The following is a 532,352-nucleotide window of genomic DNA, read 5'->3' as shown; positions in this document are numbered from 1 at the left end:
ATATATATATATATATATATAACACACAAACTTAGATATATGTATTTTAATATAAACAATATTTGTTAGTCATATTTCTTAATTTTTGGTGGTGGCATTTAACAATAAAATATTTTATTAGTTGTTTTATTTTTTGTGATGAAATCTTTGTCTGTGTTATTCGTTTTTATTAAACTATATTTAAGCTAAGCGGTAGGTACTAGCCACTATGTAGCCCTTGTTTATTGTAGTGTTGAATTAAATTTTATTTTTTATATTGTATCAAGATTTAAAATTAAATTGTGAAAATATATAATACAGGTAAGGTTTATTGAGGAAAATGATTGAACCAAATCCATTCAATAATAAAAATTGGCAAGGGAAAAATCAGTGTAATATGCAGCATTGCTTCTTTTGTTTTTCAAATTTGCAAGTTTCCATGGTTAGTAAAATCCTGAAGCATAATGGCAACCATTTTTTTGAAATGAAAATATTAATTATTGAAAATTCCATAAATTTGGAGAGGAGAAAAAATAATTAATTAATTTAAAGGACACTAGGTGATTTTTTTTTACAATTTTTAATTTTGAAATTTTGATTTTAAACCACATAAAATTAGTCATCCACCAATCAAAAATTAGAAATTAAAATTTTAAAAATTCAAAAAATAATTTTCAATTTCTGAATGAAAAATAATAATAATAATATATATATAATATATATATAGATATCCAAGAAAAAAATATTATAAAAGTAAAATACAATATAGCAAAAAAAACAAGAATTTAAAAAAAACAAAAACAAAAACAAACAAACAAATATTCACTTGAATAAATAAAAAATTAGCAAAATTTAAAATGTTAAAAAATATTAATAGCTTAATCTTAAAACAACATTAAAAAATAAAATTAAAAAAATAAAGAATAAAAATTAAAGACTAAATAATAAAAAATAAAAATAAAACAAGTAGAAAAAATATTAAAATTAAATAAATAAATTGTAACAAATTTAAAAAACAAAATACAAAAAATATTGTTGATGTATGGAGGGTCGATGCCCCACATTGACCCTCTATCGCGTCGGGCACCAAAGGGCTGCTAAAAAAGCCAATGTAGTTGGTGTTTGTTGCACTGGTTGTGCTAACGGGCCTTTGGCTCTCGGTGTAATGGAGGGTCAATGTCAAAGATCGACCCTCGGCACAAATTGATCGTGTCGATGATCTTTTGGCACTCGACACTCCAGAGGGTCAATGTTGATCCTCGAACCCTTTTTTGAAAAAAATAAGTTTTAATATTTTTTATTTATATTTTTAGAAATTTTTAGTTTTTTTTTTTTATTTCTTTATTTTAATTTTTTTTTTGCGGGGGGGGGTATTTTAAAATTATTTTCGTTATTTAATTTTTGGAATATTTTTTTAATTTTGTTTTTATAATTTTTTTACATTTTAAATTTAGTTTTGATTTCTTTGAATTTTTTTTTTTTAAAATTAAAAAATTAAAAATAATAATAACCATATATATATATATATATATATGCCTTTTTTTTTAATTTTCATTAGTAGTTTAAAGGTTTTTTCAAAAGTATATCATTTTTGTAGAGTTGAGGTTTCTGTGATCCATATCAAGTTTACAAAAGATTTTTCGGCGAAAATCACATGAAATATCATTTGCCGACGCGTTTCGAACCAACCAGTGTGGTTCATCGTCAGGACAAGTTGAAGAAACAGATCCAGCTTAGCATGTTAAATAGACCGACCAACCGCTAATATTGACTAATGGACCGAGATCAAAACATTTTTAATAATAAAAAGGAGATAAGTTATATAGGAGACCAATAAATAATTTAAATTAGTGATAATAGTTTATTAATAAATAGTTAAAAATTATAGGTTAATTATTATTTAAAAGGAAATTAGTTGCAAAGGACCACTTCTATGAATAAAATAAATGTGAATACGAGTTAAAAGTGAATAAAAATAACTAAATAATAAAAAATAAAAAAAATAATAATAAATAAATAAATAAATAATAAATAAATAAATAAATAAAAATAATAATAAAATAAATAACAATGAATAAATAAAATAAATAAAAATACAAATAAAAATATAAAATAAAAATAATAAAAATAAAAATAAAAATAGTAATAAAAAAAATAATAAAAAAAATAAAAATAAAAATAAAAATAAAAATAAATAAATAAATAAAAATAAAATGAAAATAATAATAAAAATAATAAATAATAAATAAATAAATAACAATAAATAAATAAACAAAAATAAATAAAAATAAAGTAATAAAAATAAAAATAATAATAATAATAATAATAACAATAAATAACAATAAAAATAAAAATAAATAAATAAATAAAAATAAAAATAAAAAAAATAAAAATAATAATAATAATAATAAATAAATAAATAAAATAATAAAATAAGAATAAAATAAATAAATAAAACACAAATACAAATAAAAATAAAAATAATACTAATAATAATAAATAAAATAAAATAGATAGCAATAAAAATAAATAATAAATAAATAAATGAAAAAAAAAGGATGAAGAAGGCAGAAAAATGACTAAGAAAGGAGTGTCGGGACCCAACACCTACTGATTTTCCAGCCATCTTCTCCATTGAGATTGTTAGGCCTCTTTTCAATCTCAAGCGCTTCCCTAAATTTTCGATGATGGAAGTGCGAAACCTTAGCAATAACACTAGCCTCCTCAATACAGACATGATGATTGGTTTTCTCAGCATGCTCAGCTAAAGCGGAAGACTTAGTTCGCCTATGTTTAAGGTCCACTGAATGCTCACTAATACTTTGATTAATGGAGCGACCAGTCTCCCCAATATAGGGGGTCCCACAGGAACAAGGGATCAAATACACACCTTTCATATCTTTAGGGTCGATAGGATCCTTCACTGATCTAAGGGAAGCACGAATGGTGTTCAAGGGCCTAAAGGTCACAGGGTCATTATGCCTCCTGAGAATCCTTCCAATCTTATCAGTAGTCCCCTGAACATACGGCATATGGACACCTGGAACCCGCTCCTTTGGTTCCCTTTTAGATAGAGAATTCTTGGAAGCTTTAAGGAAAGCCTTCAGACCCATGTATCTACTATAACCATTCTTGACAAAGACATCAAGGAGATGGGATTTCTCCTTCTCAAAGCTCTTCTTATCTGAGATTCTTAGGGCTCTAGTAGCAAGGGTATTGAGAACACCCATCGTTTGAGCCGGGAAATGGTGGGAACTGCCATGAAGATACTGCTCAGTATGGGTTTTCTTCAGAAAAACTTGGTGGGTGAGGGAACCATCACTATTCTTAGAAATAAGAATATCGAGGAATGGAAGGCAACCATCAACTTCCTACTCTTTAGTGAACTTAATGGCAGAAGATTGATTATTGAGATGATCGAAGAAGAGATCTAATTCTTCTTGGCCGTGTGACCAGATAACATTGGTATCATCCACAAATATTTTCCAAATCTTAGGCAAGAGTCGGGAAGAGTTTAGAGCCTTGGACTCAAAATCTTCCATAAAAAGATTAGCAACAACCGGGGAAAGGGGTGAGCCCATGGCAACCCCGCAGGTTTGCTCGTAGAACTCTCCCTCAAAACAGAAAAAGGTGGAAGTGAGACAGATCTCAACTAACTTAGCAGTGTCAGGATCAGTTAGATGGTTGATCACATCCATGGCCTCATTAATAGGGATGCAAGTGAACAGGGAAACAACATCAAAACTAACAAGAATGTCCCCAGGGTCAAGCTTGATGTCCTTGAGCTCCTCAATAAATGAAGCCGAGTCTTTTACAAAGGACTCCGTACGACCAACCAAGGGCTTAAGCTTTAACGCAAGGAACTTAGCAAGAAGGTAGGTCGGACCTCCAATGACCTTTTATTGAACCAATGACCTTTTAGCATGGAGTGTTTTAAAAAACACTCATTCAACGTCAATCCAAAATCCCATGACCTAGAAGTATAAAAAATAATTACAAAAAAATGAATTTAACAAAAATAAAATTGCTTTTCCATTTCAAAGTCTTAAACGTGTGGTTTTTTTTTTCTCATAAAAACCCTACAAATATGGGTTTTTGTTCATCCTTTTTCCCCCCAAAAAAAACTTATATATATAGGTTTTTCCCATAAAATGTCATACATTAAGAAAAAAATCCTTTAAAAAAAAGGACGAAAATACATTGAAACAACATATTTTACCCAAATTCCTTTTTAAATAGTAAATATAGAAAGAAAACTAACCTTTTAAATATGAAAGTGTCTCATTGAATGTCTTCTCGATGACTCTAAGGCTCCTCAGTAAATTGCTCCAAACCTTTTAACAAATTCTCTGCAAGATTTGATGTGATGTGAGAAATAGAAGTGATGAAAGCTAATATATAACAAAGATTGTGAGACTAATTTAAGTTTTGATGAATGTGAGATTAAAACTAAAATTTAAGGAAAACTAATATTTAGCTAAGATTATGGGTTTAGATTAAGTTTGGTTAAATGTGGAATAAAAATATATATAAATTGTAAAAATTAACTTAATTACCTAGTTAATATTAAATAATTAAAATGAAAGTTTTCTTTCATTTTTGAAGGAAATTATTAAGTAAAAATGTGAATAGAAAGTAGGGTTGAAATTTTTAGTAGAATGTTTTGGAATAAATTTTGGAGGGAAATTTTTTAGACGAAAAATTTGGAGAAAAAATTTTGAGCAAAATTTTTGCAAGGAAACTTTAGAGGGAATTTTTTCAGACGAAATTTTGGGGGGGGGGGGGGGTCACTTTGGACAGAAAATTTCATTCTCTAAGTTATAAATTGTCATTGGAGAGAGAGCATTTGTATCATTCGGTATCTTTTGTAAAAAGGTCATGGATTCATGTGATAGTGAAGTTTCTATTTTTGTAATATCAACATCTTGTTCACACAACAACTCTCTTTGTATTGAATGAATATAACAAGACTGTTCTTACTATGAATTGAGAGTCAATTTTTTCACTTAGCGAGGAGTTTGATGAAAGTACAAGTAATGATATTGAGCAAATTAATCAAGAAAGTCCTAATCCTAAGGATTATGAAGGCATCACTGGTGAATGGGAGGATGAGGAATTGCCTCCAAATGAGAATTTTAGAGACACATAAGAGAATAATTTTTTTTCTCTTAATCAAGATTTCAAAGGAGCTCATGATGATGATCAAACTCCTTCGAGCAAGGATTTCAAAAGCCTAGATGATGATGATGAAAAATGTCCTTCGAGTAAGTATTTCAAAAGCATAGACGATGATGATGGATTTCCTCTAAGTGAGGATTTCAAAGGAATAGATAAAGCTGGTGAAGGATTTCTTTCAAGTCATGATTTCAATGGAACAGATAAGGATGGTGAAGGATTTCCTCTGAGTGAGGATTTCAAAATCATTGATGACGATGATGGATTTCCTTCGAGCAAGGATTTCAAAATCACTAATGACAATGATTAATCTCCTCTAAGTGAGGATTTCAAAAGCGTCGATGACGATGATGCGTTCCTCCCAGTGAGAATTTCAAAATCACCAATGATGATGATGGATTCTCTCTGAGGGAGCATTTCAATAGCACAAATGATAATAATGGATTTCCTCCAAGCAAGGATTTTAAAAGCACATATGATGATGATGGATTTCCCCCAAGCGAGTATTTCAAAATCACATATAATGATGGTGAAGGATTTCCTTCGAGTGATGATTTCAATGGAACATATGAGGATGGTGAAGGATTTCCTCTGAGTGAGGATTTCAAAAGCACTGATGATGATGGATTTCCTATGAGTGAGGATTTCAAAAGTACCAATGGCAATGATGGATTTCCTGAGTGAGGATTTCAAAAGCATAGACAATGATCATCAATTTCCTCTGAGTCTGAATTTCAAAGAAATAGATGAGGATGGTGAAGGATTTCCTCCAAGGATTTCAAAGGCACCAATGAGGATGATGGATTTCCTCTGAGCGAGGATTTCGAAGGCATATATGATGATGATGATGATGATGATGATTACAATATATTTCCTCCAAGCGAGGATTTCAAAGGAATAGATGATGATAGTGAAGAGTTTCCTCCAAGCAAGGATGGTAAAGAATATTCTCCAGTGGTGATGAATTTCCTGACCATGTTCATAATTATCATAGTGAGGATAGTATTCCTCCTAATGATGATGAAAATTCTTTGTAAAGAGCATAATAAAATGATGGATACATTGCAATCAAATGATTGTATCTAGGAGTAGAACTAGACCTTTTTATATCAATCCAAGATATTACAGTTATACAAGGTTTAGGAAAGAATATCTCACAAAAATAAGTTTTATCATTGATATGATTCCAAGCGAATGTTATCAAAAGGATTGCTTGAAACATATAGAATTCAAGTATGCATTGGAGAAAAGGAAGACATATTTTTTGATGAATAAAATCATGCGAGATTCATATTTAGTGGGGTGCATGTAATCTACATTGATATGATATGATTATTATATTGGGAATTTATTGTTATGTATAAAGGCTTCCAAAAAGTTGCATTCAATTGGTAATTTTCGTTTATCAAGAATCTAAACAAGATTGGAGAAAGGTCCCACATTTTATTCAAAAGTACATCATAGACAAGAGATTGGGCCATTAGCAAATATTAAAATGTCATGGAGGCAAGATTTATTTTCAAAACATGGTGAGTATACGCCAAATAGAGGCACAATACATACTCTAGATAATTTCTCGAGATGAGAAATCTACAACTTATACAAAGAATATGAAAAAGGTGTTGAAGGAGATGGTAATTTTGTTACATATCCATTTTTTACAAGGATATGTGTTGAGATTGCAACAAGATGATGGAGCTTAGTGTGTTAGAGCCTAGATTTGTCTCAGGTTGAAAAGACAAGGTTCTAGGTCCACATCAAACCATGTTCATCCTCGTAGCTAACCCTACGAGGACAGGAGAGGGCTCTCTCTGGGTCAATCTCGGCAAAAGGTAATCGATGAGGCTTGAGATGACTAAATTGGCAATTGATCTTAGGCTAGGTATGAAGTACAAGGAGTTTGAGGTTGATTTTTGAGGTTTTTGTTGAATCAAAGCGAAAGGCAATTTTGGGTGCGGGGATGAGACACATTTTTTGAGAGGTCTATTTGGGGCAAGGTAGGTGATCGTCTTGATGCTTTTAAAGAGAATGAATAGCTAGATCTGACTGGTGAGAAGCTAAGGAGAGCAAGAAGCTTTCAATGATTCTCCTTAAACAGATGAAAACATGGAAAATCAAACAAATTCAAAGGCAAAGCATAACAATCTATGGATTCTACATTAACACTTCATTTGTTCAATTGCAGAAGATGAGAGAAGGAAAATGATACACATAACAACTTACAAATACTGAAAGAAGCACACCATCAACACATAAAGCCACATGGATCCCAAACAGTGCTGCAAAACCCTGGTCTTTCCTTTGCCAAAAATGTAGAAGTGAATGTACAATAGAGTGTCAAGCTTTTCCCAAGAGTCCAACCCTTGCTACTGACTGAAAATCTACATAATATAGACCATTCCAACCCATCTCCTAGCCTCTAGGGGTCGAGCTCCTCCTTTTAGGAGCAATTTGAACTAATTCCAAACATGGAGCTGAAAACTAGGCATCCCAACAACCTGCCTCTAAAAGAAGGGAAACTGATTCATTTCATTAAATTTTTGCTATTTTGTGAATGAATCATCTAGAATAGGTAAATAAGTGCCAAAGTTACATCATATACATCAAATTACATCAAGATAAGTCAAATATTACATCAGAAGGTGAAACTAGTGAAAACTGGCCGAATTTCTGAGCTGGAAGATGAAAATTTGACCAAAAATCTCTATGCGTCGCGTGCCTAAGCTCTATGCGTCGCACACCTTTCAGCCTGCTTTTGGGGCACTTCCTGACATCAAAATCAAGCTCATGTTAGCTTGTTGGAAAGCCCTGGATGTCTGCTATCCAGCCCAAGTGGAATTTCCCAATTTGGAGCTCATTTTCCCCTTCAAAATTTCATTCTCCCACAAGTACTTCCTGCTGGTGCAAAAGGTGGCAGAAAGGTGATTTTCATGGTGTTTTTGACCCTTTTGATCATCCAGAACTTGATGAAATGCCTTGGCCATACTAGAGCATGCATAACTTACCATGACAAATCCAAAATTATAAAGTTTTCCTCCAGAAAGTGTCCCAATCATAAGCGCGCGCGTCGACGCGCTACGCGTTGGGCTGAAAAATCTGTTTTGCAAGCCAATAATTTCCAAAATGACAAAAATTTCTCCGAATTTGCTCAAATTCGGAGTGAAGACCCTCCATCATGTATCATGCCCAGCCACCGAAGCCTCAGCCAAAATCCGAAGTGGATTAGGCCTCTTTCACCGTTTTAATGCTCTGCTCAACCTCCTCTTCAAAATCTTTATTTTTTCTTTACCGACGTGCATGCGAGCCCAATAGTGATGTTTCATATGACGGAGCATGTCTTTGTCTCTATTGGCCTTCGCCAACAACTCCTCCAGATGTCGATTGATTTTCTCAAGCCAAAATTGCCGCTCAAAAGGTGTCAAATCGCCATGTCTTTTCCGGGCCAACTCTCCATGAAAAAACAGTCACTGCTTTGATTATGAGGGGATTTGACAAGTGAGTAGAAAAGAGAGTAATGCGGGGGAAATAACTATTAGGAACAAAAGTGACAATAGCCCTGGCAGTGTTTGACAAATGTCAATGGAGGATGTGGACAAGTGAAAATGGGACTATGTCATAACATGAATGATAAACAGTGTGAAAATGACAATGGCCATAACAATGACAGCAGTGATGTAATGGCAAAGAAAGAGCGTGAGGCTAAGGTTAATAATGAGCAGGGACACCACTGAAAATAGATGACACAGGCATATATCAATAGCACAAGTTTGAAAAACCCCCACACAGTCCCTAATATTTGTTTCAAACCCTAAGAAGTGAATTTGGCAATAAACATAGGGTTTACATTTCTTTACCTTAAACACTTGTTTCTCCACATTCAAAACACCATAATCATGTCCAAAATTCACTGAGCAAATGTAAAGAACCTACTTGCAAGTAGTTGGAGGCAATTTGGCATGAATCTGGACGAAGAAGCGAAAATTTTTGGCTCTGAGATTATATGCGTCGCGCGCTTACCCAGTGCGTAGTGCGCAGTATGTGCATAGCGCGCATGTAAATTTTCACAGGCCGGTGAAACCCAGTGCGTCGCACGCTTCTTGTGCATAGCGCGCCTGCTCTGTGCATAGCACGCATGCTCTGTGTGTATCACCTTTTTGTAGGAGACTTTTTGAAGCCTTCTCAGTGTTTAAATTGGGCGTAGGATAGCTCGTTGGAAAGGTATTTGAGTCTACTTTCCAAACCAATTGGAATTTTTCAATTTGGAGTTCATTTTCCCTGTAAAAAATAAAATCTCCCAATACTGGTCAAAATGTGCCAAATGAGGCTGCCCAAAGGCAGAGTGCTATTACAGTCAACTTTTGAATGCCTTTCTCAACTTCAAATTGAGCTCATGATAGCTCATTGGAAAGATATTTGTGTCTAGTTATCATTTGACTCATCAAGAAAGTCATTTGGCCAACCAAGCTAGGAGAAAACTTGATTTTCCCACGGTCACTTCAGAGGTGCATTCAATTCTCCTAAGGCAATAGTATTTCTGCCATTTCTCTAAAACCATGACACCTGTGTAAAAAGTGAAGGAGTTGTTTCTTCCTTGACCTGTTTTGGACAAAGACCTCTCTCAGTTTTCCCAAATTCATCTTTTATTGCTTAGAAACATCATTTGAGTAAAACCTACCCCGATGTGCGGAACAAGAGATTTGTCGAAATGAAGCGAAATGAAGGGGATAGGGAACTTCTAAATTCTTGAGGAAATTTTTGGAAGTAGGGAGGGATGTTAGGAAGTAGGGAAAAGTGGAATCTCAAAAATTGAGCGAGGGGAAGGGGTCCAAAAGGGAAAAACACAGACCCAACCTAGAAAATTGCCAGGTTGTAGCAAGAAGCTAGGGTTTGTGCGAAAATGAGTAATTTGGGGGATCTCAATGATGGGAAGTGTTTAATAAGGTACATGAAGGATAGGGGAAAGTGTATGAACATCTGGATACAAGTTTTGCTAATGATTTGACCATTCAAGAGAAATTGCCTTCAAAACCCTAGGAAAGGGAAATGAACCTTGCCTAGGCGCAACTGAAGCATGAACAAGGTGTAAAATGACCCAATGGAACCTGACATGATGATAACAACCCTCTGAATGATGATAGACTCAGCTGAATAGTGACATAGACTGAAATTTGGGCGACTTTGAAAGGAGTGAAAGCAAACCCTAGACCTAATGCCTAGTGACCAAATTTTGCTTGAAGACTCACTGAAATGACAAAATTTGACTTTGACACCTTAAAATAATTTTGTAAGAGCATGTTTGATCACTGGAGGAAGGCTACAAAGACTGACACTAACATTGGCTCCAATGGGGATGGTAGCTCCTTGGAGGTGCCAAGAACGGCAGATCTTTTGGAGAGAAGACAGTGCCTTCATCCATTGGGCAATGGAATCAAAAACTTAAGCTAAAATGCATGACTGAAAACCGACACAAACTAACTTAACAACAAGACTGAAAACTGACTCACAAATGACGCATGACTCAACTAAAAACTGACGCGATACTTAAACACAACCGAAAAATTGAAAATGATGCTCAAAGTGGAGCTTATTCATCACAAGCTACTCTAACAGTTTCATTCATCACCTGATCAAGTGAAATGAAACAACCAATGCAACCAAGTAAGTATCCCATCTGCTGTTTGAATTCTCTGCAAGTGCTCGCTTATGAACAACAAGAGAGAACTACTGAAAGGCAACTCCCATGACAACTTGGAAACAGATCCGTTGAATGATATGGATCCTCTATCTGCCTCCAAAAACACTCCATAAGGATCTTGAAATTCAAGCACACTGGAACTTAGCTCATCCAATGGATTACTTCTCTTTTCCTCATACCATGAATGAAAAATTTGATATGAGCCTTGTGACGAGACCTCTGCTGAAAATGACAAAGAAACCGGCTGCCAGATCAAGTTTATATCAGTACACGTTTCAGGCTCACATGTAGTCAATGGAGAAGGACTTTGACTGCAAACCTCATCCAAAACATCAGCTATTGGATCATGAAAAACTTGAAAAGATTGCTGCAACCCATTTTCTATTGGTTCCAATGTGATTACATGATTGCCTACATGCTGCTCATTCTTTACTGAAGATTTACTTTGCAATTTTCCCTTCCAATGCTGAGATGATTCAAAACAAAATGGTAAGAAATCTTCTCGTATCATTTGATCACATGTGCCAGCTTCCATGTTTTCATCTGCAACTTGACAAGCAATGGCTTTCGAGGACTGCAAAGCTGAATATGAGAAGTCTAGAACAAAGTGTTCATCGCCCTCAAGAGGGTCCAAATCAAGACTTGTTGACAGCTGACTTCTGATTGCATGGAGGTTGTCTCTGATGAACTGACATGAATCAAAACAAAAAGGCAAAGATCCTTCACTTACTTCAAAATTTGCTGCACTTTCCTCGTCATTGTCATAGCTGATATGCATCGGTTGATCACTGTATTCGAGTTGTTGTAAGTGAACTACTTCCACCCACAAACGAGCTGCTGATTTTTCTGCAAGATTAGCTTCTGTTTGGAGAACATAATCATCATATTGATCAAACTGAGGCAAATCATCAGTATAAAATACATCATCAAGCATACATGTCATATCAACAGATCTCTCTTCTCCAAGATGATTAATAAGACAATCATCATCAGATCTATAACAATTGGGATAAGAAATAAGATGTTTTGGATCAGCAGCTTGTTCTTCTTCAATCAGTGAGCCATGGGCGTGAACACTATTCTCATTCCTTGCGTTGATCTTGTCCATCATCTTTTCCACTGCACTTACCAAAATGTCAAGCTTCACCTCTAGAGATGTTGATTCCTCCGGATCTATGTTTTTCATCTCTTCTTCCTTCAACCTTGCCCTTCGGATCAGCAAGTGAGCCTCTACATTTACTGCACTGTTCTGCATCGCTTCAAGTGTTGCAAGGTTCCTTTCTCTTAGCTGAAACTCCATCTCCGGATCAAAGGCACCCGGATAGTGCAAGAGAGTAGATCTAGGAGTAGGCCTTATCTCAACTGGCATTGAATAATAAACTTGATTAAATCTGGATGAAAATTGTTGTACTGTCTCCCCTGGCAATCTTTTCAGCTGGTTATACTCTTCTATAATCAAGAAAAGGTTCTATCCGATCATCCACCTGTCGAGAAAAACTTTGACGAACTGCCAAAAATCTGAGATGCTCGCATCAGGCAGGGTTTTGAACCAACTCTTGACTTTGCCTTGCAAAGAAAGAGAAAAAATCCTTATACTAACATCCTCTTCATCAACTTCAAAAAGGTCAAGAAAGGACTCAAAATTCTGCACATGTTGCTTAGCGTTGACATTCTTACATTCACCGTCAAACCTCGGCAAGTATAGATCATAGTTTTTGGGGAAAGCATGAAGAAAAGAAGGTAAAACAAGAGGTTTATACCGATCTGGAATTTTACAAGGTATAGGGGTATGTACAGAAGGTATAGAATCAGTCTTGGTCTCTTGGGGCTGATCAATTTGAAGATGTTCATCACAAAATTCGGAAAAAGGATCCTGATCAAGCTCAAAGGAATGCAAATCTTTGGTATTCACAATCTTCAAAGGGAAAGAATCAACTGCGGGCCGAGGATCTCATCTCAAATACAATATACTTTGCAAAGCCTTCTTGACATTCTTCGGAAAAGAGAAGAAATAATTTATGACAAAGAACAAAATGTCTTGGATGAAATTCCAACTTGAATACCTGATCTGTCCATGTTTTCCTTTCATGTTTTTGCTGGTCGAGATCATCCTCCAGTGGAGTCTTTGGATCTGATCTCAAAAATGATTTAGAGTCGCCAGGTGAATGATTTCAGCCTTGCCAGTGTCTGATCGTTGTCCACCATCAACAATCAGAACTGAACTTGATACATGTACTGGGGCAATTAACAAGTTAGATGTCACGATTACAAGCTAGACCGGAGATTGACTGAAGCAGTGTTTATCTACTTCCGCTAATGCAAAGCAAAAGCGTTTTGAAGGCTACCTGGAATAACTTCAGGCTCCGTCTGTAGCTTATAAAACAAATGACATCAACAAGCAAACCATGTTCTCCCTAGTATGGTCGCCACTATGTTAGAGCCTAGATTTGTCTCAGGCTAAAAAGACAAGGTTCTAGGTCCACATCAAACCATGCTCATCCTCGTAGCTAGACCTACGAGGATAGGAGAGGGCTCTCTCCGGGTCAATCTCGGCAAAAGGTAATCGATGAGGCTCGAGATGACTAAATTGGCAATTGATCTTAGGCTAGGTATGAAGTACAAGGAGTTTGAGGTTGATTTTTGAGGTTTTTGTTGAATCAAAGGGAAAGGCAATTTTGGGTGCGGGGATGAGACACAGTTTTTGTAGAGGTCTATTTGGGGCAAGGTAGGCGATCATCTTGATGCTTTTAAAGAGAATGAATAGCTAGATCTGACTGGTGAGAATCTAAGGATAGAAAGAAGCTTTCAATGATTCTCCTTAAACAGATGAAAACATGGAAAATCAAACAAATTCAAAGGCAGAGCATAACAATCTATGGATTCTACCTTAACACTTCATTTGTTCAATTGCAAAGATGAGAGAAGGAAAATTATACACATAATAACTTAAAAATACTGAAAGAAGCACACCATCAACACATAAAGCCACATGGATCCCAAACAGTGTTGCAAAACCCTGGTCTTTCCTTTGCCAAAAATGCAGAAGTGAATGTACAATAGAGTGTCAAGCTTTTCCCAAGAGTCCAACCCTTGCTACTGACTGAAAATCTACATAATATAGACCATTCCAACCCATCTCCTAGCCTCTAGGGGTCGAGCTCCTCCTTTTAGGAGCAATTTGAACTAATTCCAAACATGGAGCTGAAAACTAGGCATCCCAACAACCTGCCTCTAAAAGAAGGGAAACTGATTCATTTCATTAAATTTTTGCTATTTTGTGAATGAATCATCTAGAATAGGTAAATAAGTGCCAAAGTTACATCATATACATCAAATTACATCAAGATAAGTCAAATATTACATCAGAAGGTGAAACTAGTGAAAACTGGCCAAATTTCTGAGCTGGAAGATGAAAATTTGACCAAAAATCTTTATGCGTCGCGTGCCTAAGCTCTATGCGTCGTACGCCTTTCAGCCTGCTTTTGGGGCACTTCCTGACATCAAAATCAAGCTCATGTTAGCTTGTTGGAAAGCCCTGGATGTCTGCTATCCAGCCCAAGTGGAATTTCCCAATTTGGAGCTCATTTTCCCCTTCAAAATTTCATTCTCCCACAAGTACTTCCTGCTGGTGCAAAAGGTGGCAGAAAGGTGATTTTCATGGTGTTTTTGACCCTTTTGATCATCCAGAACTTGATGAAATGCCTTGGCCATACTAGAGCATGCATAACTTACCATGAAAAATCCAAAATTATAAAGTTTTCCTCCAGAAAGTGTCCCAATCATAAGCGCGCGCGTCGACGCGCTACGCGTTGGGCTGAAAAATCTGTTTTGCAAGCCAATAATTTCCAAAATGACAAAAATTTCTCCGAATTTGCTCAAATTCGGAGCAAAGACCCTCCATCATGTATCATGCCCAGCCACCGAAGCCTCAGCCAAAATTCGAAGTGGATTAGGCCTCTTTCGCCGTTTTAATGCTCTGCTCAACCTCCTCTTCAAAATCTTTATTTTTGCTTTACCGACATGCATGCGAACCCAATAGTGATGTTTCATATGACAGAGCATGTCTTTGTCTCTATTTTCCTTCGCCAACAACTCCTCCAGATGTCGATTTATTTTCTCAAGCCAAAATTTCCGCTCAAAAGGTGTCAAATCGCCATGTCTTTTCCAGGCCAACTCTCCATGAAAAAACAGTCACTGCTTTGATTATGAGGGGATTTGACAAGTGAGTAGAAAAGAGAGTAATGCGGGGGAAATAACTATTAGGAACAAAAGTGAAAATAGCCCTGCCAGTGCGTAGTGTGCATTATGTGCGTAGCGCGCATGCAAATTTGCACAGGCCGGTGAATCCCAGTGCGTCGCGCGCTTCTTGTGCGTAACGCGCCTGCTCTGTGCGTAGCGCGCCTGCTCTGTGCATAGCACCTTTTTGTAGGAGAATTTTGGAAGCCTTCCCGATGTCGAAACTAGGCACAACATAGCTCGTTGGAAATGTATTTGAGTCTACTTTCCAAACCAATTGGAATTTTTCAATTTGGAGTTCATTTGCCCTGTCAAAAGTCAAATCTCCCAAGACTAGTCAAAATGTGCCAAATGAGGCTGCCCAAAGGCAGAGTGCTGTTACAGTCAACTTTGGAATGCCTTTCTCAACTTCAAATTGAGCTCATGATAGCTCATTGGAAATATCCTTGTGTCTAGTTATCGTTTGACTCATCAAGCAAGTCATTTGGCCAACCAAGCTAGGAGAAAACTTGATTTTCCGAAGGTCACTTCAGAGGTGCATTCAATTCTCCTAAGGCAACGGTATTTTTGACATTTCTCTAAAACCATGACACCTGTGTAAAACGTGAAGGGGGTTTTTCTTCCTTGACCTGTTTTGGACAAAAACCACTCTCAGTTTTCCCAAATTCATCTTTGATTGCTTAGAAACATCATTTGAGTAAAACCTACCCCGCTGTGCGGAACAAGAGATTTGTCGAAATGAAGCGAAATGAAGGGGATAGGGAACTTCTAAATTCTTGAGGAAATTTTGGAAGTAGGGAGGGATGTTATGAAGTAGGGGAAAGTGGAATCTTAGAAATTGAGTGAGGGGAAGGTGTCCAAAAGGGAAAAACACAGCCCCAACCTAGAAAATTGCCAGGTTGTAGCAAGAAGCTAGGGTTTGTGCGAAAATGAGGAATTTGGGGGATCTCAATGATGGGAAGTGTTTAATAAGGTACATGAAGGATAGGGGAAAGTGTATGAACATCTGGATACAAGTTTTGCTAATGATTTGACCATTTAAGAGAAATTGCCTTCAAAACCCTAGGAGAGGGAAATGAACCTTGCCTAGGCGCAACTGAAGCATGAACAAGGTGTAAAATGACCCAATGGAACCTGACATGATGATAACAACCCTCTGAATGATGATAGACTCAGCTGAATAATGACATAGACTGAAATTTGGGCAACTTTGAAAGGAGTGAAAGCAAACCCTAGACCTAATGCCTAGTGACCAAATTTTGCTTGAAGACTCACTGAAATGACAAAATTTGACTTTGACACCTTAAAATCATTTTGTAAGAGCATGTTTGATCACTGGAGGAAGGCTGCAAAGACTGACACTAACATAGTGAAAAGAGTCGCCTTAACTAAGTGGGCCCGCAGGCAAATTATGGCGCAAGTTCTATTTTTGGATCCCAGCAGGGATGATCACAGCAGGAGTGACCACAGCAGGGATGATCACAGCAGGAGTGATCACAGCAGGAGTGATCAAAGTCTATTTTTGGACTGGCTGTCCAAAATAGAAAAGTCAAATATTATTGTCTCATAATAATATTTGGACTATAAACTTGATCTTATTCTCTTGGAGCACTTCAATTTGAGCTACAGATGTGGCCCATGCAACTGTTAGAAGGATGTACGCTTTTCTTATGAGTCAGTTGAGTTGTTGCATGCATGACTTCAGTTAGAACTCAATCAGTTGAGTTTGGTGGAGTTGATTGTGGAGTTGATGGAGTTATGTTCAGTTTGACTTGGTTAAACTAGTTGTAGTTAGTCTAACTGCAAATAGACTAATGATGAGTTGTTAAACTAATTATTAACTCATAATACAACTATAGAATACATCATTTAACTCAGTTGCATGTCAGTGCATGTTCAGTTCAATAGGGACAGGTGTTAGAGAATCAGATTGTTATCAGTTGTGACTATAGTTGTGCATGAGGATTTGCACAATCAAGGGATTGAGTATGCCAATGCGTTTGCTCATGTATTTGCCCAGTATTATAGCCTCTGCTCACGTCTAACACAGTGTGACTGATTCTTTGGAGGTGAAATATGAGTTTGGTAAACCATTCTCATTCAATTCTTGAGCAGGTATTGAGCAGTGGAGGCAGGCAAGCAGTGGAATAGATTTGGAGATCAGATCTTAGCTGTATTGTGTGTAACAGGTGGAACTGGTACTGGATTGCTTGTGATAAGCATTGTACTTTGTAATGTTACATGGTCTCAATCATTAATATACAGATAGTTGGGGTTTTTAGCGAGATGCTTTCCCCGGGTTACATACTGTGTTAATGTGTGAATGCTCTTGATGCTTTATTGTTATTGATGCTGCTATATTGATGATCAACATAGAGGAGCTTATGTATTGTGTATGTATTCCGCAATAGTACATGATCAGGATAATCTCTGTTGAATATGTGTTAAGTTATTCAAAATTTCTACATGGTATCAGAGCTGTTGATCATCAGATCTACTATTCAGGAAGTGTTTACATTCTATTTCTTCAGGCAGAGTCTGTAATCGGGCCAGGTAGCCTCTGGATTCATCCTTCCTTTGGAAGGTGAGATATCTGGTGAATGCCCATACAGTCAATCTCTGTACGAGAAATATTGTGTTCTCACGAATCTTAGATCCGAGGCGGTTGAGTTGGTTGCTGGTGGAATTCGAATTTGCAGCAGTGTTTTCTTGGTGGCAACGCAGCAATGTCTTTCAACGAATTGCGATTGGAGTATGCTCTTGAGGGCAGCTCAAACTATATTGCATGGAAGGACAGGATGGAGGCAGTATTGGATGATAACAGGCTGATGGAGTTCATAGATATGGATGTCCCAAAGCCTATTGATGCTTGGCAAAAGAAGACCGCAAAATGTCGAAGGATTCTGTTGGAGGGCGTGAAGGATCACATTGTGTCCAGCCTCCATGGAAAAGCTACTCCATATTTGATGTGGAAATCATTAACGGAATTATTCCAAAGCAAGAGCGATCAGAGGAAGCTGGCGCTCAAAGATAAACTCAGAAACATCAAATGCGAGAAGGGTGACAGTATGCCCAAGTATCTCACGAAGTTCACTCAGTGTCGAGATGAGCTGGGAAGTGTGGGGGTTACTTTCGATGATGAGGACTTGGTGAGCTTGGCTCTCCTTGGTCTTCCGAAGAGTTTTCATTCCTATCAGGACTCTTTCAATGGTCGGGAGAAATTGCCAGGATGGGAAAGACTATGGTCAAATCTTGTGCAGGAGGAGATCGGGCGGAGTACCAGGGACGGATCTTCGTCAAAGGGAGCTGATGAAGAGAATTGTGCTTTGGCTGCCAAAGCAAAGAAAGGGTAGAGCAAAAAAGCTTCTCAATCTAGTGCGAAAGGCAAGAAGCAGGATATGTCCAAGGTGAAGTGTTTTCACTGTCACCAGCATGGACACTATGCCACTAATTGTCCGCAGAAGAAGAAGAACAAGCAGGCTGCTGGATCTTCAGCAGGAGAGGCTCTAGCCTCACAGTTTGAGCTTGATTTTTCATTGATTGCATGCTTGGTTTCAAGTGTGATGGGATCGGTGTGGTTCTTGGACAGTGGTGCGTCTTTTCACATGACGGGAGATAGAGATTTGTTCTCTGATCTGGAGGACAAAGATCTTGGAGTGCACATCGAGATGGGCGATGATGGTAGATACAGTGCGACCGGTATCGGTACCATTTCCTTTGAGAGGGAGTCTCGTAAACCCTTCGTATTGAAGGAAGTCATGCATGTTCCAGGATTGAAGAAGAATCTTATCTCAGTGGCGATGTTCGAAGACAAGGGGTATGATGGTGTTTTCAGCGAGGGAAAGGCCTTCCTGCGCAGCAAGACAACTGGTGAGACCTGGAAGATAGGGGTTCGAGTGAGGAACCTTTATCAATTGCATGTAGATGGATGCGCAGCAATAGCAGGCAAGGCAGAAGGACTGGTGAGCCGGGATGATGGCGAGTTGTCGCACAGGATATTGGGTCACCTTCACCATGGAGCCTTGAAGATACTGCAGCAGATCACTACAGGGCTTCCTAAAGGCACACTTGCGCAGTCAGATCAATGCAAGGGGTGTACTTTGGGGAAGTTTGTGAAAGCCACCTTTCACGAGAAGGATAGTCACGCCACGACGATCCTTGAAAGAATTCACACAGACATGTGTGGACCTTTCTTAGTTGCTTCGACAGCAAGACACAGGTATTATGTGATTTTTGTTGATGATTTCTCTCGTAAGTGCTGGATCTTCTTCATGCAGAAGAAGAGCGAGACATATTCAAAGTTCTGTGAATTCAAAGCACTGGTCGAGAAGGAGTCGGGGAAGAAGGTGAAGGCTCTTAGGAGCGATAATGGTGGTGAATACATCTCGGACGAGTTCAAGGATTTCTGCAAGGTAGAAGGGATTCGTAGAGAGCTCATAGCTCCCCATAACCCATAGCAGAACGGGGTAGCTGAGCGGAAGAACAGAACGATTGTGGGTGCTGCACGGGCAATGTTGCATGATCAGGGCCTACCCCTTCACTTGTGGGCGGAAGCATGCAATACAGCAGTTTATGTGCAGAACCGTTGTCCTCATAGGATACTTGGCATGAATACACCCGAGGAGGCTTATTCTGGTAAGAAGCCTGATCTTTCTCATTTGAGGATTTTTGGTGCTAACGTTTACATGCATGTGACGAAGGATGCCAGGAAGAAGTTGGAGCCGACCGCAGAGGTTGGGATATTTGTGGGGTACATCGATACGCCCCGCAACTATCGTGTGTATTTGCCAGACAGTGGTAAAACTGTTGTGCGACGGGATATAGAATTTCAGGAGGAGAAAGCCATGAAGTGTTCGCTTGAGAGGGAGCTACACTTGCATGCAGATGAGGAGCTATTAGTTCCTAAGGATGAGCTTCAGGACGTGGATCAGCCACAAGACGAGGTTCATGGAGTGGAAGAGACCACTCATGCAGCGCCAACCATCAGAGGGCGAAAGTGCTTGACAGAAGCTGAGCGACTGGCTCAAGATGCAGAGAAAGTTGTAGGACCACCTACAGCCCAATGCAGGCAGAGATAGTCACCTGATCGGTACACTGGATACATGGCTCTTATGAGCAAGTGTGTTGTGACTGAGCCATCCTCTTTCGAGGAAGCTATGGACGATCCCGCATGGGTAGACGCCATGGTGGAAGAGTATGATTCTATTGTCAGAAACAGTGCATGGGAGATTGTTCCTAGACCGGAAGGGAAATCAGTGGTGGGTTCGAGATAGATCTACAAAGTTAAGCAGGCAGCTGACGGGAGTGTAGAGAAGTACAAGGCAAGATTTGTTGCCCAAGGCTTTTCACAGATAGAGGGGATCGATTATGAGGAAACCTTTGCACCTGTCGCAAGGTATTCTTCCATACGGACGATTCTTGCTCTCTCAGCACAGATGGGATGGTTCATCAGATGGATATGAAGACTGCGTTCCTCAACGAAGTCATTGAGAAGGAGGTGTACATTGAGCAACCCGAAGGCTTTGAGGTCTTCAGCAGCGAGTCGCATGTGTGCAGGCTCAAGAGAGCGTTGTATGGGTTGAAGCAAGCACCACGTGCTTGGTACACATGGATAGACAGCTATTTCACAGGACTTGGATTCTCCAAGAGCGAGGCGGATCCTAACCTATACCAGATTGTGGTGGAGGGTAAGTTGCTTATCATTGTATTGTATGTTGATGATTTGATTCTAACGAGTGATGAGCTGTTGATACTGTCATGCAAGAAGGATCTTGCTACAGAGTTTGAGATGAAGGATTTGGGCCACCTTCACTATTTCCTAGGATTGGAAATATGGCAGCATAGTGGTGGACTGTTTGTTTCTCAGGGCAAGTATGCTCGGGAGATACTGGAGAAGTTCAACATGCATGGCTGCAAGCCTGTTGATACTCCTCTTCCTGGAGGTTGGAGGAAGGAGGATGCCACTTCGGGAGAAGAAGTGGATGCCACTATTTATCGACAGTTGGTGGGGTCGCTGATGTATTTGGTCAATACACGACCCGATATATGCTATGCAGTTAACCAGCTTTCACAAGCTATGGTTAAGCCTACCAAGCTCTTCTGGAAGGCGGGCAAGCATGTATTGTGTTATTTGAGAGGCACATCGGGATATGGTTTGTGGTATAGACAGGAGGATGAGGTGAAGCTATGTGGCTTCACGAATGTAGATTGGGCAGGGAGCCCAACGGACAGAAAGAGCACATCAAGAGGGGTCTTCAGTATTGGATCGACAATAGTTTCTTGGTATAGCAGGAAGCATAGATCCGTGGCACTCAGTTCAGCGGAGGCCGAGTATATGGCAACAAGTTTGGTTGCATGCGAGGCTATGTGGATGAGGAAGATCCCGGTTGGTTTGTTCAGTTCTCATTTGGATCCTACTGTGATTTACTGTGATAACCAGAGTTGCATTAAACTCTCGGCTAATCCTGTATTTCATGATAGATCTAAGCATATTGACATCAGGTACCATCATATCAGAGATTGTGTGCAGCGGAGGATCATGTTGCTTTCATACATTCCAACGGAGGATCAGGATGCTGATATTCTGACGAAGGCTCTCACCAGGAGCAAATTCGAGTACCACCGAGGCAGGATAGGGATTGCTGATAATCCATATCTTGTCGAGAGGGAGTGTTGAGATTGCAACAAGATGATGGAGCTTAGTGAAAAGAGTCGCCTTCACTAAGTGGGCCCGCAGGCAAATTATGGCGCAAGTTCTATTTTTGGATCCCAGCAGGGATGATCACAGTAGGAGTGACCACAGCAGGGATGATCACAGCAGGAGTGACCACAGCAGGAGTGATCACAGTAGGAGTGACCACAGCAAGAGTGATCACAGCAGGAGTGATCAAAGTCTATTTTTAGACTGGCTGTCCAAAATAGAAAAGTCAAATATTATTGTCTCATAATAATATTTGGACTATAAACTTGATCTTATTCTCTTGGAGCACTTCAGTTTGAGCTACAGATGTGGCCCATGCAGCTGTCAGAAGGAAGTACGCTTTTCTTATGAGTCAGTTGAGTTGTTGCATGCATGACTTTAGTTAGAACTCAATCAGTTGAGTTTGGTGGAGTTGATTGTGGAGTTGATGGAGTTATGTTCAGTTTGACTTGGTTAAACTAGTTGTAGTTAGTCTAACTGCAAATAGACTAATGATGAGTTGTTAAACTAATTATTAACTCATAATACAACTATAGAATACATTAGTTAACTCAGTTGCATGTCATTGCATGTTCAATTCAACAGGGACAGGTGTTAGAGAATCAGATTGCTATCAGTTGTGACTATAGTTGTGCATGAGGATTTGCACAATCAAGGGATTGAGTATGCCAATGAGTTTGCTCATGTATTTTCCCAGTATTATAGCCTCTGCTCACGTCTAACACAGTGTGAGTGATTCTTTGGAGGTGAAATACGAGTTTGGTAAACCATTCTCATTCAATTCTTGAGCAGGTATTGAGCAGTGGAGGCAGGCAAGCAATGGAATAGATTTGGAGATCAGATCTTAGATGTATTGTGTGTAACAGGTGGAGCTGGTACTAGATTGCTTGTGATAAGCATTGTACTTTGTAATGTTACATGGTCTCAATCATTAATATACAGATAGTTGGGGTCTTTAGCGAGATGCTTTCCCCAGGTTACATACTGTGTTAATGTGTGAATGCTCTTGATGTTTTATTGTTATTGATGCTGCTATATTGATGATCAACGTAGAGGAGCTTATGTATTGTGTATGTATTCCGCAATAGTACATGATCAGGATAATCTCTGTTGAATATGTGTTAAATTATTCAAAATTTCTACAATATGGAGGAAAAAATTCAACAGTGTTTTTATTTCTAGGAAGTCAAGCATGGTATTTTGCAATACTTGTGCTTCTCTTAAATAAATAAAAAAGAGATATATGTCAAGGGGCAGAAAGAGGTATGCATTCATAACATTATTTCCTAAAATTGAATAGTTATTAACTATGAAAATGTGTTTATTAATAGGTTGCTTTTATGCTATGTGCAGATTCCATTGTTAAGGCACCTTAAAAGCATCACAATCGACAATCAAGTGAAAGGAAAAAGTTGTACAAGCATCGAAAGAAGTGTTATGATAATCTGAATAAATACCTAGGTTTGATAATTGATGGTATGGACTAGAATAAGACAATTCTAATACATTTTTTCCACACACACAAATAAATAAATAAATAAATAAATAAAAATAAATAAAATAAAATAAATAAATAAAAAATAAAATAAAATTATAGGAGGAAAGTTTTATTCATTTTCACTTTGTCGGTTATATGCTCTTTAATGAGAAAATGTGTTCAAAGGTTTACTTCATAACTCCAAATATTAATAATGATGCAATTAAGACCATAACCATAATTAATGATGTGCTTGCTCATTGGCATGGTAATCTTCTTGAAGTTTTGTATCTGCAATCAGACAACACTAGTCGTGAAAAAAAATCAAATTGTATTTGGATATCTAAGTATGCTTGTTGAATTGGGATTTTTTCATAAGGTAAAGGTTGGTTTTCTTCTTGTTGGGCACCCTCGTGACCATATTCATCAAATGCTCAATCGTATATCAATAACATTGAGGAGGAAGGATGTTGGGAGCCTGCCATCATTAATTGAATGCATTAAGAAATCATACATTATGGAGCCGTATTTTGACATGTTGGAAGAAACTATTGACATGCGAAGATTCATTTTGGGATTACATGGTGAAGATAAATGGATTGAACGACTTAATGACATTAGCTTCCAACATCAATTTTGCATTTAAAAATGATGGGAAAACACATATATGGGGCAAGAAGTATTCAACTACTATAGAATGGGGGCCATCATCAGGTTTAGAATTTTGAATTCCATTCCAGATCATTCAATATTTGCATCAAATATATTGTTATTACAATCAGTTATTGAAATCCATAATGTCGAAGGCATAAGAAAGACATATTTTATTTTGAATGCTTGAAAGAAATTAAAAAATATATTAGATATACATATGAGTACTTTGATGTTTTTAATTGAGTTGGTGGAAGTTTTTTTTCAATGATTAAAGTGACATCATTTGAAGATGAATAAATGAAGATACACTTTTGAAGGCTCCATTTATTCGACCACGAAATATGCAAAATGAATATAATGAAAGAAACATTGTTGAACAAAAATAATCTTAGGCATTATCAATTATTCACATGTAGAGGAAAGAGAAATATATATTAGTTTTAGAAGATCACATGCACAACATGAAGCAATGGAAGACCTTTACACGGATTATATGCAATATGTTAAGGAAGCTTACATAATCACAGTGTTAGCTAGTGGAGATCCACATGGTTATCCATTCTGGGTTACCAAGGTTATAAAGGTCATTAAAGAAAATGAAGATGTAATAGCAGTTGAAGTACATTGGTATGCCACAAATACATACCTATTCAATGGTGTGTACAAGTAAAAGATGGTAGTTGACAAACAAATCAACAGAAAGAGAAAAACAAAGGGTCCAAATATAAATCGTCATCACACTAGACTCTTAAAATTGGAGGATGTTGACATACTTGTTTATGACTTCAATTTAACAAAGAGAGAAACTCTTCGCTTCATGACCATAGAGATTATCAAGAGGTTTCTACCACAAGAAATAATGTTAAGATGGGGGTCTACTAAACCCAATCATAGATCTAAGATGGGGCACTAGTTGATGATAGAGAAGAATATGGGTCATCTTCTTCTATATCTAGTCATTCATATGAAGATGTTGTATATTCTGAGGGTGTGTGAGAACCTATGAGTCAATTTGAATAATTTTCTAAGACATTAAATATAAATTATGTTTGCATGGTAACTTGAAATAAATATTTTAACTTGCATACGATATTACATGAAGTTTTGAGTCATTTCTACGTTTGTTGGATTATATGTTTTAATTATGAAGAATTCATTCGTTTCAAATATCCACAATGCAACAATAACTTTGAAAAATAATTTATGTTTCATTCAATCTACTTAGAATTGATATTTTGATTAAAAGCAAAAAATATTATGAATTAATGTTGGATTTTTAAATTATAAGGTGATATTGTCATGATGTTATTTATTATTATGATTTGACAAACTATAGTTAAAAAATGTTGTAATTTTAATGCCCCATTAAAAAGGGGATACTTCAATTTGATGGTTGATTTTAAAGTTTTCGTTGAAATGGGACAAGATGTCTTACGCTAAGATTTCAAAATAAAAATTACTCTTTGCATAATGACTCTTTCATTTAGGTGATCATTTTTAAAGTTTTTTTAGTCTTTATATTTGGTCCATAATGCCATGATTGAAATATGTTGACTACTTAAGGTTTTTCTACTCATGGTATTTTTTTTTAATTCCATGGTTGAAAAATGTCAAAAATTTAAGGTTTTTGAAGTCGTGATATTTTATCTTTCACACCATGTTTGAAAATAGTTAGAATTTTAGGCTTTTTTTAGTCGTCAAATTTTATCTTTAACACCATGAATGAAACTTGTTGGAATCTAAGGTTTTCTGAATTCATGATATTGTAAATTTAACACCATTGTTGAACAATGTTGAACTTTTAACTTGAAAAAAAAAATGTAGCATCGACAATTTTCATTTTCGGGATGTTTTTTCATTTTTTTGTGCAAAAAAATGGATTTTACCGCCATTATTAAAAAAAGGTTGAAATTTTACCCTAAATAAAATTAAAAATAAATAAAATAAAGAAGAAAAAAACATTGATTCAACATCAACATTTTTCATTTTCAGGGTGTTTTTCATGTTTTTTGTGCAAAAACAGGGGCTTTTTGGCTAGAGTTATCGTTTTGAAGTTACAGTTCTCATCTAGTTGGTAACTTTTTTCATTTTCACTAAGTATGGAGCATAAACAATGGAGTGGCTTTTATGGTCTATTATGTGCAAATATGTTATATGTGATAAAAGTCATATATGCAGGGGTATGAAGTGTGAAAGAATGTGAATATGTAGGACATGGACCTTGAGATCGCTTCTCTATCTCCTCCATATTTCACAGTCTAAATACCAAAAAAGAAAGAAATAGCAAAAATACCAAGATGACCTGCTTGAAGAATGTTTCAAGAGCATTCAAAAACACCAACTTCCTCAGATCATATCTCTGAAATGATAGAAAAACAAGGCATGAAAATTATACCATTATGACCTTGAGATCTCTTCTCCGTATCCTCCATATTTCACAACCTAAAACATCTTAGAAATAAGGTTGTAGCAAAATCGCCAAGCTGGCCTATTTGAAGCATGTTTTCAGAGCATTCAAGAACACTAACTTCCTTAGATCATATTTATGAAATAATAGTGAAACAAGCTCTAAAATTTCTACTATAACTACCTTAAGATATATTCTTTGTTGCTTCTATATTTCATATTCTAAAACATCACATAAATAAACTTATAGAGAAAATACCAAGTTGACCTGTTTGAAGCAAATTTCAGGAGCATTCTATAAGCCTATCTTCCTTAGAACATATCTCTAAAATTAGAGTGAAACAAGGTTGAAATTTGAACCATGGACACATGAAGAGCTTCTAGATGTATCCTCCAAGTTCCACTATCTGAAACATCTCAGAAGAAACTTGTTCACCCCATAAATCACATTTTTGCTTCCACCTTTAAAATCAAAAATTACCCCAAAAATAATTTTCAACTCCTCTTGACCACCTCATATCTCTTCTTGCTTGGATGCAGTTCAAATGAACTCTTGTTTCATTTATTTATATTAATTTTGTGTCCACTTATGGGGCTAACTTGTAAAATTGGTTGGGTTGGCCTGCTTGTACTTTGGTTAGGTCATCTCAACGAAATATTTCATATCTCCTCATTATTATGGAGTTAGAGGGAGTGCCATATACCATTGGAAAGATATTGGAATAAGTTTTTCAACCATATATACTATGCTCCCATATGACCGATACAATTGGGTTAAAAAGACCTTCAAAGATAGGGTATCCAAAATGGGCATCAGAAGTACAAAAATAATAATTCCAACAATCTTCAATTTCCAATCTTTACCTTGGACATATGTATTATCCCCCTGCCTTTGACATCAATGATAACAATATTTCCAACATGCTAAAGAAAAAAAGAAAAGAGTGACGGAGAGATTGGCTAGTATTAAACAATATTTAATGCAATGGATCAAGTGAAGGTAATTCAATGTATTTTAATAATTTTGGATGAAGAAGTTCATGATATTGGCAAGGAAAACTTTGTTCAATTTGTTACCGATAATGCCTCAAGTTGTGTGGATTCGGGAAGGTGATCATGGAGAAGTATAAGACCATTTATTGGACCCCTTATGCAGCTCATTGCTTGAATTTGTTGTTGCATGATTTAAAAAAAAAATCATAGATAATTAAGACAATTCAAAGAGCTTAAACATTGAACTTATAAAAAAAATTCAGCTAGAGAGTTGTTGAGGCCTTATGATACATGGTTTATAACATTTTACGTTATTTTGAAAATAATTGTTGACAAAAAATGAAGCCTAAGATATTTTTTTGCAATGTTGAGTGGGAGAAATAAAATCTTTCAAAATAAGCAGAGGGAAATAATGTAGAAGGATTAATGCTAGGCAACAACTTTTGGAAAAATGTTGAGAAAGCTCTAAAATATGTGATCTAATTGTTGATGTGCCCAATGGTTGATGACGACAAACCTTGTATGGGTTTTGTTTATGAGGCAATGAGCCATTACAAGGAATCCATTATAAGTGTTTTTGATAATATATAAGTTGATTACTAGGAGTTTGGGATGTGGTTGATCGAAGATGGAAGATGATGCATAGTCCTTTACATGCAACATCATGTTATTTGGACCCTATATTATCTAGGTATCAAGACATCGAGATGAAGAAGTCATAAGTGGACATTATGAGGCTATTGAAAAGATAAATCTAGATCCATCAACTGCAACTTTGATTAGATCGCAACTTCTAGAATACAAGTTATAATAAGAGATATTTGGAATCAACGCAACAAAATATGATAGGCTTGAAAGTGCTCCAACAATATGGTGAGATTTTTATACGTTAGGGGCCCCATAATTGGTAGAGTTTGCAATTTGTATCTTGAGCCATGGATCAAGTATATTAATGCTTGAAAGGAATTGGAGTGCCATTGACCATATTCATTACAAGAAAAGAAATAGATTATTATCTAGAACATTATAAGATCTTGTTTATTCTCTTATTAACCTACAATTGGATTTAAACAATGTGGCTAAAGATTCATCAAATTATTCTACTCCATGTTTCAATCCTATGCTATTTGCATCAAGAGATGAATATGGCTTTGACATTAAGAGCGATAAAGCTAGTCTCAAATCTCTAGTGGTTTCACTACCTCAATTGCTCTTGATGATATGAATCTTTTTGATGTGACAAATAGGACATGTGAACATCAAGGATAAAACTTGTTTTCCACTTCTAGTTTTATTTTTAGATGTTGAACTATGTAAAACTTTTTAATCTTGTATTTATGTTTTTAATGTCGTGTTTCAACTTTCATGAACATGTTTTCAAATTTTGAACAAGATGATATGGTTGCAAACTATCTATTTAATCATGTCAACATGCTATTTTCATTTCTATGATCTATAAATATGTTTCATGTCAGAATGTTATATTCATTTTTATGATCTATAAAAGTGTTTCATGTCAGCATGCTATATTCATTTCTAGAAAAAAAAATCATTTATATATCATTCAAATTTTTAAATTTTGTAGTATGTCGAATTTAATGACAAATTTTATTATAAAAAAATTCACCGTCAATTTTTTATCGAACTTCAAGGTCGTCAAACTTGATTTGAATTGAACTAAGTGACTTAGGCTAGTATAGAGGAGTTTCAAGTAAGGAGTATTCTTGGGAGAGCGTGTGTCCTATTTTCTCCATTCAACTCATGCATATTTTTTTGAACCTAAAAAGTGGTTAGATATCCACTCTTTGAATTTAGCATTGTTGTCCTATAAATAAATTCTAAGAAGACATTGATGAAAGAAGTTAAAAAAATGTACAAAACCTTTGTTGAAATTCTTTTTCATTGTTCAATAGAAATTTTGTTAGAAGTTATATTTTTACCTAATTAATGGGAACTTTAATAATGGAGCTTTGTTTTTTAAATTTTAATCCAATTATAAAGATTCAAATTGTAAAATTTGTTGAAAATGCAACAAGAAAATCCTGATTTAATTTTTTCCTTGAATTAAATTAGGAATAAAATTGTAATTCCACATCACGAGATAACTTATACGAGTTAACTAAGCAAAATTGACTTAGTTGGATCAATTAATTCGATTTGAGGGTCTAACTTGAGTCATGTAGAGTATATACTACATTATAGGAGCCCTGGTTGAGTTTATTTTGAGTTGTAATTAATTAATTTAGTTTAATTGAGTTAAAGTCAATTAAACTAGTTCCAACTCATGGAGGAACTAGTAGGAGGTCAGACAGTGGGGTGTTTCTTCATGTGTTCAACCAATTAATTGATGATTCACTCATAAATAACTCATGCATGTAATATCTGAGAGTTACCCAATTGAGATTGGAGTTCAGGGATAGTGTGCTATCAGTTGTATAGTCATCTGAATTGTACAGGTGGTGGATGCAGTCAGAGGAAGGCTTATGAGTATTGCGCAATTCATATTGAGGAATTTTCCTAATTAATAGGGGGCTAATTCCTAAGGAAACAACGCAAGGAAATAGGGACTTGGGCAAGCCAAAATTTGGTTAAGTATTGGCCTAAGCTTGTCTAGGAAGCTGTGAGATAGATAGAGATAGTGCAGAGGTTTCTCGGGCTTGAGAAAAGCATTGTAATCTTCTCATATTTTCTGACTAATGCAATATATAGATAGCATGGGTTTTTAGCTATGGCTTTCCCCAGGAAATCATTGTGTAATGTGTTGATTGAATTCTTTCTCTTGTATGCTTCGTGATTTCGCGATCGTTTAATTATTTTTGCTAATGAGTAGAGTATATTCAAGTCTATTGTTTTAGTAAATTACAATTATATGTTTGTATCTACAAGGAATTTCTACACGGTATCAGAGTAGAAATCACTCTAGAAGAGGAGAATATGAGTTTGTATTTTGAAGGTGAAATTGAATTTGCAATATCATTCTTCAAAGCCAGTAGGATATCATTCTGTGGATTGAGACTCGAATATGCCCTTGAGGGTAGTTCGAACTATATTGCTTGGAACGACAGGATGGAGGCAGTGTTGGAATACAATGAGCTGAAGCAATTCACACACAAAGATATTCCTAAGCCTTCATCAACTGATGCTCAAGATATGGTAGAGTGGAGGAAATGTGTTGCAAAGGCGAGAAGGATCATACTAGAAGGAGTTCGAGATCGTATTTTCTCAAACCTCCATGGGAAGGAGACTACATATGAAATGTGAAAGGCCCTGACACACCTATTTCAGGATATAGTGAACATAGGAAGCTGGCACTGAAGGAAGCTCAATAAAATAAAGATGGATAAGGACACAGTAGAGAATGTTAGTACCGTAGGAGTACCTTTCTTTCTGTCACCTCCTGGGACTGACCGGTTGGGTTGGTTCTCGGCTGGGACTGATGGTCTCTCGGTTGTCAATGCCCCTCTGGTAATGGGCAACACAATAGAAAAGTACTTGACCAAGTTCACCTAATGTCGGGATGAGCTTGGAAGTGTTGGTGTTATAGTTGTTGAAGATGATCTGGTCAACCTAACACTTATAGGCCTTCCTAAGAGTTGGCATAACCACTAGGATTCGGTAAATGGGAGGGAGAAACTACCAGAGTGGAAGTGTTTTTGGTCCGACTTGGTGCAAGAAGAGATTCAGCGGAACACCATAGATGGATCCTCATCCAAGCATGATGATGAGGAGAATAGTGCCTTGGCTGGAAAGGAAAAGAAAGGGAAATGGAAGTCATCCCATTCCAAATCATATTCTAGTCAGGGCGGAAAGAAGAAGGACTTGTTGAAGATTAAATTTTTTCAGTGTCATGATTTGGGACACTATGCCACGAAGAATCCCTCAAGAGGAGTGGTTGGTGAAGCTCTTGCTTCACAATTCGAGTTGGATTTCACCCTCATTGATTGCATGGTGAAAACAGTGATGGGTAGTGTGTGGTATCTAGATAGTGGAGCCTCATTCCATATGACCAACAACAAAGAATTATTCAGTTACTTGGAGAAGAAGGACCTCCAGATGCACATTGAAATGGGAGATGATGGAAGGTATAACGTGACTGGCATTGATAATATTACTTTTTAGAGGGAGTGTGTTTCTCCTCTCATATTAAAATATGTCATGTATGTTCCAAGTCTGAAGAAGAATTTGGTTTCAGTTTCTATGTTGGAGGATCATGGCTATGATGTTATATTTAACAAAGGAAAGGATTTCCTTTGTCACATAGCCTTAGTACAAGTGAACCAAATCGGGGTTCAGGTGAAGAACCTCTACAAATAGGATGTAGAATATTGTGTTGCTTTGAGCACAAAAGCAGAGAAGGTGTAAAGCTAAGACATCGATGAATTATGGCATAAAATATTGGGCCATCTTCACCATGGAGCTTTGAAGATCATGCAGTAGATTTCTACAAGACTTCCCAAGGGTGCACTAGAGCAAAGAGATACATGCAAAGGGTGTACATTAGGGAAGTACACCAAATCCACCTTTCATGATAAGGACAGTCGAGCGCAAGTGATCCTTGAAAGAGTTCACTCAGATGTGTGTGGATTGTTCTCGACAACCTCCATGGCCAAGCACAAGTATTATGTAATATTTGTAGATTATTTCTCACATAAGTGTTGGATTTTCTTTATGCAAAAGAAAGACTAGGCGTTCTCTAAATTTTGTGAATTTAAAGCACTTGTTTAGAAATCCATTGGTAGGAAAGTGAAGGCTCTCATGAGCGATAATGGTGGAGGATGTTAGCATTCCGTAATTTCAAGGCTGAAGAAAAAACCACGGAGGCAGCATCAAAACCACTTTCGAGTTTAGGATCTAGCCCTCCTAAACTCAGAGAGGGATCTCTCTGTGAGATTTAGCTTTATTTACTGGGGACTTCAGGCTAGTTACTGGGCTCAGAGTTTCATTTTGAAAATGGTTTGGTTGGAACAGCAAGAGGAATCCATTGGGCAATGGAGTCAATAAAACTAATTGGATCTGTATCATACTTTAAAAAGAGTAATCACGAGGAAAGCTAGTTACATTTACTGGATATTTTAAATTGAATTAGGAAGTGGAGAAAAGGTGTGCTTAGTAATGATAGAAAGCATTTAAGAATTTTTCAATCAGACTGCGGAAGAAAACATACAAATTGTAAAAATAATCCAAATAAGGTGTTCAATTAACATATCTTATTTTTCACATCTCTTGTTTTACAATAAGATTTCAAATGATAAACATACAAAGAATAACAGTGGAAACAATAGTTACAATAAGAAAAACATCACCAGTAAAGTGTAGCACAAGAATCCTGTGAAAATTCTTTGTATTAATGATCAGTCCATTTGAGCTCAATGAACAACTCTACATTGGACAATAGATTTCTTCGTACAAGCCCCAACATCTATTACTTCAAATCATGAAGTATTTATACAACTTCTAAACTAAAATATCTCAATAAAATTCTCAAGATCTTTTACAAATATACTAAATTGTTTTACACAAATAGAAACGAAATGTAGGACATTCAAAACTAATGTATCTACTTGGAACTATCATTATGGATTTATGTTGACAAAGAAGAGAAATTCGAATTTGATTGAAACTCTTAGTTGATGAGGTGGCTAACTGTCTTTCAACATTTTTCTCCCGAAATTATGCAAAATAAGGTCCCGTCATCCCTTTGTATATCTCAATCCGAGATAGCTCTGTAAAAGGTGAGAGAGGTTATTGTTGATAAATATGTTATTGTATATCAATATGTTATTGAGATAAACCTCTCTCAGATTCAAAAAATTCAGCTCCAATTGTTCACAATATTCTCTGCAAAAAGGTGACTGAAACAGGACTTTGCATAGTTTGAAAAATAGGCTGTAAATATTTAAATGTATCTCTCATTCTGTAATATCTGTGTAAAATATGAAGTAGGTTATTGTAATTGGGAATATTAGTGATCTGAAATGATCATATGTTAAACAGAAGTAGAATTGACTAATGCCATCAGTGAATCGAATGTTAACTTAAAGTGCTTTAACCGTGAGAACTGATTGAAAAGGAATGACTTTACGATAGAACTGAAACATAAGTAAGATGAAAACAAAAGTGAAAAGTATCAAAAACATAGTGATACCAGACAGCAAGATTGATTACGGAGTTCATCCCTGATGGACTACATCTCCGGGTCTGCTTTCAAGATGGGTGACTGCTTTATTAGGATTAAATCTGAGGAGGTCAATTACACAGAAAATTAACCAAACTAAATGTGCACTTAGGCACTTCTGGTCACTATCACAAGAAATATCTCTGAATTAGCTTTCCAACACCTATCACAGTTCCCAATTCTGACTCTGGATGCTCCTATTACACTGAAAACAAAACAGCCTATATCCTCCAGAATCTACATACAAAACTCAAAAACCACTCCCCCCATCTTCAAAGAACAAAACTGCCTTTATAACCCCCTAGATGCATTTGAACTCCTTCATACTGAGTTTAGGAGTGAACTAGCTGACTTTTGGGGTTAAATTAGGGTTTTTGGTTATGAGTTAATGTCACATGGCCTAGGTGTAATTACAAATACCCAAAATAACACATAAAAACCCACTTTGCACCTTGGATTAGCCTGAATCCGTTAGCAGTTAGCTAACCAGGCAGAGGATGCTGATATGACATGTGTGTGTGCAAGTAATCTCGCAGTTAGAGCTCCGGCAGTTCCGCAGACTCACCTGCTAACAGTTGGCGGATGCGATTATTCCGACGCTCACATTCAATGGCTACCCACCTAGTCCTAACTGTCCACCAAACCGCAGAGTTAACCCCCCGATTGCGAGTTAACTACACCGTGTTCACATGTCAACAACTACTCCTCGCGGTTCCCGTTGCGGTTAACTACAACTCTGACAGCTTGCCATTGTAACGGCTACCTTCATCCGTTCACATGCGCCCACTGCGGTCAGGCTCTGAGGCAGTTAGGCCAGCGGTTTAAGATTGTGGGTGATTTATAATGTTTTTATTGTTTTTGTAATGTTTTACAAAGACGAGGTGGGTTTTAGGCATAGTTTTAGTGTTTATATGTAATGCATTTGATTTTTAATGCATGGTTTTAGGTTCTAGGTTAGGGTTTAGGTGTTGTAATGAATTCTCGTCCACCATAGCGTTGTAGTGCTAGGTTTAAGTCATAGGTTTTTAGAATGATGTCTTAGGTCTGAGTTTTTTTTTTAGATCTTACATCATTTTTCATAAATAAATAAATAGATAAAACCCTCTTGCAACAAATTGTCACAAAGTGACATTCAGACCCACATGATGATAACCATGGATCAAAATTGACAAGCAAAACATGGCGGAACTGATGACGAACATGTGTCGACAACCAAACCCCGGCGGAACTAAAAACAAACATTAGTTGACAACCAAACCCTTACGGAACCGACAACAATCACATGTTGACAACCAGGTAAAAAACCATATCAACCACTGACATCATCGGACAACCATAACATTAATGTCGAAGTTGAAGATACCAGACACTGGATGCTGATGACGAAACTGGCGAAGCTTATAAAGTTCAAGCCTCATCGACCATGATCATTTAAAGACCATTTCAACTCTGAACCACTGAATATTCCGCTCATGCTGGACTGACAAGATCCTCCTAGATCAATCCTCTCCACTTGAAAGCTTTTGGACCATAAAATTTTGACTTAAACAGATGGTAGATAAGGGTAGAGCTCCCTCACTCTCCACCTTGCTCTGATGATGTACCAATACATTCGATCAACCACCTGAAAGTAATGACCTTGAGATTTTGATCATGGCACATTTTGAATCTCTGAACTGTTCTATCCATCTTCAGTATGCACAACTTGTGAAGATGGTTAAACGACCTGTTATGAACATGGCAATTGACTTCTTTCCACGAAGTAACATGAATTAGTGATTCATAAACATCTTTGAAGACAGTCTCTACTGGATATTGTTCATTACTTTTGACATGTATTAACAATATATTTTGTGGAATAACATAAAAATTTAAAGACATTATGAACATCATACCAGCTACTTGATTTGATATACTTTCCTGATTCCTGCTTACTAAGTGAACTTGCTGCAATAAACTCATCAAGCTGTAATGTGAAAACTATTGCAACTTAGTTTGATTTTGAAAGCATTTAAATGTCGGATGATTTATTTGAATCACTATTTCTTCATTCATTAAATGATGTTTCCATTGATTAGCACTTTCCCCTGATGCATAAGTTTCCCTTAGATGTATTGGATACTTGGACACTACTTTAGCAAAGGCTTTGATATGAAAACAAATGGGCTTCCTCTCCACTTGAAAAGAGGTTTCCAAACTATTTGAAACATGAAATGGTGACACAATACAAGAGAAATTTAACATTGAATTTCCCCAATATTGAACTGCATCCCTGCAACCGATAACTTCCAAACTTGGACTAAATTGATTCATTCTCACATTAGGAAGAGGAGCTTTAGGCATCAATTGTAATTCATGTTGTATTCCCTTCTTATGAGTAAGATGTTTGGTTTCTTTAAATAGAACTGGAAAAGTTTCTACCTTCTTGATCAAACTATCTTTAAACTAGGACGCATAACCTGAACAAACATCATGTCAATTCTTATGTTGTTCCTTTACACACATGATTACAAATCTTTTATTTGAACTTATTAATCGCTTCATCTAATTAGCAACAACTAAATTCAAGTAATTTTTACTTTTATGTGACCTGACAATAAATTCAACCCCATCTTTCTTAAGGTGATATTTATGCTCTTTCCTATAAAACATTGCATCACGATCAAAAAGATAAGGACTTCCTAAAACAACTCCACATATGTCTACTACAACCACATCTAATTCCACTTCATCAATGTAATTAGTTGTAATGGAAAATCTTAATCGACACTATTTTGTGACTTTTATCTAAGTTGATTTATTTAGCCATCCTAATGGGTAAGGTCCTGGATGATTTCGTGTCTCCAAACCCAAGTTCTTAACTAAATATTCAGATATTAAATTGGCCTGTGATCCACTGTCAAACATTATATCTATTTTTGTGTGCTTAGAAGTTATCCTTATGTTAAATAGTTCAACGCTTTTATCCTCATTTGAAGGATTTATGTTTGATGAAGATGCAATAGTATTCGAACTTGAACCAGTGTCAGAACTTTTATCTATCGAAACTATGGCAGTTATCCTCCTTTCATCACCTGAATCGGAACCTAGATCTTGCTGGACTATTGTAATTGCTTTCTTTTCATCCTTCTCTTTAAGGAAATTTTTGGGCTTAAGTTCGGGATGAAGTTTCCAACACCTAGATTCATCATGACCGATTCTCTAGAAATGAGAACAAGTAGGTCTTTCCTTCTGAGTTATCGCTGATTTCTTTCTCTTCGAATTGTTCTTCCCTTTACTATCATTGGAATCTTTGATTTACAACTCTTTGGATGATTGTGGTGAAAATTTGAATGGCCTGCCACCTGATTCAATATGTATGGCTTGAACACACAGATCATCAAAATCATCAAGATTAAACATCAATAATGTATGCTGCAAATATCAATGTAAACTGTTGATGTATTTTAATAAAGTTTCACGTGTATCCAATGAAATACCAAGCGCCAATGATTTCTTTCTGAACTCCTAAGTAAAATCTTGAACACTTTGCCCTTTACCTTGCCTCAAGTGCTGCCAATCAATAACAACTTGATGCATGTATCATAAAGGATTGGAGTGCTTCCCAAGAGCTTTTAAAAACTTAGACCACGAAGAGATGACTTTACCTTTCTGCTTTACATCTATCTAAGTTTTACTTTCCCACCAGATTAAAGTTGTTCCCCCCATTCTAAGTGTAGCTAACTAAATTTTCTTTTTATCGTCAAAAATGTTTCGAATACGACAATACACTTCTAACTGCTTAATCCAGTTATCTAACTTTTCAAGATTCATTTCACCATCATAAATAGGTAACTCAAATTTTACATCAAGTTTCAAAAGAGATGTTTTCTTAGGTTTCTTTTCCGTTTCCGATTCTGCACTAGAAGAAGAAGAAGATGATGATGATGATGGAGATCATGGAGGTGAAGGGGGTTTATCAACCTTGACTTTACCTTTGTCCTTCTTCAATGTCTTTGAAGAAGAAGCTACATCTCTCGCCTTATTATCTTCGTAAAGTTCTCCCAACATCTACTGCATACTCAAGAATGCTTGCTGAAATTGTTCCTCACTCATATTAGTTTCACGGGTTTCACCTGCATCAGATCCTGTCATGGTCGGCTTATGAGTGACTCTTCGCTTTCCAATCTCTGGATCAATCTCCTTGAGGATTCCTTCTCCATGTTGCGACTTTAACCTGGTTAACATTCACTGGAAAAATTCTACAATTGCAACCTGATCCGATACCAAATTATAGGATATGAAATGATCATTTGTTAAACTGAAGTAGAATTGACTAATGCCATCAGTGAATCGAATTTTAACTTAAAGTGCTTTAACCGTGAGAATTGATTGAAAAGGAATGACTTTACGACAGAATTGAAACACAAGCAAGATCCAAACAGAAGTGAAAAGTAGCAAAAACACAGCGATACTAGATAGAAAGATTGATTACGGAGTTCGTCCCTGATGGACTACGTCTCTGGCTCTGCTTTCAACATGGGCAACTGCTTTATTAGGATTGAATCTGAGGAGGTCAATTACACAACAACTTAACTAGACTGAATGTGCACTCAGGCACTTATGGTCACTGTCACAACAAATATCTCTGAATTAGCTTTCCAACGCCTATCACAGTTCCCAATTTTGACTCTGGATGCTCCTGTTACACTGAAAACAAAACAGCCTCCAGAATCTGCATACAAAACTCAAAAACCACTCCCCCCATCTTCAAAGAACAAAACTGCCTTTATAACCCCCCTAGATGCATTTGAACTCCTTCATACTAAGTTTAGGAGTGAACTAGATGACTTTTGGGTTAAATTAGGGTTTTTTGGTTATGAGTTAATGTCACATGGCCTAGGTGTAATTACAAATACCCAAAATAATACATAAAAACCCACTTTGCACCTTGGATTAGCCTGAATCCATTAGCGGTTAGCTAACCAGGCGGAGGATGCTGACAGCGCATGTGTGCGTGTAGGTAATCCCGCGGTTAGAGCTCTGGCGGTTCCGCAGACTCACCTGCTAACGGTTGGCGGATGCAGTTATTCCGGATCTCACACTCAACGGCTACCCACCTGGCTGTGATTGTCCACCAAACCATGGAGTTAACCCCCGACTACAAGTTAATTGCACCGTGTTCACATGTCAACAGCTACTCCTCGCGGTTCTCGCTGCGGTTAACTACAACTCTGACAGCCTGCCACCATAACTGCTACCTTCATCCATTCACATGCGCCCACTGCGGTCAGGCTCCGATGCGATAGGCCAACCGTTTAAGATTGTGGGTGATTTATAATGTTTTATAAATACAAGGTCGGTTTTAGCTATAGTTTTAGTGTTTAGATGTAATGCATTTGATTTTTAATGCATGGTTTTAGGTTCTAGGTTAGGGTTTAGGTGTTGTAATGAATGCTTGTCCACCATAGCGTTGTAGTGTTCGGTTTAAGTCATAGTTTTTTAGAATGATGTCTTAGGTCTTAGTTTTTTTTTTTTAGATCTTACATCATTTTTCATAAAAAATCCCTCTTGCAACAAATTGTCACAAAGTGACATTCAGACCCACATGATGATAACCATGGACCAAAATTGACAAGCAAAACCTGGCAAAACTGACTGTTAGCGCTTGAGATTTCACCCTAGGCTGAGGAAGCAAACCTTCAAGGCAACATCAAACCATTTCACCTCGTAGCTAGCCCTACGGGGTATGAGAAGGCTCTCTCCGGTCAATCTCAGTAAAATATTCAATGGACAGAGATGACCAATATAGTGACACTGATATTAGGCTAGCAAACTGATAAGGAGGGTTGATTTAAAGTTTTTGGGGTTTTTGGTGGCAATTGGAGGGAGTGCAATTCAGGGTGTGGGGATTGAGCTCAGTTTTTGCAGGTGGGTCTTTGGGGCAAGGTAGGAGTTTGTGCTGATGCCTTAAGCTGAGATGGATGATCAAGGAAGAAAGAGAGGGAGCTAAAGAGGGCAAACAATGACTTTGAATCCTCTTTAGACAGTGGAAAACATAAATATTAAACAAAATTGAAAGCTGAGCATGGCATGCATGAATTCAAACTTTATCACTTCTTTTGTTTAATTAGCAGCAATATAATAAGAGATGGAACACATAAACACACTTACAATGACAAGTAGGAAACACACTATCAACACAATAATCCACAAGAATCCACAATGATGTCTGCAAAACCCTGGCCTTCCTTTTCCTCAAATTGCAGAGATACAAGTAAAATATACAATAGAGCTTCTCCCTCAAGAGTCCAACCTCTCCAACCATGAAAATGATTGAGAAAATACATAATATAGGCAAGCCAACCTCTTTCCCCACCTCTAGGGGTCGAGCTCAGCTTCCTAGGAGTTGTTTCAACTAATTCTAAACTGAGCACTAGATAATAGGCAGTCAAAACAACTTGCCTCTAAAACTTAGGTAACCCATCCATGCATTTAATATTCACTATTTACATCAAGGAAACTTCTAGAAGTGTAAAAGGAGAGTAAATGTATCCATGTGCCATGAAAATTATCCAAAAATCCATCATTTACAAGCATTAAGAGTCAACCATAGTAAAAACTGAGTTTTGCAGGCCGAAATGGTCAAACTGGCAAAATTTCCCTGAGTGGTCGCGCCCCTGCCTTGGAGTGGTCGCGCGCATTGGCAGCTGTGTTTGAGGGCCTTCCTGGTGTCCAAATCAGGTGCAAGATAGCTTGTTGGAAAGGTCTATGAGTCTACTTTCCAACTCCACTGGAATTTCTGAATTTGGAGTTGATTTGACCCCTCAAAAGTCATTTCTCCCAAGACAGCTTTCTGCAACTCAAAAAGTGGGCAGAAAGTCAAAATTTGCATGTATTTTGAGCTTTTGGAGGCCCAAATCTCCATAAAAACTTGACCCCGTGCATAGGCAAGTGTATTTTTGCATGAAAATTCCAAAAATGCAAAGTTTTTCTCATTCTGAGCTGTCCCCCCGAGTGGTCGCGCGCGGGGTGAGACCACTCCAACGGCCAAAACCTGTAAAATTGCACAAAAAATTCACAAATGACAAAATTTTCTCCAAATTTCTTGAAATTTGGGCTGGGAGTCCCCAATCAAGTACCATGCTCAGTCAAAGAGGCTTTGGCAAAAATTTGGAGTGGATCGGGCGTTTTCCTTCGTTTTTGTGCTTTGGCCAACCGTCCTTGGAGCACCTTCGTTCTCGCCGGTATTTTTGACATTTCTCTCAAACCGTGACACCTGTGTAAAAAGTGAAAGAGGTTTTTCTTCCTTGTCATGTTGTGGACAAAAACCTCTCTCAGTTTTGCAAAATTAATCTTTTATTGCTCAGAAACAGCTTTTGAGTGAAACTTGTCCCGATGTGTGAAACAAGGGATTTTGTCGAAATGGAGCGAAATGAAGGGGATAGAGGGCTTCTAAATTCTTGGGGAAATTTTTGGGAGTGGGGAGGGATGTTAGGAAGCAGGGGAAAGTGGAATCTCAGAGATTGAGTGAGGGGAAGGGGTCGAAAAGGACAAAACACAGGCCAAACCTAGAAAATTGCCAAGTTGTAGCTAGAAACTAGGGTTTGTGCAAAAATGAGGAATTTGGCGGATCTAAGGAATGGGAAGTGTTTGATAAGGTACTTTAAGGATAGGGGAAGGTGTATGAACATCAGGAAACAAGTTTTTCCGGTGATTTGACCATCCAAGAGAAATTGCCTTCAAAACCCTAGGAGAGGGAAATGACCTTGCCTAGGTGCAACTGAAGCATGAACAAGGTGTGAAATGACTCATTAGACACTGACATGATAATGAAAACCCTAAGAATGATGATAAACTCAGCTGAATGGTGACATGGACTGACATTTGGGCAAACCCTAGACCTAATGCCTAGTGACCAAATTTTGCTTGAAGACTCACTGAAATGACAAAATTTGACCTTGACACTTCAAAATCACTTTGTAAGAGCACATTTGATCACTGTAGGAAGGCTGGAAAGACTGACACTAACACTGACGACGAACATGTGTTGACAACCAAACCCCGACGAAACTGATGACAAACATGAGTCGACAACCAAACCCTGGTTGAACTAACGACAATCACATGTCAACAACCAGGTACAAAACCATATCAGCCACTGACATCGTCGGACAACCATAACATTACTATCGAAGCTGAAGATACTGGGCACTGAATGTTGATGACGAAACTGGCGAAGCTGATAAATTTCAAGCCTCATCGACCATGATCATTTAAAGACCATTTCAACTCTAAACCACTGAAGACTCCGCTCATGCTGGACTGACAAGATCCTTCTGGATCAATCCTCTCCACTTGAAAGCTTTTGGACCACAAAAGTTTGACTTAAACAGATAATAGATGAGGGTAGAGCTCCCTCACTCTCCACCTTGCCCTGATGATGTACCAATACATTCGATCAACCACCTGAAAGTGATGAGCCTGATGATGTTGATCATGGCACATTTTGAATCTGTGAATTATTCCATCCATCTATAATATGCACAACTTGCGAAGATGGTTAAACAACCTGTTATGAACATGGCAATTGACTTCTTTCCACGAAGTACCATGAATTAGTGATTCATAAACATCTTTGAAAACAGTCTCTACTGGATATTGTTCAATACTTTTGACATGTACTAGCAATATATTTTGTGAAATAATAGAAACATTCAAAGACATTATGAACATCATACCAGCTATTTGATTTGATATACTTTCCTGATTCCTGCTTATTAAGTGAACTTGCTGCAATAAACCCATCAAACTGTAATGTGAAAACTGTTGCAACTTAGTTTGATTTTGAAAGTATTGAAATGTCGAATGATTTGTTTGAATCATTGTTTCTTCATTCATTAAATGATGTTTCCATTGATTATCACTTTCCCCTGATGCATAAGTTTCCCTTAGATGTATTGGATACTTTGACATTGCTTTAGCAAAGGCTTTGATATGAAAACAAATGGGCTTCCTCTCCACTTGAAAAAAGGCTTCCAAACTGTTTGAAACATGAAATGGTGACACAATACAAGAGAAATTTAACATTGGCTTTCCCCAATATTGACCTACATCCCTGTAACTGATAACTTCCAAACTTGGACGAAATTGATCCATTCTCACTTTAGGAAGAGGAGCTTTAGGCATCAACTGAAATTCATGTTGTATTCCCTGCTTATGAGTAAGATGTTTTGTTTCTTTAAATAGAACTAGAAAAGTTTCTACCTTCTTAATCAAACTATCTTTAAACTGGGACTCATACCCTGAACAAACATCATGTCAATTATTATGTTGTTCCTTTACACACATGATTACAAATCTCTTATTTGAACTCATTAATTGCTTCATCTTATTAGCAACAACTAAATTCATGTGATTTTTACTTTTATGTGCCCTAACAATATATTCAACCCCATCTTTCTTAAGGTGATATTTATTCTCTTTCCTATAAAACACTGCATCACGATCATAAGGATAAGGACTTCCTAAGACAACTCCACATATGTCTACTGGAACCACATCTAATTCCACTTCATCAATGTAATTAGCTGTAATGGCAAATATTAATCGACACTATTATGTGACTTTTATCTGAGTTGATTATTTAGCCATCCTAATGGGTAAGGTCTTGGAAGATTCTGTGTCTCCAAACCCAAGTTCTTAACTAAATATTCAGATATTAAATTGGCTTGTGATCCAACGTCAAACATTGTATCTATTTTTGTGTGCTTAGAAGTTATCCTTATGTTAATAGTTCAACTCTTTTATCCTCATTTGAAGGATTTATGTTTGATGAAGATGCAATAGTATTCAAACTTGAACCAGTGTCAGAAGTTTTACCTATCGAAACCATGGCAGTTATCCTCCTTTCATCACCTGAATCGGAACCTAGATCTTGCTGGACTGCTGCAATTTCTTTCTTTTCATCCTTCTCTTTAAGGAACTTTTCGCACTTAAGTTCAGGATGAAGTTTCCAATACCTAGATTTATCATGACTGATTCACTGGCAATGAGAACAAGTAGGTCTTTCCTTCTGAGATGTCATTGATTTCTTTCTCTTCGAATTGTTCTTCCCTTAATTGTCATTGGAATCCTTGATTTCCAACTCTTTGGATGATTGCGGTGAAAATTTGAATGGCCTTCCACCTGATTCAACATGTATGGCTTGAACACACAAATCATCAAAATCATCAGGATTAAACATCAATAATGTATGTTGCAAATATGAATGTAAATTGTTGATGTATTTTAATAAAGTTTCACGTGTATCCAATGAAATACCAAGCACCAATGCTTTCTTTCTGAACTCCTGAGTAAACTCCTAAACACTCTGCCCTTTACCTTGCCTCAAGTGCTGCCAATCAATAACAGCTTGTTGCATGTATCCTAAAGGATAGAATTGTTTCCTAAGAGCTTTTAAAAACTTAGACCATGAAGAGATGACTTTACCTTTTCGCTTTACATCTATCTAAGTTTTACTTTCCCACCAGATTAAAGTTGTTCCCCCCATTCTAAGTGTAGCTAACTGAATTTTCGTTTTATCGTCAGAAATGTTCTGAATACGACAATACACTTCTAACTGCTTAATCCAATTATCTAAATTTTTAGGATTCATTTCGCCATCATAAATAGGTAACTCAAATTTTACATCAAGTTTCAAAAGAGATGTTTTCTTAGGTTTCTTTTTTGTTTCCGATTCTGCACTGGAAGAAGAAGAAGAAGAAAATGATGACGGAGATGATGGAGGTGAAGGGGGTTTATCAGCCTTGCCTTTACCTTTGTCCTTATTCAATGTCTTTGAAGAATAAGCTGCATCTCTCGCCTTATTATCTTCATAAAGTTCTCCCAACATCTGCTGCATACTCAAGAATGCTTGCTAAAATTGTTCCTCGCTCATCTTAGTTTCAGGGGTTTCACCTGCATCATATCTTGTCATTGTGGGCTTATGAGCGACTCTTCGCTTTCCAATATTTGGATCAATCTCCTCGAGGATTCCTTCTCCACATTGTGACTTTGACCTGGTAACATTCACTAGAAAAATTCTACAAAGGCAACCCGCTCTGATACCAAATTATATGATCTGAAATGATCATATGTTAAACTGAAGTAGAATTGACTAATGTCATCAATGAATCGAATGTTAACTTAAAGTGCTTTAACCATGAGAACTGATTGAAAAGGAATGACTTTACGACAAAATTGAAACATAAGCAAGAAGCAAACGGAAGTGAAAAGCAGAAAAAAAACAGCGATACCAGATAGCAAGATTGATTACAGAGTTCATCCCTGATGGATACGCCTCCGAGTTTTCTTTCAAGATGGGCGATCGCTTTAATAGGATTGAATCCGAGGAGGTTGATTACACAGAAAATTAACCAGACTGAATGTGCACTCAGGCACTTCTGGTTACTGTCACAAGAAATCTCTCTAAATTAGCTTTCCAACGCCTGTCATGATTCCCAATTCTGACTCCGGATGCTCCTGTTACACTGAAAACAAAACAGCCTATATCTTACAAAATCTGTATACAAAACTCAAAAATCACTCCCCCCATCTTCAAAGAAAAAGATTGCCTTTATAACCCCCTAGATGCATTCTAACTTCTTCATACCGAGTTTAGGAGTGAACTAGCTGACTTTTGGGGTTAAATTAGGGTTTCTGGTTATGAGTTAATGTCACATGGCCTAGGTGTAATTACAAATACCCAAAATAACACATAAAAACCCACTTTGCACCTTGGATTAGCCTGAATCCATTAGCGGCTAGCTAACCGAGTAGAGGATGCTAACAGCGCATGTGTGCACACAGGTAATCACACGGTTAGAGCTCTGATGGTTCCGCGGACTCAGTGGTTTAAGAATGTGGGTGATTTATAATGTTTTTACATTGTTTTTGTAATGTTTTACAAAGTCGAGGTGGGTTTTAGGTGTAGTTTTAGTGTTTAGATGTAATGCATTTGATTTTTAATGCATGGTTTTAGGTTCTAGGTTAGGGTTTAGGTGTTGTAATGAATGTTTGTCCACCATAGTATTGTAGTGCTAGGTTTAAGTCATAGGTTCTTAGAATGATGTCTTAGGTCTTAGTTTTTTTTAGATCTTACATCATTTTTCATAAATAAAAAAACCCTCTTGCAACAAATTGTCACAAAGTGACATTCAGACCCACGGGATGATAACCATGAATCAAAATGACAAGCAAAACCTGGCGGAACTGACGACGAACATGTGTCGACAACCAAACCCCGGTGGAACTAACGACAAACATGAGTCAGCAACCAAACCCCGGTGGAACTAACGATAATCACATGTCGACAACCAGGTACAAAACCATATCAACCACTGACATCATCAGACAACCATAACATCACTGTCAAAGCTGAAGATACTGGACATCGAATGTTGACGATGAAACTGGCGAAGCTGATAAATTTCAAGCCTCATCGACCATGATCATTTAAAGACCATTTCGACTCTGAACCACTGAAGACTCTGCTCATGCTAGACTGACAAGATCCTCCTAGATCAATCCTCTCCACTTGAAATCTTTTAGACCACAAAAGTTTGACTTAAACAGATAACAGATGAGGGTAGATCTCCCTCACTCTCCACCTTGCCCTGATGATGTACCAATACATTCGATCAACCACCTGAAAGTGATGACCCTGATGATGTTGATCATGGCACATTTTGAATATGTGAACTGTTCCATCCATCTGTAGTATGCACAACTTGCGAATATGGTTAAACAACCTATTATGAACATGGCAATTGACTTCTTTCCATGAAGTACCATGAATTAATGATTCATAAACATCTTTGAAAACAGTCTCTACTGGATATTGTTCAATACTTTTGATATGTACTAAAAATATATATTGTGGAATAACCGAAACATTCAAAGACATTATGAACATCATACCAGCTACTTGATTTGATATACTTTCCTGATTCCTGCTTACTAAGCGAACTTGCTGCAATATTAAACCCACCAAACTGTAATGTGAAAATTGTTGCAACTTAGTTTGATTTTGAAAGTATTGAAACGTTAGATGATTTATTTGAATCATTGTTTCTTCATTCATTAAATGATGTTTCCATTAATTATCACTTTCCCATGATGCATAACTTTCCCTTAGATGTATTGGATACTTTGACATTGCTTTAGAAAAGGCTTTGATATGAAAACAAATGGGCTTCCTCTCCACTTGAAAAGAGGCTTCCAAACTATTTGAAACATGAAATGGTGACACAATACAAGAGAAATTTAACATTGACTTTCCCCAATATTGACCTGCATCCCTGTAACTGATAACTTCCAAACTTGGACTGAATTGATTCATTCTAACATTAGGAAGAGGAGTTTTAGGCATCAACTGTAATTCATGTTGTATTCCCTGCTTATGAGTAAGATGTTTGGTTTCTTTAAATAGAACTAGAAAAGTTTCTACCTTCTTGATCAAACTATCTTTAAACTGGGACTCATAACCTGAACAAACATCCTGTCGATTCTTATGTTGTTCCTTTACACACATGATTACAAATCTCTTATTTGAACTTATTAATCGCTTCATCTTATTAGCAACAACTAAATTCAAGTGATTTTTACTTTGATGTGCCCTGATAATAAATTCAACCCCATCTTTCTTAAGGTGATATTTATGCTCTTTCCTATAAAACACTGCATCACGATCATAAAGATAAGGACTTCCTAAGACAACTCCACATATGTCTATTGGAACCACATCTAATTCCACTTCATCAATGTAATTAGCTGTAATGGAAAATCTTAATTGACATTGTTTTGTGACTTTTATCTGAGTTGATTTATTTAGCCATCCTAATGGGTAAGGTCTTGGATGATTCTGTGTCTCCAAATCCAAGTTATTAACTAAATATTCAGATATTAAATTGGTCTGTGATCCACCCTCAAACATTGTATCTATTTTTGTGTGCTTAGAAGTTATCCTTATGTTAAATAGTTCAACTCTTTTATCCTCATTTGAAGGATTTTTGTTTGATGAATATGCAATAGTATTCGAACTTGAACTAGTGTCAGAAGTTTTACCTGTCGAAACTATGGCAGTTATCCTCCTTTCATCACCTGAATCGGAACCTAGATCTTGTTGGACTGCTGCAATTGCTTTCTTTTCATCCTTCTCTTTAAGGAACTTTTTGGGCTTAAGTTCGGGATGAATTTTCCAACACCTAGATCAATTAGGAACACAAACCTCCTCCAATTACTCAAGAGTCATCTCTGATTGGCCACAATATGTTCTACAAAAGTATGACTAAACATGAAAAATTGGGAAAATGTCTGTAAAGCTTCATCTGTATATCCCTAACCATAATAACTATTAGAAAACGGAGAGAGGTTTTTGTACATGAGGATGTTGGAAGAAAAAATCTCTTTCAGTTTCTGAAAATTCGTCCTCATTGGTTTGGAAACCATGTTTGAAATCAATGTGGCGTATAGGAAAATGCATAGTTTTAACTGATCATGAGACAAATGAATGACATGGATGCGGGAGGTGACATGGCAGGCAGGGAATGGAGGGTAACATAACCAGGAGTGTACGAGAAAAGATGGTGGGGAAGGAAAGTGGTAAGCAGGAAGGTGGTAAGCAGTTTTCGGAAGGGGCTCGGAGTGGTAGGTGGTATCAGGGGGAGGTGCGAAATGCAGAGGGGAAGACACATAGCATGGGACTAGCAGGGTAAAACCGCCTTTTAGGACTCCCCTTGGCAGTAAAGCTAGGATTGAAAAGGGGGGCTGAAAAGGATTGTGAGTCGTCGATCTATGGAGCAAGAGGATCGAAGAGCGAGAAAGTTGCAACTGTTTAACCCCATGTGAAAAAATCCCTTTTTGTCGTTTTCAACCTTACAATTATTTCAAAATATAGTACCAAGGCCTTTATTATAGTTTTATTTAATCACATTTAAATGATGTGATTAATTTAATCTAAACTTACTTAATTATTCTCTAATGCTGCATTTTGACTTGTGCATATTTTTGTATTTTCTCAAGGTTTTGACCTTTTTTGAAAATAATTTACAACATGGAATATTATTTATAACATTTGAAATATAATGATCAGCTATAATCAAGTAATCCTATAAAAATTATAGGACCCTAACAGAGGATATGTGTTGAATGAATTCAAGAAATTTCGTGCATCAGAAGGCATTTGACGAGAGTTAATAACATCCCATAACCCATAACATAATGGGGTGGATGAAAGGAAGAAGCAAAGTATTGTGGGAGTTGCACAGGAAATGTTACATGATCAGGACCTACCGTTGCACTTGTGGGTTGAAGCATGAAACATAGTTGTATATGTGCAGAATAGGAGTCATCATCAGATTCTTGGGATGAGTACACCAGAAGAACCTGTTCTAGGTAAGAAACCAGATGTGGCACACCTTAGGATCTTTGGTTCATCAGTTTACTGTCATTTTACCAATGATGCAAGGAACAATCTAGAGCCAATACTTGAGTTAGGCATATTTGTGGGGTACACTGATACACCACACAACTATCGGGTGTACCTGTCATCTCATAGGATGAAAGTGGTTCATAGATATGTGAATTTCGATGAAGAGAAGGCCATGAGATGTTCCCTTGGGAGGGAGCTTCAGTTGCATGGAGATGAGGATCTGTTAGCTCCAAAAGAAGAACCTCGGGATGATGTGGAGCAACCACATGCAGAGGAGCAGAGGGTTGAAGCACACACTCATGTAGAGACTTCTAGAGATAGAAGGAAGCGCACTAGAGAAGCTAATAGATTAATGCATGATGCAAGAGAGAATGTGGGAGCACACACATCATAGTGTAGGTGGAGGAGGTCACCAGATCAGTACATTGGCTACATGGCTCTGATGAGGAAGAGTGTAGAGTTTATCTATACTCATTCGAGAAAGCAGTGTAGAAACCAGTATGGGTTGATGCCATGGTAGAGGAGTATGACTCCATTATCATAAACAATGTTTGTGAAGTGGTCCCAAGACCAACATATAAGTCAGTGGTGAGTTCCCGATGGCTTTAAAAGTTAAAGCAAACAACAGATGGGAGTGTGGAGAAACACAAGGCCAAATTTGTGGCTAGAGGGTTCTCTCAGGTTGAGGGAATTGATTACGAGGAGACCTTTGCTCCATTAGCAAGGTACTCTTCAATCGGATCTATTCTAGCACTTTTAGCACAGATGGATGGAAGATACATTAGATGGATGTAAAGACGACAATCCTCAATGGAGTGATTAAGGAAGAGGTGTAAATTGAGCATATGGAAGGATTTGAGGCCTTCAACAGAGAGTAGCATGTGTGCATACTCAAGTGAGCGATGTATGGATTGAAACAAGCACCCTATTCTTGGTACACCATGATTGACAACTATCTCACCAGGTTGGGCTTCACCAAAAGTGAAGCAAATGCAAACCTGTACCATATTATGGTTGAAGGTAAAATGTTGATTATAGTATTATATGTCGATGATTTAATTCTAATAGGTGATGAGAAGATGGTAAAATCTTGCAAAGAGGAAACCGTTTGTATCTCAGGGCAAGTATGCCAATGAGACACTGAAGAAGTTCCACATGGAGAGTAGCAAACCCATGGAGACTCCTCTAGTAGGGAATTGGAGGAAGGAAGGTGTTACTTCAGGTGAAGTAGTGGAGGCTCCTATTTATGGGTAGCTTGTGGGTTCACTTATGTATTTTTTGAACACACGACCGGACATATGTTTTACAATTAACCAACTTAGTTAAGCAATGGTTAAGCAAACCAAACTCTATTGGAAGGCAACTAAACATGTGTTGAGATACCTCAGAGGCACCACTCAGTTGGTCTTTGGTACAGATGGATAGAGGGAGTGAAGTTGCAAGGCTTCACAGATGCAGATTGGGCAGGGAGTCCATCAAACAAGAACAGCACATTAGGGGGGATCTTCATTATTGGGTCAGCAATGGTTTCTTAGTACAATAGGAAGCAGAGATTAGCTCCACTAGTTTGAAAGAAGCAGAGTACATGGTTGCTAGTCAAGTAGCTTGTGAGGTTATCTCAATGAGGAAGATCCTTGTTGGGTTATTTGGTCAACAGATGGAAACTTCAGTCATTTACTGTGACAATTAAAGTTGTATGAAACTCTCTGAGAATCTAGTTTTTCATGATCGTTCCAAGCATATCAACATCCGGTATCACCATCTATGAGATTGTGTGCAAAGGAGAATCATGTTGTTGGAGTACATTCCTATAGAGGAACAGGATGCAAACATCTTGACTAAGGCATTTTCAGGAGGAAAATTTGAGTTCCATAGAGGAAGGATTGGGGTATCTGATAATCCCTTTCTTGTTGAGAGGGAGTGTTTAAAATGCAACAAGAAAATCTTGATTTAATTGTGTCCTTGAACTAAATTAGGAATAAAATTGTAATTCCACATCACAAAACAACTTGTACAAGTTAACTAAGTTAAATTGACTTACTTGGCTCAGTTAATTCAATTTGAGGGTCTAACTTGAGTCATGTAGAGTGTCTCCCACATTATAGGAGCCCTAGTTGAGTTTATTTTGAGTTGTAATTAATTAATTCAATTTAATTGAGTTAAGGTTGGTTAAACTAGTTCCAACTGATGGAGGAACTAGTAGGAGGTCAGACAGTGGAGTGTTACTTCATGTGTTCAACTATTTAACTGATGATTCACTCATAAATAACTCATGCATGTCAGATATAAGATTTACCTAGTTGGGATTGGAGTTCAAGGATAGTGTGCTATCATTTGTATAATCATCTGAATTGTACATGTGGTGCATGTAGTCAGAGGAAGGCCTATGAGGATTGTGCAATTCATATTGAGGAAAGTCCCTAATTAATAGGGGGCTAATTCCCAAGGAAACAACGTGAGGAAATAGGGACTTGGGCAAGACAAAATCTGGTTAAGTATTGGCCTAGGCTTGTCTAGGAAGCTATGAGACAGATAGAGAGTGTAGAGGTTGCTCGAGCTTGAGAAAATCATTGTAATCAGATAGCAAGGGTTTTTAGTTGTGGTTTTCCCCATAAATCATTGTGTAATGTGTTGATTGAATTCTTTCTCTTGTATGCTTCGTGATTTCGTGATCATTTAATTGTTTCCATTGATGAGTAGAGTACATTCAAGTCTATTGTTTTAGTAAAATTACAATTAGTAGTTTGAATCTACATGGAATTTCCACAAATTTCACAAAATAAATAATTATAGTGAAACCATACTTCACACAATTTTTTTTTTAAGTGAGCTTCTTCACTCTTGAATTCACTCCATTAAAAATAAAAATAAAAATATCTAAATAAACAATTTCAATTAAAAAAATCATTAAATTGTTAATAAAATAAAGAAATTATTGTTCTTGGGGGCAGGGGGGGCAACTCAATTAGTGATCAAGGTAATGTGAAATCTGTGAAAACTGAGAGATCCAAGATTCAAATATCCTTGTTTGTGACCCGGTTTACAGAGAGGAGGACAGGTTGTAGATGCACAAAGGTTTACTAATAGTTACGTGTCAGGCGAGTTGTTGGGTTCCTCTCGGATAAAAAAATAAAAAAATCATTGATAAAATAATAAAATAAAATGAAGAAATTATCAATAAATAAAAACGCAACATTCATTAAACATGATAACAAAAGTTTGATACAAGTGGGACGCTTATTAAGACATTGAAAGGGAAATTTTAGATGTACACATGCCATTACAAGAAACATCTTCAATTTATTTGTTGAGGCATTTGGAGGGGGCATATTGCCACAATATTTGAAGATTGCCCATATAACATTGGGCATATTGGATCAAAAATTTGTGCCTGCTTTATGGAATATAAAAGGCCTCCGAGACGCAAGATCCCAAGGATTTTAAGGTATAGGGATCCATTGATTTCCTTTCATATTTTTCATTTTGATGCGGCAACACAAAACTCCATTTATGGATGTAGAGTCAGGATTGCAATCAATGCAAATTACTCTTTTCACTTTTTGTTGGAATGGAGGTTTTAGGACTAACTATAGAGCACAGATCATCACCCCTTCGGGTATACTATACTACACAAGATGGATAAATCTTGAAGTAGCACACAATTTTTGGAGACTCATAGGTAACTATAGATTGGATTAATAAAGGTGTTGGCACTATGGCTAATGTGTTGTCCTTGATGGAAACCTGCTTGATAAATATGTCCTTGATATCAACATAGTGATAATATGATGATTGTGAAACTAATACAGATATCAGGAATATTAGTATAGATGTTACAGAGGACATGGATAGAGAAATGGTAGTTCAGTTATAGATGGATGATAAATGTAAAGATTAAAAAGTATATGTGGTCCCTGTAAAGTAGGATCACGTACATACATAGGCCTTGTGAGAAAAAGTTGCATACATAATATGAACCATAGAAAGATGGATATCAGGGGTCATTGCCATGGCGATTTCCCATAGTAATTGGGGCGATAACGTTTATTTGATCCCATCAACAAATGCTAACAACATTACCAAGGGATTTACCTGAAGTATTGGCTGAGGAAAAATCTATATAAGGAGATATAGATCAAGGTGTTATGTGTGCAAGTAAAATGGTTTATTCATGTGTGATCTGATCTCGATCTAGTGTGCACCAACAAGCAAGGAGAAGACTCAGATCTGAAGATATGTTGGAATATATGCTTGATTGATTTACTTGTTGCAAATGTATAAGTAGCTAACAATGATAGATTTGTGGTTATAGTGATGTTGTGATATGAATGAGTTTTCAGAAGTCTGTAGTTTTGAAAGTGAAGGTTGCAAAATGCAAGTTATCTTTGCAGTGAAAGGTATGTTTCAGTAATTTGAGTTTTCTACTCAGGTTTACTTCTGGATAGTCGCGTACATACACGGATCTGTTTCTGGTTAGTCATGTATATATTTTGAGATATGGTTTTTAGTATATTGAAACTTGTATGCTGGTGTTGCACATGATAAGCATGTATATACACAAGTCTACTTAATAACAGTTGCGTATATATTCTGAGTTATATTTGGTCAAGGATTGCAACGCTGCTTGATGATGATAGTTGATGAGTTGTATTGTATTTTTTGTTGTCTGTCAATGATGTCTTGATTAGGATGGTGTGTATCTATTATGCATAGATTTGATCTGGTTGCAATGGTTGGTTAATATTTAGTTTAGTGGTTGATTCAATATTCAATAACTTCATGTTCTGGTGATTCAGTTGGTTTACAATGCTTCAGTGATTCAGAAATTGAGATTCAGTTCGGGCTTATTATTGATATGGGTCCAGTGTGAAAATTTGATGAAAGGTGGCTTATAGTTTGTTTGATGATTCATTGACAGGTGGAACTAATATGAAATATTATGAAACATGGTCCACAAGGTGTTGAGGATTGCAACCTTCAGTGGAGGGGCAGGATCTCCCTTCTGGTAGGAGTTGATAAACGAGATTAGGGGGTTGTAACTCCCTTCTAGTGGATGCTGGAGAACGAGTGGAGGTTTTAACCTCTTGCGGGTGGGTACTTGCATGTTGTTAAGAGTCTGCATCAGTACAAGATGCAATGAATATTTTCTTTATATAATAAGAAAGAAGACATAGATGACGGCAATGGTGGCTTTCTCCCACATTGGAGCTCCACCTAAAATCCTAGTGTTCTATGTGTGTTGCTTATGTGTTGTGATACATTTGTTCTTTACTACATTCTTGATGGTTAATGAATTAATAATGCATTGGTTAAATTTAATTCACTAATGAAAGATATGACAAATTAAGTAAATTGGATATACACAATATGCACTCACTAGAGTAGCGTACACATGTGAGTTGCATGAAGAACAATAGTGTATATAATTATGAATGTGAAATCGAAAGTTAAAGTGAATTAAAAAGACTGATTCACCCACACCCCCCCCCCCAACAACCAATATTTTTCCTAACAATTGGTATCAGAGTAGCTCCCTTAGAAGAAGCTTGACTGCTTAAATGGAGATCTATCAAAATGAGCAATCAAGAGGGAGTATTTTCATACAAACCACCTTTGTTTAATGGAACTAAATTTATGTTTTGGAAAGTTAGAATGAGATCATATTTGCAGGCACTAGGAGTTGATGTATGGGAAATTGTTGAAGGTGGATATCAATACCCAACCTCTATTCCCACAGATAATGCAAGAAAGAAGTAGTATGAGAACAATGCAAAGGCAGTAAATGTTATCTTGGGAGGATTAGTTGAACATGAGTTTGTGAAATTCGTTCATTTGAGCACTACAAAGGCAATATGGGATAATCTTGTCCAAAGCTATGAAGGTGAAACTAAGGTAAAAAGTGTTAAACTTCAAACATATAGAATTCAATATGAGACTCTTAGAATGCATGATGTTTAAAGCATTGCAAGCTTTCTCCTTAGAGTAGACGGAATTGTTAACACAATGAACAATCTTGGTGATGAAATAGAGGAAGTTGTTGTTGAAAAGATCTTGAGATCACTAACCCCAAAGTTCGACTCCTAAGTCTTCGACATTGAAGAAATACATGATTTAAAGAATCCCACAATTGAACAACTCCATGGAATATTGAAAGCCTTAGAAATGAGAAAAGGGGATACATCAGGTGTTAAAGAAGCAACATTGAAAGCTGCATACAAAGGGAAAGAAAAGGAAAAGCCTAAAGAAACAAGCTAAATTTTAGATGAGGAAGAAGCGAATTTCGTGAGAAATTTGCAAGTAGGAACTGGTAAATTCAAAGGTAAACTTCTCTTTAAATGTTTTTCTTGTGGAAGAGTAGGTCACTATGCATCCAAATGTCCATATAAAGAAAATTATGATGAGCAAGAAAAAGGAAAGGATGTTGACCACAAAAATGCCAAAAAGAAGTTTTTTGCCAAGCAAAGATTTTATTCTAATGAAGATAGTCAAAGAAAATCTGATGATCACGAAGATGCAGATTTAGATTATAACACTTGCTACCAAATACTTATGGATTTTGAAGATCAATTAACCAGTGAATCAGATAGTTGTGAAGAAGACAATTTAATGAAATCATTGAAAGAAAATGATCGACTCAGGAATGCAAACAAAGAATTGGAAACTAAAGAAAGAAGTATGGTTAAGGAAATAAACATGTTAAGGATGCATTTGGAGGAAACCAATAGAAGAACATAGATCTTAGCAAAAAAACTTCAAGAAAAGGAAAAGAGTTATGAAAAAATAGAATCAAAAGTTGTGACTCTAAGGAAAAATTATGTGAAAATCAACAAATAGGAAAGGGCATCTGAATCACTAGAGAAGATTATCGATGAACAACACTCTCCTCTAATGAAGACAGGCATTGGATACAACCACATGGATTCATATTCACAATGTAATGACAAGAACAACCAACATAAGGTTTTTCAAAAGAAAATTGAATCAAGTCACACATCTGAAAGAAAATCTCCTAGATCAAAGTCAATATCAGTCCCTAGGCATAAATGATGGTTTCATGGATATTGTTTTTCTTGTAACTCATTTGGGCATAAGGTCACTAATTGCAAGTCAAGCATTTGGAATGGAAGCAAAAGATGGGATAAGTTCCACAAGTTCGAGCACATGATTAGAAATTGCAAGCAGATTTGGAGGAAGAAGGAACATCAATCATAAACATAGGGAATATTGTCCCTATTGCAATCCATTGTTCTTAAACGTATACTTCGAATAGTGACTGTAGAAGTGAATGTGAGGTACATAACCTCATGAAGGACAGGTGATGATCATCAGGTCCACAAGATCAGTGGTGTATGATCTCAAGGGGAGATATGCATGTGTATCTTGATGATGATTCCCTATGTTATTTTAATATTCTTTTGGTGGTGTGTATATTAATGACATTGCATTAATGAAGAGAATGTTAATAGGAATAAACATGACATGATTAGGGGGAGTTGTGACTATAAAGGATCAACAATTTATATTTTGTACGCAGATCTTTTGAAACATAATCACGTATATACATGACTTTTTTGATCTAGAAAAGTGTGTATGCTTTTCAGTAATGAAAAAGAAGTGGCACAGATTCAGGGGGAGCTTCTCATATGATTCCATCAGTTCATTATTGGATTTTTGGTCATGACATTGGTTCGCTGCAGTTTGTTGGTGATGCCCTTATGTTGCTTAGGGTATTGGTTCATAATGATTTTATGAGTTGTTGCAAAAAAACATATATTATTGTTATTGTTGAAATGGTTATTTGGTGCATTTGTTGATTAATGAGTATCATAATTGATGGTGAAGAGTTGGCATATGTTCATGGGGAGCATCTGCTATGCTTCTAATAATTCATTGTTGGCATTATGGCTTCTGGAATACTCCTTGTTGCATTATGTTGACTATGATTGCTGATGATTTTAATAAATGGTTATTGTTATAGCCACTACTGAAAAATATACATGTTGTTATCATTATGTCATGAGTTATCAACGATGGATGGGTGACATGTGGTGAAGTTTTGGGAGGATGCCTATATGTTGTTGTTGATGATGTTTTATTCTTGTTATTATTATATCTTGATAAGGAATATATGTGTGCTATGTTCATTGAATATGTTGGTTGATGATGATGTTGATCAGTTCTATGATTTGTGATGTTGGAGGTAGTCTTTGTTTGCACATATGTTCATTGATGCATGATGGTGTGGTTCAATAAATTGATATTGTTGCTTAAGGATTTCAAATCTTCCTATATATGGAGAGACTGTGTTAACCTTGATGACATGAGGTCAAGGGGATGAGTTGATAACAAAACTTTATTGCATAATCTTATGTTTCTGTTATAGTTGCTCGGTGATGCTTGGAAGCATTGCATATTTGGTCACGCGTTGATTATTGGAAAGATTGATGCTACACTGTCTTATCTGCTTATTGCTTCTTGACGATGAGGAGGTTCATGCTAGTATTATTTATGTTTCTATTGTCAGATGATTATGCTGCAAATACCTATTTGAAGCATGGTGGTTGTTGATAACTATCATGGCTTCCATATAAATATACTTCATTATTGAAATCCTTGTTTATGGTTACGTATGTCTCTTGATGTAAGGGTCATGAAAAGACATATGTTGTAATCATTGAGTCATGTATGGGCTATTGGGATTGAGTCATGCCATATATGTAACCCCATTATTTTGGGCAATTAATGTAAAATTGGTCCAATATGTAAACCCAATTTGTTAGGTGATTGATGTAATCATGGGAGCATAGAGTCATTGGGCATAGGAAAGGTCATATGTGTTTAGCCATGTATTTCAAGCCTTGTAATTTATTGTATGTCTTTAAAAGTTCCACCATATGATAAGGGGGAGCATGATTAATATGTAGATTTCATTATTCATATTCAACATATTAGGCTTATAGAAATACATACTACAAGGGAAGTACTTCATTCAACTTATTTCAACCCTTCGTTCTTGATGTCAAATGGGGAGAGAAGACTTGGTGTTTGGAGAGAAGACTTGATGTTTGGAGAGAAGACTTGGTGTTTGCAGGTGGTGTCCAAACACCACAGTGGTTGACATCAAGTCCAAAGGGGATATTTTTTCCATTATCGCTAATGTGTTGTCCTTGATGGCAACCTACTTGATAAATATGTCCTTGTTGTCAACATAGTGATAATATTGTGATTGTGGAACTAATGCAAATATGAGGAATATTGGTACTGATGTTACAAAGGATATGGGCAGAGAAATGGCAGTTCAGTTACAGATGGATGACAAATGTAAATATTAAAAAGTATATGTGGTTCATGTGAAGTAGGGTCGTGTACATACGCAAGTCTTATGAGAAAAATTCACGTACATAATCTGAACCATGGAAATATAGATACCATGGGTCATTACCATGGTAATTTCCCATAGTAATTGGGGTGGTGTTGTAGTGAAAACACAACACCCCCATTTTATTCTATCATAATAGACATGGGGACCCTTTTTGCATTGCATGTAGACTTTAAGTGTGATTGCTTCATTTTAAGTCTAATCTGCTTTTTATTTACACTTGTTTTAAATTTATAGTTTGCCTAAGTTTGATTAATTTTGTTTGTTAGTAAACTTTGTAAATAATTTTTTGTTTTAAACATCTTAATTAATTAGATTAATGAATAAAATAGCCCCCGAGACCAAGATGTGTGCATAAGATTTAAGCCTTAATCATTAAACAATGTGGTATATTGATTAAATATATATCGGAGCTTTTGGGCATTGAGACTTAGATATTAGAAGAATCCTTTTGGAAATCTTCAATACCCAAAGTCCGAGCTATATAAAGAGGCATATTAAATCATATAAACCCAAGGTTCGAGCTATATTAATATGGCATAATAAACTGATACCCAAAGTCCTGTCCATATTCATGTGGCTTTCGGCATATTCAAATAAAGTGATAAATGGTTTAAAATTTATAAACCCAAATTTCGATTTATCTTTTTTTTTCCACTGGAAAAATCCGTAATTTTCATTATATGGAAAATTACATATTGTAGATGCTATACGCATATGCATGAGGTCACTATTCACAGTGTGCTTGTTAGTTACATATAGGATTCTGTTCATGTATATCAGATCAGATGTACCATGCAGGGTCATCTTCCAATATTCTGTAAAAAACCTGTTTACAAAAATGCCTTCCGGCTTTCCTAGCTGTTCAAACATGTTTAAAGATTACAAAAAACTGTTGCTGTCATGTACAAAAAATTCATCAGATAATTTATTGCTCAGGTGCATGCTGATATCTCGGATCATTGTATGGACGATGGTAGTATTTGTACTCCTGTTGGCCTTGAACCTCTGTGATCTCCCATACTCCTCTGTCCATCATCGAGGCCTCCTTGGATAGTTTGTCAGCACTCTCGTTATGTTCCCTGTAGATGTGTGAACATGTGATGTTGTTAAAAGTTGCTTTGAGTTCAAGAACTTCATTCAATATAATGTTGAGTGTGTGAATGTGACAAATAGATATGTTGTTGAACCAATTTATGATGATTTTTGAATCCCCGAAGATGTTTATGCAAGTGATATGATGACTCAAAGCAAAATGAAGTAAATGACGAAGGGTGATGAGCTCTGCAAAATTGTTTGTTCCCATTCCCAGTCCTGCTTTTATTTTGTAATAATGATGCTCGGTTTTGTATATGATAAAACCGCCCCCACAACTCTGCTGGTTTGCGGCCCCATCAAAATATGCCCAAGGTGTGTTTTGATCTATTCGGGGGGGGCGGATGAGGATGACGCACTTGCGGGGGCGGGGGGTCTGGTAGTTCTCTATATGCTGCGATAATGCCTGCCTCCACCATTTGCCAGAATACAGGTTGGTCATTGAATATGATTCGGTTTCTAGCTTTCCATATGTGCCAATTTACAAGAATTGGTAGGTTAATAATCTTTGTTCCTTTGTGCCGCGTCTCCCAATCTGTCCAAGCCCCAGACAGATCAGTGCCCTCCCAGTTGCCAGAGTAAGTAATGGTGTTTTTGATAGCGGTCCACAGATCTTGTATCAACCTGCATCGCAAGAATAGATGTTCTGTGGTTTCGGATGCTTCTTTGCATATCGCACACCAGGATGGTCCATGGTAAGCTCTGTGCGATAGGTTTTCTCCAGTGGGCACCTTGTTCCTTAGGACACACCAGAAGAAAAGTTTGGATCGCGGTGATGCAGTGAGCTTCCAGATGCTGTCCCACCAGTTCGAAATAACCTCTGGCTTTTTGTGACTGATAAGAAGGGCGTAACCAGCCTTTGGTGTGTAATAACCGTTCTCAGACTGGTTCCAAATTAGTTCATCCGGCCCCTCAATGATTCTGATGTGAGATTCAATCAGGGCCTCCCTGTAAGTCTGCCATGCCTGATGCCATCTAGGAGGGAGATTTAATTGATGAGCAGTCCTCCAGGCCTGATGAAAAATATCAGAGGTTTCTCTGTCTGCAATCTGGGCTATCACTTTGATATTGCGAGCAAGTAAGTGTTCAACCAAGTCATGTGGAAGAGTGTGCCTGCCTCCACTGCCAACCCATGGGTCGATGCCAATCCTAGGCAGGGTCCCGTCTCTGATTTTCCAGACCAAGTTGTCTCTGATCATAGGCATTGAGTGAAGTAGTGCTTTCCATATAGATGATATACCTGTTCTGTTCCAATTAGGGAGCTTGATCCAATCCAGGGTGCCAAGGGGCCATATATATTTGTGGTAAGAGAGACGGGTCCATAAGTTCTGGCTAGTTATCAATGCCTAGCTCATTTTTGCTACCAATGCTTGTGCAAACAGAGGAAGGTCTTTTAGTCCCCATCCCCCCCACTTCTTTGGGAGTGCGATCTTTTGCCAACCGATCCAGGCAAATATGCGTTTGTCTTGGCTTCCTGCCCATAGATATCTGTTGCAAATTTGCTGGAGGCGTGCCAGAGTGTGTCTTGGAATCCATGCTAGAGCCATCCAGAAAACCGGTGTTGCTTCCAGCACTGATTTGATGAGGATTAATTGGCCTGCCCTGGAGAGGTATCTGTGGCTCCAGCAGGAGAGCCTTTTTTCCAATTTTGATACCAGCCAAGTCCAATCTGCAATCTTCTGGCAAGTGGGCTTTAACCAGAAACCCAGATACTTTAGTCCCCTATCCAATGGGTGAATGATGTAGGGGAAAGCCTGCTGAGCGGTTTGAGATTCATTGACTGAGGTACGGGCCAGCGATATGGTAGATTTCTCTTGGTTTACCTGCATACCCGTGGCCTGTGAGAAGAGCTAAAGAATGCGAGAAAAAGTCAGTGAGTCTTTGATGCTACCATCCAATAGGATGAATACATCATCCACGAACAGCAGGTGTGTGAGGAAACATTCTTCTGTGATCTTGAGGCCTTTTAGGGATCCTTCCCTTCTAGCAGAGATGATTAAGCGGCTCAGTCCTTCCATGACCAATAGAAATAGAAGAGGTGATAGGGGGCAGCCTTGCCGAAGCCCCCTTTCAGAGTGAAAGAAATGGGAGGCTGATCCATTGATCAGGATGCTGAACGTAGGAGTGGTGATACAGGCCATGATCCAGTTTATGAAAGGAAGAGGGAAGCCCAGATAAATAAGGAGCATCTTAATGTATAGCCAACTGACACGGTCGAAGGCCTTTGATAGATCGATGTTCAAGAGAGTGCACTTGAGATGCTTAGACCAGATGGAGTGCAGGGCTTCCTGGGCGGATCCAATCGCTTCATGAATCTGTCTATCCTCAAGGAAAGCAAATTGTTGGGGAGCTATGTGAGTTGAAAGGATAGGTTTAAGCCGATTTGCAATTATCTTAGATATAATCTTGTAGAGTACATTGCAGAGTGAGATGGGGCGGAAATCATCAAATGAAGATGGGGAGTCAGACTTGGGAATGAGAGCAATGAATGTAGAGTTTATAGCATGATATAAACACCCAGATGATCTGCTTTCCTCAATCACACTGAGCAGGTCCCGTCCCAGCAGGTCAAAGAAGGCTAAGTAGAATTCGATGGTCCAACCGTCAGGGCCGGGGCTCTTGTCCTTCTTGAACCACTTGAGAGTGCTTTCCAGTTCCTCCATTGTGACCGAGGCCGTGAGATCAGTCGAGTCATCCTCATTTACAAATCTTGGGAAGTGTGAGGCCACATCAATGATCTCTGCCAAGTTTGTGCCAGGAGGGCTTCTATACAAGCTTCTAAAATGTGATGTACCCAGCTGGGAGAGTTTATTGAAAGTGTCTGCAAGGCCCCCTTCCGGTAGGGGGAGATTCCAGATAGTGTTTGCCACTTTCCTTCCCTTAGCATAGTTGTGGAAAAATCTTGAGTTTTCGTCCCCAGCTTTCAGCCAAATAGCTCTGCTGCGTAATCTGAGGGATTCCTCCCTTTGTCTAAGCAAATTTGACCTCTGATTTTCCAGCTCAATCAGTCGAGTCTTGTCCACGCCCGAGGTGAATCCTAGGTTTCGCTCATCTAGAAGGGTTCTCAACTCTTCTTCAACTGATGTGAGCTGGGCAGTTTCCTTTTTGTTCTTCTCCTTGGCCCAATTTATGACAATATGCTTTAGCTCCGAGAGGTTTTTACAAAAACCCTTTGTCAATGAAGCTTCTCTGTTTATGGGGATGTGCCTTCCAGTAATCAGAGACCAATTTCATGAAATCTTGGTCTTGGAGCCAAATATGGTTGAATTTGAAAGGGGCTTTTGGCTTATGGAGAGGCCCTAGGATTTCCAGAAAAATGGAGGAGTGATCTGATAATCCCCCAGATCCAACCCATTGTTTATAGTGGTGTAGATGCTGAATCAGGGGTCCTTTAAGTAGGAATCTGTCCAGTCTTCGAACCAAAGCTGCAGCTCCCACCCTCCTGTTCCTCCACGTAGGCATAGGCTTCTGCATGGGGATATCAACAAAGTCTGTCTGATCTAGTATATTTCTCATGTAATCTGTAATGGAATCCACTTGTGCCATGGAACCCCAAGATTCACGGAAGCCCAGAGAAAAATTTAGGTCTCCCCCCAGGATGGTATGGTCCGCTGCCAATAAGGTAAGATTAAGTAGGTGCCTCCAGAATGGCTCCCTGAGGTGGCATGGGCCATAAACATTCACAATACGGAATGCTTGTCCAAGATCTGCAGCAAAAATGTCCAGTCCCATGAATCCTTGTCCACCCCAGGATGAATCGATCCTGATTGACCTAGGGTTGTATCCGAGCGCCAGTCCCCCCGATCGACCCGAGGCATCCATGGCCAAGAACTTCCATCTTAGTGCCAATGTGTGTAAGCAATGAGAGATGTCCTCTGCCGAGCCCAGAGTCTCTTGGAGGAGGATAATGTCAGATTGCTCAATCTCAAAGAGTCTCCGGATGGCTAGTTTTTTGGGGGCACTAGCCAAGCCCCTGCAATTGAATGATAAGCACTTCATGGAGGACCGCCCCGGGGGGTTACGGCTGCTCTAAGGACCCCATCAATTGTGGATTGCCGACCAGATGCGACCTCCGCACCGGCCCTCCAGATGGCTTTGGAGAGATCAGATTTTCTACCTCTGGATGTCAGAGGTCCCAGTCCCAGAGGGACAATGCCCAGGCCTCCCTGAGAGCCCGGAAGTTGAGGACGAGGGCGAAGAGAATAAGGGTGGGAGGAAGTCCGCGAGGAGGATGATAGCGAGGAAGAGGAGGAGAAGGGTGGCACGGATGGTGGAGCAGTAGAGGCACACAGAGGAGGAGTCGAGAGAGGGCAGTGAGCCATAGTGCAAGGTGCAGATGATGTAACGAATGCAGATGAGCTACCAAGAGATAAGGAGGAAGGGATTAGAACAGTACCCGTGGCCTGTGCGGCAGCTGCAGCGGCCCGAGCCCTAGTCATAGGGGGCGATGACGGTCCCGGCCCCTTCGACCCAGTCTTCGCTGGCGAGCCCTGTACAGATGCTTCCCCCTGTGCTGGACGAAGGATTACCGGGGATGCCTCTCGAGCTGAAATGGGAGTGATCCTTGGGGAAGCCTCTGGACTCTTGTTCAACGGACAGTCCTTAAATAGGTGTCCCACTTGGTGACAGCGGTTGCAGCCGAATGGAACGCCCTCGTAGTCGAGAATTTGTGTCCTGCTGTATTTTCCCCATTTCAGAGTGATCTTTTCCTCTAATCCTTCACGCGTGTCCAGGTGAACCAACACACGAGCTAGGGTTCGCTTCTTTGATTCAACATACGTGCGATCATGATCCAGATACGTGCCCAAAGCATTTCCTATCTTGATGAGTGCTTCCTCGCTCCAATACTGTAATGGTAGTCCAGGCAATCGTACCCACAGGGGACCTGCTCCAATCTGTTCACGTTCTGGGTCAAAGAGGGGACTCCACCTCTTTAACAGAACAGGTGCGGTTTCGATGTGCCAATATTTTGCCAAGACTAAATCCGTGTAGTCCTCCTTAGTGAAATGGAGGGAGAACCACCCACGGGGGAGAACATGTACCTCCGGGAGTTCCTTGAGCAGGGCACCCCAGATTTCCTTTACCCATTGTGTCAGTCGGCTGGCTGTGTAGGCGCGTCCCCGCACATGTCCTACCAATACCGTTCGGGCCATGGACACTGCTTCCCCGAGAGCCGATGGGTCGCCAAAGGAGATAGTGATATCTTTGGTCGTCGCTTTGATACACCTAGTTTTCCTCTTCTTTGTGCGAGGTGCAGAAGGGTGGTCGACAAAGGGGTTTGTTACACCTTCAGGGGGAATGGGCTTCGAGGGTTTAACATTTACCGCCGGGGTGCTAAAACATCCAGAAGGCCGAATCCCAGAGGTCGGTAGGGTTTGAGGTCCCGTAACCGGAAAGTCCACGGCTGTAGTCGGTAGATCAGAGGGTAAGAACGGGGGCTGATCGAATGACAAAATCTGTGGTGAGAGCGAAGTGAGAAGCTGTTCCGTACCGGGCGATAGAGGTGGGGCTTCAAGGCCAAGCGGTGAAACCGGAGCGAATTCAGAGACAGAGCAGTTAGTGTGCGATCTAGAATGCGTGACCACAGGCGAGGTAACGGGGGAGCAGGGAACAGAGGCGGTTTGAGAGGCATTAACCGGCACGGCGAAATTAGGGTTTTCGAAAATAATGCGGTCCTCGAATGGATCCTCAGAATAATCCACAAGGTCTGTCTCCATGTGGCCTTCCATGACGGTAATCAGGCAAGACAGACAATCAACCGGCTGTGGAAACGGCGTAAGGACGACTCCGATGTTCCGGTTTGAGAAACGGTAGTCCGGTGACCGCGACTGCCTGCGGCTGCCAGCAAAACCTATCGTGCTTATCCTAGACCCGCGCGCTCCTGTAGCTCCATCCTCATTGTGGATCTCGCCAATTCTCCATTACAACATCTTCATGTGCAACTTCCAAATTTCGATTTATCATATTAATGTGGTTCTTTTCAATAAATGTATATTATAAAGTGGCTAGGCCACAAAACATATGATAATCAACTGTCGGAATAAAGGACCCACATGTCACGTCTTCACTCCTTATCGTAATTCTTATGTTGCCTCACTTTAAGATCTATGATAAGCCATAAATTCCGATAAATGGATCTGATGTGGTTATAAACTAAATTTGAATGTGTTTTTGGCTCCATCCCATATCAGGATTTCAGAATATCGTAATTATGTGTGCCTCTGTTTTAAATTCCCAAGGTTTGAATTCTCCAATATCTCCTAGCTCCCGCCACTTGTCACACTTTCATATGGGGCAATTGTTTTTTAATTTAAACATGTATTCAATGGTTTTGCTGGTATTTTATTTGAATTTTGATTCTGGCTATCCGTCGAATTAATAATAAATCTGATAATCCCCGATGCAATTTAAAACTCTGATTACATGTACTCCCACCATTTGTCTCCCACTTACTTAGTCATTGTTCTGATGTTGAAGGAAATTTTAGTATTGAATTGGTCTTAGAATTTAGGCTATGTTTGGAGGTTTATCATTATGTTTTCATCTAAACAGTCATTGTTATTTGTGAAACAGGGATGAGCCTAAGGTCGATAACGAAGGATCTGCTTGATCGGGCCAATATAAGATGTTTGTTCCAACGAATCTCAAATATCCTTTGCCATGTGGCTCGATTGTTGCAACATAGTCCAAACAGAGAAAGCCACAACTGTGAGCAACACTGAGGCTATTGTAAATAGTAGACCATCGTTCCACTTAGGAAGAGTGTTCGAATTTGATCCAAATGAAGCTTTCGAGATCTTTGAAGTTCAACCTATGATTCAACAGAATACAAAACCTCCAGATTCTTTTACTTTTTATTTCTCGTTTGTTGAGAAACTGAAGGGATCTGCTAACTTTGAAACTCTGTAAAAATACATGTCCCTTCAATGAGATCAGGGAGGTCGCGATCATACACAGGGGGCTCCGTAATAATTTGATTTGTGTTTTTGCTATGTTGTAGAGTGTAGAGAGTTTGATTGTAAATATTGTAGAGAGGTTGTGGCTCTGTTATAAAGGGACTTCGTACTATTGTAAGTAGTTTCATTAAGGATCAGAGTTGCTCTCGAAACCGTGGTAATAAAATTTTGACATGGTTTTAATTAATTCTTGTTCTTGTGTACTATTATTTGTTGGAAATAATACTGAGAGGGGGGGTGAATCAGTATTATTAAGTCAAATATTTTTCATTCCACAATCAGATTTGTATACACTACTTCAGTTAGTGAAAACTACATATATACACAATTGTAATTAAGGAAACTAGCGTATAACTTGTAGACTGATAATTTAATTTATTCTTCAGATATTGATCATTAATTTGTGCATCAAAACTATATAAACAACAAACAGGTACTGTAAAACAGAGCAGACAGTCACACACAAGAACACAAGATATAAGGTGGAAACCTAATGTGGGTGAAAACCACCTGTTGCAATTCGCCTCTATCTTCTTTTAAAAAAACCTTCTTTTTACAATGGTTCTGTATTGGTGCAGTCTTATACCAGTATGCAGGCTTCTACTTGTAGAAGGCTACAACCTTCTCTCGTTTTCCAGCTTCTCCTGGAAGGGAGCTACAACCCCCTTAGCTCTTGTACTAGTTGAAGTACTAGTACATAGGCGCTGACCTACAGAAGGCTACAACCTTCTCTTTTCTTCCAGGGACCACATTTCATAAATTTTTAGACTGGATCCATCAATAACAAAACATCAAATACATCTGCATCAACCAATCTCCTTTGCTTCAATCAACACTGAATCAAACAATTACTTCTCTGAATGTTGTAACCAGAATATATTAACAGTAACCAGAAACCAATCCTAAACCCATAACACTGTAGCAATAAACAGAAGTAGCTAAAACATATTTCATAAGACGTACGCTACTTCAGTATGTATAAACTACGTGCATACGCTTCTGCATTAAGGTCAACTTGCGTATACGCCGTTTTGACTTACTGAACCAGCGTGTATATGCGCCTCTACTGTGCCGAACCTGCGTACATATCTATAAAAGATAATTTACCCTTTTCACTTATTCAGACATCATTTATATACCCAGATCATTAGATTTATAGATCAAGTCATGCGCCAAATATAACAGATCAAAATCACACAAAGATACTACTATTCAAGCCTTAAGATCTTGACCCATCAATAGAACTTATCCTTCTTCTAGCACTCAGGTTCCTCCTTGGTTCAGATCCAGCTATGCACCATAACCCAATGACCAGTATTCTAGATCTTGCTCTTCATAAGATATTCAATGCTTGAGTGAATGCCTTTGCCTAATGATCTCTTCCCCCTTTTATAGTCTTAGGCCTTACTCAATACCATGGTCCAAAACCATAGAGAATCAATACCATATACCCAATACCTGGGTTCAACACTTTGGACAAGATACCATGTTCCAAAACCATAGGTCCAAATACCAAGGACTAAATACCATGGACCAAAAAATAAGTTTTCCCACATGTACGCGCTTTTCCTTGCATGAAAGTGCATGCATATGTATACGTGCCTTTTGATCGGCGATCCCGCGTGTATACGCGACTTGGTTAAGAGGAACCTGTGTATATCTATTTTTCCTTCATTCTGAGAGCCTGAACTATGATCTGTCATCTAAATGAGTTGCCATCAAGGACAACACCTGTGTCATAGCGCCAAACCTGTGTCATAACGCCAACATCATTGGAATGCAAGATTATTTTCTCACTATTAAAGTTTCATTTTTGTTTCTAATCTTTATTCTAAATAATATTATGTTTCATTGATATTATGCACTATTGTTGTGTCATTGACATTTTGTTGTTGAAGCTTTGTTAAAGCTATCTTTGCATGGCAGAATGAAATCGAAATCAATATTAATTCATTGAAGTATTCCTGTGGTGACTGATAACTATTTATTATTCATTTGCAGGCTTATTTTGCTTTCACTTGTATTAGTTAATGTGAACTACTTCCTTTAATTAATACAAAATCACATGATGAATTATATTAGTTCTTCCCCTGTTTTAATTAGCTTGCTCTCAAATTGGGAAAGAGCTATCACATTTCGATTCGAGATAGGTTTTTCTGTTTTAGATTAGTCTCACATATAGATGTTTAATCTGCATTTAGTTTAACTTTTCATTTCTAGAAGTCCTCTTCTTAAAGAGGCAAAACATATTTATGGTTTGGCTGAGCCATAGATCAGCTTAAGGATTTGCTTCCTTTCCCAAGCTCAACAGGAAGGCTAATCTGATTGCTCTTTCTTTATTGGCAACTAAAATATTTACTTTAAGACAATAGAGATGGAGAAAGGGCAACTGGACCTAATCTAACTAGTCATAACCACCATTTCAATGGAAAAGGAGTTGCTTTAAGTTCCCGACCGGGTGGTCTCACTTATAATGTTGGGGCAGAGAATTCCAAGCCTATAACAGGTGGCAATGTTTATTTGATCTTGTCAACAAATACTAACAACATGTAATGCCCTCCTCCCACACTTACCCAAGTTCATCGGTCCACCAGGGTAAATATGTGATAAAGAATAGGATATGACTCAACCTCCTAGATCACCTTAAGGAAGTGGAATCAACAAAACCAAAACCTTACTAACTTCCCTCAGGTGCTAAAGGACCCTCAAGGGCTAAACCACTCTTTCAAGTGCCCAGACCATGAGTTAAGCCTCTTTTTCAGTGTCTTGGATTCCCAGACGTTGGCACAACACTATAGGAATTCGACTATGACCCTCCAGTCGCATGCATAAGCCTGCAAGGGAGTGATTGCATTCTTTTTCACCTAGTTCTATGCCTGCGACCACGAGATATGAGGCACTTTTTCAAGGCTAGGATCCAGACCTTTGTCCAAAACTTGATGAGACTTTCCAGAATAGTAAATGACACAAAGACAAAGATTCTAACACAAAAATTGATCAAGGACTTGACCCAACCAAGCATAACCATGACAGACATTTAGTCAAACATATGGAAAACATGTAATATACAGGTCATGAATGCGTATTTAAACATAAGGTTCTAATACTTATTTGAGAATAATCAAGAAGGTCGAATACCCTCTCATAAAGTTACAATAACATGTGTTAGTCCATGCATTCATCAACCATTCATATATTCATCAAACATGTTAAGAGCCATATACATTATACATCATATAACCAACATATAACCATCAAATAACCAACATATAACCATCAAATAACCAACATATAAACCATGGAAACTCAGCCATAATATCAACATCATAATCAATACATATGCTCATACATCACAATAGAAAATACCTCTTATTAAAATATGAAAATTCCCACTGAGTCAAGGACTTCCACGTACCACCCGACCATAGATTTGGCTGAACCAAATATTTCTTTCAGTCAATCACCCCTGCGCCATATTCCAAGCATGAATGTGGGATCTCATGGAATAACCAAAACAAAGCCAAAACCACCACCTCAATTAGTGATTCCACCTCACGGTCAAACATCATTAAACATCACTAGATCGGTCTCTACCCAAGTTGTCCAGGGATCAAAAGCGTTTGTCCCAACCTAACTCCAAGGCTAGTAACTCAACCCACAACTGTCGCAGGGCTCTAGAGCGTTTGTCCAACTAAGGCTCTAGGACTAGTAACTCAACCCACTAAGGGCTCCAAAGCATTTTTCCAACCAAGGCTTCTAGGACTATTAACTCAACCTAAGTTGTTCCGTCCAGAGCGTTTGTCCAACCAAGGCTCCAGGAACTAGTAACTCAAACCACAACCATAAGGAACATGAGCACCAATAAAAAAACAAATGCAAAAATCCATAACACCATGGCTATCTAGGAAATGGCAAGGCGAGACAAAACCATTGTCAATCCAGGCAATTCTCCATGCCAATGAAAACTCATAACCAAGAAACCACATGCATGTACCATACATGCCACAACTAGCAAGGAAACCATACATGCAACTCGATACCTACAAAGAAATCCAGTTGTAGCCACTGATCCCGTTATCCCCTTGCGCTTTGCCTACTTTTCCTTTGCCTTCTTTCTCCAAATCCAAGTGAATACTAGAATGCTCCAAGCATGCTCAAAAAATGCTCCAAGAATACTCTAAGTGTGCAAGAGTGTAAGAGAATGAGAGAATAGAGAGACAACTCCCAAAATTGAACTAACAAAAGCTAACATTGACAAAAAGCCATGAACTAATCCTCCGAAGCCTTTTTATCATTGAGGCCTCTATTTTTCTTCAATTTCTTCAATTTCCTTCTCATGCAAATTTGTAACCTTTCACCTTCCTTTTCTCCTATTTTCCATTATTTTCATAAATAAAATGTCAATTAATGCCTCTTTGCCTTTGCCAATGCCTTTGTCAATTTCCTTAGCCATAATAAATTGAAAGTGACACCCACTAGGATGTTTTTCTCGCCATTCAACTTGGAATACATGTCCCATGACCTTGGTCTTATATTTTTTTACATGGAAATTCAACCAGGGGTTGTTACACAACATTACCAATGGATTTACCTGAAGTATTGGCTAAGGAAAAAACTATATAAGGATATGGAAATCAAGGTGTTATGTGTGCATGTAAAATGATTTATTCATGTGTGATCTGATCTAGAACATGTGTACACCAGCAAGCAAGGAGAATACTCAGATACTCAGATATGTTGAAATATATGCTTGATTGATTTACTTGTTGCAAATGTCTAAGTAGCTAACAATGATAGATCTGTGGTTATAGTGATGTTGTGATCTGAATGAGTTTTATGAAGTCCGTAGTTTTGATAATGAAGGTTGCGGAATGTGAGTTATGTTTGCAGTGAAAGGTATGTTTTAGTAATTTGAGATTTATACGCAGGTTTGCTTCTAGATAGTCACGTACATACGCAAATTTGTTTTTGGTTAGTCATGTATATGTTTTGAGATATGTTTTTCAGTATATTGAAACATGTACACGGGTGTTGCACATGATAAATACATATATACATGTCTACTTAATAACAGTCATGCATATATTCAGAGTTATATTTGGCCAGGGTTTGCAGTACTCCTTGATGATAACACTTGATGGGTTTTGTTGTATTTGTTGTTGTTTGTCAATGATGTCTTGATCATGATGGTTTGTATTTGTTATGCATTGATTTGATCTGGTTGCAATGGTTGGTTAAGATTCAATTTAGTGGTTGATTCAATTTAGTGTTGATTCAATTTTCAGTAACTTGATGTTTCAGTGATTCAGTTTGTTTACATTGTTTCAGTGATTCAAATTTTGAGATTCAGTTTGGGCTTATTGTTTATGTGGGTCCAATGTGAAAATTTGATGAAAGGTGGCCTACAATTTGTTTTATGATTATTTGATAGGTGGAACCAGTATGAAATATTATGAAATGTGGTCCACAAGGTGCTGAGGATTGCAACCTTTAGTGACGAGGTAGGTAAATGATATTAAGGGGTTGTAGCTCCCTTCCAGTGGGTGTTGGAGAATGAGTGAAGGTTGCAGCCTCTTGCAGGTGGGTACCTGCATGCTGGTAAGAGTATGCACTAATACACGATATAATGAAGATTTTCTTTATATAATGAGAAAGAAGATAGAGATGACAACTGCAGTGCTTTTCTCCCACATTGGATTTCCACCTAAAATCCTGGCGTTCTACGTGTGTTGCTTATGTGTTGTGATTTATCTTTTCTTTACTGCATTCTTGATGGTTAATGAATTAACATTGGTTAAAGTTAACTCACTGAGGAAAGATATTACAAATTAAGTAAACTAGATATATGCGGTTGCATGAAGAACAATAACGTACATAATTCTGAATATAGAAATGAAAGTTAAAGTGAACTAAAAAGATTGGTTCAACCCCCCCCCCCCCCCCCCCCCCCCCCCCCCCCCCCTTCTTAGTATTTTCCCTAATAAAAGGAACTACTTTCGCCTCACCCTTCTTGGGCCACTAGTTGCAGAGGATCTACAAGATTAATGAACTCTTTCTTTTGGTTACCTTTAAATATCTACACATGGAGTTCAACAAGTTCGCTGATGCATTATTAAAGGATGGACTTCCTATGCCTCTATGACATATCAAATACTAGGCTTTCTGGCAGGGTCGTCAACAAAGCTCGAGGTACTTCCCATGGTGTTGAGGGATTGCTTCACTTCATTGTCTCTTGTCAAGATTGGGGGGATGCTCTTACAATATTGTTTTGGTAAAGAGTATATCTTGATGTATGTGAAGATGATGTCTATCTGATTTTTTGGTTTCAAGTTTTGTTCCTGGTCCTTTGCGTGGATTACCCGTGACATTGTGAAGATTAGGAGATGGTAAGACTTCTTTTTGTTTTTGTTATAATGGAACTTGGTTTCTAGTAGTATGTTATCTTGTGGTATTGTGCCAGATTTGGGTATTATGAGTATCAGAACTGATATGTAAACATGCATTTCCAAATGAATACATGTTCGATTTTTCTTCCTGGATTATAAATAAATAAATAAAATATTCTCCTCTACCCAAAAAAGCAATGAGAATGACTAATTAGAGAGATACTAATGTTAGTGAAAGTATAATAAGCCACTATTATTCTTACATTGTATGAATCTTTTTGGAGAGAAAGGTGCATCCATATAGATTTTGGTTTAAAAGTTTTGAGTATAAAATGTTATGAAGTTAGCCATTTAAACAACCATAAATCTACCTTAATTATTATTAATTATAAAATTTCTAAATAACTATTTATTTAGTTAAAATTAATTAATTAATTGAAATTTGGTAATAATAATAATATTAATTGAGAGTTTAGGGACAGTTTAATTAGAGATCATCGCGTTATGAAGTGTTATGTAAATTATGAGATTCAAGGTTAAAATACCTTTGGTTAACTAGTGTTTTCCGATTGGAGGCACTTAGAGGTTGTAGTGGTAGCAATCATAATCAACTTTGTGTACCACAAGTATGAAGTCGACGCTTTTATTGATTCCTCTAGTTAAAAAAAAACAATAATATTAGTTGATTTGTTAATATGAAGTAACTTGGTTGGTTGGGGGAAATGTTGTTATACTCCCCACCTAGGTTCAATTCCCACATGTAACATGTTGAGCTTATAACGAGTATATCCCTGTAATGGTTTTGTGCATTGTTGTAAAGGATTGTAACATATATATTCCTCATATGGAATATAAATATATTTCTTCATTGAAAAAAAATATTGATTGATTTGGAACGTAATTATATTTGGGAAACGATACACAGTTGCATGGCAATGATATGTAAACACTTTATAAGATAATAATGTTGCAATAAGAAAGAACGATGATTAGTCAGTTGAATCGCTAAATTCAATTAGGACCTATGTACCCATAATAGAGTATAAAGCTTTTGCTAAGGAAGGAAGGGAGAAGCATCATATCTAGTGGTGAAAATTTATTTGGAAATTAAAGAGACCATAAAAAAATAAAATCTTCATGTGGTTGATCTTAATCAACAATTTTCCCACTTGAAATGTTTACATAAGACAAATTTTATTAGACCTTATCAGCACATCTTATGTTGGAAAACAAAAGAAACGAATGTGCATATATTTATGACTTGTCCATATACAAATAAGGTTTAAAAAGAATTAGAAAGGATGATTGGAATAAAAAAATCTTTCGGTAGGTGAAGACATGCAAGAGGATTTGTGGATCTGGCGTACGAAAAATGATAAAAAAAACTAGAGCTCTTCCCTTAAACATAACTTAGGGAGTTTGTTGTCCAAAAACTTAAAGTTGTTCAAGGGTAAAGCCACTTTACCTCTAAAATTCATGTTCTAGGTACTAAACATCTTAAATGCATACCTACAAGTTTAGGAAAAACAAATAAAAAATAGTTTCAAAAAAGAGGTAATAAACAAAGACATCCCATGGGCGTACTTTAATAATACTACTTAAGCGACCCCTCCTAAAAGTAGGAAAAAATGAATATTATATATCTTCTCTATTCATGGTATTTTATTCAAAGCTAGAATTGGTCTAAGAAACATGTAACTATTGTGAGTTGATTGCTCCCAAAATGCCTTTTAAGGTCATCACACAAGTTTGAGTAATTTCAAATTTAGTTAGTTTATAACACACTTATTATACCTGCTGCTGGTAGGGTATAACATATTCCGTTTTTCATTGACAAAAAAAATTAAAATCTATCCAAAGTTTAACACTATGAAATTAAATTTATTATTTTTAAATAAATTTTATTTCTATTTATCTCAAATATGATTGGTTAAAATGTCTCCCCTCTTATTGTGTAACGATGACAAGAATTGACTTTTGTATACTTTATTATTAATTACTATGTACAATAAATATAAATAATTTGAAAAATAACATTATATATTAATTACTATGTACCATAAACACAAATGGTTTGTAATTAAAGTCAAAAATTCATTTTTCTCATTGGCGTAAAGTATTGAATAGATAATTTTTATGGATTTTATTTTTTAATTTACAAAAAAAATAATTTAAAAAATATGAATATGAAAAAAAAATGTAAAAATAACATGTGTACAATTTGTACAACTCTCATTATATCAATCTATACTCTAATGACATGACATATATATTATAATATGAGCATTATATATAAAAAATTGTCATCATTCAATATTAAATAAATAATTATTAACTTGTTATCATTCTCTTCAATGTCAATATATATATATATATATATATATATATATATATATATACTTAAAAAATGTTTAATTATATTAAAAAATTTAAAAAAATATTCATATAACTCATTTTACAATTTTATTATTATTTGGAGTACCAACAACAAATCATGACATTAAAATATTTTATTAAACTAAGCGACAAGGAATGTTAGCTATGCGACCATGTTATGATATAATAAATGAAAAAAATAATAATTTTAAGAAATTTCACCTTTTAACTTTTATTTGATGTTTGATATATTATTTACTATTTTCTTAAACATATATAAAAATGGAAATAAGATAGTAAATTAACTATCAAAAAAAATTAATATAAAATGATTCATAAAACTAAAGTATTTCGAAATTTCAAAATAGACACATTTATAATTATACATTTTTTTTTTATAATTTAACGAACACATACAAGAAAATTGAACTTGGTTGTTATTAGTTGTTTTATTTTAAATGAAGTGATACGAATGTATAATTAGGCCGATAGGCCTTCCCTTTGAAAGAGACCTTTCGTCGTCTTTTTTATTCTCAGCCTGACACCTGGCGGAGTGGACAATTTGGTTCATATTTGTTCATCTTGATTCTCAGGCTGACACCTGTGCGCATTTTCAATTTCGTCATGGTCTCCTTCAATTATTCGTTTCCGCTGATTCTGGAACCGTTTGCATTCAATTATTCGTTTCCGCTCATTCTGGAACAGTCTGCATTAACCAAAAACTCTGGTCACCGTTATGCAAAAACTCTGGTCACCGTTGCTGATAGCTTAGCAATACAGACGCGAATTCCGTTGTTCCGGTATCTTTCGGAGGCGTTTTAACAGTCTCCCACGGTGGTCTGTGTTCCTCCCTGCCATTTAATTCCCCAATTATTCCAGGTACTCACTTTCATGTTTGCAAAATTTTAGTTTTCTTCAAGAATCATTTGCTATGTGTTCATCTTGCATTTATTGGTTACCGAATCAGTGCGGATATCCATCCAGTGCATTTAGTCATGGATGTCTTCCTTAACTAATGATTACTGACTGGATTGAATTGAAATGCTCTCAATAAATTTAGGGAGACATCTCTATTGGGGTATGCATCTGAAAGATGAAATTATTCTACTCTAAAACAGAAGGCCATTACATTTCGTGATATTCTTCATATACCTTTAAGCCTGGTGGGTTCCTGCTTGTCAATCTCAAACCCTAATTGACTTGTTATTCTCCACTGATAACGCCCATATATATACCAACAAATAATGTGCATTTTTCTTTTTTACCCTTTCTCCGAAGCCGAAGCAAATTGTAGGCCGCTTACTTTTCCTGAGACTATTGTAGGCCGCTTACTTTTCCTGAGACTGATAGACGAAGACCATTTCCATTTATTCATTTATATTTTTCACCGCGTCCTTTAAACTCCAAAAGCATTACCTTTTGGATGTAATGCTCCATGCATCACAAGCAGTCCGCTTTCATGACATAGGCACTTTCGATTCGGCTGAGCTCCCACGGCAGTGGTTTACTCTTCTGTCAAGATCACTCTGTGTCTCTGAGGATTGAAATTTGGTGGATTGTCCCAACCACTTGTTTTTGTCTCTGGGAAGATTTTAACTTGGTGGATTGCCCCAATTGCTTATTTCTTTCTTTGGGAGAATTGAGGGAAGTCCAGCAGCCAGCTGGCAAGTTGCCCAAGTATGTTTGGATGTCCAAAAAGAATCCTTCTAACAGGAAAAAAGCTATCTGAAACTAATTACAGAAACGGACATCTGATAATTCTGTTCTCCGTCTCTACCCATGATCAGAAATATTACACAAAATAGTCTTTACGCTGTACTTCTCTTTGATCAGGCAGTAACTTTAAGTCTTCAATATATATATATGCAGAGATTGAAATTACATTACAGCATTTTATATCCAGGATTCATAAAATTTACTGTTTTTTTTTCTGATATTTTCCAGACACCCTTTGTCCAGTGCCAATCCAGCTTTTGGTAACCTGTTTGCTTCAGCGTTCTTGTTCCTGTAGACAGGATCAAAGGAGATATAAGTGAAGCCTGTTGAGCTTCTCTTTATCTCTTGCAATAATGGTAGCAATGTGAAATTTTGCAGTTCTAAGTTCCCTTCATCTGTCGTATGACAAGCAGGGAATCTCCATAAATGTGTAGGTGGGAAATGCTCTTTCCCTGGGCCAAGCATAGAGTTAGTTTAAGAGATATCATCTCACAAAAGTTGTTTGTTTTGTTTCCTATACCTGCTGAGAAGAAAATGCAAGGATTTTTTGATAAACGTAAAATGCCTCCAGCACTCCCTCGAGGAGGATCTCGCTGAGATGCTCCATCAAAAAAATCCCACAGCATGTCTTTGTTTACAGGGTCTTGTACTGTCCTTGTTGGAGAAGATGTCTTTGTATGCTGTGCAAAAGTTGATAGAATACTTATACTTTGGTTAGCAATTTTTAAAGGGATGATTTCGCTATCTTCAAACAGCAGCATTTGGTTCCTTGCTATCCAGATCCCCCAGGCCATTGTAAAAGGAAGTGCATTATAATTTGAGGTTGCTGGGTTGGAGAGCCATGATTTTGAGCTTCATCAATGGAATTTCCTTTCCAGACATTATTCAAGCTTTTAATTCTGTTTGCCTCTTTCCAAAATTTTGAAGTGTAATTGCAGAATAGGATGATATGAGAGTTTATTTCATTCTCTTTCTTGCATTGGCAGCATCTGGCTAGGCCTTCTAAGCTTCTTTTTTGTATTTTATCCCAGGTAAGTGCCATATTGTTTAGAAGAAGCCACATAAATCGTTTTCCTTTTCTATAGTTTCCTACTTTCTTGATTATATGGCTTTCGTAAGATTTATATGTACTTGTATCTCTTTGCTGCTATTATTTCATTTGTCAGCTTAATAATAATTCCACCGAGTAGAATTTTAAGAAAAAGAGAATACTACCTACAGAGACAGTTACCCTGTAACCTAAGTTTTGACCCCTTTTAATGTAAGTTTCTAGATATTTGATCCTTGAGAAAAATGTGTAGTTTCATTCCATAATGTACTTTTCTAAGTTGTATCATCCTAAACAAAGCATTATTATTTGCTGGAAGCATTGTTAACACTAACACTAATGTTGATTTTATAGGTTTCATCTGGGACTAAGATATTTTCAATCAATTAGTTTGGAGTATTTGCTTTATAAATTGTTATAGTGACAAATCTGGGAGAACCCCAGACAAATTATGCTTTAGGCTTGAATTTTGGTTCCGTCGAGGAGGGCATTGCTGCAACAAGAGAAATCTGGAATGTGCAACACCGGCAATGTTAATGAGGACGATTGAAGTAGGCATAGTGTTCAGGTTACAGATGTAGCAGCGAAGAGTGGCCAACAATATGGATCATGGCTCTTAGAAATTTCAAATTAGCCTTTTACATGGGATGTAAGCGAAGAGTGGCCAACAATGGGATGGATCATGGCTCTTAGAAATTTCAAATTAGCCTTTTACATGGGATGTAAGCGAAGAGTGGCCAACAATGGGATGGATCATGGCTCTTAGGAATTTCAAATTAGCCTTTTATATGGGATGTAAAACCTTCTGATTCCTGTTTCAGGAAAACAGTGGGGATTCATAGATTGCATTTCCTTGTTTCATTAATGGTAAAATTTCCAGCCGAAATTCATTGAAGGTATATTTATTATTCTTTGTCAGCGTTTTAGTGAAAAATGTAGAAATTTCAAATTAGCCTTTTATATGGGATGTAAAACCTTCTGATTCCTGTTTCAGGAAAGGAAAACAGTGGGGATTCATAGATTACATTTCCTTGTTTCATTAATGATAAAAGTTCCAGCCGAAATTCATTGAAGGCATATTTATTATTCTTTGTCAGCGTTTTAGTGAAAAATGTCGGTCTCTATATCCAACTCATGGGAAAGCTTATAAACAGTTTTTTAGGGCCAGCAAAGATTTCTCCTTTTGTTTTATCTTTTTGTATATCACACATATAAATCCTTTTACCACTATCTACTTTCTAACTTTATGGTTCATATAAATACTTTCTAACTTTATGGTTCATATAAACTGTCAGAATAGCAGAATCGTTTTTTCTGCCTTCTCAGTCGAGTCTACTATTTGCTGTATACTCTACTATTTGCTGTATACTCTGATGTAAAGGACGTTATCTTGAATTTAATACAATCAAAGCTTTTTTCAAACTGAAAAATAAATAAATAAATTCTCCAAAGCAAATTCCGGAAACTGAAATCATTTGAATCAATTAAATTTGAAATTCTAGAAACCTTGAATCCCTTTCTTGGTTTGAAATCAAAGTTGAAGATGAGAAAACCAGTGTATGGGAGCATGTCAAAGGATTTTGAAAATTATCTGGGGAGAGAGATTATGTGACGAAGCAAAACACAAAATAACACAAAATGGTCTAATGTTATTGTTATAATTGGATTGTATACCATTTAATCAGAGAAACCTGTTAATCTATTGTTAATAAGTGACGCGTAAGCAGTGTTATACGTGAAAAATTGGTGTATGGCCAATGTTCTGTGTGAACCAATGAGCATTGGTAGTTGTTTTTTCAGAGAGAAACCAGGTAGTTGTTATCTCTGAAACAACCAGGTAGTTGTTATCTCTGAAACAACTACCTGGTTATCTTTGGAACAACTACCAATGATCATTGGTAGTTGTTATCTCTGAAACCAGGTGACTGTAAGTGGCAAGCAACATTATTGATTAGCATATAACTGAAAAGTTTGGTTGAGACGGTTTACATTTTGAACATCCAAACTGCTACTTTTAAAGGAAGGATTTGTAGGGATTATAGAAATTACCAGAATCTAAGTTTTATGTAAATTTTAAAAATGCACCTTTTATAAAGGTTTCCGTGATATAAATTTGTGAGAGCGTTTTTTTTAAGGTGGAGTGGGGATATGTAAATTTTAAAAATGCACCTTTTATAAAGGTTTCCGTGATATAAATTTGTGAGAGCGTTTTTTTTAAGGTGGAGTGGGGATGTAAGATATATATTTTATTAGTAGAAATTCAGGCAAGCATGTAGAATATTTAAACCGTTTGAACTGATTTTTGGACTGTATCCCGGGCAGAGCATAGATCAAGAATACTTCGCTAAAATCCCCGCTTTAAAGGAAACCAGGCTGAATAAAGTTTGCTATTTTGTTGCATATCCAGTCTTTTCATATCTTGTGTTTCTATGGGTTCCCTTGATAATGAAACTCAACCAGGCTGAATAAAGTTTGCTATTTTGTTGCATATCCAGTCTTTTCATATCTTGTGTTTCTATGGGTTCCCTTGATAATGAAACTCCTCAGCTTAATAGTATCTGTTTGTATGCCTCGACTTGAAATGGGATTCTCTTTTGCTAATATTTAATTCTTATTTAAACAGGGTATCATTTTACAGACTTACAGTCCATCAACCTCGCAGACAAGCAAGTCAGTTGCTTGTAGTAATACTCTCTGTCAATTAAAAAATGAATGCTCCAAACTTAGTGATCAATGCCCATACAACGTTCAATATCTCTCTGCAAATACATCCACTGCAGGAACTTTAGTGGAGGATATTCTTTATCTGACTCATATCTCTCTGCAAATACATCCACTGCAGGAACTTTAGTGGAGGACTAGAATTTTTAGAAGTGGGTTTTCTGCCTCTAGATTTCAGTCTGAGGCCATACTGAATTAGACCATGTGACATGACCTGAAAATTACTCTGCACTGTCAATGTTTTTCCATTCTTAAGTGCTACACATGAATGAACACTCGTTGAGTGGGTCTTTGCTTGTTGCAATTGATAGGTGTGGAAGTGTACAAACAGGCTCATTTCTACTAGGTGCGGCTCCTGATGGTCTACTTGGGCTTGGCATTGATGATATCTTTGTCCCGAGCATTTTGTACAATTCAGGACTTGTATCAAATTCTTTCTCTATGTGCTTCCCAGACGATTCAAATGTTGGAAGGTTTGCCTTTGGAGATAAAGGGAGTTCAGACCAAAACAAAACTCCTTTTTATAATACATCGTGAGTGTCAGCTCTATGCATTCAACCCAATTTTTTTAAAAGTACTTCAGAGTTACCATTTAGACTCTTATATCATAAGGTGTTTATTGGATGGCAGCTCATCAGCATATAATGTAAATGTGACAGACTTTTACGTGGGAAATGCCAATGTCAAAATAGACTTTCAGGCCCTTTTTGACACTGGCACCTCATTTACACAGTTGGCTGATCCAGTTTACAAAAACCTTACATCAAATGTGAGTGATTACAGATTTTTATTTTTTATTTTTATTTTTTTTATTTTTTGTATATAATCCCCCTTTTCGAGATTTTCCCAATTGACTAACGAGTTTGGAAGGTAATAGTATCATATGCAGACACAGAACTCTCTATTGGCAGTTGATAATTCAAGCATTCCTTTTGAGTTTTGTTATAGTGTCAGGTTGGTTGTAATCATACAAAACATTTATTCATCTTGTTTGAGCAACATTAACTGTCTCATTATTGAGAAAGAACTAATATCCTTACCCCTATCTGTGCAGCAACAGTCAAAGCATTAACCAAGGGCCTAATATATCTTTCAACTTCTACGGAGGAAACAACTTTCCTGTTATTCAACCATTGATCTCTCTTTTGGACACGGTAGAATTTTCAATACTACGTCTTGCCTATTTAAGGGTGCTCCTGACTAAGCAGTAAACCCCTTTTTGTTAAATAGAAGGGTCTATGCTGATCCCTTTTTGTTAAATAGAAGGGTCTATGCTGATGCTTCATCTTTGCAGAAACCTTGTTTGTATGGGTATACTAGTCTGGAAATGATTACAATGAGGGGTTACCTTTACTCAATGAAGGTTTAGATGTTTCACTTGTACCTTCCTCCTCAGGAGGCATGCATTTATGGATGGATATACATGAGTACTTTGCCAACTTGAAATGCTGGAGACTAAGTTTAAACAGATTTGAGATTCTTTCTTGCAATTATCCGGCACCAACATTTCTTTACTTCATCATTTTTCTTCTTTAATTTGGTGTTCTTGCCGTGACTAGTTGCAGTGGCTAATTTGTTCCTCTTATTAGTTTTCTTGTATGCCAATTAAACAATTGTTTTATCCAATTGGGCGGAAATGTATGTGATTCACACCTGGTCATTCAAGTGTTTTTTCCATGCAAACTGAACAGTTGTTCTGTTTATTTGAGAAGGAATAGAATAGCTTTTAAATATCCTGAGCACAAGCATTGAATTGCTTTTGGAAAATATGGTAATGCCACCGGGAAATATAATTATAATTAGTGTACCAAAGCATTGAAAAGCAATCTCGGATGGAAATATAAAATTTAAATTTGCCAATACATATGGTATACGACATACATATCTACAAATATTATCTTCAGACCAATTTTCCAATTTAAAAAATCTATCGGCCTCTCTTTGCACTTTTTAGGGCAATTGCTAGTTTATGTTGTGAGATGAACATATACAAGATTGTTGAACTTAAATGCTATTACTTTTTTCTTTTTTTTCCTGAGATGAAATATTACAATGTCAATCTCATGATATGGTATATAGGTTTTTAAAGAAGAGTGTGTAATTAACATATATGTAATTAGTTATAGAAGTGACTTTGATTAGTATAATTTTGTATATATTAATAAAATTACCATTGTTTATATATATGTCATATCCCATGAATTTATTACGAACCACATAATATCTAATGGCGTTGAGGCATAAATGGTACATGGAATCGATGTGGGTTTAAGGTGAATCAGGAAGATTTATTACATATTTAGATTTTGCAAATTACATCTCATTCCAAAGGTAGGGATAATGGCTTGTGAAACATGATAATGGTTTGAATATCTATTTGCAAAAAGGAGTTGTTATATGTTATGAAGGAAATTTCAATCTGATGTATTGGATTTGGAGAGTAATGAATTTTATGTGGTTGCAACATATGGGGTTGGAAATTTGAGGATGGATTTAAGTTGTATTATAATTTTATAATGTAAATTTATTTTTATATTTAGAAACTGGGAAAACCAATAAAGATAAAGGGTAGGTTTATTTGGATAATTGTATGATTGTAGATAGTTCTAAATATCTTACTTCCATTATGCAAGTGAGTGACATTGTGGGAAATGAGTAATCAATATGAACACCCTAACAAGCGTATATGTTTTGAAACAACATAACTCTAGAGACTTATCTGAAGATGTGAAAGACGTTATATTGAGGAATACCAGTGCTTTGTAGTGCATGAGAGGAGATGTGAAACAAGGACCAAAGGCAGGGAGCATAAGCATGTAAGACATATGTAAATGCTTTGGAGACAAAGTATCAATAATAATGCTTGAGGCATTGAAAGGAAAACATATAATAGTAGAAATAGGTAAATAGAGTAACAAGGAAAACTTATTGGAAACATATGAGAAGATAAGAGTTCCATAGGATAGAGTTGTGCAATAGGAGTTGGAATAAGGACTAGGACTTGAAGAACCCGAAAAGCTTACATATTCAACAATGTTACTTAGATATCTTTAGTTGGATCAAATGGAAGCCAATGAGGAGGAGAAAATCCAACAATGTTGAGTTCGAGCATATTAGGTAGCCTAAACATTTATCTCCTTAAAGGTTGGAAATAAAGAGATTACCCTTGGTGGGCATGACAACAAAATCAAATAACTCTTTAAATGCTTTTCAAGGTAATTTTGTTATTAGGGAAGTTTGTTGGAAAGTACACTAGTCATCTAGTTAGTTACTAGTTCCAAAATAACAAGAAAGGAACAATTAGGACACAATTTACAGATATCATGAAAAGTTTTGAAATTTTTAAAGTAATTTCATTGCTTCTAATTTATATCTCATTTATTGGATAATTTGAACACAATACCTTTTTGATGATGACGACGACAACGATGATGATGAAGAAGAAGAACTAGAAGAACGTCCAGCTAGACCAATGTGATCTATTAGAACTTAAGAAAGTAAGATATTAATTGCAACTCTTTAATATTTTATTTCTATAATTAAAAAGGAGGGAAAGTAGCGCTCCAAGATCACTATAGTTTTGCTGCTTAACAAGTCAAGGAGGTTGGTAGTGTGACAAATGTTTTGGAAATGAGAACGGATGTGAGTAAGAGCCAAGTAATTTAAGAGAAAGTGTTTGTCATCTTCAACTCTTTTAGTATCGCAAATGTGACAAATTCTTTCAACCCAAGGTGTTTCAAGAATAGGCTAACGCCCAGTTTCACTTCGAAACTCATGAGAATTAATTCTTATCTTTACAATGTTCATTTTCTACTTAGTACTAATCAAAATAAAACTAACTTAAAAATTAAAAAATAAATAATTACAAAATCTATATCTCTCCCCTAAATTAAAAATCATAAAAATAATGTCAGTGGGAGGAAAGAAATGAAACAACCCAAGGCCAACAAAATAGGGTAATGGAAAAAAATAGAGACAAAATAGGATTAAGGAATAAGGAATCCCTATGACATTATGCTCAGGCAGGGGTGCCCTCTCTCCCCTTTGCTATTTGTCATTCAAGCATCAGCTCTCAGTTTCCTCCTGGAAAAAAAAATGCAAGACCAAGATTTAATGGGACTGCGTATAGCAAGAGGAGTCAAGAACATTAATCACGCTCTGTTCGCGGACGACACCCTGCTTCTGGGCGCTGCCTCCCTTTCCACCGCCTCCAAATTCAAAGCTGCCCTGGAAGAATTCAGCATGGCCTCTGGCAGCGTTGTTAATAAGAACAAGTCTCACATCTACAGTTGGAATACCCCGCCCAGACTTCTCTTTGCTATCTCCGGGTGCCTTGGATACCCAGCCTCCGCTTCATGGACCTCCTTCAAATATCTGGGCCTCCCGGTTGTACACAAAAGAATCTCAAGCAAAGATTGGCTTCCCCAGCTTGAAAAATTTCAGGCAAAAATTCAGGCCTAGGGCTTTACCTGGCTCAACTATGCTAGCAAATCCGTCCTCATCAAATCAGTACTCACTAGTCTTCCTATTTTTCAATTTGCAGGTATGCTTGCTCCATCAATCATCCTAAAAAAAATGGACGAGCATATTCGGAGATTCTTCTGGAAAGGTGGAAAGCAGAACGAAAGGAAAATCCCCCTCATCAGTTGGGAAGTAATTTCTAAGCCTCTGTGGGAGGGAGGTCTTAATTTTAAAAATTTGGGCCATCTGAATGTAGCAATGGCGGCAAAGGCCATCTGGAGAATTGTCGCGCCCAATTCTGGTTAGGCCCAAACATCTCTTAGGAAAAAATATCTCCGAGGCCCTCGCTCCAGATGCTTAGACCAAGTAATCCGCCTGCCTAATTCGCCTTTCCTTAAACTCTTTGATAAGGCTGCCTCCCTGATAAAAAAAAACTGTTATAGGATCCCGGGTAATGGCAAGAAAACAAAAATTTGAACTGACAGAATCCTATCCACAGATCCGATCAGCGACAGAGTGCATTTGGGCGAGCTACGAGAGTGGATGGAAAGAAATAAGTTAAAAACGCTTTGGGATATCTCCCTTTGGAAAGGCAGCGAATGGACAGGCTGGAAGACTGTAGATTTGCCAGATCGCCTGGTCGCTGACTGGGCCACGATGACCGGACTCCTCCACGGCCTTGCGCCCTTGAACATGCATACACAGGATGCAATCGGCTGGGGAAATAAATCTAAAGGGTATACAGTTGCTGAAGGTTACGTTAAGCTCAGAGAGAGACCGCACGTCCCCATAAACCCAGCGCCATGGCAAGCGATCTGGAGAATTCAGGCTTGGCCCAAAATAGACATGTTTGCGTGGATGTTGTGCCATGGCAGAATCCTCACCTTTGATCGTCTGCAGAAGCTGGGTTACAACGGACCCTCCATATGCCTCCTGTGCAGCAACAGTGAAGAATCAGCTGCGCATCTCTTCCTGGTTTGCAGTTTCGCCAAACAGATATGGAGCGCCCTGTTGTATGCCTTGGATCCCTCCTTCCAACTTCCGCATACAATGGCTAATCTCTTCGCTAGCTGGGCTTCCAATTATCCTGGGCCTCCTCCTCAAAATCAGTTAATCAAATCAGCCTGGGCCATTCTTCCAAAGGTCATTTGCTGGCAGTTGTGGCTGGAATGCAATAGAAGAACCTTCAGAAATGATAGACAGCATCAAAAAATTATTGAAGTCAAGATCAAGTGCTAATTAAAGGAATGTCTGTCCCAAATCAAAGATGATGCAAATCTCACCCACCAAGACAACATTTGGGGCTCCTTCCTGGGATTACAATTTCTCCCAGCAATCAGAAAAGCACCTCCACTCAAAGAATGACAAATTAGGAAAACAGAAGCTGACTTCCAAGACTGGCTCAAAATTCAATCAAGCTACTCCCTCCTTTTCGATGGAGCAGCTAAGGGCAACCCGGGCAGAGCAGGTGCTGGAGGTGTCATACTAAACCCAACAGGAATAAAAATCCACTCATTTGCTTGGGGGCTTGGACACATGACCAGCACACAAGCTGAGGCCTTGGCCCTTCTACAAGGCCTCAAGACCCTAAAAGAGTTGGAAATAAGGGAAGCAACGGTTATAGGAGATTCTCAAATCATAATAGGTGCAATGATCTCTAATTCCCCTGCAGAAGACCTTAATCTAGCCAGAACGATCTTCAGAATCAAGGCCCTTGAAAGTGACTTCCAAAAGCTGAAATACTATCATGTTTTGAGAACCCATAATAAAGAAGCTGACAGCGAAGCAAATAAAGCAGCTCTCCTATCTGCCGGGGTCAAGTTGAAAGAAGGAAAAGAATCATGGGAAGCCATCCCTTAACTCGTGGTCCGCCATGTTTTACTGCTTTATCCAAAAAAAATTTGTCTGTATATCCAAGTGGGGGAAAATAGAGGATATAGAAACTAAAGAACTTTATGCTATGGGGAAAAATCACAAGTTACAATAACAGCCTCACTTCCATAAGTGAGACTTCTCAGGATCTAGACATCCTCATTGTACTCAGAAATTTGGCATTCAAGCCAGGAGGAATATAAATACAATATAACCGTTTCTGTCCAAAAACAAAATTTACTATGTACAATAAATATAAATAATTTGAAAAATAACATTATATATTAATTACTATGTACCATAAACACAAATGGTTTGTAATTAAATTCAAAAATTCATTTTTCTCATTGGCGTAAAGTATTGAATAGACAATCTTTATGGGTTTTATTTTTTAATTTACAAAAAAATAATTTAAAAAATATAAATTTGAAGAAAAAATGTAAAAATAACATGTGTACAATTTGTACAACTCTCATTATATCAATCTATACTCTAATGACATGACATATATATTCTAATATGAGCATTATATAAAAAAATTGTCTTCATTCAATATTAAATAAATAATTATTAACTTGTTATCGTTCTCTTCAATGTCAATTATTATATATATATATATAATCTTTATCTACTTAAAAAATGTTTAATTATATATATATATATATATATATATATATATATATATATATATATAATCTTTATCTACTTAAAAAATGTTTAATTATATTAAAAAAATTTAAAAAATATTCATATAACTCATTTTACAATTTTATTATTGTTTGGAGTGCCGACAACAAATCATGACATTAAAATATTTTATTAAAATAAGTGACAAGGAATGCTAGCTCTACAACCTTGTTATGATATAATAAATGAATTTTTTTTTTTTTTTTTTAAATTTCAAGTTTTAACTTTTGTTTGATGTTTGATATATTATTTACCATTTTCTTAAACATATATAAAAATGGAAACAAAATAGTAAATTAACTATCAAAAAATTAATATAAAAATAATTCATAAAACTAAATTATTTCGAAATTTGAGACACATCTATAATTATACATTTTTATTATTATTATTTAACGAACACATACAAGAAAATTGAACTTGATTGTTATTAGTTGTTTTATTTTAAATGAAGTGATACGAATGTATAATTTATGCTATAGTATATACATTTTATAAAAAAGTGTACAAGATTATTGAACTTAACTGCTATTACTTTTTTTTTTTTTTCTTAGATGAAATGGTACAATGTCAATCTCATGCTATGGTATATAGGTTTTTAAAGAAGAGTGTGTACTTAACATATATGTAATTAGTTATATAAGTGACTTTGATTAGTATAATTTTGTGTATATTAATAAAATTACAATTGTTTATATATATGTGATATCCCATGAATTTATTACGAACCACATAATATATGTAATTAGTTATATAAGTGACTTTGATTAGTATAATTTTGTGTATATTAATAAAATTACAATGGTTTATATATATGTCATATCCCATGAATTTATTACGAACCACATAATATCTAATGGCGTTGAGGCATAAATGGTACATGGAATCGATGTGGGTTTAAGGTGAATCAGACGAAGATTTATTACATATTTAGATTTTGCAAATTACATCTCATTCCAAAGGTAGGGATAATGGCTTGTGAAACATGATAATGGTTTGAATATCTATTTGCATATAGGAGTTGTTATATGTTATGAAAGGAAATTTCAATGGGAGAGTAATGAATTTTATGTGGTTGCAACATATGGGGTTGGAAATTTGAGGATGGATTTAAGTTGTGTTATAATTTTATAATGTAAATTTATTTTTATATTTAGAAATTGGGAAAACCAATAAAGATAAAGGGTAAGTTTATTTGGATAATTGTATGATTGTAGATAATTCTAAATATCTTACTTTTATTATACAAGTGAGTGGCATTGTGGGAAATGAGTAATTAATATGAACACCCTAATAAGTGTATATGTTTTGAAACAACATAACTCTAAAGACTTATCTGAAGATGTGAAAGACGTTATATTGAGGAATACCAGTGCTTTGTAGTGCATGAGAGGAGATGTGAAACAAGGACCAAAGACAGGGAGCATAAGCATGTAAGACATATGTAAATGCTTTGGAGACAAAGTATCAATAATAATGCTTGAGGCATTGAAAGGAAAACATATAATAGTAGAAATAGGAGAATAGAGTAACAAGGAAAACTTGTTGGAAACATATGGGAAGATAAGAGTTCCATAGGATAGAGTTGTGTAATAGGAGTTGGAATAAGGACTAGGACTTGAAGAACCCGAAAAGCTTACATATTCAACAATGTTACTTAGATATCTTTAGTTGGATCAAATGGAAGCCAATGAGGAGGAGAAAATTCAACAATGTTGAGTTCGAGCATATTAGGTAGCCTCAACATTTATCTCCTTAAAGGTTGGAAATAAAGAGATTACCCTTGGTGGGCATGACAACAAAATCAAATAACTCTTTAAGTGCTTTTCAAGGTAATTTTGTTATTAGGGAAGTTTGTCGGAAAGTACACTAGTCATCTAGTTAGTTACTAGTTCCAAAATAACAAGAAAGGAACAATTAGGACACAATTTACACATATCATGAAAAGTTTTGAAATTTTTAAAATAATTTCATTGCTTCTAATTTATATCTCATTTATTGGATAATTTGAACACAATACCTTTTTGATGATGACGACGACAACGATGATGATGAAGAAGAAGAACTAGAAGAACGTCCAGTTAGACCAATGTGATCTATTAGAACTTAAGAAAGTAAGATATTAATTGCAACTCTTTAATATTTTATTTCTATAATTAAAAAGGAGGGAAAGTAGTGCTCCAAGATCACTATAGTTTTGATGCTTAACAAGTCAAGGAGGTTGGTAGTGTGACAAATGTTTTGGAAATGAGAACGGATGTGAGTAAGAGCCAAGTAATCTAAGAGAAAGTGTTTGTCATCTTCAACTCTTTTAGTATCGCAAATGTGACAAATTCTTTCAACCCAAGGTGTTTCAAAAATAGGCTAACCCCAGTTTCACTTCGAAACTCATGAGAATTAATTCTTATCTTTACAATGTTCATTTTTTACTTAGTACTAATCAAAATAAAACTAACTTAAAAATTTAAAAATAAATAATTACAAAATCTATATCTTTCCCCTAAATTAAAAATCATAAAAATAATGTAACTAGGAGGAAAGAAATGAAAACAACCCAAGGCCAACAAAATAGGGTAATGGAAAAAAACAGAGACAAAATAGGATTAAGGAATAAGGAATCCATATGACATTATAACTATGTTGCAAGATTTATTAAAGGAAGAGGGGTGTCCAATTTTCTTATTTAAGTTATTAGATAAATGAAAATTAATTTCAAACCTCACACGGTCCACTTACTCGAAACTCAAAAAAGATTTAGTGTGAGATAAGTAATCACGTTGTATAGTAAAAAGCATCCACCCACACGATTATATCATACAAAAAAATTTAAATAAAATAATCTTATTTTTATGTTTTCTAATTCATTTATTAAAATATCTTAATATTATATTTTATAAAATACTTTGCCAAATCATGCAACTTCAATAAACCGATTTTAATATTATATATTATTTGATGTCTCATTAATCCTTTGAATAGTTTTGGATATTATGTAAAGTGATAGCTAAATCCGATTCTTGTCTTCAATTTCATGTGATATGATGTCATTCCCTTTTTATCATGTCTCATGTCATTATTTTATCTCGTCTTTCTCCTTTTTGTTGCATTCACACTCTGTCGGTTGCGTATTAATTTAATTAATACCATTTTAATTAATAATTAAAAACATTCTTTAACTTCAAACTAAAATCATTACTTTTGTTTTTTTCTGTTTTGTTTTGTTTGTTTGTTTGTTTTTTAATATTATAATCGACAGTAATTTAAATGGGTTATAAATTAGATTTTGAGTGACGTGTTTCGAACCAACGAGTGTGATTCATTATGTAAGACGAACCAACAAGTATGGTTCATGTGGTTCATCATGTCTTACATGATGAACCACACTCGTTGATTTGAAATGCATCGACCAAATTTTTCTAATATGATTTCTTCCAAAATATTTCTATTACTCAGAATATGGATCACAGAAGCTTAAATTCAAAAATTAGTTTTTTTCAAATAATTTTTAATATCATACAAATCATTTTAAAATAAAAAATATAAATATTGGATATTAAAATTATATAATAAAAGTATTAAAAGGTATAAAATCCAATATTAAATTAAAAATTACAATTTTATTTATCTAAATTATAATTTTAACATAGTGAAAAACAAAAAAATGGAAAATGTAAATGTTTAATTTTTTAATTGTTTTTAATATTTTTCACAAAATTTAAATAAATTAAATAAATTTAACTTATAATTTTACAATTAAATGCAACATTCTTTTTCTTATCATTCTTTTTCTTATTAGTTTTATCAATATTGATTGTATTTTTATGGAGTTTAAAGTTTTTCTTTTTCCTACTTATAAGTATCTTTTTGGAAATGTTTAGGTAGTTTTTAGCATTTTGAAGATGGTACTTTCTATAAAATTTAATGTGCTTAAATTAACTGAAATATAATCCAAAACTTACACAATATGTCACACTCCTAACAACATCTTAATAATAGTAGTACTAATTAATTGAGCTAATTTTTGAAACTATATCTAAAATTATGTTTAAGCATTTAGATTACGTAATGAGGCTGAGATGTATGCTTAAATTAACTGAAATATAATCCAAAACTTACACAATATGTCCCACTACTAATAACATCTTAATAATAGTAGTACTAATTAATTGAGCTAATTTTTGAAACTATATCTAAAATTATGTTTAAGCATTTAGATTACATAATGAGGCTGAGATGTATGGCCTCCTTTAGGGACCATGCATAGCCAAAGACAAAGACATCACTAACATTGTTATTCTTGGAGACTCTCTAATCATAATCCAACATCTCATTAAGAAAAGCAGTCTAAAGACAACTCTTTGGCTAAGGTTCTTCAAAGAATAAAAAATCTTCTTAATTCCTCCAATCAAATCATCTCTATCATATCCTTAGAGTTCACAATGTGGAAGTTGATTTGCAAGAAAATAAAGCTTGTACCTTGGATGAGGCCAAGCTTGTGATAAATGAAATTTATGGTTTATATTCTATTCCCTAAAGTATTCATGGTTTTCCCTAAGTTTTTTTGTTTCATTGCTCCCCTCCCTTTACCCCCCCTTCCCTCTTACCCCCACCTCCCCTCCTTCCCCATCCCTTATATTCTCCCCATCCCCTCTCTTTTCTCATCCCCCTCCGTGGACCACTCCTCTCCTCTTCATTATGACCTTCTTTGGTTCCTCGATTTCATGGCTCATTACATGTATGAATTATGTGGTGCTCCTTGCTGTGAGCCACCATGCATTTCATATCCCTCTTGACTCACATGTGTGGTATTTCATCTCCAACCTTCCCAGTTCAATGCTTTGCTCTCCATTGTGGGTAAAGATGAAGTTCATTGGTCAAAGTACATGGATAATTAATGGTTGCAGAATCGGAAGCACATGGTTGAGAGAGGGAATTGAGGATATAACTTGCCTCCGTCATGATTTTATTCTTATGTCATTGTTGGTTCTATGGCCTGTTTCGCCACCCTTGTGGCTTGAAAGTAGTGTGTTTGTTCTATTCTTCACTGTGGCTCCCTTTCGCTCGGTTTGCAGGAAGCTCTGTGAAGATCTTCTTCACCTTAGAATTTTGGTATTAGTATATCTCATTGCTCCCTAGTGGTTTCGATACTTTTGTTCGTGGGAATTATGGCGCATCAGCCTTGCGGACTCTCAAAACAATTCAGTATCTCTTGAGACTTCTCTTAATTATGTTGCCTAGGTATTTTCTCCTTGGACCAATGAGTCGTCTGAATTCCCTGTTTATAATTGGGCATCTTTCCTTGTGGACTCTACTTTTGATCATACCAGTGGACTTCTGTGCACTTTTTCTGGCTTTCTTTTTGGAAATAGTCGAGCAGACCCTCCTCATCAGGGTGGTATTTTTGGGATTTGTTCTCTTTGGGTTGGGTAAGGGCTTGCTCCACTAGTTAATTTTCACTCCTCATGGGTTTGGGTTTATGGTCCATATCTTGTTGGGTCTGTCCTTTGGTAAATGTCAATCTGCTCCTTTTGTTCCCTCCGCGTCCTCTTCTTCTTGGGCTTTGGCTCCTGTCTCCTGCCTTCTGTCCAAGACCTCAGGTGCTTGAAACAATGAACAATGACTCAAGTTTGAAAGCCTTTTATGCTTCCAACCATTGTTCTCACTACATGAAAATTCATGAGGATTTCAAGATCGTTGATTATGATTTGTAGGCCAAGTATTGCCAATTATGTAAATTTCATGTTAAGCAGGTAGATAAACTTCTGGTTCTTCTACAACATATGTCAAAGATGGAGGATGAATCAGATGCTCTCTGAGCATTATATGTGAATCACAAGCTTAAGAATCATGACAATTCTGCCACCTCCACAACACCAGTACCTCCTGAGAAGAGAAATTTTGATTTAAATCAGTCGGTTCCCGATGATTACTAGTCTGTGTTGCATATAGCTTCAATTTATATAAGTATTTTGGTCTCTTTGTTTCACAGTGTTATTTTGATCCGATCTCTACTTTATATAGGTTTTTACAATGGGTTACTGGGGTCTTCTTAACAATGGATCACTAATGAAATCTAGATTGTAATCACTCAAGTATTTACTACGACTGAACACATAATTAATACAACTTCTACTCATTTTTGTTTAAAAAAGAAAAACATTCAAATTAATACATAAATTGTTAAAATAAAATTAAAATGATTCTTTTATTATTACTTTTAATATAATCACTCATTACCATAGTTTCTTTAGTATTACTTGCATTATGAAAACTAATCACAATAAACTTAAAAAATGTTGAATCAGAAATTTGAAACTTAAACTAGGTATTATTGTTATATATATATATATATATATTTTAAGGATGAAGTTTAAAGATAAAATAGGAATGCTTATGAAATTATTATTTATAAGAAGTAGAAATATTACAAAAATATTATTAATTTTAATATGGATGATAGAATATTATTTTTCATATTATAAATTAAAAAATAAAATACAACTTGAGTGAGTCCAATGGTTAAGAGCATGTGTTTTCTCCTAAGAGGTCACACGTTCAAAATCAGAGGGGGTAGAGTATGTATGCCTTCGTAAACTTAGGAGTCAAATCACTGCACAAAGGTGGGTCCCTTGTCCCACAAGCAAGGGGATCTCATACACCAATGTGGTGTTTGGCTCAACCATGACCTTAAAATTGAATAATAATAATAATAATAATATTTATATTGATTTTTTTATTAAATTAATCACAAAACATATCAAAATGATAAATTAGTAATATAAAATATTTTTAATAACTAGTCTAGATCCATTTGAATTTTCGATCTATTAACTCGTGAGAGGAATCAAATTTCTTTTCACACTAAAAGAGGTTTGCATTTCAAGAAATTTAATCTCTCTCTATGTTTGATAGATCCACAGTTAAGATGGATCTAGGCTAGTTTAATTATTAATTCCAAATATACTTATAAGTATACTTATTAATTTAAGTGTTTTTTTAGTTTTAAAATATGAAATGATATTTTAACATCCACTAGACTAAAAATAGTCTATAGGATCACAAGTTCCCTACTTTTCGTCTTTTAAAATTCAATCTTTTTCTTATTTAATTGTATTTATGTAATTTAACCAAATAATAATAATAATAATAATTTAATTTAACTTTGACTAAATTAAAATGTTAACATCCACTAGACTAAAAATAGTCTATAGGATCACAAGTTCCCTACTTTTCGTCTTTTAAAATTCAATCTTTTTCTTATTTAATTGTATTTATGTAATTTAACCAAATAATAATAATAATAATAATTTAATTTAACTTTGACTAAATTAAAATGTTAAACATTACAACATCTCTACCATATTTCCGTAGAAAACGTCTCTTTACTCAATAAAATGATCTAATTTCAATCTTTAATCATTTTTTATGACCTCAATACATTTTTTGTTTTGTTTTGTCTGCGAGGATGAACCACATTAGTTGGTTGGAAACATCGACCAAATAATATTCATGACATTAGTTGGTTGGAAACATCGACCAAATAATATTCATGTCATTGATCAGAAAGACACGTTTACAATATTTACTTTGTTTCTTTTACGTTATTAAATAAACCTTATTAGTAAAACCTAAACACATTATTAACACACAAATTAATTATTTGTGCAAAAGAATTCTTTGTATTATAAAGAAACGAGTCTCATGGATTAATTTAATCTAGAGTTAAGTTATTACATTAGAGTTAAGTTATTACATTAAAATTATGTTATTATTATTTTTCATTTTGAAGGATGATACATCATCAATATTATAATTATATTAAAATATTATATTAATATATGTTTTAGTTTATATTAAATTAGTTTAGTTTAAATAGATTTTTTTTAACTATAAATATAGTTTAAAAATGCAATAATTTTGTTTGGAAAATATTGGTTTTTCTAGCATGACTTTGATGAAATATGGTAGAAATTTTTCGAAATCCAAGTTATAACTAAAATTTTTAGGAGCTCCAAGGGTTCTTGAGGGTGCTAATCCATTTCCACATTAAGAAAGCTATTCAAACACTCTTAGTTTCAAATAAAAAAAAAAAAAATCCCAAAAAGAAAATTGAGGTCCAAGTGAAATCGTCAATTGCTTAGATAAGTCCAAACCTATATGGTCTACGAAACCTTAAGAAAGCAAGAGATTAATTATAATTTTTTAACATTTTATTTCTATGATAAACATAATGAGAAACACTTTAGATTACCATAGGTTTGCTAAGTTAAAAGTTCAAGAAGGTTGGTAACGTGACAAATCTTTTGAAATTAAATAGAATGTGAATATAAGATGGACAATCTAAGAGAATGTGCTTTTCATCTTCAACCCTCCTAGTATTGCACAAGCCATAAACTATTTCATCTCATGGTATCGTGGAAATTGCCCAAAGCCTAGTTTCACTATGAAACTCATGAGAATTAGTTACAATCATCTTGGGAATTGCCCAAGACCCAGTTTCACAATAAAACTCATGAGAATTACTTACAATCATGTTGTAATAAAATAATTTAAAAATGTTGATTGGATATTTGCATTAAAAATAATTATTCATATTAACCCAAAATTATAAAGAATTTCATATATTTTCTTATTCTTTTAAGGCATAGTCTAACTTATAGACGAAATGACCTTTTTTTTAGGACATTTTTTCTAGTTAATTTTAACCCAAATCTGATAGAGATTTTAGAGAACCTGAGTTTAAGTTGTTTAATTTGTAGGATTCTAGTGCCACAGGGGTTTTTCAAAGCGCTGAATTCATTTATGTATTCAAAAATGTATTTTAAACAAAAAAAAACCACATTCTTGATTGAAATTATATATTCAAGTGCCACAGGGGTTTTTCAAAGTGCTAAATTCATTTATGCATTCAAAAATGTATTTTAAACAAAAAAACCATATTCTTGATTGAAATTATATTGTCGGATTCTGGTGAAAAAGACTATTTCATCTATAAGTTAGACTCTATCCTTTTTAAAGACTATATAAATAATTTCAATTTCCACAATCTAATTAATAAATGAAATGACTCTTTTATGGGCATTTTTTCTGATCAATTATACCCAAAATCAAGTAGAAATGTGTAAAACTTATAAGTTTAGGTTGTTTAATTTGCAAAATTTAAGTATTCTAAAATTCACTTATGCATTAAAAGTAAATTTTAAATAACAAAAAATCACAATCTCGGTAAAACTTACATCATATTAACATTTCTATTTTATTTTATTTTAATAAGCATTAATCATCATCATTATTATTATAAATTAATATTTAATAAATATTAATTAACGCATTTTATTTCATTAATAACGCATTGAAAATGACCTGGAAAAAAATTAAAAAATTAATATATACCTCACCCTTGAGGAACATAACCTTAAACATTAATGTATTATTGAAAAGACTCGAACTTAAATGTAGCCATCAATAATGCGTGACTTCCGCCTACGCGACTAGCCGTTGTTGACATTCTGAAGATTGATAAAAATATTATATAGACCCTGAAAAACCAAAAAACCCACCCGTCACCTGCTTTCGCCCTTACCTTCCTGCTTTCGCACTAAGGCAACTTTCTGTGCCGAGACATGTGGTGCAGGCCGGTTGAATAAAAACATGGCGTACGCCGACAATCCATGGTATCCACATGGAGAACGCCAGGTTGACATTGGTAGTTTGGATAGGAAAGGGCCACTGTCTGGGTTGGAACTTGGGATCGCAAAATTTTGATATCTTTGTCCACGTGGAAAGGACACGTCATATACAGTTGGAAGCTGGGTTATGAGAGCTAGTCGGATGTGCGTTGAAAGTTATTGTGGTTAGCTGGACCTGGTCAGGGGCAGGACACCCATAAATCGTCATAATTGGTCTTGTCATGGGACCCAAAGGACGAGTAGATAAATTGACAGTCATTGAGTCCTGCACTTATATTTACTCTGTAATGCCTCTGCCGACTAGACCCAAGAAGTGCAGGCCTGTGAACAGCGAGGATCTGTGACGTGGATAATTCCTGACCGCTAGATTGACTCTGCTGGAAGGGAGAAGACAGAAGGAATAAGAAGAAAAGGAGGATGTGAAATGGATAATAGTTTGTTTTGACTGCCCTGGCCTGCAAATTTCTTGCCCCATTGAGCATCATTGGTTAAGTTAAGTTACAGTTTGGTTTGAGTTGTAGACAGTGAAACGGGCGTAGTAAGATGTTGCGTGGGCTCTTATGATTGGACTTGTATTTTAACCCCGTGCCCTAAGAATCCACGGAGACAGCACATCTGCGTAAGGGCAAAATCATTTGAGCCAGAATGTCTCAGCCTCTGTCTGCATTTGGTTAGAGATGGGAAAGGGTTAGGAGTAGCGCTAATAGCCAGCTTAGTAGCCAGCCATATCTAGTGGACATCATCATAAGTTGCAGAGCCTTGGTCTTAAATCTTGAAGGGATTTGCTTGCTTGCTGCCGAATTTAAAGGCAACGAAATGGGGTTGATTTCAGGGATGGTGATCGGGATGCTGCTGGGAATCGCTCTCATGGCAGCTATGAAGAAAGCAATGATGTACCGCAGCATCAAGCGTATTTCGAAGGTACGCCCCCCCTCCCTACTCTCTTATCCATAATCCCGACTACCTCCTCTGCTGTTTTGTGGCCTTCGATATGCATCATTTACACGATCGGCTTTAAATTGAACTCGGCTGTAATTTCAATAATTGCAATTTACACAACCGTCATGAGTAATTTTAATCCGCAGCCAACCGAGTTCCTGAATTCACATCTTTTATCCGGTGTAAACAAATGGGTTATGTATTCACAGAGAAGTGGGAATTGGGTTTCCTGTTTATTTAGCCTCAAGCAGTAATGAAAGACCAAAGCAGAGCTGTGGACTTTGTGCAGATATTGTGCCATTGCATTCCCTAATTTTGCATGGATTTTCTCACAACACGGTTGAGGCATTTAACAAAAAATGTTAACATATCTTGGCTACAGTTTTTAAATACTTTGACAAAGATGCTTCTTAACGTTCTTGTGTGGCAAGCGAGCCCCTTCGCAATCTGGTAGAATTGAAAATGGATAGTCACTGGCTTATGATCTACAACACTCTTGAATGATCCCTTTGGCTAAGAAAACACCAGTGGGGGGATCCTGGACCCAACTGCATGAAACGGCCTGCTTGCACGGCGAGACTGTCCACCGAGGGTCAAAACATGTCTCTCCGCCTTCGGAACACCATTGAATCAAGACACTGTTGACATTGCGCACATTTTTGTCTTGACAAACATGCATACAAATGCAAATGTGCTCAAATTCAGTTGGAATTGAGCCGGCCCAAAATTTAAATATTGTACGCCATCCATGTTAACAAAAACCTCACCATGAAACCTGATTCTCATGCCCTTCCCGTTCCCATCCTCCTCCGCATTCCCATCTTGACATTACATTAGTGCACTACTAATCAGTATTATACGCATAATATAAATGGGGCAGGGCAGGGTCACGTTTCCAGTTTCCATTACTATTAATATTGGCGCTGCAGCAGATCACAAACATCTGAATTCTTCTTCATAATTCCCGCTTAACTCCGCACTAGTGCACTACTAATTAATTTTAGATGCATAATATACTAGGGGTAGGACTTAGTGTTGCACGAAACGTCCCCTCCCCCCGGATAAAAACCTTGAAACACGACCACGTATGGATCCGTGGGTGATCTGTCCCCTGAAACGTGTCCCGGAAATTCCGTAATGCGGATCGGGTCGGAAAAGACGATCCTGGCCTACGGGAACCATCCAGCTCGATCCACGTTTTAGAATTTTGAGGACGCGTTTTTGGGGGTTAATCACCCGGTTGATCTGCCGTGGATCGGCGCAGACTCTGGGCGGATCGTGACTGTTTTGTGGGCCGCTAGCAGGTTCCACCATGCGGCCCCACTAGTCGGAAAAGATGATTTCTGGCCTGTGGGAACTGTCCAACCCGATCCGTGTTTCGGAATTTTTGGGAAGCGTTTCGGGGGGTTGATCACCCGGTTGATCCGCTCCAGGCGGGCGCGAAGGGTTCTGTGGGTCGCTAGCGAGTTCTGCCGTGCGGCCCCACTAATTTGTTTTTTATTTTATTTATTTTTTGTTAATTTGTGGATGGGGGTGGGTTTAAGTTGGGTTAAGGAAGGGAATGAAGGGATTAAAAACCTCTTTCTCCTCTCATTTGCTCACTCTTGTATTTTTGGAGAGCTTGGAGAAGAGAGGAGAAGAGAGATTGGAGAAAAGAGGAGAAAGAGATGAGAGACTTGAGGAGAGCTTGGAGGAGTGATGTAGGAGGAGTTAGGAGAAGGAGGAGGAGCTTGGAGGAGTAAAGAAGGGCTTCCATCTACAAGAGCTAAAGAGGTAACTGCAAATCCCAAACTCCCTCATTTTTCTGTCATTGTTTTTTGTATTTTTCTCCTCCCTCTCCTTCTCTTTTCCATTCTTTCTTCATGCTCATTTATTTGCAGGTTGTCCACCACCTATATTCATAGTCCAAAATGGTGTTCTTTTGGCTTCTACGTATCATTCCACTTTTGGTTTTCATGATGGCAAGGGGGATTAGGAATAGAAGTGAAGAAGAACAAGAGGATAGTGGTCCCCATATGAGTGACCCAATGTATGTTGAGGAGGAAGGGTTTGAAGAGGAAGGGGATGAACTTGAAGGGAACACTGAAATGCTAGAGAGAAAAACTGCATTGACACTCTTGTGGAACTATGTGACCAAAATTGAAGGGGGAAAAGGGGGTGGAAGCTACAAATTTTTGTGCCCTCATGGTTGTCGTGGAGGAAAACCATATAGTGGTTCATATACCCGTGTGAGGAGGCTTCTTTGTGCAGTGATGGATAGTGATGAGAAAAAGGGTGCCGTGGGGATACAAAGTTGCCCAAACATTTCAACTGAACAAAGAAGAAAATACATCCAAATAGAGTAGGTTGCACAACAAAAAAGCAAGAAACAAAAAACTCAGTCTGAATCAAGTGCAACCCCTAGATTTGGTAGCTCATTTTCTCATGGTACTTTTGCAAGCTCTGGAGGTAGAACAATAGGGGATTTCCTTAATGTTGCTGGGAGGGATGATGTGGATGGAAAGATAGTTCGATTTCTTTGTGCTTGCGGTGTACAATTCAATGTGCTTCGCTCTCCCTATTGGTATGATATGGTTAAGGCCATCAATGAAGCCCCAAAATGATGCAAAAGCCCCAACTATGAGAAAGCTATAACAATGTTATTAGAAAGAGAAAAAACACAGGTTCAAAGAGATTTGACACGTTTTACAAATGAGTGGGTGGATTGTGGGGTATCCATTGTATCATATGGGTGGACAAATATTAGAAACCAACATTTGATAAATGTTCTTGGTGTTTCTTCTAGTGGTGCAGTGTTTATTACATGTCATGACTTCTTCTCCATCAGTGCAACTTCCCAAAACATTGTAGATATCCTATTGCAATCAATTATAGATGTTGGTCCTAATAATGTGGTTCAAGTGATCACTGATAATGCAGCAAATTGTAAGGCAACAAGAAAAGTAATTGAGCGTACTCATCCACACATCTTTTGGTTGGGTTGCTTGGTGCACACATTGAACCTTTTGAAGCATAAAGAATGTGGATGGATTAATGAGCTTTACAAGAGAGGGAAGCAACTCATTAAATTTATCAGAGGGCATATAAGGGTAAACTACTTTTATGGTACTTACTCCAAGTTGCAATTGCTTAAACTTGCGAAAACAAGATTTGCAAGTTATTATCTCACCTTTAGGAGGCTAGTGAAGGTGAGACAAGCTTTAACGAATATGGTGACCTCTGAATCATGGGAGGAAATTAACAATGATAGAGATGGGGCTAATGTAGCCAAGGACACTATTCTTGACATGTTATTTTGGTCACAGATTCAATATGTTTTGCAATTGATCAAACCAATTTATTACATGATCAAGTTTGCAAATTTAGATCGGCCAATAATTGGGGAGGTGTATGAGCAAATGGATAGCATGTTGGGGCAGATTAAAGACATTGTTGAGCATAGAGATATCACCTTGTACAATTATATTTGTGCAGAGGTGGAAAACCGATGGGATATGCTAAACATTGCATTGCATGCCTTAGCATATGTTTTGACACCTAAATACTATCATCCATCATGGCTTTCAACGCCAACACCTGGGGGGTTTGCTTAAACTTGGAAAAACAAGATTTGCAAGTTATTACCTCACCTTTAGGAGGCTAGTGAAGGTGAGACAAGCTTTAACTAATATGGTGACCTTTGAATCATGGGAGGACATTAACAATGATAGAGATGGGGCTAATGTAGCCAATGACACTATTCTTTGACATGTTATTTTGGTCACAGATTAAATATGTTTTGCAATTCACCAAACCAATTTATTACATGAGCAAGTTTTGTAGATTCAGATCGGTCAATAATTGGGGAGGTGTATGAGCAAATGGATAGCATGTTGGGGCAAATTAAAGACATTGTTGAGCCTAGAGATATCACCTTGTACAATTATATTTGTGCAGAGGTGGAAAACCGATGGGATATGCTAAACATTGCATTGCATGCCTTAGCATATGTTTTGACACCTAAATACCATCATCCATCACGGCTTTCAACACCAACACTTGGGGGTGGGGGGAGCAGCAGAAAACCCCACCTAGATCCAGAGGTTCTAGAGGCTTATCTGAGAGCATTGGATAAATTAGTCCCTGATGAGGAGGAGTCTGCCATGGTATGGAAACAATTGAGCAACTATACGCTTAGCACTGGTCCATTTGGGAGCATGCATGCAGTTAGAGATTGAGAGATTGTTTCTTTCCTCGAGTGGTGGAACATGCATGGAGGTGCTACTCCACTTCTACAAACTTTGGCATTGCGGGTGCTATCATAGGTGGTAAACACTTATTCTGTAGAAAGGTGTTGGAGCTCTTATTCTTTCATCCACAGTGTTAAAAGGAACAGGTTGAGTTTAGACTGGGCAGAGAGCTTGGTTTATGTTCACTACAACTTGCGATTGTTGTTCCATTACTGTGATGATGCAAAGATTAATAAAGACCTTAAGGTTTGGGACAAAAGTCCAGAGGAGCCCAATTTGGCGGATGGAGTGTTGTGATTAGAGCAATTAGAGGATGCTCTTATCCAGGATGATGATGATCGAGTTGAGATGCCACCCCCATCTGGTACCTTGGTTCCCAGGTTCCATGCTTCAACACCAACAACAGGGGCTTCATCTTCATCAGTTTCAGTGCCACAACTTCCACAAGCACCATCTTCTTCATTGCCACCACGTGGAGGCCCACCGCCACGTGCTATTCGTGGTGGAAGGAGGAGAGATTAGTAGATATATTTAAAATGTACTATTTTTGCCATAGATTAGACTTGTAGGCTTGTTGTGAATTTGAAATTTTTTGTCTTATTCTTCCTAGTTCAGTGTGTGTTTGAGTCTTGGTGGTGGCCAAGTGGCCTATTTTGTAAACATTATTATTTGAATTTTGGACATGACTCATCTTGACAGTTGCTCACTTGTTGGATAAGTTATTTGAATGTTTGATGATTTTATCTTCTAAATGTTTTATGATATGCTTTCTAAATGTTTTATGATATGCTTAAAAATTTGATGTATGTTTGTAATTGCTAGAATCTAGATGGTTGATGCTCGAATAATTAATCATTGATGTACAATGGAATCATGGATGCCATATCTATCTTGATTTATGTAAAAATATGCATGTTTCCATGTCTTCTACAACTAATTTGGTATTTGGGATGTTTTTTTGAATATAAATGAAATATATATATATAGTAGACGCTTCCGAGATGATTCACTTCCTAGATTTTTTGGAAATGACGCCTCCACGTCCCCGCTTCCAAAAAACGTCCCCGTTTCATCCCCACTTCGTGCAACGTTGGGTAGGATAGTGTCCTAGTTTCTTATTCTGTTAACATTTCTGTTACACTTTAACAGATGGATTCTGCAACAGCTGACAGTTATCTGAATACCCTTGCCTTCATAGTCAGGTAATTGGTCAAGAAACATCCAAGATGCAAATACTGGGAAATGTTCCTGACCCAAAAAAAGAAAATCAATTTATGTTTGGCCTGTTGCTTGAGACTCACCTACAACTTACAAAAATTCAGAATATAGAGAAAAGGGAAAAAAATAAGGAAAAATAACATAAATTCAGGAGATTTTTCCTTTCTTTCCTAATATTTTTAAGTATTTCTAAACTATATAACAATAAGACAATATACACCGTTTCAAATTTCCTCAAGTGGCATTTTCAAGATATATTCTCATTCTGAACTGTGCTCTTTTCAGATAACACATTGGTTTCTCTGTTTCAGGTTCCCATTTCAGATAACCTATTAATTTCTGTTGGAAAAACTGTGAGGGAGGGTGAATCAGTATTTCAATTTTTCTTACAATTTAGTATCATAAAGCATTAACCAATAACATCACATCAAAGGAACACAAGATATATATATATATATATATATATATATATATATATATATATATATATATAACAATTTATTTATATCTTGGAGGAAGCTACAACTTCCGGTTTTACCAGCTACTATTGGAAGGAGTTACAACCCTTGCTTATTTACCAGCCACTACTGGAAGGAGCTACAACCCCTGGTTTACCAACATCCACTGGAAGGAGGTGACAACCTCCTGAAGGAAGCTACAACTTCCTTGCCTAGCACCACCCTGCCACCCTTAATAATAAAAGATAGAACAATAATTTTGGGCTCCCGTACTAGGGACAATGGTCCACTTACAACAATGTTCAATCCTCTTCAACAAATCACTATCATGACACTTTCATTGCAACTATGTCATTGAACATTCACTGCTTGCATTCATTCACAATTCTGCTGTTACTGCAACTCTTGTTCTTAAGCTGCTTCCACAGGCACAAACCAATGTGCCACTGGTCTGCCCTATGACCTGCTTCTACTAGTCTCAAATTTGATCTCAGAAAACATAGACTCATCACACTGTCACCTTCAACATCAGGTCTGCTCTTTTCTCATGTCCAATATGCAAGCTGCTAAATCACTGATTTTTAATAGACAATCTGTAAAGATCATACGCAGTCCAATAACAAAAGAAGAAATCTATTTCATACCTCAGAACATCAATACTAGAGTGCCTCCTTACTCGCTGATATGCCCTGACATTTGTTCTTAGCGTTGTCTTCAAAGGAGCCCTTAATCTTCCCTTTGATTCTGCTTCAAGGAATGTGATTTAACCTCCTTTTAACATCCTTTCAATCTCCTCTGCTTTAACAGGCTCAGAACAGATTTCAATAAGGCCTCAGAACAGACCTCAGTTTCGTAACTGCTTCAGGTTTGGACTGCTTCAGGTTCGGGTCCACTGCAAAGGACACTTGAGAAATTCAGCCTAACAGGCCTCTGTTCTGCGGCCTACATAGAGCTCGGGTCTAGCCTCAGACTACCTTGGACCTGTCCAGAAACTAACTTGGATCTTGCCTCAGAAATCAAACGAAAGATGTGACCAGATTTCAGAAAAAATACCTTAAAAGAGATCCTGGTCTCCTATTGCAGATCAGTGAAATACTCATGCTATTATCATTGATCCTTGCTTTTCATACTTTGAACTATTTCAGCGAATTCTGCGATATTTGATTGATGAACAGATGCCACGATTGTTGTGCTTCAATGCTCCATGTCTAGGATATAAATAGTGTTGGGAGGAGGCCTAATTCGGGGTTGACCAGCGCACAAAATACATGAATTTTGCCATACAGTAATCCTCTATCTGGCTGACCAACAAGGGAGCCTTAAATCACTTTAAAAATTATTTTTTTGTTCTTCAAGATGCTTTCTTTCAAAGCTGTCCTGGACAATGAACTGAGGCCAATTTAAATTACAATTTTGACCTCCTTCTAGGGGCAGCAATGAAATATTAAGGCCATAAATTTGTGGGGCAAAAGCTGGTGATACACCCATCCATTTGGGGCATCAAACTTCAAACTTGAATATCTCTCCAACCAAGAGGACCCACAAAGCATATACCACTTATCAAACGGAATGGCATGACGAGGACTACCACTCTAAGGTGGTCTTGCATCCAAATTCACTGATTTGTGCATATATATTGCCAAACAAATGCATCATATTACTAGCTCATTCATCCTTTGACAATAATGGCAATCTCTTCCAACAGTTTCTCTGTTTTAGGTTGCCATTTCAGAAGACATATTGGTTTCAATGTTTCAGGTTCTCATTTCAGATGGCACATTGGTCTTTCTGTTTCAGGTTGCTTAGCTTGAAAGGGATTAATTTCTTTTTTACATTTTGCAGTAGGATATGTAGACAAATACACAACGATCAGTGTTTTTTTTTTTTTTTGGTGAGAAATCATTATATATTACTTCATGGAACAAAGAGTTACATCAATTGCGTTTCTGAAACAGCCAGAAACTCTAAGATTTGAGCCCATTCCTCTATAGTTCAGAAGTCATCTATAGATATGTGATAAATCATCCAATAGGTAATGACTAAAAAAGCCAATTATTGAGAAGAAATACAGCAGCCACGAGAAGGAAATCCAATAATGTTGCAAGGATATCAAGTCCTTTATAGGAACCCAAGCGGCTTCTTTACTTTTAAGTTTTATGGTGGAATGGATATGTACAAGCTGTATTTATGTATGGAAGTTGGTTAGCTAATGACAAAATGAAATGAATAGTAGTTCATTTATTGAGGAATATCCAACATAAGAAGGACAATAGTGTTGAGAATTATAGCTCAGTTAGGAACTTCCACGCAGGTTCAGTGTGAAAATGCAAGAAGTAGTTCGAGATATTTTGAAAAAGTAATTTTATTTTTGAAAAGTCACTCTATTTTGTAATTCACTTTAGTAAAAAGGTGTATTTCATGCATGAATGACTTAGACTAGGAGTGAACTAAAAAATATATTATGGTTTTGGTCTCAGCTAAAAGTATATACTATAAAGAGAGGTCAAGATAGAGGTTTTCAATACACTTTAGCAATTGAGCAGATTGAGAAAGAGCGAGAGAGCAGGGATTTAGGGAGAGGCAAATCTGGGCAGCAGTCTGTTTTGTACAAGTTGTGACATGGGTCTGTATGGTTGCACAAATAGGTCCATATGCTCTATATGAACAAGTTGTACAACCATTGTACAGTTCGTACAACTGGTCCATACAACTCTGTTTGAGGTGTTTTGGTAACTGTGCAATTGCTGTTTTTTGGCAACTTGTGGAGGTTTTGTTGTAAGCTTTTCGAAGGAATGAAAAGCTGATTTTGAAGGAGTAATTACCTATGTATGTGTGAAATTTATTTTATGCTTTCACTGTTTAATTTCTAGTGATTGCATGATTGATTCTATGGTCTGAAATTTAATTTCAACATCAACTAAATTCAACAATTTACACGTTTAATTGAGATTATAAGGACATTGGTCACCTATGGTTGGAGTTTTTACATGGTGTTAGAGCTAACTTCTCTGATTGAGATTCTGAAGAATCTGTAGTAGTAAATCAACTGCTAGAAAAAAGGGCCAATAGTTAGAGGTTCTCAAAACTAACTTTCAGAGTTGGGAGTTTGTGTAGTAGATCTCAGATATGGCATCAATTAGCCTTAGATTTGATGACATTTTGGATGGTCCCTCGATTTTCTTATCATGGAAGGTGAGGGTTACACTCTTACTAGAAGAGAATGATCTCTGGGATATTATCAAATACGTTGCGATTCCACCTACAGATTCGTAGCAATTGGCAGCTCACAACAAGACGGAAGTGAAGGCCAAGCAAATGATCTTGGATTCCATAAAGGATCATTTGATTCCTCATATATCCAAGAAGAAGACGACAGAGGAGAAGTTTGATGCCCCATTTAGTCTTTATTAGAGAGGGAACATACATATGAAGATGATATTGCAGAACAAACTCCGATCCATAGAGATGACTGGATCAGGCACAATCATCAATTACTTTATGAAGGGGACTTAGATTCGTGATCAACTTGTAGTAGTTGGGGAAAAGGTTGTAGTTGCAGAGCTAGTGAACATGGCGTTGAATAAATTCCTAGCTTCATGGGAAACATTTGTGAAAGGTTAGTTGTGTTTGGGAGAACTTTCTTAACTTTGAGGGGTTGTGGGATCATTATATCTTGGAGGAGATTTGGATGGAGTCAAAGACCAACAAGAAGGGCAGTTATGAGAGCCTAGCCCTATTTGGTTAATCAAATAAGGATAGAGGTAAGGATCCAACAAGGGTAAAGGAAAGAGTGAGGAGTCATCATCATAGTTAGGAAATAATGACTTGAGTAAAATCAAGTGCTTCATTTGTTATAAGGACGATCATTATGTATCACAGTGTCCAAAGAAGAAGGGTAAAGGGAAGCAACGGCAAATGCATGTATCGGCCTTTGTAGAAAATCAGAGGAATGAGTTTATTGCCAAGTTTGAGAAGGGTTACTTGATGATATATTGCCCTAGCACGGTTCCTATTGATGCATGGTATGTGAATAGTGGGGCATCTTGACATATGGCATCAACTTGGTAATTGTTTTATATTCTGAAGAAGCATGACTCAGGAGTGCAAGTTGAGCTTGTAGATGATATCAAGTACCTAATAGCAAGAGCTGGTACTATTCCCTTCTAGCTTGAATAAGGTAATTCTTTAGATTTTGTTGATGTCTAGTTTGTTATAGGTCTAAGGAAGAATTTGATTTCAATTTTGGTTAGGGAGGACAAGGGCTTTGCAATAGAGTTCAAGAATCAACAAGTCCTCATCACACCAATGGACCAATGGATTCTAACCCATATACAATTCTAGTAATTGGGTTAGAGAGGGTAATTTGTACATGTTATGGGTTGAACCTATTCAAGCCTTGGTGCATAACAATGATAGCTTGTGTGAATTGTGGCATACGAGGATTTGGGTACTTGCATCACAAGGCATTGTCTATTGTAAGAGAGATAGTCACAGGTCTTCCAAATTTTAGTATTGAGCATCATGGTGTATGAAAAGGGTGTGTGTTTGGTAAGGATGTAAAGGTTACTTTCCTAAGCAGTGAGAATAGGTCTAAGGGGATTCCGGATCTAGTGCATTCATAGTTTTAAAATTAGCCTAGTTTGATTTGGAACCAGTCCAACTGGCCGATTGAATAGGTCCTAAGTTGCACGAAACGCCAAAATGTTTTGGAGTTTCTGAAATGGGTACATTTAGAAACGTCATCTCCAAAAAATGGAAACATCGGTCGAAACGTCGGTCGTCAATCGAAACGTCATATATATATATATATATATATATATATATATATATATATATATATATATATATATATATATATATATATATATATATATATATATATAGTGAATAACACACTATCTTTGCAAGAAAAAAAGGGAATACGACTCATAGATGACAATTTAGAAGGAAAAACAAGTCTATATTAACTCTCATAGATGATTACATAATGGTTGAGTTTCAGAGTTTCGGGTACGGGTACGGCCTGAAACGTCGGGTTCCTAGAAGTTTCGTGCAACATGGAATAGGTCTAAAGGTAAAGCCAACCACTAAATCAGACCAGTGGACAAGTTTGTACTAGTTTGGTACCAAACCAGTAAAAATCAGTCTAAGGTCTAGTCTTGAACCAATCATGTAGTAAAAATTGAACTCTGCAATCAATGGTAATGTTAAATTCTTAGAGTAAAAGGATAGAAAGGAAAGATGAATGACATTTCGTTTACATTTTCTTTTTATCATTTTACTTATATTTTAAACATTAGCATTAATTGTTTCAAGATGTTTGAGAGTGGTTGCAACCTTATTGGACTTCATATGCATAACCCACTTAAAGTTCAACAAACTTAATAGTTTTCGGGATTCTAGGATTGATAGGATTGCAAATTTTTAATTGAATTCTATCATGTTGGATGTGTTGATTGTTGAACTCCTTTGATCTTGGTGGTATTGATTGTTAAGCTCCTTTGCCACGGCCTTAACAAAAATGTACCTTTCACTCAAACCAAATAATTGGTTAGGAATGTTAAGCTTTCCCTACAATATTATGAGGTTGAGGTGATGAACCCTTCACTCAAACCAAAATCATTGGTTAGGAATATTAAGCTTTTTATACGATATTATAAGGTTGAGGAATTTGAGGAGTTTGAAGACTCTAAACTAGATGATGTTTATGTAGCTCTTATTGATGATCTCATTTATAGTAGTGGTGATGGGTTTGATGAGTAATCATGTCGATCAGTGATTTGTAGTAGGCCAATGGTCCAATAGCTTGTAGCATGGCTTTTGGATTGTAGAGACCATTTAGAGCCTCATTGATTATGTATTTTGTTGCTGATATGTATTGATCTTAGTGCTATTTAGATATATTCACCTTTACATGGTATATAGATGACAAAAAATTGCATATTTTCTCTCTAATGGTTTGGAATATTAAATTTTTTTTTTTTCATTAAACAATAAATTATTTTAGTATTTTTTTAAATGCTGATTCATTGAATTTGGTTCAATCCTACTTTGGTTTGAAACGTGGTTTGATAGGTGGTTGGTTCAAAAGATCAGTTTCGATTTTTAGAACTGAGTACATTTGGATGTTTATGGGTCGATGTTGGTAGCATCATAACAGGAAGTATGTATTTTTTTTCCTTGGAAGAAATCATAATTTTCTTTCATTAGCATGATGATGCAAAATTACATTCTTCAGATGTGGGGATTTGCATTGCTGTAGGATTTGTTGATATCCTGTCTAAGTGACTCATGGTCACCTGAAACCATAAAAGATACTACACTGTAAATGTTAAAATTGGCAACTAGGGCCAAACTCCATGTGGGTCATCTTATTTATGGCAACTGATATTTTTTCTTGAATCCATCTCATTGAGAGGTGTAGGATTGATCTAAATATCATCCGATTTCGATAAGTATTTATGAAGATATGAATTTATTTTGATTATGGACAAATTGTCAAGTCGACCAACAACTTATGTAGGCTCAAAAGCCCAACAGTCATGTCTATTCAACCTCTACATTTTTAGTATAAATAGAAGAGGACTTGAAGTCATTTGTCACACATACTCTTCATGTGATCTCCTCCTGTCCACGTCTTTGGGTTTTGGTGAAGGAGAGACACTAAGAGTATACGCTGGCCTACTGATGATGCCCTAGCCGCAGATGATGCCCTAGCCGTAGTGATGACCTAGCCGCAGGCTTATGAGGAGATCTACACGCAGAAAAGAGGAGACTTATGTGCAGCATAAATAAGCCCCTATACACTGTCTCAAGAGGCTCAATTCACAGATGAGAGGAGGGCTAATATAGGCCCTAAATGAAGGCCTGAATCCACTGTCTATTGACCCTATACGCAGCAAGAAAGAGACTCTTTATCCGCAGTTAGAAAGAGGATCTATACACAGTCCTAGAGGAGATGATTTAGCTGCTGTTCTTGCAAGGAGACTTAGCCATAGCTTAGTCGCAGTCATGAAGCCTAGACGTAGTTGAAGGAAGCCCTTGTAGCTGACTTATGAGGAGGACCTATTCGCTGTCCAAGGGAGCTTCATACGCAGCCCTAATCCACAGTCAAAGAAGATCCTCTAAACGCTGTTAAAGGAGACCTTATTCCGCTGTCTTGAAAGGCTCCTATCCACAGCCCTAAGAGCCCTATTCTGCTGTCTAAAAGGAGTCACCTAATTCGTTGTCTATTGAGATATCAAGCCGCAGCAAGGAGGCCCAAAGAGGCCCTTATCTTAGACATGAAGATGACCTCATATGCTGTCACATCTAGCCATAGCTACAACTATCTCACTGCTGGTCAAAAGCATGGATGAGATACGTTTAGGAGCAGCTGTCATGAGATTAGAAGTCAGAGGGATAAGCTGCTACCATGGGTCTAGGAATTTGGAACTATAGCCTAGTTGCTCGGCTAGGCTGCAAGCCATAGCAAGCAGCTAAGGCTGATATACATATGGCAGTATGATGAAGCAACAGAAGTATAGCAGCAGCATAATGTAAGAATTGCAGCATGATGACGATGATGTATTGAGTTTTCCTTATTGGGTGAAACACAGTGTAGCATAGCTGTCATTGAGTGCTGATTAGCGATAAGTACAGCATTAGATGCAGTTCGTGATTAGAGCAGCTCAATGATTGGGGCAGCAAAGTGACAAGTGCAGCAACATGAAGAGCAACATGGTGCATCACGGTGAGGTGCAGCATATGGACAAGATGCAGCACAATGATAGGTGAAGGAGTCACCTTGGATAATCAGTTGAAGCAGCATGTCTTCAACCGATCTCATGTAGAGATGATCTAGTCCCTTATCTAGAAAGTCAAAGTGTTGACTTCTGTTGTAAATGCACTTTCTCTCTCTCTTTCTGCTGAACTATTGAAGAACATAAAAGAAGAATTGATCAAGGGTTTCCCCACATTGGGGTTTGTCCCTGGGTAGCAATCACATCTTGTGTCCTCTTGTCTTGGCTTGTCTTCTGCGATTTATGTTTATGTTCTATCTGTAGTTTACTTTAATGCTGATGTGATTGCTAATCTGGAAAAGATATGGAGCTAACTGGGAAAATTGAAATAAATTGCTCTAAGCATAGAACATACCTAAACTTAACATGGTATCAGAGCTGAGGTGAAGACAATGCCCAAGCTAGAGTGAAAGAGCAGTCACCGAAGATAGTTGGGTAAGGACAAAAGGATCAGTGGATTCCTTATCCCTCTTCAAATTCACCAAGGGTGAAGTCGAAGCAGAGAATATTAATAGAATGGCACAGCGGAATATGGCCTACCTAAAGATCACTTCATTGGAAGACCGGATCTCAGGGTGGAAGGAAAGGCAGACAACTAGTTTGGCTATTATGCAAAGGAGTGTCCGAATGGAAGGGACACATCACTTGATGATGATAACACAGGGACATGATCAAAGGAATGACAGGTAATGCAGGTCATCAAGGAAATGGCCGACTCTTCATAGAAAGCAAGGAACCCCAGGTATGAAGAATCAAATGTTGTTTTTTGATAAGATAAAGAAGCATTATATTGTATTGGCCCTCTCCTTCAGATTCTTTGGGAATCTGGCTTATTGATTGTAGTGCTTCAAGGCACTTCATCGGATAGAAGGGTGCACTCTCTAATTTGGTAGAGATGGAAACAATCGTGGGATTATACTTGGAGCCGATGCCACCTATCCCAGAAAGGGTGTAGGGAATGTTACCCCTCAATTGAATGGGGGTAACTGATTCATTTACAGAATCTCTTTTATGTACCTGATTGCAAGAAGAACATGGTGTCCATTTTAGCAATGGAAGTCGAAGGTTACAGGATGGCACTCATCGATGGAAAGGTACATGTTTGAAAATAGAATTTTCAAAGATGTTTTTGAGTTCAGGGTTGTATCAAGTTGCAGAAAGTCCATTGGGGACCATGTCCATTGACACATAGCACCGGAGGTCTGTGAGTTAGATAGTGATCGGGATGCCTGAATTCAAAAAGAGCATGGTAGTACATGTCTGAAATGTACCGAAGGATAATCTTACAAGGGGACCATTCCCCTCATATAGCAGGTCCACAGGTTTGGAACAACCCGAGGGGTTTGAGATTCATGATCGAGAATCTCATGTATACAGGTGGAAGAAAGCTCTCTATGGCTTGAAGCAAAACACCCGGGCGTAGTATGAGAGGATTGATCGCTGTCTGATGACGCTGAGATTCACTAGGAGTGAAACCGATCCAAACCATTACTCGAAGGTTGTGGATGATAGACCTCTCATACCGACACCTTATTAGGACAACCTATTTCTAACAGGCGCAGACCCTCTCATTTGCAGAAGTAAGAGGGAGTTGGATTGCGGATGTGGAATGATAAACTGCAAGCCTGTGACTACCTCGAGGATCTTAACTTTTAGAAGTTATATGGTAGTGATGTCGAACCAGATTTGGGAAATGCTTCTGAGTTTCATAAACTCATTCGCATTGATGTTCTTGGTGAACTTTCGTCCGAACATATGTTTTGCAGTTAGCATGGTGAGCTCATATTTGGTTGAGCCTCACTAGATTGATGCCAAGAATCTTCTGAGATATCTTCGAGGCACAATCTCTCATGGATTGAGATACACTGCTGGAAATATGAAACTGCATGATTATTCGAATGTTGAGTGCGCAGGCAGTGTGGAGGATCACTAGAGCACTTCTTAGTGCTGGTTCTCTTTGGATTCTGCTTCGATATCATGGATGAGCAGGAAGCAGAAATCGGTTGCTATAAGCACCACCGAAACCAAATACACAGCTACGAGTATGATCTCGTGTGACGCTGCATGATTGCAGAAGCTCTTAAGTGAGCTGTTCGTACACATGATGAATACCACTGTGATTCTCTGTGACAACCAGAGGTGGGATTCGATTATTGAGGAATTCCATATTCGACGATTGCTCCAGTAGATAGACATCAGATACTGCCTTCTCTGGGATATGGTAAGTCGATGACCAGGGAGGCTCATTTTGTCAAAGCCCCGGGAAAGGTCAAATCTGTAACTTTCCCGAACAACTTGGAGTCATTGAGAGACCTTCTTGTAAGGATCCTACATGTTGCATGCATTGAGCTCTGGGAGCTCTTGGGGGGCTTGGAATACTTACTGGGGCAACGTACGACCACAGGGTGACTCACCCTCCCTGGTGGTGCGCTATGAATAGGATGATTAGTTGTCCTGTGGGCCAGGATGATTCGTTCTCCATGGCGACTGTGAAACATGATGATTCGTTCTCCTGTGGGCCAGGATGATTCGTTCTCTATGGCGACTGTGGAACAGGATGATTCGTTCTCCTGTGGGCCAGGATGATTAGTTCTTCGTGGCATCCACTGGACAGGATGATTCGTTCTCCTGTGGACAAAATGATTAGTTCTCTTGTCGAGGCATCCTACCCATGCAGTCCGGGACTCATGGGAAGTACCTCTCATCTGATCAATGAGCAGGGAAATGAGGATAGGGACCATAGTAGTTATGTTGATGGATGCATCGTTGTATCTACTGTACTTCCTATTCTAGGATGACCTCCATTGATCTGGGATCAATGATACTGGTCTGGGACCAGTGAGAGTGGTACACCCTCGGAAATTGACTTCGGGTCAGTAGAGGACTGGTCTGGGACCACTGAAAGTGGTACACACTGCAGACTGACTTCGGGTCAGTGGAGGATGGCATGATACATCCTCGATCCCTTCTTCGTCATAGTTCGAGCAGAGCAGAACAAAACAGAGCAGAGCAGAGCTAAGCAGATCAGAGCAGAGCAGTGCAGGACACTGATGGCAGAGATAGTACAGTCGGACATATGGATTAGCGGATGGAGTTCTCCCTAGTTAAGAGGGATTGTTAAAATTGGCAACTGTGGCCAAACTCCATGTGGGTCTGTTGGCATTATGATACATATGTTGTACTTGATGGCAACCCACTCATCTCAGATGATAAATTATAGTGTAGCAAAGTTCACGCACTTTCATGAAGATAAAAGTTTCTTTCATGTAGAGAAAAGTTCACGCACTTTCATGAAGATAAAAGTTTCTTTCATGTAGAGAAAAGTTCACGCACTTTCATGAAGATAAAAGGTTCTTTCATGTAAAGAAAAGTTCATGCACTTTCATGTAGAGAAAAGTTTCTTTCATGTAGAGAAAAGTTCACGCACTTTCATGCAGAGAAAAGTTCCTTTCATGAAGAGAAAAGTTCACGCACTTTCATGGTTGGCTCATGGTATTAGTCCGACAATTTTTGATCCCATGGTTTTGGTCCGTGGTATTGCATCCAAAAGTGTTGACCCCAAGTATTGGGTTCATGGTATTGTGTTATTATGGTTTTGGACCGTGGTATTGTGAAAGGCCTTAGACTATAAAAGAGGAAGGAGATCATTTGTCAAGGCAATCAATCTGAATGAATTGAATATCTAATAAGTGCTAGATCTGAAATATTTGTGATTGGGGTTATGATGCAGATCTAGATCTGAATAAAGGAGGAACCTTAGCGCAAAGAAGGATAAGTTCTATTGATGGGTCATAATCTTTTGGCTTGAATGATAATATCTTTGCATGATTTTGATCTGTTATATGTGGTGCATGCTTGATCTATAAATCTAATAATCTGGGTTAATCAGTGTCTGAATATTTGAAATAGTGAATTATCTTTTATAGATTTGCACGCAGGTTTCAGGTTGTTGAAGTATCGTATATCTTTTAATTGTAATCTAACTGCCTCTATTTATTGTTGCAGTGTTCTGGGTTCAGAATTTGGTGTTTGGTTACTGTTACTGTGTTCTGGGTACAACTGTCAGAGAAGTGTTTACTTGATTCAGTGCTAATTGGTGAAAAGGAGATTGTTTGATGTAGAGATACTTGATGATTCATGGATCTAGTCTGAAAATTTATGAAACGTGGTCCCTGGAAGAAAGAGAAGGTTGTAGCGTTCAGTAGGCCAGCACCTACGTACTAGTATCTTGGCTAGTACAAGAGCTAAGGGGGTTGTAGCTCCCTTCCAGGAGAAGCTGGAGAACGAGAGAGGGTTGTAGCTCTCTGCAGGTTGCAGCCTGCGTACTGGTAAAGGACTGCACTAGTACATTGTAAAAGGAAGTTTCTAATTAACAAAAGATAGAGACGAATTGCAGCAGGTGGTTTTCACCCACATTGGGTTTCCACCTTATATCTTGTGTTCTTGTGTGTGATTGTCCTCTGCTCTGTTTTATTGTTTCTGGTTACTGGTTATTTGATTCTGATACACAGATTAATAATCAACATCTGAAAGATAAAGTAAATTATAAGTTTGCATTATATACGCGGGTTTCCTTCTACATAGTTGCGTATATACGCGGTTTTAATTAACTGAAGTAGCGTATATCATCTGGATTTGAAAAAGGAATATTTGACTTGATAATACTGATTCACCCCCCCTCTCAGTGTTATTTCCAACAATTGGTATCAAAGCAGGTCCTTCTGAAGAAGCTTGATCGCGTGGAGGAAGATCCATCATCATGAGCAACTACGAGAGAGAAGCATCTATCAGGCCACTGATTTTTGATGGGACAAACTTCGTATATTGGAAGGTAAGAGTTACTGCCTATCTTCAATCTCTTGGTACAGAAGTCTGGGATATCATAGATACAGGGTACTCTTTTCCATCAGCAACTCCTACAGATCCGGCTGAGAAGAAGAAATATGAAACAAATGCAAAGGCAGTCAATACCCTATTAGGATGTCTATCTCAATCAGAATTCGTCAAGGTTATGCAGTATAAATCCGCAAAAGAAATATGGGACAAGATTGTTTTGAGCTATGAAGGAGATGAATAGGTAAAACGAGCAAAACTTCAAACCCTCAGAATTCAGTATGAAAATCTTAGAATGCACAATGATGAAAGTGTGGCTACCTATTTCCTTCATGTAGATGAGATTGTTAATTGTATGAAAAACTTGGGTGAAGAAATTAAAGAGGCTATTGTGGTTGAAAAAGTTCTAAGATCTTTGTCCCCTAGGATTGAATCTAAAGTTTCTGCAATAGAAGAAAAAGAGAATCTACAAAACCTTACCATGTCACAGCTGCACGGGATTCTAACTGCTTATGAAATGAGGAAAGGAGGACCATCAGACAGGAGAGAAGCTGCCTTCAAGGCTTCAGGCAAAGGAGACTACTATGAGTCAGGACACGTGTCAGAAGAAGAAGAAGAATCAAATTTTGTCAAAAACCTTCAACGGGGTGTTGGAAGATTCCGAGGTAAGTTACCTTTCAAATGCTTTGCTTGTGGAAGAGTTGGTCACTATGCTGCCAAGTGTCCTCATAAGGATAAGATTGACAAGGGGAAGGAACCTGTTAGATGGAACAAGAAACAGAATGCAAATAAGAAAAGCTATTACACTCATGAAGATAGTGATGGACTTTCAAATAGTAACGAAGATGAACGAGGTGATAATTATAAACTGTTAATGGCTTTTGAAGATGATGATTATATGGATGCTGTAGATGAAGAAGGTCTTTATGAAGAGATTTCTAATCTCAAAATTTGTTTAGAAGAGAAAAATGTGATTATTGATTCTCTGCAATGTCAACTGGCTGAAAGAGAAAAACATCACGAAAAATTGGAATGTGAAATTGTTAGTCTAAGAAAAGAGATTGAGAAAACAAAAGCTCTTAATCTTAAATTTGTTAAAGGGTCTGAAACTCTGGATGAGATTATCAACGTGCAACGTTTTCCACTAATCAAGACAGGTCTGGGATATAATGGAGAAGCATCCACCTCCAAAAGTTATCTTGATGCAGCAAGGAGGAGCGAGCAAAGGCCTAATAGAAATCATCAGGTAAATCAGGGACAGTTTACCTCAAGAACGAACAAAGACTATCAAGAAAATCGGGGGCAAGCTACCTTAAGGACAAACAGAAGCTACAACCAGCCACAGGTAAAATCTTCCCAATTTGCCTCAAGAATGGATGTCAGTAGAAACTACAATCGGTTGGTTGATAGATTTGATAATCGCAGGAGTTTCTTCAATGGCCAATGTTTCTCTTGCCATAACTTTGGTCACAAAGCAGCTCAATGTGTTGCCTATAAGACAATCATGACTAGAGAAGCTCAAAAACAAAGAAGTATGATTGGAATCACAAAAAGGACCTATAACAACTTTTCCGCCCTTGAAAGTGAAATTGAATGTTCTATTTGTAATAACTTCGGTCATGAAGAGTTTGAATGCAGGAGCAGGTTTCGGAAGACAACTCAGAAGGAACAAACCTCAAATGCCAGAACATGGAGAATGAAGGAACCACAACCAGAAAGATGTGGGATAACTTTATATGCAGAAGGACAGGAAAATCAATGGTACATCGACAGTGGATGTTTGGAGCATATGACAAGTGATAAAGAAAAACTTCAATCATATAGTGCTTTAGAAAAAGGAAAGAAAGTTTCTTTTGGAAATGATACCCCTGCAGTCATAAAAGGAAAAGGCACTGTTTAGTTGAAAGAGAAAGTCAAGTCTGGAAATGTTTTGTATGTTGATGTCTTGAAGCATAATCTATTGAGTATCAGTCAGATGTGCAATCAAGGAACCGAGGTAATATTTCGATCAAATGGATGTAGTGTTCGTGATCTTGATACAGGAAAAACAGTGATCAAAGGCAGAAGAACTCCAAATAATTTATACATATTTGAAGAAGGACAACAACAATGCTATTTGAACAAGGATGATGAACACTGGTTATGGCACCGGAGGTTGGGGCATCTAAGCTTTTCACAAATAAGGAAAGCATGCAAATACCAGGCAGTTTGTGGTCTTCCAGATATCAAAATTCCAGACAACACCATATGCAAATCATGTCAGTTTGTAAGCAAACTAGAACTAACTTCCCTGAGAAGGAAGGATCAACCAGCAGGCCTCTTGAACTAGTCCATACAGATGTATGTGGTCCATTTAGGACAAGGTCACCTCGAGGAGAAGAATACTTTATATTATTCATTGACGACTTCTCCAGGATGGTTTGGTTAGGATTTATGAAACACAAAGACGAAGCATTCGAAAAATTCAAATCTTTCAAAGCCTTGGCTGAAAACGAATCAGATCACAAAATTAAGTGCCTTAGGTTTGACAGAGGTGGGGAGTTTACCTCAAATGAATTTTTCGATTTCTGTGAAGAACATGGAATAAGAAGGGAATTCTCTACAGCTAGGACTCCTCAGCAAAATGGAGTGGTGGAAAGGATGAACATAATGGTTCAACAAATGGCTCGTGTTATGCTTGATGAGTCTGGAACTCCCGCAACCGTCTGGGGTGAAGCTGCATTTGCTGCGGTTGTTATTCTCAACAAAACAAATGTCCGAGTGAACAGCACTCAAACTCCTCATGAGCTCTGGTATGGTGAGACTCCTTCGGTAAAGCATTTCAAAATTTTTGGAAGCAAATGCTATATTAAGAATAATGATGAACAGCTTGGCAAACTTGAACCTAGAGCAGATGAAGGCATTCTCCTTGGTTATTCTCCCCACAGCAAAGCATATAAGTGTTACAATAAAAGACTTGGAAGAATTGTTGACAGCATTGATGTGGTGGTTGATGAAAAAGGAAACATTCCTAGGCAAGTAAATTATGAAAATATTGAAGAGGATGAAGACTACGCTCCAAATCAGACTAAAGATGAAGAAGAACCTCAAGAGGCACCAGAGGAACAGACAAGGATAGAAGAGAAGACTCCATCCAGGTATTTTCAAAAGAATCATCCAGAATCTCAAATCTTGGGGCAAAAGGAGGCAGGTGTGCAAACAAGAAGAACAATTGCAGAAGCTTCAAGCTATTTGGCATTACTCTCCTCCACTGAACCACAAAATGTAAGAGAGACATGCAAAGATGAATGTTGGGTCAAGGCAATGGATGAAGAACTTGAGCAGATCGAAAAGAACAACACTTGGGAGTTGGTTCCTAGACCAAAAGATAAGAATGTCATAGGGACAAAATGGGTCTTCAAAAATAAGTTGAATGAAAATGGGGAAGTAATTAGAAACAAGGCTAGACTTGTTTGTAAAGGGTATGCTCAACAAGAAGGAATAGACTTTGAAGAAACTTTTGCTCCTGTTGCAAGACTTGAGGCCATCCGAATGTTCCTTGCTCTCTCAAGCTTTCAGAAGTTTAAAGTATTTCAAATGGACGTGAAATCAGCCTTTCTGAATGGAGACTTAGAAGAAGAAGTATACATTGAGCAGCCAGATGGTTTCATTCTTGGGAATGATCCAAATCTTGTATGCAGACTGAAAAAGGCTCTCTACGGTCTTAAACAGGCTCCAAGGGCCTGGTACTACCGTTTGGACAAATATCTTCATCAACATGGTTTTTCAAAAGGATCAGCAGATAACAGTCTTTATATAAAAATTGAAAATGACAAATTGCTAATACTTGTTGTGTATGTAGATGATATTATCTTTGGCAGCAATGAAGAAGCTATGAGTCAAAGCTTTGCCTAGGTGATGCAGAAAGAATTCGAAATGTCTTTGCTTGGAGAACTGACATATTTTCTTGGATTGCAAATCCAACAAAATGAAGGCGGTATCTTTTTGTCTCAAACCAAGTATCTCAAGCAGATCTTGAAGAAATATGGCATGGAAGATTCAAAACCAGTGTGTACCCCTATGGTTACAGGATGCAGCCTCAGTGCAAATGATGAATCTGCAGCAGTGCATCAACCAACCTATAGATCCATGATTGGAAGTCTTCTTTATTTGACAGGTACTCGACCAGACATCATGCATGCAGTGGGAATAGTTGGAAGATTTCAGGCAAATCCTAAAGAAACCCATCTTCAGGCAGTAAAGAGAATTTTCAAGTATCTTCAAGGAACTCAAAACTATGGCTTATGGTATCCTAGAGATACAGATCTCACTCTACATGCTTATACAGATGCAGATTGGGCTGGAAGCGTGGATGACAGAAAGAGCACAAGTGGTGGAGCATTCTTTATGGGTTCCAGATTAGTGTCTTGGTTTAGCAAGAAACAGAGTTCGATTGCCTTATCTACAACTGAAGCGGAATATGTGGCTGCTGCATCTTGCTGCACTCAACTCCTTTGGATGATGCAAACCTTGCAGGATTTTCAAATCACTTGTACACCACCTATCTCCATCCTATGTGATAATACAAGTGCAATCAACATTTCAAAGAACCCAGTCATGCATTCAAAGACCAAGCATATACCGATCAAGTACCACTTTCTTCGGGAACAAGTGTTGGAACAAAAGGTCAAGTTGGAATATGTTCCCTCTAAGGAACAAGTTGCTGATATACTCACCAAACCACTGCCTAGGGAGACATTTGAATACCTCAGGCAGAAGCTGGGAGTAGTTGATGCATCATCTTGCTGTTAAAACTTGTCTATTTCAGAGAAAAATGGGTGTACGCAAGTTGCCTGAGGAGGATCCGCGTGCATACGCCGGTTTGTGCAGAGACAGTCGCGTATATGGAGGCCTGATGGATATCAGTAGGGACAGGCTATGGTTCAAGATAGTCTGATATGGGTCTGACAGAGACCATCTGGCATAGGTTCAGGGGGAGCAGATAAACTTATAATGATGCATTGTTGGCATTATCTTAGAAGCTTTTGGTTCTAGTTCACAGCTGTTGTTGGTTGCAGGTGGAACAAATGCAGAGGGAGAACAGAAGGAAATCATGATTGCTGATCTGAATGGTGATTGACAGATGCTGCTGACAGTTATTAGTGACTTTCATAAAGTCTTGCTCTAGATATTTCGTCTCTCTGTCATGTATCTCTTTTATGGTGTCAAGGTCATGTAACGGCCTATTTTGATTTCCCCACTATGCCTGGGATGAAGATGTCATGTATTTGGTTGTCATATGTAAATTTCTGATGTATCCCCACTTGGTTGGGTGATGGATGTATGTATTGAGTCTTTTGGTGATAGGAAGGTCTTTTATGATGTGTAAGTCTTGGTTCTTCTTGAAGAACATCCTTTGCAGATCTTGCCTACAGTCAGGGGGAGCATGAACAACACATTTCAGCAGAGCAGAGATTTCAGCATGAACTCAAGGGGAGCATGGACAGATTAGTACACCTTGGCATATACAAAGGGGGAGCTCATTCAAAAATTTCAGCATGCACTCAGGGGGAGTATGGACAGCAAAGGAAGAGAATATCTTGGTCCTCCCTTTGCCCTTGATGTCAAAGGGGGAGAGTGATTTGGTATTGTTGCCATCAATTCCAAAGGGGGAGATTGTTGGCATTATGATACATATGTTGTACTTGATGGCAACCCACTCATCTCAGATGATAAGTTATAGTGTAGCAAAGTTCACGCACTTTCACGAAGATAAAAGTTTCTTTCATGTAGAGAAAAGTTCATGCACTTTCATGAAGATAAAAGTTTCTTTCATGTAGAGAAAAGTTCACGCACTTTCATGAAGATAAAAGGTTCTTTCATGTAAAGAAAAGTTCACGCACTTTCATGCAGAGAAAAGTTTCTTTCATGTAGAGAAAAGTTCACGCACTTTCATGCAGAGAAAAGTTCACGCACTTTCATGGTTGGTTCATGGTATTAGTCCGACAGTTTTTGATCCTATGGTTTTGGTCTGTGGTATTGCATCCAAAAGTGTTGACCCCAAGTATTGGGTTCATGGTATTGTGTTATTATGGTTTTGGACCTTGGTATTGTGAAAGGCCTAAGACTATGAAAGAGGAAGGAGATCATTTGGCAAGGCAATCAATCTGAATGAATTGAATATCTAATAAGTGCTAGATCTGAAATATTTGTGATTGGGGTTATGATGCAGATCTGGATCTGAATAAAGGAGGAACCTTAGCGCAAAGAAGGATAAGTCTATTGATGGGTCATAATCTTTTGGCTTGAATGATAATATCTTTGCATGATTTTGATCTGTTATATGTGGCGCATGCTTGATCTATAAATCTGATAATCCGGGTTAATCAGTGTCTGAATATTTGAAAGAGTGAATTATCTTTTATAGATCTGCACGCAGGTTTCAGGTTGTTGAAGTATCGTATATCTTTTAATTGTAATCTAGCTGCCTCTATTTATTGCTGCAGTGTTCTGGGTTCAGAATTTGGTGTTTGGTTACTGTTACTGTGTTCTGGGTACAACTGCCAGAGAAATGTTTACTTGATTCAGTGCTAATTGGTGAAAAGGAGATTGTTTGATGCAAAAATACTTGATGATTGATTGATGTTCATGGGTCCAGTCTGAAAATTTATGAAACGTGGTCCCTGGAAGAAAGAGAAGGTTGTAGTCTTCAGTAAGCCAGCACCTACGTACTAGTATCTTGGCTAGTAGAAGAGCTAAGGGGGTTGTAGCTCCCTTCCAGGAGAAGCTGGAGAACGAGAGAGGGTTGTAGCTCTCTGCAGGTTGCAGCCTGCGTACTAGTAAAGGACTGCACCAATACATTGTAAAAGGAAGTTTCTAATTAACAAAAGATAGAGACGAATTGCAGCAGGTGGTTTTCACCCACATTGGGTTTCCACCTTATATCTTAAGTTCTTGTGTGTGATTGCCCTCTGCTCTGTTTTACTGTTTCTGGTTACTGGTTATTTGATTCTGATACACAGATTAATAATCAACATCTGAAAGATAAAGTAAATTATAAGTTTGCATTATATACGCGGTTTCTTTCTACATAGTTGCGTATATACGCGGTTTTAATTAACTGAAGTAGCGTATATCATCTGGATTTGAAAAGGAATATTTGACTTGATAATACTGATTCACTCCCCCTCTCAGTATTATTTCCAACTCATCTTATTTATGGCAGCTGATATTTTTCTTGAATCCCTCTCATTGAGAGGTGTAGGATTGATCTAAAGATTATCCGATTCCTATAACTATTTACGAAGATATGAATTTATTTTGATTATGGACAAATTGTTAAGTCGGCCAGCAACTTATGTAGGTTCAGAAGCCCAACAATCATGTCTATTCAACCTCTACGTTTTTAGTATAAATAGAAGAGGACTTGGAGTCATTTGTCACACATACTCTTCATGTCATCTCCTCCTCTCCATGTCTTTGGGTTTTGGTGAAGGAGAGGCACTAAGAGTATACGCTGGCCTAAAGATGATGCCCTAGCCGCAGTGATGCCCTGGCCGCAGTAAGCCGCAGGCTTATGAGGAGATCTACATGTAGAAAAGAGGAGACTTATGTGCAGCATAAATAAGCCCCTATATGTTGTCTTAAGAGGCTCAATCCGCAGATGAGAGGAGGGCTAATATGGGCTCTAAATGAAGGCCTGAATCCGCCTTCTATTGACCCTATACGCAGCAAGAAAGAGACTCTTTATCCGCAGTCAGAAAGAGGATCTATACACAGTCCTAGAGGAGATGATTTAGCTGCTGTTCTAGCAAGGAGACTTAGCCATAGCTTAGCCGTAGTCATGAAGCCTAGACGTAGTTGAAGGAAGCCCTTGCAGCTGATTTATGAGGAGGACCTATTCGCTGTCCAAGGGAGCTTCATACGCAGCCCTAATCCACAGTCAAAGAAGATCCTCTAAACGCTGTTTAAGGAGACCTTATTTTGCTGTCTTGAAAGGCTCCTATCCACAGCCCTAAGAGCCCTATTCTGCTGTCTAAAAGAAGTCACCTAATTCGTTGTCTATTGAGATATCAAGCCGCAGTAAGGAGACCCAAAGAGGCCCTTATCTCAGACATGAAGATGACCTCATACGCTGTCACATCTAGCCATAGCTACAACTATCTCACTGCTGGTCAAAAGCATGGATGAGATACGTTTAGGAGCAGCTGTCATCAGATTAGAAGTCAGAGGGCTAAGCTGCTACCTTGGGTCTAGGAATCTGGAACTATAGCCTAGCTGCTTTGCTAGGCTGCAAGCCATAGCAAGCAGCTAAGGCTGATATACATATGGCAGTATGATGAAGCAACATAAGTATAGCAGCAACATAATGTAAGTATTGCAGCATGATGACGATGATGTATTGAGTTTGCCTTATTGGGTGAAACACAGTGTAGCATAGCTGTCATTGAGTGCTGATCAGCGATAAGTACAACATCAGATGCAGATCTGTGATAAGAGCGGCTCAATGATTGGAGCAGCAAAGTGACAAGTGCAACAACATGAAGAGCAGCGTGGTGCATCACAGTGAGGTGCAGCATATGGGCAACATGCAGTGCAATGATAGGTGAAGGAGTCACCTTGGATAATCAGTTGAAGCAGCTTGTCTTCAACCAATCTCATGTAGAGATGATCTAGTCTCTTATCTAGAAAGTCAAAGTGTTGACTTCTGTTGTAAATGCACTTTCTCTCTCTCTTTCTGCTGAACTATTGAAGAACATAAAAGAAGAATTGATCAAGGGTTTCCCCACATTGGGGTTTGTCCCTGGCTAGCGCCACATCTTGTGTCCTCTTGTCTTGGCTTGTCCTTTGCGATTTATGTTTATGTTATATCTGCAGTTTACTTTAATGCTGATGTGATTGCTAATCTGGAAAAGATGTGGAGCTAACTGTGAAAATTGAAATAAATTGCTCTAAGCATAGAACATACCTAAAATTAGCATGATATCAGAGCTGAGGTGAAGGCAATGCCCAAGCTAGAGTGAAAGAGCAGTCACCAAAGACAGTCGGGTAAGGACAAAAGGATCAGTGGATTCCTTATCTCTCTTCAAATTCACCAAGGGTGAAGTCGAAGCAGAGAATATTATCAGAATGGCGCAGTAGAATATGGCCTACCTAAAGATCACTTCGTTGGAAGACTGGATCTCAGGGTGGAAGGAAAGGCAGACAACTGATTCGGCCATTATGTGAAGGAGTGTCCGAATGGAAGGGACACATCACTGGATGCTGATAAAAACAGGGACATGATCAAAGGAATGACAGGTAATGCAGGTCATCAAGGAAATGGTCGACTCTTCATAGAAAGCAAGGAACCGCAGGTATGAAGAATCAAATGTGGTTTTTTGATAAGATAAAGAAGCATTATCTTGTATTGGCCCTCTCCTTCAGATTCTTTAGGAATCTGGCTTATTGATTGTAGTGCTTCAAGGCACTTAATTGGATAGAAGGGTGCACTCTCTAATTTGGTAGAGATGGAAACAATTGTGGGATTATACTTGGAGCTGATGCCACCTATCCCAGAAAGGGTGTAGGGAATATTACCCCTCAATTGAATGAGGGTAACTCGATTCATTTACAAAATCTCTTTTATGTACCTTATTGCAAGAAGAACCTGGTGTCCATTTTAGCAATGGAAGTCGAAGGTTATAGGATGACACTCATCGATGGAAAGGTACATGTCTGAAAATAGAATTTTCAAAGATGTTTTTGAGTTCAGGGTTGTATCAAGTTGCAGAAAGTCCACTGGGGACCATGTCCATTGACACATAGCACCGGAGGTCTGTGATTCAAATAGTGACTGGGATGCGTGAATTCAAAAAGAGCATGGTAGTACATGTCTGAAATGTACCGAAGGATAATCTTACAAGGGGACCATTCTCCTCATATAGCAGGTCCACAGGTTTGGAACAACCTGAGGGGTTTGAGATTCATGATCGGGAGTCTCATGTATACAGGTGGAAGAAAGCCCTCTATGGCTTGAAGCAAAACACCCCGGGTGTAGTATGAGAGGGTTGATAGTTGTCTGATGAAGCTGAGATTCACTAGGAGTGAAACCGATCCAAACCATTACCTGAAGGTTGTGGATGATAGACCTCTCATACCGGCACCTTATTAGGACAACCTATTTCTAACAGGCACAGACCGTCTCATTTGCAGAATTAAGAGGGAGTTGGATTCCGGATGTGGAATGATAAACAACAAGCCTGTGACTACCTCGAGGATCTTAACTTTTAGAAGTTATATGGTAGTGATGGCGGACTAGATTTGCGAAATGCCTCTGAGTTTCATAAACTCATTTGCGTTGATGTTCTTGGTGAACTTCCGTGAGCTCATATTTGGTTGAGCCTCACTAGATTGATGCCAGGAATATTTTGAGATATCTTCGAGGCACAACCTCTCATGGATTGAGATACACTGCCGGAAATATGAAACTGCATGATTATTCGAATGTTGAGTGGGCAGGCAGTGTGGAGGATCACTAGAGCACTTCTTAGTGCTGGTTCTCTTTGGATTCTGCTTCGATATCATGGATGTGCAGGAAGCAAAAATCGGTTGCTATAAGCACCACCGAAACCAAATACATAGCTACGAGTATGATCTAGTGTGAAGCTGCATGATTGCAGAAGCTCTTAAGTGAGCTGTTCGTACACATGATGAATACCACTGTGATTCTCTGTGACAACCAGAGGTGGGATTCGATTATTGAGTAATTCCATATTCGACGATTGCTCCAGTAGATAGACATCAGATACTACCTTCTCTGGGATATGGTAAGTCGATGACCAGGGAGGCTCCATCACATTGAGACTGATGTACAGGTCGCAGACATTTTGTCAAAGCCCCGGGAAAGGTCAAATCTGTGACTTTCCCGAACAACTTGGAGTCATTGAGAGACCTTCTTATATGGATCCTACATGTTGCATGCATTGAGCTCTAGGAGCTCTTGGGGGGCTTGGAATACTTATCGGGGCATCATACGACCACAGGGTGACTCACCCTCCCCTGGTGGTGCGCTATGAACAGGATGATTAGTTGTCCTGTGGGCCAGGATGATTCGTTCTCCGTGGCGATTGTGAAACAGGATGCTTCGTTCTCCTGTGGGCCAGGATGATTCGTTCTCCATGGCGACTGTGGAATAGGATGATTCGTTCTCCTGTGGGCCAGGATGATTAGTTCTTTGTGGCATCCACTGGACAGGATGATTCGTTCTCCTGTGGACAAGATGATTAGTTCTCCTGTCGAGGCATCCTACCCATGCAGTCTGGGACTCATGGGAAGTACCTCTCATTTGATCAATGAGCAGGGAATGAGGATAGGGACAATAGTAGTTCTATTGATGGGCGCATCGTTGTATCTACCGTACTCCCTATGCTAGGATGACCTCCTTTGATTTGAGATCAATGATACTGGTCTGGGACCAGTGAGAGTGGCACACCCTCTGAAACTAACTTCGGGTCAGTAGAGGACTGGTTTAGGACTAGTGAAAGTGGTACACACTCCAGACTGGCTTCGGGTCAGTGGAGGATGGTATGATACATCCTCGATCACTTCTTCTTCTTCATAGTTCGAGCAGATCAGAACAGAACAGAGCAAAGCAGAGCTAAGCAGAGCTCAGTAGACCAGAGCAGAGCAGTGCAGGACACTGATGGCAGAGATAGTACAGTCGGACATATGGATCAGCGGATGGAGTTCTCCCTAATTGAGAGGGAGGGTTAAAATTGGCAACTAGGGCTAAACTCCACGTGGGTCATCTTATTTATGGCAGCTGATATTTTTCTTGAATCCATCTCATTGAGAGGTGTAGGATTGATTTAAAGATCATCCGATTCCGATAAGTATTTATGAAGATATGAATTTATTTTGATTATGGACAAATTGTCAAGTCGACTAGCAACTTATGTAGGCTTAGAAGCCCAACAGTCATGTCTATTCAACCTCTACGTTTTTAATATAAATAGAAGAGGACTTGAAGTCATTTGTCACACATACTCTTCATGTGCTTTCCTCCTCTCCACGTCTTTGGGTTTTGGTGAAGGAGAGACATTAAGAGTATACGTTGGCCTAAAGATGATGTCCTAGCTGCAGTAAGCCATAGGCTTATGAGGAGATCTACACGCAGAAAAGAGGAGACTTATGTGCAGCATAAATAAGCCCCTATACGCTATCTCAAGAGGCTTAATCCGTAGATGAGAGGAGGGCTAATATGGGCCCTAAATGAAGGCCTGAATTCGCTGTCTATTGACCCTATACGTAGCAAGAAAGAGACTCTTTATTCGTAGTCAAAAAGAGGATCTATACACAGTCCTAGAGGAGATGATTTAGCTGTTGTTCTAGCAAGGAGACTTAGCCATAGCTTAGCCGCAGTCATGAAGCCTAGACGTAGTTGAGGGAAGCCCTTGCAGCTGACTTATGAGGAGGACCTATTCGCTGTCCAAGGGAGCTTCATACGCAGCCCTAATCCGCAGTCAAAGAAGATCCTCTAAACGCTGTTAAAGGAGACCTTATTCTACTGTCTTGAAAGGCTCCTATCCACAACCCTAAGAGCCGTATTTTGCTGTCTAAAAGGAGTTACCTAATTCGTTGTCTATTGAGATATCAAGCCGCATCAAGGAGGCCCAAAGAGGCCCTTATCTCAGACATGAAGATGACTTCATACGTTGTCACATCTAGCCATAGCTACAACTATCTCACTGCTTGTCAAAAGCATGGATGAGATATGTTTAGGAGCTGCTGTCATCAGATTAGAAGTCAGAGGGCTAAGCTGCTACCTTGGGTCTAGGAATCTGGAACTATAGCCTGGTTGCTTTGCTAGGTTGCAAGCCATAGCAAGCAGCTAAGGCTGATATACATATGGTAGTATGATGAAGCAACAAAAGTATAGCAGCAACATAATGTAAGTATTGCAGCTAGATGACGATGATGTAATTTGTTTGCCTTATTGTGTGAAACACAATATAGCATAGCTGTCATTGAGTGCTGATCAACGATAAGTACAACATTAGATGCAGATCTGTGATTAGAGCAGCTCAATGATTGGAGCAGCAAAGTGACGAGTGCAGCAACATGAAGAGCAACATGGTGCATCACAGTAAGGTGTAGCATATGGACAAGATGCAACACAATGAGCAGTTGAAGCAGCATGTCTTCAACTGATCTCATGTAGAGATGATCTAGTCTCTTATCTAGAAAGTCAAAGTGTTGACTTCTGTTGTAAATGTACTTTCTCTCTCTCTCTTTCTGCTGAACTATTGAAGAACATAAAAGAAGAATTGATCAAGGGTTTCCCCACATTGGGGTTTGTCCCTAGCTAGCGCCACATCTTGTGTCCTCTTGTCTTGGCTTGTCTTCTGTGATTTATGTTTATGTTCTATTTGCAGTTTACTTTAATGCTGATGTGATTGCTAATCTAGGAAAGATATGGAGCTAACTATGAAAATCAATGTGGAAAAAGTCGAAGTCGGGATTAATTCGGCAAGGGTCCAAAAGTTGAAAAACTCGTTAAAGTCAGGAGTTTTTTGAAAAAGTCGGCAAAAAGCCGACAAAATTTAAAAAACACAAAATTATGCATTTTATATATATATATTTTTAACGTCTAGAGTCGAAGTCATAGTTTAGAGGTGTTTTTAGTGTTTTACTACAATGTCATTCTTTACATGTGAATTCGATCACTAAAAGCATGTTACAACTTACACTCTTGCAGTCTGCATTCTAAGTGCATTTTATCACCAATGTTTTTCAACATTATCCACAAAAAATATGATCATAACAGTGTTGATTCTTGGGAATGTTCTTCAGCTATTTACACTTTCTTGCTTGCTAGTCTGGATACTCCTTGTCCTCTTGCTCTTATGTCTCACAATCATGCTCGTCGAGATAGTTATGCACTTCTTTTTCATAGTCTTCTCAGTTTCTTATAACAGCCTTCTGACAGCTTAGCCTCTGGCTAATGTCTCTTCCCTGTATTTTTTTGCACATCTCATATAGATCCCTATTGTTTTGCATACATAACATCCAGCAAGAACAAACCAATAATAGCCATATATGTTTCAACATTCAACAGAACATAGCAACTAAGCAATTAATTTTCTCAGTAACACCAACCAACTATAATGCTCGAAATTAAGATTCAACAACAAAACAAATTGCATAGCACAACGTTATCATCAAATTTCTAGGGCTATGTTTGAAAGATTCCACTCTTTGCCTTAAGATTAAACAGCAGAAAATTATATCATTTTTTCCTTTGTGGCCTCTTTATCTTCGGCCTGGGAGGGAGGCTGACTTTTTGGGTCGACTCCCGATTAAATCGGGAGTATAATGATTAAATCGCGAATTTTTCCTTTCTGAAAAAGTCGCCAAAAAGTCGGGGGATTAAATCGTTTGGTTTAAAAAATCGCATTTTTCGGATTAAATCGGGACTTTTTGTAGACTTTTTCCACACCGGTGAAAATTGAAATAAATTGCTCTAAGCATAGAACATACCTAAAATTAACAGCAAACAATAAATTCAACACCAATATGAGATTCTCTGCCCCCATAATATATAAAAACCAATCTTGCCACCAAGCTTAATTTACTGAGCAAAAAATATAGTTTATAGGATTACAAGTACCCATTGAGCATTACATCAATATAAATATTTTTAGATATCATTAGGTAGCTGCAACTTACTAATTAGGAGGACCAACTTTCGTGAAGGGTCAGTGATAGAACTCATAGAAGGTCCCCACTTTATTCTCCTTTATGAGCCATTGCCCATAATCCAGCCGAAGACCTTTAGATAAGGAATCTGCCTACGTGTTGTGTTCCTTGTAACATGGCAGCAAGAGTAAATGTCATTTGTGGATTTTATATGCAGAATTTCCTCCAACAAAGGAAAATGCTGTTGATTGTGACATCTTTGATTTCCATTAACCCAATTAACAACATTCATGGAGACATTGATTGGCCAATTGCTACCTCCGGGGCAGCTCCCTCAGCAGCCATTGCTTCTCCAGCACTCACGGTTTTTGCGGGCGCTGACATGATACTAGATAACAACTCCTGCGTTTCCTTTGGCAACTTCTCAAATGCTGAACTCGCTATCAAAGCTTCAAAGTACTCACGGTTCATACGCGTTTGAGAGCTTGACCCCTCAATTCTTAAAATGCTAAGTGTTTTTCGCTGGGCAGCCGCCTGTAATTTATAGGCTTTTTCGATTTCAAATCCGACCGTTCCCCCCAAAATTCATTCATAAATGTTGGATTGGTGACAGATTTTCAAAGTTCTTGCCCTTAAATTTCGACTTAAATGCCGCCCCCTGCTTCATTTAGCCATTTTTCCACTGTCAAGTCATGAACAGTGACCATAACGGTCACTTTCCAGCTTCCCTGCGCAGTCCCTTCTTCGATAGCGCAACTTCTTGTGCGTTTTTGCTCACACTATGACATTCCTTTGTTCCGCGTAGTTGCCCAATCGCGCAGCTCCATAATCCGGGCAGTGTAGTTTATAGTCTCGCGCCTCCTTTTAGCTGCCTAGAGCGCTAAGACTGTGCTTCCACCATGTATTCATCTAGCCGGATCGCCTATGTATGGTTTCAATCAGCTGCCATTCACTCTCCAATGGGAATGGCTCTCCATTCAACTTTACCAACTTAACTGTTCCACCATCAGTGATCTCTTTGATGACATAGGGCGCCAGCCAATGCATCCGAAAATTTCCTGGGAATTTATCAAACTTGCTGTCATATAATAGAACTAAATCATTTACCTTGAAGGTGCGCAGTTTGGTGTGTTGATCGTGCCATTCCTTTTCGCTCCTTTTGAACTTGTTGATGGAATCCAGCTAGAAATATATCTTCTTCAAGCTCTGTTAGCTGCGCGAGCCTCTCCTCCAAGGCTCCGCGATCCACCATTCCTATGAATGCTGCTATGCGTAGACTAGGTACAATGTACTCCATCAACATCACAGCTTCCACGCCATAAACCAGTCTGAACGGTGTTTGTCCAGTCAACTTCTTGCAAGTCGTTTTATAAGCCCATAACATTGTGGGCACGCGAACATCCCAGTCGTTTCTTTGAGCATTGCAAACCTTTGTTAGCGCGCTCTCCAATATTTTATTAAACGCTTCCACCGTCCCATTAGCCTGCAGATGATATGGCGTGCTCTTTTGATGGTAAACTTGAAATTCCTCCGTCATCACACTAATTGTCTCATTAAGAAAATGCGTACCGCGATCGCTCATTAAAATTTTTGGACAGCCAAACCTTGTCAGCACGTACTCAAAGATGAATTTGGCTGCTTTCGTGCTTGTACAGTCCTTCACTGGCTGCGCCTCCGCCCATCTGGTTAAGTACTCAATCGTAGTGATGATGTACCACACACCTCTCTTCTTTCCTGGAGGCTGAATTGGTCCCACAAAGTCAATCGCCCACTTCTCGAAGGGTTGTAGTGATATCTGCGGATTCAACGACAACTCATCCCTGCGTGAGGGTTTGCCAGTCCTTTGGCATGCGTCGCATGTCCTACAATACGCTTTTGCATCCTTTTGCAAGGTCGGCCACCACAACCCAACACGTAGAATCTTCTCTGCTGTTGCTTTTCTTGCATAATGACCTCCCACGGCTCTGCCATGAGCTTCAGCGAGGATGCTGTTTCGTTCAAACTCTGGCACATAACGTCGCAATATTTGATTTGATCCCATTTTGTACAAGTGCCCTGCAATGACAGAAAAGTCTGTTGCGTGCACCACTAGTTCCTTTTTCTGTTGGCTTGTATATTCTTCCGGAGCCGTACTTGTCGTCAAGAAGTGTATAATATCTTCGAAGTGGCTATTCACGACGCGCACTGCAAAGAGCTGTGCGTCAGGTAATCCTTCCTCCAAATTAGTAGGCTTTTCGCCAGTTTCAATGCACGACAGGTGATCAGGTCCTGCATTCAATTGTCATGGTTTCACAATGACTTCAAAATCATATTCCTGGAACAACAACAATCACTTTCATATCTTTCCCCCGAACACAGGCTTGTTGACCAGGTATTTCAATGCAGAATGGTTTGTATACATTTTAAAATGTCCACCCGACAGATAATGCCTAAACTTCTGGAGCGTGTACACCATAACTAATCCTTCGCGTTCTGTCGTGGAATAATTTTTCTCAGCTTTGGACAACTTCCTACTTGCGAACGCTATAGGGCGATCCAAGTCCCCTTCATCGGCCTGTGTCAGTACTACTCCCAGTGCAATACGTGACGCATCCACATGCACATGAAATTCCTTCTTCTAGTTCAGGAAGACTAGGATCGACGCGGTGACTTCTCCTTTAGCACATCCAAGTCCTTCTGGCATTCTTCATTCCAACAGAACGTAACATCCTTCTTTAGCAGTTTTTCCATTGACGCAGTGATCTGGGCATAGCTCTTAATGAATTTCCTATAGTATCTCGTATGCCCCAACGTTGTGCACAACTGTTTCACACTCCTTGGTGCCTCCAAATTGATTATGACCGTGATCTTCGCAGGGTCTACCATCAAACCTTGTCTGCATATCACATGACCCAGAAAGATCCCAAAAGGGACACAAAACAAACATTTCTTCAGATTGAGCGCGATCTAGTACCTCCGACATGTATCTAGCATCAAGCACAGACTTGCCACATGGTGCTTTACCAATCCAAACACTGTCCAATTGTCAAAGTATACCTCCAGAAATTTGTGAATGAAATCCTTGAACGCCGCGATGACTATGCGCGAAAAGATCGCCGACGCGTTCTTCAGCCCAAAAGGCATCACCGTATACTGGAAGCATCCCCATTCAGTCGCGAAGGTCGTCTCAAGCACAGACTTGCCACATGGCGCTTTACCAATCCAAACACTGTCCAATTGTCAAAGTATACCTTTAGAAATTTGTGAATGAAATCCTTGAACGTCGTGATGACTATGTGTGAAAAGATCGCCAACGCGTTCTTCAGCCCAAAAGGCATCACCGTATACTGGAAGCATCCCCATTTAGTCGCGAAGGTCGTCTTACTTCTATCCTCTGGCGCGATCTTGATCTGATGGTACCCAGAGAACCCGTCAATGAACGAATATGCTTCTTGGCCGCCAACATTATCTAGGACCTCATCGGTGAACGGAGTTGGGAAGGGATCATGCACGCAGGCATCATTCAACTTCCTGAGATCTACACATATCCTTATTTCTTCCTTCTGCTTCTTTTCCTGAACCACTATTGGGCTCACCCAATCATATTCTTCCATCGGTTCAATAATACGTGCAGCGAGCATCTTGTCTAACTCTAAGCGGACCCTTTCTTTGTACTTCGGATTGAGGCGGTAAGGTCTTTGCTTCACAAGTTTCGCGTCTGGTTTTAGGGTGATCTTCATGACACCCAGGTCCCCTATTATCCCTTTCAGATCTGAAAACTTCGTGGGAAACAGATCCTGATATTCGCGGAGTAGTTCGACGACCTTATCTACTGTTGCATCGTCCCAGTAGTCCCTAATCTTTGCAAACTTCAGCTTTGCCTTCATGCCAATGTTCACATGTCTGGTTTTGAGCGGCTTCGTTATGTTTGGGTTCTCTAGTTGCGGTCCTTCAACTTCGTGGTGACCTTCAGTTTCTGGAATATTAATCTTCCTCGGGTCTTCGTCTTCTTCTTCCAGCGCGTGGCTCAGCTGGGTAGTCTAATCAGGTTGAATCAAATCTAGAGGATCCTGTGGTATCCTGAAAATTGTTGTCTTAACCTCCTGCAATGCTTCATCGATAGATTCAAATCCATCCTCAAAACTGAACGTCATAAAAAATCCTTGGTGCAAAATATCCCATTCTTTGGTGCCATGGCGGAGTTCCGTCTCCAAGTACCAATTCATTGGTATAACATCCAAGGTATGACAAAACAGATGGACCCACTCCGGTTGAGGCTTCGCTCCATACACTTCAGTCCATTTGGCCAAATGGTCGTGCAGATCATTTCTTCCATCATACTTTTCTGTTAATCGCACCTTCGGATGACCAAAGCGTACCCTCATCATCCTCCTATATTCGCGCCAATCATCAAAACTATCTTTGTGCGTACCCCACCATCTTGTGGGCATAGTGCATAGTGCCCATTCTAATGCCTGGAAGTGATGCTTCTTTGGTACTTCCCTTTTTAATGCATCCAAAAAGTGATCAACATCACAGTAAGGCAAATTTCTTACCTCTGATGATACACAGTGCAACAACTTGGTCATCATATTACAGCGCAGCGTAGATACTTCATGCAGTCGATTCTGCTAGTGCTCTAGTTCTTCGTTTAAATCTGATGTGCAGGAGCTCTCGCGGTCCCACACAATACGTCTGTCTGTTGTCGGATTTACCCAATCCTGATCCCGCGTCGTTATTTTGTAAATCTGGTCCAAATCGTCATCACTTTCATAATCACGGACTGGTTCAGTATAGCGCGGTCCTTCTGCAAGGTCCAGTGGCACCACTACGTGGAGCGATTTCTTCTCAAATATCATCTTTCGCTTCTTCAGATTGATTACCCCATTCATGTCAATGGCCCAATCGATCCCAAGGAGCGCAGGGTAGGGATTGCTGTCATCCACAATCTCTATCACTTCAAAATCAGCTAGTGCGCTCGCGCCTTCGATATCAACTGTTACCCCCTGCAACCTCCCCATTGGGATGATTTTCTGCTGATTTTCCATCCTTAACTGAATCGGAGACCACTGTAGCGTAGGTCTCCCCATTCTTTCCCATGTCTGTTTCGGCAAAACGTTCGCGTCGGACCCTAGGTCCAAGATAACTTGGTCCATTTTGTATTCTCCTATTTGCGCAATGAGTCTCATCGCACGTCCAGTTCTTGCCTTATGCTTAGCAAGCTTTCTAATTATGCGTGGTCCGTCAATAGCATTTTCCTTGCTAGCGCACCTATTGATTAGCTCCTGCAGTCCCTTCATAGCCTTGCTATCGCGGAGCAGTTTCATGCAGGTCTCCAAGAATGTGGTAATCATGGATAGGTCCATTTCTTCAGCTGGCTTCTCTTGACTCCCTGAGGTAGAGGCCTCAGCGAAGCTTTTCTTCGCTTCCATAAATGTTTCTTTTGCACGTTCTAGATCAAACTCAATCTCCTTTTTTGGTGCTTTGCGGACCCACTCACCTTCTTCAAGCTGCTTCCCCTTATCCTCATAGGTCGTTGGTTCACTCTGCAGCACAATATTTACCTTAGGGTCTTCCTCGCGAGGCTCAACCCTCATCATCTGCAGGTTCTGAGTCGGTTGTTGAGGCTGCGCCCCCTTCTTGCGTATCTTAGCTAACAATATAGGGCAATCCTCCGTTGCATGGTCAAACTGAGTACAATAGCGGCATGACAACCGCGTCGGGTTCGGGTAGTCTCGCACGTAGTGTCCTGGTCCTCCACAATTGTAACAAATAACTTGCCCTCGACCTCTACTAGGTCCTCCTCCATCTCGGCCTTGTTCGCGTCCCTGATACTCGCCTCGCACTCCTCCAGCGCCTTGGTCCGGAGGCCACGTTTCTGCCTGCACCCTGTATGCAGGTGTCCTGTCCATCATTAATTCGTAACTCCGGCAATTGCGCTCATCATGACCCATAGATTGACAGAAGTTGCAGAAGAGCTGTTGCAGTGTCTGTACGAATTTCTGTAGCAAATGGCAATTGTTTGTCGCATGTTTCCCAGCTACCTAACAGATAACACACCATAGCACAGGCCCTATACTTGGCCCTGCTGTAGCTTCCGGCCTCAGAGGCATTGGCTCCCCTGTTGCAACATAATTTGCGAAAATTGGATGGTGATCTTTGTCATGCCCCTGGCTTTTGCACTTTAGGCACAACACTTCTTTGCGCGCCTCTGGCCGAACTGTTCTGTTTTTTTTTAGACTTTGCATTTCGAGGCAAAGGTTCTGCAACTGTGCATGAATCTGCCGAACCCCCAGATTAGCATCTTGCGTCGGTGTCTTGTGCAATCTCATCGCGATTTCCGGAGCTTCGGCCTTTGTCCCAATCTTCTGTTGTGATAGCGCAACCCTTAGGTGAGGCAGCAACGAGGCCACAAACCATTCGCGGTGCTGCCCATCAGTTAGATTCATGTTAGCCTCGCGGATCGTACACTTCAATCTCTGATCCAAATCCCAGGGTGTCTCACCGGGCTTCATCATGATCTCTTTGAATCTCACAATTGATTGCGCCTCAGACTTAGGTCTACTGAATTCTTTATTCAGCACAGTCTGGATATCTGCCAACGTGGACGTCGGATTATCAGTGCAGTACTTAATGTACCAAGTTAGTGCGCAGTACTGCAAAGCACTAACCAACATCGCTTTCTTCATTTGATCGTCCGTGATACCCTGAACTTTCCATACAGTGTTCGCGGCGAACCAAAACTGGTCCAGATCTTCATTTCTTACGCCCTTGAACATAGGTAGCTTTACAGAGTTCACCATGTTGAATGGTGGTGGTGGAGGTGGCAGTCGTGTGGGTGAGGGTGTAAGCGGTGCGGGTGGAAGATGGAGGTGGTGTGGGTGGATGAGGTATTTGCAGAGACCCTTGCTTTATCAACTGAATAGTGCTCTGCGGAGAAGCCTGTGCTGCTCCCTCGTCGTCACTAAGAGGAGGTTCAATCAGCGGGCTATATTCAGGGCCTTTTCTTCCTTCGTCCCTGAAAGTCCTTCCACTTTGCGTAGCCCCAAACATCAAGGTAACTGCATAACCCGCTTTTCACACAAGAGCATCTTAATCCAAGTATTTAACGATTTCAAATACTTACCTCATGGCCCTTTGAAGAAGCGATGCTCTACTTTGCTGTAATTGACCGAAGTATTGACTGTGAACTCTGCCACAAACCCTCCTATGATACGGTCTATCGAGCCAATGATTGACAACACGCGCGATCTTATCTTCAGAGGCTTCCAATTCCTGCACTAACTCCGGGGTCCAAACAATTAGGCTGTCAAGCCTCCACCTCCTTTGGCCGTCTGCCAACTTCGCGATCCACTCGTATAATTCAACCGAGAAGGAACAAAAGAAGATTTCGTGTATCTCTGTGTATAGATATTTGTTCAACCACTGTTCTTTCATTAATTGCGTTCCTGTTTTCTTGTGCCCTGAATTCGTGGATTTTTCTATCCAACCAGTCTTCAATCTCCTTAGTTGGATTCCAACATGCGACATCACACATCTCGTTATGCAGATCTCGGTCTGGGCACGAAACCATTTGTTGGCTTGATGGGCCCTGACCCAGGTTCAACGTTAAGTAGCCAAGCAAATCCCTACACTATTGGCCCTTTCGGCATTAGTCCACGGAGTGCGGACTGAAGTCTCACCCGAAGCAGTATGGGGGGATGTAGGAACCAAGTTTCCGCACCCTAAGATGGTTGTGATGTCGGTTATATGCCCTAACCCTTCCTTCGGGCAGGTCGATAAGCCCTTTAGGGCTTATCAACGTACTTCTCTTATTTGTCCTTGAAGCCTCTGCGAAAGTCTCCGATTGTCCTGAGTGGACCCTAAATAGATAGATTAGGCACTTATGCGCTTCTGTAATTACTCTTACTTCTGTATTTACTCAGATTTGCTTAAGTATCAATTAACTTTAAACATGCATTATGATTATCTTCGCGTAAACAGATGTTCTTACTTGCGTTCATATGACAAAGTAAATTACATAAATTCGCGCATCAATATAGCATTAATTCATAACCCCAGTATTCAACATAACATGTAAAGATTGATATTCCATTTCAAACAAATGTAAAGACTGATATTAAATTTTATCGGATTGACAGATTTCTTTTGCAAAATTCTATCAAATAAATTCTATAAATTAAATGCATCTGCGTACCTGATTCTCCCATCTAATGTTGATCACATTGCTCCAAGTTTATCGATTCCATTACCAAACCAACTGAACCAATTGATTCCTCCCTGCCTATCTGGGATCAACCTTTGCGGTTCCCAGATCCAGAGAACTTCAAAATGGAAGTCCACTGGCCCCCGTGCCCAAAACTCCAAGAACAGTTGAAGATTTTCCAATTTACAGTTCCAAAATTCAGCCCTTGGCTCATCCCTCAAACAGTTTGATTTTCCATCACCCTTCTCTGTATTCCCCTCCACTTCTCCTTTCGATTTTTCTTATATAGGGAAGGTTTCTTTCCTCCCAAGAAACCCCACCTTCCTTTCCTCCAATTAATCTTAAGATTTAACCTTATCCATTAAGATATTTTTACTTGAGTTGGTCATTATGCATTAAATGAGATTTTATCTTTATCATCTTAACCGACTTCGAGAAAAGTATTTTCTTTTAAGTACCTTGTCATGAATTGTCCAAAGATTTATGAAGTAATATAAATCTTGTCCATTGTAATAATAATGATTTATTATTTACATAAAATTTTATTAATAAAATAAATTAATATATTTTATTGTACTACTTATTAAATAAGGTATTAATTAATACTTTTTTTTTTAAAACTAATTCAGTTTCTTACATAGACATTTATATAATTAAATTAGTATGTATACTAATGCAATGCTTGCGATGCATGTGTATGTAGCTATCATACACACGTCTTGTAAGCATGCTAATAATCAGTAACTCAAGTTGGGTCATTACATAACATAATTGCAACATTCATAACAGAAGTAAAATAACACATACATAGATAATTCCAGAATACTTCTCTTTATTGATAATCCAGATTTCCAGTACAAACTCTGACTACCCTGCGCACACAGCTGCAGGGGTTCGCGCACTCAGCTGCGGACTTCTACCCTAGGCCTTTGTGCACTTAGTTGCAGAGCCTCTTCCTATGCTAAGACTCTTCGCTCTTAGCTCTCACAGACCCATAAACTTACTCAAAACTCTACCAAAACTTTGTCTACTTAACTACCTTAGACTCTTCCAAGACTCCCTTTTTATACAATCCCATGGTCCGCGGACCAAGGGTAGATCTCATCAAGCCGACACAAACTATCTATAAACTAAGGGCGGAAACCCTTTTTGACTGCTTACATCTTCGCGCTTCGTGGCCACAAAATGCGGAGACTTTACATTCTTTACACAAAACTTGGGCTTTTAGCTTCAAAACTTGGGCTTTTAACCCCAAAGTTGACCCTAGGGGACCCGTTCCCAACACATAAATATAATAATTTTTAGATATCATTAGGTAGCTGCAACTTACTAATTAGGAGGACCACCTTTCGTGAAGGTTTAGTGATAGAACTCATAGAAGGTCCCCGCTTTATTCTCCTTTATGAGGCATTGCCCATAATCTAGTGAAAGACCACCTTTAGATAAAGGAATCTACCTACGTGTTGTGTTCCTTGTAACATGGCAACAAGAGTAAATGTCATATGTGGATTTTATATGCAAAATTTCCTCCAACAAAGGAAAATGCTGTTGATTGTGACATCTTTGATTTCCATTAACCCAATTAACAACATTCATGGAGTCACTGAAAGGTTGGATGGATCCATAGCCCTGTTCTTTTGTAGAAAGGAGGAGGACCTTTAGTGCCATCAACTCAGCATAATTATTTGTACCCATCCCTAGATCCATCGATAAGGCAAAACTATGATTCTTTGAGAGGTGAAGGACCACACCTTCCCCACAAGCTTTGTTTATACCCTGTGAGGCCCCATCGAAGAAAGCCCAAGGTTTGGAGGTGTCTATGACTTCTTAAGTAATGACGCGAATGCCTTGTGGCTTTTCCTTCTGTGGGAGAAGGGAAAAGATACCTATAACTCGTGATTCAATCCTATTTGAGGTTAAGGCTTTGCCCTAGAAGACAACATTGTTTCTTGCAATCTAAATACCCCAACATATGAGCAGTGGAATAATGCCAAAAGGCATTAGCCATGTCACTAGCTCAATGTTGGTCAAAATTGTCATTGATGTCAATATGAGCATTAATGAAGATAATGATGATTGTGTGAAGCCCTAGCATATGATGAATCCCTAAAGGCTACCATGAATAAAATAATGACGACAATTCACAAATATAATTTTCTTGGTGGAAAATGTAAGAACACCACTCACAAATAGATCACAGATCAATACACCAGTGTTCTTGACGTGGTTAAAACCCTTAAAGAGGGAAACAGTCCACGACCTGAGCCAACGCGGCCACTTCAGACAATTTATTAATAAAAGAAAGAAAATTCACATAAGCTTCTCTGATTAACGGTCACTCTACAAATGACCCTCCATGCTCTTTAATAGAGATCATGGACTAATCGGGTGTTAAGCCACGGATCAAGTGTCGGTAATACCAAGGAGAGAATGAACCGTCAGATCACTTCATGTCTAGAACATATCGTGACTGTCGGATTGTAAGTTACAAATGTACATAGTAAAGAAACACACTTACCTAACTCTACACTAGAACAAGTTATACTTAACTATTTCCTATGTGTCGGAATATCTTAACATCCCCCCTTAAGAACAACTTTGGATAGGATTGAAGGATGTACAAATATGACACAATAGGAGAGGGAACGAGGCATTAGAGCCTATCCCCCCTTAGTGACAACTTCCTGAACTCCAACCATAAATCGAAGTATAGTAAACTTTGCCGCTATGAGAGCCTTTGTAAAGATGTCTGCAACTTGATCATCGGTTGAAAAATATTGCACTTCAAGAACATGGTCATGAATAAGGTTTCTGATGAAGGGCATGTGTAGTTCAATGTGTTTGCTGCGCTGGTGTTGGACTAGATCTTTGCATAGTTGAATGACACTTTGACTATCACACCAAAGTGTAGTCGGATGTTGTTGCTGAAAACCAAACTCTGACAGGATTTGATGAAGCCACAGGGCTTCCTTACTAGCTTCTATGGCGCCATGATACTCTGCTTCTGTTGAAGAAAGAGAAATGGAACTTTGTTTCTTGCAAGCCCATGTAATAGGTCCAAAACCAAGAGTGAAGACATAACCTGCAGTAGACTTCCGATCATCAGGGTCACTAACCCAGTCGGAATCAGTGAAACCAACCAATAGATGAGATGCTTCTGCACTGTAATTGTTAGGATATTCCGACACATAGGATATAGTTAAGTTCAACTTGGTCTAGTATAGAGTTAGGTTAGAGTTAGGTAAAGTGTGTTTCTTTACCGTTGTACATTTTGTAACTTACAATCCGACGGTCACGATATGTAGTGATCCGACGGTTCACTCTCACCTCGGTATTACCGACACTTGATCCGTGGCTTGACACCCGATTGGTCCATGAGTTCTATTTAAAGCGCATGGAGGGTCATTGTTCGGGTAATCCGTGCATGAGAGAAGCTTATGTAAATTTTCATTCTTTGATTAATAAATTCCCTGTAGTACCCACGTTGGGACAGGCCGTGGACTGTTTCCCTCCTTGCACTTTGAGGGTTTTAACCACGTCAAAAATACTGGTGTATTGATTTGAGATCTGGTTGTGAGCGGTGTCCTTTTGGTGTTCTTTCTGAGGAACTTACTTTGTAAATTCCTACATGGTATCAGAGCTATTTGAGGGCCGCGTCCGTTGGTGATCCAAATCTGAAGCCGGTAGAACTGCATGCGGCTGTCGTTTCCTAGATCTGCTGTTTCTGACTGCTTTCGGGCCGAGAGGACTGCTCTGTTGCGTTCGGAGCATCTGTTCCAGTGAGGAACCCCTTTCGTTTCACGCGAAAAGGTTTCCGGTAGCCCTAGCTGCGTCATTTTTCAGATCGGGAGGTATACAGTGTTTTTTTTGCAGTTTACTGTTATTTTCTCTCTGCTTATTTCGGTTTCGGTTTATTTAGCCCTTTTTTTTAACCGGATCTATACCTTTCATTTCTGCGTATGCTCTTTGCCCTGCGACTCTGTGCGATCTGGGCAAATCAGAAACAGAAAGGAAGGATTTTTCTCATGCGTATGCTCTTTTCCCTGCACCTTAGTGTGATCTCGGAAAATCAGAAACATTGAGAAAAATATTTAGTTTTTCGGCTAAAGCTAACTTTGAGATTTTTTTTTTTAAATTTCTAGTTTTTTGGCTAAAGCTAACTTCGAGCCGCAAGGTTCGTTTTTCTTTGCATATTCGTGTTGGGTTTTGTGTTTTGTGTTTTGTAGGGAAAAAGAGCTTTCTCAAGGCAAGCACGCAAACCAAGGCCCCCCCCCTCTCTCTCTCTCTCTCAAATTTTTTGTATAGATCAATTGGTTCAAAGCTATTTTAAGAGAGTAGAGGTCTTGGGTTCAAGTCTCCATTTTGTGGGGGCGGATTTTTTTCATTCCCGCACATTTGCGCACTTTGCCGGCAACTTCAACAATTTTTTTTTCAAAAAGCCATAACTTCTTCATCCGGAAGCCTTTTTCAGAGCCGTTTTTTTTAAAACCGCCTATTTTTTCGAGATCTATCCATTGGAACACTTACTTTCAGCGTCTTCAGTTTCAGTTTTTTAAAAAATGGAAAGTCCATGCCAAGTCATTCTTGACAGCACTAACTACTTCCAATGGGTAGCCTACATGGAAGATTTACTTAGAAGTAAAGGTCTCTTCAGAATAGCCACAGACCAAGAGAAGAAACCAAAAGATGAAGACAAGGTTGCAAAATGGGAAAATAGACAAGATCAAGCACGTGGTTTGATAGGGATGTCTATTTCTCCTGATCTTAGATTCCACATTGCAGACCTTGAGACTCCTCATGAAGCATTAGAAAAACTCGCTAAAGTTTTTGGGATTAAAAATGAAATTAGAGCCCATCAACTTGAAAATGAGCTGCTTACTTTGGATCCTAATAATTTTTTCTTGCATTGAAGATTTCTTGTCCAAATTCAAGACCCTTAGATATCTCTTGGAAGGTGTTAAAGTTAAGAAAGAAGATGGTAACCTTATTTATTCCATCCTTACTAAGTTGGGACCAGCCTACTCTGTATTTGTTTCCACTTTCCATTCTACAAGGGAAGCTTTCATTTGTCAAGGAAAAGACTACAAGGCCCCTTCCTTTGACTCCTTTTGTGATTCCTTAATAAGAGAACAAGAAAAACTCTTACACCTTGGTCTTCTTAATCTTGGAAACTCTTCCACGAAAGCGTTAGCCGCCCAGCAGCAACCAAATTCAAAGAATCCTAAGAAGTCATATCCTCAAAAGAATGGTCCTAAACCATCTCAGCCTCAAAATGAAAGATCATTTCAGAAAAATGATAAGACCAATAAAAACAAATGGAAGAAGACTGATAGACATTGTAACTTTTGTGATCGAAATGGCCACTTAGAATCTAAATGCTTTAAGAAGATGGAAGCCTTGGAAGCCGCAATGAAGAAACATAACATCCATGTGGAGCCTACTTCAACTTCAACTTCCGGAATGGCACTTTCTGCATGTCATTGTCAATCATCTCAGTCTGGTTATGCATTAAATGTATCTTCTTCTTCTTCTCATTCTCATGAGTGGCTCATTGATTCTGGAGCCTCTTGTCACATGGCCAAAAACCAAGCCATGTTTTCTTCTTTAAATGATTGTAACACCAAAAATATATATGTTGGTGATGATAGATCTCTTAATGTTGTAGGGACTGGAACTGTTCATCTAGACAATGGTCAGTTTAATGATGTATTATGTGTTCCAACCTTATCCTGCAACCTTCTATCTGTCTATCAGATAACTCATTCAGGTGAAGGTAAAATTGTTGAATTTTCACCTCATGATGTTGTAATCAAGGATCTAAAAGATCCTAAACAGATTCTAGCTACTGGTCTTGCTGATGATTCCAAAAGGTTGTATAAGTTTCACAACTTTGGGTCATCAAATCTTCCCTCAGTATTTATTGCTCATAATGATGAAGTGAGCAAACTTTGGCATGAGCGATTTGGTCACTTAAACTATCGCTCCCTTCAGCATCTATGTAAAGAAAATATGGTGACAGGTCTTCCTATGGTATCATGCAGAGATGGTGTTTGTTCTGGATGTGTACTCGGAAAACATCATCGGGACAGTTTTGACAAACGTGCCTCTTGGCACGCCTCAGCCCCTTTACAGCTTGTGCACAGTGATTTATGTGGTCCTCTTCCTGTTGCTTCATTCTCTGGCTGCAAATACTTCTTAACTTTCATTGATGATTTCTCTAGACGCACTTGGGTATACTTCTTAAAACTCAAGAGCGAAGTATTTAACACCTTTTTGGCCTTCAAAGCCTTTGTTGAAAAACAATCTGGACATCAAATTCTTAAGCTAAGAACTGATAATGGTGGAGAATATGTTAAAAACACATTCATCAACTTTTGCACCGAAAATGGAATTCAAATGCAACATACTGTTCCATACACTCCACAACAAAATGGTGTAGCTGAAAGGAAAAATCGCACCTTAAAGGAAATGGCTAATTGTATGCTGCAATCTAAAGGACTCAGTCTTAGTTTTTGGGCCGAAGCAATTAATTGTGCAAATTATATAATCAATCGCACTCCTACTAAGGTTCTAGAGAATATCACTCCAGAAGAAGCTTGGAGTTCCATTAAACCAGATGTAAGTCACTTTCGTGTGTTTGGAAGTGAAGCATGGGCCCATATTCCAGATGAAAAGCATAAAGCTTTAGAACCTAAGAGTGAGAAATGTACTTTTGTTGGATATTCTGAAGATGTAAAAGGTTATAGACTTATTCCATTTAAGTCCAAAAATGTTATCATTAGAAGAGATGTAAAGTTTGATGAAAATAAATCGGCCTGCGAGCCTAGTCCGGCGGATGTGCCACCTCTTCCTATCTCTTCTATTTTTGAAAACATTCCTTCTTCAGATGATGAAAGCGAGGATGATAATCCTCCCCCACCTTCTCAGGATCCTCAACTTCCACGATGGGTCCGTGCTACTCGGGATGCAGCAGGTGATCTTGCCGGTGATCCTACAGATCAGCGACGTACACGTTCTCAGTTTGAAAGAGCCTCTTCTTTACTGGCTCAAGCTCCAGTAAATCATGATCCTGACACTTTTGCAGAAGCTTCAGGCCATCCACATTGGGAAGCAGCTATGAATGAAGAATATCATTCATTGATGACAAATGATACATGGGATCTTGTTCCTCTACCAAAGGGACGCAAACTTGTTAGATGTAAATGGGTTTACAGAACCAAGTATGGACCAGATGGGAAAGTTGATAAACATAAAGCTCGTCTCGTTGCTAAGGGCTTTTCACAGGTTGAAGGCATTGACTACACTGAAACCTTCTCCCCTGTTGCCAAAATGAACTCTATCCGCCTTGTTCTTTCCCTTGCTGCTTCTTTAAAATGGGAAGTCCATCAGATGGATGTTAAATCTGCCTTCTTGCATGGGGACTTGCAGGAAGAAATCTATATGGAACAACCCATTGGCTTCATACAAACAGACTCCAGCCTTGTTTGTCGACTTAAGAAATCCCTTTATGGCCTCAAGCAAGCTCCTCGGGCTTGGTATGCCAAAATGGATAGCTTTCTTTTAGAATCTGGCTTTTCTAGGTGTCATTCTGACAATACTGTCTACACCAAGAAAGTGGGCAACTCTCTTATCATCCTTGTTCTTTATGTTGATGATCTTATTCTTACTGGTAGTGATCCCAACCTTATAAACCATGTGAAGTCCAGCCTTAAAAAGAAATTTGAAATGACAGACTTAGGACACTTACACTATTTTCTCGGTCTTCAAGTCTTCCAATCCCAGGAGGGTATTTTCCTTTCCCAGTCCAAGTATGCTTGTGATATTCTTCGTCATTTTCACATGGAAGACTGTAAGCCAGCCCCTTCTCCCTTTCAGTCTGGAGTCAAACTTTCAGTCTCTTGTACTTCTCCTGAAGTTGATGCTACCTTATACCGTCAACTTGTCGGAAAACTCTTGTATTTAACCCATACTCGTCCTGATCTTTCCTTTGCTGTTGGCCTTGTTGCTCGTTTTATGCAAAACCCCCGTGAAAGTCATTGGAAAGCAGCTAAAAGAATACTTCGTTATGTTCGAGGTACAGTACAGTTTGGGATTCATTACAGTGCCAAAGCAGCCCCTCTGTTAGTTGGTTTCACTGATTCTGATTGGGCTGGTGACCCTGATGATCGGAAGTCTACTGCCGGTTATGTCTTCACTCTTGGTTCAGGACCTATTACATGGGCTTGTAAGAAACAGGTTGCCAATTCTCTTTCGTCAGCAGAAGCAGAGTATCGTGGTGCCGTGGAAGCTAGTAAGGAAGCCCTGTGGCTTCGTCAGATCCTATCAGAATTTGGCTTTGAGCAGCAGCATCCAACCACACTTTGGTGTGATAATCAAAGTACCATTCAGCTATGCAAAGATCCAGTCCAGCATCAGCGCAGCAAACACATTGAACTACACATGCACTTCATCAGAAAGCTCATTCATGACCATGTTCTTGAAGTGCAATATTGTCCAACAGATGATCAGGTTGCAGACATCTTCACAAAGGCTCTCACAGAGGCGAAGTTCACTAAACTTCGATATATGCTTAGAGTTCAGGAAGTTGTCACTAAGGGGGGATAGGCTCTAGTGCCTCCTTCCTTCTCCTATTGTGTCATATTTGTAAATCCTTCAATCCTATCCCAAGTTGTTCTTAAGGGGGGATGTTAGGATATTCCGACACATAGGATATAGTTAAGTTCAACTTGGTCTAGTATAGAGTTAGGTTAGAGTTAGGTAAAGTGTGTTTCTTTACCGTTGTACATTTTGTAACTTACAATCCGACGGTCACGATATGTAGTGATCCGACGGTTCACTCTCACCTCGGTATTACCGACACTTGATCTGTGGCTTGACACCCGATTGGTCCATGAGTTCTATTTAAAGCGCATGGAGGGTCATTGTTCGGGTAATCCGTGCATGAGAGAAGCTTATGTAAATTTTCATTCTTTGATTAATAAATTGCCTGTAGTACCCACGTTGGGACAGGCCGTGGACTGTTTCCCTCCTTGCACTTTGAGGGTTTTAACCACGTCAAAAATACTGGTGTATTGATTTGAGATCTGGTTGTGAGCGGTGTCCTTTTGGTGTTCTTTCTGAGGAACTTACCCTGTAAATTCCTACAGTAATGTATCCCAAACTGAAATGTACCTCAAACATAACGAAGTATTCTTTTAGCTGCTTTCCAATGAATTTCATGTGGGTTTTGCATAAACCGAGCAATAATGCCAACAACAAAGGAAAGGTCACGACGAGTATGGGTCAGATACAAAAGTTTTCCTACAAGCTAATGGTATAAGGTAGCATCAACTTTAGGGGAAGTACAAGTGACTGAAAGTTTGGCTCCAGTTTGAAAGGGAGAAGGGGCTGGCTTATAATGTTCCATGTGAAAGTGGCGTAGAAGATCATAGGCATACTTGGACTGGGAAAGGGAAATACCTTCCTTGGATGCAAGACTTGAAGACCAAGAAAATTAATGCAAGTGTTGTAAGTCTATCATTTCAAACTTCTTTTTAAGGCCGGACTTCACATGGTTTATAAGGTTGGGATCACTACCAGTAAGGATAAGATCATCAACATAAAGAACAAGAATGATAAGAGACTTACCCACTTTCTTGGTGTAGACAGTATTGTTAGAATGACACCTAGAAAAGCCAGTATCTAAAAGAAAGCTATCCATTTTGGCATACCAAGCCCGAGGGGCTTGCTTGAGACCATAAAGGGATTTCTTAAGCTGACATACAAAGCTGGAGTCTGTTTGTATAAAGCCAGTAGGTTGTTCCATATAGATTTCTTCATGCAAGTCCCCATGCAAGAAGGCAGATTTAACATCCATCTGATGGACTTCCCATTTGAAAGAGGCAGCAAGGGAAAGAATAAGGCGGATAGAGTTCATTTTGGCAATAGGGGAGAAGGTTTCAGTATAGTCAATGCCTTCAACTTTTGAAAAGCCCTTAGCAATAAGACGAGCTTTATGTTTATCAACTTTTCCATCTGGTCCATACTCGGTTCTGTAAACCCATTTGCATCTAACAAGTTTTCGTCCCTTTGGAAGAGGAACAAGATCCCATGTATCATTTGCCAATAATGAACGATATTCTTCATTCATAGCTGCGTCCCAATCTGGATGGCCTGAAGCTTCTGCAAAGGTGTCAGGATCATAATTTGCTGAAGCTTGAGCCAGTAAAGAAGAGGCTCTATCGAACTGAGAACGTGTACGTCGCTGATCTGTAGGATCACCTGCAAGAGCACCTGCTGCATCCCGAGTAGCACGGACCCATTTTGGAAGCTAAGGAGTAGGAGGATCTTGAGAAAGTGGGGGAGGATTGTCATCCTCATTGTCATCATCTGAAGAAGAAATATTTTCAGAAGTTGAAGGGATAGAGAGAGGTGGCACATCCGCCGAACTAGGCTCGTAGGCCGATATATTTTCAACAAACTTTACATCTCTTCTAATGATAACACTTTTGGAATTAAGTGGAATAAGTCTATCCTTTGACATCTTCAGAATATCCAACAAAAATGCATTTTTCACTCTCAGGTTCTAAAGCTTTATGTTTCTCATCTGGAATATGGGCCCATGCTTCACTTCCAAAAACATGAAAGTGACTTACATTTGGTTTAATTGAGCTTCATGCTTCTTTTGGAGTGATATTATTTAAAACCTTAGTAGGAGTGCGATTTACTATATAATTTGCACAGTTAATTGCTTCTGCCCAAAAATTAAGACTAAGTCCTTTAGCTTGAAGCATACAATTAGCCATTTCCTTTAAGGTGCGATTCTTCCTTTCAGCTACACCATTTTGTTGTGGAGTATATGGAACAATATGTTGCATTTGAATTCCATTCTCAGTGAAAAAGTTGATGAATTTGTTGTTAACATATTCTCCGCCATTATCAGATCTTAGCTTAAGAATTTGATGTCCAGATTGTTTTTCAACAAAGGCCTTAAAGGCCAAGAACATGTTAAATATTTCACTCTTGAGTTTTAAGAAGTATACCCAAGTGCATCTGGAGAAATCATCAATGAAAGCTAAGAAATACTTGTAGCCAGAGAATGCAACAACTAGAAGTGGACCACATAAATCAGTATGCACAAGCTATAAAGGGGCTGAGGCATGCCAAGAGGCACGTTTTTCAAAACTATTCCGATGATGTTTTCTGAGTACACATCCGGAACAAACACCATCTCTGCAAGATACCATAGGAAGGCCTGTCACCATATTTTCTTTACATAGATTTTGAAGGGAGCGATAGTTTAAGTGACCAAATTGCTCATGCCAAAGTTTGCTCACTTCATCATTATGAGCAACAAATACTGAGGGAAGAGTTGATGATCCAAATTTGTTAAAATTATACAACCTTGTAGAATCATCAGCAATGCCAGTAGCTAAAATCTGTTTAGGATCTCTTAGGTTCTTAATTACAACATCGTGAGGTGAAAATTCAACGGTTTTACCTTCACTTGAATGAGTTATTTGATATACAGATAGAAGGTTGCAGGATAAGTTTGGAACACATAATACATCATTAAATTGACCATTGTCTAGATGAACAGTTCCAGTCCCTACAACACTAAGAGATCTATGATCACCAACATATATATTTTTGGTGTTACAATCATTTAAAGAAGAAAACATGGCTTTGTTTTTGGCCATGTGATAAGAAGCTCCAGAACAATGAGCCACTCATGAGAATGAGAAGAAGACACATTTAGTGCATAACCAGACCGAGATGCTTGACAACCACATGCAGAAAGTGCTATTCCTGAAGATGAAGTTGAAGTTGAAGAGTGCTCCAAATGGATGTTATGCTTCTTCATTACTGCTTCCAGGGCTTCCATCTTCTTAAAGCATTTGGATTCTAAGTGGCCATCTCGATTACAAAAGTGGCAATGTCTATCAGTCTTCTTCCCTTTGTTTTTATTTGCCTTATCATTTTGTTAAAATGATTTTTCATTTTAAGACTGAAGTTGCTTAGGACTCTTGTTTGGTTTAGGACCATTCTTTTTAGGACACTGCTTCTTATGATTATTTGAATTTGGTTGTTGCTGGGTGGCTAAGGCCTTCTTAGAAGAGTTTCCAAGATTAAGAAGACCAAGATGTAAGAGTTTTTTTTGTTCTCATATTAAAGAATCACAAAAGGCATCAAAAGAGGGGGACTTGTAGGCTTGTCCTTGAGAAATAAAGGCTTCTCTAGTAGAATGGAAGGTGGAAACAAACACAGAGTAGGCGGGTCCCAACTTAGTAAGAATGGAATAGATAAGGCTACCATCTTCTTTCTTAACCTTAACACCTTCCAAGAGAAGTCTAAGGGTCTTGAACTTGGACAAAAAATCTTCAATGGAAAAAAATTATTGGGGTCCAATGTAAGCAACTCATTTTCGAGTTAATGGGCTCTAATTCCAGTTTTAATTCCAAAAAATTTAGTAAGTTGTTTCATTGCTTCATCAGGGGTATCAAGTTATGCGATATGGAATTTAAGGTCTGGAGAAATAGACATCCCTATCAACCCACGTGCTTGATTTTGCCTATTTTCCTATTTGGCTACCTTATCTTCATCTTTAGGTTTAGTTTCTTGGCCTGAGGCTATTCTGTAAAGACTTTTACTTGTAAGTAAATCCACAATGTAGGACAACCATTGGAAGTAGTTGGTGCTGCCAAGAATAACTTGGCATGGATTTTCCATTTTAACAGAAACTGAAGCTGTAGATGCTGAAACTAAGTGTGTGTTCCAATGGAAAGATATCAAAAAATTAGGCTGATTAAAAAAAAACGGCTCTGAAAATGGTTTCCGGATGAAGAAGTTACGGCTTTTTGAAGAAAATTTGTTGAAGATGCCGACGAAGTGCATGAATGTGCGGAAGTGAATGATAATGATATATTTAAAAAAATCCCTCTCTTTCCAAACTTAATCTAATTAGCTCACTTTAAAAAGAGATTTTATGTGACCCACTTTTATAAATAAGTGAAAGTCACTTTTACAATGGTACTTTATGAGCTACTGACTAAATTGTAACTTAAATAAAATATAGAGACTTTAGAAGTATAAGTGACTTATTTTTTATAAATTTTTACATAAAGTAACTTTAAAACATAAGTTATATGTGCTTTTTGAAAAAGTAACTCAACAAAAAGAAAGACTTGAGCCTAAGACCTCTATTCTCATAAAGTAACTTTGGACCAAGTGAGCTAGTTTAAAAGGTTAGTAATTTTTGGAAAAGAGGAAGGGGGGCTTTTTTTTTAGTCATTGAAGCTTTGGGGTGCGTGCTTACTTGAAAAAGCTCTTTTTGCCTACAAAACAAAAAATCACACAACCCAACATGGACATGCAAAAAAAACCAAACCTTATGGCTTGAAGTTAGCTTTCGCCGGAAACTATATATTTTTCTCAATGTTTCTGATTTTCCAAGATCACACTAAGATGCGGTGGAAAAGAGCATACACATGAGAAAAATTCTTCTTTTCTGTTTCTGATTTGCCCAGATCGCACAGAGTCGCGGGGCAAAGAGCATACACAGAAATGAAAGGTATAGATCCGGTAATAAAAAACAGAGAGCTAAATAAACCGAAATAAACAGAGAGATGAATAACTAGAACTGCAAATAAAGACTATATACCTCCAGATCTTAAAAATCACATAGCTAGGGCTATCGTAAACCTTTTCGCGTGAAACAAAAGGGGTTCCTCACTGGAACAGATGCTTCTAACACAATAGAGCAGTCCTCTTGGCTCGAAAGCAGTCAGAAACAATAGATCTAGGAAACAACAGTCGGATGCAGTTGTATCGGCTTTAGATTTGGATCACCAACGCATGCGGCCCTCAAATAGCTCTAATACCATGTAGGAATTTACAGGGTAAGTTCCTTGGATAGAACACCAAAGGACACCGCTCACAAACAGATCAAAGACCAATACACCAGTATTATTGACGTGGTTAAAACTCTCAAAGAGAGACATAGTCCACGGCCTGAGCCAACGCGGTCACTTCAGGCAATTTATTATTAAAAAAAGGAAAATTTACATAAGCTTCTCTCATGAACGGTCACCCTACAAATGACCCCCCATGCTCTTTAAACAAAGATCATAGACCAATCGGGTGTTAAGCCGCAGATCAAGTGTCAGTGATATCGAGGAGAGAATGAACTGTCAGATCATTTCATGTCTAGAACATATTGTGACCGTTGGATTGTAAGTTACATATGTACATAGTAAAGAAACACACTTTACCTAACTCTACACTAGACCATGTTATGCTTAACTATTTCCTATGTGTCGGAATATACTACAGAAAAATGACCTCTTTAAGGCTGAAATTGGCACCAACTTGTAGAGGACATTTTCCCCTTTCCAACGAGCCCTTACTCGCCTTCTAACTCCTCTTAGATTGAGAGAAAATGATTTTACAAATGATAATTTCTGAACCTAGCTGACATGAGCCTACTTGCGCAAGTTGGCCTCACCTAAAAGGTATGTGTCTACTCGTTGAAGGTCAAAACTAGTTAAATACAAGTTCGAACTCCTCATTCCCATAATCCAATTCGGTGAAGAACATCACAGGAACATAGAATAGTGAGAAGAGTTCACACCTCGTGAACTAAGGAGGCTGAGGAGGACGTTAAAGATAAAGTTTGGGCAAATTTCTGTATTGGGTTATCCTTCCTCAAACTCGGACAATAGACTTCGGATTATTTTGGTATATTTTTTGTGTTTGGATACCTTTCAAGATCTCAGAATAGTAAACAGTCACCTGAAAGGATGCTCAAACCTGTGGTGGTGCCTCAGACTTGCAAGCCTGTGATACCTCAAAACTGTGAACTGTCACACTTGTAGCTCTTAGTTATCTCAGAATTGTTGACTGTGGTAGCTCGGTATTATTAAAGAGGCTCGGATAAACTACACCTCAGACAACTACCTTCTAGAAGTCTCAGACTTGGTGCAAACTTGAGACCTTGTTGAAGGCTCAGTGCTACACCTTACACCTGTGATAAATTGCGGACTTCAGGATAAGGGTAAGCACAACTGTGGAAGGCGTGGACTTGTGTAGAGGCTCAAATTTACATCTAACTTCGGACTGTGGACAAGGAGCTCAGACAATTTGCCTGTAGGAGACAGACCTCACCTCGGCTCTGTGGCAAGAAGACTATACCTCAAACCTCATAAACTCTGATCTGTGGGCAGTGGAGAAGCTCGGATCTGCATAAACTCAGGCCTGTGGGCTGTAACATATTTTGAGGCAGTTCCATAATCATCTTGATGACAGTTTTGTAGTAGCCCATTGACATCATTTGGAGCTTTGAACAATGAAGTATTTGGAGCCTTGGGCAGTGAAGTATTTGGAACAGTCTTGTGGAGCAGTTGGTAAGTCACTTGTACATTCTATTTGGTAAAAATTGAAGGGTTGGAGTCCTAGAGGTTGGAGCCTCATAAAAACACGGTTGGAGCCTTGTGGAAGAGAGGGTTGGAGCCTGTTGACGGTGCTGGACTTGCCAACATTTAGGGGATCTCCCTGATATGAAGTCCCAATCAGACCCCACACCGTTTGGTGTAGGAGCCCCATTAGGTATAAAGGCCTGGTTGCCAAATCCTTAAAGCTTTGCCTTGACTCTAATTGTCAGCACAAGAGGGTGATGCAATGGTATCTTCAAAAACCAGGGGGAGTGTGCCTCGTGAGTGTGCAGTAAAACTGTGTCGAGGTTCTTCTACGGCAAAGGGGGGAGAAAAAAGTGAGCCTTTAAGTGAGAGCTAATAGTACCACCCAGGAAGAGACACACATGAACCTGAAGGACCTTTCCAACATCCAGCGGAATAGTCCATAGCGGATGCGACAGTCGTTACGACCAACAAGGGAGGATCTGTCTAACATCCAACAGAATAGTCCACAGTGGATGTGACGATCGTTATAACCAATAAACAAAGAAATATCTGTCTAGTATCCTGCGAAATAGTCCACAAGGATGAGACAACAATAACAACCATTACAACACATTCTCAACAAGATAAGCACTAAAATAACCGAAATAGTTCAATTATCTTAGTACATGTGAAAGCAAACATGAAATACAAACGTCCACATAATAGTCTTACAAACATTCATAGTTCATGCATGAAGAACGTGCTGGCCTGAAAAGGCTTCTGTTATTAAGCAAAAGTTCCAAGACACATATTTACATTGTACATCACTAGCCCCAGTAGTGGGACATTGGAGCCACTCCTTGCTCCTCAAAGAAGTAAGTGATCTCTCTGATGTTGCGGGAGGAGCCAAGGTAAAAAGTCTTTTGCTCATACAATGAGGGGGTATATATAACCAAGGGGTGATGCTTCCCCCTTGTGACTCTTTGACTACCCTCATGATTGTTCAACTTCCTATGAATTTTCAACTTACATGACTCTTCATATTCATGTGTGTCCTTTGGAATTCCACTTTACAATACATTTGATTACAATATACATGGTCCACACTAGTGATGTGGCATATGACAACTCATGACACGACTTGACATGACACTACTGACATGTACTTGCTTGATGATGTGGCAATGTCAAGTCGCTATTGTTGCTGAGTGATAGATGTGTTCTTGGATATGTTTTCTCTTCTCCTCCGCATAGCTTGATGATGTGGGGTCTTCAATGATCTTCGGTCTTGGGAGGTGGTTGCAAACTAGGATCCTTTGCTTGCTCTTGATAGGTCCACTTGTAAGTTCAGCTACAAGTAAATCTTTAGGCACTCTTCACTCCTTCTTCATCGTCTCACCATGACTTGATAGTGTACCTGTTCCCGCAATTCACTCATCATGGGACGACATCAATTTGAAAACTCCCTAGCCCAAGATGATGCATTGTTATCCATGAACTGAGCCTGGGGCAAGTCACACGTTGGGAGGAAGGGCTCATTAACTATGCATTGTGCAGTTCCAGCTGACAGGGAGAGAGCTTGATCACTAAAATTGCGCAGAGCGCAGTTCAGGCTTGACCGAGGAACTTTTTTGCACAACCCTCATTGAGGAGAAAAATTGCTCAGTGCTCACTGAGGGTCAGGATTGTGTAGTTCAATCAGGCAGTGGCTGCTGCGGGATGAGGCGCCGGGAGGATAGTTCTGCGCAGTTTTGGGAGGCAAGGGGGTCTGGGCAGCAGAGATGCCTGAAGGGAGAATCTACGCAGTTTCTGGGGATAGTGAACTCCAGTGGAGGGAAGGACACTGGAGGAAACATTTGCGCAGTTTTGGAGGCCAAGGGAGGCTGGGATTTCTGCGCATTGTAGGGTTCCATCAGGCAAGGGAGAAGCTTGAGGATTAAAAGTGGGAAGTGCGCAGTTCAAAGCAGACTGGGAGGCACAACTGCGCAATTCTAGGGGTTAAGGAAGGCTGCTAGACTCTGGAATTGCACATGACCACAACCCTGGACTGCGCAGTTCCAAGCAGCAAGGTCACATAAATGAGAGCTGAGATTGCGTAGTGCGCATCTCAGTCAGGGTTCGGTGACACTATAAGTTACCCGGTCGGGAAGATTTTCCGAAAATGGCTAAGTGTGGGAAGGGAGTTGGACTCGTGATGAACTTGACTCATGATCACACACTTAAGATGCGACACTTAAGATAGACTTTAGGATGACCGTGACGACACTTGTGCGACATTGTTCAAGACTTTGTGTATGAGTGCGATAGATGCTTACATGGTTAGGACAACCCATTTTCACAAAAACCGACCTTCAGAACCACCAGAAAAGGCTTTCAAGCATTACATAACAATCAAACATGCGAAAAGATGACAAGTAATCCAACAAGCGAAAGTGGCCAAAGAACTTCAAGAAAGCTCATTGGATGAGCTTGAGTGTTTGCAACAATCAAGAAAAAGACCAAGGAAGGCTCTGAAATTTGAGTGCAAGCCAAAATTTTGGATGGTGTTGTAGCAGCTACAACAACCCTAGAGGTTTGAGCCTCATAAAGCCCAAGTTGGAGCTTGGAAATAGGTTGGAACCTTGTGGATTGAAGGGTTGAAGCCCTCAACATTATTGTACTCAATCTATTTTGAAAAGAGGATTGGTGTCCTCATCTGTTCTTGATAAAATTCTTATTATTTACTTTTTGGTTGTAATTGTGAAAAATCTTAAATGGCATTAACTATAACAATTGAATGAAATATTGATTCACCCCCCTCTTAGTATTTCAACAATTGGTATTAGACTCTTAGACTCAACTTCTTCATAATCAGCCTAACAAGTGGAAGAAGGATTCTTGGTCACAATGACTAGTAAGGATTCAGGAAAAATCCCTCAATTTGATGGAACAAATTTTGCCTTTTGGAAACGTAGGATGACATTTTATTTAATGTCTCTTGGACCAGAAGTATGGCAATTAGTTCTAGATGGGTATAAAGTTCCATCTTCTCCTCCAATAAATTAGGATGGAAGAACAATTTATATAGCAAATGCCAAAGCACTAAATTCCATAACAAGTGGAATTTTTGATTCAAACTTTACTAAAGTTATGAATTGTGAATCTGTCAAGGAAATGTGGGACAAGCTTATTGCTATCTATGATGGAAACTCCAAGGTCAAGAAGGCAAAACTCTAAACTCATAGAAGACAATTTGAGAGTCTTAAAATGGATGACGAAGAAGACATTGCAGCCTTTTTCCTTCGAGTGGATGAAGTTGTCAACTCACTCAAGGGTCTAGGTGAAAACATTGAAGAAAACACAATTGTCCAAAAAGTTTTGAGATCACTTCCAGAACGGTTTGATTCCAAAGTCAGTGCCATAGAAGAAATGAAGGACTTGGATAACCTAAAAATGGACGAACTTCATGGGATTCTCATTGCATATGAAATGAGAAAAGGGATCCCAAACTCTAAGGAAGTTGCATTCAAGGCTTCAAAAACATCGAAAAAAGGGAAAAATTGTAGCAGTGATGATTTCGATACTGAAATAGAACTAGCACAATTCGTGAAGAAACTAAGGAAAGGGTCCAAACTCAAAGGCAAGTATCCTCTCATTTGTTTCAAGTGTGGTAGAATAGGACATTATGCTGCAAAATGTCCTCATAAACATGATAGCGATGATGAAGATGAATACAAAAAGAAGATGTTCAAGAAGAAAGGGTCATATAAAAATAATTTCTTCTCCAAACAAGATGACTCCGATGAAGAAGAATTCATGATTACAAAGAAAAAATCAACTAAAAATACCTTTCTACTCAAAAGGGATAATGATGAGTCTGATGAAGAGGATGACTATGCTGGAAGCAGTGAAGTGTTATTCATGGCATTCACAAATGATGATGATTCTGAAAAAGAAGAAGAAGGAAATATAGATGAATTACTAATGAGTGCTATTGAAGAAAATGAGAAATTAAGGAAGAAGGTCATTTCTCTCAAAATAGAAAAGGAAGAAGCAAAAAGGAAGGAAGAATTTTTGAACAACAAACTAAAAGAAAGAGAAGAAATATGCGAGAAACGTGAAGCTGAAATTGTCTCTCTAAGGAAAGAGTTGAATCAAGTTAATAAGAGCTGGCAAAGTTCTCAAACTCTTGATACCATCCTTAATACTCAAAGACCTCAACATGATAAGACTGGAATTGGTTTCAAAGGTGAATCATCAAGTTCAAAGAAGAATGCCAATGAAGAAATCCAAAGAAGTTATGCTGACATCCTTTGCAATCCTCCAAATGAAGAGAAGCCATTCCACCTAGAACAAAGATCCACCTACAACAACCCAAGGAATGAAAGAAAGCTATCTCCAGGAAAGAATATTGCATCAAGTCAAGGCTATCCAAACAGGTATCAAACTATCTTTCTTGGTTATTGTTTTTATTGTAAAAATTTTGGTCATCAAGCTAAGCATTGCAAGGCTTATAAGGATAATAGCTCAAGGAGATATAAGACCAATTATCAAAATAAGCCGCTTGGCTCAAAAGAACAAGGTCAAATCAAGACCTATAATTCATTTGATCCTTTGGCTAAGTATGATCTAGTATGTTCAAAATGCAATGATTTAGATCATGATGCACAAAATTGTCCACTTATGTCAAAAAGGGAAGAGTTGAAAAAGGAGGAACCCACTACAGATAAATGTGGTCTAGCTTTATGTGCACAAAGTGATGAAAATCAATGGTTTGTGGATAGTGGATGTTCAAGACACATGACAGGTGACCAAAAGAAGTTTATCTCATTAAACAAAAAGGATGGAAATGTATCCTTTGGAAGTGGATCTGCCAAAATTGTCGGAAAAGGGACAATTGCTCTTGTTAATGGAAAGGGAAAAGCACAAAATGCATTGCTGGTAGAAGGGCTCAAACACAATCTTCTAAGCGTTAGCTAGATTTGTGACCAAGGACATAATGCTATGTTGTAGGAAACACTGGTCCTAAGGGTGTTTCAAGCTCGAAACGAAACTGAAATGTGGAAACGCGTTTAGTACGGTCTGGAAACACGTTTTTGGCCATACTGGCATGTTTCACGTTGGTAAAACGTGGCCCAGTACGGTCGGAAACGAGTTTCTAAGTTGTACGGTGACGTTTCCACTTTAAGTTATTATTATTATTTTTTTTGCTTTCTTTGATTTTTGTTTTAGTTTTTTTGCTTTTTATTATTTTATTGGGTGAATAAAATATCTTTTGGATGCTTCCAGATGGCTCTCTCAAGTTATAGAAATACTCTCGCCTCATTCCCTCATCACACGAATTGAGCAAGTCGTTTCAGTTGGAGACGAACGATTTTAGCAAGGAGAAAAGAGGAAGAGAGCAGTGGTTTCAGCTAGGGCGTTTTCAACAGTGAGCAAAGAAGATTTCAACAAGAGAAAGAGATTTCAACAACAAATTTGGATTGCAGAGTTTCGGGCTACGACATTCTTGGTTTTTGGCTCAGCTACAATCGTATTTCTCGTCTTTTCTGACATTTTGGGGTGGCTTTAGCTACAAAAAATTAATTTGGGTAAGAAGCATTTATTTAGTTTTTTCCTACTATTTCTTCTATTTTTCGAGGGTTTATGTTTCCAAATATATGAAAAACGTTTTTTCTTTACAAATTTGTTTTTTTAATTTTTTTTGCAGCAATGGCTTCCAACCAAGGTGCAAATTCAAGGCTCAGGTCCAATCCCAGGCTGAATATTATCCTCTTTGGAGGCATGTTCAGAAGCTTAAAAAATGTGGAGGTGGTGGCTCGTGGGAATGGCGATGTAACCTTTGTAGTAATTCGTACAAGGGCTCCTACCCAATAGTGAAGACACATCTTTTGCATGGAGGAGGACAAGAGATTGCAGGTTGCACAAAAACAACATACCCATTAGCAAGGAGGGCATATCAAAGAGATCAAGATGAGGCAGATGGAGGAGGACAAGGGATTGCAGGTTGCACAAAAACAACATACCCATTAGCAAGAAGGGCTTATCAAAGAGATCAAGATGAGGCAGATGGAATTAAAAGAAGGCATGAAGAGCTTAGTCAAGCTACTCCTCAAGCTCCACTAAAAATTGAGCCAAGGATTGTAGTTGAAGCAAGGAAGAGGAGAGCTAGTGCCACTCAACAACATGAACAACCACCATCCAAAAATACCAGAGGGTCATCTGCTTTAGTTCAAGATAACAAAATTGCTAAATTGGTGAATGTGCAAGTGAGAAGAAACTGATTCCAGAGTGGCTAGGTGCATCTATGCATGTGGTATCCCATTCAATGTTGTTCGCTCTCCTTACTGGCAAGATATGATAAGGGCAATTAACAAAGCTCCTCAAGGGTACAAGGGACCCAACTATGAGAAAGTCGGAACTCGGCTTTGCAAAAATGAGAAGGAGCTTGTGGAGGATATCTTATCACCAATTCGTTCTTCCTGGAGTAGCTCTAGGGTTACCATAGTCTCAAATGGATGGACAGATGCAAGGCGTAGATCATTGATAAATATCATTGTCACTTCCCCCAAAGGAGCAATGTTTTTAAAGGCAGAAGACTGCTCAGGAGAGGTAAAAGATGCACAGTTCGTTGCTGATGTTATTATAAAATCTATTGAACAAATAGGGCCTAACAGGGTGTGCAAGTTATCATAGATAATGCACCAGTTTGCAAAACTGTAGGTTTAATTATTGAGGGGAGGTATGACCACATCTTTTGGCTACCCTGCATTGTCCATAATCTGAATCTGATCTTTAGAGGAGATCGACAAAAAGTTACATGGATAAAGGAAATCACCGGGGAAGCAAGGGAGATTGTTAAATTCATCACCAACTACCACCAATCTTAGGCAATATTTCGAGAATACTCCAAATTGGAGTTGTTAAAAGTTGTCGAGACAAGATATGCCTCAAACTTCTTGATGTTGCGTTGCCGTGTTGAGGTTAAGCAAGCATTAGTTTCTAAGGTGGTGAGTCAACTTTGGGCTGAGTGGAGACAAGTAGATTCAGAGCGGGGATATATGTTGTGTAGATTGTGCCTTGATGAGGACTAGTGGAGCAAGATAGATTTCTTGCTAAAGTTCACAACCCTTGCATTTGAGCTTCTTCGGAATGCTGACACTGACCAACCTTTCTTAGGAGAGGTATATGATAGCATGGATTCCATGGTTGAGAAAATTATGGAAAACATTTTACAAGAGTCTCCACAACTTTTGTTTGTTGATGATCATTTTGTTGATTTAGTCAAGAAAATCATTGTTGATAGGTGGAACAATTTCAACACTCCATTGCACACTTTAGCACATGCCTTGAACCCCAAATTTTATGATGAGGAGCTTCTTGCTCAAAGTAATGGGAAGAGAAAGGCACCCCTTAAGGATAGAGAGGTGGCTAATGGGGTGAAAGAAGCCCTTATGAGAATATTTCTATCTCATCTACACAGGGAGGTGAAGGAAGAATTTGCCAGTTTTGTTGCATGATTAGATGATTATTCAAATATATCAACTTTGGAGGAGAGAAGCACCATGAATCTATTTAGGTGGTGGATTTGTCATGGAGAAAATGGTGTACATTTGCAAAACCTTGCCATTCATGTTTTTTCACAAGTGGCAAGCTCTTCATCAACAAAAGGAATTGGAGCACCTATGGTTTTATTCATTATGTGAAGCGCAACAGGTTGGGCTCACAGAAGGCAGAGGATCTTGTTTATGTGCACTCCAATCTTCGCCTTGTATCTCATAGGGGTCCATAATATAGTAGTGGTCCTTCTAAAGAATGGGATGTGGATCCAGCAAGTCTTGATTTGGAGCTCTCTCTTGCTGCCCTTATGATGTGGAGCTTCTTGCTCAAAGCAATGGGAAGAGGAAGGCACCCAATAAGGATAGAGAGGTGGCTGATGGGGTGAAAAAAGCCCTTATGAGAATATTTTCATCTCATCTACACATGTAGGTGAAGGAAGAATTTGCCAGTTTTGCTGCAGGATTAGATGATTATTCAGACATATCAGCTTTGGAGGAGAGAAGCACCATGAATCCAGTTAGGTGGTGGATTCGTCATGGAGAAAATGGTGTACATTTGCAAAACCTTGCCATTTGTGTTCTTTCACAAGTGGCAATCTCTTCATCAATAGAAAGGAATTGGAGCACTTATGGTTTTATTCATTCTGTGAAGCGCAACAGGTTGGGCTCATAGAAGGTAGAGGATCTTATTTATGTGCACTCCAACCTTCGCCTTGCATCTCGTAGGGGGTCCAGACTCCAAAATATAGCAGTGGACCTTCTAAAGAATGGGATGTGGATCTAGAAAGTCTTGATTTGAAGCTCTCTCTTGCTGCTCTGAATATTGAGGTCCAGCCTGGAAGTGGAATTGGCTCATTATCTTCTTTAGCACCACCATCCACTATTGAGCATGCTTCTGCTTCTATTTTTGATGAGGATTAGTCTTTTGTCTTTGTAATACTTGAAACCTCATAGTCTTTATTGTATTGGCAACCTCATATATATATAATAAAGGCTGATTTTGAGATTGGATATATAAGAAAGGTTGATTTTGGATATTCCGATATTGCTATTTTCATTATGTGATCATTCATGAGTAATTGTGATGTAAATTTAATCATAATGTTTAAACTTTAAATGTAATAAATTATAATGTATCATGTATGTATCATTTCAAATTTCCTAATATATATATATATCGCGTTTCCCTGTTTCCAAAATTTTGGGGGTCGTGTTTCGTACATGTGCCCGTTTCGGAAACTTGTACCCATTTCCCCATAATGTGCAACTTAGACATAATGTTATCTTCAGTACTAAAGATTGGGAGATAAGAAAATCGTCTTCAGGAGAACTTGTGGGAAAAGGAGTAAGAACACTAGATAATGTATACATTTTGAGTAAAATTCAAGGAAAAAAATGTTGTATGAGTCAAACAGAGGAAAGCTGGTTATGGCACAAGCGATTGGGACATCTAAACTTTGACAACTTGGTTAAAATCAACAAAACAAGTGCAGTAAGAGACATTCCAAAAATTCTAAAGCCGAAATAGGTTGTGTGTGGCCCATGTCAACATGGAAAGCAAACTAGAACTTGCTTCAAGACTAAGGAATTCTCAACATCAAAGCCTTTGGAGATCATACATGCAGATTTATGTGGACCAACTAGACTCCAACTCTACAAGGAGAAAGGTACTTTGCTCTATTTGTAGATGACTATACTAGAATGATGTGGGTATTCTTTATAAAATTTAAATCCGAAGCTCTTGAATGTTTTAAGAATTTCAAAGCTCTTGTGGAAAATGAAAAAGAATAAAAAATCAAGTGTCTTAGAACAGATAGAGGAGGAGAATTTACTTAAAAGGAATTCAATGATTTCTGTAAAATACATGGAATCAAAAGAGAACTTTCTGTAGCTAGAACTCCTAAACAAAATGGAGTAGTGGAAAGAAGAAACAAAATTGTGCAAGAAATGGCGAGAACAATGTTACTAGCAGCTGATTTGCAAGCCAAGTTTTGGAGAGAAGCAGTGTATACCTTGAATAGAGCCCAACTAAGACCAAATAATGACAAGACTCCATATGAATTATGGAAAGGAAGACCTGCTTCAGTAAAATATTTTAGAATTTTTGGAAGTAAATGTTTTATGAAGATCAATGATGACTCACCAGGAAAGTTTGATTCTCGTGTTGATGAAGGAATATTTCTTGGATATTCTACAAGGAGCAAAGCATACAAATGCTACAATAATTGACTACGAAAGATAGTAGAAAGTAGTGATGCGAAGATTGACGAGGTGCTTCTAGGAAAGAAAATTGAAGTCCGTGAAGAATCTGAAGATGATACAACAAAGGAAGAAAAGGATCAAGAAAGTCAAAAGGAACCATCTCAAACTCCATCAAAAGTAAAATTTGTTCAAAAATACCATCCAGTTGAATAGATTATTGGGAATGCAGATGATGGAATACAAACCTGAAGAAGGATGACAAATATACCAAGAAAAGATGATGTTGCCTTACTATCTGTGGTGGAACCAGAAAATTTTGCTCAAGCTAGTAAGGATCCTCATTGGGTAAAAGCTATGGAAGAAGAAATGTTTCAAATAAAAAAAATGAAACATGGGAACTCGTACCTCGTCCAAAAGAAAAAAATATTATTGGAACCAAGTGGGTATTCAAAAACAAAATGAATGAAGATGGACAAATCATTAGAAATAAGGCAAGGCTTGTTTGCAAAGGATACTCACAAATTGAAGGAATTGACTTTGAAGAAACTTTTGCCTCTGTAGCTCGATTGGAAGCTATAAGAATGTTCTTGGCATTTGCTTGTTCAAAAGGTTTCAAAGTTTATCAAATGGACGTGAAATTAACATTTCTTAATGATGATCTAAAGGAAGAAGTTTACATGGAGCAACCAAAAGGGTTTGATCTAGCAGAAGGAAAAGATTTCGTTTGTAAATTAAAAAAGACGTTATATGGATTAAAACAAGCTCCTAGAGCTTGGTACGCAAGATTGGATCATTATCTAGAACAAGAAGGGTTAAAAAAGGGGGTGGCTGGAAGTAATCGCTACATGAAGATAGACAACTATAAATTACTAATCACCCTTGTATATGTTGATGAGAAAAGGATAAATTACTAATCACCCTTGTATATGTTGATGATCTGATTTTTGTTAGCAACAATGATGAGATGAGTCATGAATTTGCTCAAAACATGTGTAAGGAATTTGAAATGTCTATGATTGGAAAACTATCTTACTTCCTTGGACTACAAGTAATTCAAACTAAAGCAGGTATGTTCATATCCCAAACAAAATATCTTAAAGACATGCTTAAAAGATATGGGATGGAAGAATGTGTTGTTATGAGCACACCGATGACTACAGATTGCAAATTAAGCAAAGATGATGAATCCCCTTCGGTAGACGCAACTCTTTACAGATCAATAATTGGAGCTCTTCTATACTTAACTGCTTCATGACCCGATATTATGCAAGCAGTAGGAATGGTGGCAAGATTTCAATAAGCTCCTAAGGAATCCCATTTGATGGCTATTAAAAGAATTCTCAGATATTTGAAAGGTACTCCTAATTTTGGCCTATGGTATCCCAAAAGCACAACTCTTACTTTGACAGCTTACATCGATGCTGATTGGGTTGGAAGCATAGATGATCGAAAAAGTACTAGCGGAAATGCATTCTTCATGGGAGACTATCTTGTATCTTGGCTTAGCAAAAAACAATCATCTATATCTCTCTCCACAACTGAAGCCGAATACATAGTTGTTGCAGATTGTTGTACTCAAATATTGTGGATGAAGGAAGCTCTGAAAGATGTCAACATAGAAACTAATCAACCAGTCACTATCTATTGTGACAACACCAACGCCATCAGTCTTTCAAAAAATCTAGTAATGCATTCAAAGACAAAACATATTCCAATCAAATACCATTTCCTTCGAGAACAAGTTGCAGAGCAAAATGTCAGATTGGAATATGTCAATACAAAGGAACAAATTGCAGATATTTTCACAAAACCCCTACCATGAGAAGCATTTGAATATCTTCGCCAAAAGATGGGGGTCATTTCTCTTTCACCATTAAGACAACAGATTGACAGGGGTAGGAGCAACATGGCAGGGGGAGCAACATGACAAAGAAGTAGTTTGATAGTGGGAGTACTTGGACACTCCATTTGCCATTGATGTCAAAGGGGGAGAAAATGTTGGAAGAAGGGAGAATATTGCCATCAATGACAAAGGGGGAGATTGTTGGTCAAAATTTTCATTGATGTCAATATGAGCATTAATGAAGATAATGATGATTGTGTGAATCCCTAGCATATGATGAATCGCTAAAGGCTGCGATGAATAAATTAATGATGACAATTCACAAATATAATTTTCTTGATGGAAAAATGACCTCATTTAAGGATGAAATTGGCACCTACCCATAGAGGACATTTTCCCCTTTTCAACAAGCCCTTACTCGCTTTCTAACTCCTCTTAGATTGAGAGAAAATGATTTTACAAATGATAATTTCTGAACCTAGCCAACATGAGCCTACTTGTGCAAGTCAGCCTCACCTTAAAGGGACGTGTCTATTTGTTGAAGGTCAAAACTAGTATAAATACAAGTTCGATCTCCTCATTCCCACCATCCAATTCGGTGAAGAACATCACAGGAACACATAATAGTGAGAAGAGTTCACACCTCGTGAACTGAGGAGGCCGAGGAGGACGTTAAAGATAAAATTTGGGCAAATTTCTGTATTGGGTTATCCTTCCTCAAACTCGGACAACAAACTTTGGATTATTTTGATATATTTTCTGTGTTGGGATACCTTTCAAGATCTCGGACTAGTAAAAAGCAACCTGAAAGGAAGCTTGGACTTGTGGTGGTGCCTCAGACTTGCAAGCCTGTGATACCTCAAAACTGTGAACAATCACACTTGTAGCTCAGACTTATCCCAGAATAGTTGACTGTGGTAGCTCGGTATTAGTAAAGAGGTTTAGAGAAACTACACCCCAAACAACTACTTTCTAGAAGGCTCGGACTTGGTGCAAACTTCAGACCTTGTTGAAGGCTCAGTGCTACACCTTACACTTGTGATAAATTGCAGACTTCAGGACAAGGGTAAGTAAGCACAATTGTGGAAGGCGTGAACTTGTGTAGAGGCTCAGATTTACATCTAACTTTGAACTGTGGACAAGGAGTTCAGACAGTCTGCCTGTAGGAGACAAACCTCACCTCGACCCTATGGCAAGAAGACTATACCTTGGACCTCATAAACTTGGATCTGTGGGCAGTGAAGAAGCTCGGATTTGCATAAACTCAGATCTGTGGGCTGTAACATATTTTGAGGCAGTTCCATAATCATCTTGCTAACAATTTTGTAGTAGCACATTGACATCATTTGGAGCTTTGAACAATGAAGTATTTGGAGCCTTGGACAATGAAGTATTTGGAGACTTGGGCAGTGAAGTATTTGGAACAGTCTTGTGGAGCAGTTGGTAAGTCACTTATATGCTCTATTTGTTAACAAATGAAGTGTTGGAGCCTTGTGGAAGAGAGGGTTGGAGCCTCGTGAAGCCCATGTTGCAGCTTGGCAATAGGTTGGATCATGGTGGATTGAAGGGTTGGAGCCCTCAAGATTATTGCACTCAATATATTGTAAAAAGAGGATTGGTGTCCTCATCTGTTCTTAATAAAATTCTTATTATTTAATTTCTGGTTGTAATTTTGAAAACTCTTCACTGACATTAACTATGACAATTGAATGAAATACTGATTCACCCCCCTCTCAGTGTTTCAACACCCAACTCTGCTAGTCTTTTGCATATTATCTCCTTGCGACTCACTAAGCCCAGATGTGACTGCACAAACTTCTACAACTCGATTGCAAAGGAACATTTTGTGAATAAATGTGAGGCAATTTCTTCCTCAACCTTTTAAAGGGCGCACCAACTGGGACCTTCTATGAGCCGCTTACGATATTATCTTAGGTGGGGACTTTATTTTCCATTAAACACCACATTAATAAATGAGACTTTGTTGGGCACTTGAGTTTCAAGAGTAGATTCCATAACCAGGCCCGATCACCCCCTATGTGACCCGAAATGAGATGTAGATAACCTAGCTTTGGGCTATAGTCTCCAAATGGGGCAAGTTGCCAGCATAGTACATCTTGTCTCTCTGACAGCTTGATATCGCCGAGGAGTGGCTGCTGGTCATGAATTATATATGTCATTACGATTTCTTATATATGTCATTACGCTTTCTTATAGGCGTACTTATATTGGTCATGAATGAGATATGTCATTATGCCTTAGCAGATAATGCATATATGAGATATGTCATTACGCTCTCGAATCCAGTCATGAATTAGATATGTCATTGTGGTTTTTCCAACCTGATATTTCATGACTTAGAGGTGACTTCGAGACCAGAGATAGTGACATTCATTATATATGTCATTACGCTTTAGCAGAAAATGCTGCTATGGGCATATGTCATTATGCATTTCTTCCAGTCATGATGCGCAAGCAGGCTCACCCTACCGGGCCTCTCCTCGCACGTTACCTCTCCCATAGGTCGAGAGTTCGACAGGCTCACCCTCATCCATATGATGGATGAGCGATAAATCCCTCACCCTATCCTTTCTTCTATCCAAGAAAGAAACTATATCGAGGTCGTTTTCCAGGCCAGGTAGAGTAGTGGAAAGAGCAGCCTAGGATAAACGCTGGATAGAGATCCTTGGTCAAATAGAGGAAGTCATGGCGGGTTGAAAAGACTGGGCGAATTAAGACCCGCGGATTGAGATCGGCTTTCTTTTTTCAAATTCACTAGTCGAACACAAACTGAATCCAGACCTTTGGGTGAACTTGGTTTCCTTTTTCTTATTAATAGGCAAGTGGAGACCTCATGTGTACGCGTAAATCCCGAATTACTGCTATATGGTTTTTCCAATTCTTAGAAGAGACATATAAGATTACAAGTTGCCCAGTTGAGGACTAACATTACATCCATATATTCATGTTTAAAGGGTCTAAACGCGATTGAGCGTTAGGATACCCTTGTAGTTTAGGAAGGTCACAAGATCCTGCGGGAATCGAAAGCCTTCCCTTGCACCAAAGCAAGGATCCATGCCAATTCTAACTTGTGTGTCATCATTGACCTTCCATGCAAGGCCTTCCTCAATGACCGAGGAGGCTAGAACTGCCTTCCATATGATCGACACATTAGTATGTGGCTTGTTGGGATTTCTAATCCAGCCCTAAATGGTATCCAGGTAGATGTACTTCATGTGTATTACAGTCCTCCAAAAACTGTTTGAAGAGAGAAGCCTCCACCCAGCTTTGGTTGGGGATATTTTTCAGTCCCCATCCTCCCAAAGCCTTTGGAATGGAAATTCTGCCCCATTTTACCCATGGTGCAACAAACTTGAGCCCTAAATGGTATCCAGGTAGATGTATTTCATGTGTATTACAGTCGTCCAAAGATTGTTTGAAGAGAGAAGCCTCCACCCAGCTTTCGCTGGGGATATTTTTCAGTCTCCATCCTCCCAAAGCATTTGGAATGGAAATTCTGTCCCATTTTACCCATGATGCAACAAACTTGTCCTTTGTTCCCACCCATAGAAAGTGTAGACAAATCTTTTGTAATTTATCCAACATTCCTTTGGGGATCCATGAGACGAACATCCAATATATCGGGATGGCTTCTAGTACAAATTTGATGAGGACTAAATGGCCAGCCCTAGAAAACCATTTCAAGCTCCAGGATTTTAACCCATTTTCCAGCTTTGCTAGCTACCAATTCCAATCGGATTTCCATTAAGAGTTTGGCTTTAGATGGAATCCCAAATATTTTAGACCTTCATCAAAGAGCGTCAAAGTAAAAGGGAAAAGATTATGTAAATTTAAAACTTTTGCATCTTCTAAATCAGAAGGGGACATAGTCGATTTAGAGGCATTTATTTGTATATCAGTGGCTCTTTCAAAAAGATCCAGTGCTAATTGCAGAAACCTGAGGGAGTGCCGAGATCCATCACAAAAGATTAGGATGTCATCGATGAAAAGCAAATGCATGACTGGCAAGGCTTTTGCTACCTCTATTCCTTGGAGATATCCCCTTTTTTTTTTTCATTTGCCATTAGCCGACTTAGGCCCTCCGCGACCAGGAGCAAAAGTAAAGGGGATAGGGGACATCCCTGCCTCAAGCCCCTTTGTGCATGGAGAAAGGCCGAGGTCAAACCATTTATGAGAACCACAAAGGAAACAATAGTGATGTAGCTCATGACCCATGTGATAAATGAGACCTCAAACCCTAAATGTGTCAAGAGGAGGCAAAAATATAGCTTGCTTCAAACCATAGAGGGATTTATTCTGTCTTCACACGAGTTTTCTAGTTATGTACTTCAAAGCCTTGTGGTTGCTTCACAAATACTTCTTCCTGGAGGAAGCCATGTAGAAAAGCAGTCTTCACATCCATTTGGTGGAGACCATCCTTGGCTTGCAGCTAGAGCCACAATGGATCAAATGGTTGTATAACCGGCAATCGGTGCAAATATCTCATCATAGTCTATTCCCTCTTTTTGAATAGGGGACATCCATGCCTCAAACCCCTTTGTGGATGGAGAAAGGTCGAGGTCAAACCATTTATGAGAACCGCAAAGGAAATAATAGTGATGCAGCTCATGACCCATGTGATAAACGAGACCTCAAACCCTAAATGAGTCAAAAGGAGGTTGAGATATAGCTTGCTTCAAACCATAGAAGGATCTCTTCTGTCTACACACGAGTTTTCCAGTCATGTACTTCAAAACCTTGTGGTTGCTCCACAAATACTTCTGCCTAGAGGAAGCCATGTAGAAAAGCAGTCTACACATCCATATGGTGAAGAGACCATCCTTAGCTTGCAGCTAGAGCCACAATGGATCGGATGATTGTATAACGAGCAATCGATGCAAAGATCTCATCATAGTCTATTCCCTCTTTTTGAGAGAAACCTTTGGCCACAAATCTAGCTTTATATTTTTCATTACTGCCATCATCACCAGGTTTAATTTTATACAACAATTTAGAAGACACAACATATTTACCTTGTGGTCTTGGTACCACTTCCCATGCATAATTATGAATGATGGACTCATATTCTTCAACCATTGCATCTTTCCTCACTTGCTCTTTCATTGCTTCTTCAAAAGTGCATGGTTCAGCCTGAATAATGTTGTTGATGGCTACAACATATCCTTGGAACCGACATGGTTTCTTGCTTTCTCTGAAGGTTCCTCGAGCAACAACATATCTATCAACATCCTGTAAAGTGTCACGAAGCCATAATCATCTCTTTCTAGCACATGGAGAAGGATCCAAGGAGTCCATGGGATCCATGGGTTCATCAGCGAGATCAGGCTCAGGCTCGAGATCTTCTTGTGCATCCAAGGTATCATCCGGTCTTTCAACATTAACAAGAGGAGGAGTGTTTATGGATTTTCAAAGAGCTGCGTCTTCATCAAATGTTATATTTCTACGAAAATCTATATTGCTTTGTCTAGGTACATATATTTTGTAAGCTTTAGAATTTTCACAATAACCAACAATCATACCTTTCTTACCTAAAGCTTCTAACTTGGTACTCTTTTCCTTTGCCACAAGAAAGTAGACACGACAGTCAAAGATCCTTAAGTGCCCATTTTGTTTTGGGTTATATGGTACAATGTTATTTTTCTTGATTCCAGCTTCCTTGTAGAAGTCTTAAGCTCTTGTCCATTTCATGTGCCACTTAAATCATGGGATGGCTCGACATCCTCCTCAATCTCAATACAAAGGACTTGGTTCTCAAATTCATCAGATGTACCTGTTGATCCGAGAACAAGAGCAAGAACAATATTAACAAAGTAAATAAACATAATGAAAGTATACCTGGTGATAAGGTAGGCCTTCTTTTTCTAGATGTGAGAGTGTCTCTTTCATTATCTTTGCTCCAACTTCCACTTGGAGTTTACTCTTCCTGCACTATAATGCACCCTAATGATCTTCGAGATCTGTTTTTCTTGATCGCATCCTCATCAAGAAGTTAGTGAAAGAATCATATAAATACTCATGCAGGAAGAATAATCAATGATCTATAAAGATATATTTAAACAAGAGCATTGACACAGATAAACAGCATAAGACTTTTTTTTTTTTTTTTTAATGGGGATTGAAGGAAGTTGTTAGCGCCCTCTTGATCAGGCCTCTACCATTGTCCATCAGACATATGTCATTGGCAGAAGAAATGCATCTTCTTGAACACTACTTGGCAAACTACATCATTATCCACTCTAATCTTTGGTGTTTCGGAAATCGTCTTTCTCACATGAAGTAATGCTTAATAGTGAAGACAAGTGAACTTTTGCTGCCATAGTTTATATTGATGATTACTTATCATGAATCAATGCATGGATAGGTCTTCCATTGATTTTATAAAGATTATCAAATCTTGATTCTATAGTGAAGGCATGCAATAATAATTATACATATTGACTTCATTGTCTGCAATGATATTAGATATAATCCATCTTTGATCGCTGCAAAAGAGGTTAGTTTAGAAAACTATCATTCCATCTTTTGCAAAAGTCACGACCCTTACCTACGACCACTATTGTCAATAAAATTTAATATCAAAATTACCAAAATCCATAAGATTATGTCCTTTCTCATATAATGTGAGACAATCAAAATCAATCTCTTCAACATTAAATTTATACCAGTTATTCTTTCATAACCTTCTATGCATTTTTTTTCTTTCAAGACAACACTTTCTTGCACATGCATAAACATAAGTAAAACTATTCTTTACTTTTACATGCATCAACAATTACCAAAACCATAATTATCAAACACATGCAACACCTTAATTTTAAACCAGGTAGATACAAAACTTTTTGATCCAGATAAAAAGAAACAGAACTAGATCCATTTATAGGATATGTAGAATTATTTCCAAGTATAATTTTCAGATTTGTCTCCCTCTGAACCAGATTTGAGAGAACTTCTTTATAACCAGTAAAGTGCCTTGAAGCACCACTATCGACCAACCTGCTGTCACAAGAATCTGTAGGAGAGGAACTAGAAAGAGCAGAAATGAGAAACTACTTTGATTTTGGTTCTTCTTTCAGTAGCAAATAAGACAACAAATAAGATCTTCTTGTTTTAGCAACAAGGAGCAACAAATAAGATTTCAGCAGCAAGGAAGGAGCAACAAATAAGATTTCAGTAGTAAGAAAGAAGAGGAAACAAGTGATATTTCAGTAGCAAATGAGAAGGCATATTTTAGCAGAAAAATGAGCTGCAAGTAGAAGGGATATCAAGAGATATTTCCACAGAAAATGAGATGCAAGTGGAGTAGACAACAAAAGATATTCTAGCAGAAAAAAAGCTGGAAATGTAGTTTGTCTTCACCAAAGCTCTGATACCATGTTGAAATTATGATGTTCTATGCTGTAACAATCACTTATTACAAAATTTCTTTATGCTACAATATTGGTTAAGCAATTTTAGATAGAACATAAACCATATGAACAATAGAAGACAACCAAGAACACAATGAAACACAAAGAATTTAGGTCCAATGACCAGGCAAAAACCCAGTACAACAGAGATCCAAAGTACAACGAGAGATCGGGAGAATGAGAAAGTTCACCCAAATTTGAACAAGCTGTAGCATGAAGATCACTAGTAGCAGCAACTGAAGCAAAACCATAATCAACCTTGGCTCACCAAGTTCTGCTCTTACTCTCCAAGTCTCTCTCTCACACACAATCTCCTTCAAGTCTCTCCAACTCTCTCAAGTTCGAATTCACAATGCACAAGTAAGTGAGGTGAGATGATATGAGACACATATATATGGGAGCAATGAATTATTGACATAAAGGAGGAGCAATACACATGCCTTGAGGAGGAGTTACATTTGCCATTTAGGGAAGAGTAACTCATGCCATTAAGGAGAGACAATTCAAATTCCATTATGGAGAGGCAACACATGCCTTAGATGAGAGGGTGAGAGGAATATTTATGACATGCCTTTAATGAGTGTGTAAGAGAAATCTTGCATGCCATGCCTTTAATGAGTGTGTAAGAGAAATCTTGCATGCCATGCCTTGTAAGAGGAATATTTTATGACGAGTCTTTTAATGGGCGTAAGAGAGTGTAAGAGCATTAATGAGAGCGTAAGAGAACATTATTGGGCGCCATGATTGAGAGACTTGAATTTATTTTTAATAATAATATAATAATATCATAAGAATAATAATAATATTGATGATTAAGTCGAAATTGAACTATTAGGATTGGTTGATGATCAAAAGGGGTTTTCCATCAATAATATTTGATTACCATTTAATGCAAGGTGATTTACTATTTTTGGAAAGTCATACTTGAGACTTATTTTTATAAATTTATCCCTGAGCTGTCGAATTTTTAACAATTGGTCCCAAAGGGACCAGTGCCAAGTGTATACTTGCTCATTTGTTTCTATAGCATGGCACACTCCTCGTCAAAGAATAATTTATGCAATGCTTTCATATAACGAGATAGAACCTCTGAATCTAGGTTTGGTTTTCTTTTGCTCCCCCCTGCCAGGTGCTGGTGTTGAAAGCCATGATGGATGATAGTATTTAGGTGTCAGAACATATGATAAGGCATGCAATGGAATGTTTAGCATTTCCCATCGTTTTTCCACCTCTGCACGGATATAATTGTACAAGGTGAGATCTCTAGGCTCAACAATGTTTTTAATCAACCCCAACATGCTATCCATTTGCTCATACACCTCCCGAATTATGGGTTGATCTGAATCTGCAAACTTGCTCATGTAATAAATTGGTTTGGTGAATTGCAAAACATATTTAACCTGTGACCAAAAGTAACTGTCAAGAATGGTGTCCTTGATTGCTTTAGCACCATCTCTGTCAATGTTGATGTCATCCCGTGATTCACATGTCACCATATTAGTTAAAGGTTGTATCAAAAGGTTCAATGTGTGCAGCAAGCACCCAGACCAAACGATGTGTGGATGAGTACGCTCAATGATTTTCACTGCTATCTTACAATTTGCTATCAGTGATCGCTTGAACCACATTATTAGGACCAACATCTCTGATTGTTTTCAATAGGGGATCTGCGATGTTTTGGGAAGATGCACTGATGGAGGAGGAGTCATGACTTGCAAGAAGCACTGCACCGTTAGCAGAAACACCAAGGACATTTATCAAATATTGGTTTCTAACATTTGTCCAACTATCTGATACAATGGATACCCCACAATCCACCCACTCATTTGTAAAACGTGTCAAAGCTCTTTGAACCTTTGATTTTTCTCTTTCTAATAACACAATTCTAGCTTTCTCATAGTTGGGGATCTTGTATCTTTTTGGGGTTTCATTGATGGGCTTAACCATATCATGCCAATAGGGAGACGAAACACATTGAATGGTACACTGAAAGCACAAAGAAACTAGACCACCTTTCCATCCACATCATCCCTACCAACATCATTAAGGAAATTTCAGGAAATCTGCTATTGTTCTTCTATTTTCAGAGGTTGCAGAAGTACCATGAGGAGATAGCTACCAAATCTAGAGGTTGCAGTTGCACTTTAAGTCACCACATTCGTGTTTGTGTTCGAGTTCGGCGACCTTGAAATTCGAATAAAGTTCAACACCTAAAATTTTGCCGATAAAGTTCGGCATAAAATTCAACATATAGAAATTTGAAAAAATTTGTATGTATATATATATATATATCAATTTAAAATCATTTTTCAAAGTCCATAATGCACATTGCAAACACATAGGATGATTGCTCAAACATTTAAATATTTCCATATATAATTTTATAAACCATGAAAGCGAGTGCTAATAAATAACCAACTTCCATACATTGTAAACAAGGTGAGAAATTCATCATAGACCTTGTCACCCATATCAGATTCAACAAAACCATGGGCCATATCAGATTTCATATATTGAAAAACAATCTGATAAAAAAGTATTCAAAATATATAAACTCTAAAGTTTAAAGTAGCTTGGCAGTTTTAGAAAATTATTCATGCAAAAAGTAAACTAGAAGTCTAAAACGGGGACACAAGTTTTATTCTTGATGTTCTTGTGGCCCACTTGTTATAAAAAAGTTCTATATCATCAAGAGCAGTAGGAGCTGTGAATCCGCTAGATGCTTCAACATTAGATTCATCACTCAATTCCCTGTCAATGTCACTATCAATGTAAAAATCAGCTTCATCCCTTGATGCATTAGCAACATGATCAATCCACAAAGTACAAGAATTGGATGACTCTTTAGCCACATTTTTTAAAGCCAATTGCAAGTTACGATGAACATAAACAAGATCTTGTAATCTTCCAGATTACAATCTATTTCTTTTCTTGGAATGAATGTGGTCAAAGGAACTCCAATTCCTTTCACACGCTGATGCACTTGATCGTTGGATTAAAAAACAAATTGCAAAATTTTGCAATTCTGGTGCCCCTGATCCATAAAATTCCCACCATACTGTTGGATCACTTAGGCTCCTATCATACCTTGCTGATTGTGTTCTAAATAACCCTTTTTCTAACCTGTATGCCCTCAACTGACATCTGACCAAACTTGCAATTGCTGGATCTAGATTTAGCTTCTCAATAGCCTAGATAAGTCCATTCATGACTTCTTCATCCCTATGTCTTGATAACCCAAACAATCTAGGGTCCAAATAACATGTTGATGCATGTAATGGACTATGCATAATCTTCCATCTTTGATCAATTACCTCCCATATCTCCTGGTAATCAACTTCCACATTATTAAAAGCACTTGCAATGGCCTCTTTGCAATGATCAATGCTTTCATAAACAAAACCCATACAAGGTTTGTCACTATCAACCATGCGGAGCACATTAACAATTGGGCCACATATTTTTAAAACTTTGTTTGCATTTTCCCAAAAGCCATTATTGAGCACTATTTGTTCAACATTTCCCCCCTTAGTTTCTTTTGAAAGAGGAGATCTCTCCCACTTAGTATTGCAAAAAACAACTCCTAGGCTTGCTTTTTCCTCAACAACTCTTTTCAGAGTAATATACAAAGTCGCAAACCTTGTATCACAAGGCCTTGACAACTCTTTTGATGCATTCTTCCTATATATGCTCAAAGTGAGACGATGGTTGATGATGAAGTTTGCAATTGTTTTGGCTCTTTAGATTGTCTCATTAAGGGTTGCAGGGGAGCGCCCCCCCCACGAATCCACTCCCAATTCGCGCTCTACTTGGGAGCGCGCTCCCTTTAAAAAAAACGCTCCCTGGTTTTTAAGGAGTGATTAGGGGAGCTCCCTAGTCTTTTTTGCAATTTTTTTTTTTTTGTAGTAATATTCCAAATGCAATTTTTTTCAAAGAAACAAATAATTTTTGAGTGGGGCAGCCTAATGATCAAGCCTATGGCCCTAGTATTGATATGCGATTCATGGTAATGTTAAATTCTTAAAGTAAAATTGACATTCTCTTTAATCTTCATTTTCATCCTCTTACTTCAATTTTTAACATTACCATGAAATGACTCAAAATGTTTGAGAGTGGTTCTGACCTCTTTGGATTTCATATGGAGAAAGTAGAATTTTAGATCTCATTCAAAATCCAGTAGAACTATCAACTTTTCAGGATTTCAGGATTGGGGGGATTGCAATGTTTTCATTGGATTTTGTCATGTATTAGGGTATGAAACTCGTATTTAATGAAGAGCACCAATCCCTCTATGTACCTTGATGTTAGTGACATTGGTTGTCGAACTCCTCTATCATGACCCTAGTAAAAATGTACCCATCACTCAAACAAAATCTTGACTTGACATCCTACGTTTTTTCTATCTTTATGTTAATGCTTAGAGGGTGATATTAATGACAAATATCCCTATACAGATTCAGAGGTAATGACTAAGATACCTCTGGATATTAACGCTTAGAGGGTGATATTAATGACAAAGATCCTAATTTTCCAACAAGACTAAAAAATTAGACATTTCTCGTGGCGGCAAGAGGCCCAAGCATTAGCAATAGATAATAGATTTACTTGTGTTTTCTAGTTTCTAGTAGTTTTTATAACTGTGGACTATTTCATATTTATTATGATATTTTTTGTAAACAATATATGACAATTTAAGTTTGAAGTTTAAAGTTGGAAATTATAACTCATTGGTAATGAATTATGAATATGATGCTTCGTAAAAGTTGAAAGTTGTTTCATTTCATTTCATTTTATAACATTTCATTTCATGTTAGATATTATTCGTTGTAATGGTTACAGTGTTACACTTAGCTTACAAGTACAACTTTGGTGATCAATGATGATAAATGTTATATATTGAATTTTGAAAGCTTGAAACATTAAGATTGATGAATCATGAGACTCAATATGTTGTATGTTACTATGTTACTAACCTGTGGACATGGTTGTTGAAGATTATAACATCTAGATGATTGTTGTTATATCGTTCAATCTATGTTTTCTATGCTTTTTATATCTAATTCATCATTCTACATGCTTTTGTTGACATATATGCATCAAAATATGAAAAATATAAAAAATATATATTATATAAAAAATCGCTCCCGAATCGCTCCCAAACCGGGAGCTTCTGAAAATGTCGCTCCCGCTCCCGCTCCCGCTCGCCTTTTTCACTACCGCTTCCAAGTAATCTTGGTCTCATTAACCCAAGGAAATTTGGCTAAATCATGCAACAATAAATCCAAGCAGTGAGCTGCACAAGGGGTCCAATAAATGTGATTATACTTTTCCATAATCATCTTCCTGACACCAACACAATTTGATGCATTATCTGTAATAACTTGGACGACATTTTTCTCCCCAACCTCTTGAATTGCTTCATCCAAAATTCGAAAAATAAATTTTGATGTCTTCACTAGATCCATTGCATTAACTGACTTCAAGAAAAGTACCCCTTGACGACTATAAACAAGCACATTGATCAATGGACGATGACACAAATCTGACCAACCATCACTCAAAATTCTGCATCCTGTATGCTTCCAAGACTCTTTAATCTGAACCAACTTTTTTGTCACCCTGTCTCTTGTTTTCTTTAGCAAAATGGTCCTTAAAGCTTCAGATCCGGGAGGAACATAGCCCTTCCCAAAATCAATGGCCTTTTAATTACATTTTTAAAATATGGACACCTGGCCACACTAAAGGGAATTACACATGCATAAAATAATTCTGCAACAACATCATCACCTTCTTGTCTCTCCACAGGTTTCACTAGATCCATTGCATTAACTGACTTCAAGAAAAGTACCCCTTGAGGACTATAAACAAGCACATTGATCAATGGACGATGACACAAATCTGACCAACCATCACTCAAAATTCTGCATCCTGTATGCTTCCAAGACTCTTTAATCTGAACCAACTTTTTTGTCACCCTGTCTCTTGTTTTCTTTAGCAAAATGGTCCTTAAAGCTTCAGATCCGGGAGGAACATAGCCCTTCCCAAAATCAATGGCCTTTTAATTACATTTTTAAAATATGGACACCTGGCCACACTAAAGGGAATTACACATGCATAAAATAATTCTGCAACAACATCATCACCTTCTTGTCTCTCCACAGGTTTCCAGAATCGATTTAATGTTTTGGTTCCACCTGTTTTTACTGGAGTAAAACTTGATCCACCAATGGTTGAGATTGAATTAATGGTGTTTGAGGAAGACATGGCAATATCCCTTTCAATTGGTTGCCTCTTATTTTCTCTTTTTTCCTTTTCCATCTTTGAAGTGAAATAGTCTTTCTCCATTGTGGTTTTTTGTTCATCAAAGATCTTAGTGCAACCTTCAACACCACCTCCACTTCCACTGCTGTTTTTTGTTCATCAAAGATCTTAGTGCAACCTTCAACACCACCTCCACTTCCACTGTGGTTTTTTGTTCATCAAAGATCTTAGTGCAACCTTTGACACCACCTTCACTTCTATTGCTAATACTGAGAAGGTGATCCACTACTCTAGTTAAAAGATCCAGTGAATTGATGTCCACACAACGGACACAAAAGATTTTTCTCCTCTTTTTTGACAAAATTCCATGCTCTAGCAGTTGGGTGCCATTGAAATTTGAAGGTTCTGATCACTGAAGTGAGGCCTGAAATTTCTGCTGTTTATTTTTTTTTTTAATTTACATTTGAATTATTTTTAATGTTTTTGCATAATGATTTGTTTTGTAGAATTTAGTGTAGACTATAAACTGTAATTTAGTTTTTTTAATAGTGTCTGCACTGTCAGGCATCAGCCTTCGAAGATCTAGACTGTTTAAATTTTAAATAATCTGGATTTGCTAAGGTTGATGCCTGACAGTCTAGACACAGTGACAAAATATATTATAAAAAAACTAAATTACAATTTATAGTCTAATTTAGATATATTAACTAATTAAAAAAAATTGCAGTAAAAAAAATGCAGTTTGGCTACCTGGAGCTGGACGTTGGAAGTTGGAACATGCCTGAGCACTGTGGGTTCGAATTTGCTGTGGGCTGTGGTTTCAAATTTCTTGTGCGCTGTGGCTGTGCCCATTGTAGTCTGCCTGTGAGCGTGAGCGTTGAAACTCGACTGTTGAAGGCAACAGGGAGCAGGGAGCAGCTAAACAGAATCACGACGAGCAAGGAGCAGCTTGCAGGAGGGTCGACGCCAAGCACTGAGCAGTAGCACGAGGGTTGAGCTGTAGGCTGTGGCTGTCACCAGTTGAGCTACTTAGTGAGGGACTAAGGTAGTGAACTGTGAGGGTCGAGTTGCGTAGTGAGGGTCGAGTAGTGAGGCGAGGGTCGAGCAGTGAGTCAAGCGTCGGTCAACATGAGTCAAGCGTTGAGCAGTTAAAACCTCGGGCGACTTTACCCATTGAAAAACCTAAGCACAAATTCATTTATTTTTTAACCGAACTTAATATTTTTTTTGTTCGAATTCGACATTTTGTTCGGGTTCGAATTCGTCATTGTGTTCGAGTTCGAGTTTGCCATTATGTTCGGCATACATAATTGAACTTGTTCGAAATCGTTTGAGGTTTTGCAATTTCGAATCCCAAGGATAAAATTTGCCGAACCTGGTGACTTAGGTTGCATTTGATTCAAAATGAGTTTTTTATTTCTTGTTGTCTATTGTGCAACCTCCTCTATTTGGATGTATTTTCTTCTTAATTCCCCTAAATCTTTAGGGCACATTGCTATCCCTACGAGATCCTTCTTCTCATCACTGTCCAACACCCCAAAAAGATGCCTTCTCACACGGGTATATGAACCACTAAAGTTTTCCTCCGTGGCAATCGTGAAGGCAAAAAAACTTGTATCTTCCACCACCTTTCCCCCCTCAAGTTTGGTCACATAATTCCACAAGGGTGTCAATCTATGTTGCGGGGGAGCTCTCCCCCCCCCCCCATCGAACCCGCTCCCAATCCGCGCTCCGGGCGGGAGCGGGTCGAGAGCGCGCTCCCGAAAAAAAAATTTCACTCCCTGCCAATTTAGGAAGCGTTGTAGGGAGCGTTGCTCCCATCGCTCCTGGAGCGAAAATTACAGCCCGGGAGCGATCGCTCCCGTATTATAAATGTTCGCTTTGGGAGCGAATCGAGCGGCGCCGGGTGCAATCCGGCGGAAAAAAAATCAGTGGACCCAAAAAAATCAAATTTTAAATTTTTTGTTTTTGTTTTAAAAGCCCAATGGGGCTAAAAATATTCATTATCACTTGAATGAGTTGAGTTAGAGCTAGAGAGCAAGAGCAAAGGAGCGAGGAGAGCGTGGAGCAAGGAGCAAGCCTACAAAGAGGTAAGTAACTTAGTTATTTGGTTAGTTTAATTTAGTTAGGTAGTAATTTAGTTAGTTTAATCTAGTTTATTAATTTTATTTAGTTTAAAAATCATGAATCTAAATTAAATTAATTAATTTAAATAAATTAAATTAATTTGTAGATTCAAAAGCTTACAAATATCAAACACCATGGACTTGGCTATATTTCTTGGCATTTTCCTCTTCTTGGTCTCTTTTATGGTTGTTATGGTGTTGGAGAGTAGGAAACGAAGGGGCCAAATTGAAGAGGGGGATGAAGAAGCTGGAGAAAGTCGAATTGATGAAAACCCTGGTGAGGAGGAGCTGGAGGAGGGTGAACATGACTCTCAAAAAACTAAACAAGACCAAACCCCATTGTGGAAATATGTTAACAGGGCTGAAACAGGGAGAGGGGGTGGAACCACTAAATTTCATTGCCCCCATTGCAACAATGATTACACAGGTTCATACACCCGTGCCAGAAAACACCTCTGTGGGAAAAGGCCATGGGATGGAGACAAACAAATAGGAATCAAAACTTGTTTAGCGGTGTCAGCAGCGGTTAGAGTCAAATACATAAGGGAAGAGGAGGAAGCCCAATACAAATCAAAAAAATCAAGGGGTTTCTTTGAACCAAGCTCACAACCACAAGCACAAAGAACTCCTTCAACATCCTCCCAAGGCAGTGGATATGGAGGCACAGGGTCATCATCTTTAAGGCGTAGAACCATATCAGATTTCCTTGATGAGGGGTGTAGGAATGATGTGGATTCAAAGGTTTACAGGTTTCTCTATGCATGTGGGATACCATTCAATGTTCTTCGCTCACCTTATTGGCACGAAATGGTTTCTACCATAAATGATGCGCCTAAAGGATACAAGAGCCCTGGGTATGACAAGGCAAGAACCGTTAGACTTGATCATGAAAAAGCAAAAATATCACATTCTTTGAATAGAATGACAAGTTCTTGGACTGACCATGGGGTGTCCATTGTATCTGATGGATGGACAAATGTAAAAGGCAAGCCATTGATAAATGTTCTTGCTGTGTCCGTTAGTGGTGCCATCTTTCTAACTGCACATGATTACTCAGACAAGTTCAGGACCGCCATCAACATTGCAGAAGCATTACTTGAAACAATTGACCGTATTGGGCCATACAATGTCATCCAAGTCATCACTGATAATGCTGCTAATTGTAAGGTAGCGGGAGCAATTATTGAGGATACATACCCCAACATATTTTGGTCTGGATGTTTGGTTCACACATTGAACCTTCTGATGCATGATGTTGTCAAGAACAAAAATGCACAATACCAATGGATTGGTGATTTGTACAAGAAAGGCAAACAAATGATAAAATTTATTACAAATCATAGCAATACCCATGGCCTTTTCCACAATCACTCGAGATTGGAGTTGTTGAAGATTGCGAAGACCAGATTTGATAGCTATTACCTCACCTTCAAGCGCCTTTTGAAGGTAAGAGAGTCATTGGCTAGCATGGTATCAAGTCCACATTGGCAGGTATTAAAGGAAAGGGCTATAAATGCAGCTGACAGGGAAGGTTTTGAACTGGTGGAGGAGGCCGCTCTTGATGGTCAGTTTTGGACAAGTGTGAGGCAAGTATTGGATTTCACCAAGCCCATTTATCACACGATTCGGTTTGCAGATACAGACAAACCAGTGATTGGCGAGGTGTATGAGCAAATGGATACCATGTTGGGGCAAATAAAAGATATTGTTCATAACAGAGATCCCAACTTGTACAAATTGATTCATGATTGTGTGTAAATAGTGGAATAGAGTTAATCTTCCACTACATTGCTTGGCGTATATCCTTACGCCAAAATACTACTCTACATCTTGGTTGGGCCAACCTGCACCAGGGGGTGGGATTAGGACCAAACCCCATTTAGATCCAGAGGTAACTAGTGGATATTTGCAAGCATTAGAAAAGTTGATACCTGACAGGGAGGAATGTGCAGCTGTGCGCCTTGAAATAGGCAAATACTTCAGTGGCACTGGTTTGTATGGTAACTTCCATGCAATGGACGACAGAGATAGATTTGATTCTCTCACATGGTGGGAAACATATGGCGGCCAGGGACTTTTGCCAAAATTGGCAAAAAAAGTTCTTTCACAGGTTGTAAATACTTCTTTTGCAGAGAGGTGTTGGAGCACCTACAACTACATACATAATGTGAAAAGAAACAGACTCAATGAAAACCGAGCAGAAAGCTTGGTTTATGTGCACTACAACTTGAGGTTGTTGAGTCATTACTGTGATCGGGCTTATGAGGATCCCACATATAAAATTTGGGACAATCACCCAGAGGATGACAATTTGGAGGATGGCATTGTACATCTTGAAGAATTGGAAGAGGAACTTATAAGGGATGAAGATGAAGCAGCTGCAGCAACCATGCCACCTCCACCTCCACCATCCAGTAGCAGTGCTCGAGGTCCGAGTCTTGTTCCTTTGCTGTCGCCACCTCCATCTACACCCTCACGTGGAGGGCATGTGCCTTCTAGTTCTGGTCGTCGCTCTGTGTAGGAGACTCCTAGAAGACCACCACGACCTGCTTATACTCCTGGAGACTCTCGTGGCAAGGGCCACATGTAGATTTACAATTTACTTGTCTTTTCTAGTTTCTATTAGACTTTAGTTTTCATAACTGTTGACTTTTGAGTCCTTGACTCTTGACTCTTGACTCTTTCATATCATAATGATATTTTTTGTAAACAATATATGACTGTGACAATGAAAATTTGAAGTTTGAAGTTGGCAATTATAACTCATTGGGAATGATTGTGAATTATGAATATGATGCTTCGTGAAAGACTAAAGTTGTTTCATTTCATTTCATTATTCATGTTTCATTTTATAACATTTCATTTCATGTTAACAATTAGAAGTTAGGACTTCGAAATATCTAAGATATTACTTCTTGTAATGGTTAAACTTAGCTTGCAAGTACAACTTTGGTGATCAATGATGATCAATGTTATATATTGAATTTTCAATTTGAAAGCTTGAAGTTGAAACTTTAAGATTGAATTTGATGAATCATGATTCACGAGACTCAATATGTTGCAGTTGTAATATGTATTTTACTAACTTGTGGACATGGTTGATGAAGATTATAATTTCTAGATGATTGATCATTGATGTGATATGGTTCAATGATCAATGATCAATCTATGTTTTTTTATGTTTTTTATGTCTAATTCATCATTCTACATGTTTTTGTTGACATAAATGTGTATCAAAAATTAAAAAATGTAAAAAATATATATTTTTAAAAAATCGCTCCGGGATTCGCTCCCAAACTGGGAGCTTCTGAAAATGGTCGCTCCCGCTCCCGTTTCTGCTTCTTCTCCCCGCTTCCGCTCTCGCTTCCAAGTAACATAGGTGTCAATACAACTTTTCCCCTTTTCATTTCAATGCCCTCTTCATCCCCTTCTTCTTCAAACCCTTCCTCCTCATCATACATTGGGTCACTCATATGGGGACCACTATCTTCTTATTCTTCTTCCCTTCTTTTTCTACTACCCTCCAACACCGTGAAAACCAGAAGTGGAATGATACATCCAAAAGAACACCATTTTGGAATATAACCTGCAATAAAATGAACAAGAAGAATGATTGGGAAAGAATGGGAAATGGAGGAGAAAAATACAAACAAGAATGACAAAAAAATGAGGGAGTTTGGGGTTTGCACTTACTTGTGTAGCTCTTGTAGATGAAAACCCTTCTTTATTCCTCCAAGCTCCTCTTCCATCACTCCTCCAAACTCTCTTCTCCTCTCTTCTTCAAGCTTTCCAAAGTTACAAGAATGAGGAAAAGAGAGGGGGAATGCTTTCAACCTCATCCTCTTTTTTCCCTAACTCACCCTCAACCCACCTAAACCCCTAAACCCAAGTCAAAAGTCAAAAATTAAATAAAAATAGGGGGCCCATGCGGAACCCTTTGCCCTCTCTCGGATCCGCTCGGGATCCGTGGACGATCCTTTCTGGAACTGCGGATACGGCTAACGGAAACGCGGACTAGGCCTGGGCGGATCCAAAATTCAAGGAAGTGGCGCAAAATGGCGAAACCGCGGATCCGTACAATATGTGATTCTGCCTCTAGATCCCCGGCGGGGGGGGGGGCTTTCCTGCAAAACTGGCACAACCTGTTCAAAAGATTAAGAAAAACCCATATTAAAAGAGAAAATCAACTAATAAATCATTGTACGTCCATTAATCTCAGTAAATCTTTTTCTCCTTGATAGCGCAATGGTGAAATTTGAATGATTTCACTCTTTGGACCAACTAGGGTGTATAGTTTCAACAACGAAGCTAACAATGGCGGCTAGGGTTTCTCAAATCCTAAGCTTCTCTCCAAAAACTCTCCAAAAGCTCCTTTTCCCTTTTTATAATTTAGTGGCCACTTTTGTCGCCATTTTACCATTTTAATTTCATAAAGCCACTTTAATGTTTTCCTAGGTGAGTCATGTTCCCTTATTAAAATTCTCCCCTGCCTTAGCCTAGGGGAACTGATTAGGCTAGGGGAACCGTCTTATGCCTCTTAGGCGGTTGGGGACATTACAAGTTCTAACTTCTTTGTCATCTCTCTATAACATGTGGAGGGATGAGTTACATATGCAGTCGCTGGTTGAAGGGATTTTTGCTCATAAGGATGCCAGTTCTTTAAATGCAGATGCTTTCTCTGATTTTATTTCAGCTGTACTAGTGATAATGAAGAGGATGTAAGCTCCATTGCCTATGTCCTTCCACCTTTTGTTTTACTGATGTAAATATTTTCTTGTGAATATAAGAATTATTTTTCAAAGGAAAATTATGGCTACTCTTAGTTGTTCCCAATGCCCCTTTTTCAATGCCATGAATAAACATTATAAAAGTACATTTCCCTTAACTTCAAATTTCTCTCTGGTTGGGAGAATGTTTTTTAGTTGGATGAAACTAAAAGAGAGTTTTCTAAAGGATGGATGCTTGTTATCGAGTTCCTGGTGTTCATTTGGTTTGATCAATCTCCAATTGTTATTTAATGCTTAATGCGAGCTTGCCCCTGTCTTCAAAGTAGTGGATATTACTTTCTTTGTGGTTTTGGCCAAGTATCTGCAAGAGTGTCTTCTGTGAGGCTTCACTCACAAATAAATTGAATTGACAATTAGTAAATTACCTTTTTTGAAGATTTGGCATCTATGCTGTCAAGGCCTCTAACTTGCGGACTGTTATTTCACTTGTATGTTTCAAGCACCTTAATAAGGCACAAGGTATATCATCCTGAGGAGATTTATGTTTGTTTTTTAAACTAATTGACTCTTCAAAAGTCTTGTGCTTGGTTCCCTCATTGATGGTGTGTTCATTGTTTCACTTTTCTGGTTGGGCCTACACTGACCAGGTGGATTTAATCCTCTGCCTCGGAATTCATTGAAGAAAAATGCATATCCACATGCATCAACCATGTTATAAAAGTATCTCCATAATGTCTACAACCAATGTTAGGGATGCTTATGTTTTTAATATACTTGCGTCTTTTGCCTGATATCTTTGTGTTAGAGGTTGTCTCAAGATTGATTCTAATGTTTTATTTTGTCTTATAAGGTTTTGGAATAGTGCTTCTTTAGATTATGGCCCATGGGAGGATAAGTCTTATCTTTTGTACCCTTCAAAATTCAAATGCCATCATTTTCTGAGGTCTGACTTATTTCATTGTTTTTAAGGCTGTAGATATTGCAGTTCTTGGGGATCTTGACAGAGATGACTTGAAAAAGCTTTGCGCTGACAGTTATCCAGAATGGATATCATTTCCATTGTTTGAGCAGGTAAAATTGATTATTTTCCCGGACTGCTATAATTGCTTTGAGAAATGGAGGTTGGATGGTTGCATTTAAATGATTGTTCAGGTTTCTTTACAAGTTTCTGTGATTCCTTACCAAGGTTGCGTAGGTGACACAATCATTCTAATTCTGATTCTGTTCGTGTTTTCTTTATTTTGCTTGGGAAATACCTTTTAATATTGTAAAATATTGTCGATGCTGTCATAAATTACAGTGATTACAGGTATCAATTTCTTTTTGAATGTCTAGCTATTCCAATCAGGTTTATTGCATATGATTTTTAATTGGATGTGGAGATCCTTTGCTATTAACATGCTGTTGTAAATACATTAGTGAATAAAAACTTACGTAGTCAGGAGGAGAAATTATGCTTGTGCTACTTGATCCTTGTGAGAAAAAAGCAGGCTAGGAATGATTAACTTGTATCTGGGGGGTTATCAGTATTAAGGTCAATGATCTTTTGTAGCAATAAGAACTTGTCAATATAATTTCCTTTGGACACCCCTTTTAAATAAATTTAGTTATTTAAGGCTTTATTCTTTTATTGTTATCCCTAGTTGTCTGTGATTTAAATGATGATCTGTGGAAGATAGTTTAGTGACACTAGAGGTTGTTGAGCAAATTGCTTTTGAATCATTAGGAAGCATTTGACCATTCACATCTATACATGTCCATACAAACATGTCGGTGCACATAAACAAAGGTTATATCAATGTTTTTTGGCAAGGCTTCCTTGTGGACATTATATGCTGGTAGTATGGTACATTTTTAACACTTATCAAGCTCCTCGCATCCTAAGCCAATAATGTGAATATGTTTATGAATGCATAAACATAGTGATGCAAGATGAATCCTTTAGTTCATTAGCATCATTTATGAGTTGTGTGTCAAAGCTCATTGGATCATTGTTAACACCCGCTTGTGTCACTGGATAATAACTGACTGTTTGTTCTTGCACAACATAGGAGAAGTTAGAGCTTTTAAGATGAAGGAAAATTGTTCGATCAATTGGAAAAGATCCATATAGATGAAGATCTAACTTGACTTAACAGGAAGAACTCAAAGAATTAGAGATAAGTTTATGGAAAATGGGTCATGGTTCAGAATGGAAAGGCTTTACTTAGGGACACACTTTAGCTGGGCTGGTCTAAAAGCATTGGCTTGTTCCAACCACCTCCTATCGATGCCATAGCATGGAGACTTGATCTAACATTTCAATTGTGATATGGATATGGTGGCTTGCTCTTTTTATCCCCGTGTTCCTTTGTTAATGTGATGTGATTTATGATTTGACATCATCTTTCTCAGGGAAACTCATGAAAGCAAAAGAAACCACCAACTGACTTCACAGGTATTCTCAGATTTCAATGCATGGACTAGAGCTCCATGTTGGACTTGGTTTTGGACAATTCACACATGAACAACAGTGACCGGGATGAATGGTGAGTGTGACCACTAGAACACTGCAACCCTGATCAGGATTGGTGACTATGTCATTACAACTGAAGCACATATAGTCAGATGTATTTCATTACTTTTCTGGCTTGGTCCATGTTATCACTTGGAAAATATTTTGTGCGGAAACCAGAAGAATCCTGGATAACTTTAAGGAAAAGGCTGATATCATCTTTTCCTGATCCCCTCTCTTCAGGTTGGTACATTGCTAACCACATGGGGGGCTTCCCTAAGGTATAAAATGTGGTTCATAGGGGTTAAATGAGACCTCAAATCAAATCTAGGATGCTGTTCAAAACTAACTAGGCCTGAAATCTGCAAATAAAAGTTAGGACAATATGCAAATAAGCCTAAATTTCTGTGCTAAAAGTGCCGATAAACAAGCTAATATGCCCCCAGAATGAAGGAAAACACTGTAAAAGAGTGAATTTTCGTTAGTATATGAAACTACAAACTCAAACTTTCGGATATTTGCTAAGTTTTCTTCTATTTCTGTGCTAAAAAGTGCATAACAGCAAGCTAATCTGTTACGTAAAAGGTAGGCCTATGGCTCATCTCTCTTGCTAACATTGATCCTCAATGTGGAAATGAATTATAATTTCTCATTCTTTCACAATTAGGCTGAGATTCTCCTGCTTCACTTGTTATTTTCCAACAGGCATGAATGGGCTCTGTTCTGGATCTGGTTTCAAGGCTTGGCTGTTTGGTTTATTTGCTTATGCAGTGCCAAGATCTATCTTGGTTATGAAATCCAGGGCTCTCCAATTCTGTTAACAGCGGCATATTGGACACAGCACACCTAATTCTGTTAAGCCAAGCTAACTAGCACTTTCTGTCATGCCACATAACGATGCACTTTGTTTTTTTTTTAAATGTGCAATCGTAGCACTTCATTTGCAAATTCCTCTTCCCCCTCAAGTTGTATGGAAAGAGTTTCAAGCAACATCAAGATGCATGGCACTTCATTCATACACACTGGCCATCTCGTTATGTTCATCCCAGTGATTAACAAAATGCATGGCACTCTGTTCTGTCCGTTGTTAACACAATCCAGGAACATTAAATAAATAGTTATTCATTGGCTTGTACAAGGATCATTGTAGGCGAGAGCCAACACTCAGAGGTTTGAGGCAAATATATGATTGTAGGTAAATATAGCTTTAGGGTGCTTTCACTGTGAGCATTTTGCTAGAATGGACTTGAATAAATTGTAGCGGTAGCTGTAGGTGATACTCCCACAAGTAAAGCAGAGCATACAATCCAGAACGATGCTGTAGAATGTAGTCCAAGTAGACCAAACAATTTGCTGGCTACGGATACAAGTACAACGTATTGATCCCATCAAAGGATATCCGAGCTGGGAATTTAAAGGAACTGACTTCTAGCAATTCAACAAATTAATATTGGTGCTGTTATGGGTGAATTACATGGTGCAATAGATATAATTTTGTGTACGAGTGAACAGAGCAACTGATTTTAGTGGGCAAGGAATTGATTGGGCAATTGAGATTGCTGTTATTACTGTGATTCAACTTCCAATTGAATTAACGAACTTGAAAATGCTGTATATGTATGTAGTCTATAACAGCCAGTAGTTCTATCAAGCCAAAAGTTAACAGTGCTCAGCCAATTAACTAAACCAGCAACTAAGGCAACAGGGAATTGATTCAAATGCTGAGGGGCATCAATTTTAATGCTGTGAGTGTTGTCAGTACTTACCACACCATAACTAGTGAAGCATACGAAGAACTCAATCAAACACCACAAACAACAGAATTTACCCTAGAAACACGTTTGGGAAAACCAGCAATTTATGGCTTTTGTTTATGATCAGGAATTAACAGCAAACTGGAGCTATACACTCTCAACTAGAGATTTTGATTTTCTGTTTTCTCACTCATTGGTGGTATTTTTGCTGGTTGTTTTGACATCAGAGACAATCTTTGTTCACTGTGGAGGCTAAAAATGCTCTTTTCTCCCTGATCTATGGACATATTTCTTCATCCGGCGTTCTCAGCCATTTCTGTTACTGCCCCCTTGTTCCCAAGCTTCATTTTTTCTTCTCCAACTTTTGGGTTCTGTTTTCCATCAAAGCAAGTCATCCCTTTGTTATAGAGCTTCCTTTGAATGCCAAGTAACAAATGGTTTGTTTCATCCTCTTGTGGAGTCAAGATGAAATCTTTGACCATTGGTATTCATTGGCCTTATTTTAATGTTTTAATCATCTTTTAAAAAGAACCAAGCCCTCAACCTTTATACAAAGATTGGAGGAGAGTTTATTGGGATTTATTTCAGAGCATATTCTCACTAAAAATGCTGAGAAAACACTGTAAAAGCATTTCAGTTGCATTTGATGCCTAGATGAATGCAACTCGAATAAGTGTGATAGTTTCTTGCTCAATCCGCACAGCAAGCTAGACTTCTGATTTTTTCCAGGAAAACACCATGGGAATGCAGGTTTATGATTTTGTATGATATTTAGATAAGTGCGAACTTGCAGAACAGCAAGCTAACTTAGCTGAAAAATCTAAGAAAACACCAAAAGCAACCTTTTATGGTTTTATCCAAGTATTCGCCTTGCAAACTAGCTATCTCAACTTCTTTGTTTATGTAAGATATTTGTTATTTTGCCTTAGTTTAATGATTAAAATCGATGAAATTTTAGAGTGACTGGTGTCTTGTCCTTGTAATGGGGCTATGAATAAATAAGTTAAAGAAAACTAGTTGGGCTAACGAAATATTGCTTGATTCTACAAGTTTGATTCCTTATTGCAGTAAAAACACAGATAAGTGAATATGCAAGGGGATAGAAATGATTACACACTTTTATATTGTCGTTGAAAGAGAATTTGGTTTGATTTTTATTGCTAAGAGTTGTGAAAAGTACAAAGTTCTAGATAGAGGTAAACACGTAAATGATCTCAAGATTCTGGGGAAGCCAAGAATCTTCAACTTCACCACATCAAACATGACACAATCACAATATCAAATGTGAAGTCATTCAACCAGTGCATGAGCATAGGTGCTTCCTCTCAATCACAAGATCACAAGGGGACAAAGTGATAGCAAAGAAGTGAAAGGAATTAAGGCATAGACAAAACCCTCCTTTGCTTGTACAATCTTAAATATGGAGAAAATCATCTGTGAATAGAGATGGATCAAGAATAAGAGGGATCCAAATCTAGTACAAAATTGAGAATAGAAGAAGGCTTCAAAAACTCCACAACTTGCCAAAAACTCCTTCTAGTTGAAGCACTCCTCTTCTAAATCCAAACAGGTCCATGTGTATGCTAAATATCAGCCAAAAAGTTGATCCTCCATCCAAATCCGGAGCAGGTATGATAATAGAATAAGCTCCTACAATGATAGTAGCAAAACTAGTGCACCTTTTCTCTATAAGTGGAAGCCAAACTTGGGATAAAACGTAAAACTCCCTTGAAAACACATAAGTGTATTGCTCCCTTCTTAAGGAATGTGTGTGATATGAAGAAAAAATGGTCAACAATCTGCACTTCCCAGGGCTAAATAGAGAGAGTTACTTGATATACAAGTCACCTTGAAATAGAACCTAGCTTCTGAGGCAAGGAACCTGAAAATAGATGTTAAATTGGGTTGTAAGTCACCCAATGTCAAATAATGGGTCAAATACTTATCTGCAAGTAGGATGTGCTATTCGCAAGGTAAACTTAGATTGAGTTAAGTACACAAGGGAAAGGCGGAGCTTCCTTGGTTGGTGCACCTAATTTCGGTTGGAGAGGAAGTCAAATGCTAGAAATAGACTTTCTTTGTGTGTAAGTCACCATGTGATGAAAATAGAAAGAGTCTTCACCAAGCAAACAAAGTCCTAATACCAAGGTAGGGCACACTTCCCAAGACAAGAATAAGTGTTTAGAACATTCCTTAAGTTGTGTGCCTTGGCTTCCCATAATATATGATATTGATATCCTTTGCTTGTCCAACAAGCCACCAAACTCCCAAAATAGCAACAGAGCTGAAGTTAACTAAAATTGAAGTGAACTCAACTAAACTATAGTGGATTGAAAATAGAAAGTACATGTCAAGTCCTAGGTATTGTACACTCATGCTCCAATAGAAAAAGAAAGTTTATGCTCATGAATGATGAGAAAGCTTCCTCGTCAAGTGGTGTGCCCCCTTTCTAAAGAATGGGATCTTGTTGTTGTTGCTATACAATCGATGCATCCCTTGCATGGAATCATTTTTTATCTTTCCCAATTCAACTTAGGGAAGAGGAAGTATAAGGTGAATGGAATAGGTTGAACAATTGAGATCCCCAACAATCCACCATGGCCAATACCAACCAAAATCAACTAGCGCAAAGGGATCCAATTTGATTCCCTATATATGTTGGTGCACTACTTGGGAGATTTGGATTGAAGTAGTGTGTCCATGATATTTCGTATTTACCACTTTCCATCATTCCCTAGATTTCATCTCCATTCTTTAGGCTTGTGATAATTGGTTCATTGGGATTGGCACTCCTTTATCCTCATCCTTGAGTTTTAGTCGATAATTTTGCCTTGGAGGTTGTTGCAACTAAGAGAATGTTAAAAGCATAAAATGGCCACAATGAAAGAAAAAGAAAGTTAAAGTGCAAAAGATGTCCGAGACTATAATTTGCGCATGAGCAAAAGTCGAGCATGAGTTCTACCCCGCTCGTTAGCCATCTTCCAATTCCTTGAGCACTTGATACCCCGTCACACAACGAAGGAACTCTTAGATGTCCCAACCTTGATGAGTGACAAACTGTCTCATCTTCAAGGGGTAAATAAAAGCTAAATCATTAGAAGGAAGCTTTGGCTTCTAAGCTATACTCCAAGTCAAAGCATTATGAAAAAGCGGTAAAACATGTGCCTGAAGGATGGAAAAAGCAAGCCGAGGAAAGGGGTAACTCATGCCTCCACGATTGCTCCCTTCTTACATCTACACATTCAAGATAATGGACCTTCATCCGTTGGTTCCATGGTTGTGGAACCTCGCCTCAAAGTCCTTCCCCTCCATTGCCACTATTATCACAAGCACCTATGGATTGAATAGTTGACGTACTACCTGTCACTTCCCTTTAGGGGATGGAAGCACCTAACAGGATTGACCATCTAGCCATCCATAACACAAGTATGGCATATTTTTATGGGATATGGTCTAGTTAGATATTTGAAGGTGATCTCAGTTTGAAGTGTTATTATGCCCCTAGCATTAAGTATGGTCCACTATGATGCATCTATGGTCATTGTCCCTAATGATTGGTGCCTTTCACTTGATCTTGAGATGGTTTTGCCAGATGGTTCTTCACACAACAATCTTACATAGTACATTATTTGGCTTTTTGTCATTCACCATATACATAACAAAAGTGAACCAGGTATCAAAACTGGGGTATTACACAGCACCCAACCATGATCTTCACAGATGAAACCAGTGCCAGAATTCCAAAAAAGATCTGGTATATAACATTTTTCTTTCACTGGTCGCAAGCTGCTCTTGTAGACTGTTTTAGACCTTAAAATACACTATTTCACACTTATTGTATTGTAAACGTTGACCCATCTCCTCACAATGTAATAACTCTTCTTCTTGAGGGTTTTATTATGTTAATATTATTGTATATGGCTTAGAATGGATTTAAGCTAATTATACAATAGTAAGATTTTTGTCTCTTGCTGTTTTATCTCCAATTTGTGTTTCGCCTACTTGCCTTTTCGATGTATAAAAAAATGGCGAGCTTATTGGGATTTGGAATATTTGTTCAAGCTATGTATCTCTTCTCTGCAATACTTTTCTGCATATGTGCTCATGAATTTCTTTATATTCCATGCTAGCTTGTAACTCTTTATGTTAACTTCTTGTGTTTTTGGTGTGGAATGTCGTTTTCAACATCAATGATTGCTTAGGTATTTTATAGTGGGTTATGGTAGTTTCTTGTTAAATATATACTTGTTGCCATGAGTTCAATATATAAGGGCCTTAACACTTTTTTACTCATATTTCCTTTGTGATCTTAAAAATTGTCATGTTGATGTTTGTTAATGCAACAAGGTGCTTGAGTATTTTAGTCCGAGTTTTCTTTATCTTATTCTTGCAGAGAAATCTTATTGTCTATATTGTATATTACAGGTGAAGTGGCTTAACAAACAATTGAGCAAAATGTGGCCTTTTGTTGCAACAGTAAGTCTTTCTTTCCTATGCTTTATCTTTTCACTTGGAGGATTATAGCTTATTTGCTTTAGCCCCTCTAGTTCTCTGTTGGACCAAAGCAAAAATTATTGTATGTGAAAGCAATAACTTCATACAAATATCAATCAATTTGAAATTTTTATATGTAGTTCTTGTACAGTTTTAATCTTTTTTGTGTTTGGGTAAAAAAAAACAGTTTAATTATATCAAGGGATTGAAAAATGTTACATTAATTGAAAAGGGTCCAGTCAACAACAGCGTAACCAGAATTTGAAGGGGACATCGTTCCAAACCATCATCAGTATTATAATTGCAACAGATAATTACCAGGTGCTGTGGCCCAATAGAATTTCGTTATACAAGCTCTAATAAAAATGTAATGAGTGGCATGGATGACAAAGCAAAAAGATATTGGGATGGAATGTACAAACATAACACTTTTAATGCAAAATAGCATGAGCCATACAAAAAAAAGGAAATGGAGCCCTATTTTATCCTTGTTTAGGTCTAGTCCCCCTGGCTCCTGCTCTTGTTACCCTATTTTGTGAGGGTGAGGGCGGGATGCACAAGGCTGACCAGAGCCTGTAGGCACTCATAGAAGCAGAAATTAAAGCCAACCTGAAGAGTCAGCCACAAAGAAAGAAAGTGCAGGCTTGGGAAGAACAAATCCTGTAATTACTGACAACAATTCATCAGAAAAAAACAATGATAGAGGCAAGGCTGACTGAATCCTATGAGCAAGGCTAGGGCAAGATGGACAATTCTGACCGGAGTCTGCAAGCAGCACTCATATAAGCAGAAGTCAAACCCATCCTGAAGAGTCAGCTGCAATGAAAGTAGGTGCCGGCTAGGGCAGAACAAACTCTGTAAGTGCCAACAATAATCTATAAAAAAGAAAACAAAGATAGAAGCAACGCTGACCAAAGCCTACAAGCAAGGCTAGGGCAGGATGAACAAGTCTGATGGTCTCTGACCGGAATTAAGACTCATATAGGCAGAAGCTAACCCAACCTGAAGAGATGTGTTCCACGTGGATGCTTTCCCCAGTGTTGGGGGTACCCCCCTTTCTTCTCATGCTACGGGGGTTTGTGGGTGTTTGAGATAAAATTTCCCCATACCCCCATTTTTGGTAAACATGGGGAAACATGTCCCCAGTTTGTGGAGTGTGTTTCCCAGAAAGGGGGGTGCCCCCTTGGAAAGGGAGATGCCTGGGCATCCCTCCATCTGACTTAAAAAGAAGAAACATAAAGCTTATGAAAGACTAAAACCTACATCTATTTCAGATTTAACTTATTTCTCTTTTCCAAATTCTATGAGCTGCCATTAGCTAGTGGCGGCTTCATTGAGTGACTGGGTGATTTTGGAGGAGTGACTTTGCTAGAGCTGGGAATGCCAGAGTGATTTAGTATTTTTCTTGGTGGATTGAGAAGTGAGTGCATCAATTAGCTTGCTAAAGGAGTGGATCAAATTGTTTGCAAAGGAGTGGACTGATTTTCCCTTCGACAATTTCAGATTTTATTCTCTTGAGCTAAAGCTTGATATCACTGTTCAGATTTCTCTTTCAGCATTCTGAGTTTCTCCTTCAGCATATTTCTTCATCTATCAGTATGGAGGTAGGGTTAAAACCCTGTGTCTCAAATCTGACATTGAAATGCCTGCTGTTTTTAAATTTTTTTCCTTCATTTTTCATTTCTAGCCTTCAAACTTAGCATTTGGGCATGCAATCAACCATGAAAAAATTAAGAATTTAATGACAAACCTTTACTGCAGGTTGCCAGAAATTAGAAATCTGCACTTGAAAGTTTAAAACCAGCAACATGAGTGATACTAGAGGGTCATATTTGGATTGGGACAATGATTGGAAGTGGGAGCACGTCGCCAATGTTGAATAAATCCCAATGCACTGTTAGTTCATGCCCACCAAGGGCATTAGCTGAATATGCAAAGGGGTCATCTGATCCAAAAAATCCACTTTTGCTATATGCAACCAAAATACTTGGTCCCTCAACCAACAAAAGACCAGGTATCCAAAGAGGTGGTTCATGCCATTGGACTTGCAATGTTTATGGCTATCCTTGGGTTGGGAGTTATCGTCTGGTTAAACAACACCTTTTGGTAATAGGTGGCACAGGGTGATGTGGGATCTTCCAACGCTGTGGGAAATCCCACTCCAACAGTGTTCTACACCTACACATAAAAGAAGTTTGAAATTACTAATCTCTGATTTATATTAATCAAATCAGAGGCTTATATAGCTTTTACAGGAAGAAACTACTTCAACAAACTGTGGAGAGGGAGACTCTCCAAATCCAGTAAAGTAGGATCTAACCAAAACAAGGAATAGGGTGAAGAAATATCTCAACCATGTCCATGAAGATTTGAACCCACCCTTGCTGTTAAGAAACTAACCCATTAAGATCTCAACTAGCCCCTGATAATAGGATGCTATAAGGCTACATAACTCTCACAATCATGTTATTTCCTATTACAATAAATATGAAAAGTAAGTGAGCATATGAGGTCGATTAAAATTTCTCTCCAAACCCTAGATGAATAATATCATTATGATCTCAAGTAAAATCAGCCCAAGAAAATATTAAATATGGAAAATAAAAATTATTATTTCAGGCCTTTCTTTAGACCCCGAAAGTCAAGTCGGCCCACTCTTGGTCACAACCCATCCAGTTTGACCACTACAAATAGAACATTCGACCTCCTCACTTGGTATCAATTTGGATCACTCACAAGAGCAATTAGTCATCTGTTCACACATGGAAAGGAGCAGAAGAAGTCTGAAGTTGACCACCAAAATCTGAAGTGAAGTTTGACTCATTGACCAGTGTTGACTTTGGCATTTTCTAGGCTGCTTTGACTTGGAATCTTTCACTGGTTACTGGGCATCTTTGACTGGACTTTCTTTGAATGGACCATACAGGGCTTTCTTTAATCTGCAGACATAGTCTTCCTTTTCTGTTAGCGGAAATCCTTCGGGCTGTTCTACGAAGATGACTTCTTCTAACTCTCCATTTAGAAAAGCCGATTTTACGTCCATTTGATACACCTTCATCTTTCTAGGGCAAGCATAAGCCAAGAACATCTTGATTGCTTCCATTCTGGCCACAAGTGCAAATGTTTCTTCAAAATCTACGCCTTCGACTTGTGCATATACGTTACATACCAATCTTGCCTTGTTCCTGGTTACTTGTCCATCTTCGTTCAACTTGTTTCTGAACACCATTTTGTGACAATGATGTTTTTGTCCTTAGGTCTTGGAACCAATTCCCATGTCTCATTCTTTTCAATCTCGTTCAGTTCTTCCATGGCCTTGATCCAATGTTCATCATGGCTGGCTTCTTCAAAGCTACTTGGCTCAACTATGCATAGCAGCGAAAGATGTCTCTGTTATGACTTGCATATTTGTCTGCTTCTTCTAGTTTGTATTCTTGCATTCATATTTCCAATGATTTGTTCCGTTGGCTGATTCTTTTGACACCAACATTTAGGTGCTTTGGAAGGTACCTGAAGATTTTGCTGATTATCTACTGTTTCCTCTTGGCTGATATTTGGCTTTTCTTCTGATTGTTCTTGTGAAAATTTGGCAATCCAAATCCTACTGCAGTGACTGGAAATAATTCTCATAATTGTTAAATTAATTCTTAACAATTCATTTACTGTTTGCTACAACAAATACTGAATCAATCACACTGCAACCTACACAAATAAACTGCGGAAGAAATAAACGCTGGAAGAAATACTAGCGCACACATAAAATGACACAATTATTTTTGGACCAATGTCCACGGAAAAACTCAACTTGGGAAAACCGGTGCAGCAGTTGAGGGTTTTATTATTATGCAGCAGTGAAATAATTTGAGTACCACTGGATGCCAAAACTGGCAATCCTACAGAGAAAATCTTGCAAGAAAAATCTAGTGAGGAATTTCCTCATTCTACAGGCAAATCCGGGCTTTGGCCTCAGCTCAAATTGAGCTATCCAAACTGGCTCTGCATAGTCACTGCGTCACCCTAGCGCATTCACTTCTGCACTCGGCTCGAAACGTTATGCTACTGTTTGGGAAAATGTCTCTCCGAGCCTCTAGAATCTTTGCCCAACTTCCGACACTGAAACTCTGCTTCTCCCCAGCGATTTCAAAAATTCCTTTAGAGGCTACTGTGCTCCTTTGCTCCAGCTTTATTGTGGCTCCTTTGCCTCTCTACAAATGCACTCACCGGAATTGGAATTCTTCCTTCGGCTTCATTGTCCCTGCCCCTTTCTCACTGCTTCGATTTCTCTGGCTCTCTCTACGGCAACTGAATGCTGCTACTCATGAAATCGATCTGTTCAAGTGATTTCACCAAGCCCCATCGACTTCTTTTTATAATCCTCCGTTGAGACTTCAACGACCAAGATTAGATCTTAATCGATGGCTAGGATTAACTTGAAGTCAATCCGTGTGAGTTTCTAGAACATGCACACTATAACTTAATTAATTCTGATTAATTCTGATTAATTCTGATTTAAAAACTGACTAATAATTTAATTAAGTCATTTCTAGGCAGAATTTCCATAAACGATTTCTGGGTTTTGGAGATCCCATGCATTCTAACATCTCCACAAAATTTCAAGGCTAGAACACATCCAATGCTACAAAAACTAACACTCCCCCTTAGCGAGGAATCTGTTCTAGTGTTGCTGCCTCCTGTAGCAACACCCTGTCTCTGCATTATCTCCTGTCACGCTACTGATGTCTAGCTACTGCTAACCCCCAATTGCTGTGCAACTCTGATGTGTTGCATCTGTGCTGTTGCTGACCTTGCTGAACTGTTACCAACACTGCATCTGCATTGTAACTTCCTCTCCATCTGTTGCTGTTGCCACTGAAAAGCATCCTAAATACTGAATCCACTGTGATCAGTATGATGCATCTGTCTCCCGAGTCTTTGACTGCTGCTAGTATTTACGATATCACTGAGGCATTTGCACTGCTGCTGATTCTGCACTGTGCCACCTGCACTGTTGCCAACTTTGCACTGTGTTACCCAATATCTGACTGCAACTAGACTCAGCTTTTGTCACTTTGGCATCTGAATGCATCTACTATCACTGATCCATCCTGTTATTGAATACTGCAGGCTCTTGTGCCAAGGTACAGGTTCAAGAGGTGGACCTCCTCAAGAATCATGCCCATTTGTAGCACTCTGGGGCTATAACACCAAGTCACCCCACTTCACTCTTGGGGATATGTCAGCAAACATGGCGAAGCCTTCCTCTAGCCTGGAGGACAACTCATCGATCTCGGCTGATGCTGCCTGCCGATCTTGCTTCTCCTCCTTGTACCTCTTCCTGAGAGGACATTGGGTACTGTAGTGACCAAGCTCACCACATCTGAAGCACTTGACCGTTGACAAGTCTTTCTTCTTTCGCTGCTTCCCCTGTCCCTGTCTGAGAACCTTTGATGCAAGGGCCACATTCTCCTCCTTCACCTGCTTCGATCCACTGTTGCTGCCACTGATGGAGCTCTTTACTAGATCTCGTCTCAACTCCTTCTGTTGCAAATCTGCCCACATCCTGTCCCACCTTGGCAAGGTGTCTCTACCCAAGATACTTTGGACGGATACCTACCACTCCTCTGAGACACTGTTGAGTGCCAATCGCACTAGCTCCGTGGGTTGAGGCGCTGCCCCAACAACTGCAAGCTAGTCGTAAATCTCCTGAATCCTGGTGAGGAAGGGGTCTATGCGTTCCCCCTTTTGCATCACAACTTCTCCTCTAAGTGCATCTTCCGTTGCTCAGAAGTGCTCTAGTACAACATGGTGAGAGTCTCCCACATTTCTTTGCTAGTTCCTTTGCCTAGCGATGTGTGAAAAATTGTAATCCCGAACACCATCAAGGATCAACCTCTTCGTCCGCACCATTTCCTTTTTGTACTCTTTCAGCTGATCTGCATTCGTGGGGATAGCTACCACTGCATCTATGAATGGTTTCAGGCCATATTCATCCAGAAGGAAGGACATCCTTGCCTTCTAGATGACATAGTTGGAAGTACCATCCAACTTGTCCTGATCTCGTAGTCCGGCAGTGGCCATCTCAGGTAATGTCGAAAATCTCCTCTTCCCTTTGCCCAACTGCGGCTCAGCTTTTCGCACTCGCTTCTGGAGTGAGAAACTTTGCACACAACGACTTTTGATTTGCAAGGGAAATCGAACTTCTTGAGACTAGAAGTTCCTTGAGGAAAATTTTCCCTCAACGTGTGCTCTTCTTCCACCCGATGCTAGTTATGCTCTAGCAAACTGCTGCAAAACTACTGTGTCTAGCTAGAGATCTGCTCTGCAAAAAATACTGGCTGCTCCCTCCGCCTCTGGAACCCCTTGATCTAGAGATATCGAATATTTCTGTCGCCCTCTCAGAAAAATCGATTCTCCTCAAGAAATTTGACCTCTTGGCCAAGTGACTACGCTGCCTCTGGGGTTTCAACCTGCTGTCCCTCAATGAACAACGAAACTCCCTCTTCCTTTGTTACTGAGTTCTTCGGATGATCATCTGTGCTCTGATACCATGTGAGAATTTGGCAATCCAAATCATATTGCAGCAACTGGAAATAATTCTCCTAATTGTTAAATAAATATTTAACAATTTATTTACTATTTGCTATAGCAAATACTGAATCAATCACACTGCAACCTACACAAATAAACTACGGAAGAAATAAATGCTGGAAGAAATACTAGCACACACATAAAATGACTGTTATTTTTGGACCAATATCCGTGGAAAAACCCAACTTGGAAAAACCGATGTAGCAGCTGAGGGTTTTATTATTATGTAGCAGCGAAATAATCTAGGTACAACTGGATGCCGAAATTGGAAATCCTATAGAGAAAAACTAGCAAGAAAAATTTAGTGAGGAATTTCTTCACTCCACAAGCAAATCTGGGCTCTGACCTCAGCTCAAATTGAGCCGTCCAAACTGGCTCTACGCAGTCACTGCGTCACCCTAGCGTAGTCACTTTTGCGCTCGGCTCGAAATAACTTCTCCTTAGGCCGTCTAGTCTGTTGTTGTCTGGGAAAATGTCTCTCCTGGCCTTTGGAATCTCTGCCCAACTTTTGACACTGAAACTCTGCTTCTCCCCAGCAATTTAAAAAATGCCTCTAGTGGCTACTGTACTGCTCTACGTCAGCCTCACTGTGGCTCCTTTGCCTCTCTGCAAATGCACTCACTGGAACTGGAATCCTTCCTCTGACTTCACTGTCCCTGCTCCTCTCTCACTGCTTCGATTTCTCTGGCTCTCTCCGGCAACTGAATGCTGCTACCCAGAAATCGATATGCTCATGAAATAGAACTACTCAAGTCATTTCTCCAAGCCCCATCAACTTCTTATAATCCACTGTTGAGACTTCAACGACCAAGATTAGATCTTAATCAATGGCTAGGATTAGCTTGAAGTCGATCCGTGTGAGTTTCTAAAACATTCACACCATAACTTAATTAATTCTGATTAATTAGTCATATTCCCTAAGTTTAGACTTAGGAAATATCTAAAAACTGACTAATAATCTAATTAAGTCAGTTTTAGGTGGAATTTCTAGAAACGATTTCTGGGTTTTGGAGATCTCATGCATTCTAGCCTCTCCACAAAATTTCAAGGTTAGGACACATCCGATGCTACAAAAACTAACATTTCTTCCTCTTCTATTCTCTCTTCCTATTCAGGTAGTACCTCAGGAAATTCGGCTACAACTTGAGCACATGAATTTATATTTGCTTTAGACGATGATTCAAGGTGGCTTCCTTCAGAGTAATTTGATCTTCTAGAAGCGAATCTTCTCCAAGAATTATTGGCAAACCATTAGTAACTTGAACCACAAAGAAGAGCTTGGATCTTAACCTTAGAAGGTTAGGATCGGATGCCACACAGGGAGCTTGGATGCCTTCTCAAACTTTACTTCATCACAATTCATAGAACGAAATTTATTGAACCCAGAAAATGGTCATAGCTCTGAATCACAATCTTCGCATGAACTACAGATATATGATCTTAGTTTTGCAAATATAAGCTAGGTGCCTCAATACAAAGATATGTAGCTTGCCAATGAGGAGGCTTGCATTAGGAAATCACTAAGTCTGCATAAGGAGGGGCCATAGAACTCGCAAGAATCCACAAAATTTCCACAAAAGGTTAGTGTGAAATTTCAACTCTATTGCAGCAATTGGAAATTATTCTTCTAACTGATTAAAATTTAAGTGTAGTTTATTTGCTATTGCAAATAACGAATAAAATCACAACTGCAATTTTCACCAAAATAAAATACACCGTGGAAATAAATCTAGAACTGAGAAATATAGAGAACACACAAAATAAAATCGACAAAGTTATTTTTGGACAAATGTCCCTTGAACACCACTACTTGTTGGAACGGCTTCTAAACAAATTGAACTCTTCTTGCCACCTGCAACTGGAAAATCGAACCCATGTTCAACGATTCAAACTGCTTGGCCAACCTCTGCACAAACCCAAAAGAAATTCGTATAGACTCCCTCCGTACTCTGAAATTTCTCGCTCTCCGTCTTTGAGCCTATGATCTGTCAAACTTGCTCTTGAAATTTTCAACTCTATTGCGTAAATTATTTGTCTAACTTATTAAATTAATTGCAGTGTATTTACTATGTCAAATAACGAATAAAACCATAATTGCAATTTTCACCAGAATAAAATACGTTGCGGAAATAAATCTGGAACTGAGAAATATAGAGCGCACACAATAAAATTGACAGTTATTTTTGGACAGAGGTCCTTGGTAAAACCTAATGCGGGAAAACCGGTGCAGTTGATGAGGGTTTTATTATTATGCAATAGTGAAAATCTGAGTACAATCTGGATGCCAAAACTTGGCAATCCTCAGCAAGAATATCTAGAAAAATTATTAAGGGAATTTCGCCTTCCTCCATGGGCAATCCCTGTACAACACCACTTAGAAACACTGGCCGTCAAAGACCCCTGCACAGGCCTCTGTGCAGATGCTTTGCAACTTGTAACTCACACTCCTGGAATCTGCCTCTGAGTCAGACGCCTTGCCTGTTGCTCCTGCTAGAAGTGATCTTCTGGCCCTTTGGAAATTTTTCTCGGCCTCTAGAAGCTGAATCAACCCCTTGCTAATCCAAATCAAACTGCCACTCTAAAGTTGCCTGCGCAGTCCTTGTGCAGCCTCTAGTGGAATAACTCAACCACCCACTGCTATCTCTCTGGAACTTGAAATCTTCTTCCAGACTCACTGTCTCTGCCCCTCACTGACTCTGCTTCCCTTCTGGCTCGAACTCCTCTTCCCTTCTCAGTTGCTGCTGTTGGATAGCTCGATCTGCCAAGAAAATCGATCTATCAAGTGTGTCTTGCTCCAACCCCATCGACCTCTTATAATCTCTCGTTGGCTCACCAACGATCATGATTAAATCCTCATCAGCGGCTAAGATCATCTCTGAGTCGATCCATGTGAGTTTCTAGAGAAATCTCACCTTTCTCAATTAATTCCTATTAATTATTCACTTTTCCTATGTTAGGAAATATTTAATTATTGACTAATTAACTTAATTGAGCCATCTCTAGGTGTTTTCTCCTGAAACTTTTCATGGGTTTTGAAACTCTAGTGTTTCTTAGCCTCTTTGACCAATGTCGAGACTAGAACACCTGTTCGAAGCTACAAAAACTAACAATTATAACTACAAAGCTCGCAAATTTCAGCCTTAACCCTCCTCGCATACTATGCCACCAAAAGGCTTTCTTAGATAGAGTTACATGCCTTAGATGAGGTTTAGACCTATGGATTTTCAAGTGTAGTTACAGATTCAGCCTCCTTTACATAATTCAAATGCTCATAACTTGCCATAAACTTAACTAGACTTTTGTTCTTCTCTTAAACCTGCTTTTCAACTTGGCTCTGATACCATGTTGATTTACTAGGGCAAAACTAGAAATTATTTTCTTCAACAAATAACTAATTCAATGATTAGTTAACATTAATTACATATAGATTAACTATTATCATTAATTAGTTGTACGAAAGAAAATTCAACCATTAACACATCAAAAGAGCAATAAAGATAACAATGCAACAAAGATACAAGAGACATAGAAATTAGAACTGAGGCTAGGGCAAAACCTATATGGGGAAAACCCATCAAAGCTTTGCTTATGAGAGAATATTCAGTTCACCAGGTACATCACTCAAAGAGGGAGTAACAAATCTCTCCTATGAGTAAGATAGTATCCCTCACAAAAGGGTCCTATCATAAGCTCCTAAATCTTATGTTAAAAGATATGACAATGATAATAAGATGCATCATGGCATCATGAAAGCATTAGAAACAAGAGCTCATAACATCTTTATAAGGATCATGAAGGACAAAAATCCATGGCAGACAACATGTATGATATATAGCTCTTGGGAACCTCAGTGGACATTGAAGGAAAGAAAGGAGTCATCTAAGGTTCATCATACATCAAGTCAAAAAGGAAACATGTTCCAGTTGGGGATATACAAGATCCTCAAAATTCTCTGATGGAATCCTCATTGTAGGATTCACTAATCTAGAGAGGAAGCAAGTGTTTCAACAAGAACTCCAACGTATGGAATCCATGAGATGATGATATGACATGAAGCAGATCAAGGGATTGAAGATCTTTTCAATCAAGGAAGCTGTTGGAAGAAGCCTCAATGACCTGAAGGTAAAATAAGGTATGTATGATTGTGTTTAATATTATAATGTCATGTCATATGGTTGCAAGTAACATGGATCATTGCTTCTATCTTAAGAAGCATGATCAAGAGAAAAAGGATCTCCTCCTCTGAAAAGATGCAGGAAGGCATAAAGTCACACTAAGATGAAATCAACATAATATGTCCTCATATGAAGTATGAGGTGGTTGACTACAGTTAAGAAACTCTGATTGAAAGCTTGTGGAATGGAATGAGTAAGGAAGGAAGAGATCGTGAGATATGCAACCATGATGAAGGCAATCAACATCCAATAGACCAAGAAGATTTGACCAGGGAATCTCCCAGAAGGATATGAAGGCTTTGATGAAAGTCTGAAAAAGATGGAGATCCTTGACAATAGATATCTTTGGGAGATGTGTCAACATGAATGTAGGACGGTGATACCTATAGGAAGATGTCATGATGAAGAACCATCTAGTAAGGTACGATTTGATTTAATGTTATGTTTTGATTTCTTGAATAATATCTGGATGAGTGCATGCAAGGCTACTGGAACAAGAGTTATAAATACAAGTACGATCGACATTCATGTGGTGGATGGAAATTCTTGAAAGAAGCATGATGGGAAAGAAGTAGCTATATTACAAAGGTTCCAGATATGAATCAAGAAGGCCACTTTCCATAAAGAAAGGAATGACATGATGAATCTAGAAGGAAAGTGATCGATGGCTGATGCCCTACAAGAAAGAAGCTTAATTGAATTTTATGAAATCAAGGAGAGAAGTTGAAAAAGCAACTAAAGCACCCACAAAGGAAAAGTTGTTGATATATAGAAGAGTCCCTAGCTAAGAGGGAGCTCTGACAGGTCCCTGATCAAGAGGGAGTTTGAATTAAGATCACCCCTGATTACAAAGGAGTGACAATTGTGTTTTTCCATGTCATGTGTCATGCACTAGACTAGGACTAACAACCGTAAGTCTAGATGAAGGCCATGAATGGAAATGTAGACACATGGTAGACACAACATTCTTGTCTTCACTTGGGAAGAAAGAATGGGAGGATTGGGTAATCATCTGGCATCCGATACTCTGAGGATGTGTAGGCCATTCAAGGCAAGAGTAAGCAAGAGGATCGATATTCTTTGAGGGCTGGGAACCCAAGATAAGAATAGTCCTAGAAGGTCATACTTAGTGAACACCCGGGTGGGTATGTACCTTGAGAGACAATGATGAAGTTGTCTATAAATCAGTGGTCTTGCCAACATTGTAGCTCATGGTCTGGTGGAGAGATGGAGCTGTCAGTCAAGGCCTTGCACTATGACAACGCTGATTGATATGATTCTTATACAAATGGGATTACCAATCCGATTCTTCTTATGAGAAATTCTTCAGATTGAGAATAACCAAGTACCATTGTAAATACCTCTCTAGTTAAGAGGGAGTGTTGAAGAAAGTGTAATTAGGTTTGGAATTTACAAATGTAATTTTGATCTTTGTACTTGTCAAGAAAAAGATATATTATTTTAAATGAATTATAAGAATGAATTTTTTGCTCATTCCATAGGTCTAGTCAAAGAGTCAAAATCATGAGCTCTTCTTGAACAACCCTCCAAGACCAACATAATCGTCCTGAAGACAAGCAAGCAAATCGATGGAACACTCTGTCACATTGGCCAGCAAAATAACTTAAAATGAAGTCATGTCGGCTAGCTAAAAGGACACAACTGTTAATTTATGGTATGTTCTATGCTTAGAGCAATTTACTTCAATTTCTTCTTATTAAGCAATGTTTAGCAATCACATTAACATAAAGTAAAATGATGATAGAACATTAATAGATCGGCGAAAAACAAGCCAAGACAAGAGACACCAGATGTGGCGGCTAGCCAAGGACAAACCCTAATGTGGGGAAACCCTTTGACCAATTCTTCTATAATCTTTAATAGTTTAGTAGAGAGAGAAATAGTACAAATGTACAGTCAGCGCTGGTCAATTTGGTGGTCAAATCAGGTCAATGGATTGCTGTTCAGATCTGCGGCTTGCTTGATGGAGACTCCTCACACTAGGCCGAAGTCAAAACACCTTCCTTGCTGGTCAACGCAGTCACCCTTAGCTTGCTGCTCCTAGGTCAACCACAGTCAATGCTGAAACAGACCTGCGTCCTCCTCCTAGCTGCGTCTTCTTTCCTTGTTGCGTCCTTCTTCTCCCACGTGAGAGATGCTGCTCCTTGTATACCCAATCAAGTAAGGAGAGAGAGAGAAGAATGTAAGATGAGATGAGATGAGTGAATAATGCCTCAACCTAACTTGTATTTATATGAAATGTTGAGGATGTGTGCCACACATTTCGCTGTTGGTCGACCTTGACAATTTGTCAAGTAAATACAAATAAATTCATATCTCCATGAATACTTGTCGGAATCGGATGATTGTTAGATCAATCCTACACCTCTCGACGAGAGGAATCTAAGAAAAATATCAGCTACCATAAATAAGATGACCCACATGGAGTTTGGCCCTAGTTGCCAATTTTAACACTCCCTCTCAATTAGGGAGAACTCCATTTGCTAATCCATCTGACTGTTGGTAGTATCTCTGCCATCAAATGCACTGCCCTGCACTGCTCGGCTCTGCTTTGCTGAACTATGAAGAAGAAGAAATGATCGAGGATGTATCATATCATCCTCCACTGACTCGAAGTCAGTCCCAGAGAGTGTATCGTACCACTCTTACTGATTCCAGACCAGTGCCAGAGGAGAGTGTCTCAAACCACTCATACTGTTCCCAGATCAATGGAGGTCATCTTAGCATAGGGAGTATGGTAGATACAATGATGCATCCATTGATAATACTACTGTGGTCCCTAACCCTATTTCCCTACTCATTGGCCAGATGAGAGGTACTTCCCATGAGTCCCAGACTGCATGGGTAGGATGCCTCGACAAGAGAACCACTCATCATGTCCATAATTCACCATAGGGTATCACAGGGGAAGGTTGAGCCTTTCACCCTGTACATAGTGCATCACTAGGGGAGGGTGAGTCGCCCTATGGTCGCTTGTCGCTCCAAGAAGTACCCCAAACCCCCTGGAGCTCCCAGAGTTCAATGCATGCATCATGCAGGACCCTCATAAGAGGGTCTCTCAACGACTCCAAGTCGTTCTCGGAAAGTCAAGAATTTGACCTTTCCTAGGGGCTTTGTCAGAATGTCGGCGACTTGCTCATCTGTACTGATATGATGGGCCTTATTGCTCCCCGTTGTACCATATCCCAGATAAAGTGGTACCTGCTATCGATATGTTTGGAACGATCATGGAATACGAGATTCTCTGATAAACGAATCCCACTTTGGTTGTCACATAGGATCACAGTAGTATCCAATGTATATCCAAACAGGGCACTGAAGAGCTTCCATAATGAGACAGCCTCACAAGAGGCCATACTCGTAGCAATGTATTTTGCCTCAATGGTGCTCAAAGCCACCGACTTCTGCTTCCTGCTCATCCAGGATATCGACGTAGATCCCAAAGAGAAACAACCCCTGGAAGTGCTCTTTCGATCCATCACACTGCCTGCCCAATCAGCATCGGTATATCCATGTAGTCTCACATCTCTGACAGTGTATCTCAACCCATGAGTGATTTTACCACGAAGATATCTCAACAGATTCTTGGCACCAATCCAATGTGAGTGGTGAGGCTCAACCATATGTTGACTCAATGTGTTGACTGCAAAACATATATCTGGATGGGAGTTCACCAAGAACATCAATGCTCATATGAGTTGACGATACTTGGTAGCATTTTGCAAAATAGGTCTGACAACACTACCACTTAACTTCTTGAATTCAAGCTCCATCGGGGTAGTCACGGGTTTGTAGTCCACCATATCGAATCTCTCCAATATCTTCACCACATATTTTCCTTGAGATAGGAAAATCTCCCCTGGCTTCTACCAGATTTCCAGTCCTAGGAAATAGTGAATCAGTCCTAGGTCCTTCATCTCAAACTCGGAAGCCAACTCCCTCTTACATTTGTGAATGAGAGGGTCTGCACCTGTCAGAAAGAGGTCGTCAATGTACAGCACCAGTATGAGAGGCTTATCATCTTCAACCTTAAAGTAAAGGTTTGGATCGGCTTCACTCCTAGTGAATCCCAACTTCATCAAGTAATCTATCGATCCTCTCATACCAAGCTCAGGGTGCTTGCTTCAGCCCATAGAGGGCTTTCTTCAACTTGCACACGTGAGATTCCCGATCATGAATCTCAAATCCCTCGGGTTGTTCCACATAGACTTCCTCTTTGATCGAACCATGCAAGAACGCGGTCTTGACATCCATCTGATGTAGGTTCCATCCTTGCGAAGCAACAAGGGCTATGATCGAGCAGATGGTGGTCAACAGGTGCAAATATCTCGTCATAGTCTATACCTTCCTTTTGAGAGAAGCCACGAGCGACAAAACGAGCCTTGTACTTTTCAACACTTCCATCAGCTCCATGCTTTATCTTGTAAAGCCATTTCGAAGTGACAACTGTTTTGTCCTGGGGTCTGGGGACCACATCCCAGACATCGTTCTTCATGATGGACTCGTATTCCTCAGTGATAGCATCCTTCAATACTTGATGCTTCACAGCTTCTGCGAACGATGAGGGCTCATTTTGAATGATCGTACTCATAATGGTCAAGTATCCCTGATACCTGGTCGGCTTCTTACTTTCCCGAAAAGTCCCTCTCGGTGCAATGTGTCCTTCAGCATCATCAAGTGTTCCCCTAAGCCACGAGGGCCTCTTCCTAGAAGAGGAAGGCTCTTGCGGAGGGGTATCAATAGGGTACATAGATTCTTCCACTTCGGGCATCATCTCATCTTTCTTTTCCTCTGGTTTGCTGGTGTCAGCTTCTCCAGATTCTTTAGTATAGGAAGATTGTCAACTTTGCTAAGAGCCATATCTTTGTCAAAGGTGACATCATGGCTAATCTCGACTTCCCTTTGACCAACCACATAGATTCTATAGCCCTTAGTATTTTCGCTATAGCCCACGAAGATTCCCTTATTTCCAGATGCACCCACTTTATTCCTTTTCTCTTTCGGCACATGAAAATATACTGGACTTCCAAAAATTCTAAAATGAGATACATCAGGTTTCTTACCAGTGAACATCTCTTCGGGAGTCTTGGAATCCAATGCTTGATGAGAGCATCAATTTTGAACATATACGACAGTATTCGCAACTTCGGCCCATAGAAACTTTGGAAGCCTTTGATGATGGAGCATGGAATGAACAACTTCCAAAATTGTATAGTTCTTCCTTTCCGCCACACCATTTTGCTTAGGAGTGTATGGTGTTGTGGTCTCCCTCTTAATGTCAGCTTCTTTGCAAAAGTCATGGAACTCATTGGATTCATACTCGGTCCCATTATCAGTCCTTAAGATCTTGATCTTCTTCTCAGTTTGATTCTCGATCAAGGCTTTGAAATGACAGAACCATGAGAACACTTCACCATTCGTTTTCAAAAAGTATATCCAAGTCTTGTGAGAATAATCATCTGTAAAAGTGAGGTAATATAAATATCCTCCCAAAGAGTTTATAGGCATCATACCAAATATGTTGGAGTGAACCAGCTTGCAATATATCGAAGGTCTTGCTATGGCTTGAGGGGAATGGTCCCGTTTTGAGTTTTCCTTTGGCACACCCCGGACATACACCATCTTGCTCTACTTTAAACTCGGGCATATCAGTCACCATTTATCTAACATCGGGTAGAGCCTTATAGTGAAGGTGGGTAAACCTCTAGTGACATAGTTCAGAGTGAAGAGTTGTGTTGCAAGACATGACTCCCGATGGACTTCCTCCAACTTGATATAGAGAGTCAACCCGAAACCCAAGAGTGAAAGCATCTTTAAAATTCTTTTTCCATACACGTACCTTGCCATCGATGAAGGCCACCTTGTAGCCCTTGTCTTCCATTGTCAAAATGGATACCAGGTTCTTTTTGAGATTAGGCACATATAGAACTTCTTGCAAATGAATTGTGTTACCCTGATTCAATTGAAGAGAAACATTCCCTACGCCTTTCACTGGATATTTGGGGTTGTCTCCAAGAATAATTTCCTAGTTGGTCTCCTTTGTTGCCATTATGATGCATGTGTTGTACTTGATGGCAACCCACTTGTAGCAGAACAATTCACTTGTACATGGTAACTAGATGAATCTACAACATAGATATCCGATGTGACAGAATACATGGCAATAGTATTTATAGATGTGATGAAATGTAGGGCAGCTTCAAGGAATCAGTTCAGAAGGCAACTCACTCAGATGACAAAATACAGTACAACAAGTTAATAGCACAGAGTTACAGATCAGACTTCACAGAATGAAGAAAGAGAGGTATACGTAGGTTCACCATTGGTCAAGCCGCATCTACACACGGGTTCACTGTATACAAGTCGCATATACGTATACACGCGCTTTCACAAAAGGAAAAGCGCGTATACCTTGGAAAACTAAGTTTTTGGTCCGAAGTATTTGGTCCATGGTATTTTGATCTATGATATTGGTCCAAGGTATCGGGTCCAAGGTATTGACCCTAGGTATGTGGTCCAAGGTATTGGTCCTAGGTGGTTTTGGTCCATGGTATTGAGAAAGGCCTACAAACTATAAAAGGAGGAGAAGATCATTAGGTCAAGGTGTGCAAGTATCGAATATCTGATGAAGTGTGAGATCTAGTATGCAGGTTATTGGGTTATGGTGCATTGTTGGATCTGAACCAAGGAAGAACCTTAGCAGATGATGAGGAACTAGATCTAATGATGGATCGGGATCTTAAGGCGTAAAATGAACTATCATTATGTGTTTTTGCTCATGAATATTCTAGATCTGAATACTGACGCATATATTATTCTGTAAATGATATGATCTGGGTATGACTGAAGTCTAGAATAGTTGTAATGTTTAAATCATCATTTACAGATCTGTACGCAGGTTCACTTTAGAAAAGGTGCGTATACATGCTGGTTCTGCATATCAAAACGACGTATACGCAGGTTCGCTTTGAGGAAAGCGTGTAAGCACGCAGGTTCGACACATGGAAGTAGCGTATACCTTATAAAATATGTTTTAGTTGCTTCTGTTTGCTGTTGTAGTGTTCTGGGTTATTGCTTGGGTTTTGGTTACTGTATTCTGGTGACAACATTCGGTTGTGGTTGGTTAAAAAGGAGATTGGTTGATGAAGATATGTTTGATGATTGAATGATGTTGTTGATGGATGAGTCAAATTTGGTATATCTCCACTTGGTTGGGAGATGGATGTATGTATAGAGTCATGTTATATTTTTGCAGACCTTGCTTGTGCTTAGGGGGAGCATTGACTCAATCATGGAGGTCAATCAACACACTTCAACATATCAGAGAATTCAACATGTACTCAGGGGGACCATGACCCTTTGCCCTTGATGTCAAAGGGGGAGAGTGACTTGGTGTTGTTGTTGCCATCAAATCCAAAGGGGGAGATTGTTGGCATTATGATGCATGTGTTGTACTTGATGGAAACCCACTTGTAGCACAACAACTCACTTGTACATGGTAACTAGATGAATCTACAACAGAGATATCCGATGTGACAGAATGCATGGCAGTAGTATTTGTAGATGTGATGAAATGCAGGGCAGCTTCAAGGAATCAATTTAGAAGGCAACTCGCTTAGATGACAGAACATAGTACATCAGGTTAACAACACAGAGTTACAGATCAGACTTCACAGAATGAAAAAAGAGAGGTATACGCAGGTTCACCATTGGCGAAGCCGCATATACACGCGGTTTCAATGTATACAAGTTGCGTATACGTACACACGCACTTTCACCAAAGGAAAAGTGCGTATACCTTGGAAAACTAAGTTTTTGGTCCATGGTATTTTGATCCATGGTATTGGTGCAAGGTATCGGGTCTGAGGTATTGACCCTAGGTATGTCGTCCAAGGTATTGGTTATAGGTGGTTCTGGTCCATGGTATTGAGAAAGGCCTACAAACTATAAAAGGAGGAGAAGATCAGTAGGCCAAGGTGTGCAGGTATCGAATATCTGATGAGGTGTGAGATCTAGTATGTAGGTTATTGGGTTATGGTGCATTGCTGGATTTGAACCAAGGAAGAACCTTAGCAGATGATGAGGAACTAGATCTAATGATGGATCGGGATTTTAAGGCGTAAAATGAACTATCATTATGTGTTTCTGCTCATGAATATTCTGGATTTGAATACTGACGCATATATTATTCTGTAAATGATATGATCTGGGTATGACTGAAGTTTGGAATAATTGTAATGTTTAAATCATCATTTACAGATCTGTACGCAGGTTCACTTTAAGAAAAGGTGCGCATACATGCTGGTTCTGCATATCAAAACGGCGTATACGCAGGTTCGCTTTGAGGAAAGCGCGTAAGCACGTAGGTTTGACACATGGAAGTAGCGTATACCTTATAAAATATGTTTTAGTTGCTTCTGTTTGCGGTTATTGCTTGGGTTATAGTTACTGTATTCTGGTGACAGCATTCGGTTGTGGTTGGTTCAAAAGGAGATTGGTTGATGAAGATATGTTTGATGATTGAATGATGTTGTTGATGGATCCAGTTTAAAAATTTATTTTAACGTGGTCCCTGGAAGAAAAGAGAAGGTTGTAGCTTTTTGTAGGCCGACACCTACGTACTAGTAAACATATCAGCTAGTACAAGAGCTAGGGGGTTGTAGCTCCCTTCTAGAAGAAGCTGGAGAATGAGAGAAGGTTGTAGCCTTCTGCAGGTAGCAGCCTGCGTACTAGTATAAGACTTCACCAGTACAAAATTGTAAACAGAATATTCTTATTATTAAAAGAAGACAGAGACGATTGCAGCAGGTGGTTTTGACCCACATTGAGTTTCCACCTTATATCTTGGTGTTCATGTGTATTTCTTATGCGTGATGATCTATTCTATTTTTACTGCACCTGGTTACTGTTTATATGGTTAATGAAGTTCTGATGCACTGATTAAAGATCCACATATGATGAATTAAATGAGTCATAAGTTCGCTGGATATATGCTAGTTGCATTAAACACAGTTGCGTGTACACGTGAGTTCCCTTAACTGAAGTAGCGTATATGAATCTGATTATGGAAATGAAAAATTATTGATTTGCCAATACTGATTCACCTTCCCTCTCAGTATTATTTCCAACAATTGGTATCAGAGCAGGTCCTTCAGAAGAAACTTGATCGCTTGAAGGAAGATCCATCATCATGAGTAATCAAGAAAGCGGAGGATTCATCAGACCCCTAATCTTTGATGGGAGCAACTTTGTTTATTGGAAGGTAAGAACCACAGCCTATCTTCAATCTCTTGGAACAGATGTCTGGGAAATCGTGGAAGGAGGATATACATTTCCATCAGCAATTCCTACAGATACAGCAGGTAAAAAGCAATATGAAACCAATGCCAAGGCTGTCAATACATTATTGGGAAGTCTATCACAATTAGAGTTTGTCAAAGTTATGCAACTCAAATCAGCCAAAGAAATATGGGACAAAATCGTTCTAAGCTACGAAGGAGACTCTCAGGTAAAACGTGCTAAACTGCAAACTCTCAGAATTCAATATGAAACTCTCAAGATGCACAATGATGAAAGTATAGCTAGTTACTTCTTACGAATAGATGAGATTGTTAATTGCATAAAGAATCTGGGTGAAGAGATAAAGGAAGTTACCTTAGTTGTAAAAGTTTTAAGATCCTTATCTGCTAAATTTGAATCAAAAGTATCTGCCATAGAAGAAAAGCAGGATCTACAGACTATTACAATGACACAGTTTCATGGAAAAGTAGGTCCATCAGATATGAGAGAAGCCACATTTAAAGCTTCAGCAAAAGGAAAAGAAGAACTCAATGAATCAGGACATATTTCAGAAGAAGAAGAGGAAGCAAACTTTGTCAAAAAAGCTTCAACGGGGTTCCGGAAGATTAAGAGGTAAACTACCTTTCAAATGTTTTGCCTGTGGTAGGGTTGGTCATTATGCTGCCAAATGTCCTCATAAAGATAAATATAATAAAGGGAAGGAATCTGCAAAATGGAATAGAAAACAAAGTGTAAGTAAAAAGAGCTACTATACTCATGAAGATAGCGATGGTTTATCAAATAGTGATGAAGATGAAAATAGTAATGACTATAGACTTCTGATGGCTTATGAAGATGATGATTTTTTGGATGCTTTAGATGAAGATGACCTTTATGAAGAAATCTCTAAACTCAAAATCTGTTTAGAAGAAAAGAATATGATTATAGATACCTTGACATACCAACTTGCTGAAAGAGAAAAACACAATGAAAAGCTAGAATGTGAAATTGTGGGTCTAAGAAAGGATCTTGAAAAAACAAAAGCTCTCAATCTTAGATTTGCTAAAGGATCAAAAACCTTAAATGAAATTATCAAAGTGCAGCGCTCTCCTCTGATAAAGACAGGTTTTGGATATACTGAAAAAACATCTCAATCACAGAAGCCGTCAACCTCCACTAAAAGCTATCTTGATGCAACAAAGAGCAGTGAACAGTTCGACAATTGTCAGCAAAGGCATAAAGCAGATCACTAGGTGAATCAGGGTCAATTTACTTCAAGGATGAACAGAAGCCACATTCAATCTCCGGTAAATCGTACTCAATTTGCTTCAAAGAATATCAATAGAAGCTACAATCAACAGGTCAGTAGATTCGATAATCGCAGGAACTTCTTTAATGGTGAATGCTGCTCATGTCATAATTTTGGACACAAAGCTGCTCAATATGTTGCTTACAAAACTATCATGACTAGAGAAGCACAAAATCAAAGGAATGTGACAGGGATCAAGAAAAGTTCCTATAATAACTTTTCTCTTCTTTAAAATGAAATAGAATGCTCAATCTGTAACAACTTTGGCCATGAAGAATCTAAATGCAAGAGTAAATTTCAGCAAATAGCTCAAAAGGAGCAAACTCCATTAAATCCCAAAATGTGGAGAAAGAAAGAATCTCAAATAGAAAGATGTGGTATAGCCTTGTATGCAGAAGGACAAGAAAACCAGTTGTATATCGACAGTGGATGCTCAAAACACATGATAGGTGATTGAGAAAAACTACACTCATATAATGCCTTAGAAAAGGAAAAGAGTGTCTCATTTGGAAACGACACTCCTGCTGTCATAAAAGGTAAAGGCTTTGTTTTCTTGAAAGAAAAAGTTAATGCTAGGAATGTTATGTATGTTGATGGCTTAAAGCATAATCTGTTGAGTGTGAGTCAAATGTGTGATCAAGGAAATGAAATAGTGTTTCGATCAAATAGATGTGTTGTTCATGAGCTTGATACAGGAGAAACCGTGATTAAAGGGACAAGAACTCCAAACAACCTATACATACTCAAGGGAGGACAACAACAGTGCTATCTAAGCAAAAATGATGAAAACTGGCTATGGCACAAAAGATTGGGACATTTAAGCTTTTCTCAAATAAGAAAAGCATGCAGATTCTAGACTGTTTGTGATCTTCCAGATATCAACATTCCTGAAAATACTATATGCAAATCATGTCAAGTTGGTAAGCAAACCAGATCTCAATTCATTGAAAAGGAAGGGTCAGCTAGTAAGCCTCTTGAACTTGTTCACACTGATTTATGTGGTTCATCAAGGAAAAAGTCACCTCGTGGAGAAGAATACTTTATATTGTTCATTGATGATTTTTCTAGAATGTGTTGGATAGGTCTTCTAAAGCATAAAGATGAAGCATTTGAAAAGTTCAAAGCCTTCAAAGCTTTGGTTGAAAACTAAGTAGCAGGAAACGCTGGGCAGGGGTCCGTTTCCGTACGGAAACGAAACGGAAACGGGTTTCCCCCTACCGTACGGCGTGGAAACGAGTTTCCGTCCGTACGGGCGCGTTTCCCGAGATGGAAACGCGCTCGTACGGACGGAAACTCGTTTCCACGCCGTACGAGCCCCGTTTCCTGTAAAAAAGCACTTGTTTTAAAAAAAAAAAAATTTCCTAATTAGTTTAGGGTTTAGCTTAGGGTTTCTAATCACTTCTAGAAAGCGTTTCTAAAGTTATAAAAGAGCTGTGCCTCTCATTCTCTCATCACACTATTCAGCAAGGAGTTTCTCTTGGAGATTGGCAGTTGTTTCAGTAGCTGGTGTTTTGAGCATTGAGCAAAGTAGATTTCAGCAGCGGGAGAAAGAGATTTCAGCAGCAAGAGAAGGAGATTTCAGCAAGAGATTTCTGTAGCCGCAGATTTGGCTCAGCTACAGCCATATTTATCTTCTCTTTTCTGGCATTTCCGGGTAGTTTCAACCACAGAAAATTAATTTGGGTAAGCCACATTCATTTTGTTAGTTTTTTCTTACTATTTCTTCAAATTTTCTAGGGTTTATGCAGCTAAATTGCTGAAAAACGTTTTTTATTTATAGATTTGTTTTTTAAATTTATTTTTGCAGCAGATTTGGCTCAGCTACAGCCATATTTCTCCTCTTTTCTGGCATTTTAGGGTAGATTCAGCCACAGATAATTCATTTGGGTAAGCCACATTTATTTCTTAGTTTTTTCCTTACTATTTCTTTAATTTTTCTAGGGTTTATACAGCCAAAAATATGAAAAACGTTTTTATAAATTTATTATTTACAGATTTGTTTTTTTAATTTATTTTTGCAGCAATGGCTTCCAGCCAAAGTGCAGCTGCAACTTCAAACCCTAGGGCCAACCCAAGGGCTGAATATTATCCTCTTTGGAGGCATGTGGTGAAGCTTCAAAAATGTGGAGGTGGTGGCTCATGGGAATGGCGATGCACTCTTTGCAATATTACGTACAAGGGCTCCTACCCAAGAGTGAAGGCGCATCTGTTGCATGGAGGAGGACAGGGGATTGTGGGTTGCACAAAAACAGCAGATCCGTTGGTAAGGAGGGCATATCAAAGAGAGCAAGATGAGGCGGATGGTACTAAGAGGAGGCATGATGAGCATACTCAGGCTACATCTAACGTTGAGCCAAGGATTGTAGTTGAAGCAAGAAAGAGGAGAGGTGGTCTGGGTCACAGTCAAGAACATGAACAAGCAGCACCCAAACATACCAGAGGCTCAGGGGCATCCCAATCAGTTCAGGATAGCAGAATTGCTAGATTGGTGAATGTGCAAGCAAGAGAAGAAGCTGATTCCAGAGTTGCCAGGTGCATTTATGCATGTGGTATCCCATTCAATGTTGTTCGCTCTCCTTACTGGCAAGATATGTTGAGGGAAGTTAACAAAGCTCCTCAAGGGTACAAGGGGCCCAACTATGAGAAAGTCAGAACCCAGCTTCTCAAAAATGAGAAGGAACTTGTGGAGGACGTTTTAGCTCCAATTCGTTCTTCCTGGAGTAGCTCTGGGGTTACCATAGTCTCAGATGGTTGGACAGATATGAGGCGCAGACCATTGATAAATATCATTGCCACTTCCCCCAAAGGAGCAATGTTTATCAAGGCAGAAGACTGCTCAGGAGAGGTGAAAGATGCACAGTTCATTGCTGATATTATTATAAAAGCTATTGAACAAATAGGGGCTAACAGGGTGGTGCAAGTTATCACGGATAATGCACCAGTTTGCAAAGCTGCAGGTTTGATTATTGAGGGGAGGTATGACAACATATTTTGGACACCATGCATTGTCCATAATCTGAATCTGATCTTAGAGGAGATCGACAACAAAGTTTCCTGGATAAAGGAAGTCACAGGGGATGCAAGGGAGATTATCAAATTCATCACCAACCACCACCAGTCTCAGGCCATATTTCGAGAGTACTCCAAATTGGAGTTGTTAAAAGTTGCTGAGACAAGATATGCCTCAAACTTCGTGATGTTGCGCCGCCTTGTTGAGGTTAAGCATGCATTAGTTTCTATGGTGGTGAGTCAACTGTGGATTGAGTGGAGACAAGCAGATTCAGAGCGGGGATCTATGGTGCGTAGATTGTGCCTTGATGAGGATTGGTGGAGCAAGGTAGATTTCTTGCTAAAGTTCACAACCCCTGCATTTGAGCTTCTCCGGAGTGCTGACACTGACCAACCTTTCTTGGGAGAGGTATATGATGGCATGGATTCCATGGTTGAGAAAACTATGGAAATCATTTCGCAGGAGTCTCCACAACTTCTGTTTGTTGATGATCATTTTGCTGGTTTGATCAAGAAAATCATTGTTGACCGGTGGAACAATTTCAATACACCATTGCACACTTTAGCACATGCTTTGAACCCCAAATTTTATGATGAGGAGCTTATTGCTAAAAGCAATGGGAAGAGGAAGGCACCCCATAAGGATAGAGAGGTGGCTACTGGGGTGAAAAAAGCACTAATGAGAATGTTTCCTTCTCACCTACATAGGGAGGTAAAGGAGGAATTTGCCAGTTTTGCTGCAGGAATAGATGATTATGCAGATATATCAGCTTTGGAGGAGAGAAGCACCATGAATCCAGTTAGGTGGTGGATTTGTCATGGAGCAAATGGTGTACATTTGCAAAGCCTTGCCATTCGTATTCTTTCACAAGTGGCAAGCTCTTCATCAGCAGAAAGGAATTGGAGCACTTATGGTTTTATTCATTCTGTGAAGCGCAATAGGTTGGGCTCACAGAAAGCAGAGGATCTTGTTTATGTGCACTCCAACCTTCGCCTTGCATCTCGTAGGGGTCCAGAATACAACAATGGTCCTTCTAAAGAATGGGATGTGGATGCAGAAAATCCTGATTTGGATCTCTCTCTTGCTGCCCTGAATATTGAGGAGGATTCTGGAAGTGGAATTGGTGCAATCTTCTTCAGCACCACCATCCACTGTTGAGCATTCTGCTGCTTCTATTTTTGATGAGGATTGTTATGATGAGGATTAGTCTTTTGTGACTTGTCTCTATAGTTCTTGCAGCCTTATAGTCTTTATTGTACTTGCAGCCTCATATACTAATATAAATAAAGGCTGATTTTGGATTTTCCAGTTCCTATATTTTTATTTTCATTATGTGATGACTCATGAGTAAATGTGATCATTGTGATGTAAATTTAATCTTAATGTTAAAATGTTTAAGTAAATGTATCATTAATTCTTTATGATTGCAGTCTTGCACATATATATATTAATAATTTTTAAATGTTTTTAATATATATATATATATATATATATATATATTATTATATATATTCGCGTTTCCCCGTTTCCAAAATTCGGGGAGGTCGCGTTTCGTTTCGCTTCCGCGTTTCGTGTCGCTTCCCCGTTTCCCCGTTTCGTGCAACTTAGGTTGAAAATGAATCAGATTGCAAAATCCAATGCCTCTGATCTAATTGAGGAGGGGAATTTACCTTTGATGAATTCTTTGATTTTTGTGAACAACATGGAATAAAAAGGCAGTTCTCCACCGCAAGGACTCCTCAACAAAATGGAGTGGTAGAAAGGATGAACAGAACTGTTCAACAAATGGCTCGTGCTATGCTAGATGAATCTGGAACTCCTGCAACCTTCTGGGGAGAAGCTGCATTCGCCGCCGTCACTATTCTCAACCAAGCAAATGTTTGGGTAAACAACACTTAAACTCCACATGAACTTTGATATGGTAAGACTCCTATTGTAAAATACTTCAAAGTTTTTGGAAGCAAATGTTACATCAAAAGGACTGCTGAAAAACTTGGTAAGTTTGAACCCAGCGCAGAGGAAGGTATTCTTCTTGGTTACTCTTCTGGAAGTAAAGGATATAAATGTTACAATTAAAGACTTGGGAAAATGATTGAAAGTATTGATGTTGTGGTTGATGAAGCATGCAAAAATCCAAAACAGATAAAAACCGAAGATTATGACAATGAAGAAGATGAGGATCATTTTCCCACATCAAATCACACTGATTCTGAAGAAGAAACCAACGAAGCACCAGAAGAAGAGATAACGATAGAAGAAAAGACTCCATCCAGGTATGTTCAGAAAAATAATCCAGAAACTCAAATATTAGGGGAAAAGGGGTAGGTGTGCAGACTAGAAGAACCATTGCTGAAGCTTCAAGCTATCTAGCATTACTATCTTCCACTGAACTTCAAAATGTAAATGAAGTGTGCAGAAATGAATGTTGGGTTAAGGCCATGAATGAAGAACTTGAGCAAATTGAAAAGAATAATACTTGGGAATTAGTTCCTAGACCTCATGATAAGAATATCGTAGGAACTAAATGGATATTAAAAAACAAGCTGAACGAAAATGGAGAAGTTATTAGAAACAAGGCCAGACTTGTTTGTAAAGGATATCCTCAACAAGAAGGTATAGATTTTGAAGAAACTTTTGCACCTGTTGCTAGACTTGAAGCCATCAGAATGTTTCTTGTTCTTTCTAGTTTTTAGAAATTCAAAGTATACCAAATGGATGTAAAATCTGCCTTTCTTAATGGAGACTTAGAAGAAGAAGTCTATATTGAACAACCAGAAGGATTCATTCTTGGAAATGATGCAAAGCTTGTATGCAAACTCAGAAAAACTCTCTATGGTCTAAAACAGGCTCCAAGGGCATGGTATTACTGTCTTGACAAATATCTCCACCAACAAGGTTTTTCAAAGGGGTCAGCAGATTGTAGAATTTTTCTACAAATCAGCTAGCTCTGATACCATGTGGAAATTCCTACTGTAGATCACCTGATAATGCAATATATTAAAGCAAAATACTTGATCTACTTCTACAACCAATTTAGCAGAAGCTTAATCGAACATGAGCAACATCAATAAGAACACATATAGCTGATAAGAAGGAATCAATCACACATAACACAGAAGATATAACCCGGGGAAAGCCTCAGCCTAAAATCCCAACTCTGTATTATCATACAAGTGGAAATATAGCCAATGTTACAAAAAGAATCAGCTCAAAAGCTATCCTGCTCTCTTTGCAATACCTCTGCTGCTCATAGACAGTCAAAGGCCTCTATCTAACCTCTGGTTTGCTCTCCAAGCCTCCTATTTCTTTGTGCAATTTTGATTGGGGTCCAGTGCAGCCACTTGTGTGAATTGGCCTCTTCACACACTCACTAACCTCTGATCCAACTACGCAGTCCTGAAGGAGATAAATCCTCATCATGGATGAGCTTCCTTTATAGGAAAAATATTCATCCCACTAATAGTACACTGCCCCTTCTCTGATATCAACTGGGTTTCTGTTTGAACTGATATGCATGAGTTATTCATGAGAGAATATTCAGTTATCTGAAGTGCAGCAGTTACATGCATGCAAGCATTAACTAACTGAACTCACATTAATTTAAACAAACTGTTTAAATCAATCTAGTTGGACTTGACTCAGTTAACTGAGCCAACTAATTACAACTCAAATTAGAACTCATCCTTGTCTCTTTAACTGATGGATAAATTCCTCAATTAATGGAGAAATTGTTGCATGTCCTCACATAGACTTCATGTTTGATTTTTCACAACTAATTAATTTATTTTCAAACAATGGTTAAGTTCAAATTCGAATTTTACTTCCTATTTTTAGTCCAGGGACTGACTAAAATAGGAATCCATCCTGAACTGCTAAAATTAACAATGCTATTTTTAGCACTTCCATTTTTCATTCCCTGTTGCTCAATCCAGCACTGGTATCCAAACTGCTATTTATAGCAGTGCTATTTTTAGCATTTCTTGTTGCTATTTTCAACACTCTCTCTCAACAAGAAAGACATTCAACTCGAACTCAATCCTGTACCTTTGGAGTGTTCTGCATGCAACACTTCTACCAAGTGTGGTTGTTCCAGCAACTCTAGAAACAAAAAAAACCCCCAACTGACCTCTCTGTTGGGCTAGAAACATACTCTGATGCTGAAGCTCTACCTGTTGCTGACAAGTGCTCCCTCTCTGACCTTTGAGCTGCTGCAACACTCCATGCATCTCGCACCGTTGCACACCTCTCTGTGCCATCCCGCACTGGTGCAACACTCCTGTGCCTCTTGCATTGTTGCAGCCTGCTAGCTCTACACAGTCTTGGGACTCCTGCACTGTATCTCTCTTTGCCGCTCCATCCACATCTCTCTCTACCCACTCAGCCAGTCCTGCTACTCCTCATCGGGGCTCCTGTAGCAAAGTCGAATCAAAGAGGTTGGGTACCTCAATGATCCTGCCCCTATTCCAGCCTTTTTGGGACTGTCACTCCACATCGCCCCACCTCTGACTTGGAGGTATGGATGCATGTGATCCCTCTGCCCACCTGGCTCGAAATTCCCCCCTATTGGAGGTCTTTGCATGATTGTATGCCTCCACTCTGTCTCCTCCTGGCTTCCCTAGTTATGGTTGCTCCACAACCTCCTGAAGCTGCTTCCCCAATCGTGGAACCTCCACAATTGTCTGAGACTTCTTCTGGCGCTGCATGTTGAGAGGTAATTTACTCCCTCTCAACCACCAAGTATTTAACATTTGCCTTGCTCTTCAAGGCTTTGAATGCATCTTGTACCTCAAGTGCATACAGGTTCTTGGCTAGCACACCAATCTGTTTCATATTTCCTGCTGTCACGAAATATTCTGGAAATAGAGTTGATTTTAAATTAGCGATATCTCCCTCATCCAAACTTCGATTCACCCGATTGTTTTTTTGAATTTGGGTCTTTTTCCGCAAGGAATCCAACTCTGCTATTTGTTTCTGAAAATTTTGTACAAAAATTTTCAGATCTGCTCTGCAAACTCTCGGCCCAAAACTCAAAACTTTGAAATCTCCTCTCAGTATACTGTTCTCTCCTTTGAGAACCTTTGCTCCGATACCATGTAGAATTTTTCTACAAATCAGCTAGCTCTGATACCATGTAGAAATTCCTACTGTAGATCACCTGATAATGCAATATACTAAAGCAAAATACTTGATCTACTTCTACAACCAATTTAGCGGAAGCTTAATCGAACATGAGCAACATCAATAAGAACACATATACTGATAAGAAGGAATCAGTCACACATAACATAGAAGATATAACCCGGGGAAAGCCTCAGCCTAAACCCTAACTCTGTATTATCATACAAGTGGAAATATAGCTAGTATTACAAAAAGAATCAACTCAAAAGCTATCTTGCTCTCTCTGCAATACCTCTGCTGCTCATAGACAGTCAAAGGCCTCTATCTAACCTCTGGTCTTCCCTCCAAACCTCCTATTCTTTGCGCAATTTTGATTGGGGTCCAGTGCAACCACTTGTGTGAATTGGCCTCTTCACATGCTCACTAACCTCTGATCCAACTACGCAGTCCTGAAGGAGATAAATCCTCATCATGGATGAGCTTCCTTTATAGGAAAAATATTCATCCAACTAATAGTACACTGTCCCTTCTCTGATCTCAATTGGGTCTCTGTCTGAATTGACATGTATGAGTTATTCATGAGAGAATATTCAGTTATTTGAAGTGCAGCAGTTACATGCATGCAAACATTAACTAACTGAACTCACATTAATTTAAACAAATTGTTTAAATCAATCTAACTGGACTTGACGTAGCTAACTGAGCCAACTAATTACAACTCAAATTAGAACTCATCCTTATCTCTCTAACTGATGGATAAATTCCTCAATTAATGGAGAAACTGTTGCATGTTCTCACATAGACTTTATGTTTGATTTTTCACAACTAATTAACTCATGGTGAATTAATTAATTTATTTTCAAATAGCTGTTAAGTTCAAATTTGAATTTTACTTCCTATTTTTAGTCCAGGGACTGACTAAAATAGGAACCATCCTGAATTGCTAATGCTATTTTTAGCACTTCCATTTTTAATTCCCTCCTGTTCAATCTAGCACTGGTACCCAAACTGCTATTTATAGCAGTGCTATTTTTAGCATTTTTTGTTGCTATTTTCAACACAGATAGCAATCTATATACAAAGATGGACACTGATAAATTGCTAATAATTGTTGTGTATGTTGATGATATCATTTTTGGCAGCAATGAAGAATCCATGAGTCAGAATTTTGCTTCAGTGATGCAGCAAGAATTTGAAATGTCCTTGCTTGGTGAGCTTACCTACTGTCTTGGTCTACAAGTTCAGCAAAATAAAGATGGTATTTTCCTCTCACAAACCAAATATCTCAAACAGACCTTGAAAAAGTATGGCATGGAAGATTCTAAACCAGTGTGTACTCCAATGGTAACAGGATGTAGTGTCAGCTCAAACGATGAATCAACAACGGTACATCAACCAACTTACAGATCCATGATTGGCAGTCTGCTTTATCTAACAGGTACCCGACCTGACATCATGCATGCAGTAGGAATAGTTGGAAGATTCCAAGCAAATCCAAAGGAATCACACCTTCAGGCAGTCAAAAGGATTTTCAAATATCTTCAAGGAACACAAAACTTTGGTTTATGGTATCCTAGAGATACAAATCTTACACTTCATGCATATACAGATGCAGATTGGGCAGGAAGTGTTGATGACAGAAAAAGCACTAGTGGTGGTGCATTCTATATGGGTTCCAGATTGGTGTCTTGGTTCAGCAAGAAACATAGTTTAATTGCTTTATCTACGGCTGAAGCAGAATACGTGGCTGCTGCATTTTGCTACACATAATTACTTTGGATGATGCAAGCCTTGCAAGATATTCAGATCACATGTACTCCACCCATCTCCATTCTATATTAATACAAGTGCCATTAATATTTCAAAGAATTCACTCATGCACTCCAAGACCAAGCACATACCCATCAAATATCATTTCCTACGTGAACAAGTGCTTGAACAAAAGGTAAAATTGGAGTATGTTCCCTCCAAAGAACAGGCTGTTGATATATTCACTAAACCTCTGCTCAGAGAGACATTTGAATATCTCAGACAAAAGCTGGGAGTAGTCGCTGCATCGTCCTGCTGTTAAATCCTATGTTCGTTAGAGAAAGGTGGTTATACACGAGTTTCATGAAGCGTGTCAGGCCAGGGTAACTCCAGGATGAGCGGGAGAGAAAACTGATATCTTATTCATTAGCTAACTCATATATATATACATAAATACAACGGATCAGTTCATCTTCCTGATGACTGTCCAGTTCACCCATCCGTTTCGGATTAGGTGTCAACATTCCCCCCCTTAATCTGAAGGGATGTTGGTGAGTCCAAGCATCGTTCTGAATCTTTCAAGCTTTTCTCTTCCAAGCGCTTTGGTGAAGATGTCTGCAATTTGCTCGTTTGTGGAACAATGACGGAGATGGATTGTTTTGGCCTCAACATGATGTCGGATCAGAGGATATTTAGTATTGATGTGCTTAGTACGATCATGGAACTTTGGGTTCTTGGCCAACTTTATTGTAGATGTGTTATCAATCATGAGTGGAGTTGATTGTATTTGTTTTACCTGCAAATCTTCAAGAATTTTCCTGAGCCACACAATTTCTTTCGTTGCTTCAGCTGCTGCCACATATTCTGCTTCTGTTGTGGAATCTGCTGGTACTGATTGTCTGCGTGATCTCCAGGAGACAGCTCCTGATCCAAGATTCATAGCATATCCTGAAGTAGATACCCCAGTTTCTTTGTCTCCATCGAAGTCTGAATCAGAGTATCCAATCAAGTTGAAGTCGTCCACCTGTGTATACTTGATTCCAAGGTCTTGAGTTCCCTTTAAGTACCTTAGAACTCTTTTTGCAGCAGACCAATGTCCCTCACAAGGCTTTTGCATAAACCTGGAGAGGATTCCAACAGCAAATGAAATGTCTGGTCTGGTAGTAGTGAGGTAGATGAGACTTCCTACAAGCTGTCTATACTTTGTTGCATCCTCAAATTCCTTTCCTTCAATAGATGTGAGCTTCAAGTTTTGTTCCATTGGAGTACAAAGGGGATTGCACTCTGTCATGCCAAATCAGTTTAACAAATCTCCAATGTATTTCTTTTGAGAAAGAAATATGGACTTTGGATGTTGGGTTACTTCAATGCCAAGATAGTAATGAACATAGCCCAAATCAGTCATTTCAAAAATTTTTCCTAATTCTTTCTTTATGGATGCAATATAGCTTTCATTGTTCCCTGTCATTAAAAGATCATCTACATATACCACAAGATATACAACTGTTTTGCCAACTTTCTTGATAAATAAAGTTGCATCATCAAGATCAAAATGATTGAAGTTGAGTTTCAGAAGATGCTCAGTTAGTTTTTCATACCAGGCTCGTGGTGCTTGTTTGAGGCCATACAAGGACTTCACAAGTTTGCATACTTTGTGTTCATGTCCTTTCATAGCAAATCCTTCAGGCTGGGACATAAAAACATTCTCTTTTAGATCTCCATTCAAGAATGCAGTTTTTACATCCATTTGATGGACTTTCCAACCGTTCTGAGCAGCTAGTGCAAAGAGTGTCCGGATGGTGGCCCATTTTGCTGTGGGGGCAAAAGTTTCCTCATAATCGACCCCTTCCTTCTGTGCAAAACCTTTTGCCACAAGCCTAGCTTTGTGCTTGTCAAGTGAGCCATCAGCTTTGTACTTGTTCTTGTAGACCCACTTGCAGCCAATTGGTTTGGTTCCAAATGGAGGATCAACCAGCTTCCAAGTGCCATTCTTTATGAGGGCATCATACTCCTTCTGCATCGCTTCTTTCCATTCATCATGAGAAGCAGCTTCTTTGAAGGAAGTTGGTTCAAAATCTGTAGACAAGTTCAATTCACAATCATAAGTAACATCCATATCAACAGGTGAATTAGAGTTATCTACATCACCTCCATCTTGTCGGTTTGTATTTCTGGTTCTTGTTTTTCCAATTTCATCAGGATGAACACTTTCAAGTGTCTTTGTCAGCCATTTTGGGGGACCTTTCTGAGATGGTCCGGGCTGCTCTGTTGATTGAGTTGGGTCTGAATCAAGATTGAGTCTCCCAATTCTATCAATTACATCACTTAAAGCATCATCCGTTGTTGGAGTGTCATGCAGGGGAGATTGTTCTTCAGAAGAAGATTCCACATGTTGATCTAGTATAGGAATCCCCCCTTCAAGATGTGGAATCTGATTATCAAACTCTTGAAATGATTTCGGTTTTGTGAATTTATCCAAGCGATCAAGTTGCCGCTCAACAACACTGTCAGATTTGGATGATTCAAGAAAAATGACATCTCTGGATAAAACAAACTTTTTATTTACTTCATCATAGAGGCGGTATGCTTTAGATGTGTTTGAATACCCCAGGAAGATACACTTACGACTTCTAGCACCAAGTTTGTTTCTATGTACCTTTGGTATTAAAGCATAACAGGTGGAACCAAAAATCCTGAGATGTTTTACCGAAGGAACATGTCCATACCACAATTCATAAGGAGTCTTGTTTCTTATAGCACTAGATGGACATCTATTCTTTATATATGCAGCACATAGAACAACATCAGCCCAAAACATTGTCTTTACATTTTTGAAGAAAAGCATGGATCGTACCATATTCAAAATTGTTCTGTTCATTCTTTCAGCTACACCATTCTGTTGAGGATTATAAGGCACAGTTGTTTGATGTTTAATCCCATGTTGGCGAAGATAGTGTTCAAATTCATTTGATGTATATTATTTTCCATTATCAGTGCGAATAGGCACAATATGAGATTGTGCATCATTTTCAATCCATTTATGAAAATTCTTGAATGTTTGAAAAGCATCAGATTTGTTCTTCAATAAATAAACCCAACACATTCTGGTGTAATCATCAATAAATGTCATGATATATTTATTTCCATTTGCAGAAGAAACAGGCATTGGACCACATAAATCTGAATGAATGAGTTCAAGCTTCCTATGTGCTCTTGAATGTGAATCATGAAAAGACTATTTGCTATGCTTTCCTAGAATGCAAGCATCACATTGCTTATGTTTTCTAGGAATTGTAGGCAAACCAGCAACAATATTTTTCTTCAACAAGCGGAGACTATCATAGTTTAAATGTCCAAATCTAGCATGCCATAATAAACTTGATGGAAGTGTACCTTCTTCATGATGAGAAATATATGAAAAATGTTGTGCATGAGCAGAGGTTCCTTGCAGTTTAAGAAGTCTTTCTTCTTCTATACCTCTCATGACAAGTGAATGGTCAGATGCCTTTCTTACCTCAAGCTTTCCATCAAACATATGAATGGAGTGACCTTGCTGGCGGATGTGGACCAGGGACAGCAAGTTTCTCTTGAGCTGTGGGAGATATAGAACATGATCCAGAAGAAAGTCTGGAAGACCAGGGAGTTTAAGCCTGATTGTGCCAAGCCCTGATGGCTTGATTTTTGACTGATCTGCAAAGTATATTGCTCCATCAACATTGTCAGTGAAATCTTCAAAAAATTCTTTCCTATGAGTCATATGACAGGTTGCTCCTGAATCAAGCAACCAATCATTTTTCGAAGAAGCAAGTGAAGCATTAAACAAATCTTCATTTACTCCAATGTTACATTGTGCCTCAATATAGTGAGCGGATTCAGGTGCTTTACCTTTGTCTGTGTCATCAGTTTTACCTTTCTGCTGATTTCTTCTCTGCTCAACTTTGTCCCATGGTAGCTTGCATGTAGAAGCATCATGTGATCCATTTCGTTTGCAGCGAATGCAATGCAGATCTGCCTTTTCTGCTTGAGAATGTCTGCCCCCCTGCCTCTGAAGTATGTTCCTCTTCCTCTTCGTCCACCTCTTCCTCTTGTAGAATCTTGAGCAGGATGCTTTTCTTTATGAGCAAGGCAAACAGTCTCTTCAGAAGATTCAGGGACTGTTTTCTTTCCAAAGGCTTTCTCTCTTTCAGCAAACTTTTTCACAAGAGACTCAAAGGTTATGTCTTTAAGATTTCCATTTGCTTGTAAAGACTCAAGATAATTAGAGTAGGTAGGATAGAGTGCTTTGAGAAAGGCAATAAGAGAGATATCCAGCTCAACCTTAGTGGATTTAATATCATGCATTATAGACTTTATTTCAGATGCAAGAGCAAGAGGATCATTATTTTTCAGTTCAAGAGTGAAGAGTTTAATCATGAGCTAAACAACTTCAAGTGCAGAATGTGAATCATAGAGTTCTTTCAGCTTTTGTAAAGCTTCAAAGGCAGTGGAATATGATGAAATATGACGACTTACTTCTTCATTTACAGATGCTGCAATCAATGCATAGGCTTTGCTGTTCTTGTTTTCCCAAATGACAAGTTCTTTATCTGATGTAGGCTGCACAGGGTCTTTGTCTTCTTCTCCGACACACACTCCTTTCCACAGCTCATTGTAGATGAGGGTGTGTTTTACCATCCGAGACCATTCTGAATAGTTCTCCTTGCCAGTGAGAACTATTCCTACCATAGAAATGATTGAATGCATTCTGTAAAAAAATATCTCTGCTAAAAAAACTTCTGTTGATAAAAGACTTCTAGGTTAGTGGAGGTAAAACCAAAATGTACAGTTGTTATTTGTCGGTGAAATGATATCGTGATATGAATCACAAACCAGAAATATCATCATTCTGCCTTATAAAATCTCAAGCAATCCTCTTTCTTGTCCCTAAATATCATAATGCTGACTTATGAAAAAAAATCGAACTTCATTTACTGCTGCAATAATATCACTTTGACTTCAAACATTTCAAATAATAAAAATCTGGAACTTCATTCCCATTTGCTGTTGCAATAATATCACTTTATGCTTTAAGACAACATTATAAAAACTGTGCAACTGAATCTACTGAAAAATTGAATGTCTTTAAAAGACTGAACAAAATCCCGACATTGAAGCTAAAAATTCGCCAAGGAAATTCCGTGGAGGCCGCACCATTAACTGATCAAAACAAATAAAACGCAGTCGCAGTCAATCTTACACCATTAAAAACGCAGTCAGCTTCAAGATCTCCCATTACTCGCCATGGTTCAGGTGTTTCTGCAATGCACCTTGTGGGCAGTACAGGGAATACTTCAAATTCGTCCCGTCCTCGAAGAGAAAAGCGGTTAACTTATGTGTTAAATGATGCAAATGATTCCAGACAGCAGAGACGGCAGAATCCGATTTTTATAGGAGAGCAGATGCGATTTGCTGAAGAGAAGTTGCCCTTAGAAACAAAACGAATTTTGGAGATAGTGCAAAGAAGTTTGAACATAGGCTACACAGCGCTTTTCAACACAATAATGATATTATTGTTGTGTGTGCTTTGCTACAACGGTTCACGCTTTGCAGTAGACTCAGAAAACATCCGACGGGACCATGAGGGGACCGGTGCTGCGAGCAGAGTGTATATGGGAGAGCAGCGTACTCAAGGTGTATTCGGATGGGCATATAAATCTCTTCGCACCCTTATCGAGAATAGAGCGAAAAATTGATACCATCCGAGAGCAAGCTAAAGGACTTAGGGAACCGATTAACGACCCGGAAGCGCTAGAAGAGAAGCGTGAGGTATTAACTGTGATATCAATGGAGGCACAATTTATATGCGTATGGGAGAGCGCATGGAGGACTGTTGAAGGGTGCGACTGTAATCCGCTACCAATGGAAAATCCAGGCCAGCGCTTGGATAGAAGGAATCACTGCACAGGTTTGTGCTACACGGCATCTATGCCCTCAATATTCAATATCAAAAACGCATCAACGCTCAGGTGTATTGAATATCAAGAACGCACATTCAGCAGCGCAGAAGCACGCAGTCTCAGGTGTAACTGAAACGCACATTCAACAGGGCAGAGGGCGCAGTGTCAGGACAGAGGGCTCAGTCTCAGGACAGAGGCAGGAGTTACAGCTATTTTAGGGACTGGGACCTGTGCTCTGATACCATGTCAGGCCAGGGTAACTCCAGGATGAGCGGGAGAGAAAACTGATATCTTATTCATTAGCTAACTCATATATATATATACATAAATACAATGGATCAGTTCATCTTCCTGATGACTGTCCAGTTCACCCATCCGTTTCGGATTAGGTGTCAACAAAGCGTAATCGCGTACATACGTGGGTTTCTGTGGGTACAGTCCCGTATATGTCGGTTTGAAGAAAAACAATGGGCCAGACTCAGGAGAAAGGGGTTTGATATGATTCAGTGAATTATCTGCTCCGTTTGATGATGCTTGCAATCTGCTGCTAACATATGGAAATATCTTGATCCTCATAAAGTTGTTGATAACTTGATGCATATGTGATTGATGATGATGCTGTGATATCTCTTATTGACATATGCAATGATCAGATTTGACAGCGAACAGAGGGAACAAATTCAGGGGGAGAACATGGTTGCTGATTGACAGATGTTGTTGATGATAGTTGCTACTGACTATCATGGTCTTGTTTAAGACATTTGGTCTCTGTTGTATATGTCATGTATATCATTTAATGTAAAGGTCATGAAAACACCAAATTTGTAACCCCACTATGCATGGGACAAATGATGTAATGTTTCTTGTTTTTGTCATGTATAAACCATTGATATATCCCCACTTGGTTGGGTGGATGAGTCAAATTTGGTATATCCCCACTTGGTTGGGAGATGGATGTATGTATAGAGTCATGTTATCTTTTTGCAGACCTTTCTTGTGCTTAGGGGGAGCATTGACTCAATCATGGAGGTCAATCAACACACTTCAACATATCAGAGAATTCAACATGTACTCAGGGGGAGCATGACCCTTTGCCCTTGATGTCAAAGGGGGAGAGTGACTTGGTGTTGTTGTTGCCATCAAATCCAAAGGGGGAGATTGTTGGCATTATGATGCATGTGTTGTACTTGATGGCAACCCACTTGTAGCACAACAACTCACTTGTACATGGTAACTAGATGAATCTACAATAGAGATATCCGATGTGACAGAATGCATGGCAGTAGTATTTGTAGATGTGATGAAATGCAGGGCAGCTTCAAGGAATCAATTTAGAAGGCAACTCGCTTAAATGACAGAACATAGTATAGCAGGTTAACAGCACAGAGTTACAGATCAGACTTCACAGAATGAAAAAAGAGAGGTATACGCAGGTTCACCATTGGCCAAGCCGCGTATACACGCGGGTTCACTGTATACAAGTTGCGTATACGTACACACGCACTTTCACCAAAGGAAAAGTGCGTATACCTTGGAAAACTAAGTTTTTGGTCCATGGTATTTTGATCCATGGTATTGGTCCAAGGTATCGGGTCCGAGGTATTGACCCTAGGTATGTCTTCCAAGGTATTGGTTCTAGGTGGTTCTGGTCCATGGTATTGAGAAAGGCCTACAAACTATAAAAGGAGGAGAAGATCAGTAGGCCAAGGTGTGCAGGTATCGAATATTTGATGAAGTGTGAGATCTAGTATGTAGGTTATTGGGTTATGGTGCATTGCTGGATTTGAACCAAGGAAGAACCTTAGCAGATGATGAGGAACTAGATCTAATGATGGATCAGGATCTTAAGGCGTAAAATGAACTATCATTATGTGTTTTTGCTCATGAATATTCTAGATTTGAATACTGACGCATATATTATTCTGTAAATGATATGATCTGGGTATGACTGAAGTTTGGAATAGTTGTAATGTTTAAATCATCATTTACAGATCTGTACGCAGGTTCACTTTAGAAAAGGTGCGTATACATGCTGGTTCTGCATATCAAAACAGCATATACGCAGGTTCGCTTTGAGGAAAGCGCGTAAGCACGTAGGTTTGACACATGGAAGTAGCGTATACCTTATAAAATATGTTTTAGTTGCTTCTGTTTGCTGTTGTAGTGTTCTGGGTTATTGCTTGGGTTCTGGTTACTGTATTCTGGTGACAACATTCGGTTGTGGTTGGTTCAAAAGGAGATTGGTTGATGAAGATATGTTTGATGATTGAATGATGTTGTTGATGGATCCAGTTTAAAAATTTATGAAACATGGTCCCTGGAAGAAAAGAGAAGGTTGTAGCTTTCTGTAGGCCGACACCTACGTACTAGTAAACATATCAGCTAGTACAAGAGCTAGGGGGTTGTAGCTCCCTTCTAGAAGAAGCTGGAGAACGAGAGAAGGTTGTAGCCTTCTGCAGGTAGAAGCCTGCGTACTGGTATAACACTGCACCAGTACAAAAATTGTAAACAGAATATTCTTATTATTAAAAGAAGACAGAGATGATTGCAGCAGGTGGTTTTGACCCACATTGTGTTTCCACCTTATATCTTGGTGTTCATGTGTGTTTCTTATGCGTAATGATCTGTTCTGTTTTTACCTCACCTGGTTACTGTTTATATGGTTAATGAAGTTCTGATGCACTGATTAAAGATCCACATATGATGAATTAACTGAATCATAAGTTTGCTGGATATTCGCTAGTTGCATTAAACACAGTTGCGTGTACACGCGAGTTCCATTAACCGAAGTAGCGTATATGAATCTGATTATGGAAATGAAAAATTATTGATTTGCCAATACTAATTCACCCCCCCTCTCAGTATTATTTCCAACATCTTTCTTTATTAGATTAGAGAGAGCTTCTTTGTAACCAGTGAAGTGCCTTGAGGCACCACTATCAATAAGCCAATTGCCCAACGAGTCCGGAGGAGAAGTAGTAGAGAGGGCTGATATCAGATAATATTCATCTTGCTTATTGTTAACAACATTAGATTCATGCCTAGAGTTTCTTACCTTCTTGGAGGGTTGACCACTTACTTGATTTCCGACATTCCTCTTTCCTTTGCATTGAACCTGCCCTTCCTTTGATTGTTGTTGGAATTGCCTTAGGAGTGATTTTGATCATCATCATGAGATGTGTCCTTTCTATCAGGACACTCCTTCGCATAGTGGCCAATTTTGTTGCAAATGAAACATCTTCCTTTCATTCCACCTTTTGGTCTTGCCTTTCCCTTAGATTTTGACCCAGAATTATTTCTCCTTTTAGCATGAGAGGAGAAAGCAGTGGGATTGCCTCTAAATGCAGACATTTCCTGCTCTTCCATCCTTGTCTCTTCTTGAATGCATCTCGCCATCAATTCCTCAATTCTTGGAATTACATTATTATCTAGAAGAGTGGTTCTAAATACATACCATTCGGATGGGAGCCCTGCAAGAGTTGTGATGGTCAGTTCCCTGTCAGGAATGAGTTCCCCAATCGATAGGAGATCATTCTTGATCTTGGTGATCATTAAGAAGTAGGCTTGCATATTCTCATCTTTGCCCTTCTTAATTTCTTTCAGCTTATTCTTAAAGAACAAAACTTGATTTGCATCACTAACTTTAAACAAGCTTAACAATCTAGCGTAGATTTCCTTGGAGGTGTTCAGCTCGGAAACGTAGGCCACCAGGTGCTTGTCGATAGAGTCCCGAATGATCTTCTTTGCTTTGACTTCTCCCTTGGTCCACTTGTTCCTTGCAACAACCGATGCATTTGATGGAGGCTCAATGATTCTACCTCTCACATGGTCCAACACTTCCTGCTCTTCCAATGTCAGATCGAGAGACATCTTCCATCCGTGATAGTCAGACTTCTCATGGAGCTTGTCTTCGGCGGGGAAGTGTGATGAGGAACCCATGGAGTCTATAGACTTTTCCAACAGTCTTCGGTGATTGCTCTTGCTCTTGCTCTTGCTTGGGCTTTGTCTTCACCTCAGCTTTGATACCATGTTAATTTATGGTATGTTCTATGCTTAGAGCAATTTACTTCAATTTCCCAAAATGATATCTAATTTCTTCTTATTAGCCAATGTTTAGCAATCACATTAACATAAAGTAAAACGTTGATAGAACATTAATAGATCGACAGAAAACAAGCCAAGACAAGGGACACCAGATGTGGCTGCTAGCCAGGGACAAACCCCAATGTGGGGAAACCCTTTGATCAATTCTTCTATAATCTTCAATAGTTCAACAGAGAGAGAAATAGCAAATGCATAGTTCTGTAATTTTATGATAGCAGTAATAGAACCCTAACCAACACTTGCAAAGTTGGTCAAACAGTCCACAAATGACCTTGAGTCAACCTTGGTCAACTCGACCTTCAACAACAATGAAGGTCAACCCAAAATAGCGCAAAGAGCTGGTCAAACAGGTCAACGCATTTGTAGCCATCTGGTCAACCCTAACCAGTTAGCATTGGTCAATTCGGTGGTCAAATTAGGTCAACAGATTGCTGTTCAGATCTACGACTTGCTTGATGAAGACTCCTCACACTAGGCCAAAGTCAAAACACCTTCCTCGCTGGTTAACGCAGTCACCCTTAGCTTGCTACTCCTAGGTCAACCACAGTCAACGCTGAAACAAACTTGCATCCTCCTCTTAGCTGCGTCTTCTTTCCTTGTTGCGTCCTTCTTGTCCCATGTGAGAGATGCTGCTCCTTGTATACCCAATCAAGTAAGGAGAGAGAGAAGAATGTAAGATGAGATGAGATGAGTGAATAATGCCTCAACCTAACTTGTATTTATATGAAACGTTGAGGATGTGTTCCGCACATTTAGCTGCTCGCTGACCTTGACAATTTGTCAAGTAAATACAAATAAATTCATATCTCCATGAATACTTGTCAGAATCGGATGATCGTTAGATCAATCCTACACCTCTCGATGAGAGGAATCCAAGAAAAATATCAGCTGCCATAAATACAATGACCCACATGAAGTTTGGCCCTAGTTGCCGATTTTAACAACAACGGATCACTTGGTTATGTTAGCTCATTACAGAGGCATGACCACTATATATACCCACCTAGGGTCACCGCATATAGGAGGAATAGGATCTCACATCCTTTTAAAGCAACTTGGATAAGAACCAGGTTTGCAACTCCACATACAAGGAAGAAGTATATTTTCGGATGGGATAATCTAGACAGGATTTCGGTGATAAGGTACAGTAATACCTTCGTATTCCACTCTGAGATCTCAGTTAAGTTCAAAGTGCTAGAAGTTGGATGGGTACAGAACTATGTCTCTTCTCATGAAGATAAGACTTCAGACAATATCTCTGTGATCTCAGATAAGAACTATTACACTGATTACCTTCTCGACATAAGTCTAAAGACAAGGATCTCAGTGCTACTTGTTGATTTTTAATGTACCTTGGACAAGTGGTTTCCTATGGGTTAGTCTCTACCTAGGGAAAAGTGTCTAGACTCTAAAATAATTCTTTTCCTAAGTGTGACTTGATAAAGTGAAAGTGACTTTATAAGTGGTAAAGTCAATGTTAAATAATAAAGTGAAAAGTGACTTTAGACATAAAGTACAATGTGGGTACTTTATTTAACGGGTGAGTTAAAAGATAGAAATTGAGAACTAAATGCACATTTATTCTCATCTCTTGATCTAAATGAATCTGAGCCATTAGATCTTAGGGTTGCCCAAAAGTCATTTAGGGAAACGAAAGGGGGAAAAGAAAAGAGAGATTGCATTCATTCTTCATGAACAGATTGGAGAAGGATGCTGAGAGCTGGAGAAAAGTTCTGAAGGACAAATTTGTTGCAGAAAGCTGAAGGAGTGATCTATGGGCAAAGCTGGGCATGGAAATCAAGGTTTAGAAGACAACAGAAGGTACGGTACGAACAACATTGAATGATGTGGGCTGCATGCCATTCGAGAGAAGTTTTTGAAAAATAATAATTTAAAAATTCGTACAGTTCGTACAGCGGCATGGAAATCCATACAATCGTATCTGTATAGTACATATTTTTAGCTTCAAGTGGGCATGTAAATCGAGGCAAAGTGGGCATGGTTTTCAAGGAGTTTTGGGATGAAGAGATAAGTTGTATTTTGTTGTTTTGTTTTGTCTGCAAATGTATTTTCCCTGAACTTGAAAGATAAATAAATTTGAAGAGCTCTCTAACAGGTTTTCCCCAGAGAAGATTGAAGGGGTTTTGCCTAGGTTTAAGTTGACCAAAAATCTGTGTATTTTTATGTGTGTTGCTGGTCTGGTTATGTCCATATTTATTTTCAGCATGTGTTGATAGTCCCATGTGTTTTAATCTGAAAATTTCATTTCCAAAATTCTATATGTTGAATGTATGTTTATGGGAAAGGGCATTTAACTGAATGGGAGTGATAAGGTGAAATTAAAACCGGGTTGGAATTGTTGGAAACCTTTTTTAGTCATCAAATTTCAACACTACTCTTTGTGGTCACAACCTTAAGCACAATGATGATCTCAATGGTGACTCTGTTTCAAAGATAAAATTTCAATAAAGGGGCAGCTATGGTGAAAATATGGTGCAGACACAGTGATGATCTCGGAAAAGGCATAGTGATGATGATGATTTCAACAGTATGAAGAAGAGGATTGATGTCTTGGTCTTGGAGTGGCTCAGTCAGTCAAGGGTTATGGTCTTGGTGTTAGTCAATGAGAATCTCTATAAGAAGAATTATGTGCGGGTTTTCCTCTCCAAGAGGGAGAGGTTTTGGCCTTGACAAAATGCCACTTCTTGTGTTCTTGTCTCTTTGTTTTGGTAGCAGTTTGATGAAGCAAACACACACACTAATAATAAGAAGAAGATCAAGCTAAGATAAATTGTAAAAACACTTCACAAATTGTTATCATGCTAAGAAGAATCACTCTAACTCTAAGTGCCCTAGATTCTTCAACAATGTGAAGTATGGGAACAAGGATACAATCAAGAGCGGTCATCATCTAACTCAACCAGTGATCCACATTAGAATTCCCTTAATATTAAATGAAAGCACATGATTACAAAAATGTTTAGTATACGTTCTGGTAAATGACCCACCTTCCTTCAAGAAGTGTGCTAGATGGGAGAGAGCACTGACTGGAGCATAAGTGGAGGGCTCTGAAGTGAAGCTATATGTGGATCACCATAGGGCTGCTTGCTGACTGGCTCGCTGACGAAATAGGAGGAAATTCTCTTAGGGGTTACCCACTGGGGTGGGTAACATGGCCAACCGTTGATTACACAATATCAAAAGCTATGTTAGTAAATCTACCTGCGATCCATTGCTATGCGACAAGGAACTGCCTGGGATTTGGTTGGATACATCAAAGCCAATGTATCATCCATAAAACTTTCATTCTTTTTAAACACATAAAAAACATAAAATAAAAAATAGTTGAAGTGTGCGAACCAATACCCCTGAAGTTTGCTTCTCTCTCTTCTTTGTAACATAACTTGAGCCTGCTTTTCCATGCCTTCCTTATGTATCAATTATTTCAGCTTACATTATGCTTTTGGGGTAGCCCTTGGCAGTCCTGCAGGTGCTTTTGTTGATTAGACTTCTTTGTTTAGTCCTGCTGACTTACCTTTTTGGTTATTCTCGACATTGATACATTTTTCTTATATTATAACAGTCTGCATTTCTGAATTTGTGAGTGGTTTGGAGGGAAACATATATGGAGATCTGATTTTTCTATGTTTCCATTCATGTTTTCTTTGACAATAGTGGTTTGGAGTGCAATATATTTGGAGATCTGATTTTTCTATGTTTCTGTTTGTATATATATATATATATATATATATTTTTTTTTTTTTTTTTTTTTAATATATATATATATATATATATGTTTCTGTTTTGCTTTATCCGGTTCCTGTCTTTTTGAAAAATTCCAATTGATGTATATCTGTGTCCGTTTCCATGCAACAACTTAGAGAAAGACATTATAACTTTACAGATATCAATCCCCTTTTGTGTTGCAATTACACTTTTAGATAAAGATAATTTTTCTCCAAGCATTTATCATTCGGGACATCTGACTAGGCATTTCTGATATTGTGCAATATTTCTCAGTTGATAATTAAATGGACATTTAATTATTCCTTTTTTGATAACACTGACGCATACATACTAAGTGCTCTTGATGATATTTTTTCTATTTTCTTAATAGTCTTTATTTGTTTTGTCATTCTTTGAATGAATAATTAAGGAATTGGTTTACATCTGGTGGGAAGCAATCACCATTTTCTTATGTTTCTTCAGTATTCTAAATGGTTTTTTGTTTGCTTTATTATTTTCTTCTGTAGGCAGCATCGATGGTCATTAAAGAATCTGTGGAGCCACTTTTGGAACAGTATCGACCTGCGGGAATTACTTCTTTAAAATTCAGCAAACTTTTTCTTGGGAATGTAGCTCCAAAAATTGAAGGTGAGGTTTTAAATTTTTAATGTACTCGCTGATGGTATAACTTTCTTATGCTGTTAATGAATACCAACGAAAAACACATTAACCCTGGGGATGCACAGTGGAACTACTTGGAATGGTGATAGTAGATACTCTTTCTTGTCTCATTTTTTATGCTATTGAGCAGCTGTATAGGACAAGCATCACTATCACAAACAAATGTTATTAAAAAGGTTACTTCAATATTTATTGTTGTCCTTATTTTTTAAAGATTTTCTGAATGGAAACGTTGCATATTTTTATATTTTTTTGGGTTCTCTAATAAATGTTGTTTCCATGGTTCTTTCCTGATGGACAACAATACCAGATTTTTAAATGACATATTAAAACTAGAGTCAATGTACCATGTCCATTTTGGATTTGCTTAATTTTTTCTGAGTCTGAGACGGGTCATTTCACTCTTTAAATTGGTCTGTGTTTCTAGTAATATCAATTGAATCTCCAAACATTTGTAATTGTATATGAAAAAGTGTTATCTCATACTAAATTGTGGCGAGCTCAGGTTCATCAGAGAGCCTTAGTCTATCCATTGGACATCAACATCCCAAGATTTTTAAATGATATAGTAGAAATAGAATCAATGCGCCCTGTCCATTTTGGATTTTCTTAATTGTTTGAGCCTGAGATGTGTCGTTTCACTCTTTAAATTGCTTTGTGTTTCTAGTAATATCAATTCAATCTCCAAACATTTGTAATTATTCTAGACGAGTAAGGTTATCTCATACTAAGTTGTGGTGAGCTCAGCTTCATCAGAAAATCTTAGTCTTGGCACTGGTGACTGGACATCAACATCCCAAGATTTTTAAATGATATAATAAAACTAGAGTCAATGTACCATGTCCATTTTGGATGTGTGCTTAATTGTTTCTGAATCTGAATGTGTCATTTCACTCTTTGAATTGCTTAGTGTTTCCACTAATATCAATCCAATTTCAAAACACATGTAACTATTCTAGATAAGTAAGGTTTTCTCGAACTAAGTTCTGGCAACCTCAGCTTCATAAAAAATTGCTAGTTTGCACCGGACATCAACATTCCAAGTGCCAATTATGTTCAGATTATACTAAATGCTGTACAATGTAGGTACATACAAGTAAGGCCCAAAACCTAATTGAATTTTTCATTATGACGTCCATTGTGGCCCAGATTGTATAGGCATTGCGACAACGCTCAGGATGGGGGCTGTCACTATGATCCCCGCCCACTCTGTTCTAGCTGTCTCTCAACAACAGGGTATGGGGGGTAGTCCCTATGGAATGAGGTTGGAAACCAACTTGTTTGGGATACATAGATGAGTGGCCTAGCCACTTGGTTGAATTTAAGCAAAATTATTAGTTAGATTAGATTTTAAAGTATGAGAACAATGCCTTAATGGAGTCACAAATTCTTGCTTATAGTAAATGGGAACCAAGTGACTAGATGGACACCCGTTGCTTGAAATGATTAACTAACCTATATGATATGCAAGTCCTAAGACCTATGTGAGATGTAGTGATCTTGGTTGATTTTAATTATATGCCTAATCTAAGTATGGTCTTCCCCTAACTATTTTGAAGCTGGGCTCCAAGGTAGTTTGTGGGAAAGAGGCTAGGCCCTGATTAACGATACGTTCTGTTGTACTCCTATCACCCGATGCCTCTGGCGTTGCAGAGAATCGAGATTGTGGCTTTGACGACTGCAAGGTCACTGTGTTAACCACCGAAGAGTTGTCGAGGCCCCTCAAGCTAGATGAGAAGGGTTGCCCTATATTTCTATCAACCTAGCTTATGCTAGGTGGTAAATTATTAATGCAAGCTTGATTTAGGATGCTTGTGCAAGAGATTTAAGAGTGAAATTATCTTGGGTTAAGATTGTTTATGTTACTTAAGTACTTTGTAACGAACAAGGTTCATATACGCAGTGAAGTAATCTTCAAAAGACTTGGCAGACGTAAACATCAATAATAGGATAGTAATTGTATATTAAAGATTATATAAAAATTGATGAGATATGAGAAGATCACAAATGAGAATTAGGGTCTGCTTATATACCCTAGGCAGGTGCTCTTTCATGAATGGTCATGTCTCTAAAACACGTCTCTTCATTACTAACTATCTAACCATAAGTTAATTAATTATTATTTATATTTATTATTTTTATATGAATTATATTCTTAACATTGCCTCTCTCTTCAAGAAGCTTTGTCCTCAACGGTGGCTGAGAATATCTTCTTGTTTCTGAACTTTCATCTTCGTTGATATAAGATGATATGATTCTATGAGTGATAGACAAAATTGTCGTATTGAGAACGGATTAGACCATCCTTGATTAATCTTTTGTAGAATCTTTTGATCTTTGAAAATCTGTGATGAATAGTTATTGTAGGACTGGATTCTGCGAACTTTAGTGTTCTTGGGAACATAAATTTGTCGTTTATGTTCTGAGTGATACTGGTATGTAGATTGATTGGAAAGTCTGCTCATGTGATTCAAATGTCAAGAAATAGTTCTTCTGGTTGTACTTTCCCTTATCATGTTAGTGGTTGTTTCCTGATTTCCTTCAAGAGTTGTTGTTGTTGAGCTAGCTACTGAATCATCATTTGGAATGTCCATTGTTTGAACTTTGAACTACAACTTTTGCATGTGTCTTCACTTCAGTAGGTTTATCCTCTGCTTGAGTTACGATTTTGACTAGATCGATATTTTTTTTTTATCTTCAACTTGGACTGGAACGACTGGAGACTTCGATACTACTTGTTGAAGTTGTTCTAACTTGTCATTTAGTGATTTCTTGTCACTTTTAAGTTTTTTATTTACGTAAGTAAGGCTTGGTTATCATTCTTTAGATGTGAAAGTTCGCCATTTTCTGAATCGTTGACTTTGTCCTTAGTATCTTTATCTTTTAAATTTTTGATTTTCTCTAATAATTTTTGATTAAGGGTTTTTAGGCACAAATTTTCTTTTTCTTTTTTTCTGATAGATTCTCCTTTAGTTCCTTATCAGAAATTTCCTTTTCTTGTTTTAGTCTTTGTTTATTAAACATGGACTTTTTTATTTGTGAAAGTAATTTCTCATTGTGGTCCCTTAGATGCCAAATTTCTTCATTGCTTTCACTTGATTTTTCATGAAACCGATCTTCGAGTTCTTTATATTTCTTCTCTGATGCTTCGTTCTTTTGTTGAAGTTTTGCGATTTCTTCCTTTAATCATTTTATTTGATCTCATTGTTTTGTTGTTCTGCTGTACTAAATAATCTTCCACACCTTGGATAACGTAAATTGCACTTGTTTTGAATACAAGTATATCCAATTTCGTCTAGACAACTTGGACATTGAGTCCAAAATAGTGATTGTTTTGTGGGACTCATCTTGACTACTTCCTTTATTATTTTCGAATTAGGCTCCATTTTTCTTGACTTGATAATTTTCCTTGGTAATTTAATTAATTTATTTTTTTAATTATTTATTTATTTATATATATATCTATCTATATATATATATATATATATATTCTCAACAATTGTTTTTTTTAGTAATTTTTAATTTTTTTTATATATTTATAATCCTTTTTCTTTTCTTTTTGAAAAGTTAAAACCCTAGTGAAACGTGACTATTCACCTGTTTGGGGTATAATATAAAATATATGTCCACTTATGTGCCTTTGACTCGGTTAATTTTCTCCACGTAAAAAGTAAAACTTACCATTCACATAAAGAGATTTTGTATTCTTTTTGTTTTTTTTTAACCTTGAAAATACCATGGGAAATTACCATGGGTTGTTAAAACCACGAGCTAGTGAACCACTTAATGGAGAATCAAGATAATCTTATCTACTCTTCCTTCTCTTACGTATACTTTTAAAGATCTGGAAAGATTCTCTTTTAACTTTATCATGCACTTTTTATCAATAATGTAGAACCTTTTTATATATATCAATGTTCTCCTTCAAAATTTACATCGGACTAATTTTTGTTTTAATAGTATACTTTTTATATGATTTTTTTAAAATCTATTTCTTTTTAAAATCTTTATATGTACCTTTTATTTTATTTTTTTTATTTTCTTTGACCATCTTTTTTCCTTTCTTTTTCTTTTTGTTTAATAGCCAAAGCCCTGAATGACGAGACCGGTGAAACATAGAAATTCCAACTTTGTGTAGCGAAACACTTCAATTGTGACGACAACAAGGTTGACGAAGGATTAATGGCCAAAGGCCGGATCAGACTAGTTCTCTTCACCAGTTGAGCGTCCAGAGGATCGAACAGCTCTGTTACCAATGTAATGAACAAGGTTCGTATACGCAACAGAGTAATCTTCAAAAGACTTGGAAGACGTAAACATCCATAATAGGATAATAATTGTATATTAAATATTATATAAAAATTGATGAGATATGAGATGATTACAAATGAGAATGAGGGCCTGCTTATATACCTAGGCAGGTGCCCTTTCATGAATGGTCATGTCTCTAAGACATGCCTCTTCATTACTAACTAACTAACCATTTGTTAATTAATTATTAATTATTATTATATTTATATTTATATTTATTATTTTTATATGAATTTTATTCATAACATACTTATTGTGAATTTGTCTTAAAGCAAGAGCATTTAACAATATTAAGATACAATCTTAAACAAGATAGATGTTGAAAGATACAAGTGCAATCTTCAAGAAATCTCCACAACCAATTAAACCAACTTATCCACTTATCAATCAAGATGCCAATCACAGTTACCAAAGATATAAAACAACATTATACGTGATCTTATTACTCAATGCCAATATTCCCAATAGACTTAAGTGCTTTAAGTGAGTGTGAAGTATCAATTCTTACAGTATGTAAACTCACAAAAAACAAACAACATTAGCCACTGTCTGGATAATCTTCGGCAAAATCACATAATCAATCTTTTGTCGACGCGTTTCGAACCAACCAATGTGGTTCATCGTCAGGACAAGTTGAAGAACTGATCTGGCTTAGCTTGATTAAATAGAGTGTGCAGAGACTCCACGTCCTCAGCCCTAGCTGAACATGCGGGGAAGACTATGCATCATGTTTGTATAGAGGATGCTCAAGTCATTGCCAAAGTTGCGCAGTTTCACCATCGCAAATTTAGAGAGGCCCTGGAGATTGAGAAAAGGCCGAACAATCTTAATAGGGATGATGGCTGGAAGATTAGCAGTTGCTGGGTCCCAGCCTTGTCTTCCTAGCCTCCTCATTCCCCTTTGGTTAGGTCTTAGGGTTTCTGTCTTCCCTCTCCTCAAATTCTGTTTTTGGCGGGTGTGTCTTGGAATGCAGGAGGTAGTAATATGGTATTAAGTAGTTTCGGGCCAATTATGGTTTTAATCCTATCCCAGGGGGTAATTTAAAATTAGATTAGATTCTTTGCATTGTTTTTTAACCTAGTTATTTCCTTTAACTGAATTCATATATATTTAATTAAAATAAACCTTTTTTAAACCTTGTAAGTAATAAAATTTTAGTAAATATTGATTGTATATAAATTACTAAGTTAGATAAACATGTACTTTAATTATGGTATTTACATAATAATGATTTAACTAAAATACTATTTATAAGATTAAAATTATTAAGTAAATATAGATTATTTAATAAACATAAATTATTGTATGAACTTATTATAATTAATTAATAAAAATGATTTAATCTAGTTACCTATTGTAACTATATTATAAGAATAATAGTAATTTAATACTATTTATTATATTTAAATAATAATAAATTTAGGTTATTTGAATATTTAATTTATTAATGACCAATATATCTAGTTTACCTTTGGACCCTTTGATTTAAATAGTTATTATTAAATTAATAGACACTTACCTATTGTAACTACATTCTAAGAATAATAGTAATTTAATACTATTTAAATAATTTGGGATAATAATAAATATAGGTTTTTTAATAAATATGATGATATAATGACCATAAATTTATTACTCAATTAACTAATAATAATTAATTATATGCTTCTATTAATAAAAATCAAGGGTTTGACTTTGATCCTCAGGTCAAAATTAGCCGTTGCAATATAGCCGTTGGAGTCTCTGCACACTCTATTTAATCAAGCTAAGCCAGATCAGTTCTTCAACTTGTCCTGACGATGAACCACATTGGTTGGTTCGAAACGCGTCGACAAAAGATTGATTATGTGATTTTGCCGAAGATTATCCAGACAATGTTATGGATCACAAAAGTCTAAATTCCTTAAACATTAACCACTTTCATAACCCAGGGACAACTAACCAAACATGAGGTTATGAAGATACTTAGGCACTTTTATGTTCTTATGATCCTTTTATGAGCAGCGAGTGACTATTATGAGAGAAGTAAACAAGTTATGATAGCAATAAACAAGTTATAACAGCAGTAAGTAAATGCTAATCCAACAATGCCTATGGTTGCCAAAACATGCCTAATTGCCAAGTAATTTGATTAACTTAAAAAATTAGATATGTTAGTCTTCTTAAAATGTATTCTTTAGCAAATTTTCAGATCTGAAATATTAATTACAGCATTAAATAACCACAGATCGACAAGCTAATGATACCAAAAATAGATGACTAATATGCCAAAAAATAACCAAAATGCAGTAGAACTTGAAAAATTCAATTTTTAGGGCTTTAGGAAAGTTTGATTCAGTGATTTTCAGAATTTATATGTTTATTACAGCAGTAAACAAATGACAGATCAACAAGCTAACAATACTAAAGATAATGCCTAAAATGCCCAAAAATAGTAAATTTTTGCCGGAAACTGAAAATTCAAAATTTTGACTTGTATTAAGTGTATGCTTCATAAACTTTTAGATCTGAATTTTTCTGTGATGCAGTAAATTTCAACAAGCTTAAAGGTTAGATCTAGGGTGTCCAAAATTCATGAAAATGAAAATTTTGCAATTTTAAACAATTTTGATCATGTAGCATGTAATTTTAAGGCTTAATTATTGTTGATTTAACTGCTGTAATAAAACAAAGATAAAACTAGGGTTTAGAGGTGGATCGTGAGAGCACGTCTGGGTGCTACTTCTCTTTGGGGTCTGCTTCAATATCTTGGATGAGCAGGAAGCAGAAATTGGTTGCACGAAGCACCACTGAGGTCGAATACATTGCCGCGAGTATGGCCTGTTGTAAAACAATTTGGTTGAGGAAGCTCTTCAATGAGCTATTTGAGCACGTGTTAGATACCACTGTGATCTTCTGCAATAACCAAAGTGGGATTCGCCTATCAAAGAATCTCGTGTTCCACGACCGCTCCAAGCACATTGATATCAGGTACCACTTTATTCGGGGTATGGTACAACGGGGAGCAGTTAGGCTCCAACACATTAGGATAGATGAGCAGGTTGCAGACATTCTCATGAAGCTTTTAGGGAAGGTCAAATTCTTATCTTCCGAGAGAGACTTGGAGTCATGGAACGACCCTCATATGAGGGTCCCGTATGAGTTGGACATAGAGCTCTGGGAGCTCCTAGGGGCATAGGGTACTTCTTGGAGCTATGAGCGACCATAGGGTGAGTGGTTCACCTTCCCCTAGTGGTGTGCTGGATACAAGGTGAGTGGTTCACCTTCCCTTACCCGGACACATACATGCATGTAGGGTGAGTGGTTCACCTTCCCTTACGATTGACATATGCATAGGATGAGTGGTTCACTTTCTCCTGCTAATGCCCCAACACACATCCTACCCAATGGAGTCCGGGAATCATGGGAAGTACCTCTCATCTGGCCAATGAGTTGGGAAAAGATAGTTAGGGACCATAGCACTACCGATGGACGCATCGTGTACTTCCGTACTCCCTATGACTAGGATGCATGGTGTTCAACAACTTGATCTGGGATCAAGGATTGACTTTTGATCTTATGACTCACTCTCGATCACTTCTTCTTCATTATTACTTCATGGTTTAACAAAGTAGAGTAGTTCAGGGCAATGATGGCAGGGATGGTAAAGGATGACAGGTTGGCTAATGATGGATTGGCAGGTGGGATTCTCCCTAGTTGAGAGGGAGTGTTAAAATTGGCCACTAGGGCCAACTTCCACCTTAGGACAACTCATATGATGTAGATGATTATTGCATTGGATTCCTCTTTTCGTGAGGTACAATTTTGATATAAAGATCATCTCATTTTGACAAGCAGAAATGGAATGTTGAATTTTTTCATTCTCATGGACAAATTATCAAGGCCCAATGGATGTGTCTCCTCACCCTCAACAAAGTGTATAAATAGAAGTGACCATTCCCTCATTTGGACATCACTCATCTCATTGCATCTTCTTCTCTCTCCTCTCTTGATTGGTTCATACATCTTGGAGGCTCTATCTCCTTCGCATGCGTGGAATAAGGCAGATTTCTGGACTGATTTTGGAGGCTGAAAATTTTGAGGGATTAGGGCATGCGTTGACCAGCATTGACTTGGAGTATTTGACCAGTGTTGATTTTTGTTTTGTGGGCATAATTTCGATTTTTGTAGGTCGCTTCTTTGGCATAGATTTCAAGGTCATTGGGGACTGTTTGACTGAGTTGATTGCTGCGTTGACCACATAATTACAACAGACTTTGACTAGGTTGACTGAGCGGGTTTTGAGTTGACTTTGACTCCCTTGGCAAGCCACATTCTTCTGCTATTAACCAAGTTGCTTGGAGGAAGTTTTGTGGTAGCTTTGACCACCGTTGACTTTCTGGTTAGGGTTGCATTGACTGCTGATTTTGTAGAATTGTTTTGGGCTTCTATTTTTGATATTTGTACTCTCTCTCTATTGAACTATTGAAGAATAATAAGAAGATTTGATCAAAGGGTTTCTCCACAGTGGGGTTTGTCTCTGGCATTCAGCACATCTTGTGTCCTCTTGTCTTGGCTTGTCTTTTGCATATGCTTTATGTTCTATCTGCGTTTATTGTCAATGTGTATAAGTTAATGTGATTGCTACTGAAGATAACTGGAAATTGTCATTGGGCTGATAAGGAACATTGAAGTAAATTGTGCTAAAGCATATAACATACCATTGTTATCTAAAATTAACATGGTATCGAAGCTCAGGTGAAGGCAAAGCCCAAGCAAGAGTGAAGCAAAGAAATCACTAAGGGAAGTTGTTGGACAAGGACTTGGAATTAGTCCCAATGATGAGTACATCTTACTTCAAATTCGAGGGCAAGCTTAAGGACAAATCCGACTATCATGCATGGAAGATGACAGTGAAATTCTGAGTATAATAAATATGAATTCCCAACTAGATATCCAATTTGAGAGAAATATTGGCAAAATCAACTGAGGGAATTTACCCTCTTCTTCAAGCAATCCCGACTCAAAATGACAAACCCAAGCAAGCCATCCAACCCCTTCGCGCAACATGTCACACGCTCAGCCCAAAACTACTGCTACTCATATCATCTCGCCTGTTGTTGACTAAGGAAGTGTCTCTCCTACCTATTGGAAAATCTTCCCTACCTCTGGAACCTGAAGTTATCTCCAGTCCAGCTAAATTGAACTGCCTCTTTGAGGCTCTACACAGGCCCTGCATTGCCTCCTGGAGATTCAGTCTCCTCTCTATGCCTCTTCGGAACTGGAAAACTTCCTCTGGATCACTACCTCTGACCCTCTCTAGCCCTGCATCCTCTCTCTGGCTCGAACTCTGCTACTGTCTAGCTTGAACTGCCCAAGGAACTCACACCACTGGCTCTCTGTTGTGTGTTTCTCCATCTACCCATTGACCTCTTCTTATAATCTCTAGTTGGGACTGCAACGACCAAGATTAAAATTTAATCGATTGTTGAGATCATCTCCAAGTCAATCCGTGTGAGTTTTTAGAGAATTCTAACCTTTCTCAATTAATTACTATTAGTTAACTAGTTTTCATAGGTTAGACTTAGGAAAACTTTAAATGATGGTCAATTAATTTAATTGAGCTATCTCTAGGTGGAATTTCTAGAAATGATTTCTGGGTTTTGGAGAACCCTTGTGTTTTAGCCTCTCCACCAAGTCTTGAGACTAGAACACCATCCAATGCCACAAAAACTAACAATCCCTCCTAGCAAGGAAGGTGTTCTCCAACTCTATCTCCATAACATCTTCTCATGCAGCTGATGTCTGACAACTGCAGCTGCCTGCTATTGTCCACCAACCACTATGCTAACTTTGATTCATCTGCTATCAACCGTCGCTGAACCATGCTGCATTTGTGCCGCTGCTGACACTGCACTATACACCCTGTACTGTTGCCAACTTTACATTTGCACTGTAACCCAACTAACACTCCCTCTCATTGTTGTTGTTGCAACTGCAACTACTGCGTCTGAGAAGCATCCAAAATACTGTATTAATTGTGTCTCTATACTGCGATTGTCTCTAGATTATTTGACTGCTAGTAACCTCTGCACGGTCCACTGGGAAAACTGCGCTTTTGTTGATTCTGCATTGAGCCCCTTGCTCTGCTATCAACCCTACTCTGAGCTCCTCAACATCTGACTGCAACTAGTCTGCAACTGTCACTATGGAATTTCACTGCATCAACCGACACTAATCCTCCTACTATTGAATACTGTGGGCCCTTATAGCAAGGTAATGATCCATAAGGAACCACCATTCGATACTCACCTCAATGGACCCTGCCCAAATCTCTGTGCAACTCTAGGACTAAAGTTCGATATCGCCCCACTTCTCTCCTAGAGGTATAGTTGCATACATGGCAAATTGTTCCTCCAATTTGGAGGACACCTGGTATATCTCAGCGGATTTGTCTCCTGATCCTGCTTCTCCTTCTTTGCCTTCTTCCTTTAAGGACTTTGAGTATAGCAGTGGCCAAACTTGCCACCCTTGAAGCACTTGATCTTAGATAGATCCTTTTTCTTTTTCTTCTCTCCTTGCGAGCCTTGTCCCTGATTGCAACCTTTTGCTTTCCTCTTCGATGCAAGGGCCACATTTTCCTCCCCCTTCACACCCTTCAATACCTTGCTTCTACTGCCGCTAGTGAAGTTCTTTACTAAAGTTTGATATCGCCCCACTTCTCTCCTAGAGGTATAGTTGCATACATGGCGAATTGTTCCTCCGATTTGGAGGACACCTGGTCTATCTCAATGGATTTGTCCCCTTATCCTGCTTTTCCTTCTTGGCCTTCTTCCTTTAAGGACTTCGAGTACAGCAGTGGCCAAACTCGCCACCCTTGAAGCACTTGATCTTAGATAGATCCTTTTTCTTTTTCTTCTCTCCTTGCGAGCCTTGTCCCTGATTGCAACCTTTTGCTTTCCTCTTCGATGCAAGGGCCGCATTGTCCTCCCCCTTCACGCCCTTCAATACCTTGCTTCTACTGCCGTTGGTGATCCTCCTACTATTGAATGCTGTGGGCCCCTGTAGCAATGTACTGATCCACAAGGAACCACCATTCGATACTCACCTCAATGGACCCTGCCCAAATCTCTGTGCAACTCTGGGACTAAAGTTCGTTATCGCCCCACTTCTCTCCTAGAGGTATAGTTGCATACATGGCGAATTGTTCCTCCGATTTGGAGGACACCTGGTCTATCTCAGTGGATTTGTCCCCTGATCCTGCTTCTCCTTGTTGGCCTTCTTCCTTTAAGGACTTTGAGTACAACAGTGGCCAAACTCGCCACCCTTGAAGCACTTGATCTTAGATAGATCCTTTTTCTTTTTCTTCTCTCCTTGTGAGCCTTGTCCCTGATTGCAACCTTTTGCTTTCCTCTTCGATGCAAGGGCCACATTGTCCTCCCCCTTCACACCCTTCAATACTTTGCTTCTACTGCTGCTGGTGAAGTTCTTTACTAGAGTTCGCCTCATCTCCTCTTGTGAGAGATCTGCCAATATTCGGTCCCACCCAGGCAATGTATCTTGTCCCAGAATGCCCTGGACGAAATTCTCCCAATCCTCAATGACACTGTTGAGGGCCAACCTCACCATTTCTATAGGTGGAGGCGTCTCTCCTACAGCTGCAAGCTCATCTCGGATATCTTGAAGTCTGGTGAGAAAGGGGTTGATGCCTTCACCCTTCTGCATCCTAGCATTCCTCAGCTTTTCCTTCAGAAACATCTTCCATTGCTCAGAAGGATTTTGATATAACCTTGCGAGAGCATCCCACATCTCTTTGGCCGTGTTCTTGGTCGCTATGTGTGAGACTATATGGTCTTGAACTCCATCGAGAATCATGTGCTTCACCTTGGCCATTTCCATTTTGAAATTCACTAGCTCCTGTTGGTCAATAGGTTCTGCCACAACGTTATCTGCATAGGTCTTTAGACCATGCTCATCTAGGAGAAAGGACATCCTGGCCTTCCAGATGATATAGTTGGAAGCATAGTTTTAGAACTCAGACTCAGATTCAGAACCGATCGAGGGTCGACTTTGACTTAGATTCCGATTTCGACTCAGTATTGACTCAACCTAGTTGAATTCAATAACTCGGTCGTTGTAACAAATACATTAAATATTGATTTTTTTTATGAAAAAACATATTTTTAAAAATTTTCATTCATGTTTCCAAACTCAAAGCATTAGAATATAGAGAGAAGACAACATATGATCAAAGTATGCTCATGAATATATCTATCTAGTATCACATCAAAATGGCACCTAGTGCATTGTCCAATACATGTAATATATAGAAATCAAAACAAAAACACATAACCAAGGAGGCTCTAAATGTCCTCTACAACAAAACATCACTAGTCACTACTGCTAGACAAGGCAAGATAATTTGGCCCAAACTTTGAATCGGAGTCAAACGGGGAAACCCATGGCTCCTTCTCTTCATCAAGATCTCCAACTGCAACTATAGAAGTAGTAGCACTAGTAGTAACTGCACGCTGAGATAGGCGAGCTATGCGCTTTTGTCGTGGCTAAGTAGAGGAAGTGCCTGCAGCTGGAGGAGTTGGGGTTGGTACTAGTGGATCTGCATTTAATTGAACGGTTTGTAATGCATCCACCTCTATATCAAAATCAACACCAACATCCTCATCAGGGTTAAACTATGCTGGTTGAGTCGCCACTACCCAATCTGAGGATGGATCAATATCTTCCAACACAATGGGATCTGTATTAGGGATTTTTTTCAACAATTGGTTGCGTCTTAGCTGGGGGTTGTATTGGACGAAGACTAGATCATTTAACCGTTTTTGTTCTAAATGATTTCTCTTCTTCGTGTGAATCCCTTCAAAGACAGACCAATTGCGCTCATACCCGGAAGCACTGCAAGTTTGACTCAAAATACGGATTGCAAACTTTTGCAATTGAGGACATTGGCTAACAAATGCCTCCCACCATTGTGCTGCAAAAAACATAGTTGTGTAATGAGTTAGTTCAACAAATTATATCCAACTTTCAAATTATAAACATTTTAACAAAATAGGAATTTGAAAATTGAAATTGTTTACTTGGTTCATCCACTTCCCTAGCAATCCTTCTTAGGTTCTTGCCAAAGGTACTTGTGGCTCTACTGAAACAAGTGGTCTATCAGTGTATCTCCAGTTGCTTACTCTCATCAGGGCACTCAAGGCACTCAATCAAACCATCTCTCAGCTCCCTAGCCAAAGCTTCTTCCACTAGAGCTTTATAATGATACCTTGGGTTCAGAAAAAACCCAATTGCATGTATAGGGTAATGGAGTTGATTGTTCCATCTTTAATCAATGATTTCACAAATGGGCCCATACTTAGCCACTCTATCCTTGTATGCTGCCTTTTGCTCCTTTGTCTGATCCATAGCCTCATAAATGAAACCCATAGCCAATCTTTCCCCATCCACCAATCGCAACACCTCAATTAGTGGCTCAACAACTTTCACAATCTCTGCTGCCTTTTTCCGAAATATGTCTTCATTAACTTTCTTTTTTACATCTTTGCCATCCTGTTTTTGAGCTGTTAATTTTAGGTATGTTCTATGCTTAGCGCAATTTACTTCAATTTTTCATGTTATCCCAATTACAATATTCATATTAGCAATCACATTAGCATGACAGTAAAGTGCAGATAAAACATAAACATAAATTGCAGAAAACAAGCCAAGACAAGATGACACAAGATATGGCGCCAACTAGGGACAAACCCCAATATGGGGAAACCCTTTATCAATTCTTCTTGTATTCTTCAATAGTTCAGCAGAGAGAGATAGTACATATACATCAGAAGTCAATACTTTGACTTGCCAAGGTAGAAGATCAGACGTCAGAAAGCTTCTCTATGAAGATGACACAAGAGGTTGTAGATCTGATGACAAGGACTGCAGATCTGAACTCAGGTGAATGCATATTGCTTCAACTGATCCTTCAAGGTGATTCCATCACCATGCTGCATCCAACACTATGCTGCATCCAACCATGCTGCATCCATCTTGTATCCAACTAAGCTGCATTCATCACTATGACAATAGCTCTATCAACCTCATATTGCAGCAGCATCATACAACCCTCTAATAGCTTGAGATCTCAGCAATATTATATACTACAACTCCATACATAATGCTAATGATATGAGTCCTCAAATATCCATACGAAATTGACTGTGATGTTATGGCCTGCGGCCTAACATCACATAATGACCCAATCAGACTTTATGTAGCAGCCCTATTGGATACTTCTGCCCAGCATATCATACCCAAACAAATGGCCATGCTGTCACCTACAACAATGTGGCATAATCCCAGCGGCTAGGTGACTGTGTAAGGCTGCCTGTGACCATCCTCCTGTAGCTGTGGACAGTCACCCTTAACTGCGGATGGGGTCACCTCTTGATCTGCGGTTTAGGACAGCAGATAGGAGCCTCTTCTTAGGCCTCCTTTACTATGGTTAGGACAGAGACTAGAGCTCCCTTTAGCTGCGGATTAAAGCCTTATTGACTGCATCCTAGGGAACATTTAAATGCTGTGGTTTGGAGCCTCCTTTAGCTTCCTATAGAACCCTCCTTGACTGCGGCTAAGATGTGCTAGTTCTCCTTGCTTGAACAACACCTAAATTACATCCTTTAGGACTGTGTATGAGTCTCTTTCTTACTGCGGATTAGGAGTTCATTCAGGTTCCCTTTGACTGTGTCTAGCTGTGTATAGAGGACTGTGGTTAGGGATTTTATGGAGCTTCCTTTAGCTGCATATAGAGGCTCCCTTTGACAGTGAATGGAAGCCTCCATCATGACTGTGTTAAGTGCCTCCTCTTGCTGCATACACACCCCTAATGACTGCGGTCTAGGACAGCATATTAGGGCATCATTTAGCAGTGGTTAGGGCTTCTCCATACCAGCGTTAAGGCCTCTTCTTGGACTGCGTAGGAGAGCCTCCTTTAGGGCAGTGTAGGTGCCTCTTCTTCAACGTGATACTCATGCTCCATGACTGTAATTTAGGGCAGCGTATAGATCTCTTCAAACAACGTCTAGAGCTAGGGAAAACCCTCTAGGGCAGCGTATCCCCTTTAGATCTCTCCTACCACCAAAACCCAAAGACAAGTGGAGAGAGATCACAAGAGATGATTGTGTGAAATGACTTGAAGACCTCTTCTATTTATGGTGAAACATTGAGGACAAGTGGGGGTAGTTTGGATGCTGGCCGACCTTGACGAATTGTCACATAACACAACTAAATTCATATCTCCATGAATACATGTCGGAATCGGATGATCTTCAGATCAATTCTACACCTCTCGATGAGAGGAATCCAAGAAAAATATCAGCTGCCATAAATAAGTAAACCCACATGGAGTTTGGCCTTAGTTGCCAATTTTAATGACATCTGTTCCATTCATCACTAGAAAACATCATCTGGAAGTTTCTATGTTGGGAAAGCATAGATGGCAATGTCAGAAAATGAGTTGCAAATCTAGTGATCGTAGGCCTAACAAGATCCTTGCCCCCTGTTGTTTTCCTCATCAGGGTCAAAATCCATGAGTGATTGTAGATATACTTTATTATTCTTTTGGCGTGCTCTATAGTGTTCTCGATCCAATCTATTTTACCAATATCGTCAATTATGGTGTCTATGCAATGTGCAACATATGGGGTCCAAAAGATGGTTTTGTGGTTTTCCTCTAACATTTTACTAGCAAGAACATAGAGGCATTATCTGTGATGATTTGAACAACGTTAGCCACCCCCACCTCTTTAACAATCCCATTCAAAAGCTGAAACAAGTGTGCATCTTTCACCTTATCAGATGCATCAATTGATTCTAGAAAAATGGTTCCCCGTGGGTAGAAGATAAGAAAATTTATAATGGTACGGTTCCTTTGCTCAATCCATCCATCTAACATGATGGTACATCCTGTTTTCAACCATGAAATTTTGAAATCTTTCAAATATTTGTCAATGGACATAACCTCTTTTTGCAAAAGAGGTCCCCTTAATTCATGTATAGTAGGGTCTTTGAAACCCTTTCTAGCAACAACTATGGCATCAAACATAGGTTCATAATACAATGAACATACAACACTGAAGGGGATCTCAGCATCATACCACCATCTAGCTATGTAATCATAGACAATTTCTCTCAATTCTTTCTTCCAATGGTCATCTAAAGTAGGTTGGATTTGACCTCTATTAGCTTGAGGACCATGTGCACTATCAGAGGGAGATTAGGGTGTGATTGTGAAATAATTTTTGATATCACCCTTCTTTTTAATTTTACCCTTACTCTTTTCTTGAATAGACTCCAAAAAGGGAGGAACACAGCGAAAGGGGTTGGATGCATCAGTATCAGTGCAAGGGATAGATGAAGAGCCTTCATAATCAAATTGGGGTTGGCAACCATCATGTGTTTTACACTCCTCTTCCTCTCTATTTCAGCCTCTATTTCTTTTTGCTTAGCTTTTTCTTCCTCAAACTTCTCAATTTTTTCTAGCAACTCCTTCCCAATTTCCCCAGTTTGTTCTGCTGGTGTTGCACATGGGACAATTTGGCCTCTAGTACCAGTGAAGTGTTGTTTCAACTTGTGAATCCCCCCTCCACCTCCCTTAATTCTTTTATGACAAAATTGCAATACATTTGATTATCAATCATCTCAGCGTATGCCCAAGCAACATCTTTCATTCTAGAAGCCATTTTTTGATATTTGGAATTGGAAATGAAAGGTAAAAAATCTGAAAATGAAAAGAAAAAAAAACAACTCTTCAATGTTCATTTCTTCTAGAAAAATTACTCTTTTCAATTTCTAGATTTGCAAAAACAAAAATGCAAAGCAGATTTGAGAAGTGAAAAAAAATACCTCTAGCCTCCACAATGTTGCTCCAAAAACCAACCCCTCAATGCTACTCCAAAAACCAACTGTAACTCTTCACAAACTCCTCACAAATGCTCACATAAATTCAATGAGAGTGCTGTGAGGAAATGTGAGGGGGTTGGTCACTTTTATAGGCTTGGGAGAGGGTGAGGCTTTAAGGAAAAAAAATGAGCTTGAAGTCCGAGTTGTCTCCTTTTTTCCCCACAAACTAGCCTGACCGGTTTAAGACGGGCTTGGCTGAGCCGGCCGGTCCGTTACCAAACCGGCTGAATCACTGTCCGACTCGACTGGTTTGGTAACAAACCGATCGCCAGACCGATTCATCTTGGGTAGGGGTTTGGCTCATGCTACTAGGCTGAATCTGATTCAGACCGACCTGGTTTTAAAACTATGGTTGGAAACACCATCCAATTTGTTTTGATCTCTAAGCCCTGCTGTGGCCATTTCTGCAAAAAATCGACATGGGTAGAAATTTCCCTCTTTCACCTGCTCGACTGCTAAAATTGCTATTCACACTCCTTGGAGTGAGAAAATCTGCTTGCTGCAACTAGAAATTGTTGGATTTTTGAAGCTAGAAACTCTCTGAGAGAAACTCCCTCTGTGTGTACGCTTTCTCTTCCACCTGGCATTGAATCCACACTAGCGACTTGGTGCAAACCCTTTGTGCCCAGACAAGAAATCTAGTCTGTGAAAATACTAAGCTATTGCTCCCTCTGCCTGCTGGAATCACTTCCACATTCCTGCCTACTGCCACTGGAAAATCAAACCCTTGTCTAGCAATTCACATTGCCTAGCTAGGCACTGCGCAACCCCACAAAATTTCGTCTTGCTGCTTCCTCTGAACAACGAAATTTTCCTCTGGCTTCGAGCCTCCTGTCTATCAAATATGCTCTGATACCATGTGAAAATTCCTTGAAATGCAACAACTAAAACTTATTCATCTAACTGGTTAATTATTATGCAGTTTATTTGTTACGACAAACAACGAATAATTGACACTGCAATTTCTTCACCCTAAAAAAATACTGCGGAAGCAAAAATAGGAACTGAGAACTACTAGCACACACACACTCATAAAATTGACACAATTATTTTTGGACAAATGTCCTCGGAAAAACCCAATGTGGGAAAACTGGTGCAACAACTAAGGGATTTAATTGTCATGCAACAATGAAATTCTGAGTATAATAAATATGGATGCCCAATTGGCTATCCAATCTGAGAGAAATATTGGCAAAATCAACTAAGGGATTTTACCCTCTTCTCCAAGCAATCCTAGCTCAAACTGACAAACCCAAGCAAGCTGTCCAAACCCTCTGCACAGGCTCTGCGTCACCTCTGTGCATCTTGTCACACGCTCAATCCGGAACAATTGCTACTCAAGCCATCTTGCCTGTTGCTGACCGAGGAAGTGTCTCTCTTGCACACTGGAAAATCTTCCCGACCTCTAGAACCTGAAACGACCTCCACTCCAGCTAAATCGAATTGCCTCTTTGAGGCTCTGCGTCGGCCTTGCACTGTTTCCTGGAGAAATAATTCAACATCCTCTCTATGCCTCTTCAGAACTGGAAAACTTCCCCCGGATCACCGTCTCTACCCCTCTCTAGCCCTGTGTCCTCTTTCTGGCTCGAATTGTAGTGCTGGCTAGCTCGAACTGCCCAAGGAACTCGCACAACTGGTTCTCTGTTGTGTGTTTCTCCATCTACCCATCGACATCTTATAATCTCTAGTTGGGACTCCAACGACCAAGATTAAAACTAAAACTCAATCGATGGTTGAGATCATCTCCAAGTCGATCCGTGTGAGTTTTTAGAGAATTCTCACATTTCTCAATTAATTACTATTAATTAACTAGTTTTCCTAAATTAGACTTAAGAAAAATTTAAATGATGGTCACTTAATTTAATTGAGCTATCTCTAGGTGGAATTTCCAGAAATGATTTCCGGGTTTTGGAGAACTCCTATGTTTTAGCCTCTCCACAAATTCTTGAGACTAGAACACCATCCAATGCTACAAAAACTAACATCAACAAGAGAGATGCAAGTCATCTGTAACCATAATTTTCGAAGTGTCAAGTCAGCCCTCCATTAGATAAAATCTGTCCTTCGAATCTGCTTCAGAATTCTTACTTAGTCACAGAGATATGGTGCAACAGAAAAAATTGCTTGTCCATAGAAAAGCGTGCCTTAGGAGATTTGGATACCACAGCACATTGCGGAGACTTGGACTATTCCCTGATTTTCTCTTCTTGCTTGAATGTGGGCATATCCTTCTATACTTCAGCCTTCTTTTCTCTTTATATACTTTGTAAATTGCAGAGGATATGACTTGTGTGTTGTATGAGTGAGTGTACGTGAGGGAGGACAAATCTTTTCTTTATATAGTCATCAATGAAGTCGAATGGGTGCCAAAAATGCACTGAGCCTACCTGTCTTAAGGAGGGCCATCTTGGAGACACAAATATGCTTCAGAAAATTCAATTTTATTTTTCTTTTCAATGCCCAAATCGGACATGCTAAAAACAATTTTCTTTTTGACTTAAAACAAATTCTTTTCGACTCTTTATAAAATCATGATTATGAAGACCGAACCTAGTTACAACTTCAGCAGACCGAGCATAGCTTATCATAAGATTTTGTGCTATTTTTTTTCAGTAGTGTTGGTAGAGGGACATGGTAAAGCTATATTCAAGGTAATTCCTCTTCCATGGTATTTCCATGTAAACTTATTACTATTTACAACAATCAGGTTCAATCATTCAAGTAACATTATCTTGGCTTGTTGCTCAAAGTTTTATGTACGTTGGAAACATCCTTTTGACTTGCAAGACATCCAGGGTATTAAGTGATTTGGGACACGTTAAAGTTTCCCATGTCATTAATTGCTCTACTTTTTGCCAATAAATTTTTAAATGTCTTTTCTATAGGCAAAGGCAAAATTATTTATTGGAAATTGCTTGCTTTTCCTTTCAATTGATAGCATGCATTTCCTTAAGAGCCTAGGTAAGTATGTTTTCAGTTCTTTTCATGCTACTTTTCTATACAATTCATTAGTAATTGTATTGGGATGCATATATGTATATTCTGGACAACCAGGATCTTCTCCAAGTAAAGAGTATTATAGAAATTCTTGTGACTCAGTTCAGGCATGATTTCAGTGGGAAGTAGCTGAAGTAACTGATGTTATGTGTAAGTATTGTCTAGCATCCTTTGGTAAAATTTGTTTATTTCAGCTTACCTCAAGTTTCTCATCCTTGATAGACAATATGGAATCTGATCTATTTACTGTTAATGTTGACTTATATAACCCTTTTTTCGATTTCATATTTAACTATATTGATTGTGTTGCATAGCAGACATGCTGTGTTTCATAGGTACTAACTTTTTAATATCCGTGTAGGTATACGAATCCAGAGCTTAAAAAAAGGTCAAATTGTAATGGATTTGGACTTACGTTGGGGTGGTGATCCCAGTATAATCCTTGCAGTTCAAACACTTGGTCCTTCTTTGCCTATACAGGTAAATGTTATTGCACTCTCTCCTTTCAAGGTTGCAGCACCATTACAAGGAATCTGAATTTCATTTTCCTAATTTAATTTCAGTTATCGAACAAGATGAAAGTGTGCATTTGGTTTGTGATTTCATCCTAGCTTTTGAGAATTTCTGTCTCATTGTCTTCATTTTGCAGTTAAAGGATCTCAAGGTTTTCACTGTAGTGCGTGTGATCTTTCAACTTGCTGAAGATATCCCTTGCATTTCTGCTGTTGTGGTTGCACTTCTTTCTGAGGTTTGAGGAATAAACCATGCACTATTTACCTTATTCTTTTTGTGTCTTATTTTATTTTTCAATTCAAATTCATAATCATTTAGAATTATGTGAAATATTCACTTGTCAAATTTTGAGAAGCAACGTAGTAAGGACATCACAGTTATTCTCACAGTGCTGGAAATAAAGAAACTGCAGTGATTATTATGAAAACAATTTGATCTGACACAACACAACTGTAGGAATCACAGTTGCGTGCAGTGTGTGTATGCAAATTCAAACTCTACAAGAGGACACTTTGAGACATGGATAGAATCTTGGGAGATGATTTGCTCATTATTGACTTATAATTTGGGTCATTTTCATTGCCTATTTTGCTCAAAACTTCCTGTACCCATGTTGTTCATCTGATTTAATTGTTCATTCCGTGGGAATCTCAATGGTCTATGAATAAATACAGTGTTAAAAAATAATGAATACTGATGAACTGCATTTTGGAAATCTCTTTGTGGTTTTTAGCTGGACTATAAATAATTGTGTTCATGAAAAGATTAGAATTCATGTGTTTTAAGTTTTAACCTTTTCCTTGGGAGTTTTCTATAAAATAGAAATTACAAGGGACAAACTGTTATAGACTATACAATTCTATTAATAAGTGTACTGTTTTACCTTGTTTAGGGACACACTGTTATAGACTATATAATTCTATTAATAAGTGTACCATTTTACCTGGTATAGTTGCATAAATTAACACTGCAAAGTGGAATCAACGATTGAAGTCACCTGTCAAATGCTGCATCTGCTTGCACCATCAAAATAGCACTGCTTAAATCAATATTTTGTGCATTTAGACTAATGTTCAAGTCATTCTAGTCACTTTTAAAGCCTAAATTAAATATGGAAATTTCTGGGTGAAATAACCAAGAGGATTTTTTCCCAAAATTCTAAAAACTAATATCGAGCTTGTTGGAAATTCACTTTTTAGTCAAAATTTGGTTGAATGGAGGCCACAAAGGCCCCAAAATTAACTCTCATATAATTTCCACCCCTAGACTAATCATCTGGAAGTGCTAAGGCACTTGTAGGGTGGCTATTATTGTCAAATCAGATTGTTGTCCCTGCCTTTTTTTGCAGTTCTTATAGTCTGCTACACAAGACAACAAGCTGTTTCGACTCCTAACTCTCTAACCAACAGCCCAAATCATTGAATAACACATATTTGTTTAGGTCTTTTCTTGTAGATCAAAATCCATAGATTACACGATAGAATTTTGGTGATTTTGTGCTGCTAACATTGCTGATTAGTTTTCTTCTGTTACAGTCACATACTTCGCAGCTATATAGCCCATAGTAGCGAACGCCTCAACTCTAGGTGACTCCATATAATACACATCTTATTTTGGAGATACTTGGGGTGATATTAGGGACAACTCCCCTGGCCATTTTGGGAGTGTTGGGCCTGCTACCCACTAGAAAGTGGGTAACCCTATAGGAGAAATTTTTTCTCCTACTTCGGATAACCTACTAGCCAACAACCATACATTTGCTCAATATATGATGCTATGCGGGATTCCTCTGCCATTTGCACCAATTAGACATCTTTCACTGTCTGACATTCTTCTTGAAGGATGGTGGGTCACCACTTGGCAAGTACTTCGACCATTTTTGCAATAATGTGCTTTTACTTAATGTTTTGGGCATTGTAACATTGATAAACGGGTGATCTATCGATCTTGACTATAAACTTGTTCTCTCACCTTACTAGGGGGGTTAGTTTTTGACCTTAGTCTAGTGGGATGCCCTTTGAGGCCTTAGGGTTTAGGAGGGACACTATTTGAGAAACTTGGATTGAAGTAGTGTGTCCATAGCCACCCAATAGTCAACACTTTTCACCTTTCCCTTGATTTCTTTTCCATCCTTTGGGTTTGCTGTCATTGGTTCATTGGGGCTGGCAGCTTCATATCCTTGCTGTCATTGGTTCATTGGGGCTGGCACCTTCATATCCTTGTCCTTTTGAGTCTGGGCCAAAAACTTTGCCTTGGAGGTTGTTGCAGCTTAAAGAAAAGTAAAAGTATAAGATGGTTGCTTGTTTTTCTTGGGCACACTTGGGCATGGATTATTGGGCGATTCGGAAGAAGGAAGAGCTTTGACTGTACTCTTGTTCCCTGACCTCAACTGGAGCATTAATCCTGAATCCTAGTCTCGTGGGATCCCCTTTATTGGCTATTAGCTTTAGGAGTGGCACTACATGGGAAACCTTGATTTTGATTGCGTGGTCCCGCTTCCCGACACCATATATCTCACTCCACTCCGCTAATTACAAGCCCTTTTCACATTTTCCCTATCTGGGTCCACATTTGTCCATTGGGTCCACAAGGTGTTAGCCTCCCCTTACCCTTGTCCACAACTTGGGTTGGGCTTCGAATGATGGCCCCAGAGGTTGATGCATCTAAAAAGAATGTTAAAAGCATAATATGGTGACATATGAGAGGAAATGTACCACAAAATGCAAAATATAGTTGGGAGGGCATGTGTCATCTTCTAGGCCTCATTGATGGAGCATTGACTTGATCTTGAGCCACTTTGAGACCCACGAGATCCATTTGGAGCCCACAAAGCCCAAATAGGGGTTTGGAGATGTTTTGCAGCATATGGAGGTCATTCCCCTCTTCATCATGATTTTTGAGGGCCTCTCTCACATCTTTAGCACATGAGGCCTCAACGCTACCCGTCTAGGCCCTTACACATGCATGACTTCAGCCTTGCGTGGGCCTAGGATGGAAATTCAACTTACTTTTTGAGCTATCATGGTTGACTTATAACCATGGGTGGGTTACTTTGCACATTAGGCACAAAAGGGGGCTTTGTCTTTTAATTTTTGAACTCCTGTGATTTGTATAAATAGGTGAGACCTATTCCCACCTCAACTCATCATCACTTGGATTTTGGCCTCCTTAAGAGAATTCAGACCTGTAGTTGTGGATGGTGTTTGGAGATTTTTGGATGAATTTTGATGTTTGGATAATTTCACTATCTATTGGAGGAGGATGTTTTGAATTTCATTTGGATATAACTCTTCCTTAGTGTCTCCTCTAGTGATTCTCAAGTTTTGGTCGATTTCGCGCAGTGGAATCTCTGGAAATTTGATGTGCTAGTCATCACTTCAAGAGGGAACCCTAGAAGTTAATCCTTCAACTTGGGGATTTCTTTGTAGGTATTTGCTTTAGTACTCGTTGGAGTAAATCATTAATTTCCTTTTCTCTTGTCTACCTTGACCTTTGACGAACTCATATCTCGCCATTTTTATTAACCCTAAGTCTTGTGTAGCCATCTTTCAAAGGGGTTTTTCGTGAAAAGTCTTACTAGCTTCTCCCAAAGCTCACACTTTTGTTGAACCTTTCCATTGAATGAGCCACCTTTTCTCACTTTCAAGCTTATCATAGATACATATCTATCACAAGTGAGTTACACTGCGACTCCTCTCGTTGGTGAAAATCTGAGAAGAGTTAGCGACGCTGGTTCTTTAGGTCTCCTTGAAGAACAAGTTGCCAAAATTGAGATTTTCCTTGATTCCATAGCCTCCCAATGGTTAGGCATTGATCCTAATTCCTTGCTGATCACCTTAAGATTGAAAATCATCTCTCTTTTCACCTCTTTTCCTTGCCCCTTTAAGGATAAGGAGGCCTATCTAGGGTTCGGTGTGAAATCTATTGGAGTAGGACATTTTGAATTTTGTTTGGATAAAACTCTTCCTTAGTGTCTCCTCTAGTGATTCTCAAGTTTTGGTCTCCTCTATTGATTCTCAAGTTTTGGTCTCCTCTATTTATTCTCAAGTTTTGGTGGATTTCCCATGGTGGAATCTCTGGAAATTTGATGCCCTAGCCATCACATCAAGAGGGAACCCTAGAAGATAATCCTTCAACTTGGGGATTTCTTTGAAGGTATTTGATTTAGTACTCGTTGGAGTAAACCATTAATTGCATTTTCTCTTGTCTACCTTGACCTTTGACGAAATCATATCTCGCCATTTGTATTAACCCTAGGTCTTGTTTTGCCATATTTAAAAGGGTTTTTCGTGGAAAGGCTTACTAGCTTCTCCCAAAGCTCACACTTTTGTTGAACCTTTCCATTGAATGAGCCACCTTCCTGTGAAAATTTGGAAGCCCCAAATTTCTACTTCAACAATTGATTATGTTTCATCTATTTGTTAATTACTGAGCAATTGATTATGTTTCATCTATTTGTTAATTACTGAACAAACTTATTTACTATTTCCTACATTAAACACCAAAAATAATACACTGCAACCTTCACCATTTAAATAAAATGCGGAAACAAGACACTGAACAACAAAGAAATACACAACACATCTACACAGTGATTTTTGGAAAACTGGTGCAGTAACTGAGGGTTTGTATTATTATGCAGTGGTTTCTGAGTACAATTCGTTGGATGCCCAACTGGCTATCCTATACAGAGAGAAACTGGACAAAACAAGTAGTGAGATGCTCTCACCTTGTCACTGGAAGAATCCGACTCTGATCTTGCTGGAATAGAGGCTTTGCATCCCTTCTGCATTAGCTTCTGCACAGAACTGCGTCAACCCCACGCAGTCTCTGCGTTACCTTTGCTAGGGATTGCGTTGCTCCTCCTTTGGACCCTTTGCTGGCCAGGAACTTCGATTTCCAGCTTCTCGCTCTCACACCCCGACTCCCGGCGTTTGAAACTCGATTTCCTCAGCAGGAATTCGATCTCCCTCTAGGCTCCGTGCTGCGACTGCATTAGCACTGTGTGGGCCAGTGTCAACCTCTCTCTGGACATCGTTTTGTCCTCTTTGCCTTGTACTCTCTGGCCCATGAAAACTCCTGATCGGATACTATCCCTACCCCTCACTGCAAAAAATCACTTCGAAATTCTCTCTGACAGTTGCTTTGCTTTAGAAAATCGATCCTCTGATCTTCACTAGATGTGTGTTCCAAATTCCCATCGAAGTCCTTCTTATAATCTTCTTATTGAGTAATCAACAACCCAAATTAAATTCTAATCAATGGCTCATATCATATTGACTCTATCTCCGTCTTCTTCTAGAAGATTCACACCCAATTTTGTTAATACCCTTTAATTATTTTAGTTTCCTAAGTTTAGACTTAGGCATCCATTAAAAATAATTAATTACTTTAATAAAATTGTCTCCGGGTGGAATTTCGCAAAATGATTTCTGGGTATTCTAGAATACATGTGTCCTAGCCACCCTGCAAATTTTGAGGCTTAGAACACATCCAATGCTACTAGAAATCAACACTCTTAGCGAGGAATGTGCTCTAGTAATGCAACCTGCTGAAGCATCACCCTGACTTTGTAACATCTCCCTCTGCGCTGCTGATGTCTGACATCACTGCCCACCAACTACTGTGCAAATGTTGCATCCGTGCTGCTGCTGACTCTGCATGCTGCTTCCAACTGCATCTGCACTACAACTCCGCTCCAACTTTCGTTGCTGCCTTCTACAACAACTGCAACGGAAAAACATCCAAAATACTGAACCAAAGGTGTTTAGCGTGATGCATCTATTGCTGGAGTTCTGACTGCTGCTAGTCTCTGCGCTGAACCTCTGAAGTCTCTGCATTGCTGCTGACTCTGCATTGTGCCAACTACACTGCTACCAACTTTGCCCTGCGTTGCTCAGTCTTTGGCGCTCCTAGCCACTGCAACTGTCACTCCGGCATTCCTTTGCACTAACTAACATAGGTCCGTCTTGCTACTTCTGATATGGGCTCCCATAGCAAGGTATTGATCCATGAGGTGGACTGCTCAAGCATCCTGCCCATCTGTAGTTCTTTCAAACTGTAGTACTAGATCACCCCACCTCTCCCTTGGAGATATCTGGGCAATCATGGCAAACTCCTCGATCTTAGCGGTTGCAGCCTACGGATCATGTTTCTCGTCCTTGTCCTTTTTCTTGGGAGGACATTGCGTAGCGTAGTGACCAAATTCACCACGTCAGATGTTAGGGTCCAACCCTAACCCCTTTATTTATATAATAAACCCAATAGGCTCGAGTCAGAGTCATAGTTAAAGAGTCAATAAAGACTGTATTAATAATTGTAAGTGGTTGAACCGCATTTAAGAAAGGGCCCATAGTTAGTTGCAAACAGGCCATAATTAATAAATAAAGTGGTTAGCTAATGTTATGCAAAGGACCACTAGTCGTTACGTTGTTTGAAGGTTATTTAGCTATAAATAGTCGTAGCTAGAAGGGAAAGATAATTGAGCTCTACTCTGCTGGAGGTTGCCCCTTCGAAGAGGCAAGTGAACATTGCTTTTATCTCTGAATAATAAAATATTTGCTGTTTTTCTCATTTTATTTTTGTGTTCTGAGTTATATTTATTCGCATATTTGGTATTCTTGAATTTCTCGCAGGTCGAGCATAACAAGTGGTATCAGAGCACTTTCCAGGGCCGTGGTACCTCCATTCTTGCAGAATATTTTTTAGGCTAGAGATGGTTTTGGCGTCTTTAAACCACGAGATCTGTCGTTGAGCGCATAAACCTTCGGATTTGGGGAGGCATGCACGCAGGAAATACAAGAGGTGGTCATGCTTGTTAGACTCCCTTGTAAACCTTGTGGGTACCCCTTCGAGCAGTAGCGCATTAGACAGAACCGCGCATGGACTGCACTTCCACGTACTTTCTGGGTATATCAGAAGCCCCCTAGGCTCACTTGAAACCTCGCCTTAGATAAGTCATCGACCGTCTTGCTGCTACAGTACACTGAGAACAACACTCAGGGAGATTATTTGCGCGTATGATAAGGTAGTCGTGTAGTACGGCTAAGGGTACAGTTGATCCTCCTCAGTTAGTGCCCGGAAATATTGGGCCGAGTACTATTGTTGGACCCTTATGTATATTGCGATTTGTAGCACCTGACACTCCTTTATGACCATAGTTCCCTCGACTCTCTGAAGATTGCCCATTATCTTATTTGCCAGATCAGATCCTCCAGTTGGGGTTTTGCTGCCATAGTAAAATTCAGATCTAGCATTTGGGATTCTGTCGCCGCCACACCAATCAGATCCAACAGTTGGGGTTTTACCGCCACAATAAAATTCAGATCTAGCAGTTGGGGTTTTGTCGCCGCCGCACCAATTAGATCCACCAGTTGAGGTTTTGCTGCCACAGTACAATTCACATTCAATAGTTGGGGTTTCGCAGGTAGATTTGACGCTCTATGCAGTGCAGCTTTTTGTTGCTATAGTCTGGTCTCGATTTGCATAGGACATTGCGCAGGATCAAGTTTTCTAGAATTTGGTCACTGCAGTATTGATTCGTGGGGAGTAAAACTCCTTTCAGACGGGACGCTTACAAGAGACTTAGCCCATAAGATTTAGGACGACAAGCTGATTGCAGTGGTACCATTCACTGGTCAGCCTCAATTTTCGGACGGTCTTAAATTTTTTCGGAGTGACTTCAAGTGATTGAGATGTGAAAATTCTATCACTGCAGCAACTGATTTACTTTTCCTACTTATTTCATCACAAGTTATTCATGAAATTACTTCAACAAACATTAAAATAAATACTGTTGCAGATATCACACTGTAATACATAAACAAACATATGCACACATTGACACAGTTATTTTGGACTAATGTCCTCGGGAAAACCCAATGTGGGAAAACTGGTGTAGCAAGGGAGGATTTTGTTATTCAACAATTTTCTAGTACAACAGGGTGCCAAACTGGCTTACCCATAGATAGACAAATTTCCAACAGTTCTTCTGAATCCAGCATAGGGCCTCCTGACCTCTGCGTCATCCTGAAACCCTCTGCGTCATCCTGAAACCCTTTGTGTCAGTAGGTAGGCTCTGCGCAACCTCTCTAGCCTTCTGCATCACTTCTGCTGCCTCTGCGTGGCTTTCTCTGGCTCTGCATCTGCCTCTTCTACCTCTGCGCTGATCTCCCATCTTTGTTCTGTACTTGCTGCCTTCTGATTGCTTTCGAGACCACTGGTTCAATTTCTCAGCAAACCCCGCTCCAGAAATTGAACTGACTAGTCTCCCTCAGTATCTTCTCCAGGTGCCCCTCAAGCCTCCTCTTATACTTTTCTTGTTAACATCTCAACGACCGAGATTAAGTCCCCAATCAATGGCTAAGATTAGATCTGGCTTGATCCATGTCTTTTGGACCATTCTAACATAGATTCATATTAATACACATTAATATTTTATTTTCCCTAAGTTTAGACTTAGGGACTCCATTAAAAATATTAATTATTTTAATATCTTCTGATCTGTTTAGAATATGCCCAAACCCTTTCTATGTATTGGAGATCTCATGTGCCCCAACCTCTTCACCAAATTTCGTGGCTAGCGCACATCCGATGCTACTCCAAATCAACATGAGATTTGGGTATGGTAGAAACCAGCGCTGAAGTCATGGCCAATGAGAAGATCGAGCGCCTTGAATCAAGGTTGGATTCGTTCAAGGAACAACTGGAAGAAATTTCAAAATCGCTTCAAATAGTCACCAAGAGCATGACAGGGTATCATTAGGAGGCGCATAGTATTGATGAACACCTCGAAGGAGAAGCCATCATATTCACTTCCATGGAAATCATCGACATTCCCACCCTCGGCCACCCAAGCTGGACATGTATAAATTGGATGGCTCTAATCCGACTGTCTGGGTAGCACAAATGGAACAATATTTCACCTTGAATGATATCCGCGATGATCAAACTAAACTACATGTGGGAGCCCTTTACTTGGACCAAGAAAGATGGCAATGGTGGCAGCGGCATTCGAAATGTTATCCCGAGAACATAATGTGGTAGGTGTTCTCAAAAGCCCTTTGTGACCGCTTTGATCGAGAATCAAATTTTTTGGGACGTCTCACTAAGCTCCAACAAACAGGCACAATAAAAGACTACATTGCAGCCTTTGAGACATTGGCCTTCAGAACAGAAGGTCTAGGAGATGAATTCTACTTGGAGTGTTTCATCAGTGGTCTCAAAGAAGCCATCCAAGCACATGTTCGAATGCACCACCCACATACATGGATATATGCTTGCAAAAACGCTGTTGAGGTAGAAATCGCCTTAGCTGCCCAGTCTACTCGTCCAAATTTTGTAGCCAAGGGGCGTTCCACCCAGGTGCAGGGCCCTACCCAAACACTTCAGGTTCAAAAGGTGTCTCCAGCAGAAATGGTTGAAAGAAGAAAACAAGGATTGTGCTACTACTGTGATGACAAATACTCACCGGGGCATAAATGCAAGGAACCAAAATTCTTTCAAATTGATGCTACGGATCACAAATCATCGGAGGAAGCCCCACCCCTTGGGGGGCTAGAGGACGAAGTTGAGGAAACCCAACAAGACAATGATCTCACAGCTACGCGAGATGAACCGGTTATCTCGCTACATGCTTTGGCGGGCATTTCTGCGCCCCAAACTCTTAAAATCAGAGGATTTCTTAAACATCACCCCTGTAGTAGTATTGATTGATAGTGGCAACACTAATCAATAGTGGCAACCAGTATTGAAAATATTGGTGAAATATCGGCGATTTTTGTAAATATCGCGATATTTTCGGCGAGCCGAAATATTGCCGAGAAAATATTGCGATATTTCCGAAATATCGACAATATTTCGGCAAAATATCGCCGGACGTGTTTTGCCGCGTTAGAAAAAGGAAAAATGTTTTTTTTTCTTCATTTCTGTTTCTGAGTGTTGGAGAAGGAAGGGGAAGAGTTTTGTGGTGGTTGTCAAGGAGGGTTTGAGGATCAAACAATGATTATCACCACCAACGAAGATTTTTTATGGATCAAAGATTGAAGAATAGTGAGACAAACTTCATTTCTTCCATTAACTGGTATGTTCTTAAAAACCCCTATGTTAATGATTTTTTCATAGATTTAGGGTTATGCTTGCTTGCCTCTTTGCCTACCAACATTTTGTTTCTTTGTTTTTTCCATTTGCTATGATTTTCATGCCCATGAACCAATGCAAGGGTTTTCTCCATATTTGGACAGCAAGCTTCATTTTTTTTTTCAACTTTCTTATGCACCCTCTTATTGCCATTTTTCATTCACATTGCAAAATGCAAATAATGTAGTAATTTTTTTTTGAATGAGGTGGTTATTACTTATTATTTTTTCATTTTGTGTTTGGGGGGTTTAATGCCAATTTTTTGTTTTTTTTGTGCCTTAGGTTTAAATTAGTTCACTACAAATGTCAAATATGGCAAAAGTCTTGGACCCATTTTGGGAGTATGGGGAGGCTGTTGGTGGGGCAAATCAGGCATATATATCATGCAACTTTTGTGGGACCAAGATGTCAGGAGGGGTTACACGATTGAAATACCCTCGGCTAGACTCTCTGCATATGATTCAGATGTAATGCCTTGTATGCTTTCTAGTGCAGAGGTTATACAAAAAGCTCGTGAAGCAATTGCTGAACAAGACAAAAAGAACGCTGCTAGGGAGAGGCCAATGGTCTCAGATAGATAGCTACTAGTTTTATTTGTTTTGCAACTTTTGCTACATATAAGTTTATAACTCATGATGATGAAATAATTTTAAAGTTTTATATATGTGATGTTATTTTGTTTGAGTCCTTGATTGGACAATTATCATTATCAGGGATCAACAGGATATGTGATGTTATTTTGTTTGAGTCCTTGATTAGACAATTATCAGGGATCAACAGGATTTGGTATCGCCTTTGAAGTTTGATGTATCATTTCTATTTGACATCATATATATCAGTGCCTTCTTCATAATTATGTGCCAATGTGTTTAGTTCATACTGTTATTGCTTTATATGTTTAGAAATCTGAAAAAATGAAGATATTATGCATTTTTTATGCTTGCCGATATTTGCAGATATTTTCGCCGATATTGCCGATAATATATTTTCTGGACCCTCCCCGATATTTTGCCGATATCGATATTTTCAACACTGGTGGAAACACTCATAACTTTATCCATAAGCGAGTCGCCGAAGCTGTTCATTGTTTTGTAAGGGCAGTCTTTAATTTCTAGGTCCTTATTGATGATGGGGGGACAATGAAATGTGAAGGTCGTTGCGAAAATATTAAGCTTCAGATGGGAGACTACCACCTAAAGACCCACATGTTTGCGATTAACATGGGTGGTTGTGACATTGTCTTGGGTGCTGAATGGCTTCGCACACTCGGTCCAATCACAATGTATTTCCAAGAGTTACACATGAGCTTTAAGCAGAATGACCACATTCATACACTCCGTGGACTCTAGGCAGGTGCTCCTTCTATCATCAGCTCGCATCGAATGGAAAAGTTGTTGAAAAAGGGCCATCATGGAGTCATCGCCCAGTTTAATGCCATCCAGGCCATAGAATCTACTACTCTTCATATTCATCCTGAGATGCAACAAGTCTTAAAACACCACCAGCAGGTCTTTGACAAACCTAAAGAGCTTCCACCCTCTAGAGGGGAACATGATCATAGCATCACTTTGGTCCCAGGGGCCCAACTGCCGAATGTGTGCCCATATCGATATCCTTTCGCCCAAAAGAATGAAATTGAAAAAATCATCAAGGAACTCCTTGAAGCAGGTGTTATTCGTCCTAGCATTAGTCCTTATTCATCACTAGTGGTCATGGTGCTAAAGAAAGATGGGGAATGGCGCATGTGTCCGGACTTTCGGGCCCTCAACAAGCTCACTATCAAAGACAAATTCCCTATTCCGATTGTTGATGATCTGCTTGATGAACTACATGGGGCTCAATTCTTTACCAAGCTAGATCTTCACTCTGGCTATCACCAAATACGCATGAAAGAAGTAGACATTCCCAAGACTGCTTTGCGAACTCATGAAGACGATTATGAATTCTTGGTCATGCTATTTGGTCTTTGTAATGCTCCATCTACTTTTCAAAGCCTCATGAATCACCTGCTGAAACCATATCTTCGAAAGTTTGTCCTCGTTTTATTTGATGACATTCTCATCTACAGCCTCACTTGGGAAAAACATCATCATGTAGACCTGATCTTGCAATTGCTGCGGAATCACACATTATTTGTCAAATTGTCCAAGTGCTCTTTTGGTGTGGAAGAGGTCGAGTATTTGGGACACATTGTGGGTCGTGAAGGTGTCAGGGTTGATCCCAAAAAGATACAGGCAATGCAAGATTGGCCCCAACCAAAAACCTTGAAGAGTTTGAGGGGATTCTTGGGTCTCTCCGGCTACTATCGCAAAATTGTTCGCAATTATGGTCGCATTGCTAGACCCCTCACTAACCTTCTCAAGAAAAATTCATTCCTCTGGACTGATGCAGCACAACAGGGATTTGTGGTTCTCAAACAGGTCATGTCTTCCACTCTAGTATTGGCACTCCCTGACTTCACCAAATCTTTTGTGATTGAATGTGATGCTTTAGGTACGGGTATTGGTGCTGTATTAATGTAGGAAGGTTGACCCTTGGCTTTCACCAACCAACAACTGAACGGGAAACATTTGGGAAAATCTACCTATGAGGAAGAGATGATGGCCATCTTACATGTAGTAGATACCTGGCGACCATACTTACTGGGGCAACGTTTCCAAATCCGCGCAGACCATCAAAGCCTCAAATATTTTTTGGAGCAATGTCTATCCTCGCCACAACAAAATAAATGGCCGGCCAAAATGTTGGGATATGATTATGAGATAATTTACAAGAAAGGGCGTGACAATGTAGTAGCGGATCCTAATTCCAACTCATTAAAAACGTGAGAGCAGATCCTAATTCCACAGTTGGCTACTCTTGGAAGGATGAGATTCTTCACTACTTGGATCGAGTAGTTATATCGTCGACATCCTCCCTCAAAACTCGCATTTTGGCAGAGTTGCACTTATCTCCCACTGTCAGGCATGCAAGCTTTTAGAAGACTTATGCTCGCACTTGTCGTTCTTTCTTTTGGACAGGCATGAAAATTGACATTCTTACTTTTGTACCTGAATGTGATGTGTGTCAACGCCACAAAGGAGAAACAATCAAGTTACAAGGAACCTTACAACCATTGCCAATCCCTGCCTCTGTCTGGACAGATGTTTCTATGGATTTCATTACTAGTCTCCCGAAGTCAGGCAACAAATTAGTCATCATGGTGGTTGTGGATAGACTTTCTAAATATGCTCATTTTTGCGCTCTACCGCACCCATTTACCCCCACTTTGGTGGCTCAAGCTTTCATTGACCAGATCTTCAAACTACATGGCATGCCCACGTCCATTGTGTTTGATCGTGACCCGACTTTCACCAACGACTTTTGGCAAGAACTTTTCAAGCTACAAGGCACCCAACTCCAACTAAGTACTTCCTATCGTCCCCAAACTGATGGTCAAACTGAAGCAATCAACACATGTTTGGAGACATACCTACGGTGCTTCACTTCAGAAAAGTAGCATTAATGGTACAATGGCTACCTTTAGCTGAATGGTGGTATAATACTAACTATCATGAAGCCACCAAAATGACTCCATATGAAGCAGTGTATGGCCAACTCCCATCTTCACCTATTTCTTATATCCCTGGATGCTCTAAGGTGCAAGCAATTGATCAACTCCTATAGAACCGTGCCGCCATGATAACTCGTCTCAAAGGTAATCTCAATCAAGCTCAAAATTGAATGAAGGAACAGGTAGACCTACATCGTTCAGAGCACACCTTTCAAGAAGGGGATCAGGTATTCTTGCAGCTGCAACCATATAAGAAAACATCGCTCAAAGAAAAGGGCTGCTAGAAGTTAGCTCCAAAATTCTACTGACCTTATCAAATACTTCAGTGCATTGGAGCAGTGGCCTATAAGCTGGCCTTGCCAACAACTTCAAAAATCCATCTAGTCTTCCATGTATCATGCCTCAAGAAAGTGGTGGGGAGCAATTGCGGAATTCAAACCAGTCTACCTGAATTGGATGAGGAAGGTTCACTATTGCTCCAACCTGAACAGGTCCTCGATACTTGTGAAAGACATCTGCGCGACCGCACGATCAAGGAAGTCTTCGTCAAGTGGAAAGAAACCTCTCCAGAAGATGCGACCTTGGAACCAACCACTATTCTTCAGCCTTGAGGACAAGGCTGCTTTTGATGGGGGAGGGCATGTTAGGGTCCAACCTTAACCCCTTTATTTATGTAATAAACCCAATAGGGTCGAGCCATAGTCATAGTTAGTTAAAGAGTCAATAAAACCCGCATTAATAATTGTAAGTGGTTGACCCGCATTTAAGAAAGGGACCATAGTTATTTGCAAATGGGCTATAATTAATAAATAAAGTGGTTAACCCATGTTATGCAAAGGACCACTAGTTGTTAGGTTGTTGAAGGTCATTTAGCTATAAATAGTCGTAGTTAGAAGGGAAAGATAATCGAGTCTTATTTTGTAATCGAGCTCTGCTTTGCTGGAGGATGCCCCCTCGAAGATGCGAGTGAACATTACATTTATCTCTGAATAATAAAATACTTGTTGTTTTTCTCATTTTATTCTGTGTTCTGGGTTGTATTTCTTCGCATATTTGGTATTCTGAAATTTCTCGCATGTCGAGCATAACACCGAAAACATTTGATTTTCGAGATGTCCTTCTTCCGCCTCCGCTGCTCCTGCTGCCCCTTTGATGCAAGGGCCACATTCTCCTCCTCCTCCTTGGGCTTAGTCCCATTGCTGCTGTTGCCATCAAGTTTGCACTTGACTAAGTCTCGCCTCATCTCTTCCTGTTGAAGAGTGGCCCGCATCCCTTCCCAATCCGGCAATTTCTCTCTACCCAGGATACTCTGGACAAATACTTGCCATTCTTATGAGACTGAATTCAAGGCCAACGTCACCATCTCTGTAGGCTGAGGTGATGACCCTACAACGACCAACTAATCTCGTACTTCCTGAAGCTTCAATAGGAATGGATCAAAGTGTTCCCCCTTTTGCATCCTCACAGATCTCATTTTCTCCTCCAGGTACATCTTTCGCCGCTCAAAAGATCCTTGATACAACATAGCCAAGGCATCCCACATCTCTTTAGTCGTCCCTTTGTTAGCAATGTGACATACAACGTGATCCCTCACTTTGTCGAGGATCAACCACTTGGCCTTCGCCATCTCAAGCTTGTACTTCTTGAGCAGATTTGCATCGGCAGGTTTAGCTACCACATTGTCGACATAGGGTTTGACATCATGCTTATCTAGAAGGCAGGAGATCCTAGCCTTCCAAATCACATAGTTGGATGCTCCGTCCAATCGATCTTGATCTGTCAGCCCATCAGCTGCCATCTCTGCCAACAAAAATTCGAACTGCTTCCTCTCTCTTATGCGTAGCTGCTAGGTTGGCCTACGCACTACCTGCTGGAGTTAGTAGATCAACTCTTTGGTACTGCTACTCAGCAACTAAGAAATATAATTCCTTGGCTTAGAATTCACCGAGGAAGAAATTCCCTCAAAAGGTGTCTTCTTCCTTCTTCTGACGTTTTTCTGCCCCAACAACTGTTGCAGAAACCGCATCTCACCTGAACACTGCTCAGTGTTGGATTTGCTGCTGCGCTGCTCCCTCTGTCACTGACAAATCATGAACCAGAAATCTTAATTCTCTGTTAACTCACTTAGAGAGAGATTTTCCTCGAGAATCTTGCCCTCCTGGCTTGGACTGCGCAATCCCTCTGGGGATTTGATCTGCTGCCTACATAACACTTTGATCTCCCTCCTTCTCTTCAATGCTGGGCTCTTCCAGTCTGCTCTCTTGCTTCACTTGTGCTCTGATACCATGTGAAAATTTAGAAACCCCAAATTTCTATTGCAGTAACTGATTATGTTTCTTCTATTTGTTAATTCTGAACAAAATTATTTACTGTTTCCTATAATAAACACCGAAACTAATACACTGCAACCTTCACCATTTAAATAAAATGCGGAAACAAGAAACTAAACAAGAAAGAAATACACAACACATCTACACAATTATTTTTGGACAAATGCCCCTGGAAAAACCCAATGCGGGAAAACCGGTGCAGCAACTGAGGGTTTTATTATTATGCAGTAGTAATTCTAAGTACAATTCATTGGATGCCCAACTGGCTATCCTATACAGAGAGAAACTGGACAAAACAAGTAGTGAGATGCTCTCACCCTGTCACTGGAAGAATCCGACTATGATCTCGCTGGAATAGAGGCTCTGCGTCCCTTTTGCGTCATCTTCTGCGCAGAACTGCGTCAACCCCACGCAGTCTCTGTGTCACTTCTGCTAGGGATTGCGTTGCTCTTCCTTGGGACCCTCTGTTGGCCAGAAACTTCGATTTCCAACCTCCTGGTCTCACACCCCGACTCTCGGCTTCTGAAACTCGATTTCGTCAGCAGGAATTCGATCTCCCTCTAGGCTCTGCGCTGCCACTACGTCAGCACTGCGTGGGCCAGTGTCAACCTCTCTCTGGACGTCGTTCTGTCCTCTCTGCCTTGTACTCTCTGGCCCAGGAAAACTCCTCACTGGATACTATCCCTGCCCCTCATTGCAAAAGATCACTTCGAAATTCTCTCCGGCAACAGCTTTGCTTCAGAAAATCGATCTTCTGATCTTCACTCGATGTATCTTGCAAATGCTCATCGAAGTCCTTATAATCTTCTCGTTGAGTAATCAAAGGCCCAGATTATATTCTAATCAATGGCTCAGATCATATTGACTCAACCTCCGTCTTCTTCTAGAAGATTCACACTCAGTTTTATTAATACACATTAATTATTTTAATTTCCTAAGTTTAGACTTAGGCATCCATTAAAAATAATTAATTACTTTAATAAAACTATCTCCGGTTGGAATTTCCCAAAACGATTTCTGGGTATTCTGGAATACATGTGTCCTTGCCTCCCTGCAAATTTTGAGGCTTAGAGCACATCCAATGCTACTAGAAATCAACACTTCCCTCACTTCAAGCCTATCATAGATACATATCTATCATAAGTGAGTTATTGTTGGGACTCCTCTCGTCGGTGAAAATCTGAGAAGAGTGGGGGACTTAGGCTGTGGTGACAGTGGGCCTCTGTCCCAGGTGTTATTGTGCCCTCTAGCTTTTGCCTATCCACTAGGCCTGCAAGTTTGTGCAACAACAAGTATGCCTGCTGAAAGAGGAGTAACAAGAACTAATCCCCAACCTAAGAAAAACTTTATCTGCATGTCTATGAACCTCCATCCTAATGAAATATGGTCGTCATTAACCCTCTAGATTTGTAAGGGGAAAATCTAGGGTTTAATAGAGCTCAATGGTGTGTGGACCTAGAATTTTAAAAAGATGACACAATGTAATCCTTGATGGTTTGGTTTCCAATTGCTTTATAAATGAATAATTATTAAATAATTCCCCCCCATAAATTTATTTTTATAAGCTAGAAAGCCTTCAATCTCACACATCTACCATAGATTTCTCTCGAGTAGACCTCATTTAATCTAGCCGTAGTCGATGCCCATCTGGCACATAGCCTATACTCAAGTGCTCGCATAATTGACCTATCCCCAAAGTGCTCGTGTAAATAACCTATCCACATAGCCTGTTGTCAAGTGCTCATTGATGACCAACCATGGTGTTCTTGTATTACATACGTTGTTGGTGGTTATTGAATCATCCCATCAACGCTTATAAATGTAATTACTTCTATAATAGCTAATGTTATATTTTAAAGTAATCTTTAATTGTTTAATAATCATAAACATTAGGAATGTAATTTATTTTGTATAAATATTAATGTTTAATATTTATAAAACGTTAATTCTAAATTTATTAATATAATATATTTTATATATTACATATTACAAGTATATATAAGTTATGTATTAGAAAATTTATAATTTTATTTAAAAAAATTATGAAAAATATTTTTATATTCTTTGTACCAATTTTGTGATAATCACGATCAGGATTAAATCGACGAGGGTCCAAAAAAGGAAAAAACCGTAAAAATTGGGATAAAATCAACAATATAAAAAAAAATACAATTTTTTTAGTATCCAAGGCACAATTTTTTTAGTATCTAAGGCATCCACAACATAAAATAAATGCATTGACACATAAATATGAAAAGAGAACTAATATATAAGATGTGTAATATGTCTAGTGCTACATCACTCATAAATGATAATAGTGATTCATGTCCTGAATCTGGAATCTTGACTCAGCCTCAAAATGTCAACAAAAATTATAATAATGTATCTCAAACCATAAGTCATAGACAATGAAGTGAACCAAGTAACTAATGGTTTCCTCTACCCATTTTGCGAGAAAATTTAACAACTTTCCCTCTAGATGAAGAAGCTGGCATTGGGCTTTGAGGTCGTCTAGTAGCTAGAGGACATAGACGACGTCCTCTATTAGTGACCACGGTAGGTGTCGTCTCCTCCTCCTCCTCCTCCTCCTCCTCCTCTGTCGCTGCTACCCCCTTCACTACCTCCTCCTCTAACCAATTAAGGGTCAATTCCATGATAGGCCTCTCGGCCTCAACCCTCCATGCAAAAGTGGTGTCAATCCCATCCAATGAGATGGCCTCCACGTTAGGTGTCTTGTCAATGAGATGGCCTCCATGTTAGGTGTCTTGTCAAGTTGCATCACCCACAATCGGAGATTGTAGTAGACGTAGACCATGTTGTTAATGCATTGGTACTCCAACCTATATGAGGATCATAAATTATATATTAATAATTATGAAAATAATAAATTATATTCTTTATTATTTAATGAATTCAAGAAATTAATTGGAAAATTTTTAGCCTATTGTGCTTTATTGTGCTTCTTGGTGTGTATTTTTTCAAATACTTTCCAGTTGCGCTTGCACCTGGATGAGCTACATGTTTCGCTGAGCACTCGAATGGCAAGCTTTTGGAGATTGGTTACCCTGCCACTATAACTTCTCCACCATGCATCTACAACAAATAAGAGAAACATAAGAAAAAAATTGAAATTTGAAAGTTGAAGCAAAGCACGAAGAGAATGAAATTTGAAAATGGAAACAAACAAAAGCTTACCTGGCATTTTGGTTGTTCTATCATGGATAGCTTTGTCAAAGCTAAATGTGCCATCTACCATCTTGTTTATCTCCATTTCTTAAGAAATTTCTGCACATTTTGCTAGAGTTGACACCATCTTCTGAACATAAGTGAAGAATCCATCCATGACTTCAACATCAAATATGAAACCAAAGTAGTAAGAAAATGCGGGGTTCAAGTAGATCCTTGCAACATGAATGGAACGATAGAGTGTATTGTTTGATTGCTCATCAATCACTCTCTATATATGTTGTTGTTTCTCAAACCCCTCGCCCCCCTCATCATAATAGCTATGAATGGATTCTTTGGCCCTATACATGGCCTCATACAAGTAGCCCATTGCGGGCTTGTCTCCATCAACTAATCGAAGAACCTTTACCAAAGGTTCAGTAATGCTACACACCTCCTGCATTCTCGCCCAGAAGCTTTGTTGGTAGGAAACTAGCTTTGCATATGGCCTCTCCCTCTAGTTGCAGCGAAATAACAAATCACACCACTCCTTCGAAAGAAACATTCTCTTTACATCCCACATGGAATTCAAGAGAGATTGAAGAGTTGTGAAGCTAGTGGCAAACTGTGTAATAGCAGGGCGCACCAACTCCTTGTTGTTGGTGAATGTTCTTATCAAATGAAGCACAAATGCATGATTATATATAAATTTTTTAGTGCTTTTTGATGATTCAACAATATCCTTGACAAAATAAAATTTTCCTATGTTCTCCAACATAAAATTAGTGCAATGTGCAACACAAGGTGTCCAAAATATGTTAGGATCCCTCTCCATAAGCATTTTGCCAGCGACAACATAATTTGTAGCATTGTCCATTATGACTTGGACAACATGTTGTGGACCCACCTCTTAAATGAACGCGTCCAGCAAATCATATAATAATCGTGCATCTTTGATATGTGCAGATGCATCAACATATTTCATAAACTTTGTCTCCTTGGGACAATTAACACATAAGTTAATAAGGGTTCTACCCTTTTGATTAGTCGAACCATCTAACATCACAGTGCATCTCGTCTGTGCCCACGATGCTCTGAACTCCTCCAATCTTGTAGTGCAATCAACCTTTTCATTTTGAAGAATATGCGCCTAAAGTCATCATAGGAAGGGGCTTTGTACCCCGGGCCAACAATAGTAATAACATCAATCGCGCGCTGGAAAAATGGATTGTTTCTGGCAATGCTAAAGGGAACGTCACTGCATAGAAGACACCCGCTCAACAACTTGTCAACTTTGTCCTTCTCCTTTTTTTAAGAGCTGACCTCATAGATGGTTGTGCACCAGGTGTGGTTCTAGGAACAAAAAATGATGAGGTGACTGTGGGGTTGACTGTAGAAATTGATGCTGAAGAAGAACCACTCTCACGGTCACCTCCCACCACTCCACACCTTGCCATTTGATTCTTCAGAGTTGCCTTGGTTAGTTTGGTTGTCTCTATATCTTCCAATGATTTGAGGACTCTACAGATGATTTCTAGATTTGTATGTGCAAAGCCCTACTTCATGTCCCAAAATTTGTGCAAGGTGGAATTTCAATCGGTATACTCCCCCTGTCATATGATGCCCACATAACTTGCATGTCAAATTTGATCTGTCAAACGGTAAATTCCCCATCGGGTTCACCATATTCCCACATAGGGTCCAATATTCCCTCCACCCAATGCATCGATAATGGCAAAAAAACACACTCAAGCCCAAGCAAAAATCGTGGAAAAAACCTAGGGCACAAGAATAATTTAAACAAATAAGATTAACAATCAACATTTTGAATTTTTGACCAAAAAAATACTCTCCACTAAATGCAACAAAAATGGCAAAAGGAACACACTCAAACCCAAGCAAAAATCATGGAAAATATATGGGTGACTGAAACCCAAGGAAAAACAAGGAGAAAACAAAAAAAGTAGGGCCAAATTTGATGAATCCACGCCCTGTTGAAGAAACTCTGTCCAAATTCAAAATTTCTTTGCTTGGGATCCTAAATTCCTTCGGTTTTCTCCCCTCACCCTTGTAGATTAGTTTTCCTCCTTAGTTCTCACCCTTGCCCTTTGATTGCAAAATAAAACCAAAAAAACTAATGAGATGTTTTTCCTCGGGCCCACGATTTTTTGTGGTCGGATCGCGATTTTTTCGAAAATATCGTGATTAAATCAGGATTCTATCAAAATGAAAAAAATCACCGATTTAATCGTTTTGGCAAAAAAATCGTGATTTTTGCAACACTGGTTTATACTTGGTGTTTCCCCTTGCTGTTTCCCCATTGTATCTGGATCTTGGCTGTAAAAAAAGCTAACGGATCTGTATTTGGATCCCAATCCGGATCTGAATCTTGGTAACTTAGCCTAGAACTGTATATGCTATAAACTCTATTGAAGTTGAAAGCCCATTTGCCATTCGTCATGTATAATTGTTGATGAATTGTAAACGGTGAATTTCTTTTTTCCATTGAGAAATGTCTACTCGTTTTATTTCTAAAAAGGAGTCATGTACAGTTGTATAGCTAAAACAGAATAATTCAGCTTAGTAAATGGTGGATTTTGTATGTTTGAAGAGAGATTGTTTTTAATTTTGTGTTTTCCTGTTTTGGTGCAGCCTAAACCTAAAATTGAATATACGTTAAAAGCAATCGGAGGGAGCTTAACAGCTATGCCTGGACTTTCAGATATGCTTGATGTAAGTTTAACGTTATAATTTGAATTATTTTTTATTAATTATCTTCTGCAGTGCTGCCTAGGTGAATTGGACAATCTGCAAAAGGAAAATGTGTTTGTAACAAACTTTTCAAATCTGTTGACAATGACTGAGAGACTATTTTTTCCTGTTTCTAGGATACAGTGGCTTCTATTGTGTCAGATACCCTTCAGTGGCCTCACCGAATTGTTGTTCCAATTGGAGGAGTACCTGTTGATACAAGGTGGGTTTGACTTGTCTCTTTTCTGAAGTCCTATTAGCTGTCATATTGCTCTGTGTGCGTTTGTATGGGAAAAGATGCATCTTGTATTGTTCTTAGAATCAATAACATTACACTAGGAAAAGCATTGGCTATCCACCATGCAAGGTTGTACCCTCTCCCAAAACATGTATGCCTTAGCACCAAACTCTAGAGATCTTTGCAATATAATTTCATTCTTGGTGAAAAGATAACTCATTCAACTTTAAAAACAGATATTTCTGGTCAACAGAAAGTAATATCATCCTTATTGAAGATGGGCCTGAATCTTCTTCTCCAGTAAGGCTAGTTTATTGATGTCCAGAGAAAAGAAATCCCTTTTATCCTGATCACACCCCATATACCTCTACCATGCTCATGCATTGCTTCCTCTAACTTGGTGAAATAGTTGAGGAAACTTTTGTTGAAACAAACACATTAAGTTTTACTTTATTCTATGTAAAAACAGTATTGGTTCTTTATTTCTTTAGCTAATACAGATGGTTGCAGAGTAAAACCATTTCACTTGCACATATCTGGAATAGAAGTTAAGACTTTAGTTTGGGATTTTTAATTCACAAAAGAGATGTTTAAGGAAATTTTGATTTAGGCAAAGATGAAAAATGTTGGAACTTTTACATTCTGTTTATAATCTTCAAGGGCTTATACTTTGTATAATAAACTGAAACATCTAAATGTAATTGCTTTTGACTGCGAGGAGTAAAAGGCAGAAAAACTTACCTGTTATGGCATATTGGTACTGTTACAGGGCAAGAGAAAAGCAGAAGTTTAGTCAATCACTGGCAAAATAGACCTTAAATTTATGAATAAATCACTATTTAAACATATGTTTTATTTGGAAACTCTTGAAGTGAGTTGTGTTGAGTATTGACGGTGGGCAAGTGGATTTGTTCAACTATATTCAGGCACTATTTTACTGAATTCAAACATTGGTTTTATTTAAGATTTTATTATGGTGATTTACAACAAGTTTCTCAAAGTTTTATGAAACTAATTTCTTCAGCAGCTCTGCTAGAAACTTTGAGTTTTCCCCACACTACTAGGCAAACTCAAGAATCTAACAGCGCAAAGGCTTCAGGAGTAGATCATTTTAATTGTACTTAAGGCAAGATCTATCTAACTACAGATATCTGCAAATTACTTCAATTACAGTAGAAATATAAAAACAACAAATTAGTTTTGGAAGTTTCACTAAGCATGTGAAATGACATAGCACTCAGCTGTGCTGTTCTAATAAATCAACATGTTAAAATTGTTTTAAAAACGGGGCAGACCCACACAGGTTAAACATCTTAAGAGAAATGTTCACACATACAAATGTAAGATCATTACACCAGTGTTTTACTTCATAGTACAAGAACATGTTCATATCAGTTATTGGCAAATGATCCTCCATGCTGCTTAAATCAGGGGGGGGGGGGGGGGAAGCCAAAAATTTAGTATCATTAAGATCAAAGAGATGTTTGAAACATTTGATCACTCATATGTGGGACATGATTGTAAATGTCAGATTGATAAAATACAAAAGCACACAAAGAAACACTTAAAAAACACACTACAATGTATGCGAGACACTACGTAAATTTGATCCACTGAGGTTGAGCTATAGAGAAGATCCACTGTGTGAACGATCTATTGTGTGAACGAACCAAATCAAAACAACAAGTGAGCCTTAAATGATCCCTTGATGTCATGGAGTGCGATGGTACAGAGTATAGGGTTTGTAATTGATGCGATCCATTCTCCGGACTATTATTATATATATCCACATCACTGTAAGTGAATGATGCCACTGTCCCTGTGTATCGAACCCTACCACAGAGTGAGCCATCTCACAGATTGATGTGGACCAATGTATACTATCATGTTACTGAGCCATACAGAATGCGACCACAGCATTATGTAGAACAATCATAGCAAGTCACACAAGTATAGAGGCATTAAGCCACAACAGTGAAGTACAAACCACAGAGAATGCGACTCACAATATATATGAGCCTAGAATTGCTCAAAGTTTATCCAAAATTTGAATTGCCCTGAACTTGTCCAGTCCACCGAGATAGAAGCTACAATACCAGAAATTCTTTCAATGAAAACTACACAGAGATTCTTTAATCCAAATGCTAACAAAAATGTGATCTTCAGGCCTCCTTCTTTTAGCATTAGCTCTGATACCATGTTGGAGAAATAGGGAGGCTACAAGATTAATGTAATTTCTCCTTTCTTAATAATTACTTGTGAATTTGTTGGCATTATTTTATTATGTTTTTCTTCTTTCATCAAGCAATTACCAAATGTAAAAACATGAAGATCACAAGAACACAAGATATAGGCTCCAAGCAAGGGCAAAACCCCTCCAAGGGGAAAACGCAATTTTTTTTTTTTTTATAGAATAAGATCATATGGGATATCCAAGACCCATAACCAACCCTCTAGATGCCAAGTCAAACCTTCTTTCTACACAACAAATCCATCCTCAAGAGACCAACAACAAATCTTCAACAAGGCAGAACTTTCACAAATCAGATTTCAAGAGAAAATCTTCTTCAATCTCAGACTTCGACCCTCCTCTTCTTTTCTAGGTCTCTCTGTGATATTTCAGAATCAAATATGTGAAGTGTGTCTCTCCAAACGAGCTCCAACTTCCCTCTTATTTATACTTGTCCAGAGGGTAGACATGTCCATTGGGGCAGGGCCGACTTGACAGGTAGGGCAACTTGGCGTCTAGAGGTTGTTTTAACCCAATTTACATGTTTAAAATTTCTTTTCCTTTTTTCTTTACAATAGGTCCAAGTAGGACTTTAACTCTTTGACTTCATCAAATACTAGAAGCATGAAGAACATGCTTAAGTTTTAACTAATAAAATAATAATTTTTTTGAGCGTGAAACCCATGCTTGAAAATAAATTTTTCTTTTTCTTCTTTTTGCTTTTTACATAAAAAATCATTTTAATAAAATTACAAAGACCGAACATAGTTACATTCTCCAACAAGTACTATCGAGACTGAGTACATTGTTGCTAGCATGGCGATATGCGAGGCTGTATGGTTGAGGAAGCTCTTTGGAGAGCTGTTTGAGCAGGTCCTAGATGCGACAATGATATATTTTGACAACACGAGTGAGATCCGATTAGCAAAGAATCCCTTGTTCCACGACAAGTTCAAGCATATTGAGATGAGGTATCACTACATTCGAGATATGGTGCAGAGAGGAGCAGTGAGACTTCGTCACATTTCAACTGATGAGTAGATAGTGGATATACTCACCCAGGCTTTGCCAAAAGTGATGTTCTTGGTCTTCAAAGAGTAGCTTGGAATGATGGATGTGACCTTCCTGGGTAAGGGTTCCAGCTGATTGAGGACACTGAGCTACTCTTCTCCCCTGTTTGAGCTAACAGGGAGGGAAATTGAGCCTAAGAGCTCCTGGGGTTGAGGGAACTCTGGACAATAGTATAGTCTGTGATCCTTACCTTCCGTGGTAAGTTGTATCTTGCCTATTGTCAGGCAATAGGATCAGTGTTGCGGGGGAGCGCCCCCCCCCCCTTCGCCCCCCCGCCCCTCGAACCCGCTCCCGAAGCGCGCTCTCGGACGGGAGCGATTTACGGGAGCGCGCTCCCGTAAAAAAATTTACGCTCCCTGGTCTGTTAGGGAGCGACTCAGGGAGCGATCGCTCCCGCGCTCCCGGAGCGTTTTTTAATGCCCGGGAGCGATCGCCTGATCGCTTCCGGGCATTAAAAAACGCTCCGGGAGCGAATCGGGCCGGGCCGGGAGCGGTTCGGCGGAAAAAAAATCCGACGGACCCGAAAAAATTAAAAATTTTAGAATTTTTTTTTTGTTTTATAAGGCCAATGGGCCAAAAAAACATTCATTATCACCTCATTGAGCAAGTTGGAGCTGGAGCAAGAGCATTGGAGCGAAGAGCAAGTGCTGAGGAGCGAGGAGCAAGCCTGCAGGTAAGTAACTTAGTAATCTAGTTAGTTTAGCTGGTTAGGTAGTTAATTTAGTTGATTTAATTTAGTTGTTTGAGTTTAACTGTTTAAAAATCATGTATTTAAATTAAATTAATAAATTAAATGAATTAATCCCAATAAACTAAATTAATTTGCAGATTCAAGACTCAAAACCCTACAAACATCAAACACCATGGACCTGGGGATATTTATTGGCATTTTCCTCTTCCTGGTCCCTTTTATGGTTATTATGGTGGTGGAGAGTAGGAAACGGAGGGGGCCTCAAACTGAAGAGGTGGATGAAGAAGCTGGAGGAAGTCAAATGGGTGAAAACCCCAGTGAAGAGGAGGTGGAGGAGGGTGAACATGACCCTCAAAAAACTAAACAAGACCAAACTCCATTGTGGAAATATGTTCACAGGGCTGAAACAGGGAGAGGGGGTGGAACCACTAAATTTCATTGCCCCCATTGCAACACTGATTACACAGGTTCATACACCCGTGCTAGAAGACACCTCTGCGGGAAAAGGCCATGGGATGGAGAGAAACAAATAGGAATCAAAACTTGTGCAGCGGTGTCAACAGCAGATAGAGACAAATACATAAAGGAAGAGGAGGACGCCCAATACAGAACAAAAAGATCAAGGGGTTTCTTTGAACCAAGCTCACAATCACAAAGAACTCCTTCAGCATCCTCCCAAGGCAGTGGATATGGACATGGAGGCACAGGGTCATCATCTTTAAGGCGTAGAACCATATCAGATTTCCTTGATGAGGGGTGTAGGAATGATGTGGATTCAAAAGTTTACAGGTTCCTCTATGCATGTGGGATACCGTTCAATGTTCTACGCTCACCTTATTGGCACGAAATGGTTTCTGCCATAAATGATGCCCCTAAAGGATACAAGAGCCCTGGGTATGACAAGGCAAGAACTGTTGGCCTTGATCATGAAAAAGCAAAAATATCACATTCTTTGAATAAAATGACAAGTTCTTGGACTGACAATGGGGTGTCCATTGTATTTGATGGATGGACAAATGTAAAAGGCAAGCCATTGATAAGTGTTCTTGCTGTGTCTGTTAGTGGTCCCATCTTTCTAGCTGCACATGATTACTCAGACAAGTTCAAGACCGCTATCAACATTGCAGAAGCATTACTTGAAACAATTGAGCGTATTGGCCCATACAATGTCATCCAAGTCATCACTGATAATGCTCCTAATTGTAAGGCAGCGGGAGCAATTATTGAGGATAAATACCCAAACATATTTTGGTCTGGATGTTTGGTTCACACATTGAACCTTCTGTTGCATGATATTGTCAAAAACAAAAATGAACAATACCAATGGATTGGTCATTTGTACAAGAAAGGAAAACAAATGATAAAATTTATTACAAATCATAGCAATACCCATGGCCTTTTCCGCAGTCACTCGAGATTGGAGTTGCTGAAGATTGCGAGGACTAGATTTGGTAGCTATTACCTCACCTTCAGGCGCCTTTTGAAGGTAAGAGAGGCATTAGCTAGCATGGTATCAAGTCCACATTGGCAGGTGTTAAAGGAAAGGGCTACAAATGTAGCTGACATGGCAGGTTTTGAAACGGTGGAGGAGGCCGCTCTTGATGGGCAGTTTTGGACAAGTGTGAGGCAGGTATTGGATTTCACCAAGCCAATTTATCACATGATTCGGTTTGCAGATACAGACAAACCAGTGATTGGCGAGGTGTATGAGCAAATGGATACCATGTTGGGGAAATAAAAGACATTGTTCATAATAAAGATCCCAACTTGTACAAACTGATTCATGATTGTGTGTGTGAACGGTGGAATAGGCTTAACCTTCCACTACATTGCTTGGCGTATATCCTTACGCCAAAATACTACTCTACATCTTGGTTGGGCCAACCTGCAGCAGGGGGTGGGGTTAGGACCAAACCCCATTTAGATCAAGAGGTAACTAAAGGATATCTGGAAGCATTAGAAAAGTTGGTGCCTGACAGGGAGGAATGTGCAGCTGTGCGCCTTGAAATAGGCAGAAACTTCAGTGGCACTGGTTTGTATGGTAACTTCCATGCAATGGACGACAAAGATAAATTTGATTCTCTCACATGGTGGGAAACATATGGCGGCCACGGACTTTTGCCAAAATTGGCAAAAAAAGTTCTTTCACAGGTTGTAAATTCTTTTTCTGCAGAGAGGTGTTGGAGCACCTACAGTTATATACATAATGTGAAAAGAAACAGACTCAACGAAAACCGAGCAGAAAGCTTGGTTTATGTGCACTACAACTTGAGGTTGTTGAGCCATTACTGTGATCGGGCTAATGAAGATCCCACATATAAAATTTGGGACAATCACCCTGAGGACGACAATTTGGAGGATGGCATTGTACATATTGAAGAACTAGAAGAGGAGCTTGTAAGGGATGAAAATGAAGCAGCTGCAGCAGCCATGCCACCTCCACCTCCACCATCCAGTAGCAGTGCTCGAGGCCCGAGTCTTGTTCCATTGCTGTCGCCACCTCCATCGACACCCTCGCGTGGAGGTTCTAGTTCTGGTCGTCGGTCTGTGCGGGAGACTCCTAGAAGACCACCACGACCTGCTTATACTCCTGGAGACTCTCGTGGCAAGGGCCACTTGTAGATTTACAGTTTACTTGTCTTTTTTAGTTTCTATTAGACTTTAGTTTTCATAACTGTTGAGTTTTGAGTCCTTGACTCTTGACTCTTGACTCTTTCATATCATTATGATATTTTTTGTAAACATTATATCACTGTGACAATGAAAATTTGAAGTTTGAAGTTGGGCCTTGGCAATTATAACTCATTGGTAATGATTGTGCAATGTGAATTATGAATATGATGCTTTGTGAAAGACTAAAGTTGTTTCATTTCATCTCATTATTCATGTTTCATTTTATAAATTTTTAACATTTCATATCATGTTAACAGTTAGAAGTTAGGACTTAGAAATATCTTCGATATTACTTCTTGTAATGGTTAAACTTGGCTTACAAGTACAACTTTGGTGATCAATGATGATAAATGTTATTGAATTTTCAATTCTGAAAGCTTGAAGTTGAAACTTTAATATTGAATTTGATGAATCATGATTTATAAGACTCAATATGTTGCAGTTGTAATATGTATTTTACTAACTTGTGGACATGGTTGATGACGATTATAATTTCTAGATGATTGATGTGATATGGTTCAATGATCAATTTATGTTTTTTTATGTTTTTTATGTCTATTTCATCATTCTACATGTTTTTGTTGACATATATGTATCAAAAATTAAAAAATATAAAAAATATATATATTTTTAAAAAATCGCTCCCGGATTTGCTCCCAAACCGGGAGCTTCTGAAAATGGTCGCTCCCGCTCCCGTTTTCGCTCCCGCTCCCCCCTCCTGCTCCCGCTCCCAAGTAACATTGCGTCTGTGATCCTTACCTTCCATAGTAAGTCATATCCTGCATATTGTCACTCATTAGTCTTGACAGAGTAGACCGCAGTTGGCATCCTACCCACAAGCTGGGCTTGTAGGAATTGTTTCTCCCCATCTGGCCAATGGGTGAGCATACTTTGAGATAGTCTGTCATCCTTGCCATTCATGGTAAGTGGTATCCTGCTCAAGTGATGGGATGTAGATGTTACCATTGACTCTTGAGGGTCAAGTTGGGAAGATCAGCAGACAGTAGGATAGAGTGTGATCCTTACCCATTGTGATAAGTGTATCTTGCCTATTGTCACCGGACATTAGGATAGGCATGATCCTTACCTCTCATGGTAAGTGGCATCCCTCCTATTGTTTGTGGATATAGAATAGTAGCTAGAGCTCCCCTATGATTCTTCTTCTTCTCTAGATTCGAGAGTGTTCAACAGAGGAGAAGAGATGAGATATGACTTGATGACGATGATGAGACTATTGAGACGAGATTCATGCTAGAGTAGATAATTTCTACCTAGCTAAGAGCGAGGGTTAATTTGGCAGCTCAAGTACAAAGTGCCTCTTTTAGACAGCCGTCCTCATCAAGAAAGACCCCTACTAGCCCTTGGAAGAATTTAATTTGGTCAAGGGAAAATATTATTTTTAATGGAAAACCCACAAGTACACTAAAGTTCAGGTCGGCCTAAAGTCATAATTGGGTCTTCAAAGAAGCATATAAATACACAAGAAGGCAACCTCATTTGGACATCACATCAACACATCTTCTCTTTTCTCTCCTTGAGATTGGTTCGTACAGGTCTAAATCAAGGAAGCTGAGCTCACACATGCGAAGGAAAGAAGCTATTTCTGAAATTTCTGCGTTGACTTCTGTTTGGGCAACTGTTGACTAAGTTTGACTTGGCATTTTGACTCACTTTGACTTGGAAGATTTCGATTTTGGGAGGCCAAATTCTTTGGTGAAGAAAGTAATTTTTTCTGGGCTGTTTGAATGGGGTTGACCGCAGATGCTTGACTGCAGTTTGACTGCAGATTCTCTCTCCTTTGACTGAGCTGTTTTTGGGGATGTTTTGACTTTACTTTGACCAGCAAGGAAGGCTGAATTCTTTGACTGCTCACTGAGTTGAGTTGGTGCTGATTTGACTGCTGAATGTTGACTGGTTGGGGTATCTTTGACTGCTGTTGATTTTGACCAAAATCACAGACTTTGACTTTGGATCACATTTGACTTTTAGACTTATCTCTAGGATATTGGTTAGTTGAATTGATTGGTCAAAGCCGTTGTCCTTTGACTGCTGTTGATTTTGACCAAAATCACAGACTTTGACTTTGGATCAGATTTGACTTTTAGACTTATCTCTAGGATATTGGTTAGTTGAATTGATTGGTCAAAGCCGTTGTCCTTTGACTCATTGTTGGATTGGAATATTGTATCTCCCTGCTGAACATTTGATGACAATCTAATGGAAGAAGAATTTGGAAAGGGTGTTCTCCCTTGTGGGGTTTTTCCCCGGCCTTTGACCAAATCTTGTGTCTCTTGTCATTGATCTTGACTGTTTTCTATTGCATCTTGGATTTACTATTCTATCTGCAATTGCTGATTGTCATTGGAAGATTAAATTTGTTTAAAAGTGATTGCTAATTGAAGAAAGAATTGGACTAAGTAATTGTACTAAGCATAGAACAGTGGAAATTAACACTACTTGTTGAGTGTATATGGCTGTGTGATAATGATAGAGTTGAGGGAGATCTAACACTTTTTGGCCAACTAAACAACAAACTTGATCACATTGTAAGTCTGGCTTGAGGATATTGGACATTTACTTTAAAGAACAATGTTTGGAAGTAGTTTGTGGTATACTTCGTTTGATTGTCAAAATGTTTTTGGATATGGGTCAGATTTGACTTGGTAGATCCTATGCAAACTCTTAAGTCACTAGTTATATAAGCAAGTTTAGAAGGCCTGTCTTAGTGAATGGTTGAATGACAAGGTCAATTCTATTGCCTATTCTTAACTCTATGGTTCTTTGTGAGAGTTTTGGGCCCTCACCTAAATTGCTTTACATATTGACAGTTTGAGAGAGTTAGCAGATTGAAATTGTTTTGTGACATGATTGTGGGTTGTGAGATCTTGTTCTTTGACCTTGTGTTGGTTCAAGTTGGATTCTATGGTGAACACATAGAACATGTACAAAGGACAACACAAGCTCTTCATGTTTTGGGAGATTGACAACTCATGAATGAAAAGAAAAAGAGTATGATCTTAGAGAGTAGCTAGGTCAATGCAAGAGGATAATTTTTTCAAGTCAAAAAACAATCCTAGGTTGGAAGTTTGGAGTGCATTCATTGAATCTTTGAAGAATATATAGCCAAAGGAGTTAAAATTAAGGCTTATACCCATCTGATTATCAGGGTTGCAAAGGTCCGTGAAACCTAATAGGATTGGCACACATAGGGTAAGGGCCCACTGTCACGTCACCCTGAATCCCTGCTCTTTAGGCCCAAGTTCCTTGTTAAATGCCAAGGGAGAATTCCCACTTGATACCCCAATCAAATACAAATAAGACTCATGCCTTCAATGGGGTCAAGAAGAGGCGGAATTGTTCATTATGTTGGCTGTTTTGCTGACTTGTGTATAAATATGTAGTTGAAAACTAAACACAGCAAGACATTACACTGATTTACGTTAAATATGTCATGTAAATACTTAAAAATGATGTAGAGAAAATATCCTAACCAGTTATGGTGTCATTTCTCAGTTTGGATTGCTGGTTTGGGGGGTTACAGAGCAAATTATTTTGCTGTTCTTTGAAATCAGACTGCAAAATCTATGGTACACAATGGGGATAGCAACCTATTTCACTCAAGTTGACTGCTTGATGAGTGCTAAAGCACTCTTAAATCATAGATCTAGAGGTGGAAAGGTTGAGGATGAGATAGAAGTCTTATTAGACCAATTTCAAACCTGGGGCAAAAAAAAAAAGAAATTTCCAGCAAGCTGGAAATTGTTAATTCTGTGAACTGGGATCAAATCCCGTTAGGAAAAAGGCTGGGAAATTTCCAGATTTGAATTAAACTTCAAATATGGCTGGAAAATGTATATGTATATTTTAGGCTTTTAAACAATAAATCCATATAGAGTCAAAGAGCAAGTTTCCAAGAGATTTACTTGTTAGGAGCTGAAAAGCTTGATGTTTGTTTCAGATTTCTTTAGTTACAACCAGCAAAATGTCCAGACCTGCTCTTAAATCACTTGATACAAGCAGGTAAGAATATCCAATACTTAAGAAAACTCAATGTATCAATCTTTGTGAAAATTTAGCATTAATTTTCAATAACCCAAGGCTAAATTCTTGTTTTTTATGATATAACAATATAAAAATCAACAACTAGAAATTCCTAATCTAAAACAGAAATAAAAAGTTGAATTTCTTAAAATAGAATGGTTGTTGCAAATTATACCTTGTACCAAAATAAATGTACCTCACATTCTGGAATGTGAAACATATGGCTTTTTAAGTCGACATTGTACTTTGTCAGGGAAGTGGGTTTGGTCTTCAAGAGAAATCGCCTCACTTGTGACTTAATAAATCTTCTACTTTTCAGACCCAACTAGGAGCGGCCTCTTGATGTGGCATTATCCGGCCTTTTGACTTGTGACCTTGGACTTACAAATCCTTGGTGACATGACAAGTAACAAGGGCCAAGATGCTTAGTGATAAAAATGGATATGCTACCACAAATATATACACCCATTATGTAGGAGTTTTGGCTATAGGATATGCGATCTTAAAGAGACCAGAGTTGAGACGGTGAAACATAGTAGGTGTTGTGCGTCTTAAGTGTAAGGAGGCCTATCTCTTACAGCCCTTGGATAAGAATGAAATATTTATTGCTGTATGGGATATGGCAGGGTGAAAATCTCATGGCATGGATTGGAGCCCTTGTAATTTCTATAGGAAACAATGATCTATGATTGATGATGATCTAGTAATGGGAAGCATTAATAATTCTGGATATGGGAAAGCATGTGAATGCGAGCATGATCACATAGAGCCATGGTGTAATGGTTTGGACCAAACGGCTTGCTTAATGTCTCATGCAAGGTGTTAATAGAGGCATTAGTCAACAAGGATAAGTCTATTTCCACAAGGATTGCATGATATGAACAAATAGGGTTCATTAAGGGTTGATTCATACTAGACAACCTTGTTACATCTTGGAAAGCATTGAGTGGGCAAAGGGAACTTGACAAAGGGTGATTTACCTAAAGATAAACTTTGACAAAGCTGTTGATAGCATTGAGTGGGATTTTATTTTGGATATATCTTCTTCACTGGCATTCAGGATATTTTACCTAGTTGCCATGGTGCACTTTTCTCTTATGCCTTAACCAGAGTTTCTGTTCATGGGAAGTTTCAGAGTTGATTCCACTTAAATGATCTAAGAGGCAAGGGTTTTCTTTGACCCATCATATGTATGCTATGCATCAGATATTTAAAGATATCTCCAAGCTACTTGTTTGCAATGAAATATTAGCGGCATTCTCCTACTGGATGGAGAGAAGCTACTTAATGTACATTTTTTCAGAAGATTTTTCTGTCATTCTGAAGCTCACCTGGAGTTTTTAAAGGGAATGATGCAGTGTCTGGGTATATTAGATATATCAACAAAAGCATTAGTTCATGAAGAAATGTTGGAGGCCCTTACTATTAGAAAATAGACAAAACAATTGAGGCCTTTACTATTAGACAATAATGAATTTCCTGATTAGCTTGTAAAAAATTGTAAAGTAATTCAATGAGGACATATTTTAAGGTACATGGGCATTCTTTTCAAGTGATGTATCTTTGCCACACTTGTTGAACTGATTTTGAACAGGTTCGAGGCCAAGCTCCAGGGATGGTTCACTCAAGATGTACCAATTGTGGGGGGAGTGGGGTCCCTGTAGGATATAGAATCCTGGCAGGAGGATATTTTTGTTAGTATGCCTGTCTCTTTCCCCTCTACTTGTGCAGACGCTGTAGGAAACACTGTTTTAAAAAAATTGATGCTACAAGCTGTTTCACAAGATTTCTAATCAGATAGCTCATCAGGTATTCATATTCCTCACGCTTTACTATTGACATGTATTGAAGGCATTAAATGCAGACTAATTTGAAATTTTCCCAAATTGCAATAGAATATGTAACCTATGATCTAACTTGTATGTAGCACTTTATAATGGTCAAAAGCATTGTTTATATTGTTGAGAGGGTAAGAATCAAATTTATGTGCTCAGGGTAACACTCTTGGTGTAACTTGTAAGGTGCTCTTGCTGAAAGGTGAAAACAATATCCAGAATGTTGTTGAAAGGCTAGGAATTAAGTGTTTTGTTCAGAGATGAAAAATATATTATTTGGGCATTGTATCGAATCTTAAACACCTTAAATTGAAAATTATATATGATTGCAGGGTAAGATACACCACAATGCTTGCGAAGTCCCATATTATAATACACAGAGTGATCACTAGGATGCATTTCTATTTAGCACTATTTCACTATGAAGTATCAAATATATTAACGTGTCCAATATTGTTGACAGTTGCTAGAACGTGAGCACTCTTTATGCAGTGAAAGCAGAGGATGTGTTAGTTGCATGTAGTTTGCATATTTATGCCATTTAAAATTGGAGATCTACTAATGCACTTGTAAAAGCTTTGGATCTCTTGTTTTTGGAACTGTGCAGTGAACTTGAGCTAAGACCACAAGGCCGACTTAGAGTTACAGTAGTAAGAGCAAATTCGTTGAAAAACATGGAGATGATTGGAAAATCTGATCCATATGTTGTTTTATATGTTCGGGTTATCTTTAAAGTGAAAACGAAAGTGGTTGACAACAATCTCAATCCTGAGTGGAATGAAACTTTTGACCTAGATGTTGAGGACAAGGAGACTCAAGCACTTGTATTAGAGGTGCACTCTCTCTCTCTCTCTATTTGTTTTCGTGTGTATGCAGATGGGTTGGTGTGCACATTTTCATGTGTGCTCGTTTTCTTACGTGTGTGTAGCTGTATGTTCCTTGTGTTTTAGTTCAACATTCAGTTAGCTACTGCACATGATAACTTTCCATGTTTTTAATGAGGTCTTCCAGCATTTTTCTTGTATATATAATGCACTGAAGTTTGCACACATCTTAATATGCATTGAGAATTTTTTAGATATAGCACTTCACAATGCTTTTTATGCCCTGCAGCCTCGAGTATTTTTATACTCAGTCTCACTTGTGAGATGATTAATGGCTTGACTATTCTGATTATAATAATGTGTCCGACACTCTAGATTAATGTTTAAAGCAAAAGGTTGCAATTGAAGCATGTGAATTGCATTTGCAGGTGTTTGATAAAGATGAAGTTGGTCAAGATAAGAAACTTGGTGTCGTAAAATATCTATTGGCTGACTTGGAACCAGAAAATTTGAAGGATCTTACGCTGCAACTCTTGCCATCTCTTGACACGCTTAAAGTCAAAGACAAAAAGGATAGGGGATCTATTACTCTCAAGGTCAGCAATGCACTATTCCTAGATTCTCTTTCTCTGCATCAACATGTTAACAAGGAGAGTTTGTGGATCTTATATTTACTATTTATCTTGCTAGAAACATTTGCAGCATATAGAAGATTAATAACAGCATTCAGGATAACTGTATGTAAAGGGAATAGTTTGACATATACATATATGTTTTGAAATATTGTTGAAGATTCAGAAAGACATTTGAAGAAGCCACTCACAGTACCTTGAATCCATCAAGTTAATGATGTGCTTAAGTGGTAGGATAGGAATCTAGTGGGCTATATTAGTGCTTTTCTAGCTAACACATACATGGATTACTTTGTTTTAAGTTCTATTTGTATTGTATAAGATAAATCCAAGCAATTGTATAATTTATCTGTTTAAAGGATAACATGTACCAGGGCTGCAGGGGAGCACCCCCCACACCTTGCACCCGCTCCCGAAGCACGCTCTGAACGGAAATGCTCATGGAGCGACCCAGGGAGTGCGCTTTGACAGTGATTTATGGAAGCGCGCTCCCGCAAAACAAATTTTGCCCCCAAAGAATTTTTTTTTTTTTTTTTTCTTCACAAAAAATAATTTGCTCTACTGTTCAACACCCTTGTAAAAGTATGTGACAAAGCTAGTGAGAAGGAAAAGGGTTGGAACAACAAATTTTACATGCTCCCATTGTAAAACAACCTACACTAGTAAATATATTTGTGTAAGAAAGCATCTTTACAAGATTATGCCATGTGATGAAAATCAAAATAAGACTATATGAGTCAATACTTGTGATTGAGTGCTAGCAAAAGATAGGAATAGATGATCAGGAATAGTGATCAAGTGCAGTTGAAACAAGAACTCTGAATCAAGATGATAATCAAGCTCCACGCCCAACATGGTGAGAATCGAGATGTTGCAACTTGTGGACCTGTGGTTGATGAAGATTGTAACTACTAGATGATTGATGCTATATTGTTTTGATCCATGTTTTTATGCTTTTTATAACTAATTCATCAATCTACATGCTTTTGTTGACATATATGCATCAAAATATATGAAAATATAATTATATATATTATCTAAAAAACGCTTCCAAAATCGCTCTCGACCCGGAGCCTATGAAAATTGTCGATCCCTGCTCCCGCTTCTGCTTCCATTTTTGATTTGTGTACCTTGGGAGGTACTCCAAGCCCTAGGGATCAGGGTTTGGAGGACAAAGTGCCACAAGGGCAGCTTGTGGGCTTGGAACGCAAGTGTGGGGTTTTGGCACCCATCGTGTTTTGGGGCAAAACAATAATGGATTCACGGAATGTGATGGATGAGGACGATAGTGGTCGGAGAGACGATTCCAACGCATCGAAAATCGTCTGAATCCGAGTTGTCATTAGAGAGATGAATTTTTGAAGTTGACATAGTAAATATTGGATTTTCAAGTAGGCTGACTTGAACAAAATTCCAAGTAGACGAGTCTCTTTGAGTGAACTTGTTGGAGGCCTTAAAGCCTATATATTGAGGACGAGTTGAGTCATTTTAAGCTCCATCTTGTGCAACACATACATTGGTGAACGGCTTGTTGGAGAAGAATATTTTCTGAATTAGCCACAACAAGGAGAGGCAGTCTAGCGTGGGTGAAAGAGGACTGTTTTAGGGCCTGTTTCAGGGTGACCAAGGGCTGGAAGGTAGGTCGAATACCTTGCTGGAGGGCTGAGAAATGTGGGTCTGTTTGAGGGCTGTTTTGGAGGTCATATGGTGGCTGGGAACTCTGTTTTAGCATGCCGTGGGAGCTAGGAGTTACCTGTAGTAGGCCACAGGCCCTAACCCCACAAAAAGGCAATTGCGTGGACTGTTTCGGGTTTGGCTTTACCCCTAATCAACAGCGTGGAGGCAGAGCATTCAAGAAAGGGCAAACCACAGTTTGTGAGGGCTGATTTGATTACTGGTTATGTGTTGTTACAGCACTGTTTGGTGCCCTAACCAGTCACTGTGGTGACAGCAGCAAAAGCAGGGACAAAACAACAGTGTTGAAGTGTGTTGGGTCACAGTTTGGTGACTAGATTTGGATCAGATTGACAAGCAGCCTGTTGGAGCCAATTGGAAGACATTCTGGGGAGGAAAGGTGTCTTCCTAGGAGCAGATTCAGCAGTGAAGTATTGGGTGTCATAGAGCTGGTTGGAGAGCAGCGGGTTGGCTACCCAAAGTAGCCCTAGACTAGCTATCTTGAAGGAATAAGAGCAACTGAAGGTTGGATGAAGATCGGTGCCAAAGTGCAACACTTTGATGGACGAAAGTTGTTGCTAGCGTGGTAGATTGGAGCTCGGGAATTAGGCCTACCCAGATAGCAGTTGATGAGCCCGCGTTCATTGTAGTGGATATGACTTGCAGCAGTGATAGGAGGCAGCCCTCTTGGAGTCTTGATGTGTAGATGCCTTGATGGACTAAGGCACTTCTAGTAAGGCAATACGGAAGTGAAGGACCGGTAGGACAAGAGACGACATCGAAGTTGCGCAACAAAGTTTGTCATTGTATCTTGTAAACCATAGACTGCTATATTACTCAGTTTGTTTAATATAACGAAGATTGGGATTGTACATATTGTACAATTTGTTTAAAACTGTGTATATTGTGCATATGTGATTTACTGCTTTATATTTCCTCTGTGAAAAGTAGTTTATGGTTGAGATTCTTGGTTTGGTAGCGTCAATGATTTTAAGACTCTAACCTAGACCCAAGGTCGTGGAAATTCAACACCCACTTCCAAGTAGCCTTGAGATGTACTGCGTTAAATTAATAGTATGCTCAATGATTTCTTTCTGGCCCAAATTTTTTGACAAACTTCAAACTTCCTACTCCATAGAAATTTCTGCAGTATTAAACATGAAATGAAATAAGAAAAAAGTTCAATGCATTGTTATTTATAAAACGTAAAGTTAAAACTTGCATTTCTTGGGTGTGTGTAACAAACAAAGTTCGTTATGCTCCGATACCAATGTAATGAACAAAGTTCGTTATGCTCTGAAACCAATGTAACGAACAAAGTTCGTATACGCAGCGAAACAATTCAGAAGAAATGAAATATGTAAGTATCCATCGTAGGACAAGTAGTAATTGTATATAAAAATTGTTGAATGTATAAAATATGTGTGTAATGATTACAATGGTGGCTTGCTTATATACCTAGGCAGGTTCCCTTTCATGAATGGTCATGTCTCTAAGACATGTCTCTTCATTACTAACTAACTAACTATTAGTTAATTAATATTATTTATTATTATTATATTTATATTTACATTTATTATTTTTATATGAATTTATGCATAACAGTGTGACCTAAAACTGCTTCCAAATTCCAAGTAACTAAGAGCTTGTCTTCTTTCAATGTAAGGAAACAGGTTAATGGTTCAAGATCTGGAGGCCACTAATGGGATTGGAAGTCTGACCCCTTATAGAACACCAATGGGTCATTTCAGGTGGTGTTGTTTTCCTTGAATAACGGTGAAGAGTGAACCCACATTTGTGGGTAGTGTTACTGCTCATATTAATAGGTTTGGCAACGTTTAGCCAAGATGGCAAAGGGTAAGCACACAGGAGATGTGCCTGCTATCACATCAGAACACTCTCCTCTCGTGGGAGTATCCAAACTACACAAGTTTCACCAAAAATCTTAGGATGACCAGAGCCTACAAGCACTCAAATAATGAAGAGTAGGAGTTAAAGAGAACTGATAAGTCTGATTTGATATATGATTCTAACTGCAGAAAATGCAAACCAAAAAAAGAAATACTCAATTTATGAATGAAATAACCTCAAGAAAAGTGCTCAAATTGAGTATGAAGGTCTTGTTACCCATCAAAAAGTGGGTAACTTCTTTTAGCTCAAATTATTCAATTTTTTTTTTTGACTCTTCTATATATGCTGTAATGCCTGTCAATCTCTCCTCTTTCAAATTTTAATTGGATGTTCTCATTTCCTAAGTATAGTTTTGGAAAGGCTCTTCCCAATAGTCATCTCGCCGCAAAAATGTTACAGTAGCTGGTTTTACATTATATAATGTTGACAGGAGAGACAGAAATAACAAGAAGAAACAATTTTGCGAGATGAGTAGCATTCCCAATTGTATATTAAAGCTTCCTTGACCCAAGATGAACGAAGGAGAACCATCAACAAAGTTCAAGCATTCCTAAGGAATAAAGTGAGGGTTATTCTGTTTCAGTTGAAGATGTGCGAGATTTTGAGGAGGAGAAAGCTGCCAATGCTTTTAGACAAGGACTTTTTGATCAAGATTTATTGCCTCCTAGGCATGATAACTCATATGATGCTAAGATTATTGAAAGCCAGGAAATTTGACATTTCACATGTGGGCAGAAATGCTACAGAGGAGAAAGGATTACGGTGCTGATTCTATTGAGGAGGACTTTGATTTCAAAGAGCTGGATGAAGTTTTATGCTACTACTACCCACATGGTTTACATTGAGACTGGAAAAATTGAGCCAAAATTAACTTTTGCATGTTACTATATTGATCGATGCCTGAGATATCATGTGCAGGGATTTGAGAATGCCCTAAATAAAAAGATCCCTGCTTGTGCTATAGCAGCAAAAAGGCAGAGAGATTCAACCACTACAATATTGGATGTGCATGGTTCGTGTATGAATAATTTTAGCAAGGCTGTGCGGGGTCTGATTGTGTATATAGAGAGCTGTATTGAGGACCAGGATTCATCTGTTATTAAAACTCCCAATAGAGATACAGAGGTTTCTAAGGACGACAGTATTAAATAGCCTTGGTCCTACTACTTTTGAGAATCGTTTAAATCAATGTGTTCTAGTTTGTATTCAATAAGCATGTTGAGTTCCTGTGTCAGCTGAAGGTTTCCTGCTCGCTTCTGGATCAGATGTTTAATGGTTGTCATACTTCGAAGTGTCTTGGCGCAAATTGAGCACATGGGTTTTGTGTTGATTTTTGTAGCATCGGGAGGTATTCCTGCATGCCAAGAGGCCTCCTAAGTTGGCTTAGAAGAATTATGGAAATTAAATTCTAAATTTTATTTTTGGGCTTCATGTAGGCTCCGAATTGTCAAGTCAGCCCCACCATGAAAGGGTGTGACCCTTTGTCAAAATTCACCCATTTGACAAGCATAAATACACAATTTGACATCTTCATTTGACCAATTCGGATCATCACATATTTCTCCCTTCTGTTCCAGCCACATGTGTGAAGTCGAAAGAGAAAATTCTTGGAGATCTGACTGAGCTGGTTGTTGACTCTGTCACTGACTTTGAGCTGCTGTTTGACCGAGATTTCTGGCTGAGTTTGACTGTAGAAGAGGACAAGTTGATTGTTGGTTTGACCACAGGAGTCAACCACAAGTCTGAGTTGAACTCAGGGGGCTAAGTTGACCAGGCTGAAAGTTTGACTAGATTTGACGTATTGGGTGGTTTAACCAGCATTAACTGGCTGGAATTTTGACCAGGTTTGACTGGTGTTTAGACTTGGATTTTGGCACAGATATCTAGACAATTTTTGGAATAGTAAACATTGTGAAGAATAGTTGTTGGGTTTTGTCCCAAGTTTGGGTTTCTGGGGTAAATTTGTTGTCTCTATTGTGCATGGCTGCATCTTTATGATCTTTACTATTTCTGCCGCATTTACTGTTGAAATCTTCTGTGTATAATTGCTCAATAATATCAGTGGCATAAGATAAACTGTATGAATATTATTAGGCAGTAATTATAAGATCAGAAAATTGGTTTCTACTGTGCATCTTGTAGAAAATTCAACATGGTATAGGAGCTTGTTAAAGAGCAGCCAAAAAAACTATGAGAAGTGACTTCACTTGTGTGTGAGAGACAGCCCAAAGGAAGCTCAGGCAGTGAAGAGAAGAAGGCCGAATCAAAGGAGTCTGACCATGGAAGTAGAGGTCAAGTAGGACAATGAAGTTCTTAGGAAATAAGAAGTCTGTTTTGAAGGCAAGAAAGGAGTCGCTAACCCTGTGATAGACTATCGTTGGAGGGCTGGCCACAGAGGTTATGTGGTAGAAAACCTATAATTCTAGGCTTAAGTTTTGGAGAGGAGGCCACAGGAAGGGCCTTATACTCCTGTAAGGTCAGCAGAGCTAGTTGAAGAAGGGTTGAGGCTTAGTTAAGACAGATTGAGGTTCGTCTGGGCCTAAAAGGTTGTTGGCCAAGGGTATAAAATGACCTGTTATGGCCTACCGTAGCCCAATATAAGCTAGAAGAAGATTTGTAGCAGGACCGAGACCCTTAAGGTTAGGCCAAGGTTAGTCAAGGAGAGATTAGAGGTGGTTGTGGCTTGGATAGGGGTTGGACAAAAGTCTAGTAGAGGACTAAAGGGTTGAGAAGTGAAGTCTAGGGGCTAATAATAAGGTGATTGATATAGTACAAGTGACTAAAGGAGAAGGCTACATATGAGCAACAAGTTAACAATGATCAAAAGGAGTCAATCTCTGTGTGAGCATTGGAGGCAAATGACAACCTGGTATAGGAGTTGGACGACTAAGGGTTTATAAACACTAGAGAAGACTTTCGAGGTTACAACTTATATTGAAGTCTTAGATAAGGAAGTCCTAGGGTTTGTGGGATAAAATGGGATGAAACCCTAGAGAAAGACTTGGAGTGTTGAATGCAAGTGGAGTTGGTGTGATGCATACTTGGTTTATCTCCTTGTTAGCATGTGGAATGACTCTGTGTTGATGCTAGCTTGTTTTTAAACCTTTGGTGTGGCTAGATAGTTTGATGAATGGGTTGCTAAGCCTAATCCGCAAGATGAAGAAACAAAGAATCTAAGCTTGATGAGATTGCATATGGACTTCATTGAGGAGGAAAGGATTTAAGAGGGAGTTGACAATTACCTACAACACTCAGCAATTTCTTCCTTAATCAAGAGATAAGTACATTGTAAAGGTTGCCAAGGCAATGACTCTGCTAGTAGCTGGCAACATTAGGATGAACAAAGGAAGGCTTGTGACAAGAGGGTTCTCCGAGTAAGAGGGAGTGGACTACAAGGATAGTTTTGCTTCAGTCATCAAATGATCATTTTTTTGTATGACCTAAGGGCTCAAACACAGAGTCAACATAGTGATTTGTGTTCGAAAGGAAGAAATTGTATAGATTGTTAGGACATTCATGACTGTGCTAGGTGATAGGAAGAGATTCTAGTTCCGACGGAGAAAATCGTTAGGAAAAGTAGGAGAAGGAACATTCTTAGAGGATGTCGTGGGTTGAGCTTGTCAAGATGCTTAGAGACAAAGGGTATCTAGGAGCGGTATGCCTCTTTGAGGAGACCATGTCAAATAGAAGGACTTGCTTACATGATAGAGGGAGCAGTAATATCAGAAGGACTTCCTTTTGTGGCACCGAGAGCAACAATATCAGAAGGAATTGCTTACATGACAGAGGGAGGAGCAGTGGCAGAAGGACTTACTTATGTGATAGAGGGAGCAACATTGGAAAAATGGCTTGTTTACATGACAGAGGGAGCAACAATGGCAGGAGAATTTGCTTCCGTGATAGAGGGAGCAACTAGGATTGCCACAGGAAGACCTGCTTTAGTGTTAGAGAGAGTTAGCCTCAGAGATCGAAATGAAGAATTTTGGCTAGATACACAATTTTTTTGGGATTGGAGATTCAGATTTGGTGGATCTTATGATATACACGTAGTTGATTTGATCCTCAATGTACCGGGTTAACACTAGGCCTAATATTTGCTTTGTAGTGAACACCTTGAGCTAGTATATGGTCGAGCTGAGGTAGATATATTGGGTTGCAACAAAGACTGGTTGAGGTACCTGCATGGTACAATAGATATGGTTTGAGATATGTCTCAGGTGGTGAAGTGAGGTTGTAGGATATATAGATTCAGATTGGGTCAGGATTGCAAACGACAAAATGAGCACATCAGGGTGTTGCTTTAGCTTGGTATCAACTATGATTTAGCAATGTTGAAATATGTGACTAGGTTCTGTCTTCATAATGACAGATGTAATCATGATTTTATGTATTTAATGAAAAGAGAAAAATTAAAATTTATTATTGTGAGTCTTGAGGAATGGGTTTTATGCTCAAGAGAATTTATTTATTTTTATAGGTCAAAGCACCCATTGAGTGCTTCTAGGTTTGTTATAAAGTCATTGATTCATTGTCATGTATGAATGACCCTTGTGGGCATGTTACATATTGTAAAGAAAATTATTTGAGTCAAATTAGAGTCAAAAGACCCTACAAGACTAAGTCAATCATACAAGCATCAAGTCGGCCAAATGGAGAAACAAGTTGCCCTAAGAACATGTCAAGTCGGCCTAATACGAGGCACAAAGAGGCCTATATATAGGGCACTCGACCTCATTTGGATGAGACACTCTCACTTACACAAGTTCGATTATAGGGGCGAAAAGAAGTGCGAAGAAGAGGAGATCGAATGAAGGAGAAGAAGTCGAAGTTTTGGGCTACTTCTCTCAACACGTGCAAAGGAATTAGGGCACATTTTGTTGCAGTAAAGCCGAGTTGCATAAGTGAAATTAGGTCACCAAGAATAGTTGTTCTGGAAGTCGAATTATCTAGGAGAGAGAATCTGCCTAAGCAAAGAATTGAAGTTGCAGTTGCTAGGCAAAATTGAAGTTGCAGTTGTAGTTTCTGGTTGTAGTCGAAGTTGCAGTTTATGGGCAAGTCGAAGTTGCAGTTTCTGGGCAAGTCAAAGGTGCAGTTGCAGGATAGGTTGAAGTTGTTGGAAAGAAAAGCTACTCAAAGAAGGAGCATTGACTTGGTCTTAGAAGGGTTCTTGGTCAAGGGTCTAGGTCTTGGAATTCATCAATTGAAGATTCTATAAGAAGAAGAATTCATTGGGTTTTCCTCTCAAGCTTGGAGAGGTTTTGGCCCTGGCTGATCACCTACATCTTGTGTCCTATCTCATTGTTCTTTATGGTTTGGTAGTTGTTTGATGAAGAATAACACACATACATAATCAATTACAAGAATGTAATTAAGAAAAAGTAAAAAGTCCTCACAAGCAGTTATCATTACAAGAGAAATCATCTAATATCTATGCCCTAGATTTCTCAACATGGTATCAGAGCTAAGGTAACAAGTCAAGGAAGGGCAGCTCAATAAAGGACACTCAAGGATCAAAGTTTGAGAAAAGTATCAAGGACATCAAAAGGATTCCCTCATCTCCAAGGCATTTCAAGGACAAGGATCACATCATCATCTTGAAGAAAGTCAAAACCCTAGTTCGATCAAAGGAGCATTCTTGGGATCTGCACTCAATCATCACCTCAAAGAAGGAGATCTCAAAGACCCTATCTCTACTCAAGAAAGGAAGGACTTGGATTTGAAGCATCTTGAAGACTACTCATCCAAGGGTAGCTAAATCAAAGGCATTGTCATCAATCTCCCTCTCTTTGAAGCAAAGGATTTCATCTCAAAAGAAAATCCTTATCCTTGAAGAAGATCATCCAAGAAGCATCAAGACATCATCAAGAAGTCATCAATCATCATCAACAAAGGGATCAAGTTGAAGAGTTCATCTTCACTTGACAAGTAAGAATCTTTATTCCTATGTTGCAGAAAACGCTGGGTCAGAGGGCGTTTCTGGCTAGAAATGATACGGAAACGATGAAACACGTTTGGTTACAGCCTGGAAACACGTTTCAGGTCGTACTGGCACATTTCATTAGGCTAAAACGTGGCCTAGTATGGCCTGAAACGCGTTTCTAGGTTGTACGACCATGTTTTAGCGATACAATGTATTTTTTGTTTTATTTTTTTTTGTAATTTTTATTTTTCACTCCCTGCCAATTTAGAAGTGATAGAGGGAGCTATTGAAGATTGGAAACAATTTTTTTTAGTGGGGCAGCCTAATGTTCATGCCTATGGCCCTAGTATTGATATGAAGTTCATGGTAATGTTAAATTCTTACAATAAAAGGATGAAAATGAAAGATAAAGGAGTTACTTAAATTTTTAACATTACCATGAAATGACTCGGGATGTTTGAGAGTGGTTTCACCTTCATTGGATTTTGTATGGAAAAAGTAGAATTTTAGATCTCACTTAAAAATCCAATAGACTTATCATATTTTCAGGATTTCAGGATTGGGGGGATTGCGATGTTTTGATTGGATTTTGTCATGTACTAGGTTATGGAACTTGTATTTAGTCAAGAACACCAAGCCCTCTATGTAATGGAGACTCCCAATAATCAAGAGCACCTAGGGTACTAGGGTATGGAACTTGTATTTAATCAAGAGCACCAAGGCCATTGGACTGTGCAGGAGGAGACTCCCAATCAAGCAAGAGAAAAGAAATTAGAAATTTCTCGTGGCAAGAGGGTTGAAGGCTATTAGTCTTTAGTCTTTATAATACTTGCAGCCTCGTTGTCTTTATTGTACTTGCAACTTCATTGTCTTTATTGTACTTGCAGCCTCACATATATATTAAAGGCTAATTTTGAAATTTGGATATATAACAAAGGCTGATTTTGGATCTTGCTATTTTCATTATGTGATCATTCATGAGTAAATGTGATGTAAATTTAGAGACTTATAGTTTATAAATTATGCATTGTCATTGGACAATTTAATCGTAATTTAATAAATTATAATGTATCATGTATGCTTTATGATTGCACATATTTCTTAAATGTCCTTATATATATATCACGTTTCCCCGTTTCCAAAATTTAGGGGGGTCACGTTCTGTATCTGTACCCGCTTCGGAAACTCGTACCGTTTTCCCCCTATCGTGCAACTTAGCTTTATTCCTATAATTAAATTTAGTAAAATGACATCATTTTGCAAGGAGATCAACAAGTTGGTTGGGTCGTCGAACTTCCTTCCATGGAAAAGGAGGATAGACTTAGTCCTCAAGGAAAATGAAGTTATTGGTTATGTCAATGGCAACGTCTCCAAACCATTTGAAGGGAAAGCACTATCTAAATATATGAAAAAGGATCTAAGGGCTCAAAGGATTCTCATAGAATCCACCAAGGATTCCCTCATCCCATATGTAGTAGAGTTGGAGACATCAAAAGGGATATATGATAAGCTAGTAGAACTATTCTCTGAAAGCACGACAATGAAAATCATATCACTAAGATCTGATCTATACAAATTGAAAGCATCAAAGGATGAAGGGATATCTACATGTCTCACAAAAGCATCTCAAATAAGGAATCAACTTCAAGATCTAGGAGAGATGATATCCGATAAAGAAATGATTACCATTGTTTTAAATGCTCTAACTGATGAACAAGGAAACCTTGTATCAAAGGCCTATGAAGAGGAGAAAGCTATCCCATTCAATAATTTGTGGTCACTATGGAAGATTGAAGAAAACAAGTTGAAGGCAAAAAGTGATACATGATCAGATGAGCAAGGTCAAATGTTTGCTGTCATGTCAAGAAGCAAAGGGAAATTTGGCAAGTTTGGTCCTCAGAAAAGGAAGAAGATCAATATGTCCCGGATCCAATGCTATGGATGTCAAGGATATGGGCACTACAAGAGAGACTATGCTAAGCTCAGGAAGGAAAACAACAAACTAAGAAGGAGCCCATCTCACTAAAGAAGTGGAAGAAGCTGAAAAGAAGAAATTCAAGGAGGAAGTAAAAGAAATCTATTGAGATAAGTTTTCCTCACCTATTTCTTCTCACATTTCTGTTTTTTGTTATAGAGTATAACTATCATATTAGGAATCATTAGAAGCATGATACGATGCATCATGTTAGGAGATGTCATCATAGAAGCATAAAATTGAAAGCAGGAACTCGTGACATCATCATAAAGAAGCATGAAAGGTAGTTGAAGTATGTAGGTTTTAACCCTGTACATAAATTATCTGCAAACAAATTCTTAAAAAACAGAAAATATACAATAGTGAGAAACACAAAACAAATACACGAAGATTTTCCCCTGAATCCCAAATCTGGGACTACCAGATTGATTTTTCATTATATTCCTTTTAATGTTACAACACATATATATACATGCCGAAGCATTCATAAACCCCAATCCATGAACCCTAGATTAGAACATAACCATAGTTCCTTGACGGATCTATAAGATACCATGGGCAGAAAACCATCATGCCCAAAACCATGTGCGAAACCCATGTACAAAACAGTAGGTAGGTCCACCCACCTAATATAGGGTCCAAATTTTTTTTCATGGGGGAAACCCCCCGACAGGGCGGGGTTGCAGCCCCCATTGTGACCCCCCTGTTGCACTTGGCGCAACGAAGGGGGGGGGGGCGTCTAACCCCCCTGCTACTCGTGGAAAGAATATAACAAACACCCAACAAAATAGAAGTCTATGGTTGTCACCTATAGAAGGATATAGCTCTTGGTAACCTCATTAGAAGCATAAGTAGTACTTATGGGAAAAATAAAGTAATCTAGCAAAGAGCTCATCATACATCATTCAAAAGGAGCATGATCAAGATGCTCCATTGGAATCTTCATTCGAAGGTTCACCTACTGGAAGAAGCAAGTGTCTCATCAGGAATTCCAACTTGTATGGAATTCAGGGGATGATGGTATGATGTCAAAAGAAGTGAAGTAGGTCAAGGGATTGAATTTATTTCAATCAAGGAAGTTGTTGAAGGATGTCTAGATGATCTAAATGAAGAAATGAGGTATATATATATATATATATAGAGAGAGAGAGAGAGAGAGAGAGAGAGAGAGAGTCATGCCATGTGGTTGCAGATATTATGAATGCTCTACTTCAAGAGCATGATCAAAAGAAAGGATCTCCTCCTTTGGAAGGATGCAAGAAGGCATGGGTCACACATTGACTAGATGAAATCAACATAATATGTCCTCATATGAAATATGAGGTGGTTGACAAATTTAGAGGAACTCTGATTGGAAGTTCTTGGAAGAAAATGTGTGAAGAAAGAAAGGAAGAGATCATGAAAAATGCAACTATGGAGAAGGCAATCAACATCCAAGGACTGAAATATTTGACTATGATATCTCCATGAAAGATATGAAGACCTTGATGAGGTCTGAAAAAGAAAGAGACCCTTGACAATGTATATCTTTTGGAGATGTGTCAATATGTATGTAGGATGTCGATGCAAACAGGAAGATGTCATGATGAAAGACCATCACAAAGGTAACCTTGATTTAATGTTCATTTTCTATTTTTGAACAATATCTGGATGGGCTTATGCAAGGATGCTAAGGGAAGAGTTGTGGAAGTCTTCTACAAATGATGATCATGTGGCAGGATGAAAGGTCCTTAAGGAAACATGACATGAAGATGGCAACAAGGCATGAAGGAAGGCCAAATATGGACTAATGAATCACTTTCCAATGACAGGAATGATGACATGACTAACATGACTCATGGATGAAAGTGATGGATGGTTGATACCCTACGAAGAAGTCCCAAAAACGTGAAGACTCCTGAATAAAGAAAAGAAGTTCATGACATAGTAAGGAGTTTTTCAAGTAGTTGGTTGTCCCATCATCTCCACTTAAAGAGCTGCTGTAGGCCCCTAGTTAAGAGGGAGCATGGAAACAAGTTTCTAACTTGGTAGAAACTTGGAAGCAAATTCCTAAGCCAAGAGGGAACTTAGGTACATTCCTTTCGTAGGAATGAGTACATTCCTTTCGTAGGAATGAGTACATTCCTTCATTGGAATAGGTATATCCTCCCTAATTAAGAGGGAGAGATAGACACATCATTCTTGTCTTCACTTGGGTAGATAGAATGGAGGGTTGGGTAAGCATCTGGCATCCGATACTCTTCGACGATGTGTTAGGGCATCCAAGATAAGAATAGTTGTAGAGGACCAATATTCTTTGAGGACTGGGAATCCAAGATAAGAATAATCTTGGGGGAACATACTCTGAGAGAACCCGGGTGGGGTATGTTCCGAGAGAGACATTGATGAAGGTGTCTATAAATCATTAGTCTCGCCAGCGTTGTGCTTTGATCTTGTGGAGAGATAGAGTTGTTAGTCAAAACCTTGCTATATGACAATGTTGGATGATATGATGCTAAACCGATGGGTTACCAATCTGACTCTTCTTATGAGAATTCTTCAGATTGAGAATGTCCAAGTACCTTGTATGGATTATGAATACCTCTTTAGTTAAGAGGGAGTGTTGAAATATGTAACTAGGTTCAGTCTTCATAATGACAAATGTAATCATGATTTTATGTATTTAATGAAAAGAGAAAAATTAAATTTATTATTGTGAGTCTTGAGGTATGGGTTTCATGCTCAAGGGAATTTATTTTTATAGGTCAAAGCACCCATTGAGAGCTTCTAGGTTTGTTATAAAGTCATTGAGTCATTGTCATGTATGAATGATCCTTGTGGGCATGTTACATATTGTAAAGAAAATTATTTGATTCAAATTAGAGTCAAAAGACTCTCCAAGACCAAGTCAATCATGCAAGCATCAAGTCAGCCTAATGGAGCAACAGGCCTAATAGGAGGCACAATGCGGCCTATATATAGGGCACTCAGCCTCATTTAGATGAGACACTCTCACTTACAAAAGTTCGATCATAGAGATGAAAAGAAGTGCGAAGAAGAGGAGATCGAAGGAAGGAGAAGAAGTCGAAGTTTTGGGCTACTTCTTTCCACATGTGCAAAGGAATTAGGGCACATTTTGTTGCAGTAAAGCCGAGTTGTAGAAGTGAAGTTAGGTCACCAAGAAGAGTTGTTTTGGAAGCCAAATTCTCTAGGAGAGAGAATCTACCTAAGAAAAGAATTGAAGTTGCAATTGCAGTTTCTAGGCAAAATGGAAGTTGCAGATGCAGTTTTTGGTTGCAGTCGAAGTTGCAGTTTTTGGGCAAGTCAAAGGTGCAGTTTCAGGATAGGTCAAAGTTGATGGAAAGAAGAGCTACTCAAAGAAAGAGCATTGACTTGGTCTTGGAAGGGTTCTTGGTCAAAGGTCTAGGTCTTGGAATTCATCAATTGAAGATTCTATAAGAAGAAGAATTTGTTGGGTTTTCCTCTCAAGCTTGGAGAGGTTTTGGCCTTGGCCGATCGCCTACATCTTGTGTCCTTTGTGTCGTTGTTCTTTATGGCTTGGTAGACGTTTGATGAAGAAGAACACATAATAATAATCATGTACAAGAAGAATCTAATTAAGAAAAGTAAAATGTCCTCATAAGCAGTTATCACTACAAGAGAAGTCATCTAATCTCTATGGCCTAGATTTTTCAACAAGTAGGAAGCAGACTTTTGTTGCACTCAGTATAGCAGGGTCAAAGTATATTGCAGCCTGTGTCGCAAGTCGCGAAGTAGTGTGACTTTGGAAGCTTCTTGCAGGATTCCTTGATCAAGACACTTCATCCAAGACATGGTGTAGTGGAGCTGTAGTATATATACATAGATGAGCATATTGCAGACATTCTCACCAAGTCTCTGTTCATAGTGAAGTTTGTATACTTTATAGAAAAGATTGGCGTGATGCAGAATGTCTCCTTTGTTGAAAGGGAGGGTTGATGTCTTTGCTGAATTAGGGCAGACCATCTCCTGAAGCCATAAAGGACCTCAACTGGGTCATAAAGGGCTTTGATTAGGGGAGATGGATACATTCACCTGAGAGGCTAGAAGGACTTGGCTGGGTCATAAACGACTTTGACCAGAGGTGAATAGCTCAGGGCAATTATAGGATTGAACAAATCTTCTCCTAAGAAGCTAGAAGGACTTGGCCGGGTCATAAAGGACTTTGACTAAAGGAGATAGATGTAATTCACCTGAGAAATCTTAAAGGATTTTGACTGAGGGTGAATGGTCCAAGGGCAGATTCTCTCCTGAGAAGCCATAAGGACTTGGCTGGGTCATAGAGGACTTTGACTAGAGGATATTGATACATTTACTTAAGGATCCATAAAGGACTTTGGCCAGAGGTAAAAGGCCCTAGATACTTACATTGCCTACCCCAAGATAGAGTGATCTATAGACATGCATATGAGAAGTTACATTGCCCACTCTAGGATGGAATTATCTATAAACATGCATCAACATAGAAAGCTCATTAACTTTTCATATGGAGGACAAATTTCAACTAAGGGGAAATTTGTTGTTGCCAAGGAGAATACCTCCCTCACTAAGAGGGAGTGTTTATTTTTGTAGCATCGAGAGGTATTCTCGCATTCCAAGAGGCCTCCTAAATTGGCCTAGAAGAATTATGGAAATTAAAATAAAAAAATTATTTTTGGGCTTCGTGCTAAGTTGCACGAAACGGGGAAACGGGGAAGCGACACGAAACGCGGAAGCGAAACGAAACGCGACCTCCCCGAATTTTGGAAACGGGGAAACGCGAATATATATAATAATATATATATATATATATATATTAAAAACATTTAAAAATTATTAATATATATATGTGCAAGACTGCAATCATAAAGCATTAATGATACATTTACTTAAACATTTTAACATTAAGATTAAATTTACATCACAATGATCACATTTACTCATGAGTCATCACATAATGAAAATAAAAATATAGGAACTGGAAAATCCAAAATCAGCCTTTATTTATATTAGTATATGAGGCTGCAAGTACAATAAAGACTATAAGGCTGCAAGAACTATAGAGACAAGTCACAAAAGACTAATCCTCATCAAAAATAGAAGCAGCAGAATGCTCAACAGTGGATGGTGGTGCTGAAGAAGATGATGCACCAATTCCACTTCCAGAATCCTCCTCAATATTCAGGGCAGCAAGAGAGAGATCCAAATCAGGATTTTCTGCATCCACATCCCATTCTTTAGAAGGACCACTGTTGTATTCTGGACCCCTACGAGATGCAAGGCGAAGGTTGGAGTGCACATAAACAAGATCCTCTGCTTTCTGTGAGCCCAACCTATTGCGCTTCACAGAATGAATAAAACCATAAGTGCTCCAATTCCTTTCTGCTGATGAAGAGCTTGCCACTTGTGAAAGAATATGAATGGCAAGGCTTTGCAAATGTACACCATTTGCTCCATGACAAATCCACCACCTAACTGGATTCATGGTGCTTCTCTCCTCCAAAGCTGATATATCTGCATAATCATCTATTCCTGCAGCAAAACTGGCAAATTCCTCCTTTACCTCCCTATGTAGGTGAGAAGGAAACATTCTCATTAGTGCTTTTTTCACCCCAGTAGCCACCTCTCTATCCTTATGGGGTGCCTTCCTCTTCCCATTGCTTTTAGCAATAAGCTCCTCATCATAAAATTTGGGGTTCAAAGCATGTGCTAAAGTGTGCAATGGTGTATTGAAATTGTTCCACCGGTCAACAATGATTTTCTTGATCAAACCAGCAAAATGATCATCAACAAACAGAAGTTGTGGAGACTCCTGCGAAATGATTTCCATAGTTTTCTCAACCATGGAATCCATGCCATCATATACCTCTCCCAAGAAAGGTTGGTCAGTGTCAGCACTCCGGAGAAGCTCAAATGCAGGGGTTGTGAACTTTAGCAAGAAATCTACCTTGCTCCACCAATCCTCATCAAGGCACAATCTACGCACCATAGATCCCCACTCTGAATTTGCTTGTCTCCACTCAATCCACAGTTGACTCACCACCATAGAAACTAATGCATGCTTAACCTCAACAAGGCGGCGCAACATCACGAAGTTTGAGGCATATCTTGTCTCAGCAACTTTTAACAACTCCAATTTGGAGTACTCTCGAAATATGGCCTGAGACTGGTGGTGGTTGGTGATGAATTTGATAATCTCCCTTGCATCCCCTGTGACTTCCTTTATCCAGGAAACTTTGTTGTCGATCTCCTCTAAGATCAGATTCAGATTATGGACAATGCATGGTGTCCAAAATATGTTGTCATACCTCCCCTCAATAATCAAACCTGCAGCTTTGCAAACTGGTGCATTATCTGTGATAACTTGCACCACCCTGTTAGCCCCTATTTGTTCAATAGCTTTTATAATAATATCAGCAATGAACTGTGCATCTTTCACCTCTCCTGAGCAGTCTTCTGCCTTGATAAACATTGCTCCTTTGGGGGAAGTGGCAATGATATTTATCAATGGTCTGCGCCTCATATCTGTCCAACCATCTGAGACTATGGTAACCCCAGAGCTACTCCAGGAAGAACGAATTGGAGCTAAAACGTCCTCCACAAGTTCCTTCTCATTTTTGAGAAGCTGGGTTCTGACTTTCTCATAGTTGGGCCCCTTGTACCCTTGAGGAGCTTTGTTAACTGCCCTCAACATATCTTGCCAGTAAGGAGAGCGAACAACATTGAATGGGATACCACATGCATAAATGCACCTGGCAACTCTGGAATCAACTTCTTCTCTTGCTTGCACATTCACCAATCTAGCAATTCTGCTATCCTGAACTGATTGGGATGCCCCTGAGCCTCTGGTATGTTTGGGTGCTGCTTGTTCATGTTCTTGACTGTGACCCAGACCACCTCTCCTCTTTCTTGCTTCAACTACAATCCTTGGCTCAACGTTAGATGTAGCCTGAGTATGCTCATCATGCCTCCTCTTAGTACCATCCGCCTCATCTTGCTCTCTTTGATATGCCCTCCTTACCAACGGATCTGCTGTTTTTGTGCAACCCACAATCCCCTGTCCTCCTCCATGCAACATATGCGCCTTCACTCTTGGGTAGGAGCCCTTGTACGTAATATTGCAAAGAGTGCATCGCCATTCCCATGAGCCACCACCTCCACATTTTTGAAGCTTCACCACATGCCTCCAAAGAGGATAATATTCAGCCCTTGGGTTGGCCCTAGGGTTTGAAGTTGCAGCTGCACTTTGGCTGGAAGCCATTGCTGCAAAAATAAATTAAAAAAACAAATCTGTAAATAATAAATTTATAAAAACGTTTTTCATATTTTTGGCTGTATAAACCCTAGAAAAATTAAAGAAATAGTAAGGAAAAAACTAAGAAATAAATGTGGCTTACCCAAATGAATTATCTGTGGCTGAATCTACCCTAAAATGCCAGAAAAGAGGAGAAATATGGCTGTAGCTGAGCCAAATCTGCTGCAAAAATAAATTTAAAAAACAAATCTATAAATAAAAAACGTTTTTCAGCAATTTAGCTGCATAAACCCTAGAAAATTTGAAGAACTAGTAAGAAAAAACTAACAAAATGAATGTGGCTTACCCAAATTAATTTTCTGTGGTTGAAACTACCCGGAAATGCCAGAAAAGAGAAGATAAATATGGCTGTAGCTGAGCCAAATCTGCTGCTACAGAAATCTCTTGCTGAAATCTCCTTCTCTTGCTGCTGAAATCTCTTTCTCCTGCTGCTGAAATCTACTTTGCTCAATGCTCAAAACACCAGCTACTAAAACAACTGCCAATCTCCAAGAGAAACTCCTTGCTGAATAGTGTGATGAGAGAATGAGAGGCCCAGCTCTTTTATAACTTTAGAAACGCTTTCTAGAAGTGATTAGAAACCCTAAGCTAAACCCTAAACTAATTAGGAAATTTTTTTTTTTTTAAAAAGAAGTGCTTTTTTACAGGAAACGGGGCCCGTACGGCGTGGAAACGAGTTTCCGTCCGTACGGGCGCGTTTCCATCTCGGGAAACGCGCCCGTACGGACGGAAACTCGTTTCCACGCCGTACGGTACGGGGAAACCCGTTTTCGTTTCGTTTCCGTACGGAAACGGACCCCTGCCCAGCGTTTCCTGCTACTTAGGCTTCGTGTAGGCTCCAAATTGTCAAGTTGAACTCACCATGAAAGGGTGTGACCCTTGGTCAAAATTCACCCATATGACAAGTATAAATACACAATGTGACATCTTCATTTGACCAATTTGGATCATCACATATTTCTCTCTTCCGTTCCAGCCACATATGCGAAGTCAAAGGAGAAGATTCTTGGAGGTATGATCGAGCCAATTCTTGACTATTTGATTGAGTTTGACCTATTGTTTGTTTGAGATTTCTAGTTGAGTTTGACCACAAAAGAGGGTGAGTTGACCGCAGGGGTTGATCGCAGGTTCGAGTTTGATCGCAGGTGGCAGGAGTCAACCATAGGTTTGAGTTGACTGCAGGGCTAAGTTGACCAGGCCAAAAGTTTGACTAGATTTAACTTATTGGGTGGTTTGACTAGCATTGACTAGTTTTGACTAGTGTTTAGACTTGGACTTTGGCACACATTTGTAGACAATTTTTGGAATTGTAAATCTTGCTGAAGAATAATTTATCCTAGAAGAAAGTTGTTGAGTTTTGTCCAATGTTTGGGTTTCTTAGGGTAAATTTGTTGTCTCTATTGTGCATCGCTGTTTACTATTTTGGTTGCATTTATTGTTGAAATATTATATGTGTAATTGCTCAATAATATCAGTGGCATAAGATAAACTATATGAAGATTATTAGGTAGTAATTATCAGATCAAAAGATTGGTTTCTATTGTGCATCTTGTACAAAATTCGACATTTTGAAGATCGAAAGCCTGAGAAGGATGGATGTTGCTCCATTCATGTCCGAGTCTTTGTGAAGAAGCATGAGTCATTGGTCAACGGTCCGGTCAAACTGTTTCTGTGTAATTTCTCAATATTATTGGTGGCATAAGATAAACTATATGAAGATTATTAGGTAGTAATTATCAGATCAGAAGATTGGTTTCTATTGTGCATCTTGTACAAAATTCCACATTTTGAAGATTGAAAGCCTAAGAAGGATGGATGTTGCTCCATTCATGTCCAAGTCTTTGTGAAGAAGCATGAATCATTGGTCAACGTTCTGGTCAAACTGTTTCTTGTGCATAGGCAGTTGAACGACATATCTAGAGATGACAAAAGAGATCCAAGAAGGGAACTTCGTGAGGCAAACAAAATATTTTCTCAAAGGGTTGGCCTTTTGGAGTTGGTGCGAATTGATAAATGCATTGAAAGACTACGAGGCTATAGTATTGATAAAAGATGCTACAGGGATTATTCAGAAATGTATTGATGTACTCATAGAAAGAATGAATGCTAACTATGATACCAGTCCTGCCTTGTCTTCTCCTGATAGTATTGGGATTCAGTATTCTTGCGATACAAGAAGCTTTGAGAGCTAAAAAACTAAAATGGGGTGGTGGTTTGAAGATCTGTCATCATTGAGTATGTATCTGATGGAAAGAATTGTCAAAACCATGATTGCCCACAAAATGGATAACTGGGTTATCAACAAATTTCTTTCGCATTACTTGAAGTCTATATTGCCATGCTTGGCTACAACTCCATATCCCCCAAGAAAAAATGTGAGAGAGACAAGTAGATTATGCACTACTATACCCAGAAAGTGCAGAGGGATGTTCTCAAAACTGTTGTGGGTTTGCTTCATTCTTTGAATAGAGCAACAATCACATGCAAGAACTTGTTTGGGATCACGCGTAGTGCCCCTTTCCATTGTTGTGGTTCTTGGAGTTAGGTTGCCAAAGCTTGTAGTGCGTGAACTTTGAAGAAGGTCGACATATTCACAAAACAATCTGAGTACTTATTCATACAATCCCTCATCATCATATCAAGTTGAGCAACCACAACCTTATTTAGAGTTTGATATGGGAACTGCACTTTAAGTCAAACAATTACATACTTAGATATGAATGGGACAAGTTCCATTAATAGTTTTCGATCAATTTTCGCTTAATTGCAATGCCGTTCAACATTGACAGAGTTGAAAATTCATAGAAAAAAGATTAAGCTTGAGTGAAGACCAAAACAACGTAAAGTTGTTATTTACCAAACTAGCGCGAAAACTAAAACGTAAAGTCTATTTGAAGTGGGCCCCTAAGGTTATTCGACCCTCCGTTTGTTCGGGTCTCAGGCCCTCTTTCTTGTTTGGGCCCCTATTTTGTTCGAGACTCCTTCCCCTTTCGATTATTTGGGCCCTCTCTTCTTGTTTGGGCTCTCTCATCTATTTGGGCCTCTCAACATATTTTTATTTTTGATAAGATTTTAATCAATTAGTTTTGTATTAGTTAGCTAATGCATCTTCAGTTATTGGTTAGTTACCAAATCAATTTAAAACAAATTGTATAAAAACAATGGAGAATGAAGAAAAAAGGGGTGTGGGTTGGGAAGTTTTGGCTGGAACATATTTTTCTATCAAGAAGTCTGTAGGACATTTTCAATAACTAGGAAAGATTCCATGCTCTTGAATGAATTTACAATGTGTTTCCGTCTCTTGTTATTTGTGTTATCTTTACATCATCTTGTCCATTCTTAATAGTATTTGAATGAGTTTTATTTGTGGAAATATGTAAAGCCATCTCTAGATAGGTTTCTATTATTGTAAGATAGATAGATTTGTGCAAGTCATACCTGCTATCTTATATGAGTAAAGTCGTTATGTTCATGGTTCTTTATGATGCATACTATTACATCCCTTTAAGCGCAATTGTTTAAAGCAATTTTGTCCAAGTTCTAACTTCTTGAATTAAAAAATTCTTTGCTCAAGGAGTTGGTTCTTTTCTTCTTTCTTCTGTCATTCTTTTAACTTTGAATCTTTGAATATTCTATACATGACCTTCTGGTTATAGAAAGTAATTCTCTGACCTCAAGATTCATTATATGATAAGTTGCTTCTTGATGAAGATTATCAAAGAAAAACTTAGATGCCTGGCATGATTCCCTAGCTAGGAATTGTCTCTAGGAGAAACATAAGAGAAAACTTTTCTCCTCTTTGGAAATCCAACCAACTAGTAGTCTTATTTGATTAGCACATAACATAATGCCAAGATCCTTCACTTCTTGGTCTAGTTAGATTTCTCTCTCCCATCCGAGATTTCTTCTTGAAGGAAGGTGGGTCATCCATTGGCAGGTACTTTAAGCATTTTTTAATCATGTGCTCTCACTTAATGTTTTGTGCATACTAATGTAGATCAAGGGGCAAACTGGAAGATTGACAGATCTCGATTGTATTTTTTTTTCCCTCACTTCACTTGGGAGGTTAGTCTTTGACTCTAGTATAGTGGGACCTCCTCTGAGGCGTTAGGGTTTTAGGAAGCACAGTAGCGAGGAAGCTTTGATTGAAGTGGAGTGTCCAAGGTATTCCATACTTACTACTTTTCATCCTTGCCTATATTCATCTCCATTCTTCATGCTGGTCATGGGGATTGGAACCTTTTCATCTTCATTCTTGAGTTTGGGTCAGAAAAATTTGCCCTAGAGGTCGCTGTAGATAAAAGAAAGCTAAATGCATAAGAGCCACTACGAAAGAAAAATATAAAATGCAAAAGATGGTTGGGACATTTGATTAGCGCGTGGTAAAAACATTAGCATTAACTCTGCCCCTGTCATTGGCCACCATCCAGTTCCTCAAGTACATGATGTTCCATCTATAAAAGGAACACTTTTATTGTCCCAACCCTTATGAGCAATAAATTGAATCATCATTAAGGGGTATTAAATGCTAAATCTTGAAAAGGAAGCTTGTGCTCTTGAGCTATGCACCCAATTCAAAGCAAACCATAAAGAAGTAAAAGGCGTACCAAAGGGTGAAAAAAGCAGGTTGAGGAAAGGGGTAATTCATGTCTCCACAATTGCTCTGTCCTTACATCTATATACTTAGGATGTTGAACCTCCATTAACTAGTCATTTGGCTATGGTGCCTTGCCCTGAAGTCATTCCCTCTCTGCTGTCACCATTTTCACGCACACTTATGAATTGATGGGATAACCCTAGACATGTCGGTGCACCTTGGGGGATGGAAATACTTAATAGGGTTATCCATTGAACCATTCCTGACACAAGGAGGTAACCTGTTTATGGGACTTGATCTAGTTAGACATTTGAAGGTGATCTTTGTGTGAAGTATTATTGTGCCCCTAACATTAGGTATAGTCCACTATGATGGATCTATGGTTATTGTACCTAATGATTGCTGATTTTCACTTGATATTGAGAGGGTTTTGTTAGGTGATTTTGTCATAGTAGTAGATGCCTCTTGAGAGAGGATTGCCTTCCTTTCTTAGCAACATTGTAGAGGTTGTTTTACCCATTCCAAAGGGAGGATATGACCTTGTTAATGCAACATTGCCTATCCAGAGTAAACCATCAGGCTACTTGATGATCCCACATGATGCTTGGCACTTTGAAGTGCCCCAAAATGATGAAATGTTGAGCCCATGAAACTTTGTTTTGAAGATATTAATGATGTACCCAGTGGACCGAGGACACCTCCAAGCTGGTCATGATACAGTTGGATGGTCATTACTTGTTCTGGAGCTTGAATGATGATGGTTATCCTTGTGATGATAGGGGAGGGTTTGCATATTACTTTTGAGTCCCAACGCTTGTGTGAGGGAGTGCCATGTCACCCCTCTTTCCCTTTAAAGGGTGATGTTGGGCAACATGGATATGACGTCTTGGTATGGAGACACTTTGGGGCATTTACATGATCTTAGAGCTACATATTGGAGTATGGAGCACCAATGTTATCAGAACCGAACTGGTAGACCCCTCCAGACTGGGAACCGGTCAGAACCGGACTAAAGCTGGTAAACAAATTGGACCAAAAAACCGGTCAACCAAAAACACATAAAATATTCAAATTTTAAAGAAAACCACATATATTCATGTGCATCCATATGAATCCAAACCATTTATACACAAATAAGCAAAAGTTCTCATTTATAGAGCATGTAAGGGTGCACATAACCAAAATAACACTGAGTGCAATCCATATTTGAACTGAAAATACATCAAAAAACAAGACCTAGATGGCCTCTAGCATCCAAAAAAAATCATGCTACAACAAATACCTACATATCATCAAAATCTTTGCCTATATTGGGATCTTTGTCATCAATATCACCCTCTAAGCATTAAAATAAGATAAAAAATGCTTAGCATGTCAATTCAAGATTTTGTTTGAGTGATGGGTACATTTTTAGTAGGATCATGATAGAGGAGTTCAACAATCAATGCCACTAACATCAAGGTACATAGAGGGATTGGTGCTCTTGATTAAATGCTAGTTCGATACCCTCATACATGACAAAATCCAATGGAAACATTGCAATTCTCCCAATCCTAAAATCCGGAAAAATTGTTAAGTTTGATGGATTTTGAGTGAGATTTACAATTCTACTTTCTTCATATGAAATTCATTGAGGTCGGAACCACTCTCAGACAACTTGAGTCATTTCATGGTAATGTTAAAAATTTAAGTAAAAAGGATGGGATAAAGGAGAATGTTACTTTTACTTTAAGAATCTAACCTTACCATGAATTGCACAACAATAGTAGGGCCATTTGCTTGAATATTAGGCACCTATTCTGGGCTACTACCCAACCAAGACAAAAATTAAAAGAAAAAAAAAAACCAAAATGGGCCTCACTTGCAACATTCTATGCAGCGTTACTGAACCAGTACCGAACCGGCCGGTTCGATGAAAATCACCGGTTTGGTACTGAACTGGCCCAAAACGGTTCAAATCACTGGTCCGAACTGGTTTTTGCATGAAAATAGTTAGACTGACTAGTTCAAACCTGTTCGGTCTAGTCCTGATAACACTGTGGAGTACTCATTAACCCACTTGACACTTATTTGTGAAATTTCAAGCTTGTTTGGTGGATGATGTCATAGTGAAGGTGGTCTTTCTCCCATACGTGTGGGCATATATGGCATCTTTAGTTATGTTTTGGAGCTATGAGGTTGGCTTGTAATGTCTCTCTATGATTGTGTAGCTATAACATAAATAACCTATGGTTTAATCATTTGGATGAAAGGGAGCTATAAACATAAATAAGTTCTTAATATAGTGCTCAACTAGGAAAAGGTGCTAAAGAAGAACAAAAGTAAATTTAAAGGCCAGTGCCATATAAATATGAACACATTGTTAAAGGTGAAAATGTGTTAATAGTGGAAAACATACAGAGATAGAGAGCATATGTGTGATCTGAGAATGCACATGTGAAAAGAGATTGTATGCATGAACAAAGCGTTCGCGGGGTAAAGCTAAGTTTGAGATCTGGGCCAGTGGAGAGCGTGCAACGTTGTGCAGTGTGCCAGATGACTGCAAGTGAACCAGTAAGAGCAGATCATTGCCCATGAAGAAAAAAAAGAGATCAAAATTAAAGAAGTTTGAATGTGTAAGGATTAATGAGAATGCCTTTGGTTCCAGTCTAAAAATGTGATGAGATGGAGATTTGATAGGCAATTGAGATTTGTGTCTCTTGCAAGTTTGTGCTTTCAATTCTAAGGGGATTGGTGTCTCCTGCAAGTTTTTGCTTTCAAATTTGAGGGGATTGGTGTCTCTTGTAGGTTGGTGCCTACTTAAATCAAATAATTAAAAGAAGTTTTGTGGTTTTCTCCCAGATGGTTTCCACATATATCTTGTGCTCAACGCTCTCATGTTATTGGTGTATTATATTGTGATTGAATGCTTTAAATAGTGTAATATTATATTATATTGATTCCACCCCCCTCACCCCCTCCCCGCCCGCTCCCTCCTCTCAGTATAATTATGAATCCAACAAGCCTGTGAGTATGCCCTTCTTCTAATTAACCCACTATTATGGATATCAATGGTTTTATTCCACTAGAAGTTCTTTTCAAAATGAATATAGCTATGCGAAGGCCCTTTTTAGGTTATTAGGAATGAGTTTTTGGGTGCCCTTTGGTTAGTTATGATTTTAATTTCTCGCAGATTGTAATCAATTCTTCCTCTATGTCAACAACTAGGTCCAGTGATTTGTGTGATTCCAGTTCTTGCTCTTGGAAGGACTAGCGCACCTTGGTCCATGTGTATGCCTTGTCCTCTTCTGATTGGCTCATTTTTATGGAGATTATAGGTCTTAACCCAGAGGAATATCTTTTCAAAACCAATATGGATATGTTGGGGCCTTGTGTAATTATGGATGGAGTTCTGCGTACTCCTTGGTTATGATTATCGTAGATATAAATATATTCTTCATTAGCATCATCAACTTTGTCCAATGCTTAATGTAGTATGGATGTCTTTTGATGTCATGTCACTGGATCTAGGGATTGCATAGTGTGTTGGTTGATGGGGGTGTCGTACAAGTTCCAGGTATTTGCCTCGTTGGTGATCTATCATGGCCTTCCTCCTAAGGGTTGCTTGGCTAAGAGTGGCATCAGATGGGTTTTGCCTTTCCTGTCTCAGGACAGAGACACTGAAACACTTATTTTTGGACTTTCCTTGCTCAGGTTGTGTTGGGAGCATGTTCAGATTGATCTGTCTGCTATTCTTCAGGTGAGTCTTCATCAATGTTCCACCAAGACTCTGGGACGGGGAGACGCGGGTGCAGGGAGATGCACAAGGGGGACGTGTGGGAGTACCCTCAAATTTTAGGGAAATTTAGGGGGACGGGGGGGCGTCGGGGTATATATTCTTTTTCCTTTTTAATATATATATATATATATATATATATATATATATTTCAAATTCATATTCAATAATGAAAGCATAAATACAATAATACATACATAATTGAATTAAATAATGAAATACATTGAGATTGATCCATACTCATCATCCTTATACATACATGATTCATCCATAGACCACGAGATTCAATAGTGAAATACTCCAATCCATATTCATTATTCATTATTCACCATTCTAGAATCTACATTGATTTAAAAATTAAATTCATCATTCATAATTCTAGATTCTAAATTGATTTAAAATTAGAATTCATGATTCATGATTCTAGAATTTAATTAATACTAAGAAAAATAGACTATAATGGACACTGAAATTTGAATACTGGAATAGTAAATTGATATAACTAAAACTCAAAAACAGTGGAGTGATGGGTCTAAAAGTCACTCTAAAGTACAAAGAGGGCTTGGTGCTTTTCATTAAATACAAATTCCATACCCTTGTACATGACAAAATGCAATGGAAACATTGCAATCCATCGAATCCTGAATTCCTGAAAAACTGTTAAGCTTGCTGGATTTTGAGTGAGATAAAATTCTACTTTCTCCATATGAAATCCAATGAGGTCGGAACCACTCTCAAACATCCTGAGTCATTTCATGGTAATGTTAAAAATTTAAGTAAAAGTGTCACTTTTACTTTAAGAATTTAACATTACCATGAATTGCACGGCATTAGTAGGGAAATATGGTCAAATACTAGGTTTTCCATGTCATAAATCATTGTTTACAAGCAAATTTAATGGGGGACGCATAGCCCATATTGAGGGGGACGCCCAAACATCCCCCTTTGGGGAGTCGCGTCCCCCACACTGGGGAAACGTCCCCCCTGCGTCTCTCCGCGTCTCCCCAAAAGGGGGACGTGGGGAAACGTTTCCCCAGACGTCCCCCCGTCCGGGTGCGCGCACCCGACCTTGGGGGACGCATCCCCATGGAACACTGGTCTTCATTGGTGTGCATTGCTGTTTTCTGACTGGATCTTTTGTCCATTCTTCTTTTAGTGGTATTTGGCACTGTATGAAAATTCTTGCTTTATTTGTTCTTTAGAAGCCTCTATACAAAATGTGGTTTTGAGAATGAGGTTAGCCCTCTGTCTGCCTCCTGTATTTTTGTGAAGAGGTATGCATGTAACTGCTGGCAAAAGGGTTTTTATTGATCAAAGATAACATTATCTGGATTTTTATCTGGTTTTGATAACATTGTGAAATAGATGGCTATTTCTTTGAATTACATATGATTGAGAATCTAATCATTGTAGAATTTAGTTCCATGGTTTTTGGTATTAAGGATTTGGAATTTTTGCCAATTTCAATTGCGCTTCAAATCAGATGTTTCTCAAGTTTTTAATGTAAGAAACAATAGTCATCCATCCTTTTCTAGAGCGGGTGCCAAAATATTTTACATCAATTCATCGTCAATATGCAACACTTTGACTGCCCATTTCTTTACCCTGCTCTAAGCTCAAATACAGGATTTTTTGTAGGGAACCTCCAGTATCTCCGAACACCTAGGAAATAGGTTATGTCCTAAACCTCTTGTATCATGTATCCACGTGCTGTAGTCATGGATATGCAGGGTATGCGGGTTCCACATCTCCAACATCATAGGATATGTGTTAGACAAATTAGTATGAGATATGTGATTTGACAACTCTGGTGATTCTGACATGCATGAGATATGTAGCCTGTACCTAGCCACATATGCCACACATGTCAGACAGGCCAAACCCGCATGTCCTCTAAAACAATTTTTTAGAGTTTCTGAAGCGTGTCTGAGCAAGTAAATCATTCAAGATTTGATCATTGGATACAGTTTTGTTTTATAAATGTTTGGAGAAGTTTCATATATATATATATATATATATATATATATATATATATCTATTATGTTCTACATATCCCCGTGTCATGTGACAGCCCAAAACTTTTAATAGATATTGGGTTGTCTGACTATCTTTGTGTTTATACATTTCTATTAGTCACAGCACTTGTATGTTTTTTAGTTGTTTAATGCTTGATAATAGGAGGAGATCATAGTTGTCTTGTGAAAATGTCAATGATTGGTTTTATTGAAATATTTTATAGTGGCATCTCTACATAAGATTTAATATTGTTGTACATTTTATCATGGACTCAAGGTTTACCAATTTGAAAATGCAGGTCCATTATCATGAATATAGCAAAGAGGAGCAGTTGCGAGCAGCCGAAGAGGAACAGAAACTGTTGGAGGCAAGGAAGACACTTAAAGAGGCAGGTATTATTGGCAGCACAGTAGATGCTCTCGATGGAGCTGTAGGAGGAGCAGTATCACTAGTTGGATCTGGTGTGGGACTAGTGGGTTCTGGTCTTGGAGCTGTTGGAAGTGGACTAGGGAAGGCTGGCCGTTTCATGGGTAAAAATATTTCAAACCAATTTGGTCATTCTTCAAAGAAGAACATGAAGCCTATACTCGAAAATGGCAGTGCAAAGTAGTTCTTCCGTTATTTTTGACTCATTCTCGTCTGTAGAGATTGTCTTGCTATAAAGAGTGATATAGAGTAGAAATTTCTATGCCATTCTATCCAACGGTCATTCCCTCTGAACTACCAGTTGTATATCAGTACAGGCTACTTTTCAAAGTTGCATGATCCTTACCAGCAATTGGACTAGTGTATATCCTATATCTTGAGAGGACAGCTGTAAGATTTGTCTCTGTAATATTTAGCAATTTCTTATATTCTGCTTCTGCTCACTTTTTGAACAATGTTCTTTCCTTTAAACAATTGCATTTACTATGTAAATCATTATTCATTCTTCAATAAAATGCCTTTATAATATTGGAGGTTGTTTAAAATTCCAAAACAAAGCGAAGCCTTAGCTGCAGATTATTTCTGAATGATTCCTTTAGAAGCTGTTGGACTGTAATCTGATTGATTTTTAAAGATGCTGGCCATCATCAAATAGCTTTTTGTTGAAACATGAATCACAAACTTTACAAACGTTGTTGTCTTATTTGTACTGTGGACCTCCCATGTATGCCTTGGTATATAAATATAGTACTTCGACATTACCAATCAGCATGTTTTCACTCTCAAACTGGTCGTTGCAATCTGCCAGGAGCAAGTCTTTTATTACTCGGTCTACAATAATCCACAGGTTCAGAGGGAACATTAAACTTGGTTTAGCATGGGAAAATGATGTGAGCTTACGATTTACACTAAAAATTTAACAGTAAAAATGAAGTTTCTTAAGAGGCAATGGCTAAAAGGCTGGATGGCGTTGATTGTTCGAAGGGTCTTCTAAACTGATAATTACTACTAATGATTTAATTCTTTTTCATATTCTTATCCATCATTAGGCAATTACACAGAAAACATCAACAATATACCATATATAACAGTTGGATCATGAAGAGAGACAAACAAAGAACACACGAATTTTCCCCGGGAAAACCCACATTGGGGAAGAACCCAACAACCTTTTCCTTAGAGAGATTCATTAGTTCAACAAGAGATACACCTAGATCTGCTAGTCATTCACAAGGTCAAACTGACCATCAAAGAGTCTTGGTCAAACCTGGTCCAATTCCTTCCTAGTCAAGTCAAACATCTGCCCAAGAGATTCGGTCTGGTCTGTTCTGCTAGGGCAAAAATTCGGACTGCTTCAGCGCCCAAGAAAATTTGTCCTTCTGCTCTGACAAGCTCAAACTGTCACAGATTCGTTCTTTCTCTTCCCCATATTCATCCTTTATCTCTGCCTCAGATTCATCCTTTCTATCTGCCTCAAACCCATCTTATCTTTCTGCCTCAGGAGATCCGAAATGCTTGCTTGATGTGGAAGTTGAAAGGCACATATATAGTGATCACGCTAGATGAATGGGCGTCTCTTTGACTAGGCCGACTTGACTAGGAGGGGGGTTGACTTGACTTTCTTGGAGCCAAAAGTTTTAAATTTAAATTTAAATTCTCTCTTGAAAAGGACAAGAAGAACATGTTTTAAAATTTTTCGTCTGACAATGGCATGAAGAACATGCTTTATATTTATTATTACAAATACATAAAGGGATAAAATATTAATTATGAAGATTGACCATAGCTACAAAATTCAACACTCCCTCTTAGTGAGGGAGGTATTTGTTACCCACCAAAAGTGTGTACTCCTAGGAGAGCATTTCTCATAATCATCTTCCAGCGAGCAAACCCCCAATTGTGAACTTGTAGCCAATGAGATGTGCCACTTCATCTCCGCCCCCCTGCATCAGTGGTATGCTTCTTTGCCCATTTGTCAAGATCACATTTAGAAGGTGGATAATTCGACCCAAAGGGTATGTTTTTCACTATGCATTCGGGTGCTTATGCTTGTTTTTCATTTGGGCATTTTGGCATGGAGTATTGGGTGACTTCGAAGAAGGAAGGGCTTTAATTGTGGTTTTGTTCCTTTACATTAAATGGGGGATTAATCTTCAATCCTACTCCTGTGGGATCTCCCTTATGGACCTATGGCTTTAGGAAGGGCATTGCTTGGGAAACCCCGATTTTGGTAGCATGTTCTAGTTTTCTCATTTCATATTTATCACTTCTCTCTGCACATTATGAGCCCTATTCACTATTTCCCTTCTATGGGTCCACATAGCCATTGGGTCCATAGGGTGCTGGCACACGCCCTCCCCATGTTCACATATCTGGGTTGGGCTTGGAAACGTTTTCTCAGAGGTTGATGCAACTTAAAGAAAGTTAAAATCATATCATGGCCACACGCAAGAAACAAAAGAAAGGGAAAATCATAAAATGCATAGGATGGTCGAGACATTAAATAAAGCACGTGGGCAAAAGCTAAACATGAGCTTTATCCCTTATCATTATGGCCATCACCCTAGTTCCTAAAGCCAATGATTGCCCATCACATCATAAAAAGAACACATGCACGTCCCAGTCCCTGGTGGGTGATGATCTGTGCTGCCTTTAAAGGGGTAATAACTTCTATACATCATTCATAGCATGTTCTTGTTTCCTAGAGCTTCAAGTAGTTATATAAAAAAAATCAAGAAAAAACAAGCGACAAATAAAGGGGTAGAAAAACAAAGGTTGAGGTAAATTATGCAACCACGATTGTTGTTTTCTCACATCTGTATACCCAATATTTGGACTTCCTCATTATTGTTATCCTGGTATCCATGGCATTTGGCCTTGAGATCTCTTCATCCCCATTCTGTTCCTCATCATTCACAGGCACCTATTCACTGAGTGATGTACCAGGGACATGTTTCCTCCCTAGGAGTTGGGAACACCTCATAGGATCATCTATTAGTCACTCCTACCTAGGGATGTAACATTATTACGAGATCAAAGCCCCAAATTTGGTAGGGAAGCTCCATATGAAGTCTCAATTTCCCCGTGATTGAAAAACTTCATTCACTTAGATGCAGTAATGATTAACTATACCAACATAGTTATCGATCAAATGAGAAAGTCAACTGGTACTCGTCTTTTCGAGATAGAAAAAAATCACCCGATTTTAAAAAGTGGTGATGCTAGAATAAACTTCTTTTTTAATGAGCATATTTTTGGCACTTTAAATTTTCTTATGTATCAAGTTTGAACATTTTTTTCGATGTTAGTGATTTTCAAGTTGATTTTGAAAAGTGTTGATGCAGCATCAACCCCTTTTTTTAGAGGGTTGATTTTTGAAACTTCAATTTTTTTTTTATGTAGCGAGTATGAATACCTTTTTTAAATGTTAGTGATTTTCATCTTGATTTTGAAAAAAGTTGATGCAGCGACAACTCTTTTTGTTTAGAGGACTTATTTTTTACATTTTAAATTTTCTAATGTATTAAGTGTGAATATTTTTTTTTTAAATGTTCATGATTTTCATGTTCATAATAAAACATAAAAAATAGAATAAAAATATGACAAAAAAACTCAAATAATAAAAAAAATATAAAAAAAAACTAAAACACCCATACAAATGTAAAATAAAACACAATTAAATGTAAAGATCAAATAATTAAAATATAAAAAATAAAAAATAAATAAAAAAATAAAATATTTCAAAAAAACAAAAAATTTAAAGAAATTTTTTGAATATTAATAAAAAAATACGGCCATAACAATATTTTTAAGTTAAAAAAATTAAAATACAACAACAACATAATAATTAAAAAAATTCATAAAAATTATAAAATTAAAATAAAAAAAATTAAAAATACACAAAATTAAAGATATAATTAAAAAAATAAAATTATTTAAATTAAAAAAACAAAAAAAACAAATCAAAATCAAGAAATAAAAAAAATAAAAAACAAAAAAAAAAAAAAAAAAAAAAAAATATTTAAAGCAAAAAAAATTTAAAAATGTATCTACATTGCTTTTTATTTAAGTCTTTGCCATGGTCTGCTTCTCCATCACTTGTTGGTTCGAAATGCGTTGGTCAAAAAATTCTTTTATGTGATTTCTATCGAAGACTTTTATTAAAACAAAAAAATTAAAAAGAAAAATTAGAAAATTGGAGGTATAAAATAAAAGTAAAAAAATTTAATAAAAAAATAAATAAATTATGTGAATCCCTGGGCGGGGTTTGCTGAAGGTGTGGGATGCCCGTCCGGAATCGCTCAGCCACCCGCTGGATAGGGTTGGCCGTGGGCGTGGGTAGGAAGGTGCGCTGCCCACAGCCGCCTCCCCGCCCGGGGTGCACAATTTTTTTTTGGTAGTTAGTTATTGTATTTTGATTTTGATTTTTTTAATGTTTATTTTTTATTTTAATTTTGTAATTGTTTTTTATTTTAATTTTTAATTATTATTATTATTTTTATGTTTTTATAACTTTTTTTAAAATTCAATATAATTTTTTATTTATTTAAAAGAAATGTTTTGTATTTAAAAAAAAGAGTTTTTATCTTTAAAAAAGGTCTTTCTATTTAAAAAAAAAATTATTTAAAAAAATTGTTTTTATTTTTATTTTGTTAATTAATTATTTTTTGGTTAAATTATGTTTTTTTTATATGATTTATTTAATCTAATCTAATTTAATTCTTTTGTCTAATTTTTTATATCTATAAGTTAATTTTATGTTATTTTTTACATTTTTTAATGTCTTTTTGTCCATTGTTTTTTATAGTTGATTTATTTTGTCATGTTTTTAATTAATTAATTAATTAATTAATTTTATTTATTTTATGGTTTATTTCTTGTGTTTCTTTACTATGTACTTTTGTAACATACAATTCGACGGTTCATTCTCTCCTTGGTATTACCGACACTTGATCTGTGGCTTAACACTCGATTGGTCCATGATCTCTATTTAAAGAGCATGGAGGGTCATTTGTAGGGTAACCGTTCATGAGAGAAGCTTATGTAAATTCTCATTCTTTTATTAATAAATTGCCTGAAGTGGCCATGTTGGCTCAGGCCGTGCACTGTTTCTTTCTTTGAGGGTTTTAACCATGTCAACAATGCCAGTGTATTGTGATCTGTTTGTGAGCGGTGTCCTTTGGTGTTCTATCTGAGGAACTTACCCTGTAAATTCCTACATGGTATCAGAGCTATTTGAGGGCTGCATCCATTGGTGATCCAAATTTGAAGCCAGTAGAACTGTATCCGATTGTCGTTTCCTAGATCTATTGTTACTGACTGCTTTTGGGCCGATAGGACTGCTCTATTGTGTTAGGAGCATCTGTTCCAGTGAGGAACCCATTTCGTTTGACGCGAAAATGTTTCCGGTAGCTTTAGCTACGTCATTTTTAAGATCTGGAGGTATACAATGTTTATGCGCAGTTTTTAGTATTTTCTCTCTGTTTATTTCAGTTTATTTAGCTCTTTGTTTTTTTATTATCGGATCTATACTTTTCATTTCTGGGTATGCTCTTTGCCTCACGCCTCTGTGCGATCTAGGGAAATAAAAAACAGAAAGGAAGGATTTTGCTCATGCGTATACTTTTTTCCGCCGCACCTTAGTGTGATCTCGGGAAATTAGAAACCTTGAGGAAAATATTAGTTTCCGGCTAAAGCTAACTTTAGGTCGCAAGGTTTGTTTTTTTGTATGTCCATGTTGGGTTTTGCGTTTTTTGTTTTGTAAGCAAAAAAGAGCTTTCTCAAGTAAGCACGCACCCCAAAGCTTTAGTGATAAAAAAAAAACCACCTTCTTTTCCAAAAATTACTAACCTTTTAATCTAGCTCACTTGGTCCAAAGCTACTTTGTGAGAATAGAGGTCTTGAGTTCAAGTTTTTTTTTTTGTTGAGCTAATTAGATTAAGTTTGGAAAGGGGGCAGATTTTTTTTAAATATAATATTACCATTCATTTCTACACATTCCCGCACTTCGTCAGCGTCTTCAACAACTTTTCTTCAAAAAGCCATAGCTTATTCATCCGGAAGCCATTTTCAGAGCCGTTTTTTTTAATCAGTTTAATTTTTCAAGATCTTTCCATTGGAACACTTAGTTTCAACATCTATAGCTTCAGTTTCTGTTAAAATGGAAAGTCCATGCCAAGTTATTCTTGACAGCACCAACTACTTCTAATGATGGTCCTACATTGTGGATTTATGTAGAAGTAAAGGTCTTTACAGAATAGCGTCAGTGCTAGAAACCAAACCGAAAGATGAAGATAAAGCAACCAAATGGGAAAATAAGCAAGATCAAACACGTGGGTTGATAGGGATCTCTATTTCTCCAGACCTAGATTCCATATCGTGGAACTGGATACTCCTAATGAAGAAATGAAATAGATCACTAAAGTTTTTGGAATTAAAAATGAACTTAGAGCTCATCAACTCGAAAATGAGTTGCTTACATTGGACCCCAATTGTTGGGTCCCTATAATACTAGTGATTACCCCATTACTATTGTAGTTATACCCCCTATTTATATTGTTGTGCCCCTATTACCCCCATATTGTTATTTCTGTGCCCCATAGAATCCCTCTATTGTTATTTTTGTGGCTTTATATTATTATTGTTAGGTCGGCTAGATTATATTGTGACTCCTTAGACTCCTATATATAGAAATGAGGTTTTGTCATTTGTATCATCCAAGAATTGTTCATTTATGTAATGTAAAGGAGGTTGCCCCTCGAAGAGGCTGAATTCTAAGGCGTGGATCTCTCTTTTCTATCTTTTTGTGAGCTGGTTTCATAACATTTGGTATCAGAGCTTTGGATTCTAGGGTTTCGCTGCTCCAAACAGGTCATCGTGGCATTTTCGCTATAACTTTTTTTCTGTGACGTTTCAGAAGTCGCAAAAAAAACCCATTTGAGAAGAATTGGCGCTGAACTTTGGGTCCGAATTTCAGAGCTTTTCGCGAAATATTTTCGGAGATATGTTCTGATGAAGTTGGCCTTTTTGTAGACTCCTGAATTACATTCAAAACAGGTGACCTGGGGAAAATCGTCATAACTCTCTCTCTGAGGATCGGATTGAAATTTCGTAAAAAGGTACAGAAAGAGGACGGACTGTAGTTTCTTGTGTGTGTGTTTCAGATTCAAAGGTTGAAACAGGGACTCATGGCACGTCGTACAAGTTCGCTCTACTGAACCAGTCTAAAAGCAAGTCACTGTGGGAGATTTCACATAACTCTTCCTTGGAGAATCCAATTTGGCTCAGACTTGTGGCATTGGAAAGAGGACGCAGAAGGCTACTATAGGTAGCAATTTCAGAATTGGATGATCCGAGATTACAGAGATACATCAGATTCAATATCAGGCTTCTATAAAGTGAAAAAAATGTGTGTAGTTTTTTTTAATTTTTGTGTAAGCTTGGTTTAACGGAATTCAAAGGGAATAGTAAAGCATTATTATCGGTAACTGATGCCCCGAGGAAAGAAAATGCAAACACCTAGTAAGGAACCTGAAAGCTCTAGCATGACTCATGAAGAAGAGAAAGAAATGCTACATGATATATCAAAATTACAAGAACAAGTGCAACAAATGTCACGCTCACAAAAGCTAACAGAAGCTAAGGTAAATGGCGTGGAATCTAAGATAAAGGGCATGGAAGCTAAGATGGAGGATTCGATGGCAAATTTGAAGATAGATTTGAAGACAAACATGGAAGAATTGAAGAAGTTGCTACAAGAAAGGGTCACTAATGGTGAAAAGGTAGTAAATGAAACTCATGATGAGAACAAAAGAAATGTTAATCATGATCCCATAGACTCTAATGTTGGATCGAAGACTCACCATGTTCCAAAAATCGATATGAGGAAGTTTGATGGCAAGGATCCCGCCACATGGATATTACAGATGGAGCAATTCTTCGATCTCAATAATGTGCAAAACACACAAAAGGTACGTATGGCAACTTTATATTTGGAACCAAATCAGTTTGTATGGTATCAATGGCTTTGTTCTCGTAAAAAAATTATCACTTGGGCAATTTTTATGGAAGAATTGATAGCACATTATGAGGATACAAAAAGCAACACTTTTTTTAGCCAATTGATAAGTCTCAAACAAAAGGGTTCAATAATGGAGCACATTGAGGAGTTCCAAAAATTGAACATAAGGGTAAAAGATATTCCAGAGGAGCATAGGATTGATGTGTTCATAGGGTTTTTAAAGGATAATATCCAACATGATGTGCGCCTTTGGGAACCTGATTCATTAGAGAAGGCATTCAGGTTAGCAAGAAAAATGGAAAGCAAAATTATGGCAACTAGGAAGCATACCATTCACAACTATAAAGACGGAAGTGTTGTTGCCCATAGTCTTCCACAACCTACAAGGTTGACACCACAACAATTGGAAGAAAAAAGAGCAAAAGGACTTTGTTACAATTGTGATAGCAAATACACAAAAGGTCATAAGTGTGCTGAGAAGAAATTATTCTACATAAATTTGTGAAGAGGAAGAAGAAAATGAGCAAGAAAGGTCAAAAGAAGAGGATATATTCTAGGAACAAAGCCTAGATGAAGAACAAATAAATCCGACCATATCTTGTAATGCATTGGCGGGAATTACTACTCCTCAAACCATCAAGATAGAAGGACAAATCAAGAAGAAAAAGGTAATAGTGTTGATTGATTCAGGAAGCACCCACAATTTTATTCATTGTAAGGTAGCAAAAGAATTGAATTGCTTCCTATATCCAGCACCAGAGTGTCAAGTAATGATTGCAAATGGAGGAACAATAAATTGTTCTGGAAAGTGCCATAATATCAAGCTATCCATGGGAGAATATGTATTGACTAGCCCAATGCTTTCCATTCCAATGGGAGGTGCTGATGTTGTACTAGGAGTCCAATGGCTACAATCCTTGGGTACAATAGCTTTTAATTTTCAAGAACTTTTCATGAAATTTTCTGTGGAAGGAAAGGAAGTTGAATTAAGGGGTATTGCAGGGAAACCAGGAAAGATAATCAACTCTAATGGCATGACAAAGCTTCTAAAAAAGGAGCAAAGAGGTGTAATTGCACAATTATGTTCGCTAGATGTTTCCACATTGGAATCATCTATTTCTCCAGATCTCCAAAAAGTCCTGGACAATCATTCCAAGGTATTTGAGACTCCCAAAGGTCTCCCACCTATGCGTGATCATGATCATGCTATTCATCTGATTCCAGGAAGTGTTCCTCCAAACATCAGGCCGTACAGATATCCATATGTCCAAAAAAGTGAAATTGAACGTATGGTTGCAGAAAAGCTAGAGGCTGGTATAATTCAACCAAGTCAAAGTTCTTTCTCAGCTCCAGTAGTATTGGTGCACAAGAAGGATGGATCATGGCGCATGTGTCCAGATTATAGGGAGCTCAACAAGCTCACTATTAAAGATAAGTTCCCCATTCCTGTTATTGATGAATTACTGGATGAATTGCATGGATCAATTTACTTCACCAAGTTGGATCTTCGTTCGGGATATCATCAAATTAGAATGAAGATTGAAGACATTCCGAAAACGGCATTTAGAACTCATGAGGGTCATTATGAATTTTTGGTCATGCCTTTTGGCCTTACCAATGCACCTTCAACATTTCAAGGTTTGATGAATTCAATTTTCAAACCATTCCTTAGAAAATTTGTATTAGTATTTTTTGATGATATACTAATCTACAACAAGTCTTGGAAGGATCATGTTGAACATGTTGACAGGGTGTTACAACTATTGGAGGAGAAACAATTATATGCAAAAAGATCCAAATGTTTCTTTGGAGTCCAGGAGGTGGAATATTTGGGTCATATTGTATCTCATGAAAGAGTTAAGGTAGACCCTAGCAAAATTAAAGCCATTAAGGAATGGAAAATCCCCACATCCATAAAGCATCTGCGAGGATTTCTTGGGTTGACAGGGTATTATCGCAAGTTTGTTAAGAATTATGGGAGAATAGCAGCACCTCTAACAACATTATTGAAGAAAGATTCATTTTCATGGACTTCGGAAGCAACAAAGGCCTTTGAACACCTTAAAGAGGCAATGTGCCAAGCACCGGTCTTAGCTACGCCGGACTTCACAAAAACCTTTATTGTGGAATGTGATGCTTCAGGAAATGGAATTGGTGCTGTTCTAATGCAAGATGAAAGACCCATTGCTTTTGAAAGTCGTCCAATCAAGGGAAAGTTTTTAAGCAAAGCTATTTATGAGAAGGAAATGTTGGCAATACTCCATGCACTTAAGAAATGACGACCCTACCTAATGGGAAGACACTTCAAGGTAAAAACGGATCATGATAGCCTTAAATACTTTTTAGAACAAAGATTATTCTCTGAAGAGCAACAAAAGTGGGTCACAAAGATGTTGGGTTATGACTTTGAAATCATCTACAAAAAAGGGAAGCAAAATGTGGTGGCAGATGCACTCTCAAGAAAGGATGAGGATGTGGAAGCATTGTTGTGTGCCATTTCTATTATCCAACCAGATTGGATAAACAAAGCAAGGGAGGAATGGAAGAACGACGAAGAAGTGTGGGCACTTATTCAAAAGCTACAACAAGATTCCAGTACTTCTGATACATTTAGCTGGCAAAATGATTCGTTATGGTACAAAGATCGCTTATACTTCTGTAAGAATTCCCAGCTAAAACAAAATATTCTTATGGAATTGCACACTTCTCCCTTAGGAGGGCACTCAGGATTTTTAAAAACTTACCACAGGGTTAAGAAGGATTTTTTTTGGGATGGCCTTAAATCAGATATTCAAAAGTTTGTGGCGGAATGTTTGGTTTGCCAGCAAAATAAAATTGAAACAATTAAGACACCAGGTCTATTACAACCTTTATCCATTCCAAGCCAACGTTGGGAGGAGGTTTCAATGGATTTTATCATAGGTTTACCCAAGTCTGAGGGAAAGAGTGTCATCATGGTGGTAGTTGACAGACTTACCAAGTATGCACACTTTTGTGCATTATCACATCCATTTAAAGCCAGTACAGTTTCTACTGCATTTATGGAAACAGTTCAAAAGCTACATGGAAACCCAAAGATTATTGTAAGTGACAGAGATCCCATTTTCATTGGAAATTTTTGGACAGAATTATTTTCTTGTCTTGGTACTCAGTTAACTCATAGCTCATCTTATCATCCTCAATCTGATGGGCAAACTGAGATAGTAAACAAATGTTTGGAAGGATATCTTCGTTGCTTTGTATCTGATAAACAGACACAATGGGTCAAATGGTTGCCTCTGGCTGAATGGTGGTATAACACTTCCTTCTATACAGCAACAAAAATGACCCCATTTATGGCACTTTATGGGTATCAACCACCATCCATCACATCATATTTAAGAGCAAATTCTAAGGTTTAGGCAGTGGAATATCACATCGAACATCAGCAACAAGTCCTCCAACTCTTAAAGGATAACCTCGTGTTGGCACAAAATAGAATGAAACAACAGGCAGATCAACATCGCAGTGAAAGAAGTTTTGATGTAGGTGATTGGGTATTCCTACGGCTACAACCATATAAGCAAATGTCCCTAAAGCAAGCTAAGAAGGATAATAAATTATCACCAAAGTATTATGGTCCGTACAAGGTGTTGGAAAAGATTGGTACTATGGCATACAAATTGGAGCTTCCTGCAGCTTCTCGATTGCACCCAGTTTTCCATGTTTCATGTTTAAAGAAGGTTATAGGTGACAAGCTCCCAATTCAAACAATATTGCCAGAACTTGACGAGGAAGGAAAAATTATATTGGAACCGGAAGCAATCACAGAAACAAGAACTCGACAGCTACGAAATCGATCAATTTCAGAGTATCTTATCAAGTGGAAGAACTTATCCGCTGAAGATTCCACATGGGAGGATGAGAATTTTATGCAGAAGTATCCAGAACTGCTCAAGCGTTGAGGACAACACTTTTTTGAAGGAGAGGGGCATGTTGGGTCCCTATAATACTAGTGATTACCCCATTACTATTGTAGTTATACCCCCTATTTATATTGTTGTGCCCCTATTACCCCCATATTGTTATTTCTGTGCCCCATAGAATCCCTCTATTGTTATTTTTGTGGCTTTATATTATTATTGTTAGGTCGGCTGGATTATATTGTGACTCCTTAGACTCCTATATATAGAAAGGAGGTTTTGTCATTTGTATCATCCAAGAATTGTTCATTTATGTAATGTAAAGGAGGTTGCCCCCTCGAAGAGGCTGAATTCTAAGGCGTGGATCTCTCTTTTCTATCTTTTTGTGAGCTGGTTTCATAACACCAATAATTTTTCTTCCATTGAAATTTTTTTGTTCAAGTTCAAGACCCTTAGACTTTTCTTGGAAGGTGTTAAGGTTAAGAAAGAAGATGGTAACCTTATCTATTCCATTCTTACTAAGTTGGAACCAGCCTACTCTGTGTTTGTTTCCACCTTCCATTCTACAAGAGAAGCTTTCATTTCTCAAGGACAAGACTATAAGTCCCCTTCCTTTGATGCCTTTTGGGATTCTTTAATAAGAGAACAAGAAAAACTCTTACATCTTGGTCTTCTTAATTTTGGAAACTCTTCTAAGAAAGCCTTAGCCGCCTAGCAACAACCAAATTCAAAGAATCCTAAGAAGTCGTATCCTAAAAATAACGGTCTTAACCCAAACAAGGGTCCTAAGCCATTTTAGTCTCAAAATGAAAAATCATTTCAACAAAATGATAAGGCAAATAAAAACAAAGGGAAGAACACTGATAGACATTGCCACTTTTGTAATCAAAATGGCCACTTAGAATCCAAATGCTTTAAGAAGATGGAAGCCTTGGAAGCAACAAAGAAGAAGCATAACATCCATTTGGAGCACTCAACAACTTCAACTTCATCTTTAGGAATAACACTTTCTGCATGTGGTTGTCAAGCATCTCGGTCTGGATATGCACTAAATGTATCTTCTTTTTCTCATTCTCATGAGTGGCTCATTGATTCTGGAGTTTCTTATCACATGGCCAAAAACAAAGCCATGTTTTCTTATTTAAATGATTGTAACACCAAAAATATATATGTTGGTGATGATAGATCTCTTAGTGTTGTAGGGACTGAAACTGTTCATATAGACAATAGTCAATTCAATGATGTATTATGTGTTCCAACCTTATCCTGCAACCTTCTATCTGTATATCAGATAACTCATTCATGGGAAGGTAAAATCGTTGAATTTTCACCTCACGATGTTGTAATTAAGGACCTAAGAGATCTTAGACAGATTTTAGCTGCTGGCATTGCTGATGATTCTAGAAGGTTGTATAAGTTTAACAACTTTGGGTCATCAAATCTTCCCTCAGTATTTGTTACTCATATGATGAAGTGAACAAACTTTGGCATGAGCGATTTGGTCACTTAAACTATCGCTCCCTTCAGAATCTATGTAAAGAAAATATGGTGACAAGTCTTCCAATGGTGTCTTGCAGAGATGGGTCTTTGTTCCAGATGTGTACTCAGAAAACATCATCGGGATAGTTTTGAAAAACGTGCCTTTTGGCATGGCTCAACCCCTTTACAACTTTGTGCATAGTGATTTATGTGGTCCACTTCCAGTTGTTTCATTTTCTGGCTACAAGTATTTCTTAACTTTCATTGATGATTTTTCCAGACGCACTTGGGTATACTTCTTAAAACTCAAGAGTGAAGTATTTAACATGTTCTTTGCCTTTAAGGCCTTTGTTGAAAAGAAATCTGGACATCAAATTCTGAAGCTAAGATATGATAATGGCGGTGAATATGTTAACAACAAATTCATCAACTTTTGCATTGAGAATGGAATTCAAATGCAACATATTGTTCCATATACTCCACAACAAAATGGTGTAACTGAAATGAAGAATCGCACCTTAAAGGAAATGGCTAATTATATGCTTCATTTTAAAGGACTTTGTCTTAATTTTTGGGCAGAAGCAATTAACTGTGCAAATTACATAATAAATCACACTCCTACAAGGGTTTTAAAGAATATAACTCCAGAAGAAGCATGAAACTCAATTAAACTAGATGTAAATCACTTTCGTGCTTTTGGAAGTGAAGCATGGGCCCATATTCGAGATGAGAAACATAAAACTTTAGAACCTAAGAGTGAAAAATGTATTTTTGTTAGATAAGTCTGTATCCTTTGACATCTTTAGAATATCAAAGGCTTGTAGGCAGAGTTAGGTAAATGGTGTTTCTTTATTATGTACTTTTGTAACTTACAATCCGACGGTCATGATATGTAGTGATCCGACGGTTCATTCTCTCCTCGGTATTACCGACACTTGATCCGTGGCCTAACACCCGATTGGTCCATGATCTTTATTTAAAGAGCATGGAGGGTCATTTGTAGGGTAACCTTTCATGAGAGACGCTTATGTAAATTTTCATTCTTTTATTAATAAATTGCCTGAAGTGGCCGTGTTAGCTTAGGGCAGGGATTGTTTCCCTCTTTGAGGATTTTAACCACGTCAACAATACTGGTGTATTGATCTGTCATCTATTTGTGAGCGGTTTCCTTTGGTGTTCTGTGTGAGGAACTTACCCTGTAAATTCCTACATTACTTTTTAAGTATTGAGGGTCTTTCGCAGTGCATTATATTAGATATCATTCTGGGATTCAATTGCATTAAGAAAGCTATTCATCTATGACCATTTCCATGAGAGGTAGTCGTAACTTACTAATTTCTCATGATTTTTGAATAGTCCACTTAGCGCTCATTGCATCGGGTGATACTCACAGGGGTGAAGAAGTGGGATTGAAGCTAGTGAAATGAATCACATAGCGTCAATCATCACTTCCAGGGCTTGCATCCGGTAACCAAGACTTCCCGGGAGGTCACCCATCCCAAATCGCCTCTAGTTCAAGCGCACTTAACTGTGGAGTTTTCCCCACAATCAAGGCCACTTTATTTTTTGTTATTATTTTAAAAAAATATATATGTTTTTTTTTTAACATTTAAAAAAAAATTCTTATGTATTATTATTTTTCAATATTTGAATTTTTGTTATTATTATTATTATTATTATTTTTCAATATTTAAAATTTTTTTTTTTTATGAATATTTTTTGTGCTTTTTCTTTTTAACAATATTAAAAAAAAATTCTTTTGTATTATTTTTTTGTGTGTTTTTTTTTTATTGTTTTTATTTTTTTTCTGAATTTTGTTTTCTGTTGTATTTGTCATTTTTATTTCTTTGAACATTTATTTTTTTTTATTTTGGTTTTTATTTTCATTTTTTTTTTTCTATAGGCTCTGTGTCGATGGTCGTCTAACAACCGAATCCCATTATGGGCAATTTGAGAGTTGATTTTAAAATTTTCGTTATAATGAATCGAGTCTGCCCCCACAATGTATCAATTTCATGGTTGGTCTTTAAGTTTTCTTTACAACGGGTCGAGTTCACCTACACCGCGTGTCAATTTGATGGTTGATTTATAAATTTTCACTGGAACGTATCGAGTTGTCTTAGGCTAAGATTTTAAAATCGCTATATATTTTGCATTTAAAAAATAAATTACTCTTGAGTGTTCATTTTTAAAGTTTTTTATCATAATTTTTTTTCATAATGTCATGCTTGAAATGTTTTGAAAACTTGAGAATTTTTTTGTAGTCATAATCTTTGGTTTTAATTGCATGGTTCAAAATTTGTCAAGATTTTAATGTTTTTCTAAGTCACAATATTTTATCTTTAATGCTATGGTCGAAAACAATTACAATTTCAAGGCTTTTTTAGAGTCAAGATATTTTATTTTTAACATGGATGGAAATAGTTAGAATTATCAGGATTTAAGACATGATATTTTATCTTGAACATCATGTCCGAGAATTGTTGGAATTTTACAGTTTTTCAAAGTCCGGATATTTTCTCTTTAACTCCATTGCTAAAAAATGTCAAAATTGTAACCCAATTTTTTTTGTTATTCTAGAATAAACATTTTCCTTTAAGGGTGTTTTACATCCATTTAAAAAAAAAAAAAGTTTTTACTTTCATCTAAAAAAAAGGTTGAAAATTTACCCTAAAAAAACATCGTTCTGTAATAAACAATTTTCATTTTTGGGTTGTTTTTTCATTTGTAACTATGTTTACCTAGTGGTGAAGATGCAACACTTGACATTGTGTGTGGTTCGTAGGTGGTTTTCATCATGGTCTAGGCAACTTAATTAGGGCCCAAGTCCACTAGAGGTGAAGTGTTGAGAGCCATGGGACTCCTATCTACTTGCAGATCATCACTCCATTCCATGGGCACCTTTAGCACCACAACAATCTATACCTTTTTCGGCAAGGAGAATGATGTTGCAGATTTTTTTATCCAGATTGACTTTGCCTGCAGGGGAGGAAGGAATGGTTGATGATCGGTTACCAGATGAACACTTATTCACCATTTCAGTTCTCTCTCCATGGTTTGCTAACATAGCAAATTACTTGGTGTCTACACAGTTTCCACCACATTTGTCCTCCAAAGAAAAAATCAAGATTGTGAGGAAGAGCACCTCATTCACTTAGATTGGGGGCAACCTCTTCAAACTAGGCTCGGATCAAATTCTAAGAAGATGTGTCAGGGAGGAGGAAGTCTTTGACATCCTTCTGACCTGTCATGATGGGCCTTGTAGAGATCACTTTGCATCCAAAAGAACAACATTCAAGGTGCTACGAGCTGGTTATTACAGGCCCACTCTTCACCAGGATGTGAGGAGGTATATTAGTTAGTGTGATTGATGCCAAAGGATGGGGAAATCTACCCCAGGGGATAAAATGCCTTTGCAACCTCAAGTGACTTTCGAGCCATTTGACAAGTGGGGCATGGATTTCATTGGGCCCATTGACCCTCCACCTAGGCAAAAGCAATACATCATAGTGTGCATTGACTATTTAACCAAGTCGGATGAAGCCAAGGTCATCAAAGCAACAAAAGAGGAGAAGGTGGCTGGGTTCTTAAGGGAAAATGAGAACTGATCACTGATCAAGGGAGCTAGTTTACATCTCACATGATTGAAAATTTGTTAAGACAGCACAAGATCAAGCATAGAACATCTACTCCTTACCACCCACAAGCTAATGGGCAAGTGGAGGTAACCAACAGAGCGCTGGAAGGCATTCTAACCAAGGTGATTAGCATCAAAAAAAAGCACGGGGCAGATAGGTTAGTGGAGGCCACTTGGGACTACAATACCACCTGGAAGACCACCACTGGATTCACTCCTTATGAGTTGGTCTATGGGAAGAAGACCCTGTTGTCCATTGAATTTGAATATAACACCTTAAGAATGGCAGCAAAACTATATCTAGATCTCACCAGGGCACAACAAGAGAGATTGCTTCAGCTGAATGGGTTAGATGAATTTAGAATGCAAGCCCTCCTACACACAGAGTTGACTCAGGTTCAAAGGAAGATCTGGCATGACAAGAACATAAATGACAAACGGTTTCAAGAAGGTGATTGGGCTTTGTTGTATGATTCCAGATACAAGGATTTTAAAGGCAAGTTAAGGACTAGATGGTTAGGGCCTTATGTCATAGAAAAATGTTATGATAATGGTTCATTACAGATAAGAACCATTGATGCAAAGGTTATTCCTTTACTTGTAAATGGGTACATATTAAAGGTCTACATGAATCCCTTGTCAAAGAAAGAATTCATCAATGGCACTAACAAGATAGTGATGGTGGTGGAACAAGTCTCAGCTTTTACCCCATCAAGTCCCTGAAAAAAGAAAAAAATAAAAATAAAAGAAAAATAAAGAGACTCGGGTGAAAACCTCCATGAGGTACCTGAGTCCCATTGTTTGGTTGAAAACTTCTTGAGGCGGCCCAATGGTGTCGAAAACAAAATAAAAATAAAATAAAAAGATCTCTGGGTGAAACCCTCTTTTGAGGGACCCAAAGCAAAAAGTTAGGATGAAAACCTCTTGGAGGCGGACTAGTTGTTTTCAATATATATATATATATATATATATATATATATATAAAGAGAGAAAAAGAAACACTTTGAAAATGTTGTTTGCAGGTTAGCAGGAGGAGGATCAGAGCAATAAGAGAGGAGCAGAAGGGCCTATACACTCCATATTTTCATTCCTCCATTCCATATCCTTCATTATCCCATCAATCCCTCCATTTATGAACTCCTCCAGCTTAGTTTACACAGGCCCTGTGTTTTCTACAGGATTCTCTAAAAAGTGACTTTAGAGCAAGGGGATGACCAACCTGTGTAAAAAAAAATAAATTGTTACTCTACCACTTCACCACCATGCCTCTCATCACCATGATACCCCTGCATTCATCCAATAAGTTAGTTCAAAAAAAATTACAGTTAAAAAAAAAAGAAAAAAAGAAGAAGAAGAAGAAAAGAAAAAAAAGAAGAAAACCAAAAACAAAACGCAAAAAAATAAAAAATAAAAAATAAAAAAAATAAACAAACAAACAAACAAACAAATAGAAGAGGGTAAGAACAGAGGACAAGGGGACAATACTTGAAGTCTATACCTCTCACCTACCAATCACTAGACGCCTTCTCTACCCATGACAACAATCCTCATGCTTCAAAAGTGGAAAAAAATTGAAAAGTTTAGGGGAGAGGCAGCTACATGACATCTGGTAGGTTTCCTGTAGGAAATCATGTAACATCCTATTCCACAAAATGAAATTTCACAGGTTGCAGTCATCTTCAGCATAGCGATCCCAATGTCAAGGAAGCTCCTTCAGGGCTTAGCAGCAAAAGCAGGATCATCAACATCACTCTCCAATACCTGCACATCAAAGGAAACAAGCATCAAAGGAGGCCAATAATAAAAAATATGCAGCAAATACATAGCACAGGGACATCATTCTCCAACAAGCAACATCATCAAGGCATCTTACCCACAGGTATGTCATCTTGCTTAAGCTCTCTCGTTAGAATAATATGATAAAAAATGTAGGATTGTGTAAGAGTTGGTTTTATAAGAAAAGGTGGCCAGTTAACTTGGCCACCTTCGGCTAGTGGACAAGGAGAATACTATTAGATCACTCCACACGTGGCAGTAGTCAAATCAGAAAAAAAAGGAGATGAGGCAAAAAATGGTTAAGTTACAGATGATTGAAGTGGGAGATGTTTACGAGGTAAGGAGGAATGATGGAGTGGTAGTGGGACCAACTGTCCAAAAGTGGGTGTTTGTACTTAGGTAGCCAACACACCATCCCACACCATCACCCATATGAGGAAATAAAAAATTGATTTCCATGCAAAGGAGGCACTCGAAATCTCGAGGATTCATCGAAGCAAGGTTTCTCTCAGCTCTTGAAGCAGTGTCTACAGGAAAGACAATAAGCATTTTTTAGCACAGGAGCACCTACATCATCCTACAAAAAAACCTACAGAATCCTACAGGGAGACCTACAGGATACAGAGCAAGCATCTATAGGATTATCAGTGGGAATTTAGAGAGGAAAGATCAAAGGTTGGCTTCGTCAGGCAGTAACCAGGAGGTAGGAGCTATACCTGCCCACATTTTCCAGTTAAAAAAATATAGAAAAATCCTCCATTTGGTTACGGAAATTGCAGTCTAGTGGAATTATCCTACAGAGTTGTCATTTAAAATCTCTCACCCACTAGAATTTGGAATTATACCCATACAAGCCTCCACAATTACCAGAGGAAAAATGACAGGTGGATTTAACAAGAGGGAACTCACAAACATAGAAATAATTCATCAACACCCTCCTGTAGTAGAATGTTTCACAAGGCACAATTGGATGGGTTTCTTTGAAAGAATGAGGGGATATAATGATGAGGTGGGCAGAGACTTTGCTATCTCACTCATACCCCTCACTAGGACCCATGCCACTGTTGTGGTGAAAGGCCTCTCAATATAAATCACCCCTGAAGTCATAAGCAAAACCACCACACTTCCTTTAGGATTTCCTTGGAGAAAAGAAGATAAGGGTAACAACACCCTTGCAAAGAAGAAATTCATTTTGGAAGGGGAGCAGGCAATAGAGGAAAAAAATGGGGTTAGAAGAGAAAGCCTTCCGTACCCTTGGAATGAAATTAGATACCACCTCGTTAAATATATATAATGTGAAGGGAGATACAATGTGGTATATGGATACCATTTCAGGCTTCTCCAAGAACTGAGATTTGGAGTAGACAAACCTTCTCAAAATAGACTAAGCATACCCTACTTTCTTTGTCAGTCAGTGATAGATATGAGCATCAAAGTGAAGGAAAACATCAACAACTATCCCATCATGGGTTAATCAAACTTATCCTAGAAGTCAATGCCCTCAAAAACCTAAGACTCCCTATTACATGGACAACTTTGAGAGACATGCAGGAAGAGGGAGCAATAAAAGCTCTTGAATATGATAAAAGCCCCGCTGCTAGTCAAAGGGATGAAGATGAAACAAAGGAGGAAGAAGGGGAAGAAAAGGAGGAGGAAAATGAAGAAGAGACAAAAGAAGATGCAAAAGAATAAATAGATGAACAGAGTGAGGAACTGGAGGAAGAAGAGGAAGAGAAAGACAAGGATGGGAAGGAGAATGGAAAAGAGGAAACAAAAGGCAAGGAATAACAGAGGTCTACAGTTCAAGGCAAAGAAGGGGAAAAATCACCAAGGGTATCTCCAGAACCCACTGAGAAAGAGGCAGCAACTACTCTTACTTCCCTAAGTACACCTATCAAGAAAAAAGGGAAGAGAAAGAGACAAACCCCATCGTACTTTAGGTCAAGAAAAACCACAAGAATCAAGCAAAGGAAGAACTCAATCACCCACCAAAATTCCTATTGTCATTGAAGACTCACCAAAGCAGCAAGAAAAGGTATCTCGTCTTGATAAATATTAGGGAGAAGGATCATCAGAACAAGCCTCTCCCAAATCTCCCATCACTTGTGTTAGGAGGCCTGTCACCAGGTCTACCTCATCAAAGGGAAAATGTATCCTATAGGAGACAAAGAAGGACCTACAAGAAGGAGAGGCCATCCTATAGGAAACTCTGAAAATGGACCAAGAAGGTATCACTCAGCAAGAAACAAATAAGGAAGACCTAGAATTGAGAGAACCTAGTCCTCAACCCAACATCGACTCTTACTATAGGTTCATTGAAGGGGGTAGGGTCATCCCACAGAAATTTGCCATCCCCTTATTCTTTGAGCTTGAGAAAGGAAGGGAAAGAACACATAAGTGGATGCAAATTGCCAAGTCCAAAGGAGTGGAGGATGTGGGCCACATGGAGGACAAAGTAAAGGAGATGGATAGAGAAATGAGCAGCATAAGAGACAAAGAGGTAATGATGAAAGCTCAGTTGGAAGCAGAGAATGCATAGATAAGGGGATAGTTGCAAGAAAGGGAAAGCTAGTTGGAAACTATGGTCAGTTTATCCTTACAGGAAATCTAGCGCAGAATGCTATCAAATTCTTATGCCTTGTATCTTAAGGAGCAGTGGCTACAGTTCCAAATTAATACTTTAGCACAGAGAGGCACTATGCCCTTCCAAGACTATAGACAATTCATTGATCTCTGTGATCAAAGCACCTTGGAGGATAGAGCTAAAATGTCTGAGTTTTACCTACACAATTTCGCCCTGACAGATTTGAATGTGTGGGACCCAAATTTAAAAATTGGGGACTTGAAAATTGATGGCCTTAGCATCATGGATGAATCATGAGGAGGAAAGAGCTGCAGAGATGAAGAAAGTAATGTCAAGAGAAGAAACATAACCCCTCATGATAAGAGTTGAGAAATCTAATCCAATGGTTGTCTTTAGCACCCACAACCTGATTGCAAATGATCCTAAGCTTGCACCTAGGTACCTTGTTGCCCAAGAGAACGCAGTCACAGACTTTGAAGACATGTTCAGGTTTTTAGGAGATGACATCATGCAAGCTTGCCAAAGGAGATGGAACAACTTTCCTTAGCGCTTGAAAATTAGAAAATACCATTCTCCTCATAGAATGAGAGACACTAAACCAAACACCCATGTACAAGCAAGCTCTACAAAGACTCAAAGTCAATTGGATTGGCTTGAGACTCAGTCCACCACTTCTCTTAGGAATGTTGGAAGGAAGGAAGGAAGAGAAAGAAAGAAAGAAGTGGGAAGAGATAGAGAGGAAGGCAAGATTCTATTCACAGGAAGAGGAAACTATAGCAGAAGCATGGGATATCAGGGAGGCCACTGGAGCAATGAAGGACATGGATATAGATTGAGGTGCTCAGAGGATGAGCAACACTTTCAGTAGGGGAGTGATGATGAGCCTCATCATTGGGTAACTATATGGACCTTAATACACCTCCAAGCTTATTTAAATCAACTCTTCTCATAATTCCTTACATATTTTGATTATATTTTTCTTAATGAGATGAGTAAAAGTAAGATGTTATGTCTAGTGGACTATTGTGCATTGATTGCAAGTTTTTGAGAGAAAATCATGGCAATTTTCACTAATTAAGGGTAGAAACTTGAATGAGACAAGGAGGAGAGATTGTAGGAGATAGATCCTCCTCATTTAATCCTCACTCATTCAAATATTCCTCCATCAAATCACACTAGCTCGGAGTTGCAAGCAGCCGAGTCATGAAGATCAAAGTGCAGACGATCTAGTGACCGTTAAAGAGCCAATTCATCTTGAGTTTGGGAGCCAAGCCTCCCTAGATTTAAGGAAGTCGTTGGAGACTTCAGTTGTATAAATAAGGAGGCCTAGAGCCTCATTAGGATTCAGATTTTTTTATGTAAGAGCACTAAGCATTTTTGAGTTCAAGACTTGTGGAAGACATTAATATGTAATTTTTCTGATATGATAATAAGAATGAACATTTCCTTGATCCAACACTGAGTTGACTCAAAGGGCTGAAGCTATTGGGTTAGGGCCCAAACCTAGTAGTAAAGACTCCTCTTCTTGTAATTGTATGCTTAGTTGATTTCATAGATTAATGGTTGAATTGGTTTTAGCATTATTTCGTTGCAAGTAGTTGTGGATTTGATTAGTTCACTTCCATTTGTGCATTGATTTAGCAGTAGCTTAGAAAGATAAAGGAATACCAAAAAGAGAATAGTAGGTAGCTTTGGCCTCACTCTTCCCTTCAGGGACCATGGTTTGAGGAAAGAACTCCTATGCAGCCTCAAAAAGACAGAATTAAGATTTCTTATGGAATTTAGGGTTTTCTGCTGCTTAGGCCATCATCTTTTCAGTTTTCAAGAATAGAATCCAAATTTCATTTATGATATCTTCAGCCTTGCATTAGATCTCATAGTGTTTCACATTATTCTGCAAGTTTTTCCATGCATGAAATAGGCAACTAGGTAATGGAATTATTATGTTTTCTTAGTTGATTGAAAATATTTCTTGTTTGACATGATTCATGGATAAATGTCAGTGATTGATGGAGTGCAGGAGTTTCAATAGTTCAGGGAGATCTCATGACTAGCAAACCTCAACCTAACCTCATCCATCCATGATCATCAAAATCCACAAAGTCCCTCATCCAATTCATCATTCCATAAGAACAACTTTCTAGGATTTTTGAGAAAATCCAGCCATCTTACAAACTCTGTTTTGAGCTCTGAAGGAGTCCTAGCCACTCCCTTGCCTTATTTCTCCCACCATTCACCTTCCCTAAGGCCTACACTACCTTCCAAATCACTCTTATTGCTCTCGGCTGGATGCTGTAGAAGCATTAGGACATCCTATAAGAAGCATTAGAACATCCTGTAGGACGACCTATAGTGGCCTGTTTTGAGGCCGAATTGTGGAAAAAGCATTCAATAAGATAGGAGAAGGCCCCTACTTTCCTTCCAAGCCATCGGAACTTTAACTACCATCTCTAACCAACCTGCCACATCACTAAGAGGATTTAGGATTCATATTTTTCACACAAAAAAAGACAAAAAGGAAAAAGAGTTATTGTGTTCATTTATACGCACATTAGTAGAAAATTTTGTTATTTCATATTGCATGCCTAGGACAGTAGGATTACACATATGTTAACTTAGCATTCTTTTGAAGAAAATCCTCTTAGAAATTAATTAGATGAGTGGTGTATTTAAGCATTTGATTTCTGTCTTTCCTTACTACAGTAGATAAGATTTCAGTTAGTGCAATTTTCCCCTTTCCTCATTGGTAATAAATCTTCTTCTAAATCAATAAAAGGCTGTTTTGAGAAACCATAGTGGTCTATCACCAGCTCAACAGTGACAAAGAGTGGACCCATCACATCTGCTTGTGTATACAACACTGTCACCTCTAAGTTTTAACGAACCCCGGGTTGATAAAGTAAAGTTGGTAGCCCCAGAAGTTGCAATATTTTTGCTGCAATACTGGTGCTCATCAATTATAGAGTCCAAAAGGGAGAACTTTGTAAGCAAATGCCCCCCAAGGGCAAGTAAAGGTGGTTTTATCCTAATCCTATGGGGAAATTTATATCTGATTATAACCACTAAACCCATCTAGAAATTAAAATAATTTTTTTCCATATAAGGTGTTAAGGCCCTGATATATAAATGGCAAAGGAAAATGGTCTGAAGCGAACAAAGTTCCTTCTACAAATTAATTACTCCAGAAGACTTGGAATATAAAGATATCCATGAGGATACAAAAATTATATATTAAATGTGTGAATAAAAATGATAATGATTTACAAATGAGAACGAGAGGCTTGCTTTTATATCAGGCAAGTGTCTTTTCACGAAGAGTCATGTCTCATTTAGACATGCCCCTTTAGCCTAATTACTAGTTTAAATAATCATTATTTGTGATTATTATTGTTTACATTATTTTACATTATTTATATATATTTTATGCGTTACATTGCCTCCTTCCTAAAAAAGCTTTGTCCTCAAAGCTTGTCGATGAAAAAGGCTTGATCTCCTTTTCAGCTTCGAATGTCTTTCTCTCTCAGAATAGTCATCCTCATCGATACAAGTTGATATGATCTTCTTAGTGACAAACAAAATTGTCGCACTGAGAAGGGATCAAACCATCCCAGATTAATCTTTTGTATAGTATTCTGATCATTGGAATTTTGTAACGACTTGTTAGCATACGACTGGATTGAGGTTACATCACTATTATCTGAAACATCAGTTTGTTGTTTCTAGTCCGAATAGTCCCGATACGTAGCGTGGTTGATTTGTCTCTTCTCATGATTCAGATGTCGATATGGGACTTTACTTTCCCTTATTAGGTGTGTGGAAATATTTTGATTTACTTCAAGGAATGATGTTGTTGAGTTTGTTACCAAACCTTCACTTGGGGTGTTTATCATCTTAATTGCAACATCCAAGCACGTCTTTTCTTCAACTTGCTTGTCTTCTTCCTGAGTTGTGACATTTATTGGATCAATATTTGTTGTTTTGTCCTCAATTTGAATTCCTACATTTAATGCTTCTTTCTCATTAAGTTGTTGTACCTTGTTTTCTAATGACTTCTTATCCTTCTTAAGTTTCTTAATTTGCGTCAGTAATTTTTCATTATGGTTTTTAAATTGAGAAAGTTCTTCATTTTTGTCAACATTGATTTTGTCAATTTTTTTTGCACATTTTGTAATATCTTTTTACCTTCTTGAGACATTACTTTTGAAATATCTGAGATATCTTCTGGTGTTACTGAATTTGGTTTTAGTGTAAAGTCTTGGAGATTTATTTTCTTCTTCTTGTAAGAAAATGTTAAAAACTTCTTCTTTGTATTTAGAATAAAGGAACCTAGAGTTTCCATCCAGGGTAATTTGATGCAGTGCTAGCCTGCAAAACCCAGAATCTTTTCCCTCTGATGCCCGTGCATATAAAACATGCTCCTCAAACAATTTCCCAACTTCAATACACGGCAAATTGACACTTAAATCTGCGGAAGCTTTTCAATATCTTGTTCACAAAATACTATGTGTTAGAAAACACTCATGCTTCAAATCATTTTCATTTACTCAACCCCAAACTTCATTCATAGAATGCAAATTCAATTAAATTCTGAACAGATTCCAATAAAAAAATGCTCTGCGCCCTTATGAAGCTCTACGCTTCCTATTACTGTGCGTTCTATTTGTTTTCAAAACACTGCTCATTAAAACCACAACTTGAGTCAATTCTCTATTTCAACATCTGATCAAAATTACTGTGAACTCACCTTACTGCTCACGATTCTCCCACCAATCGATTTTCACCTGCAAACTTAATAAACATTCAAACATTTAAAACGCAGTGCTGGCTAATTTTGCAATCCTCCATGCTTTGACACACCAGAAACACATTTACCATAAGGTGATCCACGTATTCAGTTATCACTCCGTCCGCAAGTCACTTAACACAATTACTTCAACGCCAACAAAATCTGTTCTTCTTAATGAAACAAGGAAATCGTTTTTCAGTTCTACAGATTATCTGCAAATTTAAAAGTCTGCCAATCGAATTTCATTCGATCAGACCTTCCACGCCGTTGAATTCCTTTAAAACGCCCTTCCGCATTCATTAACACTGTATTCATGCTTCTGCAACCCATTTGGACTTTAGACAATATGAATTCAGTGCATTACTGTTCTTGCAGCATTTAAAAGCCAGACATTAATACATTTACGCTGCAAATACTGCTACCGTTTCATTTCAAACCATACGTTCTGATTCCATTTAAACATTTCTCATTCCATTATTAAAATCGACTCACCATTCCAGTTTTGATTATGGTTCCTCGCTTCCACAGATCGATTTCAAACCTGCGCTGTAGACACACATTAACCATTCAAATGTAACTTCAACACTGCAAATCGACTTTTTAAAACTCCCGTCTGCACATCTGCATTTAACACAATAATGTCAACGCATACTATATAATATCTGAAATGTTCTCCGTATCCTATATTTGTGGATTCAACCTGCAATTTCTCACCATATAAGTTCCAAACGCTATCTCTGCTTTTAACATAGCGATTTCATTCAGATCGCAATCCTTCATTGCTTAATTACTTTGCCAGGTTTGGGAATTTAATGACTTGTATTCATTTTATATAATTGCAATTGTAAATTCGCCGGAGGATATACAAACCCAAACTTTGAAACCCTGTCTCCTCCGTCTGGTGTATTATGAATTCATCAAACAGGCCAATATTCACCCACAGTTTGATATCAATCTACTGTTGCTTTGCCTATTGAACCAATTTACGCAGCGCCTTCAGCATTCAACTTACAATTTGAACTGGTTTTAAAATATGAAATCGACATGGATTCACAGGGATTCTTGACAGAAGTTTATATTAATAGCAAACCAATCCAAAAGAACAATCTTATACCAAGGTTCGATACAAACCGAGGATTAAAATACAACCCTCTTACGCAGAGATTAATGTCTTGTACATTCAATGGTTATGCATAGCGATTCTCACACAAGTCGATGTGAATTCAACACATATATTGATCATTTCTTCATAAATTCAATAATACCATGAACTTCAGAAATCAAATAAACAGTTTCTCAATCAATCAATGTATGTATAATCTGAAACAAACCAATGACTTACAAACTTTCGCTGGCCAGATATTTCATTTCTGTGGCCCTTTACAATTGCTGAAGGCTTACAACCTTGTTGTTCAAGCCTACTCTCAATCTCACATTCACTCACAATCTCAATGTCTAGTTTTCTTCACAAAACCCACTCCTATTTATACACAAATAATGCATTTAATTCACTCAAAATATCTCTCCACCTAATCCTCAACTAATCCCATACATAGAAATCCTAATCCCAAACCTTGCTCCTAAACTATTTCTCTCATATCCTTTTATTTATTAAAAGAATATTTACATAATCCTCACTTCTCATAATTATCTCCTATTTTAATAACAAATTAATTAATAAAATATTAAAATTGTCACACCCCCTTTTATCACATATTTACAAATGAAAAAAATGAAAAAAATTGTCTTGATGCTCCTGCATCATAATCTCAAAACAATGTCACTATCGTTAAAACATAAGGTTTTCATGGTGAAATGTGAGGTAAAAGTATAATCTCCAATATTTAGGTGTAGATTGTTTATGTCGTATTGTTTGTTACATGTGCCAAAAATGTTTGTTTCAACTATATTTGATTTAGGGATCACCAATTAGTTAGCACATTTAGGACTAATATAATTACTTGTTTCAGCAAGACTGACAGAGATTATGATATCTCTTCCTATGAGCGATCCTTTGATTTTAAATAATGTATCAACACATTTACCAAAGGTTTCAGGAAACCTTTCACTACTAGTCTCCATTTTACTTCTTAAATATTAATTACTTTTTTAAATCACATTTTTTTTTAAAATAAATACCTTTTCTATATCTACATATTTTTCCAAATATTTCCCCCCTTTATATATATATATATATATATATCATTACTTTCTTTCTTCTTCTTTTTCTTATTTTATATTATATATATATATATATATATATATATATCTATTTTTTTTTTTGACTTACTTTTTTTTCTTAATTTTTTATATAATAATAATTTTTTTAATATATAATTATAAAATATATATTATAAAATATATATTATAAAATTATAATTATACAAAATATATATATATATATATATATATATATATATATATATATATATATATATATATATATCACATACATTAATTTATGAAATCGTACGATTAATGGAAGGACGTGACAGATGACTGTAAGAAGGCCACGGGTTTAAGATGCACTATTGGAATTAGATGTCATGTAATAGAGGAGTAGCGGTAGCAGCATGGGGAGAAGGGGAAGCAACGGGTGGAAGGGAGCAGCGGGAGTGTGCGGTGTGGGGTTGGGTTATTGAGAGCTGCGACTTCTTGCCGAGTAAGAAGCCCACTGCACATGGCGTTGGGTTGTCGAGCACGAGAGCAGACGCCACGGGAATATGGGGGAGCCAAGGGTGTGGGACGACAGCGTGGAAGAGGAATGGATCAGCAGCGGAGTATGGTTGTGGATTGAATGGAACTGTACAACTAGACGATGGTGTCTGGAATGCTATTGGTCCGTTGACTATGGGGCTCTGTCATGGACGAGAAGTTGACAAGATAGCCGTGGAGAAAGCGACTAGTCTGAGTCGTTGGCAGCTATGAAAATGTGGCAATGGCAATTGATGGGAGCGGCGATTCAACGAGCTGCACTTAGAGGTAGTCACAAGTAAGTTTTTTTTTTGTTTTTTGTTTTTTTTGCTTTTTGTTTTTGTTTTTTTAATAATTTTACTTCCTCCTCCCCTCTCTCTCTATATATATATCCTTTTTATTTTTTTAAAATATTTTCTTAATATAATATGTTTTTATATAATATTTTAATAATATTTATTTATTTATTTATTAATTTGTTTTCGAATGTATAATCTATTTTCTTTTTTCTTTTGACTTTTGACTTTTATTTTTTTTAATATTTTTTATGGCCAAAGGCCTGATAGCGAAAAGAGGAGAAACTCCCAATTTTTGAGTGAAACGCTTCAATCATACGACAACAAGGTTGACGGAATGTTGATGGCCAAAGGCCTGGATCGGAGAACGAGGCTCTTGTGCAGCGGTTGAGCTTGCCAGAGGATCGAACAACTCTGATACCAAATGAAACGAACAAAGTTCCTTCTACAAATTAATTACTCCTGAAGACTTGGAATATACAGATATCCATGAGGATACAAATATTATATATTAAATGTGTGAATACGAATGATAATGATTTACAAATGAGAACGAGAGGCTTGCTTTTTATATCAGGCAAGTGTCTCTTCACGAAGAGTCATGTCTCATTTAGACATGCCTCTTCAGCCTAATTACTAGTTTAACTAATCATTATTTATGATTATTATTGTTTATATTATTTTACATTATTTATATATATTTTATTCGTTACATATATATATTTTGATTTCTGTCTTTCCTTACTACAGTAGATAAGATTTCAATTAGTGCAAATTTTCCCTTTCCTCATTCGTAATAAATCTTCTTCTAAATCAATAAAAGTCTGTTTTGAGAAACCATAGTGGTCTATTACCAGCTCAGCAGTGATAAAGAGTGGACCCATCACACCTGCTTGTGTATACAACAATGTCACCTCCAAGTTTGTACGAACCACGGGTTGATAAAGTAAAGTTGGTAGCCCTAGGAGTTGCAACATTTTTGCTGCAACACTGGTGCTCATCAATTATAGAGTCCAAAAGGGAGAAATTTTTATGCAAATGCCCCCCAAGGGCAAGTAAAGGTGGTTTTATCCTAATCCTCTGGGGAAATTTATATCTGATTATAACCACTAAACCCATCTAGAAATTAAAATAATTTTTTTCCATATAAGGTGTAAAGGACCTGATGTATAAATGGCAAAGGAAAATGGTCCTTTTAAGTGGCTTTGTTAAGTTCTCTGTAATCTACACATACCCTCCATTTTCCATTGTTTTTAGGAACAATAACAAGTGCAGATACCCATTAATTGTTAGATATGGGATAAATGAAGTTGACATTTAAAAGCTTTTGCAATTACTCTTTTACTACTTCTTAAGTGTTGGGTTCATGCGTCGTTGTGGTTGCCTAGTTGGATTGCAGTCCTCTTTCAAGTAGATGTGGTGTGTACATAGGCTGGGGTGAATGCCTTTCATGTCCATGTAATCCCATGTGAATTCCTTTGTATATCTATGTAACGGCTACAACAACATCATGTTATATTCAGAAGTCAGATTATGATTAATATTTAGATTTTTTCCCGGCTCTATTTCAAGGGGGCTACTCTTGAGATTAGGGGAAGTTTTCACATGTTCTAGACTCAAGTCTTCCATGGTATCTTCTACCCCTAAATCATCAATAGAAGTAACAACAAGGGAATTACTGATAAAGCCATTGATGATGTCATCCTCTGTTTCATTCTTAAAATGATGGGCTTTGCCAAGAGTGAGGAGTGGCTAAGAATGATCTGATTCAGGTTCAAATTCATCCCATAAGGGATTTTCCAAATCCTTGCTTTGTTTTGCAAGAGGATAGAGGCTAAGGTTCTTTATGGATTGTCCATATGAAATCATCATGAAGCCCGAACTACAACATATGAATGTGTTCGCAGTGACCAACTAAGGCCTTCCTAATATCAGGGGATGTCCCCCCAGATTTGATTTGGTTTGCAAAATAAGAAAGTCTACTGAATAACTCTAGGAATCTACTGTGATGACTATGTCCTCTACTACTCCTTCAGGTTTAACACGTGACCTATCTACTAGTTCTAGCACTGTAAGTGTTTGTCTCAGCCCATGCAATCATAAAGTGGTAAATATTTCCTTAGTCATTACATTAATTTTCCCCCCTAAATCAATTAATGTGTTCAGAATGGGCTTCTCAACAATATAAACAGTGACTATAGGATTCCTTGGGTCGTTGTATTTAGCCAAAAAAGGCTAACCAGTCATTAGTTCCGACAATTTTCCCATCATATGCAAGGTAACAGGATCTTTGGGCTTCCTTCCAGGTTTCTTAACACATAGGTCTCTTACTGTTTTCGCATAGATGGGGACATCCTTAATTAATTGCAACAAGGGAATCCTTATGTGCAGATTCTTTAACTCCCTAAGGAAATCAGATTTGGGTTGTGGAATCATCCTAGTTTCAGCTAATCTTTGCGCATATGGAGGTTCCTTAGTCACTATAGTTGTTGGATTGGTTATTACAGATGTGTCAAAATTATTTGAATCAGTTGTTACAAGTGTAGCATTTCTGTCAAAATTGACAAGATCATCCCTAGGTGATTCACATTCCTCTTCAGTAATGACAGGGGAGGTTTTTGAGTTTACTACTTTTCCTGATCGAAGGTGGATCTTGTTGCATTCAACAAGGGTAATGTAGTAAGTCTGGAAAGAAGTGGGGGCTTCTATATTCTGAGCTGCCTTATTATTTGGGTTAGGGTTAGACTGTACAGGTAATTGGGGATGTATGGGAGGAGTGGTAGCAAATGATGAGAGAGGTGGAAGTTGCAATTGTTGTTGCACTGGTAATGAAGGAGGGATTGGGCCTAAAGAGTTTCCCCTCCAATTCTGAGGCCAAGAGTACGGCTAAGATGGAGGATACTAAAAAGGTGGAGAAGGAGACCATTGGTTCCATGGTGAAGGAAATTGAGCTAGACAGGGAGTGGGATACTACCATCAAAATTGTTGAGTATTGTATAAATTATTCCATAGATTGAAAGAAAAATATTGAGACATACCTAGTGGTCGTGGTTGCGAAGGCTTCCTAGACCCAATAAAGTAAGAAGACTAAGCCTCCTTGCCTGATTCCTTGATTGTTGCCTTCAGTTTTGGGAGCTTTGGACAGTAGTGTTGAAAATGGCAACAAGAAATGCTAAAATATAAGTGCTAAAATTAGCACTGCTAGAAATAGCGTTTTGAGTACCAGTGCTGGATTGGGCAACAGGGAATGAAAAATGGAAGTGCTAAAAATAGCATTCTATTTTTAGAAGTTTAGTATGGATTCCTATTTTAGTCAGTCCCTGGACTAGAAATAGGAAGTAAAATTCGAATTTGAACTTAACAACTGTTTGAAAATAAATTAATTAATTCTCCATGAGTTAATTAGTTGTGAAAAAACAAACATGAAGTCTATGTGAGGACATGCAACAGTTTCTCTATTAATTGAGGAATTTATCCATTGGTTAAAGAGATAAGGATGAGTTCTATATTGAGTAGTAATTAGTTAGCTCAGTTAATTGAGTCAAGTCCAGTTATATTTGATTTAAACAGTTTGTTTAAATTAAGTAAGTTCAATTAGTTAATGCATGCTTGCATATAACTGTTGTTCTTTAGATAACTAAATATTCTCTCATGAATAACTCATGCATGTTAGTTCAGACAGAGACCCAGTTGAGATCAGAGAAGGGACAATGTACTATCAGTTAGATAAATATTTTTCCTATAAAGGAAACTCATCCATGGAGAAGGATTTATCTCCTTCAGGACTGCGTAATTGGATCAGAGGTTAGTAAGTGTGTGAAGAGGCAAATTCACACAAGTGGCTGCACTGGACCCCAATCAAAATTGCGCAAAGAAATAGGAGGCTTGGAGGGCAGACCAGAGGTTAGATAGAGGCCTTTGACTGTCTATGAGTAGCATAGGGATTGTAGAGAGAACACGATAGCTTGTGAGTTGATTCTTTTTGTAATCCAGACTATATTTCCACTTGTATGATAATACAGAGTTGGGGTTTTAGGCTGAGGCTTTCCCTGTGATATTTCTTCTGTGTTATGTGTGATTGCTTCTCATTCTCAGTTATATGTGTTCTCATTGATCGTGTTCAAATTGATTAAGCTTCGGCAAAGTGTTGTAGAAGTAGATCTTGTATTGTGTTTTAGTATATTGCATAATCTGTTGATCTACAGTGGGAATTTCTACATGGTATCAGAGCACAAGTGATCAAGGAAGAACAATATACAAGAAGGGAGAAGTTGAATTTTGTGATTCCTGAATATAGAAATCGAGTTCTTATCACATCTCTATTTCACCTATGGTGTTCTATGGTTTGAGACTCGAATATTCCCTTGATGGCAGTTCAAATTATATAGCTTGGAAGGATCGCATGGAAGCAGTACTAGAGGATAACGTTCTAAAGGACTTCATTGATTAAGAAGTCCTCAAGTCGACTAGTGCTACTGAGTTGGCTGAATGGAAGAAATGTGTGGCTAGAGCAAGGAGAATCCTTCTGGAGGGAGTTCGAGATCACATATTCTCGAGTCTCCATGGGAAGGAGACACCATTTTCAATGTGGAAAACATTGAAAGATCTATATCAGAATAGCAGTGATCAGAGGAAGTTGGCACTGAAGGACAAACTTCGAAAGATCAAGTGTGAAAAGGGTGACACGATCTCTATGTATCTGAACAAGCTCACCACATGCAGGGATGAGCTTGGAAGTGTAGGGATCGTGACAACTGATGATGACATGGTGAGTCTTGCACTCCTCACTCTTCCTAAGAGTTGGTATAACTACCAGGACTCGGTTAATGGAACAGAGAAACTACTAGATTGGGAAAGACTTTGGTCGGATTTTATGCAGGAGGAGATAAGAAGAAGCACCATAGATGGTTCTTCATCCATGGAGGATGAAGAAAACTGTGCCTTAGTGAGTAACGCAAAGAAGGGGAAGGAGAAGGTTTCTCTTTCTGAATGCATTTCTTCCCATGGTGGGAAGATGTTTGACAAATCAAAAGTGCGATGCTTTTGTTGTCATGAGGTGGGCCATTTTGCTACAAATTGTCCACATAGGAAATTCAAGAAGGGATTGGGGGAAGGATTTGAAGGTGAGGCACTTGCTTCATAGTTCGAGTTGGATTTCACACTCTTCACATGCATGGTTTCATCCATGGTGGGAAGTGGTTGGTTTCTTGACAGTGGAGCTTCTTTTCACATGACCGGTGACAAGTGTTTGTTCAGTACTTTGGAGGAGAAAGATCTCCAAATACTCATAGCGATGGGTAATGATGAAAAGTATAGTGTCTCAGGTGTAGGAACAATTATTTTTCAGAGGGAGCATGGAGCTCACCTTACCTTGACTGATGTCAAGTATGTACTAGGACTGAAGAGAAACTTGGTGTCGATCGCGATGCTGGAAGATAGAGGCTATGATGTAGTCTTCAGTAAGGGAAAGGTTTTCCTTAGACACATCATCACTAGACAGGTGAAGTAGATTAGTTCACAGGTCAAGAACCTATATGCTCTTGAGGTTCAAGATGCATGCAAAGCCTTGAGTAGCAAGGCAACTGATGGAGACTTGGTGGTTGAGAGGGAGAGTATATTACCTCTCAACATGCAGCGCCAAAAGAAGTCTTAGACGATTGTGGAGGAGCCACGATTGGTGCAACAGCTTCAGGAGGTTGTGGAGAAACCACAACAAAGGAAGTTGAGTGGAGATTGAGTTGAGACATCTACTCATGCAAAGACCTCCAGTAGGGGGAACTTTGAGTTAGGTGGGCTGAGGTATCACATGCAGCCATACCTCCAGGTAGGAGGTGGGGCGATGTGGAGTGATCATCCCAAGGAGGAGGGGCAGGATCCTTGAGGTACCAACCTCTTTGATTCATCTTTGCTACAGGATCCCCGGCGAGGAGTAGCAGGATTGACTGATTAGGTAGAGACAGATGCGGATGGAATGACAGAGAGAGTTACAGTGCAAGAGTCCCAGGATTGTGTAGAGCTAGTAGGCTGCAGCAATGCGAGAGGCACAAGAGTGTTGCACCAATGCAGGATGGCACAAAGAGGTGTGCAATGATGTGAGATGCATGGAGTGTTGCAACAACTTAGAGGTCAGAGAGGGAGCACTTGTTAGAAGCAGGTAGAGCTTTAGCATCAGACTATGTTTCTAGCCCAACAGAGAGGTCAGTTGGGAGTTTTTTTGTTCCGAGAGTTGCTGGAGCAACTAAACTTGGTAGGAGTGTTGCATGCAGAATATTTCAAAGGTACAGGATCGGGTTGGAGTTGAATGCCTTTCTTGTTGAGAGGGAGTGTTGAAAATGGCAATAAGAAATGCTAAAAATAGAAGTGCTAAAAATAACACTGCTATAAATAACAGTTTGAGTATTAGTGCTAGATTGGGCAACAGGGAATGAAAAATGGAAGTGCTAAAAATAACATTCTATTTTTAGTAGTGCAATATGGATTCCTGTTTTAGTCAGTCCCTAGTCTAAAATTTGAATTTGAACTTAACAACTGTTTCAAAATAAATTAATTAATTCTCCATGAGTTAATTAGTTGTGAAAAATCAAACATGAAGTCTATGTGAGGACATGTAACAATTTCTCTATTAGTTGAGGAATTTATCCATCAGTTAAAGAGATAAGGATGAGTTCTATATTGAGTAGTAATTAGTTGGCTCAGTTAACTTAGTCAAGTCCAGTGATATTTGATTTAAATAGTTTGTTTAAATTAAGTAAGTTCAGTTAGTTAATGCATGCTTGCATATAACTGCTGTTCTTCAGATAACTGAATATTGTCTCATGAATAACTCATGCATGTGGGTTTAGAAAGAGACCCAGTTGAGATCAGAGAAGGGACAATGTAGTATCAGTTGGATGAATATTTTTCCTATAAAGGAAACTCACCCATGGAGAAGGATTTATCTCCTTTAGGACTGCGTAGTTGGATCAGAGGTTAGTGAGTGTGTGAAGAGGCCAATTCACACAAGTGGCTGCACTGGACCCCAATCAAAATGCGCAAAGAAATAGGGGGCTTGGAGGGTAGACCAGAGGTTAGATAGAGGCCTTTGACTATCTATGAGCAGCAAAGAGATTGCAGAGAGAACATGATAGCTTGTGAGTTGATTCTTTTTGTAATTCAGACTATATTTCCACTTGTATGATAATACAGAGTTGGGGTTTTAGGCTGAGGCTTTCCCAGTGATATTTCTTCTGTGTTATGTGTGATTGCTTCTCATTCTCAGTTATATGTGTTCTCATTGATCGTGCTCAGATTGATTAAGCTTATGCAAAGTGTTGTAGAAGTAGATCTTGTATTGTGTTTTAGTATATTGCATAATTTGTTGATCTACAATGGGAATTTCTACAAGTAGCCTGTAGAATGCTCCAAGTCACAAATATTGCACAAGTTAATGTTGTTAACTCTTCATTCCTTCATGGAACATTTGTCTTTATATTTTGGGAAAAATATGGCCAAGGCCTTATTAGCTTAATCCTGTGTCTTTTTCACTTGTGTTGTCGTCAATTGAGAAGATAAGGTACTTAGAAGATCGATCTTGAGATTCTCAAACAGGGTTCCAATCTCAACTCTGGTCACACCTTCATTTGCGGATTTTTGTATATTAACAGAGGCATCTCGTGACATGCTTCTCCCTCGGGACGATCAATGTGAACACCTTAAGCAAAGTTTTATTATATCATCGTATGGCTCTTGAGATATATCTGATTTTCCTAACAATTTCAACATGTCAAGGCAGTCATCTCTCATTCCTCCAATCAATATTATTTTCAAAATCTCTGGATCCATATCGCCATGTTTGGACCTTTGTAGATCATCAAAAGTGGTAATAGTGGTATTTGTCACGTTATTTTTGTTGTTATCCCCCATTGGAAATCCTCCTGATTCTTGTTTTGGTAAGTATCCTTCTAAAGGTTGTTCAGAAGAATGTTCTATAAATATGGATTCTTGTTATAATTTCTCAGATTGTTCTGAGGCTGGTTCTTTTACTGCACTGCCTGAGTCTGGGTATTGGAAAGTGAAATAATGTTCTTTTGATTTTGTTCCTTGATATTTCCCACTGGTTTCTCCTTGTCCTTTTAATCCAAAATCCTGGCCACTAGTTTCTCCTTGTTTTTCTTGAGTTGATTTTATAGATTTGGGATTTTGTAGGTTAGTTTGAGGAAAATGGGGTCCTAAAACAGAGGAGCCAGATACTCTTGATTTTAATGTAAAAGCTGTTGGAAATAATACTGAGAGTGGGGGGGGGGGGGTGAATCAGTATTATCAAGTTCTTTTTAATAAATCTTCCTTATTTATACTTTGAATTATTCTTGTATGTCAGTACCATAAAACAAGAAAAACAGATAGTCACACCAAAGAACACCAGATATAAGGTGGAAACCAAATGTGGGTGAAAACCACTTGCTGCAATATGTTTCTATCTTCTTTCAATTAGAAACTCCTTTTACAATGATTTTGTACTGGTGTAGTCCTTTACCAGTACGCAGGCTGCAACCTGCAGAGAGCTACAACTCTCTCTCGTTTTCCAGTCTCTCCTAGAAGGAGCTACAACCCCCTACTTCTTTTTTTTCAATGACCACTTTTCATAAATTTTCAAACTGGATCCAAGAATATCAAATAAACATCAAGTACACGCAAATTACCCAAACTCCTTATACAATCAACCAAGAATTACCCAACTTCTCAGAATGTTGTAAACAGAAAGATAGTACCAAAAATATAAACCCAGAACTCTGCAGCAATAAATAGAAGATGATCAACAAATGTTTTAGGACAGATACACAATTTTTCTTTATCTGGACTGCGTGGATTCACACTTCACCTTCTGCATCTCTGCGTATCTCCGCAGAGAGCCTTCCACTGCACCGCGTACCCACGCACTGTTTCTTCAATCACGCCGCGTACTACTACTGTGGCCACGCACCCTCAGATGCTATCGCGCCGCGTATCTACGCACCTGCGGCTTCTGTAGCGCCGCGTACTTTCACTGTGCCTCCGCACCTGAACCTCTACCACGCCGCGTACCTTTACTGTTCTTCCGCACCTGAACCTCTATCGCGCTGCGTACCCACGCACTGCGCCTTCTTCTGCTGTGCGTACCCACGCACTGCGCCTTCTTCTGTTGTGCGTACCCACGCACTTGCACAATTAATTACCTGCGAACCTCTGATTAGGGCCAAATTGGCAGTCCACCAGTGTGCCACAGATAGTCAGATGCCCAGATCTGATCATGCGCCCGAGAGATCACACTTCATAGATTCACTTTCAACTTCGCTTTTATATAGATCAAGCTTTTAAACCGATAACCCAATATTTCAGATCTTAAGATATTCAATTTGCAAAAGATACATTGGCCAAGAGATCTCCTTCCCTATTTATAGTCAAGCCCTCATTCACACCATGGGACAAAACCATCAAATAACCAAAACAAGGGATCCAAACCGGGGCTAAATTAGATCCTATACCACGGGCCAAAACCATAGAATCAAGAACGGCGGGCTAAATACCACGGGCCAAAAATAAGAAACCCCACGTGAGCACGCTTCTCTGCCTTGAAGTGAGTGAACTGGGGGTCCGCACCTCATGAACGAGTAAACTGCGGGTATGAACGCACTTCCTGGCCGGCGTACTTGCGGGTCCGCACCTTTTGAACCATTCACCTGTGTACCTCTTAATTTCCAACATTTTGAGAGCCTGAGCATTGATACTTGAGTGAGTTGCCATCAAGTACAACACCTGTAACATAGATTCATACCAGAATCATAATGCCAACAATCTCCCCCTTTGGACTTGATGGCAACCTCAAGATCCTCAACATCATTCTCCCCCTTTGACATCAAGGGCAAAGGGTTATGCTCCCCCTAAGAACATGCTCCCCCTGACTATAAACCAGATCTGCAAAGAAGAACCATAATCCACCAAACACCATAAATGACCATGAAAGAGATAGAGACATATTGCAGCAATATTCAGACCAGCATCCATGATCTCCTTCTGTACTTCCTCCATAATGCCAACAATGCATTATATGCTCCCCCTGAACCTGTGCCATTCGATCTTCGACCAATCTGCAACCCAGCACATGTACGCATAAGCCTTGCGTACAACCAACCATCAGAAGAGATTCAACAACAAGATGATGCATCAACAACCCCCAGCTTTTGCCTGAGATATTCAAAGGTCTCCCTGGGCAATGGTTTGGTGAATATATCAGCAACTTGTTCCTTAGAAGGAACATACTCCAACTTGACCTTTTGTTCAAGTTCTTGTTCTCGGAGAAAATGATACTTGATCGGTATGTGCTTGGTCTTTGAATGCATGACTGGGTTCTTTGAAATGCTGATTGCACTTGTGTTATCACATAAGATGGAGATAGGTGGTGTACAAGTGATTTGAAAATCCTGCAAGGTCTGCATCATCCAAAGGAGTTGAGTGCAGCAAGATGCAACAGCAATATATTCCGCTTCAGCTGTAGACAAGGCAATCGAACTCTGTTTCTTGCTGAACCAAGATACTAATCTGGAACCCATAAAGAATGCACCACCACTTGTGCTCTTCCTGTCATCCACGCTTCCGGCCCAATCTGCATCTGTATAAGCATGAAGTGTGAGATCTGTATCTCTAGGATACCATAAGCCATAGTTTTGAGTTCCTTGAAGATATTTGAAGATTCTCTTTACTGCTTGAAGATGAGTTTCCTTTGGATTTGCCTGAAATCTTCCAACTATTCCCACTGCATGCATGATGTCTGGTCGGGTACCTGTCAAATAAAGTAGACTTCCAATCATAGATCTGTAGGTTGGTTGATGCACTGCTGCTGATTCATCATTTGCACTGAGGCTACATCCTGTGACCATGGGTGTACATACTGGTTTTGCATCTTCCATGCCATATTTCTTCAAGATCTGCTTGAGATACTTGGTTTGAGACAAAAGGATCCCTCCTTCCTTTTGTTGGATTTTCAAACCAAGAAAATATGTCAGTTCTCCCAGCAAGGACATTTCAAATTCTTTCTGCATTACCAAGGCAAAGCTTTGACTCATAGCTTCTTCATTGCTGCCAAAGATAATGTCATCTACATACACAACAAGTATTAGCAATTTGTCGTTTTCAACTTTTATATAAAGATTGCTATCTGCTGATCCTTTTGAAAAACCTTGTTGATGAAGATATTTGTCCAAACGATAGTACCAAGCCCTTGGAGCTTGTTTGAGACCATAGAGAGCCTTTTTCAATCTGCATACAAGATTTGGATCATTTCCAAGAATGAAACCATCTGGCTGCTCAATGTATACTTCTTCTTCCAAGTCTCCATTCAGAAAGGCTGATTTCACGTCTATTTGAAATACTTTGAAGTTTTGAAAGCTTGAGAGAGCAAGGAACATTCGGATGGCCTCAAGTCTTGCAACAGGAGCAAAAACTTCTTCAAAATCTATTCCTTCTTGCTGCGCATACCCTTTACAAACAAGTCTGGCCTTGTTTCTAATTACTTCTCCATTTTCATTCAATTTATTTTTGAAGACCCATTTTGTTCCTATAACATTCTTATCCTTTGGTCTAGGAACCAATTCCCAAGTGTTGTTCTTTTCGATCTGCTCAAGTTCTTCATCCATTGCTTTGACCCAATATTCATCTTTGCATGCCTCTTTCACATTTTGTGGTTCAGTGGAAGAGAGTAATGCCAAATAGCTTGAAGCTTCTGCAATTGTTCTTCTTGTTTGTACACCTGCTTCTTTCTGCCCCAAAATATGAGATTTTGGATGATTCTTCTGAACATACTTGGATGGAGTCTTCTCTTCTATCCTTATCTGCTCCTCTGGTTCTTCTTGAGGTTCTTCTTCTTCATCATTCTGTCTTTGAGGGTAGTCTTCATCTTCTTTGATATCTTCATGATTTACTTGCCTAGGAATGTATCCCTTCTCATCAACCACTACATCAATGTTGTCAACAATTCTTCCAAGTCTTTTATTGTAGCACTTGTATGCTTTGCTGTGTGGAGAATAACCAAGAAGAATGCCTTCATCTGCTCTAGGTTCAAGTTTGTCAAGCTGCTCATTAGTATTCTTAATATAGCATTTGCTCCCAAAGATTTTGAAGTGCTTTACCGAAGGAGTCTCACCATACCAGAGCTCATGAGGGGTTTGAGTGCTGTTCACCCGGACATTTGTTTTGTTGAGAATAACAACCGCAGCATATGCAGCTTCACCCAGAAAGTTTCGGGAGTTCCAGACTCATCAAGCATAGCACGAGCCATTTGTTGGATTGTTCTGTTCATTCTTTCCACCACTCCATTTTGCTGAGGAGTTCTAGCTGTAGAGAATTCTCTTCTTATCCCATGTTCTTCACAGAAACCGAAAAATTCATTTGAGGTGAACTCCCCACCTCTGTCGGACCTGAGGCACTTAATTTTGTATCCTGATTCATTTTCAACCAAGGCTTTAAAGGATTTGAATTTTTCGAATGCTTCATCTTTGTGCTTCATAAGTCCTAACCAGAAAAACCTGGAGAAATCGTCAATGAATAATATCAAGTATTCTTCTCCTCGAGGTGTCCTTTTCCTGAATGGACCACATACATCTGTATGTACTAGCTCAAGAGGCATGCTAGCTGATCCTTCCTTCTCTGGAAAGTTAGTTCTGGTTTGCTTTCCAAACTGACATGATTTGCAAATGGTGTTGTCTGGAATTTTGATATCTAGAAGACCACGAACTGCCTGATATTTGCATGCTTTCCTTATTTGTGAAAAGCTTAGATGCCCCAACCTCCGGTGCCATAACTAGTGCTCATCATCCTTGCTCAGATAGCATTGTTGTTGTCCTTCTTCAAATATGTATAGATTATTTGGAGTTCTTTTACCTTTGATCACTGTTTCACCTGTATCAAGATCACGAACAAGACATCCATTTGATCTAAATATCACCTCGGTTCCATGATCACACATCTGGCTGACACTCAGAAGATTATGCTTCAATCCATCAACATACAAAACATTTCCAGCTTTGACCTTTTATTTTAACTGAGCAGTGCCTTTTCCTTTTATAGCTGCAGGAGTATCATTTCCAAAAGAAACTTTCTTTCCCTTTTCTAAAGCAGAATATGATTCAAGTTTTTCTTTATCACCTGTCATATGCTTCGAACATCCACTGTCAATGTACCATAGATTTTCCTGTCCCTCTGCATAAAATGCTATCCCACATCTTTCTGTTTGTGGTTCCTTTATTCTCCATGTTTTGGTGCTTGAGGCTTGTTCCTTTGTCTGCTGAAACCTGCTCCTGCATTCAGAATCTTCATGACCAAATTTATTGCAAATAGAACATTCAACTTCATTTTCAAGAGCCGAAAAGTTGTTATAGGTCCTTTTTGTAATCCCGGTCATACTTCTTTGTTTTTGAGCTTCTCTAGTCATGATTGTTTTATATGCAACACATTGAGCTGCTTTGTGACCAAAGTTATGGCAAGAGAAGCATTGTCCATTGAAGAAACTTCTGCGGTTATCAAATCTTCCGGCCAAATGATTGTAATTTCTATTGTCATCCATTCTTGAAGCAAATTGAGAGGATTTTACCTGTGGCTGGTTGTAGCTTGTTCATCCTTAAGACGGATTGCCCCTGGTTTACCTGATAGTCTTTGTTTGTTCTTGATGTAATTCGTCCCTGCTTTACCTGGTGATCTCCATTGTGCTTTTGCTCATTCCTTCTTGCTGCATCAAGATAACTCTTTGAGGTGGATGCTTGAGAAGTTTCTCCATTATACCCCAGACCTATCTTGTTTAGTGGAGAACGCTGTACATTGATGATCTCATCCAGAGTTTTAGATCCTTTAACAAACTTAAGATTAATAGCCTTTGTTTTCTCAATCTCTTTTCTAAGACCAACAATTTCACCTTCTAATTTTTCAAGATATTTTTCCTTTTCATCAATTTGAAATTGTAGAGTATCAATGATCATATTCTTTTCTTCTGTACATCTCTTGAGTCTAGAAATTTCTTCATAAAGGCTATCCACATCTATAACATCCATGTAATCATCATCTTCAAATGCCATTAAAAGTTTATAGTCATTACCTCGTTCATCTTCATCACTATTTGATAGACCATCACTATCTTCATGAGTGTAGTAGCTTTTATTATTTGCATTCTGTTTCTTGTTCCATCTAGAAGGTTCCTTTCCTTTGTCAATATTATCCTTATGAGGACATTTCGCAGCATAATGACCTACTCTTCCACAAGCAAAACATTTAAAAGGTAACTTACCTCTGAACCTTCCAGTACCTCGTTGAAGATTTCTGACAAAATTTGATTCTTCTTCTTCTTCTGGCGCGTGACTTGCTTCATAGTAGTCTCCTTTGCCTGAAGCCTTGAAAGTAGTTTCTCTCCTGTCTGATGGACCTCCTTTTCTCATTTCATAAGCAGTTAGAATTCCGTGTAGCTGAGACATAGTAAGAGTTCATAGATTTTCCTTTTCTTCTATTGTAGACACTTTAGATTCAAACTTGGGGGACAATGATATTAAAACTTTTTCAACCACAATAGCCTCTTTTATTTCTTCACCCAAGTTTTTCATGCAATTAACAATCTCGTCTACCCGAAGGAAATAGTTAGCCACACTTTCATCATTATACATTCTGAGATTCTCATACTGAATCCTGAGGGTTTGAAGTTTAGCACGCTTTACCTGTTCATCTCCTTCGTAGCTCAAGACAATCTTGTCCCATATTTCCTTTGCGGATTTATATTGCATAACCTTCACGAATTCTGTTTGAGATAAGCATCCCAACAGAGTATTGACTGCTTTAGCATTTGTTTCATATTTCTTCTTCTCGGCCGGATTTGTAGGAGTAGCTGAAGGAAAAGTGTAGCCTGTATCTATGATATCCCAAACTTCTGTACCAAGAGATTGAAGATAGGCAGTAACTCTTACCTTCCAATAATTGAAGTTTGTCCCATCAAAAATTGGTGGCCTGATTGATGCTTCCCTCTCGTAGTTTCTCATGATGAATGATCTTCCTTCAAGCGATCAAGATTATCTGAAGGACCTGCTCTGATACCAATTGTTGGAAATAATACTGAGAGGGGGGGGGGGGGGTGAATCAGTATTATCAAGTTCTTTTTAATAAATCTTCCTTATTTATACTTTGAATTATTCTTGTATGTCAGTACCATAAAACAAGAAAAACAGATAGTCACACCAAAGAACACCAGATATAAGGTGGAAACCCAATGTGGGTGAAAACCACTTGCTGCAATATGTTTCTATCTTCTTTCAATTAGAAACTCCTTTTACAATGATTTTGTACTGGTGCAGTCCTTTACCAGTACGCAGGCTGCAACTTGCAGAGAGCTACAACTCTCTCTCGTTTTCCAGTCTCTCCTGGAAGGGAGCTACAATCCCCTACTTCTTTTTTTTCAAGGACCACTTTTCATAAATTTTCAAACTGGATCCAAGAATATCAAATAAACATCAAGTACATGCAATTACCCAAACTCCTTATACAATCAACCAAGAATTACCCAACTTCTCAGAATGCTGTAAACAGAAAGATAGTACCAGAAATATAAACCCAGAACTCTGCAGCAATAAATAGATCAACAAATGTTTTAGGACAGATACTCAATTTTTCTTTATCTGGATTGCGTGGCTTCGCACTTCACCTTCTGCGTCTCTGCGTATCCCCGCAGAGAGCCTTCCACTGCACCGCGTACCCACGCACTGTTTCTTCAATCACGCCGCGTACTACTACTGTGGCCACGCACCCTCAGATGCTATCGCGCCGCGTATCTACGCACCTGCGGTTTCTGTAGCGCCGCGTACTTTCACTATGCCTCCGCACCTGAACCTCTGCCACGCCGCGTACCTTTACTGTTCTTCCGCACCTGAACCTCTATCACGCTGCGTACCCACACACTGCGCCTTCTTCTACTGTGCGTACCCACGCACTGCGCCTTCTTCTGTGGTGCATACCCACGCACTTGCACAGTTAATTACCTACGAACCTCTGATTAGGGCCAAATTGGCAGTCCACCAGTGTGCCATAGATAGTCAGATGCCCAGATCTGATCATGCGCCCGAGAGATCACACTTCATAGATTCACTTTCAACTTCACTTTTATATAGATCAAGCTTTTAAATCGATAACCCAATATTTCAGATCTTAAGATATTCAATTTGCAAAATATACATTGGCCAAGAGATCTCCTTCCCTATTTATAGTCAAACCCTCATTCACACCATGGGACAAAACCATCAAATAACCAAAACAAGGGATCCAAACCAGGGCTAAATTAGATCCTATACCATGGGCCAAAATCATAGAATCAAGAACAGCGGGCTAAATACCACGGGACAAAAATAAGAAACCCCACGTGAGCGCGCTTCTCTGCCTTGAAGTGAGTGAACTGGGGGTCCGCACCTCATGAACGGGTAACCTGCGGTATGAACGCACTTCCTGGCCGGCGTACCTGCGGGTCCGCACCTTTTGAACCATTCACCTGCGTACCTCTTAATTTCCAACATTTTGAGAGCCTGAGCATTGCTACTTGAGTGAGTTGCCATCAAGTAAAACACCTGTAACATAGAGTCATACCAGAATCATAATGCCAACAAAAGCAACAGCTTTTTGTGGGACTATTTTTCTCACGTCCCTATGTGGTGTTAAATACTCTTTTTTCTGCTTTTGAGATCAATTCTTTGATAAATGTTACTCTCCATTGATCAATATTTTTCTTGTTCTTTTTTTACCCTTTTTTCCAATAGGTTTATTAGGGTTCCTCCTTTTTGCTTCTTCTTCACTCATACATTCTACACATGGACCCTGTTGTCGCACAAATTGTCTAGAGAGTGCGACAACGCTAAGACTGGGGGTTGTCACCCTGATCCCCGATCTCTCCGTTTAAGCCATCTCCCAAGGCTAAGGGGGGTAGACCCTATGGAATAAAGGAAGACCAACTGTGGACTAGTTGGGTTGGGAGACACAACAAGGCAGTTTAGCACCTGATTGATTTTAGAAATTAATGGACCAGTACCTTATGGAGTTAATGATTAAATGATTATTGCAGAAATATCAACCTTGTAAAACAATCATTTATCATCAAATAACCCAAGCAAAATTTAATTTTTCCAAATGCGAGATAATCAATAAATGCACAATGCCTTAGCAATATTCCAACAATTAAAATTCAAAAGATTAAATGCTTTAAATAACCATGCAAATTTTAGATGCTAATCAATTAACACTTTCATATAGCTAATTTTCAAATAAACATTTAAGCATGTTTAACTATAGAGAAGTGGAACATAGATACCACAAAATACACCAAAAAATGAATTTGCATTTTTTTAGTTAAGCTTTTCAATTTTATTATTTATTTATTTATTTATTTTTTTATAATTTTTACATATTTTTATAAAACAAAACAAAACTCAGAAAAAACTAATCTAAATGAAATTTAAAATTATTAAAACTAAATCCTAAAATCAAATAAATCTAAAAAAAATCAAAGCAAAATATGAAAAATCTAAAATTCAAAACTTCTTATGATATATATATATATATATATATATATATATATTATTTTTTTTTTTTTTTCCCCTTTATATATATATATATATATATTAATGATTAAATGAAAATTTAAAAAATAAATCAAACCCTAAATATTAATCTTAATCCAAATCTAAATCTAAATGAAAACAAAAATTTAAATCTAAATCTAAACCACATAAAGATCTAACTAAGAAAAATAAAATGAAAATCGAATATATCTAAACCCAAACTAAATTAAAATGGATATATAAAAAGAATGGAAAACTAAACATAACCCAAATACACATACGCTAAATTAAAAAAAAAAAAAGAACGAGTTTTTTGTTTTCTTGTTGTATGCAGGTGTGCGTGAGGGAGAGAAAACACGAGGAAGCTGAGGGATTCGAGGAGGTTATGTGTTGTGGGGTCGACTTGAAGGCCGAGGATGGGAGGGATGCACGTAGGTAGAGAGAAAACAAGGGTCGCGTGAGGAAAGAAGGGAAGTGTGGGTTGGTTTTGGTAGGTGGACAACGTGGGAAATGGCAGCAGCGTGAAGGAGAAAGGAGGTGGCTGCGTGAAGGGAGAAAAGCAGAGAGGACAGTCCTGGAAGCACGTAGAAAGGCGTGGACGACGTTTGGAAATTTGTTTGCAGGTTAGCGTGGAAAGCGAGGGTGGTTTGCTGCGAGGAATTGGAAAATCCATGGCAGCTGAATGTGGAGCAACGTACAGGCTTATGGCATCTACAGGGATGGTGGATCAAAGAGTATGGAGGATCGAATGTGGATGTATTTTGAAGGTGAAAGGGTTAAGAGAGCAAGTGAGAAGGAATGCGTGGGGAGAAAGAGAGTGAAGGCAGCGTTGCTGAGGAGCGAAAGAGATCACGCAGAGAGGGAAAAGCGTTTTGGATACGGTAGGTAGCGTAAAGATGGCATGAGGCAGGAAAAAAGGGAAATAGAGCGAGATTGCGTGGATGATGGCGACAGATGCGTTGGCAACAATGGACGCAAGGATTTGAGGGTGGCTACAACAGAAAAGAAAAATTTCTAAATCTGCCAAAACGATAAAAACAATCTTGAAACCCTCAGAAGAATATCCGAATTCTAGAAAATGGATTTCACACATGTACTTCAGAATTTTTGAATGAAACCCTAGGTACCCCAGGCAGCAGCAGACAGATGGCCCGGAAAACCTTGAACCTTTTCAGAAAACTTGAAAATAGTTTGAAGAGTATCCCTGCAAAAATGATGCTAAGGCCAGATCTTACCCTCCAGGGCCTAAATCTGGTTTCAAAACAAGATTATATCTTCAGATCTAAAACTTGTAACAACTAAAACAAACACCCAGTAAAAAATGTGCAAGAAACAAAACTAAAAAACTCTAAAACCAACTAAATAATTACAGTAATTACAAATTAAAGGTTCTAAATAGCTAGATTTATCATTATGCCACAAAAATATTTTCAGAATTTTAAATTTAATGTGAGGTGCTTTAGAAAACCCTTCATGCATCTGCAACATAAATTTTAATGATAAGCCCGGGATTAAAACTAGTTGGGTTCTTCAGAAAATGCAATCCGGGAGTTGGCTGGTTCAGCCGCGAACTTCCCCGAACACCTGGTAAACTCAAAATTAAGGATATCCTGCACAACTTCAATCAACTATTAACATAGAGGGAGAAAACAACAGTGAAATTTAGATCAAATGGAGATACTTGCCATTATATTTAGAAATTAAACTATCATTCAAACCCCAGAGATCAGACAAGATACTTGTGCCTAAATCAATCTTCATCAAGCTATCATCAATGGTGAAACTAAATTTATGCAGAAAAATAAAACATCTTATAACATTTCCAAAAGAGTAACACCAGCAAGATTTTCAACCCCAAAGTCTTTCTTTATTGCACAAAAAAAAATGACTACAAGAGAGCTTTCTTTAGCACATGACTCTCAGATCGAATGATTTCAAATGACCCCTAACACTTTATTTAAAGGAAAAATTCCCAACGGCTAGTTCGAGTGATCCATGTCAAACTAATCTCGACCATTGATGAGGATCAAAATCTTTTTTAATCTCATTCGTCAAAATTTTAAATGCATTTTAATATATTAAAAAATTAAAATCTTGCATTTATTTACTCAAAACTTTGACTTATTATTATTTTATTTTATTTTTCAAGTTTTTACTTGTTTTTAGTTTTATTATTTTAATTTTTTAGTTATTTTTTAATTTTTTAATTGTATTATTTTTATTTTTTATTTTTGGATCCTTGAACTTAGCCTTTGGAAAAATCACCTAGGACCTAGGACCTAGGACTTATGAGGGGATAAAACATTTTCTAACCCTCAAGACACTTTACATCATGACTTTTACAATTTTACATCTCAAGGGGGAAAACCGATTTGACATAGACACTCATAGACTACTCAATTCTGCGACACAAACATAATCTAGCAAATCAAGAAATTTGTAATAACCTAACCAAATGGTTAGAATTATTGCCAAATTACTTTTACATAGACTTGTCTTAGCACACTAGGATTCCCCTAAGATTCTAATGACAAAATCCATTCCGACTTTGGGGTTAGGCTGAAGGAAAACTCTGTCGATCATGGATCGATAAGACAAAAAACCTTCTGGAACGTAGACTATCACTAAAAAATCAGGTTTGCCTAGGCAATTTACATTTATGACTCAGATTTGCTAAGATTATTTACAATTTACACATGCAGACTAGGTTTACAACATAACATGATCAGGCTGATGATGACAGTCGAATGGCACAAACACATCGATTAAGTGCTATCCCTTTTGTGGAAAAGGGGGTGTACTGCTATGGGTAGTTGACATGTAGTGGTCAACATCTGGCTCTACATGAGGACATGTTGCTGCACTGTAGGAATGTGAAAATCCAGAATCTGCATTCACACAACACACAACAAAACATAAGTAGCGTCTATCCAAAAATCATCATATAACATTAAGCACAAGAAATATATAAGCTCTTCATTTATTAACTATATATGAAAAGTAAATCTAATCCTAAAAAAAAAATGAAAAAGCTGAAAAAACAAGGAGTAGGGTTAGAAATACAGAGGATGCCCCATGGCATTAGATGTGTTCAATATAGTGTATACTGAGCATTTGCTTGCTTTCAAGCAAATCTGTCGGCTGCTTCTCGGATGTGCCATGTACAATTCTGCATACGGCAGGAATTTTTCCTATCCAAAAATCAAGTTGCTCACGGCCATCTGATGCATCGAATCTTTTTCTCATTTTCTTCCTCTTGCGCTTTTTCTTTATGGCACGCTGTATCAATGATGACGTGGAACTTTCTTCTTCAAAGCTCTCAGATGAAGTACGTAAGATATGCGTGACATGTATTTCTTCATTCTGCATATGCCTTGTCAAGGATGATGGATCAATCTCACAGGTGCTATGAGTTATAACTTGATCTTCTATGACTAGTGGATTAACCGTGTGAGCATCAACTTGATTATTAATTTCCCTTTTATCTAGGTCACCTTCATTTATCCACTTTTCAATGGAACAAAGGACCTCATAATAAGATGGAGCTTGTTGCAACAAATAGGGAGGCTCCTGATCTATTGATGTTCCCTGGTTTCTTTCATCCTTTAACCATTGTTGAAATTTCTGAACCTGTATTTTAATGGCATCTATCTGAGTAAAGTGTTCAATCTTCATAGCACTGATTTCCCTAGCATGGTCTTCTTCCATGGTCAATAACTTATTCTAAAGACATATCTGATTAGCTTCCATATCTCTTATTACTTTATCATCCTTTGCCTTTATGGTCATCCATCAATGTTGCATAGAGTTTATCTCTTTCTTATAATTTTCTTGCATGGTAGCCAACTGATTATTATGATCGAATGTCATGATAGTCATTTCTTTATCCATAGTTAATAACTTGTTTTGTATAGAATTAATTTCCCTATCATGATTAGCTTTCATGGTTGTCATATTTTCTTCTAAGCTTGATAACTTGCTTTGCATAAAACTAATTTTTGTGTCATGACTAGTTTTCATGGCTTCAATTTCCTTAGCATGTTGATTTTGCATGTCGGTTATGTGATTAGAGTGTTTAATTTTCATGATCTCCATCTCCTTATTACATTTTCTATGTGGGTGCATAAAGTTCTCACATCATTGGCATAATTAGTTTGATTGATCTCCATATTTTTTACCAGCTGCATTAGTTCTTGTATAATTTGCTTCTAATCTTCCTTTTCATTATCAACACTGTTTTTACAATTTGTCCCTACTTTTCCACTATCATGGATTTGATCTGCAATGGTACAGGTGGATGGCACATTCTGATATGAAGAATTGTCTTGAAATCTTTCATCGACAGCTGGACCTTTTACAAGATTACTTTCATTATGTTGCACAATTTTAGGGGCACAAGGCGAGCTATCTGGATAACCATATCTATATTTAAAAGCATTGAAAATGTCTTGTAAAGAAGTGAAAGAGTCTTCAAGATAATTATTAAACCAATTCAAAGCATCACCCTCTAAAGAAAGGACACATAGATGCACTTTGACATCTTCATGATCATACTGAGAAGATCTACAATATATGAACGTTATACGATAAAAACTCCATAAATGCCTTCTAATAGCGACTAAATCACCACCCGTGAACAAAGGTAATTTAGAAATGACCACTTCCGGAGAATCATGGAGATCATCAGTAAAATGACATGGTTTAAATGAATAATCCATGATGAATAATGAGGGACCAAATGGATGATAGAAATAGATCTTTTCTCAAGAAAATCAAGAGATGAAAGAAGTGAAGTCGCCAATTGAATAATGAATCTAATTGTAGGATCCAAAAAGCAACAAACAAGATGATATGAGGGAGGCTTCTTGTCTGGGAAAAATAAATGAAAAGAAATGGAGTCGCCACCCAAACAAGAAACAAACTGAAGAGTAGGTGCTGAAGGTATGATGATATGACGAAAGATAAGGCAATGAAAAGATCAAATGACACTAAAGAATGCTAGCTGTTTGACAGGCTAATGAATGGTGGAAAAGATGAGATGATGCCAAAAAATGTTGACTTTTCCAGCTCAAATGAAAAGATTCCAGATTCCAAATGAGAGAGAAGAATGAAGATGAAATTTCATTGAAACGCCAGGGACAAAAAAACTCTATCCCCGGCAACGGTGCCAAAAAATGTTGTTGCGCAGATTGTCTAGACAACACGACAACGCTTAGACCGGGGGCTGTTACCCTGATCCCCGATCTCTCCATTTAAGCCGTCTACCGAGGTTAAGGGGGGTAGACCCTATGGGATAAAGGAAGACCAATTGTGGACCAGTTGGGTTAGGAGACACAACAAGGCAATTTAGCACCTGATTGATTTTAGAAATTAATGTACCAGTGCCTTATGGAGTTAATGATTAAATAATTATTGCAGAAATATACCTTGTAAAACAATAATTTATCATAAAATAACCCAAGCAAAGATTAATTTTTCCAAATGTGATATAATCAATAAATGCACAATGCCTAGCAATATTCCAACAATTAAAATTCAAAAGATTAAATGCTTTAAATAACCATGCAAATTTTAAATGCTAATCAGTTAACACTTTCATATAGCTAATCTTCAAATAAACATTTAAGCATGTTTAACTATAGAGAAGTGGAACATAGATACCACAAAATACACCAAAAAATGAATTTTCAATTTTTTAGTTAAGCTTTTCAATTTTTTTTAGTTTTTACATATTTTTATAAAACAAAACTAAACTAAGCAAAAACTAAACTAAATAAAATTTAAAATTATTTAAACTAAATCCTAAAATCAAATAAATCTAAAAAAATAAAATCAAAGCAAAATATGAAAAATCTAAAATTTAAAACTTTTTATGATTTGTTTTTTTTTTAATATTTTGCCCTTTTTTTTTTATTGTTGTTGTTGTTGTTGTTTTTTTAATGATTAAATGAAAATCTAAAAAATAATCAAACCCTAAATATTAATCTTAATCTAAATGAAAACAAAAATTTAAATCTAAATCTAAACCAAATAAAGATCTAACTAAGAAAAATAAAATGAAAATCGAATATATCTAAACCCCAAACTAAATTAAAATGGATATATAAAAAAAAATGGAAAACTAAACATAACCCAAATACACATACGCTAAATTAAAAAAAAAGAACGAGTTTGTTGTTTGCTTGTTGTATGCAGGTGTGCGTGAGGGAGAGAAAATGTGAGGAAGCCAAGGGATTCGAGGAGGCTATGTGCTGCGGGGTCGACTTGAAGGCCGAGGATGGGAGGGATGCACGCAGGTAGAGAGACAGCAAGGGTCGCGTGAGGAAAGAAGGGAAGTGCGGCTTGGTTTTGGCAGGTGGACAATGTGGGAATTGGCAACAACGTGAAGGAGAAAGGAGGTGGCTGGGTGAAGGGAGAAAAGCAGAGAGGACAATCCTGGCAACATGTAGAAAGGTGTGGACAATGTTTGGCAATTCGTTTGCAGGTTAGTGTGGAAAGAGAGGGTAGTTTGCTGCGAGGAATTGGAAAATTGATGGCAACTGAATGTGGAGCAGTGTACAGGCTTATGGCATCTACAGGGATGGTGGATCGAAGGGTATGGAGGATCGAATGTGGATATATTTTGAAGATGAAAGGGTTAAGAGAGCAGGTGAGAAGGAATGCGTGGAGAGAAAGAGAGTGAAGGTAGTGTTGTTGAGGAGCGAAAGAGATCACGCAGAGAGGGAAAAGCATTTTGGATACGGTAGGCAGCATAAAGATGGAATGAGGCAGGCGGAAAGGGAAATAGAGCGAGACTACGTGGATGAGGGTGGTAGATGCGTTAGCGGCAATGGACGCAAGGATTTGAGGGTGGCTACAGTAGCAAAGAAAGATTTCTAAATCTGCCAGAACGATACAAACAATCTTGAAACCCTCAGAAGAATATCCGAATTCTAGAAAACGAATTTCACACATGTACTTCAGATCTTTTCAATGAAACCCTAGGCACCCCAGGCAGCAGCAGACGAATGGCCCAAAAAACCTTGAACCTTTTCAGAAAACTTGAATTTTTTTTGAAGAGTATCCTTGAAAAAATGATGCTTAGGCCAAATCTTACCCTCAGGGCCTAGATTTGGTTTCAGAACAAGATTATATCTTCAGATCTAAAACCTGTAACAACAAAAACAAACACCCGGAAAAAAAATGTGCAAGAAACAAAACTAAAAAACCCTAAAACCAGCTAAATAATTACAGTAATTACAAATTAAAGGCTTTAAATAGTCAGATTTATCGTTATGCCACAAAAATATTTTCAAAATTTTAAATTTGATGTGAGGTGCTTCAGAAAACCCTTCATGCATCTGCAACAGAAATTCTAATGATAAGCCTAGGATTAAAATTGGCTGGGCTCTTCAGAAAATGCAATCCGAGTTGGCTGGTTCAGCCGAGAACTTCCCCGAACGCTCGGTAAACTCAAATTTAATGATATCGTGCACATCTTAAATCAACCATTAACATAGAGGTAGAAAACAACAGTGAAATTCAGATCAAATGGAGATACCTGCCATTATATTCAGAAATTAAATTATCATTCAAACCCCAAAGATCAGAAAAGATACCTGTGCCTAAATCAATCTTCATCAAGCTATCATCATTGGCTGAAACTAAATTTATGCAGAAAAATAAAGCATCTTACAACATTTCCAGAAGAGTAACACCAGCAAGATTTTCAACTCCAAAGTCTTTCTTTATTGCACAAAAAAAAATGACTACAAGAGAGTTTTCTTTAGCACATGGCTCTCAGATCGAATGATCTCCAATGACCCCTAGCACCCTATTTAAAGGAAAAATTCCCAATGGCTAGTTTGAGTGATCCATGTCAAACTAATCTCGACCGTCGATGAGGATCAAAATCTCTTTTAATCTCATCCGTCAAAATTTTAAATGCATTTTAATATATTAAAAAATTAAAATCTTGCATTTATTTACTCAAAACTTTGACTTATTATTATTTTTTTATTTTATTTTATTTTTCAAATTTTTACTTATTTTTATTTTTTATTTTTAAATTTATTTATTTATTATTTATTTTTTTTAGTTATTTTTAAATTTTTAAATTTTTTAAATTTATTTTTTTTATTTTTTATTTTTTATTTTTTTAATTTATTATTTATTTTCATTTTTTACTTTTGGATCATCGAACTTAGCCTTTGGAAAAATCACCTAGGACCTAGGACCTAGGACCTAGGACTTATGAGGGGATAAAACATTTGCTAACCCTCAAGACACTTTACATCATGACTTTTACAATTTTACATCTCAAGGGGGAAAACCCATTTGACATAGACCCTCATAGACTACCCAGTTCTGTGACACAAACATAATCTAGCAGATCAAACAATTTGTAATAAGCTAACCAAATGGTTAGAATTATTTCCAAATTACCTTTACATAGACTCAACTTAGCACACTAGAATTCCCCTAAGATTCTAATGACAAAATCCATTCTGGCTTTGGGGTTAGGCTGAAGGAAAACTCTGTCGATCATGGATCAGTGAGACAAAAAACCTTCTGGAACGTAGATTATCACTAGAAAATCAGGTTTGCGTAGGCAATTTACATTCATGGCTCAGATCCGCTAAGATTATTTACAATTTACACATGCAGACTAGGTTTAAAACGTAACATGATCGGGCTGATGATGACAGTCAAATGGCACAGACATGTCAATCAAGCGTTATCCCTTTTACGAGTGGGTGTACTGCTATGGGTAGATGACATGCAGTGGTCAACAGACCCAATGTGTAATTATTTGCACACCGTAAGTTTCCTAATTATTACAGTGGTGAGCCTGCTCAAGTATGTTAGAGTGATGCACAAGTTTTTACCTCTCGTCTTATCGCCCAGTTCCTGTAAAATTAGAGACACTCTATCAAAAGGAAATTCAAAAGGAAGCGTTGGCTGACTGTATCGTTGATAGCCTTCCCCGAAAATAGTGCCAAAATGTTTGTGAGGTTTTATCACTCCTAAAGTAATTAAACCATAATCATTAGTTGTCAACCAGTGTAGGTATTTTTATTTCAAAGGTGTTTGCACTATTTGTACTGGTACATGTAACAACCAGGTAAAACAAAAAATATGTCGTTGAACACACTTGCAGAAATTAAAGTACTCTTATAGAATGGAAATACATGCTTGCAGGAATGAGACACACTTAGAAAGGAAACAATCCACACTTCATAAGAACTTAAGAATAAAGATATACACGTCATACACTATTAGCTAAAGATGTAACAACAATTTAATAACATGGAATTGATTAACCTGTGTAACAACACACAGTAAATCTAAAAGCAGAAGTGTATCTATCCCATAATGAATGCGTGCAACAGTGATGAGAAATCCACACTAACACATGGAAAAAACAAATATCCTATCAAAACTGTGATCCTTACTAAAGAGGAAGGCCCTTCTTCCCTAGTAGGGTGCAGGAGTAAAACGAAAACTATTTAAGAGTTCAACACAAAATTTGCAATAACATCACCAGATATATGTTTGTATTAAAATAGTTGAAAGGTACAAGATTAGAATGACGATAATATCTATGTTGTCCCTCGTCCCCTTCTCATGAGACTAATCTCTTTTATAAAGTCTTTACAAAGCCACAAATTTAGGGAAATGAATCAATCATGAGAATCTTGTGATTTTCATGTTGATTAAGCTAACATAAATAATAAAAAGATAGAAATTATTACAAATTAATTTTAATAAATATTTGTTATGGTTACACCACTCTTGTTTAGATGCAATTGTAACTGCTCAGATCTTCTTAACTTTCCGCATGGAATTACTTCATGCAGCCCTTGAAACTATCTTTGAAAATGGCAGCTACAATCTTGACAATTTGCAGTGTAATAACAACTTCATGGTGTAACAGCAAGAAACGAAAAACCCAAGGTGTAACAGCAAGTAACAACAATGCACACCATGTAACAACAAGTAATAGCAACAATTGTTCACCCATGGCTATCAGTAGTTATGGCAACACCTGAAATAAAAACATTCAAAAGAACTCTTCCAAAGATACCCTAGTTAGTCATCCCAAAGAAAGCATTGTTTTGTTCAATACTTAGCAAAAAATAGCATAATAATACATTAAAGAAAAAGGTTGCTTCTTAATCAAAGGGAGTGACATTGTACTGGGAAAATTGTAGATTCAATGAGGGAAAATGACCAAAAATGGGGAAAAGGATGCCTAACTATCCTCAAATATTGCAACTGACAACAACCTGCCAAGGGATCCATACACCAACCAACAATCTACACTAACATATGCAACTATCAAGTTAAGATATGCAACCAATATACAATCCAAGTAATATCTCACTAGTATAATCCCAATACCTATATCAAGCACCATGTAGCAACTCATAAATACACTTGCACATCATATATCATAACCAATCAACCAATAAGCCATGTACCAATCAACTATGTGCATAAACAATCACATACTACCAAGTTAACACCAATGCCAACCAACACCAAAACATCCTCCAACATCAATGCTACTAGGTTGACCTCAATGCCAACCAAACAACTGAGCCGTTAATCCAACAAACACAAATGTTGTGATTGAATCTTATTAGTAACACCCTAATGCAGCTATATGCACAATTCTCCTTTCAATTCAATGAAAGCTAAATACAGTAGGGTAAGAGTCTTTTAAGTTTTCGAAAGAAAACAAATTCCTACCAAATGCACCTCTAACTTTTCTTAAAATGAAATGCCCAAATTTATAAAAATCCAGACCCAAAAAAAAAATTAAAAACAAAATATGAAAAGAGGTCAAAAGATCCCCAAGCTAGAAAACAAAGTAAACAAAAAGTGTCAAAACTTGCAACTAATTCCAAAAAAACACTCTCAAGAAATGAAAAAGAAAGTTAAAAGTGAAAAGAGGAATCCAATGCAAAAAATTTAAGGTTGGATAACAATGTCTCAATGAGTGGTAATTTTCTACACGGTCAAAACCAAAACCTAATAGCAGGAAAGGCTAGAAAAGATTGAATGGGAGTGACAAAAAGTGAACCTGAAATAAGGAACAAAGAAAACACTCCCAAATAAACATTTCAAGTCACAATTTGCATAGACATAAACAAGAAATACCACCTCTTGAAAACAAAGGTAAGAAAAACAATAACTTGAATTGGATGAGAAGAAACAAAGAGTAAACAACCAAAACAAAAAAAAAAAATGCACCAATTAAAAGGATATCTAAAATTGGACTAGTAATGTAGACAAAGCAGCAAAGACATATCTGAATAAAAGAGATCCAATTCTTAAGGAAAATAACTCAAAAAAAAAACACAATAAATGCCTCAAAGAAACCCTTAAAACTTCATTAATGGATTAATCAAATTCACAAACAAGGAGTGAGATCAAATCTGATAAGATATGCAACTGCCAATAGTACTAATTGTTGGAATAATGACTAATGTGTTCTCCTTGATGGAAACCTACTTGATAAAGATGTCAACATGATAGTTATGCAATGTGACAGCAAGAATGGACAAAGGAATATCAGTTCAAAGATAGAAAGATGATAAAGATGAATTTTAGGAAAGTATATGTGGGTCCCATGAAGAAAAGACACATATATACGCGAGTACAGTAAAGAAAAGTCATGTACAGTTGCCGCACCATGGTATTGTTAATACCAGGGTCTTTACCATAGTATTGGCCCATAGTAATGAGCGTGACAATGTATATTTGATCTCGTCAAAGAATGCCATCAATATTACTAAAAGATTGGCATAAGGTATTGGCTAAGGCTTATACTATTTAAGGAGATGGAGATCAAGAGGTAGGGTGTGCATGTGATGGATTATTTATGAATGATTTGATCTAAAATAGGACTGCATCAGGGAGCATGGAGATGGATCAGATCTAATATATATGAAATGACCACATATTGAATAATCCATTTATGGTTTGATAGATATGTGATGATGATATTATGATGTGTGTTTGTAATAGTTTGCATGCTAAGATTTGGGTTTAATAGATGTTGTGTTGTAGCGAAGATATGTCACAGTGATTAAATATCTATGCACGGGTTTGACATTGAGAAGTCACGCACATACACAGATTTGCTACTGGGTAGTCGCGTATATATTCTACAGTATGGAGAGATTTGTGCAGAGGTTTGGTGAATGATAAGCATGTACATCTACTATGGTTTTGCAATATGATTTGTTAAAGACGTCTTATCAGTTTTGTTATGTTTTCTGTTGTCTTTCGATGAAGTTTCTCTTATGATAATGTGTGTTTAATAGTGCTTGATGGGTTGACCTGTTTATGGAATGATATGTTGACTAGGGATAATGCTACAGTGTGATGATTTGCATCTGGTTCAGTATGTGATTGAATCAATGTGACACTGATCTAGACTTAGTTGTTTAGTATTTTGAGATCTATACATGGGTCCTCTTAAGGAGAAGCACGTACATATGCGGGTATGACTCAGAATAGTAGCATATATATTATTACATATGGTTGATCAGGGTTTGCAGTAGCAGAAGTTGGTTTCTGTTATGGGTAACAATGTTCGGCTTATTGATGAGTAGATGTGCATTGATACGATCTATCCTAGTTTAGTTTTATCTAGTTGTATTGATTGATTAAGATTCAATGATTTCTTTGATGATTCAGTTGGTTCAATGATTGAGTTATTGGTTTTAGAACTATTATTTTTTATTGGGATTAAATGATGATAGTGGGACAAATCTAAAAATATGATGAAAAGTGGCTAATAAGTTTAATGTTTTGGGACAGGTGGTCTTGTATGAAATATTATGAAATTTGGTCCATAGAGGTGTTGATGGTTGGATCCTTCAGTGAGGAACTTGAAGATTCCTTCCAGTGGTAGCTGGTGAATCATATTAGGGGGTTGGAGCTACCTTCTGGTGGGTGTCAGTAAACGAGATTAGGGGTTTGAGCTCCCTTCCAGTAGGTGATGGATAACTATAGAAGGTTGTAGCCTTCTGCAGGCCAGTGTCTACATACTGGTATGATTCTGCACCAATACAAGATTTTAATATGTTTTTGTTTATAATAGAGGATGAAGATAGAGATAAAAGCAGTTGTGGTTTTATCCCACATTGGGGTTCCACCTAAAACTCTTGGTGTCCTCATGTGTGGATGTGTTTCTTATGTATGATGATTTATTCTATTCTTACTAATCATGGTTACTATTCAATTAAAGGATAATGAAGTAATAATATATTGGTTAAAGTAGAACATATGATGAAATACATGAAAAGTTAGCTAACTGGATATACGCGGTTTCCTTCATCGTAGTCGCGTACATACACTAGTTTACTTAATGACAGTAGTGTATAGGAATATGAATAAGAAATTGAAAGGTTTAAGTGAGTTTTAAAACACTGATTCACCCCTCCCCCCTCTTAATATTTTTCCCAACAATTGGTATTAGAGCAGGGCCCTTCGAATTAAATCTTAATTGCTTGGAGTTGATCAAGGATGACGGGAAAGAAGAAGATAGCTCAAAGGAAGGAGTTAGAAAACTATGGTAGTAACAGTTATATATTAGATGCAGTGACAGTTACAAATGTCAGAAAATATTCAGTTAGAGGAGCACCCGACTTTCTATTGATCAAGAATGAAGAAGGTGATAACAAAGAATTATCAGGTATGGGTTTTTTTTTTTTTTTTTTCCTGATTATATTCCATTTCCTTGTCTATTTAATAATGATGATAGTGAATGTGACAATGAATCAATTGAACTTGCACTCATGGGTAAAATTGAAAGTAAGAATTCTAAAGAGAACATATTCAAAAATGATGGCCCTAAAAGTAGGAGAATAAAGAAAGTCAGAAACAATGGACAATGAAGGTGTATTCATGCTAAGCAATGATAATTATCAACAATGGAAAGAAAAGATGAAGTCCAATCTAATGAACATTAATGTTTGGTATTTAGTATGCAATGGCTTCACCAATATTCCTCCCTTAGTCAAAGAAGTGCAAAAGAATAGTAAGGCATTAAGTGACATCATTAATAATATACCTTATTCAACATTAAACAGGGTTATGCATTATGCAACTGCAAAGGAAGTATGGAATAAAATACAGGAAATCCATGAAGAAAAACCAAAGGAAGTTTGTTCATAAAAAGAACTATAAGGTAATCTTATTTCTAATGTTTCAAAATATGAACATGATGATAAAATAACCTTTGTTATGTTAGAGGGAGTTACTGATTCAAAATAAGACAGGTTATAATAAATTTTTGATCTTAGAAGAAAACTTGATCTTGCTTTGAAAAATATTATTAATCTTAAAGATAAGTTGTAGGCATATGAAAACAGGGATGATATTAAATCAGTAAACGTTGTTGTAGAATCTAAACAATATTGTGAAGGTTTTGAAGATGAGATCATCTCTCTAAGGGAAGATATTGAAAAATGAGAAAAGTGAAATGAAGAGATAATTCAAGCATTTGAAGAACAAGGGAATGGGCTAAAAGAAGAGATTCTCAAATTAAAGGAGAAAGTGGAAAAAGGAAGAAAGGTTGAAGAAGTAGTATCTAGAAAATGAAGAGCAATACCAAAGAATGGAGGCTGAGGTAAACATTCTAAAATGTAAATTAGAAGAAAAGAATAAACATTTGATATTTCAAGATAATACTAAGATTTTAGAAAATATTCTTAGTAGTCAAAGGTCTCCAGTGATTAAATCCGATCTTGGTTTTCATGAAACTATAAAAGTAGAATCTAGTTCACAGGCTTGTACAAGGATCTTGAAAGATAACATTATGAAATCTAAAATTCATGTCAAAGAGTTAATAAATCAGTCATATCAACATCCAAAGAAGATGAATTTTCAAAAGAAATCATTTTCTCCCAATAATAGAGACTTTAATCAGTTCTCTCCTCTAATCAATAATGTTGAATGCTTTATATGTCATAATTATGAACATGTTGCACCCAATTGCAGAAACACACTGTTTCGATCTCAAGAAAATAGCTGATTCACTAGAAGATCATCAACTCCAAGGTATTGAGGTTTCTTTAAGGGATATTGTTTTTCTTGCAACGTATTTGGTAAAAAATCTATTGATTGCAATAGAAGTAATATGAGCTAGAAATAATATGATTCCTCTACTCCTTTTTCTGGTCATATAAGATGTTATGCTTGCAACAAATCTGAGCATGTAAAAAAAGAATGCAGGAACAAATCAATTAATCTCCAAAGACAACATGGAAAGAAATCAGATAATGTCAAAGGACTTGAGAAAGATGGATCCACCAACATTTATCATAATAAGTAGAAAGAAGAAGAACATATAAGGTGTGGTCTTTATCTATGCTTGTTTGAAGAAGAAGGTGAATGGTACATAGACATTGGATGCTCTCATCAAATGACTGGAGATAAGAGTAAGATGGAGTCTCTCAGGAAAAACCAATATGGTAAGGTTATTCTTCGAAATAGTGATTCAACAAAATTTCTGGGAAAAGGTAGAGCCAAAATTAATAAACATAGAGGAGCAGTTGATACTTTATTAGTTCAAGGGATAAAGTAGAATATTCTAAGTGTAGGTCAAATGGTGGATAAATGAAATGTAATTTTGTTTACATCAACCAAATGCAAGGTTATGGATGAAGAAATTGAAAAATTCATGGCAAGACGATACAAAAATCCAGAAAAATTACATGTGTTTAAAGAACTGAATTCTCACAGGAATGAGGAGGATTCAGACTCAGAGTAAAAGAAGATAATCTCTAATGTAGTACATTGTTTGTTGATTTGTGGTAGAATTAGATGTGCTCTAGCCATGAAAATTGGTGGAGAAGCTAAATCATATGAAATATCCAAGACCCAAAAATGGTTTGGGCATATTCTAACCGGTTTGGGAGATATTAAAGTAATTAATATTTTTAATGGAGTTCCTAAATTTAAACATAGGAAAAATAAAATATTAATGGGTATTAATATAAAATTGGGTTAGAAGGTTCCAAAAGTCATGGATCAAGCCAAATCTAATCTTATCCATTGATTAGATATTTAATTTCGACCGTTGATGGACCAACGGGATAAGTATAAGAGGAGGCATGAGAGTTAGTTGGAGAACACACCAAACTGATCAATCATTCATTTTGCTAGAGCAAGGTTGAATCAACGATCAGTAGGGAGGGGCAGTGAGTATGAGGTAGAGAGGTAGGGACAATACTGGGAGACGAGCACAAAAGTGGAGAGAGCTAGAGCAATAGTCAGTCCAGGCTATGCAAAGCCCAACAGAGGCAGTGCAGAGCATAGAGAGACTGCGTCATCCACACAGAGGGCAGAGGGAGTGACACAAAAGCTCCCAAAGATTGTGTAGTGCCTCAGAGGACTGACACAGAGGGTCCAGGGTCTGATGCAGTGGCTAGAAGGGCCAGCACTGACCTTCAGCTATGCCAAAGAGGGTTTCATGGGACAAGTTTTCTGAATACTTGTTTCCGGAAATAGAGGTATTGTTGCTGTATATTTTTCTCTGTCGGGTGAGCCAGTTTAGGAACCCAGATGTACTCAGATAAAATACATAATAATATAACCCTCTGAATAGTTGCACTAGTTTTCCCGCATGGGTTTTTTCGGGGACATTGGTCCAAAATAATGGTGTCACTTGTGTGCTTGTTTTCCTTCAGTTGATGATCTGTAGATGTTGATAATGTACTTGTGTTTATTTTCAGTATTTACATGGTAAATAATTTGTTAAGTAATTAAAAAATTAGGTGAGATAAACTAGATAATACCTGAATAATATCTACTAGGTTAGACTTAGAAATTTCAACATGGTATCAAATCGTGGTTGCAGATCACAGGAAAATTGATGGCATCAGCCAAGCAGAGCATTTGCAGCAGATTCAGTTGTCTTGAGTGACAGAGCTGAACCTTGCAGAAGGCAATAGAGGAAGGAGTGACGTAGAGGGTCTACGTCATCATTCTGGGTGAGAGAAAGGCAACACAGAGGCTAAGGGAGGCAAAATTAGTCTCACGCAGAGCCATGAAGAGGCTAGGAGGGTTGATGCAGTTGGACGGGGGATATGATTTGCCAGTGTCGGGATTGCATAGAGCCAAGTGGATCAATCCTTTAGTTTCTAGGGTATAGGAAGATGTGGGTAATTTGCGGAGCAAAGTTGGTGGGGTATTGCCAAGGCGGATTTATAGCCAAGGAATTTAGATCAGTGGTGTAGTTGCACAGACAATCAGAGTGGGGCAACTTGACGTTGGCATAGGGATTTCCAAAAGGGAAATCGAGACTCAGAGGGGGTCAAACAGAGAAATCCCAGATGGGAAGTTGAGAGACTCAACAAGAGTCGAACATAGGACTTCCAGGAGGGAAGTAGAGAGACTCGGAGGAGTCAAAAGAAGAGCAGCAAGATGGTCGTGAGTGGGATGAGAGATCAGGATAAACTGGACAAAGTGTCCAACTTTGTGGTCTGGAAGGTCTAGATCTTGTCCATTCTAGACAGACATTGCCTCAAGGGCTTCGTCTTGAGAGTGATAGCTATCCCAGTTAATCTGGTAGCTAGTGAAAGGTACGACGAGGCAAAGGCTAAGGCTAAGTGCATCATCCTTGATGGGGTCAAGGATCATGTGGTACCACATATTTCTGAGAAGGAAATGACAAAGGAGATGTGGGATGCCTTGAAGACATTGTACTAGCATACTTCCGTGCAGAGGAAGATGCTCATGGAGAATTAGCTAAGGGCATAGCAGATGTAGAAGGGAGAGTAGATAGATGTCTTCCACAGTTGGTTGAAGGAGATCTGTGACCAGCTAACTTCCATAGGGGCCACGCAAGATGAGGAATTGATGGTGAGGACCACATAGAACATAGTTTCTGAGGATTGGGAGGTATTTTTCCAGAGCATACTGGGCAGGACAAGTCTTCCACATTGGGAAGAATTGTGGGTGTCTCTTCGTAAAGAAGAGATCACACGGCCGACCAAGGCGGGGAGTAGTGGAAAATGGGTTAGGATCAAGAAGGAGGAAGAAGAGGATGCGACTCCTGTGGGAAAGAAAGAGAAGAGGAAGAAGAAGGACCTCTCCAAGGTCAAGTGCTTCCATTGTGGGGAACTGGGTCATTTTTCGAACCAGTGTTCTAGGAAGAAGATTAAGGGAGAGTCTTTGGACTCGAAGGAAGCACCTGCAAAGGCGGAGAAGGAAGTCAAGGAGGAGGATGATTGTGCCATGAGTGCTTATGTGCCACTTGAGAGGAAGTGGGGAGGCATCAAGTTGTAGTCAAGAGGACTACATGCGATGAGGGGCAGGATCCTTGAGGTACTGTTGGGCACGGAATCCCCCCACAACATGTTTTGGGGCTCAAAGCCCAAGTTTTGGTCAAATATGTTGTAAGACTTCGCGAATTGCGGTGCAGAGCGTGAAATGTACATTGAGTCATAGGGTTTTTCGCCATAAGTTTTGAAATGTAATGTAATGTCATGTCGGCCTATCCATGGTCCACGGACCATGGGATTGTATAAATAGAGCGAGGCTCTAAGTTGTAAAAATAATCAGAGATGGACATGGATCGAGTCTAGAAGATATAGAGCATAGAGAAGAAGTCTAAGTGTCTTGGGTTGTAGTAGTAGGAAGAGGCTCTACAGCTAAGTGTGCAGAGGCCTAGTAGAGTCCGCAGCTGAGTGCGCAGACCCCTGCAGTTGAGTGCACAGGGCGAAGTTGAGTTTGTAACCCAAGAAGAAGAATAATAAAGAGAAGTTTGATTCTAAATACTGTGTATCTGTTTTTGTATGATTTTCTATGCATTTATATTGTTTTGTTTATCATGCGCACCTATATGAATACTGAACACTGTTAAGTATAATTGGGCTCATACTGATATGTTAAGTAATTAGATAATATCGGGTTAATAGGAAGGAACTTGGGTAATAACATGGATCACACCTCGAGCAGGGCTACACAAAGGCAACATTTAAGGCTGCGAGGTACTGTTAGGTGTGCGTAGCAACGTGCATGGAGGGTCAAACTGCGGACCTCTGAAAAACCATCTGACATCTTCAGGGTGTGGAAACCTAGTTCTAGCACCTTCCCATACTACGTCGGGTGAGACCTCAGTTCGCACTTCGCGGATTGTTTCCGAAAGAGCCAACATTACCGAGATTTTTTTGGCTACATCATCTCTGAACTTGGATCAGGCCCATACAAGCCAACAAATGGTTCCGTTGTCGGGACCGAGATCTTCATAAGGGATGTCTAATGAAGTGTCACTGGAATCCAACAAAGAAATAAATTGAAGGGTGGTTGGACAAGAAGATTCATGAGTTCACAATGCAGGAAAATAGGAATCTGCGAGTATCTAAGGAACAGTAGTTGGAGCACTACTTATATACGGAAATCCACGAAATTTTCTTTGCATCCTTTCCTTCTGAGCTGTATGAGTTGATCGTGAAGCTAGCAGACAATCAGGGAAGGTGTAGGCTCGAAAAACCAATCGTGTGGACTTCGGAAGTAGTGCGCAGACTAGAAGCATCAGGAGATAAGATCACGTGAGCTGTGGACCATCGGCTCAATCAAATTATAGGGGGATTTATCACTGACTTCGCGGTAGATATGACTGTCAGCTACAGTGAGGCATAGCGATGCTTCCTCAAGCGATCATGATGTAAGTATATTAAATCTTTGAACACTTGGATTAAGATGATATTGTGTGAAAAGGGGGTTATGCGAATAAATTAATGTTTGGGACTACACGAAGTGGGAAGATCAACAGAAGTGGAGGTAGTGAAGAATGAGAAACGAGTCCCTTAATTTCACCCTTGCGGGAAAGCGAGGAAGAGGTCGCGAAAGTTTCTCCGAGAAGCGCGGTCAGTTTGATAAGGTAGCGAATTCCGCACTTACCACCTCCACCTACACCACCACTCGTCTCACCCTCTTCACCTCCATCTCCACCCACCCCACCTCCGCCACCACCGCAGTTTAGTATGGAAAGTATGAAAAAACTATCGGTATTTAGAGGAGTAGGGAATGAAGATCTAGACCAATTTTGGTTTGTGGTAAGGGCTATATGGGAAGCATAAGACGTCGTGGATGACAATATCAAGAAGGCTATGCTGGTAAGCGTGTTGTAGGATTGCACATTAACATGGTACATCAAGCATTCTAATGACCATCCAAACGCAGGAATCGCAGAAATCCAGACCGCGCTGAACAGGGAATTTAGCAGGCCAAAGTCAGAGACACAATCAATTATCGGGTTTAAGGAGATCGTGATCCTCATGGGCGAGACTCCCTGGGATCTGGACCAAAGACTGAAGGGTATGATTCGCGAAGCCAATATGACTTTGATGGATGGACATCATCATGCATGGTTTGTAGCATCGCTGACACCGCATTTAAGGATGGTGCTGTCGCAACAAAAGCTTTCCACCCAAGCTGAAGGTTTGGAGATGGCGATGAGATTGCATGAGACCCCTATACAAGACCCTGGTCTGGGAGTCCAACAAATCCATGTGCAACTACAGAATATGTGTCTGGAGATATAAAGTTTGAAACAGGATAGGACACCTCGGCCAGAGGTTCGCGAGGAGGTATGGTGCATAAAATGCAAAGGTCAGGGGCATGACAAGGACCATTGTCCAGTGTTCGCAAATTACTTGGCAGGAGGAGGGCCGATGCCATTAAGACCTGAGGCACAAGCAGGACCAAGCGTGACTCCTGCTCTATGGTGCACGATCTATCAGATAGAAGGAAAACATACTATGGATAATTTTCATCTATTGCAGAAGTATACGTAGACGTCCCAACAATTGTTTTGTAATTTCTGCAAGTCGGTAGACCATGATGAATGCACCTACAAAAGCTATGAACTAATGATGGATCTGACTCCTGCCTATAGGGTGTAGACCAAAACGCGAGCCCCTGACCCAAATACGAGATGTCGCATGCTGGATTCCAGCAGCGTGGATGAGGTCAAGGTGGAATGGGACCAGGAAGGGGTCGCAGATAACTAATTTATTACAATTGCGGAGGGCTAGGGCACTATGCCCACGATTGTACAAACCTGACAAGGACATCATTTTTGTACGTACTCAGTTTGATCATGGGGAAGAAGACTGCCCTACATTGATAGCAAGGCTGCACGAAAAAGGGGTACTCCAGCCTCCTCCGACTCAGAACCTGCAGATGATGAGGTCTGAGCCACGCGAAGAAGACCCGAATGTAAACATGATGCTCAGGAGTAGTATGACCACTGGTGATGATAAAGGTAAGCAGTAAGAAGAAAGTGCATGAGTTCGCAAGGCTCCTACAAAGGAACCCGAATTTGATTTAGAACGTGGGAAGGAGACATTCATGGAAGCTAAGAAGAGCTTCACAGAGGCCTCCACTTCAGGTAGTAAGGATCAGTTAGAACCAGGGATGGATCCTTCAATGCTCACTACCTTTCTGGAGACATGCATGAAACTGCTATGCGGCAACAAGGTAGTAAAAGGACTACAAGAACTTATCACTAGGTGCGTGGGGTCAGGAGAACCGCACATGATCAGGAAACTTGGAAAACATGCATTGCGCACAGGAAGGGAAATGAAGTTGACCGCGCAAATCAGCGAGTATGAAATGGATCAGGTAATCCTAGATCTTGGATCAGACGCGAATGTACTACTGAAACAAACATGGGAATGCATGGGCAGACCCGTGCTACAATGGTCTCCTATTTAGTTGCGAATGGTGAACCAACAAAAGATTTTGCCCATGGGAAGATTGTAAGGGGTAATGGTGGATATTGAAGGTGCGAGCATGTAGGTGGATTTTGAAGTGATAGAGATTGTCGATGAAAACAATCCCTATCATGCGCTACTAGGAATAGACTGGGCCACCGATATGAATGGAGTCATAAAGCTGAAGAAGCACAAAATGATTTTTGAGAAAAAGTCACTACGCATAGTGGTACTGTTAGATCCAGCCGAAGGAGCGCGATACAATGAACCGGTGTGCGATGATGATAGTGATGATGATCTCGATTGCATCTACAGGATGACCACATGCGAACGTGATTGGGTAAACTCGACTGTAATCGGTAGGATTTCGTGGGAGTGCAAAAGCTCTTGCACTTCGGATTCAGACGAGGAAATAGTGCGATGGCAAAATCGGCTGCACGAAGTAACAACGCTTAATTGCAACATGATGGTTAGATCATTGCGTAGCGTGACAACAGAGTTAATGGATCTGCCTACATATGATGGGTTAACAGTGGTGGATGAATTCCTGAACAAATTTGAATGCGTAGCACCAGAACAGCAGCGGTTTGATGCTCTGAAATGGTCACTGCTCGCGATGCTCGCAAGGTGGTGGGGTACGCATCAGGGAAGTTTTGAAGACTGGCGTGGATGAAAGAGGATGATACACCTATGATTTGGAAAACCCCAACTAAGGATGAGAGCCAGTTACCAGGGGCACAACAACTTGCATGCCCACCTTTCCTGATGGGTACAGACATATGACATGCAACCCGCACAAGTGCACACCACCCCCAAAATAGAGAATCAAAACAAAACACGGCACCCGGAAAAGCAAAGTGCACTGAGGATTATCCATGGAGAAGCATTCGATAGGGTGTACGAAGCACTGAACAAGGTTGACTAGGTGAAACACACTAACTGGGACCTGCACGTACCAGTGGTTCGATGGGCCTATGGGACCATGTGCAAAACCTTGACCACGAAAACGATTCCAAGGTTGCGGAATAGAGTAGGGATTGTAATTTCTGAAGAGCATGCAAAGAGGAATCCACACATAATAGCACCCGCAGGTGTGCCAGTGCGCGAAGCCCAGGACGAAGAAATCACACAGCTACGTGAGGTAGAACACATAAGGCTTCAGGAAGCCATTCGGCGAGGGAACATTAGACTTCGTGAACTTGAAAAAGACCGGGTACAACTAAGGAATAAAAGCATTTTGATGGACGTAGAGGTCAAGAGGTTGGAAAACGAGATCACACAAGCATGTCTCATTGATAAAACAAGGATGGCAAGGAAAGGTGCGGATGATCATATGAATGAATTAGAAGACTATCACTGAGAATTTTTGAGTCTGCTGTCATGGCTAAGATTGCATCTCACCAAACGCAGTAACCAGGGGAGCGCATTACATACGATAGAGTGCACGGTGCCAAATGTCACGAGGGAAACTGAGGATTTTCCGCATACTATTCTGGAAGGCGAGATGGAGCCTAGCACAAGCGGTGCGACCACCTGATTAGCCGTAGGAAGAACAGTCTCAGCGCTCCAGGCAGTTGAAAGGGAGCGCAAGACTATAAAAGAGTCTGCTAGGGAGCTACGTAATAAGGGAGTTGCGCGCGAGTCAATATGTCACAGGGTTCGCACCTGCGCACTGAGGAGTGTGCTGCCGCGTGGGTAGGCTGGGAAGTGACCATTGGTGTCACTGTTCATGATGGGATGTCTGGTTTGAGGTCAAATGGAGCGGGTGGCAGACATTTATGACAACAGTTATGGGCAAGATTTTGGAAAATCTACCGCCAAGAAAGAATTGATGGCCTGGAATTGGGGGGAATGGTCAAAATTGAATTGAAAAGGCATTATAAAACTCCAGGGGCTAGCCATGAGACAACACTTGTTCACTTGAGACTTGAGTAGTTGAATAGAGCACAGAGTGTTGAGTGCCGAGAAATATTCTAGCCCTTAAGTTTGCGAAAGACCACACACAATACAGACAAGATGACGGATACCAGGGCAGGTTTGGGCTTTGAAAAAGGAACCGTTGGCGAGGCTATGCTGACCCATATGGTACAAGATGTTCTCGAAGATACTGGGGTCGCGCCATAAATCCAGAAATCCCCTCGGATGTTGAGACCAAAAAAAGATAACCAGACAATGGGACTAGTCTGCATGTCCCCGAGGAATCCACGGTTCGATAAGCTATCAATGGAGGAAAAGGGCAAGGCTATCACCATTGAGTCAAATGAAGAGGAGGAGGACTTACATGCTATGATTTCCGAGGTAGAGGAAGAAGAAGACGTGGAGGCGGACATCCAACCGATGCGCTCTACAGCAAAATTTCCCGAGTATGTCCCTCCGTGAAAGGGGAAAGCTAAGGTACCAAAGGATCTGGATGCAACGAAGAGTGCACTCTAGACTTCGCTCATCCTCAATGGAATTACCTTTGAGGTTCCGCTCTTAGGACGTGTGCCTACCCTAAAATTTGAAGACTAGGACCTCGAAGACAATGAGAAGTTCCCACACTTAGAAACGAAAAGCCTAATGAAACATAATACGGAGGGGACGGTGATCACATTACAGCTGTGAAAATGGCTGCGTGGTTTGGAGAAGGCTGGGTTGCTTCATCTAATGTGGATACCACACTTTCACCATGCGCCCATCGCCATTTTTAGTATCAGGTTGTTGCTTTTCCTGGTGCATGATGGGTACTTATGGCTGGAAGAGCCTCTTCCCATCATGGCAGATCTCATCCACAAAATTTCTCGGCTTCCCTGTAAGGGAAAGGACCCCACGACGATAGCAAGAAAAAGCGGCGATTTGGCTCTTGTGGAAGCCATGAAGAGAAAATATAAGCTCGAGAAGAAAAAGAGGGGTTGCGCCATCAACAATATCAAGGATAAAGGGGTGCATGTAGCCACCCAACTCCTGGTTGGTAAGGTAATGAGGAAATGCCATGGCGATGAAGTACCAGCGCCGGTAGTTGTGTTGGCCGAACAGTGTGTGGAGGGGGTTCAGTTAAACTGGGCCGAGTTCCTTTGTGAAGAATTTTTGCTCAACTGCAAGGAGGCCCAGGAGAAGGGTAAGACCTTCCACTACGCGTGGTTGCTTTTATCCATCTTGTTGGTAGCGGGAGAACTGCTGGAGGATAGTCAGTTCTTGAGCATTGAGTGTGACTTACCAGAGGTCGTGAAGTACGCTTCGCTCTGGACTACCAAGGACGCGAAGCGGATTCACGATACAATGATCTTCTGGGTTCTCATGGAAGTGAGCATCTGGATGTGGATTAATAGGAGGCCGCACCTATCCCCCATAGTGCACAACAACCTGCCGAGTTTTGTATTCTTCAAGGTGGACATGCACAATATTTACATCACGGTGCGAAATGATCCGGCGTAGCAGTGGACAAAGCTCCCATTCATAGCCACTGAGACGCGATCTTTAGTGTTAGAGTCATGGCCTCCCGAGTGGCGCGCCCCGGATTTGGCAGAGTTGGAGAAGACAAAAGCGTAGAAAAGGAAGGAGGATGCCAAGATGCACATCACCCATATAGACGAGAAATGATAGCCGAGGTCAGGGCAGCCCGTGAAGCGACACAGGCAACCACGGAGTAAAAGAAGGCCGCCGATGCAGCAACAGCAGCACAAACAACAGAGGCCGAAATAGCGCAAACAGAGGAGGGCCAGGATGTGCCTGCAGGAAAGGAGGCAGAGGAAATGGACGTTGCAGACAAGGGTGTGGATCCAGGAACCACTTCGACCCAACTCAAATGGCTGCGCATCCTAGAAAGATCGGGTCCACGGAAAAAGGTCAAGGCCTGGAAGCTGGCCATCGACCCGATCACATTGACTAAAGGAGACCTCTACGACATCGGTGAAATGGTTCGCGATGTCACCAAGGAAGTGCTCCAAGAAGTTATGATGGAGCAACAGACTGTGTTGGGGGCCCTAAGGGCATAATTGCAGGAACTACAGGTGTGGCCCCCGCACGAAGGAACCTTGTCCACCTACGTCGCAGTAGGTACATTAGCAGCGGAACAGATGCTATGCGCAAGGATGGCCAATACCATAGTATTATCGAAAGGAGTGCTAGCAGTAACAAATGAGATCGATAGAGTTGCGATTGGAAGGATCAAAGGACTTGGCATTAATTTGGCTACCATTCCGTGAGAAACATTGTACCAACTGTAGGATGGACTAACAAAAAAACTCTGTGCCAGGGAGGGCCACACAATATAGGTTATGAGTGAGAAAAGGATAAACATCGAATAGCTTAGCCTGCAGTGTGATGAACTGGTATCACAGACTCAGCGGATCCATAGGTTTGCGACCTGCATCCACGAAGCTAGAGCAGAAATGATAAAGGTTTAGCTGGAGCTGAATCTTCAAATCACCGAGCTGCGATTGAAGGCACAAGATTCCACTCCCCGAAAGTTAGAAAACAACATGCTAGCCTTATCCAAACAAGGTTGGAAGAAATTGGACATGCAATACAAGACTGTACCGGTATGTTGGAACAAGCATTTGCGGTCCTCACATCTTTGTAGGAGGACCCCAACATACAATTTCTGGAAATAGAGGTGCACGAACTTTAGGTGCAGTACGATAGTGTCCAAGGAACTGCGCAGACAATAGTTCTCACTCAATGGCTTGTGAAGATGTAGCAAGCTAAGGCACTCAAGGAGCATGTGGATGCGGCGTGACAGAAAGAGGCAGTTCTCAAAGCGCGCATCCAGCCATGGATTGACGAGGCCTTCACCATCATGGCAGATATCAAAGGCAAGATCGCACATATGCAGGGGATGTACATGCTAAATCAGGGATTTTCTCTTGATAAAGAGGTTTCGAAAGAGCACATGCAATAGGTCCAGCAAACCGCAGAGCAATGCGCTATGGACCTCCGAGCAGTTCAGGACCAGTTGGAGGGACTCTGCGCCAAGATTGTCGCCCCGACAGAGTGAATTGAGAGTGAGTCAAGATGTTTGTGTTGGGGGCCTATTGGGCATGGAATCCCCCCACAACATTTTTTGGGGCCCAAAGCCCAAGTTTTGGTCAAATATGTTGTAAGACTCCGCGAATTGCAGGCGCGGAGCGCGAAATGTACATTGAGTCATAGGGTTGTTCGCCCTAAGTTTTGTAATGTAATGTAATGTCATGTTGGCCTACCCATGGTCTGTAGACCATGGGATTGTATAAATAGAGTAAGGCTCTAAGTTTTAAAAATAATCAGAGATGGACATGGATCGAGTCTAGACGATAGAGAGCATAGAGAAGAAGTCTAAGTGTCTTGGGTCGTAGTAGTAGGAAGAGGCTCTGCAGATGAGTGCGCAAAGGCCTAGTAGAGCCTGCAGCTGAGTGCGCGGACCCTTGCAGCCAAGTGCACAGGGTGAAGTTGAGTCTGTAATCCAAGAAGAAGAATGATAAAGAGAAGTTTGATTCTAAATACCGTGTATCTGTTTTTGTATGATTTTCTATGCATTTATACTATTTTTTTTATCACGCGCACCTATATGAATACTGAACACTATTAAGTATAATTGGGTTCATATAGATAAGTTAAGTAATAAGATAATATTGGGTTAATAGGAAGGAACTTGGGTAATAACACGGATCGCGCCTCAAGTAGGGCTGCGCAAAGGTAGCATTGAAGGTTGCAAGGTACTGATAAGTGCGCGGAGGGTCAAACCGCAGACCTCCGAAAAACCATAAGACATCTCTAGGGTGCAGAAACCTGGTTCTAGCACCCTCCCATACTACTTCGGGTGAGACCTCAGTCCGTGCTTCATGGACTGTTGCCGAAAGGGCCAGTAGTATTGGGATTTTTTTGGCTAAATCACCTTTGAACCTGGATTAGTCCCATACAAGCCAACATGTACCCAACCTCTTAGATTATACCTTACTACGGGAGCCTCGAAGAGGAGTAGCAGGACTGGTGGTTGTCGGTAGAGACTGATGCAGATGGAGTGGCAGAGAGTGCTACAATGCAGGAGTCCCTGGAAAGTGCGAGGCTAGCAGGCTGCAACAATGTGAGAGGCACAGGAGTGTTGCACCAGTGTAGGATGGCACAGAGAGGTGTGCAATGGTGCGAGATGCACAGAGTTGTTGTAGCACTGCAGAGGTCAGTAGAGGGAGCACTTGTTAGCGATAGAGGGAGCTTCAGCATCAGGAGTGTTTTTAGCCTGATAGGGATGTCAGAAGTTGGGTGGATAAGTTACTTACTTCTCAATAACTGAGTTGTAGTGCAGTAGCAATATGTAGTAGTAGCATGATGCAGCATGATGAGAGGGGATGCAGTGCTGGGAGGATGGACCAACAGCAATACAGATGCAGAGGGAGCTATCATATAGATGAAACAGTGGTAGTGGCAGGGCCATAGGCAGCAGTACAGGATGCAATAGTGTAGAGGATGTTGGGCAGGGAGGTCTAGCTTCAGCACAGGGACCGGTGCCAAATGATCAAGGTAATGCTCAGTGTGGAGTATTATTAGAGCAAATCCTCGCTAAGAGGGAGTGTTGATTGTTGTAGCATCAGATGTGCTATAGCCATGAAAATTGGTGGAGAGGCTAAACCACATGAGATATCTAAGACCCATAAATGGTTTTGGCAGATTCTAATCGGTTTGGGAGATATTAAAATAATTAATATTTTTTTTGGAGTTCCTAAGTTTAAACTTAGGAAAAATAAAATATTAATGGTATTAATATAAAATTGGGTTAGAAGGTTCCAAAATTCATGGATCAAGCAAAATATAATCTTAGCCATTGATTAGAGATTTAATCTTGAGCATTGATGGACCAACGAGAAAAGTATAAGAGGAGGCTTGAGGGTCAATTGGAGAACACACCAGAGTGATTAGTCATTCATTTTGCTAGAGCGGGGTTGCTAAACAAAGTTTAATCAGTGATTAGTAGCGAGGGGTAGTGAGTATGAGGCAGAGAGGTAGGGACAATACTGGGAGACCAACATAGAAGTAAAGAGAGCCATAGCAACAGTCAGTCCAGGCTACGCAGAGCCCAGTAGAGGAAGCGCAAAGCCCAGAGAGACTGCGTCATCCTCACAAAGGGTAGAGGGAGTGACACAGAATCTCCCAGAGACTATGCAGTACCTCAGAGGGCTAACACAGAGGGTCTTGGGGCTGATGCAGGTCAGCAGGAGGATGACGCAGTGGCTAGAAGGGCCAGCGTTGAGCTTCAGTTGTGCTAGAGAGGGTTTCGTGGGAGAGGTTTTCTGAAAATCTGTTTCCAGATATAGAGGTATTGTTGCCGTATATTTTTCTCTATCAGGTGAGCTGGTTTGGGCACCTAGTTGTACTCAGATAAATTGCATAATAATATAACCCTCTGAATAGCTGCATAGGTTTTCCCGCATTGGGTTTTTCTAGGAATATTGGTCCAAAATAACGGTGTCACTTTTGTGCTTGTTTTCATTCATTTGATGATCTGTAGATGTTGATATTGTACTTGTGTTTATTTTCTATATTTACATGGCAAATAACTTGTTAAGTAATTAAACAAGTAGGTGAGATAAACTAGATAGTACAGGAAGAATTTCTAATGGGTTAGACTTAGAAATTTCAATGTTGTTATTAAAAGAATACTTCTCACAATGACTATAGAAGTGATGTGAGGTACATGACCTCATGAGGAGCAGACGATGACTATCAGGTCCTTAGGATTAGTGATGTATGATCTTAGGGGGAGATATACATATGTATATCTTGATGATGATTCCCATGTTGATTTGATATTAATGTTTATTATATTACTGATAGTGCATCTGATGTAGTAATAGTGAAACAAGAACATACATTACAGGCTCAAGGGGGGTTGTGGCTATGAAAATTCAACATTTTACTTTTTGTATGCGGATCCCATAAAGGACAGTCGCATATATATGCGAGTTTTGGTCTAGACAATCATGTATATTTATTTGAGATGAAGAAACTATGGGACAGACTCAGGGAGAAGTTTGATATGCTTTAGCTAGTTATTCTTTGGCTTTCTGGTTCTGACATTGGTTGGTTACATGTTGTTGATGCTCAGATAAAACTTAGAAGTAGTATTGCCTTATGATGATTTATGAGTTGTTGCAATATGACATTGTTGCTTTAGTTCTTTTGATGGATTTACTTATTGATGAAGATGGATATGATCATATTTGATAGTGAATAGATGGCATAGGTTTAAGGGGATCATTTACTATGTGTCTAATGGTTCATTGTTGGCATTATGATTCCTTGAGAATTCCTTGTTGCATGATGATGTTGTTGAAGTCACATATGCTGTTATTCTGTCATTAATGATGATGAAGTCTTGGATGTTGGTTATAGTTGCATGAAGAGGATATGCATACCATGGTCCTTATTGACATTGGTTGATGATGATGATTTTCACTCACTACTTATGTGTTTTTGTCATTATATCTTCAATGATGCATCAATTTCATATGGTGCAGTTATGGATGATGCCTATAGTGTTGTTCTATGTTCTCACATATGTTACATGGTGATGTTATTCTATATATGGTATGTTTCTTGAGGATTGTGGCTCTTCGTATATACAACACATTGATCTTGATAATATGAGATCAAGGAGATGGGTTACTAACAAAGCTTGAGTTCATAGTATTATGATTGATTGATGATTATGAATTATTACATATTTTGATCTCTATGTCAAGGGGTATCAATAAAATGCATACGTATGGATGATCACTTGAGTTGTTTATGGTGTTATGATTCTTCTTGATACACTTGATTGATGTTGAAGGTTCTTCTTATCTTTGATAGATGCATATGGTGACATCATGATCCAAGAGAATGATATTTCTTTCTATGAATTATAACTCTTCATACATGAGGAAAGATCATGGTACATGAAGATAAGATGATGGTTATTGATATACTACTGTTGTAATTGCTTGATGCTTGAAATATTTGGTCACATCATGATGTTTATAAATATTGACACTACATTGCCTTATCTTACTTTATGATGATATTCTTGGTTCTCACATATGACATTGATTCATGAAGAGATATGTGGTTGTGCTAAAAAATATCTATATATCTTTGATGTACATGGATTAGGACTCTTAGGGAAAGAGAATGTTGACCTTGATGAGGTCAAGGGGACGAGTTGATAACAGATCTTTATGGAACAATCTTATGTCACAAAAATTTGTTAATGTTGCATACTTGGTCACAAGATGATGATATTGAAGCTACATTGTCTTATCTTGCATATTTATAACGAGGATGTGCATGTTGTTATTCATGTTGCTGCTATGGTCTTCCTACCTCACGGTTGAGGTTTTCCTTGGTTTTCTTCATAAATTTCATACATGTCTCTTGATGTAAAAGTCATGTAAAGACACATGATGTAATAATTGTAAAATTCGGTCATGTTTGGACTATTGAGGGTCAATTCAATTATGTATGTAATCCCATTTTGGGCATTTGATGTAATGTTGAGTCAAATATGTAATCCCACAGAGTTGGGTGATTGATGTAAGCATGAGTCATTAGTAATAAGAAAGGTCATACTTGGTTGATTCATAGAGTCATATTCCAGAAGATTCAACATATGCTTAGGGGGAGCATGGTCATTATTCATATTTGCCATATCATACCTACAATGATATTCTCTACAAAGGGGTAAACAAGTCTTCATTTAGCATTGGTCAGCCCTTTGCCCTTGATTTCAAAGGGGGAGAGTAACTTGGTGTTAGAATAAGAATGCTTCGAAAGAAGCTTGGTATGTCTACAGATGTGTTTATAGGTATCTACAGGTAATGAACCAAACACCAAAGTGGTTGACAGATGTGTTTACAAGTATCTACAGGTAGTGGTAACCAAACACCAAAGTGGTTGCCACAAAGGGGGAAATTGTTGGCATTATGACTAATGTATTGTCCTTGATGGCAACCTACTTGATAAATATGTCAACATGATGGTTATGCAATGTGACAGTGAGAATGGACAAAGGAATATCAGTTCAGAGATAGAAAGATTATAAAGATGAAGTTTAGGAAAGTATATGTGGGTCCTGTGAAGAAAATCCACATACATACGTGGGTATGGTAAAGAAAATTCATGTACAATTTGTAGAACATGGTCTTCAACGGGGAGGCCTTTAGATTAGAAGCTTCAAAACCATAAATACATGAAAATATTATTGCTTCAAATAAAATCTTGCACCATCTAGATGTAATCTGCTCTATCTCAGGATCTTGTAGCAACTCTTGGTTCTAAAAAAGGCTTCCCAAATCTCTCGAAAAGTGTCTTCAAAGTTTTCAAGGTTTGCTACCTGCACCTGCTCAAATACTCCTCCTCTTTATAAAAAAATCAAGTATGATTCTCTTGGCACGTTGGTAATGTTTTATAATTAAAAATTAGGAGGTCGGGGGATCAAATCCTGACTGCTCCTCCTCCTCCTCCTCCTCCGTCGTTGGATGGATTTGCAATGGTGTTTAAATATATATATTTTTGAAACATTAGTAAGGGGCAGGTTCCCCCGAACCCCCCGAACCCCCCCCAACCCTTATCACTCCACAACAATATATATATATATATATATATATATATATATATATATATATATATATATATATATATATATATATATATATATATAACAAGCTTATCACTCCATAACAATACTCTGTTATTAAATCTTATTACTCCATCCATGTAACTACAAGCCTACCTTAATTATCCCATGGCATATAATATTTAATCCATGTTTAGTATACATATGCCATATTCAGAATTTGATAAATGAGGAGTGTGGGAAATGGTGGAGGTATGGTTTAGATATGGAGGATTAAACATAGCAGAGTGAGATATTTCATGGCAGAGTTATGGTATGATATGGTGGAGGTAGAAAAGGCAACAGAGATATGGCGAGGCCGCCATTAATGGTGGACTTCGCCATATTTTATTTAAAAAATACCTTTAAATACATGCAGCGACATCCTTATAATAAGAACCAAGTATAGCTCAATTGGTAAGGAAGTGGATTTGGAGCTGAGAAGTCATGGGATTGAATCTCGTTAGCTCCGCCGAGATCCCTTAACAACTTTCAGATGAATCCAATGAGGCCACGTGTCACCTTGGGATTAGTACCAATGCAACCAACTGTAGCTTGCCACCTCATCACATAGTTAGCATTGCCACGTCAGTGCCTAATCATCAACCAGTCAGTTGCCATGTCAGCATTGACTTCGACTGCCCGTTGACTGTTGACTGCCCATTGACTTTGACTTTGACTTTTTGGAGTTTTCCATGAAACATTTGAGTTTGAATAATTTTCACATACGGACTCGGTTTTTGCCCGTTCAAGTTGTGTTGGACTCATTTTTCCGAGCTCTACATGATGGCACTAATTTTGTTTGAATCCAACAACTTTTAATTTTGGCCTTTTCTAGATCATTGACCATCCATTGATCAATTCCAGATCACTTCCTCCCCGTTGAGACCTTTTGGATGACCAAAAGGCTTAAGTTCCATAAAACAAATGTGGGTTCCATTTTACCACTTGGCCGGTATCTATCCACCCTGTTCTGAACCTCTACACTTTACTCATCCATGCAATCATCAGTAAAACACTCAAACTGCAGAATATATCAAGTCCTTTTTCACCAACATCTACATTCATATTTGTTGCTAATAAACCCATTAACAACATTAAAAGTATTGACATAGCTGAAACCATACCCTTCTTTCCTTTCATAGCTGAAACAAAACTCAACTTATCATGCTGCAACTCTTGTTGATGTACAATTTTGGATTCCTTAAGCATGTCTCTCTGTTTGTGATTAACTTTAATGATCTCTTGCTTAGGTTCTTTAGATTGTACAACAACATCTTTACTGGCATAAGTTGCTTGTTTTAACTGTTCAACTATAAAAAGAGATTTATTTGCTTTTGTGTGATGAGAATGTACAACATATTCAATTCCTTTTTTGAACAAGTGATATTGATTTTGTTCCTTGTAAAATATCGTTTTCCTATCATATAAATAAGGGTTGCCCAAGACCATCCCACATGTATCTAATTTTACCACATCACCTTATCCTTAAATTGAGAAGTTATTGCAAATGATAACATGCATTGCTTAGTCACTCATAATTTATGATATCTTCTCATCCAAATTAAAGTATACAGTTTACGATTCTTTATGGTTTTCAATCCTAATTGCTTAACCACTTTTGCTGAAGTTAGCTTAGCTTGAGATCCACTATCTAACAATGTGTCGATATTTGTATGTGTCATAACAACCCTTATATGAAATAACTTGCGTTTGGAACTGTTAGAATCATTACCTTCATCAAATTTACCGGTCATAACCAATGATGCGATCTCCGTCTCGTCACCTGAATTTGACCCTAGGTCTATCGATTTCGTTGTTTCCGCAACTTTTGCTTCCCTTTTCTGGTCCACTTCAGTTTCATTTTGGATGCAATTGCCAACAAAGATCCTCGTCATGGCCCTCTTTCTTGCAATGCTTACAAGAGAGATTTTCATCCTCCTTCTTGGTGATGTTTACTTTCTTCGCTTTCCATTTTCCCTTGCCGTCCATTCTGGATGTCGATTCTGATGATACCCCAACTCCTAACTTACCTGGTTCAATGTAAGTTGCTTGTACTGCCACTTCATCCAGATAATCCTCCTATGTATTTCATTATAGTTTCTTGATTATACAAAGGAATATCTAACATCAACACCTTCTTATGAAAATCATCTGTATATTCCTGCACTGATTAACCTTTCCTAACTTTTAGTCCTTGCCATTCTATTAAATCTTTTTCCTTATACCCCAATGGATAGAATTTCTTTCTAAGTGCAGTAATAAAATCAAACCATGATGGAAAAATCTTACCGATATGTTAAGTACCTTTATGTAACTTACTCTACTAATAGATCAATGTTGTGCCTACTAAACGAAGCAATGCTAGTTTGATTTTGACTTCATCTTCAGTGATCTGCTGCACGCTACAATATACCTCCATTTGCATGACCCAGTTGTCAAGCTTCTCGGCATCAAATTCTCCATAGTACATGGGTAACTCGAACTTAACATCGAGCTTCAACAATGGTTTTGAAGTTTTAGATGGATTCAAGAGAGAAGTGATAAAGTCTTTTTGATCGCTTTCATCTTCTTTTACAGAATGTGATGGTTGTCCTTCTTTTTCTTTAGGTTTTGCGTCTTCACCTTTTCCTTACTTAATGTCTCTATACATTTCTTCGACCATCGCTTGCAAGGTCATGAAAGCATCCACGAAGCCTGCATCAGATCCAAATAGATGATCACCACTTCCTTATTCAACCATCTCTTCTCCTCGAGTTGTCCTTCTTCTAGAGCTAACTTTTGGATCTCCTTCAACAAGTTCTCCTTCTCCTAGTGATCATGAACACTTAAAATCACAATTATCAACAACTTGATCCGATACCAAATGATCCCAAACAAATCTTTAATTGAAATGTGATTTATTTATTGTTAGAATATGTTAATTCATGATTCTTAATAACACCATTAAGAACATAAGAATGAAGAACTGATAGAGAATTTTCAGCAAAATAGAACGACAAACATGAAAATAAAAGCGGCACAAGAGATTATTAACGGAGTTCGGCTATCTTCAAGCTTAAATCTCTGGGCCCTGGTCTTCAACGGGGAGGCATTTATATTGGAAACTTTAAAACTATAAATACACCAAAATATTATTTATCCAGATACAATCCTACACCTCCAAATGCAATTTTCTTTGTCTCAGGATCTTGTAGTAACTCTCGGTTCTGAAAAAGGCTTTGCTTAGTCAATTTAGTATCCTAAATTGCTTTGCATAAATTATCAACCGAGGCTCGTAAGCTGATGAAGTGTAGTGCATTGTATGTGCTAGTTAACCCTTCTTACTTCGTTGTTTTTTATTTTATATTGTTTTGGGGGTTTTTGTTCTTTGATCCCTAATGATGTACAATTTGAACTATGAGAAACCGAATCTAAATTTCTTAAAGGTGAACCAAGTGCACAAAAGCTAGTCAAAATATAAGTTAAGAGAAGGGAAAAAGGAGTGTCTATTTGATTTTTTCATTGATCATGAGTCAAGAATTAAAAGGTGAAATTTGTAAGGCCAATCGAAATAATTACAAAGAATGAAATTGACTAAAGCAATTTTAGTTGTCCAAGCCTTCAATTTTGAAAGATAAATTTCTTGAGGTGGCATACATGCAACTTCCTGTACTTTATAGTCCAAAGAACTAAATCAAATATGCAGAGAGTAACTAATTGATTTCAATCCTCATGTGAAGTGAATGTTTAACCATTTAGTTTAGGATGGATATCAGATTGAAATGGTGACCAAAAACATTTATTCACATAGTGCATTGGCAATCTGAACTAGGAAATAAACAACAAAGGAAACAAACAGTAAGTAAACTAATCAAAAATGCATCCTTATTACTTCTCAACCTTACCCTTTTTAAAAAGCTATTTCCTTTATGAAATAGATTAAAGAAAAAAGACTGCACCATCGAATTATAACATTATGCTATTGATCAGAACTAAAAGAAAACAAACTACAAGGAATCAACCTAAACTACAAATACCGCTAAAAGTAAATAATGAAACTAAACTGAATAGTAAACAAAATAAAAAGAAAAACCTCCTTCAGTGCAGGGGCCCTCTGCAATTGATTGAGTTGAGCTGCTAATTAGCTGAAGATATTCTTTCAAATGATCACTTGGTCAAACATGACTTCATATTATTAATATGAAAACAAGTTCCAAAATTACAGAGTTGTAAGACTAAGCTTAATACATCCAAAAATTCGAAATCCTTCTCAGTTCTGTACAACTGATATTTAAAGAAACATTCCTAACTGACTTTTGAGAGAATTTAGCTACAGGTGGTCTACACGTTTACAACAGTTCTGCGTAAGTGGTTGATCAGCTACAGGTGACTTTAAGTTAGCAAGATGGTTGCATGAAACCATTATCACCGGTGGCTGGTTCGAGTTATTGCTGCAACAAAACTGTTGGGCTTTATTAATTAACCATGAAGAGTGGACAAAGAGTCCTATTTCTCTTTGGTTTCTTCGTTTGACTCCTCCTTTGATTGTGGTGTTGAGTTGGATTTTTTTTTTGATCTGGGCTGGGTGACTAGGATAGGATCCATGTCGAGACGATTCCAGAGATGCCCATGTGGCCGGTTTCTTTGTTTGACACCTGTAACCTGTTCAATCATGGAAGTAGCTACGAAACACACAGTTAGATGCAAAATAGGCAGTGTTTTGTAGCTAATTTGAAAAAACTTATTTCAAATAGCAAAAACATAAAAGTATAACATGTCAATCATTTAATGTCTTCCTTGAGACAAAATATATCATTTATCAATGATGGGGATCTATATTTTATGGAAAACATGAGAAAGAAGGAGAAACGTTGTCAAAGAGAGAGTAATTCTGAGGTCCAACATACCCCCACTGCAAAATCATTGCATGTCCCCATGCAATTTTACCAAAATTGTGAACTCTTCTTTCATATTGCATCTGCTCAAATACCTATGCTAGTACATCTTTCTTCTCTTGCTCCTCTTTGAATTCACTGCCATCCTGGGTTTCTTCATGAGAATTCTGTATTTAAGGTTGATGATTGTTTTGTTCAAGTTTCCATTCTTCCTCTTCAACTTCCTATTCTTCTTGTACCATAGCCCTAGGTGAAGTATTGTATTATCATGAATGGCTTTATCCAATTTGCTTTGTTCGTTCATGGTTTCATTTTCTTTCTTGATATGCCTGTTCAATATCTCTAACTCATAGATTTCCTATTTGAGAGAGTCAATCAAAGGTTCTTGTGGATTGACAGGTTGTTCTGGATTGACTGAGGATCCTAGATCCATTGAGGCACTTTTCTTTTCCAGTGATTCTATGGAATCATAAATTTGTTGTTGCACTAGGTCTATGCTTGGGGATCCTCTGCTGGGGCTACCTTAAAAATACTGTTTAGGAGAGTTTTGAGGATTGTATGTAAATGGAACCTTTTTTGGAGATGGTACTGGGGTTTCTTCTTCTAGATTTATGAACTCTGTTCCCTTTGATGATACCTTCTTTACCATACCTCGGAGTCTTTAGCTCCTTCTAATTTGTAAGGGGTTTATGTTCTCCTCCTTTGTAGTATTGTACCCTTTTCCTCCTTTCCTATCTTTTCCTTCCTCTTGATTTGTTTCCTAATCTCTGTCAATTTTCTAGAGATTAGTTGTTCATCATCTTGTTGTAATGATTATTCAAGTTTGTTCTTAGTAATTCCACCAACTTTCTTTTTTATCTTTCCTTTTTGATTGATCTTCTCTGTGATCTCTATCTTAGAGACTGGCTCCTCATCATTTTTCTGTGTGGAGGACTCAGGTTTGCTTTGAATGGTCATACTAGTCTTTTCCTGTTACTCCTTATGACATTACCCTCTTTAGGTGATTTTGGTGTCTCTTGGAAATAGTTTCTTATCAAGAAGCTTTCCCAAGTATCTCCTATTCTTTTCAGATGATACTCAACCAGTATTTTTACCAACCCATGATGGTACATAGTTGTGTCTATGAATTCTATTTTCTTCTGTACATTTGAAGCCATCCTCCTTAGACTGTTTAGAAGGAAGAAAGGGAGGTTGATGTTTCCATTTTGTAGAAATTTCATCAATAAATGTATATGATAAACATACATATATCCGAATCTTCCCTCACCGATAATAAATTTTTGTAATATCAAAAGCATGCTTCTCCATTTATTTTTAAGTGCTGAAATATGAATTCCTTTTCTAAACACAGTGACATCAATATCTGGGTTCTTGAGGATTACCTTCCATGATTCACTGTGCAATTCTTTTTTTTTGAACCATCTGTCACCAAGTCTCGGCAGTTTTGTAGCCTCTGCTATGTAAGATTCTGTTACTGCAAACTTAATGTCTCCAATCTCTACTTTTGTACCATCGAATGATCTAGCAAAAGATTTTGTGATCTCCTTGTGATATCCATCAAAATTTTCAATGAAATTGAGCCATCCAGTCTTCTGCAGCATCTCCTTGAGTTGTGGGTACCCTTCCATAAACATTGTCCCTACGGGCTCTGCCCTGACAATGAGTCCCATGGTCTCTGTTTTGTAGAATTTTCTAACCTTCAAAATTACTCTCCCGGTCTATGAAATGGTTTGACTATGGGTATGGTGAAAAATAACTATGGGTATGCATGAATAAGTAGACGGTGAGGGTTTGGAGAGACGTGAATACGTTGGCCACATCGTAGTTTTGACCATTAACAGATGGAGTTATTATAGACCATTTAAGTTCAGAGTAGTAGAGGTGTGGTATGATGAAATCATTATAGACCATTTGGTATCGAATGTGGAAGATGTGGCAGAGATGTGGTATCATGAAGTGGCAGTCAAATCAAATGATGACTTGTTAAGGAGACATATGATCATTCATATTATACATGACTTATGTTTATGACTTGCTGTTTGAAATAAATTTGCATTTTACCTTTAGAACTTAACCTTTTGCTTGATAATTCTTTTGGTGTTGATCTGTAGGTACTTTGAGCATGGTTGATCTCCAAAACTTGATTCTTCAATTTCCCTGCGTTCATGATTTATTTGTAAGTTGTACTATTGTTCTAGAGCTGATAAGTAAGTTGTATCTAGAGAATCGGATTAGCCGCAAAATGGAATCAGTTGTAGAATTTGAAAAGAAGGAAAAGTGATATATGTCTTATGAAATGGATGTAAAAATAAAATGGAAATGAGTTATGACAGTGAGATGGAATGATATGTAAGATAAAATGAAAAATAGGGTGGGGTAAAACTGTGAGAAGATAAAATGTAAATGAAATATGACAATGAGATGAAGTGGAACTATAGAAAAAAAAATGAAGACAGAATGAGATGGAATGAGATGATGAATTTGCAGACTCTAAACTGTAAATGAATGTAGCTTTTTGTCACTACTTATTACAGAAAGGAAATGGAAAATATAGGATGTCAGAAATCTTTGATTCTCACCCTGTATTTTCTGTATAAGGATGCCAGTTAATGATTGGTTTTCAACTACATACAATTATTTATTTATTTATTTAGGAAAAATAAAGACTAAGTTAGTGGAGAAGAATAATTCTTCTTCACTAGCTTCATTTCAGAGTTATCCTGGAAAATCTTAATGAACTCCTCTCTTGAAACTGGTTTTTGATATATCTCCAACCGATGACCATTCACAGGAAGAGGTATTTTGCTTCCATCTATTGTCCTTATCTTTACTGCTCTGTTATTAAAGACTTCTTCAATCTCATATGGTCCAAGCCAATGAGTTTGAAACTTCCCTTGAAAACCTTTGAACTTTGAATTGAACAACAGTGCCCAATCTCCTGCTTGAAACTTCTTCTCCTTAATATATTTATCATGCCATTTAGCGCTCTGTTGTTGGACTATATTGGTTCTTTGGACTGCATCTTGCTTGATTTCATCAAGTTCATTGAGTTGCTCCAATCTATGTTTCTGTGCCTCTGATAAATCCAATCCCAATTGGACTGTCATCCTAAAGGTTTTGATTTGAAACTCTATAGGGAATAGGGCTTGTTTCCCATAAACAAGTTCATAGGGCGTGTGTCCCGTTGTGTTCCTCCATGTAGTTCTATAGGCCCATAAGGCTTTAGGAATCCCTTCTACCCAATCTCTTCTATGTAGATGCACAGTCTTAGTGAGAATTACTTCAATCACCTTATTTGTAGATTCAACTTGACCATTTTCTTGTGGATGATAGGAATTAGATTTCCTATGTTTGATCTTGTAATCTTCCACAAGATCCTTTACCATTTTAGATGTAAATTGAGATCCCTGATCTATCACAATTTCTCTTGGAACACCAAAACGAGTGAAGATGTCCTCAAAAAGAAAATTAACTATAGATTTTTCATTAGCAAAAGGTAGTGCTTTGGCCTCTACCCATTTAGTGACATAATCAACACATACCAATATATACTTCTTTGCTTAGATGAAGTATTAATTGGCCCAACAAAATATAAGGCCCATTTTTCAAAAGGTTCAATGAGTACTTGAATTTGTAGTGGCATTTCATTTGAAGGAGCAGGTTTCCCTACCCTCTGGCAGCTGTCACACCTCCTGACATATTTTTGGCATCTTTGAAGATGGATGGCCAATAATATCCTAAGGAAAGGATTTTATAGGCTGTCCTCTTGTCAGCAAAGTGTCCACCACACGGCTCATCATGACAAGCCTTAAGAATCTCAGGCATTTTATCTTCCCTAGCACTTCCTCTGATCATAAGATCTGGGCCTGTTTTATACAATTCATTAGTGATCCATAAGTGTCTTGAACTTATCTGAATGATTTTTCTTTTTTCTCTAGGAAACAAATGTGAAGGTAATTTCCCTGTGACTAAGTAATTAGCAATATATGCAAACCAAGAGTTTGAGTATTCATTGCAAAAAGATATTCATCAGGAAACGTATCTTCAACCGGAGTGTCATCTTTGATATTTTGAATTCTGGACAGGAAGTCAACAACTGTGTTTTGTTTTCCAGGTCTATCTAGCATAGTAATACTGAATTCTTGCAAGAGTAAATTCCATATTGTAACTCTGCCATTAGTAATAGGTTTATTCACTAAATATCTAATTGCAGAGTGATCTATATGAAAAAAGGTTTCATAGCATGTTATATAATGTCTGAACTTGTTGATTGCATGAACAACAACTAAAAATTCCTTTTCAATTACAGTATAGCTCAACTCAGTGGGAGTCAAATTCCTACTTGTATAGTAGATGGCATAGGGAATCAAGTATTTTTGTCCTAATACAGCTCCCAGAGCTGTATCTGAATCATCTGTTGAAATGTGAAAAGGTAGTTTCCAATTTGGACCTCTTAAGATGGGTGCTTCAGAAATTTTTGTTTTTAGAGTCTCAAATGCTAACTGGAAGTCAGGATTCCAATTGAATTCACAATCCTTGGTGAGAAATTTGAAGAGTGGAGATGCTATTTTAGTGAAATTTTCTATAAATCGTCCATAGTATCCTGTGAATCCTAGAAAACTTTGAACATCCTTTTGCCAATTTGGAATTGATAATTTAGAGATGACTTCAACTTTAGATTTATCAACTTTAATCCCATCCCCTGAAATGTGATGCCCTAAAACAATACTTTCTGTAAACATCATAAAATATTTTTCATGGCTTAGTGAAAGGTTTGCTTCCTTACATCTTTTAAGAACTCTTTCCAAATTTTCCAAAGCTTCTTCAAATGTATTCCCATATATTGTAAAATCATCCATATATACCTCTACACAATCATGTATTAGATCAGAAAACATTCCTAGTAATTCTCTTTGGAATGTTGCAGGTGCATTACATAGCCCAAAAGAAAGTACATGGTAGGTTGTTGTGGCCAGCAACAACCCCCCTTCTTATTTTAGTTTTGGTATCAATACTAAATAAGTGGGGACCCTTCATCTAGAAAATAACAATAAATTAGAACTTGTATTTCCTTTTTGAATAAATCTTACTATCATAAACTTAGGAGAATATACGCAAAAATCCAAAAAGACTTAAGTTTATGATGAGTTCGAATAAAATCTTTCTCTTAATAATAAAAGCATTGCATCGCAAAAAGGAAATAACGACATCATATAAGCAAACTCCTACAAATGCGAAATTGTGATGCGAGATCGCACACCGAAGGAACTTATCGCATCGCAGTTTTCATATGCTTCAAACATCACTTAAGGTGAAATACTTCAAAGCTAGCGATATGCGATAACGAGTCTCACAAATTGCTTTTCGCAGAAACACATGGTAATGAATAATTGTCAAAACATAACGGATTAGCAATATTGCGAAGAAAATCGCAAAATCACATTATCGCAAATCTGTAGGACACGTCGTTCTAATTTTTTTTCCGTAATCCGATGTCAAGTCATGCGCATTAATGTTAATTTAATAAGTTAGTTGATGATTATTAATGACATAAGGTTTCAATCTGATCAAGAAGTCAGTTCACGTAGAGTGATATAATTTATATGATTTCAACATTTAAAACTTTCTCGTCACCTTATTCATATCATTACTCTTTCTTGATTTCGTAAATTGCAGGAGAAGAAAACAAAAACGTTTCCTCAGAATGTTCAGAGTATAATGGGAAAAGAAGGAAAAAACTCCGATTTCCGAAGTCATCTAACAAAACGCGCAAGAAGTGAAAACTGGCACCAGGGAAACCCAGATCAAGAAATGGCGGCAGTTTTCGATGCGCGATTAGTGCCTAGCACTAATCGCGCATTGCCGGGCAAAACCCATTGAGAAGGAAAGCCTCTGAATGCTCAATCGCCAGAAAATCCAAAAAATTGCAGAAAAAAGTGCTAAAGGCTAAAAGCAAAACTCGAGTTCTAAAAATAGTGGTATTTATCAGGGATATATTTAAATGCTATGTAAATTTCCCTCAAATGCACAACATTTACAGAACAGCTGGAGGTAAAAGACTGAAGAAAGAGCAGAATCCATCAATAGGTTAACCAAGTTGAATTGGGATTCTTACTAGCAGTACTTGGTTAAACCACACAGTCAATGCATGTCTCTCAAATGCCTCACTAAATCTGTCAAGAAGATAGTGCCAACGCTTGCCAATTCTGTTTTTGCAGGACAACTAAAGTCGGAGGTCGGCCAACCAACTCTCCTCAAGACAATGCTGAATGCTTGCAACCACAGAGAGCAGATACATAGATAGTAATTTTTAGATTCAATTTTAGTTTTAGTTTTAGTTTTAATTTTATTTTTGCCTTAGATGAAGATGGTCATTTAAACTGCCTCCTATATTTTTGTAATAGACTATTTTTAGGATTTAGCTAGTAGTATTTCAACCCTTCTCATGAATTTAGATAAGGGTCCTGAAATTTGTCAAAAACGTTTCCTCAGAACATGCACTTCTGCACCCTCAGAGGAGGTTTTGATGAATGAATGGAACAAGGTTTATTGATATCTGTGTTTAATATTTGCTACTGAAATTGCACTTTTTTACTCTTAGTAGATGTTGAACTAAGAAGAGATAGATCATTATTGTTGAAGCTCATGAGTAGAACTTGTTATCAATGGTACTTTTATCTCTTAATGGTTTCTGCTTATGTGTTTAAGTGATATTCATGTTTAGTTATTTATTTATGAATGCCTGAATGCTTGAGTTATCATTTGGAACTTTTGTACGGTGATGGCTATTCTATTTGTGCTTAATATATGAATGAATTATTATGCAATATGTTTTTTCACAACTGTTCGACTAACTTCTTATACGAAACAATTCATTTTTATTGAATTATTTTCTTATAGCGATTGAATGATCTTTATTATCGATTGTTGTAGAAACTATTTTAGATCGCATAATCAAAAGATTAAATCCTGGGTTAGTTTTAGAATTAGATATTTTTGTTCATTAGAATACAATTGCATGTTGTTAGAATAGATTTAGAATAAAAGCATTTTACTTAGGAATTATTAGAAAGGAAATATCAATTCTCAACACACACACACATAAATTGGGAAAATGGTCCCATATCCCCAGTCGGACCCAACATCCCAAATGGAAATGGAGTTGATTACCAAGGCCCAGATCGGGTGGGTATCCCCCTTGTTGTAGACCCGATTTTCGGGGCTTCAACATATTTGGCGCTGGAAGGAGGGCCCAAACTATGAATGGCTAGTAAATCTAAATCCAAATACCATTTTGAGAGTAAATCACCCTCAACATCTCCCCCGACTTCTCCATCACACTTAGAATCTATAAATCTTGAGCGAGAAGTCGATAAAACAACAACCACTGCCACAAATCCGAACATTTCAGAGAGATTGACTATTGAACCTCTTGAAGTTGAATCTTTGATCCATAAACTTCAACAATTTTCTATATCGCCCCAGAAATCTGAAATATCTCAAGGTAGTGTGACTTTGCATTATAACCCTTCTCATCCTCTTACCCGATTGCAGAGTGAAAAGTTTGGTATCAAACCAACTGAATTACCTCTACCTAAAAGGAAGAGAGCAAGGAAATCACCTAAAGGGTCTGATAGTGAGACTCTTTCATCATCATCATTCATCTCGACCTCCCCACTGCAAAGTCAACCATCCACTCCTCCACTTCAAATTATTGTCCAACACACTACTGGAACTTCAACATCTCCTTCACAATCTCCAGAAACTGTAATATCTTCATCTTATCAATCGCAAAGAACATCTTCTGCGCTTTCTTATATTAGTAGTTCAACAGTGGCCCAAAATCCATGGAATAACCTAGGGGTAGTCTTAATGTCGGTGCCCTTGAGTCAATTACCGGCCCATCCTGAAAAATGGCTGCCTAAGTTTAATCCTGAAGCATGCATGCTAGCAGAAGAACACATCAACAACTTCATGTTATCTATAAATCTCAATAGAGTCACTAATGAATATGCTGTTGTCCGACTCTTTCCTTATACTTTACAAGGGGCAGCCGGATCCTTGTATTTTTCATTACCATCCAGATCTATCACTAGTTGGGATATTTTCCAAGAACAATTCTTGACTAAGTTCGGTGATGATAGGTCTACTGTGACATTGATCAATGACTTGTCGAATCTTGAGACCGAAACAAGAGAATCTATCAAAGATTTTAACTCGCGTTTCAACAAACTTTTGAATAAAATTCTCGTCGCTTCCAAGCCCAGTGAAGAAGTTCGAAGTGAATGGTACATATCTGCGCTACCATAAAAGATAACGATCTTTATCGATACCACTGCCAAAACCACTTTGGATGATAATATGAAAGAAGCAATAGCGGTAGAAAAACATATCATAGCCCTAGAGAAGAAAAACACTGTTGACGAATGAAAATCAAAGAAGGTCACTTTTAAAGAATATCCCAATAAAAAACAACCAAAGGACCCATTCGATTTAGAAGGATTGCAGAAAGTTTTGAAAACCATGTCTAACGAGATGGTCGATATAAAGAAACAAGTGGCCGAGACTTCTTCTAAAAAGCCTTACAAGCCTTATAGAAGAAATCCTTCAACTGATTCAAAGCCTCCCAATGCTATTACAAATGCAGAATTAGAAGAAGAAGAAGAGGAAGTTTCCAATGAAGAGCCCACTGATGAAGAAGAAGTTGTAGAAGTGCAGGGAATTTGGGACTTCATTCTCCGTGACGAAGAGGATCAGGAGGCATCACCGGTTAGTACCAGAAGCAGAAATCAACTCGATCCTCCACAACCAACTCCTAAACAAAAGAGCGCAAGATTGATATCTAAGGATAAAGTCGCAGGCAAGAAAACGTCACCCAAAGCAACTCAAACAAGCCCAGTCCAATCTGATTCACCAACTCCATCCAAAACATTGATAGTTTCTAATGAAATGGAGTATAATATCATAGAAGACATGAAGAAGACTAGGGCTAATATTACCTTTCATGAATTGAGGAAATTAAAACATCAACAAAAGCTCATTTTGAAAGAATTACATGCGATACCTGTTGCGCCTTTGCCCACAGCTGTAATCTCACAAGCTTCCCATGAGATGGGAAGACCTCCAACTAATGTGACTAGTAAAGTTGATCCAAACGATATCGCTTTAATTAGAGGAAGGTCCAGATCTCATACTCCCCCATTTATTCTTACGTATGAAGTTTTCAACAAAAACTTGCATAATTGTTTAGTAGATTCAAGAGCTTCATCTAATATCCTGCCTAAATCAATATGTGAAAAGTTGAACATTTAGTCTCAAAAGTCTGTAGTATGTATAGTTTAGCTGGACCGGTTGCAGGTTGAAGTGATCAGTGAACTAAATCAAGTCACCATAAGGCTGTCATCAAATCCAAAGGTATGTCAAGTTATTGATATTCTAGTTGCAGACATTCCAGAATTTTATGGCTTAATTCTTAGTAGGGATTGGTCTAAAAAGCTTCATGGATACTTTGCTACCGATTGGTCACATATGTGGCTCCCTTATAATGGTAAACCAAATTAGATAAAGGTTGAGTGAGAAAGACATCAAAAATACATAGTAACAGAATTGGAAGGAGAGAATGAACCTGTAACATATAGCAACAATATAATTAGTGTTTATTCTTTCTTAGGAAATTTTAATGCTCATACTTCACCTTACTTAGAACATTCTATTTTATCTCAAGTAGAAAACTTTTCCCAAACAGATAGTTCTAAATGTGTTAATTTTATAGATAGCCCTGTAAATAAATCTTTATTTTGGAAGTTATTTTTTGATGGTTCAAATTCTAACGATGGAGCAGGAGCAGGATGCGTGTTAGTTAGTCCAGAAGGAAACAAAACTATGCTAACTTGTAGACTCGAATTCGATTGAACCAAGAGCACTGCAGAGTACGAGGCCTTAGTCCAAGGATTATACAAGGCAATTGGATTAAACATCAAGTATCTATAAGTCTTTGGAGATTCTGAAATTGTAATTAGACAAGTACAAAATACTATACATTTCCTATCAGGTCATTTAAAGCATTATCAATCTTTAGTGCAAGATCTAACTGAACATTTTATAGCATTCAATATTTCATCAATTCCTAGAATCCAAAACGCTAGTGCTGACCTCTTGGCAAACGTAGCTTCCAAGCTCATTCCCTCAGAAGACTATAGCCCAGACAAATTTTCAATCGAATTAATCTTTAGACCCTCAATTCCTGACAATGTTACAAACTGGAGAATTTTCAACAACGATCTTGATATTGTAAGCTTCCTCACATCAGAAGGATCTTACACTAATCAGATAATTGACGAGGACCAACATGACGAACAGTTGCAACAAGAAAGCACTAATAATGCTATACAAAATTCAGTGGTCAAGTTGGAAGACCTATATGATTTGAAAGACCGATTCAAGAGATCTACCAATTCAAAACTTCAGAGTTTAACTCTGAACTATGAATTAGTAAATCTAGGAACTGATACCAAGCCGCAGAATATCAACTTAGGTCTTGGCCTAACCAAAGAAGAAATATTAGCTTATATTCGTCTCTTGAAACAATACAAAAATGTCTTTGCCCGGAAATACGATGATCTAAAGAGTTACGAAACTTCTATCATCCAGCATACTATCCCAATGATAACCAATGAAAAACCCGTCCAACAAAAGTTGAGGAAGATCCATCCTAATCTGGAAAGCCAGATTAAGTCTGAGCTTAACAAATTATTGAAAGAAAAAATTATTTTTCCCGTTCGACATTCTAGATGGGTTTCTAATTTAGTTCCTGTCAGAAAGAAAACAAAGACATTAGAATTTGCATTGACTTTCGAAACCTGAACAAAGCCTACCAAAAGGATAATTTTCCTCTGCCTCCCATGGAGAAAATTTTGCAAGCAGTCACAGGACCAGAATTAATGTCCTTTTTGGATGGTTTCTTCGGCTACAACCAAGTTTTGGTCCATCCCAATGATCAATTAAAAACTACTTTCAGAACCAAATGGGGTACTTACGCAAATCAAAAGATGCCTTTTGGTCTGATCAATTCTGGCACCACATTTCAAAGGGCCATGGACATCGCATTTAAGGGGCTAGTAAATAAATCAGTAGTAATCTACTTGGATGATATAACTGTATACTCTAAGAAATGTGGTAATAATCTCAAAGACTTAAAGCAAATCTTCCAACGTTGCCAAAGGTATGGGATTTCACTTAATCCAAAAAAGTCCTTTTTTGCATTAAGTGAAGGAAAACTTCTTGGATTTATAGTGTCAAAATCTGGAATCCATATTGATCCCGATAGAATTAAGGAGATTTCCGAAATACCCTTGCCTCACAACAAGAAAGCCATGCAATCCTTCCTTGGCCAAATTAACTTTGTTAAGAGATTTGTTCTGGACTTCTCAAGGATTGTATCTCCCTTACAAGCAATGATTAAAAAGAATTCAATCTTCAAATGGGGCCAAGAGGAATATGAAGCATTCAATCTAATTAAGCAAGTGATTGTAAACGCCCCATCTTTAGCAACCCCAAATTTTTATGATCCTTTCATTTTGTATACATTTGCCTCTGATAGATCATATTATACGATACTCCCTCAAGAAAATCAAGATAAGGCAGAAGCCCCAATTTCCTTTTTTAGTTAAAATCTACAAGGAGCCGAATTAAATTACTCTGACGTCGAGAAACAAGCATATGCTATTTTCAAAGCAATCAAGCACTTTAGACCCTTTCTGCTTAAAACCCATACAAAGATTATAGTACCATTTCCAGCGGTAAGAAATCTCTTAGTACAGAAAGATGTGGGTGAGAAAAGAGCAAATTGGGTTACTGCCTTACAAGAATACGACGCTGAAATTAAACCAACAAATATTGTAAAAGTTCAAGGCTTTTGCAAAATGCTGGCCGGAGCATCGCTTATATCCGAAATGCCATCTTCAGAAGTACAAATGTATGAGGTAAGCCTAAATGATGTTGAATCATTATATGTTGATATCATATTTTATCTTAAGAACAGATATGCTCCTTCAAACCTGGATTATACAAAGAAAAGAGCTCTAAGATTGAAGGCTAAGCAATATCAACTTGTAAACGATGTAATTTTTAGGATGAATTATGATTCTGTTCTCCTTCAATGTCTTGAGAAATCTGAAGATGAAAAAGTGTTGTAGGAACTCCATGATGGACCGACAGGTGGACATTATGCAAGAGATGCTACAACACATAAGATCTTGTCCGTAGGGTACTATTGGCCTACACTATTTAAAGATGAGCATAGCTATGTAAGGAAATTTCAAGTGTGTCAAACTGCTGCCGGAAGACAAAAGAAACCATCGTTGCCTTTGCAACCAGTCAATATCAATCAACCCTTTGATCAATGGGGATTGGATATAATAGGTGAGATTGTTCCTCACTCTTCCAAACAGCATAGGTATATACTTACAGCTACAGATTATTTTACTAAATGGGTAGAAGTCGTTCCTCTCAAGATAGCTAATGCTAAACAAATCATCGATTTCATAGATCAGTTCATAATCACCAGGTTTGGTTTACCCTCTGATTTAATGTTTGACAATGCATCGTACTTTTCTGGCAATACTATGACTAAATTTACACTCAAAAGAGGTTTTAAACTCAAATACTTTGCCAATTATTACCCACGGGGGAATGGGTTCGCTGAATCAACAAATAAAAATTTAATTAGAATCATTAAGCGAACCAATGACCAAAATCATAAGAATTGGCACAAAGCTTTGACGTATGCTTTATGGGCAGATCGAATAACACAGAGAGCCTCCATTGGCACTTCTCCCTTTAATTTGGTTTATGGGAAATAAGTGGTTCTCCCAACTCATCTAGCAATTCCCTCTTTGGCCTTCAATTTATTGATGAAACACCAACTTCATCCTTACAGCTAAGACAATTGCAAATTCTTAAGCTAGAAGAACAATGAGAAAAGGCTAAAATAACTCATGCTCATCATCAAGCATTAGTAAAAGCTTCTTTTGATTCAAACATGGTATCCAAAAAGGAATTTCAAATTGGAGGTTTAGTTTTAAAATGTGATAAGGCTCACGAAGAAAAAGGCAAACATATGAAGTTCCAACGAATGTGGCTTAGCCCATTCCAAATTGCGGAAATCATAGGTCCATCCACTTTTATATTGTAGGATTTAGCAGGGAAAAGAGAATCTTTACCTGTTAACAGGCAGATCCTTAAAAAATACTTTCCATAGAAGATTATTTTCTCATTTTTGTAGATTAGTTTTTCCTTTGATTTAGATAATAAAACTAGATGTAAATGGTTACGTTTGGAATTCATCAAAAAGACTAGCATTTCTTTTAGATTTTGTTTTCGCTTGTATAAATAGAATTGATTTGGAAAATTGTTCATTACTATTGAAAGCTACAGTCAAAGGTTATAATCTTGGAAATGATACTAGTTTCAACTTTGTGAATTTTGATAAAAAACAACCTTTAGTGGGAATTTGTTTTATATTAGTCAATGAAAAGAACCAATAACAAAAACAAGGATTCTCTATAGAAAAGATCTTTCCAAAAACTCTATAATTGTAGTCCAGAGCTATTCTTAAGGAACCAATGACTTCCTCCCCACCTAGAGAATTACGATCTTCAAGGAATAATCCAATGATACACTTTAAACTTAAAGAATAAGAGGTCTCATCATGAGCCGACTTATCATGATCATAGATATTATAGCTTGCTGACTTTGCCAAAACTACATACCAAAACAAGGCAATGACTCAAGATTGTTGCAATCAAAAGACAAGGGGTCTCATCATGAGCTAGCTTGTTCAACAAAGTTATAAATCAAGTGAGTGGCACTGTCATAATTTGGCTACCAAACCAAGGCATTGTTCTTTAAGAATTAAAAGAAAATAAAAGAAATAAGTGTGGATATGGATTTCTCTTTGAAAATTGTATATTTCTCCAAGTAGGATACATGATCATTGCTGGGTAGCAGGTAACCCTGTCGAGGCTATGAATGCCTGCTGGCAACAGAGGCTCTACCTACGACAAATGAGCATTTTTAAAACTGATTTACAGAGGAGACTTTATTTTTATCTTTACAAACTAAGTAGTGGCTGATGTAAATACAATGAATAGCTTTATGAAGTAAATAATCAAAGTTAATATAGAAGAAACAAACTAGCATTAACAGTTGAAAGCATGATATACTTTATCTTTCTATAATAAAGTTTGAATTTCCAAAAAATCCCTTCTGTTTTGGAAGTTTAGAAAATTCAAAAGAAAATCAGAGGTAACTGGTTCTTCCAAGTGAATCGCCAATTGTTGTGGCCAGCAACAACCCCCCTTCTTATTTTAGTTTTGACATCAATACTAAATAAGTGAGGACCCTTCATATAGAATATAACGATAAATTAGAACCTGTATTTCCTTTTTGAATAAATCTTACTATTATAAACTTAGGAGAATATACGCAAAAATCCAAAAAGACTTAATTTTATGATAAGTTCGAATAAAATCTCTCTTAATAATAAAAGCATCGCATCAAAAAAAGGAAATAAAGACATCATATAACAAACTCCTAGAAATGCGAAATCGTGATGTGAGATCGCATATCGAAGGAACTCATCGCATCACAGTTTTCATATGCTTCAAACATCACTTAAGGTGAAATACTTCAAAGCTGGTGATATGCGATAACGAGTCTCGCAAATCGCATTTCCCAGAAACATATGGTAATGAATGACTGTCAAAACATAACGGATTAGCGATATTGCGATCTACGCATTATCGCAGATCTGTAGGGCACGCCATTCCAAAAATGTTTTTCATAATTCGATGTCAAGTCATGCGCATTAATGTTAATTTAATAAGTTAGTTGATGATCATTAATGACATAAGGTTTCGATTTGATCAAGAAGTCAGTTCACGTAGGGTGATATAATTTATATGATTTCAACATTTAAAGCTTTCCTGTCACCTTATTCATATCATTACTCTTTCTTAATTTTGTAAATTGCAGGAGCAGAAAACAAAAATGTTTCCTCAGAATGTTTAGAGTATAATGGGAAAAGAAGGAGAAAACTCCGATTTCCGAAGTCATCTAACAAAACGCGCAAGAAGCGAAAACTGGCACCAGGGAATTTAACCCGGATCAAGAAATGGAGGAAATTTTTGATGCACGATTAACACCTAGCACTAATCATGCATCGCTGGGAAAAACCCCTTGAGAAGGAAAGCCTCTAAATGCTCAGTCGCCAGACAATCCGAAAAATTGCAGAAAAAAGTGCTAAAGGCTAAAAGCAAAACTCGATTTCTAAAAACAGTGGTATTTATCAGGGTTATATTTAAATGTTGTGTAAATTTCCCCTAAATGCACAAAATTTATAGAACAACTGGAGGCGAAAGGCTGAAGAAAGAGCAGAATCCATCAATAGGTTAACCAAGTTGAATTGGGATTCTTACTAGCAGTACTTGGTTAAACCACACAGTCAATGCATGACTCTCAAATGCCTCACTAACTCTACCGAGAAGATAGCGCCAACGCTTGCAAATTCTTTTTTTGCAGGACAACTAAAGTCGGAGGTCGGCCAACCAACTCTCCTCAAGCCGATGCTGAATGCTTGCAACCACAGAGAGTAGATACATAGATAGTAATTTTTAGATTCAATTTTAGTTTTAGTTTTATTTTTGCCTTAGATGAAGACGGTCATTTAAACCGTCTCCTATATTTTTGTAATAGACTATTTTTAGGATTTAGCTAGTAGTATTTCAACCCTTCTCATGAATTTAGAGAAGGGTCCCGAAATTTGTCAAAAACATTTCCTCAAAACATGCACTTCTGCACCCTCAGAGGAGGTTTTGATGAATGAATGGAACGAGGTTTATTGATATCTGTGTTTAATATCTGCTATTGAAATTGAACTTTTGTACTCTTAGTAGATGTTGAACTAAGAAGAGATAGCTCATTATTGCTGAAGCTCATGAGTAGAACTTGTTATCAGTGGTACTTTTATCTCTTAATGATTTCTGATTATGTCTTTAAGTGATATTCATGTTTAGTTATTTATATATGAATGCCTGAATGCTTGAGTTATCATTTGGCACTTTTGTACGGTGATGGATTTTCTATTTGTGCTTAATATATGAATGACTTATTATGCGATATGTTTTTCACAACTGTTCGCTAACTTATTATACGAAACAATTCATCTTTATTGAACTCTTTTCTTATAGCAATTGAATGATCTTTATTACCAATTGCTGTAGAAACTATTTAAATCCTAGGTTAGTTTTAGAATTAGATATTTCAGTTCATTAGAATATGTCAATTGCATGTTGTTAGATTAGATTTAGAATAAAATAATTTTCCTTAGGAATTATTAGAAAGGAAATATCAATTCTCAACACACACACACATAAATTGGGAAACTGGTCCCATATCCCTAGTGGGACCCACTATCTCAAACGGAAAATGAGTTGCTTTCCAAGGTCCAGACCGAGTGGGTATCCCCCTTGTTGTAGACCCGATTTTCAAGGCTTCAACATAGGCATAAGTTCCTCATGGACAAGTAAATGTGGTTTTATCTTGATTTTCAGGTTCCACCTGAATCTGATTATAACCACTAAAACCATCCAAGAATGAGAAATACTTCTTACCTGCTAATGTATCTAACACTTGATCTATAAAGGGAAAAGTAAAATGATCTTTAAGGGTAGCTTTATTCAATTCTCGGTAATTGATGCACATCCTCCATTTACCATTCTTTTTAGGCACAATTACTAAAGGGGAAACCCTTTGGCTGCCTGAAATTGGGTAAATGAAGTTTACATTCAGTAGTTTTTGTAGCTCTTCTTTCACAATTTCCCTAAGATTTGGATTCATTTTCCTCTGAGGTTGTCTAATAGGTCTACAATTTTCCTCAATGTAGATGTGATGTATACAAATATTACAACTAATTCCTTTCATGTCAGTATATTCCCATGCATATGCAGCAGAATGTTGTTGTAATGTCTTGATTAGCTTTTCCTATTGTAATTTCTCCAAGTTATTGTTTATGTTCAATGTTCTCCCTGGAAAGATTTCAATTATAGATCTACCAAATTCTTCCATAGAATAAAGAGACATCTGCCTAGATGACAAATATTCAATATTGGATTTTTCTTGAAATTGATCATGTTCATATTCTAGAGATGATTCAAAAATTTCCATTGTATTTAAGATTTGACTATCTTTGTAGAAATTTTGAATAATTTAACACATATTCAACAGAGATTATCTTGATCATGTACTATTGCGGAATACATACACAATACATAAGCTCCTCTACGTTGATCATCAATATAACAACATCAATAACAATAAAACATCAAGAGCATTCACACATTAACACAGTATGTAACCCGGGGAAAGCATATTGCTAAAAACCACACACTATCTGTATATTAATGATTGAGACCATGTAACATTACAAAGTACAATGCTTATCACAAGAAATCCAGTACCAGCTCCACCTGTTACACACAATACAGCTAAGATCTGATCTCCAAATCTATTCCACTGCTTGCCTGCCTCCACTGCTCAATACCTGCTCAAGAAATGAATGAGAATGGTCTACCAAACTCGTATTTCACCTCCAAAGAATCAATCACAATGTGTAAGACGTGAGAAGAAGCTACAAACTGGGCAAATACATGAGCAAACTCATTGGCGTACTCAATCCCTTGATTGTGCAAGATCTGATGCACAACTATAGTCACAATTGATAGCAATCTGATTCTCTAACACCCGTCCCTGTTGAACTGAACATGCACTGACATGCAACTGAGTTAATTGATGTATTCTATAGTTGTATTATGAGTTAATAATTAGTTTAACAACTCATCATTAGTCTATCTGCAGTTAGACTAACTACAACTAGTTTAACCAAGTCAAACTAAACACAACTCCATCAACTCCACAATCAACTCCACCAAACTCAACTGATTGAGTTCTAACTGAAGTCATGCATGCAACAACTCAACTGACTCATAAGAAAAGCGTACTTCCTTCTAACAGCTGCATGGGCCACATCTGTAGCTCAAACTGAAGTGCTCCAAGAGAATAAGATCAAGTTTATAGTCCAAATATTATTATGAGACAATAATATTTGACTTTTCTATTTTTGACAGCCAGTCTAAAAATAGACTTTGATCACCCACACTGTGGTCACCCACACTTTGGTCACCCACATTGTGATCACTCACACTGTGATCATCCACAATGTGATCATCCACACTGTGATCAAAAATAGAACTTGCGCCATAATTTGCCTGCGGGCCCACTTAGTGAAGGCGACTCTTTTCACTAAGCTCCATCATCTTGTTGCAATCTCAACACTCCCTCTCGACAAGATATGGATTATCAGCAACCCCTATCCTGCCTCGGTGGTACTCGAATTTGCTCCTGGTGAGAGCCTTCGTCAGAATATCAGCATCCTGATCCTCTGTTGGAATGTATGAAAGCAACATGATCCTCCGCTGCACACAATCTCTGATATGATGGTACTTGATGTCAATATGCTTAGATCTATCATGAAATATAGGATTAGCCGAGAGTTTAATGCAACTCTGGTTATCACAGTAAATCACAGTAGGATCCAAATGAGAACCGAACAAACCAACCAGGATCTTCCTCATCCATATAGCCTCGCATGTAGCCAAACTTGTTGCCATATACTCGGCCTCCGCTGAACTGAGTGCCATGGATCTCTGCTTCCTGCTGTACCAAGAAACTGTTGTCGATCCAATACTGAAGACCCCTCCTGATGTGCTCTTTCTGTCCATTGGGCTCCCTGCCCAATCTGCATCTGTGAAGCCACATAGCTTCACCTCATCCTCCTGTCTGTACCACAAACCATATCCCGATGTGCCTCTCAAGTAGCGCAATACATGCTTGCCTGCCTTCCAGAAGATCTTGGTAGGTTTAACCATAGCTTGTGAAAGCCGGTTAACTGCATAGCATATATCAGGTCGTGTATTGACCAAATACATCAGCGACCCCACCAACTGTCGATAAACAGTGGCATCCACTTCTTCTCTCGAAGTGGCATCCTCCTTCCTCCAACCTCCAGGAAGAGGAGTATCAACAGGCTTGCAGCCATGAATGTTGAACTTCTCTAGTATCTCCCGAGCATACTTGCCCTGAGAAACAAACAGTACACCACTGCGCTGCCATATTTCCAATCCTAGGAAATAGTGAAGGAGGCCCAAGTCCTTCATCTCAAACTCTGTAGCAAGATCCTTCTTGCATGACAGTATCAACAGCTCATCACCCGTTAGAATCAAACCATCAAAATATAGTACAATGATAAGCAACTTACCCTCCACCACAATCTGGTATAGGTTAGGATCCGCCTCGCTCTTGGAGAATCCAAGTCCTGTGAAATAGTTGTCTATCCGTGTGTACCAAGCACGTGGTGCTTGCTTCAACCCATACAACGCTCTCTTGAGCCTGCACACATGCGACTCGCTGCTGAAGACCTCAAAGCCTTTGGGCTGCTCAATGTACACCTCCTCCTCAATGACTCCATTGAGGAACGCAGTCTTCACATCCATCTGATGAATGTGCCATCCCATCTGTGCTGAGAGAGCAAGAATCGTCTGTATGGAAGAATACCTTGCGACAGGTGCAAAGGTCTCCTCATAATCGATCAACTCTTTCTGTGAAAAGCCTCGGGCAACAAATCTTGCCTTGTACTTCTCCACACTCCCGTCAACTACCTGCTTGACCTTGTAGATCCATCTCGAAGCCACCACTGATTTCCCTTCCGATCTAGGAACAATCTCCCATGCATTGTTTCTGACAATAGAATCATACTCTTCCACCATGGCGTCTACCCATGCGGGATCCTCCATAGCTTCCTCGAAAGAGGATGGCTCAGTCACAACACACTTGCTCATCAGAGCCATGTATCCAGTGTACCGATCAGGTGACTGTCTCTACCTGCGTTGGGCTGTAGGTGGTCCTACAACTTTCTCTGCATCTTGAGCCAGTCGCTCAGCTTCTGTCAAGCGCTTTCGCCCTCTGATGGTTGGCGCTGCATGAGTGGTCTCTTCCACTCCATGAACCTCATCCTGTGTCTGATCCACGTCCTGAAGGTCATCCTTAGGAACTAATAGCTCCTCATCTGCATGCAAGTGTAGCTCCCTCTCAACCGAACACTTCATGGCTTTCTCCTCCTGAAATTTTATATCCTGTCGCACAACAGTTTTAACACTGTCTGGAAAATACACATGATAGTTGTGGGGCGTATCAGTGTACCCCAAAAATATCCCAACCTCTGCGGTCGGCTCCAACTTCTTCCTGGCATCCTTCGTCACATGCATGTAAACGTTAGCACCAAAAATCCTCAAATGAGAAAGATCAGGCTTCTTACCAAAATAAGTCTCCTTAGGTGTACTCATGCCAAGTATCCTATGAGGACAATGGTTCTGCACATAAACTGCTGTATTGCATGCTTCCGCCCACAAGTGAAGGGGTAGGCCCTGCTCATGCAACATTGCCTGTGCAGCACCCACAATCGTTCTGTTCTTCCGCTCAGCTACCCCGTTCTGCTGTGGGTTATGGGGAGCTATGAGCTCTCTACGAATCCCTTCTGCCTTGCAGAAATCCTTGAACTCGTCCGAGATGTATTCACCACCATTATCACTCCTAAGAGCCTTCACCTTCTTCCCTGACTCCTTCTCAACTAGTGCTTTGAATTCACAGAACTTTGAATATGTCTCGCTCTTCTTCTGCATGAATAAGATCCAGCACTTACGAGAGAAATCATCAACAAAAATCACATAATACCTGTGTTTTGCTGTCGAAGCAACTGAGAAAGGTCCACACACGTCTGTGTGAATTCTCTCAAGGATCGTCCTGGCGTGACTATCCTTCTCGTGAAAGGTGGCTTTCACAAACTTCCCCAAAGTACACCCCTTGCACTGATCTGACTGTGCAAGTGTGCCTTTAGGAAGCCCTGTAGTGATCTGCTGCAGTATCTTCAAGGCTCCATGGTGAAGGTGACCCAATCTCCTGTGCCACAACTCGCCATCATCCCAGCTCACCAATCCTTCTACCTTGCCCGCCATTGCTGCGCATCCATCTACATGCAACTGATAAAGGTTCCTCACTCAAACCCCTATCTTCCGGGTCTCAACAGTTGTCTTGCTGCGCAGGAAAGCCTTTCCCTTGCTGAAAACAACATCATACCCCTTGTCTTCTAACATCGCCACTGAGATGAGATTCTTCGTCAATCCTGGAACATGCATGACTTCCTTCAATACGAAGGGTTTACCAGACTCTCTCTCAAAGGAAATGGTACCAATACCGGTCGCACTGTATCTACCATCATCGCCCATCTCGATGTGCACTCCAAGATCTTTGTCCTCCAGATCAGAGAACAAATCTCTATCTCCCATCATGTGAAAATATGCACCACTGTCCAAGAACCACACTGATCCCATAACACTTGAAACCAAGCATGCGATCAATGAAAAATCAATCTCAAACTGTGAGGCTAGAGCCTCTCCTGCTGAAGATCCAACAGCCTGCTTGTTCTTCTTCTTTTGCGGACAATTAGTGGCATAGTGTCTGTGCTGGTGACAGTGAAAACACTTCACCTTGGACATATCCTGCTTCTTGCCTTTCACACCAGACTGAGAAGCTTTCTTGCTCTTCCCTTTCTTTGCTTTGGCAGCCAAAGCACAATTCTCTTCCTCAGCTCCCTTTGATGAAGATCCGTCCCTGGTACTCCGCCTGATCTCCTCCTGCACAAGATCTGACCATAGTCTTTCCCATCCTGGCAATTTCTCCCGACCATTGACAGAGTCCTGATAAGAATGCTAACTCTTCGGAAGACCAAGGAGAGCCAAGCTCACCAAGTCCTCATCATCGACAGTAACCCCCACACTTCCCAGCTCATCTCGACACTGAGTGAACTTCGTGAGATACTTGGGAATACTGTCACCCTTCTCGCATTTGATGTTTTTGAGTTTATCTTTGAGCGCCAGCTTCCTCTGATCGCTCTTGCTTTGGAATAATTCTGTTAATGATTTCCACATCAAATATGGAGTAGCCTTTCCATGGAGGCTGGACACAATGTGATCCTTCACGCCCTCCAACAGAATCCTTCGACATTTTGCGGTCTTCTTTTGCCAAACTTCTGCCTCAGTAGCATCAGTAGGCTTTGGGATATCCGTATCTATGAACTCCTTCAGCCTGTTATCATCCAATACTACCTCCATCCTGTCCTTCCATGCAATATAGTTTGAGCTACCCTCAAGAGCATACTCCAATCGCAATCCGTTGAAAGACATTGCTGCGTTGTCACCAAGAAAACATTGCTGCAAATTCGAATTCCACCAGTAACCAACTCAACCGCCTCGGATCTAAGATTCGTGAGAACACAATATTTGTCGTACAGAGATTGACTGTATGGGCATTCACCGGATATCTCACCTTCTAAAGGAAGGATGAATCCAGAGGCTACCTGGCCCGATTACAGACTCTGCCTGAAGAAATAGAATGTAAACACTTCCTTAATAGTAGATCTGATGATCAACAGCTCTGATACCATGTAGAAATTTTGAATAATTTAACACATATTCAACAGAGATTATCTTGATCATGTACTATTTCGGAATACATACACAATACATAAGCTCCTCTACGTTGATCATCAATATAGCAGCATTAATAACAATAAAACATCAAGAGCATTCACACATTAACACAACATGTAACCCGGGGAAAGCATCTTGCTAAAAACCCCACACTATCTGTATATTAATGATTGAGACCATGTAACATTACAAAGTACAATGCTTATCACAAGAAATCTAGTACCAACTCCACCTGTTACACACAATACAGCTAAGATCTGATCTCCAAATCTATTCCACTACTTGCCTGCCTCCACTGCTCAATACCTGCTCAAGAAATGAATGAGAATGGTCTACCAAACTCGTATTTCACCTCCAAAGAATCACTCACAATGTGTAAGATGTGAGCAGAAGCTACAAACTGGGAAAATACATGAGCAAACTCATTGGCATACTCAATCCCTTGATTGTGCAAGATCTGATGCACAACTATAGTCACAACTGATAGCAATATGATTCTCTAACACCTGTCCCTGTTGAACTGAACATGCACTGACATGCAACTGAGTTAACTGATGTATTCTATAGTTGTATTATGAGTTAATAATTAGTCTAACAACTCATCATTAGTCTATCTGCAGTTAGACTAACTACAACTAGTTTAACCAAGTTAAACTGAACACAACTCCATCAACTCCACAATCAACTCCACCAAACTCAACTGATTGAGTTCTAACTGAAGTCATGCATGCAACAACTCAACTGACTCATAAGAAAAGCGTACTTCCTTCTAACAGCTGCATGGGCCACATCTGTAGCTGAAACTGAAGTGCTCCAAGAGAATAAGATCAAGTTTATAGTCCAAATATTATTATGAGACAATAATACTTGACTTTTCTATTTTTGACGCCAGTCTAAAAATAGACTTTGATCACCCACACTTTGGTCACCCACACTTTGGTCACCCACATTGTGATCAATCACACTGTGATCACTGACACTATGATCATCCACACTGTGATCATCCACACTGTGATCAAAAATAGAACTTGCACCATAATTTGCTTGCGGGCCCAGTTAGTGAAGGTGACTCTTTTCACTAAGCTTCATCATCTTGTTGCAATCTCAACAATATTCACTAATAATTGAAATAGTAAAGAGAGGCTGAATGTCATTTTCATCATCAATCCATTGTTTGTCATCTATTTTTGTGATTGTTCTTGTTGGAGGATATAGAGTGAATTTCTTTGTTGAATTCCCGTCAGAAATATACATTACACCATATCTATAGCTAATGAAAGCATCAGCTGTGGCCAACCAAGGTCTTCCTAATATGAGTGGATGTCGTCCTAGATTTTTCTTGGGGGTTAAGATCATAAAATCAACAGGATATTCCCAAGAATCTAAGGATACTAAAATATCTTCTAACACTCCATCTGGTTTGATTATAGATCTATTTGCTAATTGCAGTAATGTAGGGCTGTAAAGAAGATTAGGAAGCTTGAGTTGTTCCATGGTTTGTTTGCTCATGATGTTTATTGCTACCCCTAAATCAATCAATGTATTTGGAATTTCAACTCCATTGATATGTGTTTTCACAATTGGAATTCCTAGATCTACATATTTTTGTATGTCCATTTTCCCCATCATTATATCTGTTATTTTTCCTACCAGGTGAATTCTTTTTGTTTCTTTTGCTTTTCTTCCTGGTTTCTTTATGCTCAACTCCTATATTGTTTTAGCTAGGATTGGAATATCCTTAATGGCTTGTAATAAAGGAATTTTGATACAGACATTTTTTAATTCATCTAGAAAATCATAACTAGTCAACATGATCTGCTTTTCTACTCCTATATCAACTTGTAATATTTCAGGAAAAGGAGGTGCAGAAGTAGATACTGGCTGCTCAATGATAGGAGTTGAGTTCATTGGTTCTTGTTGTTTTTCATTTTCAATATTTTGGTTTTGGAGAGATGTTCCCTCAAAAATTTTATTGGGCTGTAGAGAATCTTCTTTAGAATTGTCTTATTCCTGAATAACTACATAATATTTTTCCTTTTCTAATATCCTACCAGATCTTATTTGAACATCATTGATATATAGAGGAGTGATCATATAAGTTGGAAATTGTTGTCCTTCCACCATGTAAGTATTCTGAGGATTTTTATTTTTGGGGTTTGGTAATGGTTGGGCAGGTAGCTGATTTGGTCTCTGCTGAAATGGTAGTAAGAGTTGAGGACTTTGGTTTTGTTGTGGAAATGGTAATGAAAGTTGAGGGTTCTGATTTTGAAGTTGTGGCTGCTGATTTTGTTGTGGAATGTTTGGGGGAGGATAATTATGATATGATGGAGGATATTGATAATATTGAGAAAATATCCCATAAGGATTTTGTACTCCTTGTGCCCAAGGTTGATAGTGAGATTGAGTTTGAGGCCAATTTTGGTGCCAAGAATTCCAATTTGGTGGGGGCTGAAGATACATTTGATTATTAAATTCCTGATTTTTTGGCCCCTGCCAAGGTTTTCTAGAGACAAATCAAAGAGGTTCTGCTAAATTTGGAACTATTTCTTCTTGAAAAACAGCCTTAAGACCTGGAATCGAAGGACAACCCTTGGTTTCATGATTCTCTCAGCAAATCATACAAGTCTCTATAATTTTTGCATCTAAAGGGCATTCTCTTAGAGCATGTTTATTCTGCATTTTGTATTTCCCTCTTAAGGGATGAACACATAATTCTCCTATATCATTTAATGGAAGTTGAGAGATATCTACCTTCCCCATCATGTTAAGGATATCTATCCACTCATCTCTAATGGATTTTAATAAAAGAGCTTTTAAGGTATCTTCATCTAAATTGTCCATCTTTGCTCTTTTCAAATTATAGTTAAATCTCTCAATCAAATCCCCTAAATTTTCATCCTCTCTTTGTATCATTTTGAACACTTCATCTTTGTGATTGGTAGGCATGCAATAATCCAAATACCTATCCAAAAAACTTTTTTCATGTCATTCCATGTTCTAATGGACCGAGTGAATAACCCCATGAACCAATTCAAAGCATCTCCTTTCAGTGTTGAAGGGAACAACTTAAGTTTTTTTGAGTCTTCTAGATAATCATAGGTTCTGCACAAGACTTCAAACTCAAATAAAAATGTTTGAGGATCCTCACTTTTTAACCCATGGAAGTTTGGGAGGACAGAAGGTGAGATATTTTTCATTGTGGCATTTGTTTCTTCATCCACTATAGGGAATCCAAAAGAATTATCTATTTCCCTATTTCCTCTGCCTCCTCCATTATTTCCTCTACCTCTTCCTCTACCCTCTCCTCCAAACAATGTGAATTATCCATCTTCTCCTTCTTCTGCCATTATAGTTTCTTCAGGGTCAGTATAGGGTTCAACCTACAAGGTTACTTTCTCCTCCTCTAGTTCTTCTATTAATGGGATATGGGAGAGAGGTTCTACTTCTTCTTCCTCACCAGGTATTCCTAATTCTTCAACTAAAATGTGCTCCCCTATGGAGGTGAAAAAGGCTACTCCTGTTGTTGGAGATTCAAGATTTTTCTCCTCTAGGACTGACTTGGTAGATGAAGTAGGAGATTCTTTTGATTGGATTTCTGCCCCTAGAATTTTAGGAGTTCTATGGCTGGGAGTATGAGTTTGGGATGGAGGTGTATCTCTTCTTGTTCTTGGTGGAGTAGGTGGTGTTATAGGAATTGAACTCCTGCCTCTAGCTATAAATATACCCCTAGAGTCTCTTTCTATATGCATATCATTTTTTTTTAATGTAAGAGATAAAGTTACCTAGTTACACTTCCTTGGAAATGATGCCAAAATGTTTAGTCAATTTAGTATCCTAAATTGCTTTGCATAAATTATAAACTGAGGCTTGTAAGCTGATGAAGTGTAGTGCATTGTATGTGCCAGTTAACCCTTCTTACTTTGTTGTTTTGTATTTTATATTGTTTTGGGGGTTTTTGTTCTTTGATCCCTAATGATGTACAATTTGAACTATGAGAAACTGAATCTAAATTTCTTAAAGGTGAACCAAGAGCTCAAAAGCTAGTCAAAATCTAAGTTAAGAGAAGGGAAAAAAACAGAGTGTCTATTTGATTTTGTCATTGATCCTAAGTCAAGAATTAAAAGGTGAAATTTGTAAGGCCAATCGAAATAATTACAGAGAATGAAACTGAATAAAGCGCTTTTAGTTGTCGAAGCCTTCAATTTTGAAAGATAACTTTATTGAGATGGCATACAAGCAACTTCCTGTACTTTATAGTCCAAAGAACTAAATCAAATATGCAGAGAGTAACTAATTGTTGAAAATGCAACAAGATGATGGAGCTTAGTGGAAAGAAGTCGCCTTCACTAAGTGGGCCCGCAGGCTATTTTTGGTGAAAAGTCTATTTTTAGACATATGGATCATGGTCTATGAGTTGCAAGATGCTATTTGTGGATGATTAGTCATGTTGGTAAAAATAGATGGACTTCTATTTTTAGACATATGGGCGGTTTCTATTTTTAGACTGCCAGGCTAAAAATAGAACAGTCGAATATTATTAGCTCATAATAATATTTGGACTATAAACATTATCTTATCCTCTTGGAGCACTTCAGTTCGAGCTACGGATGTGGCACATGCAGCTGCCAGAAGGAAATACGCTTTTCTTGTGGGCCAGTTGAGCTATTGCATGCAGGACTTCAGTTAGAACTCATGTGGTTGAGTTTTGGTGGAGTTGATTGAGGAGTTGATGGAGTTGTGTTCAGCTTGACTTGGTTAAACTAGTTGTATTTAGTCTAAATGCAAATACACTAGTGATGAGTGATGTGAATTAATTGTTAAATTAATTCACTAACTATTAACTCATAACTCAACTAAAGAATACATCAGTTAACTCAGTGCATGGACAATTCAGTGGAGACAGGTGTTAGAGGTTGAGATTGTTATCAGTTGTGACTATAGTTGTGCATGAGATCTTGCACAATCAGTGGGATTGAGTAATGCCAATGAGGATTGCGTGGTTCAGCCAAGGAAATATGAGTTTGCTTCAGCCATTCATCATTATTCTCTTGCAGAATTGCGCAGTGGAGGCAGGCAAACAGTGGAGGAGATTTGAGGCATCAGATCTGAGCTAGTTTGTGTGTAACAGGTGGAGATAATACTGAGTACTTGTGAGGAGTATTGTACTATGTATTGTTACATGTTCTCAATCATTATAATATACAGATAGTGTGGGGTTTTTAGCTGTATGCTTTCCCCGGGTTACATACTGTGTTAATGTGCACATGCGATTGATGTTTCATTGTTTTTAATTCCACAAAATTGGTGATCAACGTAGAGGAGGTTATGTATTATGCATGTATTCCGCAATAGTGTATAATCGAGATAATCTCTGTGAATAAGTGTCATATTATTCAAAATTTCTACATGGTATCAGAGCTGTTGATCATTAGATCTACTATTCAGAAAGTGTTTACATTTTATTTCTTCAGGCAGAGTCTGTAATCGAGCCAGGTAGCCTCTGGATTCATCCTTCCTTTGGAAGGTGAGATATATGGTAAAAGCCCATACAGTCAATCTCTGTACGAGAAATACTTTGTTCTCACGAATTCTAGATCAGAGACGGTTGAGTTTTGAGCTAGTGGAATTCGAATTTGTAGCAGTGTTTTTCTTGGTGTCAAAGTTGAAATTTCTTTCAACGGATTGCGATTGGAGTATGCTCTTGAGGGCAGCTCGAATTATATTGCATGGAAAGACAGGATGGAGGTGGTGTTAGATGACAATGGGTTGAAAGAGTTCATAGAGGCTGAAGTCCCAAAACCTACTGATGCTGCTGAAGCTGTGGCTTGGCAAAAGAAGAGAGCAAAGTGTCGAAGGATTCTGTTGGAGGGCATGAAGGATCACATTGTGTCCAGCCTGCATGGAAAGGCTTATCCATACTTGATGTGGAAAGTGTTGATATATTTATTCCGAAGAAAGAGCGACCAGAGGAAGTTGGTGCTCAAGGATAAACTCAGAAACATTAAGTGTGAGAATGGAGACAGTATGCCCAAGTATCTCATGAAGTTCACCCAATGCCGGGATGAGCTGGGAAGTGTGGGGGTGACTGTCAATGATGAGGACTTGGTGAGATTGGCTCTCCTTGGTCTTCCGAAGAGTTGGCATTCCTATCAGGACTCTGTCAATGGTCGGGAGAAATTGCCAGGATGGGAGAGACTTTGGTCGGATCTTGTGCAAGAGGAGATCAGACGGAGCACCGGAGATAGTTCTTCATCCATGCACGATGAGGAGAACTGTGCCTTAGCGAGTAAGGTGAAGAAGGGGAAAGAGAAGTGTTCTCTTTCCGAATCCAGTTCTTCCAATGATGGGAAGAAGGTTGATAAGTCGAAGGTGAGATGCTTTCGTTGTCATGAGGTGGGCCATTATGCTACTAATTGCCCAAAGAAGAAATCCAAGAAGGGATCCGGGGAAGGATCTGAAGGTGAGGCACTTGCTTCACAGTTTGAGTTGGATTTCACACTCTTCACATGCATGGTTTCATCCATGGTGGGAAGTGGTTGGTTTCTTGAAAGTGGAGCTTCTTTCCACATGACCGGTGACAAGAGTGTGTTTAGTACTTTGGAGGAGAAAGATCTCCAGATACTCATAGTGATAGGTAATGGTGAGAAGTATAGTGTCTCAGGTGTAGGCACGATTATTTTTCAGAGGGAACATGGAGCTCGCCTTACCTTGACCGATGTCAAGTATGTAGCAGGACTGTTGTGGAGGTAAATCCCCTCTGCGGACAGAGGCAATCCCTACTAGCCCAAATGGGGTCTAGCAAAAATCAAACAACGCTAACACGCAGATTCCTAATTGCAAATCAAAGACCGATGATGAGGGCCTACCTGGATTCCAATGCTAGTACTTGTAGAAGAGTCGTCGCTCCCGTTCTTTTGCTCCGGCTGGTCACAATCCCCATGATCCTCTTGAACGGATAACTGCACATGCAAAGAATGATACAAACACAAGCATAAAATCCAACAGATACAACTATATATCAGTCAGAAAGGATATAACTCAATCATCATTACAAAGACAATAAGAGTGGAACCATAATGATAGTCGTCTATTATTGATAACCAAAGAAGAATACAACCATAGTTCTGACGTCAAATCCTTCTCAAGAGGGTCCAACTAGCAAGTTCCTCAAGCATTCACCCTTGAAGATAGATCTCCCAAAACAAATCTCTCTAACTCACAAGTTCACACAAGATCAAAACACTTCATAACCTTCCTCAAGCTCTCAAACAATCCCACACTTGTCACACCAGCTACCTATCAAGCTCACAACACTATCAGCAACACTCCAAAGACCAAGAGTTCCAAACTAGCAACTCATAGCAATGGTGGAGGCTTAAATAGGAGAAGGAGTCTCCATGAATGGTGGGAAGATGAGATTATCTCCAAGGAAGGTAGCTCAAATGACGAAACAATCATGCCAGAGAAGGGAGGGCGACATAAACAAGGCCAACAACCAGGTCTGGAGTCATCTGGAAGGCCGGTTGTTAGAACAAACTCACCCAGACTGGATCATCACGGGTACATAACTGTACTAGAGCGCTGACACCGCTACTGCATAACGGAGAAGGTCATGTCATCGTGATCAAATATAAGCAACAGTCGCGCTGTGTCATGAAATCCAACCATTGCGAGAATCACTTGTACTTCCGCGATGGCAGTGTGTATGGTCTATTTTGGAGCGCTCATCAGGGCGTTTATTTTGGCAACAGTCGCGATGATGAAGAAACTTTGGCAAAGTGGGTCATTTGGCAACACTAGAGAGCATGAGCATGAATTATTTAGATTCATGACATAGTAGGAAGTCTGGGATGAAGGCAGTGACAAATTACTGTGTAACAAATGCCCCCTAAAGTATGAAGCTCGAGAGAGTGGGAGGGGTGAAATGCTTTATGAAACTGACTGAACTGGAACACCACCGGGAAGAACCTGCACGCAAGTACAACTGATATCTTTGATAATGAATTACATGTAGTCTAGGCATGGGCGCAGCCATCCAAAAGACATACGAAATAGGTTTGTGGTATGGACGCAGCCACCCAGCTAATGAGACCATGATGACAATAAAAGGTATGGTCGCAGCCATCCATGAAGACTCAGGTATGGTCACAGCCATCCATCAATGAGTCATGTAATCATAAAACCAATCCACGTAGCCCGAACATGTGTAAGCTGAGTTCGGGGTCTTGAACCCATCCGATCATGGTACAAATCCTACCATGCGAATAGAGGTGATGAGGTCGAGCATGATAGAATATCGCTTGATTACCGGTCAATGATGAAAACCGTTAACAAGCGCGAAAGAAACCACCAATAATTCCAATGGCTCTCAAGGTACTGTCTAGTACAATCCACGAAGTGTGAAAAAGGGAGTTGAAGTCGAACACTTGTGGAATCACCCAATCGACGACCAATGATGAAAGTCGACTGTCAGGTGCGAGGAACTTGCCATTGAGGCATGCAAGCTCTAAGGTACCAAAGGGGGTCTCTAGACCAAACTCCTGGATAATGAGCTAATGTCAACAGGAAGTGACCTTGATCAAAGGTGGGCCATAATGTTTCCCACATCATTGACATGAGACAAAGAAGGATAAGATGTTTTGTGTGAGGTATCAGAGGGAGGTTGAGTATTCTACAGAGGTCAAGTTCTCTTGAACATATTGGTGGCACGACAGTGGACTTGGCAGTATTTGACATCAAATGATTAGGGGTCATGGTGACAGGGAAATGACCAGATGAGAGGTCAAACAAGATAACCCAAACCCACGGAGGCAAGTGTAAAAACAAGATGAGATGTCCCCACCCAGACACGAATGCAGACAAGTGCCATGTTCAAGAGCGACATACTGCCGACACGACAATGATTGTGGTTCCATTTTCCCCACCATTGCTGGCGAGTACCCCGGTTATTTTTTGATGACAAGCTTGACGGGGATAGCATATGCTTGAAAGGCGTCATTTCGACGGAATCCGATGTCATTAAGTTTTAATGAGTCTGACAAAGGAAGAACTCAACGTCTTTTCATGTTTAGAGAGTCTGAAAAGACAGCAGAAAAGTAAACTCCAGGGGGGTCCTTTTTCGTAGAGTTGTGTCTCTCGAGCCCGAAAAAGTATAAAACAATGCTCGAAAGAACCGCCCGACCAATATGATCGAGGAGTACTTTTCGTAAGTAGTAACTTCGACCCGAAAAAGTAAAAAAGCGGTCAGAAGCATGTCGTTTCGTAGCCAATAACGAGTCTGAAACGACAAAAACCCGACGATCTTTTTAAGTTTAAACGGTCGAAAAAAGAGCTTAAAGGCGACCGCCTCTCGCTTCTTTTAATGAGTTGAGAGGGAAACTCGGCTATCTTTTCATGTTTCACATTGAAAAAGAGCTTAAAGACGACTTTTCGGGACCAAGTGCGTATAAAACTGTCGTAATTCCACCATCTGAGATCCTGCACAAAGAACACTGCACATGTAAACCCGTTCGAGATAATATAAACAATGCGCATAAAAACGTAGTGAAAAACCATATTTTGACCATGCATATAGTAAAAACCATGATAAAAACCAACATTTTTGGAAAATAATTAAAAATTTCACAAAATTACCATAAATAGGGGGGGTTAAACCATATTTTTTACCATTGTTACCATTGAGCCTTTGTGGAGCGACTTGGAGCATTGAGGTTGGCGAACGAAATTCGGCCCCGTACGTGCATCATTCGTCCCGAAACCAGTTCCAGGTAGACACACATTTCCCTACGCTCTGTTTTGATGTCTTTTTACTGCATTTTGACGGTGGGATGTGGTTATTTGGGCAGTTTTTGAATTTGCATTCCGCTCTCGGTCATCGCGGATTTCGCTATCCGGTCCGCGATGACCGATAAAAATTTCCATAGGCTACGCCCAGATCAGTGCAGAAAAGTTATGTACTTCCGCGCTGACCCGGGAAAAATAACACAGGCGCCCATTGTCAGCGCGACTGTTTTAAAAACAGTCGCGATGATGCCGCGCGACAAATTTTTGATAAAATTTACGTTTGAAACTTTGCAAGCAGGGCACTAATGAGATTTTTGGTCATGCAGGGTTATAATGGCGTTCGTCTGGCAAGAACACGCTCATGATAACGATGATATAGTGGCTTTTGCTGATGCCGAGTGCCGGAACGCATTGTGGGGGTGTGGATTACTCAAATTTTTCTTAACTCCATGCTTACGGGCACAACCTGACCTTCTGGAGCTACTGCTCAGGGCCTGGAATCCCACGGATGGGAAATTTGTTATCCGAGGCTAGGATATTGAGTTCGATTCTACAGACATCTATTTTTTGACCGGGCTGTCCCGTCGAGGTGAGATGCCCATTCTGGAGGGCCAGCGACCCGGGGGTGATACTTTAGATATGTTGATGGCTCAGGTTTGCCCATAGGCACGCAAGTCGAGGAGCGGAAAGGTGGCAATCCCAGCGGTGGAGGACATAATCCTTCGTGCGATGCTTTTCATGGTGACATGGGTAGCGAGCTCCCAGGCCCAACATGAGGCCTTGAAGACTCATCTCCGACTGGCCCTTGAATGCCTAAATCCCACCATGTTTAACTGGGTAGGGGCAGTAGTGGCAAACATGAAGAGGCAACTGACCAACTGTCGTCGCGGTGAGATGAAACAGTTTGGTTATGGATCGATCTTATTCCCGCTCATGCTAGAGCGGGTGCCGGCATTGCAGTTGCAGGACATGGTTTTGGACCTACCCAGGCCACGCGAGACGAGGGCCACATGATGGGCCCACGTCATGCCACGAGGAGGTGGCGGCCGACCAATGGCATGGGGGACATATTTTCGAGAGTGGTTGGAGCGACAGACGATCTTTGTGGAGGATTGGCCATATGCTGGCCTAGACTTCCGCGGAGATCCTGACATGCAGCTACCCGCTGGAGAGCAGTGGGATGACGGTGGTAAGACACTTGATCTCTTTTTTTGATTTTTTTTATTTTTATGATGTTTTTGATTTTTTCATGTACATGTCCTAATGACGAACGCTATGGTATGCAGATGTAGGACCGACGAGACCCCTTGGACTGGCTCCAGAGGCACGGAGGGACGCGCAGGGCATTGGAGCTCTAGCCCTGGCTCCTCCAGGAGATGACACGATGGAGACAGTGATTCGGAACCTTGAGGTCCTGCTAACAGGGATTCCAGACTACATGGGGATAGAGGAGGTCCCCATAGCGTCCCAGATCCATACAGTAGGAGTATAACCTAGGATGCACCACTTGTTGAGGCGGGTGGCACGAGCAGCTGTGCAGTATAGGGAGCACAACCCGCCGCAGTAGATACCTAGTTCTTTATTTCCTACTGGTGATTTTTTGAGAGACATGTGTCTCGGATGTACAGAGAACACAGACTCTATTTAGACATGTACACTTATTTTTGAGTTATGTGATGCATGTTGTGCAAACATTTCGACACACACACACACACACACACACACATATATATATATATGCCTATTTTGGATGGATCTTTTACATGTGATGATGTTTTTATATGCTATGTAGATGTCTAACACAAATGTAATCTAATGTATCAGTTGCATAACAAACGACCCAATGCGAAATGTATTTAATCACATATTTTATTTTTACGCAAGCTTAAAAGCACACATGACAACACATATGCAAACTATGCTTGGAAATGGATTTTACTTTTATGCAAGCTTAAAAGAACACACACACAACACACCTGCTAGAAGCACACGTATGTACAAAAATAGAGTGCACGCATGATACTTGTTCAAGTCAAGCTCATTTCGGGACTTACCCTATTGCATTGCTGTGTGACCAGCCTAGATAGTGTAGGCGTCGTCTCGGCCTGTTTTGTAAAATGATCAATGGCACCGATGATCTGCCCATGCCCCCCGGCCGAGCGAGGGTTACCGGCTAGATAATCAATGCCCCCTTTTTCAAAGGGGCCGAGGGTAGTGACAGTGTGCAATGGGGAATTAGAATGAGTGGAAATCAAACCGATCGAGGTAAGATTCGGAGGTGGGAGTGAGAAGACACCCATGAGGGCAGGGTCTTTAAAGAGCCCGGCTCCCACACTCTCTACGGGAATGGAGGTATGCTCCACAAAAGGCATGTTACCTTCGGAAGAGGAAGCGAAGAAGGAGAGCTGGTCTACCGTGACAATTTTCCCCTGATGAGGGAAACAAATGACACGAAAGAGGGAGGAAGCCATGGCACGCATGGCATATGTCCAGCTCCGGCCCAAAAGGAGGTTGTAAGTAAGGTTAGCATCGACAACTTCAACTTCCACTTCAACGGTCTTCCCTTCCAAAGTAATCGGCAATCATTGGAGGATACCGTAAGGGCGAGATTCTCTCCCGTCAAAGGCTTCCAGTGTCGTTGGAGACTGACTCAAAGTCGGAGACCCAATAGCCTTCCAACAAGCAACAAACATAATGCAAGTTGACGCGCCTTCATCAATAACTGTACGATGGATCGTTTTTGAATTGATAATGACTTGAATGAGGAAGGAAATCTGGTGAGGCAATCTCGATACATGGCTCTCAAGATCAAACGTGATCAAATCTGAGTCAGCCAGGTCGATGCCACCGATGGGCGATAGCAAGGACTTCCTCTTGGGGGGGCAGTTCTGGAGAACTTCTAAAGAGGACATAGCTGACGGAGCCTGAGCTAAGTCCTCAACGATGCTGTAGTGCTGGGAAGCACGAGCATTAGGGTTGTAAGATGATCTCCGGAGTACAACTTTAGGAGGGGGTCGAATAGGTGTCTCAGTTCTAGGTCTCTCGATATGGAGCGGACCAGAACTGGATGGAGGAGCGCTTGAGGGGACCTCAGGCTCCTTCCCGGCGGATGACAGATATTCCTTTGCTGGAGTCGTAATATGAACGGGAATCGTTCCAGCCATGAACACTTGGGAACCAAAGGGAGAAGAAGACGAGGATGGGTCAGCCACCATTTGTGTTTGTTGTGAGGGAAAAGTCTCTTTCAGAACTGCAGGAATCCCAGGAGCACCTTTCAACAATCGACTAACTTCAGACTGCCTCGGGCAGTCTTTGGTATAGTGATCCTCGTCAAAGATAAGACAAGGATACTTTTGTTTACGTTTGGCTCCTTCCTTGGGTGGAGGTTTAGGGGAGTCCTGTCTAGGTTGCTCAGATTTATCCTTTGCTTTCCCCTTCTTTTTCCCTTTCGAGGTTTTATCCGCTGTGGTGGACTGGATGGCGTTGACCTCGGAAGTATTTCTGGAATTAGATGCACCCTGAGAAGTGTTTTTTCTTGAAGCATTCGATTTTTTCTTCCCAGGGTTCACGGATGATTTCTTCGAAGACGAATTTACAGAGCCAATGACACCGTCAACAGATGGCTTTGGCGGAGCTTTGGATGTTCCGGGTCTCGGGGCATCAGGAAAATAATCATATAAGGTACCTGACTGAGAATAAGCTAAGTCAAGGTACTGAGCAGCGCGATAACTTGCTCTTCAGTTACACAAGCTCTCATAGAAATGTCTCGCGCGATTGCAGGGACAAAGGAGGTTGTAAACCAATCGGTCAAGAGCTGATCAGGAATCCAAAACTTGATTAAATGACGACACTGTCTCCATTCATGTATATGATCGGATATTTGCGTGGCCGTGTCCTGTTTAAGAGATGTGAGGAGATGCGTTCCCGTCTCATACCTAATGGGAAAATGAAAGTGAGTTAGAAATGCCATTGCCAACGAGTTGAAATCTTGAAAGGATCGTGATTCAACTCAATGTACCACTTAGCGGCCGAGCCGGTGAGAATCCTTTGGAAAAGGTGGAGCCAGATGTAATCGTCAAGCCATGAATTTGACGAACACCAAAGGTGATAAGTCATAACATGGGCTTGAGGGTCTTCTCCAGCTTTGCCATCGAATTTGGGACAATCACCGGGTATCTTGGTTGGAACTGGTGGCCAGAATGGATTATGAAGAATAGGATCATTAGTCAATTTGGACACATCCGGCAGTTCCAATGTTGCTAAGAAAGGTAACTGAGGATTGAAGGACATCTGTGGCCATGGATAAGAGGTAATACCAGAGTTCCAACCAGTTGGTGTTTGCCCCCATGGACTTTGTCCGGACGGGCCTGGCCATAAGGGTTTTGTCCGTAGGGATTCTGTCCATAGGGGTTGTAGCCATAACTGGACGGTTGACTCTAGATATACCCCCCAGCACCCCATTGATTACCAACTTGGTTCGTAGGAGCAACATACTGTTGCTGGTAATTCTGATAAGGAGCGACCTGCATTTGTTGATAATTTTGGTATGGGGCCAACTGAGTTTGCCCCTGGGGCTGTTGGTAACCATATGGTTGCTGAGCTCCATACTGAGCCTGGGGACCAGGCTGCGCTTGGTAAGAAGGTTGGGATTGAAACCCACCTTTCATCTGAAGACCAATTTGAGTCTGGGGCCCAGCATGGGGCTGAAAACCAGGTTGAGCTTGAGAAGTAACCACCATTTGAGTGTTTGTTTGAGCAGGCCCAGAAGGATGTCCTTGAAAGGATGGAGATTGGGCCACCTGGCCGGAAGGTTGCCCTGGTTGAGTTTGGGATGGAGCCATTTGCCCAGAAGGATGTCCTTGATGGGTGTTAGGTTGTCCTTGTACAATCGAGGGTTGTCCTTGCGGGATATATGGTTGAGCGGACTGGACAGTTGGTTGACCCTGAGGTTGACCAACTTGTCTAGATGGATGACTAGACTGGGCAGTGGGTTGGCCTTGCTGCACGTAAGGCTGACCACCCTGCCCAGAAGGGTACCCTTGCTGGATTCTAGGTTGTCCTTGTTGCATATAAGGTTGTCCTAGATTCCCATAGGGTTGACCGGAAGGGTATCCCTGCTGGACTCCAGGTTATCCTTGTTGCATATAAGGTTGTCCCAGATTTCCAGAGGGTTTCCCAAGATAAGTGAAAGATGGACCACCATAGGCCGAAGGTTGTCCCTGGAAAGGTTGTCCTTGTGGGCCTCTAGGCTACCCTGGATAGGATTGCCCGTAATACTGCTGCCCATAAGAAGGCTGCGTGTAAGACGGCTGACCCTGATACGATGGTCCTTGGTAAGGCCATCCTTGATTCGGACGGGGCGCTTGGCCACCACCATAACCAGTGGTACCCCAAGCGACGCTTAATGGAACTGAGACCTCAACCGCAGGTTCATATGGTAAGGAAGTATACAAATGATGCCCTATAGGGTCATAATAATGATATGGACCTTGCGCGCCTGGATTCTGGACGGCATGCGAATACTGATCATGTGACCCCCTGCTGGAATGGAACCAGAAGAAGGTGGGGCACTAAGTGCAGGATGAACAACTCGGGGTGTATGTGCCGACTGGCCACTATCTACTGGGCCGTGAGACGGACCAGCAACACTAGTTACAGTTGAAGATGCCGTGATGGCACTAACAACCAGTGTTGAATACGCTACACAAATAGTTGGAATAGTTGGGATTGAAGTGACGACTGTATTGTGAACTTGTGGAATGAAAGATCCTGTAGTGGGAGTGATGTGGTGGTCCCACATGGTACCTGAAGAGGGGTTCCTAGAACCCATATTATCCCTCAAAGCCTTATAGCATGAGGGTACCGGGGATGTGGCCGGGATAGGAGTTTCGATACTTGACAAAACAGGTGTCTCACTCGCTATAGGAGATGTATCATCCATGTCAGAGGAAGACATTGGGACCGAAACACCAGTAGAAGTAACAGGAATATCCTCTTCGTAAGGCTCCCAAATAGGGTTCCAAAATAGATCGTGGAGATCGTCTTCTGGAGCGTGAGAGTTAATCGGTTGGATACTTGGAACAATAGGGAGAGTATCACTCACAACCGGTACCTCAGGAGCAACAGAAGAAGGAGACCCTTGGTCACTTAGGACGGGAGACAGGATCGGTGATTCCGCCAGGATGACAACTTGAAAAGATCCTAGGCAAACTAACGAGAAAGGACCCTGTTAACGCTCAAATTTGCCTCAGGCTGAAGAAGGCGAAACTCAAGGTAACATCAAACCACTTAGCCTCGTAGCTAGCCCTACGAGGACAGGAGAGGGCTCTCTCCGGTCTATCTCAGCAAAAAGTTTTCTAAAAGGGGCTGAGATGACTTTAAAAGAAAATGATTTTAGGCTAGTAAATTGATAGAAAAAGGGGTTTTAATGGATAATGAGGTTTTCTGGGCTGCATGGGGCAAAGAAACAGCTTGAACAGAGAAATGTAATAAAAAACATAGGTTATCTCCTGAGGCAAGGTAGGCAAGAAATTTAACATCAAATTGAGATTAAATGGAATGGTAAGACTGTTGAGGAGCTGACAAGGGCATAGAAGATGAATCCTTGTCAAACAGAAGAAAACATTAAATATGAACAAACTTATAGGCAGAGCATAAAATATTATGAATTCTACCTAAACACTTCATTTGTTCAATTGGAAATGATCATGAAGTGAAATGAAAACATAACAGGTTACATATGAAACAGAAGGAAAACTTATGCTAAATTGTCATACCACAGGAATCTCAGGGGTCAGAGCTGCATTTTTTATTAAAATCTCTGTCAAACAGCTGAACAATGAAACTCTCTGTTCTCCACCAGCTCTCAGAACTCTCTCCCTCTCTCTCTTAACTCCTTTACAAATTAATTTTTAATACAATAAATAAAATGCTGCTAAGGGAAAAACAAATTGACCCCAAAACAGGGGCGTTGTTTCACTTGAAATTATAAAAATGGCAAAGAGCGTTTCCTCTATTCTAAAATAAAATAGCATCTCCCTAAAAATCCTCTGATGGTTGACACATGGAGCGCAAATCCCGTTGAATCATTAACTAAAGCCCTTAATAGAAGATCGAATCCTATTTCTTCTGCTGTGATGGATATCTTAATGCCCAGGCGATAACAACAAAACAACTCATTTTAATGGTTCTTGTACCTAACTAGTGACATGATAAATATATGATTCGATGCTTCACGGACGGTTTTCTTGAAATGTAACTCCACATCTTTGACGTGGCCATACCATTCTGTATTGCCAAGTTGCCAAATAAAGAGAAAAAAAATGGCAATCCTGCCACCCTATTATTGCTTAATTGTCCTGTTCTTACTGTTTACGATGGTGATTTGGCTTTTAAGTTTGGGGCCATCTGGTTATTCAAATGCCATTTAACTATATTGCTTCTGTAATTCGACACAACACTTTGTCCCTGACGAGTTGCGCTTCATAAAGAGCCTAGTCAAGCGGGCAGTATATCTGAGGAATCATTTTCCTCATATTGGGAATGCTCGACTCTATCTGATACTGTTTGGACCTCTTTGTTCCAATTAGTCCGTGCTGTAAGAATAATTAGAGCCAATTTTTGGAGTGTCACTCCGATTATCATTCCCCACCATATTCCATCGACTCCCACATTTCGCAAAACCCACAGCCATCATATTCCACGACACAATGTCTCTCTTGGGCATTGCTTCGAACAAATACTCTACCTCTTCAAAATACCCGAACTTGATATATCCTCTGCCAATGCTCTCTCGTAGATGCAATCCCATAACTGACGCTCATATACGTGAGAATCCAAGCCGACACCTCGCTGTTCGAGAATAACCAGAGTGTCTACTGCGTCCTTGAATCGCCTCCCATTACACAGAATATCGATAAACTCCTTAAATTTTCGTTGATTATACAGAGCTTTAGCATGCTCACTGATTTCATCGAAGTTACTACAGCTAAAAACCTGCGCTGGTATTTTCACAGGCTTGTTGCTATATGTCAGCATGGAGCCACTGCGAATAAGGTTATGATGCCTTGTATTGACTGTATTGGTTTGTTTTAAGAGTCGCATTCCCTTGAGAGTAAAATGGTTGATTTTCTTCATGGTGAACGGACTTCATTTGTTCTCGTACAGGAAAATATTGGGGGAGTACGCATCACAACTATTTTGATCAGAATTGGGATATCATTGTACAGTGTTGAGTTATCAAATGATGAACAATGCAGGGTTTTGTAGGGAGCTTTCAAACGAAATTCCTGATGAAGATCCTCGCTATAGCTTGAATGCTTAGAATCTAGACCTTTCCTATTTTCCATCGTGTTGAAATATCGCTCTCTAAGGACTTGCTCTTCCTTATAAAGAACTTCCATCTCAGCTAATTGTTCAGCTTGTTTCTTCAAAAGTGAAGCAGTTTGTGCATTCTTCCTACAACAATCATTAGGAGTGGGCGCCTTCCATATTTGTCCATAATCAATGATGCGAACACCACCACCATCTGATGAAATCCTCTTTGCAATATTCTTTGCTGATTTTGAATGAGGGCTTTTTCTTTGTCTACTTGCAGGGATAGGAGTTGATGAAACCACTGCCATTTGAAGAGCTTGAGAATTTGATACAAATTCTAAAACACATTTAATGGTTTCTTCTTCAAAACAGGGTTTTGAAGAAGAATCAATCTCACATTTGATTTGAAAAGACAGAGTCTAACATCGGCTCCACTTGGGATGGCAGCTGCCGCTTCGTGGAGGTGCCAAGAACCGCAGAACTTTGGGAGAGCAGACAGTGCCTCCATCCATTGGGCAATGGAGTCCATTATTTCAACAAATAAACACAATTGAAGACTCAACTTATTAACTGGAAACTGACTGAATTGATTGAAATACTAATTCGGCAAACTTCAAACTAAACTGTAATGAAACTGGAACAAGATGCTGCCTTTTGGCTGCTTATTTATTTACAGCATCTAACCTACTTTGCTGTAAAAACAATAGATCAAGTAATACTGAAATGCCAGATCAACGATTCAAGTAAACCTGAGATTGATGCCGCTCGAGAATGCTTCTGCCAGGACACATATATAATTGCTGGCAGCCCTTCATGCACGTAATGAAATTGGTCACGTACAAGACAGCCTGATCCATCAATCAAACTGAAAAATGTGTCCATGTATGTTGCCATTGGATCGCGGAAACCGGACTCTGTTGGTTGCCCCAACTCTGCAATACATACTTCCAGATGCACACTGTCAATTTAAACATCTGTAGGCAAGACTGTTATTTCTTGTTTCGATGGAGGAAGAATTTCCAAGAACTTTTTAGGGTCTTGGAAATCATATGACTGGATCTGCTCATCTAAATCTTGAATCTCCTTTTCGATTCTTTCAACAATTAACTCACAAAATTTAGTTTTGAACCAAGGGAACTTTGAAGATTTCAACCATTGAAGCAAGGCACTGAAAACATCTTCATCAAATTCAGTATCTGCTAACTCATTTCTTATTTCTTCTACAGCTTCACACAGGGCAGGGTTTGCCACATACCCTGCCATTGCATGAATGGATCAGCAAGCGTTGGAATGTCTGGATCGAGTTGGAGTCGCCAGGTGAATGGTTCAGCCTGCATATGTGTCTGACTGCTGTCCACCATCAGCATCAGATCTGCAATTTGATTTCATGTACTGGGACAAGACAATCAACAAGTCGAATGTTCTCCCCAGTATGGTCGCCAATATGTTAACGCTCGAATTTTCCTCAGGCTGAAGAAGGTGAAACTCAAGGTAACATCAAACCACTTAGCCTCGTAGCTAGCCCTACGAGGACAGGAGAGGGCTCTCTCCGGTCTATCTCAGCAAAAAGTTTTCTAAAAGGGGCTGAGATGACTTTAAAAGAAACTGATTTTAGGCTAGTAAATTGATAGAAAAAGGGGTTTTAATGGATAATGAGGTTTTCTGGGCTGCATGGGGCAAAGAAACAGCTTGAACAGAGAAATGTAATAAAAAACACAGGTTATCTCCTCAGGCAAGGTAGGCAAGAAATTTAACATCAAATTGAGATTAAATGGAATGGTAAGACTGCTGAGGAGCTGACAAGGGCATAGAAGATGAATCCTTGTCAAACAGAAGAAAACATTAAATATGAACAAACTTATAGGCAGAGCATAAAATATTATGAATTCTACCTAAACACTTCATTTGTTCAATTGGAAATGATCATGAAGTGAAATGAAAACATAACAGGTTACATATGAAACAGAAGGAAAACTTATGCTAAATTGTCATACCACAGGAATCTCAGGGGTCAGAGCTGCATTTTTTATTAAAATCTATGTCAAACAACTGAACAATGAAACTCTCTGTTCTCCACCAGCTCTCAGAACTCTCTCCCTCTCTCTCTTAACTCCTTTACAAATTAATTTTTAATATAATAAATAAAATGCTGCTAAGGGAAAAACAAATTGACCCCAAAACAGGGGCGCTGTTTCACCTGCAATTATAAAAATGGCAAAGAGCGTTTCCTCTATTCTAAAATAAAACAGCGTCTCCCTAAAAATCCTCTGATGGTCGACACATGGAGCGCAAATCCCGTTGAATCATTAACTAAAGCCCTTAATAGAAGATCGAATCCTATTTCTTCTGCTGTGATGGATATCTTAACTTCCAGGCGATAACAACAACACAACTCATTTTAATGGTTCTTGTACCTAACTAGTGACATGATAAATATATGATTCGATGCTTCACGGACGGTTTGCTTGAAATGTAACTCCACATCTTTGACGTGGCCATACTGTTCTGTATTGCCAAGTTGCCAAATAAAGAGAAAAAAAATGGCAATCCTGCCACCCTATTATTGCTTAATTGTCTTGTTCTTACTGTTTACGATGGTGATTTGGCTTTTAAGTTTGGGGCCATCTGGTTATTCAAATGCCATTTAACTATATTGCTTCTGTAATTCGACACAACACTTTTTCCCTGACGAGTTGCGCTTCATAAAGAGCCTAGTCAAGCGGGCAGTATATCTTAGGAATAATTTTCCTCATATTGGGAATGCTCAACTCTATCTGATACTGTTTGGACCTCTTTGTTCCAATTAGTCCGTGCTGTAAGAATAATTAGAGCCAACGTCTGGAGTGTCACTCCGATTATCATTCCCCACCATATTCCATCGACTCCCACATTTCGCAAAACCCACAGCCATCACATTCCACGACACAACGTCTCTCTCGGGCATTGCTTCGAACAGATACTCTGCCTCTTCAAAATACCCCAACTTGATATATCCTCTGCCAATGCTCTCTCGTGGATGCAATCCCATAACTGATGCTCATCTATGTGAGAATCCAAGCCGACACCTCGCTGTTCGAGAATAACCAGAGTGTCTACTGCGCCCTTGAATCGCCTCCCATTACACAGAATATCGATAAACTCCTTAAATTTTCGTTGATTATACAGAGCTTTAGCATGCTCACTGATTTCATCGAAGTTACTACAGCTAAAAACCTGTGCTGGTATTTTCACAGGCTTGTTGCTATATGTCAGCATGGAGCCACTGTGAATAAGGTTATGATGCCTTGTATTGACTGTATTGGTTTGTTTTAAGAGTCGCATTCCCTTGAGAGTAAAATGGTTGATTTTATTCATGGTGAACGGACTTCATTTGTTCTCGTACAGGAAAATACTGGGGGAGTATGCATCACAACTATTTTGATCAGAATTGGGATATCATTGTACAGTGTTGAGTTATCAAATGATGAACAACGCATGGTTTTGTAGGGAGCTTTCAAACAAAATTCCTGATGAAGATCCTCGCTATAGCTTGAATGCTTAGAATCTAGACCTTTCCTATTTTCCATCATGTTGAAGTATCGCTCTCTAAGGACTTGCTCTTCCTTATAAAGAACTTCCATCTCAGCTAATTGTTTAGCTTGTTTCTTCAAAAGTGAAGCAGTTTGTGCATTCTTCCTACAACAATCATTAGGAGTGGGCGCCTTCCATATTTGTCCATAATCAATGATGCGAACACCACCACCATCTGATGAAATCCTCTTTGCAATATTCTTTGCTGATTTTGAATGAGGGCTTTTTCTTTGTCTGCTTGCAGGGATAGGAGTTGATGAAACCACTGCCATTTGAAGAGCTGGAGAATTTGATACATATTCTAAAACACATTTAATGATTTCTTCTTCAAAACAAGGTTTTGAAGAAGAATCAATCTCACATTTGATTTGACAAGACGAAGTCTAACAGACCCTACTCAAGCTAATGCAAACAAGATCTAACTAGGTAAATGTGAATCGTGGCCAAATAAATTTTAAGACGCAAGGACATAACTTGACCTTTTCATTTTTTAAGAGTCGAGAAAAGGACAAAAAGATGACTCTAGTCGCCTTCGAATGTTTAATGAGCCTGAAGTGACAAGTACTTAGATGGACCTTTTCTTTTAGGGAGTCTGAAAAGGAACGAAAGTGACTACTCTGGAGAGCTAGGCAAAAGGGTTTACCAAACAAATCCGTAAAACTGCATATACACCTTGGCAGTCATATGAAAACCAAGGACTTTCTGTACGGCAGTCAATCTTCCCAAATGCTGTGTTTGGTGCGTTACGGCTTGTAAGGCAGCAGACACGGCTTCCTATGGATAAAGGATGATAACCTAGTGGGGTCTCCCCATATACTCGATGGTACGTGGGAGCTCAAATCCGTGCTAGACCACTATTGCGTCACAGAAGGAGGAATCACCCAACCTTGAGTGAAACAAAAGTGACTAGGTTTAACGACGCCGGAGCACGTCTCTAGCCTAGACCTCTAAACAATGCGTTATGTTCCAATGCGTTGTTAGATTCATTCAGTTCATTTTAAAGTTGATCTTGTATTAGGTTTCAGTTTTCAGGCCTTACCATATGTAATCTCTCAAAGTTCCCTAAATGCAAACTATATGCCAAAATATGTCATTTCATTCGATGAATGCTAGTTATGAGAGGGTTTGAGGGCTTTCACGCAAATGAAATGATCACAACACAACAAAGAACTTCCCTAATGCAGCTAATGGAAATTAACAAACTTTTCTTCGAGATCATTAATCACTAATCAAAATGAAAAGTTCTAATTCTCATTAACTAATACAAGGCAAAAGAGATTTTTTGCTTTTTGTTGATGGCAAAATGCACTAAACAACTTTGAGAAATGACAACAAACAAATGTGGAAAACCGATTGACCCCAAACAATTGTAATCTATGTCCGGGTAGTGAAAAGAAATCGAAACAATGTCAAGACTGGTTCAACAACGATCACTTAAATAATCAATTGAAAACAAGCAAAGGGGAAGGCTCAATCAAGCCAACAGCAAGCAGTAAACGAACCTTTGCAAACAAGTAACCAAGCAAAGCTGATCCAACAAACTTGGAACAATAAAACTAGGTCACAAATAAAAAAGGCAAGATTCGCTCAACAAAACCCACAAGAGAGTGCTTCAACCTCCAGACAGTGAAAAACAAGTCATAAACCAAGTGAGAATAGCAGGGGATAGCAAGACTAACAGGTTCAGGAGGCAGAATTGAAGAAATTCAATTCTACAGGAATTAGCGCGGGTGATACACAACAACAAAGTGCTGCTAAAGAACTACGCGTAGCAACAATGCGATGACAGCGCGGAAGTACACGCCTTTCCCGCGATGGTCCGATTTACAGAACCGTCGCGTCTGTTAGGTGTGATAACGCGATGAACAGGAGATCACAGAAAGGGTTGCACGATGATAGCGCGACTGTTTAATTATAAAATGCGATGATGTTCAAAGACAGCCACAATCAAGCCAAAAAATTCCCAAACCAAGACAGTCAATCTTTAAACAAACAAAGCATCTCCCAGACCAAACCAGGAAACCAAGAAACAGAGAACTAATCCCCAAATTTTTGAAAAGAGACCGAAACAAAAACTCAAGGGAAGAATGAAAAAAGAGGGACAAAGACCAGCTCCAAGCTGTTTAGTTCGTAAACCAAACCGGAGATTGACTGAAGTGGCATTGATCTACTTCGCTAATGCAGAGAAATAGCATTTCGAGGGCTATCTGGCCGTACTTCAGGCTCCATCTAAAGTTTACAAATCAAACAACAAGCTAATGCCCCAGTGGAGTCGCCAAATTGTTGTGGAGGTAAATCCCCTCTACGGACAGAGGCAATCCCTACTAGCCAAAATGGGGTCTAGCAACAATCAAACAACGCTAACACGTAGGTTCCTAATTGCAAATCAAATACCGATTATGAGGGCCTACCTGGATTCCAACGCTAGTACTTGTAGAAGAGTCGTCGCTCCCGTTCCTTTGCTCCGGCTGGTCACAATCCCCACGATCCTCGTGAACGGACACTTGCACATGTAAAGAACGATACAAACACAAGCATAAAATCCAATAGATGCAACTATATATCAGTCAGAAAGGATATTTCAATCATCATTACAAAGACAATAAGAGTGGAACCATAATGATAGTCGTCTATTATTGATAACCAAAGAAGAATACAACCATAGTTCTGACGTCAAATCCTTCTCAAGAGGGTCCATCCAGCAAGTTCCTCAAGCATTCACCCTTGAAGATAGATCTCCCAAAAAAAATCTCTCTCACTCACAAGTTCACACAAGATCAAAACACTTCATAACCTTCCTCAAGCTCTCAAACAATCCCACACTTGTCACACCAGCTACCTATCAAGCTCACAACGCTATCAGCAACACTCCAAAGACCAAGAATTCCAAACTAGCAGCTCATAGCAATGATGGAGGCTTAAATAGGAGAATGAGTCTCCATGAATGGTGGGAAGATGAGCTTATCTCCAAGGAAGGTATCTCAAATGACGGAACAGTCATGCCAGAGAAGGGAGGGCGACATAAACAAGGCCAACAACCAGGTTTGGAGTCATCTGGAAGGCCGGTTGTTAGAACAAACTCGCCCAAACTGGATCATCGCGGGTACATAACTGTACTAGAGTGCTGACATTGCTACTGCATAACGGAGAAGGTCATGTCATCGCTATCGAATATAAGCAACAATCGCGCTGTGTCATGAAATCCGACCATCGCGGGAATCACGTGTACTTCCGCGATGGCAACGTGTATGGTCTGTTTTGGAGCGCTCATCAGCGCGTTTATTTTGGCAACAGTCGCGATGATGAAGAAACTTTGGCAAAGTGGGTCATTTGGCAACACCAGAGAGCATGAACATGAATGATTTGGATTCATGACACAGTAGGAAGACTGGGATGAAGGCAGTGACAAATTACTATGTAACAAGGACTGAAGAGAAACTTGGTGTCAATCGCGATGCTGGAAGACAGAGGCTGTGATGTAGTCTTCAGCAAGGGAAAGGTTTTCCTTAGACATATCTTCACTAGACAGGTGAAGCAGATTGGTTCACGGGTCAAGAACATGTATGCTCTTGAGGTTCAAGATGCATGCAAAGCCTTGAGCAGTGAGGCAACTGATGAAGACTTGGTGGTTGAGAGGGAGCGTATATTACCTCTTAACATGCAGAGCCAGAATAAGTCTCAGACGATTGTGGAGGAGCCACGATTGGTGCAGTAGCTTCAGGAGGTTGTGGAGCAACCACAACAAGGGACGCTTAGAGGAGATCAAGTAGAGACATCTACTCATGCAGAGACCTCCAGTAGGGGGAAACTTCGAGCCAGGTGGGCTGAGGGATCACATGTAGCCATACTTCCAGGTAGGAGGTGGGGTGATATAAAGTGATCGTCCCAAGGAGGAGGGGCAGGATCCTTGAGGTACCCAACCTCTTGGATGAGACCTTGCTAGGGGAGCCTCGATGTGGAGTAGCAGGAACTGGCTGATTGGGTAGAGACAGATGCAGATGGAGCGGCAGAGAGAGCGACAGTGTAGGGAATCCCAGGACAGCGCATAGCTAGCAGGCTACAACAATGCGAGAGGAACAAGTGTTTTGCACAGTTCTAGGTGGCACAGAGAAGTGTGCAATAGTGCGAGATGCATGGAGATGTTGCAGTAGCACAGATGTCAGAGAGGGAGCACTTGTCAGCAGCAGGTAGAGCTTCAACATCAGAGTATGTTCCTAGCCCAATAGAGTGGTCAGTTGGGAGTGCTTTTGTTCCAAGTGTTGTTGGATCAAGTGTACCGAGCAAATGTGTTGCATGCAGAACATTCCAGAGTTGCAGGATAAGGGTTGCAGATAATCCATATCTTGTTGAGAGGGAGTGTTGAAAATGCAACAAGATGATGGAGCTTAGTGGAAAGAAGTCGCCTTCACTAAGTGGGTACGCAGGCTATTTTTGGCGCAAAGTCTATTTTTAGACATATGGATCATGGTCTATGAGTTGTAGGATGCTATTTGTGGATGATTTGTCATGTTGGTAAAAATAGATGGACTTCTATTTTTAGACATATGGGCGGTTTCTATTTTTAGATTGCCAGGCTAAAAATAGAACAGTCGAATATTATTAGATCATAATAATATTTGGACTATAAACATTATCTTATCCTCTTGGAGCACTTCAGTTCGAGCTATGGATGTGGCACATGCAGTTTCCAGAAGGAAATACGCTTTTCTTGTGGGTCAGTTGAGCTATTGCATGCAGGACTTCAGTTAGAACTCATGTGGTTGAGTTTTGGTGGAGTTGATTGAGGAGTTGATGGAGTTGTGTTCAGTTTGACTTGGTTAACTAGTTATATTTAGTCTAATTGAAAATACACTAGTGATGAGTGATGTGAATTAATTGTTAAATTAATTCACTAATTATTAACTCATAAAGCAACTAATGAATACATCAGTTAACTCAGTGCATGGAAAGTTCAGTGGAGACAGGTGTTAGAGGTTGAGATTGCTATCAGTTGTGACTATAGTTGTGCATGAGATCTTGCACAATCAGTGGGATTGAGTAATTCCAATGAGGATTGCGTGGTTCAGCCAAGGAAATACGAGTTTTCTTCAGCCATTCATCATTATTCTTTTGCAGGATTGCGTAGTGGAGGCAGGAAAACAGTGGAGGAGATTTGAGGCATCAGATCTGAGCTAGTTTGTGTGTAACAGGTGGAGATAATACTAAGTACTTGTGAGGAGTATTGTAATATGTATTGTTACATGTTATAAATCATTATAATATACAGATAGTGTGGGGTTTTCAGCTGTATGCTTTCCCCAGGTTACATACTGTGTTAATGTGCGCATGCGATTGATGTTTCATTGTTTTTAATTCCGCAAAATTGATGATCAACGTAGAGGAGGTTATGTATTATGCATGTATTCCGCAATAGTTTATAATCGGGATAATCTCTGTGAATAAGTGTCATATTATTCAAAATTTCTACACTAATTGATTTCAATCCTCGTGTGAAGTGAATGTTTAACCATTTAGTTTAGGATGGATATCAGCTTGAAATGGTGACCAAAAACATTTATTCACATAGTGCATTGGCAATCTGAACTAGGAAATAAATAACAAAGGAAACAAACAGTAAGTAAACTAATCAACAATGCATCCTTATTACTTTTCAACCTTACCCTGTTTAAAAACAAAGTTGTTTCCTTTATGAAATAGATTAAAGAAACAAGACTGCACCATCAAATTCTAACATTATGCTATTGATCAGAACTAAAAGAAAACAAACTACAGGGAATCAACCTAAACTACAAATACTACTAAATTAAATAATGAAACTAAACTGAACAGTAAACAAAATAAAAAGAAAAACCTCCTTCAGTGCAGGGGCCCTCTGCAACTGACTGAGTTGAGCTGCTAATTAGTTGAAGATATTCTTTCAAATGATCACTTGGTCAAACACGGCTTCATATTATTAACAGGAAAACAAGTTCCAAAATTACAGAGCTGTAAGTCTGAGCTTAATACATCCAAAAATTTGAACTCCTTCTCAGTTATATACAATTGATATTTAAAGAAACCTTCCTAACTGTCTTTTGAGAGAATTTAACTACAAGTGGTATACACGTGTTATATACATATTTGGGCACTACAACTCCAATCATACATGTCCATAAACCAAGGGCTTATAAGTCCCTAAAAGTGTTGTTTCGTACCCTAAAGTAGCAAGGTCAGCTGATTACATCATCTCCCAGAAGTTCTCCATGAAAAACTACTTAGAACTAGTCAAAGCAGGACCATATAGACTGCTCAGTGCTAAAGGTGTGATTCTTCTCACCTACCACATGCAAAAAGTGCGATGCATATTGGAAATCCCTTCTATAGGGTGTGATGAGCGAGAGCAGATAAATGGAACAAGTAGTTTGCTAGGTGGAAACCCAAAGAATCTTCTAGAAACTGCTCATTTGACACTTGGCTCTCTGAGTTCGCCCAGGGATGAGTAAGGGATCTAAAATATCCATGTGGAACCAAGAACTATCAGTGAAATGACACTAATCAAAATCCCAGAAGCTGACTCACTCCCTTGTAAACATATATATATGGATCCCTCATCCAAGAGATCTAGGGGTTGGAATTTTGTAATTTGCAAGGAAATGCTGTTGGTTTCTCTTTGAAGACATTGTTGGGTGATCTTCCTTTGTATGAGGTGAAGAGGGCTTTCAAGCTGGGAGGATGGCGCTGGGTTAGACCAAGTGGTTGTAATCCCCTCTTCTACTACTATTACTAATAAAGCTATTTGAGTTTTCCTCCATATTCTTGTGCATCTCTTAATTGTGTTGATATATGCGTTTGTATGGTCAATATATATCTGATCCTATATTGTTTATAGTAAAAGATTTCTATGCTTTGATGGTATTATGCTGTTTTGAATCTACAGGTGCTCTTTGAAGCGGGACAAGTAAGGAAGAAGTGGCGAGATTCTGTCAAAGGGGAAAGGAAACAAGCAAGGAGCCAAGCGGAAGACTGAGGTTGGCACTCTCTACTTCTTTCTCATCTCTCTCTCGTAAAGGAAAAACCAGTGACTTTAATCTGTTTGTTTCTAAGATAGCTACCCATCTTAGTGGGACTAGCAGCTCTGAATAGACATTACATTTCCCGATAACAAAATGGTGACTCCACTGGGGAGCGATTAGTTTGATTACTTGTCTCTATTTTTTTTATTCATAAACCACAGACAGAGCCTGAAGTTAAGCCAGCTAGCCTTCGAACTGCATTTTCTATGCAAGTACAAAGTAGATCAATGCTGCTTCAGTCAATCTTTGGGTTTGTTTATGAACTAAACAATTGACTTGCAAACATCCTAAGTGCCCTAGAGGTAGCTTGAGTAACCTCATTAGATCAGCCCTATACTTTGTAGTTATTGACTATCATTTGTTTGGCCTAAATCCCTAAACTAAACTGCAAACTGTGACCAAAAACCAAGTTAAAGTCTCGTTCTTGGACCACCGCACCCTCTCCTTTAGGCAGACTGGATGCAACACACCTCCCGTGTGCAGCAGGTGAGATGCATCCCTGTTTCCCTGTGTTACAGGTGCGATGATCAGACAAGACTAGATCTGCCTCCATATTTTGGTTTTTTCTTCACTGTATTCAGTTTTATTTAGGAATTTTGCTGTCTATGATCAGTAGACCATTGTAGAAACCCCCTTCCTTTGCATCATTCAACCTCCATTGTACAAATATTTGTGAATTCTTTTATGTATTTTTCGCCATTCACAGTTCTCATTTACAAAATAGTAGCTTAATCGAACTGTCGTCTTTTGATTTGAAAGTGTCCCAAGCTTCGTTTTCGGTCAAAGAAAAGAATACTTCTCTTTTTGATAGTCGATTACACTGTTACTCTTGTATTTGATATGAATTTATAAGTATTTCAAGTGTCGAAAGTAGTTTTCAATTCAACATCGCAAAGTGTCGTCTTGCCTTCCTGTCATTTTTGAAAAGAAAATCGTTAGTACTATCGCTTTGAAAGAAGAGATAATTCAGATTTGTATTCAGCATTATTTTTGTCATTCACACATTAAGAAAGTGAAAACAAATACATGCATGTGCATTTGAATTTAGACTGCTTGTTGATTTTGATTTAGGACAGTGCATCTAGTGTGTGCTCTCTGCTCTATGTTGAAAGGATTTCATTTCTCTTTCCTTAGTAGCTAGGATTTTCATTGTAAAAAGAAGATTAAACAACTGTTTATCATCTTAGATTGCATTTTAGGAATTGTATATCTACATCACGTGGTGAACCTTAAAGGCAAACTTCTTAAGAAATATCAAATGTAAAATAAATTCAATGAACATAAAAACGCTTTGGAACCTAACGCAAAACATCTAGAAGTCTAGGCTAGAGACGTATTCCAGCGTCGTAAAGCCTGGTAACTGTCACTTTCATCGTAGGTTGGGTGATTCCTCCTCTTTGAGACGACAAGTGCCAGTACAGACTTGTGCTCCCACGTACTGTCGAGTATATATTGGGAGACCACAATAGGCTATATCCTTTATCCTTAGGAACCCATGTATGCCGCGCTATCGATCACAATGCACTGAACACAACATTCGGGAAGATTGACTGCCGTACTGTAAAAAGTATTCTGCAGTTTTGTGATTGGTTTGGTAATCCCTCTGTCTAGATTTCCAGAGTAGTCTCTTTCGTTCCTTTTTAGACTCCTTAAAGGAAAAGGTCCACTTGAGCACTTGTCACTTCAGGCTCATTAAAATCGAAGGTGACTAGAGTCATCTTTAGTTTTTTCTCGAATCTTAAAAATTGAAAAAGAAAGTTGTGTCAAAGTGTCTAAAATTTGTTTTAATAAGAATAACGTCACTGTTCCCTCGTTGGTCTTAGGTTGAGAAAATGGAGTCCACCAACCAAGGATTTCCCCCTAGGGGAAATTATAGTCCTTTCTCCTCTTGGGGAGATGTTGGTGCACCTCATATGGCCACATTGTCCCTTCCTGGACTGATAATTGGCCTGCCGGTATGGATTTTCTCGACCTCTATCGTTCAAAGCACCGTGATTCCTAAACAATCGAATCAACAACTAGATGATACCAGAGTTCCCCCCCAACCTTCTACTTCGTTTGTCTCTCCCTCTCCTTCTTCCTCTTCACTTGGTGAAGAAACTAAAAACCAAGTAACTGAGAAGAAGAAGAAGGGGAAGGAGAAGAATAAGAAGGAGCCAACGACAAAAATGGGCAATCGTGCATCGTCTAGCGAAAGTCCACACACTGCACTGTCCAAACCTAAATCTCCATGTGTCATCTGAAAAGGAGACCACTATCACTGATATTCTCCTTGCATCCCACGAATCTTAAGGGACTGGTCTCCCCGCTTGCACAATCTGGTGTCATCAACCTCTGACGATCATGTTGAGAGTACACCGTCAACTAGTGAAAGTGAAGTCACTGGACAAAAAGGGAAATCTAGATTTCCCTGCAAACTGTGTGAAGACGATCATGCCCTTCACCATTGTCCCTTCCTGGATGAAGCTAAAAGAGTCTTGGATAATCGTCTTGCATCACCGCAGTGACTCCCTCCTGGGTATAAGAAACTCTTGCTGAATCCATTTCTAGTTGAAAATTTGACTGACCCATCATTATTGTCAGTCAAAACACCTATCATTGAAGATAAACCCTCTAAGTCCACATCGGACCAAAGTCAACAGGTCGAGACGAAAGTCGACCCCATTTTGTCTTCAGAGGATTTACCTTCAGATGATACAGTCACCGAAGAGAATGAGAATGACACCGTTCAAATTATTTTTATAAATACAGACTTCGATGAACATGGGGGAAATCTACCCATTCCTTTATCGCAGGAAGGAAATTCGTCAGAGTTGTATCCGGCCGTTTATTCGGTCCCACCTCCAAGCAACCTAGTCATTTCCTTCGATTGGAATCTACTAGGCAGACTCCATCTACCATCTAATGTACCATTCTGAATCATAGTGCAAACTTACAAAATGGTCATGGTTGGTACCATCATAGATGAAGGGGCTTCTGTGAGTATCCTTTCTTCAACTTCTTGGAAAGCGCTTGGTTCGCCATCGCTTTTTCCTGAGATGCGATATTTGACAGGCTTCGACAAAGGAACCAGTTGATTGTTAGGGATCCTTCCAAGTTTTCCTATAAATTTGAGAAGGAAAACTATTTATCTAAATGTAATGGTAGTCCAAGGACCTTTAGATTACAATCTACTCCTTGGGCGTGACTATATTTATAGCATGGGAGCCATTGTCTCCTCACTCTTTCGAGTAATGTGTTTTCTGCATGAAGGCAGAATGGTCCAGCTCGTAGACCAGCTTTCATTCCCCGGTTCACACATAGCTAATAGTCAAATGCCATCCCTAACTAGTCTTTTTGTGCAAGGAATGTCTCATCAATCTCTAGTCCGTCCACCTGATGAGCGTGAGTGATTCAGTGGTTGTGACTAAAACCCAGGGGGCATGCACCCTGGTCTGCTTTGGCAGGAAAACTTCAGGTATAGGGTAGGTTTCCACAGAGGATATATGACTGGGACACACCCATCCGTTTAGGAAAATAGGATTAGACCGGAATAAGATACCTCTATTAGAAGGTAGGCCTTTCCTGATAGAACAAATGTTTTGTTTGCAAATTGAAGGGTAACTTGGAAAAGGTAGGCCTTTCCTGATAGAAAAAACGTTTTGTCTGCAAATTGAGGGGTAACTTGGGAAACTCTACTTCGCTATACTTGGGGGCATGCAAACCTTTTTGTGTGAAAGTGAAAACGACCATTTATTTTCATAGTTTGTAGGTTCTTAACCCTTCAAACTCGTAGGATTGGTTGTTCTTAGCTTACATAATAAAAGGATTCGGAGCATAATTTTGATGGTGCAAGCTCCCTAAAAAATGAACCTATCGATGAGACCTCCTTATTATATGACTGGCACAAGCAGTTTTACACGAAGTTCAAGCTCGTTAAAAATTAAACCTAGCATTGAGCATATGTTCCACCAGAGTTCAAGCTCATTAAAAAATGAACCCACCTCCAGTAAATAACCATTGTGAATGATTATCATCAGCTTTTGAGCCTTGGTTGTGTTCTTACCATCACCTCCACTCTATTTTAGCCAATCATTCACCTCCATTTGATTGTTTACCCCTTTTGAGGAACAACTACGACGAGTGATCCTATTAGCCACCTTCTTTACAATGCCATGATTGGGAAGTTCCAAACCTTACCTAGAACTAGCTGCTATCTGAAAACATCACTCGTTCCTCAAAAAACGAGTCTCCTTTAAGCTCTTTTCATCTGACTTGTAAAACATGAAAAGATTGCCAAGCAATTGGCCTCTCTAGCTCGTTAAAGTGATTGTAAGTGCTATCCCTCCTCTAGATTTTAATCTTTTTGGACCTGAGGGATTATTACACAAAAAGATCGAGCGTTTGTCTTTTTCGACTCGTTAAAACTATCGAAAAGTAATCCCTTTCGCATTGTTTTATACTTTTTTGGACTTAAGGGATTATATTACGAAAAAGGAATATTGGAGTTTTCTTTCCGTCTCTTTTCAGACTCTCTAAAATTGAAAAGGACCGAGTTATCCTTGTCGTTAAACTTGTTAAAACAATAGCAACAAACTTGTCCATTCAGACAAGAACGAGTTTCACTGTTGCTAGGCTTGTTAAAACACAGCGACGGGTTTGCCCGAAGGGAAAATTATAGAACAAGCATATGTTATCCTCCTCAAGCTTGACAAAAATAAAGAAGTACTAGTCAAAAATGACTGGGGAAAATTGGGAAGAAAACTTGAAGAAACTTTATTGGTATCAGGTCGCTCTTGAACATGACACTTTCACTCTATCGTCATGATTGACTCGGGTTGGGTTATTCTATTCACCGTTCATACCACCATTGGTCCACCGTACCATCCACTTTTGGGGTTAACGCTACCAATCCATTTCAGTGTCACCGATATGTTCAAGAGAAGTCTCTCAGAGAATTCACCTACCCAGCTTGTGTATCATCCGCTACAATACCTTACGCTTCATTCTTTCATGACCACCACCCTGAACCTTGTATCATTAGATCATTTTCACCTCTACAAAATCATTTGCTCTGTTCCGCGTTGTAGATGTGGGATCCATTAATGCCCTCCTACGACGGGCCACTTCTTGTCGACATAAGCTCATTATCCAAGAAGCTGACCTAGGGACAACCCTTCCAGTACTTTGAAGCTTGCATGCATCAATAACAAGTTTCTCACTTCCGACGACAGGTTTACACTAATGGCCTTCGACCGAAAGATTTTGCGTGGTGTTCGACATCAACTCATGTATTGACACCACATGGATTGTACTGCAGTACCTTGAGGGTCATCATCACCATCGGTGATTCCTCTTACGTCTGTTAACAACTTACATCATTGGCTGGTAATCAGGCTATGTCCTTCCATGTTCGACATCAAAACATATTTTCACATGGATCGACTTGTACTTTTTGGCGAAGATTGAACGAGTCTTGAAGACCCCGGATCTAGTTTCGTCCATTTGGGCTGCGATATATTCAGGAGAATAAAGACATCAAATGTACATCATTGCTGCACAGATAATCATCCAAACTAAGGGATGATGGCTCTACTAGAATCATCAGTCTGCACACAGGCAATTTTCTGTCCTATGTACATGAAAATGAATTTATCAAGCTAATCATGGGAATGCCCACCTCAGCTAGATCATGAAACTATTATGAAGATAATGTACTGTATTGTATCTTATTACAGGTCACCTTCTAGTGTGAAAAACCTCGGATCCTCATTATAAAGCATTTCACCTGACATCAAAAGGATTTACGACCTCATACTTTAGGGGGCAACTGTTATAGACATATTTGGGCATTGCAACTCCAATCATACATGTCCATAAACCAAGGGCTTCTAAGTCCCTAAAAGTTTTGTTTCATACCCTAAAGGAGCAAGGTCAGCTAATTACTTCATCTCCCAGAAGTTCTCCATGAAAACTACTCAGAACTGGTCAAAGCAGGACCATACAAACTGCCCAGTGCTAAAGGTGCGATGAATCTCACCTGCCACATGCAAAAAGTGTGATGCATACTGGAAATCCCTTCTATAGGGTGTGATGAGCGAGAGCAGACAAATGGCACAAGCAATTTGCTAGGTGGAAACCCAGAGAATCTTCTAGAAACTGCTCATTTGACACTTGCCTCTCTGAGTTCGCCCAGGGATGAGTAAGAGATCTAAAATCTCCATGTGGAACCAAGAACTATCAGTGAAATGACACTAATCAAAATCCCAGAAGCTGACTCACTCCCCTGTAAACATCTATATATGGATCCCTCATCCAAGAGATCCAGGGGCTAAAATTTTGTAATTTGCAAGGAAGTGTTGTTGGTTTCTCTTTGAAGACATTGTTGGGTGATCTTGCTTTGTATGAGGTGAAAGGGGCTTTCAAGCTGGGAGGATGGCACTGGGATAGACCAAGTGGTTGTAATCCTCTCTTCTACTATTACTAATAAAGCTATTTGAGTTTTCCTCCATATTCTTGTGTATCTCTTAATTGTGTTGATATATGCATTTGTATGGTCAATATATATCTGATCCTATATTGTTTACAGTGAAAGATCTCTATGCTTTGATAGTATTATGCTGTTGTGAATCTACAGGTGCTCTTTGAAGCGAGACAAGTAAGGAAGAAGTGGTGAGATTCCGTCAAAGGGGAAAGGAAACAAGCAAGGAGCCAAGCGAAAGACTGAGGTTGGCACTCTCTGCTTCTTTCTCATCTCTCTCTCGTAAAGGAAAAACAAGTGACTTTAATCTGTTTGTTTCTAAGATAGATACCCATCTTAGTGGGACTAGCAGCTCTGAATAGACACTAGATTTCCCAATAACAACACGTTTACAACAGTTCTGCGTAAGTAGTTGATCAACTATTGGTGACTTTAAGTCAGCAAGATGGTTGCATGAAACCATTATCACTAGTGGCTAGTTTGAGTTATTGCTGCAACAAAACTGTTGGGTTTTATTAATTAACCATGAAGAGTGGACAAAGATTCCTATTGCTCTTGGGTTTCTTCATTTGACTCCTCCATTGACTATGGTCTTGAGCTGGCTTTTTTGTCGATCTGGGTTGGGTGACTAGGATAGGATCCATGTCGAGACAATTCCAAAGATTCCCATGTGGTCAGTTTCTTCGTTTGACACCTATAACCTGTTCAACCATGGAAGTAGCTATGGAACACTCGATTAGCTATAGAATAGGCCGCGTTCCATAGCTAATTTGTAAAAACTTATTTCAAATAGCAAAAACATAAAAGTATAACATGTCAATCATTTAATGTCTTCTTTGAGACAAAATCTATCATTTATTAGTGATGGGGATCTGTCTTTTATGGAAAACAAGAGAAAGAAGTGAGAAAAGTTGTCAAAGAGAGAAATTTTGAGGTCTAACAGGCTTCCCGGATCTCCCAGAAAGTCTTCAAAGTTTTCAAGGTTCGTTGCCTGCACCTGCTCAAATACTCCTCTTTTATGTAAAAAAAATAAAGTATGCTTCTCTTGGCGCGTTGGTAAAGTTTTATAATTAAAAATTATGAGGTCAGGGGATCAAGTCCTGACCCGTCCTCCTCCTTCATCGTTGGATGGACTTGCAATGGTGTTTAAATATATATTTTTTGAAACATTAATAAGGGGCGAGGTCCCCTGGACCTACCTGATCCGAATTGGATCCATGAAAGATTATCAAAGTGCCATGACTGTAGCAAATCAGGATAGACTTCGAATTATGAACAAAGAGCTAACATGAAGACCTCTGGACAGTGGCAATTTAGAGCCAGAAAGGAACGATTAGGACTTAGGTTAAAGCGCGCTAACTGAGGCCCATGGAGACCGCGCGGGAGGCAAATTAGAAGTTGGGAAGCCTGGATCGGGAAATGGAGGCCATTTCTGATGCACGATTAGTCTAATCACGCATCGCTGAGCAAAACCCCTCGAGAAGGAAAATCCCCGAAGTGCTCGGTCGCATGGGAAGCCGGGAAACTGTAGGGAAGGCGCTAAGGTGAAAGGCAGGTCACATGCTCCAAAACTGGTGGAATATTGGAGGCATCCTTGGGCGGTAAGCGGATTTGGCAGAGAGCGAGTGATTCCATTTAGCGCATGATGTGTGTCAAGCAGATGAGAGAGAAAACTGCCTCTCATCACGGGTTAATGGTCAAGCATGTCAACTGCGCGAAATGAGCGAACACCGTAGGATCTGGGGGCTCCAGATTTGACGGCGGAGATTGCACCTGATGGAGAAACCAGATTTGATAGGGGAATTAAGTTGTGGCATATAAAAGTCTGAAGTCCGATTTGACTGCTGAGTTGGCGGATGAGTCATTCCACAGTGTAATTGAAATACCGAACTGTTGAGGAAGAGCTGGCATAGTTCATGAGAGGACAAGTGGCCACCTCCCTATGAGATGTTGGCGATGATGCAGAGGCAGGGAACTCCAAGTGAACAGCAGTAGGCGATCCGAAGGGGTAGAAGAGGAAGCAAACAATCAAGAAAAATTGGCTTTAAGCCATTAACAGACAGAGAACAGAATAGAGAAGGGAGAACCAAAGAAGGGAATAGTGGAAAAAAGACGAAAGAGACAGTGAAGAAAGAGGCAGAAAAACAGAGAGAGCTGAGCTGACCTGCAGCGTAAGGCAACATCGAGCAGATAGAAGGCTTGAGAGGTTCAAGCAATCCCTGTGAGGATCTGTCAGGAATTGAGCACCATATTGGGCTCCTCCCATTAAAGACCAGAGAGGTCGAGACTTGGTAAGGAAAGAGTCTGTGCACTCCAGTGGCTTGGGGAATCCAAGAACCACCCTACTAAGCATCCTCTATTTCAGGAGACTCAAGTTGAGCTCCTCATTGTAATCTCTTCTTTAAAGATACAATAAGAAAATGCCACCATTGAAAGCTGGACCGGAGACATAGCCTTGGAGAATAGGGTGAACTCCTTATTAATGTGTTGTGTTCTTGTATTGGCTTACTATGTTCTCTTACTGTTTTCCATTTTCTAGTGTCCGTGTATTTTGCAATCTGATCGATCCGTTGCCTAAGATAACATAGACACACACTAGCACATGAGTATGTAATACCTTCATTCATTAATTAATTAACTGAGGTCACTCACGAATGATTTTCAGATCAAGTGGTATCAGAGCTTTAGGTTGTTAAGGTTAGACAAGCTTGTGTTGCATTTAACTGTTGAATGATAACTAGATCAAAGCTCAAATTAGGAGGAGAGTTGGTCGAAACTAATCCTAAAATTGGGAGAGTCTATCCTCGGAAGACAATGTCAGAGGAAGGTTCTATGGGGCCAAGCCCTCAATTAATAGATAGTTTCCTAACCATAAAGTCCATGGTAGAAGAAATGTATAGGGACTATAGAAAACATAAGGATGAAGATTCATCAGTCTCTAAACAAGACAAAGGAGAAGATGAGTCTCACTTCCATGACCACTCAAAAGGCAAAGGGAAAGAGGAAAGCTTTCTCACACCTCCTAATAGCCCTGAACACAAAAAGAAAGCATCTTTGATCAAACTAGATGTTAAAATTGATTTACCTATATATAATGGAGAGTTGAATGCAGAAAAGCTGGGCAATTGGATTAGACAAATTGATGTTTATTGCAGAGTGCAGAGTATTGACTCAGACAAGAGCAAGATTTAGCTGGCAAGCCTATGCCTTGGAGGCATTGCCTTGGTTTGGTGGGAAGGCAAGACCCAAGTTGACCTGAAGAGACATCGTAAGACTATCTCTGTCTAGAGTGAATTTGTTTCTGCAATCAAAAAATATTTTTATCCATTGACTTAGTTACTGGAGAATCCACAGTAAATACCATTTTCCATCAACGTTTCAAATCCCAACCAGGATCCATCATCAAGACTTCTTGAATGTTGATAGTAGAAGAGCTTGATTTAGGTATTTAAATAGTTATGAGAGAAGATTATAAGGAAGATATTAATGTCAGCTTGTTTTAATAATATTAATTGCAGATTTTTGAATAATCTAAATTATTCAAACTCTTCGACAGTTGAAAGGGAAAAGTGTACAGGGATACACTCAATAATTTAGAAAGAGAGCATTGATTCTAAGAATCTCATTAGACTCACCTGAGACTCTGTTGAAGTACATTGGTGGTCTACACAGCTACATGAGGCACACTATCCTCATGTTTAATCCCACTAGTATAGATGAGGTATCTATACAAGCTACTCATCTAGAAGCTAGAGGAAAGAATGGAAGTCCAGAAGTTGGGGGATCATCCCAACCCACTGCAAGCAAGAATAAGTAGAAAAGAAAGCAGAAATGGAAAGCAAGGAAGGCTAACATTGCACAGAAAAGTAAGGCTTCATGCACTCACTGTAAAAAGGATGGGCATGATGATGAGCACTATTGGATTTTGCATCCAGAGCTAAGACCTAAGAAGTTTGAGGGCAAGAAGAAGAAGACTACTGTAGCTATTCAGAAATATTTGGGGTCAAACTCAGGAGATGAAACAACCATTGCAGCCACAAGTATAAAAGGTAAGAATTCTGAAGCATCTACTAGTAATTTTGCACAATCTACTATTGATGAAGAAAATGAGAGAAAAAGACATGAACTTTTCCATATTCGAGTTATTTCCATACATCAAAAGATTGATACTTTGTTTGATAGTGGCTCACAAGTAAATCTAATTTCTGAAGCAATTGTAAAGAAGTTGGGATTAGTAACTACACCTCACAAGAAACCATACCTGTTAGGATGGCTGAATGATAAAGCACAACTACAAGTGACTAGACAATGCAAACTCAAGTTTTCTTTTGGATTAGCATTTGTCGATGAGGTTGAGTTAGACATAATTCCTTTGGATATATGTGGAATTTTTTTAGGAAGTCCTTACTTGTCTGAAAGAAAAGCTATTTTCTATAGAGCAGAGAACAAGTATCTACTTGTTAAAGATGGAATCGAATACTTTGTAAGAGCTCATAAGCTCAAGAATAATTATACTCTCATAAACTCAGGGCAGATGAAATAAATGATCAATTCATGCAAACAATTCTTACTGATGATTGTAAAAGAAAAGAAACCTGATAAAACCAATGTATTTGAAGGTTGTAATGCTAAACAACAAGCTGATTTAGAAAAGGTTGTTTCAAAGTATGATATCTTGTTTCAAGAACCAAAAGGTCTATCACCCAAAAAGGAAATAGTGCATGATATTATTTTGTAGTAAGATGCTCCATTTCCTAACATTGGAATGTACAGGTTGTTCACTTTAGAGAATGTTGAAATCAAGAAGCAGGTGTAGGAGTTGCTCGAGAAAGGGTTCATCAATGATTGGTGAGAAAGAAAGATGGCTCGTGGAGAATGTGCATTGATTACCGAGAACTGAATAAGATAACAATAAAAAATCGTTATCCCCTTCCTTGCATAGATGATCTATTAGATTAATTGAAAGAAGTTGTCTATTTTTCCAAGCTAGACTTGCATATTGGATACTATCAGGTTAGAGTTGCAGAACAAGATGCATGGAAGACTGATTTCAAAACAAAGCAGGGATTGTATGAGTGGTTGGTTATGCCTTTTGGCTTAACTAATGCTCCTACCACTTTCATGAGATTAATGAATGATGTACTCAGACATTTTCTTGGAGATTTTTTTATTGTGTATCTGGATGACATTCTGATATTTAGAAAAACATGGGAAGAACACTTAAAGCATGTTAAGCAGACAATAGATGTTTTGAAAAGAGAAAAAATTCATGTTAAACTCTCAAAATGTGAATTTGGCAAAACATCTTTGAATTATTTGGGTCATATAATAGGGGGTGGTGAATTGAAGATAGATCCCTCTAAGGTGGTAGTCATTGTAAACTGGACTAAACCCAAATTTGCTACAAAAGTCAGAAGCTTCTTAGGAGCATCACAGTATTGGAGAAAGTTCTTTTCTAACTTTTCCCTAATTGCAGCTCCCTTACATGCTTTAACAGGATTGAACAAGGTGTTTCAGTGGGGAGGAAAATAGTAGAAAGCCTTCGACACCTTGAAAAAAAAAGAATAGTACAACACCTGTACTAGCACTACTTGATCTTCAAAGACCATTTGAGATCCAAACAGATGCCAATGACTATGCCATGGGAGCAGTGTTGACACAACACCATAAACCCATATGTTATCATTATGAGGCATTTAATTCTACAGTAGTTAACTATCCTACATATGATAAATAATTATATGTGTTAGTACATAGTGTGAAAAAGTGGAAACATTACTTAATGGGCAAAGAGACAGTAATACATATTGATCATCAACCACTTCAATATCTACACTTCCAAACTAAGTTGCATCAATCAAGACACTATAGATGGATGGGTTTTCTACAACAGCTTAATTTAGTCATCAGATATAAAAAGGGCATACATAATAAGGTTGCAGATATGTTATCTAGACCCATTATAAATGCATCTACTATACTTAAGCATAATTCTGTGTTACATGAGAGCTACATTGAACAATATGCTCAAGATATAGACTTTAAATATGTGTATGCAACTTTAAGTCAAGGCAAACAAGTAGAAGAATTGGATTATCATGTAAAGGACATACTCTTATACCATTGTGGGAAGTTATGCATTCCACAAACTGAAAGAGTAAAGATAATTTGAGAATCACACACTTCTCTAATATCAGGTCACTTTGGGGTAAGTAAAACAGTTGCACAGCTGCAAAGATTTTGTTATTGGAAAAAAATGAACGAGACAATTTCTAGATATGTAAGAGGGTGTACTATGTGTGCTAAAAGCAAGCCCAGCAACAAAAAACTAGGCTTGTTGGAGGACTGCATAAATCTAGGAAAGGTCATGATTATCTGTATGTTGGTGTGGATAGGTTCTATAAAATGTGTATTTTGATACCTTGTAATAAACAGATTATAGTTGAACAAATTGCAAAACTATTTTTTCAACATGTATGGGTTCATTTTGTATTACCCACTTCCATTGTATCTGATCGAGACACCCGATTTGTGGGGAAGTTTTGGTCAATTCTGTCAGAATTGATGGACGCCAAACTAAAGAAAAGCACAGCTTTTCATCCACAAACTAATGTCCAAACAGAAGTAGTTAACAGGATAATGATCCAGTTGCTCAGGGGATATTGCAGCAAGCATCCTAAGCTTTGGGATGAACATTTATGTTATGTGCAACATGCTTACAATAGAGAAAAACATTCCTCTACACAGAGATCTCCTTTTGAGACCTGTTTTGGTTTCACCCCAAGGTCTCCTTTGTATTTTTTCTTTGGTAAAGGCACCATAGTTGAGGGACACAGTGATGTGGATAGGGAAACTAGGTTCATTGAACAAATCCAAGAGATCCACCAGGCGGTATAGGAACAACTGGAAAAGAGCCGAGCCAAATACAAGGCAAGGCATGACAAGCATCAGATGGAGCATAATTTCCAAGTTGGTGACCAAGTCTGGCTGTATATCAGCAAGGACAAGATGCAAGGTGAAGGTAAAAGGCTGAAGCCTATCAGGTATGGACCTTTCAGGATACTTGAGAAGATTGGTGAGAATGATTTTCACCTTGATCTACCAGCTTACATGCACATCTACTCAGTCATAAATGCAAATTGCTTGAGGCTGTTTGAACCTTCACTAATTGAGGATCCCGAAGAGCAGAGTCAATTGCCTTCTATTGATGACCTACTACCTGAATATCTTAATGAATTTCAAGAAGACACAGTTCTGGACAGGAAGGTGAGGATGACGCGCAGGGGAGATGTTGAGTACCTCTGAATTGGGCTCAAGGGTTCAAATCCAAGTAGTGCAAAGTGGATTGAGATTGGACAAGTGAGACAATTGTACCCTCAGTTAGTCGATGCTTGAAAACCAACTTTTGGTGGTCCAAAAGCTTTTTCAGTGGGAAGATCATGATCCGAATTGGATCCATAAAATATTATCAAAGTGCCATGACTGTATCAAATCAGGACAAACTTCGAATTATGAACAAAGAGCTATCAGGAAGACCTCTGGACAATGGTAGTTTGTAGCTAGCAAGGAACGACGAGGACCTCGGTCAAAGCGCGCTGATCGAGGCCCATGGAGACCGCACGAGAGGCAAATTGGTAGTTGGGAAGCCCAGATCATGAAACGGAGGCCATTTCCGCTTAGCGCTAATCGCGCATCACTAGGAAAAACCCCTCGAGAAGGAAAAGCCCCGAAGCACTCGATCCCATGGGAAGCCGAGAAACTGTAGGGAAGGCACTAAGGCGAAAGGCAGGTTTCGCGCTCCAAAACTGGCGAAATATCAGAGGTATCCTTGGGCGGTAAGCAGATTTGGTATAGAGCGAGCAATTACATTCAGCGCATGACACGTGTCTGGCGGATGAGAGAGAAAACCCCCTCTCATTGTGGGCTAACGATCAAGCAAGTCAACTGCGTGAAATGAGCGAACACTGTAGGATTTGGGGGCTCCAAATCTGACGGCAGAGATTGCACCCAATGGAGAAACTAGATTTGACAAGGGAGTTAAGCCACAACATATAAAAGTTTGAAGTCCAATTTGACCACTGAGTTGGCGGATGAGTCATTCCACAGTGTAACTGAAATACCAAACCATTGAGGAAGAGCTGGCGCAGTTCGTGAGAGGACAAGTGGCCACCTCCTTGTGAGATGTTGGTGATGACGCAGAGGCAGGGAACTCCAAGCGAACAACAGCAGGCGATCCGAAGGGGCAAAAGAGGAAGCAAATAGTCAAGGACAAATTGGCTTTAAGCCATGAACAGAAAGAGAATAGAACAGAGAAGGGATCAATGGAAAAAAGGAGGAAAGAGACAGTGAAGCAAGAGGCAGAGAAATAGAGAGATTCGAGCTGACCTGCAGCGTAAGGCAGCATCGAGCAGATAGAAAGCTTGAGAGGTTCAAGCCATCCCTATGAGGATCTGTTGGGATTTGAGCACCACATTGGGCTCCTCCCATAAAAGACCAGAGAGGTTGAGACTAGGTAAGGAAAGAGTTTGTGCACTCCAGTGGCTTGGGGAATCCAAGTACCACACTACTAAGCATCCTCTATTTCAGGAGACTCAAGTTGAGCTCCTCATTGTAATCTCTGCTTCAAAGACACAATAAGAAAAAGCTAGACCAGAGACATAGCCCTGGAGAATAGGGTGAAGTCCTTATTAATGTGTTGTGTTCTTGTATTTGTTTACTGTGTTCTCTTATTGTTTTCCATTTTCCAGTGTCTATTTATTTTGCAATCTGATCGATCCGTTGCCTAAGATAACATAGACACCCACCAGCACATGAGTCTGTAATACCTTCATTCATTAATTAATTAACTGAGGTCACTCACGAGTGATTTTCAGATCACTATCCCAGACCTTATCACTCCACAATATATATATATATATATATATATATATATATATATATATATATATATATATATATATATATATATATATATATATTAAACAACCTTATCACTCCATAACAATACTTTATTATTAAACCTTATCACTCCATCCATGTAACTACAAGCCTACCTTAATTATCCCATGGCATATAATATTTAATCTGTGTTTAGTATACATATTCCATATTCAAAATTTGATAAATGAGGAGCGTGGGAAATGGCGGAGGTATGGTTTAGATATGGAGGATTAAACATAGCGGAGTCTGATATTGCATGGCGGAGTTATGGTATGATATGGAAGAGGTATAAAAGGAGGCAGAGATATGGCAAGGCCGCCATTAATGGCAGACTTTGCCATATTTTATTTAATACAAAAGCAATACCTTTAAATACATGTGGCAACATCCTTATAATGAGAACCAAGTATAGTTTGATTGGTAAGGAAGTGGATTTGGAGCCAAGAGGTCATGGGATTGAATCTCGTTAGATTTGCCGATATCCCTTAATGACATTTAGACGAATCCAATGAGGCTATGTGTCACCTTGGGATTGGTCGCAATGCAACTAACCGCAGCTTGCCACCTCATCGCATAGTCAGCATTGCCATGTCAATGCCTAGTCATCAACTAGTTAGTTACCATGTCAGCATTGACTTTGACTACCTTTTGACTTTGACTTTGACTTTTTGGAGTTTGCCCTGAAAACTTTGACTTTGAATAACTTTCACATATGGACTTGGTTTTCGCCCATTCAAGTTTCATAGGAATCATTTTTCCGAGCTCTACATGATGGCGTTGGTTTCACTTGAATCCAATAACTTTGAATTTTGGCCTTTTCTAGATCCTTGACCATCCATTAATCAATTCTGGATCATTATATGTCAATGAAGTCTCTCTTATGATAATTTTTGTTTGATAGTGTTGGATGGGTTTACTTGTTTATGCAATGATATGTTGACTAGGGATAATGCTATAGTGTGATGATATGTATGTGGTTCACTGATCTATGATGGGTTCAATATGTGATTCAGTGTGACAGTTATCTAGACTTAGTTGTTCAGTATTTTGAAATCTGTATGCAGGTCCTCTTAAGGAAAAGTGCTTACATAGATGGGTATGACTCAAACAATAATGTATATATTCTTACATATGGTTGATCATGATTTGCAGTAGCAACAGTTGGTTTTTGTGATGGGTAATTATGTTTGGATTATTGATGGGCAGTTGTGCATTGATATGATCTATCCTGGTTTATTTTGATCTAGTTGTATTGATGGATTAAGATTCAGTGATTTATTTGATGATTCAGTTGGTTCAATGATTCAGTTATTGGATTCAGAATTATTATTTGGTATTGGGATTAAATGATGGTAATGGGACCAGTTTGAAAATATGATGAAAAGTGGCCTACGGGTTTGATGTTTTGGGACAGGTGGATCCAATATGAAATATTAAGAAATGTGGTCCATAGAGGTGCTAAGGGTTGGAGCCTTCAGTGAGGAATTCGAAGCTTCCTTCGAGTGGTAATTGGTCAATCAGATCAGGGGGTTGGAGCTCCCTTCTAGTGGGTGTCTATAGATGAGATCAGGGGGTTGGATATCCCTTCCAGTAGGTGTTGGAGAATGAGAGAAGGTTGTAACCTTATGCAGGTGGGTGATTGTGTATTGGTATGAGTCTGCGTCTGTACAAGATTATAAGATGTTTTCCTTTATAATAAAAGATGAAGAGAGAGATGACGATAATGATGGTTTTCTCCCACAGTAGGTTTCCACCTAAAAATCGTGGTTTCCTCATGTGTTGATTTGTTGCTTATGTGTGATGATTTATTCTATTCTTATTGCTCATGGTTACTGTTCAATTAAAGGCTAATGAAGTAATAACATACTAGTTAAAGTAGAATAGACGATGAAACATATGAAATTTAGCGAATTGGATATACATTATTTTCCTTCATCATAGTCACACACATATGCTAGTTTAATTAATGACAGTAGTGTACAAAAATCTAAAAAATAAATTGAAAGGTTTAAGTGAGTTTTAAAACACTGATTCAGCCCCCCTAGTATTTTTCCCAACACTAACCAGGGGGTTGCAGGGGAGCGCTCCACCCCTCCCACCACCCCCCCCCCCCCCCAAATCTATTCTTGAAGTGTGCTTTGAGTGAGAGCACATTGAGAATGACCTCAGGAGCGTGCTCCCTAAAAAAAACTTCTTCTACCAATTCAAGAGTAATAGAGGGAGCTACTGAAGACTAGAAGCAATAATTTTTTGTGGGGCAACTTAATATGAAGTCTATGGCCCCAGTATTGATAGTGAGTTCATGGTAATGTTAAATTCTTAAAGTGAAAGTGAAATTTTCCTTTATCTTTCATTTTCATTCGTTTACATCCTTTTACTTAAATTTTTAACATTACCATGAAATGACTCAAGATGTTTGAGAATGGTTTCAACTTCATTGGGTTTCATATGGAGAAAGTATAATTTTAGATATCACTCAAAATCCAACAAACTTATCAGTTTTTCAAGACTTTAGGATTGGAGGGATTGCAATGTTTCCATTAGATTTTGTCATGTACTAGCATATGGAACTTGTACTTAATCAAGAGCACCAAAACCTCTATGTGGGGGGGACTACCAATAATTAAGAGCACCTAGGGTATAAGGGTATGGAACTTTTATTTAATCATGAGCACCAAGGTCATTTGACTATCCAATAAACCATGAGATAAGAAATTAAAAATTTCTCATGGCAAGAGGGTCAAGCAGTAGGCAATAGATTTACTTGTATTTTCTATTTCTAGTACGTCCTATAATTATTGACTCTTTCATGTTTATTATGGTATTTTTTATGAACAATATATGACAATTTAAGTTTGAATTTTGAAAGTTGGCATTTATAACTCATTGGAAATGAATTATGAATATGATGCTTCGTGAAAGTTGAAATATTTCATTCCATGTTTGACATTCTCTGCAATAGTTTGGTAATGGTTACAAGAAAAACTTTAGTGATGACAAATGTTATATATTGAATTTTGAAAGTTTGAAACTTTAAAATTGATGAATCATGATACTTAATATGTTGTAACATGTAGCTTGTGCACATGTGGTTGATGAAGGTTATAACTTATAGATGATTGATGTTATATAGTTTAATCTATGTTTTTATGCTTTTTATATCTAATTCATCGTTATACATGATTTTGTTCACATATATGCATCAAAACATACAAAATATATATTATATAAAATTTTCTCCCGACCCTGGAGCTTTGGAAAATGTGCTCCTCGCTCTTATCCTGCTTCTTATCCCGCTCCAAATCAGCCTTGGTACTAACACACAGATCCAAAAGGTTAAGAACAGTTTAGAGAGAAATGAGTGTTGGGTGTGGAGCATGATTATTCAGAGGTTTTTTATTTCAGCCTTGTTGGATCCATGTTCCTAACGTGGTGGCAATGTCACCCATTTAATCGCCATCAGGGGGGTCCAAGGGAGGGTGACGACGACTTTTAAGAGCCCCTCCTGGCAAGGGTTCGGGGGAAGTGCCCCCAAAGCTAAAAATAGATGAAAATTTTCCTCATAAAATATTGTAATTTAATAGTCAATATGGATCGTTCATTAGGTGGACTATCTGACGGTAGAAGTTATGTTAATTTAAGGTTTTTTTTCACTATAAGGTAACCCTCGGTCTATATGAGGGAATTGTAAATAGAGAGGAGATTGTGTGAGAGTGAAGAGGGAATTACAACAGATCTATTGTAGGTTGTATCTCTTCGTTTTGCTGGATAATATAATAGGAAGGATTAGTTGTTTCTTCATGGATGTAGCCCAAATTGGGTGAACCACGTATATCTGTGTCTCTAGTTTTATGCATTTTTGTATTTTTGTTTCAAAAATATTTTTTGTATTTCATTGCTCCATAAATTAATTTTTAATAACTAATATCAGAGCTGAAGGTTTATTTGGTTGATAAACTCACAGGAGAGAAGGGTTCTTGTGTTAGGCCCCTATACTACTAGTGTAACCCCTTATTGTTATTAGTACAAACCACTTATTATATTGATGTACCCATGTAGTGCCCATATTTTTACTATTGTGCCCCAAAGAAGCCCACTATTGTTATTATTGTGCCCTTACATTATTATTGTTATGTCGGCTCTGATTATGTTATGACCCCTTAGACTTCTATATATAGAAAGGAGGTCTTTTCATTTGTATCATCAAGGAATCATTCATTTGTGTAATGTAAAGGAGGTTTCCCCCTCAAAGAGGCTGAATTCTAAGGCGTTGATCTATCTTTTCTATCTTTTTGTGAGCTAGTTTCATAACATTTGGTATCAGAGCTTTGGATTCTAGGGTTTCGCTACTCCAAATAGGTCATCGTGGAATTTCCACTATAACTTTTTTTATACGACGTTTCAGAAGCTAAAAGAAAAACCCATATGAGAAGAAATCTCGCTGAATCTCGGGTCCAAATTTTAGAGCTGTTCGTGCTATATTTGCGGAGATATGATCTAAGGAAGTTGGTCTTTTTGCAGACTCCTGAATTACATTCCAAACAGGTGACCTGGGGAAAATCGTCATAAATTTATCTCTGAGCATCAGATTGAAATTTCGTAAGAAGGTACAGAAAGAGGATGGACTGTAGTTTCTTTTATATCTTTTTCAGATCCAAAGGTCGAAACAGTGACTCGTGGCATGTCGTACAAGTTCGCTCTACTGAACTAGTCTATAATTAGGTCATCTTGGGAGATTTGGCATAACTCGTCCTTGGGGAATCAAATTTAAATCAGACTGGTGGCATTGGAAAGAGGACGTATAGGGCTACTACAAAATGAAATTTCAGAACTTAAAGATCTGAAAGTATAGAGTTACAGTCGTTTCAATATTGAGCTCCTAAAATCAAGAAAAAGCAAGATGAGGAAGTTTTATGGCAAGGATCCGATAAATTGGATACTTTATATGGAGCAATACTTTGATCTACATGGTGTACCACTATTAAAAAAGGTATGTATTGCATCTTCGTATTTAGAACCGGATCAATTTTTATGGTATGAAGGGCTTTGTTCTCATAAACAACTTGTTACGTGGTCAATTTTCACGGAGGAAATGATAACACATTATAAGGATACAAAGAGCAACACCGTCTTTAGAGCAACACCACAACAATTGGAAAGACTAAAAGGGATTTGTGACATAGTGAAAAGCAAAATTATGGAAACCAGGAAGCATACCCCTCACAACTATAAAGATGGAAGTGTTCTTTCTCCTAGCCTTCCACAACCTACAAGGGTTACACCACAACAATTGGAAGAAAAAAGAGAAAAAGAGCTTTGTTACAATTGTGATAGAAAATGTACTAAAGGTCATAAGTGTGCTGAGAAGAAATTATTTTACATAGAATATGAAGAAGAGGAAGAAGAGGATCAAAAACATCAAAAGAAGAAGATATACGCCAGGACCCCACCCCAGAGAAGAAGAAATGAATCAAACGATATCTTGTAAAGCATTGGCAATAATTACCACTCCTCAAACTCTCAAGATAGAAGGACATATCAAGAAGAAAAAGGTGCAAGAAGTGAAAGATCACATCGAGAAAGAAGAAATGAATCCAACCATATCTTGTAATTCATTGGTCGAAATTACCACTCCTCAAACTATCAAGATAGAAGGACATATCAAGAAGAAAAATGTTCAAGAAGTGAAAGATCACATTGAGCATCAAGAAATGAATCCGACCATATCTTGTAAAGGATTGGAAGAAATTACCACTCCTCAAACTCTAGAGATAGAAGGACACATCAAGAAAAAAAAGGTTCAAGCAGTGAAAGATCACATCGAGCATCAACAACAAGTTCTCCAACTTTTAAAGGATAACGTCACTTCGGTGCAAAATCAAACGAAACAACAGGTAGATCAAAATTGTAGTGAAAAATGTTTTGATGTAGGTGATTGGGTATTTTTACTGCTACAACTCAAGCAAGCTATTTATGAGAAGGAAATGTTGGCAATACTACATGCACTTAAAAAATGGTGACCTTACCGAATGGGAAGACTCTTCAAGGATGAGGATGTGGAAGCATTGTTTTGTGCTATTTCTATTATCCAACTAGATTGGATAAACGAAGCAAGGGATGAATGGAAGAAGGACGAAGAAGTATGGCCACTTATTCAAAAGTTGCAAAAGATCCCAATTCAAACAATATTGCCAGAAATTGAAGAGGAAGGAAAAATCATATTGGAATCTGGAGCAGTCATAGAAACAAGAACCCGACAGCTACAAAATCAATCAATTTCAGAGTATCTCATCAAGTGGAAGAACTTACCCGCTGAAGATTCCACATGGGAGGACAAGAATTTTATACAGAAGCATCAAGAACTACTCAAGCGTTGAGGACAACGCTTTTTGAAGGAGAGGGGCATGTTAGGCCCCTATACTACTAGTGTAACCCCTTATTATTATTAGTACAACCCACTTATTATATTTATGTACCCATGTAGTTCCCATATTGTTACTATTGTGCCCCAAAGAAGACCACTATTGTTTTTTTTTTCCACTGGAAAAATCGTAATCTTTTCATTAATTGGAAAAAATTACATGTTGTAGATGCGTATAGCATATGCTGTATACTTTCGCCATAATAGCAGTATCTGTAGTTTCTGTACAATATCAAAAAGAGCAAAAATACATCTTATGTGATGTTCTTGTGTAGTCATGTATATAAGTTGCCACGCAGGGCTATCAATAGTGTTCCTTTTCAGCTATATACAATCAGTGCAATAAAAGATATATCTGATCAAAAACATGTAATCATGGGTTGGCTGCCCTGTGGTACTGTGCATCTATGTATGGACGGTGGTAGTACTCGTAAGCATTTTTGCCTCGCTGCTCCAGTATCATCCACTCGCCTCTGGGAAGTGTCGTAACCTCCTTGGAAAGTTGGTCGGCACTGTTGTTGTGTTCCCTGTAAATGTGATTGCATGATATATCAGTAAATTGTGCCTTCAATAAAAATATTTCATCCAATATGCTGCTGAGTGTGTGTGTATGACATGTAGTGACATTGTTGAACCAATCTATGATAATCTTTGAGTCTCCATATATGTTCAGATGCAAGCAATGATGGTTCAATGCAAAATGTAGAAGATGTCGAAGGGAGATGAGCTCTGCGAAGTTATTTGAACCCGCTCCCAAACCCAGCTTGACTTTGTAGTAATGCTGTTGTGTTTTGTATAGTAGGAAACCCCCCCCCACATCCTTGCTGTTGGGCAGCACCATCGAAGAAAGCCCACGGCCTGTTTTGATCGATGTGTGGTGGTTCATGCGGGCGGCGAGACTTAGGCTGTGCAGGCTCTGGTGTTTCATTGAATACAGCAATAATCTTTGCAATGAGCTGAGGCCAATGTGCCACTTTATCTTCAAATGTCATACGGTTCCGGGCAAGCCAATAGTACCAACAGATGATAATTGGCAGGCTTTGGATTTTGGAGTTACGGTGCTGATTGAACCAATTTTCCCAGGTAAGATTTATGTCCTCGCCCTCCCATCTACCCGAGTATTGTATGTCAGAGGATATGGATTGCCAAATGTGGGTCAGATTGGGGCATTTCAGAAAGAGATGTGTGCTGGTTTCAGCAGCTTGTTTGCATATGATGCACCAAGATGGCCCGTATACAGCTCGGCGCATGAGGTAATCGCCCGTGGGGACTATACCCTTAAGAATGCACCAAAAAAATAACTTTTGTCTGGGAGGGGCCGTGAGCTTCCAGATGGAATTCCACCAAAAGGAGATGTGATCCGGGATCTTGTGAGAGATAAGGGAGAGATACCCGTCTTTTGGAGTGTAGATACCATGCTTAGAGGGGTACCATATGAGCTCATCGGGTCCTTGTTTTATTCTGATGTGAGCTTCCGTTAGTGCAGTGGTATATGACCTCCAAGCTTGATGCCATTGTGGTGGAATGTTGATCTGGGCCGCAGTTTTCCAACACTGTTAAAAAATGGAGGTGTTCTGCTGATCTGCAATATCTGCAATGTGAGAGATCCCTTGTGTGTGAAGGTATCGTATGAGTGCTTCCGGAAGGATGTGTCTACCCCCACAATCATTCCAAGGGTCCAGCCCTACCCTGACCTGTGTGCCATCGTTAATTCTCCAAATCAAGTTTTCCCTGATAAGGGGTAACGCATGAAGTAGTGCCTTCCAGACTGAGGAGATCCCAGTTTTGGGCCAAGAGGGAAGGCGAATCCAATCCATAAGCTGTAGGGGCCATATGTATTTATGGTATACCATGTGAGTCCACAGATTTTCCCCAGTGATGAGGGTCCAACCCATCTTTGCAGCCAGAGCCTGTGCAAATGATGGGAGATCCTTGAGGCCCCATCCCCCCCATTTCTTGGGAATGGCAATCCTCTTCCATCCGATCCATGCGAAAATGCGCTTCTCTGATGCCCCATTCCAAAGGTACCTATTACAGGTTTGCTGTAATCTAGCTAGGATGCTGCGAGGGATCCATGCTAATGCCATCCAGAAAACCGGGGTGGCTTCCAAAACAACTTTAATCAGAATCAACCTTCCTGCTCTAGAGAGATATCGGTGGCTCCAGATGTTTAACTTCTTTTCCAACTTGGCCACCAGCCAGATCCAGTCAGCAATTTTAGGACTAATAGGTCTGATCAAAAATCCCAAGTATTTAAGACCCTGGTCCAGGGGATGTAGGCTGTAAGGAAATAGCTGGCGAGCCAATTGTGATTCATTTACAGAGGTTCTTGCTAGGATGATAGATGACTTTGAGTGATTTGCCAGCATCCCAGTGGCCGATGAAAAGAGAGTGATGATCTTTGAGAAGGAGCGCGAGTCCCGGATACTACCATCTAAGAAGATCATAACATCATCTACGAATAGAAGGTGAGTTAGGAACCAGTCATCAGATATTTTAAGGCCGCAGAAGTCTCCATTTCTCTTGGCAGTTTCGATGAGGCGACTGAGGCTGTCCATGATTATAAGGAAGAGAAGAGGAGACAGAGGACACCCCTGTCTGAGACCTCGCTCAGAATGGAAGAAAGGTGTGGCCGATCCATTAATCAACACACTGAAAGATGGGGTGGAGATACAAGCCATAATCCATGTGATGAACTGATGAGGGAAGCCCAAATGAATGAGGAGCATTTTGATGTATAACCAACTAACCCTATCGAAGGCTTTGGCCAGGTCAATTTTTAAGATGATGGCTTTTTGCTGCTTTGTCCAAATGGAGTGGAAGGCCTCCTGTGCAACCCCAATGGCTTCATGTATCTGACGGTTCTCCAAGAAAGCGAATTGTTGAGGGGCAATGTGGCGAGACAGAATGGGGCGCATGCGATTTGCAATGATTTTTGAGATAATTTTATAAAGAACATTGCAGAGTGAGATGGGGCGATATTCATCAAATGAGGAGGGAGAGTCGGATTTTGGGATCAGAGCTATGAAAGTGGAGTTGATGGCGTTGTACATGGAACCAGACATTCTGCATTCCTCTACAACCCGAAGGAGGTCCATTTTGATCATCTCATAGAAGGCAATGTAGAATTCGATGGTCCATCCATCCGGACCCGGGCTTCGCTCCTTTTTAAACCACTTGATAGTGGTCTCGAGTTCTTCCAGGGATACAGGATCAAACAGACTCTCGGCTTCCTCTGCGTTAACGAATCTGGGAAAGTGTCCTGCAATATTGATGATATCAACAAGGTTGGAGCCCAGGGGTTTTATATAGGTTCCTGAAATGTGCATTTCCCATCTGAGATAGTTTATTGAAGGTGTCTGCCACTCCACCCTCAGGCATGGGGAGATTCCATATAGTGTTACTGACTTTCTGCCTTTTTCATAATTATGAAAAAAGCGAGTATTGTCGTCCCCAGCCTTGAGCCAGATAGCTCTACTACGAAGCCGAGTAGATTCTTCCCTCTCCTTAAGGATTTTTTGCTTCTGGTTTTCCAACTCCACCAGGTGGGATTTGTCTGTCTTCGATATGAATCCAAGCCCTCTATCATCAGTGAGGTTGGTGAGCTCCTCCTTAATGCGTATGAGATCGGAGACCTCATGTTTGTATTTGTTCCTAGCCCATTCGATGGAGAGCTCCTTGAGCTGCAATAGATTCGTGCAGAAACCCTTAGCCAGGGAGTCCGCTCGGTCTATCGGATGTAAGGGCCAGAAATCCGAGACAAGTTTGATATATGCAGGGTCCTGAAGCCATCCATGATTGAATTTAAATGGAGCCTTTGGCTTTTTATTTTGGCCATTTATTTCAAGGTAGATGGGATGGTGATTAGATATACCCCCATTTCCCACCCATTGTCTGAAATGGTGAAGTCTTTGTATCAGAGATCCCTTCATCAGGAATCTGTCAAGTCTGCGGGCTAGGGCTGCATCACCGATCCTTCTGTTCCTCCAGGTGGGAAGTGGTTTGATCATGGGGACGTCACTTAAGTCATGCCGATCCAATAGGTCTGTCATGTACGCTGTCAAGGGGTCAATTTGAGCAGAGGCTCCCCATGATTCCCCATATCCTAATGAGAAATTTAGGTCCCCCCCAATGATTAGGTGTTCCACAGATAAAATAGATAGTCCCAATAGGTTACTCCAGAAGGATTCTCGATGTTGACAAGGCCCGTATATATTGATAACCCTGAGGGTGATGCCCAAATCTGCAGAGAAAAGATCAACCCCCATAAAGCCAGGTCCACCCCAAGAACCTTGTGCTTTGATGGTGACAGGGTTGTATCCAATGGCTAGGCCACCCGATCGGCCCGCAGAGTCCATAGTTGTGAACTGCCAACCGGGAAAGATGGAGGATAGTGCAGCCGTAATGGAGTCCGCAGGTCCTAGGGTTTCTTGCAGTAACATGATATCAACTGGAGAAGATTCATACAGTCGCTTGAGGGCTAGTTTCTTTGAGGCACTAGCCAGGCCTCTGCAATTAAATGAGAGGCACTTCATGGGGGAAGGTGACCCGGGGTGTTCTTCGCTCTAAGTACCCCATCTATGGTGGATTGCCTCCCAGTGGCGACCTCTGCCCCAGCTCTCCGGATTGCCTTTGTGAGATCAGATTTTCTCCCTCTCGAGGGCAGGGAGGAAGGACCAGGTGTAATAATACCTAATCCGATATGTGTGGATTGCGAGCCCTGTGGGTGGATGCGAGGCCGCAGGAAGTAGGAATGATTTGTGCCCCTGGGAGATGAGAGGGAAGATGCAGGTGATGAGGGTGGGAGCATGGATGTGATTACAGGGGCAATGACAGATGATGAAGGCATCGAACAGATAGCAGCAGATAATGAAGGTGCAGATGATGGAGATGAAGATAATAAAGTCAATGAAGGAGATAGTGATTTACCCGGAATGCCTTCGGATGCAGTAGATGTAGCCGCCCGGGATCTGGTGACCGGTGCAGTTGGACGCCCTATTGAGGTACCCTGAGCCATTGTTGCAGTATCCTTGGGGATGCTCGTAGCCGGAACTTGTTGTGCAACAGGAGATGAAACTCGCGGGGTGGGAATGGTGGCATCAGATGCATCTGCACATCTTTGGTTGAGCGGACAATCCTTAAAGACGTGTCCTACCCGGTGGCAGCGGCGACATCTGAAAGGAACGCCTTCATAATCAAGGATCTAGACGCGAGTGTACCTTCCCCAATGAAGTGTGATTTTTTCTTCCAGACCTTCCCGGGTATCCAGGTGCACCAGGATCCGAGCTAGGGTTCTGTTCCGAGACTCCACGAAAGTGCGGTCGTGGTCAAGGTAGGTACCCAGGGCGTTGCCAATGCGGATGAATGTCTCTTCGTTCCAGTATTGAAGGGGTAAACCCGGCAACCGAACCCATAGAGGCCCTGCACCAATCTGTTCTCTCTCCGGATCGAACAGGGGACTCCAGCGCTTGAGCAACACCGGCGCCATCTCAATGTGCCAGAATTTTGCAAGAACCAGATCTGTGTAATTTTCCTTGGCGAAATGCAGAGCGAACCAACCGTGGGCGAGGACCTATACTTTGGGAAGCTCCATTAAGATCCCTCCCCATATTTCTTTGACCCATTGAGTTAACCTGGTAGCGGAGTAGGCGTGGCCCCGGACATGACCTACCAGAATAGTATTGGCCATGACTGCGGTCTCTGCTATGGTTGTGGCTTCACTGAACCAAATGGCAATGTCCTTCGTGGTAGATTTTACGCACTTGGTTCTCTTTTTACCCGATCTCGGCGCGGCAGGGTGATGAATCAGGGGATCCGGGAGGCAGTCTGGCGGATTTGCCCTAGTCGTGCTAACTTTGACCGCTGGGGTTTCGAAGCACCCAGAAGGAGAGCTAAGAAGCGCCGAGAAGCCCGAAGATGTTGGAGGAGTCTGGTTTGTGGAGGGTGGAGCCAGAATGGAGGTGGACAGAGGTCGTGATTCGAACGACGGCGATGGAGGGATCACAGATGATAAGAAGCGAAGCGTACCCGGCGATAAAGGGGGGAGATCCAGACCATTCGATTCGGTAGCGACAGTGCCCTCAGGCGTTCCAGAGGGGGGGGGACCGAGATAGAAACCGATGGTGTGGGGTGCGACCCAGGGAACAGGGAAACCGGAGCCTCAGGCGGAGGAACGAAAAAGGGGCAGTCAGGAAAAACCTGTGACGGGTCCAAGTCCTCGGAATAATCAAGCTCCTCCTCTGTCTCCATGACTTCGTTAACCGACTCCATGGATGATAGCGACCGCGACAGTTGTCCTGAATAATCGGGCCCGGTCGGATGAGCGTAGGTGGCTGCGGAAAACTGCAGGATGCGAGAGTAGGGTTCAAGATGCCCTATCCGAAACCCTCGCGGTTTGCCTCAGAGCGCGCCGCGGTCTTCATCCTTCCTCACCCATTTGATCCGAAGACCACTATTGTTATTATTGTGCCCTTACATTATTATTGTTATGTCGGCTTTGATTATGTTATGACCCCTTAGACTCCTATATATAGAAAGGAGGTCTTTTCATTTGTATCATCAAGGAATCATTCATTTGTGTAATGTAAAAGAGGTTTCCCCCTCGAAGAGGCTAAATTCTAAGGCGTTGATCTATCTTTTCTATCTTTTTGGGAGCTGGTTTCATAACATCTTGGTTCGAGTGGGAGCAAGGGCGGAAGATGGTAGGTTTAGGGTCGAGAAATTTAATGGCCAAAACTACTAGCTGTGGAATATGAAAATGGAATACTATCTATATCAGAAGGATATCTACCTACCATTGAGCGGAAAAACAAAGAAGCCAACAAGTATGAAGGACGTAGAATGGGTTATTCTTGATAGAAAGATGCTAGGAACAATAATGTTGTGTCTGACAACATCGATGACATTCAACATTTTGAAGGAAACAACAACAAAAGGTTTAATGACAGATTTGGAAAAACTATATGAAAATCCCTTAGCCTCAAATAAGGTATTTCATATGAAGCATCTATTTAATATGATGTCAAAAGGTGGATCTGTTGTTGTTCATTTAAATGAATTTAACATGGTTACTAGTTAGTTAAGTTTTGTAGGGGTAAACTTTGATGATGAAGTTAGGGCTTTGTTGTTTCTATGCTCATTTCCATAAAATTGGAATGGCTTAGTTATGGATATTAGTAACTCTATCTTTAGATCTATTACTTTAGAGTTTGATGATGTTGTTGGTGTTATTCTTAGTGAGGAAATGCGATGGAAAAGCTCAAGTGAGACATTAGGTAATGCTTTGACTAAAGAGACTAGGGGAAGAAAAATGGAAAGAAGGAGCCCATGAAATCATAGTAAGTCAAGAAAAGTCATATCCAAATCTAGATTAAGGATAGTGTGCTAGAAATGTAGGAAGAAAGGACCCCCGACGAAAGACTACAAATATCAGAAAGGAAAAGAAGGAGATGGACAACAAGATAACAATCATGAAGCAAATGTGATAGGTGATGTGTTGCAATATGCTTTCATTCTTTCATTCGAGAATATTATTTATGCCTAGGTGATAGATTCAGGGGCCTCATTCCATGCCACACCTGATAGGAAATATTTTCATGACTATGTTCAAGGAGATTTTGGACACGTTCATATGGGTGATGATAAACCCTATAAAATTTTTGGAATGGGTAAGGTTTTTATAAATAAACAAAATGGAATCTAGTGGCTATTAAAGGAGGTAAGGCATGCTCTAGATCTGAAGAAAAATATAATTTCAATAGGGAAGTTAGGTGGTGAAGGTTGTGTGACTACGTTCAGAAAAAACTTGGAAGGTCACTAAAGGAGCCCTAGTAATAGAAAAAGGAGAAAATGTTGGTACATTGTATTTATGCAATAGTATTTTGTTAAGATATGGTATGTTCTATGCTTAGAGCAATTTACTTATCTTTCTTATTATTATCCACAGATTAACAATCACATGCATATTAAGTAAAGTGCAGATAGAACATTTAAACAATAAATAGAAAACAAGCCAAGACAAGAGACACAAGATGTGGCGGCTAGCCAAGGAAAAACCCCAATATGGGGAAACCCTTTGATCAAATATTCTTTTATCTTCAATAATTTAGCAGAGAGAAATAGTACAAAAATCTAATTTATATCAGCAGCAGCAAACCCTAGATCAGCCCTAAACTAGGGTAGTAAATATCTGTCAAACCAGAGGTCGAATCACCTTGATTCCTGTGCCAAAAATTGCGGTTTTCCAAGGAGGATCACCCACACCAAACTCACAGTCAAAGAAGAGTCCACGCTGGTCAACACTGGTCAAAATACCTTCCTACAACTTTAACCCTAGAAATCTGCATCCTTTTCACACGTGTGAGAGAGAGAGCCTTTCTTTGCAGAAGAGAGAAGAGACTCTTTTTCTGCACAAGAAAGAGAGAGATATGATGAGAAGTGAGTGACCAAATGAGGAGAAGGCATCCTGTATTTATATCCAAACGTTGAAGATGAATAGATGTGTCTGTTGGGCGTCTGAGCCTACATAAATTGCTGGCCAACTTTGACAATTTGTTCATAATCAAAATAAATTCATATCTCCATAAATACTTATCGGAATCGGATGATATTTAGCTCAATCCTACACCTCTCGATGAGAGGAATCTAGGAAAAATATTACTAGCCATGAATAAGGTGACCCACATGGAGTTTGGCCCTAGTTGCCAATTTTAACACTCCCTCTCAACTAGGGATAACTCCATCTGTAATTCGTCTGACCGTTGCTATTATTCATCCATCAAATGCACTGCCTTGTATAGCTAGACCCTTGCTCTGCTCTGCTCTACTTTTTTCCTTTCTGATATGCTGTAACTATGAAGAAGAAGAATTGATTGAGGATGTCTCATACCATCCTCCACTGACCCGAAGTTAGTTTGGAGTGTGTACCACTTTCACTGGTCCCAGACCAATCCTCTACTGACCCGTAGTCAGTTTCAGAGGGTGTACCACTCTCATTGGTCCCAGACCAGTATCATTGATCCCAAATCAATGGAGGTCATCCTAGCATAGGGAGTACAGTAGATACAACGATGTGTCCATCGATAGAACTACTATGGTCCCTATCCTCATTTCCTTGCTCATTGATTAGATGAGAGGTACTTCCCATGAGTCCCAAACTGCATGGGTAGGATGCCTCAACAGGAGAACTAATCATCTTGTCCACAGGAGAACGAATCATCTTGTCTAGTGGATGCCATAAATAACTAATCATCCTGGCCTACAGGAGAACGAATCATCCTGTTCCACAATCTCCATGGAGAACGAATCATCTTGGCGCACAAGAGAACTAATCATCCTGTTCCATAGTCACCACAGGGTGTTAGGGGAAGATTGAACCTTTTACCCAGTACAAAGTGCACCTACAAGGGGTGTTTGTGGAAAAACTAGGGTCTTTTCGATCTACTAGCCCTCTAGGATTGGAAGCTATCCTAGCAAACAAACAATCAAAGCAATTTGGGATTTCCTCTATGTATGATAGATAAGAGAGAAGCAAAGGAACCAACCTAAATCTTCCACTTGACTCCTTGCTTAATTTCTCTCCCCTTTGATAGAGCTTGCGACTCCTCTCCTACTTATCCCGCTTAGAGAATACCTGTAGAAACAAAGTAAAAAAACGCATTCAGATCATCTTGATCTATTATATCATAAGCATTGCAGAATCAAAAATACAATGAACATACAATGGCATTCACAAATAACAATATTCACAAATACACAATTGTTTGGAGGAAAACTCAAAGAACTTTATTAAATAGAAGGGAGAATTACAACCCAGCTATGTGATCCAGCGTCATCCTCCCAGCATCAAAGCCCTCTTCACCTCATGAAAAGCAAGATCACCCAACAATAGAATGCTCTTTCTCAGATACAAACTATCAGCACTTCCTTATAAATTACAAAATTCCAGCTTCCAAATCTCTCAGATGAGGGATCCATTTATAGATGTATGCAAGGGTGTGAGTCATCTATGGGTTTTTGATTAGTGTCATTCCACTTGTTGTTCTTGGTTCCACTTGGAGATTTCTTGGATCTCTTACTCATCCCTGGGTGAATTTAGAGAGGCAAGTGTCATAGGAGAAGTTTCTAGAAGATTCCATGAGCATCCACTTAGCAAACTATCTCGGACATTTGTCCATCCTCGCTCATCACACCCTATAGAAGGCCTCATCAATATGCATCACACCTGGCTAGTGTAGAAGTCAGTATGCATCGCACCCTGATAGCGGAGCAGTCAGTATGGTCCTGTTTTGGCCAGTTCTGGATGGTTTTTCAAGTGGAACTTCTAGGGAATGACATAATTAGTTAACCATGATATTTTAGGGTATGAAACAAAACTTTTAGGGTTTAAAGAGCCCTAGTTTATCAACATATAATATTGGGGTTGTAGTGCCCAAATATGTCTATAATAGTTGCCCCCTAAAGCATGAAGTCGTAAATCTTTGATGTCGGGTGAAATGCTTTAACATGAGGATTTGACGTTTTCGAAACTGGAAGGTGACCTGTATAAGATACAATACAATACATCATCATATATAATTTTCATGATCTAGGTGAGGCGGGCATTCCCATGCCCAACTTTTATAAGTTCATTTCATGTACATAGAACAGATAATCGTCTGCAATTGCAGACTGGTGATTCTTCATATGTAGAGTCATCTTCCCTGGCTTAAATGACCATCTGTGCATCTTCTGTGTACATTTGATGTCTTTATATCCATGAATATATTGCAGCCCGAATGGATGAAACTAGATCTGGGGTCTTCAAACTCGTTCATCTTCGCTCGATGTACAAGTCGATCCGTGTGAAAAGATGTTCTGAAGTCGAACATGGAAAGAAATCACCTGATTAGCAGCCAATAATGTGAGCTGTTAACAGATGCGAGAGGAATCACCGATAATTATGATGACCCTCAAGGTACTACAATACAATTCATGTGGTGTGAATATATGATCCAATGTCTAAACCACGCAAAATCTTTTGGTCGAAGGCCATTGATGTCAACCTGTCGCTAGAAGTGAGAAACTTGCCATTAAGGCATGCAAGCTTCAAAGTATTGAAAGGGATGTTTCTAAGTCAACTTCTTGAATAATGAGCTGATGTCGACAAGAAGTGACCCATCGTAGGAGGGCCTTAATGTATCCCACATATACAACATGAAATGAAGAAAATGATTTTCTGGAGGTGAAAATGATCGATGACACAAGGTTCAGGAATGGCGATCATGAAAAATGGAGGTTGAAGGTATTGCAGTGGATGAGACATTCACTAGATGGTGAATTCTCGACTGAATGACTTCTATTGAACATATCGTTGACACTGAGATGGATTTGGTAGTGTTAACCCCAAAAATGGATGGTGTGAAAGACCAATGGTGAAATGACCAGTGAACGGAATAACCCAACCCAACTCAATCATGGTGATGGAGTGAAAGTGTCATGTTCAAGAGCGACCTACTACCATAAAATTCTTCAAGTTTTCTTCCCTTTTTCCTAGTCATTGCTGACCAATACCTCTTTATTTTTTTCAAGCTTGAGGAGGATAACATATGTTTGTTCTATAATTTTCCCTTCGGGCAAACCTGTCGCTATGTTTTAGTGAGTCTAACGACAGTGAAACTCGTTCTTGTCTGGGCAGACAAGTTTTTCACTATTGTTTTAGTGAGTTTAATGACAAGGATAACTCGGTCCTTTTCATGTTTAGAGAGTTTGAAAAGGGACGAAAAGGAAACTCCAGCAGTTCTTTTTTGTAGCATAATCCCTTAAGTCCGAAAAATATTAAAATAATACAAAAGGGATGACTTTTTGATCACTTTAGCGAGCCAAAAAAGACAAATGCTTGAACTTTTTCCATGAGATAATCCATCAGGTCCGAAAAATATTAAAGTATATAGGAGGGATGGAACTTTCGATTACTTTAGCGAGCTGGAAAGGCCAATAGCTCGACAATCTTTTCATATTTAACGAGTCTGAAAAGGGTTTAAAGAGGGCTCTTTTTTGAGGAATGAGTGGTGTTTGGGGTAGCAACTTGTTCCGGGTAAGCTTGGAACTTCTCAAAACATGGTGATGTGAAGAGGTTGAATAATGAAACCACTCATCAACTATTCCTCAAAAGGGTAAATAATCAAGTGGAAGCATATGATCGGCTAAGAGAATGGAGGTGATGGTAGGAACACAACCAAGGCTCGAAATGCAGATGGCATGGAAATCAGAGAGGTTATTTACGAAGGTGGGTTCATTTTTTAATGAGATTGAACTCTGGGGGAACATATGCTCAGTGGGATGCGGGTTCATTTTTTAATGAGCTTGAACCTTGCGGAAACTATGCTCAGAGTTTAGATTTCCTTTTTGTGCGAACTAGAAATGACCAAAATAAAAAGCTAAAAAAACTAAAAAACTAAGGAATTACTGAGGTTAGGTAGGATGATTTTTTGTCAACATTTTAGAAAAAAAACTTCCTTTGCCTCGTCCTTATCATAGATGAAGGTGAATGGTGTGTCAGACCAATCACCTAACCTAAGGAGTTAAAAAAGCTAAAAAGCTAAAAAGCTAAAAAGCTAGCAAAACTAGGAAATGAAATTGGTCATTTTTAGCTTGCATAAAAAGGTTTGCATGCCCCCAGCATGATGAAAAGGAGAGTCTCTAGTAACCATATGGAAAATTACTGTGGTTATGCAATATGGTTTCATCTGTGGAACAGACAAAACACTTCCTGCACTTCGTCCGCCAAATAGACAAAGGTGAAAGGTCACCCAGACCAATCGCATAACTTACAGGGAAACTTCTCTCTACAGGAAAAAATTATCCTTTCAGCTAGGTTTGTTCGCCAAATAGATAAGGATGCATGCCCCCTAAGCTTTGTTACATTCACCAGACTACTTGTGTTAATTAGGTGGATGGAATGAAGGTTAAAGAGACATTGTTGATATAAAAGGACCATTTAGGGATGGTGATTGACTTGGAGTTATGCTTGAATCGGGAAATGAAAGCTGGTCAATAGTGACAATTTTGCCTTCAAGTGGGAAACACATATTTCGGAAGAGTGTTGAAACAATAGCTTCCATGTTTTAAACATTGTCACGTCCAAGGAGTAGATTGTAATCTAACAGTCCTGGGACTACCATCACATTCAGGTGAATGGTTTTCCTTCCTAAAGTTATCGGTAACTTAGGAAGGATCCCTAATGGTCAACTGGTTCGTTTATTAAATCTTGACAAATTCTGTGTAACATGCATAAGCAATGGTGAACCAAGCACTTTCCAAGCAGTTGAGGAAAGGATACTCACTGATGCACCCTCATCTATGATTGCGCTAGACACGATCATTTTGTAAACTTTTACTATGATCCGGAATGGTACATAAGAAGGAAGGCGAGATCTCGCTAGTCAATTCCAATCAAAGGAAGTGACTAGACTGCTTGGAGGGGGTACCAAATAAACGGTTGAATTAACCCCTTGAGTAATGGGAACTAGGGGATTTTCCTCCTGTTGTTAGGGAACGGGCGGATTTCCCCCAAGTTCATCAGACTCTGAAGTAACAAAAATAATTTGAACTGTATCATTCTCACTCTCTTTGGGAAGGATATGATCTTCTGAAGGTAAAACTGGGTCGACTGCCATATCGACCTATTGACTTTGGTCCGGTATGGACTCAGAAGATTCACTTTTAATAATAGGTGTTTCGACTGACGGTTCAGTTAAGTCAGTCAGATTTTCAACTAGTAAAGGACTTGGGGAGAGTTTCCTATATCCAGATGGAAGTCACTACGGTGAAGTAGGATGGTTATGCAAGACTCTTTTGGATGTTGAAAAGTGTGCAACAAGAAATGCTTGTTGAGATTGCAGCAAGATGATGGAGCTTAGTGAAAAGAGTCGCCTTCACTAAGTGGGCCCGTAGGAAAATTATGGCGCAAGTTCTATTTTTGATCCTAGCAGGGATGATCATAGTGTGGGTGATCACACTGTGGGTGACCACAGTGTGAGTGATCACAGTGTGGGTGATCAAAGTCTATTTTTAGACTGGCTGTAAAAAATAGAAAAGTCAAATATTATTGTCTCATAATAATATTTGGACTATAAACTTGATCTTATTCTCTTGGAGCACTTCAGGATGAGCTATGGATGTGGTACACGCAGATCCCAGAAGGAAATACGTGGTTACCTATGGGATGACTAATATTTGCATGCAAGACTTCAGTTAGAACTCAAGTGAGTTGAGTTTAGTGCACTGGAGGTGCAGTTGATGGAGTTCTGTTCAGTTTAGCTTTGTTAAACTGGTTGTATTTAGTCTAACTCGCAAATAGACTAGAGATGAGTTCGGTGAATTAGTTATTAATTAATTCACAAGTTATTAACTCATAATGCAACTATAGAATACATCAGTTAACTCAGTTGCATGTCAGTGCATGTTCAGTTTAGCAGGGACAGGTGTTAGAGGATCAGATTGCTATCAGTTGTGACTATAGTTGTGCATCAGATCTTGCACAATCAGAGGGATTGAGTATGCCAATGAATTGGCCAATATCAAGAATTGTAGCCTGTGCTCACGTCCAACAGAGTGTGAGTGATTATTTGCAGGTCAAATACGAGTTTGGTAAACCATTCTCATCAGTTCTTGAGCAGGTATTGAGCTGGAGAGGCAGGCAAGCAGTGGAATAGATTTGGAGATCAGATCTGAGCTGTATTGTGTGTAACAGGTGGAGCTGGTACTGGATTGCTTGTGATAAGCATTGTACTTTGTAATGTTACATGATTCAATCAATATAATATACAGATAGTGTGGGGTTTTTAGCGAGATGCTTTCCCCGGGATACATACTGTGTTAATGAGTTTGATTGATGCTTCTATGTGTGCTTGTGAATGTTTCTGCTTCTGTAAATTGATGATCAACGTAGAGGAGATTATGTATTATACATGTTCCGCTTATAATTGTATGATCAGGATAATCTCTGTGAATATGTGTTAAATTATTCAAAATTTCTACATGGTATTAGAGCCAGGTTGATTTGTAGAAGAGATTTTTACAGGATATCAAGCGAGGATTGATCATCAGTTCTACTATTCAGGAAGTGTTTACATTCTATTTCTTCAGGCAGAGTTCATAATCTGGCCAGGTAGCCTCTGGATTCATCCTTCTTTTGGAAGGTGAAATATCCGGTGAATGCCCATACAGTCGATCTATGTACAAGAAATATCGTGTTCTCACGAATCTTAGATCCGAGGCGGTTGAGTTGGTTGCTGGTGGAATTCGAATTTGCAGCAGTGTTTTCTTGGTGACAACGCAGCAATGTCTTTCAACGGATTGCGATTGGAGTATGCTCTTGAGGGCAGCTCAAACTATATTGCATGGAAGGACAGGATGGAGGTAGTATTGGATGATAACGGGCTAAAGGAGTTCATAGATACGGATGTCCCAAAGCCTACTGATGCTACTCAAGCTGATGCTTGGCAAAAGAAGACCACAAAATGTCAAAGAATTCTATTGGAGGGCGTGAAGGATCACATTGTGTCCACCCTCCATGGAAAGGCTACTCCATATTTGATGTGGAAATCATTAACATAATTATTCCAAAGCAAGAGAGATCAGAGGAATCTTGCGCTCAAAGATAAAATCAGAAACATCAAATGCAAGAAGGGTGACAGTATGCCCAAGTATCTCACGAGGTTCACTCAGTGTTGAGATGAGCTGGGAAGTGTGGGGGTTACTGTCGATGATGAGGACTTGGTGAGCTTGGATCTCCTTGGTCTTCCGAAGAGTTGGCATTCCTATCAGGACTCTGTCAATGGTTGGAAGAAATTGCCAGGATGGGAAAGACTATGGTCATATCTTGTGTAGGAGGAGATCTGGCGGAGCACCAGAGATAGTTCTTCATCCATGCAGGATGAGGAGAATCATGCCTTAGCGAGTAATGTGAAGAAGGGGAAGGGGAAGGTTTCTCTTTCCGAATCCAATTCTTCCAATGATGGGAAGAAGGTTGACAAGGTGAAGGTGAGATGCTTTCGTTGTCATGAGTTGGGTCATTATGCTACTAATTGCCCAAAGAAGAAGTCCAAGAAGGGATCCGGGGAAGGATCTGAAGGTGAGGCACTTGCTTCACAGTTTGAGTTGGATTTCACACTCTTCGCATGCATGGTTTCATCCATGATGGGAAGTGGTTGGTTTCTTGACAGTGGAGCTTCTTTCCACATGACTGGTGACAAAAGTTTGTTCAGTACTTTGGAGGAGAAAGATCTCCAGATACTCATAGGGACGGGTAATGATGAGAAGTATAGTGTCTCAGGTGTAGGCACGGTTATTTTTCAGAGGGAGCATGGAGCTCGCCTTACCTTGACCGATGTCAAGTATGTACCAGGACTGAAGAGAAACTTGGTGTTGATCGTGATGTTGGAAGACAGAGGCTATGATGTAGTCTTCAGTAAGGGAAAGGTTTTCCTTAGACACATCATCACTAGACAGGTGAAGCAGATTGGTTCACGGGTCAATAACCCGTATGCTCTTGAGGTTCAAGATGCATGCAAAGCCTTGAGCAGCGAGGCAACTGATGGAGACTTGGTGGTTGAGAGGGAGCGTATATTACCTCTCAACATGCAGAGCCAGAAGAAGTCTCAGACGATTGTGGAGGAGCCAATATTGGTGCAGCAGCTTCAGGAGGTTGTGGAGCAGCCACAATAAGGGAAGCTGAGAGGAGATCGAGTAGAGACATATACTCATGCAGAGACCTCCAGTAGGGGGAAACTTCGAGCCAGGTGGGCTGAGGGATCACATGCAGCCATACCTCTAGATAGGAGGTGGGGTGATGTGGATTGATCGTCCCAAGGAGGAGGGGCAGGATCCTTGAGGTACCCAACCTCTTGGATGAGACCTTGCTACGGGAGCCCAATATGTAGTAGCAGGAATTGACTGATTGGGTAGAGACATATGCGGATGGAGCGGCAGAGAGAGCGACAGTGCAGGGAATCCCAGGACAGCGCATAGCTAGCAGGCTGCAGCAATGCGAGAGGCACAAGTGTTTTGCACAGTGCTAGGTGGCACAGAGAGGTGTTCTATGGTGAGAGATGCATGGAGATGTTGCAGTAGCGTAGATGTCAGAGAGGGAGCACTTGTCAGCAGCAGGTAGAGCTTCAGCATCAAAGGGTGTTTCTATCCTAACAGGGAGATCAGTTGGGAGGTGCAGTGCAGATGCAATGCTGGAAGATAGAACTAGCAGCAGCATAGATGCAGTCAGAGATCAAAGTGACAGAGGTTAGAGTAGTCAGATATTGAAGAGCATAGAGATGCAGAGTTTTCAGTCGACAGAGGCAATAGCAGTCAGAGACTTTGATGACAGAGCAAGTGGACCAGCCAGATGTGTTGCATGGAGAACATTCCAGAGTTATAGGATCGGGTTTATGAGGAAGCCTTTCTTGTTGAGAGGGAGTGTTGAAAAGTGCGCAACAAGAAATGCTTGTTGAGATTGCAACAAGATGATGGAGCTTAGTGAAAAGAGTCGCCTTCACTAAGTGGGCCCGTAGGAAAATTATGGCGCAAGTTCTATTTTTGATCCTAGCAGGATGATCACAGTGTGGGTGATCATAGTGTGGGTGACCACAGTGTGAGTGATCACAGTGTGGGTGATAAAAGTCTATTTTTAGACTGGCTGTAAAAAATAGAAAAGTCAAATATTATTGTCTCATAATAATATTTGGACTATAAACTTGATCTTATTCTCTTGGAGCACTTCAGGATGAGCTACGAATGTGGTACATGTAGATCCCAGAAGGAAATATGTGGCTACCTATGGGATGACTAATATTTGCATGCAGGACTTCATTTAGAACTCAAGTAAGTTGAGTTTCGTGGACTGGAGGTGCAGTTGATGGAGTTCTGTTCAGTTTAGCTTTGTTAAACTGGTTGTATTTAGTCTAACTGGAAAATAGACTAGAGATGACTTGGGTGAATTAGTTATTAATTAATTCACAAGTTATTAACTCATAATACAACTATAGAATACATCAGTTAACTCAGTTGCATGTCAGTGCATGTTCAGTTTAGCAGGGACAGGTGTTAGAGGATCAGATTGCTATCAGTTGTGACTATATTTGTGCATCAGATCTTGCACAATCAAAGGGATTGAGTATGCCAATGAATTGGCCAATATCAAGAATTGTAGCATGTGCTCACGTCCAACAGAGTGTGAGTGATTATTTTCAAGTCAAATACGAGTTTGGTAAACCATTCTCATCAGTTCTTGAGAAGGTATTGAGCTGGAGAGGTAGGCAAGCAGTGGAATAGATTTGGAGATCAGATCTGAGCTGTATTGTGTCTAACAGGTGGAGCTGGCACTGGATTGCTTGTGATAAGCATTGTACTTTGTAATGTTACATGATTCAATCAATATAATATATAGATAGTGTGGGGTTTTTAGCGAGATGCTTTCCCCAGGATACATACTGTGTTAATGAGTTTGATTGATGCTTCTATGTGTGCCTGTGAATGTTTATGCTTTTGTAAATTGATGATCAACGTAGAGGAGATTATGTATTATATATGTTCCACTTATAATTGTATGATCAGGATAATCTATGTGAATATGTGTTAAATTATTCAAAATTTCTACATTGGCTTCATCCAAAAAAGGACAACAGGGGAGGGTATGGTCCCCTTTGCATAACCTACATGGAACTTTGACTTTTCCTTTCTATCTGTGAACTTCACTATCACTAGCTGATGGTGTATTATCAACATGATCAGCAGAGGTTGATGACACTGGTTGGTGTGAACGGGGGGACCATTCTCTCAAGATCCGAGGAATGCATGGACAATCTCAATGGAAATGGTCTCCTCTACAGATTATGCATGGAAATCTGGGTTTAGGAGTTCTAATGTGCGTATTTCACCAGTTGATGCATCCAAATCTATGGTTGCTTGTTTGCCCCCTTGCTGAATTGGCTTCTTCTTCTTCTCCTTACCTTTCTTCTTCTTCTTAGCCACCTAGTTATTAGCATCACTATTTTCACCAAGCGAAGAGGAAGAAGGGGAGGGAGAAACAAACGAAGAAGAAGGTGAGGGGTAAACTTTAGTATCAAATGGATGCTGATTCGATTGCTGAGGAATCACATTATTTGAACCACAGAGATCGAGAACAACCATATTGACAGGCCAATGGTAAGTCTTGGAAGGGACAAAATGGCCATATGAGGAGCACCAATATTTCCCCAAGATGTAAAGGGACTAGGATTCCCCTCGAGAGGGATTCCTTGATTGGTGGACTCTATTATCTCAACCTAATATCAACGAAGGAAACAGGGATGTTATTCTGAATTTAATAAATTTTAATGACGCTTTGACACAACTTTGATTTTTCAATTTTTAAGAGTCGAGAAAAAGCTAAAGATGACTCTAGTCCCCTTCAATTTTTAATGAGCCTGAAGTGACAAGTGTTCAGATGGACCTTTTCTTTTTAAGAGTAAAAAAGGAATGAAAGTGACTACTCTAGAAATCTAGCTAGAGGGATTACCAAACCAATCATAAAACTGCAAAATACACCTTGGTGATAAATTAAAAAGAAATTACCAAGGACTTATGTACGGTAGTCAATCTTCCCGAATGTTGCGTTCAGTGCATTGCGATCAATAGGGCGACAGACACAACTTCCTATGGATAAAGGATATAATCCTACTGTGGTCTCCCAATATATACGCGACGGTACAGGGAGCACAAGTCCATGCTAGCACTTGTTGTATCAAAGAGGAGGAATCACCCAACCTTCGATGAAAACGATAGTTACTAGATTTTATGACGCCGGAACACATCTCTAGCCTAGACCTCTATATTTGTTGCGTTAAGTTCCAAAGCATTGTTAAGTTCATTGAAATTTATTTTAGAGTTGATCTTGTTTAAAAGTTTACCTTTTAATGGTTCACTGTGTGATGTAGGTTTAAAATTCCTAAATATGCAGTCTACAATGATAAACAATCGTTGTTTATTTTGAGCAATGAAAATCCTAGCTACTAAGGAAAGAAGATTACGATTCTTTCAAACAAAGAGCAAACAACACACACTAAAAGAACTTTTCCTAAATCATTTTTTTGCACATGCAGTCTAAATGAAAATGCATGAATTTGTTTTCATTCTCTTTAATGTGGAAATTCCAAAAAAGAAAACTAAATGTAGTAAAGATCTGAAATATTTTTACTCAAAGTGACATTTCGACAATTTCTTTTTCAAAATAGAAAGGAAGACTAAACGACACTTTTCAATTTCGAATAGAAAATGATTTCGACACTTCAAATATAAAATAAATCAAATCAAATAAATGAAAAAAAGTTCAATCGACTATCCAGGGAAGGAAGACTCAATGACACTTCTCTTTTTGATACAAATCGACAATTACAACACTTTTTGTACCAAAACGACAGATCGATTTAAGAAACTTGTTGACAAAGGATCGTAAATGATGGACAAATACATAAAAGAATCTACTAATCCTAATCAATGGAGGCTGATCTATTTTATGCAAGGAGGCTTCAGTAATGAGGTACTATTCATAAGCAGCAAAACAACTAAACAGAGCTTAAAACAAGGACAAAAATCCCAAATTTCAAGAAGGGAAATAGGCTCAATCAGTCATCGCACCCGGGCTTCAGAGAAACAAGGATGCATCACACTTTTTAGACTTGGGAGGTGTGATGCATATTAGTAGACAGTGATAGACAGTGCGATGGGCCAGGGAGCACAACTGAGATGGGTTTTGGCTCAAATTTGCAGCTGATTTCAGTGAGTTAAGCTGAGCTATGATAGACAATAAAGAGAAAAGTACAGAGGAATGATATTGAGAGGTTACTGAGCTACCAAAAGGGCATCTAGAATGCTTGTAGGTCCAATGTTCAATTCATAAACCAAACCTGAGATTGACTGAAGTAGCATTCATTTACTATGTAATTGCAGAGCAAGAGCAGCTCGAAGGGTATCTGGCTAACTTCAGCCTCCGTCTATAGTTTATAAAACAAACAACAATAACAAACAAACATCTATTTGATCCCCAACGGAGTTGCCATTTTGTTTTTGGGAAAACTAGCGTCTTTTCGATCTGCTAACCCTCTAGGATTGGCAGCTATCCTAGCAAACAAACAATCAAAGAAATTTTGGATTTCCTCTATGTTTGATAGATAAGAGAGAAGCAAAGGAACCAACCTGGATCTTCCGCTTGACTCCTTGCTTAAAATATCTCCCCTTTGATAGAGCTTGTGACTCCTCTCCTACTTATCCCGCTTAGAGAATACCTATAGAAACAAAGTAATAAAACACCATCAAAGCATCTCGATCTATTATATCATAAGCACTGCAGAATCATAAATACAATGAACATACAATGGCATTCACAAATAACAATATTCACAAATACACATTTGTATGGAGGAAAACTCAAAGAAATTTATTAAATAGAAGGGAGAATTACAACCCAGCTGTCTGATCCTGTCAGGCGGAAAGAGTCGATTGTGTGGACACAATCAACCTCCCTAGGAGCCTAAGACTCTCTAGTGACAAACAAGACAAACAAGAACAATCCTTCTCTAAACATGCATTTACTATATAAGAAATCAAGTGTTTAGATCCTACCTGTAGTCCAATGCTGTTGTAGCAGTCCAGCTCCGCTGATCCGGATGAGCTCCTCCTTCACTTTGAAACCTGCATCCACTAACAATCAAACAATTAAATAGCACTTGATAATCTCATAGAATAAAACATATTTAACACATAGACCAAGGAGTACATGAAACAACTCATAAATAACAAGTTATTGAGAAGAATGGACTCATTTGCATTAATAGGTAACAAAAGGAACAATTACAACCTGAGCCTTGGTGTTGTGCAAGTCCCTCCCAGGGTCCATCAAGAGTTCTCCTTTACTTTGACAAAGCCCACCCACTTCCAAATAGAACAAGCAAAGATGGAAATCTCTCCTCACAAGCTTCTAAATGGGAGTCCTAATTCCTGCAGCATCTACCCTTAGAAATGTTTAGCTTCCAACCTCCTCTCCTTCTGGCCCAATGCCTGTATTTATAGTGCTCAAGAGGAAGTTAATCAGGTCCACCATCAATGGGATAATCCCCTCTTTGGATGGGATAGCTCCCTTATTGATGGGATAAGTTCCTCTTTGGTAGGGGTGCATGAACCATCTGGAGGCGCTCAATACACGTCGAACAACCTTCTAGAATGCTCTAGAAATGACCACAAGTAACTTTTTGAAGATGAAACTTGCGCATTTTGACCTTTACAGGGGGACGCACCTGCCCCTTTACATACAGAGCGTCCAAAGACGCAGCTTTTGTGAACATTGGATGCGTACCCGCAGGTAAGGTTGAGAGAACCTGCGTACCCAGAGATAAATACATTTATAAAGACTTTTCTCTCTTTTTGGAGTCTGACATGGAGAGCAGAGGCATAAGAATTTCCTAAGAGGATAGCATGACTGTTGATAGAGCCATACTAACTGTAAATAGTCATGGTGACATTTTTTAGTGTAACAGATTGCCCCCTAAAGTGTGAAACCTGTAATAGATTAGGGTTTTGTATTATCTAGGAAGGGTGAAGCGCTTTATCATTTCAAGGATTATCTCGTGGAGAGCCTGGTCAGAACCTGCAATTTTCAACACAAAATACATGTATAAGATTATATCATCACTGAGGTAGGCATTCCCATACTCAGATCAAAACTTTAACTAACAGACTAACTACTCTGATACAGGAATGATCTTGTAGTACATCATAATCATAGACTTTTGTAGACACAGTATGGGCGCAGCCATCTGTTTATGATTAGTCTACTTAGATAATGAATACAAAACTCCTCGCAGCCTGAATGGTGGAAACTAGATCCAGGGTCTTCATTTCTACTTCTCGAATTGGTACGATTCTAGCCATGCGAATAAATGAGTTGATGTCGAACATGGTAGAAACCACTTGATTACCAGTCGATGATGTAAACTGTTAACAAGTGTGAGAGAGACCACCAGTAATGTCAATGGTTCTCAAAGTACCCAGTACAATCCATGAGATGTGAATGAATGAGTTGATGTCGAACATTTCACGGAATCCTTCGATCGAAAGTCAATGATGTAAACTGATGTCAAAGGCGAGAAACCTGCCATTGATGCATGCAGACTTCAAGGTACTGATGATTTCTAAGTCATCTCTCTAGATAATGTGCTGATGTCGATAGAAAGCGACCCGTTGCAGGCAAGCCCACAACACAAAATCATTGTTCAAGTTGAAGAAATGTTGCTGTAAGGACTGACTCAGGGATGGTCAAATGGATGACAAGTATTTTGCAAATGAAAGTTTTGCTTGCAGACCTCTTGAACACATAACGACACGACAGATGGTTTGGTGATAAATGACTCAAAGTTAATCCCTGGAACCCGGTTGAAGTCTTTCAAAGTGGTTTGATCAACTGTGAGGTAAAGGATTTCCCAACCCAGGTGAATGAAAAGTGTCGTGTTCAAGAGCGGTAATAAAGTTTCTTCTGAGACAAAAGATAACAAATAGGCTCATTCTTCTCTCTTTTCCCCCACCATTTCTGGCAAGTACCTATTTATTTTTAACAAGCTTGAGGAGGATAACATATGCTTGATTATAAGCTCATCCTTCGGATGAGTCCAACCTAGTTTTGATTCGAACCCTAGGAAGGAGTGGTTCGTTCCTGTTTGTAATTGAACAGGTCCTTTACTGTGAAGTTTTAACGAGTCCAGTATAGGAGAAACTCGGCGTTTTTCAATTTTAGAGAGTCTGAAAAACTTAAGAAGACTCCAAGTTGAACTTTTTCGTAGATTTGTGTCCCTCAAGCCCGAAAAAGTATAAAATAATACTTGGGGGAACCGCTTGATCTTGCGACCAAGGAGTACTTTCATAATTAGTGCCACTGACCTGAAAAGTAAAAAGCGATCAAGGACACGTCGTTTTATTTCCAGTATCGAGTTTGAAACGAAAAAAACCCGGCAATCTTTTCCTGATTTTACGGTCAGAAAAGAGCTATAAGGGGACCGTCTTTTAATTCCGTTTTAACGAGTGTAAAAGAAACGCTCGGCAATCTTTTCATATTTTGAGAGTCTGAAAAGGGCTTAAAAGAGAACTCCAAGGTTTCACTTTTTCGTAAGTTTTAACGAGTTCGAAAAAGGGATAAAAATGTACTCATGGTTTTCATTTTTTCGTAAGTTTTAACGAGTTCGAAAAAATGATAAAAATGTACTCATATGGTCGACTTTCAATTTAATTTACGAGCAGGAAAAGACAGAAAGAACTCGGCATTTTCATTTGTTTTACGAGAATGAAAGATAGCAAAATAATCTCGAGATTTTCATGAGTTTAACGAGTCTTGAAAATAACTAAAATTGACTCGAGATAGGTTTCATTTTTACAAAAGCTTGAAACAGAGAAAAACTATGCTTCGAAGTAGTTTCATTTTTACACAAGCTTGAAACAGAGAGAAAACTGTGCTTGATGCCCCCTAAGCATAACTGCTAGAGCGCATGCCCCCCCAGCTTCATTTCATTCAACCAGTAGGATGAAATGAAGGTTCATGAACGAGATCGTTTGAAAGACTCGACCTAAAACTGTAAGAAAATTATACAAAAAACTGAAATAACTAACCTAAATATACAACTTAACATTTACGAGATCTAATCAAACTCTCGATTCAAGTAGAGGAGGATTTGTTTCAGTTTCATGTTTACACAAGCTTGAAATGAAAAACTATGCTTGTTATAAGTTCACATGCCCCCAGCATAATGACGCAAAACAAGGTACATGCCCCCCAAGCTTCATTGCATGCAATGAGGTGGATGGAATGAAGCTTTACTTTCAAGATCTTGGAAAGACTTGTGGGAGGTGTTCATTTTTTAGTGAGGTTGACACAATAAAAGAACTATCCTCAAACCCTTGTTTCATTTTTTAAACGAGCTTGACACAAGATAAGGAACTATGCTCTTAACTACTCTACATTCTACCTAACAAAAACTCTACGCTAAAAAACCTTGTTTCATTTTTTAAGGAGCTTGACACAAGACAAAGAATTATGCTCTAAAAATCCTTGATTCATTTTTTAATGAGCTTGACACAAGACAAGGAACTATGCTCATGACTACTCTCTACAATCTACCTACTTAACCTACCCTTGTTTCATTTTTTAAAGAGCTTGACACAAGACAAGGAACTATGCTCAAGACTCCTTGTTTCATTTTTTAACGAGCTTGACACAAGACAAGGAACTATGCTCCAAAAGTTCGCATGCCCCTAGTATAATGATGCAAAACGAGGTACATGCCCCCCAGGCTTCATTGCATTCAACCAGATGGATGGAATGAAGGTTTACTTTCAATATTTAACTTGAAAAGGGAGTTGTTTCATTTTTAAGGAGGTTGACACAAGAAAAGAACTATCCTCATACCTGATTCATTTTTTAACGAGGTTGACTCAGTAACAGGAACTAGCCTCACACCTGATTCATTTTTTAACGAGGTTGACTCAGTAACAGGAACTATCCTCAAAACCCTACTTTCTACAATCTACCTACATATCCTAAAATCTACCTGATTCATTTTTTAATGAGGTTGACTCAGTAAAAGAACTATCCTCATACCTGATTCATTTTTTAACGAGGTTGACTCAGTAACAGGAACTATCCTCACACTCACTGATTCATTTTTTAACGAGGTCGACACAGTAAAAGGAACTTTCCTCGTTGCAGCCTGTTTCATTTTTTAACGAGGTTGTCACAGGAAAAACTATCCTCGCACTCACTGATCATGGCTTCTAACTAGAAGAAAGACATGTCAATGGACACACCTTGATCATGGCTTCCAAGAGGTCTTCATCAGAAGGAAGAATAGTTCTCTGGAAGGAACACAAGTCAAGGCACTCAAAAGGGATAAGAACATCGTGTTCAAGTAATCCCATAGAGTTTTCCATGTCAATTACCGGATCTAAATCAAAGGAAGATGAGCAAACAGTGGAAGGCTCACGTACATCGGTAACTGAAAACATGGGACCAGTTGCCACATAATTAACCCGCGGCAGGGTAGATACCACTTTAGAATCAGGAACATTTAGGGGTGTCATATTATTGGTAGTTGAAACAAGACTAGGGAACGAAAGCTGGTCTACAGTCACAATACTGCCATTGTGAGGGAAAGACATCACGCGAAAGAGTGTCGATACGACAGCTTTCATTGCATAAACATAGTCTCGCCCAAGGAGTAAATTGAAATCCAAGGGACCTCGAACTACCATAAGATCAATACAGACAGTTTTACCTTCCAAGGTAATAGAAAACTTAGGAAGAATCCCTAAAGGTTCACTAATGGTTCGGTTAAAAGCTTTCAGATTCTGCGTAATAGGCGCAAGCTGAGGGGAACCCAAAGCTTTCCAAACAGTTGAGGATAAAATACTAACAGAAGCACCTTCATCTACCTGAGTACGATGTATGTCCCTACCACCAGCCTTGACAATGATTTGGAAAGGGATGGAGGAAGGAAGACGAGGTTCTGTCAGTCTATTCCAATCAAAGGAAAAGACCTCACTGCTTGGACGGGGTTCTGTAGAAACAGGTGAAATGCCCCCCGGCATAGAAGAATCTGATGTAACAAGAAGAACCTGAGCGGTATGAAGTTCACTCTCCAAAGGGAAAGTGTGATCGACCGAATGTGAAATTGAATCGACCACTTGATCAACTAACGGATCATCAACCTGAGTGACATGATTTTCACTCTCCAATGGAAGAGTGTGATCGACTGTACTTGAATTTAAATCAATCACTCCGTTAGTTGACGGTAGGTTGGGAGAAAGTTTACGGTAACCAGTTGGAAATTCTTGCTGTGGAACAGTAAGGTTTTCCAACAATGTTGAGGCTTCATCCATGTGAGGGCAAATGTGAGTTTGATGACTCCCTTTGCATAACTTACAAGGAAACCTAACTTTACCCTTTTTCCCAGAAACCTGACTATCACTGATTGATGGATCAATGGAAAGTTGATGAGATTTTTCTGACCATACTTCCAAGACCTTTGGAATACCAGGACAATTGACAAGGAAGTGGTCACCCTTACAAAGCCTGCAAGGGTATTTGGGTTTACGGTGCATGTCGGAATTTTCCTCAACACAACTAACACTTACAGCCATGGTTGGTTGGTTGACTTCTTTCTTATCTTGCTTCTTCTTCTTCTTCTTCTTCTTCTTCCCTTTCTTCTTCTTCTTAGCCTCCTGGTTACTAGCATCAAGACTTTTACCAGGCGAAGAGGAAGAAATGGAGGAAGAAAAATTAGGCGAAGAAGGTAAAGGGTCAACAGAAGGTTGGTGATGTTGAGATGGTGAACTCTGTTGAGGTGAAGCATCTGGTTGAGATGGAACAATTGGAGTACTTTGGGCCAACGAAGTTGAAAATAACCATATCGGTAATCCTATTGTAAATCCAGGTAATGACAAAGTAGCCATATAAGGAGGACCAACATTTCCAAAGTAAGGAAAAGTGCCAGGATTCTCGTTAGGAGGGGTTCCTAGGTTGGTAAATTCCGGAACATTTGCCATTATATTCAACTTCAGTGAATTTTATTAACAATTTAAAACTAAAATTAACAGTGCACAATTCACACCTAACAATTAAAATTCACAATTCACACCTATGGTCTCTAAAAGTAAAAACAAACAAATTAACACGCGCTATCAAATCTAGGAGTCAAACCACACACAAATAGTAGCCTTCCAGACCGAAAACACTAGTTGGTGATGGAATCCAACATCGCAGAATTCAGTACAGAAGTGGCGGGTGGAACAGTTACCCCGGCAACCTGCTTAATGAATAGACTGGACCAAGTTCCTCCACTTTAACCGTCTCGAGTGAAGTGAACCCCCCAGAAAATCCAAGTGAGTCTAGCCGACGTCTGCTCCGGGTACAGTGGGATCTTCCCTCCACTGTCACCTTGGGTAGAACCCTAAAGATAATGGTCACTAAGGTTACCAACAGCAACAAATGCACCTGGGCTACACTCCGACAGCATGCAAGGGCAGAGTATCAAGCTCAATCCCCTTGCCGGTTCCTTGACAATAATCCAAGGTTTACCGACAAGTGACCCCTGGTTCCTCGACAATGGTTAATCCGAGGTTTACCGTTTGTAATACGTGCGTGTCTGGCGTCGTTCCCAACGAGGGAGGATTGATCCCCTCACTGGTTCGGACACGAGCTCGTGCTTCTCCTTTAAGAGGAGCTTTCCCAGAGTACAAATGAAATAGTTGGATTTATCCTACCACAAGATGAGCTACTTGTGTGGTTTTGCTGTCTTGGAGAGTTAATTACTCTCCTACTCCAAGACACTAGCCTGATCTATATTGGTGTTTCAGAGCCCTAGAAATGTAAAAATTGCTAGATGAATTTTAATTAAGCGCTGTGTTATTAAGGCTGTTATTACTCAAATGGGTAAATGGATACGAAACCAATGGTGTTATGACCCGACTCAACTGAATGCAATCGAATATGATGATGTAATCTTTTCAATTCGATGAATCCTAACTAAAGTAAGGAGAGAGAGTTTCCATTCACTTCCAACAATGCAAAAAATTGATCACTAAGAGAAAATATAACAAATTCTCTAATGCACTAATTTCATCAAGACAAACTAATGCAAATCAATTCCAAACCCTTTTTATTTTTTATTTTTGTGTAAATTCAAATCAAAGAAGGCTGATCTAAATCTACAATTGATTTTTCAGAATGTAAACTATGCAATTGTCATCTATGCACAATTCACTTGAAAAGTATGCAAATGTAATCTATGCACATTTTTCATTCATATTCTGAAAATGAGAATTCTAATTATGCAAATGTGATCTATGCAAGAGAATTCTCAAACACAAGACGATTCTAATGTGATCTAAGAACCAATCAAGTGCAAATTGAGAAAATTGGGTGAGAGTTCCAAAGATCAAAAATAAAAACACTCAAAGGCGATTGACACTCATACACAATTTAGCCCCCCCCGGCGAATGAGGGGGAAATTTTTTTTGCAAAAACAAAAGCAAAAAGATGCAAAATTGTGAAAAGACTGAGACAAACCTCCAAGTAATGACCAAAGGAAATCAAATCAATAATTTCTCAAAAAAGAGACTCAAAACACCCAATTGATGAAAGCTTAAAGCAGGAATGCCAATGAAACAAGCTTAGGTGAAGATCTTTGACAGGAGAATAATGGATCTGGGCAGTAAAAACTAAGAAAAAGTAAAATCTAAAAGGAAAAATGTAAAAAATGGAAATTTCTTAATTTTTAGCAGGGGACGCAGGCAACCAGTTAAGCCAGGTGCGGGCCCGCTCTGTGCACACAGCAACAGTGCGTATAGGGACGCACTGTGCAATACTCAGAGGGTGCGTCCTACTGAAAAAACCAAGAAAAACTAAATTGAATCTAACCCTAAGCTAACCCACCCAAAAACAAAGTCACAGAGCCAAAAACCAGAAAAGAAATGACTTTTCTCAGAGCAAAGTTGCATACAAAGGAAAAGACTTTCACATCAATGGAATCCCCAGTGGAGTCGCCAATTTGTCAGGCGGAAAGAGTCGATTGTGCGGACACAATCAACCTCCCTAGGAGCCTAAGACTCTCTAGTGACAAACAAGACAAACAAGAACAATCCTTCTCTAAACATGCATTTACTATATAAGAAATCAAGTGTTTAGATCCTACCTGTAGTCCAACGCTGTTGTAGCAGTCCAGCTCCGCTGATCCGGATGAGCTCCTCCTTCACTTTGAAACCTGCATCCACTAACAATCAAACAATTAAATAGCACTTGATAATCTCATAGAATAAAACATATTTAACACATAGACCAAGGAGTACATGAAACAACTCATAAATAACAAGTTATTGAGAAGAATGGACTCATTTGCATTAATAGGTAACAAAAGGAACAATTACAACCTGAGCCTTGGTGTTGTGCAAGTCCCTCCCAGGGTCCATCAAGAGTTCTCCTTTACTTTGACAAAGCCCACCCACTTCCAAATAGAACAAGCAAAGATGGCAATCTCTCCTCACAAGCTTCTAAATGGGAGTCCTAATTCCTGCAGCATCTACCCTTAGAAATGTTTAGCTTCCAACCTCCTCTCCTTCTGGCCCAATGCCTGTATTTATAGTGCTCAAGAGGAAGTTAATCAGGTCCACCATCAATGGGATAATCCCCTCTTTGGATGGGATAGCTCCCTTATTGATGGGATAAGTTCCTCTTTGGTAGGGGTGCATGAACCATCTGGAGGCGCTCAATACACGTCGAACAACCTTCTAGAATGCTCTAGAAATGACCATAAGTAACTTTTTGAAGATGAAACTTGCGCATTTTGACCTTTACAGGGGGACGCACCTGCCCCTTTACATACAGAGCGTCCAAAGACGCAGCTTTTGTGAACATTGGATGCGTACCCGCAGGTAAGGTTGAGAGAACCTGCGTACCCAGAGATAAATACATTTATAAAGACTTTTCTCTCTTTTTGGAGTCTGACATGGAGAGCAGAGGCATAAGACTTGCCTAAGAGGATAGCATGACTGTTGATAGAGCCATACTAACTGTAAATAGTCATGGTGACATTTTTTAGTGTAACAGATCCAGCATCATCCTCCCAGCATCAAAGCCCTCTTCACCTCATGAAAAGCAAGATCACCCAACAATACAATGCTCTTTCTCAGATACAAACTATGAGCACTTCCTTACAAATTACAAAATTCTAGCTTCCAGATCTCTCAGATGAGGGATCCATTTATAGATGTATGCAAGGGTGTGAGTCATCTATGGGTTTTTGATTAGTTTCATTCCACTTGTTGTTCTTGGTTCCACTTGGAGATTTCTTTGATCTCTTACTCATCCCTGGGCGTATTCAGAGAGGCAAGTGTCATAGGAGAAGTTTCTAGAAGATTCCATGAGCATCCACTTAGAAAACTGTCTCAGAAATTTGTCCATCCTCGCTCATTGCATGCTATAAAAGGCCTCATTAGTATACATTGCACTTGGCTAGTGTAGAAGTCAATATGCATTGCGCCTTGATAGTGGAGCAGTTAGTATGGTCTTGTTTTGGCTAGTTCTGGATGGTTTTTCAGGTGGAACTTCTAGGGAATGATGTAAGCAGTTGACCATGATCTTGTAGGGTATGAAACAACACTTTTAGGGTTTAAAGAGCCCTAGTTTATTGACATATAATATTAGGGTTGCAATGCCCAAATATGTCTATAACAAGGGGATGGTGAGTTACCCTGTGGTCATATGTTGCTCCAAGAAGTACCCCGCGCCCCCCTAGAGCTCCTAGAGCTCAGTACATCATACTTGACCCTCAAAAGAGGGTCTCTGAATGACTCCAAGTCGTTCTCAAAAATTTAGGAATTTTACCTTTCCTAGGGGCTTTGTCAAAATGTCGGCGACCTGTTCATCTGTACCGATATGTTGGAGCCTTATAGCTCCCCGCTGCACCATATCACGAATATAGTGGTACTTGATATCGATATTCTTGGAGTGATCATGGAATACGAGATTCTCTGATAAACGAATCCTGCTCTGATTGTCACACAGGATCATGGTGGTATCCAATGTAAATCCAAACAGCTCACTGAAGAGCTTTCGTAACCAGACTGACTCATAAGAGGCCATGCTAGTAGCAATGTATTCTACCTTGGTAGTGCTCAAAGCCACAGACTTCTGCTTCCTGCTCATCCAAGATATCGAAGTAGATCCCAAGGAGAAACAACACCTAGAAGTGCTCTCACGGTCCACCACATTGCCTACCCAATCAACATCAGTATATCCAAGTAGTCTCACATTTCCAGAAGTGTATCTTAACCCATAAGTAATTGTGCCACGAAGATATCTCAACAGATTCTTGGCACCAGTCCAATGTATGTGTTGAGGTTCAACCATGTGTTGACTCAACGTGTTGACTGCAAAGCACATATCTGGACAGGAGTTCACTAGGAACATCAATGCTCCGACTAGTTGACGGTACTCGGTGGTATTTCGTAAAACAGGTCCAGTAGCATTACCGCTTAACTTCTTGAAGTCAAGCTCCATTGGGGTGGTTACGAGCTTGCAGTCCACCATGCCGAATCTCTCCAATATCTTCACGACATATTTTCCTTGAGATAGGAAAATCTCCTCTGATTTCTGCCAGACTTCTAGTGCTAGGAAATAGTGCATGAGTCCTAGGTCTTTCATCTCGAACTTAGAAGCCATCTCCCTCTTACTTTCATGAATGAGAGGGTCTGCACTTGTTAGAAAGAGGTCATCAACATATAGCACCAGTATGAGAGGCTTGTCATCTATAACCTTAAAGTAAAGGTTGGGGTCGGCTTCACTCCTAGTGAATCCTAGCTTCATCAAGTAGCTATCGATCCTCTCATACCATGCTCAGGGTGATTGCTTTAGCCCATAGAGGGCCTTATTCAACCTGCACACATAAGATTCTCGATCGTGAATCTCAAATCCTTCAAGTTGTTCCACATAGACCTCTTCTTTGATCGAACCATGTAAGAATGCAGTCTTGACATCCATATGATGTAGGTTCCATTCTTGCGAAGTAGCAAGGGCTATGATCGAGCAGATGGTGGTATATCAGGCAACAAGTGAAAATATCTCGTCATAGTCTATACCTTCCTTCTGGGAGAAGCCATGAGCGAAAAAACAAGCCTTATACTTTTCCGCACTTCCATCAACTGCATGCTTTATCTTGTAAAGCCATTTTGAAGTGAAGACTTCCTTGTCTTGGGGTCTGGGGACGAAATCCTAGACATCGTTCTTCATAATAGACTCACATTCTTCGGTCATAGCATCCTTCCATACTTGATGCTTGATGGCATCTATGAATGATGAAGGCTCATTTTGGATGATCGTGCTCATGATGGTTTGGTATCCTTGATACCTGTTCGGTTTCTTACTTTCACGGAAGGTTCCTTGGGGTGCTGTGTGTCCTTCAGCATCATCAAGTGTCCCCATAAGCCATGAAGGCCTCTTCCTTGAAGAGGAAGGCTCAGGCAGAGGAGGATCAATAGGATCCAAGGGTTCTTCCACATCAAGCATTGTCTCTTCTTCTTTTTCTTTTGGTTCCCTGGGGTTGGCTTCTTGAGTGCTCCTCAAAGTAGGAAGATTATCCACCTTGCTAAGGGCCATATCTTCGTCAAAGGTGACATCATGACTAATATCGACTTCCCTTTGACTAGCTACATAGATTCTATAGCCCTTAGTATTTTCACTATAACCCACAAAGATTCCTTTCTTTCCGGATGCACCCAATTTATTCCTTTTCTATTTCGGCACATGAAAATATACCGGGCTTCCAAAAATTCTAAAATGAGATACATTAGGTTTCTTACTGGTGAACATTTCTTTAGGAGTTTTGGAACCCAATGCTTGATGAGGGCATCAGTTTTGTACATATACGACGGTGTTCGCAACTTCGGCCCATAGAAACTTCAGAAGTCTTTGATCATGGAGCATATCACGAACAACTTCCACAATCGTACGATTCTTCCTTTTTGCCACACCATTCTACTCAGGAGTATAGGGTGTAGTGGTCTCCCTCTTAATGCCAGCCTCTTTGAAAAAGTCATGAAACCCATTGGATTCATATTTAGTACCATTATCAGTCCTTAGGATCTTGATCTTCTTTTTGGTCTGATTCTCGATTAAGGCTTTGAAGTGTCAAAACTAGGAGAACACTTCATCCTTCTTTTTCAAGAAATATATCGAAGTCTTGCGAGAATAATCATCTGTAAAAGTGAGGTAATATAAATATCCTCCCAAGGAGTTCACAGGCATCATATTGGATATGTTTGAGTGAAGCAACTGCAATATATCGGAGGTCTTGCTTTGGCTTGAGGGGAATGGTCCCCTTTTGAGCTTCCCTTCGGCACACCCTGGACATACACCTTCTTGCTCTAATCTGAACTCGGGCATCCCAATTACCATTTTTCTTACATCAAGTAGAGCTTTATAATGAAGGTGAGAAAACCTTCGATGCCGTAGTTTGGACTGAAGAGATGTGTCATAGGTCATGACACCCAATGGACTTCCTCTGACCTAATATAATGAATCAACTCGAAACCCAAGAGTGAAAGCATCTTTAAAGTTTTTTTTCCATACACGTACCTTGCCATCGCTGAATGCTACCTTGTAGCCTTTGTCTTCCATTGCCGAAATGGACACCAGGTTCTTTTTGAGATCAGGTACATATAATACATCTTGTAAGTGGATGGTATTACCCTGATTTAGTTGAAGAGTGACATTTCCTATGCCTTTCATGGGATATTTTGAATTGTCTCCAAGAAAAATTTCCAGGTTGGTTTCTTTCTCTACTAGATTATGGAGAGCTTCTTTGAAACCAGTGAAGTGCCTTGAGGCACCACTATCAATAAGCCAATTTCCCAGCAAGTCCAGGGGATCAGTAGTAGATAGAGCAACTGGTAGATAATATTCATCTTGCTTATTGTCAACATTGTTAGATTCATACCTGGAATTTCTTGCCTTCTTGAATGGTTTTCCTCTTCCTTGCTTTCCGGCACTTCTTTTACCTCTGCCATTTGACTTTCCATTCCTTTGATTCCTTTCAGAGGGATTTTGACCATTGTCTCGATGTGAGTCCCTTTTATCAGGGCACTCCCTTGCATAGTGACCTGTTTTATTGCAATTAAAACATCGTCCTTTTCTTCCACCCTATGGTCCAACCTTTCCTTTGAATTTAGCCTCAGAATTATTTCTTCTTTTAGTATGAGAAGAAAAAGGTAGAGGGATGACCTTTAAGTATGGGTATTTCTTGCTCTTCCATCCTTGTTTCTTCTTGAATGCATTTGGCCATTAACTCCTCCAATCTAGGAATTACGTTATTGTTGAGAAGAGTAGTCCTGAATATATACCATTCAGATGGTAGTCCTCCAAGAGTGGTGAGTATCATTTCCCTGTCAGGAATTACTTCCCCAACAGATATGAGATCGTTCTTGATCTCAGTGATTCTTAAGAAGTATGCATGCATACTCTCATCTTTGCCCTTCTTAATTTCCTTCAGCTTATTTCTAAGAAACAAGACTTGATTTGCGTCATTAACTTTAAATAAACTAACCAGTCTATCGTAGATTTCCTTGGAGGTGTTTAGCTCGGAAACATAGGACACCATGCATTTGTCGATAGAGTCCCAGATGATCTTCCTTGCTTTGAATTCTCCTTTGGTCCATTTGTTCCTAGCAGTAGCGGATGCATTTGATGGAGGTTCAACAATCCCGCTTCTCACATGGTCCAACACTTCCTATTCTTCTAATGTTAGATCAAGAGACATCTTCCATCCGTGATATTCAGACTTCTCACAGAGTTTGTCTTCAGCAGGGAAGTGTGTTGAGGACCCCATGATTTCTTTAAGATAACCTTGCCAACCTTCTCTTCGATGATTGATCTTGCTCTTGCTCGGGCTTTTTCTTCACCTCACCTATGATACTATGTTAAGTTATGGTATGTTCTATTCTTAGAGCAATTTACTTATCTTTCTTATTACTATCCACAGATTAGCAATCACATGTATATTAAGTAAAGTGTAGATAGAACATTTAAATGATCAATAGAAAACAAGCCTAGACAAGAGATACAAGATGTGGCAGCTAGCCAGGGACAAACCCCAATATGGGGAAACCCTTTGATCAAATCTTCTTTTATCTTCAATAATTTAGCAGAGAGAAATAATACAAAAATCTGATTAATATCAGTAACAACAAAGCCTAGATCAGCCCTAAACTAGGGCAGTAAATATCTGTCAAACTGGAGGTCAGATCACCTTTATTCCTGTGCCAAAAATTGCGGCTTTCCAAGGAGGATCAGCCACACCAAACTTGCAGTCAAAGAGGAGTCCACGTTGGTAAAAATACCTTCCTACAACTTCAGCCCTAGAAATCTGCATCCTTCTTTTCACATGTGTCAGGGAGAGAGCCTTTCTGCATAGGAGAGAGAAGAGACTCTTTTTTTTGCGTAGGAGAGAGAGAGATATTATGAGAAGTGAGTGACCGAATGAGGAGAAGGCATCCTGTATTTATATCCAAACGTTGAAGATGAATAGATGTGTCTGTTGGGCGTCTGAGCCTAAATAAGTTGCTGGCTGACTTTACAATTTGTTCATAATCAAAGTAAATTCATATCTCCATAAATACTTATCGGAATTGGATGATATTTAGATCAATCCTACACCTATCGATGAGAGGAATCTAGGAAGAATATTATCAGCCATGAATAAGGTGACCCACATGGAGTTGGGCCCTAGTTGCCAATTTTAACATATTTCTAATTTTGTTAATGCTTTAACCTCCACATGAGAATATACGTCATTATGGCATTATAAGCTCAGGAACATGAGTGAGAAGGGGATGCATATTCTTCACTCAAGAAATTTGTTTCCAGGTTTGAAGCATGTTGATTTGGATTTGTGTGAGAACTGTGTTTATGTAAAGCAGAAGAGAGTCAGATTTACCAGAGTTGGGAAATAAAATAAGAGAAAAAAATTAGAGCTTGTGCATACAAATATATGAGGACCTTCTCAGGTATCAGGTATCATTTCTCAGTGTCTCTCGCTATTATGTTACTTTTATTGATTATGCAACTAGGAAATATTGGATTTATTATATTCGAAATAAATATGATGTATTTGATACTTCCAAGAAATGGAAAGATTTGGTTGAGAATGAGATAGGAATAAGTTGAAGTATCTCAGATCATATAATGGAGGTGAATATTGCAGCAAAGAGTTTGATAACTATTTTTCAAAGCATGGAATTCATAGAGAGAAGACAGTTCCAGGAACACCACAGGAAAATGGTGTGTCAGAAAGGATCAACAAGACAGTCAGAGTGTGCAAGGTGCATGAGATTGCGTGCATGATTTCCCTTATAATTTTGGGCATATGTTGTAGATACTATTGTTTATCTAATAAATAGAGAGCCTTCAATTTACTTGGATGGTGGTATTATAGAGGATGCATGGAAAGGTAAAAAGGTAAACTACTCATTTTTAAATACTTTCAATTGTGAAGCCTTTGTCCACATCAATAAAAAAAATAGAACAAAGCTTGAGGCAAAATAAAATAAATGTACTGTTCTTGGATGGTTTAAATGATTTTGGTCATCGCTCATATGATAATGAAAATCAAAAAATCATTAGGAGCATAGATTCCATATTCAATAAAAGGTATTGTCTAAGGATCAAATGCAGGGAAAGAAATAGGAAATAGAAAAAAATAATACACAGTTCTTGATGTAGAAATTTTGAATAATTTGACACTTATTCACAGAGATTATCCCGATTATACACTATTGCGAAATACATGCATAATACATAACCTCCTCTACGTTGATAATCAATTTAGCAACATTAAAAACAATGAAACATCAATCGCATGCACACATTAACACAATATGTAACACGGGGAAAGCATACAGCTGAAAACCCCACACTATCTATATATTATAATGATTGAGAACATGTAACAATACATAGTAAAATACTCCTCACAAGTACTCAGTACTATCTCCACCTGTTACACACAAACTAGCTCAGATCTGAAGCCTAAAATCTCCTCCACTGTTTGCCTGCCTCCACTGCGCAATCCTGCATGAGAATAATGATGAATGGCTGAAGCAAACTCGTATTTCCTTGGCTGAACCATGCAATCCTCATTGGAATTACTCAATCCCATTGATTGTGTAAGATCTCATGCACAACTATAGTCACAACTGATAGCAATATCAACCTCTAACACCTGTCTCCACTGAATTTTCCATGCACTGAGTTAATTGATGTATTCTTTAGTTGCTTTATGAGTTAATAATTAGTGAATTAATTAATAATTAATTCACATCACTCATCACAAGTGTATTCTGCAGTTAGACTAAATACAACTAGTTTAACCAAGTCAAACTGAACACAACTCCATAAACTCCACAATCAACTCCACCAAACTCAACCACATGAGTTCTAACTGAAGTCCTGCATGCAATAGCTCAACTGACCCACAAGAAAAGCGTATTTCCTTCTAATAGCTGCATGTGCCACATCTGTAGCTCAAAATGAAGTGCTCCAAGAGGATAAGATAATGTTTATAGTCCAAATATTATTATGAGCTAATAATATTCGACTGTTCTATTTTTAGCCTAGCAGTCTAAAAATAGAAACCGCCCATATTTCTAAAAATAGACATAGTCTAAAAATAGACTTTGCGCCAAAAATAGCCTACGGGCCCACTTAGTGAAGGCGACTCCTTTCCACTAAGCTCCATCATCTTGTTGCATTTTCAACACTTGATGACATCATAGAAAAAGTAAAGGTTCTTGAAAATCATAATGATCAGCAGCCACAACAACAACAACCACAATAGAAATAGGCACCTCAAACCCCTCAAAGTGGTGTTAGAAGATATACCTGGATAAGTATACCCCCTAAATTATATTCTCCTTCATCATATTATGTATTGTTGACTTTTTTTTGTGAACCAGAAATATATGAAGAAGCAATGTAGGTAGAAACCAGGAAGAAGTGGGAGAAATCCATGGAAGAAGAGATGGACTCCTTGATGCATAACCAGACATGGGACTAGCCAAGTTACCTGCTGGTAAAACAACATTGCATAATAAATGGGTTTATAGGTTGAAGGAAGAAGATGGAGGTAAATAGACGTATAAGTCTAGATTTGTGGTGAAGGGGTGTGCACAAAAGAAAGGTATAGACTTTGATGAAATTTTTTCTCTTGTTGTTAAAATGACTTCAATCAAAACTATTTTAAGTCTAGTGGTAGCAGAAGATTTGAATCTTGAGCATTTAGATGTAAATCCATCCTTTCTCCATGGGTATTTGGAGGAATAAATATATATGCAGCAACCACAAGGGTATGAGGTCAAAGAGAAGGAGAAGTTAGTGTGCAAATTGAAGAAGAGATTGAATGGCTTAAAATGGGCTCCAAGGAAATGGTATCTAAAATTTGATAGGTTTATCTCTGAACAAGATTATACTAGATTTCACTCTGACCGTTGTGTTTATCTTAAAAATAAAAATGATGGAAGTTATATTATATTGTTATTGTATGTAGATGGCATGCTTGTTGCAGGGTCTAACATGCAGGACATAAATGTGCTCAAAGTAAAATTGGAAAATTCATTTGCAATGAAGGATTTGGGTGCTGCAAAATAAATCCTTGGTATGAGAATAACTAGAGGCGAGAAAAATCACAAATTAGCATTGTTTCAAAGTGAGTACTAGAAAAGGTGTTGGAAATATTTAATATGCAGAATGAAAAACCGGTTAGTACGCCTTTGGCTACCCATTTCAAACTGAGTAAGGAGATGTGTCCCAAGACTCAGGAAGCTATGGAATATGTGTAAAGTTCCATATGCATCAGCAGTTGGAAACTTAATTTATGAAATTGTCTGCACAAGGCCTGATATTGCACATGTAGTGGGAGTTGTAATTAGGTATATGAACAATCTATGAAAATAGCATTGGCTGGCAGTAAAGTGGATTCTCAGGTATTTGAAAGATACCACAAATTAAACATTATGCTTTGGTGGTTCAAACATTTCTCTACATGGATATGTTGATGGAGATATGGAATTTGATAGAGATAAGATGAGGAGCACCACATAGTATGTGTTTACGTTATTTGGAACCTTTTTCAGTTGGGTTTAGAAATTGCAAAACATTTTTGCGCTTTCAATGATGGAAGCAGAGTATGTTGCTGCTAGAGAGGCTAGTAAAGAAATGATTTGGTTGTAAAGGTTTATGGATGAATTGGGCAAGAAGTAGGAGATGGTTAGGTTATATAGTGATAGCCATAATTCCATTCATCTTACAAATAACTCATCATTTCATTCCAAGAATAAACATATATAGCCCAAGTACCATTTCATAAGGGCAGTGTTGGAAGATGGATAGTTGAAGCTGGAAAAGATACACAATAGCCAGAATCTTGTAGATATGTTAACAAAAGTTGCAACCAGGGAGAAACTGAGATTCTTCTCAATTTTAATTGGTATTAAAGTATGATGGTGAAGATTAGAAATAATGAGTTCCAATTAGATTCATTGTCTAGCAAGTGAACCAACGACGAAGTTTATGTAATCAATCTACAACTAGGAGATTATTTTCAGGCTTTTTGTTTCAACCATGTTGGATACTTGTACCTAACAGGGTGGCAACATCACCTGTTTAATCACCATTAGGGGGGTCTAGGGGGGGAAACAACAAATTTTATGATCCCTCCCTAGTGGGGGTTTAGGGGCAGCACCCCTGAAGCTAAAAATGGATGAAAATTTTCCTTGTAAAATATTGTAATTTCGTAGTCAATTTGGGTGGTTCATTAGGCGAATGATCTGACAGTAAAAGTTATCTTAATTTAGGGTTTTTTCCCCTAGAATGGAGTCCTCAGTTTATATGAGGGAATTTTATTTCGGTTGTGTATGATTATTCAGAGTGAGAAAGAGAGAGGAGATTGTGTGAGATTGAATTGTAAATTATAGTAGATCTGCTATAAGTTGCATCTCTTCATTTTTCTAGATAATATAAAAGGAAGGACTAGTTGTTTCTCCATGGATGTAGCCCAAATTGGGTGAACCACATATATCTATGTCTCTTTTGTTTTATGAATTTACGTATTTTTTTTCCATAATATTTTGTGTATTTCATTACTCCGTAAATTAATTTTTGACAAGGAGTTGAAATTGAAACCAAATCAACTAGCGAAGGAACCCTAACAAGACAAAAAATAAAATCGAATAAAAAAAGATAGAGATTGATCAGATCTATAGTAGATATGGACTCTAAAAAGAAGATGAAGAATAGAGCTAGTCAAAGAGACAAAGTCCTGTAGGATCTCTCAAAAGATCTTAGGATTCCAAGCATAGTCGCACGGAAGGAAGAATGCACAAGGTGGGTATAGTCATAGAGATGTAATGGTCAACCTAGCGGTTCTAAGGTAGATTTGTTCTGTAACTAGTTCTGTGTCTGTGGTTGTGGAAGAAATACAACTAGCTAATCTTCAATCGACCATAAATTCATCATCCAGAGATTTTTTTCAGTGATTTTTTTTTTGGGAAAAATTTTGAGAGGTATTCATATCTATGGTTAATTCAACCAAATTATGTACATAAAACGCCATAATTTTATTTTAAACCCACGATTTATTATTCTATATATAAAAATCAAAAATAAAAATCCAGACCTCAGATCACCATAGATCTTAAGCAAGTAAAACTGGTGGAGATCCAGATAAGGTAAAATATCCACATAGAACTCAATGGAAGAAATAGGAAACCAAAAATGCAAAGAAGAAGAGGATATCTAATAGATCTAGTGTTGACTCCACAATAGAGTTTCCAATTTTGTTATGGAAATTTATACACAACCACTAGGAGTTATAGATCCATAGTCTTGGCCCTGACAATACTAACAAATCGAGGAGTGTGTAGCAAGAAGTGAACAAACAAACAGGTCCCCAAACCATACAATTAAATCAATCATCCATGCATAGAAATCCCTATCTACGGTTTGAGTTTGGTACTTGATATCCATGAAGGTTGATGATGAGCATTGTATTCAATGCAGAGAATTCCTACCCCATCCAAGATAACATGTCCTCTATAACAGATCTGAATCACACACACAAGAACCACCAAAAAATGCACACAAATGGACTTCCGCAGATGATCGTCAGCTCAAACAAATAAACATGAATATGAATAACTGATCATAAACATAGATCTGATGGAACCTTTACTTCTATTAACCATGAAATAAAATGAGCACAAAATGTGTTATGTCATCACATGAATCTTCTCCTCCAGATTTCGGTAGAGTCTCCCCTTCTCGTAGCAATATGAACTTGAGAACAAAATGGCTCACAATCTCTCACAAAATTAGAATAGCAGAATGCCTCTATAATTCTCCAAAACTCTCTCTGGCTTGACACTCAAGGATGAACTAGTATATAAAGACTCAGAGGGCTTCTAAGGAGGATGAATGTAGAAACTTGGGGTGAAGAGAAGTTAGGAATATTCTCTAATAATGAACCCAATCCAAATTCAATGGATAATATAAGATGAAGATTTGAATTGATCTCCTGGGGAAAGTAAGCCTCTAGAAAAAAAAAACCAAGGTTGCAGGGACTGAACTAGGAAATTTTGACTCCAACTGCTATGAAGATAGGTTGCTTCATCTGGTTGGAGGGCTAGACCTTCTCTATTAGATACTAGGTCCCAATAGCTATGGACAAAACTAGGTCAAAGGAAGGGCCAAAGCTCAAAAAAGTGGTCAAAATTAACAGGACTGATGCATAATGACTCTAGGGATAAAAATAGGATGATAGCAATGGGTTTGCGGAAGGGGGAAACAAGGAGTTCCAGAAAGACAAGGAGGGCTTGATTAGTTGGATCAGATCTAGTTGGTGTACATGTAATTCCCCTAGTTGGGTCATTATTCTAGGACAAGATCCCTAGTAGGTTCTGAATATTTTAATGAGGAATTAATTTGATTGGGTAAAATATGTGTCATTTTTGTGATATTGGTTATGTTGTTTGTTCTGCTAATTAATGTCAATAACCTAGTTGTGTGCATTCATTCAGTAGATCTTCAATCTATTATTTTAATGTTTTTTCGAGTGTTAGGTTCACAAGAAGCTTAACATGGTATCTGAGTGATACAATCTGAGAATCAATCTCAATGTGTCAGGTTTGTACAAGATCACCAAGGCTTTGTTCAACCATGATCATATATGGCATATTTTTTTTTTTCGAAGGTCAGAACACCATATAAAGGATTGTAAAACAACATCAAAAGAATTTCTTTTGCAAGTTTTTTTAATGGTTTAAAAAAAAAAAAAAAGAGTCACAAGGAGGGTGTGCCCGACAACCTTGAGTGACCTATCAGACCCACCCAAGAACCCACCACCACGGTCGACAACCCAATTGAACAACCCCTATGTAGGAAAATGCAAATCGACAATGGCCCCAAAATTGTTGTCAACAAGGAGGAGGTAAAGGATGACAAGTAATAGTGATCGACCGATAAGAAGTACATTCTCATGCAGAAATTAAGTTGTCATCACATGTGAAGAAGATGAGAGTGTTGAGACAACAATGGTGGCAACCTATTTCCAAGTTATTTTGGGGTTAACCATAGCCATTAGTGGATTAGTATCACAAGTTCAAGTGTAATTTGAACCCAATCAATTAGATCAATAAAAGTAAACAAACACCCCCACATAATTAACAAAAACAAACACCCCGCAAAGAATTAAAAAAACATTCATTTTAAATAAAAATATGATTGCAAACGACCATAGAATTAAATTTACACGTTGTTTGAGGCCATCAGCAGCATCAACAACACAAATGTCACTCTTCCCATGGCAGTATGGAACTTATCTCCACCTCAAGCTTTCATTCCTAACAGTTCACAGAGTTAAAAATATGGAATCCTACCACCATGATTTATATAGAAATCCATCTAAAAGTAAATGGATTATTCTTGTTCAACTATGTAGAAGCATCACGCACAGAATGGATGTAATCCCAACCTCAAAATCGTGAAGCAATTTGACAGAGGTGATAGTGATGGTGATCGAAATGGAAATGGGAATGGAGAATTTGATGTTGAATTTTATATATTTGTTGGAATATAATTTTATGACTGCATTTTTATATAAATTAATAATAAAAACATCAAAACATGAAAGAAAAACAATAATCAATGCACACACTTTGATAGATCTTATAAACCTTTTTGTTCTTGTTTTAAGTACTCAAGAACTATAATAGGAACTAAAATGATGCATAGAGAAATTGAACATCTGAGACAGTGATTTACCCTTGAAACCAAATATGGGAAAACCACCTTGAAATGGAAATGTTGAGTATTATTAATCAATATTTATAGAAAATCCACGGTATCATTGACAGTTTGATCTTATAGAAAAGTCAGCCTCGTTGCTAAATTTTGTCTCATTGTTAAATTATGCCAAATATCCCCTATCTCATTTTTCTACCTACATTTAATAGGAAATATGGAGAGTTTTTTGGTGATATTTAGAAGTTCAGACATCACCGACTCTTCACATCCCTGAAACAATCCTTTGTTATTTTGTCTTCTTCAAGCGAGTGGGATTTCCACAATTTTGGCCAGCATGATCATGGGTCACTTTTACACCAAGGGGTGACAAAAGTAGCTTTGCAACTAGAGGTATGGGTTGAGTATGTCTCCATCATTAGCACAGGTCACTTTTACATGGAGAGCTTACCATAGTAGATTTTGCAACTTGAGATTGATGCTTACAACAAAAGCTTTATAATAACATTTCAACTTTGATGCCATTGATTACAACATGAGTTTATAGGCCATCTCAGCATCTCAAGGTATCTAGCTAGCCCATTTCCATACTTTAAGTTCACCCATTCCATCACTAGTGAAAAATAATCCACCAGGTTCAATTTTAAGTACTTGCACTTCATTTCTTGAGAATGATTTACGTCATCCATGGAACCTAAGGCATAACAAATAAAAGTTATTATAACCCCAAAAAATAGCCAATAGAACATTTGGGAAAATCATGAATGACGGTCTCTACATAAATTAAAAATCTAACATTGTAAATCCAATGAGTGCATGCAAGATTTCCTAGTGCCTAAAATATTTTTAAAACAAGAAGAAAAGATTCTCAAACATCCCTAACTCATTTCAAAGTCAACCTATTGTCATTCTAAAAAAAGCAAGAAAACCAGACATACCTGCTACTAATCTCAGAAAAAAAAAATAATATGAAATGACCATCAAAGGGAACATACCAAAGCATCCTTGTGGCATTTGAGTACAATTGTAGCAAAAATATGGTACAAAGTTTTTAAAACTATACATGGTTGCAAACTATGAAGACAAGGATATGGGAAAGTGTAGTATCAAAGTAGGAAAGTTTTATGAGACAATGAAATATCATAAAGGGAAGGTGTATCAAGACAATGCAGTATCAAAGCAAAGAGGTCCATCCAGATGCCGTAATGTCCTTTTCCAATTAATTACCCAAGGGAGGACATAGTAACCTATTTAACCCCATGGTATATATTAATTTGTAAATTATGGAACCTATTATTTGATGTTATTTGGGTAACATTAGATAATTTGGGGAAATTCGAGGGAAACTTATTAGCCACTTAAATTAAAATTAGGAGGGAAAACCCCAAAGGGAATCTATAAAAAGGAGAGAGTAGATTCATTGTGAACATGATGGAATATGGTTCTTTTTTATTTTTGGGCTGAGGCTCTTAGAGTATTTTAAGACCCCTTCTTTTGTATTGTTTTAGTGATGAAATATGCTATCCCTTAGTTTCCTAGCTATGGGGAAATTTCTAATTGAAGGAGCACCTTTCTGAGGCATTATCTATGGTAGCAAGCCATCACTAAGGTATTATTTGTGGTAGTGAGCTAACTTTGAGGCAACATCTATGATAGTGAGATACTTCTGATGGCCTATATGTGGAAGCAAGATGTTCATGAGGCTTGTGGGGGTTTTTTATTGAGAATGCAGTTCTAAACTCATCAAATCCGAGACAATGAGTATCTCCTAAGTAAAGTGTAGGCAGTAGACTATCTCTGAGGATTTAACTGAGGCAATAGACTATCTCTAAGACATTAAACTACCTTTGAATAATTAACTATGGAAGTCACCAATATTTAAGGTATTATTTGTGGCAGCAATATTTCTATGAAGCAATTCTGAGACAACAAGATAACTTTGAGGCTCTGTTGATGAGAGCATATCATCCATGGGATATCAATTCTGGTATAAAATCACTTTTGAGGCCTTATTTGAGTCAACAAATTGATTCTAGCACATCAATTATGACAGTGAGTTCATTATGAGTCCTCATCTGAGCCAACAAATTGACTCTAGGACATCAATTGTGGTAACGAGTTCATTCTGAAGCCTTATCTAAGCCAACTAATTTCCCTTAGAAAATTAATTATGGCAATGAGTTCATTCTACGGTCTTATCTGATCCAGCGAATTAACTTTAGCACACTAACTATGGCAACGAGTTATCTAAGGTATCATGTGTGGCAAGGAGTCCATTTTGAGGCCTTATCCGAGGTAATGATTTGCCTCCATCACACTCATTGTAGCAACGATTTCATTCAAAGGCCTTATCTATGGTAGTTAAACTCCTCTAATACATTAAATATGGAAGCAAGTTATTTAAAGTATTATGTGTGGTAGCAAGATATTAGTTCGGCATCATTTGTGTTAGAAAGACACTCTGAGGCACATGGAGCAACCATGAGTACCAACATATTAGTGTTTCGAGGTAGCAAGGATGTTGGAACCACATATCCTGTGCCAATGAGGGTTTCTGAGGTAGCATCTTAACTTGTGGCAATAGAGGATCACTTCTTAAATTAGCAACAATGAGTCACCATTTGAGGTACCAGATTGTCAAGGGTGATAGGAAGGTTGAAGTTCACCTCGCTAGGGCAGCGAGGGCTAGCAATACGATAACCAAGACCAGGGATGCAACTGAGGCAATGGAGGGGTTAGACAATAGTCAATTTGGTTAGTTATAATAGTTGTGGAAACCAACCAATGTGTAACAGAGCTAGATAGTGCTAAAAATAAATTAGTTGAAATTGTAGCCCTACTGGTGGAGTATTATGTTGTATAGGTTTTTTTTTTATTAGAAAGATAGCCCTAATTTGTGATAGATTGTTGAAGAACATATGGTTGTTGAATATATTTAATTTCATTTGTACATTAAATGGGCATATCCTTATTGTTATAGAGTTCTATAAATGTTGCATTATTGTTATGAAATGTAATCCTATCATAGTTTGTTGAAAACCCTAGTTCAAAATTGTGTCTTAAGGGTAATCTTACCAGAAGGGAAATTACAGTGGTATCAAAGTTGGCTCTCCTGCCAACCTGGAGGGTTTATTTGAGAAATATCGTAGTTGGAATTACTTCTATCAACAAAAAGAGTGAATGCATAATTATTGCATGC

At 38.7% G+C, this 532,352-nt stretch overlaps 4 protein-coding genes across 5 annotated transcripts; 3 read left to right on the top strand and 1 right to left on the bottom strand.

The window, feature by feature from the left end:
* Positions 1-59,714: 59,714 nt before the first annotated feature.
* On the bottom strand, positions 59,715-60,620 carry LOC149218181 (uncharacterized). The gene has a single exon (XM_089386497.1). It carries the CDS (start codon positions 60,618-60,620, stop codon positions 59,715-59,717), a length of 906 nt encoding a protein of 301 aa, XP_089242623.1.
* A 15,089-nt stretch (positions 60,621-75,709) lies between these two features.
* LOC149218180 (aspartyl protease family protein 1-like) lies at positions 75,710-82,111 on the top strand. 2 transcript variants are annotated; one of them, XM_089382359.1, is made up of 5 exons: positions 75,710-76,012; positions 80,930-81,151; positions 81,278-81,387; positions 81,496-81,572; positions 81,673-82,111. In XM_089382359.1, exons 2-5 carry the CDS (start codon positions 80,977-80,979, stop codon positions 81,827-81,829), a joined length of 519 nt encoding a protein of 172 aa, XP_089238485.1. In that variant the 5' UTR covers positions 75,710-76,012; positions 80,930-80,976; the 3' UTR covers positions 81,830-82,111. The 2 variants fall into 2 exon arrangements, with proteins under 2 accessions (XP_089238485.1, XP_089238487.1); XM_089382361.1 differs by having other exon boundaries at positions 81,249-81,387.
* A 4,504-nt stretch (positions 82,112-86,615) lies between these two features.
* On the top strand, positions 86,616-86,939 carry LOC149218179 (uncharacterized). Its single transcript, XM_089386496.1, has one exon. It carries the CDS (start codon positions 86,616-86,618, stop codon positions 86,937-86,939), a length of 324 nt encoding a protein of 107 aa, XP_089242622.1.
* Positions 86,940-97,633: 10,694 nt separating this feature from the next.
* On the top strand, positions 97,634-328,632 carry NTMC2T4 (Calcium-dependent lipid-binding (CaLB domain) family protein). Its single transcript, XM_089383842.1, has 11 exons — positions 97,634-98,248; positions 188,096-188,197; positions 195,800-195,850; positions 241,411-241,531; positions 262,176-262,294; positions 262,464-262,562; positions 284,165-284,245; positions 284,401-284,486; positions 297,650-297,875; positions 298,295-298,462; positions 327,977-328,632. Exons 1-11 carry the CDS (start codon positions 98,144-98,146, stop codon positions 328,286-328,288), a joined length of 1,470 nt encoding a protein of 489 aa, XP_089239968.1. The 5' UTR covers positions 97,634-98,143; the 3' UTR covers positions 328,289-328,632.
* The last annotated feature ends 203,720 nt before the right edge of the window (positions 328,633-532,352 follow it).

This window comes from Pinus tabuliformis, chromosome Q (assembly GCF_031772625.1).
Source record: "Pinus tabuliformis cultivar Carrire ecotype Pingquan chromosome Q, CPIR1, whole genome shotgun sequence".
Lineage (NCBI taxonomy): Eukaryota > Viridiplantae > Streptophyta > Pinopsida > Pinales > Pinaceae > Pinus > Pinus tabuliformis.
Note: the sequence above shows the minus strand (reverse complement) of the source record. Positions and strands in the feature narration are given on the sequence as shown.

Coding starts and splice junctions, on each gene's coding strand:
- NTMC2T4 (XM_089383842.1), top strand. CDS start 98,144: ATGGGGTTGATTTCAGGGATGGTGATCGGGATGCTGCTGGGAATCGCT. Junction 262,563..284,164: donor TGGTTGCACTTCTTTCTGAG/GTTTGAGGAATA, acceptor GTTTTGGTGCAG/CCTAAACCTAAAATTGAATA. Junction 284,487..297,649: donor GGAGTACCTGTTGATACAAG/GTGGGTTTGACT, acceptor GGAACTGTGCAG/TGAACTTGAGCTAAGACCAC.
- LOC149218180 (XM_089382359.1), top strand. CDS start 80,977: ATGGTCTACTTGGGCTTGGCATTGATGATATCTTTGTCCCGAGCATTT. Junction 81,388..81,495: donor ACAAAAACCTTACATCAAAT/GTGAGTGATTAC, acceptor GGAAGGTAATAG/TATCATATGCAGACACAGAA. Junction 81,573..81,672: donor GAGTTTTGTTATAGTGTCAG/GTTGGTTGTAAT, acceptor CTATCTGTGCAG/CAACAGTCAAAGCATTAACC.
- LOC149218179 (XM_089386496.1), top strand. CDS start 86,616: ATGACCAGCACACAAGCTGAGGCCTTGGCCCTTCTACAAGGCCTCAAG.
- LOC149218181 (XM_089386497.1), bottom strand. CDS start 60,620: ATGCCTATGATCAGAGACAACTTGGTCTGGAAAATCAGAGACGGGACC.